This window comes from Dendropsophus ebraccatus, chromosome 11 (assembly GCF_027789765.1).
Source record: "Dendropsophus ebraccatus isolate aDenEbr1 chromosome 11, aDenEbr1.pat, whole genome shotgun sequence".
Taxonomy (NCBI): domain Eukaryota; kingdom Metazoa; phylum Chordata; class Amphibia; order Anura; family Hylidae; genus Dendropsophus; species Dendropsophus ebraccatus.
Genome location: NC_091464.1, coordinates 42,514,788 through 43,091,503, shown reverse-complemented (window position 1 = coordinate 43,091,503; position 576,716 = coordinate 42,514,788). Strand labels below are relative to the sequence as shown.

The window sequence follows — 576,716 nt, the reverse complement described above, 5'->3', positions numbered from 1 at the left end:
GGTTAATGATTTCAGTAATGGCATATGGACCAATATATTTAGGTGCTAGCTTTCCGGACGGAACCCTAAGCTTCAAGTTTTTGGTGGAAAGCCACACTTTGTCACCCACACAATACTCTGGGCCAGATATGCGTCTTTTGTTGGCTTGTCTTTTAGAAGATTCTTGGGCTTTAACCAAGCTCTCAAGAGCTCGAGCCCAGACTGTGCACAGTCTACTATAGGTCTTTTCAGCGGACGGGTTAACAGATTCAGAAGCATGCGCAGATGAATACCTTGGATGAAAACCATAATTACAGAAAAACGGCGACATTTTGATAGATTGATTTTCCCTATTATTGAGGGCAAATTCTGCCAAGGACAAATACTCCTTCCATTTGTCCTGGGCACCAGAAACAAAGCATCTGAGAAATTGTTCCAATGACTGGTTCACTCTTTCAGTTTGCCCATTACTCTGAGGGTGAAAGGCAGATAAAAATGATAATAAAGTGCCCAATCGACCACAGAACTCCCTCCAGAACTTAGACACAAACTGCACCCCTCTATCAGATACAATGTTCTCTGGCACCCCATGTAGCCGTAGAATATGATTGATAAACAAAGATGCTAAAGCACGTGAATTAGGGAGTTTCTTAAGGGGAATGAGATGGCACATTTTGGAGAATCTATCAACAACAACCCAGATGACAGTCTTTCCTTTTGATGGCGGCAAGTCAGTGATGAAGTCCATTGAAAGGTGAGTCCAAGGTCTCTCAGGTAAAGGTAGAGGATGTAAAAGACCTTCGGGTAATCTGCGAGGGACCTTGGACCTGGCACAGACCTCACAGGCCTCAACAAACAGTTTAACATCTCTGGCCCAAGTAGGCCACCAATAACAACGTGAGAGCAAATACTTTGTGCCAGCAATGCCCGGGTGACCTACTAATACAGAACAATGGGTCTCTTCAAGAACCCTGAGTCTAAGATTAGGAGGTACAAAGAGTTTCCCATCTGGAGTATTCCTGGGTGCTAGGGACTGTGAGTTTACCACCTGAGCTGCAAGTTCAGGTTGGAGAGTGGCAATGACCACTCCTGGTGTTAAAATAGTCTCAGGTTCTTCCCTGGGGGCACTGCTGACATCAAAGCTGCGAGACAGGGCATCAGCTCGGACATTTTTAGAACCAGGACGAAAGGTAATCTCAAAATTAAACCGGGTAAAAAATAATGCCCACCTGGCTTGCCGGGGGGTAAGGCGTTTAGCCTTGTCCAGGTATAATAGGTTCTTATGGTCAGTTAAAACCTTAATCTTATGCTTAGCCCCTTCAAGAAAATGTCTCCATTCATCAAAGGCCCACTTAATGGCCAGTAGTTCTCTGTTGCCGATATCATAATTACACTCTGTTTTAGAGAATTTTCTTGAAAAGTAGGCTACAGGGCTTAAGTTAGTCAGTGTCACAGGACCCTGTGAGAGAACTGCTCCAACCCCTACCTCCGAAGCATCCACCTCAATGATAAATGGTTGCTCAGGATCAGGCTGAATAAGGATTGGAGCTTCAGAGAAACACCTCTTCAACTGTCCAAATGCCTGTACGGCTTCGGGGCTCCAGTTCACCAGATCTGCCCCTTTTCTGGTCAAATCAGTTAATGGTTTAGCAATGACAGAGAACCCCTTAATAAATTTTCTATAGTAATTGGCAAACCCCAAAAACCGTTGCAGGGCCTTGAGGTTAGTTGGGCGTTCCCATTTCTCAATAGCGGTCACTTTAAGGGGGTCCATACAAAAAGAGTTAGGGGTGATAATATAACCAAGAAAAGAGACTTTCTGGATCCCGAACTGGCACTTGGACAATTTAGCGTAGAGGTGATTCTGTCGGAGTAACTCCAATACCTTACGGACGTGACAAACATGAGAGGACCAATCTGGTGAAAAAATTAAGATGTCGTCCAGGTATACTACCAGAAACTGACCAAGATATTTACGAAAGACATCATTTACAAAGTGCTGAAAAACTGCCGGCGCGTTACTTAACCCAAAGGGCATGACTAGGTATTCAAAATGCCCTTCAGGGGTATTGAAGGCAGTTTTCCATTCATCCCCTTCTCTTATTCGAATCAGATTGTAGGCCCCACGAAGATCAATCTTGGAGAACCACTGAGCACCCACAATCTGATTAAACAGATCCGGAATAAGAGGAAGGGGGTGCTGATTCTTAATGGTGATCTTATTAAGTTCACGGTAATCTATGCAGGGTCTAAGTCCACCATCTTTCTTCCCCACAAAAAAGAAACCAGCACCTAATGGAGAGCAAGAGGGACGAATATGACCTTTGCGAAGACTATCCTGGATGTATTCTCGCATGGCCTCCCTCTCGGGTCTGCACAAATTAAAAATTCTCCCCTTAGGATATTTGGACCCTGGAATCAAATCAATAGCACAATCGTACGGACGGTGCGGTGGCAGAACTTCCACAGATTTTTCATCAAACACATCGGCAAAGTCAGCTACAAACTCAGGAATCTCTCCCTCCATAGTAGAGCAGTCTGTGACATTTAATGCAATACAGTGAGAAGAACACTTAGAACCCCATTTAATCAACTCCTTAGTGGACCAATCAAATACAGGATTATGTTGTTCCAACCAGGGCAAACCCAAAATTATGTCAGAAGACAAGTTATCTATGACCAGAAAATCAAGAATCTCCTTGTGTACTGACCCAACCTGCACCTCCATAGAAGGAGTAATGTACCTGACTTTACCCTGAGCCAGGGGTGTAAAATCAGCACCAGTAATAGTCAACGGACATCTAAGCTGAAGCGGGCATATTCCCAGAGCTGACCAGAATGCAGAGTTAATGAAGTTGGCCGAGGCCCCCGAATCCACATGAGCATAACCAGAAACAGATTTGTCTCCCAAAAACAAAGAAATAGGCAACATTAATTTGTTTTTCTTTTCAAGAGGTACCTGGGCACCTGAGTGACCCCCTCGATCGTCACTCAGGCGCTGGAGTTTTTCCGGAGGTGGTTCTGGTCTGGAGGTACATTCCCTCACCCGGTGTCCGGCCTTTCCACAGTACAAGCAGAGATTATGTTGTAGGCGGTAAGCCCGTCTAATCTTGGCATCCGCAACCCCGAGTTGCATGGGTTCATCTTGCAATCGGGGAACAGAAGGACTTAACTTAGGAGTAGAAACAGCAGAGGACAGGGTTTTAGAAGATTCAGGGGTGTCTTTCTCTCTGCGTCTGTCTCTGAGTCGTCTGTCCACCCGTATGGCTAATGTCATGGTCCCCTCTAAAGTATCAGGGGAAGGGTACACTACCAATAGATCTTTAAGCTGATCCGACAACCCCATCCGGAACTGGCAACGCAGAGCTGGATCGTTCCAGCCGGATGGTACACACCACTGCCGGAACTCAGCACAATATTCTTCTACAGGTCTCTTACCCTGTCTCAGAGAAGTAAGCTGATGCTCTGCTACTGCCGCCTGGTCTGGGTCATCATATAATAGCCCTAGGGCAGCAAAAAATTGATTCACCGAGGTCAACTCCATGGATCCAGGGGACAATGAAAAAGCCCACTCCTGAGGAGGACCCTGCAAGAGGGACATAATAATGCCCACCCTTTGGTCCTCGCCCCCAGAGGAGCAGGGGCGCAAACGAAAAAACAACTTGCATCCCTCTCTAAATGTTCGGAAACTCCTCCTGTCTCCCTTAAACTTTTCAGGGAGCTGCACAGGAGGTTCCAGAGGTAGAGGGGTGGTCATGGTCACCTGTAGTGGTGCAGTCTCTTGCTCCTGGACGCGCTCAGCAAGGTTCTGAACCAGCGTGTTCAGACCTTGCATCTGGTTAACCAGAGCCTCCATGGCGTCCATGATGCAAGGTGACTGCAAAAAAAAAAAAAAAAATTTTTTTTTTTTTTTTTTTTAAGGCTGGCTATTCTGTCAGGACTGGCAGGCGTAGACAAGACAAGAGACAGTGACCCTAGATCTGAACCCACCCACTGTCACCTGCCTACTTGCCTCGGTCGACCCTAAACGGTCGCGGACAACCACGGAGTCGGTCCCTACACTGCGTAGGTGAATACACAAAACGTAGACAGACAAACAAAACACAATGGAGGATAGTCAACTAGCAGGGTCAAAACCAAACAGACAACGCAGTACAAAATCAGAAGGAGAGCGGATAGTCAAATGTCAAGCAAGAGGTCAGAACACGGGCAGAGCAATAGCAAGGGGATTAGGACAGGGAACGCTGGGAAAGGAGTAGGGGAGCTGGGACTAGTGACAACTAATAGCCAGCGGGGAACTGAGGATCTGACTGCTTTTTATCCAGGGTAAGAGCTTAGGTCCAGCAGCTGATTGGAGCAGCCCTGATTCCAGCACCAAGCTCAGCTGAACAGACCTAGCAGTGCAGTAACCCCTGCACTGCCAGAAGTCTCACAGGCAAGGCAGGTGTGGCTGAAGTAAAACACAGTTCAGACACAATTCATATGCAAACACAGACAAAAATTCAGCGCTTCCTCGGCCGCCTGGCACAGACCGAGGAGCGCAAAGTCACATTCCTAACATCACCTTACTGAAGTGGGTAAGCCATGGGGATCCCAAAAATGCTGATCAGCTGGTGGAGATGGTCGAAAGGTACACTGCAGCTGAGGAACTGATGAGTCTGCCACAGTGCCCCCTAGCCCTGCAGCGGAGAAATCCAGGCCTGTCTGGTAAGACTGTTCTAAGGGTAAAGGGAACTGGCAGAGCTGATAGAATTGTGCCTACACATGGAGAGACTGAAAGTCAGGGACTTGAAGCCTGGCAAGCTGTGTCAGGAAGGGCGGTGACATCTAAGAGACTTAATAAAGACTTTATAAGATGCTTTAGATAGGATATGCCAGGACATGTTGCTGCTAATTGCCCTATGACTTATGAACCTATGACATGTGATACTGCATCAATAAACCGCAGTTTATCACTTTATGCTAGGCTAGCATGTGTTGCATCGCCTGGTGGGGATAGTGATAAACAAATGTGCATGATTACAGTAGAAGGTAAAAGTGTAAATGCATTACTAGATTCAGGTAGTCTGGTCACTCTCATCAAATCTGATTTGGTAAACCCAAGGAAAAGTCAGGTTGGAACCATTGATGTCATTTGCATACATGGGGATACCCGTAGTTACCCGACTGCGATGGTTAATATACATACCCAGTGTGGTCCCGTTAAGTTTAAGGTTGGGTTAGTGCGAATGCTGATGCATGATGTCATTGTGGGGCAGGATTTCCCACAGTTCTGGGAGCTGTGGGAAAATAGAGTTCCATCTAATATGCCTGTATGTCATGAACCTGAGTCTGTGAGCATAACTTTAGGTAACCCCAAAACGTTTCCTTTTTCTGTCATGGTTGAGGAAGCAGAGGAAACTAGTTCTAATGATGGGACTTCTACAGATAGGGGAGACCTGTCGACAAATGAGATGCCTGACTTGGATGTGAGGAGGGACCAGTTTGGGGCAGAGCAATTAAAAGATCTGACCTTAACTAGAGCCAGGGAAAATGTGAAGGTTATTGATGGGTCACTGGTTGAGCCAGGAACTAGTTTATCTTTTCCCCATATGGCTTTAAAAAATGATTTGTTGTATCAAGTAGTGAAAAAGGGAGAAGATCTGGTGGAACAGTCAGAGGTCCCTAAAGCTTATAGAAGAATGGTACTAGATCTTGCCCATTGTCACATTATGGGGGGACATTTGGGAATTGAAAAGACTACTGATAGAATCCTACAAAGATTCTTTTGGCCCGGGATACACAGAGATGTGAAAAATTATTGTGATTCTTGTCCAGAATGCCAGTTTTCAGCTCCTATGGCACATTATGGCCACTACCTATTATTGAAGTGCCATTTGAGCGAATAGCAATGGACCTGGTGGGGCCTATTGTGAAATCTTCTAGGGGTCATCAGCACATATTGGTCATATTGGATTACGCTACTCGCTATCCTGAAGCTATACCCTTACGTAATACCTCATCCAAGAATATAGCTAAAGAATTGGTACATGTATTTAGTCGAGTAGGAATACCAAAAGAGATCCTTACATACCAAGGTACTCCCTTTATGTCAAGAGTCATGAAGGAATTGTGTAAGATGTTTAAGGTTAAACAGCTGCGTACATCTGTCTAACACCCACAGACTGATGGGTTGGTAGAAAGATTTAATAAAACATTAAAAGCCATGCTAAAAAAAGTGGTGGATAAAGATGGGAAAAACTGGGACTTTCTTCTCCCCTACCTTATGTTTGCAGTCCGTGAGGTCCCTCAGTCATCCACAGGGTATTCTCCTTTTGAATTGCTGTATGGTCGCCACCCCAGAGGGCTTCTTGATATAGCAAAAGAAACTTGGGAAGGAGAAGCTACCCCCCCTAAGCTACCCCCTATAGAAGTGTTTATAGAAGATCGTATCGCAGCAGTAATGCCTATTGTAAAAGAGCATATGACCCAGGCCCAGGAGGAGAAATAAAGGGTATATAACCGCAATGCCCAGGTACGCACTTTTACACCAGGTGACAGGGTTCTTGTTCTTATACCAACTGTTGAGAGCAAGTTCCTGGCAAAGGGGCAAGGTGGTAGAAAAAGTAAGTGACGTAAATTACAAGATTCACCAGCCAGGGAAAAGGAAGCCTGAACAAGTGTATCATATTAATCTCCTAAAACCCTGGAAAGACAGACATAGTCTTGTTGTAGAGACCTCCTCTCCAACAAAACAGGTTTGCTTCAATACAGTATGTCTTTGTTACCAGAAGTAACAGTACCGGAATATCTGGCCAATACCCAAAAGTTAGAAGTGCAGGGATTCCTAATAAAAAATAAGGACTTTTTCTCTGAACTTCCTGGGCGTACCACCCTTATTAAACACGACATAATTACTGAACCCGGTAAAGTAGTTAAGCTACGACGACCATACAGAATACCAGAGGCCAGGAGAGGGTTAGTCTCTGAGGAAGTTAAAAAATTGTTAGACCTTGGTGTTATAGAGGAATCCCATAGTCAATCGTCCAGTCCAATAGTGCTGAATTCAAAGCCAGATAGTAGCTGGAGGTTCTGTAACGATTTCCGTAAGCTCAACACCATTTCTTAATTCGATGCTTACCCCATGCCAAGGGTTGATGAGCTTATTGACAGATTAGTAGGTGCCCGATATATTACAACCCTAGATTTAACTAAAGGGTACTGGCAGATACCGCTTACTAAGGAAGCTAAGGAAAAAACTGCATTTGCCACTCCTGATGGGTTGTTCCACTATGTTGCTTTACCGTTTGAAAGGTTGCTGGGGCACCATGTAAACCAAAGAGTGATGAATCAAGTGTTAAGACCCCACTGGCGGTATGCAGCAGCATACCTTGATGACATAATCATCCAAAGTTCAGACTGGGAAAGCCATTTGCCCAGAGTACAGGCTGTAATTGACTCTCTGACCAAGGCAGGATTTACTGCAAATCCAAAAAAATGTGCAATTGGGTTGGAAGCTGCCAAGTACCTGGGGTACACAGTCGGTCGGGGTCTGGTAAAACCCCAAATTAATAAAATTGAAGCCATCCACAGCTGGCCTCGTCCAGCAAACAAGAAGCAAGTTTGTGCTTTTTTAGGGATCACCGGCTACTAAAGGCGGTTTATTCCTGATTTTGCCTCCCTTGCAGCCCCTTTGACAGACCAAAGGGAAAGACTCAGTCGTGATTAAGTGGACACTAGAGGCTGAACAGTCATTTCTAACTCTTGAAAATATTTTGTGCGCTCAGCCTGTGCTGATCGCTCCAGACTTTAAAAAAGAATATGCAATTGTTGAGAAAGAGTGCCTTGCTATTAAATGGGCACTAGAGGTGCTCCGATATTATCCTATTGGTCTGCACTTTGAGTTGTTTACAGATCATGCTCCGCTTAAGTGGATGTGTGAAAATAAAGAGAAAAATAGGAGGGTAACAAGATGGTTCTTAGCCCTACGGGAAAACAGATTTACTGTAAAACACAGACCTGGAGCTAAAATGGGAAATGCAGACGCTCTTTCTCGTGTTCACTGTTTTATGACCAGTTGTGTTCCAGCCACCAGACTGAAACAGGAGGAGGGGAAATGTAACAGACAATGTGGAGAAGTTGTGGATGGAGTCTATATTTCCCCAAGTTTTATCAGAATTTATGCAATAGGTCTGGTGTAAAGCCTGGTAATGGGTGCTGATGTCAAGGCCACAGTCCGCGTTTTAGAGTTCTGAGGCAGAGTAACTCAGGACTCAGGTGTGGTGGCCATATAAAAGTCTGCTAGGTGTTCAGATGTCTCTCTCTCTCCCTGGGGAAAAGAGCTAAGGCCAAGTGTCTGTGAGAGTCCTGCTCTAAAACTGCATCAGGTTGTATGGACTGTGCTATATTGTGTTTTGTTGGTGCCAGGTACTAGGCCTGCACTGAGTTAGCCAGGAGCATTTAGGTTTAGTTAGAGCCGGACAGGCATAGGCTTTTATTTTGCTGGTTGATTTTGTTTTGCTAAAACCTGAGAAATAAAACTGGCTGCGATCAGTTAAACCAAACCTTGGTGTGGACTGACTCCTGCATGTGTCCCTGCCAGAGTGCCTGTCTACCCCAGGAGACCCTTTCCTGCTAGCTAATCCCTTACAATATATATACTGTATATATATATATATATATATATATATATATATATATATATATGGGTAAATTGGTTTAAGAGTAACTTGGAGCGTTTTACAAGAAGAGCCCACAGTGTTTCAAAATTGTAACTCGGCTTAAGAGCATTGCTTTGGTTTAAGAGCTCCCTGTACTGGGTGAGAGGGCAATTGGGGGAGGGGCATGGTCTGCATGGCGGGGTCTACAGCCCTGTACTCTGACTCCTGAAGTCTCCCTCACCTTACAAATCATAGCAGATCCACTTCAGGCTGGGGCTTACATCAGGGGACTGTGGAGGTAAAATCTTCATAGCTGTAACCCCTCTCTCCCGGACAGAGAGTACTGCTATACTGTGCCCACATATACCCTGCTCATTCCTTTATGCTCCCTGCAGTCTCTGTCAGCCCTTGTTGTTCCCATCCTCTTCATTCTTGCTATATTGTACCTGCACTTACACTCATTTATACACAATGCAGTTATAATGTGCCTGCACTCACACTCAGCTATACACACTGCTGCTATAATGTGCCTGCACTCACACTGCACTTACTATACATTATACTTCACATGCTGATTGCTAAACTGTACAGTAACATAGAATATGACATATTCAGCTGTTTCTGAATGATTGTTTCATTTGTTTTACATGTTATTCATTTCAATGATTTCTTATGAGAAATTTTGCTTTGGTTTAAGAATGATTTGAATTACTTGAATGCTCGTATGTATGTGTGTGTGTGTGTGTGTGTGTGTGTGTGTTTATATATATATATATATATATATATATATATATATATATATATAAATTTTTGTTTAATTTATTCACTTTTTCCTCATCATCCTCTGTAATTCCTTCCTTATTACTTTATTACTTTTTAAAGGGCAGAGAATTTCAGTTTTAGCTTTTTTTATTATTCATATAATTAAAGAACATTTTAGGGTTTGTTTTACTGTCTTTGGCAATGTGTCTCAAGCTTTGCTGCTTTTATCTGTTTTTTAAATATTTTATTTTTTCACAGCTTTTTAATGTCTTTGTTTAAAGTTTTAAGAAAGCTTTTTCTTAATTCTGTTATATTGTTATTAAATGCCACCTTTACATTTTTATTTAATGACATTGCCTTTCTCCTGTTCCTTACCCTTTTGATGTCAAAGTGAATTTTGTGTTTGTACTCTTATTTTTGAGGACATATACTGTAGAGATGCATACTGTAGAGATGCATAATGGAGATGCATACTCTATTAATAAATGTACTGCAGTGCGCAAAAAGCTATCCCAGAAAACTATTATAGCAAACAACAAAGAAAAAGCCTATCTCTATTAACAAATCTAGCCCCTCAGTCTGCTCTTCCACCAGATGCATTAAAAGGTCCCAGTCTATGTATGGTATCATCACCTTTTTTACTGTAGTTGCCCTCTCCCAAGGCCCTAATTTAAAGTCCCCCAACCTTTTGGCCATCTTCTCCCCCAGCACAACTGCACCCTCCAACTTAGACGCAGCCCCTACCTACTATAGAACCTGTAGTTGGCAGGTAAGTCAGCCAAGTTCTTTAAAAACCCCAACCCTTTTATTTTTACAGAACTTGTCTTCTACCATAATCTCTCTCTGCTTCCCAGGTTTGGCTCATTATACAAGTAATATTTTGGAAATATTACCTTGAAAGTCTTTATGTTAAGCTTGCTGCCTATGTTTCTAAAATCATTTTAAGACCCTTCACCTACCTCTAACTTTTTCATTGGTGCCAATATACATGATGACAACTGGGTTTTTACAGTAATGTGTCAACCTAATCCATAATGTATCTGTGCGGTTCTGCAACACTGGTAGCTGATAGAAATCCAAGAAGTGATGAAAAATGGCCTCTGTGCCAATTCACATTGTCTCCTGCTCCCACTGCTCTCCCATGCCTCTGTCTCACATTGTGTGTGTTTGCTAGCCACAGGCTGATGATGCAGACAGGGGGCAGGGTGTGATGTCACAGGAGGCGTGGCTGGATCCCCCAATCTCCTGAGTCATTCACCATCTCTGACCAGCCAGAAGCAGGTGCAGCAAGGACTGTAGACTGTGATGAACAGCTGAGGGAAAGCATTGCATTCTGGAACCAGTACTGCATTCTGGGAACTGGAAGTACAGGACGTACAACCAGGAAGTACAGAAACACATTACAAAACAAAACCCCCAAAACTGGGATGAATAGGTACGTAATGTGTTATGCTTCTGCAGAAGTTTCATTAGTAATGCGTTATGCTTCTGCAGAAGTTTCATTTTTTTGTAACCTCTACCTGGAGTTCCCCTTAAAAAAAAAAAAAAAAAAAGCTTCTGACATGTCTCACAGGCTGGTCAAAGATTTCGAACGGTCAGAGCATCAGTACTGATATTCCCCCACCAATCTCTAGATATAGCTCTCTTGTAAATCTATGAAGTCAGATCAAAAAGAAAGCTGGGGATTGAAGCACACAGTTGTGCACTTCTCCCAGCTATACTGTATATAATGATCAAGGGAGATCCCAACAACTCACCAATCAAAACATGTCTGTGCGGCATGCCAAAAGATCTTTTTTAAAGAGAACCAATCAGAACAATTATGCTAATATAACTTCCAGCTGCACCCAATAGATCTCCTATGCAGCTTCCCTACCATACCAGTGGTGTCTGTAGCATTATCTATATATCAAAGAAAAAATGTTTTTAAGTGGTTATGCGGTATGCGGTATGTGGTTAGCATCTGCAGAGAGTTTGTATGTTCTTTCCGTGTTTGCTTGGGTTTCCTCCGGGTACTCCGGTTTCCTCCCACACCCAAAAACATACAGACAGGTAAAGTGCTGTGGAATCTGTTTGTACTATACAAATAAACAATTATTATTATTATTATTATTATTATTATTATTATTATTGTTGTTGTAACTTGTCGTCTGGGTGGAGGGCCATCTGTGACTAGTCACGGCTCTCTGCCTCTTAGCATGATCTGTGGGGATGATTGACAGGCAGAGAGACTCATTAGTGGCCTCTCTACCTGTCAATTATCCACACAGAGCACACTGACAGGCAGAGAGCCATGACTAGTCACGGGTTTCCACCCAGATGACTAGTTAACACCCCAATTTTCCCCAATATAAAGATAACGATACAGATACCGCTGGTATGGTAGGGGAGCTGCATAGGAGATCTATTGAGTGCAGCTGGGAGTTATATCAGCATAATCATCCTGAGTGGTTCCCTTTAAGTGACAGGAACACTGTAAGGTTATAATAATATGGGAAAAATGGTCAATAAAAAATATTGTGAAATTAAGCAGGACCAAAGAAATAAAATGTATTCCACATATTTCATTGTGCTGCAGATTTAATAGTTTATTGATAATGGCTTTCATATCTTTTAAAGAGTATTTGTTTTTTCCTCTGGGTTTCAATGCGTGTATATCTTATATTGAATATATATTCTCACAGGGACAAATCCATCCACTACCACTGAATGCAGACATCTGATTCAATCTTTTTAGGCCTGAGGGTCTTCCATCACAGGAAGTCATTACTCAAGAATGCACCAGATGCCCTTCAGTGGCGAAAAAAATTAACAACTATTTCTCTATCATGTTCCTTCATCTAATTACAGTCAAAGTACCAAAAAGATTCACTTTAGGGAAAAGATTAATCTTTGAGGAAAGAAAATTGGTAAAATCATTTCGAGAGGCAGATTCACCAGCCTAGGGAATTGTTTCTTTCTTCTCCTCTGAGCGGTCAAAATGGAAAGACAACAATTTTAAAATTAACAAGAGAGACTTTAGAAATTGAACATTGGATGTGTGGAAGACACCATGAATAAGGCACTATGGGTAAAATATGTTACAACTACAAATAATTATTACAAACAGTTATAATAATTAGAGATGAGCAAACTTACAGTAAGTTCAAGTTCACCCAAACTCTCAGTATTCGATTCCCGGTTGTTGGAGAAGAGGATGAAGCAGTCATAGGCTGCATCCATGTTTTTCAGGAAGCCCTAGGGCTGTAACCATCTTCTTCGGCCACCTGGAGGGAAATGCCAAGAATCTGGAACCTAAGAGAACCCAAACTTTTCAGCTTTTTTTTTTTTAACTTTATAATACCTTATACTGTATATATTTTAAGATCTTTTTTGAATGTCTGTGTCATTAAATTTCTAGCTCTTGGTGTATATAGGATGGCATGTGGGTATTTTTATGCAAGTGCTTTTTACTAGGGAACTTATCCAAGCAGACTGTCAGTAGCTGGCGTCTGACAGCGTGCTTGGCTCCCACAGGCAGCAGTGGCGGAGTGCGCCACTGGCTGCTAGGATGCGTCAACCTCATCCCTAGTGACCAGCCATCTGGGTTCTGGGTGCGCGCTGACGGCATCCTTAGCTACTGACACCGTGGCCAGTACTGCACTGCTCCCCTGCAGGGGTGTCCCAGCTGTGCCGGATAATTGTCATACTGACTGGCAGGTTCATCTGCCAGTAATTTTTAGGTGTGTTGGGAAGGCTGGAGTCCCTGCCCCAATCTTAGCCTGCTCTCTGTTTTTATTGTCTAGTCCCTGTCTTTTGTGTAACACTATTTCCAGTGTAACAATTGGGTGGATAGAGCCTGAGGGTGGATACAGGGTGGATACAGCCTGAGGACCGCCTAGAAAACTGGGATACAGCCAATGGCTATGGCTGTATCCCAGTTTTCCAGGCAGTCCTCAAGGTTGTATCCACCCTCTCTACGGAGTTGGCAGATAGCGGGAATCAGAAGCCGATAGTTTAGGTTCATACAAACCCGAACTTCGGCCGGTTCGCTCATCCCTAATGACACCCGTTTACTACCTACTGTCTAAATCTATGTCAGAAGGCCACCTTTTTGACATTTCAGGTCTATTGACAGATCCTATTACTGGCAGATACATCAATGCCACACAATATAAAGAAAACCTAAATATTATTAGCACTTTAAAACAATCTTTTCAATAAAAACATTTACTTTTTATGAACTACTTTTTCCTCTTTATTAACTTCTGTCGGCCAACTCAAATACACAGGTGCTTCAATAATTCTCTAAGCACTAATATACCCACAGTCAGTAGAATTGAAGTCCATTACCATCAGCAAAATACTGCTATAACCCTTTTCTACACTGGATAGAATAAAAGGGATGACTTTAGCAGAGCACTTAACAGCCCTTTGTCATTGTGCCTAAAAGGACAATTTTCATGTCATTTAAATGGCTGTAGATGTTCAGAAAGTGTTTTTGGAAAGTGTTATTGTTGACACATAACTATTCCAAAAAACATATCTTAATACATCACTATCCAGCAGTGTTATAAAAGATCATGTTTTCCTGCAAAGCGACAGTGCTGCATCATTTCATGCAGTGGGATAAAAGTGACTCACGTAATTCTCTATTAAACTACATCTCCAGCAGTGTTGTAACAGTTCCACAACAAAATATTCCAGCAAATAACTATAAGTGATGAGCGAACATCCCGATGTTCGGTTCGAATCCCGAACACAAACATTAAAAAAAAAAAGTTATTGTGATCAGTTCCTGTTCGCCGAATATTCACAAACAAGGCGTAAATTAATGGCATACGTTTGCAAATTCGAATATGTTCGGAAATGATCAATGTAACTATTCCAATCATCTAACAAATAGAGATGAGCGAATATGATTCGATCAAGATGGTATTCGATCGAATATTGCTGTTTTCGAAAGATTTGAATTCAATCGAGTAGTGTGGCGAATACTCGGGAAACATTTGAAACCCCTCTCATTGCAGTTGGTGCTTTTTTTTAATCAAATGACCATGCAGGGAGGCCGTGAGGGACCCTGGGAGTACGCACGCAGCACAAAAACGGCGTCTACCCTCATTGGATGGCTGAACCACATGACTTCGAATCTTAAATACTTGGCTCCCACCTCTCGACTGCAGATGCGCTTTCAACCTAGTCAGGGAGAGTTCTTGGAGCAGGGAGAGATAGGTTTTAGTAGGGTTTTGGTTAGGCAGGCTTACTACAGCACCCAAAAGTCCTTTTCAGGGCAAAGATCCAGAAAAAAAGTCATCTCTGAATCCAAAGCACTTCTCAGTGCTAAGAAATAGATGATAACAACAGCAGCAGCATCAGCAGCCTCAGCAGCATCAGCAAGTGTATTCATTCCAGTACCCTGTGTGTACAAGTGACTTATAGTGTCCCTTTTTAACACCACTTAGGGCACGTTATACATATTGTTACAGTATCCCACTAAGGGCACCTGATATATACTGTTCCAGTAGCCCAGTAAAAGGCATGTGATACATATTGTTCCAGTAGCCCAGTAAAAGGCACGTGATACATATTGTTCCAGTAGCCCACTAAGGGCACCTGATACATACTGTTCCAGTAGCCCAGAAAAAGGCCAGTCATACATACTGTTCCAGTAACGTTCGTACAGCATTAAAAGTGATACGCGCGAATAACATGACGCTCTGCGGACACACATTGGAATTATGTATGTAACACTGCACAAGAAATACAAACAAAATGTGTGAACATTGGGTGCAACCTGGCATGTTCCCCCTAATGTCCCAGTGTAATTCCGGAGGTGTTGGCATCATTTAGGGAGGTTTCATGGGGGACTTGGTGACCTCCAAGTGGTCGAATTTGGATTTCCAAGTGACGAGAATTTTTTCCCCTTAGACTATAATGGGATCGAATATTCGTTCGAATAGTCGAATCTGGGTGCCTATTTGATTCGAATTCTCGAAAGTCGAATATTTCACTACTCGATCATCTCTACTAACAAATTGTTTGGGATCGGAAAATACAAACAATTAGTGTCATGTTCATACGAACATGGTCGCTTATCACTAATAACTAATTTCCCTCATTGTTCCGCTCTGTCCTCAAAATAGGGCACACTTTAAAGAGATTCTGTCACCTCCAACCCACCCTCCTCAAAACCTAAACTAAAGTAATCTGTAAGTAGTATAAAGCATGATGATTCCAAATCTGTCATTTGTAGCTTTCTACTCCTTTGTTTTCCCTGGTGTAAGCCTCCATACTGCGCATGTTGATGCATAGAGAGGACTACTTAGCTCAAGAATATAGAATAAGTATTGCCGCCTTTTAGCTTACCATGGCTCCACTGTGGGTGTTGGGAAAAGCTGAATCCAGTGCAGGAAAGCTTCTCTCATTTTCTCTGGACTGGATCCAGCTTTTCTCGACACCCAGTGAGAAGCGGGATGGAGCGGAACTGAGTTAAGTAAAAGGCAGCAGGCTGATAAGCCGACTGCCGAGCTGACAAACGATTTGCTTCGTTATTACTGTATATTCTCTCATCTCCAATAGGAGTCTTACATCAATATAGAGAATCTGCATATATTTAGAGGCCTGGTTTGGGGTCTTAATTTAGTACAGGCTGTATGAAGCTATTTAGCCACATTATATATATATATATATATATATATATATATATATATATATATATATATATATATTAGGGATGAGCGAACCTTAACGAACCAGATTCGTTACGAACTTTGCAAAAAGTTCGGTTCGTCACCGAACCGAACTTTGAGAAAGTTCGTAACAAATCTAGTTAAAATAACAATAACAAATAAAATCAAAGACATCTTTAAAAAGTGATGCAAACACCTCTGGAATGCATCTGGGAAAGGAGGGAAACAGTATTAGAGTAATCGGCATTACGGGGTTAGCGATCCTATGCAGTAATGCGGATGCCTCTAATGGTTAATATATTTAATTAGTAGAACATATTTTCGTTGTAATAAAGTCACTTTCGTTGTTCAATAATTTAATTAAAACGATTCCATCCTTGTGCAATTAAATATACTGTTAAAATAAATATATATATATAAATAAATGTGTATATATATATATATATATAAATTTTTTTTACAGTATATTTAATTGCACAATGATGGATTCGTTTAAATTAAATTATTGAACAACGAAATAAATTTTATTACAACGAAAATGTGTTTTATTAATTAAATATAAATTATTACAGAAGGCTCTATTAGGCCGTTAATTCATATACCCGGTAATAGAGCAAACTGAAATAATCAATACTTTACTTTAATTAAAACATCAAATGTTTCTTCTAATTATGTTATCACGATAGCATTATTAGAAGAAACATTTTGAATCATATGTGCGCTCAGCTGATCAGCTGATCGGCTGAGCGCACATATAATTAGCGGGTCCGCAGCACAGTGACTTCATTGTGCTGCGGACCAGCGAAGAGGACACATGGGGACATCAGATGGTGAGTACTGTATAAAGCTCTCCCCACCCCCCTCCCCAGCACTGCACCCATGCCAGCAAGGAAGGGGGGTCACTTAACCCCTTCCTTGCTGGTATGGGTGTATTCTGACATCGGTCTGGCCCCCAAGGGGTTAAGGGGGATGCAATGCATCCTCCCTTAACCCCTTGGGGGCCAGACTGTAAGCAGCGATCTGTAAAGATGCACAATGATGGGTGTTGTGCTCCTGTTTGTGTGTTTTTTGTGTGTTTCTCTCTTTTTGTTTTTCAGATATCGGTATCCATTACTAAGTCGTGGCCTAGTGTTAGCCGGTATAAAATGGCTAACACTAACCCCCCCATTATTACCCCAGTACCCAATGCCACCAGGGGTACTGGGAAGAGCCGGGTGCCAGTGGTCCCGGAGCGTCAAAATTGGCGCTCCTGGTCTGGGGCGGCAGCAGGCTGGTAATATTTAGGCTGGGGAGGGCCTAAACCAATGGCTCTTCCCACCCTGGTGTTACCAGGCTGCTGTCACTTGGTTTTTAACCCGGCTGGTTATGAAAATAGGGGGAACCCTACTTGTTTTGTTTTTTAAAATAAATAAATAATTAAAAAGCGTAGGGATCCCCCTATTTTCATAACCAGCCGGGTTAAAAACCAAGCAACAGCAGCCTGGTAAATTCAGGGTGGGAAGAGCCATTGGTTTAGGCCCTCCCCAGCCGAAATCTTACCAGCCTGCTGCCACCCCAGTCCAGGAGCGCCAATTTTGATGCTCCGGGACCACTGGCACCCGGCTCTTCCCAGTACCCCTGGTGGCATTGGGTACTGGGGTAATAATGGGGGGTTAGTGTTAGCCATTTTATACCGGCTAACACTAGGCCCCGACTTAGTAATGGATTCTGTCTATTAGACGGCTTCCACTACTAAGTCTATAAAGTAAAGAAATACAGACAAGACACAAGTGAATTTTTTTTAATTCAAATAAAGACACCCCCACACCCCTCATTGACCATTTTATTAAAAAAAAAAAATCCAAACAACCGCTGGTCATCGACGTAGTCCACCGAATCCGACGTAATCCACAGGATACCGATATCTGAAAAACAAAAAGGGAGAAACACACAAAAAACACACAAACAGGAGCACAACACCCATCATTGTGAGCGGTGTTGTGCACCTTACAGTATGCAGCATCTTTACAAATCGCTGCTTACAGTCTGGCCCCCAAGAGGTTAAGGGAGGATGCATTGCATCCCCCTTAACCCCTTGGGGGCCAGACTGATGTCAGACTGCACCCATCCCAGCAAGGAAGGGGTTAAGTGACCCCCCCTTCCTTGCTGGGATGGGTGCAGTGCTGGGGAGGGGGTGGGGAGAGCTTTTTACTCACCATCCGATGTCCCCATGTGTCCTCTTCGCTGGTCCGCAGCACAATGAAGTCACTGTGCTGCGGACCCGCTAATTACATGTGCGTTCAGCCGATCAGCCAATCAGCTGAGCACACATATGATTCAAAATGTTTCTTTTAATTATGCTATTGTGATAACATAATTAGAAGAAACATTTTGATGTTTTAATTAAAGTAAAGTATTGATTATTACAGTTTGCTCTATTACCGGGTATATGAATAACGGCTTAATAGAGCTTCCTGTAATAATTAATATTTAATTAATAAAACACATTTTCGTTGTAATAAAATTAATTTTGTTGTTCAATAATTTAATTTAAATGAATCCATACTTGTGCAATTAAATATACTGTAAAAAAAAAAAAAAAAAATAAAAAAATATATATATATATATATATAAATATACATTTATTTATATATATATTTATTTTAACAGTAAATTTAATTGCACAATGATGGAATCGTTTTAATTAAATTATTGAACAACGAAAGTGACTTTATTACAACGAAAATATGTTCTATTAATTAAAGATATTAACCATTAGGGGAGTCGGCTCGGCATTATTGCCGATTTCCCGGCTATTTTTTTTTTTCACTATTTTTGCACTTTGATTTTTTCCACTTTTTTCATTGTAATAGCAACTGCAACTACACGAAACTATACCCTATCACACTCCCACTATTGTAGCTGCAATTATTCAGCCGTTATTGCAAGGTTCGTTTTCGGTTCGGTTTGTCAGAACCTGAACTTCAGGAAAGTTCGGGGGATCGAACCGAACTTTTCAAAAGTTCGCTCATCCCTAATAATATATATATATATATATATATATATATATATATATATATATATATATATATATATATATATATTTATATGTGAAACAGATTGCTGAACTCAGGGAGACCAGCCACAAGACAACACTGACGGCCGCTAGTGAAAGCGCTCAATGCAGTGAATTCCTAGGTGCATTGCCCCCTGGGAAACATGAATATGCAAAATTCAGAAACAGTATTTACCAAGTGACTACAATATATTTTTTTTCACTCTCGACAGGTCTACAAAGTGACTCACAATTTCTGTTATGTGCGAATCATTAAAAAACTGGTTGACAGTTAGGTGTTAATTTTCACATTGTTTTTAAGATGTATAAAATTGCTTTGGATAATAAGCAGTTTGTATAATTAACTCAAATGATTAAAAAAAATCTGTCATTGTCATCCAAAAGAGAATTATAAAACATAAGATGTTTGAAATATTATTTGTACCAAGCTTGGTGGAAAAGGTATACATAAAAATAGAAAGTAACAAATATTTATATCTGTATCTTATCTAATTAAAAAATTTTCTGTAACCTTTTTATAGTCTTTCCCAGTTGTAGGTTTTTATAATTGCCATTGACTACAGTGGAAGAGGTGATTGCTCGTTTGCAGGCTTCTCACAATTAAAACTGAAGTTGGACTTTTTTAAGTAATCATTTACATTTACTATCTGTCATTTCCAAAAATATCTTAAAGGGGTACTCTGGCCCAGGGGTATTTTTAAGCTATGGCTGGAGAGGGGGTGGTTATAGATGGCAATGGTCACTTACCTTCCCGGTTCCAGCGCCGGGTCCCGAATTGTGCCACCCTGTACACCAGTCCCCCAGCCGCTTCCTGGTGTGAGCTGTGGCATGAGACGTGACGTCTCAAGGCAGCTCAGCCATTCAGTGGCTGTAGTAGAGTCCCACCTCGACCGCTGAATGGCTGAGCAGGATGGGTGTACGGGGCGGCGTGATCCGGGACCAGGCGCTGGAATCGGGGAGGTAAGTGACCACCGCCGTTTATAACCACCCCCTCCTCGGCCATAGCTTAAAAATACCCCGGGGCCGGAGTACCCCTTTAACGTCACTGGGTGGGACATGTCAAAAATTTTGATCATTGGTCGTCTTTCTTAATTTTGATGAAGGCAAACATCAGGGACCATAGAACTGCAGGGTATATATAGGGATTAAGAAGTTTCACAATTAGCCTGTTGATGGTAATGACTGCATTAATAACACATATCTTCACTTCTTTCAGACTTCGTAGAATGATTGAACAACAGGAGTGAGAATTATGTTACATTTTGTCTGTATGTATACGTTTATTTAACTTGCTACTAACCACCTTAAGGGTTAATACTGGGATAAAGTGTTCTTGATCATGTGAAGCAATCCAAATTGAACCATGTGACTTGATGATGTCATCTTCCTCTACTGTTTCTATGTTGATTTAAAGAGCATTTTCAGATGTATTTATGCTGTTGATAAAGATCCTTCTGGATCAGAATACCTGAAGTTTTTTTGGATTTTTTTTTAATGAGTATTTAAAACTAACAAGAAGTGCTGGTTTAGATACACTGTTAGACTTTTTATAGAGCTGCCTAGACCGAGATTGAAATACAGTTAAGACTATGAACAATCAGAACTTCTGACCCTTTGACATGTCGAAAGTTTTATTTTTTTATGGCAGTGCCCATTTAAAGGCATTTTTCTGTTTCTAATCTTCCAACTCTTCTAATAGGTGGGCACTGTAAGGTTATGTTTCTATTTAAAAAGAATTCCGTCATCGCCACAGTGTATAAAATGACGTACGTTATCTGTGCGGACGTCAAAATAATGATCATGTCAATTTTTTCTATTGCAAACAGCGGATGTTATGCTCAGGTGTTTAGATTAGACTGGATTTAAAAAGAGGAGAAGTCTCTATCATTATTTTATCTGTGTCCTCCAGTTAGGATTTGTTCTAGATGTATAAAACAATTTAGAAATCAGGAAGTGACAATAAATATATAATGTACCAAAGAAAAAAGATGCAGCGCTCAGAGTAGATACTAAGGCCCGATAAAATATCAATAAATCACCAAATTGGTGTAGATAAACTCACTTCACCATGGGGGAGAGGCCAATCGTCCGAGCCAAACCCCCTCCAGGACGCTTATCAGTAGTATGGATCAGAAGAATTTCATGAGCTCCCGATTCCAAAGGTATTATTTATTCAACAAAGATATAGGCAACACGTTTCGGTGGATGGATTACCACCTTTATCAAGCCAAAAGAACATAGCAAAACATACATTTATACAGTACATGCACTTACATTCCTGGTTAGTGTTCATGTGGATCTCGCGCTAGACCGGAAGTGACAAATTGCAAGCATCTCCGGCCGATGGGACCGGAAGTTGCTTGCATTCCACTGTTGCGTTCCACCGCCGCCGGAAACATCTCCAGACGCGGCCAAAAATGTGAGGTAGTATGCGTTCCATTCATGCGTTTCACCGTCTCTGGAAGTAACTCCGGCCACGGCGAACACATATATTGTAGGGTAAAACAGTATTATACATATGGTCTGTATTCTAATATAATGAATTCTATCTGTATAAGTTCACCCTACACTATTATGTGCACAGCCATAGATCTTATGAGAAGATACCCTTCTTGCTATGGCGGTACACGGTATACAGTGAAGATACACACATATATAAATACAATTAGGTAATATGCTATTGAATTTGTGAATATGCAAATGAAACATAACTAGTATATACACATATGTACATCACAGATCCCCCATAGAATTCATAAGCCGGCAGATGCCTTTATGGAGATTCCCTAAATCATCGTTGTATGTATACTACCATAATAATAAAAAACACTGTAGAACACAATAAAAAACTCTATCGAGTCTATAGTTATAAAGTGCGGATGTGACAGTTTATAATACAAATAGTTATCAACTAAAATACTTCATATTCAAATAAATTATATCTTAAAAAATATGAAATTTTATAATAAATACAGTGCTCTAAAATGTTTTACAATGGCTATTTTGTGGATATTTGTATTATTTTCTTTCTAGAATACCTCAATGCTCAAGAGATTCATTTAGTCCATGGGGGTTCAGCGTGTTGAGTCGGAAGATCCAGAACATCTCTTTATGGCACAGATTCCTATAGTTCTCTTGCGATATCCTCTCTATAGGGGTAATTCGTAGTAATTTAGGGTCGTTATTATGACATTCGGAAAAATGTCTGGATACACTATGCAATTGATAACCATGACATATATTGAACCTGTGCTTGTTAAGGCGTTCTCTTAAAGTGTTTTTCGTTCTTCCTATATATTTAAGTGTACATGGACACTCCAACATATAGATAACAAACTTAGTGTTACATGTTAAGCGTTGTTTGATTATATATGAATCATTCTCATCTGGTATTTCTATTTCCTTTCTCTTATGTATGATGTGGGTACAACATTTACATCTGAAGCTGCCACATCTAAAACTCCCTGGTTCTGTTTCCAGTTTCCCTAAGTTTACGTTTTTCGATCCTCGGGACAGAAGGGGCTAAAAGGTTTTTAAGAGTTTTACTTTTACGAAAAATGCATTGTGGGTTGTCTGGGACACAGTCCTTTAAAACAGGATCATCTCTGAGGGTTTCCCAACTGGCCCTCAGGATTTTCTTAATATCCTTATGATGAGCATTATATTTAGTAATAAATAGTGTTTCCCCATTTTTTGTATTACTTTGACAATAAAGGAAGATGGTGTTGTCTATGACAACTAATTAAATTAAAGCTTACTTTTAGGAGTTTTTTTGTGTGGTACCCAAGGGGGGCAAGTGATTTTATGTTGCAGTCCAGCTGGATGTTGTAGTTCTATGGTTGCTATTTCAATCTCTCTTATGTACAGATGAGCAAAGTAACATAAAGTTCAGGTTTGATATTTGATTCTCGCAGCCTGGAGAAGATGGATGCAGCTCTAGGGCTGCCTGGAAAATATGGATACAGCCATCGGCCTGACTGGGATCATGGACACAGCATCCAGGCCTGACTGGGATTCTGAACAGATTACCCATAAGAGAAAAAGGACATGTCCCTTCATCACAGGTAGTGTTTTCATTTGTAAGATTTTTTTTGTTTTCCCTTTGTGAGATTCAGTTCCCACCCAAGCATAACAGAAAAAACACGCAGTTGAATATTGGAATAATATTTACCTGGTTCTATGATGTTTGGTATGGTGAATAAATGCCAATCATATCCATAGGGTATAAGGGTATAAGAAGCTTATTTATTTATTTCTAGCTGGCATGCACCACCAAACAATTCAATTTTTTAAATTGTATAATCAAACTTTTCCGATGCAATGGAAAAGTACAAGAGTCTACTGGTGACATATGCGACTGTATGCCATATACAAGTGCTCACGTCTGCATCTTATGTCTTACACATTGTATTTAGATACTCTTTGAGATATTTGTGTTAATATTGTATGTGTGTGGGGGGAGAGGGATGTTATGGTTTCTTAAGAATGTCCCTATTGAAACAACAAATAAGGTTTATACTGTATGGCATCTCTAATACTGCAGTTAAAAGGGATATCAATCTCCACTCCAGTTCCACATTCTGCAAAACATCAGCACAGTATCCTACAGTAACTAGGGTATGAATACTGTGGATAGATCTTAAAGAGGTCTTTTGATTAAGCCTATTTTTAAATGTCTAATAAAATATGTATTGGTAAATAAATATATTTTACAACCTTTCAGTGGTCTTTCATGGTTTTATTCTGATTCTGATGCAAACTGTCTGCTCTGGTGTCTTTATTACCCCTGTCTAGCGCACATCCTACATTGGACTTACTGTTTTGCTGTACACTAAACCGGGGCATTCAGCCAACTGTCTCCCTCCCACTACACCTTGTTGACTATAACCCCACCCACAAAGCCTCCCACATAGTGGGTGGAGGGAGATAGTGTTGACTAAATATCCAGCTAGAGTGTACAGCAGGAACATGGCAGGATATACATTTGCCAGGAAGTGGGGAAATGAGGACAACAAAGCAGAAAATGTGCATCAAAAGAAAAAGGAAAGCATAAAAGATAAATGTATGTATATTGGTAAATAAAGTTATTAGATATTCGTAAAAAGGTTTCATCATCAGAAAACCCCTTTGAGGCAGTTACTATCTATGAACATGATTACTTACAAATGTGTTATTTGCCCGTCACGGTACTAGGTAACATTGCTGAGTTTGAGAAGTTCCATCTCCAACCTGAAGAACTACCAATAAACACAATACAATTATCTCGTATTATGAAATGCAATAGAGCAGGGATTATTATCATTGTGTACTGCACAATTTTTATGAGCACTGTAAAGAAATCACAATGCAAAAGTAACTGAAAGCCATTACATGGTGTTATAAACACTAGTGCCGTGGGAGTGGGCATCAAGTAATTAGATATAAAGTCTATTGAAGCATGCAGTTACAATGTTCATTAGGATGAGAGATCACAAAGCTCATGGTAATAAAAACAAACTGGATATTAAACTTACCACCACTTTTATTTATGTCGACTAACTCTCAAGAAGTTAGTGTTAAATCTGATGACACAATTCACCCTTGGTTTACTTCTGCTGTTTAATAGCTTAATTAAAATTTGTCAAACACATTACTTTGCTAAGGGTTCTACATGGAGATGTCAGCAGGGGCCAACTGGAGGAGAAAGAGATTGTGTTGGAAAATATTACACATTATCTAATATTTTACTGCTCACAATTTATATGTCATAAAATCAGTATGGCATCCCTCCCTTAAAAATGTACCATTGCCATAACCTCAGTCCCAGTGCTAATGGCGTAGTCATTAAAGAGATCTACGATATGGCAGTGGTAGATTTATTATAAACGATTGTTCGCGGCAATAAAGAGTGTCCTCCATTAATGACAACAGCTGTTGGTTTAATAACCCTAGAAAGGATCATTAAAGCACCGTGCATTTCCCAGAACCAGATGGAAAAGATGCAGAAAAAGCCTTAAAACATATGGAACAGCATATTGCATCCTAACAACCTATCCGCATTTGCTTCTAAAACCGGTTTAGTTTGGTGTCCATTAATATCAGTTCGAGCTTTAGCATAAGATCCAGTTCTGAAAGGGTTGAAATAAGCTTCAGGGGAATGTTTAGTAACAAGCTTCAGAATGCTATAGCAGAGGCAATATGGAATTATGCATATCCAGAGCTTCCCCTAGTGCTTTGTATAGATCAGATCAGTCATTTCCTCTGCCTCTTAATCTAAGATTAGATGTACATTATTATTACAGCTGACATGTTGGCTCTTTGGAGTCCTCCCCACTATGCAGTATTTGGCCCTGCTTATAACCTGCAGGTGTAGTGTGGCTGTCATACTGAAAAAGTCCACCAAAAATACATTATGACATCATGGACAAGAGCATACCATTGCGGCATAGCCATAATAAGGTTGTGTGCATGAGCCCCTGTTGTTTTCCTAGACCTATTTAAGGTCTGAGGACAAAATTTCTTGAGAATGCAGGGTATACTATTCCTTATTCTATCTTGATTTTTGTTTTTTAAGTCACACATTTAACCCATTGTTAATTAAAGTTTGTGTAAATTTCACTGCTGATGTTTTTCACAATGTAAGGGGTATTCTGAGTTGTAAGTGAATTTTTTAACTCAGGAATACCCATTTTTAACAGAGCAGATAGCTGGCTATAGGTGTGATAATTTAACATGTACAAATAAAGCAGTGCTCTTTTAAAGGACCCTTTACATGGCCAAAGAATCATAGTGGTATAGCGTGAGTGTTGGGGGATTGGGTGCCCCATTTGCCCAAAATGTTGCACCCTGATATGTACACATCACCACTCAGTATTGTACATGAGCAGAGAATCTGGCAGTTAACTAGAGACCCTGTTCCTATATAGCACATTCTGTGGCAACTTACAACAGTTGCATTGTACACCATAGAGTGTACAAAGAGGAGCATGGACTCAAGTGCTGGCCAGACTGCCTGCACCTGTCCTGTACAGCTGTGCAGGACTTCTAGTGTAGCCAAGCACAATGAAATGCAACGTGTGAAGGAGGTGACAAAGCACATATCATTTTCCCAATAGGGGAACATGTACATACTGGGTGAATCTACCTCATATGAGATTACTTACCTAAGGTAGATTGAAGGTAGATTTAACCTACCTACAGGGGAAATAAACCTGATGGAGAGGGGTTGTACCTACTGGGAGCATCTACCTAATAGAGGGAGGTATCTACTTATTGGCGGCTTCTACCTAATTGGGGATTATTTACCCACTGGAAACCTACAAACCCAATCCCTCTACCCCCCCCCCCCCTTAACTACTCATTTATACAATGCAGGGAGAGAAAAGCTTTAATTGGGGTACTAAGCATAGGGAAAAGAATGAGAATGGGCTTGAAAAGTGTTGAGCCTATGATGTTTTCGGGCAGATCCTGTGGAGTCTTCCTGGTGGTCTAAGCCAGCGTTTCCCAACCGGGGTGCCGCGGCACACTGGTGTGCCGTGAGAACCCGCCACCTGTGCCGCGGGATCCCGGTCGGAAATTAGAAACTGTCCCTTTAATATCCCTAGAAGCTGCGGCCGCGCAGCTTCTAGGGATATGCCGATGGATTGATGTTCCGCCCGCTCACACAGTGAGCGGGCGAAACATTCAATCGCGCACAATGTCAGAGCAGGACCTGTCAGCGTCCTGCTCTGACATTGACTCCCATAGGCCGCGGCACTTCATGCCAGCAGCCTATGGGAGGCCGGGACGTGACCTCTCCGGCAGGCGTGATGATGTGACGTCATCACGCCTGCCGGAGGTTCAGTCGCCGCGGCTCACAGGACGGAGCCTGAAGAGGAGGGAGAACACACAGCGCCGATTAGGTGAGTATGATGGTTTGTTGTTTTGTTTTTTTTAAAACTATTGGTGCATATTGGCATACTGCAGGGGGCATTATATGGGGGCATACTGCAGGGGGCATTATATGGGGGCATACTGCAAGGGGCATTATATGGGGGCATACTGCAGGGGGCATTAATATATGGGGGCATACTGCAGGGGGCATTAATATATGGGGGCATACTGCAGGGGGCATTATATGGGGGCATACTGCAGGGGGCATTATATGGGGGCATACTGCAGGGGGCATTATATGGGGCATACTGCAGGGGGCATTATATGGGGGCATACTGCAGGAGGCATTAATATATGGGGCATACTGCAGGGGGCATTAATATATGGGGGCATACTGCAGGGGGCATTATATGGGGGCATACTGCAGGGGGCATTAATATATGGGGGCATACTGCAGGGGGCATTAATATATGGGGGCATACTGCAGAGGGCATTAATATATGGGGGCATACTGCAGGGGGCATTATATGGGGGCATACTGCAGGGGGCATTATATGGGGCATACTGCAGGGGGCATTAATATATGGGGGCATACTGCAGGGGGCATTTTATGGGGGCATACTGCAGGGGGCATTATATGGGGCATACTGCAAGGGGCAGTAATATATGGGGGCATACTGCAGGGGGCATTATATGGGGCATACTGCAAGGGGCATTAATATATGGGGGCATACTGCAGAGGGCATTATTAATATATGGGGGCATACTGCAGAGGGCATTATTAATATATGGGGGCATACTGCAGGGGGCATTATTATTATTATATGGGGGCATACTGCAGGGGGCATTATTATTTTAGGGGGCATACTGCAGGGGGCATTATTACTGTATGAGGGCAAAGCAGGGGGCACTTGTACTCTGGCCTCATGGCCATAGTACGTCTCATTGTACCCCTTTATACTGCAGTTATATGAGCCACATAATTATCAGCACCATATACTGTGGCTATACAGTGCACATCACCACAGTATATGGTGCTGATAATTATGTGCTCATATACGTGGGACTGTATGTATGAGTTTTCATGGGACTGTTTATATATATATATATATATATATATATATATATATATATATATATATATATACATATATATGGGAATACATGGGACTGTATGTATGAGGTTACATGGGATTGTATATATGAGGGGGTTATCCTTTTTTATTTCACTTTTTTAAAATGAATAATTTATTGAAAGGATCTCTGCCCGGCATATGTCACTCTTGAGGGCTTAAAAAGCAGCTCTTGTGGTGATAAGAAGCTGATTTAAAACCCCCAAGAGTGAACTCCGTGAACTATATGTATAATATGTACTGTTTTAGTGTCATTTTGTGCCATTTTGGTTGGTGGTGTGCCCCGGGATTTTTTAAGTATAAAAAGTGTGCCGCGGCTCAAAAAAGGTTGAAAATCACTGGTCTAAGCCAAATAGGGAAGAAAGGGCAACTAAACCACTCCTCTTGTAATTGACTAGATTTAACTGCAGAATTACCTTTCATAATGTTTGTAGAGCAGGGATCACTACTTCCTGGGCACTGTATGGGAGGGATATTGGTCTGTGTACAGTGGTGTTTATTCCGTATCAGTAGTATTGTCCTTTCGCTATGTGTGGGTTATGGTAGTAGGTATTGTGAGGTAAAATGATCTGTACCTTGTATGGCAGTCTAATTAGAGATATTGGTCTGTGTAATGTACAGTGATTTTTATTTAATAACAGTATGATGATATTATTAAGTAACATCTGTAGTAATTCAGTATGTCATCTTGGTGTTACAGTATTTTTTTAAATCCCAAACTTTTAGATAATCCTGTGTGTATCTAAGGTGAGTGGTGGTGATGCATACTCTGTAGTGCACTCAGGTGCTGCCAACCCATGCTACAATGCTAAGTAAACAGCCACCTAGGATTATTCATGCAGCCTGTCACTTTTAAAGTCCTGTACAATGCCAGCAATGACATGAAAAACAAGCTCATTCTAAAGGCCGTATGCCAAGGAACGATTATCAGCCATATTCGACCGATAATTGTCCTGTGGAATAGAACAATCATTGTTCATGTCGGCTGATCGTTGCAGTCATTTGTTGAAAGACAAATGACTGTGATAGCGGCGATCTGCTGCCGTTGCTCCATGCAATAGGAGCGGCAGCAGTAGACCGCTCACCCGCTCGCTGCTGCCGCCGTGTGTAGTGATGCGGACAGCGCTTGTTTGCCCACTCCTGAAGCCAGACCCAGGAGTGGATTTGAAAAGAGGAGAAATCCAGTCTTTCCTTTATGACCTGTTCTCTGTTTATAGTCTGTTCCTGGGTTTGGCTTCAAATCTTTGGCAGATAATCTGTCGTCAGATCTGTTGGTGGAATACGGCCTTTAAAGGGTTTTCAAGGCTTAGAAAAACATGTCCGCTTTGTTCCAAAAACAGTGCCACATTTGTCTCCAGTTTGGGTGTTGAGAGGTTAATTGCAAAACCACACCCATACTGGAGACAAAAGTGGTGCTGTTTCTGGAACACAGCAGCCATGTTTTTCTAATGCCTGGATAACCCATTTAAGGCCTCTTTCAAAAAAGCTTATTTTACATCAGATTTATATCCAATGTACTAGTTGGTAAAACAAAGCTAATGTTACTGCTAAACACATAGATGTATAAAATATGCACATATTTTTTTTTATTTTTTTTAAATCAGCATACACTTATCCTTTGTTACAAATTGATAATGGCCCTTGAGGTCTATAAAGACACAGATGCACTAGTCTGTGTGATCCGTATGTCATCTGACTTGCATCAGTATGGCAATCAGATTTTTCTCTAGTAGAAAGTCTATCAGTGCTATGGATCTATAATACTGATGACAAACGGATACAGTATGATTTGTAATATGTCTGTATCCTAGCTCTTCCAGATCTTTATTGTGCACATTTATAAATATTCTTGTATATAACTAGCTTTATAATAAATTTATATCTCATTATTCTGTCATTAATTCATCACACTGGTATTGTTCTGTTCTTGGGTGTTTCATTTAGTATTAGTATACAGTTAAAACAAGCTGATCTATTAATGTTCCTATCATTCCATATTGTTACTATTAAAAACATTTATCTATACAAGATATATATATATAAGATATATATATATATATATATATATATATAAGATAGATAGATACCAGATAGATAGATAGATAGATATCAAATATAAATCCTTACACTTACACACACAGAGGGCAACTGCCTACAGGGTCTACCTACCTACAGGGGAGCCTATGTATAAGAGTATCTTCCTACAGGGAGACCTACCTACAGGAGAAAACTGTTTTGGGGGAACTACCTACAGAGGGGGATTACCTACTGAACAGAAACTACTTACCAGGGCCTCCAACAACAGAAACTACATACTGTGGATACCTGTCTAATGGGGGGACCACCAACTAGGGGAACATACCGACTAGGAAACCTACCTATTGTCAAAACGACTAACGACTGGGTGACCTACCTACCTAATGAGAGGACATACCTATTCTTCATCAGACCACTTCCCCTTTTCCCAAACCCACTAATCTACCTAATTTACTGTGTGGAACATTAAGGGTGGCACTATTACTCTTTGGTGCTGGTAAAGTGCAGAGCCTGAGATCTGTCTGGCTGGATTAGTAGAAACAAGCTGTGGCTGAAAGAAGTTGTCATGGCTGTCTGGGCCATGACAAAAAAAAGATAGTGAATGATTTCAGTACCATATCTCAGAGGATTTGATGGTGCCGATCAGCAGCAGATCTGCAGCAGATTTGATGTAAATAACTGAAAACCACATCAAACGTGCACCATCAAATCTGCTGCAGATCCTGTACGTGTGAACGCACCCTAAGAGAAAATGTCACCTGTGAGTCACCAGATATATCTGTGTTGTAGTGACATATATTGAGTTCAGTAGCCATATAAAAGTAATGTTTTATCACTGTATGGTGGTAATATTAGCTCTTGATGTATGAGCACCAATTTTATCTTATGACTCCCATCCCGGCCCTATTTAAGAGCTAATATGGTAGTATTTGAATATCCAGCCACTTTGAAATCGGTCCAAGAATCAATTTTACTAGTGGCCCCTAGACCACACAGTCCAACATTATGTTCTAACTGTATATGATATAATTGATATAACTTTAAATGTAACTAATCTATATTAGAAATGAAATTGTAGCATCTTGACTTTCTGTCTCTTTCTGTACTTTTGGGAGTACATTTATAAAATATAATTTTTATTTCACAGGGTGTACAAAAATAATCTGGCTTCTGACTTTTGGAAAAATAATTGATTTCAATAGTTTTCACAATTTTCAGCATCTTAGCGGTTAAAACTCAGACCAGTAACCAAACCAATGATATATGCGTTGATGTTGCTATAAGACCCATGTGGTCTTATAGCTGACCTCTCAAAATCTATACTTGTCAGCTTAGATAGAGCTTATAACTGAAGGTCAAGGTTGAAAATGTTCAATATTATAGTGTTGTAGTAAAGAAACAAATTCTCATTGTGACCTCTACTGCTAAAGTACAGCAGTAATATAAGGGGGAGGGGTGTTGTTATATTATTTGATACACTGCTGATTTTTCAACTTTTCCCAGAATGGAGAGGTCTGTAATTTTTAAAGGTAAGACTACAGTCAAAGGTAGACTACAGTATACCGCGTTAGTATGAAAGGGTATGTGTCACCTCAATTTTCTTTTACTAAGTCAGATACTATGGGGGGCATTTATTAAGTCCGGCGTTTTTTATGCTCCGGCGCTACAGAGATTTATGTAGAGGTGCACTGCCTCTATATAAATCCCGTGTGCGCCGGTGTGCGCCGGTGTGCACAGCCGAAAACCTACGCCAGCTGAGGACTGGAGTAGGTTTTCGGCGTATATTTGAGCGGAACAGAGTCCACGCCCTCCGTTCAGCAACTACACGCCCCCTCTCCGCCCCCCTGGCGTACTCGGCGGAAAGTGCCGATTTGCGAATATTTTATTCGCAAATCGGCCATTTGCGTATAAAAAAATACGCAAATCGTCACTTTCCGCCGAAAATCATCCGTTCGCAGGATGATACATGTGGCCCTAAGAGTCTAATGGTGTCACATGTGGCTGCAGTGATGTACAGATCACTTTACAGCAGCCTCCTCTTATCACCACAGACAGAACTGAAAGTCTCGGCTTAGTTTTAGCCCACAGTGGTGAAAATGAAAATTGCAAGATTTCAGGATTATTTTATAATATAAAAAGTAACATGGAAAATTTTAAAAAGTTATCAAAAATCTTAAAAATATGTTATAAAAATATTAAAAAAGGGGATTTTTGGGCGCACAAGGGGGACGTGACAAAGAGCGGAGAGAATGTGGCCTCCTCCTACACCTGATTTACGTCTGATTTACAAAATCTTTCTAGGTCTATGGGAGATTTATCAAACTGGTGTAAAGTAGAATTGTCTTAGTTGCCCCTAGCAACCAATCAGATTCCACCTTTCATTCCTTACCGATTCTTTGAAAAAATGAAAGGTGAAATCTGATTGATTTCTAGGGGCAACTAAGACAATTCTACTTTACACCAGTTTTAAAAATCTCCCCCTATGTCTTTCTATATCCTTCTTGTGTGTGCAAAACCTTTGGAGCTCTTTGTGAGAAACTCAGAGACCCAGCTTCTATAAAGATATATTTATCAACATATTGTACTTATGTAGATATAAAAAAAAAAGTAGTGTTCAGCGGTAAACATACATAGACTTTTCTTTTTCTTCAATTACCTCATTGATATCAAGACTAAACTTATTGGACTTCCAGTTCCAGTAACAGGGACATAGAGACATAGATAGGAGAGTTCCCTCTTGGTGCCTTGTTTGCGGACTCCTCTCCTTCCAACCCCACCCCCCACAACCTCTACCTGCATTAAGACTCGGGGGCTACCTCACTCCCAGGGACCTTCTGCATATCTATCTCTTTGTGATCTGAAGATCTGGAAGGGCCACAATAGAAGGTGAGCAGTAGGTCCAGAATAGTAATGGCACTGACCGCCGCTCAGCAGCCCTCATTACCTTCTACTGTACTGGCTCAGACAACACAGGCAGTGCAGAAGGGTACCTTGTCAGCCACCACGGATGACTTTGTCTTGCTAACACAAGCATCATCAGGGTCACATGGAGCTTCAGGACTTGATTGGGCAACTTAATATACAATCAAACAATTTCTGTAATACCTGTAAACTATAAGCTGCTGGAGATAAAACTGGTTGAAAAACTGCTCTTGACCTGAGAGATACCCTGATCAATATGCTTGCTGCTTCTTTGAGGGAAATACAAATTGAAGTTTAGTTTAAATCTCGTATAAATGAGTTAGAACACAGAATGCAAAATACAGAGGATGTCTCCAGTAGAATGCATACCCAATTACAGTCCCTCATAAGGGACAATGTTATGATAAAAGATTTCATAGATGACCTAAAGAATAGGTCACATAGAAATAATCTACGCATGGTGGGCCTTCCTACCAAGAGGAAGATGTTATGGACTTATCAGATAGCTTATTAACACACATTATAAAGCTATATAACTTTGTAATGTGTGTTGATTAAGCTTAAAAAACATATGGCCGGAGTACTCCTTTAAGGGTTGGTACTAGAGATTTTCTATTCAGTTTTAGCGGGGACTGAGCGGGGACTGAGATTTTAGGATTATAGTGTGCGGCACACTATAATTTTATAATCTTAGACCACTGAGCACGTATAGATGTGCAACCGGTAGCGAGGAGGGTGAAAGGATGGTTGATGTGAACCCAAGGCGCTGCATTACAGATATCAATGACATTTCCTGTATCTTCGCTGGATGATAGCACTAGTGTTATTTTGTTTTTCATTAGTTGTATTGTGTTATTATGCCCTAGGTAAAGATGCTTCTTTAAGTACCCCACATAATTCAAGTCTTAGAGCCTACTCCTCGAAAACTCAGACAGAGATAGCCTATAAAGATGGATTACTAGTACTCCCCCTTTCAAATAAAATCTGCACGTTCATCGGGATATGGATATAATTCCTTGGAATATTAAGGGGCTACGATCACCAACAAACAGATGATGGTTCTCCACTATTTATGCAAACTCAGCTACAGGTACAGCTGTGCTTCAGGAGACTCACTTGGAGGAGCCTGACTTTTTAGAATGTGTAAATTGCAGCTAGGAACGGTTTTAGGTTCAGCCTCTGTTCATCAGAAGTGTATGTACTTATTTTGATAAGTAGGCAATTGTCACGCAAGATACTCAAATGTCCTTGGGATGATGCAGGTAGGATGCATAATCTGGTGATCAATACACCTAGTGTTACTATTAGTATATAACATAACATTTATATTCATAACATTTATAGTCCAAATACTAGTAATTCTTTCATTTCTTCTGCTCTTGAAACCACCTTCTTGTCAGATTACATTGTCTTGACACAATGGAAGGTACTAGTAGAGAACTGTAATTAGGTTTTCGACCTGAAGGAAGACAGATCTTCATATGCTAAGGCTATGTTCACACAAGGTAAGTTCCGTGGGAATCACGGCTGTTGTTACAATGGCCGTGATTCCCACGGAACACTCCAGCCGGGATCCCTAGTGGCACCGTATAAAATTGATAGTTGAAAACCCTGTCAGTGCACACTATTGAGCGAGCGGCTGCGGCCGCACGCTCCATAGTGTGCTGTGGGAAGTTCTGATGCGGGCGGGCACGGTACTGCAACCATATTTTATTGTTAGAATTATGTTGAGATTTGTTTACTTAGATGCATGATTATCATCACTGGGTGCACCACAAAATATGTATAGTATATTGTTATAAAAACCTAATGTTATGAAAAACCTAAAATAAAATGTTTTGGGAAAAAAAAGACTGAACATATTGAATTTAATTTACTTTATCAACTGTTTTTTTTATTTATATATTTTATTCCATTTAAGGGTGAATTATTTTCAAGCCATATTGATATAGCTTTCAAGTCAAAGCAAAGAAGATCAGATTTTCTGTATTAAATTACATATTTATCCCCTGCTGTTTATAAAAGTAGACATCATTTTCGTCAGAAAGGCATCAAAATAAACCTCTTATTGACCCATTTCTAGCTTCTATGTAAGAAATTCTTTATAAAGTACTGATGTTAGAATATTTATGGACACTTTCTATAGAATAAGAAATTAAGCAAACAGCAATTACTTTTCAAAATGCAATAAGGTTCTATACAGAGGTGAAACACTAGTAAATTGTTCCAGTATTTGCCTTTCATTAATTTTACACTAAAAAGAAAACAGTGGGTGAATTTATTAAAGGCATGCCTTTCTTGCAAGCAAACATTTGTGACTTTTTAAAATTTTGCACTGCTTACACCAATATCCCAAAAAGCATGCAGGATGAAGTGGGAGGAGTCAATGGCACAAATTGGCACAAGTCATTGGCACAAATCTAACTCTCCAGTTAACTACTGCATTTTAACTTAAAAAAAAAATACTACAACCTCATTTTTTCCTTACAGGTAAGCAAAGAGCATTACTTACCAGTCTGTTCTAACTACTGCATTTTAACTTAAAAAAAAAAAAAATACTACAACCTCAATTTTTCCTTACAGGTAAGCAAAGAGCATTACTTACCAGTCTGTTCCAGTTCTGAAACTACCAAAAATCCATTTGCTTTCGAGGGCTTGGTTCTGTATCTCGAGATACTCGGGTACTTCCTGGTTGTTACAACGGCCGTGATTTCTGCGGTACTTACGTAGTGCTGCAGGCTGAGGGAATCCCGGCCAGAATGTATACACATAGTATACTCTCCGGCCGGGATCCCTAGCGGCGCCGTAGAAAACTATTCTGTGAATTGCGGCCGCAGAAAACCTTGTCAGTTCACACTATGGAGCGAGCGGCTCCGGCCGCACACTCCATTGTGTGCTGTGGGGAGTTCTGATGCACGGATGCGCCTGCATCAGAACTCAGCGGTGCTAAAGATCATCTGGACGGTACCGGCTGGGATGATATTTTCTGAGGCCCGGTTGGGTCACGGAACAGCTGGTCTCTTACTATGTGTGACCATAGCTTTATTTTGTTTCAGTTTCCCTCACCACTCAATTAAAGGGGTGCTCCAGCGTGGGGGCACTTTTTTTGGGGGACCGAGAGGAGGTGGCTGAAATAAAAGACGTCCACTTACCTCCTCGGTTCCAGCGGCGGGTCCCGCATCTCGGCGCTCCGGTCCCCGGTTCCCAGCCGCTTCCAGGTGTCTGACGCCGCCTGAGACCCTACGTCTCAGGGCCGCTCAGCCACTCAGTAAAGGAGGCGGGATCCGAGCGGACTTCAAACAGATCCCGCCTCCTTCACTGAGTGGCTGAGCGGACCTGAGACGTCACGTCTCAGGCCCGCGTCAGACACCCGAAAGTGGCCAGGAACCGGGCACCGGAGCGCAGTGATGCAGGACCCGCCGCTGGAACCGGGGAGGTAAGTGGACGTCTTTTATTTCAGCCACCTCCTCCCCGGTCCCCCCAAAAAAGTGCCCCAACGCTGGAGCACCCCTTTAACTTTCACTTGTTGTGAGTCCTTTTCAGTATCACAGCTTACCTATGGAAGACCTGACATCTGAAAGTGGAGAGGTATACAGTTTGAAAAAAGTCCCTGGTTCTGTACGTTGTTTCTGTGGCACCTTACACTGGGAACATATGCTAGTGCCGATCACCAAGCCCAGGGATTGCTTTGTGTGTATGCAGTGATATATTAAAAGTGAACTCCGAGTAGACTCCGAAAAAAAAACTTCCAAACAATGCAAGGTTTTCAGCTATGTTTTCTTTATGACTCTTCATGTGGTTTAACCGTAGTGCTGCTCCTCAATGTCTCTTGATGTTCCTCTTCCCATACACTGTCATCAGATTACATTTTCCAGTAGTTTTCAGAAGTCTTGTCATGCAAGCTCAGAGTACTTCAGCTGTAATTGCTCTTTGCTTCACTGAAGAGAAACCAATAGCTAAAGAAATGTCCTGACTTTGTAGAAGTCCCCCCCAGATGTAGGTGAAGGTGGACCCTTAATGGTAGTCACCTTAGGCTTTAGCACTGCATACTGAAACAGAAACACAAACTAGCTAGAACTCCATACTAAACCACCAATATACTAGTTCACGCTTTCCCAGGAAACTTCAGGGAGCTTTACAAGAGAGGACAGGACTTGTCTTCTATTGGTGGGGAACTTTCTGGAAAGGACTAAACCAAAGTGTGAGATAGGTGCAAGTGTGTGAGGTACCCAGCTCAAGGATTAAACATAGTGGCAAAAATTGTGAGACTACTGGTGAAAAATTGTAAGACTACTGGTGAAACAGCAAAGTGCACACCTTCATCCTAGAGCACACAAACACATAGGGGGAGATTTATCAAGATGTGCCCCTGGCATATGCAATCAAAAAGGTGCATATTCGCCCCTTTACCATGGTGTACACCAGCCATATCCCCTGCTTGTCTGATGGACGGGCGCAGGTGTGTGGAAAGGTAAGACAGAGTTGTGGCCTCCTGCAGTGCCAGATTTATCATGATTTATGCCTGCTCTCAGGTGTTAATCAGGTGTACTGTATATTTGTGTCACAATCCGCTCTGGGATACTACATACATTTCTATCTGCCAAAAAGTCCAAAAATAGCTAATTTGGACAAAGCATAAAGTTTGGTAAAATTTGGTGTGAAATAAGTGGTAAAAAAAAATCCATTGGCCTTTATCTATTCTGTAAGTGTACTTATGATTAAAACAAACTTCTGACATGTCATGGTGTCATGTCAGAGGTTTGTAATGGTGGGAATTTGGGTGCTGAGACCCCCACCAATAGCTAGAAAGAAGGAAAAGACGCGCTCAGTAGCAGTAGATAGAATTATAATGGAGCCTATGGAACTTCCAGTAGACGCATCTACTGGAAATTCCATAGACTTCATTATAATTCCGTCCACCACTACTTTAGCAGTAAGAGAAGAGATAAAGGGGAAGAGCTCGTGCTTCTGAGCGCATCTGCCTCTTCATTCTAGCGATCAGCAGGGGTCTCAGCACCTGGACCCTCATTGATACAAACCTCTGACATGTTGATATGACATGTCAGAAGTTTGTTGAAATGATCGGTACTCTTTTATTGACCTTTTAAGTGATGTGAGTAATGAAAAACCATGCATTTTTCCTCCATAGAGAACAATTAAACTTTTTTTTCATTTTTGTTTAACCAAAACACATATGGAAAAACTGCACGCAACAGAGACATAACTAAAGGTGAAAAAAAAAATAGCTTCATATGAAAAGCTGTTAGATCTCCACTTGCATGAGCCTTATATATATATGAGCTGTCTGTACATTATTCTGACTTCTATGCATTCACCGTTTATTGCACAGCAAGGTTCTGCAAAAACAGCTGCAATGCCGTCATATAAAAGAGTCAGAATGTGTTTTTATAACAAGGGCAATAATCATTTGAAGCAGAGCAGCATAATGCTCCCCCCACTGGCCCAGTGGGAGGCTATATTACCAGTAGGTATATGTTAACTCAGCATGACTGGCATAGCAAAAAGTGGTACAAGAGCCAGCATTTAGTATACACTGTCTAAGTCAGGCAAGCTATTATCCTAGCAGGGAAGCTTACACACTGATGCAAACCATCCCAGCCCATCCCTGCAGAACATTTTAGCAAAGCAACAATTTTATCTTAAATTGGGAGATAGGAATAATTTTATGAGAAAAATGCAGACGCTGGTGGGTGATGTATCCTCAAGCACAAGCAATAGACCATAAACTACTAACAAAAAGAATTCCATGTTCTCTACTGTCTTCATTATTTACTAAAACAAAAAAAAAAAAATATACATATGTTTTTTTTCTATTTGGGGTTGAATAAGAGAACTTACAAATCTAGAACAGAATTAGAGCAGTTCAGTAAAATTGCTCTGGGTCCTGGTCTTTTAGTCGTAATATGGGCCTTTAACATAAGAAATTGGTAGTACATACCTTTCAGACAGTGGAATATACAGGCATTAAATTAATTGTAAAACCTGATATGAGAACTCACGGGATAGAGGCGTTGAAGATGAAAATCCAGCCCAGTGGATGGCACTCTGGAAGGCTTCGGAGAGGTGAGGGGTGGATTGGTTGGATACAGATTTGCTTTAAGGGTGCATCCACACGTAACAGATCCGCAGCAGATTTCTCACTGCTGGCGGGGCAGCGTACTGATTGGCCGAGCTGGATGTGCCGGGAACCCCCAAAGCAAGCCAGAGCGTGGAGAAGGTGAAGTATGCACTCCGGCTGCGGGGGACTTAAAGGGGCAGGCTGCTGACATAATCCTAGCAGGATGTGCATCTCGCTGCTAGTTTGTCTGCCTAGAGTGTACAGGGCAGGGATCCGCTGCGAATCCGTTACGTGAAAAAGGTGTTTTTCCAGGCAAAAAAAGATTCATGGCTTATCTATAGGATAAATCATCAATTTCTGACCAAGCCAATCAGCTGATCAACCCCCACACTACATAGTAAACAGGACAGGGAACAGCTCACTGTGTAGTGGACTGGACTGGTTTCTTCAACTCTGCTGCTGTTCACTTGACTAGGAGCTGAGCTGCAGTTACATATCACCACTCTCAAAAAGCGTGCAGAGACATACTGCTTCTGGTCCTGTGCGCTGTTCCCCAATCAGTGTATACCTGTAGTGCATAGTTGGAGGGGTTCTGTATACCCACAATGTATAGTTTTTAGGGGTCTCGCATATCTGTAGTGCATAGTTGGGGGGGGCTGTATACCTATAGTGTATAGTTGGGGGGGTCCTGTATACCTGTAGTGTGTATTTGGGGGGGGCTGTATACCTGTAGTGTATAGTTGAGGGAGGTCCTGTATACCTGCAGTGTACAGTTGGTGAAGGTCCTGTATACCTGTACTGTATAGTTTGGGGGTCCTGTATACCTGTAGTATATAGTTGGTGCTGTATACCTGTAATGTATAGTTGGTGGAGGTCTTGTATACCTGTAGTTTATAGTTTGAGGGTCCTGGATACCTGTAGTGTATAATTGGATGAGGTCTTGTATACCTGTAGTATATAGTTCGGGGGTCCTGTATACCTGTAGTAAATAGTTTGAGGGTCCTGTATAACTATAGTATAGAGTTGGTGGAGGTCCTGTATACCTGTAGTGTATAGTTTGGGGTCCTATATACCTGTAGTATATAGCTGGTGGAGTTCCTGTATACCTGTAGTATATTTGGGGTCCTGTATACTTGTAGTATAGAGTTGGTGAAGGTGCTGTATACCTGTATTATAGAGTTGATGAAGGTCCTGTTTACCTGTAGTGTATAGTTTTGAGGTCCTGTATACCTGTAGTGTATAGTTTGGGGTCCTATATACCTGTAGTATATAGTTGGTGGAGTTCCTGTATACCTGTAGTGCATAGTTGGAGGGGTTCTGTATACCCACAATGTATAGTTTTTAGGGGTCTCGCATATCTGTAGTGCATAGTTGGGGGGGGCTGTATACCTATAGTGTATAGTTGGGGGGGTCCTGTATACCTGTAGTGTGTATTTGGGGGGGGCTGTATACCTGTAGTGTATAGTTGAGGGAGGTCCTGTATACCTGCAGTGTACAGTTGGTGAAGGTCCTGTATACCTGTACTGTATAGTTCGGGGGTCCTGTATACCTGTAGTATATAGTTGGTGCTGTATACCTGTAATGTATAGTTGGTGGAGGTCTTGTATACCTGTAGTTTATAGTTTGAGGGTCCTGGATACCTGTAGTGTATAATTGGATGAGGTCTTGTATACCTGTAGTATATAGTTCGGGGGTCCTGTATACCTGTAGTAAATAGTTTGAGGGTCCTGTATAACTATAGTATAGAGTTGGTGGAGGTCCTGTATACCTGTAGTGTATAGTTTGGGGTCCTATATACCTGTAGTATATAGCTGGTGGAGTTCCTGTATACCTGTAGTATATTTGGGGTCCTGTATACTTGAAGTATAGAGTTGGTGAAGGTGCTGTATACCTGTATTATAGAGTTGATGTAGGTCCTGTATACCTGTAGTGTATAGTTTTGAGGTCCTGTATACCTGTAGTGTATAGTTTGGGGTCCTATATACCTGTAGTATATAGTTGGTGGAGTTCCTGTATACCTGTAGTGTATAGTTTTGGGGTCCTGTATACCTGTAGTGTATAGTTTGGGGTCCTGTATACCTGTAGTATATAGTTGGTGGAGGTCCTGTATACCTGAAGTATATAGTTGGTGGAGGTGCTGTATACCTGTAGTATATAGTTTTGGGGTCCTGTATACCTGTAGTGTAAAGATTGGGGTCCTGTATACCTGTAGTATATAGTTTTGTGGAGGTCCCGTGCACCTGTAGTGTATAGTTTTGGGGTCCTGTATACCTGTAGTGTCCTGTATACCTGCAGGGTTGTATTTACCTGTATGGCAGTGTTATTCAGTCACAGTGTGTCGGTATTGGTCATGTCTGGTATGGCGGTGTTATCCAGTCACAGTATGGCGGTATTGGTCAGGTCTGGTGTGGCGGTGTTATCCAGTCACGGTATGGTGGTATTGGTCAGGTCTGGTATAGCGGTGTTATCCAGTCACAGTATGGCGGTATTGGTCAGGTCTGGTATAGCGGTGTTATCCAGTCACAGTATGGCAGTATTGGTCAGGTCTGATATGATGGTGTTATCCAGTCACATTATGGCTGTATTGGTCAGGTCTGGTGTGGCGGTGTTACCCAGTCACAGTTTGCTGGTATTGGTCATGTCTGGTATGGCAGTGTTATCCAGTCACAGTATGGCGGTATTGGTTAGGTCTGGTATGACAGTGTTATCCAGCACAGTATGGCAGTATTGGTCAGGTCTGGTATGGCAGTGTTATCCAGTCACAGTATGGCGGTATTGGTCAGGTCTGGTATGACAGTGTTATCCAGCACAGTATGGCGGTATTGGTCAGGTCTGGTATGGCAGTGTTATCCAGTCACAGTATGAAGGTATTGGTCAGGTCTGGTATGACAGTGTTATCCAGCACAGTATAGCGGTATTGGTCAGGTCTGGTGTGGTAGTGTTACCCAGTCACAGTATGGCGGTATTGGTCAGGTTCGGTATGGAGGTGTTACCCAGTCACAGTATGGGGGTATTGGTCAGGTCTGGTATGGAGGTGTTATCCAGTCACAGTATGGCGGTATTGGTCAGGTCTGGTATGACAGTGTTATCCAGCACAGTATGGCGGTATTGGTCAGGTCTGGTGTGGCAGTGTTACCCAGTCACAGTTTGGTATACCTGTTGTGCCCTGTATATACATGTACTGTATAGATGGAGTAGGGGGTCCTGTATATACATGTACTGTATAGATGGAGTAGGGGGTCCTGTATATACATGTACTGTATAGATGGAGTAGGGGGTCCTGTATATACATGTACTGTATAGATGGAGTAGGGGGTCTACCAGTTATTTCTGTGGATGTTGTGAGGCAGCTTCCCAAGGAACCATTGCTCCCTGTGAAAATGAAAGCAGTAATCCTATTGGTTGCTAAGGCTCCAACTGCCCTGTCTGCTGCAGCTAATTATATCACCTGTGTTTGCAGTGAGGAGATTTTCCCATTCATCTCTATGGGGCGCCTCTCTTTCCCCTCCCCCTCCCCTCCTGTACATCTGGCGCGGACGCAATAACCTTCCCGGGCACCCAATGTATCTGTGGGCCAAATTTGGGGTCAAACGGTTCAGGCATTTGGAAGTCTATAGAGGACAGACAGACAGAAGGACAGACAGACAGACAGACTTTGATTTTTACGATATAGATGTGTTGGCACCCCATCCTGTGGATAGGGTAATCAATCTGTTTGGCCGAAACATACTACTCTCCATTAAGGTAGAAAGACAGCAATATAAATCTATGTTTTGTGAATGGTAATACAGCCAAATCTCACAAGTTCGGACATCTCTAAGGGCTTTGCTACAGTTGGTCTACAGCAAAGATTTTCCATTTTGCAGCAATTAGCATTTCTCTTAACTCTACGTACTTTTGATGGCATCCTCTCTTTTTCTTGCTCCCCTCTCTTACATTCTTTCAACTGTTCACAGAGAAAGCTGAGCCAACAATGATAAAACATTGTATTATGGGTTTAGGTTGCTCTTTGCTGAATACATTCAACATTTTACACTGGGTCCTTCAGATATTTACCTTGACAAGTGATAAATCCTGTGAGACATCAATGACATCTACTCTTAAGTAAGGTCATTCTCCAATTGCATTAGCCCTGAAGGATCCATTCATGCAGCCTTGGTGACAGATGTTAATGTCTGTAGCCACATATCCTAGCCATTTATCCATTATGCGTATGATGTATATTACAGGTCAGGATTCTAGACAGTACTTTTTAATAATATTTTTTTTTAATCTGGTATCCAAAATAGTCCTGAAAGTGTGATAGTCTGCCATTTTTTCACAGCAATTTATATCAGCAAATGTCCATAGCTGAATATGAATCCTACATTGAAATATGCATGTAAGTCCTTGTTATTGTACAGGTATAGTATTTGAGCATACATGATCACCAACAGGAAGGTGGCTGTGATTGACAGGCACATTGTCATACTAATGCCTGAGATCAGAAATATTACCAACTTAAAGCACCACGATGGCGACAGCATTACTTTTGTCAACAAATGTTGACTCGTTCACATTTTTTCTGGTTCTTTTTCTAAAAAAAAAGTTGGCTGATTTTTATTGCTACCATCAGTTTTTGTTATTCCCACTAACAGTTACAAGTGATAAACTTGAGAATTTTACTATACAACAGCTTCGTAGATGCACCAATAGACTTTCCTTAGTCACATTTGTAATTAAAAAACAAAAAAAAGACTAGGTAACAGTATTTCTGAGGTCTGTGAATTTTGCATGTCGCTGTGGTGAAAGTTTAGTGGAAGTGAACAAATGGCACCAATGCAATTAAGCAGTGTGGAAGTCAAGAAGAACCACATGATATTCATGTGAGTAATGAACTTTGGCTAAAAAGGTGAGTGACTGAAAACTGACACATTACAGTAGAGCAGCTCACCACCCAAAAAACAAGGGCCACAAGATGTGTGTCTAAAACAACAGTTTAGCTAATCCTACTGGGGCCCCTTATGGTACTCCAAAGTAAATGGATGGGCATGGACCCTCTGCTAATGCAGTTGTATTGGCTAAAAAGGCTTGCATTTTCATTGCAGTACCAGAATTGGAGCCCTGCTGATTGGCAAAGCGTTGCCCTCTCTGATGAGTCACATTCTCTGCTTCATTAAATGGATGGATGTAGGCATATCAGGCTAGAAACATCACAAAACAAACACCCTGCAACAATTGCTGGAAGAACACAAGCTCCGATCGCCCTGCCACTCCCGCTCCGATCGCCCCCACCGCCCCGGCCACGAGCATATGTTACCTGCTGCGTATAGCAGGTCTCCGAAATCCCCGGCTCCCCTCTTCAGTGCATTGATTGGCTGTAGAGGTGAGCCGGGAATTTCAAACGGCTCCTCTTCAGCCAATCAGTGCTCCTCTTCAGCACTGATTGGCTGAGGAGGAGCCGTTTGAAATTCCCGGCTCTCCTCTTCAGCCAATCAATGCACGGCAGCACTGATTGGCTGAAGAGAGGAGCCGGGAATTTCAAACGACACCTCTTCAGCCAATCAGTGCTGCCGTGCATTGATTGGCTGAAGAGGGGAGCCGGGAATTTCAAATGGCTCCTCTTCAGCCAATCAGAGGAGCAATGATTGGCTGGAGAGGAGCCGTTTGAAATTGTAACGTATGCTCGTGGCCGGGGGGGCGATCGGGCCGGTACAGGGAGCTGCGGATGAGCGGGGGGCCGGGCTGCGGGTGGCGGGCGGCCGGACTTTCGCGCGACGACTGTTTACATGGAACGATCTGTGAATTATTTGCGAATGACGAACAACGATTTAAGAACAAGATAAAAGATCAAAATGAACGATTTCTCGCTCGTCATTCGCTCCGTTTACACGTACGATTATCGTTCGAATTCGATCGTTATCGTGCAAATTCAGACTATTATCGTTCCGTGTAAACCCAGCATTAGGGTCCATTTACACACACAGATTATCTGACAGATTTTTGCAGCCAAAACCAGAAATGGATTTGGAAAAAAGAGAAATTTCAGTTTTTCCTTTATGACCTGTTCCCTATTTATAGTCTATTCCTGGCTTTGGCTGCAAAAATCTGTCAGATATCTGTCAGATAATCTCTGTGTGTAAACGGACCCTAACTCCTCCTGTTTTGCTTATTTATTCACCTGCCCCACCTGTGTTTGCTCTGCTGGCTACTTTGGATTTAATTTTAACATATTGATGTATTCTGTGACTGGCAGGTCTCCTGCCAGTCAGTGTATTTAGTTAGCAGGTGTCAGGAAACTGGTACAATTACGTTCTGGACAAGACCCCTGGTCTCCTATTAAGCTTCTCCAGTTTGTTTTTCCCTTGCTGGACATTAAGTCTGGATTCCTCCTTGCTAGCCTAACACCTCTGCATTTTCCTGTGGATTTCCTTTGGCTTTTATGACCCCTTGCATTTGCTCTCTGACTATCTTCTCCATCTGCCTGCCCTGACCATTAACTATGTGATCTGACTATACCTTTGCCTCTTTTGTGCCTCTTCTGTTCTCTGGTTTTGACCCGGCTACCTGACCCTCTGTCTTGTCTGAGTTTTGTGTGCCATGTACAGTAAATCTGGGAATGTCGACCTGTTGTCCACAGTCACCTAGGGCTGATAATGGCAAGTAGGCTGGGACAGTGAATGGGGACTAGTGCCTTCCCTGACCGAGTGGTACCACTATCCAGTCTCAACACATTGGTTGGAAGAGCATTACCAAGACTTCCAGGTACTAGCCTGACCCCCCTAATTCCCAAAACTTGAGGCTCATTCAGCATCTGTAGGACCACCAAAATTATAAGGTTCACTTTTTGGATCCTCTACCACACACCCTCTAGAATTTGTGGGATGCACTGTAGTCAGCATGGCTTCAGATACCTGTGACAACCTACCTGAACCTTATTGAGTCACTCCTAGCCTGTCGATTTATTTTTCGTGCTGCACAAGGCTGCTACTCTGAATATTTGCTGGTGGTCATAATAATTTATAGTGAAACCTGCTTATATGATACATACTTTAGACTTTAATGATGTCATCTGAGATGACCCTTTTTATAATGCAGCTGCAATGAAGATCAACTGAATGTCACAAGATCATTGTCTCCATCTGCTGATCATGCTGGTGAAATCATTTTTGTCTACTTACTTCTCTTGCAATATAAGGCTGGGTTCACACTGCGTTTTTAGCATATGTTTAACGGATCCGTTTTTTTTTAACGGACAAAAAAAATAGTGTCAGCAACGTTAAAAAAAAAAAAACGGATCCGTTTTGATCCGTTTTTTTTTATAATGGAAGTCAATGTAAACAAAACGGATGCACACAAATGCACCCGTTTGCAAAAACGCAGTGTGAACCCAGCCGAAAGGAAATATGTGCACTGGGAAGAAACTGGGAGCCGAGCAAGTAAACCCATTTTTGTGATGTCTGTATGTACTAATACGACATATGGACAGGCAGCTAACTTGATTCGAAAGGTTAAATACACTGCAATAAAGGTTAGTGCCTTGGTTATTATAATATTAGTGAAATTTTGATTTGGTCTAGAATATTTCAAAACTTAAACTCTATGTTTTTGCCTGTATGCAGTCCCAAATGCCATGCGTTTCTTTGTAAGCACTTGGGATACTGACTGCTAAGCAATAAATTAAACAAGTAATTAATTATGCATGGCTAGTAATTATCAAAGGCTGAAGCCATTGTGCTTTCTGCAATATGTTTTATTGTTGCAGTTATATCTCCTGGCCTGAACATTTACGTTAATGCACTTATCTTGAACTGCAAAGCTACAATTATAAATGAAGTGGATGTTCCACATTGCTGAATGTTTAATAACATTTTAAATATACTGCTTCTTGGGAATATTCTACACAATAGTCCTCATGCATCAACACTGTCTGGAGGAAAGAGGTGCCCTTGCTGCCAATAGCAACCAGTTGGAGTACAGCTTTTATCTTCTAAAGTGCACAGGCAAGATGAAACATGAAGTCTTATTGGTGACTAATGGAACAGGGATACTTCTCCAAGACCATTTTGGCTCATGAGGATAATTTTTGTCATTCATTTAATGTACATTTTGGTCATTTATCAATAGTTATTATGTGTTATTTGTAGTGTTACACTCCACAGGATAGATAAGTTTGAACTTAAATTGATGATGGGGTATCTACAAAAGATGAAGTCTTTAGTAGCGTGCATGCACATTACAGTATTACTGAGCAATCATACAGATGTACATTAGTCTATGAGAAACACTGTATCTATATATGTCTTTGATTTCATGACTGTTTTTTAGGTTTATCCCACTGGAAAAAAAAACAAATTGTGTTGTTTTCCATCAGATAATAGAGAAACCATATGGCGCACACAGAGCTGTATGCATGAAGTAGTAGGTTGTCACCAATACTTTCCGAGCTGTTGCCATTTAGACAGAGAGAACAGTACAATACAAAAAAAGCCATGCAGCATGTCTGGTTGAACATTACTTAATACATTCACATTGTCTTTAATTAGAGATAGTGGTGGATTACAACAATAAAGACAGGAACGCAGCCCGTCATGGGGTAATATGCTTGCTCGAGGTTAACGCTTGCTCAAGGAGAGCTGATAGCATAAGACAGTAATTAAACTGCTCACCTTTTGCAGTTGTACAGAAGAAACAACAGCTGTAATAGCATATGTAATAGAAAGCAGCAATTGTCTGCCACATCCTGTCTGGTTGCTTGGCTACCAGTATTTTTTAAGGCAAAGAAAATTAAAATAAAAAAAGTACTTTACTAGCTTGTACTCGCCGAAAATGGGTTATCTCACAAATTAGGTTATTAGGTTTACGTAAAAAATCCTAACATTACCTGCAGAAACAAGTAAAGTATTTGTGAAGTATAAAGTGTTTATATGAGATTTGAAGACCAGTCTCTATTTCACACAATGCAGAGGGTTTTATCAGCCTCTCACTTTAAGTCCTGAGAATTCAATGGGTAAAAGTCCACTAAAAGATGTTTCTTGTTTTGTTTTTCTTTTGCGTAACTACAAAGTAATTGAAAAATGATTACAGTGCAGTCCTGTGCACAATAGTCATTTTTTTTAAATTACATTTATTATCAGTTTGGTGTGTAAATATCTTAACGAAAAGATGCCACCCCACTCCCAGCCCCATATAACTGCACTACAGGAGACGGCGTCAGTAACCATAACTGGTCCTATCCCTTTCTACGATAGCAGGTCTTGAATTGGCTATGGTTTCCTACAAGACTGACTGCACTTACTGTATATGTGGCTCAGAGCAGGGGAAATGGCTGCTCCAATAAGGTATTCAGGCGCCCAACTAATCATATATAATTTTCAAAAATGACTATCTCTTACAGGGCTGCACTATAGTCATTTTCCTGTGAATCATATTGATTCCTGTGTTTGGATCAATGGATAAAGAATTTAGAATCACTCATCTTTAGTAAAAATGTCTAAATTGGCAGATTTCAACTCTTTAAAAGGTTTAATCAGAGCTCCATTGAGCATTACAAGATAATGATGAGATGAGTCACATAAGGATATGAAGGTAAAAAAACCAGTAGCCCTTTTGTTGTAAATGGAAACACCATAATGGCTTGTTGTGTTGTGATTGTCGATTGGAATGAGGGATCCAGAAACATTGACAAGGCTCTCAGTCATTAAAGTCCCTCAAAGCACCTCAACCAGCCACTTCATATGCATAACTTTTGTAGCTCTTATAGTTTGAAACCTTTGGATAGCACAATAGGCAGAAAACAACAAAGGAGATTTCATGAAGCTGTAGTACGATGTGTTTACTGTATGTCGCATTAGGCAGTTCCTACGTGATCCCTGGGGTAAAAGAATATTTCCGCAATACCTTTTCCGGGGTACCTCTAAAAAAGAGATCAAATATGTACACTACTGTGATCACACAAGTGATTGTCTTTTTTTAAAAACAAAAGGAAGAAAAGCGATCCTACAGCTGTATCTTGGGATCCTAGAGAGTATAGAATGGGACCCAATGAAATCAGTGTTTTTGACAATTATGAGGACATAAAATGCAGAAGTAAACAGTATGTATGTGTGGTAAGCCCTGGCACTCTTGTATCTTGCTGTTGCACTTTTCTATTTTTAAGGACATGTAAAAAGATACTGGAAATGACAAGAGTGTTTTAAAGTAGTGTAGGAAACTTACTAATACTACCTTATTATTAAACAGTGCAAACTTAGACAATCAAATGTGCTAGATCTATCACATTGGCCTGGGCTATTTGATAAATCTGGCCCATCTGCAGACAGTTTATTGTAAGTTTGCACTGTCTACTAAGTTTTGATAAAGTATTATTTGGCTTATTTTAGGCAAAGATAATGCACCAAAATGTTGGCACACTTTCGAATCATGTCCCCATTCTGCGCAGTGCCATGCCCCTTCTTTTATTGAGCTGTGATCCTTTGTCAAATGAAGTGCATTTTACTCAAATAGATGAAGTACTAGCACCAGTGGAATTAAAAAAAAAACAACTTTATTTCATCCAATTAATGATTATGTCTGTTTGAATATACCTGGATGTTAAAGTAATATTCTGCTACCAAAGTGTATTATAAATCTACTGGATAGCTGTGGCCAGAGGCAGGTGCAGTGAGTCAGTGGTATAACCCATCACTTATTTCTCCTTCTATGGACAGATTTATCACATAAGGAGTTTTTGCCATTTTTAATAATCAGCTATTTTTTCTTTTTCATGGTAAATACGAAACATGTGATCATACTTTTAAGGGGAACTTCGCATGAGGAAAATTAGTTTTCTATTAAAAGTACATTAAAAACGATATAGATGTGTCTATATAATGTATTAACGTATCTGTGCGGTTCTGCCACACTGGTAGCTGATAGAAATCCAGGAAGTGAAGAAAAATGGCCTCTGTGCCAATTCACATTATCTCCTGCTCCCACTGCTCTCCCACCTTAGGAAACAAATCTTCCATGCCTCTGTTGCACATTGTGTGTGTTTGCTGATGATGCAGACAGGGGGCAGGGCGTGATGTCACAGGAGGTTTGGCTGGATCCTCCAATCCCCTGAGTGATTCACCATATCAGTCCAGACAGAAGCAGGTGCAGCAAATTCGCCGATTGTGCAAAACTCTGCAGTGAAATTGGGGCCATGTTCACACATGTTGGAGTCTCATTGCAGTACTTCAGTGTATTCACAAAAATGATGTAGTAACACAATTGAATGATGCTAAACGGTACAGAGGATCAGAACCGGCACTGCCAATCCCACTTGCACAAAAAACAAGGCATAAACAGTATACCCCATGTAAAATATTATCAGATAAATTCCTTATTGTGGGGCTCAACTATGTGCGTGGAGATGAAAAAAAAAAGGCCATTAAATTAAAAAAGTTATTTACTTTATTCCAATATCGGTGTTACAGGTAGAGAATACAGCGCGCTGTGTGGATGGGACCATAATGAAATGATAAAGTACTGCAAATAATTTAGTGCATTTTAGAACCTGTAGTACTGTGTACAACTGCTCAACCAGTAAGTACAGAAACACAATACAGAACAAAATAAAACCAAAAGAAATGGATTTTTGGTCATTTCAAAACTGGGATTGATAGGTAAGTAATGCTATTTGCTTCTGCAGAAGGTTCATCCCCCCCCCCCCTCTACCTGGCGTTCCCCTTTAAATATTACTTCCTTTAGCTTTTCTTGGTAAAATTTACCTATATGCTACAACTGCTTCAGAGATAAAAATGCTCCAACTCCTTACAAGAGGTTGTCCAAGAAAAATGTACTTTTCCCCTATCCACAGGACAAAACTAAGAGATTGTGGGGGTGGTCCAACCTATGTACCTCCCGTCGATCTCCATATTTGACCCGGCTTCTCTGTTATGCATAGAGTTGTGTGTATGGCACGTGACTCTTGGCTCTATTCATTCCTATGAAGCTGCCAGAAAAAGTCAAGGAAGCACTCTTCCAGCTTACTTGGCTCTCTCTAGCGGCATTATAGAAATAAATAGAGCCACGGGTCACATGCCATACCCGGGGTCTATTCATAATAGGGAAGCCAGGGGCCAGATACAGAGATCAATGGGAGGTACAGAGGTCCCAACCCAATCTTCTTCTTTTCCCTTATCCTGTGGATGGGGAAAAGTAAACTTTTTTTGGACAACCTATTTAAGAAAGTGTAAAAAAAAAAAGAAAAACCCAATGTGATTTATCATTATCTACAGTATGTAATGCAAATAATAATTCCCCTTTATAAATGTTGCAAAAAAAAAAACCTATTACGGTAATGTCCTTTTCCTTCCAGTATAAAATTACTGCATCTTGTATATTCTGGGAAATATTTATCTTGCTCCCACAAAATATAATTAAAAATACACAAAAAAACAACAAAAGAACATTTCTTCCTATATTGGTAGCAATGAAACATCGGGATATATAGCTCTGAGACTGCAGCGTACAATAGATGAATAACATATTAATGATTATTGCTTTGTCTCTGAAAAATGAATGGCTGCATCTTCCGAAATATTAAAATGTCCAGAAAGATTTATTTAGAGGAGCAGTTTTGTAAACTAAGCCTTTTTGTCAGTGTTAGCAGTTTGTTAAAAGTAATAGTTGTTTAAGGCTTGGTGTATAAAAATCATGATAGGATATATTATAGTGTAAATTTAAATTATAGTTCTCTAGAACAGTATATAATGCAATGTAAGCTTACAGTATGTAGTATTAAAGAAATCATATACAGAGAACAAATGGTAAAACAAAATGGAATAAAAAAAAAAGATTTCCCAATGGATACATTTATGGCTTTTCTATAGCTTTCATAGACTTGAATGAAGAATATAGCACATGAGCACTTTGAGCCTAGAACTGGATGTCATGATCGCGCCTGAAAAAGCATCAGTGCCACCCTCTGCTGCGAAGATTCGACCTCTGCGCCAAAGACTGCGCTTTTGGCCATGATCTGTTCCTGGTTTTACTGTGTTCTCTGCTTATGTCATCTGTGTTCGGGTCCATGTTTTCTTAGATCTCCCTGCACCTTCCTTGCTGTGGTCTGTTTACTAATTGTGTCTGCTGTGTTGTGATTGACAGGTCTCCTCACCTCTGGCTCTTGGTGTTTCTCTTGTGTGTTTCTCCTGCTCAGCCTATCTGCTTGGAGTCTGGGACTTCTGCTCCCTTATAAGCTTCTCCCTCCCTTCACTCAGGGCTCTTGATAGCATTGTTCAGCTTGTCTGTCTGCTAGATCCTGCCTTTCCTCAGATTGTCTGTATTCCTGGTTTCCTGATCCCTTGCTTGTTTATTACCTTCTTTGTCTTTTGGTTCAGTGTTCTCCTCTAGTCCTCAGTGTTCCTTGCTTGTCCTCAGTGTTCCTTGTGCTGTTCCCAGTTCGTCTTGCTACATTCCCTGGCTTTGGCTTCACTAATACCTTGTATTTCTGACTTTGGCTCCACCGTTACCTTGTTGTATCTCTGGCTTTGGCTCCACTGTTACCTTGTTGTATCTCTGGCTTTGGCTCCACTGTTACCTTGTTGTATCTCTGGCTTTGGCTCCATCGTTACCTTGTTTCATCCCTGGCTTTTGACCTCTGTTCGTTTGGTCCTCTGTTTCTTGCTGCTTTCTTGGTCCTGTCCTTCTGTGTGTTTTTGTGGCTTTGCCTTGTCTGTTGTCATTGTACCTTGTTCGTCTGTGCTGTGTCTTGTCTGTATTCGCATTTACTGCAGCGAAGGGAACGCCGCCCAGTAGGGCCTGCTCTGCAAGTAGGTAGGGACAGCGTGGGGGGTCTTACCCATAGGGCCCACTTGTCCTGTGTCTCTGTGTTCTCAGGGGCCCTGACACTGGATGTGACTATTTACCTATCATACTATGCTGCATATAGCATAAATGTGTCATATAGGAAACAATAGAGGATAAAAAGCTGATCATTTGGGGTTCACCATGGCCTATGGGTCAACCAAACCCTTCTGAGATCAGTGGGGGTCCTGTTGGTTAAACCACCAACGATCATCTTGTTATCCGCTATTGTGGGTTTTCTGGATAAACCATAACATCTAATTGATGGAGGTCATACACTCGGCACCTGTCTGGAAGCAGACAGCTCCATACATTGTGTAGTGGCCATGTTGAGTTACTGCGACTCAGCTATCTCATCCAAGGGACAAAATTCGGGTGCAAAAATGTGATTATAGGAGTAATATGTACAGACATAAAGGGATAAGAAGAGAAGAAAAGTAGGAAGAGTAGAGACTAATTTGCACATAGTGCATGACAAAAGTAGCAACTTGACTGCTTCATTTTGTAGCAAAAGCTACTGCTCTCACAAAATAATTATGGTGCAAACTATAAATCCTAATAGATTGTAAGCCCTCGCGGGCAGGGTCCTCTTCCCCATGTACCAGTCTGCCATCTGCCTTTATGTAATGTGTTTTGATCTTGTAATGTTCTTGTTCCTAAGGCTAGGTTCACGCTGCGTTTTTGCAATCCATTTTTTTCATTCGTTTTTTGCAAGGAACAGATGAAAAACGGATGAAAAAAACGGATACATTTGTGTGCATCTGTTTTGTTCCTTTTTTCCATTGACTTCCATTGTAAAGAGAGGGATCAAAACTAATCCTTTTTTTTAACACACAAAAGTAGTGTCAGCTACGTTTCTTTGTCCGTCAAAAAAAACTGATCAATTTTGATCCTTTTTTTTACAATGAAAGTCAATGGAAAAACGGATCAAAACGGATTGCAAAAATGCAGTGTGAACCTAGCCTAAGGCATACTATTCATACGTTACACACAATGGTGTATAACTGTATACTCATCTCAACTAACAAATGTAAATTTATAGGGTTCATCAAGTTAAACATTTTGCCAATATAGTGTAATCTTGCACCATATTAGGATAAAAAAATAAAAAATTAACTTAAAGGTATCAAAAAAAAATATATTTTTTATTTATTTATTTATTGGAGATAAAGTGGTGTACAAATTCTTCATGTTAGTTTCATGTTTCACTGGTCATAGATTGTTACTCCTGCAAAGGAAAATTCAGGACACAGGGGAAATTGGTTACTATTAGATTTAGCTTTTACATTTAACCCTTTATGTTTTACACACAGTAACAAATAGCAAAAAGCTGAGGGAAAACACTACTAATTTTACGGCTTGTAATTTATGAGAAAAAAAATCGGTGCCACCACTTTCCTCCCGACACTTTAAGCCATGTGTGTCCTACTTTGCTTATTTACAAGAAAATCAAAGCATTTCTATTACCTTTGTTTTGTCTAAGCTGTGCAGCAGTAGAGCTAAAGCATTCATCATTATAGAGGGATCAATACATAATTATCAGCACAGCATGGCCCATATGAATAGAGACTTGAAGAAACGATTTAGTGATAAAAAGCAGACAAAAGAATGTAACTCCCTCCGGCAGGTTTGGTCACTCTTTGTTTCTTGTTTTATATAAAGTGAAATTGCAATCACTAAAGAATGAATCATCAAGAAAGTGGAAAGAAGTCGCCTGTAACTAAGGAATTTATCATTTCAGACTCTGCTCAAAAAAATCCCAATCTGATTGACTAATCCCAGCATTTACTGGGCATTTATATGTTCAGTTCATAGGGCCAATAAACCTGAAACCTGAGGGAATATTGAATCATGCCACTTGGATCCATCAGTTGCTCCTCCTTATCTCCATAAACCTATAACATGGCTTACAAAAACATACTCAAGATGGGGACAGAATATATAATGAAAGTTGTGAATGCAGAGATCTTTATTTTTTTGCCACTCGCCAGTCTATGGGAGGGAGAGGGGTGAGCGGCACAGGAGGGAGAGGGGTGAGCGGCACAGGAGGGAGAGGGGTGAGCGGCACGGGAGGGAGAGGGGTGAGCGGCACAGGAGGGAGAGGGGTGAGCGGCATGGGAGGGATAATAGTGAGCGACAGGGAAGGAAGACTGGTGAGCGGCACAGGAGGGAGAGGGGTGAGCGGCACGGGAGGGAGATGGGTGAGCGACACAGGAGGAAAAGGGGTGAGCGGCATGGGAGGGAGAGTAGTGAGCGACAGGGAAGGAAGACTGGTGAGCGGCACAGGAGGGAGAGGGGTGAGCAGCACGGGAGGGAGATGGGTGAGCGGCACAGGAGGAAGAGGGGTGAGCAGCACGGAAGGGAGAGGGGTGAGCAGCATGGGAGGGAAATGGGTGAGCGGCACAGGAGGGAGAGGGGTGAGCAGCACGGGAGGGAGAGGGGTGAGCGGCACGGAAAGGAGAGGGTTAGCAGCATGGGAGGGAGGCTGATGAGCGGCACAGGAGGGAGAGGGGTGAGCGGCATGGTAGGGAGAGGGGTAAGCAGCATGGGAGGAAGAGGGGTGAGCGGCACAGGAGGGAGAGGGGTGAGTGGCACAGAAGGGAGAGGGGTGAGCAGCATGAAAGGGAGGCTGATGAGCGTCATGGGAGGGAGATTGGTGAGCAGCATAGGAGGGAGAGGGGTGAGCAGCACGGAAGGGAGAGGGGTGAGTGGAAGGGGAGGGAGACTGGTGAGCAGCACCGGAGGGAGAGGGGTGAGCGGCACAGGAGGAAGAGGGAAGAGCGGCACGGGAGGGAGAGGGGTGAGTGGCACAGGAGAGAGACTGGTGAACAGCATGGGAGGGGGACGCCATACGCGCGGCTGGCACCATACGTGCAGTCTTTACCCTTTCCTTTTCTTTTTTGTTTATTTAGTGGCACCTGAATATCTTTTTGATCCCCTGATGATTCCCCCTACGGGAGATAAAATGCATTGGGACACAGCCACGTGTATTAGTAGGGTTTAACTAGGGACCCTAGGAGTGAGTGTGGCGGAGTCGCCCTTCTTAGGGCGGGAGCTCTGTCTGAAAGGACAGGTTTAATAGGGTGTAATAGGACAGTGTCAGGGACCGGCTGTCCTATCTCCCATTTTTTGTATACACTCTACCGTGTTTTCTCCTTTTTATCCTACTGGGAGATCTCTGCCGCCTGCGTGGAATCCATTCAGAATTAAGGACAGCATTGGCGATGTGAATGGTCCACGGCCACTCCAAGTAATTCCGTTTCAGCAGCCACCGTTGAGCGGTAAGATAAACATATTCCTAGTTTTGGCACCTTTGGTTTATGTCTGGTTTTCAATTCATTTTTGTTTTGGTTATCTATTTTATATGAAGATCATTAAAAGTTACATTTTAGATCTTATTTCTGTATACCCTATCACAGTGAATCCTGTTTGTAATTTGTTAGGCGTTTTTTGTAGCATTTGGATTTGAACAGCATGGGAGGAAGACTGATGAGCAGCAGGTGATGGAGACTGGTAAGCGGCATGGGAGGGAGACTGATGAGTGGCAGGGATGGAGACTGGTGAGCAGCACAGGACAGTCAGACGGGTGAGGGAAGGGATAAGCGGCATGAGACAATCACGGGGTGAGGGAGGGGGTAAATGGCGGTGGGTAGTGGTTAATGGACTAACTTTCGGGGTGGGGGTGCCTTATTTTTGGGGGAGTGCCTTACTTTGACCTGCTTGGTAGATTAGTTGGGGTGTCTTATTTAAGGAGAATGCCTTATTTTTGGGGAAACACGGTGGTCTGCCCTTATATTATTTCCTCTCTATTGTAATAGTAGGATAGATATATGTTTATCCTACACAAGTTTACATTCACTTACTGTAGATTTACCAACTACAGTACATTATCTGTAAGTTTGCTTCAAGCATCTACTACTCTTTCAGTAAAGTAATATTTTCTCATGTTACTTCTGATCTTTTTCCCAACTAAACTCCATTTTTCCCCCTTGTTCTTGCATTTAGTTTCTTATTCCTTTTTTATTTTGATCATTTGCCCCTTTCCCTTCTTTCCTCCAGACTATACATCCTGTAGATCCTAAAAGGGGTGGTGTCACAAAGAAAAGAAGGTAAAATCAGATGTGTACCACATACATATATGTAAAGGAGAACAAATGTGCTGTTTTTAGTAAAGTAACTTACTTTCCTGTGCCATGTTTATTGCCTAAGGATCTATTTACTCCCTTGTTTAGTCTCTGATTTGTGACCCTGCTGTTGCCATGCAGACACTTTCCCACATGTGACATCATCAGGCAACTACGATTGAACTGAGCATGAGTGACCCAACCTAATGAATGGATAGCTGTAACCAAGGCAACAGGTCTATATCTCTCAAACTATACATTTTAAGAAATGCTTGTAAATTTAAAATGTTGTATTTAGCATAAAGCATCAGTATAAACCCTGCTTTCTTTGTGACACAACCCCTTTAAGTCTTTCCTGATAAGTTTTATGCTTCAGACTGTCTATCATTTTTGTAACTTTTCCTTGAACCTTTTCTATGTTATCAATATTCTTTTGTAGGGGAGGTATCCAGAACTGAAGGTGTAACCACATCAGTATTTCAGATGTGGTCTCACTAGAGCTCTATACAGTGGGATCACAATCTTCTTTCTACTGGTTACACCTCTAGCTATACAGCCCCGCATTTTGCAGTTAAAAGCTAGGGATATGCCAAAAGTATTAGTTCAATTGCGTATTTAATGAAAAGACAACTTTCATGTATTGCATACATACCGAATATGGAAAATTGTTAAGTGAGCACTCCTCCCCCACCAAGGTGGTTTTAATTAGTATATTGTCAGGACTGGTAGGTGTAGACAAGACAAGAGACAGTGGGCCCTAGATCTGAACCCACCCACTGTCACCTGTCTACTTGCCTCAGTTCCCTACGCTGCGTAAGTGAACACACTGAACAGTACAGACAGACGAACACAATAAAGAGTAATGGAACAAGCCAGGTCAAACCACACGGGCAACGAAGTACAAAATCAGCAACACAACGGGATATTCAAAAGTCAGGCGGAGTTCAGAACACGGGTACGTCAGGCAGAAAAGGAATAGGACGGGGTTCGCAGGAGTAGGACAAGGGGAGCTGGGACCAGGAGTGAACCTAATTAACCAGCACTGGAACTCTGCCTTAGCTTTGCTTTATACTGAGCAAGAGCCCGGTCCGGATCCTCATTGGACCAGCGCTCTGATCCTCCAGGCTGCAGACAGGCAGAAAAAACAGTCAATCACAGAGACCAGACAGGTGTAAAATCAAACCCAGAAGCTTCTCAGCTTAACTCCTGCATGTCCGGAAGCTGAGAAGCAATCGGGTGTGGCACACAAAAGCAAAACACCAGGCCCAGTTCAGACCAGGCTACTGCAGATTCCTGACACATATATCGGATGTATGCCTGGCTAAATTCAATCCTTGGCTGAAAGCACAGGGTAAAGGTTTTTTTTCACTTTGCTCCTGTCCCGTGTGGTTCCTGTGGCACCCATTTCTGTGACAGTTTGGTGTCTGGGGGTTGTGTGACCCAGAGCCCAGCGGAACTATGTCCGGCAGCATTGGGGCTGCTGGGCAACTGGGTCACCCCCCTTTTGGTTGTGTTGTTGCGATAGTGGTGGCCACAAGAAACTGATCAGTGTTTCCTGACTGTAAAAACAGCATTGGATGTGTGAAGAGGGCCTTATACAGTAGCTCAGACCTCATTTCAGTTAAAAACATTTGGCTAGAAATAGTTAAAAAAAAACCATTAAGAAGGGTAAAAAACTGCAGTAATCACATCTGCAAAGCTTCTATCCAAACAAAGCTGAAGATAACTTTATAATGACATAAAGGGATCCATTCAATTCAATAATCATATAAGGTTCCATGCTTTATACCTTAAAGTTTGGGGAAAAAAAGTCCAAGTGTGGTGCAGTAATAGTCCATGCAAAATAGACTATTACATTGACTCTCATTCTATTTTGCCACTTTTCCCTTATTTCCACTCACAGTTCATGATCCAACACTCAACTCTCTCCAGAAAGCTTCAATAAAACCAAATAGATAAATACACAGTGGATGAAAAAGTGAACAGCTTGTTCCGCATAACCAAATAGTTTGCTTCTAAATTGTCTTGGAAGTGATGAGGAAATTGCTTTTTTAATTAGATTTAGTGAATGTAATGACCATATCCTAATAGAGCCTTTATGAAAGAGGTTCTTTGGTAAACTGTGAAATGTATCCTGTGCAAGGGTTAATGTTTAACAAAGCACAAGGACATTTCTGAAATAAAGTTATGTTCACCTCTGTTATCATTATCAGCTGCCAGATATAGAAGCCATTATCTGCACAAAAGCCTTGTCTTAGTGAAAACACTGCACAAGTCTGCAAGTTCGGCAAGTTTCCATATTAATTTAGACCACATAAATAAGATGAGAGTCGACATAAGCATCAGCGAAAATTGGCTCGAGCTTAATAAAGCAACATTTAACCTATGTAGATTGCAAAGAATTGGTAACGGAAAGCAATCAGACACTGATTTTTAATAACATTTGTAGCAGCTGCAGGCCATATGGTATTTGTCTATAAAATGTTATTCCAAAGACGTGACTATGAGATGTTACAAGAAGACATTAAAGAGGAATTCCAGACAGAAGCAACATCAATATAAACAGAACTGCTAGAATTTATCCCTATTGTGACTTTCAGATTATAAAGCGAATGCACCATCTTGCAATTTAATTTTTTTTTTTACCCTGTCTGCGCTCCTGGTGGAGTGGTCCATTTTTCAAAGAGCAGCCCAGTTCTCGGGCTCTACGCCGCTTTCTTCATGTGCACTGCTCTGCTGTATGCACTAAAGGCGGGCCCAGTGTAATAATATTCCCTCCCCTCGGAGACACGGCCAGGTTTAATTCTAATGGAAATGTGTCACCTAGGGGAGGGGCTATCGTTACATTGGGGGGGGGGGCGCCGCTCCTGCCTCCATAGCACACAATGAGTAGTATTTTGAAAAAGGGACATGGCTACCAGGATAACTGCAGCGGCGGCCACAGGGTAATGTTAAAAAAAAAATTAATTAGAACATGGTATATTCACTTGAAATCTTTCTTCTATTGTGTCTATCATGTTGTATATATGATCTGGTAAGAAAAAAACTGGTGGGTATTTTCAGAGGACATACAGAATGAATGGAGTGGCAGTCATGTATGTACACCACTGCTGTTTATCATGGAGACTTCAGGGTTCCCATTCTAGAGATCAGTCTAATGCCCTCTTCACCAACTCACCACCACCACCACGATCAGTTTAAGGCACCATCTTGAGAGAGGCAGAAGATCAGGGCAGGGGAGTACAAGTTATTTTTTTATTTTATTCTAGTCTGAGCCCGGACACAAACACCTTGTGGGGCTGGAAAATGTTTTTAATGCACTAGGAAAATTATACTTAAAGTTAGTGCTGGAATTTTACTGTTAGGGAAAGTTGCAATATAAGCAATTCCAAACTTTGCTCTCAGTCTAGTCATAAACGATTGTCAATCTGCAGATTTATCTTTTTCTTCTCCTGGGGAAAACTTTACCTTCAGCTTAGTTTACCTTTTGTCCTACACCTCCAAGAGTTTTCTTTTGTCAAATAAGGAGGCTAAATGTATGAAACATTTATGTAAAAGTTTATTTTAATGACTTAATTTACATTTGCAAAGCGCTGCAAAAGAACAGAGCCAGCCAGAGCCCACCAGAAGACCATTTCATCATGCCTGCCCTAGATCATTATCCAACTCACTAGTCAATACCCACACTTTGTTCTGTGAACATTAGCACTGGCAAACACCGAATCAATGCAATACAGTGAGACAATTATTTGTTGTTGTAAGCTTGTGTTGATGAAGTTTAATTGTATTGACATCTCTGTCACATCACATCAAAGTCCTGCTAGATCATATTGTAAATTACACCCCCTGAGACCAACAGCAGGAAATGATGTGGGAAATACAAAGATTAAAATAGAATATTCATCCCTTGCCTGTCAGTTAATTTAGCTTTAGTCTCTCTTGCTCCATTGACCATATAGTTATTGATGCACATTAGAGGTTATTTTTCCCCCCAGATGAGCTGTATGGAGTAATAATGGAGTGGAATAAACATCACAATAATGTATGTCAAATACCATTTGCAAAACAAACACATTTTATTATTATAAATGAGGAGTAGCTGTGTTATTAAAAGGAATTTTGTGTTAAAATAATCCTACCAACAATTTCTACAGTTTCACAATCACCAGGTAGCTCACCATGAATGAGGTCATAACATTGCATCTACTTCATCTTCTTTAGGATAAAGGAGCTCCAACATATTTTTAAAATATGGTTTCGGATTGAATTGGCTTGAACTGAGCTGTTCTTTGTCTTTGCTCTTAATTCCCTCTTCCCCTCTTTCCTCAGAGACGCTCATGTATACAGAATCCCTGACCAGCTGTCTCTGCACTCTGTGATGCCAGCCAGCGCCCTCTGAGGTCAAGTTGCTGGCGACCTCACTATAATGCACCCTCAAAGCATCTCAGAGCGCAGAGGCAGCTGGCTAGGGACGCTGTTTACATGAGCATCTTCGAAGGCTAGGAGCAGTTCAGGGCAGGGGCAGAGAGAAAACTCAGACACAGTTTTCTGTGTCTTGAGCAGAAAGAAGGAGACTCAGACTGTTAGTCTCCAGGGGGGGGGGGATAACCCCTTTAATATTTTTTCCAGTATACTTTCTGTATCAATTCCATCTAGTTTCCAAGATCTCTAGTTCTATAAGAATTTTCATTGTTGATTAAAAATTTGCCACGGCAATGTCATAGAGCTTTTGTGCATTGGTACAGTATAATTATCACATGAGCAGAACAGCTACAAGCAATATAAATTGCTACTGAATGAAAGGAAGCAGAGGCTGATATGTTAAAACATTGTATAAATTTTACATTTCCAATAAATAATCTCTGAGAAAATTAATTGGACCACAAACTCCATCTTGACTCTCTTTAATAAAGGTTGCTTTTACATCTCAGTTTGACTCATTGTGGTATATTGATACAGTGTATTGTATTTCACACAGGAGTGTAGGCAAATCCACTTCACTATTTTTGTTCAGAAACTTAGCATGGTTTAATAAAATGTTATAAAGTTAAATGGCACCTGCTATATTTACAATTACATTTTGGGGGAGTTTTACTAAGAGCAGTGTTTTTATATACTAGTCTTAGTAAATCCAGTGTACCTAAGGCTGGCCATGTGCCAGTCACAGACATTTAAGGCAATTCTGAGCTTGCATACATTTTCCCAGGGAAAAATTGTGTGCAGAGACCATTTTCCCCAAAGTATGCAGGACGCAGCCTTGATAAATTCACCCTAGTTTGTGACTTTGGCCAGTCTGTGTCTGGTACACACATTGATAAACTCTCTCCATGTTCAGATCATCAGATCTTAGATGGGTAAAATCAGTTAATATTTAGATATCAGTTAATTTCAGTTGAAATGTAAACTGCTGTAAAATACAAAATTATACTGGTTGGGCTTTGGAGAATATACTATATAATGGGTTTCCATTGGCTGTGTTGGCAATATATTGCTGATTTTAACAGGGTATGAATTGAAATTGGTTGCAGGGTTTGTTGTTAGATGTGTGCACTGTTTCATTATGGATTCACTCCCGTACTCTACACTATACTTCCCTCTTTGAATATACAATAGGGGACAATGAGGCCATGGAGAAAATGGTTATTGATCTCTATCATGAAGATTATGAAGCCCCAAGGACATCCACATTATAGAATACTAGCCACAAACATTCAGTGTGGTATAATTTACTGACGTTTTATGGTCAGCTCTTAATGATCTCCAATTTCCTCATCTTAATTTAGTTCCTAGTCAATTATAAATTTTTTGCTTACCAAAAGGAAAACTAAAAACATTCAATTTACACAATCACAATCCATTCATTGATTACTTTGACCACCTAGAACCAACTGCTTACTTTTAGGTGTGTACCTATTATGTGTTTAAACAAATGGTCCAAGATATAGAAAGAGAAATGGTATTTACAGTGCTTTTGGACCTCTTTGTTATGCCTTTATTCCATACCATTACTACTATGCTACCATGGCCGTTTCATGTTGCTGCTACTAGGTGGTAGGGGGCCATCTCATATTGCTATAGGGCCCCCTACCACAATATGAAGTCTGCTGCAGCTGCAGTAATCGAATTCTCATCTAACTCCTTCTCCTACTGAAATATATTTGAATAGGATTTATAAACAGCATAGGGCAGACTTAAGACTAAAGTAAAAACTGAAACAAAGTCCTACAATATAATTAAAAATGTTTTCACTTGTAAAATGTAATTTTGCTGACAAACTTGACTTGTTCACAAAAAGGGGCATGACTTTGTGTAAAAAAAAAAAAAACATTTTCCTGGTTATAATAAGAGTTCAAAGTTTTGGCGCAGATTACATGAAGAGATTCCTCATTTTCAAAGCAGAAACAAGTTTTGTTTATAAGTGAATTGAGAAAAGGTGGAATCATTTAGTTAGAAGTTGAGAACAGTTTTTTCATGTTTTAAATTAGTGGTATCATGGGGTTAGGCCTCGCCCATACATAGGTGTCTCTTTTCAGACCTTACAAACCAGGATCAGTGATGATTTGGGGAACCATCCATATAACATCCATGGTGAATCAGTTTTTGCGTATCCACTAAAATGGATAGGAAGGTAATACATAGTCACCGGTATTAGCTTGTCTAGGGAATGCCAGGCAATGCATCAGTAAATCATCTGCATGTCTTCCACTTTACAACTGACCCATTGACTTCTATAGGCGGCTTCATAATTCAAAAGTAAAGAGTGTAAGTACAGGTGCTATTTTTTACATCACAGATAAGTGGCCAAACCATTTTGCAAACAGATGTGTGGACAACCCCATACAAATGCATGGGTCCTTTTTCTGTCTGTAAACCAGGGCCCTGATTTATGGACAGAAAATACTAATGTGTAGACGAGGACTTAGACAGTGACCACCCTGTAAGGAAGGTATACAGCAAGAACGAGAGACAGTTCATTAAACGGTCTGCTACACTCCAATGGGGGCAGAAAGCTTGGTGGTCTATACACAGGCCCTTCCACCTACTCTAGCAACAAGGTTAGGGAGGAAGGATTTTCCTGGAGCCATGCCATCTGCACTCTGAGGCTGGGTTCACACTACGTATATTTCAGTCAGTATTGTGGTCCTCATATTGCAACCAAAACCAGGAGTGGATTAAAAACACAGAAAGGATCTGTTCACACAATGTTGAAATTGAGTGGATGGCCGCCATTTAATGGCAAATATTTGCTGTTATTTTAAAACAACGGCTGTTATATTGAAATAATGGCCGTTATTTACTGTTATATGGTGGCCATCCACTCAATTTCACTATTGTGTGAACAGATCCTTTCTGTGTTTTTAATCCACTCCTGGTTTTGGTTGCAATATGATGACCACAATACTGACTGAAATATACGTAGTGTGAACCCAGCCTTATAGTATATAGAATAATGTACAGCCATGATAACCTAGGGCACACAATAGGTACAATAAAAAAACAGCACACAAATAACAGCAGTGATTTCCTGCAAGTACCCAGCAATCTTGTCATGGGGATACAGATTACAGAGAGAGTTCTTATACTCTGTCTAACCACCAACAAGATACCCCTCTCAGTTATGTGTGTGTGATTAGCTGACCTTGATATTCATGGGGACACGCTCCCTTTGCCCACCAGCCACAGATTGACAGTTGTCTGTCTATACCATGTACGGGCAGGCAGTCATCAATCACTGCTCGGTGGGCAGAAGTAGTGGTGCAGAAAAGCAGCCTTTGTGTTTAGTTCACCTAGAGGGACATGTAAAGGTGCCAAAATGCACCCCTATGTTTCCACATTACAGAGCACCTGGCACTCCGTAAACATTAAAGGGATATCCAATGAACTGCCATAATCTTGTTTGTAAGAATCCTGTATTAATCTGAAGAAATCTCCATGTGCCTTTTGTATAAAAATGAAGGCATTTAGAGAAACTTTATAGCACCATAGACATAGTCATAATGACTCTATACAACTTTTGTTTACACCTATGTCTGTGTGCATGAGGTCTTTAGTTAAAAATAGGCTACACATATAATGTAATCATGAGGAGACATTAAAAGACTGGCTAATACTAAGAATAGTAATATAGGTATAACAGCCAGCTTATAGCACGTCATTGTCAGGACTGAATAGGAAAGAAACATTACAGGCAATTAAGCATGAGAAGAGCGGCGTTACTCAGACATCCTCCTGTCTGCTGCAGACGTTGTTAAGACGTTACTCTTCCAATCAATACGGCTGGCAAGAACTATCTAACATTTCAGTGTGCAGAAAACTCGCTCATCTGAAATGTCAGCTCGCACCACTTGCATTTTTTAATTTGTTTAGATTTCGGAGCTCATTTGGAAGTTGTATACAATGCTAATTGCAATCAGCCCCACGTTCCCATAGAGATGGCAACACAATTAAAATGGCAGGCGATGCAAGATGCGCCGTTCACAAATGAACCTGTTTGTTGGTGTTTGCAATTACCTGCTGAAGCAAGTTGTCCTGCGATTCTGAGATGAGACCGATTTAAAATGAAATAGTCAATTGCTTTAAAGAACAGCTCAGATCCATTCAGTGCAATCTCAGGGATTACGCATTAAAGTCTGATTTTGTACAATCAACCCAGTCTGCCAAATCGGGAGGCATATTTATCACTTATCTCTTCATAATTTGTTTCCATACTTATTAAAAGTTCCATTACCGTCCAATAATTATTAAGGACTGCGCACAGAATGGTGATTTTTCTCCTATTAATGTATGGTTTATGTATGCTATCTGCCTAATATATTTACTAATAGACTACTAACAACTTGATGATTATTCTTTCTTTTTTCCAAAGTTATCGCTACATTAGCTTTTAGCTAATCCTAAAAGAAATAATCAAGAATTACTTTTAGACATATTTGAAATGCTCCATTTTAAATAGCAGGGAAATAAAGGCTTAAATTGCTGCAAAAGTCGAACACAGCCACAGGAATTTCTGACCAGATTTATATGCATCAGAGATTCATTAGATGTGGTGCTCATAGCAACCAGATTTAAAATCTCCTGCTATCAGATAACTCTTGTGGGTCAAAAGTTATCAACACAGATAGTTGCAACAACAACAGTTAACTTTCCATGTGATGCACAGCTATTTGACGTGTTGTCCATGGTGCTGAAAGCATTGGATGAACTTATAATAGCTTTTGAACCAGAAGAGATATTGCAAATTTGTTGCGGAGGTCAATTTAGAAGACAGTTTTGGTCTTTCTTATGCTACATAACCACCTTCTAATTGGAAAAACCTGCCCTTTATCCAATATGGCAGCTTTCAAGATGGCAGCCATGCTCGAGACATAGCCTAAAGGGTAGGACCCCCTCACCCATTACTTGCTGGGGTGTTCAGATATCTTATTTTCTAATTTTCTCATTTTTCTGAAATAAAAGGGTGTCCTTACACTTTTGACTCACTCTCTCTATATATATATATGCACAGTATGTAGATCCAACAGGGAGGAGATTTAAAATAGGTTTGGTAATTCATGTTTGCTGAGGAATCAAAGGGCTTAGATTGTTTAAAATATTGAATAGTATTTCTAATTTTCATTTATCGCTTAACCCCTCAGTGACCCATTACGTACCTGATACGTCAAGGTGCCGTGGGGGGAGTTCAGAGAGGGGTCCCGCAGGGACCAAGCTCTGAACGGCGCCGCTCCCGGCTGATATCTGCAGCCGGGAAGCGTCTCTATTAGCCGGCGCCGCTCCCGTTGCCGCGCCGGCTAATTAAGCACTTCAATGCAGCTGTCAAATCTGACAGCTGCATTGAAGTGCTTCAGACCTCACGTCCCTGGTGTCTAGTGGGACGGATCCAGTGGCGTAGCTATAGGGGTCGCAGGGGTCGCCATGGCGGCCTACGCTAGGGGGGCCCACACGGCCCCCCTTGCTACTTCCTCCTGTGCTCCCCCAATCCGGGTTGCCGGCCCTGGCCGGAAGCTCACTGATGCAGGACCGCGGCGCCGGGACTTCTCCTCCTCCTCGGCAGCTGACATGTGACGTCATCACGTCACATGTCAGCCGCCGTGCAGTATAGAGGAGAAATCCGGGCGCCGCGATCCTGCATCAGTGAGCTTCCGGCCAGGGCCAGCAACCCGGAAGCTCACTGAACTGAAGAGAAGCTGGCAGGGAGATCAAGGATCCAGGTGAGGTGAGTTTATTTATTTATTTTTTCATTTTTTACATAAATGTTGCGATGTGGGGGGCTGCACAAGGGGTCTATACTGGGGGGGCTGCACAAGGGGTCTATACTGGGGGGGCTGCACAAGGGGTCTATACTGGGGGGGGGCTGCACAAGGGGTCTATACTGGGGGGGCTGCACAAGGGGTCTATACTGGGGGGGGCTGCACAAGGGGTCTATACTGGGGGGGGCTTCACAAGGGGTCTATACGGGGGGGGGCTGCACAAGGGGTCTATACTGGGGGGGGCTGCACAAGGGGTCTATACTGGGGGGGGCTGCACAAGGGGTCTATACTGGGGGGGCTGCACAAGGGGTCTATACTGGGGGGGCGGCTGCACAAGGGGTCTATACTGGGGGGGCTTCACAAGAGGTCTATACTGGGGGGGCTGCCCAAGGGGTCTATACGGGGGGGGCTGCACAAGGGATCTATACTGGGGGGGCTGCACAAGGGGTCTATAATGGGGGGGCTGCACAAGGGGTCTATATTATGGGAGGGGGGCTACACAGGGGGTCTATACTATGAGAGGGTTACACAGGGGGTCTGTACTGTGGGGGATCTACACAGGGGGTCTATACTGTGGGGGGCTACACAGGGGGTCTATACTGTGGGGGGCTACACAGGGGGTCTATACTGTGGGGGGCTACACAGGGGGTCTATACTGTGGGGGGCTACACAGGGGGTCTATACTGTGGGGGGCTACACAGGGGGTCTATACTATGGGGGGGCTACACAGGGGGTCTATATCTACATTATCTGTACTCAGAGATATCTTTGTGTTGTCTGTGGCGTTACATAGGACTGCAGGTGACCACTACATTATCTGTACTCAGAGATATCACTGTGTTATCTGTGCTGTTACATAGGACTGCAGGTGACTACTACATTATCTGTTTATCTGTACTCAGAGATATCACTGTTATCTGTGGTGTTACATAGGACTGCAGGTGACTACTACATTATCTGTACTCAGAGATATCACTGTGTTATCTGTGGTGTTACATAGGACTGCAGGTGACATCTACTACATTATCTGTACTCAGAGATATCACTGTGTTATCCGTGCTGTTACATAGGACTGCAGGTGACTACTACATTATCTGTACTCAGAGATATCACTGTTATCTGTGGTGTTACATAGGACTGCAGGTGACAGCTACTACATTATCTGTACTCAGAGATATCACTGTGTTATCTGTGCTGTTACATAGGACTGCAGGTGACAGCTACTACATTGTCTGTGCTCAGAGGGATATCACTGTGTTATCTGTGGTGTTACATAGGACTGCAGGTGACATCTACTACATTATCTGTACTCAGAGATATCACTGTGTTATCTGTGGTGTTACATAGGACTGCAGGTGACAGCTACTACATTGTCTGTGCTCAGAGGGATATCACTGTGTTATCTGTGGTGTTACATAGGACTGCAGGTGACATCTACTACATTATCTGTACTCAGAGATATCACTGTGTTATCTGTGGTGTTACATAGGACTGCAGGTGACATCTACTGCATTATCTGTACTCAGAGATATCACTGTGTTATCTGTGCTGTTACATAGGACTGCAGGTGACAGCTACTACATTGTCTGTGCTCAGAGGGATATCACTGTGTTATTTGTGGTGTTACATAGGACTGCAGGTGACATCTACTACATTATCTGTACTCAGAGATATCACTGTGTTATCTGTGGTGTTACATAGGACTGCAGGTGACATCTACTACATTATCTGTACTCAGAGATATCACTGTGTTATCTGTGGTGTTACATAGGACTGCAGGTGACAGCTACTACATTGTCTGTGCTCAGAGGGATATCACTGTGTTATCTGTGGTGTTACATAGGACTGCAGGTGACAGCTACTTCATTATCTGTACTCAGAGGGATATCACTGTGTTATCTGTGGTGTTACATAGGACTGCAAGTGACAGCTACTACATTATCTGTACTCAGAGATATCACTGTGTTATCTGTGGTGTTACATAGGACTGCAGGTGACATCTACTACATTATCTGTACTCAGAGATATCACTGTGTTATCTGTGGTGTTACATAGGACTGCAGGTGACCACTACATTATCTGTACTCAGAGGGATATCACTGTTATCTGTGGTGTTACATAGGACTGCAAGTGATATCAGGTGACTTCTCCAGGTTGCAGAAGTTCAAACTTCATCGTGCCCTGCTGACAGTTTATTATGGGAGTTTTGCAGCATTTGGCTCTTCAGGTTGCAGCACTACAACCCCCATCGTTTCCAACTGGCAGTTGATGATGAGAGTTGTAGTTTTTCAGCTGGAGAGTCAAAGATTGGAATACAATGGTTAGACAATGACACAGTACAGTCCATTCATTATAGGGGGCAGTAGTGCAGTACATGGGGTGGAGGCAGTGACAGGGCATTAGAACATGGTGGCACATTAGAATCATTGGATATAACGTTAGATATGACTTGCCTGATCGGGTGAGATGGGGGGCCCCAAGCTAACATTTTGCACCAGGGCCCATCAGACTTTAGCTACGCCCCTGGACGGATCGCATCGCGGAGGGGGGGGGATCTGTTTTTCTGCCCGTGTCAGGCCTCAGCGTCGCAATGACGCTGATCCTGGCTCGGCAATACATTGCACTGGGCTGCAGCAGGCCAGTGCAATGGATCACCGATCTAATGGATCTTTGCTGTGTATATGCACAGCATTGATCTCTATGCAAGATCAGTGCTGTGTATATACAAGTCCCCTAGGGGGGCTTCTAGTTACAGTAAAAAAAAAGTATTAATAAAAAATCCCCTCCCCTAATAAAAGTCCAAATCACCCCCCTTTTCCCATTTTATAAAAATAAATAAATAAACAAATAAATAAACATATTTAGTATCGCCGCGCACGTAATCGCCTGAACTATTAAATTATCACATTCCTGATCCCGCACGGTAAACGGCGTCAGCGCAAAAAAATTCCAAAGTGCAAAATTGCACATTTTTGGTCGCATAAAATCCAGAAAAGATTTAATAAAAAGTCATCAAAAAGTCACATATGTGCAAACAAAGTACCAATTGAAAGAAAAGATCATGGCGCAAAAAATGACACCTCACACAGCCCAATAGACCAAAGCATAAAAGCGCTATTAGCATGGGAATAGAGCGATTTTAAGGAACATATATTTGTTAACAATGGTTCGAATTTTTTAAAAGCCATCAGATACAATAAAAGTTATACATGTTATATATGTTTGTAATCATAACGACTTGAGGAACATGCATAACAAGTCAGTTTTACAGCGCATTTGACAGGGCAAATTATATTTTTCCGGTTTCACAGCATATTTTATAAGAAAAAAAAAAGTCTGTCATTGCAAAGTACAATTGGTTTCGCAAAAAATAAGGGCTCATGTGGGTCTTTCCGTGAAAAAATGCAAGTGCTATGGCCTTTTAAACATAAAGTGGAAAAAGCAAAAGTGCAAAAACGAAAATTGGCTTTGACCTTAAGGGGTTAAACCATAGTAAAGAAATAAAATTAGCACAGTGAAAAGTGTTGCTAAACCCAAGGTTTGTGTTGACAGAAATATACCTGTGCAGCATTTGTTGAATCTTAAGTCCTAGTTGCACCTATTCAACAAGAGCAATGCTCCCCGCTAGGTTTACATCACATGCAGTGATGCACCTCCATCTTAGCTGGACAGGCTCTGGTTTAAGGCTCTCGCTGGTGGTGGGTTTGCCCTTTAGTATAAGTTGTATAAGGGTCCTATTCCACCGGACAAGCAGGACCCGATCAACGACGTAAACGAGCGTTGATCTGCTACATCAGATTTACAGATTTACTGGGCCTATTTCACGGCCCTGATGATCGTGAAACAAGGGCTGCAGGGACATCGTTACCGATGTCCTTGCAGCCCTTGCTTCATACATTACCTGTCCGGGCGCAGGTCTTCTTCTCCCGGTCCTGCGAGCTGCAGCAGCTTTGGAGCGGGGCTGTCTGAACTGACAGACCACTCAGCCAATCACTGGCCGTGGCGGTCCTGGCCAGTGATTGGCATAGCAGTCTGTCAGTTCAGTCAGGCCACTCCGAAGCCGATGCTGCTGCGCGGTACTGGGAGAAGGAGACCTGCGGCCCGGACAGGTAATATATGGTTCTGCTGAAATCGTCGCCGCCAAGCACCGCTATTCAATCGTAGCCATGCGCTGGTGGCGAACGATGATTTTAGGTCTGAACCTAAATGAATGATCAGCCAATGACACGATCATCGGCTGATCGTTCTCTCTATTCCACGGGGCGATAATCGACCGAATCAGTCCGAATGGGACCAATTTGACCGACTATCGCTCCTGTGGAATAGGCCCCTTAGTCTCCTCTGACAGATTGGAGCTAGGGGTCGGGGGTCATGCATTTTTACTGCCCAAGCTCTTTGTTCTCAGAGAGAACCTACCTGTCCTCCCGCAAAAAGAATGCAGGAACATCTGGTCGTGCCAAACATTCATGTGTATGGGGAGGACACGAAAGATAACCATTGGCCAAAAAGATTTTTCAACCAACAGTTATTGGAGGTATATAGGCAACATTATAGCCACTTTGTTTATTTCAGTCGAGGGAAAATGATGATGGTTCTCTTTAAATACTCTACCCTCACAGCATGACCATAAGGGTTGACACTTAGCTTCACAAACTATAAAAAGCTTAGCAATATGCATTAATATTCAGTGTTAATAGGTTGATATCACATGCAGTGATTACATATGTCCCAGACATATGTAACTGTATGCTTTTATATCCCATAAAAAATAGGATACTGTATTGAAGAGGGTAGTAGACTAGTTGGGTTGCAGGATCGTAAATTACAAGCCAAACGTACGCCAAATGGGCACCCTGGGCTGAGCATAGTGTCCTATATCTTGGAATATTTTCTGTGCATATACACCAAAGTGCAGAACAGACCTAACCTTACCAAAACTCACCTCTACTATCTTTTATGTTGTTCTTTATCTATGCATCAACTATCATCATGGGAATAAAATACTATTCATGCCAGGAAGATTAGGATGAACAAGAATATAGGCTCCAACTGGGTAGATTAGACCTGACAAATTGCAGAGTTATTTGAGGACAAAGAAACAAAAAAACAGACTTTAAATGTTCAGATGAATACAATTTCCAACACAAAACCTGACGTTCCTCGGTTTAGTCATCGATGGCGGCAATCCATGAGTCCTCCTGGAATAGCGCTTTAATCAGAAAAAGGCTTTGTCTTTCTTTTTTGCAAGAAAACATCTTGCAGAACTTTTCTATCCATAGTTATATTGATGCTACATAAATATTCAAGGAATTCTGAGCAGCTATTTCCTGCGGTGTTCGCTGGATATTTGCTTTGCATTGGAATACAGGGGGATGGAGAAACGTCACCCACAAGATTTTCTGTAACCAGCTTCATTTTTATGTATAACTTTGTCAGCTGAAATTCTAAAAAAAATCTTTCTGATGGAATAAAGTACAGCTCTTTCTGAATAATTTACCTTATATCCAAAGCAGTTATTCAACTTAGAAATTCTAGCAGAGATAGACTAAAGAGCAATGGCTGATGTACAGACGACAGAGACAATTTATGGGATTACATGCAATATCCCAAGAGGTCAAAATTAATGGTATTTTTCTCTAAAAGCCTCAGCTTCAGTCTTTCATCGGTCAATCACAGGGTTTCAGCGGGTCTTATTGAACATGCTGAGGCTGATGGTTTAACAATAGACTGTGCTGAACAAATCCGTGCTCTCATCTCCAGCCACTAGTTGTAATGAGAGATCCTTCTCATTAGTGCATGCACCAACTTAGTGGGCATTCTGCTGATGTATTTTACAAGTGTGTCAGCAAGAAACTGACTTTACAGGAGCTCAGAATAAAAAAAAGTGAATATTTTACAATGGTAACGCCATTTCAATGTAATTATACGTCCGTTAACATAGCGACAGGAATTTAATTAATGTCCTTTCCGAGAAGACCTTCACAATATTCTGATTTTAATGACTATAATGACTATTCTGAGTCTATAATGACTTTTAGGGGTGAGCTTTCTCTTAATAATGGGGCTACCAGAGCAGGGTTAGTACATGGCTTGTCTAAATCTCTTTTGGTCCTGTCACATTTCAATGACAGCATTTATAAAGTGGGTTGGGATGTGTCAGAGATCGACATGATAACCGTTCACCTAAAAGTCACTATACTATAGATAGTATTTTATTATAAACACGACCATATAGATATGGATGAAGCAAAGCTTGTCAGATGGCACAACTTGTCCAGATATATGTTATTTACATAGGACTGCAGGAGAACCTGCTTTGTTAAAGGGAACCTATCACAGCAAAAATGCAGTATGATTTGCAGGCAGCATGAGCAGTAGGAACTGAGCAAACTGATATATAGCATTGCATGAAAAGTTATCAATCTCTGAAACCTGACAGCTATCTCTACGCTCGCTTATACACACAAATAGGGAAGGCCGTCAATAAGGGTCCATTTACACAGAAAGATTGTCTGACAGATTATCTGCCAAAGATTTGAAGCCAACACCAGGAATGGATTTAAAAAGAGGAGAAATCTTAGGCTTTCCTTTATGACCTGATCTCTGTTTATTGTCTGTTCCTGCCTTTGGCTTCAAATCTTTGGCAGATAATCTGTCACATAATTTCTTTGCCTTGAATCTTTACATCTTTACTAACATGTATGTGTGTGTGTATATATATATATATATATATATATATATATATATATATATAATGCAATTTGTCACATGTTGGATACAGATAGATTATAATTATAATTGTCAATTGACAACCAGCCAAATAAATATTTTTGGTTATCTTCCCTTAAGATATATTTGTCTATTCTGTTATATGTTTTACGCTAAACTGAGCAAAATTAAAGGGGTATTCCAAATTATTTATTTATTTATAAATATCTAGATAATGATAGGACTAGAGATGAGCGAACCTGGAGCATGCTCGAGTCCATCCGAACCTGAACTTTCGGCATTTGATTAGCGGTGGCTGCTGAAGTTGGATAAAGCCCTAAGGCTATGTGGAAAACATGGATATAGTCATTGGCTGTGTCCATGTTTTCCAGACAACCTTAGAGCTTTATCCAAGTTCAGCAGCCCCCGCTAATCAAATACCGAACGTTCAGGTTCGGATCGACTCGAACCCGAACCCGGTTCGCTCATCTATAGATTGGACATCATGTAGTCCTTGACGATTCAACATGGTGCTCCCTGCTGCCACCTCTGTCCACGTCATGAACTGTACAAAGCAGGAGCAAATCCCCATAACAAACTTCTCCTGAACTGGATAGAGATTGTAGCATAGAGCACAGTGTCAAATTGGAAAGAATACACAAGGTACTCCAAGGTATAAAACAGCTGATAAGTAATAGAAAGGATCAAGTTTTTAAATGGAGGTAATTTACAAAATTGTATAACTTTCTGGCACCAGTTGATTTGAATACTTTTTCTCTGGAGCACCCCTTTAACTCCTGGAAATTCCCACTGAAGTAATGATATATAACTTGCATACGTTCAGTGCTATGGCTACAGTTTGGAGTGTCAGAGTTTCTGTGTGTTTCTATTTAAACGTTATATTTATTTTATGCTGTGCAGTTCTTCACTGTGATCACATTGTGGCTTCCTCTATTCAGTAATATCAGTATAAATAGAGATGACAGAAGCTGTAATAAATTGCTTCTATCTTCTCTCCGGGACACCAGACCTGTTTTTGCTCAACTGCAGGAGCTGAGGCTTTAAATCTGTGACCATTTATTTAGGCTGTGTTCCCATCTGCATCTTGGCAATGTCTATAGCAGACAACAAATCACATCGAAAGATCCAACAAATACAAATGTTGTCCCATGGACCCTAAAGACTAACAATCAGGGCTGTCGGGTTCCATCATTGTCTTTGTTGTTTTGATGCAAATTAGCGCTCCGTGCAGCTTTCTTCTTGTCATCAAATCTGAAGGAGACGCCAATGTAGGCTCCAAATGGAGGTTCTGACAGCTGGGTGAAGAAAGCTTTTGAAAGGCATGGTTGTTAATAGCTTCAATAACTGTAAATCTATACATCTGCTGAAATCACACAATCCCGTTGTTTTGTAGCTTTTGGCTGGGTTCACACACAGTATATTTCAGGCAGTACTTGGTCCTCATGTCAGGTCCTCATGGCAACCAAAACCAGGAGTGGATTGATAACACAGAAAGGCTATGTCCACAAAATAATGTAATTGAGTGGATGGTCGTCATTTAATGGCAAATATTTGCTGTTATTTTATAACAACGCCTGTTATATTGAAATAATGGCAGTTATTTACTGTTATATGACGGCCATCCACTCAATTTCAACAGTGTGTGATCATAGCCTTTCTGTGTTTTCAATCCACTCCTGGTTTTGGTTGCCATGAGGACCTGACATGAGGACCAAATACTGCCTGAAATATACTGTGTGTGAACCCAGCCTTTGACTGTATGCAGTAACTACTTCTGAAAAGCCGCTAACCTGTGTATTTTATTTAATATTAGTCAGTTTTAGGAAATTTTAGTGTTTTGGGGGAACTTTAGCTTATTCTCCTGGGATTATGGCACAGCTTTTCTCCGTGCATCAGAGCAAGAATTTTAGTCCAAGATACAAGTGGTAAGCTGAACTTTACCCTTCATGGGGATTTTTTCTATTAATAGGCCAGGCTAACACGGAACATATCTGCAGCCAATTTCTAGGGACGCCGGGAGTCCCCGAAACAAGCCAGAGGGGGACCCGATAAAGTATGTACCTGGGCTATAGAAGTTAATGGTGCTGATTTTGACATACTCGCAGCGGGATGACAATACTGTTGCGAGTATGTCAGCCCATTAAAGTGAATGGGCAAGTATCCGCAGCGGATTTCACTGCAAATTCGTAGCGAGAGATCCGTTGCTGGTACGTTATATGTGAACCCAGCCTTAAAGCCAACCTATAGCCACCTGTTAATCTTTGTCAATCGATGTCCCTGTTCCCAAGACATAGGCTATAATACTTGTTCTGACGATCCTCCATCAAAGGAGCACAAATTTGATGTTAATATTAGGCTTTGCTGTTAGGAATTGGGCAGGACCTATGAAAAAAGGAAAGGGGCAGCATGATTAAAACTTTTAAATATGTTAAAGGACTGAATAAGGTTCAGGAAATAAGTATTAAAAAAAACAACAACTTAAGAACAAGGGGACACAGTCAGAAGTTAGTTGGTGGAAAGGTCAGAACCAACGCGAGAAAATATTACTGAAAGAGTAGTACATGCTTGGAACAAACTTCCAGCAGATGTAGTTACTTTCTACAGCTCTTATAGCAGCCCAACCATCTAAAAACGGCATGGTGAGCTCCTCTTTATTGAATTTAGGTTTCCAGTATTTGGATATTCCTAGGGCTGATGAACATGAGGTTGCCTACATAAGACCCAGAAGACATAAGAGAGAGTGTATAGGAGTGGATGCCTGGACTAAGTCCTGCACATAATTAGACTGGTAAAAGGTGGAAATATCACGCAAACGTAGATTCAGGGATAACATGACCTGGTTATACAACAGAAACTGCCCAGTCCCTAAAACACACTGTCATGTCAGAAAAGGTTAGATATGTGTGTTTAAAGTAATGAAGAACATGTGATACTTGCATCTATGTTTCTATGTAATGTAGCTGTGGAGTTATAATGAGTTGTAGGAGTGTACAAGGACCGCTCATTCAGCATTAAACTTTCTAATGTTGCAAGTATCAATGATTTATGTAGGTGGCTACAGGTCCTCTTTAAAATTGGCATATGAGACGTCAGTGTTAATCCCCCCATGTTTGAATCAAGTCTTATGGGAATAGTAAAGAAAGATCAGCATATTAAGACAAGCAAAAGCACCAGTAAACTTATGGACAAATGCATTATTTATAAAACTGAAATATATCCTTCAAAATACAGGACGCAATTAAAAGAAACTTCATGATTATTTCTATTATATGCTGGTTTTACGTACCAGGATCATTATCTCCACCCATATAGATAAAGAGAGACATAAATTAGCACGTGAGAACCATTAGCTCTTAGAGACTAGCATAGTCTGCATGCCTGATAATGACATGAAACCAAGGCATATTGACGAATGTGTAAAATAATAAAGACATGGATTATAGAATAAATGTTCCCATTACTGAAAATGTATAATTGTCATGAAAAGTTGCGTTTCCAGTAAGAAAGTAATAGCTTCCAATCATTCTGCACATTTCATTATATCTGAAATATTTACAGCTTTTTTATTTATTTTTATTGTGTTCCCATTTACTTTAATTCTTATGCTCTCATAGTTTTACTGGAAAATACAGATGAGTTACAGTCAGGAAAAGAATAACTGTGACAGTGCCAGGGACAGTGTCCTACCGCATTTTAGCCCCAGATCTGTTCTAGAGACAACAGAACCACAATGCATACAGGCAAAGCAAAACTACACAATAAACTTTACATTTTGGATGACCTCCTCATTCTGTGACAATTGTTATTTTCCCAAGAACTACAGTGTGGACCTTGGGAGGGGAAACAATTTTATGGGATCCACTTCACAATCCACTCATATTTCATGTAATAGTTACCTGCAAAAGACCAATTATATAAGATTAAAGTGATAGACGAGTATGTAAATCCACCCTGTGTGATATAAAATAAAAAAGAAACAACCTGCACTGACCCCCTCCCCCCAGCTGCTTTTTTGCAGTCTCCCAGTTCTTGCGTTTCTGACAGTTTAAATGTATGCCACACTTCAAATTTCACATTTCCTAGGCACTCAATGCAATGCCAGAAGCCAAACTGGTGATTGGTGACTGGTAATCTAACTTTGAACCCTACATGGAGCATTCGCTTTGATAAGAGCAACGTTAATGTCGGAGATATTTCCTCCTTTAACTGGCATTAGGTGAAAACAGAATTTGGCAGAAGGAACATAGACAAACAGGCTGGGTCAGTACCTAGAAGTTGTAAGGTATTGGAAATAACAGGCAGTCAAAATTAGGTTCATGGATCAGTAGTCAAAAGGCCAAATGTCAGCAGACACAAGGGGCAAGTTCCAGTGTCCAATAGGCAGGAAGTGTGATTCGTCTTTCATTTGCAGACACATTCTTTTCAACTCAGACCTTTTCAAATATTTTTTTTCCATACTCCTCCTAAATAGTAGTCAAAGCCTTTTTTTAACTCTCTTTTCATACTTTGCCTTAATAGTATTTATCATTCTGTATAATGCATATGTATTTTATACAATGGCCAGGGAAAATAGCATTTTCAAACAAAACCAGACATTTCATACTGTATGTAAAACCTCAGGCATTAAATGGATTTCCTAGGAATTCTACACAATACCCACATATCATACTCAAGCTAGGTTCACACTGTAAAAATTATGGCCACCTTTCATAACAACGGCCATTACTGCGCAAAAAACGTTAGTTATTTTTAAACTAACAGATAATATTTGCGCATTAACAGTGGTTGTTATCAAAGATGTCCGTCATTTTTACATAGCGTGAACCTCACCTCAGGCAGTAACATATCTATTTTTATCTGTGATTCCATTGTGTGGAATGAGTATACACTTATTATGCAGGTTTGTAAGCACTTGGCATACACCTGGGGAGGAAACAATTCTCAGTTATTTCTCTGTGTCTAATAACTTTAGCCTTTTTTTTAATTAATGAGCTCTTAACATAGAGATTTTACAAAGTGTGAAATCCTTATAATGCTTAGTTCTAGCTTTAGTTCCAGTCTTCTGTCCATGTAACTGTAACTGTATTTGTGCTTGACTGTAAAGTCAATGGCAATCCGATCTTTAATAGTATTTATCATGTCTGCTGTGTAACAGACAAAAGCCTACGACATCAGGAGATATAGTCAGAGAGAGACGGCAGCAACTGTGCCATTTACTCCCTAGCCGGATCTCTACTACGGCTGAGTCCGTCAATGAAAGTCTAGGAAACTACCTAGATGGACAGAGCATGTGACCTGGAAGTGAATGGCATGGCTGCCATGGTGTCTCCTATGGCATCTTCTGATCCCAGCAAGAGACCAGGTGGGATCAATAACGTCAAAAGTTATTTTTTGTGACAGGTACTATTTAATAAAATACACTGTCTTGTATAATAACTCCCAAAAAAATAGACGGAAGAAGAATTCCTAGCGCAAACACTGTACAAAGCAAGAGCCAGAAAGGAATGCTAAAAAATAGCTCCTTTGAATCCTGTAGAACTGTAAATGTAGCTTTCAGCTATAATACTTCTTGTAACAGGTCATGACTCTAGCACTCCTATGGTAAAAAAATAAGTAAAAACAAAAGAGTAAAAACAAGACAAAAGATTAGTGATCTGAAATACATTATTATTTTTTTGTTTAAATATGTAGCATACTGCTGTTTTTGATCTTTTGGGATAAAACTGGTTTTATATGCTTTATATTTGGCCATCAGATTGGTGGAGTTTTGTCTTTTTTGGGCCACCGGTTCATGTCTTAAAGTAGAAGTCCAGCAGATTATAAAATGCGGCAGCCGGCAGAGGAGAAATTAATTACATGTACTAACTTACCTCTCGGTCTAGTTGTGATGATGTCACGACTCGGTGGGAAAAGGCCTGTCCCAGTTGATGGACTGGCCACTCAGTGAATCAGTGACTGGGGCGGTGTCCCACCCAAATCACTAACTTGCTGAGCTGCCAATCTATCAGATGGGTTGAGATGTGTCAGCTCCGACAAGGGTCCCGTGGCCGGTCCCTCCGCTCACCGAGGGCACAAGGAGAGGTAAGTTAGTACTTGTTATCAATTTCCCCCCTGATCCTTCCGGGTTTTCCTGGATTTTATTGCTGGATTTCTCCTTTAACAAAACATGGTCGTAAAATTGAAAAATTATGATCAAATATGGATAAAAAGTGGAGAAAGTTATATGACAGCTAATTAAACCTGTTATTTTTTACCCCTTTACAAGATGCAGCTATAATTTTAAATCAGCAGTCAATAAGTTATTTGGCCCTTTCAGTGCATTGGTCACTTTTAATCTGGTGTTTTCCACACAATTTTGCCGGAACATTTTCGTGTAAGAAAGTATTATCCGCTCAGATGTTTTCTCACCCTGAAAACTTGGAGAACAAATACTTTTTTCACAATATGTTCAGTAATTTGGCCATGCTGAGCAAGAATATTTACTGCATCGTATCAGTCACATAAATGAGCTTTTAGGGATAATTCTCCATCTTTGGGTGCTGTTATCTCTGTATGTGTAAAGGTAGAACATGAAGACATGCTGTACATTGCAACTTAACACTCCATTCCTTGCTGCTGTATTTCATATTGCTTTTTGATGGCACTGTTTGAAATAAAAAGAGTAAAGTAATAATAAAAAAAAAAAGTAACAAAGAATCAGACTTTGACAAATGGCAAAACATATAATTATTAATATTGTGATAAAATACAAACAGCCTGCCTGCTGTTACAGAATGTCGTCCCTGTGCTTATAATGAGTACATTTAATTGACAGATGCAAAACAATACATTAGCTATAACTCCACATAGGATGTGATATCTCATTGAAAAGTCACAGCATGTATCTAGTGTGATTCAACCCCTGCCAGTTTTATAGTCTCTTGCAGAAAGGTGTAGCTGAGTGTATCATCCTGAGGAAATGTCAGAATGAAAAACCAGTGTGCAATATGGAATGGCTTCTTTTAATGACAGGATTTTCAATTAATAAATGTAAGATATGTAATTGTAGGTGTAAAGAACAGGGGCTATACATTCAAACCACCTTTAAATTACCCAGCTGTCCTTTCTCCCTTCCCATAATGAGTAAGATTCAAAAGATTCAAAAGCTGGGAGAAAATTAAAGGTGTTGTCCTACATATCTACACATTTTTCTACCACCTGGAATTGTGATCAAATAATAAAACAAGCTACACTGTCACTACATCCAACACCATCATTCTGGTTTTCCTTGACGGTTTAAGTTCACATGGCTGGAACAATGACATGTATAGTCACGCACAATACTGCCGCAGCCAATCATTGGCATCAGTGGTCTCATACTAGCAGCACTGGTGATATGGGTATAAGGGCATATGTAAACCCAGTGTTAGGAATGTGACTTTGCGCTCCTCAGTCCGTGCCGGGCGGCCGAGGAAGCGCTGAATTTCTGTCTGTGTTTGCACTGAATGAACTGTGTTTTACTTTCCAGCCACACCTGCCTTGCCTGTCAGACTTCTGGCAGTGCAGGGGTTACTGCACTGCTAGATCTGTTCAGCTGAGCTTGGTGCTGGGATCAGAGCTGGTCCAATCAGCTGCTGGACCTAGTCTCTGATCCAGGATAAAAAGCAGTCAGATCCTCAGTTCCCTGCTGGCTATTAGTTGTTTCTAGTCCCAGCTCCCCTGCTCCTTTCCCAGCGTTCTCTGTCCTAATCCCCTTGCTATTGCTCTACCCGTATTCTGACCTCTTGCCTGACATTTGACTATCCGCTCTCCTTCTGATTTTGTACTGCGTTGTCTGTTTGGTTTTGACCCTGCTAGTTGACTATCCTCTATTGTGTTTTGTTTGTCTTGTCTACGCCTGCCAGTCATGACAGAATAGCCAGCCCTTAAAAAAAAAATAATATATATATATATTTTTTTTCCTTTGCGGGTCATCTCGCATCATGGATCCTGTGAAAGCTCTGGTTGAGCAAATGCAAGGTCTGAACAGGCTAGTTCAGAATCTTGCACAACAGGTGCAGGCGCAGGAGTCCATACCACGGCAAGTGACCATGACCGCGGCAATGCCTCTGGAACCTCCGATTCTGCTCCCCGAAAAATTTAAAGGGGACAGGAAGACAAACTTAAGGACCTATTAGTGGTGTACCCTACCCCTGACACGTTAGAAGGGACTATGACATTGGCGATAAGGGTTGACAGGAGACTCAGAGACAGACGTGGGGAAAAGAGCGTCTCTGATGCTTCTAAATCTCTTTCTTTCCCTAACTATACTCCTAAGTCTAATCCTTCTGTTCCTCTGTTGTCACAAGAAGACCCCATGCAACTAGGTGCTGCTGACACCCAGACCCGACAAGCTCTTCGGCTACAGCACAATCTCTGCCTGTACTGTGGCAAGTCTGGTCACTGGGTGAAGAATGCCCATCCAAGCCTGGTCAACCGGCGAAAAGACTCCAGCGTCTGAGTGACTGTCGAGGGAGTCACTCAGGCGCACAGGTACCTCTAGAAAATAAGAACAAATTGATGTTGCCCATCTCGTTGTTTTTAGGTAATAAGTGTATTTCTGGGTATGCTCATGTGGATTCTGGAGCTTCTGCCAATTTTATTAGCTCTGCATTTTGGTCATGCTTGGGAATTTGCCCTCTTCTGCTTAAATGTCCATTAACTATTACTGGTGCTGATTTTACCCCTTTGGCCCGGGGTAAAATCCAGTACATCACTCCGCATCTTGAGGTGCAAATTGGATCAGTTCACAAAGAAAATCTTGATTTTCTGGTTATGGATAACTTATCCTCTGACATTATTTTGGGTTTGCCCTGGTTGGACCAGCATAATCCTGTGTTGACTGGTCTAACAGGGAATTGATTAAATGGGGGCCAAATTGTGCTTCTCATTATATTGCGCTGGATGTCACAGATTGTTCTCCTGTGGAGGGAGCAATTCCTGAGCAATTTTTATCTGACTTTGCTGATGTCTTTGATGAGAAGGCTGTGGAGGTGCTACCGCCACACCGACCTTATGATTGTGCGATTGACTTGATGCCAGGGTCCAAGTATCCTAAGGGAAGAATCTTCAATCTGTCTAGACCTGAGAGGGAGGCCATGCGAGAATATATCTAGGACAGCCTTCGCAAAGGTCACATTCGTCCCTCTTGCTCTCCCTTAGGGGCTGGGTTCTTTTTTGTGGGGAAAAAAGATGGTGGTCTTAGACCTTGTATTGATTATCGTGAACTAAACAAGATTACCATTAAGAACCAACATCCCCTTCCACTAATTCCGGATCTATTCAATCAGATTGTGGGCGCCCAGTGGTTCTCCAAGATTGACCTACGTGGGGCCTACAATCTGATAAGAATTAGGGAGGGGGACGAGTGGAAAACTGCCTTTAATACGCCTGAAGGGCATTTTGAATATCTGGTTATGCCATTTGGGTTAAGCAACGCGCCGGCAGTTTTTCAACATTTTGTTAATGATGTTTTCCGTAAATATCTTGGGCAATTTTTAGTAGTTTATCTGGATGACATTTTAATCTTCTCTCCTGATTGGGCCTCACACATAGCTCATGTTCGTAAGGTTATGGAATTGCTCAGATTGAACCATCTGTACGCTAAACTGTCCAAATGCCAGTTCGGGATCCAAAAGGTCTCTTTTCTGGGTTATATTATCACCCCTAACTCCTTCTGTATGGACCCACTGAAGGTGGCTGCCATTGAGAAATGGGAACAACCTACTAGTCTAAAGGCCCTGCAACGATTTTTAGGATTTGCCAATTATTATAGAAAATTTATTAAAGGCTTCTCAGTCATTGCCAAACCACTGACTGACTTAACCAGAAAAGGAGCTGATCTTGTGAACTGGAGTCCTGAAGCTGTACAGGCATTTGGACAGTTGAAAAAATGTTTTTCTGAGGCCCCAGTGCTTATTCAGCCGGATTTAGATCAGCCATTCATCATCGAGGTAGATGCTTCAGAAGTGGGGGTTGGAGCGGTCCTCTCACAAGGTTCCGAGACCCCCACTAATCTTAGACCTGTAGCCTATTTTTCAAGGAAGTTCTCTAAAACTGAATGTAATTATGACATTGGTAACAGGGAGTTGTTGGCCATTAAATGGGCATTTGATGAGTGGAGACACTTCCTTGAAGGGGCTAAACATAAGATCAGGGTTTTGACTGATCATAAAAATCTCTTATACCTTGATAAAGCTAAGCGCCTTACTCCTCGACAGGCAAGGTGGGCGTTATTTTTTACCAGGTTCCATTTTGAAATTACCTTCCATCCAGGTTCTAAGAATGTCCGAGCGGATGCTCTGTCTCGCAGCTTTGAGGCCAGCAATGCCCCAGGGAAGAACCTGAGACTATTTTAGCACCAGGTGTGGTCGTTGCCACCCTCCAACCTAACCTTGCCACCCAGGTGGTAGATTCACAATCCCTAGCCCCTAGGAACATCCCGGAGGGAAAACTCTTTGTACCCCCCAACCTTCGACTCAGAGTTCTTGAAGAGACCCACTGTTCAGTTTTAGCAGGTCACCCGGGCATTGCTGGCACAAAGTATCTGCTCTCACGGTATTATTGGTGGCCGTCTTGGGCCAGAGATACTAAACTGTTTGTTGAGGCCTGTGAGGTCTGTGCCAGGTCCAAGGTTCCTCGTAGATTACCTGAAGGTCTTCTACATTCTCTCCCTTTGCCTGAGAGACCCTGGACCCACATTTCAATGGATTTTATCACTGACTTGCCACCTTCAAAAGGGAAGACTGTTATCTGGGTCGTAACTGATAGATTTTCTAAAATGTGCCATCTGATTCCCCTTAAGAAACTCCCTAATGCACGTACGTTAGCATCTCTGTTCATCAATCACATTTTACGACTTCATGGGGTTCCAGAGAACATTGTGTCTGATAGAGGGGTGCAATTTGTCTCTAAGTTCTGGAGGGAGTTCTGTGGTCGATTGGGGACTTAGTTGGCATTTTCATCTGCCTTCCATCCTCAGACCAATGGGCAGACTGAAAGAGTCAACCAATCATTAGAACAATTTCTAAGATGCTTTGTTTCTAGTGCCCAGGACAAATGGAAGGAGTATTTGTCCTTGGCAGAATTCGCCCTCAATAATAGAGAAAATCATTCTACCAAAATGTCGCCGTTTTTCTGCAATTATGGTTTTAATCCGAGGTTTTCATCTGTGCATGCTGCTGAATCTGTTAACCCGTCTGCTGAAAAAACCTATAGAAGACTGTGCACAGTCTGGGCCCAAGCTCTTGAGAACTTGGTTAAAGCCCAGGAATTATTGAAAAAACAAGCCAACAAAAGACGCATATCTGGCCCAGAATATCTAGTGGGTGACAAGGTGTGGCTTTCCACCAAAAACTTGAAACTTAGGGTTCCGTCTGGAAAACTGGCACCCAAATACATTGGGCCATATGTCATCACTGAGATAATTAACCCTGTTTCTTTCAGGTTGCAATTGCCAAGAGTCATGAAAATTCATAATGTGTTCCATAAGGCTCTATTGAAAAGGTATATCACTCCTGTGTTGCCGTCTATTCCTCCAGATCCCCTGGTCATTCAAGGGGAGCTTGAGTTTGAAATTGAGAAAATTCTGGACTCTCGCCGGGTGCAGAACTCCGTTCAATACCTCATTCATTGGAAGGGGTTCGGCCTGGAAGAACGGACTTGGGTGGCAAGCCGAGATGTCCACGCTCCCCGTCTAATTAGACAATTTCATAATTGTAACCCCTCTAAGCCTCGTCCTTTGAGTGAGGGTCCTGAGGCCCCTCATAAGAGGGGGGGTACTGTTAGGAATGTGACTTTGCGCTCCTCAGTCCGTGCCGGGCGGCCGAGGAAGCGCTGAATTTCTGTCTGTGTTTGCACTGAATGAACTGTGTTTTACTTTCCAGCCACACCTGCCTTGCCTGTCAGACTTCTGGCAGTGCAGGGGTTACTGCACTGCTAGATCTGTTCAGCTGAGCTTGGTGCTGGGATCAGGGCTGGTCCAATCAGCTGCTGGACCTAGTCTCTGATCCAGGATAAAAAGCAGTCAGATCCTCAGTTCCCTGCTGGCTATTAGTTGTTTCTAGTCCCAGCTTCCCTGCTCCTTTCCCAGCGTTCCCTGTCCTAATCCCCTTGCTATTGCTCTACCCGTATTCTGACCTCTTGCCTGACATTTGACTATCCGCTCTCCTTCTGATTTTGTACTGCGTTGTCTGTTTGGTTTTGACCCTGCTAGTTGACTATCCTTTATTGTGTTTTGTTTGTCTTGTCTACGCCTGCCAGTCATGACACCCAGTTTGGAAGACTAAAGCATGGCTCTGGATAAGGTAAGAAATAAACCTATGAGTAGAGACACTTCTGTTAAATTTGTCATCATACTTCCCTTCCCTTATTCTGAATCATACAGAAGATTAAAAACGTGGAAGATTGTAGGCAGAAATAGACCACCTGGTCCGTCTTGTCTGTCCTTATATTATTTCCTTTCTTATTATCTTAGGATAGATATATGTATATCCCAGACAGGTTTAAAGAGACTCTATCAGTAGGTTTCTGCTGTCCTATCTAAGAGTAGCATAAACTAGTGACAGAGAAGCTGAACAGTATGATGCATCACTTACATTGTTCTGTGCTACTGATCCAGAGATATCCTCCTGAATAACTTGCACAATAAGTAGTCCTCTACATTATGTGCATGAGTTCAGTAGCCCTGGATATTCATGAGAAGCAGAAAACTCCACCCACCAGCTGCTGATTGGCAGTTATCTATCCATGCTGTGTATAGGCAGTGTCAATCAGCAGCTTCAGGACAGGGGAGGAGTGTGGCAAGAATCCTATTCTCCTGCATATTAGGAGAATGGCTGAACAGAACTATGTAATACATTGCTCTGTTCAGCATTTCTGTCACTAGTTTATGCTGTCTTCATTTAAGACAGCATAAACCTAGTGACAGATTCCCTTTAAATTCAGTTATTGTAGATTTACCTATTACATCTGCTGGAAGTTTGTTCCAAGCTACTACTACTTTCTACTACTACTACAAACTTTTTGCTACTCTTTCAGTAAAGTAATATTTTTTGTGTTGTTTCTGATCTTTCCCCTAACTGGTCCCTTGTTCTTGTGTTCAGTTTTAGGTTTTGATAAACATCCTAAACATCCTAAAGTGACATACACACATTTTGTAAAAGGGGGGAATATGAGGTTACATTATTTACATTCCCTTGGTCTTGCCTTAATAATGCAAATACAAAGTTGACGCTCACACATTAAATAACCGTGTACACAAGCAATCTTTGAACTCACAACCTGAAAAGAGCCATTTCAATACTAAAGAAGGAAATAATAGCCTTTGCTGACTAAAAGAGCAGCTGCAATACATTGTATTTCTTGAAAGATACCTACTCTGTTAGCAGATTACTCTTTATTTTTTTTAAAAAAAAGCATCTTCAATAACACCTCATTCATGTGTTGGTTCTTTTAAAGTGAGCCCACGTCAGTAGCACTGTATTACTTTAGGAGAATCAGTAGCGATAGGATAGAGGAACAATATTAACAGGCTAAATTAACAATATAATGGAATAAAACTTAATGAACACAATATATAACCTTACATGTCTGGAAGGTAATAAGGAATCGACGTCAATGGCTGCACTTCCTGTTCACTTACCACTCTAGACACTGGAAAAACTAATTTGTGATGACAATCACAGAAAATCAATGCATCCAAGGAAAAGTAATATAAAGGCCTGTGGGGTGTCTTTATGAGGTTGAAAATATTGAAAGGATAGAGATACAAATTTAAAAAGAAATTTAGAGTTATCTATACCCTTTAAGATGTGTTTTCACACCATTTCATTTCTTTCAAGCTTTATTCCTGCAATTACTGCTATGCCATCCAAGTAGTGCAATAGCAAACTGTCTCTTGAAGTATATATTGAACAGCTTTGACTAATATGTTTTCTGTAAAAGTAGCAATAAAATTGGGGGAGTAATTTCTGTTTGATTTTCTCAAATAGTAACCAGCTCAACCGAGATGTATTTGAATAAACAGACTATTTTATTCGAAATCTTTTACATTTACCATATTTAAATGTCTAATCCTCAAGGTCAGTAAGCATAAACTATGGGAAATCCAAAGTGACATTACCGAAAATGTGAGTTCATTGTGTTCCGATTCCTAACAGTAGAAAGAATTAGCTAAAAATATATGTTCCTCAAGCAGGAAACTCTACGAATAAAAAATGTAAGGATGGACACATTACCGATGCAATGTGACCGATGCGATGCAATTTCTAGAATATTTGAATGCCGTTTCTTCTGTTACCTACAAAAGATCATTTTAGTTTAAGTTTTGTACATGTTCTTCTAGTGATAATAAAAGAAGCTTAAAGATATAAAATAAATACGCAGTGCTTCTACAGGAAAATTATTACATGCCGTGGATTTAAAATCTAATCAGCAGGTCAATTTCCATATGGACGCTAAGCAAATCTTTCTGAAGAATTTGAATTGTTTCTTAAAATGCTGCAGATTTTTCACATGCTAATCCGCTATTAAAATAAAAAAAGAGACCGAACACAGGAAGTCCTAGTCCTTTGCGCACTCACATGGTTTGGTATTGATTGACAACCGTCTCTGAGCATGCACAGAGCAGCACAGGTCATCAGCATGCATGTGTACATCTGCTGCATATCCACATTCCTGGGGGTGTTCGCATTGTATGGTCAGCTCTCCTGTCACACAGCACCAAAAACTCTGTAACCACACAGTGAAATAATTTGACTGAATTGTTGCAAAACAAACAGCATTGTCTCCTGGTAAGCATGCAGAGTTGATAACATGGTTAGCAAAAGGTAATCATTAGAGATGAGTGAACCTGGAGCATGCTCGAGTCCATCTGAACCCGAACTTTCGGCATTTGATTAGTGGTGGCGGCTCAAGTTGGATAAAGCTCTAAGGCTATGTGGAAATCATGGATATAGTCATTGGCTGTATCCATGTTTTCCAGACAACATTAGAGGTTTATCCAAGTTCAGCAGCCCCCGCTAATCAAATGCCGAAAGTTCAGGTTCGGATCAACTCGAACCCGACCCCGGTTCGCTCATCTTTAGTAATAATATAATTAGCCTGAGTAAAGATCATACGGCCGGTACTGCAGTACCAGTCGGGATGATCTTTTCTGAGACTGGACGGTCTCATACTGTGTATGAACATGGCCTTATACTATGACTAAAAGTATTGAGTTATAAATGACAAGTATAGTAAAAAGGAGAGTAGTTTAATAATAAATAAGAGATTAGAATTGTTATAAAAGAGTAGTTTCAGTTAATGTTACTCTTTATATAATAAAATATATTTCACAATTTCCCAGTATATTTTGTGCATCTACATCTCATGATTTTTAAGAACTATGTTTGCTGCCAATGATTATTACTTCTATGGGATAAGAATCTGACCTGCTCATGTGATCTGCAAGTAGAGATCTTGAAAATCATGAGAAATTCACATAGAATGTTTACTGCAAAGTTGCACTACTTTTTATTATACAAAGATTTTTTTGCTGATTGCAGCAAATGTTCTTTTAAATGATTCATCTGTAGAAAAAAATGAACTGTTGTCAACTGATGTCAGAGAGCTATACAGATATGTAAATTACTTCTATTTAAAAATCTCAAGTCTTCCAGTACTTACCAGCTCCTATATGCCCTGCAGGAAGTGGTGTATTCCTTCTAGTATGACACAGTGCTCTCTGCTGCCACCTCAGTCAATGACAGAAACGGTCCAGAGCAGGAGAGATGTTCCACCAGGATTGGCTACTGCTCTGGACAGTTCCAGTTATGGACAGAGGGGGCAGCAGAGAGCACTGTATCAGACTGGAAAGAAAACATAATTTCCTGCTGGACATACAGCAGCTGATAAGTACTGGAAGGCTTAAGATTTTTAAATAGAACATTTTTAGAAATCTATGTAACTCTTTGACACTGGTTCATTTGAAAACATTTAAATTTTTATCGAAAGCACCTCTGTAGTGGTTTTATTAAAAATATATTTTCTAAACATTATTTTCCTAAAGAGAGAATTTTCAGTTTTGTCCTGCTTACTTTGTGTAGATAATGATATGGCTGACATTGCCCTTTCTTCCTATGCAACTATATATCTCAGGGATGTACATATATTGTGCCATATATTCGGATGAACCGCTACTTGTTCTACTCATATATATTTCCCCTTGAATTGACATGGTTGATTATTACACGGTACAATTTGTTCCCTGGTAGACTAAGTGAAATGTAATTGCCGGTTTCATCTATTTTCAGGTGACAATTGTTGATGTCCCTCATCTTTCAGCGCTATACCAAGCAACACTTAATGTTGATACATATCTCTCACCTCAGCCTAATGACAAGAAGATAATCTTCCAGGCGACCGACCATCTACGTCAACTAAATTTCCAAACACAATCATGATGAAAAGCCTCCGTTTAATGACCCGAACGCAGATCAGTCACATTGTTTTTCCACACCTACAGAATCATTGAAAAGCTGTAAAAAATATGTACACCAGTCAAACAATATTTTACAGCGGGTGAGAACGCTTCCCTTGGGTGGTTGTTATCTGTCTGATAGTCACTATTCATCCTACAAGACAGCTAACCTTTCAGATGGAATCTATCACGTACAAATAATTTATTGCGTGTGACTTTCCACTGTATCTCTCACCTTATGAAACAATGACCTGGATACTTATAAATCTGTACAGCATGAGCAGGCAGAGATAACTTACAGGTTATGGGAATCCTATAGTAAATTCATACAATATCTCCATTCTATAGATAGTAATGACAATGAAGATTGGGACAATTAATGTCATCTCTCCTTCTCAATGTGTAGCTGTAAAGGACATCTGTAATAGGTGGCAGACTCAATCAAGGTTAAAGGGTATATGGACGGGCTCTCCTGAAAGGGGTTTTTGCCACAATGACAAATAATTATCTATCCACAGATGATCAATGGGGGTTCAAATGCTGGGACTCCCTACCATCATAAAATGGGGGTCCTAATAGGACCTGTTTAAATGGCGGGGCAGGTGACTATGCACATTGCAACTCCATAGGACTTCCGAAAGTATCCAAGTATGCATGACTATTTTCGTCTGTCCCATTACATTTACAATACCATATATTGCATTAGGTAATGTTCACACAGGTTTTTTCAGTCAATGTTCACACAAGTTTTTTTTAGCCCTCATTCTGGTACACATCACATGCCAAAATATTAAACAACTCATCATGTGCACCCCTTTCATTTTAGATTTCCCTTTAAGAGATATACACTGTATGAACATGCTTCTACTATGAAAAGGAAAATGCCCACAACAAAGTTATTATTAGGGTATGCCACCCTACCAAAACATTTTGCTCCATAGTTTAGTAGGTTCACATTGTCATACATAATAAAGTTGAATAATTACGTGTATGTATATTATTGATGGAATATACCAGTCAGAACGACTTCACTGTTTTATGTGTGTGTGTGTGTGTGTGTGTGTTATGTATAATACAAGGCATAAGGTGCTAGATCATAACTGAGGTATTAAAGGAACTCAATATTGTTATGATTCAATTTGAATTTAAAGGGGTTTTCTGGCTTAAAGTGGTATTCAACTGAAACATAACTTTTCATATGTTGCTGCCCATGGTGGGATTACCAGTTCTTTCCATATGTGTTATTATCTATTCACTCTCCTTCCCACAGTTTTGAGCTTCTGCTTTCTGCTGAAAAAAAATGCAGTTTTTTGCAAAAGCAATAATGTAAATAATGAACATTTTATGCCCATACTCAATTACTTTGCCACACCATATAAGGTGTGCAAAATTTTCCCCTAACTTCAATATTACTTCAACTTCATATTATTACATTAAAATACAGCCACATAAATACAGATGCATTTTGGTATTAACTGACTGTGTGTGAACAAAAGCATAAAAGCATGCCACATTTTAAATGGTGTCTTTGATTGTTTGAAAGTCTGGTGCATGTTGTATGTGTTTAAATAGGATTACTCTTAGGCTAGGTTCACACTATGTAACTGTGCAGCTGTATTTGCGGCTGTAATTGTGCGGCGGTATTTTTGGTGGTTCATGCGTACGCTGGAAAGTATAGGATATACGGCTGCACAGTGCACACTATGTATGAATCTACGGCCCTATCGTAAACGGACCCGTAAAAAATGAACAAGACCATTGTTTGCGGCTGGAAATGCGGCCGTGGATTGACAGGCGGTCCGTATGGAGTACTTCAAAAATAGCCGGCAATGATGCCGAATGCCGATGCCTCTAATAGTTAATATATTAAATTAATAAAACACATTTTCTTTGTAATAAAGTCCCTTTCGTTGTTCAATAATTTAATTCTAACGAATCCATCATTGTGCAATTAAATATACTGTTAAAATAAATATATATATAAATAAATGTATATTTATATATATATATTTATTTTTTGACAGTATATTTAATTGCACAATAATGGATTCGTTAGAATTAAATTATTGAACAACGAAACTGATTTTATTTCAACGAAAATGTGTTTTATTAATTAAATATTAATTAGTTGTCAGGAACCGGTGACACCAGACACACAGAGACAGTGAGCCCTAAGCTCAGCCCCGCCCACTGACTCTACCTATTTGCCCCCCTAGGCTAAACCCTAGGGCAGCAACTGGGTGGCGGTCCCTGCACTGGCTTGGTGGGACAAAAAGACAAGACAGACAGACAAAACACAATAAAGAATGGTCGACAGTCCGGGTCACAACAATCTGGCAGCAAAAGTACAAAATCGGATCCAAAAGCGTAGTCAGAAAACAGGCAATGAGGTCAGGGGCAGGCGGCAAACAAGGGAGGACAAAAGATACTAAGCAGGAGTCAGGAGAAACCAGAAAACAGAACACACAAGCAGGCAGAGACTAAGTCAATAACCGGCAAGGCACAGGCAGAGGCTGCAATCTTAAATAGGAGACCAGGAACCATGTCCAGAAAGTGATAGGAGGGACCAGCTGTCAATCACTGAGGCAAAGGCAGGTTAACTGTTACAAGACCAGAAGAAACTAGCAGCACAGACACGGGTGGGGCAGGGAAAACAATTAGCAGACCAGAAGGAATAAGACACAGTTCAGACAGGGCAAAAACAAGGCAAACTAAACACAGAATAAATGGAAGATTATGGCCAAAATCGCAGTCTTTGGCGCAGAGGTCTAATCTTCACAGCAGAGGGTGGCACTGATGCCTTTTCAGGCGCGATCATGACATTAGTACAGGAAGCTCCATAAGCCGTTAATTCATATTGCCGGCAATAGAGCATTCTGTACTAATCATCACTTTACTTTAATTAAAACATCAAATGTTTCTTCTAATTATGTTATGACAATAGCATTATTAGAAGAAACAATTAGAATTATATGTGCGCTCAGCTGATTGGCTGATCGGCTCAGCGCACATATAATTAGCGGGTCCGCAGCACAGTGACTTCATTGTGCTGCGGACCAGCGAAGAGGACACATCGGGGTGAGTATAGAGCTCTCCCCACCCCCTCCCCAGCACTGCACCCCTCCCAGCAAGGAAGGGGGGGTCACTTAACCCCTTCCTTGCTGGGATGGGTGCAGTCTGACATCAGTCTGGCCCCCAAGGGGTTAAGGGGGATACAATACATCCTCCCTTAACCCCTTGGGGACCAGACTGTAAGCAGCGATCTGTAAAGATGCTGCATACTGTAAGGAGCACAACACCGCTCACAATGATGGGTGTTGTGCTCCTGTTTGTGTGTTTTTTGTGTGTTTCTCCCTTTTTATTTTTCAGATATCGGTATCCTGTGGATTACGTGGACTACATCGATGACCAGCGGTTGTTTGTTGTTGTTTTTTTAATAAAATGGTCAATGAGGGTTGTGGGGGTGTTTTTATTTGAATAAAAAAAAATTTTAACTTTTGTCTTGTCTTTATTTCTTTACTTTATAGACTTAGTAGTGGAAGCCGTCTAATAGACGGAATCCATTACTAAGTTGGGGCCTAGTGTTAGCCGGTATAAAATGGCTAACACTAACCCCCTATTATTACCCCAGTACCCAATGCCACCAGGGGTACTGGGAAGAGCCGGGTGCCAGTGGTCCAGGAGCGTCAAAATTGGCGCTCCTGGACCGGGCGGCAGCAGGCTGGTAAGATTTAGGCTGGGGAGGGCCTAAAACAATGGCTCTTCCCACCCTGGTGTTACCAGGCTGCTGTCGTTTGGTTTTTAACCCGGCTGGTTATAAAAATAGGGGGGACCCTATGCGTTTTTTTTTTAAATTATTTATTTATTTAAAAAAAAAAAACGAATCCATCATTGTGCAATTAAATATTCTGTCAAAAAATAAATATATATATAAATATACATTTATTTATATATATCTTTATTTTAACAGTATATTTAATTGCAAAATGATGGAATTATTTAAATTTCATTATTGAACAATGAAAGGGACTTTATTACAACGAAAATGTGTTTTATTAATTCAATATATTAAACATGAGAGGCATCGGCATCGGCATACGGCAGAGGATCGCAAACCCCGGTAATAGCAATTCATGTAAACTGTTTCCCTGCTTTCCCAGATGCATCCAGAGGTGTTTGCATCACTTTCTTAAAGGACAACTCCCGCGGGACCCCCCAAAAAAAAAAAACAGACACACACAGACACCATACTCACCATCTCTCCGGTGACGATCGCCACTCGATTCGCCCGCCGTCCGCCTCTCCGTCGCCGCCTTCCGCCATCCAGCGATGTCTCCAACTTCCGGGTCCAGGGGATGGAAAAGGCTGCCAGTGCGCTTGCGCACCGGCAGCCTTTTCATTGGCTGGAGCGCATCACATGGCTTCCAGCAAGCTCAGCCAATCAGGGCTGAGCAAGCTGGAAGCCATGTGATGCGCTCCAGCCAATGAAAAGGCTGCTGGTGCGCATGTGCACCAGCAGCCTTTTCATCCCCATTCACTTTGCATGAAGACGCCGAGGAGGAAGAAGACCCGGACCGCCCCCCGGCTCTGACGTCGTCGTCACCAGATGCCGCCCCGGAGAAGAGGACCGTGACGATCGTAATAGGTAATGTATACATTCCTTAACTTCCGGGGTGGGGGGTCGGGGGTCCGAAAGTGGGGGAAGGGGGCCAGACCGGGTATTTAACCACATTACAAAGTTATATAACTTTGTAATGTGTGTTAAATGAGCAAAAAAAAATTTTTGTGGGAGTTGTCCTTTAAGATTTTATTTGTTATTTTTAGTTGAACCAGATTTCCAAGTAAAAGACCGTATGTTTTCAGCCGCATGTCTATTTTTTCCCACGGCCGTAGTTTCATCCGCACATTTACAGCCGCATAAAAAATATAGCCGCACACATGCATAGTGTGAACCCAGCCTTAGGCTGTGTCCACAAACCATAAAATAAAGGTAAAATGCAGGCATAATTTTGAGGCTTCTGTATTTTCAATAATAGTGTGCTCTTCAATAGAATGTTGTTCAATAGTTAATGTGAAATCGGTCAGCAGTGTACAAACTGTATAGAATAATTGGTTATGGAAGTCCAAATAATGAACCTCTTCATTATTTACATTCATTGATCATTTTGAAAAATATGGCCAGTTTCTTTTATCTATTTACACATCTGTTGCAGATAACCGTGCCAAAATTCTGGTGCACACTCTTTTATCTTCCCCATAGTTTTATTTATTTTCCCAATTTAATTTATTTTATTATCTTAACATACTCTAAGCTTTACCAGGAAGCATAAACAGGATGAGCCTGAGCATAAGAATTCTGAGAAGGTTTGTTAAAGGAACAGATACAAACATTTACAATGTTCCGGAACCTTACAAGGCTGAACGGTTTTATAAAAAGACATGAGGACACAGAGTAAACAACCAACAAAATGAAAAAAAACACCAGCCGTAGACACTTAATTAATTGTCACCCATATGTGCGTGGGAGCTCAGCTATTTTATAAATGGAGCTTATAACACTGTCTTCCAAGCAATGAGAATGGGACAGAAAACAAAACAAACAAAACGTTAAACATAATGTTGCCTCAAACAAATCAATATTTGCATCCATTCCAATTCTTACAATTTCATTTTGCTCCTAGAGGCTATGTTCCCACTTTGAGAACATATTGGGAAAGGGGGACATCTCGTAACATAGCTGGTAATAATGATCAATGACTAGAGAAGAGAGAGTAATAATCTATTGAATAGCTTTTCGATCAAATACTACACTATTCAAAATTTTTCAAACTGAGCATCCGACCGAAAACGCAGTAAAAATTAATTTCTCCACAGACCACACAGAGGTACAGTAAATATTATACCGCATGCAGTCAAGGAAAATGTTTGGGACCCAGGGTCCCGATCATTCAGTGACAAGAGCCGATTGCTGACATTTAAATGCATTAAAGGCATTTAAAGGGTTAATGGTGGGTGACAGCGTGATCACTCCTGTACTTCATTTGGGTAGTGGCTGGCCCAGCAGACCAGACATAGTCAGGAATCCAGGCCAAGCACTGGAAAGGTGGTATGATACAGAGGGGCCAGAGAGTTAAGAATAGGCAACATGGTTGAAGCAGGTGGCAAAGATGGTCACATGCAGCAGACCTTCACTATGGATGGAATGAAACCAACATGGCAACAGGGTGCAGGCAAAGCTGCCTTGTCTCATGCAGCTGAGCTGGAATAAGTAGGTAAAGAATACCTACCTTTGAATCCACAAGAGTGGGCATGCATACCTTATGGGCAAGAACAAAAAGTGCAGAATCAGCAAGGCAGTGGTTCAAGACCAGTGGCAATAAGCGGGGTAAAGAGCAGGACATGGTGCTTACAAGATATAAGACAATGGTGTTACAGATATATAGGGAAAAAATGAATTTGGGTTATTGGAAAACTTCCCAGAAATCTTTATATTTTCAAGAAAATAAATAAAGTCCCAGTGTCTCTTTAATCCTCACAAGGCACAGACAGACACATGACAGAAAAATGTTTTAAGGGAACCTGTCATCACTTTCATGCTACCTGAACCATGAGTCACTAGGATAATTCCTGGCAGCTTCTCCCCACCCCTTCACCCTTGAAACAATCGGGAGTCTCATTTTACCCAAGAGGGAGAGATGTATCAGACAGCTTGAAAGTGATGATAGGTTCTCCTTAATCCCTCCACAGCGTTTGACATGTTTATGTGTGTTTGGCAGCTGACACCCATTGGCAGTGGCTTTGAAGCACAATGCCACACAAAGGTCTTGGCAGCAGGTCTCAGCAGTGAGACCCAATGTAATCAGTAACTTTTGAAATGTCTGAGTACATGTTACTAGAAATGGCAGTGATGCTATAAGACTGGTGTATAGAATGCCTGTATGCCCAAAGTTTTTAGTTAAGAAAAACACCTGAAAAACAGTTTCTCAATCTCCTTAAAGAATGGACCTAAAAACAGCCTTGATGAATTCTTCAAATGCAGTGAGTAATTTGTATTAACATATAAAGAAGGAATTCTGTACAAAATTACTAGAACAAGGTCTATGAAGACAATGGACAAGAGCAGGGTATGCTTAGATATTAAAGTTCTAAAAATTAAAAGTTATTGAGGAATTGAACAAGATTCAACATGAAGTGTCCCCTACTAGAATAGTTTTAACCCCTAGACGACCTATGACGTATTGGTACTGCATTGGGGCCTGTGACCAGATGACCCATGCTGTATCTGTATGCCTTTATTTCCTATAGAGCTATGAAGCAAGCTCGGGAGCTGAGCTCGCTTCATAGCGGGTGAGGAACGGCTTTTATCAACAGTCGGGTCCTTACCGCTAATGGCAGGCAGCAGCGATCATGGCATTTAAGTGTGATAGGAGCAGCTCCTGTCAATTACTGATTGCGACCCCCACAGTGTGATTGCGGGGATCCCAATAGATTTCTCGGACTGCCGATGTTCAACTTAGCTCTGTGTGGTTCGATCAACGATCTGTGTGGTTCGATCGACGTTCAGTAGAATCGGTGATCACTGATTATACTGATCAGTGCTATGCAATGGAATAGCACTGATCAGTATATGCAATCTAATAAAAATGTTTAAAAAAAATATGCCAAAGCCCATCCCCCAATAAAAGTTAAAATGACCCCCATTTCCCATTATACGAAAAAAAACATGTAAAAATAGTTAAATAAATAAACATGTTATACACCATAGCGTGCATAATTGTCCAATCTATTAAAATATAACAATAGTGATCCTGTTCAGTGAACAGTGTAAACAAAAAGAGGGGGGGGGGACACCAGGATTGCATAATTTTTGTTATAGTATACATATAAAAAATAATAATAAAAAGTAATCAAATTGTGCAAGCTACACAAATATGATACTAATAAAAACTGGAGATCATGGCGCAAAAAATAACATCCCATGCAGTCTCATAGGTGAAAAAATAAAATTATTATGAGTCACAATAGGGCTATTTTAATCAAAATTATTTGCAACAAAAAAGTTTTACTTAAAAAAAAAGTAAAACATTACAAAAGCAATGTAAACAAGCATATTGTTGCATTCAGACTGACAATTAGAATAAAGATACATCAGTTTTACCATAAAGTGCATTAAGTAGACAAGGGAACTCCCCAAAAGATACAAAATTGCATTGCAAAAAATTTTTATTGCAAAAATGAAAATTGGTGCAGTCATTTAGGGCTGGATCACTAAGGGGTTAATACTGTTTGAAAATCAATATTTAAAAAAAAAAATATCATAAAAGCATACTACAAAAACCTGCAAAAATAAGAAAAAATAATGTCTGGTCTTTTTATACAACTTTGGTTTTACTGCCCTCTGCTGGTAAGTTGTGTTGCTTTAGATGCATTTATGTGAATGATGAGAGTAAACATTATGAAGATTGTAAAATATATTTTACAATTACTTTATGGAGCAATATCTAATATGGTTGTCAAGTACAAATGCAAGATATTTCCTCTGCAATAAGTAAAAGACAACAGAGACAAAATTAGGATCTACATCAAAGCAATTCAGCCCCCATTACTTTATGTGGGGAAGCAATGGCTCCTCAATAGATATGGCCATGGGCAAGGTAAAGTGATTTCACAGATTCTTTCATCTCTATTCAACCATGGACTTGAATCTGACCAGGGCAAGATTATCATTAATGTTGAACACATGGGTAGGAAACATTCACGGTTGAAAAAGAACTTGTCCACATAAATTCATGCTAGAATCATCAAAGTTTACATAAGGTTACAAAATGACAACACTGTATGACCTATAAATGCCTTAGTATTACTTCCAATGACAATGCTTAGTATTCATTTATAAGACAAGTAAAATACCATGAAATAAATCACCATGGAATTCACTGCTGAGGGATGTGTTGATGGCTGAAAGTTTGGAAAATGTAAGTTAACTTTTATTACATGAAAGTACATGGTTAAAATAGATGATAACTTCACTTAACCCCTTAACGACCACAATACACCTTTTCTCATCGGGCAAAAGTAGCCTGACACTGGTCTCTTGTGCAGAATATCACAAAAACTTGGATGTTGCATGACAGCAGTCACAGGGTCCCTGCTCTAACTACAAAGAGCTAAAAAACTTTGATCCTTGTAGTTAACCCCTTAGGTGGTGTGGTCAAATTGTGGATGTGGCATTTAAGTGGTTTCTGGACTTTTGTTAGACCAGGGTGAGGCAATCGTTGGGATGCAGATTATTTTCTATAGCAGCAGGGGGGGTCTAATGAAGCCCCCCCAGGTATATTGTATATCTGTGCCTAATCGGATAATACACCGCAGTATATTAGTAGCACAGTGTATTATATCAGCGATGGGAAGATTTCATTTTAAAGTCCCTTTGTGGGACTAATAAAAAGTAAAAAAGTTTTGAGAAATATAATTTTATATTACAAAATATTTTTATATAAAAAATAAGAAATAAAAAACACACACGTTTGGTGGCAACACATCTGTAACGACCTGAACTATAATATTATCGCATTATTTATCCCACCTGGTGAAAGCTATTAAAGAAAAAAGAAAAAGCTACACCAGAATATCCCTGGCTCTACCCCAGGAGCAGGGTAAAATGTTTCCTTTAAAAGAAATCAATTAAAAAGTGGCATGCACCTTAAGATGGTCTCAATAGAATGTACAACTTGTCCCACAAAAAAGCCCTCATATAGGTATGTGAACTAAAATATGAAAAAGTTATAGCACTTAGAAGGTAATGATGAAAAAACTGTGAAGAAAATCTGTCACTTTTTTATCATGTGGAATCTGTCACCTCTATATCATGTGGAATCCGTCACCTCTATACCATGCTCAGAGCTCATGTGTTAAAGGTTAATGTGCCAAACCTCACCCACCTCTCTGTCCTGCACAATTAATCTACTAATACACCGGTCTTAAATAAAGCCCAACCCCCAATTACCCACTGGATTTACATAGTACACACGCCTCCTAATAAATATGGCGGGTTTATGCAGAAATCTAAAATATTTGACGAGTTGTACAAGTTTAACTATGTTAGTTCAGACGGGAATACACCTTGAGGCTATGTTCCCACACAGTATTTTTGCTCAGTATCCAATCCACTTCCTGTTTTGTTTGCAAAATACTGAGCATAAATACTGTGTGGGAAGATAGCATTAAAGTAAACTAATCACCACAAAATCATCTCTAAAACTAAGTGTAATATAGCCTGTAGTTGACATATAAGTAATCAGTATCTGCGTTACTCATATCCCCTGAAAATGAACTCTGTAACTCTCCCACCGTTTGTAAACTTTACTTATCTAGGCATAGGGGTGGTCCTCAGCACCAAAGTGGTCAAAAAAAACACCTCTGTAATCACACATTTCTGGACATGATGCTCAGTGTAGAGCCTTCAACATCCATGATGCTCCCAGAGAGATGTGAGGATTTTTTTTTTACCACTTTGGTGCTGGGGACCACCCGGATGTCTAGATAAGTATAATCTGCATATGGTGGGAGACTTACAGAGTCCATTTTCGAGGATATGAGGAACACTCACACTGATTACTTATATGGTTGGGCTATGGGCTATATTACACTGCATTTATAGCCACAGAGATTTTGTGGTCATTGATTCCCTTTAAAGTGTCTGAATGTTGCCAATATATATTTTGATAACAGCTGAACTAGCTGGTAACAAGCTATGGGAAGGTCTAGTTTGGCAGATAAATGAATGGGTCTTTGCTTTGTCTTCTTCTGAGTCAACACCTATTCACAAGTATTGACTGTTTGAACATAATAGAATTTCTTATAGTAATCATTAAGGGTGCCTTCACACCTACCGGATCCACAGCGGATCTCACTTCTGCGGATTCGTAGCGAGAACCGCTGCGGATCCGGTATCAATTCACCCCTATGATAGCACATATTCGCAGCGGGATTAACATCCCGCTGTAAATATGCGCTTTGACTCCCTAGTGCCCGCAGCCCCGCCATCGCAGCCCTGCAGCCGCGCCGCCGAGCAAGTAAAGTATGCTCGCAGCGGCGGGACGGAGATGGGCTGATGGGGGGATGTGGCCGGGATGGGGGGGATGTGCCGCCGCCGGGGATGGGGGATGCGACGGCGGGGCTGCGGGCACCAGGGAGTTAAAGCACATATTCACAGCGGGATGTCAATCCCGCTGCGAATATGTGCTATCATAGGGGTGAATTGATACCGGATCGGCAGCGGTTCTCGCTTCGAATCCGCAGAAGTGAGATCCGCTGTGGATCCGGTAGGTGTGAAGGCACCCTAAAGAAGAACTGTAAATAGCCAAAATACTAGCACAGCTACTGTATCTTATCAATGGCTGAAGCTTCTGTTGAAAGTGTAGATGATCAAGTGAAAGGATTCACCATAGAAAACCCATGTTTGATCAATTTTCCAAGCAGCACTGCGGCTTTAAAGAGAATCTGTCACCAGGTTTATGCTGCCTTAAATGAGGGCAGCATAAACTAGTGACAGAAATGCTGAACAGATCAGTGTATTACTTACATCATTTATTTGTTTATCTGCTTTCCTGATATTTAGGAGAATAGGATTCGCGCAGAACCTCCGTCCTCCGCCTGCTGATCGATGGTTTCTGCCTATACACAGCATGGATAGATAACTGCCAATCAGCAGCGGGTGTGCGGGTTTTCTGGAGCTCATGAATATCCAGGACTACTGAGCTCACACACACACACACATAATGGAGAGGACTGCTTATTGTCCATGTTATTCAGGAGGATATCTCTGAATCAGCTGCACAGTACAATGTACATTCTGTTCAGCTTCTCTATCACTAGTTTATGCTCCCCTTACATATGACAGTATAAACCTGCTGACAGAGTCTCTTTAAATTCTGTTAAATGAACTGTTAGGGCAGAAAACACTACATAAACTGAAAACGTCTTCAGTTAGGTCTGATACTACTGCAGTACTCACCTCTCTTCCACCCCAAACCAGCATTACATGTGTTGCAAAACTCCAACCCAACATGATATATGATATTCTGTTTTGGGAGAGGGATGATGTCATTGGCCGCCAGCCTTCAGTGTAAATAATCAGGCTTTTCCGCCGTTTCATGAATACATCAAGGTGCATTTCATAGCATTTGTGTTTGTAAATACATTTTACAATGCGGTTGTTTCACCATAGATTTTCCTTATTAATATTTACAAAGTGACAAGTTCAAATTGATATGCAAGTCAATGAGAACAAAGGTAAAGTTCATATGGATTTTAAAGTCAACACGAAGATTTGTTGGCTGCGAACTGAGCACTTAAATTTTTAATACAGAAAAAAAAAAAACAATAATGTAATAACATTAACTTGTATCTGTACTTTGTGACTTTATAAATAATGCGGCCTAAAATCACATTAACCTGTCTGATTTAAAGGATCACTGCATCCTGGGGAAAATCAATAGAGTATGTTGCGTAATATAATTATCTTTTTCACAACTGAGATAACATCCTGTGGCCTCATGTACTCTATATCCTTCATCCAGAAAATAGAAGAATACATAGCTATTAGAATTTGTCAGTCTGCCTTAGAAGACACATTAGGTCATGATTATCCTTTATTGTGTGAGTGTGTGTTTATGTATGTGTATTTTTCAGTTTGATTACAAATTTTGGTAACTAATGCTTCCTACTAGGGATGAGCGAATGTAAACTGCAAGGTTCAAGTTCATGCCCAAATCCACATTTTTGAATAACGAATGGACACCCGAACAGTTACGCGTCTATTTGTGCGTCTTCTCGTTGCTCTTCAATAAAGTTTTTTGAAAGGCTGCTGAGTTGACGGCTCAGCAGCCAATAAGCGAGCTTCTACGTGTGACCGTCTGTGCTGAGGAGCTGGTAGCTGTCAGATCATCAATGAAACAGGAGAAATGGGACAAAATCTTCTGCAAGTGCTAATTGAAAAGGGTCAAAGACTGGAGACAAAGTTTAGTCCACTGAATCTTAAAAAAACTAATTGAACAGGGTTCTTCTTTAAACTGAACCACAAGTGCGATCTTTGTTAAAAGTGGGAGGCCTGTGACATAATTTGGTCCCCTGTATAGAAAGGATTGTCCTTTAAACTGAAACACAAGTGCGGTCTTTGGTAGGCCCTTTGTGCTGCACCTAGTTTGGGTCTTACCCCCTTCCCTCCCGGCCTAATTTTCATTTTTGCATTTTCGTTTTTTTCCTTCCTTCCTTAAAAGGCCATAGCGCTTGCATTTTTTTTTACCTACAGACCCATGTGAGCCCTTATTTTTTGCGCTACTAATTGTACTTTACAATGGCAATTTAATTTTTCCATAAAGTATGCAGTAAAACCAGAAAAAAATAATTTGTGCAGTGAAATTGAAAACAAAAAACAAAAATTGGTTTTCATTTTGGGTGATTTCATGTTTACGCCACTTGTTCTATAGTTAAATTGAAATGTTATATATCTTCCTCAGGTCAGTACAATTAAAATTATATGTAATTTATATAACTTTTATTTTATCTGACTGCTTTTAAAAAACTTAAAACATTTTTTTTAAAAAACGAAATGTGTTTAAAATAGCTCTATTCCCAGCCTTATAACGCTTCTATCCTATGGTCTATGGGGCTGTGTGAGGTGTCATTTTTTGCATCATGACCTTTTCTTTCTATAGGTACCTTGACTGTGTGTATGTGACTTTTTGATCACTTTGTATTATGATTTTATGGATTTGACAATTTTGCACTTTGCCGGGGTTTTGCGCTTATGCCGTTTACCATGCAAGATCAGGAATGTGATAATTTAATAGCTCAGGTGATTACACACGCGGCGATACCAAATATGTTTGTTTATTGATTTCTATTTATAAAATGGGAAGAGGGGGTGATTCAAACTTGTATTAAAGCCTTTTTTTACCTTTTTTTTACTGTATACTTTAACTTTTAGTCCCCCTGAGGGACTTTTAGGATTACTGCAGTGATCTCCCATAGAGATCATTGCAGTATACTTAATATAGCAATGACCCTTAGATCTTTGCCATATTACTCTGGGCTGCTGCAGACCAGATTAATTGATTGCCGAGCTGGGATCAGCATCAGTGCAACACTGACCCCCGACCCAGTAAGCAGAAGGGATCTCCTCTCCGATCCAGTAAGCAGAAGGGATCACATCGCGGGGGGCAGATCCCCACAGTAGACACCAGGGAAAGGGGGAAATAATACATTTAAATGCAGCTGTCAGCTACACATAGCACCTGGGACCGCGGTGGTTCAGAGCAGGGCGCGACCCCTCTCTGAACCCCCCCTCCCACATCAGGACGTAAATGTATTGACTGATGCGGGAGGGGGTTAATAACGAAAATAATTTTTCAAAATCTGACCTGTCTAACTTTATGCGGTTACAGCTCCGTCATGCTTTAACGTATGCTAGCAATGCTGAGATTGTGGGTTATTTTTTTTGTGACATATTGTAATGTATGTAAGTAGGAAAGTTTAGTCACTATTGTGTGTGAGGTCATCACTAGACCTTGGGGATGTCGCGAAATGCCGCAACTCCATCAGCAGATACGGCATGTATGGGCAGGAGGCAGAATTATAAGTACATGGTGGCTTAGCACATGCCAACACATGGTGCTAAACGATGGCTCCTCCCTACTCAATTTCTGGGTTTTCAAAATGGACACTTGGCCAGAGCTCACCCCCTATGCCTCGGAGATGCTGGCCTGCCCTGCAGCAAGTGTACTCTCCAAAAGAGTATTTTGCACAGCGGGGGCGGCGGGGGGGGGGGGATCATTACTGACAAGTGGGTCTGCCTATCCACAGCTATCGTAGACAAACAGATATTCCTAAAAATAAACAAGGCATGGATCCTAGAACACTTGTCAGACATGGTGCCTGATTAAGAACCTATGTGCAAATCAGCAGTGTTGGCTATTACCCCCTCCTTGGCCTCTACCTTCCACTGCCACCTCCACCTATTACTCCTCCTCCTTTTTCTTCACCTGGACGTCGTGTATATTATTATTTTAAAAACTTTTCCTAGCCCAGTTATTTACAGGGCAATTGCCTTGTTTTTATTCACATTTTGGTTGCATTTCTACCTTATTTTTACAGCCATTTTTGTGGCCCAAAATTTGGGTCACCCTTGACTTTAATGGGGTTGTGGACCATGCAAAAGTTTGGGTAAAAGCCTGCGTCAGCGAACTTTTTTTATTTGTGTTTAATCGAACCAAGCAAACTCATCACAACCAGCTACTACATTATTTTCTAAATGAGGACATGTAAGGGCACCTGGTACCAGAGAAATCTTCCATTAATGGTGCGTTCACACCTACAGGATCTGCAGCTGATTTTCTGCAGCAGATTTCATTTAAATAACTGAACACAGCATCAAATCTGCTGCAGATCAGCTGCAGATCCTGTAGGTGTGAACGCACCCTAAAGAAGAATTCCACCCACCCCCCTGAAAAATAAAAACTATTCACATATTGAGGAATCAGTAGTGTCTTTCATTCTGTACAGTTTATTCCTGCTATGACTGCTGTCAGTCCCCCCTGCACCCTGATATCTTCTAGCTGATTGCTGCTTCTACATCCTGTCTGAATTCCTATCAGTGCCTACAACTCCCAGCATGCCTCACTGCACTGCATGTCTCCCTCCCACCTCAGTCACCGCCCACTTTCCGCATTTATGCATATTTTTACTACTACCTTCTACTACTACTACTACTACTACTACTAATACTACTGCATACTACTACTAGTACAATAGTACACCCTGTTATATACAGAATGCTATGTACTGTATACAAGCTGTAGTGTGTGTACATAAGGCCTTGTAGCTAACTATTCTGCTATATAATAGAGTAGTAATAGCAGCATCCTCATCCTCCCCCCTGGGGAAGCTGCACATTGTCCAGCCTCTGCTACTATACATATATAAAGAGAGACCAAGAGATGCAGCAGAGCTGTAGCAGCTATCCACTATGATAGCATGAATCCAGGGGAGGACAAACTCATCTCTACTACATTTGTTTAGGTTGCAGTAGAGCAGTGGGGGTATGTGGGGCAGCCCTGGTCCCTCCTCCAACCAGTATAGTGTAGCTTACCAGAGTGCTCTCCCTCATGTGCTGGAGATGCAGGGGCTGTGCAGTATAGTGACAGTCACATTTCACCTCACCCGTGCTTTCTCTCCTGTCCCCGCCATGCTGTACATCCCGTACACTGGGTGATGTGATGTAAATAATCATCATCCCGGCAACTTGTCCTCCTCTTAATTTGGAACTGTTATCATACAGCACAGAGCACAGCAGCCACTACACCGGGACAGCCATACTCCAGCTGACCAGAAAGTAGAGGAAGCTGGCAGCAGGTTATGGGCAGGGGCGGTCTTGGCATTTCTGGGGCCCCAAGCGAAGTTATGTCTGGGCCCCCCCCCCCCTCGACACGCGTTCCAAAACAATAGACCGCTGTGTGTGCGCTACCGCCAGTAATATATACTCCTTGTGTGCTGCCCCCAATAGTATATACCCCTTGTGTCCTGTCCCCAGTAGTATATACCCCTTGTTTGCTTCCCCCAGTAGTATATAGACCCCTGTGTGTTCCCCCAGTTATATATAGCCCCCCGTGTGTTCCCCCAGTTGTATATAGACCCCCTGTGTGCTGCCCCCAGTTGTATATACCCCCTGTGTGCTCCCCCACTAGTATATAGGCCCCCTGTGTGCTCCCTCAGGGGTATTTAGCCCCCCTGTGTGCTCCCCTACTTGGATATAGACCTCCTGTGTGCTCCCCCACTTGGATATAGACCCCTGTGTGCTCCTCCAGTAGTATATAACCCCCTGTGTGGTTCCCCCAGTAGTATATAGACCCCCTGTGTGCCCCACCAGTATTATATAGACCCCTTGTGTGCTGCCCCAGTAGTATACAGACCCCTGTGTGCTCCCCCAGTTATATATAGACCACCTGTGTGCCTCACAAGTAGTATATAGACCCCCTGTATGTTCCCCCAGTAGTATATAGACCCCTGTGTGTCCCCCCAGTAGTATTTAGCCCCCCTGTGTGCTCCCCCACTTGGATATAGACCTCCTGTGTGCTCTCCAAGTTGTATATAGACCCCATTCTGCTGCCCCAAGTAGTATATAGACCCCCTGTGTGCTGCACCAGTAGTATAGAGACGCCTCTGTGAAGCCCCAGTAGTCTATAGCCCCCCTGTGTGATCCCCCCATTTATATAGACCCTCGTTGTGCGCTCCCCCAGCTAAACAGACCCCTGTGTGCTCCCCCTCCCATATAGTATATAACACAATAAAACAAACACTTATACTCACCTGGGTCCGGGCGTCTCCTCTTCTCTTCACTCTTGTGGCCGCAGGAAGGGTTTTCCCTGCGATCACAAGAGGCTGCACTCCCCTTGTCCTGGCGCCGATGCTCCAGTGATGTCACTCGAGCACCGGCACCACAAGGACAAAGCTGCCACTTGTGACCGCAGGGAAAACCCTTCCTGCGGCCACAAGAGTGACTGACAGGAAGGGGGACAATGTCTCCCGCCCTGTCAGTGCTGCTGCATGTAACTATGAGCGCTCATTACGAGTGCTCATAGTTACAGTTCAGATGGCAGCAGCGAGCGGGACAGCGGCCCTGTCCAGCGGTCTTGAGCACAAGAGCGGGGCGTGGGGGCCCCCCTGGATGTTGGGGGCCCCAAGCGATCGCTTGGGATGCTTGGTGCCAAAGACCGCCACGGGTTATGGGAAGGGGGAGGTGTTAGAGAGCGGGGCCGTGCTGTCACGGCCCCTGCCTCTGGATTCTTATGTGAGACTACAAGACTTCCTGCGCTGGTTAGTGCAGGAAAAAAACACTCTACATGCAAAACCCCTGATTAGTGTTTATTGAGCATTTGTATAACTTTTGTGGGGCAATACAATGCTTCATACATACTCACAGCGGGATGACAATTTCATTGAAAATTACAGGGAAGGTATCCGCTGCGGATACAGTACGTGTTAACCCTTACTTAAGTTGTTAAATTAACAGTTTTATATAATTTATAATAAACATCTATTTAAAGTGACTCTGTACCCACAATCTAACCCCCTCAAACCAATTGTACCTTCGGATAGCTGCTTTTATTTAAGATCTGTCCTGGGGTCCGTTCGGCAGGTGATGCAGTTTTGTCATAAAAAAATACCTTTTGAACTTGAAGTCCAGTGCCAAACGGGAGTATCTGTGCTCTAATTTTGCATAACCTCTCACTCCCCCCCCCCCCCCTCCTCAACATTAGGAATGCTTCAGGCAGATTGCCTCCTGTGGCAGCCAGGCACATGGGCTGGATTGTTAAGGACCTGTGCAATGTTCAGCATGGAGAAAATGTTTCAGTGGCATTCCTAATGATGAAGAGGGTGGGGAGGAGGGACGGAGGGGTGGTGCAAAGTTAGGGCACAGATACTCCCAGGCCACGGTCGTTGGGCACAGGGCTTTAAGTTTTAAAGTATTTTTTTAGGACAATAACTGCATCACCTGCCGAACGGACCCCAGGACAGATCTTGAATTAAAAGCAGCTATCCAAAGGTACAAGTGGTTTGGGGGGTCAGATTGTGGGTACAGAGTAGCTTTAAGGCTATGTTCACACAATGTCAAAAATAGAGAAAAGGTGGCTGATTTTGCTATTTAAAAATAATATCTGTTTTAGCTGCAATTTAACTGACTGCAATGGTAATACATTGAAGTCAATGGACATCCAATGCACACAATGTATTAAATAACGGACCGCGGACCGCGGACGTCAAAATAATGAACATGATCATTATTTTCGGACATTAGTTTTTTTACTGTTCTTTTTCTGTTTTTACAAATTATCAAATTCAATGGCCTTTTCAAATAAGCCACACCCAAAGGCCAATTAGTAACCCTGAACTAAAATAATGTACCAGCAGCCATCATTGCACTAAGGCGAGGCCAGGCTGCTAAATGACATCCGTTATTTTAGACTCAAAAAGACGCACGTCATTTTAAACGGAGCTGAAAAAACGTTGTGTGAACATAGCCAAAGGGTGTATTTTACTTATATTTTTATTTGTTTGTATCATATATAATATAGAAATTTCTGCACATTTGTATCCAGCTAGTGCTTTGCAGAAAGTACTCTGGCAGGCTGTTCAGTTCAGGAGGTGTTGTGTCATGATGAAAATCAATTTACCTTTAAAAAATATTGATTGACATTGTGTTGTTTACATGACTCACTGGTCTTCTGAAATCATTCAAGCCATCTGTTCAACATACTGCATAGATAGCGACAAAATCACCAGAATGCTTCAGAATTCGATGTAGGCAATGTGTTTTCAGGAAAATCAATGTCGTCTTAAAATAGTGATCTGACTGGAGTTATTTTGCGAGACCTTGTTATATAATAAATATTATTTCTATTGAAAATTAGCATCCTTCCTTATAAGAAAAAAATATATATGTCAAATATAAATGAAATACCAATAGCTCCCCACTTCACATTTGTGACCCGCATAGCATCACACAGGAGGGTCAAAGCTGTAAACTGAAGACTATTGGTATTACAAGAATGACTGCTTGTTTCTCTGTCCAACAAAGAGTAAACAGTTTTAGAAGCAAATGCTAAGTCTATTAGTAAAAAATGTTAACACTACTGTATCGCCATACGTCTCAATATGGCAGCATAGCAACTCTGCACATAAATAAGGTTCTGTATACAATTCCCCGGTCATTCCTTGGTCTCATGTGGAGGAGCACTCCATTATTTCCTGGAGCCTATCTTTGTGTATTGACATTTTTCTGACTATTAACTCATTACAATGTCCATAAATTACACACACTGGGGCAGATTTACTAACACTGTCTAATCCCTAGTGCAAACTTAGATGGGCTGGGAGAGATTTATCAAACATGGTGTTAAGTCAAACTGGCTCAGTTGCCCCTAGCAACCAATCAGATTCCACCTTTCATTTTCCAAATAATCTGTGAGGAATGAAAGGTGGAATCTGATTGGTTGCTAGGGGCAACTGAGCCAGTTTAACCTTACCATGTTTGATAAATCTCCCCCATTGTCCCCCCAAATGCACCAGATTTATCACAGTGACTTGCGTGCTAAATCTAACAAATGTCTAGTCTAAGTTAGGACCACCTATTAGATGGCTTACTTTAGATTAAAATATTATTCTATAATTTTGGTGTTGTTTTGGTGAACATGCACACTTTTTCTAAAAAGACACAACTTGCTGCTGCTGCTGCTAAGTCACTTTTCACAAGAAGCTCATATACTTAGATGGGCATGAACTTACTTTTAATAATGAAAGTGAATATCAGGTGATGGGCGTCATTATAAAGTCAAGGGGTGCAAATGTTTTACATATAGGGTCATGTATATCAAATACACACCCCTTGACTAAATCAGGCCCATAATTATAATCAGGCCCATCACCTAATATTCACCCTATTTATGAAAATAAAGTTCACACCCATGTATTAATTGAATGTTTATATATAACTATAAACCTTCATATCTTGGGAATGGAAGGGTGTATGGAAAAAAGTAAAAAGTATGTAATAAGGGCACCCTCAGCTGCTGCCGCGCCAGTCACTGATTGCCTGAGTGGCCAGACCAACAGCATCACAACTGCCTTCCGGCGGGCGTCCCAAGGCCGGTTCCACCACTCATAGCGGGCGCAGACATGTAAGTTTGTACTTGTTATTAAATTTCCCCTGCCGAATTTTCAAAATGTCCGGACTTCTCCTTTAATCTTAGCAACATCTCATTTTGGGGGATTGAACACAGGTTCTTTTTAAATTTTTAAACACATAATACAAGAGGCGTAAGAGTTCTGGCATGATTGTAGTAGTGAATCTGCCCCATTGATCATTTTTAAGGAAAAAGAAAGATGCGTCTCCAATATGGATCTCTAGGCCAGTTTTTAGTGCTAGCCCCCTTGGATGTTTTTTGTAGATTCCATAGAAGAGAGCTACACACTTCAGCGGCCACCACCTCCTTTAGTTCTCCTCCTGTAGAGATGACTTGCTGCCAGGTTCCTTTTAAGAGCAGCATTATTGGGAAATTTATCTCAAGACAAATCAATAGGAGAATGCTTAAATTGCTGATTTTAATGCCTTGCAAAAGCACAATAAAACTAAAGCCAACGTTGCTGCAGGTGACCTCCACAATAAAAAAGGACATGACATACAGTAGCAGGTGTCTTATGCTGTTACCTTTCTGCAGACATTGATTGTAGCATCTTGCCAGTAATGCCTTCCCCTTCACAGCAAATGTTAAAATAACATGACCTCCCTGATGTATGTCTGCCAATGTACAAGAACCATTAGCATATATATATGTGGGTTTTATTAGTAGATTTTTTAAAGTAGGATAACTTAAGTTGGATCTTTAAAATACAATATTTTAATACTAAAGTAAGAATTCTGCATGATCTTTATATTCACGTGGACTGTGATCCAGGCTAATTTATTTCTGTACCTCTTCATCTTGTGTCTAAAAACTTTCTTCATTATAGACAATCATCATCTGCTCATTTGCACTTTGCAGTGAGGAGGGTTTAATTTGCAGCTTGACCAGTTTGCCCTCACCTATGATTATTACACCACTTATACACTTGTCCTGCGCTATAATCACTTATGTCTCAGTTATTTAGTTTTCAAATCTAACCAAATTTGTCTCTCATCAAATAGTTTTAATAGAACAGTTATTACTTTCATTTGTTCCAGAAGTGGAAGTGTGAACTTTAATCTCGTTTGAATGAATCATCTTTAATAATTAGGAAGATCATCCAATTATTCACAAGGCCGAATCTTATAACAAAAAATAAAGTGTGTGGTATGCACGAATCATCTACTATTAGACAAAAGTAAAGTTCTGAAATGTATTAAAGAAGTTGCCTCCTGAAGACAACCCCCAGTATGGTGGGCAACTGATTCCCTCTACATGGCTTCTTTTACGTCTGGCGCTCACCTGTTATCACTGGGCAAAGCCATGGGTAGACACACTGAGGGTGCTGTTGGTTAATTGTAGCATTACATGCCAGCCATTTAAATAAATGTCCATCTATGTAATCCATAGATTCAAAATTTCAGCAAATGGGGGGGTCCCTCTTTGACGTCCACATGCCCTAATATGGTCATATATCAAGTGTCTTTTTCAAAAATGTTTCCTTTCAAGGGGCTGTCCTAACTGTTATCCTCTGATATGGACTGGAGAGTAAATCCAGTGGATCTTGCTCTGGTGGATTATTATATGGATGACCTTTCATCTACAAGTGAAATGCCTCACTTTCCATGGATTCCCCTTGCTATATCTACTGCTTACCAGGGGATTCAGGAGCTAAATCTACTGTCATCAGCTGACATTGTGGCAGTTCTGAGACAAAATTGGTAGTCTATGATGAGAAACCTAGAAATAAATTATATCTATTCGTTCAATCCAATACAATCTTAATACAAGGAATACAGCCTTTCCATAACCCGTTTTCATTATTGCAAGAATATATATTATTTATTTTAATTTTCATTAGTTCCTTTCATTCTAGGATGGGACTAAGTTAGGATTTTGTTCAATATTATAATAGTATTTGTGACCAGTAATTTTTTTTCTATTTTCTGTAGAAGGCAATGAGAATATTAAGGGGGGGGGGGGATTTACTAAGACAAGCGTCTCACACACTAGTCTTTAGTAATCTCCCACCAGCACGCAAGCATGAGTATACGAAGAGGCACACGCCCCTAGGCTAGCCATGCCCCTATTACTAAAATCTTTTTCAATTTTTTGCAACTTTTGTTAATCTGTATCTGGTGTGTACAAAGAAATATCCAAGCCTGTGTATATGTCTGGAGTTTTCCCAATGTGCATGCTAAAGTTAAAGTGTCCCTGTCGTTATAACTTTCAAAATCTAAATCAGCAGTAGATGTGATTTAAAGCAAGTTTGCAATTTAAATTCATTGTTTATTTTTTAGTTATCATGGAAAACATGGCACTTCCTGTTTTCTGACAGTTTTTTCTCAAAAAACAGGAAACTTTTAAAAAAACAGGAAGTCCTATGTATCTCAGGCCATCTGAGCGCTCACAAGAAGGCAGTCATGTGATTGATGGACACATTAAGCTGTGACTCTTTGTACTGGCTGGAATTCTTGTGTTTAGTCCGTTTTTTTTAACGAGCACAAGTCAGAAAATCTGCCTTAGGCTATGTTCACACAACCTTTTTTCAGATCTGTTTAAAATTACATCCGTTGTTTTAGGTCTAAAATAACAGACGTCATTTAGCTGTCTAGTCTTCCCTTATTGCAATGACAGCTGTTGGTGCATCATTTTAATTTGGGATTACTAATTGGACTTTGGGTGCGGCTTAATTGAAAAGTCCATTGAGTTTAATAGTGAAAACGGAGAAAGAACGGTGACAAAACAAAAACTGTGTGAACAACTAATAAAAAATGAAAAACGTGGAGAAGACTACAATGGTTGTAGATACTATGTGGACAGTTTATACACAATTAAAAACATAAGATAAAAACATCAAAAGGTATTTCAAGCATACAAAAATACAAAAATACAAAAAACAGCAGCATAAATGTCCCAAGATGGATAACTGTGATTGCGAGCTGATGTTTGCAAATGCCAATATTACTCACGCTATCCGGCCGGATAAGCAGCTATAGTTCAAAGAGCCTAGTCCATACGAATGGAACAACCAGATGGTATAATCCTCGGCAGCTGATCTCCCAGGCGTCGTGCCGTGGCCACAGCACGTGATGTCCGCTCGTGGTATAATTGTTGTGCACAGACGCCATTTTGTCCAAGGTTACAGCATGTGTTCCTGAGGCAAGATTATTGATGCAACCAGAAATAACAGTTTGTGTACTGTACATCGTGAGCTTAACCTCTCTGGTTTCATCGTTTTGCTGAGGAGCTAAAGTGCATCCAGAACAGAAAAGTTATGGAGAAATGTGAAGTTTGAGAAAGGTTTGTCTGCAGCAGTTACAAATCGGCATTGTGGACAGAAGAAAAAAAACGGATGTGTAAAAGGGGTCTAAGGCACTATTCTGATATTAATGTCCTATGCCAAGGCGGCAAAGAAAATTTTACAGAATGCGAATCCTAACCGAACAGACAGGAACCAGGTTTTAGAATTCACCAAAGACCCAGGTCATACTCGTCCATTCATCTTTTTGCTTTTTACTCTTTTATACATTTTTTCTATTTTCCCGTTACTATAAATTGTCTCCTTTAATAATGAATTAACCATTTCGCTACTGAGGATGGAAAGAGAGTTTCCGAAACGCGTCTAGCACAGTACAGTTGGGTGGACAACTACCCCCATCATACACCTATTCAATCTACTTTAACTGTGATTCCAATACGACTCTGTTGGGAGTACTTCTACGTCTTGAACAACCAATTATACCACGAGCGGACATCACGTGCTGTGGCCACGGCACGACGCCTGGGAGATCAGCTGCCGAGGATTATACCATCTGGTTGTTCCATTCGTATGGACTAGGCTCTTTGAACTATAGCTGCTTATCTGGCCGGATAGCGTGAGTAATATTGGCATTTGCAAACATCAGCTCGCAATCACAGTTATCCATCTTGGGACATTTATGCTGCTGTTTTTTGTATTTTTGTATTTTTGTATGCTTGAAATACCTTTTGATGTTTTTATCTTATGTTTTTAATTGTGTATAAACTGTCCACATAGTATCTACAACCATTGTAGTCTTCTCCACGTTTTTCTTTTTCTTATTGTGGTTGTTAAGGTGCATTTGGTGTACACTTTGGAGTGTGGACTCTGGTTGTAGGCGGTTTTAAGTGAGTGGGACGCTGTTTCCTTTTTTATTTTTCTAACTAATAAAAAATGTCCGCTGTTTGCAAAAGACATCCGAAAATAATGATCACGTTCATTATTTCAACGCCCGTGGCAAAAGCGTCCATTATTCAATACATTTTGTGCATTGGACGTCCGTCTTACCATTGACTTCAATGCATTGCCACTGTAGTCAGTTAAATCTCGGCAAATACAGACGTTTTTTAAAATATGAAAATTGTCCGCCTTTTCAATATTTTTAACGTTGTGTGAACATAGCCTTTAGGAGACTGGACCTGGATTTCTGGTAAGTTCAGCTTTTTTTTACAGCATGATAACAACAACAAAAAAAATAATGAATGTATATTGCAAACTTTATTTCATACTGATATGGGTTGTCCTTGAGGGACAATTCTTTCCCTTTTAACAAAGTGATGTATTAGAGGACAGATTGTGATATTACAGTGAGTTGTGATGAACTTGGCAACTCAACTTCTGTATATCTGCCTGATGAATGCTGGGGAAAAAAAGAAAGTCCAGACCTTGAGAGAGAAATATAGGTACATAAACACTTAAGTACAGACATTTATGTATTCATTGTGTAAAAGCCAAATACAATTATGTTAAATACCAGCAAATAATATTTTATTGCAAAAAGTGACCTACTGTAAGTTAAATAGCCTAGAACTCACTTACAAACCACATCGATATTAGTCATAGATAATGGATGAGGTTAGATTCTTTATTTAAGTGTTTACATTTTTTAGGAGATAAGAATTTTACGTTACGCAGTTTTTTAAAGGGAATGTGTAGATTTTTTTTAATACTGAAAAAAAAATATCAAAACATTTGTTTTTTCCACTCTGTTCCTATTTTCTAATTATAAGCTTTTTTTAATTTTATTTAATATATTTTATATTATCGTGAGGTTTTTTTTTACAACATTAAGGCTATGTTCACACAACGTATTTTTTCGCATTTCTACGGCAGTTGTTGCCGATTGCAACAGCAAGAAAATACATACAGTACCGTCCGGGATGATCTTTTTAGAGACCGGCCACTCTGTGACCTGGCCGGGTCACGGAACGGCCGGTCTCTTATGCCATGTAAATATGGCCTAAATATGCATTACAGCAAGCCCTCCCAGGAAACATTGGAAGCAGTAGACTGGAAGTGACACATTGTCTTCTACAGAAGGTGTTTCTAGGCATGCTTTGTGATGTTTACATTGTTGTCACCTTTTACTGTAATCATGCCTGGGATGATAGCAAGAGACTGTCAAAAAAGTCTATAAAGGCTAGGAAGTGTAAGCTTATTATTTGGCCTAGTGGCCAGAAAGAAAACTGCAACTATGTAATATCAATAATAAAATTGAAAATAAGAAAAATAAGTTTAATTTAAAAAATTTTAAGAGTTAGTAATTTTAACATGTTCCCTTTACAAATTCGTTTTTACAGACATTTACAGGAATCAAATGTAATTTTTTCCAGTTTTCATTTTCTTGAACCAATGCATTGATGCTGAAGCTGACATGTCATCTGAAAAGTATACCTGTTATTTGGGTACTGACAATAGATTAGACTGAGCATCATATCTTTAATTCTCCCAGACAGAAAATCTTTGAACATAGCTTTTCATCTTCTTTCTCCTGCCACTATGCAATCCTCAGAGTGTGCGATCCCAAAACCATTATGGAAGAAGCAAGAACACATGATACTGAGAAAGACACCGTCATCTTAGGTCATTGTAAGGCTATGTTCACACCACATTTAATAAAGAGAAAATGTGTCCGCCTTTTAAAAAGACGTCCATTTTTTCCACGATTTTATTGACTTCAATGCAATGACGGACGTCAAATGTGCACAGTGTATAAATAAGGAACGTTGTCTGCGTGGACACCAAAATATTGATCATGACAATTATTTGCGGATGTCTTTTGCAAACACTTGACATTATTTTCACTTACATACAGTTTTTCTTTGTTCACTAAATTCTATGGACTTTTCAATAATAAAAAAAAACATCCAAAGGCCAATTAGTCCACCCAAACTAGAATAATGTACCGGCAGCCATCATTGCACTGACAAACGGCCAAACAGCAAAATGACGGACATCATTTTGAACTCAAAATGATGGATGCAATTTTTTCTTTTCAAAAACAGAGAGGAGAAAAACGTAGTGGGTTCATAGCCCATAGGTTGTAGATTTTATATCTAAAGTAACAAAGTTTTATGCCAGTGTTCTAACCAAATAGCATAGTAATGCAGCACCTGTGTCCTGTGGATAAATCTAGTGCATGCTATACTGGGGACAGACTGGCAATATGCAAATTATTAATAACTCCTTTATAGTCTATCCTTAATGTTTAATGTTTTCAGATCTAAAATATAGCAGTTAAGGATGTCAGTATAACATAGGAGTACATACATCTCCTATTGAAATAAGTTTCTATACTTCAGTTTTTCTTCTTCTTCCTTCTCTTGCATTCTTGTCTCCAGCATTCTTATTTCTTTCTTCACTTGACGGTTCATTGTTGGATCCAGGTCTATAACTTTCTCAAAATCCTTCTTTGCTTCTGCTTCATTCCACACTTCGGCATTAGCTTTAGCGCGAAGGAAATATGCTTTCGTCAAACCTGGGAGGAATAAAGCAACTCGGATCAGTAGATGATACAGTACCTGAATTTCTTAACAGGTCTTAGTTTACGGAGGATGATATTAGTAAGTGTGAGATTATGTGCCCAGATGAGCACAGAGGAAAATCTTATCAAAGTACTTTTTACTAAAACAAGAAAAAAAATATTATTACATTGCAGGGGCATAATAAGGTACAGTGTATATATAATACAATCAAGGTGGCATAAAAATATATATAACATAATCAAGGTGCAGTCATATGTCCAAAGTGTGACACCATGGTTGCTTAAGGTGACTTTATCATGCATGTCATATGCATGACAGCAACTAGAGAGGGTTGGAAGCAAGCTACAGTAAAAGGGGTTGTTGGGAGATACAAATGTTTAAATATTATTGCCCCCCCCCCCGGGTATGCGTTGGAACATATACTCACCACAGTTGATCGGTGTCCGGTAGTGCGGCTTCCTTCCGGTCCCGCAGCACCATTCAAATCCGATGCGTGCTCATTTCAGCTTCTGCAGTGACTCCTCTTCTCTGCCTTGTAATTGAACGCTGGAAGTCACACGCTTCCATAGAGAATGCATAGAAGCGTGTGAGTTCCGGCGTATAATCACAGGACAGAGAAGAGGAGTCACAGCAGAGCCGGATGTTAGCGTGCACTGGATTTGAACAGCGCCGCGGAACCGGAACGAAGCTGCGCAGCAGGACACCAATCAGCAGCGGTGAGTATACGTTCCAGCGCCTACCCAGGGGGCCAATAATATTTTTTTTGTGAACTGCTTCTTTTAGGGTAAGGGTATGATTTCACTAAGCAAATGTGGTGGAGGGTGGCAGGAGCGCAAGCCCTTCCATAAAGAAACAGTGTCACACTGAGACAGGTGGAATTCCGGCACATTTGCTCAGTGTGAACATACCCTTACTCTGAACAATCCCCCACTGGTGCCATTTTGACATTACCTGGGTTCAGTTGGTCTCTACTCTCTGGTCCCTTCCAGGTACACAAGAAATGAGAGTTCAGCCAACTAGTGACTAGGGCAGTGACCCAACTCAGCCTGCGAAAGACTGAGAGGGCAATCAAAAGTTACTACAAATGACGGTATTGCTGATCACTTTTGAAAATGGATCACAATACTACCCCTTGATCAATTTAGGGCTATGTTCACACTACGTAAGTTCCGCAGAAGTCACGACCGTTGTTACAACGTCCGTGATTTCTGTGGTGCTTACATAGTGCTGCAGGCTGAGGGAATCCCTGCCGGAGTGTATACACAGGGATCCCGGGAAGGAACTGAATAGCGAATAGCGGCCGCAGAAAACCCTGTCAGTGCACACTATGGAGCGAGCGACTCCGTCCGCATGCTCCATATTGTGCAGTAGGGAGTTCTGATGCAGGCGCACATGGATGCAGTACCAGCCGTGTAATGGAATGGCCGGTCTCATACTGTGTGTGACCATAGCCTAAGCATGTTTCAAAGGTGTTTATTTTTTATGGTGGATACTAATAGGGTGTTTTAAGGGGTTATCCAGTGCTACAAAAACATCGCCACTTTCTTTCAGAGACAACATGACTCTTGTCTCCAGTTCAGGTGCGGTTTGTAATTAAGCTCGATTCACTTCAATGGAACTGAGCAGCAAAACCCCACCCAAGCTGGAGACAAGAGAGGGGCTGTCTCTGGACGAAAATGGTCCTGTTTTTGTAACGTTGGATAACCCCTTTAATATAACCAATCCAAAACAATTGCTCATATAGTTACCTTCTTGTAGAGAAATCCTTTTTTAAAGCTGAAAAAACCCTTTGGTTATTCCATCCTGGTTGAAGAGTGAATGAATAAGTGTCTATAGTGACAATTACATAAATGTTACACACTATCAGTAAAGACTTGTGATTTTGACCATAAACCAGATCAAACTACCTGATCAGATCATTGGCTCTCTTTTATTTTGTTTATACAGTTCAAAAATTGTTACATGCTTAGGCTATGTTCACACAACGTATCTTTTCGTAAAAGTACGGCCGTTGTTGCAATACAGCCGTACTTTTTACGAAAAGATACATTGCCTTGTCTTCTATGGAATCCTGGCCGGAGCGTATACGCACACAGTATACGCTCTGGCCGGGATCCCTCACGGCGCCGTAGAAAACTGACATGTCAGTTTTATGTGGCCGCTATTCAGTGAATAGCGGCAGCAGAAAACCCTGTCAGTGCACACTGTGGAGCAAGTGGCTCCGGCCGCATGCTCCATAACGTGCAGTGGGGAGTTCAGATGTGGGCGCGCACGGATGCACTCGCATCAGAACTGTGATCATCTGACTGCTACTGCAGTACCGGCTGGAATGATCTTTTTAGAGACTGTCCGTTCCGTCTCTGACGTAGTCTGAACATAGCCTTAGTCTGTTATGGGTTTTCTAACTTGCCCAGATCTTTAGAATATTACGATTTAGTAACGAGAGCTATTTCATTTAGCCTGTACTTGTAGCAGAGATATGTGCTATATAAAGATAACAGTTTTGAGCAAAGTTACTCAGGAAATTTCTACTGTAGCAATCATTTTTATTTCTGAGGCCCTAATGCTTAGCTGGCTTATATTACTTACCAGCAATGGCTTCCAAGAGATTACATCTAACAGGTTCTGTTCTATTATAGCAGCCAATGGTTCTCAAAGGACGCCTAGCACATTAGGAAGACCACATTTCTACAAGATTACTTCCCCCTTACCCAACACACATCACCAATATGTTCTGATTAAAGTCTTTGTGCATATGACTAGTTATTACTCTTGAGAATAAGGGCTACAATTGTATGAAAGCAATTTAAAATATTTACAAATAACAAGAATACCCATTTTATAGAAATTAGGCATTCCCCATTATTCCTCTTGTTTGTTGTCAGCCACTATAAATAACAAATAATATTGAGGAAATATCATATATTCTTATAATATATAACCACATGGCTAATAACATGAACGCTATATATCTGCTTCATTTAAAATTATATTTACTTTTATATATACTATATCCTATTAAATGTATTTTTGGAGCAGATTTAACGTTAATCCTTTCTGAGTGTCAATTATTTTTCTACCTGAAGAAAGGGAGAATAAACCTTTGAGTAATTGAGAGAACCATTTGTTTCAATACAAAGAGCTCCAGTACATCAAATTAATTACACTGTGAGATTTACAGAGAGCATCTCATAGGCTGTTATGTACACGGCATGATTTTATGATGTGATATATGAAATATTGGATCTGTAAATTGGGCAATTTTCTTTGAATTCGTGTCCTTCAAATCCTCCGGCTTTGAAGTAGTGTTAATCTCCCCGCTCAGAAGATAATCTTTGGTTGTAAGACGTTTACAGTTTTACAATTGCCAATGGAACAAGAAGGCGCAGAGAAGCTTTGTGAGAATCTTGCTTTATTTTGTATATAAAAAATAACACTTGCTGCCACAGCAGAAGAAAATATATGACGGTTATTAATGTGCATTACGCAATGGTGTCCTTGTAAGGAGGACTTGAGAAAGCTATTAAGGAAAGACACTTGAAATAAAGGCTGTGGCTTATACCGTCAGGAATTGTAATATATAGGGTCTATCCATGTTCATGCACCATCACAAGCTTACAGTAGTTCTTGGGACGTAATATATACATCTATTTTTGCCTGAAAATGAAAAATCTGCAGACACATTCCAAGCATTTATTCTAAGAACTGGAAACTGTGTAGGTATCTCCTGAAGCCAAAATTACATACTTGGGTGCACTAGAGATATTTCTGATCAATAGTCTTAAATGCAATCCAATACATACATTTCACTAGGGTATAAAGCTGGCCATCTGGAAGGACATTCATAAAAAGATATTTCTCACAGAAAGAACAGGTTTCAAGTGGGGAACATAGTAAATTTAAAGAAGCACACATTTCTTTATTTGCCCATATAATACACACTCATCACCACTATTTCTGCTGTGTCATCCGTTTCATCACAGCTCTGCTGTATCCACACATTCCATTTTTTAACCTAGGTCATGTGACCTCTGATCAGCCACCATCTTGACTTTCAAATCTGCTATCATTCCCATGATGCATCAACACAGAATCACACGGGCAGCTAGGGCCAGTATCATCTCTGCAGAGAGCACAGTGTAATAATCCTCATTTTTATATATCTCCCAATAGCTTAGAGATTGTAAGTATACAGCCAGGGAGGGTAAACTGTCATCAAACCCATTATAACTATGTGCCTGGAGCTATATAAACAGCATTATTAACTCTAAACTCTGTCTGTCTTCCCCCTGTAGACAGTGTGTATGAGCAGTCCCTGCAGCTTGACCATACAGGGAATTTTAGCAGAGATGGTAAGCCTATTGTTTCTACAGTAATACGTATTTTCCAGGGGGTTACCAAGAGATTACATGACCCAACTAAAGTAAAGGATTAAAGGAACAACTATATGTGGTAATACTAGCTGAATTATATATATTTGCTGTTTCTTCAAGTTGCCCTACACCTATTTTTCTTGAAATATAGTAAGGTACACACTAAAATGTGTTTAATGACTGAAAATTGTTCTCATAAATAGTGCTTTCCTCCCCTGGTGAATAGTGTGTGATAATAACAGGGAAACATGTTGGAAAGTCTTTTGTTGTTGATTGGACAAGTTTCAAATTATGTGCCTAATGAAATGTACATAACGTTAGTATATTAACATATACCCTTGGATTAAACAAGGTGGATTTGAGTTGTGTGTTTATTTGGTGTAGCTTTTTGTCTTTTAGCCTATATACAAAAGTAATTTCCTGCAGGAACAAACTATCAGAGGAATGGGAACAGCAGTGAGCAGAACCAGTTGTGGGGGGTCAGGGCAGGTAAGTATGCATGTTTGTTTATTTTTTTAATTTTGAACTACTCTTAAAAGAGTTTGTATGCCTGGAATATCTCTTTAATAATTTTCTATTTGCCCTTTTAGGGCATAATAATGCCGTAGGTAGAGAGCGCTTCCTCCTCACTGTAAGGCATATAGACATTTCAATGAAAAAACCCCACTCATTGATCTGGCAAACTCAAACTGTCCATGTAATATATGGATGACATTCACGTGCTGGTTGCTGAACAAGCAGCAATCCAATTAGGATAGCCATTTTCTCCAGAACAGCTTTTACTGTGCAGTTGATTACAATTCATTCTTCCATTCTAATAACCATGTGAAGTTAGGGTGGGTTCTTTACTGAGATTGGTCACAGAATAGTCCAGGGAAATCTCTATTTTTTATAACTTCCAGAAGCATATATACAGATGTAAAGACTGACAAAGACGATATGGTGGTATGTCATTGAGGCGCTGTGTGGGTGTATGTCTATGTGATGCATGACAATGCATAGCTGGTACATTCTGTATCACCACTCACTGCATTCAATGAATTGTATGCTCTCCTGCCAGCCCAGCAGATGTATAGTGCAGTGATGCATTTACTGGGCCACTCTCCTGCCCAGGAACGTACAGAACAGTGAGTGGTGATGCAAATGTGCATAGTTGCTCAGTACATCCCCCGGCTGGGATGGCCAGAAAATGCATATTCATTACAGTCAGTGGCAGGCTCTCCTGCCCAGCCCAATAACTGTGCAGCCCATATAGTACAGTGATTTGTAGTAAAGGAAATACCTCTGTCTGCTGTTCTGCTTTTATGAAGCTATATATAGGAAATGTTTCTAAACAACCACTACTTTTTTAAAATTTCTAATTATGTTTATCTAACACTTAACAATCCTTTTAGGAAACAAACATTTTACAGGGACCATATTGCATTACAACTAGAGATGAGCGAACCTGGAGCATGGTCGAGTCCATCCAAACCCAATCGTTCGGCATTTGATTAGCGGGGGCTGCTGAAGTTGGATAAAGCCCTAAGACTATGTGGAAAACATGGATATAGTCAACGATCGGGTTCGGATGGACTTGAGCATCCTCGAGGTTCGCTCATCTCTAATCACAAGCCCTAGATCTATCAGGTACATTATTTGGTGATCTCTGTTTCATTCTGTAGAGCCATGTAAATAATGCATGTGTGTTATGTCTGTGTTAGACTGTTGTTGTTCTTAATTTGTCAGAAGCAGTCATAGATCACCTAACTCATGTAGCAAGTCGAAAAACAATGGCACTCACTCGTGTATGCTTTTCATGGACTTTATTTTAGGTAAACTTTATCACATAAAATGTGCTGACAGCAACAGTCAGACGCCAGTTGGGTGCAGGGTGACAGCCGTTTTGTGTTCACATTTTGTGTGTATGCAGCTGGAGTACCTCCCAGCTTTCCTACTGGGACTTCTAATTGATTGCAGCCCTTATACACAGTGTAGTACCAGCACACTACAAGTGTGAATAGATCATATAACTATTGAATCCAGTGACTCACAGATAACATCTTCTCTAACTGGAGTCATTTTTTTTCCTTTCACTTAGACTGATATGACAATGCTCCCTGATGACTGCAAATTCCCCTAAATATTTCCCCCAAATACTATGCTTCACTTAGAATAATGCCTGAGGATAAAATTTCAGAACCTTGATCAGACCTCAAAATTAATTCAACCCCACATTGGACTCAAAGACTAACTTTGACCCTACAGCAGACCCCTAAATTATTTAGATTTAGAAACCAGACCAAAGACCCAAGAACAGATTGGTAAATAATTTAGACCCTAAACTAAACTTCTTAATAAATCCCTACCCGGTATGAGAAGATATAATTAGACTCCAATATTTAATAATATTTATCCAACATCAGATATACAGATGCCACATACACATGCCTCTTATGTCCCCTGAACACAGACTGTCCTCAATAGTCCCCCCTCTTTTACAAAGACTTCTTTCCATGGTCCACCCCTCTTTCACACAGAATGGTCCTCAAGGGTGTCCTTTTTCTAACACAGAATGGTCTACTTCCTCCTAGCCGCATTCACACACACACACACACACACACACACACTGGCCTCTATGCACCTACTTTTTCAAACAGACTGCACCCCATTCTCACACACTGCTCCCTCTTCCCTGATACTGGTCCACATGTCCCTTCTGAAATACTGCTGCCCATGGATCCACTTTTCTTACACACACACTGCTTAGGCTAGGTTCACACTGCGTTTTCAGCATCCGTTTAACGGATCCGTTTTTTTTAACGTCCAGGAAAATAGGGTCAGCAACGTTTTTTTGTCCGTTTTGGTCCGTCAAAAAAAACGGATCCGTTTTTTTTTATAATGGAAGTCAATGGAAAAACGGATGCACACAAATGAATCCGTTTTTTGCAATCCGTTTTTCATGCGTTTTTTGCAAAAAACGGATGCGTTAAACGGATGCTGAAAACGCAGTGTGAACCTAGCCTTACCATAGTTCCCCTATCCCTCCCCTCAGTCCCCTTATTACTTTTCATTACAGTGTTAGCTCACAGCCAGGAAATGAGGCCTTGTGTTCCAATAAAAACTTGCCTTGCCACTTGGAGTTAAAAGATACTGATATTACCAACAAACCAACTTTGACCTACGGTGACAGAACACACAGTTTGCATGAAAGGTCAAGGAACCCTTCAGATTAGCTCCAGTGTCACTGACTAGACTGTTCTGCTACATCAGATTTTATTAGAGTAGGTGATCAAACCATCCAGGGGGAAGGAAGAAAATTAATCTTTATGTAAAGAAAACTGTATTAAGTCAAAGTAACCTGGAAATGCAGGTAGGCACAGGAGGAGGGGGATACACGTGACACAAATTCTCTTACAAAGACTCAGAAAGGATAAATTAAAGCAATAAATGGGTCCTGGATTATGGTCTGAAGCAATGCCAAGCTGAAATACACACCGTACCACCCTGTGACCTTTACAGGAAATTAAAGAGAAAATGCTGAGAGATCTTCTCCCATCTGGAGTCATTTTGCAGCCCCCTTTTCTTTATAATCTATCTTTAGACTAGCTGTGATCCAAGAACACACTGTTTTCTAGCACGTTATTTTTTTAATGTTGCATATGCCATAAAGTAATAATAATGTGTAGTAATGTGCGAACTTTATCCATGTTTTCTAAGACTCCCTAGAGCTGCATCCAACTTCTTCATGTAGGAGTCAAATGAGCCTGAATGTTCCAGTCCAACAACACTGTAACTCCCGTAGGTGCGGGCTGTGCGGTGAGTGGCTGCTGTGTGGGTGCAAGCAGGATGACGGCTCCAGTGTTAGGAGATGGAGGTAGACAGAGCCATCAGGAGCAGTCCCACACCACCAAGCAGCCTGATTACCGCAGCTGGAGGGCACCGTGGCTACACTCTAGACTCTAGTCCCAGAGAGCAGGCAGGAGGAGGAGAGAAGGCAGAGCAACACACACTCGGGGGTCCCACCGACACCAGAGGGTGATCCAGTTGACTGCACAGCGCAGGTGGGACAGGTCCCAAAAAATCAGGATGTTGGGATGGCTGCTGTAATTGCATACACCGCAGCAGCTGCCGCTGCACAACACGGCCTGCATTTCAGGGACTTACAGTGTGTTGTGATGTTATCATTTTATCAAGGAATTGAAGACTTGATGCAGTAGTAAGTGGAGGGAAAATTCCCATAATTCCCATTGAGAATTTGTAGAACTTTTAGGTTGCAATAACATACCTTAATTTAGCTTTGGGATGACTTCTCCTTTAAGAACTGCACATTTGTACTCTTTTATATATATGCATGCGGTACCAATTTGATTTGTCTAGCCTGCATTGTGAAATTTAGTAAGAGCACAATGCTAATTATTTAAAGGGGTTATCCCAAAATTAAATAGTGGATATCAAACTAATCGGTGGTGGGCCAGCCAATGGGATAACCATAAACCAATGAGAATGGTGGTCCCTTGTTCCCTGGATGAATGGAGCATCAGAGTACATTTTCAACTGCTACTCCATTTATTCATATAGGACTTATGAAAATAGCCAAGAATTTTACTCTGTTATTGTTGGAGATTCCATAGAGAATGAACAAAGTGTCACTCAAACATTGGCTCCTCCTTTGTCAGATTTGGTGGAGGTCAGAGGAGTCAGGCACCTTTAAAGGGAATCTGTCAGCCCTCAGACCTGACCTGAGGGCAGGCTCCTAGTGAGCTTGTTATCTTTTGTTACTGTGTCTGTGTAAAGTGAATCATCCGCAATCTGGGGTCTCGTACTCTAAAGAAGAGTCAAAGAGGAGTTGTAGTATGGCATTTATGCTACGCTCTAGCATGTCTCACCACTCCTTCCTCCTCCCTCTTTTTAATGAAAAACCCTTGCTGCCCAGCCTCCTTCTCACTCGCACCATCTTCCACTCATGCACTGCTGCCAGTTTTCACGTGTGCCACTGATATTACGCAATTGAAGATGCCAGATTGTGGATAATCCACTCCACAGACGTAGTAACAAATGGTCACATGCTCACTTGGAGCCTGACAACTACAGCACTGTGTCAGCACCTCGGGTCAGGTCCAAGGGCAGATTCCCATTAACACACACAAGCAAAAATGATGACAAAAAATGCACCTATTTAATATCAGTTGTAGACTAAGATCTATATATTCTCATTACCTGGGTGGTGTTGGATGAGGTCAGTCGTGTGTTCCAAAACTTCATAATATTCCTCCATGCGAAGCAGGCACTGGCAGTAATTCAGAATCAAGGTGTTGATCATCTTTTCCAGCTTCATCCAAGGCACCTCCCAGGGCTTTTCCTGAAAGCAGAAATCAGTATGTCAGGGGTACTGTAATGATTATAAATCACAACTTGTCAGAGCTATGTCTGCTCAACTATAAATTTGATCTTCATGGCATCTAGTGATAACTTGTGAAGTGTTTTATAAGATTCTGTGACCTACTGAAGCCTTTTAAGATCAGAAGAGGTAAATCAATATCAATGCGACTACTTGGCAGCCTACCGGCTTCTGTCTATCCTAATAAGAAAAACTATGTATGCCGTATATAACAATCTGAAACTCTGCAGACTTGAATCTTAATTTTCTCTGTGATAGTACGCATTATCTTTTGTAATAAATGTCTGGGTCAGTAGTAAGGGTTAGCAGGGCACACATACTAGAGAGAGGTTTTAACATCAACAACAAAATAAAACATCCAGGTCATCCTGTCCTCCTACAACCTTCTTTTTTATCCACTAAAAGGAATTAATCGTCAGGAGCCTTTGGCAAGCTTACTTCCTTTTTGATTAGGCTATGTTCACACAACATTTTTTCAACTCAGTTTAAAATGACGTTTGTCGTTTTGAGTCTAAAACAACGGACGTCATTTAGCTGTTTAGCCTTTCTTAAGAGCAATGACGGCTGCTGGTACTTGGGGTTACTAATTGGCCTTTGGGTGCGGCTTAATTGAAAAGTCCATTGAATTTAATAGTAAAAACTGAGAAAGAACAGTGAGAAAAGAAAAACTGTGTGTGCACAACTAATAAAAAACGTCCGCTGTTTGCAAAAGATGTCCGAAAATAACGATCATGATCATTATTTTGACGTCCACGATGAAAACGTCCGTTATTCAATGCATTGGACATCCGTCTTCCCATTGACTTCAATGCATTGCCATTGCAGTCCATTAAATCGGGGCAAAAACTGCCATTTTTTAAAATATAAAAATTGGGCACCTTTTCTTTTATTTTGACGTTGTGTGAACATAGCCTTTCTGAAGTTTGATACTGACGCAGCTGCAGGTGAGACTTATATAGCATGCATGTGCATCCGACAATGTATACACAAGAATGCATATCACAAGTCCACCAAGCACAGAGAAAGACAAACCATATAAATTATTTTATATCTGAGTACACTACCTTGGTCTGTACATTTTTTAAGCAGATGAGAGCTTCTCTGTACTTGTTTGTTGCATCTTCATAACGTCCCAACTTGAACAACCTGTTCCCCTCTCCATGCAGTACTGGTACAGCTTTTAGTTTCTCATCATTGTTCAGAGCCCATGTCTCTCGTCTATACATACTGGGGGATTCTACCTGTGATTTAAAACAAGAGGAGATTACTTAATGAGACAACTATGTAAATCCAACAATAACACAGTGTAACAATAAGTAACTTCTATGCAAGAGAAAGACCCTGATACAACCACACCATACACACCATACAGCGGTTGCTAACTGCACCTACTAAATGCAGCTGCAGAGTGCAAACTAGTAATTCTTTCTCTGGGCACTAGGAGTATGAATGAGCTATAAAAGTATAATAATTTCAGTTATTCACCATCTTCTTTCAGGCTAGATTCACAGTGGATGTATCCGCAGCGGATTTTTCACTGCGAGTTTGCAGCGAAATTTGCTGTGGATACTCCTCCTGTCACTTCCAATGTGATTACATACTCGCAGCGGGATTGGCATCCCACTACGAGTATGTAAGTCCAGGCACCATTAACCCCCTGCCGCCGCGATCTCGGCTCATGGAGGTCCTGTGCAGCCAATCAGTGACTGCAGCAAGGCTATGCTCTGATTGGCTGCGCGGGACCTCCGGGAGTCGGGAGCCTCAGATGTAGCCGGATCGTGAAACAGGTAATGTATCATCCTGGTGGCAGGAGGTTAATGGGGGGACTTACATACCGGGATGAAAATCCTGCTGCGAGTATGTAATCACATTGGAAGTGACAGGAGAGGTATCCGCAGCGGATACGTCCAGTGTGAATCTAGCCTCATAAAGATTATGTCTGACTAATTGTTATAACAGGATATAGTTTTTATTATTTATGTTTCCTGAATACAATATTATTGCAACTTTCTATATAACCTACAAAAAAAATTCTACTATTTTTCTGCAGCTGAAAAGGATACAAATAAAATCCATGAGAAGGTCTTTCTATTCTCTCAGGTTGGTAGTTCATCTAGTGACCAGGTTAATCTCATGTCTATGGGCAGCTTCACACATATCTTATATTGAGCCTCATCTGTCAAGTCAATGCTGTACAACCTTACACTAGTGTCCTCATACCTACTAAATTACTAAAGCAGTGTGAGTCTAGAGTTTCTGCTATAAAGAAAACACAATCCAATAAAGAATACAGTTGAGCAAATAGAAAATCAGCAATGCCACTGATACTTTGGAGGTGCTATTGCTATAAACATTTCCCAAAGAGATGCAATTAGCACATATCTATAGTAACAATTTTAGTAGTTGAAACCACAAGTTATTACTAGTGATGAGCGAACCGGGTTCGGGTTCGAGTCCATCCGAACCTGAACGTTCGGCATTTGATTAGCTGGGGCTGCTGAACTTGGATAAAGCTTTATGGTTGTCTGGAAAACATGGATACAGCCAATGAGTATATCCATTTTTCCACATAGCCTTAGGGCTTTATCCAACTTCAGCAGCCACCGCTTATCAAATGCCGAAAGTTCGGGTTCGGATGGACTCGTGCATGCTCGAGGTTCACTCATCTCTAATTATAACAACTTTCCAATGCCTAATGATCCAGACCTACATTAATGACCCTTGAATAGGATGTGGGTGGGGGGACTAGGTAATTCCCAGGACAATACTCCCACAGGTCCTATTAACTTAAATAGAGAAAACTGCTTCCAGCTCCATTCTCAGTGTAGTGTGGGCACTAAACAGCTAATCGGTGGGAGTGCTGGGTGTAGGCACCCTGCCGAACAGCTATTGGTTTAAATTATTTTTTTCTGGAAAACCCCTAAAGAACCATGACTTTCCAGAAAATGCCCTATCCCTATTTTCCAGTTGCTAAGGAGGTATCGCAGTTCAGATCCCCATCGATAACAACCAATCCTACAAGAGGTAGCACATAAGAAAAGGGGTCTTATTTTTCGCAGAATAAGCACCACACTGTACATGGCCTGCATTTCTATCACAGCTCAGCCCCATTCCTAGACAAAAGCAGTAATATTTCTGTAATAAAAAAAAATTCCAGAAAAGCTTGTTTAATACATAGCTTCAGTAACTAAATATATTATTTAATCTACCTTTAAGAGTTCAATAACAAAAATGAGAGGTTGTGGTTCTTTCTGGAGCTCATCCAGGTCTTCATAGCCCAGTGTATGGTAAGCAAACATATTTGCCAGCCCACAAGTATGCATATGCCAGTCTGTTGGGTCTTTTCCCTCTGCAATGCGCCGCAAACTCTTTGCTACAAGTGGGTACAAACCAGTGTGCTGTCAGAGAAAGAAGAACAGAGGCATTTTAATCACATTAATATAGAAAAAGTCATTTATTCTTTATGTGACCCATAGAGTCACTATACACTGTTTTCTGGAAAAGAAATCCAGCATCCATACATAGCTGAGGGGGATTAGTTTAAATAAGTAAAAACATATACACTTCTTATTTCACACCTAGTGAACAGTAAAGTATTAGGTCGATACCAATCATGGTAAGCATGATTGAAAATGATTTGCGTTATCGTCTGTGCTAACAGTTTCCAAATTCAAGTAGCTATTATACACTCACCGGCCACTTTATTAGGTACACCATGCTAGTAACGGGTGGTCTTCTGCTACTGTAGCCCATCTGCCTCAAAGTTGGACGTACTGTGCGTTCAGAGATGCTCTTCTGCCTACCTTGGTTGTAACGGTTGGCTATTTGAGTCACTGTTGCTTTTCTGTCAGCTCAAACCAGTCTGCCCATTCTCCTCTGACCTCTGGCATCAGCAAGGCATTTCCGCCCAAAGAACTGCCGCTCACTGGATGTTTTTTCTTTTTCGGACCATTCTCTGTAAACCCTAGAGATGGTTGTGCGTGAAAATCCCAGTAGATCAGCAGTTTCTGAAATACTCAGACCAGCCCTTCTGGCACCAACAACCATGCCACGTTCAAAGGCCCTCAAATCACCTTTCTTCCCCATACTGATGCTCGGTTTGAACTGCAGGAGATTGTCTTGACCATGTCTAAATGCACTGAGTTGCCGCCATGTGATTGGCTGATTAGAAATTAAGTTGTAACGTGCAGTTGGACAGGTGTACCTAATAAAGTGGCCGGTGAGTGTATATTTCAATAATTGCAAAGAACACATTGATCTGGCTATAACAAAAAAAAAAAAAAGATGTTTATTTCTTATTGTATTTGACTGATTTGATTTTAAGAAGACTGGTATTGATGATGTTCCTATTAAGGAAATCTTGCTGCCGTCACATATTTCATACGGGTTCATGCTCTCAGAATAATACATTGAATTAAGGGAGATGCAGATATCCACATCATTAAATGTCAGCGTGTCTCAGAAGGGAGAGATACTACTGCAATCTCTCGGTGTTAGACGGCATAATTAAACCTCCATCAAAGTGGCAGGCAGATAATTTTGCTGATTTTCTCATAAACACAGAGGAAATGATCAGAAGACGTTGACCATATATAAACTTCAGTCACTGAGAAATAACAAAAGAGAAGAGATAGGAAAGCCTGTGCCCATAAGTACTGTAATAAGAGAAGCATCCACATTACATACACCCAGTCACAAGCAAGAGTTTCATTACTGGTAAAGTTTTGTATATAAAAAAATGAATGCTACATATCTGTAATCAAATAAGATACACACCCATATTTATTAACCTTTCTTTTTCTTTACCGCCTTTACTTGTCTGTCCTCTTATTTCTCCTTCATTTTCTGCCTCAACACCAGTATCTTCTTCCTCTTCTATTTTAAAGGGGTTATCCTGCGCTACAAATACTTGGCCACTTTCCCCCTACTGTTGTCTCCAGTTTGGGTGGGGTTTTGAAACTCAGTTCCATTGAAGTAAATGGAGCTTAATTGCAAACCACACCTGAACTGGAGACAACAGTAGGGGGAAAAGTGGCCATGTTTTTGTAGCGCTGGATAACCCCTTTAAAGTACTTCTATCCACACTTGTACTTTGTAGTTTGACATATTTCTAGGCATTATTGGCATTCACTTCTGATGTTGCTATTATAAAAATTCACTCATGGTCATTGATTTTTTTTCTCGCTTTTGTATGCTATAATGACAATAAAACCAGAGATGAGTGAAGTTACAGTTCAGGTAGGCAAAACCCTGAATGCTCTGCATTTGATTCCTGGTGGCTGAAGAAGACGGATGCAGCCCTATGGTTGTATTCATGTTTTCAAGGCAGCCCCAGGTCTGCATCCATCTTTTTCAGCCACTAGGAGTCAAATGAAGAGCATTCAGGGTTTAGCGAACCCAAACTTCCTGTAAACTCACTCATTTCTAAATAAGACTGGGGAACTCACTGGTACTACATTACAGACAATGGGGGAGATTCGTCAAACCTGGTGTAAAGTGAAACTGGCTCAGTTGCCCCTAGCAACCAATCAGATTCCACCTTTCATTCCTCACAGACTCTCTGGAAAATGAAAGGTGGAATCTGATTGGTTGCTAGGGGCAACTGAGCCAGTTTCACTTTACACCATGTTTGATAAATCTCCCCCAATATCTTCCATTTACTCATAAATTACTAAATTTGACCAAAATCTGGATGGGAAACATTTCTTCACAAACCCACTTGTGACAGACTATACGGTACAATATCCATTTCAAAATGATGTCACTGGGATAGAAACCTGTACTATTCTTAAAGGCTTAAAAATGAATATTGTGCTAAGTTAGTATATTTATTTTCTATTTGGGCCTAGCACAAAATTAATTTGAAATAGGCACCATCATTACCATTACATAATGTTAATTCAGCAGGAGAGTTAATATACTATATCTTTGCAATTGACTACATATATTTTTTGCTTATTCACTTAGGCCATTTTATCTTTAGATCAAGCAAAAAAAAAAAGAACAAAAAAAAACCCAAAACAAATGCAGGAAGTGATGTCAGCTATCCGTTTGCTCTGTACAGATTGCCCAAGTAAAGATGAATGCTGATTGGTCAGCAGCCATACACGTCCCCTGTGCACTGCTGTAGCTGAGTAAACTAACTGATCTCGGCCAAATGTAATTTATAAAAAAATAAACTCCCCCCATCGGATCAGAGTAAAACACAGAAGCATGAGTAGCACAATGGGGCACTAAATGGAGCGCCAGAGCTGCAATATCAAAACTGACAGCATACATTAGGCATAGGCTGTATCCAAATTTCCTGGACTCCCTAGGGCTGCATCCAACTTCATCAGCCATCCCTAATTAAATGACGCACACTGGGGTTCGGATGTTTGAGTTGCATTTATTCTACTTGTTTGTTTTGCCTCCTTTTGTACAGTGTGAATGAAAATCTGAATGTATAACATAAATAATTTCATAAATACATACAGTTAGGGCTTTAATACGTGGCCCAATCAATATAGTAAACAAGCGCCAATCTGCTAGAGCAGCGCTAGTTTACTGATCCTATTATGGCTCAATTATCGTGCAGCAACTGCTGCAGGGAGATTGTTAGCGATGTCCTTGGAGCCCTTGCTTTAAAAGTTCAATGTACACTACCATTCAAAAGTTTGGGGTCACACAAACAATTTTGTGTTTTCCATGAAAAGTCACACTTATTCACCACCATATGTTGTGAAATGAATAGAAAATAGAGTCAAGACATTGACAAGGTTAGAAATAATGATTTGTATTTGAAATAACATTGTTTTTACATCAAACTTTGCTTTCGTCATAGAATCCACCTTTTGCAGCAATTACAGCATTGCACACCTTTGGCATTCTAGCTATTAATCTGTTGAGGTAAGCTGGAGAAATTGCACCCCACGCTTCTAGAAGCAGCTCCCACAAGTTGGATTGGTTGGATGGGCACTTCTGGCGTACCATACGGTCAAGCTGCTCCCACAACAGCTCAATGGGGTTCAGATCTGGTGACTGCGCTGGCCACTCCATTACCGATAGAATACCAGCTGCCTGCTTCTGCTGTAAATAGTTCTTGCACAATTTGGAGGTGTGTTTAGGGTCATTGTCCTGTTGTAGGATGAAATTGGCTCCAATCAAGCGCTGTCCACTGGGTATGGCATGGCGTTGCAAAATTGAGTGATAGCCTTCCTTATTCAGAATCCCTTTTAGCCTGTACAAATCTCCCACCTTAAAAGCCCCAAAGCAACCCCAAACCATCACATTACCTCCACCATGTTTAACAGATGGTGTCAGGCATTCTTCTAGCATCTTTTCATTTGTTCTGCGTCTCACAAACGTTCTTCTTTGTGATCCAAACACCTCAAAACTTGGATTCAAATGTCCACAACACTTTTTTCCAGTCTTCCTCTGTCCAATGTCTGTGTTCTTTTTCCCATCTTAATCTTTTTCTTTTATTGGCCAGTCTCAGATATGGCTTTTTCTTTGCCACTCTGCCCTGAAGCCCAAAATCCCGCAGCTGCCACTTCACTGTAGATGTTGACACTGGTGTTTTGCGGGTACTATTTAATGAAGATGCCAGTTGGGGACCTGTGAGGCGTCTGTTTCTCAAACTAGAGACTCTAATGTGCTTATCTTCTTGCTTAGTTGTGCAATGCGGCCTTTCACTTCTTTTTCTACTGTGGTTAGAGCCTGTTTGTGCTGTCCTCTGAAGGGAGTAGTACACATCGTTGTAGGAAATCTTCAATTTCTTAGCAATTTCTCACATGGAATAGCCTTCATTTCTAAGAACAAGAATAGACTGTCGAGTTTCAGATGAAAGTTTTCTTTTTCTGGCCATTTTGAGCGTTAAATTGACCCCACAAATTTGGTGTTCCAGAAACACAATCTGCTCAAAGGAAGGTCAGTTTTGTAGCTTCTGTAACGAGCTAGACTGTTTTCAGATGTGTGAACATGATTGCACAAGGGTTTTCTAATCATCAATTAGCCTTCTGAGCCAATGAGCAAACACATTGTACCATTAGAACACTGGAGTGATAGTTGCTGGAAATGGGCCTCTATACACCTATGTAGATATTGCACCAAAAACAAGACATTTGCAGCTAGAATAGTCATTTACCACATTAGCAATGTATAGAGTGTATTTGTTTAAAGTTAGGACTAGTTTAAAGTTATCTTCATTAAAAAGTACAGTGCTTTTCCTTCAAAAATAAGGACATTTCAATGTGACCCCAAACTTTTGAACGGTAGTGTACGTTACCTCTTTGCGCTCCCTTCTGTCTTCTCCACACTCCTTGCAGCTGCCAGTGCAACTTCAGAGTGGTCTCTGAAGTGACAAGTTGCTCAGTCAATCACTGGCCGCACTGGTCCTATGCTGACCAGTGATTGGCTGAGTGGCTTGTCACTTCAGAGAGCGCTTTGAAGTTGCACTAGTGGCTGTGGGGAGCGTGAACACAGGAAGTCACCGGGAAGTGCAGAGAGGTAACAGATGAACTTTCTTTACACTGTCATCGGCTGTCGGCCGTGCATCACTATTACATGTAGCAATGCACATGTTTATCGTTAGTTGTTAAAAATCGCTCCGTGTAATAGGACCCTTAAATATACGATCAGCTGTTGATCACTGTCTTCGGCTGCCCGTTGACATGGAGTGATGATCTGTCGAATTGGCCTGATACCGTTCTGTGTAATAGGACCCTTACATGTAAGTGACAGACTGTCCAATAAAAAAGAGATGTAATAAGCCTAGCCAGACAATGCCCCAGGAGAAGTGAACACTGACTTGACGAGAAAGTAACATAAAAAAAATGGCATCCGAAAACTGCTGTCTTTGTCATTGCCAGAATTCCAGGTAGAGCATGAGTGGCCTGTGAATCTCCACACATCTTTAGGACACTCACTTCCAGAAGAAACATTACCCCCCCCTACCCAATTAAAAAATATATACACCTTTATTTCTGTGTAGAAGAATAAATAGAATACAAACAATATTTTAATACAATAAGTGACATGTAATGTCTTATATTTATCAGTCTCTGGAAAAGGCAAAACAATAGAGGGGTCTCACCGCTGAGATCCCAAGCGGTACAGATAATAAGCTTGCAGAGGTTCCAGGTCCAATTAGTCAACAAATATGAAATTTACAAATATGTAACACGTACCTCACGTGTAAATGTAAAAAGCAGACCAACGCTATGTTCACACAACGTACAGATGAGCGCCAACAACGTTCGCTGTTGTATAACCACGTCCGTAATTAATGTTTAGGATAATTAATTCGGCCATGGTTTAGCGTTAAACAGCGGCCGTTGTTAGAATGTAGTTGGAACATAGCTAATCAAAGTGGAGTCCTCTCTACCTGGCAATTCTGGAAGTATGGCTTGCATCAGAAGAAAGGGTATGACATACAGTATAAGGAACTGGTCATATAATTGATCATTTTAGTCACTTTAACTTTCTGACAGTGTTGTGTACTTGAAATGTCACAGAAGAGTAATAGTTTATCTCGCAATAGCTGCATGACCTATTAGAAATGTCAGACCAACATAAAAGACTGAGTGGGGCCTATGACGCATGTACAGTACTGTAAGCAGCTTCCTGCGTTAAGACAGAATCTTCTTTCCTGACATATAATTTTATACCTATTTCCTAAAGTTTGTCACTAAAGAATGCTAAAAACACCTCCTTAAAACAATTCTTTAAAACCTTAGACCATCTATGGAAACAAGAACGTTGTCAACCACTTATTTCCCTGCCAAGAAGATGTCAGCTATGTACAAAGCTCAGCTTATCCCAAGAATCATTTGGGAGGAAACACAATTTTCACTACATTACTGTTACTCAGCTAACATTAAGAACACAAATGCCTTTATTCTCCACAGAACAAAAGCTGTCAAGCGCTGGGTACATAAGGCGGAACTGAAAATTTATTGTGTTTTACTGGAAATTATAAAAATAAAATTACAGAGCAAACAGATTATATGCATTCTGATCACCACCACCAAGATCTATAACATAGAAATAAAAAGGGCATACTATTTTATACATTCAAACAGTGAGAAATTGTACCAGACATTGCCTGTGTATTTTTCTGATCTTATCTGTAAAAGGTTATTCCAGACAAATAGGAGAAATGAAATTCTGTCCAAAATGTATGCGCTACCAATGACCCTCTCCCCCCACACATCTATTATCTTTAGTTGACAAGTAAGGCAGCACGACATGTCAATGTCTGCTCCTTTAGCTCCTGTGTTGTGTAAGACAGATATAGAGTACATGCTTATATTATACCTAGAGTAGAGGCTGTGCGGGCAAAAAAATGACAGAGAAAAGAATTTAGCTGTTCATATGTCATGCACATTCAGACTGTGTCACGAAAAAGTGCCTGATAGATAGGCTTAGATAGCGAATGCGCACACACACGCACACACACACACACACACACAAGTGGTCCCTCATCATACGATATTAATTGGTTCCAGGATGACCATTGTATGTTGAAAACCAATGTATGTTGAGTCCATTACTCAATGCAAAGCTAGTAATTGGTTCTGAAGCCCCTATAATGCCATCCCAAAATGAGAAGAAAAATAACATTTAAAGAAAAATAAACTGATAACTCATATACATAAAGCAAGTCCTTACATACATACAACAAAGAGCTACTGGACACTGTAAATTACTTTCTATGTAGAACAGTGGTATGTTTTCAGGGTACAGATCACAGAGGGTCCCAGAAAAATAACACAAAGCCGCCCTCACCTGGTGCCCAAAGGAGAAACTCATCCTGGCACAGGTAAAGAGCAGTACAAAACATATAGTATCCCATTGTACTGTAGAGAGGAGACACTATTATTATTATTATTTTTATTATTATTATTTATTTATAAAGCGCCCTTAGTTCCAGAGCGCTATACAATAGATAGGCAACAGGCAGGAACAATACAAGATCAGAAAACATTACATGAAGGCAAAAGACAGACTGGTACATGGGGGTAGAGGACACTAGACAGCCAATCACTACAGGCACACAGGGAATACTGGGGTTTTACCAGTAAAATGGCCACTTTTATTGGTCAATCATATACCGATACACATGTGCCACAGATTCTGTCTGAAGCATTGTATGTTGAGTCTGGTCTCAAGTTACAATGATCCAGAAAGGAACATTGTATGTTGAAAATATTGTATCCTGAGGCCATAGTAAGTTGAGGGGTCACAACACATAGATAGATAGATAGATAGATAGATAGATAGATAGATAGATAGATAGATAGATATAGTGTGTGTGTGTGTGTGTGTGTATAGGCAAATTTATTCGATAGATATTCGATAAGCGTTCAAATCCCCCAGCTTCCGGTTTTTACCTCCAAGTGGTCGAATAGATGTTTTTCAATAATCGAATACTTGTTCCCATTGACTGTAATTGGATCAAATATTTGGGAGATATTCGTACGAATATCGAATATTCCACTATTCGCTCATCACTAGTGAACATGTCTACTATAGGCTATTGACTGTAATTTTTATATTCTCTACATTGGCTGAAAAACTGCCACAACATCTACCAAGAAGCATCAAAGACATTACAGACAAACATACATACAGATTCATTCCTGCCTAACGGGTCATCTTCTAGTACACTGGCCCCAACCAGTGGCTCAGAAGCCACATATGGCTCACAATGCTTGGCTGCTTGCCAAAGAAGCCCTGAGTTATGGCCACATACTAGCAAATGACATCACCCTATGTTCACTGTGGCTTACAAGTAGAGACAAGCGAATTTTAAAATTTAGAGTGAATCTTTTAAAAAAAATGTTTGTTTTTGCAAATTTTGTTAACTGTTTTAGCAGAAATTCACTTTGCCAATTAAAGGAGACCTGGCACCCCCCGTGCCGGGGTGACAGGCTCCCGACCCCCCATTAGATCCCCCTATACTCACCTGATCCCGCCAAATCATTGATCACAGTACTGAGGCTGGGGAAGCATGGGGACCCACCCTGGACATGCAGTAAATCAGAATGGATAGTTCATTAGTTCATTTTAAGTTGGCAAAGAACTGTGGCCTAGGGAGGAAGAGGGTTTGGCTGACAATTGGAGATAGGACCTGCAACCGGGAAAAAAGATGAAAACTACATCATACTGTTGCCTTCAGGTTAGACATCCTGGTATTACTTACAGAGACAGAAAGCTCCTTTCGATAATTTACCTGGAATGATAGGTGTGCTTTAACTTTATACTTACCAATCATTGAAGTCTCCCTCTGTGCTGTAATTACTATACTATCAGCCTCAGCCTAAGTATATGAGGTGATAAAATTAATATTCTGGTAAATTAAAGGCAAGTTGTTTTCTTTTTGCTGTATAAATTTATACCCCTTTATGAAGAAATGTATTAGATTGTTACATTCTTATTAGTTATTTTCATTTGCTACTTAAAATGTATCATATTAATATTCTCCTGTAAATAATACTTGTGAGTTTCAAGCAATTTTATTTTTGCAGGAGGTTTCCTACTGTACAAAGCCAATGCTAGGTTTTACTTTTAGTCTGATTTTTAACAATTACTGATTTTGTGTAGAGATTACATTGCAGCAAATTATGCGAATTTTGAAGTGTTAAAGCATTTACTAAACAAGGAGCTTTAAGGGGCAATTCCATAAATTTTAACAGCCAATATGTTGTTTGAAGGGAATCTGCCAGCTGCAATTCACGTTCCAAACTGTTGACACTGTTAGATAGATGTTAGATCAAGGAGCTAAAAGATACCTTTCTATCTGTAACACCTCCCTCTCCCATACCTGAGCCTGCTTGAGACTCATCTTCCAGGTGTCAGGCAGGCATTGAGCAGATATTCCAGCTTTCAGCTATTAAGGAGCTCAGGGACTCTTTCTACCAGGTGGTCAGTGCCTCCCGTCTTGAATATAACCATAATCGAGACCCTCATACAAGTCATGAGGAAAGATAAAGTAATAGGAGGATTATATGTGCCTCGGAGTAAAGGAAAGACTCTAAAAGTCATTGGATATATGGAGAATATAGTAATAGTATGTGAGAACAAAAGTTCCTTAGATAGAGCAATACTTCTGGGGAGTTTCTGGTTTCCAAGGTAATTGAAAAAAATGCAATATGAGATGCTTTGACACAGAGGTAAATTAAATTGTCTGTGTGAATGGAGGCCTAAAATATTGGGAGTTGTGTTTCATAATGATCTGAAGAGGATTGAAAGCTAGAATGACTTAGGAGAGAGAGTGACCAGGAAACAAAATTTTTGTAAGCTGAGTATGAGTGGAAAATGCATTGATTTTATCACTGATACTTGACATCACTAAAGTCTTCTCACCCTCAGCACAAGTAACAAACAAGCAAAACAGAGCCATGTTTCTGCTCCTCTAGGGCGGCTGAGAGGCTGAGAAGAGGGAAATTGGTGAAAGAATGGTATAAAGGCGACATCATCATCCCAAACTAAAAAAATTTAAAAAGTCTAAATGCAGATGGATGTTATCTAGAGATGAGCGAACCTGGAGCATGCTCGAGTCCATCTGAACCCGAACTTTCGGCATTTGATTAGCGGTGGCTGCTGAAGTTGGATAAAGCCCTAAGGCTATGTGGAAATCATGGATATAGTCAATGGTTGTATCCATGTTTTCCAGACAACCTTAGAGCTTTATCCAAGTTCAGCAGCTCCAGCTAATCAAATGCCGAAAGTTCGGGTTCGGATTGACTCGAACCTGGTTCGCTCATCTCTAATGTTATCCTTTAGGCCACGTTCACGCAACATATTTTCTTTAATTAATCACGGCCGTTGTAACTTTCAACAATGGCCATGATTAATTCAAAAGATACTTTGCATTGACACTGAATGGAATCTCGGCCAGAGTGTATACACATAGTATTCAAGACCGATACCGGCAGTTTGAGGTGTGTGGAGTCCGTTACAGATTCACTTTGAAGCAATTCTTTTCTGTTCCAGTAGAATATAGCGTAATGGCTTTTTATCTTGCTTGGAATCCTCCCGTCTTATTAAAAGCCTTTTAATAGGAAAAGAACTAAAGAATCAGCTGAGATGTACAGCAACAATGTCTTCCACAAAAAGAATGTGAGCCATGCGAGGCCACTGAAGCTTTCCTTCCCAACACATTTATAAATATCACAGGATCTGGAGCAGATAATTGTTTAATTGCTCTGAGATGAGATGCGTTTACTGCTCATCTTATGAGGACTCTTATCCCCTACATGCCAATGTACTTTAATTACAACTTAAATTACACCAATCATTCATTATAAGCTTACATAAACAATCATTGAATTGCCATGCATGGTTATCTGCTTTCAGTAGAATATCAGACTAAGCATAACTATAACGTACAGTATATATAGTATGTGTATGATACATGTAAAAGAAATCTGTCACTATGACTTCCATGTTAAGAGTCCTACATTACTTATTCCTACTAGATGATATGAAACTATAGTTATGTTTTAAAATGTATATAGTATTTGCTTTTCTGTTGCTTTTTTATTCAACCGCTGGGAGCCCGATTCTAGAAACTGAAGGGCCTGATCTCCATTCCTGGCAGAGGGCATCTTTCTATAATGCTGTTGTAGTGGAGGTATTTTTAAGATATGGCCAGGGTGGGGGTAGTTATGGACGGCGGAGGTCACTTACCTACACCGTTCCAGCGCCGCCCGGTACACTCATTCCGTGACCGCTTCCTGGTGTGAGCTGCCGCATGAGACGTGATGTCTCAAGGCAGCTCAGCCATTCAGCAACTGTAGCAAAGTCCCGCCTCGGCCGCTGAATGGCTGAGCTGCCTTGAGACATCACGCCTCATGCGGCAGCTCACACCAGGAAGCGGCTGCGGGACAAGTGTACCAGGCAGCGCGATCGGGGACCCGACACTGGAAAGGGATAGGTAAGGTCTACCATTGATTTTGCTGTAAAATTGAAAAATGTTCAATAAAAATTATCTGATTTAAAAAAAAAAAAAGAAGGGGGTGACGAGATCACTTTAAGATAATTTTTTTTATCCCCTGGAAAATTCCTCTACAAACATTGTTGCAATTTGCACACAAGTTAAATATTTTCTGATCTAAGCAGTAGGTGGATAACAATCTAGCGATTCACATCTTTGTGCACTTTTGGACGTTGTGTCATCTGTATCAGAATGAGTATTGTAATGCTAAACAATGAAGACAAAGAGTGAATACAGCCATAGCTTTTCAACAAGTGATACATACACATCAACCATTTGTAGTTTTAAATAGGTTGTACATTTGTACAATTATCCTGGGCATAGCTTTTTTTTTCCACCATGAATCGTGTCTATGAGGACCAGTTTGCTCATCTGTAATGGAGCTGATCCATTAGAAGAGGTAAAATAAGGTTATAATGCGTGATGTGAACATGTCAGGGATAAAATACCATCAAAGACATAACTCTTGAAAAGCTCTGGGGAAACATAAACTCATTATATGTGAATACCAATGCATTATTCATGGAAGCTTGTAAGACTGGAGGTATTGCAGCTCTTGGTAGCTCTGTATGCTCTCAGGCTCCAGTGAGCTTACTGCACCTGTACACAGTGCTGCCTGCAGCCTGCCAGCAGAGGGGAGAGGAGGCATCACCATATGTTACGCATCTAAACTCCACAATCACTCAAGGACTGTGCTAATCTTCTTAAGAAATGATGAGCCTGCAGTTAAAAGGATTTCAGAAAGGGCCCCAAAATAAACCTTTGTCAAAACCTCCTTATAAACAATATGCACTCAAATTCTAAAAGTCTTAAGAAGCTATTATTGTGTTGTCAGTTGTTGAGTTTATAGAGCACTGAGAAGGAAATGATAACATACAGTATACTCTACAGTGGTACCTTGGTTTAAGAGTAACTTGGTTTAAGAGCGTTTTGGTTTAAGAGCTCACAGTTTTTCAAAATTGTGACTTGATTTAAGAGCATCGCTTTGGTTTAAGAGCTCCCTGTACTGGGTGGGAGGGGGAGTGGGGGAGGGGAAGGGTCTGCATAGCGGGGTCTACAGCACTGTACTCTGACCCAGCAAGTCTCCTTCACCTTCCAAATTTTGCTTTGGTTTAAGAGTGGATTTGGATTACAAGCACGGCCCTGGAACGAATTATACTCGTAATTCAAGGCACCACTGTATATATAACCCTTACAAAAATATTAAAGTTATAAGGCTACTTTCCAGAGTTACCATCTACCAATACACTTTGTTACAGTAAAGTAGCAGAGACGTGGATTCTCTACCCCACAATCTATTTGGTGCTATCTTAACTGGGATAAGGCATCTAAGGAATCTGCCGATTTCACCTTTAGGAGGTATTGACTTTGCTGCCATAAAATTTCCATGGACTGGCCACGGAATGGTTAAAGATTGGCAGCAATAGAGCTGATGGAGTAATGGCATAATCAAGATTGAGGTCATGGGTCATCCCCAGTATATTGATCATGAAACGGATAGGCCAGGGTATGAGAATTGTAATTAGGGCATAGCTATTAGTTGTACCAAGAGAACCATCCAAAGAGCAAGGAGCTTATAAAGAAACAATTGCAAGGAAGCAGCAGGCAAGGAAAGAGCCTTAGGGTATGTGGACACTACGGAAAAGAGGCGGAAACTTCAAGTGGATTCTGCTATGCGTCCCGACTTGAAGTTCCGCCAGTCCCATAGGCTCCATTCTATGCTCAGGCAAATTCCGCCACCCAAAAAATTTACATGTCGATTCTTTGGAAACTGCCTGCGAATATAATGGAGCCTATGGGACTGGCAGAGGAATGCACTTGAAGTTTCCGCCTCTTTTCCGTAGAGTGTACATTCCCTTAATCAACAGGCAACCTGTAGTGGCAGTGTTCCACCAATATAGGCTACCAGGGCCTGATGTCCTCTTTGGGCATTGGTTGCTACATAGACAAAGAAGACAGGAGGCATCAGCCACCAGTGTGGACTTGCCACAGAAACCAGGAGCAGTGAGCAGTATTATTTCACTTATTCAGGCCTTCCCTGAAAGGGCACTAAAAGGTTAAAAGGAGGATTCTTCAAGTATAACTTGATAAACTTTCTATTCCTCTTTTGGAATAGAAAGTGCATTCTTCAGGACCATGTCAAACAAGGTCAGCAGCACAGGACCAAATTGGAAAAAATACATCTTACCAGACTGGACCCTGGGTCTGCACAGAATCAATCCAAAGGAAATAGGACAGTATCTGAACATAAAAAGTGACGTCTATTCACCCCGTTGATGGAATGTTTACTAATTACATAAATAGATTTGTTCATATAAATAGTAAAAAAAATTTATAATAATAAAAATAAAAAACTTTTCCAGTGGTGCTTCCTTTCTTGGAGACTTTTTCTATTTCTGAGCATTTTTTTTATTTCCAGTGATAACATTTTATTATATCTCATGTGGGAAAGCTTTTTGTGTACATTTACCGTCTATTTTTATATTATGTTTGTATTTTACTTAAAGAGGATAAGCGTTAGCTCCAGTAAAAAGCTTTCCAACTCTGTGATACCACTTTCTGTGCACTTCTGGCACTTTGTCTGAAAGGAAGCAATCTTCTTTATATTTACGTATGACAGACAATAAATGCCTAGCAATATTATTTGACTGGTGACCTTTAAAAACTGTCCGTTTCACATAATGGGATCTGCACTTTACATGTACTGCTGGCTGGTGCTGAACTTTCCTTCACTTAGAAATCGCATCAGGGGGAAAAGTAATGGTAAAAATAACTATCGAAAAGTATTTGTTACAATTTAAATGACAGGAAAAGAGCAAATAAGTGCAGGCACCCTCGCCCGGTATTCAGACAGGTGACATCGTAATTAATATAATGACAGCTGTTTATGGTTGTGAAAGAGGAGCCTATGAATTGTATCCACAGCAATGCTTACTGATAATAATCATATTTTATTTTATATATGTATATGTTACCATTAGGCTAACTAACTACAATATTGTGTTGGTCCCCCCTGGTGCTGCCAGAACTGCTCAACCTCATTCACACATGGACTCCACAAGACCTCTAAAAGGGTCCTGTGGTATCTGTATTAGTAGCAGATCATCAAGCCTGACCATTGCGAGCCTCTATGCACTGAACATGTTTTTCCAGCACATCTCATAACTATAAGGTAAATAACCCCTTCAAAACCGAGCCCATTGATGCACAGATGTCCGGGTCAAATTAATGCAATGTTCCTCCCCAATTTCTAAGAGCCATAGCGCTTTTATTTTTCCACCTACAGCGCTGGTTGGGGAGTGATTTTTTGCGCCATGATCTCTAGTTTTTATTTATATCATATTGGTGTAAAGGAAAAGTTTTTATAGCTTTTTATCTTTTTTTCTGATATATAATTTAAAAAAAAAATCAGCAATCCTGGTGTGTGTGTGTGTTTTTTTTCCATTTACGCCGTTCACCGTGCGGGAACAATAATGATATATTTTAATAGATCGGACCATTCCAAACTACCATTTATACTAAGTTAGTTTATGTATTTTTTAAAAAATATTTTGGGCAAGGGGTTATATTAAACTTTTATGGGGGGGGGGGGTTATATGTTTTTTCTTATACTTTTATGGTGTGTTCACACCTACAGGATCTGCAGCTGATTTTCTGCAGCAGATTTCATTTAAATAACTGAACACAGTATCAAATCTGCTGCAGATCTGCTGCAGATCCTTTAGGTGTGAACGCACCCTTAAAAACTCTTTTTATTACACTTTTTTTACACTCTTATTTTACAGTTTAACATGCAATTAATAGATTGCATATACTGATCTATGCTATGCCATAGCATAGTATAGATCAGTGTTATCAGTGATCTATGCATAGAGCCTACCTGAGAGCAGACTCTGATTTTTGCAATAGTGGTACCCCAAATCCAACTAGGAGAGCATTAGTAAATTTACATGGACTCTAGAAGACCTCTAAAGGTATACTGTAATATCTAGCACCAAAACATTATCCCACAGATCCTTTACAGGGAATGTGTCATCAGATAATGACCTATAGTATAAATAGTATAAAGTTTTTAATTTCAAACATATTTTTGTATTTTTCTATACCCTTTACATATTTTAAAATAATACTGACACCTTGCAGTTTTCATTCTCACCACTATGATCCATGAGTGCTATGAGATGATCAGTGGTATTTCTTCCTTCCTAAACGGTGTAAACTTCTACATGTCACAATAAAAGAGACACAGAAACAATAACATTTACCAAAGAACCATAATGTTTTCTAGAGGAAGGTTTTCTATGGGGATTTGCTATTGCTCTGGGCAGTTCCTGACACAGACAGAGGTGTCAGCAGAGAGCACTGTGTCAGACTGGAAAAAATATACCACTTCCTGCAGGACATTCAGCAGCTGAGAAGTACTGGAAGACTTGAGATTTTTAAACAGAAGCAAATTACAAATCTATATAACTTTCTGACACCAGTTAATCTAAAAGAAAATTGCCGGTGTACCCCTTTAACGTTTACATAAATATTTGAGCTAAAGGATGCGCCAAAAAATTAGGACTTCCAATATTTTATTAAATTCACAACATTTGAATTCTAATTAATAAATAATTATAAAACGTAATATACTTACTGTGACATCACACCAAAATTCTGCCACCTCGCCAATTCTCATTGAAGTGAGCAGAATCTCCCATACCTCCAGCTTGAACATGTTACCAATAACAATTTCCATTGGAACTCCCACTTTCTTGCTGTCATCGATCACTGTTCTATCACTATCACATTTTAGAGTTCGAAAATGGAATGTCACCTTAAGAAAGAAGAGAACAACTTTGTTACTACAGAGTATTTCTATGTGCAGTACAGTAGTAGTAAAAGGCACAGCTTAAATTTAACTGATAAAATACATTCTGTGTCACTCTTGTTTAATGCAGGTGGTTACACTTATAATTGGGTACATTATATTCACCCTTTCAGTAAAAGGAGACTGTATTTTACTTTAAAGTGTCACTTTTATTAAAAAAAAAACCTAAAATCTTTTGACATGTTAAGTCCCTATTACACAAAGTGACAAGAGTCAGGTCAGCGCTCACTTGCTCCTCGCTTCCTGCCCACTGACGGTGCTATGACGCGTGTTGGCAGCGAGCGGGTAAGAGCTAGGGGGGCCGCGGGGAGGTGCAGGGTGGGGCTGATTGCTAGATCATCCGGGCAGCCCATAGAAGGTAGTGGGGGTCTGCTGCCGCAGCCCCTATTCCATTCAGCAACAGCAGCAGATTGCTGCTATCCTGATTGTTGATTTTTCTATTTCTTGAAAGACAACGATCAGCCAACATTGTGCATGTCACTTGAACAGGAGCTGAGCTGCAGTTACACATTGCAACCACTACACAATGAATGGATACAAACTCTGTTCACTATGTATTGGGATGCCAAACAGCTGATCGATATGAGTGTCGGGAATTAGTGATGAGTGAACTGCGAGTATGTTTGGATTTGTCCGAACCTGAACTCTCTGCATTTTATAACTGGTGGCTCAAGAAGTTGGGTGCCTGGAAAACATGGCTACAGCCATAGGCCTATGCTGAGCTGCAGTTACACATTGCAACCATTCAGGGGCGTAGCTAGGATTCATGGGGCCCCATAGCAAAAAACTGTAAGGGGCCCCCCTCCCCTTTACACAACACAAAGCACTGCATATATATATATATATATATATATATATATATATATATATATATATATACATACTCGGTAATGTGGCCAAAAAATTTAATCTCTTGTGCCTGCAGCTACAATAGTTACTGGCAGAGCAGAAAACCAATGGCTGCTTGTTTTGTCAGTCCACTGTATTTAAACTATAAGGGCCCATTAGGAGCCCTTATGATTAAATGCATTCTGTAGGAGCAGGAGCAGACTACCTTCAGCTTAACCCCTAATGTACTGCAGTGTGTGAGTGACCCAATATTCTCTTACGTGCTGCCATACACAAAAAAAAAAGTTAAAAAAGGAAGACAAGGAGATCTATGTTTCACTGCTCCTGCATTGATAACCCCTGACCTTTGGATAGAGCTCTGCACATTTTCCTACTTGATTGCAGCAGCTGGAGAATGGAGGTCAGGGGTTATCAGAGCAGTGAATCAGAGATCTCCTTGTCCTATGCCTATTAAGCCTTTTTTTTTGTGTTGCAGCGTGTAAGTGAACACTGGGTCACCTATACACTGCAGTACATAAGGGGTTAAGCAGAAAGACACAGGACAGCTCTTATTTTCCCTGTGCATCCCTGAGCCCCCCTCCCCCACAGGCCCTATAGCAGCTGCCTACCTTGCCTCTATAGTAGCTACGCCACTGCAACCATTACACAATGAATGGAAACAAACTCTGTTCAATATGTATTGCAGTGTCAAACAGTTGATCGATATGGATGTCAGGAATTAGAGAAGACGACTTTGAGTATGTTTGGATTTGTCGAAACCTGAACTCTCTGCTTTTGATAATCAGTGGCTCAAGAAGTTGGATGCAGCCCTAAGGCTTTCTGGAAAACATGGATACAGCCATAAGCCATAGGCCTATGCTGAGCTGCAGTTACACAGTGCAACCACTGCACCATGAATGGGGACAAACTCTGTTCACTATGTATTGCAATGCCAAATATTTGATCGATATGGGTGTCGTGTCAGGAATTAGAGATGAGTGAACTTTGAGTATGTTTGGATTCATACGAACCTGAACTCTCTGCTTTTGATAATCGGTGGCTCAAGAAGTTGGATGCAGCCATCTGGAAAACATGGATACAGCCATAGGCTATAGGCTCTATCCATGTTTTCCAGGACTTCCTTGGGCTTTATCCAACGTTTTCAGCCACTGGCAATCAAATGCCAAGGGTTCGGGTTTGAATCAATCCAAACATAATCAAAGTTCACTCATCTCTAATGCCAACCAGTTTTAGGGTATGTTCACATTAAGCAAATATGGAAGAATTCCTGCCGTGCTCAGTGTCCTGCAGTGAGTAAATGGGAGGGCATGCGCATGTCACTTCTCTGAGTGGAGAGCCGCGGTAGCAGTGGAGCGCACGCACTCTCATAGAGGGTCAATACCACACTGAGACAGGCGGGATTCCGTGGCATAAAGTTCCGCTGCGGAATTGTCCTGATTTGCTCAGTGTGAACATACCCTTAGTGCCAACAGTGGTAATGCTTTATCATAATACAAGCAGCTGCTATAAAGTAAAATGTAATGATTAGAGATGAGAGAACCTGGAGCATGCTGGAGTCCATCCGAACCCGATCATTCGGCATTTGATTAGCGGTGGCTGCTGAAGTTGCATAAAGCCCTAAGGCTATGTAGAAAACATGGATATAATCATTGGCTGTATCCATGTTTTCAAATACTGAACGATCGGGTTCGGATGGACTCGAGCATGCTTGAGGTTTGCTCATGTCTAGTAATGATACAATAAATCTATGTTACAAACAGAAGCAATGTAGCTCAGTGAACTTCTTACCATGCAAACAACATAGTATGTTGAGTATTGTGATAGGATGGTGGGTACCTGATATTCGCTGCATAACACCATCTCAGTCTCTGCAATGATTTACCGAGCTCATAAGTGTATGTGGCATCTGTGCCATTACACAATTTCAGAGCTGTAATCTCAGTATCTTGTATACACTGCACTGAGCTATTACTCTTAAACTACTGGAAAATCATTTTATATTTCTTATCTCTGTTTTGTAAGGAACATTCTCCCTGATTATTTCTGATGTTCTTTTGTGATAATGTTCATCCATTATTTAGAAGTGCTTGAAGATTATTAATGAACTCATCAAGGTTTCTCTTTGATGCCATTTAAATTTATGACCAATGCTCATGCATGGATGATCTGTAATTCTCAAAAACTTTGCCCTTTCATTTAAAAAAACAAACAAAAAACTCTTTTATTTACATGAGACAAAGAAAAAGTAATTATAGTTAAGATGAAGTTTACAAAGAGTCACATTTACTGCTATCAGAGGAATCAAAGTCTATGTATAAGGTTAATAACACACATCGCTGTGACTGACTTCTGCCGTGATTCGTGTCCTATCAATTCTGAACTCCACTATGTGCTTCAAGTTACTCAGGTCCTGCTGAATTTTTCCTTTACGCTTGGTTGGGCCAATTTGTCCAGTTCTTCTTATTGGTTTGACGGATTATCAGAAAGACCTAATTACACCAGTGATTATTTAATCATAGCGTGTATATATGTGCTCTGGCGAGACTATCTGTCCAGGGTGTTGCATATAAGTAGATGCTACATTTGTGCACTGTACATACTGTATCTCTACATGCTGTTTTGCATTTTATGGTTACATGTGAATTGTATCTAAGGTTATACTTTTGTGTTTTTGTACACTTTTTGTGTGTGTTATATTTTGATAAAACCACTTTAAGTTTTCTAAAGCAAGGGGTATGCAGTGATTTGTGAGTACACAGTCACTTAGGCTGGGTTTATGTTTATCAGTTGCATCCGTTTTAGTGTCAACACAACAAATGCCAAAAAGGTATCAGTTGTCATCCGGCTTTCTATCCTTTTATTTCCATCAATAGGCAGAAAGTACAACAGAACACTGCAAGAAATGGCGTGTCGGGCGATTCGACAGCACTATAAGCACGCCAGATGCTTTAAACTTTCCTATTGAAAATAATGTGATGAGTTCAAAGATGCATTTCCCTCTGATGCTTTTCTACTGCGTCAGAGGGAAACCCCGCTGGATTGCCGGATTAATGTAGACTTGGCCTAACTCGACACTGTGCAACACTATTCACTTTAGATGCAACACAGCATACTCAAGTGTAGTATGACACCAATTTTTAGTCATATCACTGCCATGTAGTCCTAACCGAAACAAAAAAAAAATTGTTAACCCTATACAATCCTAGTGACTTTTATGTCATTATAAGAAATATAAGGATGAAGAGGCGTGAATAATTTTACTAGGTGTGAATGACGAGTGGCATAGCGATAAGAGTTACAAGGGCTGTCATTATGAGGGGGCCCATATGCTTGGGGGGTCTGCTGGCCCCCCTCGCCACAAGCTTTCACTCTGCAGTTCTCCTGAATCAACTGTGAAAATTACTGCCAGTTTGGGAGAACTGAGGTGAGCAGCTCTTCCCCTATTCACTCATATTAGTGCAGATACAAGTGATTAGCTGAGTGGCAAGAGAGAGGAGCCCTGTGTTCCCTGTCCTGCCACGTGTAGGTGGAGCAGTGATTAGCTCCACCTACATTATGCAGCATCTAGACCTGACCAGAAGAGGACAGAGCATTGGAGCACAGCAGGAGTAAGGAGAAAGAGGTATTACTGGGGAAAGGGAGTAATATGGACTGTGTTCCCTAACCTGTAACGCTCCAGACTGTGGAACTGCAACCCCTATCATGTCAAGTTGATAGTTCATGATGGGAGTTGTTGTTGTTTTGCAACCTGTAGCTCTCCTGTGTATTCTGCCCTTTACTGTGTCTGAATTTAATCCCCCCTATTACACAGAGTGGCAGCAGCATATCGCTGCTACAGCGATCGTTGATCTTTCAACATGTTGAAAGACAACGATCAGCCGACATTGTGCATATCAGCTGATCGTTGTCTTCTATTACACAAGATGATTATCGGCCATAACAGCTGATATGGACTGATAATCGCTTTGTGTAATAGGACCTTTATTCCTGTCTAAAATCAGATCAGCATCATTTCCATGGAACCTTGGACCAGGCCATGCATAACTGTAAAGGTCATTTTTCCTTTTTAACTTATGGGGTTTTTATTAAAAAATGAACCATGAACACCAGGTCATTAGAATTTCCGTCTGAAATCTCTAATGTATTGCCAGCTTCAGGAAAAGGGTTAAATAAGACCTGTATTAGGACCATTTTATACATTGCAGAGATGCTATTTTTAGAAAGAACTATAGGAACATTGGATAGTGATTGAAATGTGGAAGGAGTAAAAATCCAGTTTTGGCTAAATTCTCCTTTATAATTTTTAGTACAAGTGATATATTTTCATAAACACAGCAAGATTAATTACACCATGTAGCAATGTGCTGCCACCCAGGGCCTATATAACACTGGCAATGAAATACAATTAAAAATGGAAGGGATCAGGGGACTTATTTCATTTCTGTTGTAGCCTAATTAACTGAGGAAATACGCTGACTTAGTTCTTCTAGAAGTTACTTAGATCAAGAAAAACATATTTGATGATAAATCCTCAGAGGGTGTTTGTATAAAACAATTCTGTCGCAACCTGAATGACAATGATATTTATTTCTCATTAACCGCAACTTTTGGCATTCTATCCAAGACCCAGTGCCTGCAGCCTTTCTGTTATTTAGACTTCCCAAACACACATATTGGTAGCCATGCCCAAATCCACAATTCCTCATTCCTCTAAATGTCCACAAAATGCCTTTACAGCACACCCAAAGCACTACAATCTGTTTCTTAAGGTCAGTTCCACAATATATAATACTATGGTTATCACCGCCTAAGCAGAGGTCTATTCATTCATGCTAGCAGCTTTATGGTTGCCTACGAGCGAGTACCCACAGTTAGTTCAGGACATGTATCATGATACAAGAAAAGTACCTGTATCATGCTTGTGTCAAATTTGCATAGGAATATTACAGTTTTAGCAAACAAAGTTTATTCTTTCTCTAAATGGGTATTCCCACCTAGGGTAGATATGCCCTATGCAAAGTATGTACAGAATAGGGCATAACTAATTGATTGTGGGGATCAGACCACTGGGGGTCCCCGCTATCTTAGAGAACGGAGACCTTGAAATCTCCACAGATTGTGAGGGTCCTCAGTGGTCAAACCCACTGCAATCTCTAATTTATGCCCTATTCTGCGCATACTCTGGATAGGGCATAACTACCCCAGGTGGGAATACGCCTTAAAGTTTTTTTATTTTCTGAGTAAATTTCTCATGGTTTTCAGGATCTTTGCTTGTAGTCGTCTAGTAGGAACCTTTACTGTTTACTTCCAGTTGATAGAAATCTGTCCTGGTCATGTGACGGACACAGAGTTGTGCAGCGCTCTTATAGCCTATAACTGTAGCTAGTCCTGGGCGTGGGTGTGTATCCTTTGTATGGCCGAGATTATTATGCCCTGTTCTTATCTTACCACTGGTTCATCGCTTTTTTGTTTTTTACATGAATAGACGGTTGCTGGGATGCTGGTGCTGCGGTATTTTTTTTTTGAACCGCCACTCGGTTCCCACTCACAACGCTGGTCTATTACCTAGCACTGGCCAGGCATGAAGCACTGGGGGCTGGCCGACAATGCAAATACTGCCACAAAAATCAGCTACGTTGTATTTCTGGAATCAGAGGTCATGTTTCTCATAGACATAAAGAGAGTTCAGTGATAAGTGCTCTGCTTTTTTTCTGTCTTATACTTTACCTTCCTTACTTTATAGGATGTCATATGTGATCAAGCTGGAGAATTTAGCAAGACAGCAGATAGGCCTTCAATCTTAGATTGGTGGGGTCTGGCTTTCAGTAACCCTACTGATCAGATGACGAAATATACTGCAGCAATCTTCTGAGCTCTGTGTTCCCTTCATTTCTTGTCACACATGGCTCTGTACATTTTGCTGTTGCTTTACCTGCATCTTAGTCCCAGCCACTTTTTGCAGCTTAGTCCCAGCCTCTTGAGAAGCAGAGAGCCTCAGTACCAAGTACAGCCACTATGAAATGTACAAAACCAAGTGTCCCTGTCATTACAAAACTTTTTTGACATGTCGCAGGAACATGTTGAAAGCTTTGATTGGTTAGTGTCTGAATATTCAGTCCGACCCCTACTGATATCTAAATATATCCAGGTGAAGTGGGTGGTAGCATACTTTACTCTCTAGCTGGCTGTGATCTCCATCCAACTTCAGGAGATGGTCACATAGACTTATAATGAAGCTGTCTACTACAACTGGATAGCCAGGAGTGGAGTATACTACCATTCACTTCATCCACCTATATCTAGAGAACTCTCAGACCCTGACTGATAACAGCTTGTGACATAACCCAGAGATGATTTTTTTTATTTATTTATTTTTTTGCCAGGGCCACTTTAATTATTATCCCCCAACAATCTAATATTAATGGTCTTTTTTAGGATAGAAAACCCCCTTAAAATACATTCTTGATATAGATCTTTGCTGTATTACATTCTTCCCAATATGTTTTTATCGGTTTTGGATTTCAGGAATTTGTTCCTAATGCAAAAAAGAAAAGCTGTCATTTACTCGTAATAACTAATCTAAGTGAAAGTCAATGTGAGCACTTAGTAAATTGTGAAGCCTTTACTCCCAACCCCAATCTGTTCAGCCTGGTTCATCCATCCATGCGCCTAACTGTACAGAACAAAGGCCAGGCATGCTTTTATTACCATGAAAAACATTGAACTGCTTGGCAAAAGGAATGATGTTGAAAGAAATATGTATTTAAAAGCATTCAGATGCCATGGGTACATTGACTAATAACACTATGTACCTTCTGACCTTTCTCCCTTTCAGTCTGCAGGATTACAGACTCACAAGCCGCCTGGATCTGCATAAACATATTTATTGATGGTGTCAGCACAGCCTTTCCTGGGCTAAGATGCTTTCCCTCCGCGTTGTTTTGTGGTTCTCTGCTGAAACTTTTACATTATTAGAAATCTCCTAGAATGCACATTTCATCAATAAAGGTATTCATTAAACTTGTCATTAAATGTGTCACCATCTGCTGCGGTGTAATCTTATAGTCCTAAGTGATAATGCCATGGAAATCCCAGGCTACACATACTGAGCAGCAAAAGAGCAACTGGGGCAAAGCAGTTCTTACTTTGTTAATGATGTGTTGCTATGACTATACAATTATATTACATTCTGATATACTGTAATAGAAGCTCTACTTCATTAGCATGGTGGCCAATAGCAAGGTAAAGAATAGAAATAAAGGTGCAGAAGAATAAAATACTAAATTACTGAACTCTGTCTCATCTATTTATCTACCTATCTATCTTCTATCTATCTATCTATCTATCTATCTATCCATCTCTTTTCTATCTATCTATCTATCTATCTATCTATCTATCTCTTTTCTATTCTATCTATCTATCTATCTCTTTTCCATCTATCTATCTATCTATCTATCTATCTCTTTTCTATTCTATCTATCTATCTATCTATCTCTTTTCCATCTATCTATCTATCTATCTATCTATCTATCTATCTATCTATCTATCTAATCTCCTATCTATCTATGTATTTCTTTTCTGTCTCACTATCTATCTAAAGTGAAACAACATGAGTTAGGCCTTAGGCATACGTTCAGTAATATTTTCTGGTCCTGAAACAACCCGCTAAAAATTACAGATTGGACTTCCATATTGCATCCATATTTCTGTAAATCAGTTTTAAAAAAACTCACTGCTTTTCAAGTTGCATTTTTTTACGTAAATACGGATGCCAAACATGTTACAATCCGTAAACAATTCGTAAACAATTGATTTCAATGACAGGATCTGTAAAAAATCTGTCCTTTTTTTCAGGATTGATTTTCATCCATTTCTGCTACTGATAGTGTGAATAGCCCAATAGACATCAATGTGCACTAACTCTGATCTGTAAATACGGATCCGTAAATTACGGGGCGTGTGAATAAGGCCTAAGTGCAGCACAGCAATCATAAGGTATATGTAACATTTCTGTGGTCTCTTGCTGCCATCTGCAAGCGGTGAGAGGCCGCAGAAACATTTCATGTACCTTATGATCGCTGTGCTGCACTTCCTTGTTATGAAACGAAGCACAACTCACGTTGTTTCGCTTTAAACTTTTAGAGATTTTGTTTCTACATAAGTAAAGCCCAAGGTTAAGGCTAGAGTGACTGGCACCCACACACTGGTCATGCTGCTGTGTTTACACTGACTATCTATATCAGTTTAAAGAAAGCAGCACGTTTAAATTAGATGATAGGGTGCAGGCAACTTTGGTCCATCATCAAAAGTGGAGATGGCCGCAGCACACCAGAAGTTAATTGTGGTGAAAAAGAAACAGTGTTTATTCCATCCACATAGTGTTACAGCAACATTTAAACTCTATTAAGGGTGCCTTCACACGTACCGTATCGCTGCATTTTTAACGCTGTGTTTTTGGTGCGATTTTTACATGCGAGTTTTGATTTTCACATGAAAATCAAAACTGGCATGTAAAAATCGCACCAAACACGCAGCGATAAAAACGCAGCGTTAAAAACGCAGTGATACGGTATGTGTGAAGGCACCCTAAGGTGACCATACACCTTCAATAACTAATGGTTCGATGCGGCCAAACATATGGGGAGCAGAGTGTTAAACTGCAACCATAGTCTATGTTCACACAACGTATATTTTCGTAAAAACCATGGCCGTTTTACGAAAATATACATGCCTTTGCTGCCTATGGGATCCTGGACAGAGCGTATACACATAGTATATGCTCCGGCCGGGATTCCTAGCGGCGCCGCAAACAACTGAATAGCAGCCATAGAAAACCCTGTCAGTGCACACTGTGGAGCGAGCGGCTCTGGCTGCTCGCTCCATAGTGTGCAGTGAGGAGTTCTGATGCGGGCGCGCACAGATGAGCCTGCATCAGAACTCTGCGGGGCTAAAGATCATCCGTCCGGTACTGCAGTAGCGGCTGGGATGATCTTTTCAGAGACCGGCTGTTCCATGACCCGGCCAGGTCACGGAACGGCCGGTCTCTTACGCTGTATGAACATGGCCATAGGCTGTATCCATGTTTTCCTGGACTCCCTAGTGCTCCATCCAACTTCTTCAGCCACCCATATTTAACTGGCAAACGACAGGATTCGAGCATGCTCAAATGTTCAATAGGAAATGAACATTCCACATTGCACTCTGGAAATTATAGAGTTAAAACTTCAATCAGCTCTTTCCAGTTCTCAGAGTGAACACAATATATATAAATTTTACTTTATAATACACAATCATGTATCTCATGTCTACAATCATACACCTGCACAGATACAGACACGGAAGGGTTATATTGTGTAGCATTATCTGGTAATCTATACAGTGCTCACTTACAGAACATACAAAGCAACACTCCTGTACACAAACCTTCGATCCAGTGATAAATTTAGGCAGGTCTCCTGTGCCACCATGATAAATTTTCTTCTTCACACCTTCCATGTTCAGACCTATTGCTTCCTCCATCGCACCTGCTATCTGTGGATGACAATGGATTCAGGCTCTGAGATTAACCTTTATATAGAGATAAGGAAGGATCTGCGAAACTGCCTTCAGGGCATAAGACCTGGGGATTGAACAGTCTTAGCACGGATTGCCTGACTTGTAAGGAAGGCTGGTGCTCTTATATAACCAATATTTCAAAATGTCTTTGTGTTGCACAGGGAAATATTTCCCAGGCAGGCAGGTTTTCTTACCTTGTCCATGCAAAATCCTCAATAAATAACATTGAAAAGGACTAAGATACATTTGTCATGTAATGTAAGCAGCAAAATAATATATACCTACTCTTACTATTATGTTTTTGAAGGATTTCAGGAGTAAGAAAAATCTTTTTAAGTAAAGCAGATATCAGTAACAAGGTTACTAAAGGTATAGAAATGCATACTAACATCTTTCCAAAGCAACTAGTATGGCACAATCCACACACGGACTGTGCCATAGATTTTCTATAGGCCTTAAATGATCACTATTGTTTCACATTCCCTCCATTTGATGTGATTCCTAATATATTTGTCAATAACCTAATTTACCAAAAATGAGTTTTTACTTAAAAAATAGCTGTAAAGTCTTAGCGACTAGGGGAAGATTTATCAAACATGGTGTAAAGTGAAACAGGCCCAGTTACCCCTAGCAACCAATCATATTTCACTTTTCATTCATCACAGGCTCTTTGGAAAATGTAATGTGGAATCTGATTGGTTGCTAGGGGCAACTGAGCCAGTGTCACTTTACACCATGTTTGATAAATCTCCCCCCTAGGTGTCTTAATTTGCGGCCATAGCACTTGCATTTTTTCACCTACAGACCCACATGAGCCCTTATTTTTTGTGACACCTCTTTAGCAGGGCCATTTTGCTCAGGGCCTGTTGGACACTCTGCAACTAAAACTCAGAGATACTGTACCCAGAAACAGACTGCTATACCAGTGTACAGTCTGTTGCGTGGGAATTATACCAATGAAGCAATCCGTGATGCCTGGCGCCTTATAAACTGTTTTAAAGGGGTAGTGCAGCGCTAAACAATTATTCACTAAATACCACACATTACAAAGTTATACAACCTACCACTCACACTAGACCCGGAAGTGTAGTGCTCTATACTCACCTGATCCGTGTCGACCCTCGACCGCCATCTTGTGACAATGATGTAATCTTCGGGCGGCCGGCCAAACGGCTCCGACCGTCCCTCGTGCCGGCCGCCGTCTGCCGCGTCATCAGCTGCTCAGCCGCGATTGGCTGAGCATAACTGTGCTCGGCTAATCACGGCTGAGCAGCTGATGACGTGGCATGCTTACCGCCGCACTACCCCTTAAAGGACACTATATGGCTGGAGAGGGACCACCTCATCTTGAAAAAGGAGAGGATGTTCGTTCTGGACTGCCATGGACTGATCCTGGCTCAGAGGACAGATCAGAAAAGGATTGATACCCCTCTTCTTCCACCTCTCTCTTCATCTGGTGTTGTCTTTCAATAAAGCTTTTGGCCTGTGTTAGTCCCCCTCCCTATCCTCTATTTCCCACCCCTACCCCATCAGTGTCTGAAATGCTCTATTTTTGGGGGGATAAGATGTGCAGGAATGTTAGTGTAGCGTGTTGTATGATGCCCCCCCCCAACTCCCACCAAGGGGTAGTGCAGCGGTAAACAATTATTCACAGAATAACACACATTACAAAGTTATACAACTTTGTAATGTATGTTATGTCTGTGAATGGCCCCCTTCCCCGTGTCCCACCACCCCCACCCGTGTACCCGGAAGTGTGGTGCGCTATACATACCTGTCACGTGCCGACTCGTCTCCGATCTTCAGTCTGCGATGTCGTCTTCGGACGGCCCGGCCGAATCCCTCCGAGCGTCCTGAGTGCCGGCCGCCCTCTTCAGCGTCATCAGATGCTCAGCCGCGATTGGCTGAGCACAGTTTGGCTCAGCCAACCGCGGCTGAGCAGCTGATGACGCGGCCGCGTCAACGGCTGCTCAGCTGCGATTGGCTGAGCACAGTTATGCTCAGCCAATCACGGCTGAGCAGCTGATGACGTGGCCGCGTCATCGGCTGCTCACCCGCGATTGGCTGAGCACAGTTATGCTCAGTCAATAGCGGCTGAGCAGCCGATGACGCGGCAGACTGACTGAAGATCGCGACATCGCTGACTGAAGATCGGAGACGAGTCGGCACGTCACAGGTATGTATAGCGCAGCACACTTCCGGGTACACGGGTGGGGGTGGTGGGACACGGGAAGGGGGCCATTCACAGACAAGTTGTATAACTTTGTAATGTGTGTTATTCTGTGAATAATTGTTTACCGCCGCACTACCCCTTTAAGGATAACTGTGAAAAATCTACTACAGTATAGCTGTTAAAATCACAACTTCATGTTCTGCCTTGGTATAAAATATTATTGAATTATTGACCTTCATGCTGCTTATTCCATTGTGAATTCAGCAAGATTTTTTTCTTTTAAGAGGCTGGCTTTCTGCAAGGAAGCCAAGTCCCTTTTCTCACTCTGAACAACAGTATATGACGCTATAACTTCAATAGCTAGAGAATAGAGAACCTATAATTTTGTTAGCAACTCATTTTCTTTAATCAATATAATTAACTGTGCTGCACATAATTATTTAACCTATTAATGATCACACAATACATTGTACGCATTGCTGTACTACCAAAGCAAATGGAACACACAAAAAAAAAAAAAAAAAACAATCACTGCAAGAATATGTGCAAGACTAATGACAGGAAGACGCGTAAAGCTGATGGAGAGGGGTGACCAACTCCTCCAGATGGTATTTAATATAACAAAACATTGCCTAAGACAATAGGATACAGCTCAGACAGAAAGGGATTGTATAAATGGTTGCAGCTTTGTTTTACTTGACAAGAACAATGTGATTGCATAGTAGAAGTCTGCTTCTCCTTTGGCATAGATTTAGTACAGTGGTTTACTGATAAATGGCTGAGGTGAAGTGGCTGTATAATTAACTACTGTAAATGTTTATTTAGAGATTATGATATGGTTCAGTAATGTTTTCATATTGCAGGGTTTTTTTATCTTCACATTTGCAACCATTATTATTCCAATGCATCTAAACAACTAAGGGAATCAACTAAGCAGAAATTCCTGATTAAAGGGGTTATCTAGCGCTACAAAAACATGGCCACTTTTCCCCCTCTCTTGTCTCCAGTTTGGGTGGGGTTTGGAACTCAGTTCCATTGAGGTAAATGGAGCTTAATTGCAAACCACACCTGAACTGGAGACGAGAGAGGGGGGAAAGTGGCCATGTTTTTGTAGCGCTGGATAACCCCTTTAACAAACTCCTACCGTTTTTTCTACCATATAATGCATCCTTGTCATCTCTATTTTTGTAGTGTCATTTGTTTCATCCAAGCTCTGCTGCATCCATACAGCCTCCCCGTCCGCACTGCATGCTGTGCGGACCGGGAGGCTGTATGTGGGAGCAGAGAGCAGCGGCCAGCGGCCAGCGGCGGCGGTGAGCGGCAGCCCTCCTGTCACACACATCCCTATCTCCTGTTACTATCTATCCTCCTGTCACACACACCTATGTCCCTCCTGTCACACACATCCCTATCTCCTGTTACTATCTATCCTCCTGTCAAACACACCTATGTCCCTCCTGTCACACACATCCCTATCTCCTGTTACTATCTATCCTCCTGTCACACACACCTATGTCCCTCCTGTCACACACATCCCTATCTCCTGTTACTATCTATCCTCCTGTAACACACATCCCTATCTCCTGTTCCTATCTATTCTCCTGTCACACACACCCATGTCCCTCCTGTCACACACATCCCTATATCATGTCACTATCTATCCTCCTGTCACACACACCCATGTCCCTCCTGTCACACACATCCCTATCTCCTGTTACTATCTATCCTCCTGTCACACACACCTATGTCCCTCCTGTCACACACATCCCTATCTCCTGTTACTATCTATCCTCCTGTAACACACATCCCTATCTCCTGTTCCTATCTATTCTCCTGTCACACACACCTATGTCCCTCCTGTCACACACATCCCTATCTCCTGTCACTATCTATCCTCCTGTCACACACACCCATGTCCCTCCTGTCACACACATCCCTATCTCCTGTTACTATCTATCCTCCTGTCACACACACCTATGTCCCTCCTGTCACACACATCCCTATCTCCTGTTACTATCTATCCTCCTGTCACACACACCTATGTCCTGTCATGGCCGCGGCGGCGTCCCGTGCTCCGGGCCGCCGCCGCGACCTCCCTCTGTCCCACGCAGCTGCCAGGGTCCTTGTGCGGGGACCCGGCGCTGCTGTCTGTTCGGTCCCGGGGGGCGCCTCACCTCGTCCCGCTCCGGTCTCCGTCTGTGCCGGCCGGCGCGCGCCTCCCCGCCTCCTAGGGCGCGCACGCGCCGGCTGTCTCAGATTTAAAGGGCCAGTCCGTCCCTAATTGGTAGTTGCACCCAATCACTCCCTATAAATCCCAGCGTGCCCTGTCCATCGTGTTGGAGCCTCTACATGCTTCCCATAGCGTTTGGCCCAGCTCCCTGTTGTTCCTGATTCCTATCCGCTACCTGGTCCCTAGTCCCTGTTCCTGATTCCTATCCGCTACCTGGTCCCTAGTCCTTGTTCCTGGTTCCTGCTCCCCTGTTACACCATTGCTCCTGTGTTCAGCCTGTCACCTGCGGTTACGCCTACAGACCTCTGCCAGCACCATCTCCTGCCTACTGCTCCTGCCACGCCTCGCCTGCCGTCACTAGCAACCAAGCCAGGGGTAGCGACCTGGGGGTCGCCTGCCGCATCAAGTCCATCCCGCCTTGCGGCGGGCTCTGGTGAAAACCAGCGGCCCCTTAGACTCCGCTCCCTGGTGAGGTTAGTGCCATCGCTGGTGACGGTCCAGTGGATCCACTACTCCAGGCGTTACAGTAGGCTCCAACCATGGATCCCGGCGAGGTGCCTGATATCCGTGAAGTAGCCCGAGTGGTCGCCCTACAAACTCCGCCTACCCCCTACTATGCGGATTCCGAACGCCTTCCATGTCTCCCTCTTGAAGCCTGTGGTCCTCAATCGGTTCTCTGATAAGTCTCCGTTCTCTGTTCCACAAGCCGTCTCTGACGACGTCTACGTTGTTAAAGACATTCTGGCCATGAAAACTGTCAGAGGGAGACGATTGTTCCTGGTGGACTGGAAAGGATTTGGTCCTGAGGAGAGGTCCTGGGAACCCGAGGCTAACATCCTGGACAAAGATCTCATCAAGAGGTTCCTGCAGGCTAGAAAGAGGGGGAGGCCAAAGGGGGGGGGGGTACTGTCATGGCCGCGGCGGCGTCCCGTGCTCCGGGCCGCCGCTGCGACCCCCCTCTGTCCCACGCAGCTGCCGGGGTCCTTGTGCAGGGACCCGGCGCTGCTGTCTGTTCGGCCCCGGGGGGCGCCTCACCTCGTCCCGCTCCCGCTCCTGTGTTCAGCCTGTCACCTGCGGTTACGCCTACAGACCTCTGCCAGCACCATCTCCTGCCTACTGCTCCTGCCACGCCTCGCCTGCCGTCACTAGCAACCAAGCCAGGGGTAGCAACCTGGGGGTCGCCTGCCGCAGCAAGTCCATCCCGCCTTGCGGCGGGCTCTGGTGAAAACCAGCGGCCCCTTAGACTCCGCTCCCTGGTGAGGTTAGTGCCATCGCTGGTGACGGTTCAGTAGATCTACTACTCCAGGCGTTACATGTCCCTCCTGTCACACACATCCCTATCTCCTGTCACTATCTATCCTCCTGTCACACACAACCCCCATGTCCCTCCTGTCACTATGCGGTGCCCTCCAAATGTACTGGGACACTTGCTCCCCAAAGTATTCCATAAATGTATTCAATCAAAAACATACTATTACATTTACATACACATCCATTGTAGTTCCAATGGAGTGTCCAGCAGGGGCGCACTATAAATAGAAGTCAATAGTACTCATTGACTTCTATATATAGTGCGCCCCCTGCTGGATACTCCATTGTAATTACACCCCCGCTTTGTGACGTCACAGTATTTCAGAGACTCTGAAGTCTCCCTGATCTACTAAATTAAGGGAAATAGCCCTATATGTGCATTTCCCATAATTAATGTACATTAGAAATTTGTCTAACTTTCCATAAGTAATAACATATTAAAAAATAGTTTTGGCCGGAGTTGTTCTTTAAAGTACACCTGTCGTTTGTAAAAACGTTTGACATGTCATAGAGACATGTCAAAAGTTTTGATCGGTCTAGGGCCGAGTGTTCAGACCCATACCTATCGGGAGATAGAGCCAGGAGAAGACTGCGCTGCACTGCATCCTCTCTCCACTCTGTGTAAGAGTCAGGCCCAATCGGACAGTTCAAAACTTTTGCCATGTCTGGATGACATGTCAAACGTTTTTACAAACGACAGGTACACTTTAATCAAGTTGACCTAATCTGCTGGGAATGCTCAATGATCTATTCACTATTGTCCCCAATAACATATATAGCTGGTAAGAGAGAATGGGCATGTTGAATGTTCAACTCTGTTCCTGCGGGGTATAAGTAGAGAGATCTCACAGCATCCTTTTTTACTATTCCACAGAGCAATAGACAATAAACATGCAGGGGTGGGGGGTGGGGATATGGCTGAGAGTTTACAGCTCACAGCCATCTCAATGTTATGGGCAGTGGAGGCATTACATACAATTGAAGACGCTGATATTCTTTATCGCACCAGTAAGCAGGGCCGGGACAAAGAGTAGGCAGGGGTAGGCGATGGCCTAGGGCGCCAAACAGCAGGGGGCGCCAGAAGCAGCACACAGGAGGTGATTACATCAGCCCCCGGCCGGGAGAGACAGGTGTGTGGAGTCCTCAGCTGCTGCTGCTGCTACCGTACATAGGAGGGGGGAGGGGCGGCTCCCTGCCGGGACACTGCTCTGCTGAGCTCCCACAGCCAGGAGGCTCTGACCCGCTCCAGGACACCAGCATGGGGGACTGTGCAGCATTACTGACATTCCCTGCTGCACATCCTCCAGGCTCTGGGAGCTGCTCAGCTGTCGGGCCAGAGAGGAGGAGATGAGGAACAGCAGCCTGCAGACACAGCACATGGGGACCAGGAAGTGTCTGCCCCTGCCTCTCCTGTCAGCTGTTCATCTCTGCATCATCAGCAGCAGACTCCTCCATGACAGTCCCAGGATGGTGAGGACAGAAAGTGCAAGCAACCTAGCTGAGAGGTAGCTGTTTTGTGTCTGTATGTGTACATGAGAGAGAGAGAGTGGTGTATACATAAGAGTATGAGTGTGGTGTGTATACATAAGTGTGTGTGTGTGTGTGTGTGGGGTGTATACATAAGTGTGTGTGTGTGTGGGGTGTATACATAAGAGTGTGGTGTGTATACATAAGAGTGTGGTGTGTATACATAAGAGTGTGGTGTGTATACATAAGAGTGTGGTGTGTATACATAAGAGTGTGGTGTGTACACATAAGAGTATGAGTGTGGTGTGTACACATAAGAGTATGAGTGTGGTGTGTACACATAAGAGTATGAGTGTGGTGTGTACACATAAGAGTATGAGTGTGGTGTGTACACATAAGAGTATGAGTGTGGTGTGTACACATAAGAGTATGAGTGTGGGGTGTACACATAAGAGTATGAGTGTGGGGTGTACACATAAGAGTATGAGTGTGGGGTGTACACATAAGAGTATGAGTGTGGGGTGTACACATAAGAGTATGAGTGTGGGGTGTACACATAAGAGTATGAGTGTGGGGTGTACACATAAGAGTATGAGTGTGGGGTGTACACATAAGAGTATGAGTGTGGGGTGTACACATAAGAGTATGAGTGTGGGGTGTACACATAAGAGTATGAGTGTGGGGTGTACACATAAGAGTATGAGTGTGGGGTGTACACATAAGAGTATGAGTGTGGGGTGTACACATAAGAGTATGAGTGTGGGGTGTACACATAAGAGTATGAGTGTGGGGTGTACACATAAGAGTATGAGTGTGGGGTGTACACATAAGAGTATGAGTGTGGGGTGTACACATAAGAGTATGAGTGTGGGGTGTACACATAAGAGTATGAGTGTGGGGTGTACACATAAGAGTATGAGTGTGGGGTGTACACATAAGAGTATGAGTGTGGGGTGTACACATAAGAGTATGAGTGTGGGGTGTACACATAAGAGTATGAGTGTGGGGTGTACACATAAGAGTATGAGTGTGGTGTGTACACATAAGAGTATGAGTGTGGGGTGTACACATAAGAGTATGAGTGTGGGGTGTACACATAAGAGTATGAGTGTGGGGTGTACACATAAGAGTATGAGTGTGGGGTGTACACATAAGAGTATGAGTGTGGGGTGTACACATAAGAGTATGAGTGTGGGGTGTACACATAAGAGTATGAGTGTGGGGTGTACACATAAGAGTATGAGTGTGGGGTGTACACATAAGAGTATGAGTGTGGGGTGTACACATAAGAGTATGAGTGTGGGGTGTACACATAAGAGTATGAGTGTGGGGTGTACACATAAGAGTATGAGTGTGGGGTGTACACATAAGAGTATGAGTGTGGGGTGTACACATAAGAGTATGAGTGTGGGGTGTACACATAAGAGTATGAGTGTGGTGTGTACACATAAGAGTATGAGTGTGGTGTGTACACATAAGAGTATGAGTGTGGTGTGTACACATAAGAGTATGAGTGTGGTGTGTACACATAAGAGTATGAGTGTGGTGTGTACACATAAGAGTATGAGTGTGGTGTGTACACATAAGAGTATGAGTGTGGTGTGTACACATAAGAGTATGAGTGTGGTGTGTACACATAAGAGTATGAGTGTGGTGTGTACACATAAGAGTATGAGTGTGGTGTGTACACATAAGAGTATGAGTGTGGTGTGTACACATAAGAGTATGAGTGTGGTGTGTACACATAAGAGTATGAGTGTGGTGTGTACACATAAGAGTATGAGTGTGGTGTGTACACATAAGAGTATGAGTGTGGTGTGTACACATAAGAGTATGAGTGTGGTGTGTACACATAAGAGTATGAGTGTGGTGTGTACACATAAGAGTATGAGTGTGGTGTGTACACATAAGAGTATGAGTGTGGTGTGTACACATAAGAGTATGAGTGTGGTGTGTACACATAAGAGTATGAGTGTGGTGTGTACACATAAGAGTATGAGTGTGGTGTGTATACATAAGAGTATGAGTGTGGTGTGTATACATAAGAGTATGAGTGTGGTGTGTATACATAAGAGTATGAGTGTGGTGTGTATACATAAGAGTATGAGTGTGGTGTGTATACATAAGAGTATGAGTGTGGTGTGTATACATAAGAGTATGAGTGTGGTGTGTATACATAAGAGTATGAGTGTGGTGTGTATACATAAGAGTATGAGTGTGGTGTGTATACATAAGAGTATGAGTGTGGTGTGTATACATAAGAGTATGAGTGTGGTGTGTATACATAAGAGTATGAGTGTGGTGTGTATACATAAGAGTATGAGTGTGGTGTGTATACATAAGAGTATGAGTGTGGTGTGTATACATAAGAGTATGAGTGTGGTGTGTATACATAAGAGTATGAGTGTGGTGTGTATACATAAGAGTATGAGTGTGGTGTGTATACATAAGAGTATGAGTGTGGTGTGTATACATAAGAGTATGAGTGTGGTGTGTATACATAAGAGTATGAGTGTGGTGTGTATACATAAGAGTATGAGTGTGGTGTGTATACATAAGAGTGTGAGTGTGGTGTGTATACATAAGAGTATGAGTGTGGTGTGTATACATAAGAGTATGAGTGTGGTGTGTATACATAAGAGTATGAGTGTGGTGTGTATACATAAGAGTATGAGTGTGGTGTGTATACATAAGAGTATGAGTGTGGTGTGTATACATAAGAGTATGAGTGTGGTGTGTATACATAAGAGTATGAGTGTGGTGTGTATACATAAGAGTATGAGTGTGGTGTGTATACATAAGAGTATGAGTGTGGTGTGTATACATAAGAGTATGAGTGTGGTGTGTATACATAAGAGTATGAGTGTGGTGTGTATACATAAGAGTATGAGTGTGGTGTGTATACATAAGAGTATGAGTGTGGTGTGTATACATAAGAGTATGAGTGTGGTGTGTATACATAAGAGTATGAGTGTGGTGTGTATACATAAGAGTATGAGTGTGGTGTGTATACATAAGAGTATGTGTGTGGTGTGTATACATAAGAGTATGAGTGTGGTGTGTATACATAAGAGTATGAGTGTGGTGTGTATACATAAGAGTATGAGTGTGGTGTGTATACATAAGAGTATGAGTGTGGTGTGTATACATAAGAGTATGAGTGTGGTGTGTATACATAAGAGTGTGTGTGTGGTGTGTATACATAAGAGTATGAGTGTGGTGTGTATACATAAGAGTGTGTGTGTGTGTGTGGTGTATACATAAGAGTATGAGTGTGGTGTGTATACATAAGAGTGTGTGTGGTGTATACATAAGAGTGTGTGTGGTGTATACATAAGAGTGTGTGTGGTGTATACATAAGAGTGTGTGTGGTGTATACATAAGAGTGTGTGTGGTGTATACATAAGAGTGTGAGTGTGTGTGTGTGTGTGAATATATATACATAAGTGTGTGCCTGTGTGTGTACTGTACATAAATGTGTGTGCCTCTGTGTGTATGTATAAACTGTACATAAATGTGTGTGTATACATAAGTATGTACCTGTGTGTGTGAGTATGTGTGTGTGTGTGTATATATATATATATATATATATATATATATATATATATATATATATATATATATATATATATATATGCAGAAAAGTGTGTGTCTGTGTGTATATCCATAAATATATATATATACACAAAACTATATACAACTGGGGGCAGCACACAGGGGATATATATACAACTGGGGGCAGCACACAGGGGGTCTATATACTACTGGAGGCAGCACACAGGGGTCTATATGCTACAGGGGGCAGCACACAGGGGCTCTATATACTACTGGGGACAGCACACAGGGGTCTATAAAACATTAGGACTGCACAGAGGGACCTGACTAATATACTGGGGCACAGAGCATACCTAATTATTAAGTGGGGGCACAGGGACGCCTTAAAACTATGGGGCTATATAGGGGTACAGGGGACCTAACTACTGTATGTGCCTGAGCCTAAAATATTTCTCTGGCAGATTCTAGAGAGAGGATTCACAGCCAGGAGAAGACTTCAAGGTGGCCCAGGCTGGATGGAGAGAAAAAGATAATGTGAAAGACTCTTATCAGAGAAGACGTCACTTGTGAGGAACTGGATGTAACTGCACTCTGTTATCTGGGTTGTAGTGATAGTGGTCATGGTGTGGCGGTATTACTCAATGGTATCATTAGTGATATCTTTTGGGTTTTCTCCAGAGGCAATATGTAATCACTGTATGGTGGTAAGAATGTTATAAGATAACTACCGAATGTACTGGGGCTCGTAATACAGTGTGGGGGCACTTTCTGGGCTTTACACGGTCTGTGCCGCGCCAATTCTGATAACAGTGGCTTGGGGGGGGGGGGCGCCATTTGCCTTCTCTGCCTAGGGCACCAAAACTCCTTGTCCCGGCCCTGCCAGTAAGCGCACCTTACCCTGGTCATTTTATGACTTTCATACAAAACTACAAAAGAAAAAAAAGTTGGTTTTGAAAACGTCCCATTATATTCATCGTCTCCTGTTGTTTCTCATGAAAGCATTGTTATATTTTTTTAATACAAGCAAGGAATTGATATTTTGTTTTTCCAGTTATCTTCCTTACATTTAAAAGCCACAATAAAAGGAGACTATGTGCTCGCATCACAGCTACAAAATCTGGCACAATAACGTGGGAAGCTACATTATCTTACAAATGATTGTGACAGCATTCAGCAATATTGTAAATATTTACTGGTAATGAACGGGAGGAACGGAGTTGGAAGGTATTCTCATCTCAGAAGCAATTTACTGCTGAGTACAGGATTGAAGATATAGACGGGATACTGGCTCCCTCCTGTGTTCAAAGGAAAGTTGTGTCTGAACATCACAATATTACCTTCCATTTACTAAATGGCCATAGACAATAACAAAGCTTCAACTAACTTACATTGTAAATAGAATGATGGTTCTTTTTGTCAAAATATATCCCATTAGTTTGTGATCCCAAACTCTTTCAGTCTAGCAATTCTCATGTGAATTCACGTGTATAATCAAATAAAAGGCTATAGACTCACCAATACTGGATATGAACATTAGAAAAATGTCATCAAAATTTTTACTGCACTATAATCAATATAGTATCACATAGATCCCCCCCCCTTTAACACATCCGTTCATTCTGTCCGCATGATCATTACTATGTGCCCCATACACACAACCATACATGCTACGGGTCCATGTTGGGGTGGGGAGTCATGCCTCAGAAAATACGGCACAGATGCCCTATTCTGAATGAAGGAGTCCGTGTCACTGCAGACAGGATTGGGGACGGATGTGGGTGTACATCCATAGTCTTGTCCATAGATGTGAATGTGGCCTAAGAGTCCTTTAAAATGTGATGATTTGTCAGCCTTGGGGGCTGCAAACGAGAGCCGATCACCGCCTTTACACAGCATGGCAAACCAAGGGGCCTGGCCAGCGCGAACTATGTCTGAATTGTTTGTGCAGCCCAAGAAACTGAAAGCTTTCAGTTTAACCCTTTCCTGGGACCTGGGATCATTGATGCCTCAATGCCCAGGTCGTGATTTTACATCAGCTTATGGGATCATAAAGACCGCAGTATCTATAGGATTAACTCTCAGCATCGGAGCGCGGAGGAGCGCAGAGTTGCGGCGGGTCCCCGGCTATCACTGATAGCCGAGACCCGCCGCGGATAACACAGGCGTAGCTCCTACGCCTGTGTCATCCTCTGCAGTAAATCCACGTCGCTGCAGCACCACGCATAAGCTGCAGCGACGTAAATTTACAGTGCAGTGGCGGGAGGGGGTTAAAGATCACAAGCAGAAGTGTATACTTACATCCATGTTGCTTGTGATCCGGCACATCTCCTCCAGTCTGGCCGCCAGCTGTATCTGCAGGCCCAGCCTCCTCCTTCTGTAAATTATTCTGAAGGAGGCCGTGCCTGATAATACAGCCGGCAGCCGGATTGGATGAGATATGACGGATCATAAGCTGTGCGGATATAAATATACACTGCTGCTTGATATATGCGTATCGTTGCTGTCAGTTTTCTTTTATCACTATCGGGCTCACACACCCTGTCTAAATTCTAGACGATAATGGGCCTGTGTAATAGGCCCTTTACTGTATATGTGTCATGATCGCGCCTGAAAAGGCATCAGTGCCACCCTCTGCGGCGAAGATTCGACCTCTGCGCCAAAGACTGTGCTTTTGGCCATTATCCGTTCCTGGTTTTATTATGTTCTTTGCCTATGTCTTCTGTGATCCGGTCCATGTTTTCTCAGTTCTCCCTGCACTTTCCTTGCTGTGGTCTATTCACTAATTGTCTCTGCTGTGTTTTGATTGACAGATCTCTTCACCTCTGGCTTTCTGTGATTCTCTTGTGTGTTTCTCCTGCTCTGCCTATCAGCTTGGAGTCTGGGACTTCTGTTCCCTTATAGCTTGGTCTCTCCCTTCATTCCGGGCTCTTGATAGCTTTGTACAGCTTGTCTGTCAGCTAGATCCAGCCTTTTCCTTTCAGTCTGTATTCCTGGTTTCCTGACTGTTTTGCCTGTTTCTTGCCATTATTTGTCTTTTGGTTCTGTGTCTTACTTTGTCCTCAGTGTATCTTACGTAGTCTTCATTTTACCTCGCTTAGTTCTCAGTGTTTCTTGCCTTGTCCTAAAGGGGTTATCCAGCGCTACAAAAACATGGCCACTTTCCCCCTACTGTGTCTCCAGTTTGGGTGGGGTTTTGAAACTCAGTTCCATTGAAGTAAATGGAGCTTAATTGCAAACCACACCTGAACTGGAGACAACAGTAGGGGAAAAAGTGGCCCTTAAGTTCATCTTGCTACTACCTCCGGCTTTTGGTACTCTGTTTACCTTGTTGCATCTCTGGCTTTTGTCCTCCATTCGTTTGGTTCTCCATTCCTTGCTGCCTTCTTGGTTCGGTCCTTCTGTGTATGTTTGTGACTTGTTTGCCTGTTCTGTCTTGTCTGTGTTTTGCACTTACTGCAGCGTAGGGAACACCGCCCAGTTGCGGATGGTCATTTAGGACCTGCACAGCAAGTAAGTAGGGACAGTGTGGGGGGTGTTAGCCATAGGGCCCACTCGTCCTGTGTCTTTGTTCCCTGGGGCCCTAACAATATGTCCTGGTTACTTCCTACGTGTTTATCTGTAAACTGTTGTCTTTAATAGATTCTACTAAAGGTCTTTTTGGTATTAAACTATTATTGGATATGTGCTACTCCAGGCTGTGTTCTGCTATTAGTATTGATAAAATGCTGAGGTTTGCTATGTAATCCACTGCTGCCTACAAATCTGTCAGACGTGTATCAGAAGGGCCTATGGATGGGCCTACAGATTTATAGTTCAAGCAGCAATATGCTGTATCTATGTTTTCCAGGGCTCCCTAGGGCTGTATCCAACTTCAGCCACTGGTATTCAAATGCTGAAGGATCGGATTTGAGCATGCTTGACTTTCGCTCATCTCTAGTGATGACACTACTATTAGAACACTCCAGAGCTGCAGTTCTCATTTAAGCCATTGGAGGCCACTGTTTCCAAGTGTATCCTGATCCAGTATGTTTCTCTTCTCAATAATGTATTTCTGGGGTTAATCTCGCTGTTCCCTTCTATCTCTTAGATAACATTATATCTTGCCTCTCTCATATATTTAGCCACTATATTCTTTCTGTATTTTGTTTCTTTTTTTAAATTCCTTTTCCTATTTTTCTTTACTTCGGTTTATTATATGTTCTTATTGCTGATCTAAGCTTATTAATTCCATTTTTAGCTCCCCAAGAGGTTACCTATAGATAGTAGGTCTTCCCACAGGATCACATGGTAACATGTACTCCACATTTGTGGTGTTTCATGTAAATGGCCTGTAACAGCAATCCTGCTTCCTTTCATTGGATGACACCCTCAATCACCCTTTTAGTATGGTTGAATATGTATAGGGTATGTATAAAGGTCCCTATAAACGTTATACTAACCTTGCTTGTCAGTAAAGTTTATGGGGGCCTCTCAAATCTCGAATGATACACAAAAAATGCAGCAGCTCACTGCTACTGACAAGACATAAACCCAAAATAGATATGAAAATCGCTACAAGCAGTGTAGGGTGCATCCCAAGCCAGGCCTGTATTTAGAGTTCATGCTGCCCTAGGCACCTTGCTTGCTGAGGCAAACCCCCCCCCCCCCCCCCCCCGGTTACATGCATGGTATATACCCTGGCACTTGGGTGCCGCTCTGCTTGATGCCCGCTATTCTCATCAAACAGACGTGATGGAGGAAGGAAGGAGGCCGGGGACGTCTTAGTTTGGGGACTGCTTCTGTCCAGTGTTGGACTGGGGTACCTGGAGCCCACCAATATAGAACCAGTGAGACACGACATGCTGACCCCATCCTTTCCTGAATTCATCTGTATCTGTGACAAATCCCTACATTTATACAGCTCTCAGGCTATGCTGGGAGTTGTAGTTTCTCAGTGGACCACCCTTTAATAAATCACTGTGTGCAGAGGCTCCTGGTGGCTGCAATCTGTGGGTGACAACCATCAGCCCTAAAGGTCCAGCAACACATCTGTCTACGCTGTACTACAACTCCCAGCATATCCTGAGGGCAGCAGACTGTCAGTACATGCTGGGAGTTGTAGTTCCTGCAGCTGTTGTAGTTGGGTCCTAGGTGCATTATACACTGGATTCTTTGTGGGAGATCAGAATACATAGAACTGTGGGGGCTCAGTGCAGGGAAGTGACCCCAGAACAGCACTAATAGGGGACAGAACAAAAACATCTCCCCCTATCCCCTATTAGTGATGTTCTGGGGTCACTTCCCTACACTGAGCCCCCACAGATCTCTGTATTCTGATATGCCACAAAGCATCCAGTGTATAGGACCCAACTACAACTCCCAGCATATGCTGAGGGCTGCAGACTGTCAGTACATGCTGGGAGTTGTAGTGCCTGCAGCTGTTGTAGTTGGGCCCTAGGTGGCATATAAGTATACATAGATCGGTGGGGGCTCAGTGCAGGGAAGTGACCCTAGAACAGCACTAATAGGGATAGGGGGAGATGCTTTGTTCTATCCCCTATTAGTGATGTTCTGGGGTCACTTCCCTGCACTGAGCCCCCACAGATCTATGTATTCTTATATGCCACCTAGGGCCCAACTACAACAGCTGCAGGCACTACAACTCCCAGCATGTACTGACAGTCTGCAGCCCTCAGCATATGCTGGGAGTTGTAGTGCCTGTAGCTCTTGTAGTTGAGTCCTAGTTTAAAAGTTTGCGCTAGTGTACTGTAGTGTCCGCGGGGCTGTGTCAGTATACTACAGCAAACCATACACTGACCCATTTAGACCCCAATGGTACACAGGCTCTGCACACTATAGAGGTGATTACAGTGCAGTTACTAATGACTCACAGGTGACGTCTTCTCCTATTGCCGTCGCTAACTTTTTGCTTTCTTCTCCATCTGGCAGCCATCATGAAGACTTCTCCGACCACAACTCGTCTGCAGGCGGGCAGCTGGGGGTGACGGGGAAGGGAGGCAGCTGGGGGTGACTGGGGAAGGGAGGCAGCTGGGGGGGGGGACTGAGGAAGGGAGGCAGCTGGGGGTGACTGGGGAAGGGAGGCAGCTGGGGGGGGACTTAGGAAGGGAGGCAGCTGGGGGGGCCTGGGGAAGGGAGGCAGCTGGGGGGGGGGCTGAGGAAGGGAGGCAGCTGGGGGGGTGACTGGGGAAGGGAGGCAGCTGGGGGGGACTGAGGAAGGGAGGCAGCTGGGGGGGACTGGGAAAGGGAGGCAGCTGGGGAAGAGAGGCAGCTGGGGGGGGACTGGGGAAGGGAGGCAGCTGGGGGGGACTGAGGAAGAGGCATCTGGGGGGGGCTGGGAGGCAGCTGGGGGGGACTGAGGAAGGGAGGCAGCAGGGGGGGACTGGGGAAGGGAGGCAGCTGGGGGAGACAGGGGGGAAAAGCTGGGGTGACAGAGGGGGAGCAGCTGTGGTGACGGAAAGGGGGAGCAGCTGGGGGTGGCAGAGGCAGGGTGAGAATCTGGGGAGGAAGGGGGAGCATCTGGGGGGGCAGGGGGAGCCGCTGGGGTGGCAGGGAGAGGATGGGGCAGCTGGGGTGGCAGGGGAGAAGCTGGGGTGGAAGGGGGAGAAGATGGGGGGCAGAGGGAGAAGCTGGGGGGCCAAGGGGAGAAGAGGGAGCAGCTGGGGGGCAGAGGGAGAAGCTGGGGGGCCAAGGGGAGAAGAGGGAGCAGCTGGGGGGCAGAGGGAGAAGCTGGGGGGCCAAGGGGAGAAGAGGGAGCAGCTGGGGGGCAGCCGAGCAGCTGGGGGCACAGGCAGGGGGAGCAGATGGGGCAGATGGGTGGCACAGGCAGGGGGAGCAGATGGGTGGCACAGGCAGGGGGAGCAGATGGGGGGCACAGGCAGGGGGAGCAGATGGGGGGCACAGGCAGGGGGAGCAGATGGGGGGCACAGGCAGGGGGAGCAGATGGGGCAGATGGGGGGCACAGGCAGGGAGAGCATATGGGGCAGATGGGGGGCACAGGCAGGGGGAGCAGATGGGGGGCACAGGCAGGGGGAGCAGATGGGGCAGATGGGGGGCACAGGCAGGGGGAGCAGATGGGGCAGATGGGGGCACAGGCAGGGGGAGCAGATGGGGCAGATGGGGGGCACAGGCAGGGGGAGCAGATAGGGGCACAGGCAGGGGGAGAAGCTGTGGGGGGAAGATAGAACAGCCGGGGGCAGAGACAGACTAGTCAGGTCCCCCCAAAGCAGCTTCGGGGCGTCCGGGGTGAGCTCCTTCCGGCACACGCTGCTTCTATCTCAGGCCGGCAGCTCACCCGTGCAGCCCCGCGGTGCCCGAACTTCTTCTTGCTGCAGCGCTCGTGACGTCATCGCGCCGAGCAGGAAGAAGTTCGGGCACCGCGGGGCTGCAGGGGTGAGCTGCCGGCCTGAGATAGAAGCAGCGTGTGCCGGAAGGAGCTTACCCCAGGTGCCCCGGGGCTGCACAACGGTGGCGCCGCACCCCCCCCCCCCCCCCCCGGCCGCGGACTAGGCCTAGGATGGCGGGGGTTAAAAAAAAATAATTATTTAAAAAAATATATTTTGATCCCTGCAGGTGCCGCCCCCCGCAGGCCGCCGCCCTCGGCACCGGACCACGGGTGCCTAGTGGCACATACTGCCCTGTCCCAAGCATGAGGCCACCTTACAGTGGTGTGATGGTACACACTATTTGCAAATGGCTGCTTTTAGTAATTTTCATATCTGTTTCGGATTGGGGGAGATTTAATAAACATAGTGTAAAGTTAAACTGGCTCAGTTGTCCCTAGCAACCAATCAGATTCCACCTTTCATTTTCCAAAGAGTCTGTGAAGAATGAAAGGTGGAATCTGATTGGTTGCTAGGGGCAACTGAGCCAATTTCACTTTACACCATGTTTGATAAATCTCCCCCATTTTGTGTATGCACTTTATATTTGATACATAATTTTCAGTACACCGCCCTATATTGTCATGAATATATATATATATATATATATATATATATATATATATATATATATATATATATATATATATATATATAATATATATTCATATATACCTTGTATAGGTTTTTTATTATAGGGATTTGTCAGAGGTGAACTCCACCTTTTCTTCTTTGTTCTGCTGTGACTCCACTTGTGGATCATATTCATTATATATTTATTTTTCTCTTTTGTTTTTGTTTATTTTGTTGGTCTTTTGTTTTGTGCTAAATAAAACTTGTGATTTTATTCCCTATGCATTTTCGTTGTTTTTGTTTTGTTTTGTTTAGTGTGAATGGTGTTGTAGGAGAGGTGACCAAATTTGTCTTTTTCACTTACAGATGATATCAGTGGAAACAGGTTGGGCACCAAGAGATAAGCCTCTGCCCATAGAGGACACCTTGCCATGCCACACGTTCGTGTATATGGGGAGGACGGGAATAATAAGTGCCAGCCGACAGTATATGATTGGTATTGAAAGTGTCAAATGATACACCAGACAACACAGTATACTGATACTTAAAGGGGTTGGCCACTTTATAGTAAAATTGCTGTGTACAGTATTAGTAAGTGTACTCACTGTATATACTGACAGCAGCTTCCTGTGTACCTCATAGAGCTAAAATCAGAGCCCCCTGCTCTGCGGTGTTTTGGTCCATAAGATGGCTGACATGGAGGAGCATGTGACCATGTCCCGCCCCCCAGTGTCCACACTGAGCCTGTATATGTCTATGGAGGACACAGAGGGCAGGGCATGGTCACATGTTCCTCCATGTCAGCCATTTTATTGACTGAAACAAAAGAGCAGGGCAGCACAGCCTGGAGGAGGAGAGTCTGATGTTAGCTCTATGAGGTACACAGGGAGCTGCTGTCAGTATATACATTGAGTACACCTACTAATACTTTGTACTGACCTATTTTACTATAAAGTGGCCAACCCCTTTAATAAGTAAGATACTAAATCAAAGGAGAAGTCCGGTGAAAATGTTTGTTAAAATATTGTTTTACGCCCCAAAATTTATACAAATCACCAATATACACTTATTACGGGAAATGCAGAAGTGATTTTTTTTTTCCCCTGCATTTACTACAGCATCAAGGCTTCACTTCCTGGATAACATGGTGATGTCACTTCCTGGATAAAATGGTGATGTCACTTCCTGGATAACATGGTGATGTCACTTCCTGGATAAAATGGTGATGTCACGACCCGACTCCCAGAGCTGTGCGGGCTGTGGCTGCTGCAGAGGATGATGGCAGAGGGATGCTCAGTGTCCCTCCAGTGCCCTGTGTCCCTCAGTGTCCCCCGGCCAAAGAAAGTACTTTATGTGCTTTTTTACATAATAAGTTTATATTGGTGATTTGTATATCTTTTGGGGGGCAATACAATACTTTAACAAAAAAAAATTTGCCAGACTTCTCCTTTAACCAAAGGGGAGAGAAAAAAAATCCTTTCTCTGCTACCACCAGGTAAGCAGAGACTTCTCTTCTTTTTCCTCTGTTCCGGTGCAGGTGCATGCAATCAGTGATTTCATTGTATGTGACTATGCCAGGACCTGGACATACATTGAACCTCCTGGACTCTTATAAGATTCTTATGGAATAAGTGATGCGGCAAGTATTATGTACCATCACAGTTTCAGCAATATACAAGTCTTAATGAAAGTGAGACTTTAAAGTGTGAGGACATCCCACCACCACCAGTCCCAGCCCTAGGCTCACTGCTGGTTTCATGACCTGAACCTAAAAGAATGACAGATCCCTACAATATTATCATTTTAAGTTATTACTCTTCAAGACACATAAATGGGTTTGTGTTACACTTGTGTGAAACTGACCTTATGTAGTATATTGCAGAAAGGCTTTTTTGTGTCACTGCATATAAAAAGTTAAGTATCTGAATAAAATACTTTAGTTTTAAAGAGACCCCTTGATCATCAGTATTTAGATGTTTTGGACACAACTCCCCTTGGACTATTTAATATTCTGTTGGACATTTAGTTAAAGGACAAGTGCCATGAAAAACTTTTTCCCAGTAATTGAAGCACATTACAAAGTTATATAACTCTGTAATATGCTTCAATCACCTATCTGCCCCCCTTCCCTGTCTTTTCCCCCCTCCACCCCCCAGCAGGAAGTGTAAGAAACTCCTTCATACCCAATTACTGTCCTCACCAAGCTCTTCTCTTGGCTTCTTCTTGTGACGATGATTCATCAACAGAAGGGCTGCTCTAGCTCCTGTTACACCAGCATCCCCCTCCCCTGCCTTGTCAGGTGACTCAGCTTGCTCAGCTCCGATTGGCTGAACTGCAAGCCATCTGAGTCATGTCACTTGCTTATCTTCTCTCCGACTGACTCCCAGCACATAGGCAGCCTCCCCCCTCCCCTCATACTCTCTCCTGCTGCCGAGTGGACTCAGTGAGTGAAGGAGTCATGTCACTAGGGAAGATAAGCAAGTGACATGGACTCAGATGGCTTGCAGTTGTTCAGCCAATGGGAGCTGAGCAAGATAAGTCACCTGACAAGGCAGGGGAGGGGGAGGCTGGTGTAACAGGAGCTAGAGCAGCCCTCCTGCTGAAGACTCATCGTCACAAGAAGGAGCTGAGAGAAGAGCCTGGTGACGACAGTAATTAGGTATGTGTGAGTTTCTTACACTTCCTGCTGGGGGGTTGAGGGGGGAAAAGACAGGGAAGGGAGGCAGATAGGTGATTGAAGCATATTACACAGTTATATAACTTTGTAATGTGCTTCAATTACTGGGAAAAAGTTTTTCATGGCACTTGTCCTTTAAGTAAAATGCAAAGCACAAAACCCGTCTATAACATGGACTGATCATCTGATAAATTATAAATGTACAACAACTAGTTCAATTATAACGGAGGAGAGAATTCCCCCTTGGGTATAAGGAGGCAGACTGAGAGAATGCACATATGTCACAGATAATGACTACGGCTCTGCAGCCCGCCACATGGACTTGTCACACCTCTCAGATCCAATCTGCCTAATGTCACAGAGCCAGCTCCTCTTTGTCAGCAAAACCTGGTTTCAGTGATGACGCTGTAATAAATGTTTCAGTGGTTAAGGAAAGTTATATCATATATATATATATATATATATATATATATATATATAGTGCTACCTTAGTTTAAGAGTAATTTGGTTTAAGAGCGTTTTGGTTTAAGAGCTCACAGTTTTTCAAAATTGTGACTTGGTTTAAGAGCATTGCTTTGGTTAAAGAGCTCCCTGTACTGGGTGGGAGCACGAGTGGGGGAGGGGCATGGTCTGCATATCGGGGTCTACAGCCCTGTACACTGAGCCAGGAAGTCTCTCTCACCTTCCAAACCATAGCAGATTGACTTCAGGCTGGGGCTTACATCAGGAGACAGGACTGTGGGGGTAATCTCTCCATAGCTGTAACCCCTCTCTCCCTGGACAGAGAGTCCTGCATTATGTGCCCACATCTGCCCTGCTCAATCCTCCATGCCCCCTGCAGTCTCTGTCCACCCTTGTGTTTCCCATCCTCTCCATTACTGTACAGTAACTTATAATATCACATTCTGCTGTTTCTGAATGTTTGTTTCATCTGTTTTACATGTTATTCAGAATAATAAATCACTATTTTGGGGTGAGGAACCAATTGCCTGCATTTCTATGATTTCTTATGGGAAAATTTGCTTTGGTTTGAGAGTGAATTTGGATCCGGAACAAATTATGCTCGTAATCCAAGGCACCACTGTGTGTGTGTGTACATATATATATATATATATATATATATATATATATATATATATATATATATTTATATATATATATATATGTATATTTGTAGTATGTTGCTGTGAAATATTGCTGCTTTACATGTGCTGACATCTAGTGCCAAAAGCAGCTACATTGGCTTAATTCAGGCATGTCCAAAGTCCGTCCGGAGGGCCATTTGCGGCCCGCGTTCCTAACTTTTACGGCCCCCCAGGTATCCAGCTTGCTATTATCTGCCTGTGTTATAAAGCATATAGCATGTAGCATGTAAAATGGTCGGCCCTCGCACATGTTCACTTCATCAAATTTGGCACTCTTCGAAAAAAGTTTGGACATGCCTGGCTTAATTGAAGAAATTGTTCATTTTGATCTATCAACATGTTCTCAAATCGTTGTTTGCTAAAATTTCGCAGATCGCTTTGTGTAAACAGTCTTTCAAAGATTCACCCTATGTGAAAGATCGGCTTAAGCGATCTTAAAAACGATCGCAATAACGATTTTTCTTACGCATTTTCTAAAGATTTGTCTAAACACTGATCGTTATAAAAAACAAACTGTTGCTTCAAAGTCGTTAAACAATCGATTGGGCGAATTATCGATTTGTGTAAACGCAGCATCTGAATGTACTATGGGGAAATAGCAGCCAAGAATAAACTCCCAGGTCTGAGGTAAATGTAGGACTATGAAATGTTATTCTGGAGCTAACAAATCCTAAGTAAGTGTGGCTGACTTGCAGAACTGTTCATACAGCCCATATCCATGTTTATCTAACAGCCATAAACATGTTTTTTTCTCATACGGTGAACGGGGCAAAAAAACCACAACAATATCAATGAAAACTAATCAATAGCTTATAATTTTATTGTAAAAATATAAAACTTGTCCAAAACAAGTCTCACATGGTAACGTGGAGGGGAAAAAATATAATATATATATATATATATATATATATATATATATATATATATATATATATATATATATATTTTATTTTTTTTTTTAAGCGTTTTTGTCATTAGATAAATCCTACAACTAATGCTTTATCCCTGGCTGCTCACTAAGGGATTAAATATTATTCACCCCAATTATATAACGCAGTAATAGCTGCACTGCACTGCATCCTCGCATCCTCCTCCCCCTCCCCCCCTCCCTCACACTCCATATGAAGGTTCTCTCTCTGTTCAGACCCGGACAACACCCGCTCCCAGCGCGAGGCGCCGTCTCCCGCCCAGCCGCATCCGGTGTAACCCTCTCACTCCCGGCCCGTACGCCGCTCCCGCCGCAGTATTCCCTGATGCCTGTGTGTACGGCGCCGCATTGGTTAACTCCATAGGCGTCTGCGCTGGGCGCCAACCAATAGGAGCAGAGCAGACGGGAGCGGGCGGGAGCGGCGCTGGATTCGAACACACAGAGAGGAGCGGAGAGAAGAGTGAGCGGGTGAGTGATGCCGCCGGGTATAGCTGTATACTGTATGCTGTGCGGTACCGGGCGGCGGTATTCCCGCGTGCTGGGGGTGTAGTGACTGCGGGGTATCACTGCTGAGCCCATTGTCCTGCCATTGGGACTCTACAGGCAGTGCTGTGTCCTGTGATTGTGTGCTGTGTGGATGATTCCTACAGGCAGTGCTGTGTCCTGTATGGATGATCCCTACAGGCAGTGCTGTGTGCTTTATGAATGATCCCTACAGGCAGTGCTGTGTGCTGTATGGATGATCCCTACAGGCAGTGATGTGTGCTGTGATTGTGTGCTTTATGAATGATCCCTACAGGCAGTGCTGTGCGCTGTGTGGATGATCCCTACAGGCAGTGCTGTGCGCTGTGTGGATGATCCCTACAGGCAGTGATGTGCGCTGTATGGATGATCCCTACAGGCAGTGCTGTGTGGATGATCCCTACAGGCAGTGATGTGCGCTGTATGGATGATCCCTACAGGCAGTGCTGTGTGGATGATCCCTACAGGCAGTGCTGTGCGCTGTGTGGATGATCCCTACAGGCAGTGCTGTGCGCTGTGTGGATGATCCCTACAGGCAGTGCTGTGCGCTGTGTGGATGATCCCTACAGGCAGTGCTGTGCGCTGTGTGGATGATCCCTACAGGCAGTGCTGTGCGCTGTGTGGATGATCCCTACAGGCAGTGCTGTGCGCTGTGTGGATGATCCCTACAGGCAGTGCTGTGCGCTGTGTGGATGATCCCTACAGGCAGTGCTGTGCGCTGTGTGGATGATCCCTACAGGCAGTGCTGTGCGCTGTGTGGATGATCCCTACAGGCAGTGCTGTGCGCTGTGTGGATGATCCCTACAGGCAGTGCTGTGCGCTGTGTGGATGATCCCTACAGGCAGTGCTGTGCGCTGTGTGGATGATCCCTACAGGCAGTGCTGTGCGCTGTGTGGATGATCCCTACAGGCAGTGCTGTGCGCTGTGTGGATGATCCCTACAGGCAGTGCTGTGCGCTGTGTGGATGATCCCTACAGGCAGTGCTGTGCGCTGTGTGGATGATCCCTACAGGCAGTGCTGTGCGCTGTGTGGATGATCCCTACAGGCAGTGCTGTGCGCTGTGTGGATGATCCCTACAGGCAGTGCTGTGCGCTGTGTGGATGATCCCTACAGGCAGTGCTGTGCGCTGTGTGGATGATCCCTACAGGCAGTGCTGTGCGCTGTGTGGATGATCCCTACAGGCAGTGCTGTGCGCTGTGTGGATGATCCCTACAGGCAGTGCTGTGCGCTGTGTGGATAATCCCTGCAGTCAGTGCATTGTCCTATGGCTGTGATGCAGTATATATGATCCCTACAGGCAATGCAATGCAATATAGGCAATTGTCCCATGGATGATCCCTACAGTCAGTGGATTGTCCTATGGCTGATCCCTACAGTCAGTGGATTGTCCTATGGCTGATCCCTACAGTCAGTGCATTGTCCTATGGCTGATCCCTACAGTCAGTGCATTGTCTTGGTGTATATGTCTCATCCGTTACTGAAGCCGTTAGTTGTGTCTTATGATCGGCCATTGTCCGTCCACCAAGAAAACTGTCCTGGCTGAGATAAGTCTCCCCCTGTCTGTGGATGTCAGCTAGCGGATCCCACATCCAGGATTTACATGATAATTCTTCTTGTAGAATTCAGATCCATGTTGGAAATTTCTGACTAAGATCTTTGTATTGTTACTGATGTGATTATATAATATAATATAATATTATGGAGCTGCAGGTGGGGTTTGCAAAGAGCCCAGATCCCCCAGCACCATTGAAGAGCCGGCTGATTGGTTCCCTTTAAATGACCGCTGACAGTAAAAGTGGGCGATATTTTGACAGTGTGTGAACATAGCCATAACATGTCCTGGATATGGGCTCTCGTCAAGGTCACAAAGGGCATCTGCTGTGAGAAAGAGTTGTATCCAAGGGAAAGCAGTCAGAGGAATGTGAGTCTTGTTTTATTTCTATTTTAAAACCAGGTATTTTCACGGATGTCAAACTTGTGGCCCTCCACCTATTACATGACAACACTTCCCATCATGCCTTAATAGCTTTAGCTTTGGCTCTCCAGGGATGATGGGAATTGTAGTTTTGCAACAGCTGGAGAGCCACTGTCTTATTCATATTCGGTCCCTCCACTACCAAGCTGGACTCGTCTGGCAATGACAGCCTGCTCAGCCAATGACTAAGGGTCCTATTACACCGAGAGATTTTTAACGGTTAATGACTAACGATAAATGATCGCAAACAAGATTGTTTATCGTTAACCTGAAATCGTTCACCATATTACACAGGACGATGGTCGTTATTGTGATCGTTACTATGATCGTTTACTCCATCTGATCCCAGCAAAGCAATGAACAATGTGCAATTACACTGAAGGATTAGTGAACAAAGGCGGAACTTGAGCAAATGAATAACAGCGAACGATTAACGATAATTTTAGGTTCGGATCTAAATCAAATTTCATACGAACGATTTTTTTGATCGTTGCCTGCAATTACACAGAACGATTATCTTTTGAATTCAAACGATATACTGATTTTTCGCACGATAATCATCCCGTGTAATAGGACCCTAACTGATTGAGATGGGCCAGTGGTGGGCTGAGCGGGCTGTCACTGCCCATAGAGGTGGTATTGTTCAGCAGGGGACAACAGATGTCGTAGGAGGACGCCGGGGGAGAACGGAGAGGTAAGAATAGGCTGTTCTTCATTCTGCGTCAGGGCAGCAACATACAGTATTTAAAAATAATTCTAAGCAGAATACCCTTTTAAGATTATTGTCCATGGGAGAAACACTCAGCCGGGGCGGATAGGGCAAGTAAAGGCCCAAGGTGCAGACTGTTTTATCTTTTTTGCCCTGTTGAATCTTTTGTGTGTTTCCCACCTATTTAGTTGTCGCCCTTTAACAATATAGTATATTTCCAGTGTGGTAATACAGATACTCGTACAGTAACCTAACCTGGACAGCCAGGAGACTGCTCACTTACTGTTCATACACATATTAGGTGCTAATACTTTGGTTGTGGTTTTCATCACAATGTGAATACTGTGTCCCAAGTTGATTATTTGATGTCCACATGTAGCATTCATGCTGTGGTCTTCACACAGAAATTCCCTCGGCCTGCAGCAACTTTCTATGTATAAAATCTGCGGCCAATGCTGTGGATTTGATACTGAGGATTTCATTGTGGATCTTATGCTGCGTCCAATGATTAAAAGAAGAGTAAAGTGATGAATATTTGTTGGTTACACGCTGCCTTGTGTCTTCCAGTGTCTATCAAGGGTAAAGGAAGATGACTTCAATCTTTCAAAGTGTTGGTTGGAGGAACCACAATGTATTGGAAAATATCGATGAACAAGACAGTCCTCAGCCTGACAAGTTCAGAAAGAGACCCTCATCCAGCTCGCTCAACACCGTGCGTATGTCCCTGCGGAAGAGGATGCCGCTAAAGCAGGTGGAAATCAACATAAACGCTGTGCCTGACTGGAGCAAAGTGGGTGTAAAGGAGAAGCAGCGCCCCCTGCAGTCCATGGCCCTTACAGCAATGAACGTGTTTGGAGCCATGTCACAGGTAAATGTTAAGGCTTAAAGAGGTACTCTGGCTATAAAAAATAATTATTTCAAATCAACTGGCATCACACAGTTATACAGATTTGTAATTTACCTCTATTTAACAATCTAAAGTCATCCAGTACTTATCAGCTGCTGTATGTCCTGCAGTTTTCTTTACAGTCTGACACAGTGCTCACTGCTGCTACATCTTTCCATGACAGGAGAGGTTTATGGGAATTTGCTACTGCTTTTGGAGAGCACTGTTTCAGACTAGAAAGAATACACCACTTCCTGTAGGGCATGCAGCAGCTGATAAGTACTGGAATGCCTCAGATTGTTTAATAGAAGTAAATTACAAAGATATAAGTTTCTGACACCGGTTGATTTGAAAGATTATTTTTTTTCCCTTTAAATACACTTTTCTGGTTTTCAGTACTGATGGCATTATTGCAATCTAGCCACTATGATGATGATGATGATTTCCTCTATGGTGCAGAGTCAAAAAGCATGTTGTCATAGCTTCCAATTAAAGGAGAAGTCTGGCGAAAAAAATTATTATAGTATTGTATTGCCCCCCAAAAGTTATACAAATCACCAATGTACACTTATTATGGAAATGTTATATAAAGTGCTTTTTTCCTGCACTTACTACTGCATCAAGGCTTCACTTCCTGGATAACATGGTAATGTCACGACCCGACTCCCAGAGCTGTGCGGACTGTGGCTGCTGGAGAGGATGATGGCAGGGGGATACTGAGGGACACAGGGCGCTGGAGGGACACTGAGCATCCCTCTGCCATCATCCTCTCCAGCAGCCACAGCCCGCACAGCTCTGGGAGTCGGGTCGTGACCTCACCATTTTATCCAGGAAGTGAAGCCTTGGTGCAGTAGTAAGTGCAGGGAAAAAAGCACTTTGTGCATTTCCCATAATAAGTGTATATTGGTGATTTGTATAACTTTTGGGGGACAATACAATAGTTTAATAAAAATGTTCGCTGGGCTATAATATAATAGTTTGGAAGCTATGACACCATGCTTTTGTCTCTGCACCATATTCTCACTTTGATTGCCATCTCCTAGTACAGTATCTGTAGCTTTTTTTTTTTTTTTTTAGTGCTAGTTTCACTGCTACAGTAATGACAGAAGCCACTAACACCTTGCACCACAGCAAGTTTTATAGATGTAAGGCCCAACCAGTGTCTCTCTTTACAAGCCTTACTTTGGCAAGTTTAACACATTACTGTAGGGTAATACACCTATGAAAAACATTGATGTCAGACACCTGCTTTAAATCCTGCATGTAATCCATAATAATGTAAGCGGCCATCAATCTAAGGCTGGGTTCACACTGCGTTTTTGCAATCCGTTTTTTGCTAAAAAACAGATGAAAAAAACATGCATTTGTGTGCATTCGTTTTTCCATTAACTTCCATTGTAAAAAAAAAACCGGATCAAAACGGACCCAAAAACGTAGTTGACACTACTTTTGTGTCCGTTAAAAAAACGGATCTGTTTTTATCCATTTTTTTTTTACAAAGGAAGTCAATGGAAAAACGGATCAAAACGAACGCACACAAATGCATTTTTTTCATCCGTTTTTCATCCCTTTTTTTTTTTTTTTTTTTTTTTTTGCAAAAAAGGGATGAAAAAAACGGATTGCAAAAACGCAGTGTGAACCCAGCCTACGCTGTATAGGGCTCCTCTCCTAACCATCCACCAACAAATGTTTGTTTGTTTTCCTGGACAGTCCCTTTAAATCTTTGCTAAATTGTTTGTGTTAATAGAAAGTGAAGTGTTTCTCCTGAAAGGCTATTTTTTTTTTTTCCATACAAAAAACAGATTAGTGATTTATTTTTATTTTTTTTTAGCTGCAAAAAGTTTCTATCCTGAATTGTTCCCCCTTGAGACCTTGGGCGGGAAAATGTGAAGCATGTGTGGAATGTATCCGTTATTTTGATAAGACTTTTGTAGAAATATTTCCCTCCTCTAGATATAGTGTATGGGCCAGAGGAATGATAAGAGTGTCTGTTATCTTAAGTAGGGAGAGCTGTGCGTGTCTGGGATGTAATGTCAGCCTGAAATATTCTGCAAGGGTGTGTCTAAAGATCACGCAGCTCCGCTGTCCATTAGGGTTAACACTGCGCTTGTGGTGTATGCCATATGCTGACGGTGTATACTGCAGTGGGTGTCAACCATTTAAGTGACCTGGACAGAGTTATTTAGTGATGGCCATATAACTTGGTAATGCAGCAGACCACACTATTGAGTCCAGTTAAATTATACAGTATAACATTACACATATGAAATATTAAAGCCACTCTGTACCCACAATCGGACCCCCCAAACCGCTTGTACCTTCAGATAGCTGCTTTTAATCCAAGATCTGTCCTGGGGTCAGTTCTTCAGGTGATGCAGTTTTAAACTTGCAGCCCTGTGCCAAACTGCCGTGGCCTAAAGTATCTGTGCCCTAACTTTGCACCACCCCTCTGTCCCTCCTCCCCACCCTCTTCATCATTAGGAATGCCACTGGCAGTATTTTTCCTATTCCTTTTCAGTGAATACTGCACAGGTGCCTTAAAGGGGTAGTGCGGCGGTAAAAAATTATTCACAGAATAACACACATTACAAAGTTATCCAACTTTGTAATGTATGTTATGTCTGTGAATGACCCCCACCCGTGTACCCGGAAGTGTAGTGCATTATACATACCTGATCTGTGCCGACATGCGTCCGCCATCTTGTGCCAAACGTCATCTTCGGCCGGCCCGAACACCTCCGATCTTCCCGAGTGCCGGCTGCGTCATCAGCTGCTCAGCCGCGGCCGAAGATGACATTTAGCACAAGATGGCGGACGCGTGTCGGCACGGATCAGGTATGTATAATGCACTACACTTCCGGGTACACGGGTGGGGGTGGTGGGACACGGGAAAGGGGGCCATTCACATACATAACATACATTACAAAGTTGTATAACTTTGTAATGTGTGTTATTCTGTGAATAATTTTTTACCGCCGCACTACCCCTTTAAAGATCCAACCCATGTGCTGTGTTCTTACAGCTGATGAATAGGAGACAATCTGCCTGGAGCATTTCTTTTGATGAGGAGGGTGGGGAGGAGGGACAGAGAGGTTGTCAGCCTAATGCACACACACTTTAGGCCACGGCAGTTTGGCACGGGGCTGTAAGTTTAAAAGTTGTTTTTTAGGACAATAACTGCATCATAGGCCAAACGGACCCCAGGACAGATCTTTGATTAAAAGCATTAAAAATCTGAAGGTACAAGCGGTTTGGGGTGGGCAGATTGTGGGTACAGAGTCACTTTAAGGAAACCATAAAGCCGTCCTGTTTTTCCAGCAACTAAGCAGTCTATGATATAATCAAACAGGCTTTTAAAGGGAAGTATGTCGTCTTATACCTGAAGGGGAAAATAGAATGCTTCTTATACCTTGCCTTCCTTTTAACCTTCAGGTATTTGATATGATCCTTCATATTCTCATTCATTCAATTGTTATATATTGAAGTCTCAGCTACAAAGGGCCGTATGAAGAAGTAATCCCTTAAGATGTTCAGACTAGCAGCGCTTTAACAGACACATAAAAGAGAGGGAAAAAAAAGCTGCACAAATTGCTCTCCAAACCCAATGCAGCCAAGCAAAGCCCAGCTGTGGGATTATGGGATGTGCCATGGAAACTTTATCGTACAAAATGAGTCAAAGTAAGATCTCTTCTCTCATATAGAGAAAGTGGAACTCTGTAAAGCTGTATATAGACTTTAAAGTCCTATATAGACAGTGTTGAAATTTTCTGAATATTCTGAACTTTTGCTAGATGGATGAAACAATGATTAACCCCTTCACGTCAGCCATACGGCTATATACGTTCCCGCTATCAATGCCTTGTGCAGCAGGAACATATATAAATGACAGGCAGTGGCGGTCATTATCCTCTTTAAACACTGCGATGCATAACGATTACGGCGTTTAAGGAAGTCAGTGACAGGTTAAGAACAGCAATGCTGTGGGGGATCACTTACACTCACAGACAGGGGTAAAACGCTTACCTTTGTCCCGTTGGATTGGGCGATCTGTGCATAGAGTCTGCTATCAGGCAGACTCTATGCACAGATCGCCGATGGTACTGATCAAACCATTGATCAGTATGTGTAGTCTGAGAATTGCATATATAAGTCCCCTGAGGGTACTTATAAAATGTGTATAAAAAAAAAAAAAAAAAGGTTTAGCACATTAAAACAAAAAAACCTTATAAAATAAAGCCCCCATAATTTTTTTTAAATTAACTTCTTTCCCATTATACAAATTAAAGAAATATAAAAAATAAACGGATGTATGGTAGTTGTCTAATCTTTTTAAAATATAACAATATTGTTCCTGCACAGTGAACACCATAAATGAAAAGGAATAAAAAAAAAAAACACACCAGGATTGCTGATTTGTTATCAGAAAAAAAATAAGTAATCAAAAAAATTATCTAACACCAATAAAAGCTAGACATCATGGCGCAAAAAAAGAAGGCAAGGAGGAACCTTACTTCAATTTGACCCTGACATCGATGGCCTTTGGTCACGAAGGGGTCGAGGTTCAGTATTGCCATTGTTCTCTGGGTAAAACATATGTACTAAACTGATATTTTATTTTAATTATATTTTGCAGAAAGTAAAGAAAAATCGCAAAAACACAGGTCATTTTTTATTGGATTCCCCTGACCAGTTTAGAGGGACCACAAAACAAAGCCGTACTCCCAAAAGTAGTAAGAGATCATCTACACCTAGAACTCCAAGGTGTCGACGGCTGATAGAAGAAGCAAGTCCAAGTACTAAGGTCACACCAAAGTTCAGCAAGAGGGCTTCCCCTTATACTAGAAGAGCTGGCGGCTCCAATTGGAGAAGCTTCTCAAATAAAGTGGGGAACGAAGGGCTTAACCTGCGGAGATCAGTGAGGGCAGCATCCCTGAACAGCCCATACGCCTCACCTGTGACTGGGAACAGAAGAAGGTACGGGGGAAGGCTGATGGTTTTATAAAGTTGAACCATACTCTGGGACTGTTCACATCAGCATCATGGCTTCAAGTGATTTTGGCTGTGTATATATGAATAAAAATCACTCTCTCACTGTGTGGATTGCATAAAGATCTTGCAGCGTCACTGAATGGAATCGCATTGAGACCCAAAAATGGCTGCCTTACAGATGCAGTGCGATCCTTACAGTGTGACAGTCAGAATTGCTGTGTAACCTGTTAAATGGCAGAAAATTCTTTTTGATCCCATGAACTTAGCCTGGGGTTTGCTTAGTCTCTGACAGGCTTCCCGTATTTTTCATAGTAAGAATGCCGCTGTCGCTATTTATGCTGTCACTTATGCTACTGTGCCCTGCTGAGAGAACAACAGAGACTTATATATATATAATTTTCTTCCCCTTTAAGCTCCCCCCCCCTTTGGAATTGCCCTTTTAGATGAGCTTTAGCTAAAAAATGTGCCATATATCAGGGAATAAGGGTGGGTTCACACTACGGAATCCACACGGAAAAATTCAATCGCTAGTACCTGCTCACAGCCGCGTGCATTTCCGCCCGTGCCATAGACACCATTCTATGCATGGGCAGATTCTGCATTCCGTCGAAAGAATTCATATGTCAATTTCTTTCGGCGGATAGCGAAATCGGCCTGCCTATAGAATGATGTCCCTGGCGGAAAGGCGGGCGCCTGTGAGTGGGTACTAGCGCCGGTATTTATCTGCAATGATTCTGTAGTGTGAACACACCCTAAAGCTATGTTCACACTCCGTAAAAGTACGGCCTTTGTTGCCATCGGCTGTGTGAGGTTTTGATGCAGGCACGCGCTGATGGGCCCGCATCAGAACTAGGGATGCACGATGCACCGAAATATCGATACTACTATCGATATTTCGGGCAAAAAAACGGTTCGATACCAGGATTTCCTGGTATCGAAACTTTATGTTAATTAGCATTATAGCGCAGTTTAACAAAGTATAGAGCAGAGAACACGGCCGGCGGCTATCTGAGCGCCGGCCGTGTTCTCTGTGTGCCGCCCCCTGCTCCCACCTGTCACTTCCTCCGCGCTCTCTCCCTCCGTTCCCGGCGGCGCCAATTTCAAATAGCCGGCACATAGCAATTGCTAGTGCCGGCTGTGTAACTCTGTAGATGCCGCTGTCACACTGACAGCGGCATTAACCCCTCCTGAGCCGCTCCGTATGCTGCAGGGGTCGGCTACTGTGTGTAGCAGACCCCCGCTGCCGGTGTCTCTCTGATAATAGGGTCCGGCTGAGGACCCTATTATCAGGGAGATGATTTATGTGGCATGTGGAGCTGCACGGAGGAGAGCGGGACGTCCGGGAGAGGAGGACAGAGAAGGCTGGAGGTGAGGAAGACTGAGAGCGGGGGTCGGGGAGAGGAGGACGGAGGAGAAGGCTGGAGGTGAGGAGGCTGAAGAGGGAGAGCGGGCGGTCCGGGAGAGAGGAGGACGGAGGAGAAGGGAGAGGAGGTGAAGAGGGAGAGGAGGTGAGGAGGCTGAAGAGGGAGAGCGGGTGTCTGGGAGAGGAGGACGGAGGAGAAGGCTGGAGGTGAGGAGGAGATGCGGCCACTCCATCTGGCTGCACTGTGAGGTGGGGGCCGCAGGACTGTGAGGAGGAGCGGCCAGGGCCCTCAGATAACTCCCGGGCAGACATCAGTGGGGGATGACCAGGAGGTCGGCCGTGCTCTGATGGGGGAGGGGGGCTGTAACCTGCAGATTACCCTGCCGCCCAGATCCTGGTCACCAAGCCCTGGAAGCACGAAATGTGCAACTACAACCCTCATCATCCCAATAGCTGAACTGTGTGTGTTACATGACTACAGCCCTCATCATCCCAATAGCTGAAGTTTGTGTTACATGACTACAGCCCTCATCATCCCAATAGCTGAAGTTTGTGTTACATGACTACAGCCCCCACCATCCCCTTGATAGCTGGTGTGTGTTACATGACTACAGCCCCCACCATCCCCCTGGTAGCTGAAGTGTGTTACATGACTACAGCCCCCACCATCCCCAAATAGCTGAAGTGTGTTACATGACTACAGCCCCCACCATCCTCCTGGTAGCTGAAGTGTGTGTTACATGACTACAGCCCCCACCATCCCCCTGGTAGCTGAAGTGTGTGTTACATGACTACAGCCCCCACCATCCCCCTGGTAGCTGAAGTGTGTTACATGACTACAGCCCCCACCATCCCCAAATAGCTGAAGTGTGTTACATGACTACAGCCCCCAGCATCCCCCTGGTAGCTGAAGTGTGTGTTACATGACTACAGCCCCCACCATCCCCCTGGTAGCTGAAGTGTGTTACATGACTACAGCCCCCACCATCCCCTTGATAGCTGAAGTGTGTGTTACATGACTACAGCCCCCACCATCCTCCTGGTAGCTGAAGTGTGTGTTACATGACTACAGCCCCCAGCATCCCCCTGGTAGCTGAAGTGTGTGTTACATGACTACAGCCCCCAGCATCCCCCTGGTAGCTGAAGTGTGTGTTACATGACTACAGCCCTCATCATCCCAATAGCTGAAGTTTGTGTTACATGACTACAGCCCCCACCATCCCCTTGATAGCTGGTGTGTGTTACATGACTACAGCCCCCACCATCCTCCTGGTAGCTGAAGTGTGTTACATGACTACAGCCCCCAGCATCCCCCTGGTAGCTGAAGTGTGTGTTACATGACTACAGCCCCCACCATCCCCTTGATAGCTGAAGTGTGTGTTACATGACTACAGCCCCCACCATCCTCCTGGTAGCTGAACTGTGTGTGTTACATGACTACAGCCCCAACCATCCCCTTGATAGCTGGTGTGTGTTACATGACTACAACTCCCATCATCCCCAGCTAGCTAGTGTTTCAATTTCTATTCTTGTGAGGGTTTTTTATGTAATTTATTCAGTATCGAATTGGTTTCGAGCATTGAAAAAAAAAAGTTGGTATTGGTATCTAACTCAAAATTCTGGTATCGTGACAACACTAATCAGAACCCTGCAGCCAAAAGTACCGGCCGGGATGATCCGGGTCGGAACGGCCGGTCTCTTTTGTTGTATAGCAGAAGATAACATGTTGCAGTGTGATTTCCATTCATATTCTGTTTGTACCATTTTTTTTCTCACTTTTATATGCAGGCAATTTGAAAAGGACTTGGAATCTGTTTCTGCAGGAATCCGGCAGCTAAAACGCCTCTCTAGGGTATTTGATGATGCCATCTTGAAGGAAGAAAGGTAATGTGGATTTATTTGTATGAGGCATCCCTGGTGTATGTCACTGCCTAAAGCATAGATCTGATATCGAAACCGCATTATCCAGATCTGCGAGGGGACATTTATTAAAGCCAGCGCCAATGTTGACCCTACCAACCCCGGAAGAAAATACATTATAGCTTACACTATCATCAGTTGAAAGGGAAAGCTGTATTAACATAAGGACATATATTAACATGAAATATTAGACATGTAGAGATCTTTCGGGTGCTTATCATGCATAAAGGTAGCACAAGTGTTTGTAAGCCTGCCAGCCGACACGCCATAATACCTTGTATTTACACTAATACTCTGTGGAAGGTGTAAATACTAAGGAGTTTTTTTTTCCATGTATTTACAAGGTGTAAATGCTAAGAGAAAACAAAGTTCAGTAGTTAAAGGTATTCTTAGTTAAAAAGACTTCTTCCCTATCCATAGGATAGGGAATAACTCAAGACTGTGTGAAGTCTAATGGTCCTTTTACATGGTGCGATAATTTGTTCAATCGATCGTTTAACGATTTTAAAGTAAATATGTGTGTTATGCCGATCAACGTTTATTATGCCGATCAACGTTTAGTCAGAGATAAATCGTTATTATTGTCGCTTTAAGATAGATTAAGGCTATCTCACAAACTAGGATGAATCTTTGAAAGACTGTTTAGACTAAGCGATCTGCAAATTATCAGCAAACTAACAGCAATTTAAGAACATGATGAAAGACCACGATGAATGATTTCTCTCTCATCTCTTGAACGTTAGCTTTGCTTAAACAAGATTTGAACGATAATCACTCTGTGTACAAGGACCATGACTGCTAGGATCTCCCATAATCTCCAGAACAAGCGTCCTGGGTCTTTGTTATGAAGGAGTGGCAAGTCGACATGTGCAGCACCACTTTATTCATTGTCTGTGGGGCTGCTGAAGATGGGCTAGAATAGAGCTCTGCTATCTTCGCCAGTTCCACCGACAGTAAATGGAGTGGTGGCGTGCGTGCTCCACAAGTCTCCTATCAGTTCTACTGTGTGCAGGAGACTGGCTCCATAGACTTTTATAATGCAGCAGTCTCCTGCAATCTGTTAAATTTATCGCCTGGTCGGGGAGTGAAACACACTGCCACGTACTTCTCCCAGCTATATCTGATGATCGAGTGATCTAAATTTATCACATGTCTGTGTAACATTTTATAACTGAGTGAAGTGGATATTATTCTATATTAAAATATATATATATAAATATAATGTGCGGGAAATATACCCTGTATTTGTGCCATAAAAGAAATGAGTACTACTGCAATAACTGAAGCCCAATAACTTGGCCTTATGTACACCCAACAATCTGCTGACCTTTATTGTTCTTCCATCTATTATCAGCGACATGACAGTTTCTCTCATTGATAACTGAAGAATGTATTTGGCAGGTAAAGTTCCTGTATTTTATTTGGTGTGTTCTATAAAGCTTTGCATGGTGTTGATGTATTTACTAATCCACCGGGTATTTTCTTCCTTTCTTAAAGTGTATCTGTCTATAAAAGAAAAAAATAACTTTTGACATGTCTCAGAGACACATCAAAACTTGTGATCGGTCATGGTCTGAAAGTTCACACTGCGACCAATCAGGACAAGAAGAGATGTCTGTGCTGCTGTGCGTTCCTCTCCCTGCTCTGCTGGACGATCCCAGAAACTTACATTATGCAGCCGTACAGGTCATGTGACGCAAAGCTTGGTGATCACGCGCTGACCACAGACTTCTCCCAGCTTGTTATCCTGATCGGTCACGGTCTAAATACTCAGACCCCAACTGATCAACACTGTTTTTAATGACGGTTACTCTTTAAAGCCACTTGCATTTAACTCCTAAAAGCACCTGTATTCCTTTCCCCTTTTATTCACAGAGTTTGGGATCCTATTAACATGTGTTCAGTAATGAAACCGTATAGATTTGGTATATGTTTCTAGTGTATAGGCCTCATCTTTTCTTTTATATAACAGGTAATGTCCCTTCTGGTTCAAGTGCAACTTTACTTAATCGTAACAGCATAGAAGAATAGAAAATAATTTTTCTTTTTTCTCTTCTTTGACTTTCTACTTGGTTCTATTGAAAGTATTGTGCAACTTGTCCAGGCCTTTTGAAAACGTGAAGAAAAAACGTCTTTACTGTAAAGGCTTTTATTCCCCTTGGAGAAGCCTGAGAATAATGGCTTATTGCTGATCTGTAGTAGGTTCTGTGTCCCTGACCTCCTTGCTGTATCAGACTTTCTTCTTTTCTAGCAGGCAATAAATGCGCTCTTCCGTTACCCGTCACACTAAGTAATTGCGCTAAATGCTCTTTTATATATTAAAGTGGACTTTGACGTGTTCTAGTTCTTACCACGATGCTTTCTCTTGAGAAGTTGATTTATGCAGTATGCAAATCCTGGCCACTAGACTGATAAGAAAACCATGTGCGGAAGAAAGGACCTTCTATAAAATAGGAGAAAGAATTAATGCTATACACTAATCAGCCATAACATAACAATGAGCTGCTTAACATTGTCCACGTCCGCCGGCCGCCTAGGTTTGAAGGTCCGGTCAACACCTCACACTCCTTGTCATGTTTAGGGTGCTGGAACATTATACTGCTGAAATGGAGTACTGTCACCATAAGGGATTTACTTGGTTTTTACAATGTATGTGTCAAAAGGGCCAGGACCCAGGGTTCTTCCTATAGAGCATCCAGGTTCCATCTCTTCCTATGTAAGCAGTATATTACACATGGCCGTCCAAATGATGAAAAGGGAAGCGTGATCTATTAGACCCGGTCACTTTCTTTCACTCCTCTTTTTCATATCATGTGTTCATGTCCCCATTATAGACACTTTCAGCATAGGCAGCGTGACTGGTGTGTGGTTACACCGCAAGCTGTAATACACATTCTGACACCTTTCCATCATAGCCCAGCGCTATCTTGCCCAAGATATCAGTGGGATCTGTAAAGTGTCATTTCCATTTAGAATATTAGGTGGCTTCTTTTGCTATCTTGCTCCTATCATGGAGCAGATCGAGAGAAATTACAACACAGGTGTGAATGGGACCTTAGCTATCATGTAAGGCCTAATATTCTTGCGGTACATCATACTAAAATGATTTCTTTAAAGACCTAGAAAAAGGGCATTGTGGCTACACTCATTTAGGATAAAACAAATTTATATCTCACCTTTACATAAAATTAGATCTACAGTAGTTATAGCTGTAAAACCTTATATTCCCCAATGTTCTGTATCCAAAGGCTGCTAGTGGAATTCAGTCATCCGAATTTAGTTTAAAACAACTGAAGTCACATGGTAAGGAGAGGGGAAAGGAGGAGGCTGCGGTGGACAGGGACAGTTACAGAAATGTCTGCAACTAATCCGCCACGTATAGACTTTCCCACTATAGAACACGACCCCCATAGAGTGGAGAAGCAATTTCTATTTTTTTTGTCTTTAAGAAAATGGTGGCAGTAAGAAGAGAAAAAAAGTGCATGCATTTAAAAAAAAAATATATATATATATTTTTATATAATATATACACTCACCGGCCACTTTATTAGGTACACCTGTCCAACTGCAAGTTACCAATTAATTTATAATCAGCCAATCACATGGCGGCAACTCAGTGCATTTAGGCATGTAGACATGGTCAAGACAATCTCCTGCAGTTCAAACCGAGCATCAGTATGGGGAAGAAAGGTGATTTGAGTGCCTTTGAACGTGGCATGGTTGTTGGTGCCAGAAGGGCTGGTCTGAGTATTTCAGAAACTGCTGATCTACTGGGATTTTCACGCGCAACCATCTCTAGGGTTTACAGAGAATGGTCCGAAAAAGAAAAAATATCCAGTGAGCGGCAGTTCTGTGGGCGGAAATGCCTTGTTGATGCCAGAGGTCAGAGGAGAATGGGCAGACTGGTTCAAGCTGATAGAAAGGCAACAGTGACTCAAATAGCCAACCGTTACAACCAAGGTAGGCAGAAGAGCATCTCTGAATGCACAGTACGTCGAACTTTGAGGCAGATGGGCTACAGCAGCAGAAGACCACACCGGGTGCCACTCCTTTCAGCTAAGAACAGGAAACTGAGGCTACAATTTGCACAAGCTCATCGAAATTGGACAGTAGAAGATTGGAAAAATGTTGCCTGGTCTGATGAGTCTCGAATTCTGCTGCGACATTCGGATGGTAGGGTCAGAATTTGGCGTCAACAACATGAAAGCATGGATCCATCCTGCCTTGTATCAACGGTTCAGGCTGGTGGTGGTGGTGTCATGGTGTGGGGAATATTTTCGTGGCATTCTTTGGGCCCCTTGGTACCAATTTAGCATCGTTGCAACGCCACAACCTACCTGAGTATTGTTGCTGACCATGTCCATCCCTTTATGACCACAATGTACCCAACATCTGATGGCTACTTTCAGCAGGATAATGCGCCATGTCATAAAGCTAGAATCATCTCAGACTGGTTTCTTGGACTTGACAATGAGTTCACTGTACTCCAATGGCCTCCACAGTCACCAGATCTCAATCCAATAGAGCATCTTTGGGATGTGGTAGAACGGGAGATTCGCATCATGGATGTGCAGCCGACAAATCTGCGGCAACTGTGTGATGCCATCATGTCAATATGGACCAAAATCTCTGAGGAAGCTTCCAGCACCTTGTTGTATCTATGCCACCAAGAATTGAGGCAGTTCTGAAGGCAAAAGGGGGCCCAACCCGTTACTAGCATGGTGTACCTAATAAAGTGGCCGGTGTGTGTGTGTGTGTATATAGTGTATATATATATGTATATATATATATATGAATAATTTGTGAATATTATTCACAATTCTGCCTGTATTTAATCCTCAGGAAAGAAGCTATTTTGAATTACCACAGTGTAATGACCAAGAACCTGCGTTGTGCTCGCCATTCTCGGCTGGCTTGGAGAAGTACAAGGAGACTTCAGCGTACACTTGAAGGCTGGTCTGAGGTGGCTTTAACCAGTATCAGCAACATTGGAGCACGTTAACAATATACTATGTGTAACCAGCTTTCTCTTATATAACTGTATGTCCATATAGCTGTTACTAACTAAGCATTGATCCAGTGCATTGGGAGTATTGTTCTGGAAGACATGTATTCACTACGCTATAATAGTCCCCTTGTAAACTGTTTATTTAAAGATAAAGCAGTAGAATGTATTGGACAATATGTAGTAACATATTGTAGTTTGAATAATTGAATATTTTGAAAAGATATTTAGCAACTCTTTCATTTTTAAGAGTATTATCCACATCTCAATTAATTTTGAGAAGGGCAAAAATTAAGACAGGACATGTTCAAATATGTCCGCCAGCTTATCAATATTAATTTCAAATTTTCCTCTGGTGTAGTTATGACCTAGGACATAACTACCCCAGATGGAAATATCCCTCTAAAAGGTACTTTGAGCTTTAAGGTTTTCTCACTATATTGCTAGGGCTATGCAGAAAATACCAGCCAACCCATACTTGCCTAACACATTCTCTTTGGGGACTGTGTGCGGGGAGCTGTGGGAACGGATGCCCGGATGATCCTTGGATTGGCCCATTGAAGAGAGCCGAGGTCTGCTGCCTGTGCTCCTATTACATGGAGCAACAGGAAGCTGATTGTTGCCTTTTAACATGACCTACTACACCAAACTATTATCGTCCGAAGTGGCTGATAGTTGGCCAAGTACAGCTGATAATCATTTGGTGTAATAGGGCCCTAACTCTTAAGGCTTCTGTTTGCACACACAATCCTGTGTTGCACGGTATGCGGTTAAATGAGGTGATCTATTCACTATATATTGATTTCACTAATGATCACGATAAGCTAATGTCTCGCTATAAAGATTTTGAATGGAAGCAGTACGCTTTTATAAAGAAATATCCTTTATATTATGATGCTACAGCCATCTCTACCTATTTTTATAATGCTTGAAATGAAGGAAACACTTTTTTGTACTTTGTAATATCAGAAGTGTGTATATCTTTTGTATTATAATAAACTTTTTGGAAATATGGCCTTGTGTGTTTTTTTTTATCATAAATAGGTGTATTTTTTTTTATGCATAGATATATTATCACAGAAATCAAGGCAGTAGCAAAAGACAATGGAGCGGTCCCCTCCTGGAGGGTCACCTGTATGATCAATTCTTGCCACCAGTCATCTGCAAAGTTTTGGGGTTGCGCTAGGCAACTGTTGCCTCAGCTCAGCCTAGCTTTTTAAAATCTATGTACAAGTTTACATTTTATGTAAATGCAGTTTACAGCCTTAGGCCATGTTCATACACTGCATGAACAATGACTGTTGTTCGGTACTCAAACAACGGCCGTTGTTGCAGTGAAACTTGCATTAATTTCAATGCACAACGGTTGGAAATAATTGACATGTCAATTATTTCCACAGCCACTGTTCAATACGCTGTGTGGACAACGTCCTTTAACAATGCAATGCTTTTTTATGACGAGAACTATTATTCTTGTCATAAAGAAAAATAAATTGTGTGAACATAGCCTTAGGCTGCACACACTTTCAGTGAATATGGTCCATGCATGGAAGATGTTCTAAGGACCTCCTGGCATCATCATAATACATGATGCCAGGAAGTCCTTAGCACTGCAGTTGTTTAAATTTTTGCAGCACTATACTAAAACAGCAGCAGAAATGTGTGGTATAATCTATTCTGGAAGATTTAATGTATTGGCTGAGAATAGCCAACCACTGGGGTGCATTACTTCTAGAAAGACATTTAAGATAAAAGATCCAACACAGTTTGCGGGATAGTTTTTATTTTTATTTGTTTAAAAACAGACAGACATCAAAAAGTATACTGGCTGTAAAAATTGTACATCTTTTATTTTAGAAATACATACTAAATTTTACATTTGTTTCTCCTGTATTATACAAGGCATCCATAAGAAATATAAACCATTTGTCACCAGGTATAACTTTAGTTTATGAACAGACATCTATTTTATCATATATATATTTTTTTTTTTTTAAACTAGACATATGGGTAAAACTCTAGACCCAGAAATCAGTCTCTATTTTTCCACTGGAATTCACAGACCAAGTAAACATCTTATCACAAATATAGAAAAATAAAATACTTGTTTCGGTGGTGGGAAGTCATGAGTCTGCTTAGGAACTGCTCAGGCGTGATAGTATTTTCATTGAGGTCTACTATTCTCTTTTATGGGACAAATCGGCATTCAGATGGTGTGGTCACCTAAAAGTCTGGGTGATCAGGAGAACCAGCAGGGAGAGTACTACCACGCTGCCCTACGCTAATATACCCGATCTGTGTCTGTAAGCAGGATGGCTCCGTAGACTTAGGGCCCTATTCCACAGTAACGATAATCGGCCCCATTTGGCTGATTATCATTTGGTGAAATAGAGAGAACGATCAGCCGACGATCGTGTCATCGGCTGATCGTTCATTTAGGGCCAGACCTAAAATCACAGTTTCCCCACCGCGCATCGCTACGGTTGAATAGCGGTGCGCGGCGGGTGACCAACGATTTGAGAAGCAGCATCATACATTACCTGTCCAGGCTTCTTCTCCGCTCTGTCTTCATCCCCGGGTCCCACGCGCTCTATCTTCAGAATGGCCGGTCAGCTGACGGTGTGCTCAGCCAATCACAGGCCGGGACTGCCGTGGCCTGTGATTGGCTGAGTGTGGCCTGTCAGCTGACTGGCCATTCTGAAGATAGAGCGCGCGGGACTCGGGGATAAAGACAGCGCGGAGAAGAAGCCTGGACAGGTAATGTATGAATGTCCTTGCAGCCCTCGCTCAACAATCATCGGGCCGTGGAATAGGCCCAGTAAACGAGCGGCCCTCCTCGGCCCGTGGAATAGGACCCTTACATTATGCAGCTGTTCAAGTCGTATGACACAGAGTTGGGAAACAACATGCGGCTTGTTCTCCTGATCCTTCGGGACTGAACACTCAGACCCCAAGCTGATGATTTTTTTTTTCTTATGACTGGTAGACTTTAAGCACCACAGTTGTATTATTTTTATAGTGAGAGTATTCAGAGTTATCCAGCGCCAAGCAAAAGGTTGATTTTCTTTTTCTTATTCTATGTGTATAAAGAGTCAACAGGCAGCAAACATGCCACAGGCAGCCAAGTGACGGACCTTGCTTCAGCAGAGAGTTTTTTTTTTTTTAAATGTTTTAATGAGTCAAGCAGCCAAGTGACAACCCACCAATACATAGATTACAAAAAGATCCAAGCTTCAGTATATCAAAGATGATGGGGATGTTTTTTGCAGCAGACATGTTGGCTTTGGGTCTAGTACAGCATAAATCTCCTGAGAGGTTAAGCCTAGGAAAGCGTGCGACTATGGATGAAGTTGGTACATTCATTAGTATACCCGGCTATGTAGAAAACAGGTGAAGGTTATATAATCGTGTCCTGACTACAGCATTTAGGATTGAAAAAACAAGCACTATTCATGGAAGATACAGACATCTTTACTAAATTTTGGAGGAAAATATTTTCAGTATTCAGCCAAGGTTCACTCTAGTATCGTATTAAGTGATAGCAATATTACTATGTAAAGTCATGCTCTGTAGCTGCATACTGTTCTGATGTTATCGTCCTCAGGGCCCAATGCTGTATAAATCTCAACATAATTCATGTTAATTACACTAGTGCCATGCATAGTACATGTAGGTGCCGACATTCCCACCAGGCCTAGGTGCCCTTGGGAATCCGGGCTTCATCAATGCATCATGCTAATGCAGGAACACGGATGCCAGCAGCCTACGAATTATGCAACATCTGTCTTTACCATCATAACCGCCTGCAGAATCTAAAGGTCCTGCCACTACAGCGGACAACTGCAGTCACGAAGCTTCATATTTATGTTACTCCTTGTGTTTGGTACTCCAGAGACTGCTTGTTTATTGGAATAACAATAAAGGAGAGAGTATTTAAAAAAAAATTTTGACCTGTCAAAAGTGAGCGATCAGCCAACAGGCAAATATTTGCTTGTTTGATGGTGGATCACCAGCTCTATTACACAAGGCAATACCTACATGACTGGGCAAAATAATCAGCTTGCGTAATAGGACCTAGAGTCCAAATTTGCAAAGATCATCAGTGCTGTAGATGGTTTTTAATCAGGAGGCGGGATATGCTAACATCTCTCTCAATCAACATTTCCGATTTAACTTTCCGTAGCAGATGAGAGAGGAGAAACCTGTTAATAACATCATTGTCACCATATAACATTGACCCTTTGCTTGCGGCTTTTGACTCATATGGTTTCTTGGCATTTAGACTGAGCAGCACATACTCCTTTTCAGTAGTTCAGACTCATGACTCCCCTTGTAAGAACATAGAGTAGTGGGTATATAAATTGTGACGCCAATCACCTGAAAATATAGAGATATTACATGCCACACACTAAAACAAGATTACTTTGGTCAAGCAATAAGATATCTTTTCCAGTACCAAACACGTAGGCGGACATATCATCAACACTGTAGAATGAAGTAGCTGTTTTATTTAGATCACTTTACTTAGAACATGCCATGTGGGTAATAAAGTGGCAGAGAGGTCCCTTACATACAGAATACAAAACTGATTCTCAAAGATCCTGTGTAACAGCAAAGTCGCATCAAAGGTGCTGGGTTACCATCAGGTGAGCCTCAAGGCTTGTTACATGGAATGTGCTTTCTATGTGTGATCTGACTAATAATTACTAGTTACAGAGGATTTGCTCTTCTGGATGATTTTTTTTTTAACCCAAAAACCTGTATTTCCTGACAGAGCTGTGTTCTGTTTGTTCTGTAGTGCTATGTGAGAGAGGATACAGATCAGACTTTAGAAAGTTGAAATATAGAATGTAGTTGAAATTGCTTTTGTAACAAAAAGTCAAATTTATTTAAAGGCAGATATATTCTCTATATGTTGTAGAGCAAGATTTATATTGACTAGAGGGTACAGTACTTTGATGTATAAGAACACACTGTTGCTAGTAGTAATATCCTGTAGATGGCAGTATTGGTGTGCGGGAAGATAAATTTGCTTCCTTTGACCATAGCTATAGAGAATGCAAGCATACAGGCTCCGCATGTATAGAAACAGGTTTTAGGCAAGTATATCTCCTTAGGGAAATTAGTGGTTTAAATAGTGTAGAAGACATGCCAGATGCATAGCAGACACATCAAAGATACAGAAGTGCCAAACAGATACTCTGTTTTAGACAAGCATTCAGGAAAGCATAATACGGCCGCAAGCAAGCTTGAGTCTGACTGCATCTCAAATCACCCAATCTAAAGAGGTCTCTTATAGATTCCTGCACATCTAGCATTTGCCTTTGTTTTAGTGGTAAAAGGTGCAAGTTTGAGTCAAATTAAAGTTGACTTAGGCTGCAAACACACACAGCAGTTTTTTGAGAAAACTGCCACTACAGTTTTTGTGCCAAAACTGAAAGAGGATCCAACAGGAAAGAGAAGTACTCTCTCTATATTTTCCATCCCATTTGAATCTACATTGGTGCAAAAACTGCAGTGTGTGTTTCCAGCCTTGGGTTTATATGACAATTGAGCCATTGGTTTTCCGTATACTTGGCAGACTGTGAAAGTGAGATGCTGATGTAGAGATGTAACAAAGTTACACACAGTCATGGCACAATATCAATGTGCAATTGGAGCAGCCCAGAAACTATGCTCATTAAAGGTCTTTTTCCTATTAAGCAAAGTAAAGGAGTACAAATGGGCAGTTTTTAATAAAGTAACTTATATCCTTGTACTGTCTTTTCCCCCCGTGGACATAATCACTCCCTGGTTTCCTCTTTAACCCCTTAGCGACCCATGACGTATCTGATACGTCATGGCGCCGCGGGGGGTGGTCAGAGCGGGGTCCCGCCGGGACCCCGCTCTGAACGGCGCTGATCCCGGCTGACACGTGCAGCCGGGCAGTGCCTCTGTTAGCCGGCGCGGGTCCCGTTGCCGCGCCGGCTAATTAAGCACTTCAATGCAGCTGTCAAACCTGACAGCTGCATTGAAGTGCTTTATGCACACTATCCCTGGTGTCTAGTGGGTCGGATCTCCCCCCCGCGATGCGATCGCAGGGTGGAGATCCGTTCTTCTGCCCGTGCCGGGCCTCAGCGTCGGAATGACGCTGATCCCGGCTCAGCAATAGATTGCTATGGCCTGCAGCAGGCCATAGTAATCTATGACCGATCTGATGGATCTTTGCTGTGTATATACACAGCATTGATCTCTATGAGAGATCAGTGCTGTCTATATACAAGTCCCCCAGGGGGGCTTCTAGTCCATGTAAAAAAGTGTTTTTATTAATAAAAAATCCCCTCCCCTAATAAAAGTCCAAATCACCCCCCTTTTCCCATTTTATAAATATAAATTAATAAATAAATAAACATATTTAGTATCGCCGCGCGCGTAATCGCCCGAACTATTAATTAATCACATTCCTGATCTCGCACGGTAAACGGCGTCAGCGCAAAAAAATGCCAAAGTGCAAAAATTGCGCATTTTTGGTCGCATCAAATCCAGAAAAAATGTAATAAAAAACGATCAAAAAGTCGTATATGCGCAATCAAGGTACCGATAGAAAGAACACATCATGGCGCAAAAACTGACACCTCACACAGCCCCATAGACCAAAGGATAAAAGCGTTATAAGCCTGGGAATGGAGCGATTTTAAGGAACGTATATTTGTTAACAATGGTTTGAATTTTTTCCAGGCCATCAGATACAATATAAGTTATACATGTTATATATCATAGTAATCGTAACGACTTGAGGAACATGCATAACAAGTCAGTTTTACCATAGGACGGACGGCGTAAATGCAAAACTCCCCGAAATCAAAACAAATTCGTTTTTTTTTCAATTTGACAGCGCAAATGATTTTTTTCCGGTTTCGCAGCATATGTTATGGAAAAATAATGCCGGTCTTTGCAAAGTACAATTGGTTTCGCAAAAAATAAGCGCTCATATACGTCTCTAGGTGAAAAAATGCAAGCGCTATGGACTTTTAAACTTAAAATGGAATAAGCAAAAGCGCAAAAACGAAAATAGGCTTTGACCTTAAGGGGTTAAAATATGACCTTGCTGTTGGCATATACAGTAACAGGGCACATGCTTTCCCACAATCCCCTTTGCTTGCAGACTAAGAGGGGATCAACTGCCAGCACTTCCTTTTACATCTGTATATGTATATGAACACTATTTGGCCCAATTGACTTTTAGCCCAAAAGTAGTCAACTAGCAACTGCATTTGGATCACCTCCTACACACACAGGAGGAGATTTATCAAACAAGGAGGAGATTTATCAAACATGGTGTAAAGTGAAACTGGCTCAGTCGCCCCTAGCAACCAATCAGATTCCACCTTTCATTTTGCAAAGAGTATGTGAGGAATGAATGGTGGAATCTGATTGGTTGCTAGGGGCGACTGAGCCAGTTTCACTTTACATCATGTTTGATAAATATTCCCCATAGTGTTCACTTAAAAGCATGGTGTCAGTGCTTTTGGGTCCTAGTCAATACGTGTAGTATACAATTGACAATGACCTGAAGAAAGTGACTATTTGGCTATGTTTGGGCCATTAAACGGCACCCGTGCCTAGCTGTGCATGTAAACCTCAGCATCTTATTTTAACAGTTTGCCAGCATACATTTGCCATGGATGGCACAATGAAATGGTTAGACTTGGATCACAATGCCAAAGATATTTGCTTGCTTACAGGCCTTTGACTCCTGCACTATATCACTTGTGTGTCTTCATCTAAATGTTTAGCAGTCTCCTGTTGGGAACCCAGCAAAAAAATTGCATTATTGCAGATTTAAAAAAAATAAGAGGTACATAATTCAAGTTGTGGCATCAGCCATGCTCTATATTAATAAACGTTTAACAACTATACCTTTTATATAGATAACATATCTAACAGGACATAGCCAACCAAACAACTATTAAAGAGAAAGCATATACAGACTACCAACTGCTGTAATAGCTTTGACTAAAAATATCACGGAAGTGTTTACGAAACTTGTAATTATATACACACGATTATATACTGCCTCTGTCGGGAAGGATCATTGTAGAATTCAATGCAAAAAGAGGTTTCCTGGTCCCTTTCAGAATAATGACCTATCTGGGACAGGTCGGTTTGGTCTACCAAGCCAACAGTAGGTATTAACCTTGTCGGAATAATTGCTACCCTGCACTTTCTCATTCTATACAAGAGGCACTAGGAGGTTTAGTGGTTAATGAATGAACAACACTAATTCTTACAAGAGGTAACACTGAGTATTTAGAGTGATATCTACAGCTAACCTACCATTAGTACCACACTACTGATGTGAATCATGACATTAAATACTGTTTTCATAGTGTACAAAGTTAGAATCTGCCAGATTCCAGTGCATTTTAATAAAAATGACTCCGTATTGGTTATATTTAACTAAGGCAAAGCAGGACACTACACTGTTTCTTCAAGAAGACCCTAATAGAAGTCATAGAAGCTCAAATGGGATAAGCTCACCTAATGAAACATTGTTAATAATATTCACACCCCTATATCCAGAGACTAAGGCAACAATATTGCCATTTTTTCCAACAATTTTCTAAATGCATAACTGGTTTTCGCAATATGCAGAGTTTCTCTTTGTTAGAATTGCTAATTCACAAGCTAGATTCGATCGAACTCGGACCTAGCCGGACTATCCGCAGTTGATTCCTGATGCCTTCCCGGTCCGTAGGAAAGGAGGAGACATCCTGGGGACCTCTTGGAATTCCGGGATACACCCTATTACCTAGGCTGAATCCTGGAATTTCAGGTGGTCTCTGGGATGTCTCCTCCTTCCGCACGGACCGGGAAGGCATCAGGAATAAAATGCAGAAGGTCCGGTTAGGTTCGAGTTCAATCGAACCTAGCTTTTTCCACTGTTCGATTAAGCCTCTCTAGGGCAGGTAGTGCTCTTCCGCAGTTGTTAATTCTATTATTAACAAAAAATTTCAAGTGCTCTGTGATTCACAGGAAGAAATTGCATTTCCTGTTTGATCTGTGGTTCCAGTTGCTGTGAAGACTTTCTGTGAAATACTTCGGTATTAAACCCCAACGAGTGGCTGGCTACAATGCTGTAAAATACTGTGTTGGGGTATGTGCACACTGAGTAATTTTGACGGAAACTCAGTCGCGGAATTCTGAGCTCGCAGACTGCGGCGGGCGCAAGTGTCTCCACCTGTGTCATAGACTCCATTCTATGCACGGGCAGATTCTTTCATCCGTCCAAAAAATTATCAAGTTTATTCTTTGAACGGAGGGCAGAATCCACCCGTGCATAGAATGGAGAATTCGTCTAAATTACTCAGTGTGCACATACCCTCAAATAGGGGCTAGGGCTATTCGGTGACTTTGGTCACATAATGAAGATCACAATGTTGCAATGCATGTAAGTTGGGTGCAAACGCAACCTGCTTGTGACTTGGCTATTTTTTTTTTTTCTTTTAATCGTAACTGTAACAAAGACACGTGCTAAAGGTCACTGAGAAATTGAACAAATATTTTGGTCCTGTGACTTGCATCTGATTTGATGTTGCTGTGTGGTCTGCCTTTTTCTTGAAGGCCTTACCTATGACCATCAAGTTATCACTATATTCTGGTGATTATAAATACAAATTTCACTAAGGCTAAAGAGGGCTGATTTGGGATTGCACTGAAAAATTGTGACAAACCTGTTATGTATCCTGCAGTATGGAATAATATTTCATAGAGTACACATATTGTGCAAAACCTTTACAGATGAGCAATGCATGAGGCTTTATTCATCAAATTGAAAGTTTCCCTGTCCACAACAGTGTTTCCAGAATCCGTCCTCAAGGACCCGAACAGGCCATGTCTTGATGATTTCATTAACTCACTGATTAGCACATATGTCTTCTCTGTGGGGGATCCTCTAGGCATTGCCTGTTAAAGTTTCCTAAGCATATGATCCATTTACTACAAAGTGTTTTTTCAAATTTTTGTTTTCTTTTTAAAGTAATGTTCCAAGATTAGAGCCAAGCCTTGGGGGAAGTATAAACCCTTCCACAGCCTCTTCCCTCTGCTCTTGAATGATGATTCTAGTGTTCCTGTTTATCGTAGGATGTGCTAGAACTACACTCAAGAGAAGAGTACAGTAGGTTGAGGGAAATTTACTGCCCAAAGTTTAGGACCTTTACATATGAAAGAGATTAAAACTTTCTCAGTTACTATTCATGTTACTACTACAGAGTATAGTTATCTGTAAACCTTTTTTTCACATCACTGATCTAAGTGATTAAAAATGCAAACCATACTGTATGCACCACATTATAGAGCAGGAGAAGCTGAGCAGGCTCATTCCAGGTTGCTTATAATTAGTAACTTATTCGTCTAAAGCAGGGGTAGGGAACCTTTGGCCCTCCAGCTGTATAAAACCTACAATTCCCACTGTTCCTGGACAGCCAAAGCTAAAGTTCCCTGATCTAAACCTCTGCTCATTCTGGGCTTTGGGTAGAGATGATCGAACAGGGCTGAGGTTCAGGTTCGTACAAAGCCGAACCATCGGCATTTGACTCCCGCTTCCAAAGATATGGCTTTGGCTGCTCAGGCATGATGAGAGTTGTAGTTTTGCAACAGCTGAAGTGTCAAGGTTAGCCATCACTGACCTAGGTAATAGGCTGTATCCATATTTTCCGGGAGGTACTAGGGCAGTCTCCATCTTCTACACGGAATGGGAAGGCAGTGGGAGTCAAATGCCGATGGTTCGGCTTCGTACGAACCTGAACTTCAGCCCTGTTCGATCATCTCTAGCTTAGGGGTCCAGTGGGTGGTCTAACTGACTGATTGACAGCCTTTCTTGTTTGAGTATGCCTAAAAAGGTAAGTCTTTCACTGATTAGAACCGCCCACTGGACTTTTAGGCCTAGAATAAGAAGTTTAAATACATTATAATGAAGACATTGGGGGAGATTTATCAAACATGGTCTAAAGTAAAACTGTCTCAGTTGCCCCTAGCAACCAATCAGATTCCACTTTTCATTCTTTGGAAAATGAAAGGTGGAATCTGATTGGTTGCTAAGGGCAACTGAGACAGTTTCACTTTACACCATGTAATCTCCCTCATTATGATTAAATACATAATGATGAATACATTATTCCTCCTGCTCTATATCATGATGTGGATAGATGAAACAGCAATTTTAATGTCTTTTATGAGGTTAATTTATGCATTTTTAAGCTTGGAGATAACATAGTCATGTACAGCCATGAAATAGACACATTATTAGTGCAATCTTCTATATATTATGGGTTGTCTTTTAGAGGACATTACAAAAAAAAATATATATATATATAATTCTCTGGTAACATACAAAGTTAGCACAAAATATAAACACAGCACTTCCCTTATTATTTAGTCACCCATATCTGTTGATAGTTACAATCCTTGAATAACATTATGGTCCACAGGTATAAATAACATACAAGAAACCATGTTAACACTTAACGATAACTAAAGTATAAGAAAGCTGTACCATATACTGTAGACTGACCTACTGTATATGATGGCTTTACCATATATATTAACCTACTGGTGAGTGACAACTTCTTCCCTTTTCATGTGTATTACTATGCAGATAATGGATATACTACTGTCTACATAGGCAGTGCTGGAGCTTTTCTCCGTAATCTTTTCCTTGCGTCAGGAGCATTACTCTGCAGTGGAGATTCTTGTGCAGAAATCATGCATAATGCAGGTCTCAATATAAGATGTTATATCTGTTTAGGAATATACGTACTTTATCTGCTGTTTATTTGTATGTGTTGACCTATCATGTTTTGTTTCCTGAGCTCTGGACAAGTGCTGACACACTAATATACTTAAATCTGTTTGCAGGTAAATGCAAACTTTGCGGTCTGAAACGTGATACTTTTCATCTTTGTTGTTGAAAAATCATTTGGTGATACAGTTAGTGCTACAGGGTAAAGAGAAACTGTGTGCCACATCTTCCGTATACTATCTCTGTACCAGAAAATACATTGTAATGTCCCAAAATATCTTGGCCTACACTCAAGTGGTTAGGTTAAGGGAAGGATCCTATTAGAAGCCACCACAGATCCACCATATTGCTGTTTCACGCTGCACAGCCTCTCTGCAGTTCTCCAAGGCCTGTTTGCAATGTGCACTATAACCCATGGATACCTCTAGGTCTTTGTTATGGTGAGGGCTCGAATTTGTGGCTGGCATTCCTCACCCAGGAAAGTGGGTTTAAATGTCGATCGTGATCTTTGTCAGACTCTGGCTGGCTCTGTGCTCTCTCAGGTTTTGGGTTTGTAGAGGGCGGTTCAGGCTGTTGAACAGACATAGTCCTTCGAAGGTGGTTCCTTTTTCTTAGAAACTCAGGTTGTGTATGCAAACCAAAGCTACCCTTCCTCAGGATCATCCTGGAGTTGTTCTTTTTAGGACGAGAATGGTGACTAAATTCCAGGGTAGCCAAATGAGCAGCATAGCCTTCACTAATAAACTAAAAAAGAACATAAATGTATGGTGTTTATCATATAAGGAAAAAATGTATACAGTTATCAATGAGATAGCCAGTACAATTACATTATTTAATTTTAAAATTATGATTACTGTTATTTATTAATTCCAGGGAACTGCGTGCATGGAAAAGGGAGTGTAAAGACTATAAAACATTTGCACTAATGTTTTTTTTTTATTATTGAATTGTTTTCTAAATGCAAAATGAAGAAACTTTCTAAACAGTCTTCATTAAACATTTTCTACCATAGGAAAAATCTATACAACAGTTTTTGTGCTCTCTCAATGTTACAAATAACAGCAGAGTGGGGAAAGGGGTTGTACTCGGTATAGATTCCAGGGAGCATACTTAGAGGGGAGCTAGGACAGGCTGTTGATAGGGGGGGGGAGCCACAAAACTGGTAGTTTTGTGCAGAGGAGAATCACATGGGCTGGGTACAATAGAGATGATCGAACATCGGAAAATCTTAGGTTCTATAGAACTTGAACCTGGGTTATAGGCTGAATCCTGGAATTTGAGGTGGTACCCAGGCTGTCTCCTCCTTCCCAACGGACCGGGTAGGCATCGGGAATCAAATGCGGAAGGTTCGAGTTCTATAGAACCTAAGATTTTTCTATGTTCGATCATCTCTAGTGTACAAGTGTAGAAAGAAAGCAAAGCACACACAGTAAACGCTAGCCTCATGAACACAAACCTTACAGCCAGTATGTATTACCCTGGAAATAATGGGAAGTATTACCTTGAAATAATGTGAACTAAGAAGCAGTGCAAACAGGAGGTCTAAAAATTAATAAAGATTGCAGAAATGTGGTACAACATTTTTAATGCAAAGTAACTTCTAACATAAGTAAAATAAAAAATAGTTTCAGTTTCAAATAAGTCCATAGTCTTTATATACATAACAAAACATAAGTACAATCATTTTTAATTAGATAAATGACAAACTAATATAAAAGTAGAGAGAGAGTCCCTGAACAGAAGGGCTTACAATCTACAAGGGAAAGAAGGAAAGGTACAGTAGGTGATGGTAGAAGCTGTCCAGTATCGCAGTATAGGAAGTTTGTCCAGTATCGCAGCTGGGTTATTTTAAGTTGTAGTTCTTTTCTGAAATGGGGGGTTTTTAGGTGGCTTTTTATGGTTACAAAGGTAGGTGAGAGTCAGTTGTGAGAGGAGAAGATATGAGGAGAGCAAAGAAGGAGTTGTTTTAAGTATCCGTGAGTGGTGGTATCAGAAGATTTGATCAGATTTGTATAGAGGGCAGCATTGTACTGTAGGGTATATTAGTGTAGTAATACAACATTTTGTCCTTCACATGCTATTATTATTATTATTATTATTATTATTATTAGAAGGTATTTTTTTTCCTTTGGATATAATGTTTTACTATGTACAAAGGGGTAAAAATAATGCAAATAAAGGCCAGATGTTAGACCTTATGCATGTAACTGATCTCTGCACCAGTCTTCTTCTTCAGCCCTTTGGTGCCCTGGGCGTTGGTTTCTACTACATCCCATATATATATATATATATATATATATATATATATATATATATTTATATATATATATATATATATATAAATATATATATATAAATATATATATATATATATATATATATATATATGAAGCCCGACGCTGTACATGGGGCTGTTACTGTGCATGTGCAAGATCTGGTAAGAGCAGATCTACTTGACTACTTATGCATATTATCATTAATATGCATAAGTAGTATATATATATTATATTAGTATATTATTAGTATATTATATTATAAGTAGTATATAATATATATATTAAGTAGTATATATATATTATAATATGCATAAGTAGTCAAGTAGATCTGCTCTTACCAGATCTTGCACATGCACAGTAACAGCCCCATGTACAGCGTCGGGCTTCTGTGAGATCTTGTGAGAGCAGAGTCATGTGACTACTTATGCATATATTAATATGCATAAGTAGGAGTATGCAGTATGAGCCAATAGGCTGGAGCGATTGTGCACTGAAAGGTTGGTGGGAGGGGCCAAGGGATGCCCTCAGTGCACCAAAGGGCTAATTTGCATATTTGCTTTTCACCAAAATACAGAAAAACGGCACAGAGAAGAAAAAGAAGACGACCACTTCCTGTATCAGGAAGCTCAACATATATACAGTAGTTTTCTTTGTTTTTATATGGCCCATGCTGAGGACATTGAACAAAGATCTGTTAACCAATTATTTACAACAGGAAAACACTTATGGGATTGGTATCAGAAATATTTTACCAGCAATGATTGGGGTGTCAAAAAATAAATATGAAAAATTAATAGTACAGTTACCTGGCATTGATTCTGATACTTCTTAGCTGCACGTCCAACTATATAGATTTGAGATGACGATAAGCCAAGAACATTGTACACGGAAATATCTTTCATTGAACCATAGGCTGCACTAATTTTAATGTGACACTACATAAAACAGAAGATAAATTATAAAAAAAATGCATTGAGTATATTGGCTATATTACATTAGGTGCCAAAATTATATTTGACACTTGAAGCTGTCAAACATTCTCACTCCAATATGTTATTATTAAAGATACTTTGATTTCCAGATAATCTCAGAAGACTCTGAGAAAATACTACCTATAATATCTATCAGTGGAAATCTTTGTAAATTCTGTAAATCTGAAGGACAAATTTTAGGGTACGTTCACACTTACCGGATCCGCAGCTGATTTTCTGCTACGGATCTGCAGCGGATCCGCAGCAGATTTCATTTAAATAACTGAACACAGCATCAAATCTGCTGCGGATCCTGTAGGTGTGAACGCACCCTTAAAGAAGATTACCAGCCTGTCTAATGCCCTTATACTTAAGACCCCAAGTGTAGTGCAAACCCAATGAAGCAGTATATCTATTAAGAAAGCAACAAAATTTTCTCATTTAAAAAAGCCTGTATTTGCTCCTGTGTCTTTATTGGAGTTCACATATTTTTTCCCTTTCCCTAAAATGTTTACATTAAAGGTCAATTTATTACATAAAACCCGATCTAGAGGAGCAAACCAGCGCCGACCTGTCAGATTAGCGTTTGCTTGCTCCTTGTTCCCCGCTGGCTGCCCCTGCTATTACATGCACCGACAGCAAGTGGGTAAGGGCCGTATTCCATGGGACCATAATCGTTAATGATAAACGATCCAAACAACCGCTATTGCGAAAGACCTGAAATCGTTCACCCATTTACATGGAATGATAATCGTTACTTATGATCGTTCTTGCGGTCGTCTTGTTGTCGCTATTACGTTCATCACTACTGCAAACGATCGAACGTCATCTTATTCAATGCGAACGATTTGTGAATGAGCAACGATAAAAATAGGTCCAGGTCTTATTAAGCAATCAACGATTTCTCGTTCGGTCGTTAATCGTTAACTTCTTTTCAAACGAACGATTATCCTTTAGATTCAAATGATTTAACGATAATCTGAACAATAATCGTCCCGTGGAATAGGGCCCTAAGAAGGGGGGGGGCGCACAGAGAACTGTGAGAGGGGCTGCCCAGATGATCTTTAGATCTGGGGAGCCCATTGGAGATAGCGGTGGTCTGTTGCCGCCACTCCTGTTGCATGGGGCGACTGCCAGCAGGCCGTCGTTATCGTTGTACAGCCGATAATCGATTGGTGTAGCAGGGCCTTAAGAGATTTTTTTTTTCTTATATTCTTTATCTTATCTGTAAAGGTCTGTCTGCTTTGTTAACAGGTGCATAGGCTTGCATTATAAATGAATGGTATTTCACTGTCTCTACTGAGACTTACGTTTTTATCTTAGGTTAACAAGGTTCCAGTACTTTTGATAGCAGGGACTTCTAGGGGAGAATAGCTTAGTACTATGGCGTGCAACGTAGCAAGATACAAAGGGAATTTGACAGCACCTCTGAATGCATTCATGTGAGACATACAGAGGTACAGTAGGATCTCATGCACCTATGAAGGCCTTATTATGGCCCTAAGCAATAAATATCTAATGTATCCTAGACCTAATAATTTGTTTTAGTTGATGCTTATATGTACACATACATACACACACTTGTCCATATTACTAGAAAATCAATGTTAACAAGTCACTGTTTCAGATCTACTAGTAAATCTTTTATATAGGCCAATACATGATTTACTGTATTCTGAACACTGAAATAACCTCTACAGTCAGAAAGTCTCACCTCTTGCATGAGGTTCCGAAGGAATATAGTCTTCTGACGCAAGGGATCATGTACAAGTCCATCAGAAAAAAAGATCATCCCCTGTGGAAAATTGTGCTGGGATAACCAGGAGACCACTCTTTGCTTTTGCATGTCTGGACGGCCAGTGATGTAGATTATCAAATAACCAAGGTCCTGCCAGTGCCTGAAATGTAATAAACACAAAGCCAACAAACAATAAAAATGCCAGCTGTCGGTAATAGAATTGTATATTCAAATCTGCCTCTATAATGACTTGATAGATCTGTGAGGTCCTTAAATTGATTTTTTTTAATCGTCATTTATGTACTGTAACAAGTCCAAGACATAGCAGTGTAACTGAACAATGCCTTACCTGACAACATCCACTGCTCCAGCCCTGACTTTAGGATCACTGCCCATAATGGATACACTTGCTGCAAAAGAGCCGTCTATGCTGAAAACCACACACTCCATCCCTCGGGGAAGCACAGTCAAGTAACTTTGTGCACTGCTCTGATCCCCCCTGAAGGTCAATGACAAAAAAGAAAAGAAAAAGAGCCATGAAACAGATGGGTAATGAAAACGTGTTGGGATATCCTAATGCAGCAGAGATCAAGACCAGTTATTGAGGAATAAAACTTACTGTCCTACTGTACCGTACAATGGATCAAGATAAGATTTGCTACTTCTGTAGGGTGCCTTTACACATGGATTTTTGTAACATATTTTTTAAGACAAAGCCAGGAATAGTCTATAAACCAAGAACAGGTCATAAAGAAAAGACTGAGATTTCTCCTCTTTTCAAATCCATTCCTGGTTTTGTCTTTAAAAATCTGTCAGATAAGTCTCTCTGTGTAAAGGTACCCTAAGGGCCCCTTTACGCAAGACAATTATCAGCAAGGAGTGTTGCTAGAAACACTTATCTATTTGTATAAACAGGGAATGTGAGGCCCATAGCAATATATTTAAATGGCTGCACAAACAATTTAGGAATTGTTCATGTGGCCCAACCAATCAATTGTGCGGTGTAAAGGCAAGCATGCGTTATGTTGCTCGGTGCCACCTCACTGGCACTTCAGCTGCTAAGGAAAAAGTCACTTTTACAGCGCCACAAGTGGCTATCATCATAGATAAAAGTATGAGTTGTCTCCTTATCACCCGTCTGCAGCTCTGTGCCTGGTACAGGGCTAACAGATTCCCAGCATAAAAATGATGAGTAATGTAAGTCTACAGGGACACATGTAAGGAATGAAGTAGCTCCTTGGATTTTGATCGAGAACAGAGTGATAAAAAAAAGGAAATTAGTCGGATTTTTGTGGTACAAATTACATAGTCTGAGGGTGGTTGATTGTACCAGTAACACGAGTTCTACAACCATGAATGTTCCATATAACGAGTTTATTGATTATCCAAATGCCTTCATTGTCAAAGTTATAGCACTATATATATATATATATATATATATATATATATATATATATATATATATATATATATTAGTTGGATAAAAGCTCTTACCTTACAACCATCTTGATAGGGTAAACGCCAACGCCCAACCTTTTATCCTCTGGTATGGTATAAGAGACTCGTCCACTGCTATTGGATATTTCTGTGTCGAAGTAAACCCATCTTCCACTGGAGGGCTCCATCATAATGAGAACGTCTACCTAAATGTTTACAATGTATATGTTTAGTCTAAAGAAGTAAATTATCAAGCCACAATATGGATACAAATATACCGATTAGAATTTAATTCTCATAATTTCTATATGTTTATTGTTCTATATTTCTGTATACTAGACAAAACACATATTGGGGAGAAGAATCCTAAAAAATTAAACTTGGCCATATTTTATTACCTACTAGGATTTTACTACATTAAAATCTATGGACAAACAGATGTCTGTCCACACATTGTGGGAAAATACTACTACTACGCTATTTTTTCTACAATGTGTGTACAGACTGATATTTTATTATAAACTTTAATGAAGCACATTATTAGATTCCTTATACGACCATGTTTTATATGTATTTTACAGTCATATTTTGCTTTTATTTTCTCTGTGTTAACATAGTCTTAGAGTCTTTGTGGTAAAAAAAAATTAGCAGATTGCATAACAACATTTACTTTAGGAAATAAGAATGCAGAACAAATGTTATACCAAATAAAAAATTGTATTAAAACATTTCAATTATTTTGAAGCTGAAAATTGACCAAAGAATGGAAAACTGAGTGCGCACATGACCTTTCTTGAAATGGATTAACATGTCCTAAAATGAATGGTCTAAAATACCTTTTCACCTGTCAGAGCTACCATGTCTAGAGGACCATACATAAATCGACCAACTACGACTTGAGATCCTCCTTCAACTGCGATCACATCATTGACTCTGTGATTGGCCGTAACATTCTGCAAAAAAATAATATTTAAATACAATATTGATATTAACACAGGTGTTTGATGATCCAAATACTAGTTTTCATATCTTTACTGCCTAGTGGAACTAATGGGACCCCGGAGTTGCACCTACACCTGGGGAAAAGTTTTCTTAATGTGAATCTGTCAGCTGCAGTTCAGGCTCCAAACTGTTGACACCATAAGATAGCTGTTAGGTCAAGGAGACACATGCTACCTTTCATTTATCTGTCTGTGCTTCCAGAACAGGGGTGGGCAATTCATTTTCCAATGGGGCCTTATGAGAAATGGAAAGACCTCATAGGGGACGGTGCACTATAGAAAAATGCCCTAATTCTGCAGTGCAAAGTGTGAAGGAGGCTTTCCCGAACTCCTGAAATGCAGCAGACTGGAATGCCTCCTCACTCCTTCTACCATCCCTATGCCAGCCTAATTTACAGTCACCTGGAGGCTGAATCCCAAGTTTGGTCAGGTTTGGGAAGGGGAGTGAAGAGGCGTTACAGCTCGGGAAAGCCACTTTGACTTAGAGAGGAGAACAACTGGTTTACATTCTGGAAGCACAGATGGGTATATGAAAGGTACCAAGTGTCTTCTTGACCCAACAGCTATACAATAGTGCCAGCAGCTTATAACATGAATTGCAGATGGCAGGTTCATTTTATGTACCCTGTCCAATGCAAAGTGGCTCATAAGCACCCATCGCTCAAATGCACCCAACATGCCCTTCTCCCTAACTACACCGCTGTAAAAACCCATAACAGAAAACATAACAGCTAAACTCACTCTCACCTTACAGTATTCTTATAGCACTTCACAGGAGAAATTCTTTGTATTAAAAAATTACAAGTTGACATTTGCCATTGCTGTAAAATAACTGAACAAATCTATTGCATCAATGTTGTGGCAAGTTCCATAACAAATATTTATCTTTTCGCAAACATTCACAAGGACCCTTTTTAATATAAGTCTCTGAACAGAATGTGAAAAATCTAATACTAACAAAATAATACGTGCAATGGAATGCGATCATCTGAGGGTGCACATAATGGAGATGACACTACTGTATACAGATACGGTGGGAAAAATAAAGGATTTTATAGCCTTTAGCTTTCGTTACTTTTCGTTACTTTACTTTTTTCTAATAATTTTTTCCTTCGCTATTTGTAATCCAAAACCAGCAGTAGAAATGACACAGAGAAAAGCTAAAACAAAAAGATTTCCAACTTTTTGGACTCATTCCGCTTTTGGCTGACAATTATTGATATTAAATAATGGCCAGAATATTGGCATGTGAAAGGGGCCTAAGAGGAGATAGGTTTCTTTACTGTATGACATATGATTCCCTTTTATTAACCAGTTTGCTCAAGGTGCTCTAGGCGAGAGATCTTCATCCTTAGCAGGGAAGGTTTGGGAAAATAAAACTCTCCGCCGACATGTCTCTAGTCAGGATACAGACTGTTTTATAGAATACATTGGCATTCTTTACAAAGCAGCAGCTCTGATATTTAGAGGCCACTGCTTAGCCATAGATGTCACTGCCAGAGGTGATACGACTAGATTTCCTGAGGAGATACAGTGCTGTCACTCAACGCACCGGAGAAGGACCAGTGGCTTAAATTGATATGCAACACCAGAGATACGTCACACCATCTGAGCTGGGGAGATGGCTATCAGTCCCAGGAGTTTGAGTGTAATGTTCTAGGTGTGTAGCTTATCTTAAATTATGCAGGATTTCAGAGTGCATGACTTTATGACATACACGCAATTTGACGTGATTCCTCTTTCGCAGCCACTTCTCCTGGCGGCTTGAGGGACTCATGTTCATAGTGTCGATTCCTTCCTTCTGCTGTATCTGCACACTCTCGTATCTCATAAGCTGAAAGACAGTGATCAACGATTAAAGGGGTACCGACATCCTAGTACAGTATGTCTGAGCTGTTCCTTACAAAGTACCAGACTAAAGGCAACGGTTAAAGCGACTCTGTACCCACAATTTGTCCCCCCCAAACCACTTGTACCTTCGGATAGCTGCTTTTAATCCAAGATCTGTCCTGCGGTCCTTTCGGCAGGTGATGCAATTATTGTCATAAAAAACGTAATCTTAAAATTGCAGCCCCGTGCCCAACGGGCGTATCTGTGCCCTAACTTTGCACCACCCCTCCGTCCCTCCTCCCCACCCTCTTCATCATTAGCAATGCCACTGGAACATTTACTTCTGTTTGAACATTGCACAGGTGTCTTAATAATCCAGCCCATGTGCTGTGGTAACATAGGTGGTGAATAGGAGGCAATCTGCCTGGAGCATTCCTAATGATGAAGAGGGCGGGAAGGTGGGACGGAGGGGTGGTGCAAAATTAGGGCACAGATATGCCCGTAGGGCATGGAGCTGCAATTTTAAAATTAGTTTTTTTATGACAATAACTGCATCACCTGCCAAATGGACCGAAGGACAGATCTTGGATTAAAAGTATATTATATATACACATATAATCAAGAATTGCCTCCCTAAAAGGTAGGAATCCTATAGGGGGTCTCCGCTTTATGCATCAGAGTAAAAAGTCACTTACAAAAGGTGATGTCACAGAAAAAACTCCTAGGTAGTTCTAGGGCTGTTTTTCTACTACTTTTTTCATGCATCTGTAAATACTGTATGTTTGAGGACAATGCGAATCTGTAAGTGACATTCTTGCAACCTACTTCTACCATACTTACCTTGATCCTATACTTTATCCAGATGCTCATTTAAGGGCATTGCCAAAAAGGGCTACTTTTTACCATAATATTAGTGGTGAGTGAAATTGCTGAACTGTTTGGGTTCGGCAACGTTCTCTGGTTCGGCATTTGACTCCCAGCAGCTGGGGAAATTGAATGCCAACCTAGGAAGTTCTGGAAAACATGGATGCAACCATAAGTTGTAGTAATTTTTTCATGGCAGCTGAGTGTTCGGAGAGCATTGCCAAACCCAAATAGTTTGGCAATTCCTCTCAACACTACATATAATCTGAACCATTGACATAGAATATATGGTAGCAGAAGTGCTTCTTGGCAGCATCCTAAAAAGGAAAATCATAAAGATGATTTCAAGGAAAACCCAATACATTAAACTTGTCACTGCAGATACTTCCACAGATCAGGAGATTTCCCAGCTGTCAGTAATCTCTGCTCAGGCAGACCCTAAGGGCCCTATTCCACTGGACGATTATCGTTTGCATAATCGTTAAAGATTAACAATCTCAAACGACCGCTATTGTGAAAGACCTGAATCGTCCGGTGGAATAGGGCCCTTAGATATATAACAGAGCTGCCTAGATGGAGATTGCGGAAATATGCTACCCCATGCTTCTCCCTGCTTATGTTCATGACAGTGGGGGTCTCACCACTGATTAAAATGAGACAGTTTTTTTTTTTTTTAAATAACAGGTACCCTATGTCACCCCATGCATTAAAATTACAAATTGCCACATGCCTACCTCACTCACCCAGCACTGCAGCTACTGTATCTTCCAGTCTAATGGTACTTTTACACGGTGCGATAATTCTCCCGATCGCACGATTAACGATTTTGAATGAACGATGTTTTTTTTATAACGATCAGCGTTTAGATGGAACGACACATTGTACGGAAAATTCGCTATGCGATCGTTTTGCGATCGTTTAAGCCTATCTCACACATAGGGGAAATCGTTGAAAGACTGAAAGATCTGCAAATTTTTTGCGAACGATCAACGATGATTTGTGAACATGTTGAAAGATCAAAATGAACGATTTTTTGCTCGTCGTTTGATCGTTCGCTGCGTTTACACGTACGATTATCGTTGTAATTTGACAGTTATCGTGCAAAAATGAACGATCATTCGTCCCGTGTAAAAGTACCATAAGGGACCAACAAAACACAGTAATCACTGAACTCAAGGAGATCAGTGAAAAAATTCCAATGAAGTACTCAATCAAGAGTCTCCACAGATGCCCCCAAAAATTTTTATATGCAAAACAAGAGTCTGTGGAGCCTTGGTTGTGAGTCTCAAAACAAGGATAGCCAGATATCTCTAGCCTGTTGCCAACGGGGTGCCTCCATGATGGGGAGAGCACCACACCCCCCAGGGGCCACCCTGTTGTTTCCCTATTTATGTTCCAATACTCGCAACCCAGTGAGACTTAAGGGGCTACCTATCAGGGTGGTGTGGTGCTCCCGTGTTTTGAGACTTGCAACCGAGGCTCCATGGACTCTTGTTTTCCTGTCTAAGGGGCTTATTCCATGGAGCGATTTTCGCTCCATGTAATAAAGACAACGATCAGCCGATGATCGTGTCATAGGCTGATCTTTTATTTAGGTTCAAACCTAAAATCATCGGGCACCGACCGCGCATCGCTGCATGGGATAGTAATGCGCGATCGGTGCCCGATGATTTCAAAAGCACCATACTTTACCTAGCGTGTTGTAGGGCTTCTCCTACGCTTCTTCTTCCTCCCAGTCCCGTGCGCAGCAGTAGCTTCAGATCGTTCTGTCTTAACTGACAGACCGCTCAGCCAATCACTGCCCAGGACCGCCACGGCCAGTGTCAGCCAAGACCGGCCGCTCCAAAGCTGCTGCTGCTGCGTGCAGAAACGGGAGGAAGAAGGAGCGCAGGAGAAGACCTGCAACATGTGTAGGTAATGTATGATGTTTAAAACAAGGGCTGCAAAGGACATCGGTAACAATGTCCCTGCAGACCTCGCTAAACGACTATCGGGTTGTGGAATAGGCCCAGTAAACAAGAATCTAGCAGATCCTGTGTTGTTCTTCTTTCTTCTGGTTATATCTCCCTCTCACGCTCTGCTCTGTGATTAACCGTGCGGGATGTCATAAGAAGGAGCACAGAAGCCACAACTGTAAGATATGACAGCTGCAGGGAGCAGGTAACGTATATATGCAGGTGTTTGTTGTTTTAATGCAAAGGAAGGCATAAGATTAAGTATTGGTTTTCCTATAGAGTGTGTCTCATAGGCGTAACTTTTACTCTCTAAAATGGTCATTTTGCACTTTATTTTAAAGGACTGTGTACAAGCCTGATCATCTGTCCACTGGATTCAGAATCAGTGAACAGGGATCTCAGGGATTGGTAAAAGTTCCAGAGGTTAGACCTTCCCTTATAAACCATGTATGGCATATCCTGCAGATGTGTAGTAAATGACAGGTAACCTGTCATCACTTTCTCGTGGCCATGAGTCATTGGTACGGTCCCTGAAAACTTCTCATTACCCTACTTGCATTAACTCTTACCTGTCTTAGAATGAAGGCCACCACATCAGTTGATTCCCAGTAACTGGCATGGAAAAGGTGTGGCAGTGCTACAGTTGGAAAGGCGGTGAGTACATCCGGACAGTATAAGGCGTAATCAATGCGCTTTGTTCCCCACCAGTTAGCTGTAACTGCACAAGCAAAATACAGATTTAAGTGTGTATTGCAAGAAGTTAGTGAGAAGAACAGAAAAGAACATTTTCAAAGTAGTTCCAGGCACAGTGTATGGACAAAACTGGTACGTTATTTGAGAATAATAAACATCCCTACAACATGCATAGTTTTGATGCAATGCAATGCTATGTAATGCCTCTCAGTAGTGTTAGTGGTAACAAATCACTAGTGTAAGATTCTATAAGTCATTGTTACCCCTCCAGTCTTTTAAGTGCCTTCAAAACATTTAATATTCTGATTTTTTTTTTAAGTCTCTTTATAATTCATCTAAACTTCCAATGGATTTGGGAAAACTACAGAACAGTTCCCAAGACATGTTGAATACAATAAAGTTATTTGTATGGCTGGAGGTCAAACTAGTATAAAACTAGTATAAAACAAACTAGTATAGGAGTTTTATAGTGAAGAATTACCATGGATGCTGTATCTCCAGATAAAACTGCATTTTACAAAAGCAACATAGAATGAAAACAATTTCTTTAGATATCCAATTCCAGACATTTAGGGTTACTACTTGAGAGTTTAAAGGGGTTGTCCGATAAAAACAACTATTTAGACTAATAAATTAACATTAATTGGTAAATAAAGTGATTTTACTACCTTTCTGTGGTCTTTCAATCTTTCCTTTTTTTTAAATCTCAAACTATCCTGTTGTCTTTCTTAGCCAAACTTCCTGTCTGGTGTACATACTGTAATAGACTTCACATTGCTTTATACACTGTAGCTGGGAATTTAGCCAACTCTATCTCCCCCAACTCCACCTTCTTGACATAATGGGAGGGAGTTGACTGAATTCCTGGCTAAAGTGTACATAAGAACAGGGAGTCCAGGAGGTACAGCAAGCAGGAAGGTATGCTAAAGAGGACAACAGAGAAGACGGTTAGCATTTAAAGCAAAAGAAAAGCAAGACCAAAGAAAGATAGCCAACTAATTTTATTTACCAAGGTATTTTACACTATTAGTTGAAAATAGATTTTATCATTAGAAAATCCCTTTAGCTCTCTGTACCACCTTGACAAACTGATCATACATGGACTGTTGTTGGTTCATAGGTCAAAGCTAATGGTTCATAACTAGAGATGAGTGAACCTCGAGCATGCTCGAGTCCATCCGAACGCGGACTTTCGGCATTTGATTAGCGGTGGCTGCTGAAGTTGGATAAAGCTCTAAGGCTACGTGGAAATCATGGATATAGTCATTGGCTATTTCCATGTTTTCCAGACAACCTTAGAGCTTTATCCAACTTCAGCAGCCGCCACTAATCAAATGCCGATCGTTCAGGTTCGGATGGACTCGAACCCAAACCCGGTTCGCTCATCTCTATTCATAACTCTACTGTTTAAATATATATGTGCCAAAGATTTCTTTTTTTAACCAGGAGAAAAGCCAGAGGAACCCCTACTGTCATAGATCAGTCTCTGCTATCATACAGGGAACCCCATACCATGGGGAAGTATTAAATAACATTGGGTCATATTTACCACATGATCAAATACAGTCACTGTGAGGGCAACAGAGAATTAAAGGGAACATTCACATAACATTCTCTTTATCAAGCCTAGGAGGAAGGACACTGCCAGTGTGAGTAGAAGAATTGGCATCTACACCTCTGTAACTGGAAAAACCCATATAAGATTACTGCACAAATGTCTATAAGGTACTGAGTGCAGTTTGGGAAGTCAGATTAACCTGAAAGGTTTCCTTTAAACAACATTCACACAAGGAAGCAAAAATGAAGACCAGACTTACTGTTAGCAAGTTTTGCAGATGGCAGGCTTTCTGAAGAACTTGACATTTCACTGCTCATGCTCACTAGGCTGGACCGCCTGGCCTTAGGGGTTGATAGTTTGGATTGAGTCTCTGTGGAGTTGTTGCTTGTATTAGTCTCTACAAATGCTGCACTACAAGCTTGGATGGCGTCCACTGAAGAAAAATATACAGCACGGAAATCATTTGTTGTAGGAAAAGCAACTGTGCTTCAAAAAATAGGTCAAAGTTGTCCTCTCCGGTCATCAAATTGCATATGCTAGACATATAATTTACAGTGCGCCATCCCTTAAGAAAAAAGGTAAATGGCTGATCTTACCATTGTTATATATGGTGCTGCAAGTACTGGGCAACGATTAAAATACATCAAAAGTTTTGAGAGTTCAGACCGATCAGGAGAACCGATCAGGAGAACGAGTCGGGAGAAATGTGTGTTTAGCGTGTTCACCTACGGCTCTGTTTCCCGTGACCTGGTTGGCTCCCCATAGACACAGAGCAAAGATGAATGTGCGGCAGCCATATCCCCGCTTGTTCTACTGATTGGTCAGAATCTGAACACTCAGACCCTAAATGATAAAAACCTTTAACATGTCCTAAGGACATGTCAAATGTTTTATGAGTGACAGGTACGTTTTAATCTATCAACTAAAAGCAGGGTTGTCATATTCTGCATTTCAGGCAAATAATGATCACCCTTACCCCCCAAAAAACTGAAAAACGATAAACTTCTCTGAAAATGTCATTGACCATTGGATTTTCCCGGGCTAATTACCAATATCATAGCTGTGCGTTTTACAGGAATGTCACTAAGATTTATTTTTCCATTATTGAGAAATATGGGACACAACTGCAGAACACAATATCAAAGCATCAGACAAATGTGCAATAATGAAAACCAAAGTACAATGTGCTGACACTGTCACTTACAAGAGTCAAGTATAGTAAATTCATTATTATCCATTAGCCAGAGTCAGGCATAGGAGGACACTTTACGTAATATTTCCCTATGCACACAAAGGAATTCCAATTTAAATTCAATTATTTATGGCCCCTTCAGAATGCTTAGACTGGAAAAAATGAAAGCTCTTTTAATGGCATAGCGCTGCTTCTTCTGTATCTGTGCAGCACCTTCCTTTGCCTTCAGCTATTTTGTGCTCTAGTTCAGATCGGTAGGAGGGCAGATGTACAATTGGAACAGCTGTTTGCAAACTGGATTTTGCTGTTACCTCTCTTGGGAGTCGTGATTCATGAGCACAGCATTAATACTATCAATTATTTACATTACAACATGGAAACATCTGTCCTGAGCGCAGCCAATTTACGCTTCCTATGGATTCAGAGTATATATGAACACACTGAATAAATGCAAAACCGGAAATCTGCACAAATTTTCATATCATTTTTTAAAATTAGGCATGGATTTTGGTAAACTTTATCTCTAAGTTCCTCTGACCAGATTAGACTGCAATCCTTTTGACACCAGAGGTTATCCATGAAGACAACCACGCCCAGTTGGTAATGGACGCAGTCCCAATTGGATTAGAACATGGGTCACACACGATCCCCAACCTGACGTGGTTGTCTCCATTGATACCCGGACTTTTAGGACCAAATGGATTGCATGCCCATTCGCCCAGAAGTATCATGTTGTTCTTTATTTCAGCATCAGAAAAAATTAAGTGTTTAAAAACAGTACATGGAAAAATCAGCTTCATGTTCACTGTCAAGATGTTACCCATTAAATGGAAACTACAAGTATCAACAGGTTAGAAGCCTATACCCTGCTGTTATGCCCTATAGTGCACAGAGAGCTGAGGATGAAGGTAATTTTCTTACCTAGATACTCAGCACCATTTTAAGGAAATTTGTGGTATGTTCCCTATGCAAGAAAGAGGGTGTGGTGCACTGAGAGCAGTACTACTGATCAACCCCGGCCAGCCCTCCCCTCCTAATGAGTATTCATCAAGCACTCTGCACCAGTGAGCACCAGAGGGATGTCACTGCAAAGTTCCACCACAATATTCATTAGAAGGGACAGGGCGGCAACAGTGAAGAGAGAGGTAGCCCCACCCCCAGCGCACCAAACCACCACATTTATAATAACAATTCTTTATAATATCAAAGCAGTTAAAGGGGTATTATACTCAAAAAAAACTTTTGATGTGGTTCTACCCATTGCTACTTATTATTTTTTTTGTCTTTTTCTCCCAATCCTGAGCAGACAGAGAGAAAGGCTCACACACAGATTTTTGTGTTTTGGGCAAGGACACTAAATAGATAATTGATAAAACTATGGAATATATTGTTAGTCTCACCATAGGCAGCAACATATGAATACCCCTACACAATACATGTTCAAGTGAAATACTCCTTTAGGCTGCGTTCACACTATGTATATTTCAGTCTGTATATGTATATTTCAGTCAGTATATTTTAGTCAGTATTGCAACCAAAACCAGGAGTGGATTAAAAACACAGAAAGGATCTGTTCACACAATGGTGAAATTGAGTGGATGGCCGCCATTTAATGGCAAATATTTGCTGTTATTTTAAAACAACGGCTGTTATATTGAAATAATGGCCGTTATTTACTGTTATATGGCGGCCATCCACTCAATTTCAACATTGTGTGAACAGATCCTTTCTGTGTTTTTAATCCACTCCTGGTTTTAGTTGCAATACTGACTGAAATATACTGACTGAAATATACGTAGTGTGAACGCAGCCTGAAAGGAGAAGTCTGGCGAAAATTTTTACTAAAGTATTGTATCGCCCCCCAAAAATTATACAAATCCCCAATATACACTTATTTCAGGAAATGCTTATAAAGTCCTTTTTTTTTCCCTGCACTTACTACTGCATCAAGGCTTCACTTCCTGGATAAAATGGTGATGTCACGACCCGACTCCCAGAGCTGTGCGGGCTGTGGCTGCTGGAGAGGATGATGACAGAGGGATGCTCAGTGTCCCTCCAGTGCCCTGTGTTCCTCAGTGTCCCCTACCATCATCCTCTTCAGCGGCAACAGCCCACACAGCTCTGGGAGTCTGGGCGTGATATCACCATTTTATCTAGGAAGTGACATCACCATTTTATCCAGGAAGTGACATCACCATTTTATCCAGGAACTGAAGCATTGATGCAGTAGTAAGTGCAGGTAAAAAAGAAGCACTTTATAAGCATTTCCCATAATAAGTGTATATTGGTGATTTGTATAACTTTTGGGGGCCAGTTCAATACTTTAATAAAAATTTTCACCGGACTTCTCCTTTAACCCCTTAAGGTCAAAGACAATTTTCGTTTTTGCGCTTTTGCTTTTTCCACTTTATGTTTAAAAGGCCATAGCACTTGCATTTTTTCACCTAGAGACCCATATGAGCCCTTATTTTTTGGGACACCAATTGTACTTTGCAATGATAGACTTTATTTTACCATAAAATATGCTGCGAAACCGGAAAAAAAATCATTTGCGCTTTTAAATTGAAAAAAAAATAGGAATTTGTTTTCATTTCAGGGTGTTTCGTGTTTACGCCGTTCAACCTGGGGTAAAACTGACTTGTTATATATGTTCCTCAAGTTGTTACAACGATATGTAACATGTATAACCTTTCTTTTATGTGATGGCTTTTAAAAAATTCTAAACATTGTTAACAAATATATGTTCCTTAAAATCGCTCTATTACCATGCCTATAGCGCTTTTATCCTTTGGTCTATGGGGCTGATTGAGGTGTAATTTTTTTGTGCCATGATGTGTTCTTTCTATCCGTACCTTCATTGCGCACATGCAACTTTTTGATCGCTTTTGATTACATTTTTTCTGGATTTGACGCGACCAAAAATGCGCAATTTTGCACTTTGGAATTTTTTTGCGCTTGTGGCGTTTACCGTGCGTGATCAGGAATGTGATTAATTAATAGTTTGGGCAATTACACGCGCGGCGATACCAAATATGTTTGTTTCTTTATTTATATTTATAAAATGGGAAAAGGGGGGTGATTTGGACTTTTATTAGGGGTGGGGATTTTTTATTAATAAAAAAAAAATTTTACTTTTTTTTTACATTAACAAGAAGTCCCCCTGGGAGATTTGTATATACACAGCACTGATCTCTTATAGAGATAAATGCTGTGTATATACACAGCAAAGATCGATTAGATCGGTGATAGATTGCTTTGGCCTGCTGCAGGCCAGTGCAATGTATTGCCAAGCTGGGATCAACGTCATTGCGACGCTGAGGCCCGGCATGGGCAGAAGGACAGGCGGGGAGATCTGACCCACTAGACACCAGGGATGCACGGAGCAAAGCCTCTAAATGCAGCTGTCAGGTTTGACAGCTGCATTTAGAGGCTTAATTAGCCGGCGTGGCGCTCCCCGGCTGTACATAACAGTCGGGAGCAGCACCGTTCAGAGTGGGGTCCCGTCGGGACTCCTCTCTGAACTCCCCCCGCGGCACCATGACATATCAGATATGTCATGGGTCGCTAAGGGGTTAATCATGAATTAAACACTAAAAAATAAACCAAATAGCTCTACTTGTCATATGCTGGACCTCTGACCCTTATTTTCATGTTTTTTTTGTTGTTGAAATCAGGCAAACATATACTATAGGATTATCTCTAAATTAAATAAGTTATTCATGCTTATAAAAACATGGCTGCATTCATCCAGAAACACCACCTCTCATTCCTGTTTGGGGGTGGTTTTACAGCTCAGTTCTATTTCTTTCCTCAGTTTAATATTACATAGTGTATATATAGATGTATTCTTTATAAGCAATGTATATTGTTTAGGCCTCCAACATACTTTGATATTTTACAAACACGTTTATAAGATTTCAGAGCACTCTAGTGTTTATTTGTCCTCATTTGCATGCACGCTGGGTACAAAACAAACAGTAGAAAGGCTGTATGCTTTGTTAAACCAAAAACAATAGAAAATGATTACACAACATTTAAACGCACTTTAATCCATTGTCTTACTTTATACTGTGTACTGTAGAAAAACTTTTATTTTATTCAGCAACACAACAGAAATTATCTGGTATTGTCACCCGGCATATAATTGCAAACGAGAACTCCAGTGAGATTTCTGCATTTTCCGCTTTTATTACAACAATAACCTAAGGGGGCAGTCACACGTTCTATGATTGCAATCCCTGCATAAATGATGTTCTATGGACTGGAATCACAGAACTCCCGACATGATTCATTATGATGCTGGAAGCTCAGAATCAGTTCAAGTTCTAGGCAGCTATGTCAGTACAGTAGCGTAAAGAAATGTTTCAGAGCTCCCGGCAATATAATTAATCATGATGCTGGGAGCTCCGCCTTCTGTTCTGCACCACAACGTCGGTATATACGGACCGTGCGCGAAACGTGTAAATGCCTCCTAACACTGGAAAAATGTTATCTAAGTAACTTTAAGGTAGATGGCCTCTTTGCTTTGAGTGTTTCATCCTGTATGTCCCAGTAATGCCCGTTCTAAATAATTAAGACTTTAAACATAGTAAGTCTGAAAAATGGGAACTCCTGATGCCAATTCACAGAACTTTTTTTTATATTTTTTTTTAAAGTTTACAGTTGTCAATGGGTATAAAATCACAGATACAAATACACTGTGATATTAAAGAAGTCTTATTAAACTTACATTGAAAACTTCATTGATCTGATGGAGCTAGTGCTACTTCATCCACTTAAAGGAGAAGTCCAGGCAAAGCTATTTTTTTTACCAAGTGCTGGGGAGGGGGAGGACAAAAAAAATAATGGTGCTTGTTCTAGTAAAAAGTGATCTTTTATCATCTGTGGATTGTGCTACCTGGATGGGGCTTCACGTCTGCAGCGCCACTTAGCCCCTCCCACAATGGTACTGTAGTTCCTCCCCTCCTTGACGTCAATGCGCATAGGCCCTGCCCCATCGGCGGCCATTGGTATGGGCTGACCTAGAGGGAGTGGGGCCTAGACCTTTAGACCAGCCTGCTCCAATGGTCATCGAGGGGGTGGGGCCTATACGTTGTGATGTCACTGATGGGTGGGGCTAATTGGCACTTTGAACGAGAAGCCCCCTCCAGGGGGCACAATCTGCAGATGATACAAGATCACTTTTTACTGAAACAAGCACCATGATGCATGATATAAAATAAGGGATGAAAACTGCAAAATATACCCTTTACACCTGTGTAGAGAAGTCGTAATGCAAAAAGGGGGTGACAGTGTCACTTTAATGTGTGCAGACCAAATCAGTGAGTCCATTAACCAAGGAACCTAGCACTGAAATGCACTAATACATTTATATAACTATTATTATGCCTGTTCATTGACTTGTGCTCACCTTGGAGCTGTTATTTGTGTTACATCACATACTATACAGTTTGATGGAAACTGATGATGTGCTGCCGAAATGTTTCCTGGGTTCTACAGTGCAATGTTGGCATCAAATCATAATACCATATCAACAAAGGTTACCTAATAGGTAAGACTTTCCATCTCCAAGTGGATCTTTCTGGTATCTGGGAACATTGAATGGTGGAAGCAAGTGGAATGACTTCTCCAGCAAAGGTTCCAGTCTTGAGGCAGATGGATCAGCAGAGTGAAAAAAGCTGTAAACCTGACTACATGCAGGACGGGCCCGGCACACTGCAAAAAAAATAAATAAATAGCATTAAAATAGGCAAATAAATTAGGCTACTAAAAATGGAAAATTCCAAAAAATTAACACTAACAAGAATAAAAATGTAAAAAGATAGTACTGGTATGCTTGGTATACAACATACTGACCAGAGAGATCATTTATGGTGTTTACCGTGTTTGACAGTCTCCCTGTTAGTGACTGGCAGATAACTTTAAGAGGGACCGCCCACTGGACTCATAAGCCCAGAATGAGCATAAATTGCAGGGATGAAAAAGCTATACTAATCTTTTTTCTTCTCTTGCAATACAGTATATTACTAAATGAATACTTAAGGTAGGTACAAAGAATTTATTAAAGGGATATTTCCAGGTGTTGACCTAGCAACATCAATTCACAGGATTGGGGATACATGTATGATTGCCTAGTTTTAATCACTCATCTCAAGAACAGGGGTTTTGAATTTCCTGTCTAAATGGCGCGGCAGTCACACTCCATTTATTGCCAAAGATAGATGAGTGTTGTCCACAGCTATCACAATACATTCAATTATTTGATGTGATATATCTATATGTATTCAAAAGATGTAAATAATTGTTATACACCTGTACAATTGCATATGGCTGCCTTTGACTCTCATTGTGTACTTAATTGACCCTTTTTATTGAAAATTGTAATGACTTCTTGACAATGCACTTGAGGCAGAGATTTGTCAGCCCAATGTATCCACAACAAATACTATTTTGGCCTATTTTATCTAAGGATACTGTCTGGGAATATGCATATGTTTGGTATACACGTAGACGTAGAGGTCAAACATGATGTCAACCAAGACTCATAGCACGGACACTTATGTACTGAAAATACGACAGGATGCTATTATGAAAATACTAAGCAGGAACCCAATATAAGCTTGCTGACAGCCTTCACGTGTCAACAGAGTAAAAGCAAATGAGGTGAAAATATATGCAGAAAATATTGATCTAAAATCTTCCCAGTAGATTTAGCATCTAATGTATCTACAACTGCATTGAGCCATAATCATTTCTCCCATTAGTTAGGACACTTGCAACTGGTTTGCTATCAAATTCAACAGCTCAGTTCTTTCCTTTAAATGACTTGGATCAGGGCGGCATTGATTTAACAAAATAGAAGCAGGTTCAGCTATGAATTCTATTTCAGTTTCTTATTACAAAGACTGATGTATGAACGTACGGTACAGTAGGCAGAGTCGGCTTTAGGGAGCAAGCAGATAGACTGTGCAGGTAGCATCTACTAAACAACCAAAAATCGACAAGGACAACATTAGGGCTTGTGCCGATGGCTATGGATTCGCATAGCGTTATATGCACTTGGAGGTGAACTCAATCATAGGAGATAGCCATGGCAATGGATGGATTCACACTATATATGTAAGATACAAAGAAATTGCATCAACTATTGTGTAAAGTAAGATAAGATCTGTTGAGAATTTTTTTCCTATTCATTGAAGCAGGAAAATATTTTCAAGATTCATTTAGTTTTAGGGTCCTATTACACAAAGCGTTTTTTTAACGACTAACAATTAACGATTGCAAACGAGATTGTTTATCCTTAACCTGAAATCGTTCACCATATTACACAGAACGATGGTTGTTAGATACGATCTTTACTACGATTGTTATTGTAATCGTTTCTATGATCATTTATTCCTTCTGATCCCAGCAAAACAATGTGCAATGACACTGAACGATTAGTGAAAAAATGCGGAACTTGAGCGAATGAATGTGGAATTACAGTGAACGATTAACGATAATTTTAGGTTCAGATCTAAATCAATGGTCAACGACATACTAACGATTTTTCGTTGCCTGCAATTACACAGAACAATTATTGTTTAAATTGGAATGATTAAACGATTTTTTTGCACAATAATTGTCCCGTATAATAGGGCCCTTAGTTATTAACCTGTGCTGCAGTGATAGTTGTACTGAGTATAGTCATTGTGTAACATACTGTAACAATCTAACAATTCTAAATATACACATAGGATTAAAGATCCCTGGTATATTTAGTGTATGCTTAGTCACGTACCGCCCTACAGTCTATTTATATGGATACGTCATGTACTGTATCTGAAGCTTTTGATCTTGCAGCAGCATGGTGGGTCTATCACAGTGTGTGCCTCAGTAGGGGAACCACAAAGACATTCTGCCTTGGTGAATATACACATGGGGACCACATAACAAGAAGCATAAATAAGAACAGTCATGTCACTGTTATCAATCATATTCCCACCAGTAAACAATGCAATCTAATACCTAATGTAGAACATTTAGAGAACTTCTAGATGTATATCCCCTTGATTTTGAGCACTGACGAGTCTTACCCTGGGTCTCCTGACAATGACAAGACTGTTTATTTATACCATGCAGCTCCGGCGTGTTGTTTTCTCGATTACAGAAATGGTGACAATTACACAGACATTTTACAGTAGAGGAACAAATATTTTTAGTGTCTCTCAGGATAATTTGTTTTGTTTTTCTTACTGTCATTTCATTCTTATTGCAAGTATATTATGTCAATGACAACAACACCACAAATATATTTATTGAAATGTCAACTGCATAACAGAGAAAGTTTTTACCTTTATAAGAAACAGATTCCCATGACGGGAGGAGTGTTTATGGCAAGTCCTGGCACTTGAAGGTTACTGGTGCATATATATATATATATACACACAGTATGTATATATATATATATATATATATATATATATATATATATATATATATATATAAAATCACACACACATACACAAGAGCAGTTCAGGGTAACTACAACAAAAACATCAAAATCCTAAAAGTTGTCAAAACCCCAACTATGTTAACAGTCCCAATCAGTTCTGTCCCCACATTTTTTGGCCGTTTTACAGCAGTTTTTTCAACAGACATCCTTTTGGTGGCAGTTCAATGCAAATTATAGCCATACATTTACATAAACTGGACGCATTTTGGTGCTAAAATTACGTTAGTCGAAAAAAATGGCTGAAAAACAGACCCCCCCCCCCCCCCCCAAAAAAAAAGACGTTGTGGGAACATAGCCATAAAATTGAATCGTATTTATTCTTTAGTACAGGGCTTATAAAATATGGCTTCTCAGTAAACAGGTAAATGGATTTGTTTCGGTGGTTCCAGACTCACAAAATGTGTTCAGAAACATAGATCAGAGAAGCTACTCCTGTAATTGATTCCATACATACAAGCCTTAGTGCAGCAGCATCACATGCTCCTAATGTTTCATTCTCTATGGTATCAACCTTTTTAGTTCTGACTTCCCATTGCTAAGATGCATTATGCTATCCAAGTTTCTGAGATCTAAATGCCTTTCAGTAAAGTACAGCACTCTGCAATCATAGATATACAATGCCTCTGGAGTTGTGTATTTTTATAGGGTCTATGGGTAGTTTCTAACACATACTTAGGACCCGTCCCCAATTCTGACATGTCACTTTTTGTAAATACTTGAACTCATGAAAGACTTTTGAGAAAGGATACCCTGAAATTACATGTGATGTTCATATTATTTATCCTTAAAATATATGAATAAATTGAAAACTGGGTGTTAGCAGCTGAAAGTGTTTCCAAGGAACCACCCAATCAGATCTGACCGTGTCCCATAAGGTAGGAACACACCTTAATTGACAAAGGGAATAGTAACATCCAATTATCAGTTTGTTTGTTTGTTTATTTATACATAGGTATAGATATAGGTATGGGTAAAGATGAGGGAATTTATTTTTAAGTTCGTTTAGCAGGTTTGCCGAATGCATCAAAACAGGTGCCAGAAAAGCCTGCTAGACACCAATGGAAAGCTGCATCTACACTACTGTGTTTCCACCCCCGTGAAGCTGCGTGTCTACCCGTTTCTGGCCCTGCATGAAAGTGAAACTAAAGAGGAGAAAAGCAGCAGGTTGGCAGTGTGATGCAGGTGGTCATGAGCAATGTACTTACCCGGAGTCTGGCCATCAGTGAGAGCTTATGGGAGGGCCTGAGGAGGATGAGAAGCCCAGGCATCCATGTGTGCCTATGGTGTGGCTTGAGGAGGAGGAAGATATGGTGTCATGGCAAGCGACTCCTGCCCAAGTACAAGGAGGCAGGGCTGAGGAGCCAGTTCAATGCAATCCACCACCATCATACTGGAAAGCAGTTTTGGACCTGGATGCTCAAGTAAGTGACTGGAGTGTAGAAGTCCAAGAGAGGCCATCAAGCATGTACAGCAGTCCCACTGAAACCAGCAAGCCGTGCTGAGAATGCAGCAGTCTCAAAGAGGCCATCAGGCATGCCTGAGCCTGCAGAAGTTCCACTAAGGTTGTTCCAGAGGCCATCAAGCTATACTGAGCATGCAGCAGTCTCACTAAGGCCGTTAGTGGCAGAAGTTCATTTCCAGGCCCAGTTGCTGACCCAGACAGGGAGTTTGGAAGAGAGCCATACTTAGGTCCAGAACACTGTCAGAGAGAATGGACACCCCTCCTGTGGCAGAACCTACTTCCTCCGGTCCACATAAGAAATATAAGAGCTGGTTTAGGAAAAAGAAAGAGAAAGAGTGGGCAGTGCAAAGACATCTGGAACAGCCAAACCTTGGAGAACAGTGTCCTGAATGGAGAGAAGTTGTAGTCTTTAAATTTGATATAGTGAGAGGATGTGGTTTTGTCAGGGATCTCAAAAAAGGGCTTTCTATTTTTTGTGAATCGTCACTCTTTCAGAAGTAAAGAGGTGGAGTACACCCCCATGTAGGGCCTACACAACTAAGTGTGTTACTTTGGGAATCTCCATCATAAGAACCTGAGATGTGGGAGGAATAAGAATCACACCAGACTGTGCAGGCCTAGGTGGAGACACTTGAGGGTCTGGGTTTGACACCTCCTAAAGTAGAAGCCATCCATCGAGCACCCAAATCCACCTTGCCAGTCCCTTCTACTTCTAAGGCAGTCCCCAAGTCGGCAGATACCATCTCAGCTTATCCTGTAGTGGCAGTCCCCAAGTTGGCAGGTACCATCTCAACTTCTCCTATAATGGTAGTGCCCATAGCTTAAAAATGTACATTAATTCACTTCCAAAAAGTGTGTTTCTGTTATGTGTTTTTGGATACAATAAAGATGAAGCTTTTAAGGGTAAGTGCTGTGGTATGTAATCTTTTTGTATATACTTATATGGACCTATGTGTTAAGCTGAGCACCACCTACAGCACTGATGAGATGTGATTGCACACCTGACTGAGCACAAACGCCTGGGACCTGTAGTGCCGGTGAGATTAACAACTGTGGACTGTCACTTCCAAGAACGTTAAGGTATAATTTACACCTTTTTGCTTGCACATTTTTTTTTTTTTTTTGGGGGGGGGGGGGGGAATTAGTTGAGGAAAAGAAAAATAATAAATCCATTATCTATCTGTTTTCTTTTAAAGTTAACAAAAAGTCCACTTCCACTGGGATTTACAGTGTTTCAACAACTGGAAAGTCACAGATTAGAGCCCAATGTTCTTGGTATAAAAGGGTTTCTGTGTCACTTTACTGTCAGATGCAGACTGCATGTAATCTCAATAATACCATGATCTCTGGAAACCAATATGTATGTGTCTGTAACCCGGAAAGCTTCCAGGCCTAGTTATGGCTGGAATAAGATATAGAAAGATTAGAGGAGGGTGACGATAATTCAGATAGTAATAGTGAAAAGCAGGCAGAGATAAATAGGAATATGTTGAAGCCGAGATGCTTCAGAGGACTGTTGGGAAGTATTAGAGAAGTTAATCAATGAACCAGTTTAAAGCTGCTCAGATTTGCTAGACTGCACAATTGAATCATAAATGTTGTGCACTGAAGAAAACCCATCAGCCTGGGGACACATAAATGCACATTACTTATGCCGGCAAGGACTTCTGGTATTCATGTGTACAATAAATGGGGAAATCTGATTTTTACACATAAGGATTGGAGCACAGAAGCTAGTCAAACCATTAGAGTAAGTTCACACAGCAGAGAATGCAGGCAGAAAAATCGGACATGGATTATAAGCTTAAACCATAGTGGAATCCTTGAAGAATTTGAATGAGAAACAGTTGTGCGAAAAATGCAGTCCGATATCCAGGCATCTTGTTACAGAGCAAGAGGAGCTGAGCACACAGATATAGAGTGGAAGAAGTTCTAGGATAACTTGTAATTTATATATGGAAACCTATGTTATCCTGGGCTATGTTATTAATTAAGTAGTCCTGCTCAATCATTTGCAGTACTCTCTAAATGCTTTCACGACCTGGGGTCATTGATTTTTGGACATCAGCTTATGGGATCATAATGATCCCATAAGCTGATGTCCCTATGTCTGCCACCTCTCCTCTGTCCCCTGCCACTGTCACAAACTTGTGAAAGCGGCAGGGGAGAGAGGAGAGGGGGCAGAGCGCACGGCGGAGCGCCCAGCGTGTGCCATGCCTTACCTCCCTCCTACACGCCAGCCTCCGTAGCAAGGAAGCCTGAGGCTTCCGGTTTCCATGGCTACCATCGGGGCTCTGCGATCACTTCGCAGAGCCCTGATGGACAGCGGACAGAAAATTCTCCCTCTGTAGAGGGAGAATTCTATGTCAAGAGCCCTATAGATGCTGTGGTCGTGCTGACCGACAGCAGTATCTATAGGGTTATCTCTCAGCACCAGAGCATGGCTCCGGTGCTGAGAGTTGTGGCGGGTCCCCAGCTAACAGTGCGTCTGTGTTATCCTCGATCGTAAATTAACGTCGCTGTAGCCGCTCACTTGACTACTTGTCCCAGTAAGGCATTTAAAAAAAATATGCAAATGGTGGAATACCGCAGGGCTCAGTATTGGGTCCACTTCTTTTTAACATGTTAATGGCTACAGAGTAGAATCTCCATATTTGCAGATGACACTTAACTGGGTAAAAGTAATCAGCACAGAAGGGGGATAATATCATATTACAGAGAGATTTGGAGAAGCTGGAGGATTGGGAAGAAAAATGGCAAAAGAAAGTGGAAACAATGTGGAACAATGAAAAGTTATGCATTTGGGCCATACAAATACCAAGTACAATTTTGTGCTATATAATAAAACACTCTGTAAAACTGTTTACGAAAAGGACAGGCTTTAAATTACAGCTCTGCGATAGAACACCAGTTCTATCTCCATCGATAGATCTCCAGTTGACTAAAAATTCTCAGACCTGATCCAATGCTTGTATAAAGCCTGCAGTATGATTTAGTGTTTATAGAGCTTTCCTGTCACTTTTCGTCTTTTCCTGTCAGTTCCGTTTCTGCTGAATGAGTCTGAAAAGTGACAAACAACATTCTAAGATAAAGATGTGCCCAAAGCAACTCATTTTTTTCATACAAAAAAGTTCTACACATTGTTAATGGAATTAAGGTTTATTTCACAACATTTCTTTCATTACCCAATCCGGCTATGTTCACACAACGTCCAAAATAAGGGGCCCGATTTTAATATTTAATAAAAGTCAGTTTTTGCCGCGATTTAACTGACTGCAATGGCAATGCATTGAAGTCAATGAGAAGACTGACGTCCAATGCACACAATGTATTGAATAAGGGACGATTTTGCCACGGGCGTCAAAATAATGAACATGATCATTATTTTCGGACGTCTTGTGCAAACAGCGGATGTTTTTTATTAGTAGTTCACACACAGTTTCTTTTCTCATCGTTCTTTCTCAGTTTTTACAATTAAATTCAATGGTCTTTTCAATTAAGACACACCCAAAGGTCAATTAGTAACCCCAAACTAGAATAATATGCAAACACCAGTCATTGCACTAAGGGGAGGCAAGGGTGCTAAATGACGTCAGTTATTTTAGACTCAAAATAACAGACGTCATTTTAAACGGAGCTCAAAAGACATTGTGTGAACATAGCCTTCATCTTAAGGCTATGTTCACACACAGTATTTCCGTCAGTCTTTTTTTTAACCAAAACCATTAGTTGGAACTGACAGGGCAAAATGATAATGGAAAAATTTGCACAGATTCTGAGTTTTCAACCCACTCCTAGTTTTGGCTAAATATAGATTGACCAAAAGACTGAGGGAAATACTATGTTTGAACATAGCCTAAAGGGGTTATGCCGGGTTTACAAAAACACGGCCACTTTCTTCCATAGACAGTTCAGGTCTCTAGTTTCTTCCAGAGGCAGTTTTTGTCTCCAGTTCAGGTGTGGTTTTTAATTTAGCTCCATTCACTACAATGGAACTGAGTTACAAAATCCCACCCAAACCGGAGACAAGAGTGGTGCTGGAAGAAAGTGACCATATTCTTCTAATACTGGATAACCACTTTAGGCCAGTATGTGTATGTAGGCCAGTATCATCAAGCATGTATGCTCTGGGCTGAAGGTCGCATTCTGCTCTCCCACTACTAGATGTCACTTTCTATTCTATGCACTACATGGCACAAATTAAGGAAGGCATAACAAGGGTTACCTCACAGCTGTCCTATAGATGGGGAATCAAGACCTATCTATGCTGGGGGACTTTCTTCTTCATGGCTCCTGAAAACTAGGACAGGGGTTAACCGACAGCAGTTAGAGTTAAGAACTAGGTGCTAGGTTTCCTTAGGAGGTTGCCCCAATAGCTAGTTTTACTCACTAGGTGGAGCTGTCTTCCTAGTTCTGTTTCACTCTGTGACCACAGACAGCATTAGGCAGATCTTCATAGCCGTGGATGTAGGTACTTCTTTTTCTAAGTCCCCACAGTTGAGTACCTGAGTGTCTAGAAAGGACCCCCTCAAGGTAGCCCACTGTCGTCTAAGTCATGTGAAGTTTCATCTCCCAGTATTTAAGGATTGTGTCAAGTTATTCTAAAGTATTCCCTCTAGTATACCTGTGATAAGCAGTGATTTATCCAAAAGTATTCCAAGCACACCCAGTTCACTACAAGGGATCTCAGTTAGTCACTTTCAACTACTGTATTTCTGCACCTTATCAAAAGAACTGTGATTTATTGTGTCTTGTGTCTTTAAGATGTCTACAGTAAAAAGTTGTGTTTAAGTCTATCCTGGGCTCTGTAGTTCCTCAAGCTACACCTGCACCTCACAACTGTAACGGGTGTGTGTCTGGGACCCAGGGAGGGCATATACCACACAGGCCCCATTGACAAGAGCTGGGAAGGTACGCTACCACCTGCACCATTATCAATAAATGGTAATCTTATATTACTAAGATGACAACCATCCAGAAAGATGGCCATCATTTTCCTGTTGTGGGAACATAGCATTAATCAGCATTTAATATATATTGTAGGGGAAATTATACAGTTGCATAAATGTTCATGGGTTAAGGGGGCTCAGCCATGTCTCTAGGACATGCCAAAAGTTTTTTTTTTTATGACAATTAGGCTCCTATTAGACTGCCCGATCAATACTGTAAACGAGTGCTGAGCTGCTAGATTACTGGGCCTATTACATATAATTTATAATTTAGCAAGGGCTTCATGGACATTGTTAGCGATGTACGTGCAGCCTTTTCCCAAACAGTTTACATTACCTGTCCATGCTCCCGGTCTTCTCCTCCGCTCTGCTTCCTCCCTGGCACTAAAAATGACAGGCCGCTCAGCCAATCACTGGCGATTGGCTGAGCGGCCTGTCAGCTCAGACAGGCCACTGTGAAGCTGCAGCGTGCAGGATCGGGGAGGAAACAGAGCACAGGAGAATTTTGAGAGCGTGGACAGCTAATGTAAACTGTTTGTTGCACCATCAGCCACACATTGGTATTGGATAGCGATGCACAGTCGGTAGCCAATGATTTTAGGCCTGTGCCTAATGAAATGATCTACTGATGATCGTTTCATCGGCTGAATCGCCTCAATAACCACTGTTTGAATTTAAAAATATAGACTAGAAACCTGTGTGCGCTCATCGCCTTAGGCTTAGAATTCCTTAGCATTATTTAGATAAAGATTGAGTATTTGATATCTCACTGTAACAAAATTCACAATAAGAACATAAGTAAAAATTAACTACATAGCAGTTAAGTTTAACACGTAGAAAATGAATGTATTGCATATTAGTTAACCTTATTAGTAAGTGTCAGGATGAAACTTATTTTACTGAATGATCTAATTTTAATTGGTGGAAAATTAACACTTATATCAATAATATAGAACATTCTGGTTCTCTGCATTTTAATGCAATTTCATTAACCTATTATAGCTGCCATTAAACACTTGTTAGGAAGGTGAGAATCGGATAAAAAGCAGTTCAGTCAGAATAGAATGAGGGTCGTAAATAAATAATGTTTATTTCAACTATTCATTTGGACGGCTTAATAAAATTACTGCCAATTTAACTAAGCAGAAAAATCTATTGTAACGTGTTACTTTTCTCTTAATTAAATCCTCTTAATTAAAATTGTGTGAAAAAAAATGCATTTGCAACGGATAAACAAGTGAATGCACAAGGTTTATTAAGTTTTGCGACCCGATAAATCTCTTTATATTAGTGCCTATTAGGAGGGAGGGTACTTATACTTACCTCCTGGGCTGACACTGGTGCAATTGCTGATTGGCTGAGCAAAGACTGCATGAGCCAGTCCCAAACACATTGATCAATGTGTCCTGGGGCTGGTGCCGGTGAACGGAGGCAGTACAAGTACTCCCTCCCAATAAGCACCAATACAAAGAGATTTGTTAGGTTTGAAATACCCTTTAACTTCAATCCAATATATGGAATTGTTAACAAGCCCTTAAAAAATTCATTAGACTTTACTATGATTGTCTGAATAACTGCTATAGATTTAGAGAACAGTTGCTGTTACAGACAGATTTCAGCCTTTGTGTGTTATCATAATTTCTTTCTACCCTTAATTCCACTAAAATTTCCGTACAGCCAGATTATTAATTGTAACATTGCTCTTACGAAAAGGATCATTTGTTTCATCCCCTGAGGATCTGAGCATTGATTAAATAGAGCTGTTCAGTCATTTAATAATGGAGTGTGCAATCCGCTGATACGTACATGGGAGCTACAGCTTAAGTCTATTGCTGGTGAAAAGACAACAGAACAGCGACATAGGATACATGTTTTTCCTAATCTGCAGTAGAAAAGAAAAAGATGGTTTGAAACATTTCTTGCTGAACTTAAGGTCAACGAACCTGTAAAAGAATCCACCCAATACTGGACAACCAGGGTCAAACAAAGGAAAAGGTAGACAGTAAAGTACCTCTGGATAAATATTTATATGACATATGTTAAAGTGTAACTATGATTTGTAAAAACGTGAAAAATATTATAGCGACATGTCAGAAGTGCATAACAGTCGTGGTGCCGTGCTGAGACCCCCGCTGATCGATAGAATGAAGGGTACAGAAGTGCTTAGCAGCTCCTGCTCTTCTCCTTAATTTCTGCTATATGGAGTGGAATTCTGTAGACTGCTAATACAAGCAGTCTACCGAATTATAATGGGAGCCTATGGAACTTTCGGACGGAGGTTTTATAGGCTCCATTATAATTCAGTTATAGCGGAGATGAAGGGGCAGAGTGTGTGCTGTTAAGCACTGCTGCCCCTTCATTCTAGCGATAAGCGGGGGTCTCATCACCCGGACCCCCACTGATACGCACTTCTGACATGTCACTTTAATGTGTCAGAAGTTTTTACAAATCATAGTTACCCGTAAGGTATGCCTAAGTACAGCTGCAGTCATTCTCCCAATTAGTATGTAAAACTTCTTTTTTTTCAACTTTTTTGTGTACATCTATTTAGATCCGCTATTCTATTGACTTCCATCTTAAAAAAAAAAAAAAACACATCCATTTTTTAACGTCCACAATAACGTTGACCAAATTTTTATTCTTTTTTCTTTTTTTAAAGGAAATCAATAGAAAAACTGTTTTTTTGTAAAAATGAATGGAAAAAAATGGATGGAAAAAACTGTGTGAACCCAGCCTAACATTGAAAAAAAATGTTGCCAATTCTTACAGCAGTTACTACATACTGGATGTAAAGCGATTTGCGCCTGTTGCATTTTCACTTTTCAATTATGTTAAGGAATATGGCTCCTATTTATCCATGTGTGTATAACAGAGACTGCTATAAACTGCCCATAACAACCAATCACAGGTCAGCTCTCTACCATTGTAAAAAAAAAAAAAAAAAATGCTATGGGCAGTTTATACTGGTTTCTATTTTACACATTTTAATAAATCTAGGCCATATCACTTGATCCCCAAGTCATATGCCTTCTCTAATGAAGAAACACTCATCCACTAGAGACATCCATAAATCATAATGGATCTCTGTATAAATTCCAAGAACACTTTATATGGTTTAGCCATCGATCTACCATTAGAAGCTTTCAAACTGCTTGTGTTGTAGTATACACTACAAGGATATAGATATATATGACCAGTTTATGTGTACATCAATATAAGTTGTCTTTAATACTCAAACCATAATAATTTTAGGTGTGCTACATTTTACTCCTGAAGTCCTTAAAATGACATTTAAACTATACTTTAAAAGAGTCCATGCTTTTTATACGTAAACTAGAAATTTGAGACATTTTATTTTTTCATTTTATATCGTTGTTTCGTTCCTCTGAGCATAGTTTTACTAGTACAATGTTTTATTTGTCAATGTTACAGTTGTCTCAGTATTTGCTTAGCCAAAGAAAGGGTGAAATGAGAGGATGGGAAGTTAGAGGGTGGGGTTATTCTCCCTGGAGCCCCTTATAAGTATCACTAATGGTGCACACAGATTTATCTGACAGATTATTAAAGCCAACGCCAGGAATGGATATGAAAAGACGAGAAATCTCCTTCTTTACTTTATGACCCTCCCAAATGTCTCATTGCAAAAGTGTCCTCTGAATTCCCTTGGGGTGTAGAGAGAGTAAGAACCATGGAGAGACAGGATACTGTACAGCGAGAGATTTTGCCCCTGGATGTGGGTAGCTCCTTATTGTACACGGAGTGCTGAGGATGAAGAGAAGTCTCTAACCTTCATCCTCTGTGCTGTTTCCATGCACTTTGTAGTTCAATGCTGCATCTAGTAAGACTGTTTGGAGCACTGGGGGCAGGGCTAACAGCCCCCAAGCACCGAGCCAACCCACCCCCGACTGCCCTGCTCCACTAATAATCAATCTAGGGGCAGGGTGGATCAGTGCTCTTAAGGCAGTAGCCCCATCCCCAGTGCTCCAAAGAAGCCTTAGTACACTCAGTATTATACTACAAATACTACTCAGTATTATACTAGATTTGTCTAACCAGCTGATAGTTTCCCTTTAAATTATAAAAAATTTCAACACATTTTCTCATTTTGATTATACCAGTCTTCATGTATCCATTTTAAGAAATAAAAAATGCAACATATCCACATGTTTTCCCGAACATCCTTTTTACGAAATAAAATATTTTACTTTAGATGTTCAGAACTGTCTGGCACTCTCACAAGAGGGGCTCAGCTCACAGTAACATAACGCACACTGTCATAGTGAGATCTCAGTATGGCTAGAGATGAAAGGTTTAGTCACATGCAAGCAAAGTGACAGGTGATCAAACAAACAGTCTAACTAAATGTGGGACCTCCATCTGTATTCTGTCTGTGTCTGTTGCCACTGTAAAAAAAAGAAAAAAAGGAAAAACATGTTCTCTACAAATATGCCAGGAAGATGCTAAGTGATAGCCCTGAGAGATTTATGCACATCATCAGGGATAGATTTACATATAGGCGATATGTGCCTACATGCACGATTAGGGTAAGGAGGCCTATGCCATATGGATTACAAGGGATACTTTTAGATGCAACTTAATATGTTATTAAGGTAGCCACAATCATGGGGGAGACAGGAGATGATACCCCGGAAAGGACAATGTGTTCACCAGAAAGTTATGCTTCATTATGGTGCCCATACACATTTGATGAAAGATTCTAAAAGTAATCATTCATTGGGTAATATTTAACTTCAAGCTGTCATTTTAGCTGTATTAGAATTTTTCATCCAATAAACAGACAAAAAATTTTTTTGGAGATCAGAATCTTCTCAGAAGGTTTGCCCTTTATCTGTTTTTGTATTGACTATGTGTGACCATTCCCCCCCCCCCCCCCCCCCCCGATCCAAATTATAATTTTGGGGGTGAATACAGAGTAACCCGTTTTCCTTAATGTGTTTGCAAATACTGTAAATAATGCACTGCATGTATATAACTGCATAGTTCTCTAGTACCAAAGGGACTGTTTACTTACATCCTTAACCTCTCTCACCCCTCGTTTCTGTGATTCTTAGCGATAGAGCACTGAGACAGCATCTAAATCACTATACTAATCCTCCTCATTTGAGCGATTTTACATTGACCCAGGAACGCTGTTACAGTGTTTACAGCGTAACCAGGGCAATGCCGCTGCGCTCAGCTGACCGACGCGGCATGTCACATGACCGGAAGTGACGTCGCGGGTAGGCAGAAGCGCGCGGCAACGGCGTATATCAGCCCCCGGACCAGGACTGCATATGTCAGCAGCCACTGCTCCTAGACACACACTCAGCGTGCGCACCTGCACGGAGTGTATCACGGTCTCGTCTGCCACTGCAGCAGCCGGTGAGTGTACCCCTCTCTGAACATGTCATTGCCAGTTTGTTTATGACGAATGGAATGCACTTATACTGTGCTTTGTATTTCTTGTTTTGACAGTTAAGCCCCAGCCATAACTATTCCCTGTATTGTACCTTGCCTCCTTGAGAAATCCAGTCACCTGGAGGAAACGCGTCGGAGGGTAAGGGACCAGCATTATTGCGTTTAGGGCATACTAGGGTGTTGATTCACCAAGGGGTAGACCAGGGTAGGGGTCGCCCTTCTTAGGGCGAGTGCCCCGCTCCCCCCTGTGCGAGTAGGGGTAGTATATACATATCACTCGGTAGGGCAGACTAGGGTTACAAGGTCCCTACCCTATATGTATCCTTCTACCCTGGTGTTAGTAGGAAACCCATAACCATAGCTGATACAGAATATTTAGACAATTGTCTATGGCTCTGGGTGTATACCACTAATAACAGTGACTGCAGATTAATCTTTGTTTCATGTTGTGTATTGGTCTGTTTAAGTGGGGTATATTTTTATTGGTATTTAAATAAACGTTAGGTTTTATATATTGTTTGTGCACCCCCTGCTGTGAATTCTATGATATAATTTTGGGGTGCAGTTGAACACACTCCCCGAGTGGATATGTGTACTGTGCTTGCACTTTAGTATATATCTTGAGGATATGGCTGGTTTTCTGTCTTCAGGCATTAATACAGAGACTTGGGCTACAGAGGTGGAGAATGTTTTTTCCGATAAAACATTAGTACAGAAAAAATACACACCCACTTTCAAATCAGCCTTTAGGGAACTGACACGAGTGTACAAGGAACATATAACATCGTGGTGGGAAGTGCAATGTATTGAGAACTACCTAAAAAATCAGATAGTGCCACGTGGACTACGGATTGGTCTGGCACCGGCGAATCGCAGTCGAACTCCAGAACTCATGCAAAAATGGGAGAAGGAGGCGACTGAGAGCTCACTGCGATTCATGCGGCTACTACTGGAGGGGGAAAAAAAGACCCTAACCATTAGTGAAGGCAAACTAAAAGAGCAGATAGAGATTGCCCGAGGTTTCACTAGTGAATCCGAATATAACACACAAGAGTCGCAATTACAGAACACAATAGAGAAATTCCAATATCACATCAAAGAACGTAAACACAAACAATTTAACCGTGATCGACAAGACTTCAAGGAAAATAAAGCTTACAGTTTCCTTTCAAAGCCGCACCAAAGGGAAGCCGAGAGCGAATACTCATCCACGGAGACAGAGAATTCTGATACGGAGGCAGGAGATAGGGGAAGGGGACGAGAGAGGAACAGGGGTAGAGGTCGGAAAGGAAGGGGCAGAGGAAGAGGCACAGGCAATAGGGACCCACATTTTTTACCGCCATACCCCCTGAGGAACAGAATCCCATAGCATCACGCAGTCAGGAGCTCCAGGTCGTTAATTTATCATCTAAAACACTTACCACTGAGGAGATGTGCATATTGAGTAAGGGCCTGGGCTTTGTACCCACGAATTCATATCATGAGTTTACGTGGGCAAAGGACTTGCACCTCTTTGCCAGAAAGCTCCGTTGGCACAAATATCATGCCATCCAGGAGAGGAAAAAGGCAATGGAAATGGGGATCCCGGGAGAAATCCTTGAGGGGGTTAATATACTCATGGGTCTAATGCAGGAAGACCACATTGACACAGGGAAGGGGCCATTCACAGACTTAAAGAATAAGAGCCAACGTATGCCACCCCTAGGGGACGTTTCAAGTGTTGACATCTTCCTGGACCTGGTACTCAAGGATTTAGCAAAACTGCAGCCCCACACCTCACAAAATTATACACCAGGTGAGATGCAAGCTATCCTTAGACTTGAGAAGGATTCCACCATAATCATCAAACCATCAGACAAGGGGGGGAATGTGGTCGTGATGGGAGTGGAACAATACAGAGAGATGTGTATGAATCTGCTTAATGATACAGTGAGTTATAAACGACTCATGCAGAACCCTATAAAAATGTACAAGGGGGAACTCCAGAGCCTGATAAAAAAAGCTGTGGATGAACAACTAATCAGTAAAGATGAAGCAGAATTCCTTGTTCCAAGACATCCCATCACGGCCACATTCTACGCCCTCCCTAAGCTGCACAAAGGCACAACCCCGCTAAAAGGGAGGCCTATAGTGTCTGGGGTGGATAGCCTCACCCAAAATATAGGCATCTATGTAGACCGGATTCTACAACCTTTTGTTACCTCCCTGCCCTCTTATGTGAGGGATACAACAGATCTCTTGCGTAAATTGGATGGGGTCACCCTGGATAGTGAATCCACGTTGGCCTCAATTGATGTGGAGGCACTATACACCTCAATAGATCACGACCTGGGCATCAGAGGAGTAGAGTACTTCCTAATGAGTAGGGGTTGCCAGTATGGACCCCATAACAATTTTATTTCCGAGTTGTTGAGATTCATACTGACCAAGAATGTCTTCATGTTTGGTCACCATCTCTTCCACCAGCTCAGGGGAGTTGCCATGGGGTGCCCTTGTGCCCCCACGGTGGCAAATCTCTTTCTGGGCTGGTGGGAGGAAAAGATGGTTTTTAATAAGGAAAACGTCCAGTTCACGGATCACATTGGCCTCTGGGCCCGTTTCATCGATGATGTTTTCATCATATGGAACGGACCAGAGGAAAGTTTCGTGCACTGAGACAGCATCTAAATCACTATACTAATCCTCCTCATTTGAGCGATTTTACATTGACCCAGGAACGCTGTTACAGTGTTTACAGCGTAACCAGGGCAATGCCGCTGCGCTCAGCTGACCGACGCGGCATGTCACATGACCGGAAGTGACGTCGCGGGTAGGCAGAAGCGCGCGGCAACGGCGTATATCAGCCCCCGGACCAGGACTGCATATGTCAGCAGCCACTGCTCCTAGACACACACTCAGCGTGCGCACCTGCACGGAGTGTATCACGGTCTCGTCTGCCACTGCAGCAGCCGGTGAGTGTACCCCTCTCTGAACATGTCATTGCCAGTTTGTTTATGACGAATGGAGTGTACTTATACTGTGTTTGTATCTCTTGTTTTGACAGTTAAGCCCCAGCCATAACTATTCCCTGTATTGTACCTTGCCTCCTTGAGAAATCCAGTCACCTGGAGGAAACGCGTCGGAGGGTAAGGGACCAGCATTATTGCGTTTAGGGCATACTAGGGTGTTGATTCACCAAGGGGTAGACCAGGGTAGGGGTCGCCCTTCTTAGGGCGAGTGCCCCGCTCCCCCCTGTGCGAGTAGGGGTAGTATATACATATCACTCGGTAGGGCAGACTAGGGTTACAAGGTCCCTACCCTATATGTATCCTTCTACCCTGGTGTTAGTAGGAAACCCATAACCATAGCTGATACAGAATATTTAGACAATTGTCTATGGCTCTGGGTGTATACCACTAATAACAGTGACTGCAGATTAATCTTTGTTTCATGTTGTGTATTGGTCTGTTTAAGTGGGGTATATTTTTATTGGTATTTAAATAAACGTTAGGTTTTATATATTGTTTGTGCACCCCCTGCTGTGAATTCTATGTGTGACCAGTTTGAACAACTGTAAAGGCCAATATTAGCCACAACGGATATGACCATCATCCACCATCAGCTTACTTCTATCCAAAGTGTATGGCTACCTTTAGGATGAGGCCTATTTAAAGGGGTATAAGTTATATGCCAATGTCTTATATCAGCATGGCATGGCTGCAGTTCCCTTAGGAAATATTGGCTTTTATTCTTCAACCAGTGGCTAGCGAACCACAGGTGTTTCTTAGGGCCCCTTACATGTAGTTCTTCAAGTAGGTAGCAGCTCATGTCATTACGATCAGGGATAAACCATTCATTAACTTGTGCAACATGGTCAGAACTGTATGATCTATTGTTTTGTTTTTTTTAGGGAAAAAGCCATTGTAATGGCTGCAGGAAGGAGAAGTGTACATCCTTCCTTTATATCTTTAGCTCCATTTAAATCTGATCTTTGTTTTGGCTCAAAAACTGAAGCTTTAGTACCATATGACATTGGCTTCTGGGTCAGGATAATAGACAATACACAGTATTGGGGATGGCCTGCACTTTTCTGCACTTGGCATATTTAAAGCGACTCTGTACCCACAATCTGACCCCCCCCCCCCCCCCCCCAAACCACTTGTACCTTCGGATAGCTGCTTTTAATCCAAGATCTGTCCTGGGGTCTGTTCTGCAGGTGATGCATTTATTGTCCTAAAAAACAACTTTTAAGCTTGCAGCTCTGTGTCAAACAGCTGTGGCCTAGAGTATCTGTGCCCCAACCTTGCACCACCCCTCCGTCCCTCCTCTCCACCTTCTTCATCATTAGGAAAGCCACTGGCATGTTTTTTTCTGTTCCTTTGCAGTGAAGAGTGAACAGGTCCAGCCCATGTGCCGTGTTCTCACAGCTGATGAATAGGAGAATACCTGCCAGTGGCATTCCTAATGATGAGGAGAGCAGGGAGGAGGGATAGAGAGGGTGTGCCAGTTTAATGCACACACACTCTGTTTGGCACAGGGCTGCAAGTTTAAAAGTTGTTTTTTAGGACAATAACTGCATCACCTGCTGAACGGACTGCAGGACATATCTTGGATTAAAAACAGCTATCTGATGGTACAAGCGGTTTGGGGGGGGGGTCAGATTGTGGGTCACTTTAACACATACATTTTGCTTTGCTTTACTTATTGGTTATAAGTTATTATGATTAAGTTAGTATGAATGAAGCATTGTGGCTCAGTTCTACCTGGTATATTTAATGTCCTCAAGTTAAAAAAAAATTATGCAATGCTATAAACATGTATGGATGTACCAGAGTGAAATCCTTGGTTATTTTGCTCATTGCTGGTTATTTCTATTACTTTAGTTAATTCTTGTTAATTTCTAGTTACTGTTATTACAATTAAACTTTGCTGTCTATTAGACAATAAGCGGCAGCAAAGTTATAAATCCATGACCGAATTACAATGTATGAAAATGCACTAATATATTTGTCTAGTCTTACCATCCAGTCCCGGCAACACCGTCCTTCTCATCGCTAATACCAGGCCCAGTGGAGAACCGAAGAGAAAAAAGTCTGACACCTCGAAATCAAAACGGCCCAAGTGCTCTTCACAAAGATTAGAGCTCCCTGTTCTGGGAAAGTCCATGTCATCCTTCAGGACGCTTGAATGGATGCTGGAAGAGGAAGAAAAAAAACATTCAACCCATAATTCAGAGACAATTCAGACTGGGGACTTGATGTGTGGCCTCAGTTTGAAGACAATTTAAATATTCTATCAGAATAAAAGGAATTGTGTTCACCAGCAGTCCTATGTAAAATGACTGATAACACTGTTATAGTGACAAATGACAAACTTCACCCTGCTGCGCTGAAAACCTTATCTCTGCTCAATCTGTCCTTTTTATTATTGTAATCGTTCTTTTAGCAAAAGGTTTCAATAGCTATAGGGAGTCAGCAGTGCTGCAGGGAAATCTAGTTCCACATTACTGCTTTATAGACACCATCAGCAGAATACAGATGCCACTCGGATGTGTCAGGATATATGACCCACAGCAGCTGATAGACATAGTAAGAACCTGGTACCTCCACTTGCAGAATACAGGTATCACAGGTGTAACTTAAATCTCCTAGGCCTCAATGCAAAATCTCTAACACTTAGCGAATTTGACATCTGGCTGCATGTATGTAAGTTAACCCCCTGCCGGCCGGAGCATACATCACCTGCTCCGTGCTCCGGCTTGCTTCAAAGGCTCCCTGCGTCTGCTCGTCCTGCTCCGCCAATCAGTGCGCTGCCCCTCTGCAGCCACTGATTGGCTGAGCGGGACATCCAGCCGAGAACCCCCGAAGCAAGCCGGAGCGGGGAGGAGGTGATGTATGCTCCGGTCGGCAGGGGGTTAACTTGTCAATCCTGCTGCATGTATTCTCATTGGGATGAACGTGCACTGGATCTGCAGCGTGAAATCCGCTAATCCGCTACGGATCCGGTGTGTGTGAAGGCACCCTTAGGGTAGCTTCACTTACACCGTATCACAGCCGATTTTATGCTGCGGATCTGCAGCAGATTTGATTTGAATAACTGAACACAGCATAAAATCTGCCGCAGATCTGCTGCGGATCCTGTATGTGTGAATGCACCCTTACAAAATACTTGAAATACAATAATCTGGTATGAACATAACGCCATTTAAACAAACAAAAAATGTGTACAGTAATAGCCAGCATTCTCAGACAATAATGTAATAACATGTATTTACCTGGACAGGAAAGCATGGTGTTGTGTTATGGTATCACAGTCATAAGTAGAAGAATCGCTTTGTTTCCTTAGTAATGGTGGCCTGGCTTCTGCATTCTCCAAAACTCCTGAGATGTCAATATTGCTTTTGCTGAGCCTCTTGGTGCCTTTCAGGTTGGCGCTGCCTTCATTTGATAGAATAGGATTATCCTTATGGATTGATGGGGAAAAAAAGCCTTTGAGTACAAGATGACTGCAGAGTCCTTGTTAGTTAAAACAGCTATACCTTCAAATGATATAAACATAGGGGCAGATTTATCAATATGCATCCCTGGCATACGCCATGGAAAAGGGCTTTCTCTGTGGGTTACGTGAGGTGTAAGCCCCTCTTGCCTGCTGGGCAGGCAGCGAGGCAAGGTGAGAAGGAGATGTGGCCTCTACCCGTGTCTAAATTATTAGGGTTTATGCCTGAAAACATACAACATTATCTTTAGTGTCTCCATATCTTCACCATAAGGATCTGGTCAATTTATCAGACTTTTACACAATCAAGACGTCTTATACAAGAAGTGGCTTTTAGTTTTTACATATTTTCAAGGGGAACTATCAGCAGGTTAGACTAATCTCCCAGGACGCAGAGGAGGTAGGTATGTGTGTTACCTTCCTCCTCGGCGCAGGCAGACCAGCTTAGATATAAATACTAATTTAAAAATATAAAAATAATTTTCCCAGGCTGATTGTCTCCTTAAGTTCTATAAGTATCTGTTTCAAGCTATAAACTGTATGTAATGAGGCATGACTGATAGACATCTTGTCCTTCCTCATTCAGTAATATCAGGTAGTACAAGGTTATGTCATGTATTAAAATAGAATTGTACCATATGAGACTAGTAGACAAAAGAAAATCCTAATTCGGCTCACCGTACCCGCATCCTGTTCCCTCCCCTTTCTGATTACCTGATTAAACTAAACTATGTAAACCCACCAAACAATGCAAACCCTGAGAAGTTTGGCACCTTGGCAATGTCCAATTCCAAATAATCATATTAAAATTTTTAAATGATCCAATTCATAATGGATCACCAAAATGACTGATGTGTTTAAAGAGGAACTATCAGCAAGTTAGACAAATCTAACCTGCTGATAGCCCCTATAGCACTGGGGACACTGAGGAGGAAGGTATTTCTCTTCTTCCTGTTAGTCGGGTAAACTTTGCTCAGGAGCACAGTTAGGAACACTGCCGCGTCACCCAGCCCATCCACTCCAATGATTATCATTAAAAGGGGCAGGCCAGATGACGCGGCAGCGCTCCTAATAGTGCTCCTGAGTGGAGTTTACCCTGACTAACAGCACGGGAATTGAGCTGAGGCAGAAAGTAACACACATACCTTCCTCCTCAGCGTCCCCGGCACTATAGGGGGCTAGTAGCAGGTTAGATTTGTTTATAGGGGGCTATCAGCAGGTTAGATTTGTCTAACCTGCTCATAGTACCCCTCTAAAACTTTAATTCTTAGAAGGGGTTATCCAGTCATTTCAGTACTCTGTAATGGATTTTATCATAAGTATACTTCAATGAAATGCCGGTAATCAGGATTTGCTGTGGTGCTTCTCTACGTAAAAAATAGGAAGTATATAGGTTTGTATCTATATCCCCAATATTTATGGGTAAGGTATAGTCCTAGTTTGAGTTTATTATCTATATAAATTATCTACAGGTATACAGTGGCACTTCGTATTAATATTATTTGCTTATATACTGTAGACTTTTGTAGAAAAAAAATAATGACAATATGCTGAAGGACAGAATTAATGACAATGCAATTCTCTAAAGTGTGGATCTGACAGGGATATTCGATTGTGACCCCTTTTGGAGGAAAAGACTGAATGGTGACAATCTATGTACAGCCCTGCTGGATGCTTTGGATCTATAGGCAAGAGGAAAAAAATAAGACTAAAGCTATATGCCTTTATTGTGATTCATGCAAAGACAGCTCCCTAATGCAAAAATAAATTTAAAATGCATGTGAACTTCCAACCACAGCAATCTGACGTGTGTGTGTGTGTGTTTGTGTGTGTGTGTGTGTGTGTGTGTGTGTGTGAGTGATGACTGCAAGGTGACTTGTGACAATGTAGTCCCACAAAAAAAAATTGGGATTTGTAGCACAAGTCACAGTAAAGCTGTGATTTTATTACAATTAATAAACTGTCACTATAAAGCCCTAGTTTAAATTTCTTGTGGAGCTTTAGTTCACATGTTACTAAAAAACAGATACTATGCATATGATACAATAAACATGTAATTAGTGTCTATTATTATTATTATTATTATTATTATTTTCAAATCTAGATGCAGCAAAATAAAAAGCTATTTCCTTCTAGCAGTTTCCAGTTTTACCACTAGATGGCATACACACTACTCTCCAATGTAGTACACTTTGCAAGAGCTTTTATCAGTATACTGTATGAGAAAAGTTGAAACAAACTTCTTGTTTTGTAATTCTTTACTATCTCCACAGGATAAAATGACAAACCTTACTTGCAGATTATCTTGTCACTGACCCTGGACCATTTGTCTACACAAGCCTGGTTTTATTAGTAACAGTAATAGGTATTTATGTCTAATAAGAAAGTTTCCAAATTCACTCCCCTTAAGGAGGAGGAGGATCATACTTGCTAAGCCAGGGGCTTTCTGCTTTATACTGAGGGTCAAGAACCCTGAAGCAGCTTTCTACAGGTGGGTAACTCTTATTTTTGGAGGAGATACAAATTTTGCTAGTAAGAAAGAAAGGTGACTTGGACAGGAAATATACACAAGGTGCGATTGGGTGTGATAAAAAACAAAATACAGAATGCCTATGAAAATATCCTGGAGGACAGAATTACATTATCCCATGGAGCATTGCCTGAGAATAAGTCTCTATACCCTGATCGTGAGAGTCAGTACCACCTGAGCGTACAACTAAGTTGTAGGTTATATTTTAAGTAGTATAACCAATGGATCCACAGGTATATACTGGAGAATTTACAGACCTTCCTAGCATACCTCTATTATTAAATCTGTTCCCTTCATGGACAAGGCTTTCTAATATACTGTAGAAGCAAGAAACTGTATGAACAGCACATTCCCTGCATCATTGCTTTGTAATGATGAAGAACTTCATTTTCGTGTGAAATTATCACCCAGATTCCATTGTCTGGACTGTTGGGCGGTGGAGATGTGTTTTCTGCAGTCAAGATTTACACTTCATTGCCTTAAAGTCCAAGGGACAGTCCTGACCTTGGCACAGACCAGAATAGTACCGTCTGCATGAATATTGCAAGTGTCAACGGTAAAATCTTGTGAAGAAAGAATCATGGGACTTTATGTCTTATTTCTTCTGTAAGCTAATGCCTAGATTTCCACACAGTGGTGTTATGTACTTGTTACTGCAGTGCTGCTTTAAAGTTTGTGAACCCATCAGAATTTTCTGTATTTCTGCGGTGATGTCACTCCAGTGCTCATGACTGAGTGATGGATAAATATTCATTAGAAGGGCGGCCAGGTTGAGCAAATCGGTTCACTGAGGGTGGTAGTGCATCAAGCTGCTCCATTTACATATCTAATGAACTTAGTTCCCAAAAGTGGTGCCAAGGATCAACCTGAGACAATTACCTTCATCCACAGCACCCCGTGCCCTATAGAGGCGTAGCAGCAGGTTACAGGCTTCTAACCTGCCGATTGTTTCCTCTTAACTCCTGAATGGAGAAGTCCGTCAATAATTTTTAATAACGTATTGTATTGCCCCCCAAAAGTTATACAAATCACCAATATACACTTATTACAAGAAATGGACATAAAGTGTTTTCCCTGCACTTACTACTGCATCAAGGCTTCACTTCTTGGATAAAATGGTGATGTCACGACCCGACTCCCAGAGCTGTGCGGGCTGTGGCTGCTGGAGAGGATGATGGCAGAATGATGCTCAGTGTCCCTCCAGTGCCCTGTGTCCCTCAGTGTCCCCCTGCCATCATCCTCTCCAGCAGCCACAGCCTGCACAGCTCTGGGAGTTGGGGCGTGACATCACCATTTTATCCAGGAAGTGACATCACCATGTTATCCAGGAAGTGAAGCCTTGATGCAGTAATAAGTGCAGGGGAAAACACTGTATGTGCATTTCTCGTAATAAGAGTATGTTGGTGATTTGTATAACTTTTGGGGGGCAATACAATACAATACTTTATTAAAAAATTTAGCTGGACTTCTCCTTTAAGAACCCATAATGTGCCAATGCACCATTAAACCCTGCAGCTCTATGACGTGAGCTCAAGAACGGAGCTTGCTTCATAGAGGGTGAGGACCGTCTGTTATCATCACCAGAGTCTTCACCATCAATGACGGGCAGCAGCGATCACAATGTCATTAACCCCGTTCAATCGCAGGGTTTAAGTGTTAGTAACAGGAACGGCTCCTTTCACTGTCTGATGGGGACGGCTGCAGTGCGACTGACTGTAGGAGGTATGATACGCCCATGCAGTCTGATTGGCGATCCTCTCATAGTCTGTTATAGGCAGACTCTATGGGAAGAGCACAGATACGGCTGATAAATTCTATGCAATGACATAGTAATGTGTAGTGCAAGAAATCCCTAGCAATCCGCTCCCCCCATAAACATTTAAATTACCCTCTTTATTTTACAAACAAAGCAAGTAAAAATAAACAAGCTAATAAGCTAATAAGCACGCACACTGTGAAGAGCGGGAAAAAAACGAAGGTCATACAGTCTAAAAAATAGAAAAACATTAGACTATATTCCCACTGACCTATAGAATAAAGTTAACCTTTCAGTTTAATAGTATAATTGTAACCCCACAAAATTCCTAAACTGCAATTTTTTTCCAGGTTCACCTCATAAATAATATTTTGTGGGTTTTATCATTCATTATATGGTAGATTGGAAGGAGTCATTACAAATACACTGGTTCCCGAAAAAGAAAAAAGATAATAAAGCCTTTTTATGGCCATGTAGATGGACAAATAAAAGAGCTATGGCTCTCAGAAGGAGAGGAGGAAAAAATAAAAATGAAAAAATGAAAATTGGCCTGGTCCTTAAGGCCAAGATGCATTGGGCCCTTAAGAGGTTAATAAAAACTTACAGTAAGCTTACATTTACTTTTACTTACATTTTATCTTGGTCCCCCTGCTAGGCCTTCTGATGTGTCTGTCATGTTTACAGCTTATTCTCTAGATTCCTGACCACCTCTCTGTATTAGGAGCAGTGGCCAGGCTGGTGAACTCACTCCCTCACTGCTCTGGAGGGGTGTCTGGGAACACATATCAGTAAGGAGATGTGTGCTGGCTCCTCTGTCCGGCAACCTTATCTGCAGTAATCCATGTTTACTCTGACAGTGACTAACAGATGGGACCTGAAATAGCAGAGCCCAACACAGCACAACGGAGTGCAGAGCAGAGGAACGAAATCTACAAAGATGGGGATAACTGCTTTGGTAAAAGCATTTGTGGATCTGGGGAAATGCTAGAGTACCATTCTGAACTATGACAAAAGCTGTGAACTGGTACGCCTAGCTACCCTGCACTACATCACCTTCTGCACACCCTCCAGCAGTGGCATAGCTACCATAAAGACAAACTACACCACTGCTATGGGGCCATGCACTAAGGGGGCCCTCGGGCCCCTGACCCTACAACTGTGAGCGTTTGTGATGAAGGCTCACAGTTAAATGCTGTGGCACTCTGAATGACAGAGAAAGCTGCTATTGACTTCCCACCCTGCCAGTGTTTCATGTGGTTGGAGGCAGCGTTTGACCTTTAGCCACAAGAGCCCCCCCCCCCCCCCATACACACTCACCTGGCCCCCCACAGTCCCCCAGTGTTCATTCTCCCAGCTCTCTAATGAACGAGTGATACCACTTGTGCGCCAGGGAGCTGGGGGAGTGAAGAAACACAAGAAGACTGCGCCAGGCCAGGTATTTGTATTGTGTGTTTGGGGGGCATACAGGATTCATGGGGTTCCGTACAATTTTTTTGCTATGAGGTCTCAGGAATCCTAGCTACGCCCCTGCCCTCCAGCTTACCACAGATCCAGCAGGAAGCTGAAGTATAAGTCATTGCTTTATATCTCCTGTTCTTTTTGAATCTGCTCTTAGTTTTGACATAAAAACTTTAAACGCAGACACACAACAATAACAAAATGCAACATTTTACATTCATGTATCACAATTTATTAAAGGGGTACTCTGGCGGGGGGGGGGTTCGATCTGGCTGGGGAGGAGGTGGCTGAGGGCAACAACGTCCACTCACCTCTCCGGTTCCAGTGGTGGGTCCCGTATTGCGGCGCTCTGGTCCCCGCTGCCCGGCCGTTTCAAGTCCACTCAGCCAGTCAGTGACGGAGGCGGGATCCCACCTCCGTCGCGGGCTGGCTGAGCGGACTTGAAACTTCACATCTCAAGCCCCCCTGCCGGAGTACCCCTTTAAGATATAAAACATTTCAAAAATTTTTTTAACTAAGTTGAGGGGCCTTACATTCCTATAAAACACCATAAAGTACAATATAGCTTATTAATAAGCCAATATTGACTCACAATGGGGGACCCTCTGAATTTCTTGCCCTCTTGGCAAGAGATAGATTATGGCTTACAGCAGTCAGACAAAAAAAAAAGTTTTCATTAAAAGCTGTGTGTCAAGGTTGTAAGTGAGCTAATTAACTAACAGCTTCACAATATACCATATGTACCACAATATCAAAAGCATGTGTCATGGGAAATGCATCATATGAGGAACCTGTGACCTTGTCAACTAATGTATCATTCCAGACTCAATTATGGAATATGTAGAATTGAAGAAAATCATCTTGTTTTCTCTGAGATGCTGTAAAAGCTGCCACTGACACAAGGTGAAGGTCAGGGTGTTCTAGTGTGGCTGAAGCATGGCTCTTGAGTTACAAAAGCAGCTTTAAAAGAGGGAAAAAAAGCATAAAATAAATATATGTCCCTGAGCGTATACTTTCATATTGATAAATATTCTGTTCAGCCGATTCCAAGTTAGATGCTTGATTGGCAATTAAAATGCCTACAAATAGCCAAAAGGTGAAAGTACCAAAAAAAGATCGGTTCCAGATCTCTCGAGGTGTTCATACACATTGAGGCTATGTTCACACAACGTATATTTGAGGCTGTATATTTCAGGCCTCATAGCAACCAAAACCAGGAGTGGATTGAAAACACAGAAAGGCTATGTTCACACAATGTTGAAACTGAGTGGATGGCCGTCATATAACGATAAATAACTGCCATTATTTCAATATAACAGCCGTTGTTTTAAAATAACAGCAAATATTTGCCATTAAATGGCGGCCATCCACTCAATTTCAACATTGTATGAACAGATCCTTTCTGTGTTTTCAATCCACTCCTGGTTTTGGTTGCTATGAGGATCTGACTTGAGGACCAAATACAGCCTCAAATATACGTAGTGTGAACATAGCCTAAAATTGATGAAAATAGATGACCTCAACTAACACAATTGTTCATCATCAGGGAAAATTTAACAAACAAATGATCCTTTTAGCCAACCAATGCAATCTGAAGGTGGCTGTGTGTGAAATTTATGGAAAAACTGAAATAACCCCAGAAATTAAGTAAAATAACTCTGCAGGTCTATTGTAACTGTTATACGGCTAATAATAACATCCTTTTAGTGAATTAGGACAAAACTTTGAAGAAAAATGGTTCAAAAAATATTGCACATGAGGATCTAAAAGCAATGTGTTTGCCTCCTACCCCCCGAGACCTAGTTTACCTTTTATGATTCATCAAAAGAAAAAATAGATCTAAAGAGAGTATGTGAAACCTTTCAATATATTGCTTTTGCTGTAATTCATCCTCTTCCTTAATTCATTTATTATAATGATTGGAGAATGGCTCTTCTGAGCGTTAGCGTTCATTCAGTCTTATGATGGAGAGCGAAGTTTTATAAGTCTGAACTTCTATGTGCTCAGTGAAACCACAGAACCTAGATATCGATTTCACTGAAAAGGTCCTTTGACTATGGAGAGAAGAATTATGTAGGACATCTTCACAGGTCTTTGTTTGATTCACGGGGGCCCCTTAACAGCCATAGCTGACACAGAAACAGGAGGATTAGAGCTATTGATTTTGCACATGTAATCAAAAGTATTTATAATACTGTCCATGCGTACACATGGGTTCCACAGAGAGGGAAGAGTGCAAAACTGCTTTGCAGCATTCCATTTTTTCATTTAAATACAAATGGTGCGTTTACACGGAGAGATTTATCTGAAAGATTTTTGAAGCCAAAGCCAGGAACAGACTATAAGCAGGGTGCAGGTCATAAAGGAAAGACTGAGATTCCCTGTCTTTTCAAGTCCATTCCTGACTTTGGCTTCCAAAATTGATCAGATAAATCTGCCTGTGTAAACGCACAATAATGCTGGGTTTACACGGGACGATGATTGGCCCGATCGCACGATTATTGATGTCGGAGTAACGATTTTTTTTTCATAACGATCAGCGTTTAGACGGTACGATATATCTTATGGAAAAAATTGTTTTGCGATCGTTTTAAGATCGCGCGCCCGCAGCCCGGCCCGCCCGCAGCCTGGCCCCCCGCCCACAGCCCGGCCCCCCGCTCATCCGCAGCCCGGCCCCACGGTCAACCGCAGCCCCCTGCGCCGCCCCGATCACCACCCCTGCCGCTCCGATCACCACCCCCGCCGCTCCCCTCTTCAGTGCATTGAAGGCTGAAGAGGGGAGCCGGGAATTTCAAACGGCTCCTCTTCAGCCAATCAGTGCTCCTCTTCAGCCGTTTGAAATTCCCGACTCCCCTCTTCAGCCAATCAATGCACGGCAGCACTGATTGGCTGAAGAGGGGAGCCAGGAATTTCAAACGGCTCCTCTTCAGCCAATCAGTGCTGCCGTGCATTGATTGTCTGAAGAAGGGAGCCGGGAATTTCAAACGGCTCCTCTTCAGCCAATCAGTGCTGCCGTGCCTTTAAAGGGATGAATCAGGTCAACTGAACAATGTAGCTGTCAGGTGACCGATAATAAGTATACAAGAATGACCTCGGAGATGCAGCATAAAGACTCGAATATGCAAAGTCTATAGTCTACAGGAAAGTATAGTTTATCACCCAAAATTGCATACAACATATATTGAGATAAACAGTGTACATGTAATGGAGTATAAGACATAATATGACTAGTGCCAATCAAAGCATGCTATAAGTACAGTACATAGTTATAGCCAAGACCGAACCCAAATATAATCCTCTACACCCTGAGCTAATATGTGCATGTCAGCTCAGGGTGGACAGGACCACATTCTAGACCCAGGAATTGGGAACTTTGTGACTGATCTGGAGCAGAGACTATTGCTTGTCAGCAAGTTCACATGCAGGTAAAACTGCATTGGATCGGTCATCAGAGTGCAAAGTAGTGGTTAGCCACCATAGAGACTTCACCGCAGGCATGCTGAGGAGCAAATTCATAACAACCTGTGCAAACAGAGTTATTCTAGTGGTATTCTGTCTGGTAGGGGGTGGCCCCTCAGAGACCCATAGAGGCACATAGGTTAAAGGTTGTTTTTTTGAGTTTGGGTGACCTTAGTTGTGCTTAGTTACATAGAGACTAAGGAAGACTAAGAGAAAGTAAAATCCTTGTTTTCCCAAGTTCAGAGAAAAGTGTTGTTTGTTTCAAATAAACTGCGTCATTTGAAATGCTTAAAATCTTAAAATTTATAGGGGAAACATGATCAGCTTATTTCAGTATATAAAAGGATCAAAGTAAAATATGATGAATTTTTAAAAAAAGCATTTCGGTTAAAACCCCCTTAAAAAAGGGACACCCCCTCCACCTGTGGAAATAAAAGATTTCATCTCCAGAGGAGACGAGTATTCTTTACCAGGAGTACTGTGAATCTGTGGAACAGTCTATTATGTAACTATGTGAACAGCAACAGTCTCAGAAATATAACTCTCAATTTATGATGAAAAGTTCTAATATATGTAATAATTCTGAGGATATCATTAGATTAAGTCTTTAATTATCGCTTGTAAATTTGACAACTGACATTGCACTTGTGTGAAGAATCTTCTACCGAATTTATCTCTGTAGTAGACTAAAACATTTACAGTAAAATTAATAATGCAACATACTATGAAATCTTTATTCAGCAGTTGGCTAGTTTATCACTGGCTTTAGGACTTGAATGAACTCAAATGATTTTCTTGCCTAATTTATTTCTAAATCTTCACATTTAGCTTCCATTCCCTTTTTCTTACTAAAGGTTACACTCTAGACAGGAGCAAGACAGTCTTTTTAATGTATTTCATCCAATTACTTACTTTGTCAATATAGGGTTTTGCATTACCTAACACTCTCTTTTGACAGTATAGATTTATTTCATCCTGACGTCAGTACCTGACATTACCAAATGTAAAATAAAGAATTTGCTGGAAAAGATGAAAGGTTGTAAGTCACGCTACTGTAATTATAAGCAAAGTTCAGCGGCAAACCTGATTAATCCTGAGTCTAATCAGGCTTAGCTAACTGGTTTGGGAAGGTTAGTATCGTTCTCCTTAAGGTTACAAACACACTTGCCGGATCTGCAGCGAGTCTCCTTGCTGCGTTTTTGCAGGGAGACTAGCTGCAGATCCTGGCCCTATACTTTCAATAGCAGAGAAACTCGCAGCAGGGATGTACATCCCTGCTGCGATTTTGTCTGCAGCCCGCCCCATTAACCCCCTGGCCGCCAGACATTATACATTACCCGGTCCCCGGTCCTGCTTGCTTCGGGGATCCCGGTGCCTTCACGGCCCGCCCGACCAATCAGTGCACTGCGGCGGGGCAGCGCACTGATTGGCCGGGCGGAACGTGTCGGGAGCCGCCGAAGCAAGCAGGAGCCGGGATCAGGTAATGTATATCCTGCCTGCCCCCCTGCAGCCCCGATCGCCCCCAGCCGCACGATCGCCCCCAGCCCCGCAGCCCCCGGCCGCACAATCGCCTGCAGCCCCGCAGCCCCCGGCCGCATGATTGCCCGCAGCCCCCAGCCCCGCAGCCCCCGGCTGCACAATCGCCCGCTGGGGGCGATCGTGCGGCCGGGGGCTGCGATGCTGGGGGCGATGGGGCGATCGTGCGGTCGGGGGCTGCAGGGCTGGGGGCGATCGTGCGGCCGGGGGCTGCGGGCGATCATGCGGTCGGGGGCTGCAGGGCTGGGGGCGATCGTGCGGCCGGGGGCTGGGGGCGATATACATTACCAGGTCCCCACTGCTGCTTGCTTCAGCGGCTCCCGGCACGTTCCGCCTGGCCAATCAGTGCGCTGCCCCGCCGCAGCGCACTGATTGGCCGGGCGGGCCGTGAAGACACCGGGAGCCCCGAAGCAAGCAGGAACGGGGACCCGGTAATGTATAATGTCCGGCAGCCGGGGGGTTAATGGGGCGGGCTGCAGACAAAATCGCAGCAGGGATGTACATCCCTGCTGCGATTTTCTCTGCTATTGAAAGTATAGGGCTGGGATCTGCAGCGAGTCTCGCTGCAAAAACGCAGCAAGGAGACTCGCTGCAGATCCGGCAAGTGTGTTTGTAACCTAAAAGGAACTCTAGGTAAAAAAGATTTTGTCCTGTTTAATCCCCACCTATAATTTAAGCTTGTTTGTGATTTGTGTTTCCATTACATGAATTGGACTGTTTGTCTGCAACACATCCTGACTCCCTCCCTGAAGCTGCTGAAAATCCTCACTTCCTGGTCCACTCTATCTCAGCTCCTCTGTCCTCCCACTCCCTTGTGAGATAGAGTTCACATGATCTCTGTCTCTTCTCTTGTTAGGCCAGCTGTAATCCTGCCCACCTCTGACAGTGATCACCTGTCTATAGACAGAGAAACAACAGCATCTCCTGAGTAGTATAGGGGAAAGGAGACACTGTTGTTTCATTTCTCTCTCTCATTCTCTAATCTATGTAAGTATATACAGTAGATAGACAAAAACATACATTGGTTGCAACACAGGTGCCTAATTCATGCTAAGCATTTGGTTTTCCCTGTCCTCATAAAATCCATATATTCTTTCTACACCATTTCCCCCCTTGCGCTAGGCGGTCAGTACTGTTATCTATAAAGCTTTTATCTTCTTTTAAAGTAAATTATTTTTTTTTGTTAACCATGTTGAACCTTATATAATCTAAAATTGGTGTAAATATCAAAATAATGATTACATTAAATTGTAACTACAATAGCCAGCAGTTTCCATTTGATGGTAACACTGATTCAATAAAGGGCCATGATGACTTATATAGGAGCCTTAAACAGGAAAGTATATTAAATTACCCCATACCAGTAATTCCCTAGAGCACTAGATTTATCAGTAGTCTTACAAGCGGAGATACTCCATATCAGCTTTGGATGAATTCCAGCACAAGGGATATCTCTCAACATCAGTCGTACATTGTCCATATTGAATTGAGATGTGTTCAGTGCATGTTCCCCATCAATCTTTGCTATGTGTTTGTATAACATGGTAATACGCTCATATAGAAGGGCACAATACCATCATTTCACTTATCAGATACATTGAAATACACATAGCTGTCCCAAAGAAAGAATCTTTTGTCTCTATACAGTAAATAATCTTTCTGCCAAACTGCAAACGGAACATCAACTCAATCCCAGTATGTTAATATAGGAGTGATTTTTTATCAAAATGTATGAAAATAAACAAATTACCATTTTCATAAATTTCTTGCCTGCCTTTTGGTTTTAAAAAGGTGATACAGTTTTAGAAAAACATGGCCACTATCTTCCAGAAACAGCTCCACTCGTCCTCAGTTTGGGTGTGGGTTTTGCAGCTAATTTCCATTAAAGTGAATGGGGCTGAATTGTAATACCACACACAACCTGAGGACAGAGATGGTGCAGTTTTTGCAATAAAGCAGCTGTGATAAAAAAAAAAAAAAAAATCAGGAAAAGCCTAGTAAATCTAACTACAACAAAATGGATATACCATGGCAAATCTAGTGCAGGGCCTGAGGCAGATTGCAAGAAATTAGCAGTTTTTTTAATTTCCTAATCCTGGATAACCCCTTTAAGAGTCTAAACATCAGATATAGTAAAGCTAACTATGGCAAAATAGATACATCACGTCATATCTATGGCCATGGATAGATTCTCTCTTTGGTGTCAGTCACTTCTTTATTGTTCTCAGCGCAATACCAGTCAATGTAGCTTGGACTGGATCAGTGGTGTTAATAAAGGCCCTGTTCACATCTGTGTTAGTTAATTACTTTTTTATGTTCCTTTATTAAAAAATAACAATGAAAATAAATGTCAGTTTTATATGCAAATATTGTCACATACAGGACAACAACGACTCCTTTAACTATAATGGGGTCCAACAGCACAGTATTCAACATACTAGATCAGTTTTGTTGGGCACTTTTTGCCAGATCCAAGACATATGTGAACACAGCCTTATGACAGATTGATTACTATGGTTACACTGCCTCAATGCTTCTAAATGAGATTATCTGAAAGCGTGTTCCTAGAAAGCAGTCTACTTAGGTTTTCATCTCAAGGACATAAGAGTACTCAAACCACATTATACTCTAGTGTATAGTTCCATTGTTTTTATGATAGTTTTGTAAACTAAGGAAGCGATCAGTATCAAAGAAAAATCTACCTTAACATAGATTATCTAAATTCATCTATATCTATACTATGTACGTCAACCTACACATATGTATTCATAGAAGGACAATATTTTATTCTGAAAATACAATATAGAAGCAAATAGGAAGAATAACAGATCCATCATAAGCAACATCTTCATGTTTTTCAGGTTGCTACAGATTTGAAAAATATGTGAAATCTTTAAAAACCCAAAGAAGATATTGTAAAGATAAATTAGTAATTGGGTGGTCACAGGGCTGATTCTAGGTTTTCTGCTCCCTGAGGTGAAACCTGCATTTGTGTCCATCGCCCCCCCCCCCCCCTTCTGTGGCCACACTGCCCCATTACCCTCCCCCCCCCCCCCACTGTGCGCCTATTGAAAAACATAAGTAAGGTGTGTGTGCAGAAAGCCTGCAGCTTATAATAATAAGTGCATACACAATCCAGCTCTACTTTAAATTACCCTGTTCAAGAACTATCTTCCATCCTTGGTGAGGACAAGACATAAAAAGTTTTAAAGTTTCCAATTCTACCATGTGTAACCAATTCTTTAATCTTTATTGCTTCTTTAAAAGTTAAAGCCCCTGACGTATACAAGAGTCAATGCATTGTGACTGCTCAGGGTGATCTTATTCATGGTCATACTACCAATACACCCTGTGCTCCATATAAAGGGGTAGTGATCACTTGTAGTGTAGTGATGTGTGAAGCATATAACAATACCATATATAACAAGTATTTCCAGTCCTGACTTCCTTGCATTCTATGTCTGTGTCCAGGTATCACTTGCAGGTCATGGGGTCAATGAAATCAGTGGTGTGTAGCAGACAGTATCATTTATGGCCACAGCCTTGGGTGGTCAAGTGTTTTCATAAAAAATTTTTTGTCATAGATTGAAAATTTGTACCTTTTTAAATAACAATGGCATAACATGCTTTATAGGACTATATGAGGCACAGAAGCTTAAGGGTCCAAAGAAAATAATAATTTGCAAGCAGGCAAGGGTGGGGGGGACATAATAAACAAGCACTACTTAATTCTGCCTGTGCTCAAGAAGTGATGTGTCAGAGGCTTCAGGATCTTTACCAAAACTCATTTTTTTGTTTGATATCCTTTTGTCTCAGGGGAGAAATACCTGAACCAGCTGATGGATTGCCTGTTCAGCCAATCAGTGACTGCAGCGGGGTCCTGCCCCAGTCACTGATTGGCTGAGCGGGCATATATATATATTACACACACACACACACATTATATATATATATATAACACACACAAAGTATAATCTCAATTCAATATCCATCATAATATCAATTCTGATGAGCTTGTATTCCTTGATTGCTGCAAAGGATACTGACACTATAAAAACGAGGATGTAATAATAGAATAATCTAGAATAGAACAATTTTACTACATGTTGGAAATAAATTATATTAACTTATATTCCCACATTCCCACTCCACAGCATTGCATTATTCTTCATGGGGAGGAGAGTATTAAGCGACAACCAGAGCGCTCTGGATGTGGCTTATCTTTCCCAGAACAAAGTGATCGGGACACAGTCGACCCCTATCTTCACTGATATCTGTCTATGGATTATCGGGAGAGTCCCATACACATTACATCGATGGCCCAACCTGCAGGCATGGCTACCTAAAGCATAAGATGTATGGGGATACTAAAACTGTTACAAATTTCCTGGGTTGCCGATATAGAAGGCATCAATATTCGGAAGGTTTCCACGGTCGTTATTCCTACAACTTCATGATCAACCACATATCAGTAGAATGGTACCTGTATGCTGCTAACACTTCCCCTCCGGCTGCTGTTTTGACTCTCTCCAGGTGTCTTGGCGCTATAACACAAAGCATCAAAACCTAGGATACCGCCTACACAGTCTCCAATCAGACAGACCTGAAAAAAAAGAAAAGAAAACATTATTGAGAGTAAGGAATTTAGGATGTGGAATTAAAATATTAAGATGAAATAGACAAAGATAGGTTAGAGGCTAGTTGCAGTAGGTTGTATGCTATTGCAATGCAACTTAATTGTAAGTAACAAATGAATGAATTAACTGTAAGTGTAGATACTACAGCTTTTTTGTCTATAGTATACATTCTTCTTAGGGACTTTTTCATGACCCTTAGTATATTTAGGAAAATACACTGCCATCTAGTAAAAATAAAAGACTCAGCAGACCACTTACGCACCCTACACATAGACATGGACCCACATGGACCCTCATGTACTATGCCATCATCTCCCCCTCATATCCTGTGTCACTATCTCCCTCTCATGTACCGTGCCACGGTCTCCCCCATGTATCCTGTGTCACTGCGCCTCCACCCCCTTGTGTACCTGGCTACAGCCCCTTCATACTTTGCCATCCTCTAATCTGCTGTAGAACTACAACTCCCATTATCAACTACCAATAGGGCTTGATGAGGGTTGTAGTTCTGAAACTTGGATGGCCACAGGCTGCAAAACTACAACTCTCACCATGAACTGTTATAGCAGGACAAGGTGGGGTTGTAGTTCTATGGTGGTAGTCTCACCTGTCCTGGTTTCGCTTTGGCCTCCTATGCTCCTCAGCTGTGATGCCTGCATTGCTATTGATCACTGCTTGGGGGCATGGGGGAGCAGGTATCACTGATGCTGTATTCTGGGGGGGAGGGGGCATTTAGGTCCAGTGGGTGCTAGAAGCGGGTGGCACTGACAAGATTGGGGGGATGGGTGATGTGGCGGAAGGGGCTGCACTTTCAACCAATCCGGAAGTCCAGATGCTTTCCTTATATGCATAAGATGAGCATCCGGAATTTTGGCACTCCCACAGAATTCTATGGGAATGTCCTGCCGGAATTCTGGACGAAAATAGGACAGGATCTACAAAATCCTGATCTATTTTCCGGGACAGACACCCTTCAGGAAAAGGGTGTCCTTCACTTATATAATTCTATGGGTTTGGAAATCCATCTGGATTTCCTAATAGGACAAGTCCCACCAAATTTAAAAAAGGGAGGAAGGCAGGGGGTGCAGGAAAATAGTAAACAACGTAAAGTTACCTATCCTGTGCCTTCGTAGCGCCGCTCTCAGGTCCCACTGATGGCCATTGGATGTCATTTTCGGCTGGAAACAGGGTATGTTTCCAGAGGACGTCAGTGAAACCCACTTATTTAAATAAAAATTTTATACTGAAATACCCCTTTAACCATAGGGGCACACAGGTTTCTTTCTTTTTTTTTAAATGAGATTTTGGGAATGCTCCATTAGATGCTGAATGTATGTCAGTGACCAACCATACAGCAGTTAGTAAACCATGACTTGATAGCACACAAGCTTTATTTCATGTACAATGGGACCTTTCATGCAAGGGCCCCTTTATCTTTAATGACCAGAAAGTAGAGTAATTTCTGAAACATATATGTATTGAATCGGATAACATATATTTATTGACTCTGATTCAAAAGCAAAGCGGACTGTGCTTCTGAAGCCAAAGTAAAAATATGTATAAATTCAGGAAGTGATCGGAACACAGTAACTAGTTGACTATATTCAGGCCATTAAAGTCAAATGTGCCATGAACAGTACAATCGTGATGTAATCATTATTAGAAAATGAGAAAATGACATGCGGCACAAAACTTATTTCAAGTAAATGTTTTTACCTAAAAGGAGATGCTTAGTGTAGTGAATTCACAGAGATCTCAACATAATTCTACTAAAGTTTTACATAACTGCAATAGATTGAGGAATAACATTGGCTGTCCCCTAAAGCCTTGGAAGGTTTGAGAAAATGTATGATGTATTTTCCAAGAAGAGAATGCTATTTTTCCATGTGTGTATAATACCCTCTTCTAATTGGTGTAATATTTCTTTTCCTAATCTTGCTATTCAGCAGTCTCGGCAGGCGTACTATGCTAGTGCTTATTAAAGTGGCTTTAAGCCAAAGCTGGTTAAGAAATTCGGATAGCCTCCAAAATAAATCACATTATTGTTATTAAACAAACAGATTATAGTGTAGGCGATGTGGGTGTTTTCCAATAGAAATGTACGGTTACTGAGGGTTTGGTGTTTTTTTTCCAGCTTTTTTTGTATTTTGCAGGTAGGTCAAATTGGCCATATTTTCTATTTTAGCTCTGTACACTACATATTATCCCATCAAATGCATACACTAAACATTGTTAAGGGTATATTCACACGGGCGGGCTCGCAGCGAGATTCTCGCTGCGAGCCCGGCAGGTCCTGTCAGTTCCCATAAACTACATACTTGCTGCGGTCTAAACGACCGCAGCGAGTATGTAATTATACCGCGCTTAACCCCTTCTACTCCCGCCGGCTCCCCCGCTGTAAGCAGCATACATTACCTGTCCTTGCTGCACGGGTCCGGCGTCCTGCTCTCCCGCCCGGCCAATCGGTGGCTGCGGCTGGGCAACACACTAATTGTGTGACGGGAGAGCAGGACGCCGGACCCGTGCAGCAAGGACAGGTAATGTATGCTGCTTACAGCGGGGGAGCCGGGCGGGAGTAGAAGGGGTTAAGCGCAGTATAATTACATACTCGCTGCGGTCGTTTAGACCGCAGCAAGTATGTAGTTTATGGGAACTGACAGGACCTGCCGGGCTCGCAGCGAGAATCTCGCTGCGAGCCCGCCCGTGTGAATATACCCTAAGACTAAGTTGCTACTCATTGACAGCATAGCTTCAATGGAAGATGCAGAGCCATTATTACACGAACTGCCTCAATTTAGTGCAGTCCTCTCCCCACTCCTTCTCCCGATGGGCACGGATCTAAATACTCCCAGACCTGGCTCGTTCAAAACTTTTGACATGCCTCTATGACATGTCAAAAGTTTTCCCAAACGACAGTGACACTTTAAAGAAAATGAATGGAATGAACTGATCATTGTTATAGTAAATACAATGGTATTCTACTTTTGTCTGCCATAGTTTAGCTTCTTTTGCGCACGGCACTGAGGACGAAGGTACTTTTCTATGATGAAGGTAATTAATCTTTTTAGACTTTGTTCTGCACACAAACTAAAAGTGTCACTGTCATTTTAACTTTCAAAACCTAAAACAGTAGATGTGATATAAAGCCAGTTTGCAAGTTACATTAATTATAATTTTTTTTTTTTCAGTTATCATGGACAACCCAGAACTTTCTGTGTTCTGACTCTTTTTTTCATAGATGATCTGGGACACAGGACTTCCTGTGTTTAGACTCTAAGGGGGAGATTTATCAAACATGGTGTAAAGTGAAACTGTCTCAGTTGCCCCTAGCAACCAATCAGATTTAACTTTATTCCTCACAGATTCTTTTGAAAATTAAAAGTGGAATCTGATTGGTTGCTAGGGGCAACTGAGCCAGTTTCACTTTACACAATGTTTGATAAATCTCCCCCTAAGTGCTCACAGAGCAGGCAGTCATGTGATTGATGGACACACTCAGCCATGACACTCTGTACTGCCTCATGTACAGACTTCATGGGGGACATTTATTAAGTCCAGCGTTATTTATGCCGGGCTTACAAATGTCCCAGTAGTGTCGGAGCTCTGAGGATTTATGTAGAGGTGTGAACAAAGTGAAACCTATGCCAGCTCAGGGCCAGCTTTTTCCTCAGGAAAAATGATAAATGCGGAAGCACGCAGAGGCTGCATCCCCTCTGCACGCTGCAACCCCCCCTGGAACACCCCCTCCGGCGCAAAAGGCCCAGATGGGCCCAATGCAAATAATATATTCGCAACAAGACCATTTGCGAATATTTTTAAGCCGATTAAGACCATCTACGCCTAAAAAAGGCATTTTAGCATTTAAATAAATGCCCCCCCCCCCCCATGTGTTCAGTCTGTTTTTTTTTTTTTCAACCAGCACAAGACAAAAAAGCTGCAGACTGGACCTGGATTTCTGAGAAGTATAACTTTGTTTTACATTATAACTAAAGAATAAATAATGAATGAGTGTAAGTTGCAAACTTGCTTTATATCACGCCTACTGTTGATTTAGACTTTGAAAGTTATAACAACAGTGACACTTTACCATTGCCTAATACATTATTCTTATGTGAGTTTTACGTAACAATAATTATATTATGGGTAAGCAGACTACAAACATAACTTTTTTTTTTGTTTTAAAGCATAAAGCAATTGACATTTTTACATTATGCATTGCTTAAAGCGGTTGGCTGGCATCAGGTAACTTAATATATTGCTGCTGGTATATAGAAAACAACAAAGTGTTTATACTTACATGACTGCGCTCCCCCAATGTCCTGTTGTGGTGTCGCCGGTGTCGTCCACTGACTGCAAAGCCTTCACTTTCGAGATAAACTCGTCTCAGGACTGACAGCTCACTTAGTCAAGCAATGGCTGCCGTACTGTCCTATCTCAGTCAATAATTGGCTAAGTGGCCAGTAATTTTGTTTTCTATTGATCAGCAGCAATATATTAAAAGTTACCCAACGCTGGACAACCCCTTTAAATAAAGCTTATATAAGCCATAAAAAATGTAAACCTTTAAACAGGTTAAATTAAATTTAACTGATGCTGAAAGGGATATTCCAATGTTTTATAAATTATTAATATATTGCTGGCACCATTTGTCTCCTACCACTTATCTCTTCAGTCTGCTTCGGAGACGAGTGCATGGAGCAGGACTAGATATATCTATATTCCTATTTGTTCCACAAAACAAACTTTGATAACATCTCATTCAAATCCTACTAAGGGGATCTGCAAAGAGTTTGTATGTTCTCTCCGTGTTTGCGTGGGTTTCCTCCAGGTACTCCGGTTTCCTCCCACACACAAATACAGATAGGTGAAGCACTGCGGAATCTGTGTGCGCTATACAAATAAATAAAAAATATAAACCACATTCAAAAAAAAAAAAAAAAAAAGAAAGTGCAATCATTTAGTTTAGTATTCTTCTGCGCCATTGAACTGATTATGTCTGGGCTTTCCCTCAAAACTGTGACCCTGCTGACGCCATGCAACAGTTTCCCACGATCCGTCTTGCATAACCAAGGGCAACAGGGAATCAAAACAAAGCTGGTTCATGAGGCATTAGTGAATACACATCTATCAAATAGTATATATCCAGAAATACTTGTATATTTGACATGTTTCATTCAACATAAACCATTGGTATAGACCTACTTACAATCCTTTAAATTATGTAAAGTATAAACAACAAATATTTATGTTAAAAAATAAATATTTATTCTTTAACTTTGGAATAAGTGTGTTTATTTTCTTTTTTGTTTAATATACTAAATATTTACCATTTAAAATTTCTAGATTTACCCCACCTAGGGTAAGGGGCATTTGTTTGCCTGCCATATTTGTTTAGGTGACAACCAATTTCTGTTCTAATATTTGATGATTAAAACACCCATTTGTGATTATAGAGAATTTTTCAAAGTTTCTAGCCACAGCTTTCATTCTGGAAATAGCTAGATTTTGGAGCTTGTGTCGGAAGTTAGCAATAATAACGTGTTACCAGTGTCTAGCTGTAAATGGAACGGAACAGCTGGATGTCTGCAGAGTACCGCTCACCACTGGCCTTCTCAACCCTTTCACAGTATCTTCAATGGAAATAGGATGAGTTGTAATGTTTATATAGAGCTTTTGCTTCTTCAGTGCAAAATTAGATAGCATGGAGTCGGTACAAAGTAACAAATGCTTTGTAAAAGCAATCCGAGAGGAACATATTTGGCTGACTAGGTGATACAATAGCTTCTACCTGAAATGTTCTTGTTTAGTATATCAAGTAACACTCAGATAAAAGTAGCTATTTTAATGCAATGAGGTATTTTACAGAGTGCTAATGGAAGTCATATAAAACCATGGCATCAGTCTTTCTTATGTAAGTGTAGGATATATATCTATAAGATATATCTTAACAAGTATATTTATCGTTGCTGTTTATCCATCAAGGACAAAGTACCTGACAGAAGCACTTATTGTGTTCCTATATCAATCAGCCTAACCACCCAGACACTGAAAGACAAAGCCTTAATCATATGAAATATATGACATATTATATGAGTCCTGCTCTCAAACCTGTTGTTATAGTAGCATCTAGTTTGGAAAACAGGAGGAAGGGTTATTTACCATTCCTCTGTGATGCAAATACTGTGGTGCCTTGGATTACGAGTAGGGATGGTCCGAACCGAGATCGGTAATGATTCCTGCTGTCTGCCCTCTCCGAGGAGCGGGCGGATCCAGCGGGAGGACCGCCTGGAAAACTGGGATACAGCCATAGCCATAGGCTGTATCCCAGTTTTCCAGGCATTACTCCCGCTGTGTCCGCCCGCTCCACAGAGCGGGCAGACAGCAGGAATCTGCTGCCAAGCGTTCGGGTTCATACCATACCATCGGACCATCCCTAATTACGAGTATAATTCGTTTCGGGACTGTGCTTGTAATCCAAATCCACTCTTAAACCAAAGCAAGTTTTCCCATAAGAAATCATTGAAATGCAGACAATTGGTTCCAATGACATCTCAGCATTATACTCTGCATACTTGAGATATAGCTGGAAGGTTTCATGGTGTACTTAGATACAGGGAGAAGAAAATGGAAGAGAATGACCCCAATCAGTGAAAAGATACCAACTGTGTATCATTGGATGTAAGTCTTTATTCTACCCCTGACCTTGTCTGTAAATCACTGGTATGTTCTGCAGCAAGATGTCTGACTGTTTTCTTGCTTGTAGAATAACTTACAGCATATTCTAGCCATTGTTTAGGTCTTACTGGAGCTGACGTTTAATATATTACTAAGTTTGGTAGCACAATTTAACCCAAATTGATATTTGATTACTAGGATACTAAAAAATTTTTGCAGTGTGTATTACTCTGGAAATCCAGCACACCAATTAAAGAACTGGTAATAAAAAATATAAAAAAAATCCCTGCTTATTCTAATAAAAAGGAACCTGTGCCTATGTGATCACAGAGGAGATCCAGTAATGACCAACACTCAAGGCTCTTCTGTACTGGTTGGGATTTGCAGATAACTGTGATCCTGGACTTTTAACCTCTCCGATGCCCCAATAATGATGGCCATGGCATATAAGTGGTTTGACAGAAGGCCGGAACCTTTCTTATAAAAGTGTTTTCATTATCACAAAGTTACACACATAGGCCATGTTTCTGCAACGTCTTTTTTATTTGAAAATGTCTGGCTTTTGATAGATCATTAATGACGTCCGTCTTTATGAAAAGATGAAATGTTTCACCTTAAAAAGTATGTTATGGGAACATAGCCGATAGATAGATAGATAGATAGAAGATAGATAGATGCATGCCATGGTAATAAGAAAAAAAAGAGATTTTTTTTTTCCCCAACACAACCCTCAAAACATATGTGGCCCAAAATGCCACGGGTAAAGACTACACAAAAACAAGCACATTTATTGCTACATTTATAAAAAATTTGGTAACATGGCAACATAAAAGACTTTATTTTTTTGTGCTACTGTTTTATTGTGCAAAAAGGAAGAAAAAGTACCAGTGAGTAATATATACATAAAATTTACAAAAAAAAAAGAGAAAGGGAATAGGCAAGAGAATAGCCAAATACAGGCTAAAAAGTATTTGCTAGTAAAGGATATGTCATACGTATTCTACAAGGCACCATTATATTAATTGCTTTATTTAATTAAAATTTTGTACATTAAAGCCAAGAATGTATTAAAAAAAAAGAAAACGAAAAAGAGGAAAAGTGTCAGTCTTTCCTTTATATGTATCATCCATTCATGATCTCTTCCGGGCTTTGTATTCCATAATTGCAATTAAAGACCTGAGCCTGAACATGTACACACATCCTCATTCATACAGAAGCAGCCTGTTTACTATTGGGAATATCACTGATCCCAAGACTAGAGGAACAGAGCTGGAACAGTGCATTAAGATCTCATTTTGGAATTGCATTCATGTCCTTGGGGAAACAATGTGCAGTTTCAGTGATGTCAAAATAATCACGCAAAGTAGTAGAGTGGCACAATGTACTGAATGAATACTAATTGTCATGATGACATGAATAGGATTTATATGAATCGGGATAATGGATTATTCCTTACACACTGCAGTTTTAAGTATATTTATCTAGATAACTTATTAAAGTGATCTTGTCAGAGGTATGTTATTAAAATATTTGGAGGTACCCGATCCTATCAGCCTCTAGTGCCTGGTGTTATGAACTAAGCTGTCTCTCACCTCTCCTCCACTAATAACATGTCATTCTACCCTGGTGGACTACTCTGTTTTATCTTATTTCTGTCACACTCTGTTACACCAAGGCAACCATGAAAGGGGTTTTATGGGTTAATATTGTCTATTAATGGTTTATCCTCAGGATATGTCATCAGTCACTGATCGGTGAGATCCAACACCTGGCACCCTTACTGATCAGCTGTTCAGCAGAGTTATGCTTTCACTACAAAGTTTATAGACTATATAAGCAGTTGCGGACACTCAGCAACCCCGCTCGTCATACTACCATGTCCACCTTTTAGTCCTATTTTCATGTCCATTTTCTCATCCTGCTGCTGTGTCTAGCTGCCAATTGGTGGCCATTGGTGGAGTGAATGTGACCTGGAGATACTCTCCCTTAGATTCTGCTGCCCACTCCAGCCAGTTCCAAACCAATTGCATTGTAAAGGGTCCACATTCCTGCCTAGAGACTCTTCTTTATGTTGACTTTATATTAACTTCTGTTTTGTGTTTCCATTTTTAAAAAAAAACTGTGTAGAGTTACACCTCGAACAGGTTGGCACCCTTAGGGTGTTATTACACGGCCCAATGGCAGCCGCTCTGAAGCTGGAGCGTGCGGGACATGGGGTAAAGAAGACCGCAAGAGGAGCCCTGCAGCCTGGATAGGTAATGTAAATGGTCAGTTGCCGGCTGCACACTGCTATTACACGTAGCGGTCAGTGCCCGACAATTATAGGTTCAAACCTATATTATTCCACGGAGAGATAATCGTCCTAATAGGGCCGATTATGTCTCTTTATGTCTCTACGTGGAGCTGTCTTCTCTCCTTTTGAGTTGTATGATGGTAGAAGAAATGAATAGCAGGTCTAGGGCCCCTTTAAGGGGAATGTGTAATTAGAAAATGATTTTTTTATGTTAAACATGTTTTTATGAATTTTTGGTGACATTTTTTCTAATTTTCCATTCAATTTCCTTCTTACCACAGGGGCAAAAACTAAGCTGAGACTTCCTGTTGTGTGTGTGGTGATGAGAGGAAGGGGCTGTAACATGATCTGTACAGCAATGCAGTGACATGCGACACCAAAAGATAGAGCAGACAATAGCAGCTCCCTGTGGAATAACCTCTTCAAAGGTCACAGAGTATACTCAGTGATGTTTCACATTCATCTTCAATCTTCAAGAGGGCAGACTTTGTTTATTGTTGTCTATGTCTATGAGTCTTGCTGTAAAGCATATCACTAAACAGCGGTTAAAAACAGCCCAGGTAATATGGCAGCCCCCATAACAATGTACAAAAAGTAAAAAAAAAATTATAGTCAGAGAAATAGAAACAGATTGGAATAAAAGTTTTAGTATCTGCGTCTAATTAGTAAAAGAAACTCTAGGGGACATGTTCCCTTTAAGGAGCAGCAACTTTGGAGCAGTATTGAGTATTGCAATGGCACTGGTGTTCCCAACCACCATGCATCAGGACAGGGATACTCAAATACAGCACAGTGTAGCTAATCTCCATGGAGCATTGTTTAATCTTGGAATAGTGAGAAAAAGATTTATCTGCAGTCGCTAATACCACCATTTCTCTGTTGCACATTAAGTACTCTGTACAGATTCAGGAAATTGTGTAAGCATGTATGCCATATCGTTTTGCGGCATTGTGTTCTAACTAACGGGATGTCTAGTGTTTAAAAAAAAATGTACGCAACAAAGCTGACCTGCATGGTCTTACAGGCATGGCACAATCTTTAGGTGGTGGCCCTGTGACATTTAGGCTATGTTCACACACACAGTAAAATGGTAAAATGTGTCCGTAATTTTGAGTTTAATATACAGACATATTTTAAAAATAATAATGCGCTTCATTGAAGTCAGTGGGAATTTGGACACTGTATAGAATAACGGCCATAATTAAGTATGACCGTCCAAATAATGAACATGCTCATTTGCCACCGGATTTTGCAAAACACAACCTTTTTAAATATCTGTTCACACATTGTGTTACCCAAAATTATGACCATATTTAGCCTTTATTTTACTGTGTATGAATCTAGCCTCAACCATAAGGAAAGTTACTTGTCTGAGAGACTGATGGATAATTAGATAATAGATAACTGATAATTGATAATGTATAATAAGATGGATAATTTGTACAATAATATGGAGTCAGCAGCATTTTCATAACATAATGTGGGAAATTTGTCAATTTATGTCTATTTTTAAACACAGAGAAAAAGACTATGGAGTAATGGATCCAGTTTGTCAGTAAAAATCAATCAATCAATCAATCAATCAAGCTTTATTCCATCTTCCAATACACGTCTGACATCACATCTGTGTACATTCACCCCACAGCATCAATGACTTGAGTTTTGAGCTTGTGTGTGCCCTTGATCACAGCTCGATACATATCATTGATGAGATGGGGTGAATGTGATGTCAGAATTGTATTGGAATATGGAATAAAGCTTATGGATTTTACTGACATTCTGAATTCAATACTTTTTCTTCACTGGATGTCTACAGTGCATTTGGCCAAGTGTAACAACCATGCACTAGGATTACATTATGCGACAAATTTACTACAGATCTGTGACCCAAGATAAAGAAGCTGCAGTAAGTTACATCTCAAGTGTCTCAAAAGGCAGATTTTGGAACCACAGGTGGCCACTTAAATACTTTTCATATTTTTCCACATTTTTCTTTTTTTAACAGATGCTATACTTTTGAAACAAGCAATATGAAGAATAACTATAAATGAGGAAAAACATTGTCAGACTTCATCATTATCCGGCATATTTTGCTTTTCACATTCCTTTGAATATCGGCCGTGAAAGTCGTCGCCAGTGATGTTTATTTTATCTCCATTATAGACAGATGGTTGAAACCTAATTAGAGATGAGCAGCTTGGATCTGTGTTCTCAGAACTGGGATTTATTCAATTAGATCAGTGGACTGGGTTTATGAAAGAATGGACTGACCTCACAAAACATTTACCCAAAATATGGTTTTCCGCTGCATACACTTAACTACACTGTAGTGACATATGCACGTCGGTTATATGCCTGTCTATTGCCTGCTTTTCTAAGAAATATTTCTATTTGTGGTAGGCAATAAAATTTTGCAGAAAAGTCATTTAGATCTTGATCTTGAAATTGGTGTTACCTGCATTGTTGGCCTACGTGTATAGACTGTGCTTGTAATATGTCACAAGAGTTAACTTGTCAAGTTAGTTAAAAAAAGAAATACAGCCCATACAACAGGATCCAGGATACAGAAATACAGCCCATACAGGATCTGCAGCCGATTTCATGCTGACAGTTCTGCAGTAAAATCTGCTGCAATCCTCTGTCCTGTCATTTCTATGGCTTTACAGTCTTGCAGCAAATTTTTAATTTTGCTGTGTGAATGTAAAGCCCCTTCCCGATTAATCCGGCTTCTGCCGGGCTAATATGTTAACTGCCCCGCTCCCGCTTGCTTCTCAGGCTCCAGGCTCCCTGGTGTCCTGCTCAGCCAGTGTGCACTAGGTGTATACGCTTCTGCCGGGATTCCTAGGCAGCAATGGAACGTATATTTCCGTATAAATCACGGCCGCTGTACAATTTTACGAAAATATACGGTGTGTGAACATAGCCTAACTGTGTAGTACGGGCACTAAACAGCCAACCAGTTGGTGTAAAGGTGGTCGGCACCTTGCCGAGCAATAAATTGTGACCTATCTTGAGGATATGCCATCTATATCTTTGCTCAGAAAACCCCTTTAGGATATGTTCATGCAACAAGTTTTGAGGCCGTACTTTTGGAAAGTCATCATTTTGAGGTGAAAATATGGGAGTATTTTTCCAAATTAATGGCCATAAATAAATGGCATATTAATTATTTTTCAGCTGTGGTTCCATATGGTGTGTGCACAGATGCCCAAATTCCCATTGGCGTCATAGGGGTACATTATATTTTTGAAATTACAGCTATAATTTTTCAGCAAAATTTCTTCATTTTGTCCTTATTTTTACATTGTGTGGACATACCCATGAGGCCACATGTTCAGGTTTCTATTGGAATTTTCCCATCTAAATTCTGACAGAATCTGCTTGCACTCCACTGCCAATGCAGGTGAACAGAGTATTTTTTAAGCTCATTTACTGTACATGCAGCAAAAAAAAATCTAGGATAGTCAACAATTGGACTAATCCAAGTGCAGGTCTGCTGGCCAATTTCTAACATAATTCCAAGAGTCAGCCTTGGCATTCTATAGCGCTTTCTTTAAGAATACACAGCAGATTTGCCACTGGCCACTGGTGAACATGGCCAGTTTCCTTTGCACAGTGTGATAGATCACTGAATTAAGATGATAAATGGTTTACCTGCAGTCGTATGAAAGCCCTAGAAAACACAGCACTTCATGACAAAATCACACACTCATCCCTGCTACATCTGCATATTGTAAATTTGTAATGATCGCAATTACCAAAAGTCACAAAATTTCCTACTTATTGAATCCCCCCCCCCAAAAAAAAACCCACAATTTTTAAAATTTCAGGTGGGTTTCCTGTTTTAAATGTAAGGAAGAGAGGGCAAACATATTCCATCTAATCTGGTTCGGTCCTGGAATCCAAGCATTTTGGTCCAATGTGATTGGATGTATCTAACAGGGTATGGAAATGGCTCTCTGGATTTCTCCCCAGTGGAAATGGTCTTGGGAGGACTAGCTAATGCATTAAGGTACCCATAGGAAGAGATTAAAAGGATTCTCATGCTCCACTTTTATAGGAATGGTTGAGGTTAGTAAATAAAGTTTAGAGTTATGAATGCTCATGCCCAAGGTCCTCAAAGATATATAATAAATATTCAGCAATCCTGATGGGTTTTTTCCCACTTTCCGTTTACACTGTTGACCATATGGGAACAGTAGTGTCAAATTTTAATAGATCAGACAATTCTACATGCTATGATATAAAATATGCATTTTTTAAATAATTTTTATTTGCAAAATAGGAAAGGGGGTGATTTAATTTTTTATTTTATTTTTTTACAAGGGGGGGGATTTTGCCATGTTTTAATTTTTTTTCTCTTTACATTATACACACAATACACACAAAACACATACAAAAATCATTAGATTGCATGTACTGTACCTATAAATGCTCTGCCATTAGATAGCATTGATGACTATTATCAGCGATCTGCACTTAGGATATGACTCTATGAGAAGATCGCTGATCTGACAGGATGGAGGTAAGTATTATACCTCCCCCTTTTAAGAATCTACCCCCTTGCTTAAGTGATCATGATCAGTCAGTGATAGGTACTTTTCATGTAACCGACTCCCTTAGATGCTGAGAACACTATAGATCACAATGTTTAAGGGGTTAATGACCGTCAGCTGCTTGATCGTGGCTTGTCATTATGCCTGGCTCCTGGGACACTAATGTGTGCATGGCTGATCACATTGAAGCCGCCCCGCACACATTTAAACCCCTTTACAATCAGAACCATATTTACATGTTACTACTGCACGAGGCATCAGAATACGTATTGTAGACGTGAAGGGGTTAAGTAACACAGTTGTAAAATAAATAAGGCAAAAATACTATATAGACAACGATAAATGTACAGCACCTGTGCATTATTTTACAAATCATTTTTATAAAGCCTTTATATGTATGTACATGGCTAAAGTATACAATATACAGTATATATTATCTACCCATGTGTGTTTTCAACAAATGGAATATTTTTTTAATAAGATATGATATGCAAATAAATCCAACATGCTGAAATACCTGTCCATTAAAGCCAGCTCCATCTGGAGACTTGAGAAATTCATTGTAAACTTGGTTTGCTCTGCTGATCACCATAGCAACTGCATCTTGGTATTGAGGAGAAGAGATGGCCAGCAGTGGCAAGGCAGCTAGTGGGATGTGATCTTCACTAATGTTTAGGCAGTTCTCATCATAGCTGTAAGGGTTAAGACTGGAAAAACAAAACATAATAATGTCACTGGCCATGCTAGTCAGTAAATACAAAAAAAGTTATACAAAAACCAGTGTTATACAAAAAACGTTTTCAGCATGACGTATAGTAAAGAGTAACTGTAATTTTACATAAAATGATTATAGTGCAGCACTGTGCACAATAACCATTTTTTAAATGAAAGAAAAAGAAGCAGTGTATGTCATATAATACTAGGCACACCACCATAGATAAGAAAAACACATGTATCCTTTATTCAATATAGAAATTCACAAAGCAAGACCTTAGCCCAGTTAACAACATTTAAAATAAGCATATCTTATAAAGACCCATAAAATACAGATAGTCCCTACAGCCAACACGCAGTATAGGGTGTCATTTTTTTTTATATGACTCACTTCTGGTTTGTCTTTTATGGGCATTGTCTGCACTCCCGACTGCTTATAACTATGTGTTAGGAGGTTGAGTACCCTGCGCTGTCTCCATAGTAACAAGCCCCAATACTATAAAAAGTAATTTATGTGGGTATAGGGCTGGCTATGGGTGCTATGGAGCAGGACATATTATCTCCTAGTTCAAAGTTATCAGCAGGGAGTGCAGACAACAAATTATTTAGAAAGTGAAAGTAATTCAGAGAAGTGATTATTGTGCACAGTGCTGCACTATAATAATTTTTCATCTGCAAATTCAGTTCCACTTCTATTATCTTCGATAAACCTTTGCCTATATTTTAGTAGAGGACTGCAATTGGATCCATTTACATATTACTATCCATTTTTTCTCTCAGTTGTTCCTTGCAGGGTGTGTTCCTACCTTCCACTTCTTTTATGCATTTTTTGAAGCCAAAGTCAAGAACGGATCATAAATAGAGGACATTCAACTCTATGGCTCACACAATGATAGCTTGTTTTAACTATTTCTAGAACTATTCCTGTACTTTATCGACCTAACGTCTTATGTTCAGCATCTCTTATGCTTCTGATCATTCTTATCTATTGTTACTTTACTTTATTTCCCATTCTTTGATGAAACGCTTATACTGTCCAATGCTTTACACTTTTTCTTTAATGTGTCTGTTCTTGTTCAATACATCATCATAACTGCAGAGAAGGAGGATTTATATTGTCCTAGTGCTTTGTTGCATTATATTTCCAGCTGAAGACAAGCCAGACGTATTTTCACATGGACCATCCATCATACAAAAACGATTTAAGCATCAGGAGGGTAAAATTCTGATTCTTTATTTCATCATTTTAAAATAACCATTTATTGGTCATTGTTCAACTTGCTGAGCATTTTAAGTCTGTATCCATTTTTTGTTTTTGTATATTATATGCCTTGGGCTTTATAAACAGTGTGAATTAGATGAGAGAAAACCAAGGTTACTGGTTAGACTTTAGAGGATCTCTGCTTTTTATCCTATTTTTTTAAATTAAGTGGTTCATTTCTTGATATATCTTTATAGTGCTTAAAGCTTTATTTTTCTGAAACAAAACTCTAAATCTTTTTAGACATGGAATTAAAAGAAAACAAATTGGCTGTCCACTGGGGGACACTTAGGGTCCTATTACACGGCTCAATCATAAAGTTGAAGTGGAATTGCTTGTTTACTGAGAAATTACACAGGCCAATAATCGGGCAGCAATGGCTGCACAGACATCGTTAGCAATGTCCATGCAGCTCTTTCCTTTAGTCTAAAATATAAAAAATTTTACTCACCTTACCATGTTCCTCTGTGTCTGCAGCTGCAGCTCTGTCTTCTTTTCCAGTCTCTGCACTGACAGGCCACTCAGCCAATCACTGGCCGCAGTCCTGTCTCAGCCAGTGATTGGTTGAGCGGCCCTTCAGTGAAGAGACCAGAACAGAAGGCAGAGCTGCAGCTGCAGAGACTGGAGAAGGCCTGAGGACATTGGGGAATGTGGTAAGATAAGTAAATACTTTATTATTTTATACTACAATGGTAAGCCATCAACCACACGCCATCGATACACCCAATGCTTTTAGTGGACCTAAGTAAACGACCAGTCGATCAGTTCTCTTTATTACATGGAGCGATAATAACCCAAATGATCAATCTGTGTAATAGGGTCCTTACTGCATAGTGACTTATCATTGAGTTCAAAATAGAACAGCATGCAGTAAGCTGGTATGATTGTATTAGTGATTTCAAAATAGCGCACGTTATTTAGCCTCAAAATGATGGATGTCCAAAAAGTACAGCGTGTGAACCTAGCCCATGACAACTGCACCTCAGGAAGCCATAACATTTCAGTAGAAAAATATCATAATACTAGAGATGAGCGAAGCAGCTGGAAATTTGTTCCGCAAGCTTCGCGTAATTTGGGTCAACCTGGCGTATCGAATTGCAATGAATTTCAATAAAACAGTCAAACTATAGTAACTACAGTACTGGGACTATTACAGAAAGACAAATTTGTTAAAGCATGTTCTTCTAAAAGTTTTAAAAATTGGAAAATCACAGTTAAAAAAAAAAATTGGCAATCAACCAATTTCTGCCATGGACAGCAGTGGACATTGGTGGATCAGCAGCTTAACATCTTAAGAGTGGACATTAGATTGATGGGAACACTGATTAAGTAAAGCACACACTCAGTTCAGTAATGAAACCCAACTTGTATAACACACTAGGAGTGGAGTGTGAGCACTGAATATGTAACGCGCATGCTCAATTCACTGATCCCAATTAATTGGTATAACTAAATTGGAGTTTATGGCTATGTTCACACAGCTCCGTTTAAAGTGTTGCCCGTTATTTTAAGTCTAAAGTAACGGACGTCCTTTAGCTGTCTGGCCTCCCCTTAGTGCAATGATTGGTGTTTGCACATTATTTTAGTTTGCAATTACTAATTGCTCTTTGGGTGTGGCTTAATTGAAAAGTGATTTTAATAGTAAAAACGGAGAAAGCACTAGCTAAAATGAACAATTGCAATAAATACATAAAACAAATGCGCATTTGCACGAGAACAGCTTTTCCCAACATCAAAACAAATTGATCTGTGTTATGTCTACCACAACTAAAATAATTGCATATATAATACCGTGCACAATAAAAAAAAAATACCAGAAAAGTGTCAAACCAGCAAACATCAGACAAGCTGTAATAAAGCTGTGTTGTTTCTATTCTTTGTGCCGACCCTTTGATGATATAAAGGCATACATGAAAAGAGAGCTGTATTCAAAAGCAGCCTCTTAAGCTTCATACTGTACAAAGTCAGTTGGCTTGTGATCTATTGCACTAGTGAAGACAACCAAACAATTAAACTTTCTCACATGCCCTAATAGATATAGTGTGTGAAGGGAGCATGAATGTTTTTTTAGGTCATAATAATAATTGCCACTCTTCGCTACATCTAGACGGATTCTTTCCTCAAAGAGCAGTAAGATTATCGATATTGTAATGGCGAATTCAATAACGGACTTCTTTCTTGAAGCACATATTCCATTTTATCTGTAGTATTAGTTGAAATTGGTCGCTGATCCACAGTGTTATACTAGGCATCGTAGATGATATTTACCCAGTTACTGAAAAAAGTTAACAGATACCTCTATACTAGTTGTACAGATAAACAATGAATGAAAGTGGTGTAGATTAACTGAACTATGTTACTAGAGTATAAGTAAACCAATGAGATAACTTCTTCATCAACACAATTACATTAAAAACAGCAATGTTTCAGCCACAATTTGCAAGGATTTTCGGGTAATTGTCAATAAAGGAATGGTCCTGTTGGAAATCTTGTGGCTTTGATTCTTTGTACTCCACTTGAAGGGGTTCCAGGGTTATTTTGTTTTCAAGTTTCTGGGGGGCTGGTAAAGAGGTAAAACAACTTATACTCACCTACAGTGTTCCTTGCAGCTCCCAGTTCAACATCTTCCAGTAATTTGAATGTCTCTGCTCATGCAGCAGTATCCTGCTTTAGCTAGATCCTGCTGAGACAGGTCATCTTGGAAGTAGGATGAAGTGTGATAACATTTTTTTAATCGAAAAATATCCCTTTAAATTGGTGGCATTTCAGAGAACAGCACAGAGACTGGCAAGTGGAGCAGAGGGACCCTGCTATGTTAACTATAAGGTGACTATACTAAATAAATGCAGCATGCCCTAGATAAGTAGGGGACAATCACTTTTCATTTATTATAATGTTACTAAAATACAAACTTGGTGGAGAAGTTCATATATATATATATATATATATATATATATATATATATATATATATATAAATATATATAAATATATGACAGGCTCATAATAATACTTGGCAAGTAAAGATATTGTATTGTACTCCTGAGGTTGAGATAAGCTATCCTATCTGTTTAAACAAAGCTAAGTTTAATGTTATTTCTCGGTCATTGGCTTTAACATAATTCCTGGTGCATTACGATATCCCAACCAAAATGTATTGCTGTGTTGTGTTCAAGATAACCACTGCTGCATCTGATTAGCACCCACATCTTCCACTTTGATGTATAGAACTTGCAGTGTTCAACTGAAATCCCTAAGGGGCCTTTTGGTTAGATTTTGTACTATTGGTTTCCTGTATAGTATGCATTTTCTAATGTGTACTGTTTTTGAACAGTTTTTATGATATTTCTTGGCTGTGAGGCATTAACTAATACAACACAAATAGCCTAATTACTTGTACTGAGCATATGCTAAGCCAAGTTGAGTTAGCTCTAGGTCATGCCCTACACCTACATAAGCGAGAAGTTGAAGGAGTTGAGGTTTGTTCTTCCAATAGAGAATGTAATACAAGGCCAAAAGCTGGAATCACTTGGGGCAAAGTTGATCCCAGTCCTATTTTATGGAGAACAAGTAGAGAGGGGAAAGAAAATTTATCGAAAGAGAGATATACTATGTGGAGAAGTTAAACAAGATCACCATTGCTAATACATTACTAGGACATATTAAGGCTTTGGGTTAAGCCTAAACATGATGGCGGACTTTTATGCCAATCTTAGATAAAGCCTTGTCCCCTTGCCCCCAGCTGGATCTACTAAGAGGCATGCCTCTTAGTGCAGCCAGCCGGCTCTGCACCTGGTGCAGGCATTACGTGAAAGTCCACACCTTTTCTGGAGCTTGTGTAGATTTTTGCCTGGTTCATACCTGTTTCCAGACGTAAACCTTAATAAATGGGGAGCGGGAGGAGGCCACGTACAGCAGGGGCGCCTCTTAATAAATGTCCCTCATGGTAGCTACCCAAGCTGTTCTTCAAGACTTCTACTTACAGTGGGCATTGCAACTTTAGCACAAGTGTAGGTAAGAGACTTTTCTTGGAAATTCACTGGTAGAGCCAACCAGTTGTAGTAGTGCTGTAATGTGGGCTAAAGTACCTAGATACCAAGAGACTGTGTTAAAGAACAGCCTGTGGAGGCTCATTTATGAGTCTTGAAACACAGGACTAGCCAGATATCCCTCCGAAAAGGACCCTGCCGAGGAGTGGCTCCTGTAGGGAAACCACCAAAACCACCATATTAAGTGGCCCTATAAGTCATTGTAATGACAAGGAAAAAAACAAGGCCAGGAATCCATCCATATACAGCTGTTTCAGGGTGTTGCCCCTCATCAGTCTGGAGCAGGATTTTGGCTAGGTGGAAGGAATGCCTAGGAGAGCCATAAGAGAAACAGATCACTGATCTCAGGGAGACCAGCCAAGGATAACACTGCCAACTGCTAGTTAACGTTGTGCAACTAAATAAACAAGTTTTTCTTCATCCGCCTGGTAAATTGGATTTTCTGGCAGTGACAGCGCTGGTAATGGTACCATTTTTTTGGATTTTTCCTTTTACTCTCGACTGCTAGTTAAAGCGCTCAATGCAGTGAAATCCTAGGTGCATTGCCTCCTGGTAAACATGAATATGCAAAAGAAGAGCCCGTGGAGCCTCATTTAAGAGTCTCGAAACACAGGACTAGCCAGATATCCCTCCGGGTAGGGAAGTACCTAGGATTTCTCTGAGCGATTTAACTAGCAGCCGGCAGTGTTATCTTTGGCTGGTTTTCCTGAAATCAGCAATCTGTTTCTCTTATGGCTCTACTAGACATTGCTCCCACCTAGCCAGAATCCTGCTCCACACTGATTAAAGGCAATACCCTGAAACAGCTGTATGTGGATGGTTACCTGGCCTTGGTTTTTCCCTTGTCATTACATTGACTTATAGGGCCACTTAATATGCTGGTTTCCCTACAGGAGCCACCCCTTGGCTGGGCCCTTCCCGGAGGGATATCTGGCTAGTCCTGTGTTTCGAGACTCTTAAATGAGGCTCCACAGGCTCTTCTTTTGCATATTCATGTGTCCCAGGGGGCAATGCACCTATAATTTTACTGCATTGAGCGCTTTAACTAGCAGCTGGCAGAGTTATCTTTGGCTGGTCTCCCTGGGATCAGTGATCTGTTTCTCTTAAGAGACTGTGTTACCATTTAATGAAAAAACTGTTTCTTTTTTACAAGTTAAGACTGGTACCTTGTTCTCAGATCTCCTGTGTTTGGCATATTTCTGCAGCTCACCATCATAGATACCTAACACATATCATCAAGCTAGATACTTAACAGGGTGTTGCCCCCTTCACTATTTTAACCCTTGTGCCAGCATTAAAAAAACACACATTAAAACTAGGGATGGTCCGAACCGAGTTCGGTTCAGGTTAGTACGAACCCGAACTCTCGGTAATGATTCCCGCTGTCTGCCCGCTCCGAGCAGCGGGCGGATCCAGCCGGAGGACCACCTGGAAAACTGGCATACAGTCATAGCCATAGGCTGTATTCCAGTTTTCCAGGTGGTCCTCCCGCCGTATCTCCCCGCTCCACGGACTGGGCAGACAGCAGGAATTTGATGCCGAGCGTTCGGGTTCATACAAACCTGAACCTCGGAGGGTTCGGACCATCCCTAATTAAAACTGTGGAACTAATCCAAGTCCAAACCATCCCACTAGTTTTATCCTTCTGCATGCCTTCTAGGTTGTTACAAACTTGTCTTTTTTATTTATTTAGATTTTTTTTTTGCTGTTTTAATAAAAGAAGTTTTTAAAGAACTGAACTTCTAAACATTAAAATCTTATCTTCAAGTACTGCATGGTTTTTAACCAGATGCTATATTCTTTATAGCTTATACATCAAACAACTTCCACTGCTACAAATAATGGTGTTATTCCTGTGACAGCCAGGCATGTGCCATCAGATGTTTACTACCCTTTTCTGACCATGTGTCCTCAAAAACAGTTAAAAATAGATTTAAAAATATACAGAGAAAAAAGAATCAATTAATTCCATAATCAACCTAATTTACTATAAAATTACCTCACATGTGTCAATTGATTTACCAAATAATTCCTTACGGAGGATAGATAACAGATTGATTTGCAAATCAGCAAAACCTCAAGAGCTAAACAAATTCACTTATCTCATTCATACCCATTATGATGTCTAATATTCACTGCTTTCTGTATTGTTAGGGTCAGTTAACACTACGGAATTCTCGCAGATAACTTTTCGCAGATACTGCCACTTGCCCCCGTGCGCTCCTGCTTGACTCTCCCCTATCCCATTGACTTCATTCTATGCTCAGGCAGATTCCATTGTCTGCCCAAACAATGGACATGTCCATTCTTTTGGCCGACGGCAGAATCCACCTGACCAAAGACTGAAGTCTATGGGACAGGCGGAGAGTAAAGACATGTCAATTGTTTGAGTGGATGGCGAAATCTCCCCAAGCATAGAATGGAGTCTATAGGATGGGGGAGAGTCAAGCGGGAGCACCTGGGGGCAAGCGTCGGAATCCGCAGAATGTTATCCATGAGAATTCCCTAGTGTGAAAGCACCCTTAGGCTTTGTTCACGCAACCTATTTTTGCTCACTATTTTGGTGCTCATATTGCAACCAAAACCAGAAGTAAATTAAAAACACAGAAAGGCTATGTTCACACACTGTTGAAATTTAGTGGATGGCCGTCATTTGATGACAAATAATTGGCGTTATTTTAAAACATCGGCTGTTATGAAATAATGCAGTTATTAGCCATTAAATGGCGGCCGTCCACTAAATTTCAACAGTGTGTGAACATAGCCTTTCTGTTTTTTTAATCCACTCCTGGTTTTGGTTGCAATATGAGGACAAAAATACTGTGTGTGAACCCAGCCTATTGTAAGCAAAGCACATATACTATTTTGGCATTCTTAACAGCCTCAAAGGTGTTGTGTCATTTACAGACACTGTGACACAACACCTTTGAGGCTGTTAAGAATGCCAAAATAGTATATGTTCTTTGCTTACAATAGGCTGGGTTCACACACAGTGGTAGAGGGTAGCCTACCATAGATCCATAGCAGGAATCAAGGTTTGGCAAGAACTGCCAGCCACCTTGTACATGATCCCTTTTGTGGCTAAGTGCACAGTGCTCCAGGACCCAGCAAGATACCACCTATGTTTTCTGCAACAGTTTTATTGATCAGCTGCTCAAGAGAATTTACTCTCTATGCATGAGAGAGGCACTGCCAAGCCTACAGTGTCGGTAAAGCGTTATAGAAATAAATCCTGTTATTCTGGCGGCACCAAATATCTGCAAAATTATTGCTGGAGTTGCCCCCCAACATACAGTTTTACACTATTTCTATCAGTAGAATAAAAGAACTGTGCAAAATATTGAAAAGACATGAAGTATCCCCAGCTCCTCATAGGAGTAAGGGGGGAAAACTGATTCTGTATTCTGTGTTCTGTATAAAATTACAAACAAATGAAGTGTTGACAAGTCTCCAACATGCCTTTAATCATCCCTGATTGGTAATATACAGTTAATATATTTTGCCATCATTATGGGCTTGGAGGAGCTTGAAATGTGCTGGTACTTAATTTCTTCAAAAATATTAAAGAGGTAAATTTATATAAAATTATGAATACATTTTGGGGATTTTAACTAATCTGTAAAGCTGGAGATACTTACTTACTATATGGTTTGCATTGGGAGTTGGCTTGGCATCTCATGTGTTCCTCTCAGTAATAGGATCACTGTGCCTTTATGTCTGCTTCAAGGAGTTTTTCTTTTCTATACAAAAATATTAAGGTTCGGCTAAAATAAATATCATTTTTTGTACTCAAAAACCTTCTCCCTTGTGTAAGATTTAAGCTCATCAAATCAATCTCATATCATACTTCACACCTCCAATACAGAATGGATCAGTGAATGCATTTATTAGTTTATTGAAGCATGATATTAAAACAAACCAGTACACTAGGGGGGAAAAGGCAGTTAATTTCCTGATGTTGGTTTCATCTCTGTACCATAGTCAACGCTTGCTGGTCCAAAAAACCCACAATTTAAAATGGACTCAAGTTATGGTTCAACAATCTATTCAACAAAACAAATTTAAAAAAAAATGTTTTAAATATTCAAAAACTTAGCCAAAGTTTGATTTATGAACTATAGCTTAATATCATCAGTATAGTCAGCCACAAGCTATATACCGACTGGAGCTGAATGGAAACAGCACAGGATGCTGAATACTTTTTGTTTTCCTCAAATTATCTCCTGAGGGCTCGGTGTTGTCTAAAGGAAACATGTCAGCATGAGCATATTGCCTTTTAACCCCTTAAAGACTGGGCTAATTTTCATTTTTGCATTTTTGTTTTTTTCTCCTTGTGTATACAAGGCCATAGCAGTGGCATTTTAACACCTACTTACCCACATGAGCTCTTATTTTTTGCGTCACTAATTGTACTTTGCAATGACAGGCTGAATTTTTACATAAAATATCCTGCGAAACCAGAAAAAAATTATATGCACGGTGAAATTGGCAAAAAAACCCGCAATTCTTTTTCTTTGGGAGGGTTTCGTTTTTACGCCGTGTCTCCTATGGAAAAACGGACAAGTTATATATGTTCCTTAAAATCGCTCTATTCCCATGCTTATAGCGCTTTTATTATTTGGTCTATGGAGCTGTGTGATGTGATGCACCATTATCTGTACTTTCTATCGATACCTTGATTGCGCATATGCAAATTTTTGATCGCTTTTTATTACAATTTTTCAGAATTTGATGCGACCAAAAATGCGCAATTTTGCACTTTGGATTTGTTTTAGCGCTTACGCCGTTTACCGAGAAGGATCATGAATTAAATTAATATTTTGGGCGATTACGCACGCAGCGATACCAAACATGTTTGTTTATTTATTTATTTTTATTTATGAAATGGGAAAAGGGGGGTTATTTAGACTTTTATTAGGGATCGGTGCTCTATTATAATGGTCTGCTGCAGACCACATACATGGATTGCCAAGCCGGGATCAGCGCCATTCCGACGCTGAGCCCCGGCCAGCTCATTTGAACGGATCTCCCCTCCGCGATTGCATTGCGGGGGGGGAGATCCCCCACTAGACACCAGGAAGAGGGGCCACATACAGTATTCAAATGCAGCTGTCAGCTTTGACAGCTGCATTTGAATAGTTAATTAGCCGACCACGGCGGCTAATACCCGCAGTCCCTGGCTGCACATAGCAACCTGGGACCACGGGCTGCAGAGAGGGCTCACGTCGGGAGCCCTCTCTGATCCCCCTTAACGGTATACCCATCATGCGTCGTTAAGGAGTTAAGGGCTGCAATAAGCAGTTACATATATACGCTACTGTTACAGGTGTGGGCTTTATTTGAGAGCATGGTGTCATTTGGGGGAAACTTAAAATTAACAGCGCTGTGGGTAAGAGCTGTGAGTTTCCTATTAAGCACATACTAATATACACATATTTTGACCTCTGAAGTAAATCCTAGGCCATAACCTTGCATCAGTGATTAGTGTTTTCACAGCCACAAATATAAGGATTTTGAGTTTGAATAGTTGGTAAAAATAAAAACATTCTCTACTGTACTGCCAGTTCCTGGGCATTAAGCTGTTTGCAGCCTCTAAACATCTCTTGTCATGCCAACTGCTGGCAAGTATTCTATCCCTATTCCTGCTGCCCTTATCTAGATCACAATCTAAAGTTCTGACGGTTGTTATCGGAAACAGTCAACGGGACTTGTTGACAGGCACATTCCTAACAAATTAGCAGAGCTGTTATAATAAACTGGGAAATCTTGTGCTTTTTTTTTTTTATTATATTACAGTGCAGTGCCTAATGTAGAGGTGCCAATTCCCAGAATTCAAATCACTTGAGCAAAGTCCATGCATTGAGTCAGGAAGGGTTAGATATAGGAGAATTAAGTATGGACTGTAAATTAAGACAATAGCAGATACATAATTTGTAAAAATTGCAATATCAAAGAATGTCATTTGAGCTATAGAGATTTTACTATTCGGTTGACTTTCTTCACATTTCCCTCAATATTCAAATAGGCAGAAACTTTATTTAAAAAATTGTTGTGAATGATAGGCTCAGGGGGTGTGAGTCTAAGGGCCCTATTCCACGGGACGATTTACGTTCGCATAATCGTTAACGATAAATGATCTCAAACGACCGCTATTGTGAAAGACCTGAAATTGTTCACCCATTTACATGGAGCGCTAATCGTTACTTATGATCGTTTTCTGCCGTCTTGCGTTCACTACTGCGAATGACCGAACAACGTCTTATTCAATGCAAATGATTTGCGAATGAGCCTCGATAAAAATAGGTCCAGGTCTTATTAAGTAATCAGCAATTTCTCGTTCGGTCGTAAATCGTTAACTGCTATTCAACCGAACGATTATCGCTTAGATTCGAACGACTTAATGATAATCTGAATGATAATCGTCCCGTGGAATAGGGCCCTAATTCATGTTTCCCACCTCACCTTATATTTGCACCCTGAGCATAAATAAGACCATCTTAGTCTCATATTCATACCCTCTTTGGCTAAGGTGCCCTATCATCCTAATATTGGCACAACCCTGAGTCTGAATAACACTTGCTTATATTAACATCCACAAAGTTTCATTCATGCTCCCTGACCTTTATATTTACACCCCCTGTGCCTAATTTACACTCTCTCAGCCTAATTATTCCACCTAAGCCTCATATCCACACCCCTGTGAGCGTAAATAACACACTCGTGTTCATCTGACAATTCATGGAAATGTGTAGGTGGCCAAGTATTTCAGAAAAAAAAAATGTTACCAAATCAACTGGGTGTCAGAAAGTTATAGAGATCTGTAAATGACTTAAATTAAAAATGTTTAAGTCTTCTAGTACTTATCAGGTGCTGTATGTCTTGGAGGAAGTGGTGTTTTCTTTCCAGTCAGACATGATGCTCTCTGTTACCACTTGTGTTCATGTCAGGAACTGTCCACAGCAAATTCCCATAGAAAACCTGGACAGTTCCTATCACAGGCAGAGGTGGCAGCAGAGAGTTCCTTATAACACTGGAAAGAATGCATCACTTCCTACAGGACATACAGCAGCCGATAAGCACTGAAAGACTTGAGATTTTTCTCAATAGAAGTCATTTACAAATCTGTAGCTAAATAGACACAATTCCCTGACTGCATCTTAACTAAACCAGAAACAATACAGTAGTCTAAAAGAATGTTGAGTCTTCAAAATCCTCAGAGAATTTCTGTGAGATAACTGTATCGTAGTAGCACTGCAATATACTATGTAAGATTAAAGAAAGACATACATCCATCTATTTCAACCTATGACCCTTCAGTGTTGATCCAGAAGATGGCAAAACCCCATGTGTCAGAGGTCAATTTTCCTCATTTAGGGATGAGATTACTTCCTGACTCTAAATCTGGCAACAGAGTAAATCATATTGATTATATACTGTCATATTACACTGCAGAAGTACATGCAGGAAAGTATCCCAAATTCTCTCAGTGTAGAGGATGCCCCCTTGATATTGGTATAGTCTTGGGTATAAATAGATTATTGCTTTTTCCTCTTATCTTCAATTCTTTCCAACAATTCTTTTCGAAGAACTGGAAGTTGAAACAATAACTGTAAGTAAGAATTTCATATTCCAGTCCGGCCATGTATCCTCCGATACAGGAATAAGCTTGCATTGGACAAGAATCTAGTTACTTGTGTTGTAAAAGTTGCCAAGACATTCAATCAGTGATCTCAATCAATTGTTCTGCATGTATACGTTCTGGTGCATTGAGCCATAAGCATATCTTAACTAGTAATTTAAAAGTTCTTCTTGGCAGGCCAGCTTCGAAGAAAATCGTACATCATGTGGCTTTTTTTTTTTTTTTACAAAGACCAAGTGCTGCGTTAAAGTACAACTTCCTAATGGTAGGTGCTGGAAAATTCCTGGTGGTTAAAGAACCCACTTATCTTAATAATAGAGTGTGAGGAAACTGAGGGTGTACGTGTTATATGATGTAGTGATTACTTCCAATTCACTGGAGACCATACAGCAAAACAGCATGTCACTTGTGCGTTCACAATATAGAATATAAGGCTCCCTAGATTGATTCACACCGTTGATATGTACTCATGCATTGAGCTTATTTCTAAGAAATTCAGTCCAAAACTATATTTACCAGTATTACAGCTTAGGTTTGTGCAGAAGGTATAGAAATGTTATTGTGTGTGGGATGTATGATGACAGGACAGCAGATATACAGTACCTATAAAGGCAGAATAGCCTTTATTTCTGTTGTTCTCTGCCAAGGAAGTAATAGTGCCAGCGGTAGTCTAGCTTTTCCTACAGGGTCTACATGGAGAATACTACTTTAAACCTTTATAAGTATCCCCTTTTTGAGTAAAAAAAAAAGTCTTTATTAGCTGGTCAAAGAGGACATTGGACCTACAGATGTTGTCTCATGAATACAACCCCTATCCATATGCTCTATTAGGGTATACTGACATCACAGAGGTGAGCCACACAGCCATCCTTGTATTACATAGAGGTCCATTTATTTGAATTAACTAAATGCAATGTAGTAGCTGCTGCGGGTGAAGAGTCTGGTCGGTTACGGCTACACTGGCAAACCAACAGTTTGCCGGACATACCAGGAGTAGGACCCATGGTGATCAGCTGATCACTTCAGGGCCTGCATTTAAAAAGGGGTTGTCTCTGATGAAACAACATCTTTAGGACAAGTACAGTGTAATCCTTCTTTAATCAGTTTCATCACCATTACTAGGATTTAAAGGAGTTGTCCAGCCAGATAAAAAGTTGTATTAATGAGTATAAATTGTATATAGATTACACTTACTAATATACCAGCATCAGTCCCGCTCCACTTACCAGTTCATTCTAATACAGGAAGGAAGCTGTCCTCCTGTCTATGTCAGAAGGTGACTAGTGACATGCTTGAAGGGGGTGGACGGTGTGGCTCAGTTCAATAGCTAAGCCAGTCCCTTCTTCATTATAGCTGATGCAGAGATACAAAAGGGGGTAGGCTTAGATAGTGAAATGACCCATTCAGCCCATCACTATCACCTGCTTACCCAGGGGGATTTGGGAACCTGCCTTCCTGTGTTGCAGTAAAACCAGAGTAAAGTAGGACTGATGCGGATAGTGGGACATTGGTGCAAATATCTCACTGAAATAAGAAAGTTTAATCAATTTTAATTTAAACACATTTAGTCAACTTTTTATGTGGCTGGACAACCCCTTTCATATATATTTTATCTATGCTACTATTTGCTAAAGACTATGGGTTAAACATGTATTTATTATTCCAGTATGTTTTATAAAGATATTTTATCTCTTTCTTTCTCCTTTACTACAGTCCAGGGGAATCTGCCATTTTCTATTGCTAGGTGATAAGTGTTTTTCCTTCATCATTCTTCATGGCATAACATTGATATTATGTGCCAGCTGTTTACTCCCATACATTAACTTTTATTATATTTCCACTGATCCTGTGCATAGAAAAGGTTAAAGTTCAAATACAAGTAATAAAAGTAAAAAGCCGTCGAGGCTGCCTAAGATTTTAATACGTGAAGGCTAAAATCATATCTTTCTTTTTCCTACTAATCATGGGTTATGCATGGACTATGTGGTTCTATTGTGGTCCACATGCATGGCAAAGTGATAAGTTAAAACCTATTTAAGGAAATCACAAAAAGGCCCATTGATCAGAATTTTGCATTCATATTCTGAGATGTTGAAAACGCTAAGGATTTTTCACTTTGAAGCACAGCATGTGAGTAGGAAGCAAAATGGAAAGCAAGGCGGCTTTGTAATATTCAAAAGGGAACTGGGCTTTTTTTTTTTGCTTATTGGAACTGCTCTTACCGCTGTGTGAAGTATGAAAAGCTTTCGGACACTAGATGTACAATAGAAAGAGAACTGAATACTGATTTATGGTCCATTTCTGTACACTGTAACTTGTGCCTCATATGAGGCTCTATTATTTCCATATGTATAGCATACTGAAACTTGCTTTGGGTAACTCTTTGTATAAACTATGTACATTCAAGGTTATTCTAACATTGAGCTCTATCAAAGGGAACTAGAGTTCCAAACTAGAACCCCAGAGCAGAATGTTTCTGAGCAACAGTATTGTTCGTCCCTTGGTTACAGGGCTTGCTAAAGGTAGCCATACACTTTCAATAACTGTTGGATGAAAATTGTTTGATGGACAGCCATCTCTCCTGATCTTCCAATATACATGGCAGTTCAAAACCACACAAAAACAAATAACCATGACCCTATTGGCTATCAATACAGATCAGCCCATATTTTAAGCTCTGTGATTTACTAATAGTCAATGACTTATCTGTGTATGCATAAAAGGAGGTGTAAGAAGGGAGGACCCTTCTTCTCCAACTTTCAGTGTTCAGATTAGTCCCCTTCATACTTAGCGGAGCTGCTGCACAGGCAAGAGGTTAACCCCTAAAGTAAGGGCCCTATTACACTGAAAGATTATTGTGCGAAAGATTGTTATCGTTCGAATTCAAACAGTAACCTTTCCGTGTTTATACAGGCAACGATCAAATGACTAATAAAAATATGTTTGTTGTTAATCTCATGTTTTGTGTAGGGATGAGCGAACTTTTGAAAAGTTCGGTTCGATCCCCCGAACTTTCCTGAAGTTCGGATTCTTACGAACCAAACCGAAAACGAACCTTGCAATGACGGCTGAATAATTGCAGCTACAATAGTGGGAGTGTGATAGGGTATAGTTTCATGTAGTTGCAGTTGCTATTACAATGAAAAAAGTGGAAAAAATCAAAGTGCAAAAATAGTGAAAAAAAAATAGCCGGCAAATCGGCAATAATGCCGACTCCTCTAATGGTTAATATATTTAATTAATAAAACACATTTTCATTGTAAAAAAGTCACTTTCGTTGTTCAATAATTTAATTAAAATGAATCCGTCATTGTGCAATTAAATATACTGTTAAAATAAATATATATATAAATAAATGTATATTTATATATATATATTTATTTTTTTACAGTATATTTAATTGCACAAGTATGGATTCGTTTAACCCTTTAAGGACATGGCCCATTTTCGTTTTTACGTTTTCGGTTTTTCCTCCTTGTGTTTAAAAGGTCATAGCACTTGCATTTTTCCACCTAGAAACCCACATGACCCCTTATTTTTTGCTTCACTAATTGTACTTTGCAATTACAGGCTGAATTTTTGCATAAAGTACACTGCGAAACCAGAAAAAAAATTCAAAGTGTGGTGAAATTGAAAAAAAAACCGCATTTCTTTTATTTGGGGGAAATGTGTTTTTACGCCATTCGCCCTGTGGTAAAACTGACTTGTTATGCATGTTCCTCAAGTCGTTACGATTAAAACGATATATAACATGTATAACTTATATTGTATCTGATGGCCTGTAAAAAATTCAAACCGTTGTTAACCAATATACGTGCCTTAAAATCGCTCCATTCCCAGGCTTATAGCACTTTTATCCTTTGGTCTATGGGGCTGTGCGAGGTGTCATTTTTTGCGCCATGATGTGATCTTTCTATCGGTACCTTGATTGCGCATATACGACTTTTTGATCGCTTTATATTACATTTTTTCTGGATTTGAAGCGACCAAAAATGCGCAATTTTGCACTTTGGGATTTTTTTGCGCTGACGCCGTTTACTGTACGAGATCAGGAATGTGATTAATTAATAGTTCGGGCGATTACGCACGCGGCGATAGCAAACATGTTTATTTATTTATTTATTTGTTTACTTTTATTTAAAACCTGGGAAAAGGGGGGTGATTCAGACTTTTATTAGGGGAGGGGGCTTTTTACTATTAACAACACTTTTTTTTTTTTTTTACACATATACTAGAAGCCCCCCTAGGGGACTTCTAGTATATATACTTTGATCTCTCATTGAGATCTCTGCAGCATAGATATGCTGCAGAGATCCATGAGATCGGCACTCGTTTGCTTTTGGCTGCTGCAGCCGAAAACGAACGAGTGCCGAGCCGAGGACGGCGCCATCTTGGACGCGTCCCCGGCCGGCATCAGTAACGGAGATCGCTCCTCCGGGACAAGGTCCCGGAGGAGCGATCTCCCCCACTAGACACCAGGGAAACGTTGCCTCCGGTAATCGGAGGCAGCTGTCAACTTTGACAGCTGCCTCCGATTAGCTAATTAGCGGGCACGGCGATCAGACCGTGCCCGCTAATAGCGGCGGTCCCGGGCTACACGCGGCACCCGGGATCGCGGCACTTCAAAGCGGGGCCGCCGCGCGGCCCCGCTTTGAAGTGCAAGTGAGGACATAGGACGTACCGGTACGTCCTATGTCCTTAAGAGGTTAAATTAAATTATTGAACAACGAAACTAATTTTATTACAAGGAAAATGTGTTTTATTAATTAAATATTAATTATTACAGGAAACTATTAAAGCCGTTAATTCATATTTCCGGCAATAGATTTCTGTCATAATTAATACTTTACTTTAATTAAAACATCAAATGTTTCTTCTAATTATGCTATCACAATAGCATTATTAGAAGAAACATTTTGAATCATATGTGTGCTCAGCTGATCAGCTGATCGGCTGAGCGCACATATAAAGAGCCGGTCCGCAGCACAGTGACTTCATTGTGCTGCGGACCATCGAAGAGGACTCATCGGGACATCAGAGGGTGAGTATACAGCTCTCCCCAGCCCCTCCCTAGCACTGCACCCACCCCAGCAAGGAAGGGGGGTCACTTAACCTCTTCCTTGCTGGTATGGGTGCAGTCTGACATCAGTCTGGCCCCCAAGGGGTTAAGGGGGATGCAATGTATCCTCCCTTAACCCCTTGGGGGCCAGACTGTAAGCAGCGATCTGTAAAGATGCTGCATACTGTAAGGTGCACAACACCGCTCACAATGATGGGTGTTGTGCTCCTGTTTGCGTGTTTTTTGTATGTTTCTCCCTTTTTGTTTTTCAGATATCGGTATCCTGTGGATTACGTCGGATTCGATGGACTACGTCGATGACCAGCGGTCGTTTGCATTTTTTATTTGAATAAAAAAAAAATTTCACTTGTGTCTTGTCTTTATTTCTTTACTTTATAGACTTAGTAGTGGAAGCCGTCTAATAGACAGAATCCATTACTAAGTCGGGGCCTAGTGTTAGCCGGTAAAAAATGGCTAACACTAACCCCCCCATTATTACCCCAGTACCCAATGCCACCAGGGGTACTGGGAAGAGCCAGGTGCCAGTGTTCCCGGAGCGTCAAAATTGGCGCTCCTGGACTGGGGCGGCAGCAGGCTGGTAATATTCAGGCTGGGGAGGGCCTAAACCAATGGCTCTTCCCACCCTGGTGTTACCAGGCTGCTGTTGCTTGGTTTTTAACCCGTCTGGTTATGAAAATAGGGGGAACCCTACTCGTTTTTTTTTTTTAAATAAATAGATGCATTGCATCCCCCTTAACCCCTTGGGGGCCAGACTGATGTCAGACTGCACCCATACCAGCAAAGAAGGGGTTAAGTGACCCCCCTTCCTTGCTGGGATGGGTGCAGTGCTGGGGAGGGGCTGGGGAGAGCTGTATACTCACCCTCTGATGTCCCGATGCGTCCTCTTCGCTGGTCCGCAGCACAATGAAGTCACTGTGCTGCGGACTGGCTCTTTATATGTGCGCTCAGCCGATCAGCTGAGCACACATATCATTCAAAATGTTTCTTCTAATAATGCTATTGTGATAGCATAATTAGAAGAAACATTTGATGTTTAAATTAAAGTTAAGTATTAATTATGACAGAAAACTATTGCCGGCAATATGAATTTTTATATTAAATTGCACAATGATGGTTTCGTTTTAATTAAATTATTGAACAACGAAAGTGACTATTACTACGAAAATTTGTTTTATTAATTAATTATATCAACCATTAGAGGAGTCGGCATTATTGCAGAGGATCGCTAACCCCCTAATGCCGTAATATATATATATAAAATTTTACATGGACATGCAGTTTTCAAGCCCTTTCCTATGATTCTTGAAATTAAGCTGGAAACTTCTAGTTCTCTTGATAATCTGTAATACGTTTCTACACTATCTTGTGGTAAGTACAGTTTATTGGACATGGTTTAGAATGACACAGCCCTGTGTCATTCCATGTTCCATGAGGAAGAAAAATGTCTGCTGCACTGTAAGTTCTCAAGAGCACAGTAGCCCCTATAATCCATAAATGGAAAAAAAAAATGTGGGAATAGGGCCTCCGTAAAAAAAAGTAACCAAGAATGATTATTTTGACAGAAATCCAAGGATCTTTTGTGCAGAAGGGATAAACTTTCAGAAGATCAATTATCACTTCAGAACTTTATCAATCTGGGCTTTATGGCAGAGTGGCCAGAAAAAAAGTTTTGTGAAAAATAATGGGGTGGTGGCATCGTGCTGTAGAGATTTTTCAGTGACTGGAGCAGGGAGACTGGTCAGAATTTAAGGGAAAGCTGGACTGTGAAAAGTACAAAGATATTCTTGATGAAGACCTGATCCAGAGTGCTTTGGACCTCAGACTGGGCTGAAGATTCGCCATCCAACAAGACAATGACCACAAGAACTCAGCCAAGACACACAGGAATGGCCTACAGCTCTGTCAATGTCCTTGAGTAGCCCAGAAGAGCCCTTGATTTGGACCCCATTGAACATCTCAGGAGAGACCTGAAAACTGCTGCCTGCCAATGATCTCTATCCAACCTTAGGGTACATGCACACTGAGGATTTCTCATGGAATTTTGAACAGATTCAGCACAAATTCCATCTTTTAAATATGAACATTTCTATTTTCTATTGTGGATAATGGGCTTTTCGCTCATTTGTGCAGATGGCAGAATTTCCGTTAGGAAAATTCTGTCGCTGATCCGCTTTCTGCCCAAAGAATTTACATGTCAATTGTTTGGGCAGATTCCGGTAGAGGAATCCTATAGAAGTCAATGGGGCTTGAATTCTGCTTGAAATTCTGCTTGAATTCCGCTTGCATTATGCTCGAACTCTGCCAGAGCTTAATAGGTGAGGAATTTAAAGCAAAAAACGTTCCTCTTCCATACCTCGCCTGTTCCTCATTGTGCACATACCCTTAAACAGCCTAAGAGGATCTGCAAAGAAGAAGAATGTCATACAATCCCCAAATCTTGGTGTGCAAGCCTTGTGGCATCATAACCATGAAGACTGGAGGCTGGAATCATTATTAAGGGTATGAATACTTACAGTATTTCCATGCTAATTGTTATTTTTCAATAAATATATATATATTTTTATTTTTCAATAAATATATATATATATTTTTTTTATTTACTTTTTAGCACAAAGCTGCAAAATAACAAAATGTAAAAAAAGTTGAAGGTTCTAAAGACTACTCAATGTAAACATAAACATTTCTATAATATGCCATAGTTTATACATATTCATAACCATATGTACGTTCATTAGCATTTTGTTTACCTGATAAAAGAATCATTGAGTCTGGAAATTATAGACATCATTTAATGTCATTGCAATTATTTATTAAAATGTAACCCAATATCATAGTAGCAAAATTTGGGAAGGTTTTGCACCTCTATAAAAGCCACAAGTGCCAGTCCACCTTCAGATCTACAAACCCATACAAAACAGCATGGCGAGCATCTAGTTCAGCCAGTTAAGGTCATTAGAATGGTGGTTGGCCTTTGACTCCTGAATGATGCTCATGAGAAACTGGCTTTACACAGATCACAAATTTCAGTAAAGGATGCTAAAACAATATTGTGACAGTGTTATTGGTAGCAAGAAAATGTTAAAATTGAAATAGGGAGAATAATTCTAATTTCTAATAATACATTGATTGTTCTAATTCTGCTTTAAATCCCAAAAATGTAAAACATTGCTATGGGATGGCAAGTCAAGAGTTGCTACTAGAGATGTGCGAACAGTAAGTCCGGTTGTACACAAACCTGAATGCTCAACATTTGAATCAAGGTGACTGGGCTGTTTCCATGTTCTTCAGCCACTGGGATTCAAATACTGAGCCTGTGGGTTTGGGGAGAGGATGACATTATGAGAAAAATAAAAACACAACATAGAGAAGATGGATCACCCCCAAAAAAGAACAGAAAATAGTCAGCAAACATAATGGCAAACAATAATTTTAAAAAAATATATGTATTTCATTCTCTTCATTTTTTCTAATATGCTGAACTATATGATTATAACATCTTGATTGCAAATTATTAGAAGTGAATTTAAATTCTTACTTGTAAACCAGTGAGAAGGCTTCAGAACATATTGCAGGACAAGGGACCAGTTTAACTAAGATGTGTCCAAGAGCTGCTGGAAAATGAGCTCTGGTCACCTTCTCAAACACGGAGCTGAAGGTGTTGACATCAGCCATCTTGCTGTTGATATCCCCTCCTCCTGTATCGAGTATACTGCCACCATGAAGGACAAGAGCAAGGACTTGTGTTTTACAGCTATTTTGTGGACCCACATCCTAATGGAAAAAGAAAGGAAAATTTAAATTCTAATTCTATAAACTGTTCAGTGTTTAAAGTTAGGATAATTTACCCAAGAATCTGACATACTCAATTGTAAGACAGTAAGGTCTGTCGGGTGCCAATTGTGTGCACCAAGCAACGGATCTGGTAATGATTTTTGTTTGTAGCATCCAACACTGATATTTTAGTGAAGGTAAGCCATTAAAAACGTTTTTATATTTTTCAAGTATAACATTCCATGGCGATTTTGCGGTTCCTCTTCATAGTTTAAAGCCATTTTGCACCTCAATATTGGGACAGTTAACTACAAGGAACTGCTTATATCGGCATGATTTTGTGGAAAACATACGCCACAGATAGCAAGTACTGTTTTCTTTATACAAAGGAATAAAAGGATAAGAAAACACTTTACCTCATTGTCTTCATGAATCTCAAAACTGCTCTGTCTGGGGCATCTGTGTTTCCTTCCATGTACCCGGTAAAGATCTCCTATTAAAAAAACAAAACAAAAAAAACAACATGAAAAAATTTTATATATTCTGTTATAAAACAATAAGACAAAAGAGAATTGTTTAATGATCAGTTATTATAAACATGTCCTGACCACGAATTCCAATATAACTTTTTTCCATCATAAACGAATAGCCCAAGGTTGAGCACCATTTAGATTTGTCAGTGGAACCTTAAAAAGATTCATTTCATTTATTTAAAAAAAATTGCATGACACACAAGTTTTGCTTGCATACTTTTTTCTGATTATTTGTTAAACAATCTAAGTGTTAGGTGGACAGATTTATATGAAGTCTCAGACTTTTAATGAACGTGTACTCCCCACAGGCTCTGCTTTCTATGGAGAGCCATTTCATAGGAGCACCTCTGCTTTTTCATTTCAGCAATCTGGAAAGGTCTTGGGACCTAGATCTCACATCAAAACTTACATGTTAAACTTTTTTTTATTTTATTTTTAATTTTAATGATAAATATCCTAACCGCATACCACTAGAGATGAGCGAACCCCAAGCATGCTCTAGTCGATCCGAACCCGAACTTTTAGCATTTGATTAGCGGTGGCTGCTGAAATTGGATAAAGCCCTAAGGCTATGTGGAAATCATGGATATAGTAACTGGCTGTATCCATGTCTTCCAGACAACCTTAGAGCTTTATCCAAGTTCAGCAGCCACCGCTAATCAAATACCGAACGTTCGGGTTTGGATCGACTCGAATCCGAACCCGGATCGCTCATCTCTACTAACCACTCATCTTGGTCTTTTCTCCTAAGACTAACATCATTAAGACAGTATTGTGAACATATTAAAATGTATTTCAGGCCGTCAGAAGTCTTCTTCCCAACCATGGCCTTTCCAAAGCATTTTAAAGGGGTACTCTGACCAAAGCAAATTTTCTGTGCATCTCTAAAGTGCTCTTCTTGTAAAAAGGCTTGCACCATGGAACGGCTGTATTCTAGCGCCACTATTTTGTGCTGTGACATCAGCTTGCATCAGTGTTCACAGTAAGGTCACTTGATAGTTCTGGATATACTTAGACAGCATGCATCCAGGAATATCATGTGATCTAACTGTGGATGTCACAGGGGGAGGCGGGGCAAATGGCTACACTTTATTGGCTGTACTCTTGCTAATCACGAGAATACGGAACACAATCGCTGTTTCAGAAGAGGACGGTGGCACATCTAGTAAGAGGAGACGCCCACTGGAAGCTGATGTCACTGCACAAAATGGCAGCACTGAAACCTAGCCAGGCCGTGATTTTAACAGTACAACACTTCCAGTTGTCAGAGCTATACAGAAAGTGAGCTTTGGCTGAAGTACACCTTTAAGTAAAAAAAATCTTACTTTCATTGTGCAAAAGATTTGACTCCACTCAACATACTACACTATCACCAAAAGACAATGCAAGGCATTGGTTATTTTTTTAAATTATTTCTAAATCTGGCGCTTTGTCATACAAACTTTAATATATCCTTTAAAAATGAAGGGTGGTGAGTTTTAAGAGCATATCAACCCTGAAGTGAGCTACAAGTACAGATAAGCTGAATTTGGCCTTCCCACACAATGCTAGCATTACTAACAATCAGCGGCTCACAACATTTCACTGAAAGAAGGTTAATTAGAGCCTGCCCCATGGTGAATCAATACCTTAATCCATTAAATCATAATTAATGCGCTTTTCTTAACAGTGAGTTGTCGGATTCTGTATTGGCCGGAAAATTACTGACTGGAGTGGCTATGTTGTTTTAGCTCCCCTGACCTATATCTCTCTCAATTCTTACATCTACTGGACAAAGGGAGAGCTTATGATGCCAAACTTTTTTTCAGCCACATTTTTCTAACATGCTGATTAAGCAAAAATAGAGGGATTTTTAAATTGTATGTCACATCATGCACAACATAATTTTTCAACTGAAACCATTTAAAATGCACCTTGATTTTAAATTGCTTTTGATATGTCATCACTGTTGAGACCCATTCTGATCATAAGATATAGCCGCAGAGAGATCAAGATCCACTAACAGGTCAGCCTTGCATTGCATCAATATTTTACAATGTAAGTCTATGAGAAATTATTGATGGAATGTATGGTCGGCCAGGAAGTGGATAGTGCTCTTGCGATCTCTCCATAGCTATATGTCCTGGACAGAGCAGGTCAGAAAGCACAGCAATGTTTCAACTGTCGGTTTTGCTTCATAACAACTATCAGGTGGAAATATTGCTTTTTTAAAGAAAGGAAGCCCAGTTCCCGTTATCGGCGCTGGTCTTTTCCAGAGCACTGGGGGCACGTCCGCTACCCACCAGTGTGGCAACGTCCCCTTTGTGACATGGCTCCATTGATACTAAAGGAAGCCACTGGCATCCCTGTGCCAGCGCCAATCTATTAAGGTAAAAAAAGAAATCACTAAGATTTTTCTTGAATCTGATGCTGCTAGACTTCCATTTTGATGTCTGATGACTTGTCATAAGTTACTTGTAGTAAAAGTGCCCATTTCATTTTTTTTTTTAAATGTCTGTTAAGTACCTTTTTATTACTGTTACATACTAGTTGTGGCATTCCCTGCCCATCTCCTGTTCAGTCCCAGAAAAGAGGAGCCACTTCTAATTCAGTCAGTCTTAGGGCCCTATTCCAGCGGACGATTATCGTTCGCATAATTGTTAACGATTAACGACCTCACATGACCGCTATTGCGAAAGACTTGAAAATGTTCACTAATTTCCACGGAACGATAATCATTACTTATGATCTTATTTGCAATCGTTTTTTCGATCGTTGTGTTCGTATCTACTGCTAACGACCGAACGACGTCTTCTTCAATGCAGACGATTTGGGAACGTTATGCGAACGAGCAACGCTAAAAATAGGTCCAGAATCAAACGTTTGTTTTCAGTATGTCCTATATGTTCCGTAAGCTGTCTGTGTCAGTACAGTACTGAAGAGCTTTAACTGTTTTAGAGCTTAGAGCATTATAATGAATTATGATGCAGGGCATAGCCTGCACAATAGCAGGAATTGCTCTGCTGCCTTTGTGCCCAAAAATGCAGCTGGTGGGAATGACCACCTGCAATTTTTCAATATACATGACTTTTTAATTTCTCTTTCTTGAAAGGTGGATTGGCAAAATAGCATCATTTTTTTACAGCATTCACCATGCGGGATATATAATGGTTTATAGTTCAAGTCATTATGGACATGGTTACAATTTGCTCAGTGCAGTGCATCATTAGAGGAAGCCGGAAGAACTCTCTCTGCAAATGCCCTCTCCTTCCTGTGTTTAACATTCTGCACAATGTTTGCACTGGGGTGGGCCAGGCTGAAACTATAGGTTTCTGCCTGTTAGTCTAAGGGTCCTATTCCACGGGCCGAGCAGGGCCCGATCAACGATGTAAACGAGCGCCGATCTGCTAGATCAGCACTCGTTTACTGGGGATATTCCACGGCCCGACAATCGTTAGCGAGGGCTGCAGGGACATCGTTACCGATGTCCTTGCAGCATTTGTTACCTCTAGCAGGGCTTCTCCTCCGCTCAGATTTCTTCCCTGGGTCCCGCGGCACCTTGCAGCCCTTGCAGCATACATTACTTCTAGCAGGGCTTCTTCTTCACTCTGTCTTCCTCCCCGAGTCCTGCGGAGTTGCTGAGTGGCCTGACTAAGCTGTCAGACCGCTCTGCCAATCACTGGCCGTGGCAATCCTGGCCAGTGATTGGCTGAGCGGTCTGACAGCTCAGTCAGGCTGCACTGAAGCTGATGCTGTGCCGCGGGACCCGGGGAGTAAGACGGAGCGAAGAAGAAGCCCTGCTAGGTGATTTATGCTGCTTCTCAAATCGTCGGTGGCCCACCGTGCATCGCTATTCCACGCAGCGATGCACGGTGGGTGACCGATGATTTTAGGTTTGGGCCTAAATAAACGATCAGCTGATGACACAAACGATCAGCTGATGACACTTTAGGCCCCTAAAGTCTGTGGATGTATGCTAATGCATCTTGGAGCATTAGCTTAGTGTGAAGAAGCTGAATGGTGCTGTGCTTTTGCAGCCCAATGAAACACCCCGTGGGCTTTATCTCCTATTTTGCATTTTATTCATTATGCTTAGATCTTGACACTGAAGAACCTAAAAAAAAAAGTGTCATTTGTTGATTCCAGGTAAGAAGTCCGACTGTATATTTCCTTTAGTTTAGGCATTAAAAAGCTGCTGACAGAGCCACTTTAAACCTGCACAACCATTATAACTACTATAGCAGATCAGCTGTATTGAATGGAACTGACCTGCAATGTCAGACACAACCTGTTTTTCAGATAATGGAGAACCCCCATAACTGCTTAGCTAACAAGTTTTCACAACATTTTAAAAAGTGAAAGGTCAGATAATAAAATGCTGCCCCACATTGCAATTTTGACATCATATAGGATCTTGACTGTCTGTTGAACAATTCACACTGTACATGATGTTCTGACATTTTAGTGCCCAGCTTGATTGTGGAACAATTTACTTGCTCTAAAGCCGAAAAAGAGATGGTGCTCTTTTCTAAAATGTCTTCTTCTCTTGTCAAAAGTCCAGATAAAAAGACAGGACAGTGATCTTCACCTTCTATAAATACATTTAATTCACATCCTGCCAAGAACAGGTCTATTTCCAAAAGAACATGGATAATTTATTTTATAAAGGGCACCACTTAAAAAAAAAAGTAAAAAAAAAAGGCTAAATGACAGATGAAATTACTTATTTCGAAAGCCATTTTTTTTTAAAGATGTCATGACCTACAAAAAAAAAAATTACTTTCAGAACATTCTCTGGTCCTGGTATTTCTTTTTAAAACATATTTAGAAACTTCAAAACAGTTGAAAATCAAAATCAAGAAAGCATAAAGAATTTTGGGGAGCAGCTACTGCAGCCTGGAATACATCTACCTCAGTCAGCGAAGAAACAGAGCATTCAAGACATCATTTCAATATAGGTCCCCGTTTTATAAAAAAAAAAAAAAACCTACCCACAGAAAATAGGGATCAAAAGAGATGTAAAGCATTGCAGAGTGCATTTAGAGCCACTAAAAGAGGGTAAATAGGTAAAAAAAAAAAAAAGGCATTAATTGTCAAAGTCGAGTTTGAACCCCTGCAATCTTGAGAATGGGGCTCACTCACTGCCACTTTATTCATTGTCTATGGGAACTGCAAGAAATAACTGAGCCATGATGTGCCTCTTACCTCAAAACTATCTTAAAAAATCCCCACTGTCAAAAATGATAGGCTTGTTACAGGTAGTTTTTTTTGTTTTTTTTTAAATTAATACATAGAATTCTGCTGTTAGAGATGAGTACACAAGAATTTCCTTTCAGTTATCCTTTCTTCTATGATCCAGATATGAAATTTGTTTTATTAAGTATGTTAAGGGATATATAGGTTTACTTCTATTACAGCTTTTTATGATGATATTGAACCTGTCAAAAACAATTTCTTCAATTAGAAATATGCAATTAAATAAGGAAAGCCATGTTTTAAAAAAAAATTACAATGAAGTATCAGTTTCTTAAATAGTAAGAGAAACTGTTATTTTCCAAAAGTTTTGAGCTTTGTAATAAAATCTCTTCTTGAGGACCTGATAGAACAGAAGCTCACCTGCTCTGGCACTAATGCCCTTTTCTAAAGCTTGATAATGCATTACTATTCTCCAGGACTCTGCCTTCATGCAGAGAGAAGATATTATTCTTAAGCCTAGACACTATTTTAACATAGTCCAATTAAAATGAAATGGCACTTATAATTTCAGCAGGGAAATTTCTTTGTGCAGTTTCATGGGTTGTAAGCACACACACGGGAATTAGCATTCTAAATGCGAACCAAATGCCATAAAACCTAACAGAGCCATCTCTCCACCGACCCCTTCTTCAGCTTATCAAGAGCTGCACACTCTGGTTCAGCTTGTGTCACTGCTGCCAAGTAAACCGGTATTAGTTACGCACATCTCTCATCACTCACATTTGACAGACTCCTTTGTTAGATAATATAAGGGTTTTTTGGAGGTTGAGGATAATATATCTGTTGCGTTAACTATGGGCAGGTTAATGTGCGGCTTTCTTCCGATGTGATGAATAATGCAGATTTTATGCACTGTGCTCTTTCAGAGTTTTGCATGATAGCATATGTGCATTACCCAGCCAATGATCAAATATACAGTACAGTGCTAACAATGCAAAACTAAGGGGCTTTGTATGTTTATTGAAAAGGACGTTTATTTATTGTCCATATAAAAATGATATAGATATAAAAAAAAAAGTAGTACAATATCTCAATTTTTTTTTAACTCAATTCCTTTTGGTTTTTGTGATCTGTTTTTAGTTACTTAACTGGATCGTTCTTTACTTTTACAACTTGAAGATCTATCCTGGTCATGTGCTACCTTCAGGTATTAAAATTGGCCAGTCTTAGATAAAAATTGATGTACTCTCCACCCTCCATTACCCTACTGCTGGTCTGCTCCTCACTAAATCTAGGTCTCCATCTTAAAACAAGGAGGTGTCTGCTCAAAACTAGGACACTCCTTCTTTGTGTTAAGACCCAGACCAAGAAGTAGGTAGCAGTGGGAAACATTTTTATATAAAAGTAATTTACAAATCTTTTTCTGACGCCAGCTGATTTAAAAAATTTTTTTTTGCCAGAGTACCACTTTAAGGCTGGCTTCACACTGCCAATAAAAATGCAATGGCCATCACATACTCAAGCAACTTACACTTCTCCATCTATACCTCAACATGGTTTCATCAGCCTTCAACATGACCCCCTTGTCCAGTGTTCAGAGACCGTAATAAGGCTACAAAGCAACTGTAGTCTTGCTCATCACACATCATTTTCACACACACACACACACACGCTTATTACTGCTGTTCCATCCTCTCAAGTAACATATGGATAAAGTGTAGAACTATCTGAGCCTCCCCCCCCCTCCCAGGCAGTTGATCACTTACAATATTCAGGCAGTCACAGGACATTGCTGTGAAACCTAAAGACCACAGATACAACCCCGGACAGTAAGGGTCCTAATAGACGAATTAATAGTAAATTATTGCAAACACGCATTTTTGTGAGCGGCCTGGAATCGTTCTCCATAATACATGGAATTATAGCTGTTAGTTATGGTCATAATTAAACAATCAAGATAATAATCGTGATAATGAACAATGTGTACAAACACTGAAAGATTTGTGAAGCAAAAAAAAAAAAAAAGCTAGGATACTGAGAAAGAGTACATGAGTTCATTGTAGCAAACAAGGTAACCCCATACCCTAACATTAGAACACTGCATATGTATAGGGCACTATCCAGATTACCCAGAAAGAATTACAAAGAGATCTGTTTACGTCAGCAGAGATCTAGATTTCTAGTAAAATAAAATGCACTACAAACTTGTGCAAGCTATGTACAAAGTTACAAGTTATAGCAGTATGAAATATAAATACCCTAAAACACAACACAATTTAGCCATTAAAATGAATGGTAACATTTAGTACATAAATAATAAAGCTAGCTGCTGCTTCCACAGTATCAATGCTAGATTCGAGCAGTAAGCATATGTATTTGCTTTATAATCTGCTACCATCTGGACCCGTTTTGACAGGACCATAATCATTAGACCATATTTAAAAGCATTACTATCAGAGGGGATTACATCTGAGTTATAAGAGAACCCACCTGTAGCTCGTGCCCATTCAGTACAATGACGTTCTCCACCAGTCAATCTCCCATTAATAAATTAGATGATTTTTTTTTTCTCTGTCCAAATCGATTCATCTTCTAAGCTGCTGGAGCATTTTTTCTTTGGTTTGGGTTGTTTCCCAGTTTGCAGTTTCCCTGACTGAACATATTCCCCCAATCTGATATATTACACAATACACCGGAGAGATGTGTCATGATTTACTGCTGTGCACTTTTCTTAATCATTTTATAATAGTATAATCAGCAATAAAAGTTCTTGCTGTATATATATATATATATATATATATATATATATATATATATATATACACTTAGAAATGAGGTGAGAAGTATTATATTCAATTTATTAAGATATAGCAGATCTGAGCTTGACATTTCATGTTTTTGTGTTGTATTGTTTGTGCATCTTGTTAACTCCTAAAATAATAGGTTGATGTAAGGTTCCGGTACCTCTTCCAAGCAGGTGATCAGCACTGGCCCAACAAAAAACAATGTAAAGAAGCCAGAAGTACAGATGAGCACATTTACAGTAATAATGAAGTAAAGCGCTTCGTTAGCTCTGCAGTTGGCTTATCAGCCTGCTGCATTCATACGTAACAGACCCGCAGCGGATTTCTCACTGCGAATTCACAACGAAATCCGCTGCCGATCCCTGCCCTAAACACTTATGGGCAGACAAACTAGCAGCAAGATACCCATCCTGCTGTTAGTACGTCTGCAGCCTGCCCCGTTAACCCCCCGGCCCGCGGAGCGTATATATCACCTGGTCCCCACTCCGGCTTGCATCCGTCTTCACGTCCCGCTTAGCCAATCACTGTGCTACCGTGGGGCAGCCCGCTGATTGGCTGAGCGGGACGTGCCGGGAGCCCCGAAGCAAGGTGAAGTATACGCTCTGGCGGCCGAGGCATTAACGGACGGGCTGAGGACATACTAACAGCGGCGAGTTTGTCTGCCCATAAATATACAGGGCAGGGATCCGCAGCGGATCTCGCTGCAAATTTGCAGTGAGAAATCCGCTGTGGATCCGTTACGTGTGAACACAGCCTAAAGGAGAAGTCCAGCAATTTCTAAAATGTGGCAGCCTGAAATTGATTACAAGTAGGAATTTACCTCTCCCCGTGGCCATGGTAAGTGGCAGGACTGACCTCAAGATGCCTACCGGAAGGCATTCCCCCCCTCCCCACCAAGTCATGGGGAAAAGGCCTGTATAGGCTGATGGACTGGCCGCTCAGCCAATCAGTGACTAGAGCGGCATCCCATCCCAGTCACTAATTGGCTGAGCAGCCAGTCCATTAACCGGGTCATGATGTGTCAGCACCAGAGATCCTGTAGCCCAGCAGAGGTCCCGAGGCCAGGGGAGGGCGGATTAAGAGGGTGGGAAGGAGGGACAGAGAGGTTGTGCCAGCCTAATGCATAGTCATTGTAGGCCACGGCCATTTGGCCCAGGGCTGCAAGTTTAAAAGTTGTTTTTTAGGACAATAACTACATCACCTGCCGAACGGACCCCAGGACAGATGTTGGATTAAAAGCAGCTATCTGAAGGTACAAGCGATTTTGGGGGAGGGGGGGGGGGGTGGGAGTCATATTGTGGGTACAGAGTCACTTTAAATACAGTATATGGTCTTGTTCACCCTATTTTTGAATGCTGGACGTTATTTGACACGACTGGTGTTTACCATGTCAAACAAATGTAGTATCGGCCACATGATCAACACTTTTTTGAATTGGAACATGCCAATTAGCCATAGACTACAATGTAAAGTACAGCCGTGAGCTGTAATTTACATTGTGTGTACAGTCTATCATGTGCGGATACTGTTACAGTGTTTACAAACAACGACCGTGATTACATACAAACTGATGTAATGCTGCAGTGACATTAAACAACAACTGTTATTTAATAAAAAAAAAAAAACCCTTTGTGAATGTGGCCTTAATGACATATCAGTACACTTAGGACAAATTTAGATACAGTGGTTTGCAATAAATTAGAATATCAACCAAAAATTTTTTTTCAGTAATTCAATTCAAAAAGTCATTACATACAGAGTGAACTTTTTCAAGCGTTTATTTCTGTTAAAGTTAGTGATTATGGATTACAGCCAGGAAAAACCCAAAAGTCAGTATTTCAGAAAATTAGAATATTATATAAAACCAAATGAAAAAAAAAATGTTTTTAACACAGAAATGTCGACCAAATGAAAAGTCTGTACAGTGAATGCCCTCAATACTTGGTCGGGGCACCTTTTGCATGAATGACGGCATCAATGGGGCGTGGCATGGAGGCGATCAGCTGATGGCACTGCAGAGGTGTTATTGAAGCCCAGGTTGCTTTGATAGCAGCCTTCAGCTCATCTGCATTGTTGGGTCTGGTGTCTTTCATCTTCCTCTTGACAATACCCAATAAATTCTCTATGGGGTTAAGGTCTGGCAAGTTTACTGGCCAATCAAGCACAGTGATGCTGTGGTTAGTAAACCAGGTACTGGTACTTTTGCCAGTGTGGACAGGTGTCAAATCCTGCTGGAAGATTAAAATTCCATCTCCAAAAATCTTTTCAGCACAGGGAAGCATGAAGTGCTCTAAAATTTCCTGGTTGACTTTGGTGTTGATGCAACCCAGTGAACCTACACCAGCAGATGACATGGCTCCCCAAACCATGACTGATTGAGGAAACTTCACACTAGACCTTAAGCAGCTTGGATTGTGGGCATCTCCACTCTTCCTCTAGATTCTAGGACCTTGATTTCCAAATGAAATGCAAAATTTACTTTCATCTGAAAACAGCACCTTGGACCACTGATCAACAGTCCCTTTTCTGAGCAGCTGGTACTCCCCCTCATAAGACCCACATGACCCAAATTGGCAGGATATACCTGTTCTCACATGTCAGTACCTTATGTCTTTCCCATTCTGTCTGCAGCAGTGGTGGTGAGTGCAATACCATATTCATACTTGTGTTGTTTGGGGGCAGCCTTCCCCGCCGGTGGTGCCGGCTGGGTTTTGGTGGGGCATTTTGGGTTTGGTCCTGTGACATTGGGGTTGCAGGGCCATTCCATGGCCTCCCTTCCCTGCATGTGCACACTTTGGGGGGTTGGCGGTCCCTGACCGACACAGTGTGAAGTTAGCGTAGGGACCCGTGTGAACCAGGAGACCGGCACGTGGTTCACAGGGCAATATGGCTTGATCAAATTATATACCAACATCCTGGTGTTGGTTTTTTAAAATATCCTAGAGGCATTAGTATCAGCCATAGGTGGGATGTGCAGCCGCTCCTTTCTTTCCATGTCGCCAATCAAGCACAGTGATGTTGTGGTAAGTAAACCAGGTATTGGTACTTTTGGCAGTGTGGACAGGTGTCAATTCCTGCTGGAAGATTAAAATTCCATCTCCAAAAATCTTTTCAGCACAGGGAAGCATGAAGTGCTCTAAAATTTCCTGGTTGACTTTGGTGTTAATGAAACCCAGTCATGGCTCCCCAAAACATGACTGATTTAGGAAACTTCACACTAGACCTCAAGAAGCTTGGATTGTGGGCCTCTCCACTCTTCCTCTAGACTCTAGGACCTTGATTTCCAATTAATATGCAAAATTTGCTTTTATCTGAAAACAGCACCTTGTACCACTGATCAACAGTCCAGTTCTTCTTTTCCTTGGCCCAAATAAGATGCTTCTGGCATTGTTTTTTGGTCAGGAGTGGCTTGACACATAGCATGCAACACTTGTAGCCCATGTTCTGCAGATGTCTGTATGTGGTGGCTTTTGAAGCACTGACTCCAGCAGCCGTCTACTCTTTGTAAATCTCTCCCAAATTTTTGCATGGCATTGTCGTTACAATCCTGTAAAGACTGCGGTTCATCCAGTTGCTTGTGCACCTTTTTCTACCACACTTTTACCTTCCACTCAACTTTTCATTAATATGCTTAGATACAGCACTCTGAGAACAGACAGCTTCTTTAGCAATGAACTTTTGTGGCTTACTCTCCTTGTGGAGTGTGTGCATGACTGCCTTCTGGACATCTGTCAAGTCAGCAGTCTTCCCCATGATTGTGTTGCATACTTAACCAACCAGACTAAGGGACCTTTTATAATACTTAGGAAGCCATTGCAGGTGTTTTTGGCGTATTATTCTAATTTTCTGAAACACTGACTTTTGTTTTTTTTCTTGGCTGTAATCCAAAATCATCAACTTTAACAGAAATAAATGCTAGAAAAAGTTTACTCTAGAGGACTCTCGAGAATATATTAAGTCACTTTTTGATTAGAATTACTGAAATTTTTTTTGTTGATTTCTAAATTTACTGCAAACCACTGTAGTTATTTATTTATATATAGATATATATACTGTATATATATATATATCCCTATATATGTTTTTTTTTCTCTAATTACTTTGCATCACTATATATGTAGGGACCAATAACTCTTTTCTTTTTCTGCCTCCGGGCTGTGTAATGGCTTGTTTTTTTCTAGGGCAAGAATAAGATAGATCTTATTGGTACTATTTTGGGGTACATGTTTCGATTACCTTTTATTTAATTTTTATTGGGAGGTGAAGTGTTTAAAGATAGCATTTTTCTAAATAAATGTAATTTTAATGTATTAGACTTACAGATGTAGAAATGTAAATAATATTTTTATATGACCAAGTAAAGTTTTTTTTGTTGTTTTTTTTTTTTAACATTGACTTTTTTGTTCTAGCAAAGCTAAAACAAACGTGTTAAGTCTCCAACTTTTCAGTTTTTTAACACTGCAATACTGCTGAATTGCAGTAAACTGTGCTGGGACTTTGGTTCGGGGACTTTGGCAGGGGAGTTGATCATGTGACAGGGAGTCCCCCATCTAACAGTTTACATGCTACAGCCACTACTGACTACAGCATCTAAGTAGTTAAGTTTGCATTATTTTATACCGTCCTTTTTTTTTTTTTTTTTCAATTTTATTATGGTAAAATAAATTTGGAGCTTTTAATCCTGTACAGAGCTAAGGATATGTTAGCTTTAAATGTACTATATGTCCCTATGACTCACATGACCTAATTTATTTTTTGAATCTTTTGAATTAAAATTAATTTGGATACTTGTCAATAAAACATTAGGAAAAGTAGCTATTTATGTTTGTTTTATTATGATGGTTTTCTCTGCATGACAAATTCGGTGCAGTTTGGTATATACGCATGTAATTTTTTGATAAAACATTGACTGGGAATTTATTGCTCAGGGCAAATTACATGTCAATTTTCTTTGCACATTTTCCAGTATAATTTCCGTCCCCTGAGGTGTTGAGCAGAAGATCGAGAGTTTTAATCGCCAATGTCTTAATTTAGTTTCTTGTTCAGCTGCGCTGTGCTATTTTTTGCTGGTCGTAAATGCAAAAAAAAAAAATGACTTCATGCAGGAGCGACAGGCTACCTGGCAATCAGAATTGCCACTACTTGATCCCGCATAGAATCCTGCATTCTCAAGCCATCTGGTGCACAGTTTAGATCTGTTTTCTAGAAGTTAATTTGTCAACATTTATATTCCCCCATAGGGTTAGTAACTTATGCTCCCGGTTTCGTAATTTGAGAACAAAATTAGCTTTTTTCAGCACTTCTTAAGTGAATTTTCCATCAAACACTTATACCTACATTCATAACTACTATAAGAGTTTTTTTTCTTTTTTTTCTGAGACCATTAAGGAAGTAGTATTTAACAAAAACTATACCTAGTTTATCAATGGCACCAAAATGTATCTCTTTCCTTTCATACAGTATATCATTAGAGGGGCACTGGTGAAAAACAATTTCTTTTAAATCAACTGGTGTCATAAAGTTATATAGATTTGTATTGTACTTGTAATTCAAAATCTCAAGTAATCTTTCAGTACTTATCAGCTGCTGTATGTCCTGCAGGAAGTGGTGTATTCTCTCTAGTCTAACACACTGCTCTCTGCTGCCACTTCTGTCCATGTCAGGAACTGTCCAGAGCAGGGGAGACTTTCTATGGGGATTCTCTACTACTCTAGACAGTTGCTATCAGGGCAGAGGTGCGAAGATATTTTATTAAAGACTTCAATGTAGCACATTATTAGATATGAAAATGCCTGTATTTTTCTTCAACAGCTATATTTTACTTTACTGTTTGTGAACCTAGCCTAAAAGTTATTGAGCTCCTCAATATGATAATCAAAGAAAAGTTCATATTGTTCAAAGCGTTTTCCAGCTTCTGTATAAAGCCATGCCCTGTGGAGTAGTTGGGAGTTGTACCCCAAGTGATCGGACATTGATGACCTATCCTAAAAGTACATCACCAACATTAAACTCCCAGAAAACCCTTTTAAGGCCGTGCTCATTTGTTTGTACCATGTTTCTAAATATCTTTTAACTTGTTGAACATTAATCAATTCTTAGGCTCTTGTCATTTCGTTTTGCTTTTAGAAAGGGGTTTATGTTATATCTTTTACATACTTGTGATGATCACAAAATCTCTTCCGTTTCCACAGTCACATTAAGCCGTGTTGAAGTGTTTGGGCTCATGTTTTAAAATGAATTAATGAGGAACTTGATTATTTTAAGATAAAGATTGGAGTATGATAATCTGGATAATCAGACATCTTCTACATACTCAGAGGAAACATTTGGATAATAGATGCAATTAGGATCAACTGATGCTTTAATGTCAGAGTGGTCCACCATCAGTGACGCAAATTGTGGAGAACATCAAAGCCTAACTTATAAAACAAAAAGGATGATTGAGGTTTTTATAATGTACTTGTACATAGACCATGGTTTTCCAGTGAATTAGCTTTGGGAGTAAACTTCAACGAAAACCTCAATGTAACATTTAAAGGAAGAGTTACAGAGGAAATCACTCTAAGCAAGTACCATAGTGGCAAGAGGTTCATCATTACCATGATAGCCTTACTGCCACATATATTAATAAAACCAGCCAGCACAAAGAATGTGCAATATCCTGCTTAATAAAACACACTTGTCTCAAGATGTGGCTCAAGTACAAAATGTCTAGACGAAAATTACGTTTTCATTAAAGGACAATCTTATCTTCAGTTTTTTGGTGCTTTGTTATATTTAATTTAATGATTTATATAATTAAAGAATAAAAATAAGATAAGTAAGATATACAGTTGTGGTCATTTCAGTCACCATTGAATATTATGTACACTATAGAAAATGTCTCCTAAAAAAAAAGTGTTTTGTTAAAAAAAAAGGTTTTTTGATACATAAACTCAAATGTTTCATTAAAAAAGTGAATGCACAAAAACAACATTAACTCTCGACCAGGCCAATTTTAATTTTTGTACTTTAGTTTTTTCCTCCTCGTGTTTAAAAAGGCCATAGCTAATGACCCGCCGACCAACCCATCCCTATCATATCTGTACCACAAGTTAGGGACTAGATATAGCGATACACGCGCAAATACAGTATGTTCAACAAATGGGCCATTATATTTGATGATGCAGACTTGCCTAAAAAAATTCTGGAGGGCTGGACCGCGGTTCGCCGTGCAGTACCAAATGAGAGATGGCGAGAATTACAGTTTCGACTTATTCACAGAGCCATTTATGGTTTTAATATTCCCCCCCAACCCATGGCCCCGGACAGACTTCTAGCCTGCCCTAAGTGTCATCTGCAAGCAACGGATTTAACACACGGTATTTGGTCCTGCCCACAAACGCATATTTTCTGGTCCCAACTGGTGGCTCTAATACACACTAAATGGAAGTTAAAATTACCATTATCGCCTCAGCTTCTTCTCTTCCACTCTGTCCCGGAATTCTTGCAAGTTCCATTGGCCCTACACGCATTATTACTAGTGGCCAAGAGAAGCATTCTAAGAGCTTGGCTGCAGCCGGCTATGCCTTCTATGACAGAGGTTTTATTACAAATGAAACATTTCCTTTTTCTGGACAGGGTGGAATGGGAAAAGCTCAAAGAGAAGAGCACTGTAACATTCTTCAAGAAATGGAGGCATTTTGTGGAATTATTTTACTCAGATCAGGAAATTAATGATTTGATGAAAGTGTTCACGGGGACAAAATGGTACCTGACATCCAACATTGCTGGGACGTTAGGCCGCCTAAAAGTGTCAGGTAATGGACAGTGAGCTACAGCCCTTCCTGTCCCTATCCTTCTGGTCTTAGGTTCCTGCATCTGTGGAGTCTGTCTGTGTGTGTGTGTGTGTGGGGGGGGGAGTTTTGGGGGGAATGGGTAGGGTAGTTTTTTCCTGTTTTTCTTTCTTTTCTCGGGAAGACTGTCATGATGCACATTGTTTTGTATCTATGCCGTATGTACTACTTTTATATACTGATATGTCGGCTTGTGTAATGTCTTCCCATGTGTTTCTTTTAAGGACACAAGTTGCAAGTGTGTCCCTCCTTCTTGTTTGTTTTGCGATTTTTACATGTGAAAAATCACTAAAAACAGTTTGAAAAAAAAAAAGGCCATAGCGCTTGATCTACAGATTTTTCATCTACAGATCCATATGAGCCCCTATTTTTGCAACACCAATTGCAAAACCGATTAAAAAATTATTTCCACTGTGAATTTGAAAAAAATTAATTTTTTTGATTTCGGTTTTTTTCGTGCTTACAACATTCACGCTATGGTAAAACTAACATGTTATCTATGTTCTTAACCCCTTAAGGTCAAAGCCTATTTTCGTTTTTGCGCTCTTGCTTATTCCATTTTAAGTTTAAAAGTCCATAGTGCTTGCATTTTTTCACCTAGAGACGTATATGAGCGCTTATTTTTTGCGAAACCAATTGTACTTTGCAATGACAGGCATTATTTTTCCATAACATATGCTGCGAAACCGGAAAAAAATCATTTGCGCTGTCAAATTGAAAAAAAAAACGAATTTGTTTTGATTTCGGGGAGTTTTGCATTTACGCCGTCCGTCCTATGGTAAAACTGACTTGTTATGCATGTTCCTCAAGTCGTTACGATTACTATGATATATAACATGTATAACTTATATTGTATCTGATGGCCTGTAAAAAATTCAAACCATTGTTAACAAATATACGTTCCTTAAAATCGCTCCATTCCCAGGCTTATAGCACTTTTATCCTTTGGTCTATGGGGCTGTGTGAGGTGTCAGTTTTTGCGCCATGATGCGTTCTTTCTATCGGTACCTTGATTGCGCATATACGACTTTTTGATCGTTTTTTATTACATTTTTTCTGGATTTGATGCGACCAAAAATGCGCAATTTTGCACTTTGGAATTTTTTTGGCGCTGACGCCGTTTACCGTGCGAGATCAGGAATGTGATTAATTAATAGTTCGGGCGATTACGCGCGGCGATACTAAATATGTTTATTTATTTATTTATTAATTTATATTTATAAAATGGGAAAAGGGGGGTGATTTGGACTTTTATTAGGGGAGGGGATTTTTTATTAATAAAAACACTTTTTTCCTTTTTTTTTTTTACTGTAACTAGAAGCCCCCCTGGGGGGCTTGTATATACATAGCACTGATCTCTCATAGAGATCAATGCTGTGTATATACACAGCAAAGATCCATGAGATCGGTCATAGCTTGCTATGGCCTGCTGCAGGCCATAGCAATCTATTGCCGAGCCGGGATCAGCGTCATTCCGACGCTGAGGCCCGGCACGGGCAGAAGAACGGATCTATGCGATGCGATCGCGGGGGGGGGAGATCCGACCCACTAGACACCAGGGATGTGATGTCTGAAGCCCTTCAATGCAGCTGTCAGGTTTGTGCTTAATTAGCCGGCGCGGCAACGGGACCCGCGCCGGCTAACAGAGGCACTGCCCGGCTGCACGTGTCAGCCGGGATCAGCGCCGTTCAGAGCGGGACGGGGACCCCGCTCTGAACACCCCCCGCGGCACCATGACGAATCAGATACGTCATGGGTCGCTAAGGGGTTAAAGTTAGTACGATTACAACAAGAGGCAACTTAAATAACTTATTTTATTTGACTGCTTTTATAAAAATAAAACTTTTTTTTTTAAAGAAAAACTAAATTTATGAAAAACATAAATGTAAAACAATGCAAGGACACAATTAATGACACTTGTTTTACGTTTGAAATAAAGGACAAAATAAGATAAACTTGTGATTAGAAATTAGGCTCACCTATCCCATCCATGTCTGTGCACATATGACTTCAATCAAAGTGCTCAATGTGTTCTCAAGTATAAGGATCCGTTTACACAGAAAGATTATCTGACAGATTATCTGCCCAAGATTTGAAGCCAAAGGCAGGAATGGACTTGTACAGAGGAGAAATCTCAGGCTTTCCTTGATCTTCCATGATCTGATCTCTGTTTATAGTCTGTTTCAGGCTTTGGCTTTAAATCTTTGGCAGATAATCTGTCAGATAATCTTTCGGTGTAAATGGACCCCAAGGAAACTAAGTTTAAGTTAAAAAAATAAATAAAAGAGCCCTATATCAGGTTTAAGACCCAAAGTACACTTCCAAAAAGTATGCAGTCATTTTTAAATTACTTTTTAGAAATGTCTAAATGCGTGCATTGATAGTTCAACCTTTTTGTTGAATGTTGGACTAAAATATTCTAAGGATACAAAGTTTGGACATATCTATGATCAGAGTGTGATGTCTGAAGACATTGGCTTCTTCATACTCAGGGCCGATTCTGGGGTTTCTGCCGCCTGAGGCAAACTTCAGGTGACCGCCCCCTGAGTGATGTCCGGCATCGCGCACCCCCCCCCCAACCAGCCACTCACCTGTCCCACGCCGCAGCCGGCCTGCGCTCTCCGCTGTCTCCACATTCCGTCAGGTCCCGCAGCTCACCCTGCAGCTGCCACGGACCTCCAGGCTGTTGTGAATGAGTGGGGTGATCGGGTCGCGCGGGTCGTGGAGACAGCGGAGAGCGCGGGCGACGGGACAGGTGAGCGGCCGCTGTCATTTTTGTTAAGTGAAACTTAACAAAAATGACAGCAGGGGGGACATAATGCCGCCCCCTGCCGGACCGCAAAATCTGTCGCCTGAGGCGAAAGGGTCATTCCGCCTCATGGCAGAAGCGGGCCTGTTCATACTAAAGAGTAATGGTGCGTTTACACAGAGAGATTTATCTGACAGATTTTTTAAGCCAAAGCAAGGAATGGATTCCAAAAGAGGAGAAATGTCAGTCATTCCTTGATGAGCTGTTCAGTGGTTATAGTCTGTTCCTGGCTTTGGCTTCACAAATCTGTCAGATAAATCTGTCTGTGTAAATGCACCATAAGGGGTGCCAATAATATAAACCACCACTAAACCTTGTCATAGGATCAGTTCTATATTGTTATATGGGGAAAGAGGGTCCCTTGCACCTAAAATGCAATCCCCTTAAAGGAATTTTCCACTAGAGATAAGTGAAGCAGATTCACTTTGCTTTGCCTGGAAAATGCCTATAAAACATGGCTGTCCATGTTTTCTAGGAGGTCACGGGCAATATCGTTCCTCTGCATGGAGCGGGCACCATGAGGGATTTGAGTGCAGATCAGTTTTGCTTCATACAAAGCAAAATGAATCTGCTTCATTGATCTCTATTTTCCACCCAAGAGCTAAAAAATGAAATGCTTTTAAACCTAGCTGGTTTTACTCCCCTTAGTATTTTGAGCTAGCTGCGGCTGTTCCTGAGTTGCAAGTTTTTTTTTAAAAGCCGCTCTATATCTAAGATGGTGTTGGCTGGGAAACTACATTTTTCACAATGCAGGGCACCTCAGAGCTAACTGCCAAATATCTGCCTCATCCACCTTTTATAACCATTATTATATACATAGAACGGGGTTGCCAATGGAGTTTGTGTCAAGCGCACTGACTATGGAGTGTAATTTAGCACCAAGTCAGGTGTCATGCGCATTGGATATAGTCTAAGTGCAGTGACATGCACGATGACACAGCGTAATCACATGACACTGGGAACCCGGAAGTGATTCCGCGATAGTAGCGGTCATGTGAGTGTGTTAGATCATGTGACGCTGAGACTCAGATGACACAGCGTAATCACATGACACTGGGAACCCGGAAGTGATTCCGTGATAGTAGCAGTCATGTGAGTGTATTAGATCATGTGACGCTGAGACTCAGATGACACAGCGTAATCACATGACACTGGGAACCCGGAAGTGATTCCGTGATAGTAGCAGTCATGTGAGTGTATTAGATCATGTGACGCTGAGACTCAGATGACACAGCGTAATCACATGACACTGGGAACCCGGAAGTGATTCCGCGATAGTAGCAGTCATGTGACCGCAATGGATCACGTGACGCTGATACTCAGATGATGCAGGGTTGTGTCATATGGAGATGATTGGAGGGTGAGTAGGTGGGCGTGTGTGTCCATTTTAGCCCACCAATCTGATAGAGGGGGCGAGTCTCTTTATAATAAAATAAGATCTTATTGGTGTACCATGGTGAGTGTTTGGGGCGGTACTATGATACTAGCTAATTGGATGTGGATATAAATATCGGCCAGTACCAGCAGCAAGTGTTGCCTAATTTTTCTCCTGATGACGTTGCTGTGGCAACGAAACATGTAGAGAGGGGGCACTATTTGTGGTTTTAAATAGCAGACATCCAGTATCTCCTAGTTACCTTCTATACAGGACTGCAGACTGTGATAGTGATTGATATAGTTAGTTAGAGAGGATAGTTATATCCCTATATATCATCTAGTATTAGCTAGTGATAGGAGTACTGGGTGTGTTGTGGTTTTAAAGAAGTTCACATATTTATTTTAAAGATACGTAATAAAAGTTAACTTTTACTAGGGGGGTGATAATAATTAAAGGGGTTTTTTACCCCGGGCTACGGCCTGTGGGTTTGGAGTTTATTCTGCATGGAGCGGGCACCATGAGGGATTTGAGTGCAGATCAGTTTTGCTTCATACAAAGCAAAATGAATCTGCTTCATTGATCTCTATTTTCCACCCAAGAGCTAAAAAATGAAATGCTTTTAAACCTAGCTGGTTTTACTCCCCTTAGTATTTTGAGCTAGCTGCGGCTGTTCCTGAGTTGCAAGTTTTTTTTTAAAAGCCGCTCTATATCTAAGATGGTGTTGGCTGGGAAACTACATTTTTCACAATGCAGGGCACCTCAGAGCTAACTGCCAAATATCTGCCTCATCTTGTAGTTTCTGCCCATTGCTGGCACGAGAGAGAGAGAGAGAGAGAGAGAGAGAGAGATGAAACAACTATGTTTCCTTGCCCCTATAGTGCTCAGAAGGCTGTCACTTTTCTGTTGTTTTCGCATCCCTTGGCTAAATGCTCACTGATTGGTGGGATGTCAGTGGTGGGCAGGGTTAAGATAAGGTGTTACAGCTTGTCTGGCGACAGAAGAGACAGAGATCATGTGACTTTGGTCTCAGAAGGGAGGGAGAGGACAGAGGAGTGGCTACAGAGTGGACCAGAAAGCGAGGATTTTCTGCAGCTTTGGAATGTAAGTATGTGCTGCAGACAAATGGCCTAATTAATGTAATAGAAACCTATTACATACAAGCAGTGTCAGACTGGAGTATCTGGGACCCACCAGAGGAAATGACCTCGGGGCCCACCAATGAATAACCAGTGAGAAACAACAGATTCTAAAGCGACACTGCATACAAGCTTAGATTATGGGTAGGGATTGAACACAGTACCCTTTTAAGCACAATATTTGCAGCTATAGGCTAGCATCAAAGTTACAGTTACATGTCATTTTAACCATCAGCATCTGTTTTTTTCATTGGCTTTGAGATGACAGAACTCTAAGTCTGAATGGCAGGCTGTAGGTATACTCATTTTATTTGGCAGGGTCCATCTTTCAGATCTCAAAGGACTTTGAAAAAAACGGGATTTATGTACATTAGCCATATTCTAGCCAAAATATCAATACAATATCAAGACTATTCAGGAGAAAAATGTTAGAAAGGTGATCACAGTGTGATCTGTAACTAGCATTATATCGCTGATTCTACTTTTGTATTATTTGCAAATTTTCTTGGGTTTCATTTTTCTTCTCTCCATTATCTCTAATGCGTGTATTGTGTCTGACAGCTATTCCAGTCTGTGTAAAAGACATTGCTGGAGGGCAGCATAAATCTCTAGAGATGCTGTAGAGTGTAAGTACTGATTTGCTATACTGTAGGTTGGAAGACATATTGCGGCTTCTTGCTAGTTTTCTATAGTCATCGAGAAGCTCGAAATGTCACCTATAAATTAAGATAATTCCTTTCTGAGAAACACATTAAATGTTTAGTAATGTGAATTTTTAGTGAACCTTCTAGACCTGCAGATGAGGAAACAGAAATGGAGAGTAAACTCTAATGCAGTAAATGCAATATATACACTTTTCTATCGATTGTGAGAATCTAATGTACTTATTAGTATAGTGTGTTCCTACTGAACCTTTCAGCAGTCACTTATATCTGAGATATATTAAAGGGGTTATCCAGCACTACAAAAACATGGCCACTTTCTTTCAGAGACAACACCCCTCTTGTCTCCAGTTCAGGTGTGGTTTGCAATTAAGCTCTATTTATTTCAAAGGAAGTTGCAAAACCTGCACCCAAAGTGGAGACAAGAGTTGTGCTGTCTCCTAAAGAAAGTGGCCATGTTTTTGTAGTGCTGGATAATCCCTTTAAATTCCTGCTCAATGCACTACTTGTTATAGGGTTCACCCTCTCAGGCAACAAGAGACATTTAAAGATTTAACAATATTGCATCAAAATTATAAACTACATGCAGATGGGTTGTGAAAGTCTTATTATTGGGGGTCCACCTGCTAACATCCTCAACCACTACAACAGTGGGATCTCCTACTTGGTTGAATGAAGTGGCGGTTACATATATACGCTGCCTCTCTATTCACTATATGGGCCTAAGATAGTTGTACACTGTAGAACTTGGTGGCCGTAATATAAGGTGCACCATCACTGCAGTTTGATCACATCACATTGCAGATAAAATGCAATAAAAAGTGATAGATAAAATATTGGGCACCATTGCAATCATACTGACCCACAGAATACAGTCATTTTTACTATGAAGTGTCCTGTGTTAAAGAGGACCTGTCACCCCCCGTGCCGGGGTGACAGGCTCCTGACCCCCTGTTAGATCCCCCTATACTCACGTTATCACGGAGATTTCCTGAGCCGGTCAGGTCACGGAGATTTCACAGAGATGAGTCCGATGCCCATAGAGAATGATGGAAGCATCGGACTCCCCATTCATTCTCTATGGGCGTCTGACTCTGCTGTCAGCGCGCGTGCCGGGCTTCGGGCGCCGATACGGGTGACAGGTGTCCTTTAAAGCAAAAGTCCCCTAAATTAACAAAAGCCCCACCCCCATTTAACTTCACAGATATGTCCCACCATTTCCCTGTACATTTTGTAATCAAATGAAAAGTGTCACTACAAAGTACAATTGTTCCTTATATAAAAAGCCCTCTAAAGGGTCAGGAAGATAGAAAATTAAAGGATTTCTGGCTTCTAGAAGGTGAGGAGGAAAAAATATTTATACAAAAACTAAAAATTGGCTGTGCTTCTATGGGGTTAAAATCTCAGGACCCCCATATCCCCATTAAAGGAGCTGTACTGGAGATCTCAGGACTTTGGGTGCACTAGCCTAGATACGGGCTATGTGCACACTGTGTAAGAGACCGGCCATTTCGTGACCCGGCTGGGTCACGAAACGTTCGGTCTCTGCAAAGATCATTCCGTCCGGTACTTAAGTACCGGCCGGATGATCTTTCCGGCCGCAGTGTTTTGATGCGGGCGCATCAGTGCACAACTGCATCAAAACTTCCCATAGCGCACAATGAAGCTGCTCGCTTCATTGTGTGAACTGACATGGGTTTCTACGGCCGCAATTCACTGAATTGCGTCTGCAGAAAACTGACATGTCAGTTCTTTGCGGCGCTGCATGGGATCCCGGCTGGAGCGTTTACGATGTGTATACGCTCTGGCCGGGATCCCATACAAGAATAGGCAGTGTTCCACCCCGTACAACGTACGGCCGTTGTTTCCGACGGCAACAATGGCCGTACTTTTACGTAGTGTGAACATACCCACATATTGTAATTTGAAGGTTCAGTAGAGATCAGCAAATTCAGAGTACAAATGAAGCAAAGCTCGTTGTTAGCTCGGCAGTCGACTTATCAGCTGGCTGCCTATATAGTCCTTACCACTCCGGGTGCCTGGAAACATTGGATCCAGTCTTTGGAAACCTCTCCCAGTTTCCCATGACTGGGTGCCTGAAAAAGCTAGAACCAAAGTGGTGTGGCATGGAGTTCAAAGGCGAGCTAACAAAGAGCTTCATTTTGTTTGTACTGTGAATTTGCTCATCTCTAGAGACCTTGTGAAATTATGTAATAGTGCCACGAAGCCTTCTCAGACAAGAAGGCTCATGTAGGTTGGTTACCTCTGCACTTTTTAAAGATAAGCCCCTAAAAACACTTTGAATATATGGTATTTCCTCGCAATATGCTATAATATTATAAATATGAATACTTCTTTTTAAGACTGTAATTTATGGTAGTCAAGTCTGTGAAGAAGAGACTACAAACTGGCATAAAACGGTCTGTGGTGGTCTGATAGCAGCAAGGCAGGAGTTTCCTCCTCCTCCTCTTCCTCCACTGCTAAAATTGTCATAATAATATTGTATATGGAAATGCTGTTTGAACAATCATCTGCAGAAATGGCAATACCAGACTAGCTGAGGTAAATCTTTCAGAAGCTAAAGCGTGTACAAACACAAAATACATTGACAAGACACAAAGAGGATATTTTGAAAACTGCAGCTTCTCTGTGCAGAATACAAATGTTCAGAAGCAACAGCTGGGTAGAGCTATATCATCTTTCCAATGCATTAATAAGATGTTTTAAACATTACCCATCCCTTCATATTTAATCATTTAAAACCCTGGAGATATTACTTTTGCTTTCCAAACTACAAAAAAAAACGGATTTCTGTTACAGAAAATATACATGAATTCTGATGATCAACGTTACTATGTAAATTTAGTCCAGTTTATTTAGACCTTCTCAGTAGAAGGAAAGAGAAGCAATGCTGGAGGTCACAATAAAAATAAAAAATAAATAAAAATTAAAACTATTGTATATGGGTAAAGCAAAACTTGAAGTTGCTTTAGAATGCCATGGGTGGGTTTGTAATACTATAAAAACCATGGCCATGAGGGCCAATGGACACACAATGTTGCCACAATATCTGCTACATAGAAACTGTTCCCTGTACGGTCCCTATACACCATATAGCAGCACTTACACACAGACTCAATACGACTACCTCCAAAAGTAGTCTGAGTAATATATTGTCTTGGCTTGCTGTGATCTGAAGTGCAGCTATCTCAGTCTTGACTGTGCAGTGTCCATAAAATGTTGAAGCCCAGGGGTAAGGGTGGAGGGTGTGGGCGTAGGGTTCCAAGCGATGCAGTGGGCAGAGGCCGTGATTCTGGTCAGGGTGACACAGCAGCACCCGTTGAGGAGGGAGCTGTGGCACACCGCAGACATTCAATCCCTAGCTTCTTCTCGCAACTTACAGGGTCTTAGGGAAGACCACTATTGAAACTGCAGCAGCGTAAACAGGTGCTGGTGGGGATAGCGGATAATGTGTCCAATAACTTATCCACCTCCGAGTCTTCCACGCAGTCCTCCCGCGCTAGCCAAGGGAGTGGAGCCCTTGCTCTAGAAGCTCAGCCTCCTTCCCCACAGCCTGGCCCCTCCATGAAAAGGAGTGATTCAGAATTGGAGGAAGGGCTGGTGGTGGACGAGGATGAGTTGACTGACCCTAGCTGGGTAGATAAGCCTAGTGACAGTGCTTCAGAGGGGGAGTCAAGTTCAGCCACAGAACAGGTTGGCAGAGGAAGAGGGGTGGGCAGATGTAGAAGCAGGGCCAGAACAAGTAGATCAGCAACTGTTTCACGGAGTCAAACTCCCGTTGGCAGGCCTAGATGTTCGCAAGTCTTAAGGTTCTTCAAAGAAACTGCGGATGACCGACGGACTGTAGTGTGCAACCTGTGCCACGCCAGGATCAGCAGGGGAGCCATCACTACCAGCATGCGTAGGCATATGAGTGGTAAACACCCCACTCAGTGGAACCAAGGCCTTTCACTTAGTTAGTGCTCCTTCCCCTGTGTCACATGCTTGCTCTGTCAGTCCCCCCACCCAGGCCCCAGGCATGAGCACCTCCCACCCTACACCCACCCCTTCACCTCCACTATGCTCAAAGTCAGACTCCAGACTGCTGGCTGGGACATGCAGTGCAGCTACCAAGATTTTAGCAGCACGCTGTAGTGATCGGTTGCTGGCAGAAAGGGGACAGCAGGTGTTGCATACAGACCCCTAAGAAGTCCTCAGTACTATTATATAGTATATACCACCATCTGTCACAGGACAATTAGCATTGAGCTTTGATGTGACTGCAGTCATAAATGAAGAAATAAGAAAATATACAGGTCACACTAGTTTCTGGAGGGTATACAATCTGTGGGTAACTGCAGCTATATAGTATATGCCACCACCATCTTTCACAGGGCAATTAGCAGTGAGCTTGGATGTGACTTACCACTTCTCCCCAATGCTGATTGGATTTTGAGTTTGACTTGGAGGTGCTGGGCTGCCCTGCCCCTAGCGTGTTGTCAGAGCGGGTCTTCAGTGCAGCTGGTAGCATCATCAGTCACTAATAAGTGCACCCGCCTGTCAACTGACAGGCTGACGTTTATTAATTTTTTAATTTATTTATGTCTTATTGAAGCCATATCCAAACTCCCTGCTAATTACCCTGTGTAATTAGCAGTGAGCTTGGTTGCGTGTGACAAGGGGCGGAACCTGGTGGCGGCTCTGCAACTCGGCAGCCTCACACATGTACCATGCCTGGACCACGTCTTCAACCTAGTGTTGCTGCCGTTCCTTAAAACCTACCCCAATTAGGCTGACTTGCTCACCAAAGTGCACTGCATCTGTGCGCATTTCCGCAAGTCAACCAGGGAAAGTTACCCAAACTTGTACAGCCAACTGCTACAGTCAAATTCATAGTCAAATTCAATTTAGCATCCTTGTCTTGTACATTTCGAACCATATTATCTGTAGATGTCATTCTGAAGGCAGGATTGACCAGGCCTTTCACCAGTAGCTTCTATCCTTCCTTGGATGCTTTAGTCGTTTTGAAGGAAGGATTGACCAGGCGTTTCATTAGTAGCTTCTATCCTTCCTTGGATGTTGTTGTAGCCTGTTTGAAGGTAGGATTGACCAGGCCTTTCACCTGTAGCTTCTATCCTTCCTTGGATGTTGTATTAGCCTTTGTGAAGGCAGGATTGACCAGGCCTTTTAACAGTAGCTTCTATCCTTCCTTGGATGTTGTTTTGTCCGTTTTGAAGGCAGGATTGACCAGGCTTTTCACCAGTAGTTTCTTTTCTTTCTTGGATGCTGTTGTAGCCTTTTTGAAGGCAGAATTGACCAGGCCTTTCACCACTAGCTTCTATCCTTCCTTGGATGTTGTAGTAGCCTTTTTAAAGGCAGGATTGACCAGGCCTTTCACTGGTACCGTCTACCTTCCTTGGATGTTGTAGCCTTTTTTGAAGGCAGGATTGACCAGGTCTTTTTAATAGACAGGCTACCACACTTGCCCTCTCTTAGAGACTCTTTAAAGGATTGGAAGTGTATTCATTAGATCAAATCAAATTCCGGGGCCTCTTAAGAAGACTGTATTGGTATTCTTCGTCCCTACCTCCTACCTTTTTATTGGATGATTGTATTGTCGATCTTGGTCTGGGTCTGTGGTGTCAGGCTAAGTTTTTGGTTCATATGCTACCTGTTTTTGAATGGTTCCCTGTGTCCTCACTGCCATGCTGTGTCAGGCTAAATTTTCGGGTGGTTTATATGCTACCTCTGTTTTTATTGGTTCTCTGTGTCCTCACCGCCATGCTGTGTCAGGCAAAGTTTTCGGGTGGTTCATCATATGCTACCTCTGTTTTAATGGTCCCCCTATGTTTTTACTGCTATGCTGTGTCAGGCTGAGTTTTTGGGTGGTTCATATGCCTACCTCTATTTAAATCAGGCTATTGCCCAGAATTTGGCATAATGGTGCGATTAGGCAGCCTCAAAGGCATCCATACATGCTGCCCCTGCTGTTTCCTTTCAATTTCCATTTCCATCATTTTCTGAGGTTGACAGGTTTTCACACGACCTTCCTTCTACCAAACTTGGGTCCCCTGCAAAAATGCTCAAATTTCCCATTGACTTAAATGGGGTTTGTTACTGGAAACGAGCACTCGAGTATCGGGAGATATTCATCTCGAGTAACGAGCGCCTGAGCATTTTAGTAAACGCTCATCACTAGCAATAATCCATCTAGAAAGGACATCCTTAAAAAGGTGTTTACATAATGAAAGGTTTATTTCTCACAGTATATTATAAGTGATCCAAAGACAGCTAGAGGAGAATATTAGCCAAATGACAGTGAGTGAGACACAGAAAATATCAAACCAATAATCTTTTCTTTTTCACAGCAGGATATCATACTTCTACAGACATATAAGACCTATATGCTACAAATCTATCTCTTCCACAGCATGAGTGTTACTATTATTACACAAAATAATACAAAATCATATTATGAGCAGTATCTCAATGTCTTTGATAGATTCTTCCCCCTGAGGCATTATTTGTCATGTCAAAATAGAAAAGCAAGATAATGGATCGTTTTTGATTTAACCTAGCCAATTATCCAACTGAGCACTCGCCTATGCCGCTACATGCTGGCGCACTACGCTGTGTTGTGTGCACCAACAGGGTCAGTGTCAATGCATCTACGGATGAAAAACTTCTATTTGTATTCTCCTGGAGTCATTTAGTAATTGCATTTTATTAAGTATGGTATGAAGGCTAAAGCAGCGATGGATTTACCAATGTAATTACCATTTAATTTTCTATGTTCGTGTTTGCATATTTATCTACATCAGCATATGTACTGTATCAATACATGTCACGTTATTGTATTCTCAGACAGCTACATAAACAGCCACATACAATGAAAATCCAGCAAAGATCTTTTCCTCCATCAAATAAATTATCGCACCTGCTGCCAGAAACCACTTAATTAAAAGGAAAAAAATCTGAAGAAATAATAATGATACCTAGTTATCCACATATCTATAATATCCATAAAATTGTCCTGTTTGTTTCTTTTGTGTGTGTACATGAGGTGCATCTATTAACTGTATATATGTAATGTACAGCATTAATACAACATTTAATGATTGTCTATGACTATATAGAAATGTTATACAGTGATTAGGCTTTGGTCTCCATTCTGTTACTAACACTGCTATCAGACTATGGTCAAGTGCTACCTATTGTTTAGCCCTAGAAGACTAATTGAGAGAGGAAACACATGTCCTAATGTTAACACTGTAGGAAACGAAGAAAGTATACAGTAATGCCATGACTTGCAGAATATCTAGTTTATGCTACGGTAGTGATTTTCATGCTGGAAGGTGGACCTTAGTAGGGATGTGCTCCCCAGCCGTTGATGTGGTCAAATGATTTCCTGGCCTTTCTATGCTTGTATAAATCTCTAGCATCATACCTGACTCCATTTCTGCTTATTCTAATCTTCTGTTGGTCTAAAGAAGATTTTAAATATGGTGGTATGGACAATGACCAGTGGCAAGGCCCAGACTTACAATGTTGTGGCTGGTTTTAGTCCACTAAAGAAAGAAAGCTCTCCGCTTGGTTTGTGCTATTACATGCACAGTCAGAGATCCGGGAGCAGCAGGAGGGGCCGTCCAACCAATCCTTAGATTGTTCTGGTGGCCCATTGAAGTTAGCAGCAGTCTGCTGCTGCCGCACCTGTTGCATGGAGTGACAATGTGTGGCGAACAGTTGCTGCACACATCGTAATTTTTCAACATGTCTCTTTACACTAAATCGTTATCGTCCTGAACAGTCAGTAATCGGTCAAGTAAGGCTGTTCATCGTTTAGTGTAATAGGGCCTTTATGCAATTTGGGTAATTTCTATTGGCATTGATGGGAGCTGTGTAAACATTGTAGCCCTGCAAGCTATACTGTTTATGTATATTCCATTAAAATAATTAAGAGTTATGCAAATTGTATATGACAGCTGGCTTAGCTGTTTTCAGCTTCCTAGTCACCTCTTGGAATTCGCAGGACACCGGTTTTGACTCAAAATCGAGTTACTAGTGTAGTTCCACTCTTTTAAAAGCCAGTTCTGTCTTGAAATTTAGAGCAGATTTTGATGGGGACAGAGTTCAACAGGTTGCTAATCCCATTGGGCAACAAGTTGCTAAGGACATGGAAACCTCATCTACAGCTCCAATGAGGCTTCAGTAGGTTGGCAGCAAAAAGCTATAAAATATTATTTCAGATTATGTAAAATCTGTGGAGTAGAATAAAAAAAGCCTCAGATGTAAGAGGCATTGTTGATTCAAGGAAGCCAGTTACTTATCGGTCACATCCATATTTCCTTTCCAGAACGTTGATTTCCTGCCGTTGTTAGATGTTATCACCGCCATGCCTTTAGAATTGAGGGAAATATGTTACATTAATAATTGTGAAATGTCTGTGTTTGAAAATAGTTCTTTGCTATAGACAAGATGATTATCTGAACTATCCACAGAGGCCAAAAAATAAAGATTAGAATGTGAAAAATATTGTACACCAATGTGTTCTCAGTGCTTAAGCCTATAAAAGTCACTTCAAGACATGCCTTTTTATGTTAGGCTAATTGTATAGCCCCTTGGTGCTAGTGGATGAAGTCTTTCCTCTGCAAGAACTACAGAGCTCTAATGATATACAGTATATAGTCTGCAATACCTTTCTTCAAAGAAAACAGAATGATTATGTCTTAGGGTACATTTACACAGAAAGATTATCTGACAGATTATCTGCCAAGGATTTGAAGCCAAAGCCAGGAATGGATTTGAAAAGAGGAGAAATCTCAGGCTTTCCTTTATTACCTGATCTCTGTTTATAGTCCATTCCTGGCTTTGGCTTCAAATCTTTGGCAGATAATCTGTCAGATAATCTTTCCATGTAAATGGACCCTTAGGGTATGTAATAATTGGTGAAGACTAGCAGGAAAGACATTTATTTCATATGGTTCTAATCTGGTACGGCCACATAAGTCATGATTTCTTGCTATTCCATGTTATATGTGCAACTATAGAGTGTTCCATATCTCCAGCTTCATTACGAAGGGCTGCTCCATGTGTTCAGCATTTGGCCATAACAATTATTGGTAAGGTATTATTTCTGAGTATTGTTCTGAGTACAGGTTTCTGTGGTATACACAGAACAGTAGGCGCTCCTTAGGATAGATCAAACTAGGCCCCATCATGGTTTTGTTCCTCAAAGAACAACCTGGTGTCTGTTTCCCTCTTCATAGACTAGCAGAACCCTTTGGCCATTTCCTTCCCTCTTTTCTTATAAAAATGGAATTTCTTCTGGAGTCCTGCCTAGGTTTTTTTGCTAAGGAAAGGGGACTAACCAGGCTTAAAGCGACTCTGTAGCCACAATCTGACCCCCCCCCCAAACCGCTTGTACCTTCGGATAGCTGCTTTTAATCCAAGATCTGTCCTGGGGTCCGTTCGGCAGGTGATGCAGTTGTTGTTCTAAAAAACAACTTTTAAACTGGCAGCCCCGCGCCCAACGGCCGTGGCTTAGAATGTTTATGCATTAGGCTGGCACAACCTCTCTGTCCCTCATCATTAGGAATGCTCCAGGCAGATGGTCTCCTATTCTTCAGCTGTGTCAGCCCGGCACATGGGCTGGATCATTAAGGCACCTGTGCAATGTGCAGACAGGGGAAAATGTTCCAGTGGCATTCCTAATGATGAAGAGGGTGGGGAGGAGGGACGGAGGGGTGGTGCAAAGTTAGGGCACAGATATTCTAAGCCCTGGCCGTTGGGCATGCGGCTGTTGTTTTTTAGGACAATAACCGCATCACCTGCCGAACGGACCCCAGGAACGATCTTGGATTAAAAGCAGCTTGGGGGGGGGGGGGGGGGGTCAGATTGTAGGTACAGATTCGCTTTAAAGCAAAACTGTGAGCAGCTTTTTACTGTATAAACTAAAGCCATGGTACAATAAGGATTGTTACCCAGGTTCCATAAATGCCTTCTTTTATGGAAGCCTCTCCACAAGCCAAGGTAACCTTTTTTATTCCATATGCTAAATAGCCCACAGGGTGTTAAACTGGGCTGCAAAAGCCCAGCAAGATTCAGCCCCTTTACTGAATAATAAAACCTTTATCCTGCTTGTAAACGCCTCTACTTGTTTGATTGACAGCCAGTAAGCTGTAGTTTCAGCTTCTCTGCTCACCTGAAATCTCATGCAAGCACCCTGTAAATGCTACCAAGCATATGCGGTGTAATGGAAGAGAAAGGCAAAAAAACATGGAGGACAGTGCCTCTTGTGATAAATCCTCAGATGGAAACAGGTTATAGAGCGGACTCTCACCTTGGAGCTCCAATGGCTTTGCATGGGGGTATAGTCAATCCAGAGGAAAAGGCTGCTAGCCGTGTAGGTCAGGTGTCAGGTCACATAAAGTACAGGATGGTGCATTAATCAGATCTAAAGGGTACATGTTATCACAAAGTGGACAATGTATACCATCTTGGATCTGAAGAAGATGTTTCCCAGAAACACGTCATCCTGTATTTTATGTGTTGTTCACAATACATCTGTTTGTATGGCTCATTTTAGCCCATTTGTGGAACTAATTTCTTAAGACGGAACCGCTTTGGTCAGTATTTTTATTTTATTTTGCACCTTCACAGTAATGACAGCTTCTCCAGATGACCCCAATGACTGATCTTCACTATCAAAATCGAGCAGACGCAGACCTATGGAACGAAATAATGCATACTGATCCACTATTGTGCAAATAACTTTCTCCATGGATGATCAGCTGATCTTGCCCATGTATGGGATCTTACTTTAGCAATCGCTAGTACTAAAACCATGTGCATAAGCCCTAAACCTGAAAAAAAACAAAACATTTTAAGTCGCTGCCTAAACAAGGGATTGTATAAAAATATTGGAGCATTTGCATTGACTAATAATACAACTATGTTCTGCAGGATATGTTTATACCCAACATGTGTGAGTTCTACCTGGGTCTATTCATATTCTTTGTACTAACTTTACCTAATGGTTGGCAAAAGGAAAATAGTATTCTGTGTTCCCCCCTGAGACTTTATAGCCATTTTTTATTCTTACAATAGCTCTTTGTTGTCATGTGCCTTTAATGACACTGCTGTCACATATCCAATAGTTTAAACAATTAAAATATCAGGCCTGCTGGCCCATGGCAAAACCTTATTTTACCCAACAATTGTATTAAGCAACGTTTCAGCTCACCAGAACTGAGCGATTGACAAAGTACAGGCTATAGCAGATTTTCATTAAAAGTATAATGGAAAATTGATTGAATGTTTGGAAAGAAATCACAGCCCAGTTATATTATGTAACTATAAATGTTTTATGGAATCTGCTGTTAATCATTTGCTCACGCTGAAATGTCACCATTTATTACAGTCCAGTCCTTTTTAATATGTCTAGATACAGTTTGGTGCATCGAGGGAGACAACTGCAATACTATTGATTAATAATTGGTAGTAATTAAAGGCCCTTTGACATGGGACGATTATTGGGTGATAATAAGGGGCCCAGCCCTCAGTCTGCAAACATGAAAACAGTCATAAGTCTAAAGGCCTTTTTACACAGAGCGATTAGTGTTTAAAAATTCGCTATAACGATCGAAAATGATCTTATAACGAATGAAAATTATCTGTCTGTGTTATAACACCCAACAAACAAACAAAAAATTGTTTATTTTTGTCTTTGAACATGTTGAAAACTTATCGTTGGTAGTTCGCCAATCGTTCGCATTTCTTTTCCTGTAATAAGACATTTGTCAATAAAACCGGCTGTGTGGGTTGTCCTGAGGAACAATTAGCGACTATATAATGATGTTAAACACTATAGTTCATAACAGTAATTGATTAATATAATAACCGCAGAATTGTTCGCTACAAAATTGCTAGTTTTTACTAGCGATCGATCGTTTTAGCAAATCTTTAAAGGGGTTATTCAGCGCTACAAAAACATGGCCACTTTCCCCCTACTGTTGTCTCCAGTTTAGGTGGGGTTTCTAACTCAGTTCCATTGAAGTAAATGGAGCTTAATTGCAAACCACACCTGAACTGGAGACAAGAGAGGGAGAAAAGTGGCCATGTTTTTGTAGCGCTGGATAACCTCTTTAAATGATAATAGCTACATGTAATAGGGACTTCAGATGTATCTTTTGTGCATTGGCCGTATCCCAGTTTTTCAGTCGGTCCTCCGGCTGTATCCACCATCTCCACAGAGTGGGCAGGCAGCGGCAGTCAGAAGCTGAGAGTTCAGGTTCATACAAATCTGAACCTCGGCCAATTCGCTCATCTCCTCTCACAACCTCTCAGAAGTATAACTTCCAAGATTGGAGGGGGGATAAATACTGTGTCATGATCATTGTGTATCATCCACATGTAATGACCTATGGTAACATGATATTACTGTAATATTGGAAACATCATGTAGCCATTGGTTTTGCCCATACGCAATCTAATCATAATCACCTGCTCATCTCAGAAATTATAATTCCAAAACAGGACTGGTCAACAAGTAGAGCACTGGGAGTTAACTAAACGACTACTTTTCCTCCTCCCAGTAACCCCTTTAAAGGACCACACAATCAATCACATAATCGTTCATGTAGGCCGCCCTGGTATTAATTGAGTCGCATGAAGGCTCATCACACAAGCACAGATCGGTGACATTGGTGCCTATTATCACGCCCCCATTTTCCTGTGTAAAAGGGACAATGGGTGGGACAATGGGTGGGATTTATCAAGCCAAAATTTTTTTTATTTTTTGGCGTAGAGGTGAATAAATTTATTGGCAAATGCCCATTTTGCATCTTGACCCACTACGTACGTTGTGCAAGAGGGGTGGGGAGGGGGTTGGCGGAACAGGGGGCGCAGGCTCTGGGTCTGCAAAATTTATAATTTTTAACCCCTTAAGGAAAGAGCCAATTTTGATTTTTGCGTTTTCGTTTTTTCCTCCTTGTGCTTAAAAGGCCATAGCACTTGCATTTTTCCACCTAGAAACCCGCATGAGCCCTTATTTTTTGCGTCACTAATTGTACTTTGCAATGACAGGCTGAATTTTTGCATAAAGTACACAGCGAAACCAGAAAAAAATTAAAAGTGTGGTGAAATTGAAAAAAAAACGCATTTTGTTTATTTGGGGGAAATGTGTTTTTACGCCATTCGTCCTGGGGTAAAACTGATTTGTTATGCATGTTCCTCAAGTCGTTACGATTACAACGATATATAACATGTATAACTTTTATTGTATCTGATGGCCTGTAAAAAATTCAAACCATTGTCAACAAATATACGTCACTTAAAACCGCTCCATTCCCAGGCTTATAACGCTTTTATCCTTTGGTCTATGGGGCTGTGTCAGGTGTCATTTTTTGCGCCATGATGTCTTCTTTCTATCGGTACCTTGATTGCACATATACGACTTTTTGATCGCTTTTTATTACAATTTTTCTGGATTTGATGCGTCCAAAAATGCGCAATTTTGCACTTGGGGATTTTTTTGCGCTGACGCCATTTACCGTACGAGATCAGGAATGTGATTAAGTAATAGTTCAGGCGATTACGCACGCGGCGATAGCAAACATGTTTGTTTATTTATTTATTTATTTACTTTTATTAATAACCTGGGAAAAGGGAGATGATTCAGACTTTTATTAGGGGAGGGGGCTTTTTACTATTACCAACACTTTTTTTTTTACTTTTACACTTATACTAGAAGCCCCCCTGGGGGACTTCTAGTATAAGTGCTTTGATCTCAGAGATCTCTGCAGCATAGATATGCTGCAGAGATCCATGAGATAGGCACTCGTTTACTTCCGGCTGCTGTAGCCGGAAGTAAACGAGTGCCGAGCCGGGGATGGCGCCATCTTGGAGCGGTCCCCGGCCGGCTTCAGTTACGGTGATCGCTCCTTCGGGATAACATCCCGGAGTAGCGATCTCCCCACTAGACACCAGGGATGACGCTGCGTCCAGTAATCGGATGCAGCTGTCAACTTTGACAGCTGCATCTGATTACTGTATTAGCGGGCACGGCCATCGGACCGTGCCCGCTAATACCTGCGGTCCCAGGCTACAAGCGGCACCCGGCATCAGGGCGTAAATATACGCCCTGTGTCATTAAGGGGTTAAGGCTGCGTTCACACTACGTATATTTCAGTCAGTATATTTCAGTCAGTATTGCTACCAAAACCAGGAGTGGATTAGAAACACAGAAAGGATCTGTTCACACAATGTTGAAATTGAGTGGATGGCCGCCATATAACAGTAAATAACGACCATTCAATATAACAGCCGTTGTTCTAAAATAACAGCAAATATTTGTCATTAAATGGCAGCCATCCACTCAATTTCAACATTGTGTGAACAGATCCTTTGTGTTTTTAATCCACTCCTGGTTTTGGTTGCAATACTGACTGAAATATACTGACTGAAATATATGTAGTGTGAACGCAGCCTTGCACTGAAAAAAAAATATCTTTTTGCATTTTCTAAAATGAGAAAAAGTTTTAGGCTATAATAAGTAATATTCCATATATCCTTTTTTAGATTCTAGATTAACAAAAGAAAATATAGGAACATTGCACTGCGTGTCCTGTTGAGAATGTATGTGCATTTATACCCTATAGTACACTGTAAATTTTATAATTGTATAATTGCTGCACTAAATATAACAGCTCTGTGGTGTACGCTTCATAGCAAGGAACCATTAGAAGCTGCCTACAGCTTAGCACCTGGGAAAACAATTACAAACATCTAGACCTCAGTAGAACATCAGCACCATGCTGAGAGATAAGTAGTTCACTCTGCTGAACTGTTTATATTGGATGACCCTTCACATTTTTTCAGCAAACCACATACTCTATAACTAGGGATGAACCATTTCCCAGATTTATTTTGCCAGTCTGTTTTGTCACATCTAGATAAATATGCATACATGTATTGCTCATTTTATACAATATATACTCAAAGCTTATGACTAGAGATGAGCGAACCGGTTAGGCCGGTATGGGATCCGGTTCGTATTTTTCCAAAAATCCGAGTCCGATCGGATTTTTGGAAATCCGCTACGATTTTTTTTTTCTTGCTTTCTAAAATGGCAGACGCCATTCTAGAAAGCAGGAAGTGTTCCGGGCGGAAAAAGCACTTTCCCATGATGCCCGGAACACATCCAATCAGCAGGGATCTTGCACTTGCCTACCCTCTGTGTGACGTTGGTATTGCTTTAAGGGGGAAGGAGGTTGTTACTGGCTGCAGTGCACACAGCTCGTGATTATCAAAACGCTGCTGGTGCTGCTGCTGCTGTTGTATACTACAGACTACTGAGAAGATATTGTAGGAAAGGAAAGATTATGAAAGCGGAGAGGACAAACATCTAGTAATTGAGAGGGAAATATAGAGAGGGCGAAAGATAGATAAATTAAGCATTGGACAGAAAAGGGGGGCACGGAACCAAAACGTGCAGTACAGATATACAAGTCCTATACTTCTCATAGTGTGTATATCACATCCGTCTTATCCTGAGAGACAAAAATACCTGGTGCAGGTGTATAGCATAAAAGTCTTTAAAAAAGTGCTATACATATACACACTATCAGAAGGGTCCAAGTATAGAAATTGTCCATATGTATAGCACTTTTTTAAAGACTTTTATGCTATACACCTGCACCAGGTATTTTTGTCTGTCAGGATAAGACTGATATGATATACACACTCAGAAGGGTCCAAGTATAAAAATTGTCTATATAATTTCAGTCTTATCCTGACAGACAAAAATGCCTGGTGCAGGTGTATAGCATAAAAGTCTTTAAAAAAGTGCTATATATGTATTATATATAGACAATTTCTTTACTTGGACCCTTCTGTGTGTATATCACATCCGTCTTATCCTGAGAGACAAAAACACCTGGTGCAGGTGTATAGCATAAAAGTCTAACTGGCATCCAGGTTGACTACTGGTGTGCCTGCCCTTGCTTCCATCTTGGCTACTGCTGGGCCTTAACTGGCATCCAGGTTGACTACTGGTGTGCCTGCCCTTGCCTCCAAGTTGACTACTGCTTCTTATGTACTGGCCTCCGTGTTGGCTCCTGCTGCTCCTGCCTGGCCTCCATGTTGACTACTGTTGCTCCTGCCCTTGGCTCCATGTTGGCTACTGCTGGGCCTTAACTGGCATCCATGTTGACTACTGCTGTGCCTGCCCTTTCCTCCTTGTTGACTACTGCTGCTTCTGTACTGGCCTCCGTGTTGGCTACTGCTGCTAATGCCTGGCCTCCATGTTGGCTACTGCTGCTCCTGCCTGGCCTCCATGTTGACTATTGCTGCTCCTGCCTGGCCTCCGTGTTGGCTACTGCTGCTCCTGCCTGGCCTCCATGTTGACTATTGCTGCTCCTGCCTGGCCTCCGTGTTGGCTACTGCTGCTCCTGCCTGGCCTCCATGTTGGCTACTGCTGCTCCTGCCTGGCCTCCATGTTGGCCACTGCTGCTCCTGCCTGGCCTCCATGTTGACTATTGCTGCTTCTGCCTGGCCTCCGTGTTGGCTACTGCTGCTCCTGCCTGACCTCCATGTTGACTACTGTTGTTCCTGCCTGGCCTCCATGTTGGCTACTGCTGCTCCTGCCTGGCCTCTATGTTGACTATTGTTGCTGATGCCTGGCCTCCATGTTGACTACTGCTGCTCCAGTACTGGCCTCAAATGACTATTGCTGGACCTCCACTGGCCTCCTGCTCCTTCACTGCATTTGTGACCTTTTTCCTGCATAGACCCAGTAATGGTGAATTTCCTGCATAGACCCTGTAATGGTGAATATTGAAGTCTAAAAAAAAAAATTTACTTTGAGATATTGAAATGATAATGATTAGAGATGAGTAAACCGGGTTCGGGTTCGAGTCGATCCTAACCAGAACGTTCGGTATTTGATTAGCAGTGGCTGCAAAACTTGGATAAAGCTCTAAGGTTGTCTGTAAAACATGGATACAGCCAATGACTATATCCATGTTTTCCACATAGCCTTAGGGCTTTATTCAAGTTCAGCAGCCACTGCTAATCAAATACCGAAAGTTTGGGTTCGGATCAACTCGAGCATGCTTGAGGTTCGCTCATCTCTAATAATGATGTTACTGACATGTAGAGCTCTAAATTCAACCAAATACACTACCCCCGTATCATATAGATGCTTTAAACTATGAAATCCAAAGAAATCTAAAATTCGGTCAAACCGAACTTTCTGAAAAATCCGGAAGTCCGGTCGGAACGAACTTTTGAAAAGTTCGCTCATCTCTACTTATGACTAAGGACCTAAATAAAGTCTGTGTATTGTGTTGTATCAATTGTATAAAGAACTACCTGCTGCCTAATATATTACCACCCCCCCCCCCCGGTGCCATTGTCAAAAGATAACCAATAGAGTATATATTTATTAGAGGCACATTTACCACAGTATACTTGCAACAATTCCCTCTCACAAGTCTTGTGATTTTTTTTTTTACACAATTACTATCTCATACAAGATCAATGCTTCTCACACATGAAGCTAATTTAGCTTTTGCTTTCAAGTGAGTATATTGTTATATAATATTACATAGGTAAAACCTATATGTGATACTTTTCCAATGATAACATCTATTTGGTAAATTGTGTTCAATTGATTTAATGTGTACAAACTGCCTTAGAAACCTTCCAAAGTTCTATTTTTAATGCATCTAAAATGCCATGTACAGTAGCCCTGCCATTTCACGAAACTACACAACAGATCTCATAGCAGCTGAACACTTTAATGAAAGATGATCACAGGAATGAAAAAGATGAATATATTTTCAGGCACAGCACACTGCAAACTGGGACAACTTCAGACGAATATATTATTATGATCTATGGCTGCATCCATCAATAAAGCCTCCATTTCCTGATTCAGCTCTGAATCGACCCAGTTGTGAGAAATTATTTTGATATTATGGTTCGTCGGCTTCCAGATATCTATTGTGCCAGACAGCAAGTCACAGGAGAGCACTAGAATTTAGAATAAGCTCAAGTCTTAAGGTAAAAACCAGTCTTGTCTCAGAGGAAATATCTCACGATTCTAGAAGGCACACCTGATCATCAATGATTGGAATACAAGAACGGCATCCATGATAAAAGATTGTCTCTTGTAATTCTAGGTACTGAGCTGTTTACAGTAAGATCAGTAAGAATTTTACTGGTCTACCATCAGCTAAGCTATGACAAAACAATGAAAGAATCTTTAAAAATTTTTTTACATGTGACTACTAGTGATGAGCGAACGTGCTCGTCCGAGCTTGGTACTCAATCGAGTATTAGGGTACACGATGGTACTCGTTACTCGGACGAGCATCTCGCGATACTCGAGGAAATCTCATCATCCGTTTCCTGTAAGTTTGCACGTTTTTTCTCAGCCAATAAACATGTGGGAGACTCTTGGTACATCCTGCGATCACGTGGGACCCATACATGTCGATAGCAGCGATTGGCTGGCCAGATCAGATGACCCTGCCATAGAAAAATCTCAAAAATCTCACATGCATGCTGGAATAGATTAGGGACAGAGCTGCTGCTCAGTACTATTTTACTGGGACCTCTACTATATTTCCTGATTTCTGTATTTCTTACACAAGGCATATCTAAGTTCACTAATGCTTCCACTGTGTAGAGGGGGTGTCACAGAGTGTGTATAGGTGCAGCCACCAACAGATTGTATCCCACAGGCCCCATAAAAACTAGTGGGCCCTCTACTATATTTCCTGATTTCTATATTTCTTACGCAAGTCATATCTAAGTTCACTACTGCTTGCTCAGTGTAAAGGGGGTGTCACAGAGTGTGTATAGGTGCAGCCACCAACAGATTGAATCCCACAGCTGTTGCACAGAATTTGGCATAATGGTGCCATTAGGCAGCCTCAGAGCCATGCATACATGCTGCCCCTGCTGTTTCCTGTCCATTTCCATGGTGTTTCAATCATTTTCTGAGGTTGACAGGTTTTTACACGACTTTCCCTCTACCGAACTTGGGTCCTCTGCAAAAATGCTCGAGTTTCCCATTGACTTCAATAGGGTTCATTACGCAAAACAAGCACTTGAGTATCGGGAAATACTCGTCTCAAGTAACGAGCACCCGAGCATTTTAGTACTCACTCATTACTAGTGATTACGCATAAAAATACTAACATTTGGCCCTCAAATTTTACCATAACATGCATGATGGAATCCCAAGATATGAAGATATAAATTGGTGAAATCGTAAAAAAGAATGCAATATGGTAAAGTTTGGGGGTTCCTGTGTCTACGTAATGCACTATATGGTAAAAGCGACATGATACCATTATTCTATAGGTCAGTCCGAACACAACCATATTCAGGTTACACAGATTCTCTTATGTTATATATATTTTTTCAATGAAATCCTTTTTTTTTTTTTGGCAAATAAATATTAATAAAATGGGCCTATTGTGACGCTTATAACAGTTTTATTTTTTTACCTATGGGGCTGTATGGGAAGTAATTTTTTCCGCCATGATCTCTAGTTTTTATTAATACCATATTTGTGAAGATTGGACGTTTTGATAATTTTTTATTAATTTTTTATTTATATATAATGTAACATAAAATCGGTAATCCGCGCACTTTTTTCCCTCTTTTCGTCTACGGCTACGGTATATTATTTGCTTATTTATTTATTTTTATGTGTTTTATTTATATAATGGGAAAGGGGGGTGATTTAAACTTTTATTGGGGGAGGGGTTTTGGGGTAGTGTATTTGTGATTTTTAACTTTTTTTTTTTTTTTTACACATTTTAAGTCCCTTTGGGAAACTTGTACATACATCATTTTGATTTTTACACTGATCACTGCTATGCCATAGGCAATGCATTAATGAGTGTTATCGGCGCCCTGCTCATTGAGCCTGCCTGTGCAGGCTCAGTGACCAGAGCGCCGATCGGACCGCACAGAGGAAGGTGAGAGACCTCCAGCGGTCCGTTTTAATGATCGGTAAGTGACAGGGGACTCCCCCTGTCACTTACACTTAAACGCCGCAGCTGGCCCGCGATCACGGCGTTTAAGGAGTTAATGTCACGCTGGAGCTTGTCATTAATGGTGAGGTGCCGGCTGCTGATTGCAGCCGGCCCCCACCTGCTATGAAGCGCGCTCCGCTCCGGAGCGCGCTTCACAGCTCAGGACGTACCGGTACGTCCAGGGTCGTCTGGGGACAGACTTCCAGGACGAACCGGTACGTCCTAGGTTGCCTAGGGGTTAAATAAAGTCTTTGCCTGTCTGATATGTGCACTATGTAACAATTATGGGGAGAAAAGAACAAATCCTTACTCTATAAAGTGAGCCATAACATTATAACCATTTGTCAATATATCAAAATTGTTGATTTGTTGGAGAAGTAGCGTAGGTCTGGTAGATTTTTTTTGTCGTCATTTAAAGGTCATAAGTTAATATCTAAACAAGGCCATCTCAACCTTTTATACTCCAAGAAAGAAAACATAAAAGTAGGTTCCCAGTGTTTAATAATAACTGTACTTATGTGTAAATTGGATCTATGAAATGGTTTGAGAGATGGGGATGAAAAGGGCAACCTGTGTGCAAGTTATTAATTTATCCCATGACCTTACCAATTCACTCTTGACTTCTGATATTTAAGTGACAAGAATTGGTTTCCTAGAAAAGGTTTGCACCTAAATTATTTGTCAGATTTTTTAAAAGGTTACCTATATGGTGAGTCGAAGATATACATTAAAATTTATCGAGTTGGCAATGAAATTATGAGTGCTATAGGAAGCAGTTATGAAAGGGATTTTCAGTTTCAGGGAACTTTCATTTTTCCAATTTAATTTACTTATCACTTCTTCGTGGATTTCAAAATCTCTGTTTGCTGTCGTTATATGAAAAACGTAATTCTTTATTTTTAGAAGCTGACAATGATTCTTGGTCACATGATACATGTGTGGATAAACAGCTCAGAACAGATGGAGTTATCAGAGTTCAGTCTTGCAGGTACAGATAAATGTAAGCAAACTTATATGCCTAAAATGGAATGTTCTGTTTGCAATGAAATGTCCATAGACACAGGACAGCATCTGATCTGACTACTAATCAATAATGAGAAACAGGTGATCTTAATGGAAGACAACCATCAGAGTTTTAGGCTGCATTCACATGTTCTGTGTTCTGTCCATGAAACACGGACAGTGAATGCTTGAACTGGACTATTTAACCACCCGGCATGATGTATCAATATCACGCCGGCAGTGGAGAAACTCTTTGAATTGCCGCAGCACTTTAATGATATTGATACATCATGCCAGGTGGGGAAGCAATCCAGGTCGGACATTCAATGTCTGTGTTTCACGGACAGAAGACTGAACGTGTAAATGCAGCCTTAATCTAATAAACTCTCAGAAGGGTTGTGCATTTATCCACATGATAGATTAGTGTGTGTTTTCTCTGGTTCTCATTGTTGGGATCTCAAGAAGGGTGTTTCCTTGGCACCACTAGTGAATGAAGCAATAGGGTGCTTGCTTGTTAGTGAGCCACTCTACAGAGTCCTGGAAATAATGGATACAGCCGTAAGCTATGTTTATACAACGTTTTTCAACTCCATTTAAAATGACGTCCGTTATTTTGAGTCTAAAATAACAGACGTCATTTAGCTGTCTGGCCTCCCCTTAGTGCAATGACGGGTGTTTGCACATTATTTTAATTTGGGCCTAATTGGCCTTTGGGTGTGGCTTAATTAAAAAGTGCATTGAATTTAAAAGAAAAACAGAGAATGAATAGCGACAAAAGAAAAGCTGTGTGAACAACTATTAAAAACGTCCGCTGTTTGCAAGAGACGTCCGAAAATAATGATCATGTTCATTATTTTGCCGCCCTCGGTAAAAACAACTGTTACTCAATGCATTGTGCGCATTGGACGTCCGTCTTCCCATTGACTTTAATGCATTGCCATTGCAGTCATCCATTCATGTTTGCCTGGAAGCCCTGGGGCAGCATCCAACTTCTACAGCCACGGGGTATTAAATGCTGAGTGTTCGAGTAATATTGCCAAACCCAAACATTTTGATAGATCTGCTCAACACTAGAGATAAGTGCTGTTAGTGGGCCAAGAGCTGAATCTTGCAAAACAATAACATTGGCTGATTTAACAGAAATTAACAGCAGGTTAGAAGGCTAACATGCTGTCATGTTCCCATAGCTCACAGGACAGCGAGAAGGAACCTAAAATCTTTTACGAATTAGTAAATTAGACAGTTTGATTGGTCTGCCCACCCCTCCCTATGAATATTTATCTGACCCTCTGCAGTGACGAGTGGCCAATGTTTCATCACCGTAGACAACAGTCCCAAACATCAGGGCGGATCAGGTGCAGGGCGGATCAGTGCACTGAAGGAGGTAGGGGAACATAACATCAGTCTTCTAACCTGACAACAATATAACCAGACAACAAGCTTTCCATAAAGTCGATAAGTAGGCTGTAGTCCAGTATATACTGCAAATAAATGTGACTTAACATGCAAGAAAATGAGTACATTATGCAGTGCTTAGGCTGCCAGAAGATAATCATAATTTTATGCTGATGTACAATACTGAAACGATTGTGTTGTAACTAGAGATGAGCGATCCGGGTTCGGGTTCGAGTCCATCCGAACCTGAACGACCGGCATTTGATTAGTGGCGGCTGCTGAAGTTGGGTAAAGCTTTAAGGTTGTCTGAAAAACATGGATACAGCCAATGACTATATCCATGTTTTCTACATAGCCTTAGGGCTTTATCCAACTTCAGCAGCCACCGCTAATCAAATGGCGAAAGTTTGGATAGACTCGAGCATGCTCGAGGTTCGCTCATCTCTAGTTGTAACCCATTATTAAAAAAATATATCCTTTGCTGAATCAGTAACATTCCATTATAATTTCTTTTGAGATTTTTTAACGCAGTTGGGCTTTACCGTGTGGCATCCTTTGCAGAGATTAGGATAGAATACAATTATTACCCGTGCCAAGCATGAAAATACACAAATGTCCACACATTCTCTCTCAAGCACATCTAAGCTACTTTAATGACCAATAATTGTATTTGCGACGATTGCCTATCCGAGAACACGCCTCGTAATTTCATTAACTGGCATATCTGGAGTGAAAATGTTAAGGAAATTCAGGCGAAATTGGCTAATAGCTCTTAAAATGTCATTAAGGGAGAAAGATTAAATAAACAGCTGCGTACCAGAAGGAAAAGAGACTCAAATCACACGTTATCATTCAGTTAGGTTCTTCAAGTGATTTCAGTATGACTTGCCATTAGAGAATCCTCATTTAGATGAGAAATGTGGCAACACAAGTGTGAAAAAAAAACATGGAACCTGAGGATGGGGATGCTCTTAGTAAAACATGTTATTAGATTATTAAAAAAAAATGTGTTATAATTATGATTAATGGTATGTTCTGGAAAAATGTTACAAGTCAAAAATGTTTAAAAAACCTAGGCATTTAGGGGGAAAAAAAAAACCAAAAAACTTACTTTAGCTTTTCTAGCAACAACACCTTAAGGCTATAGCTACCTTAAGGAGCACAATACTTTGGGCCATTGTTTAAAAATTGACTCAATAGCTATCAGTTTGACTTTTTGTCAATTATTTGGCCCATTTTTTCTGTGTTTTTATTGGTATTTGATCATAAGAAATATTTAACAACAAGAAAAAACAAACATTGTTTGCAATTGGTATACACAGACATTATATGACAAGAGATATGGTTATAGCGCTCAAACAAAAGGCTGTTCACACGTTGCAGGAATGCCATCCACGTGAGAGGTGACGCTGATGCACAGATGTCCAGGACACAATGAAGCTGTGCTCTCCTCTTTGCCTTCTAAGGGCCAGTTTACACAGAGTAAAACTGGTTGATTTCCCCGGCTAACAGATTTGGCAATGAATCCCGCCAGCCTCCATGTCATACAGGCAGTCTATGGAGGGGCTCACGCGCCTCCGCTATCAGGTCCTCTCCACTCAAAGAATGAACATGTCAATTCTTTAAGCTGAGAGGCACGGAGAGAGGAGGTGCACAAGCCCTGCCAAAGCCTGCCTGTATGACATGGAGACTGCCTGTATGACACGGAGGCTGACGGGATTCCGTGTGAACTGGCCCTAAGAGCCATAACATAAAATTTTTGTGTAGAAGAAATATTTTGATAATTTTTTGTAATATATATATAATTTTTTTTTAAATCAGCAATTCAGTTTTTTCCCCCTCTTTTCATTTACGCCGTTCACTGTGCAGGAACAATATTGTTATATTTTAATAATCAGACAATTGCATAGCATTGATCAGTGCTATCAGCGATGTTCTCATAGAGCCTGTCTGAGGGCAAACTCATTCAGTAGATGGCCGATCCAACAGGACGGAGGTAAGGAGATCGCCTCCACCTTTCAGTGTAAGCCATGCTGCGGGGGTCCCGATCAGTCAGTGATAGATGCTTATCCGGTCACTGACTCCTTTAAATTTTGCGATTGCTTTAGATTGTGGCATTTAAAAAGGGGCTGATGACAGGCAGCTGGGTCATTACCTCCAGTGCCCGTGAAACTGATGTGTGCAGGAACGCTCACATTGGAACTTCAGTAAAGGAACCTTTAGGGTACAAACCCACACACCGTATACGCAGCAAATACGCAACAAATACGCAACAAATACGCAGCAGTTTGATGGTGAAGATTTAATGCTGAGTTCAGTTATTTAGATCTAATCTGCTGCGTTTTTGTTGCGTATTTGTTGCGTTTTTGCTGCGTATTCGCTGCGTATCGCAGCAGTAAATACGCTGTGTATACGGTGTGTGGGTTTATACCCTTATATTAATTTCTACTGCAAAGGGGTATGTGCAATAGGAACATATATATGTATGGCTGACGTGAAAGGGTTAAGTAACTCCCCTGTAGTAAGACCCATTGATTCTTCTAACCTGCTGTTAGTTTTTCTTTAAGGAGGTGGTAGAAATGTAAATAAAGAACAGATTATGGGTATTTGTATGGGTATTTGTAAAAGAGTTGCATTTAGGTTGTTAATAGAGCAAAAAGAAACTGTTAAGGCCCATTACATTAAACTAAGCATTTTAGACAGTAGTTATGGGTATGTTCACACAGTAATATGCTAGGTATTGTCTGTAATGGAATAATGGTTGATTGACCAAAAATAAATAAACATAGCCAATAAAGTGTGCTGATATGGAAGATTTTTGTTCCTTTTCCAAAGTTTCAAAGTTTAGAGGGTTTTTTTTGTTTTTTTTTTCAATGTACAAAACTTTTTACCTATCAGGGAAACAAGAAAAATGATCATATATTGAAAGTGATTTATAATAGAGAAAAAAGAGTGGAATATTTTATTCTTTCAACATGACACCTTTTTATTGATTCATAAATGAAGAATATGTCCCTGGATAAGTTTGAACGAAAAAAATGAAGGATTAAGCTGCCTTGCAGCAGAGGTTACTGAAGTGTAGACAACGGTGGGATTGAAAGTATCAAAACTGTATCATATACTAGGGAATAAAGAAACAAGATACACCTTGATTATAGTGATTTGTAGGAGATTTATGCCTCCATATTCTGGTTGCCTGTTGCCATTGGTGGCAGTCCTAATAAAGAAACCATCAATAATATTGCTGTTCAATTGCTAAAAACTAGTACCAGCACATCCATAACTCAAGTTAAGCCTGATAGCAGACGGAAAAGATCTTCATACCTCATGTCCCAGTCAAACTTGCACCAACTGTCAATCCAAGGGTAATTATAGTAAACTTCAAAGTAGTTAGCAAAAGCAATGTCGCCAAAGCAATAGTAGGTGATAATAGATAGGGGCCACCCCTGTTTGAGCCATAATCGAAAGTTGCAGTGCAACAGTCTGGCAGATCCCACTACTTCCTTTCCTGTTACTTCATTTATGGCCAATTATTTGAAGACCTGTCATATACTACTACAGTTCCCATCTAACAGATTTTTCTTGAAAGTATGTTGACCCTTCAGAACTATTTGTATTTCTGCTTCAATTTGACCTAAAACCATAGTAGATTTTAAAACAATATGACCCCCCCCCCCTCCTCCCCATTTAAACATTTCAAATTTCCTCCAATTTGGATTTTAGTTCATTCCTCCATTCAAAAAAGCTTCAATTTTGTTATGTTGGTGGATTAACTTCCATTAACCCCTTGAGGACCAAGCCCAAAATGACCCAGTGGATTGTTATTTCCTCCTCCCCTTCAAAGAGCTCTAGCACTTTCATTTTTCTATTTACAGGGCCATGTAAGGGCTTGTTTTTTTCAAGAATAGTTGTACTTTGTAATGATGTCTTTCATTCTACCATAACATGTATGATGGAACCCCAAAATATCATTTATGAAAATATAAATTGGTGTAACTGTAAAAATAGAATGCAATATAGTAACTTTTGGGGCATTCCTGTGTCTACATAATGCAATATATCGTGAAAGTGACATGAGGCTATTATTCTATAGTACAGTCTGAACACAACCACATGCATGTTTACAGATTCTCTATTATATATACATTTTTTTATGAAATCCTTTTTTTTTCCAATTAATTATTAATAAAATGGGCCTATTGTGATGCTCATAACTGTTTTAGTTTTTCCCCTACAGGGCTGTATTTTTTGAGCCATGATCTCTAGTTTTTATTAATACCATATTTGTGTAGCTCAGACGTTTTAATCACTTCTTAGTAAAAATTTTTATGTATAATGTAACAAAAAAAAATAAAAAATCTTTTCCCCCTCTTTTCATTTAAGCCGTTTGTGATTGTTATATTTTAATAGATCGGACAACTATGCACGCTATGGTATATAATATGTTTATTTATTTTTATATGTTTTATTTATATAATGGGAAAGGGGGCGATTTTAACTTTTATTGGGGGAGGGGCTTTGGGGTATTTATAAAAACATTTTTACCTTTTTTTTTTCTTTTTTTACACATTTTAAAGTTCCCCCGGAGGACATTTACCTGCAATCATTAGATTGCATACACTGTACAATGCTATGCCATAGGCACAGCATTGATCAGTGTAATAGGTGCTCTGCTGATTGAGCCTGCCTGTGGCAGACTCAATCAGCAGAGCGCCGAAGGTAAAATACCTCCGGCGGTCCAGTAATACGATCGGGATCCCCCACAGTCACACTGAGGGGGTCACAATCTGTAAGTGACAGGGGCTGCCCCTGCTGCAGAGGAGTAAAAACCCCTAAGCCTCTATTACGCAGAGGAGTAAACAAGTGCTGTCAGTGCTTGCTTGCTTCTCATTCCCCGCTCACTGCTGGTGCAAGCCGGTGGATGAATGGGGGGGGTGCGGGAAGCTGCCTGGGTGATCGCAAGATCATCCGGGCAGCTCATAGAAGATAGCGGCAGTCTGCTGGGGCATATTGCTGCTATCTTAGTCTTTTGTCTTTCAACATGTTGACGTCTTCTATTACATGAGACGTAAAGGCCGATAATCGTTTTGTGTAATAGGGCCTTAACTTATAGAAAGGCCCGTTTACCGGCTCATAAATGCAGAAGCATGAGCAGCATAATGGGGCACTAAATGGCCCACTGGGACAACGAAATTTAAATAAAAATGGACAGATACATCATGCAAGTATTAACTATATAATTGCTGTTTTTTTTATTTTTTATTTCATGACAGATACACTACAGGTCCATGATAAGGTTGTGACATACCAGTAACATAGCAAAGTCTTTATTAGGGACGAGCGAATTTACAGTAGGAACAAAGCAAAATGCTTTATTACGATTGGCAAGCAGCTTGCTAGGCTGCTGGTTTTAAAGTCCGTGCCGCTCTTCTCCTGGTGTCTGGAAAAGCTGAATCCAGTTCTAGGAAACTGGGAGATGTTTCCCAGGACTGGATCCAGCTTTTCCTGCCACACAGGGCGGAACGGCGGATCCTAACTAAGCACTCAGCTTCATTACTACTGTAAAATCGCTAATCTTTACAATAACCACAAAATTAGAAAGTTAAGTTTTGTTTCTTCACCATATTGTACTCAGGGAATAAATAATCCATTGTTCAAAGTCCCTTTCAATTGTAAAATCAGTTTTATCCACTGGCAGGCATCTACAGTTCCCAATTGTTAATACTAAGCATTTTATTTGCTCAATACTCATCTGCTATTTCAAGGACTGCCTTATTGATAAAACAGCTTGTACTGATGTAAAAACCCAGCAAATGTTATTTCTAGTTTTTTTTCAATGCTTTACTCTGCATTCACAAGAAACCATGGAAGAAAAAAAAAAACTAATAAAGTAAGTTCTATTTTAAGGGTTTGTACACAGTGAGGTCACATCATTCCCTTGGTATCCAGAGGCCTTTACAATTTATTACTTCTGCAGTATACACAGCACATAATGCACAGGAAAGGTTGCAGTCTTCTGCACGCAATCACTTATGTCAGCTTCATCAGCCTCTCCGCTCTTGTTTATGTCTGCATATAGTAAAGACAATTACTCATATGAGTGTTTACATTCATAGTAAACATTTTTTTTTCTAATTTTACTTTTGTTAAGAAGGTACTTTTAACTATAATTAAATGCTGGTTCAATCTCAGCTCTTACTGTATATACACTGCAAGGCCAAATTCAGAATATACTAATATTTATGTATATGGTCTTATAATGCGTTTGTCATCCATAAAGTTATTTCTAGCCCTAATAGTGGTCTATAAAAAGATACGGTTTACAAAACGATCAGCTGTTTCCCATCTCTTTTTTTATTAATTCATAATGCTTTATAAAGAATTCAGGACGTGTGGAAATAGGAAAGTATATACAGCCAGCGAACCAATCTAGGACATATAGTAATACATATCCAGGAAATACTAGAACCACTGGTACCACAGAGGTCAGGGTTACATTGGCATTAAATAAACATTCTGATACACAAACCTCAGCTACCCTCAAAATGTTTAATTGTAAGGGGCCTTTTTTGACAGGACGACATGCCCAAAATGAGCATTGATCTAGAAGATAGGTTAAAGGAGAAGTCCGGCCCTGTCAAAAATGTGACACTTTACATGTGCATTTATGTTGCTTTAGTCTAAGAACTTGTCTAAGCCTATAGTAAAGCCCTTCACTGCTGTGACCAATACTGGGGTAAACAGATTTACTGTTTTCATGGTAAAGACGGCTTGTTGCCTCCGGAGATTGAACCTTTTTTCTCCATGCGGAGACAGTGCCCCTTGTCTTTTGAGGTGGTTTTACTTGGAAGATCTTTCCCCCCATATTTCTTGTAAGGGCCATGTGTGACAAGCTGTTCTGTTGCAAAAAAACAAAAAAAAACAACTAAGGTCCCCCTGTTTGAGATCAAAATGATTGGATCCCTGTGATCTGACCTTTATCGCCATTCTTATGGATAGTGGATGAGTGTTCTGACTTGGATTACCCCTTTAAATTTTCTTTTAACAGGGGTGCTTTAATTTTTTTCTCTGCCTGGAAAGTTAAAAAGTAACACTGGACACTCTTCACCCCAAACCAGCACCATAAAAAGTGCCCAGATGGAATTTATATCCTTCACCGCCAAAAAAAGTGCTGTCAGACATAAAGATCTCACATGGTCAAGAATAGGATGTGGTTTTGATGTGTATACAACCATGTTTTAGTAAGATTTTAATCAATACTCATCTATTAAATATAGTTGTAAAGAAAAGATCACACTAATCAATTTCTATTTCACTTCAAAGGTAAGACTTTTCAGACATTTCAGGCTACATACTTATATAAGCCATTCCACATGTAACATGAAAGAGCTGCCTTCCATGGACACAATCAGGTTGGGTTCTTACTATAAAATCTCCTAATAGCTGATGGGAAATTAATCAATTGTATTGATGATTCATCACACATCTACGAATTAGCTAATTTCTAACAGATTTCAAAGAACCCATAATTGCACAATGCTGCAGCTACTGGAGAAATGATTCATGCGGTAAACCACTCACTGGTTCATTTATTTACTATTACAGTCTATTGATGAAACTATGACCTATACATTTCAGAATTGTGCATATACCAGTCATGTATTATTATTTTCTTCTATATATCTGTTTCTATACTATTTCTAGCCAACCAAATCATTCTTCCAGCAGCTTCAATACGACCATAGAAATGTAATTACATTATATTTTTATGTTGCTGATGTGTTATTAATGAATAATGTAGAGACTCTTGTGCATGCTTTATTAGTCTGTGTGCCTTTTACGGGTTGTCTGCCTGCCATCCCGATTCCTTCTTTCCTCCCGAGATGGCTCTCCTAATACAGGCTATATTTCCCATGATGCCTTTGTAGATGCCAAGAGGGCGGAGTCCCAGCTCTGTGCTTGCTTTGAGCCTTAAAGCAAATGTACCATCAGGTACATTGCTTTAAGTTTTTTACATGAGTGGACCGGCGCAGAGATGGCGGTGCCACGGTCCTTTTTTTTGAACCGGCATCCAGTTCCCGCTCACTCTGAGATGTGGCTCCATTAGAATCAACTAAATCAAGGCAATGACGTACCTGATGGTAAATTCGCTTTAAGTACAGTAAGTAATTAATCATGGACATAGAACATCTGTCTCCTAATTCAACCTTTCAGTATAATCCTATAAGAAGTAAGTGCGGCCTAAATGTTCTATGTGTATCCGCATATAACATGGATTTATTCAGAGGTTGCTACTGTATATTGATGCCCCTCATTAACCAAAAAGGAATTACTTAACACTCTGTCTTGAGCAGACTTTCCTGTAGTTGTCGGTTTCTGTTTTTGGATAAAGAATTTATTATATGTGTTCCTGTAAATTTCCATGGAACATAGTTTGCTAAAGTAATGTTTTTGCAAAAATATTCAACTTGGCGAGCCCTACAAGTATAATTAAATTAGTTAAGGGTGCTTTCACACGTACAGGATCCGCAGCAGATCCGCAGCAGATTTGATGGTGCAGATTTGATGCTGTGTTCAGTTATTTAGATGAAATCTGCTGCGGATCCGCTGCGGAAACGGTACGTGTGAATGTACCCTAAGATAGGAATACCCCTTCAAGTAAACCCAATATTTTTAGCATATATGTTGTTCAGAGTATATATATATATATATATATATATATATATATATATATATATATATATATATATATATATATATATATATTTATTTATTTTTAATCTTACCTGGGCTTTCTTCCAACTTCCCAATAGTTTCAATCTGTTCAACTAAGTCATTGGAGTTCCATTGACTCATTCCAATAAGGATGGCACTTTTCCCTTCAACAATCTCCTCTGAAACAATGAAACACATGTTGCTGTTATTAGGCATTGAAAACTTGGCATGCAGAGAACACAATATCAGGCTAAAGTTTGCTTCAATCTATGTTTTATTACAGAGCTATAAAACTTTTAAGTCTCTTTACACAGCCATAAAGTTAAATGATAAAATTAAAGCTACCTGCAGCTGTCACTAGAGGGAACTTGGGAGCTTGTTGCATACAGATTTATTATTCAATCAATATGGACCTGTATAATCTGTCCTTAGCAAGATCCCCTATTGGTAAATGCAGGTAGCTCTGGCTATGTAAAGCGAGCAGAAAATTTTATGTTGTGAAACACGGCTCTTTGCTCTCTCCTAGAAAGATATAATAGTAACCATGCCATTTCAATATATTTTAATGTTCATAAGCCATAAAAGCTATTAAGCAACCAACAGCAACAGCCAACCTGTTTGTTGTTATTTCCATCTAGCAGGGCCACACAGTCTTTTCATCATATTTCTGTTCCTTTTTGATGGTTAGTGAGAGGTAAACTGTTGCACCATTCTTTCTTGTTTAGAACAAATGTGAACCAATGGGACACCATGATCATTCTACAACAGATTCATCATAACTGTCATGGTTTTAGTAATGGAAGCCATGATGCTAGTAATAACAGATTGTAGGAGGTCCTCCTCTTATAAAGCATTGTTAGGTCAACCTTTAGCTGTAAAATTGTAGAAATCTAAAATTAACAATCTGAACTTCATTACAACATACACCTCAGACCACAAGGATTTGAAGGATAGTCTGGACAAACATTGGTATATCTTCCGTCTACACCCATTTTGGGTCCCTTTTTACCTGCCAAATCTAAGCTAACATATAGAAAAGCTCCAAATCTTAAAGGCCTGCTAGCCCCAAGTAGAATAAGGAACTATAATGAGAAACAACCGACAAACGATTCTAAAGGTAAACAGAGTGTTCTGATGCAATAAAACATGTTGCCTTTTCGGCAAATCCATTGAAGAAGGAATAACAACCATCAAATGTAGGAAGTACCAGAGCTTCAAAATTAAGCACCATCTGACTTGTGCCTCCAGCTATGTTATCTATGTGATAGAGTGCTCCTGTGGTTTGAAATATGTTGGGCGCACCCTACACCCATTACATCTCAGCCTCAATGGGCATAGACTAAACATCAAGAGGGGATTTTCAAAAGATGGCCTCTCATGGCACTTCTTTAAAAAACATGAATGCAACTTTAGTGAACTTAGAATATACCCCATAGATCATATACCATCAACTGCAAATAACTGCCTTGGGAACCTCATACGACAAGAAATGTATTGGATATGTAATCTAGACACCTTGCAACCTAATGGCCTCAAAAGAGGTGACTGAAATAAGGTACATTGGAGCCTCTGTACCTTATATCCTAGTACATACTATTCTTTCCCCATCTAGCTAGATCATGTAAATAGTAACACAGAACATCAGCATGGCTTCTACAAATTCATCCTTTTAACCCAACTTCAATCCCTACTTTCACCTTAGTCTTTAATTCATGCTAAATACCTTACAGATGTCCATCCCCATGCACCTCTCTAATACAAAAGCCCAGTGTAAAGGGTAATTATTTGAGAATAGTCTACCCTATCCACATAATTCTGACCTGTCCTCCTCTTCTTTTAAAATAACTTTTAAAGTAATTTATAAGAAATAAAAAAAATAAGTAAACTAAAAAGTTTTCAGTGGAATCAAACATGCAACCTACTGCTCTGTACCTGGAACACTTACCTTTGCACCATCTATGTCTATTGCCTACAAGAGGATCTCCTAGCACAATGTTATAATTCTTTTTTAAAATCGGGTCAGCCCCGTTCCAAGTCACTATACGTATTTATTTAGGTTGCCAAATCTTGCATAACTGTCTATACATATGTTCTTATAAGTTTCTTTCGCATACTCTTTACAATTATATAATTTGAACTGCACAAATAGGTCATTTCTAACTAAACAAATGAGGAACCTCTGTGATTCCCGGGGATTTTTGAAATCCCCCTGACTGTATTGTACCTAGAATTGCAACCTTGACAGAGGAATCCTTAGGGGAAAAAAATCTGTTACTCTCACAATTTGTCACTTCCGGTGGTAGTGCACTCATGAGGTTTTAGCGTGAATTGACTGATATTTTAGCCAGAGGCAATTCCCCAAAGCAGCCCAACCAACCAACACCAGGAAGCCATAAGTACCATATCGATTTGTCATTGTTACTCTACTTTAGTTAGTGGGGCATCACCCCTGCTGAAACTTCCCCACTTAGCCAATCACTGAGGTAGCACACTTCTACTCCTAGTGGTTGGCTAAGGGGTCATTTTTCTTGCCGAGGTGAAGCGCCACTGTAAACCATGTAGGGGTAAAGCTCCAGGCCTGTACCATAAGCTGTGAAGGATCAGATTAGGAGAGTATTACTTGTTTTTTTTTTCTTTTCCCCTGACAACAAAAAAACTAATAAAAAAAATAAATCAGTCAAACTTAAATGTTACCTTGATTCCTAATATGTTTTTTTTTTTATAATGTACTAGTTTTATTAAAAAATTAATTTTACGTTTTAAGTATATAATTAAAACTACCCCGTATCCTAAAACCCTTATTTTTCCCTACCTAGGTAGGTTAAAGGGGTGCTCCAGCGTGGGGGTACTTTTTGGGGGGGACCGGGGAGGAAGTGGCTGAAATAAAAGACGTCCACTTACCTCCCCGGTTCCAGCGGCGGGTCCCGCATCACGGCGCTCCGGTCCCCGGTTCCCGGACGCTTCCGGGTTTCTGACGCCGCCCGAGACGCTACGTCTCAGGGCCGCTCAGCCACTCAGTGAAGGAGGCGGGATCTGAGCGGACTTCAAACGGATCCCGCCTCCTTCACTGAGTGGCTGAGCGGACCTGAGACGCCACGTCTCGGGCCCGCGTCAGACACCCGGAAGCGGCCGGGAAACGGGCACCGGAGCGCAGTAAGGGATTAAAAATATAGTGATTTATTTATTTGTCATTTATTTCCCATCGCAAGAATTGCTAACTCCCAAGTACATTTACCCCTATGAGAAAATTTCCAGCAAACAAACTTTAAGGGGAGGTAAGATCCAAGCTTTCCCTGATCTGAAAAAAAGATCCAAATATAATAATCAAAGCTGCAGATAAGGGGCTAGTAGTTGCAATGAATAAAACAGATTATACTGTACATAGGAGATATTGAGACAGCTGGGTGATGAATGATTATATGAAAAGAAACTTATTATAATCCCACACAAGACTTATTGAAGAAACTAGAGGAAATTGTGATAACAAAAAAAAAAAAAAAAGAAAAAAAAAGATTGAGTAAGTATTTTATAAACACATCTATGTATCCCTTCTTATTACTCTCTGCTGAAGATAAACAAGAACAATTGGGAGACCAATAGCTTTCAGTTGTTACTCTTTATTTCAACCAGCTGCCAGCTGCTGAGTCTTCCACTATGCTTAATGCCCAAAAAGTCAACTCATTTCTTTTGGACAGTAATTTTCTAAGCTACGCAAATGACTAAGATGCCGAATGAGTCATTGCCACAGCAGGAACTGGGTACTGATCCAACCCAAGGCCTCTAGTTTTAAATAGGGTCAAGGTATTTTTAAAGGAGAGGGGGTGTTGGCAGTAACCTTAGCAGTCATAAATAAGTGACAGTATCTTTAACAGACTTTACATACAGATCTTTGCCTTGGAGTTTATATATATATATATATATATATATATATATATATATATATATATATATATATATATATGGATAGCGTGTAGAGATTAGCGAACCGGGTTCGGGTTTGAGTCGATCCGAACCCGAACGTTCGGCATTTAAATAGCTGGGGCTGCTGAACTTGGTTAAAGCTCTAAGGTTGTCTGGAAAACCTGGATACAGCCAATGACTATCCATATTTTCTACATAGCCTTAGGGCTTTATCCAACTTCAGTAGCCACCGCTAATCAAATGCCGAAAGTTCGGGTTCGCTCATCTCTAATAGTGTGCAATGGGACAGAGTTCCGACTTCCTGGCATTATGTATCATTATGATGCCTAGAGCACCACAACCAGACGGGTGTGTCAGCCCAGTACCGCAAATATTTAAACTATTTTGGAGCTGCCAGGAACTCCAAGCTATGTTCAATTGCACACTGTCCGTATATACAGTAAATAAGGCCTTACTCTTAAACCTTAGGAACTGAGAATAAGGCAGGTAGCCACAAATATCTCCCACTCTAAAGTGAAAGGTTCCAATTAGAGATGAGCGAAACTACAATAGGAACAAATCAAATTACATTCCGCTAATCTGGCTGCGGGCTTTGAAGTCTGCTCTGCTCAGTGAAGTTTCTACCCAGGTAATGGGAAAAGATGTATCCTGTCCTTGGAAACATCCCCCAGTTTCCCAGGACTGGATCCATCTTTTTCCTGCACCTGGGGAGGAGTGGCAGGGAGCGGAGCAGCCCGTAGCCTGTTATGGAGAGAAATATTCCTCCATTGAGCACCATCGGCCAACAATGCAGCCTCTAAAGACAGCAGCCAAAGCTAACAGAAGAACAGAAACCAAAATGAAGTAATGATGCCATAGCGGTCATTTATTCTAGCAATATGCCCTTCATGTTATACTTCGACAATCTCTTTAAAGTATATTTTCAAGTAATCTATGAAAGCAATTTATAGCCTAAAAATAGACGATGCAGAGCGGCACAGTGTTTTCCCACAGATGATGGTAGTTTATATAAGCTTTATGTTGCCAATGTACTTTCCTGTAAATCTTGTATTTTGCTTCTAGAAATAAGTATTTCTGCTGAGTGCCATAAACAGCTCGCTGAAACCCATCCTCTTTGTCAGATCTATTTTAATCCACAGCTTGTTAGTAAACATTGTCTTTTCCATTAACCTCTTCTGTGCAGGGCTTTGATTCCCTACAGGATGGCAGGATACACAAGTGACATCAGACATGAGATTCGCCGCTTACAGTAGCAGCAGATGGTGTAAATGAGATACATTAAACCTGCTAATTGCTGCTATATTTTTGCAGATAGTCAGTAAGACATTGTGGCGTCTTACCGGAGCCAGACTGCAAGTGCAGTACCATGAATGGATGGACACGCTACTATTGTCAAAGTCTTCTGGTTGCCATAGTTACATTTCAAAGCCTTGCAGCAAATACCCATGCGGTGAGAGGCTGCTTTGGCTCTAAAGAATACGGTCAAGAATAAATCCAATAATAGCTGCTCATTATGAAGACAATAATGAAGAGATTTCACAGCGGTTCTTCATAAACCCTTCCCCTTTACAGACAAGGGGCTAATGATATTAATTTATAAATGACACACTCCAGTATATGTTCGCTATTGTATAAGACATAATGCCACGTGTGACTCTCCAGCTGTTATTGACCTCCAGAAGCTTAGGAATTGCATGCTGGGAGATTTAGTTATGTAAGAGGTCAAGAATAGGAATAAACATGACTTAGTAAGCAAACGTGAATAGATGCATGTACCACATTATGTGTTATTACTTTATTACTGTATGTAAGGAGAGTATCAATTGTGGGGAGATGTGTGTATATATATATATATATATATATATATATATATATATATATATATATATATATATATATCCCCCCATCGGACCGGTGATTCTATTCTATTCTATTCCATATCTCCCTTTCATCCACAGTCATTGTAGGGACCTTCACCCATTTGGGCACTGCTACCTAAGGCAGCCATTTAAATAGGCAGAGGGACTGGGCTGGGATTACTACTTTCCTACCCCAGACTTAAGTAAACAGTGATCACATGTGCGGAAAGTAGATGGGCATTGCGAAGGCTCCATGCAGTTTCTTAGTAACAACATGTAGGTTGTAGTGATGAGCGAATAGTGAAATATTCGAATATTCGATATTCATACAGATATTTCCCGAATATTCAATCGAATATTTGATCCCATTAAAGTCTATGGGAACAAGTATTTGATTATTGAAAAACATCTATTCGACCACTTGGAGGTAAAAACCGGAAGCTGGGGGATTTAAAGGCTTATATTTTCCGAATATTCTGTGAACTATTCGATAATATTCGATAGATCGAATACCTTAATATTCGATTGAATATCTATGCGATCAAACAGTATTCGCTCATCACTAGTAGGTTGTTTGAAATGTGCTAGGCTGTCCATCCAAATGTTACCACTCTTAGGCTATGTTCACACGCTGTGAACACCGGGCCGTTCCGTGACCCCGGCCGGGTCATGGAACGGCCGGTCCTAGCCCGGATCATCCCGGGTGATCTTTCCATCTGCGGAGCTCTGATGCAGGCACATCAGCTTGCGCCCGCATCAGAGCTTCCCTTAGCCCACAGTGAAGCAAGCGGCCGGAGCCGCTTACTTCACTGTGTTAGCTGCCAGGTCTTTCTGCGGTCGGAATTCACTGAATTCCGTCCGCAGAAAACTGACATGTCAGTTTTTTCCAGCGCCGCATGGGATCCTGTCTGGAGCGCATACGATGTGCGTACACTCCGGCCGGGATCCCGTTGAAAATAAGGCTATGTTACACACCGCAAAACTACGGCCGTAGTTCTGCGGCGAGAACTATGGCCGTAGTTTTACGTAGTGTGAAAATAGCCTTATAGTGTAAAGCTTTAGGGTGGGTTCACTGTACAAGATCCACAGCAGATTTGATGCTGTGTCCAGTTATTTAGTTACATTGATATCAAATCTGCTGTGGATCTGCTGCGGCTCCGCACCATGAAAACTCTGGCTATCCAGGCATTATGGGAATTGTAGTTTTCCAATAGCTGGAGGGCCTGTGTTTGACACCCCTTTTTTAGACCCTTAATATTACTCTCTATCCTATTCTTTCCTTTGGGAGAGATGTTTGGCTTTGTATATATCCCCAGTCAACGTTTTAAGACTCCTAGTTGGAGTGAAACATTGTCTTGAAAGGAATACAATATTCTCAAGGTGCTGTGAACTATTTTGCATATATTTTCTTTTGCCTAAGGGTATGAGAACACTACAGAAGAGAGGTGGAAATTTGAGCGGATTTCGTGTCAAATTGTGAATTGTCAAATAAAAGTATGATCATTATACGGGCTTCCCGCTGATTTTTGCACACAGCCAAATTTTTGGACGGAAGATTGTCGCCGATCCGCGTTCTGTCAGAAGAATTGACTTGTCAATTCTCTGGGTGGATTCAACTAGAGGAATCCTAGAGAAGTCAATGGGGCTTGAATTCTGCTCCTAATAATAAAATAATAATAATAATAATAAATATTTATTTGTATAGCCCCAACAGATTCCGCAGCACTTTTTAAAAAATATTTAAGTACAATATACAGAGCTGAATTGGCGAGGAATTTCAAGCAGTAAATTTCTCTCAGAATTTGCGCAAAGTTCTAAGAAAGAACTTTTGAAAAGTTGGTGTGTTGAGATAAAGAGGCAATTACTGTATCCCTATCTGGCAAAAAAGTTATTTAACATCAAAACATGGAGCAGTAGAACAAATCTACATGTATTTGCCCCATTCCCCCCCCCCCTCTTCTTGTATCTCTTAAAAAACTCAGTACTTCCTAAAGAAATAGTGGAGGACAGTCATGGAATCTTATGAAGTGACGGTTTATTTCACAAATAAGATTCGGTGAGTGCCCTGCACTATTTTTTAGAAGTATTTTGTTGTTCATTTTCTCTACTTGGAGACAGCTGCACCATCTTTGTGACAGTGAACTTGCTCTGCTGTCTATACGGCATTTTTCCAGGCTGCTTGGAGTGAGGGGAATGGTGCAGATTGCTGTATCTTGTACACTCATCTTAAACACTCAGGGGGACACTTATTAAGTCCGGCATTTTTTGCTCTGGGCTTAAAAAAATGGCACTGCAATGCTGAGGTTTGCCAGATTTTTTATATAGCGGTGCACAGCCTCTATATATATATATACAGCCCATCTGCACTGGAGCACTCCGTGTGCCCACCTAGTGAAACCTACACCAGTTCAGAGCTGGAGTAGGTTCCTTTAACAATTTTCTGCCAAAAAAATTTTAAATGTCATGCATTCAGAGACCAGTGCCGCATATCTATTCTAAATTTGGCACTAGAATAGAGTTCCGAATGCTGTTCTTCCAGCTTCCCGTCGCATTCAGTGGAACCTTAGGAGACGGAGAGATCTGCTTAGAGATGAGCAAATTTACAAGACTGCATCCAATTTTTCCAGGCACCGCTGACACTCACTTCGCTAACACTTCAAACTCGCTCATCTCTAGTCCTGCTCCATTTTCATATCTCCTGTCTTCGGTGAGAGACCCTGTGCCATGTAGGTCTATAGCACTGGGTCTCTCACCAGAAACCAGAGCTATGGAAATGGAGCAGGACTCCACAGTACAGTTCTACAGTATACAATGGGAAGAACAGTGGTCGGAGTTCTCTGCTGCTGTCAATGTTTTCACAGCTTTCGCTGACGTGCCGCTCCCAAAGGAAATAGCAGCTCAGCATAGACAGTATTAAGTATACACTGAGCAGCCATTTCCCAGTGGGAGCTGCACTTGAGAGGACATTGTTTAAACACTGACAGTAGCTGGGAGCAGGAAGTCCGAGAACCAGCATGACTGCTGGCGAGGAACTAAAAAAAGTCATTACGGGCAGTAGTGGGGGAGAATAAAAAATACACTATGCTTACCGTTCATGGAGCCAACGCTGCACCACATGACAGAACTCCCAAACACACCTGCTGTCCTTTTCTCCCTGGTACCAGGTACATAATGACCCAGGATCCACATCACAGACTGGTGGGATTTAGCTTACTCAGCCAATCAGTGACTGCAGCAGTATCCTGTCCCAGTCACTGACTGGCTGAGCGTGGCATCAGTTAGGCGGGTCATGACGTAGCCGCCTGGGAGCTCAGAAGACAGACAGCGGGGTCCAGGAGTGGGACGTAGCTCTGTGTGGGCGCCTTGACAGGTAACTATAACTTATTTTTTATTTTCCCTGCCCTTAATGATCTTTCAGTTCATCAACAGACTTCTACTTTAACCCTTTCCCTCCGCAGGACATACTGGCACGTCCTGCAGGGGGATGGAAGGTTCAGATAGGGGCCGCGCCGTCGCCGATCGGCCGCACCCGCTTATTAGGACAGTTAGATGCAGCTGTCAAACATGACAGCTGCCTCTAACTGTCTTGTGTCCCCCTCTCCCTGGTGTCTAGTGGGGGGGGAGATTCGGAGTACTGAGCGGGCCGGGACTCAGCATTGGAATGAAGCTGATCCCGGCTTGGCAATATATTTAGATGGTCTGCAGCAGACCATTATAATAGGGCACCGATCTGATGGATCAGTGCTCTATTATATACACAGCATTGATCTCAATGGGAGGCTTCCCAGGGGGCTTCTAATTGCTGTTAGTGAAAAAAAGTGTTTTAAATAATAAAAAAATCCCCTCCCCTAATAAAAGTTTAAATTACCCCCCTTTTCCCATTTTATAAATATAAATAAACAAACAAACAAACAAACATGTTGACATCGCCGTGGGTGTAATCGCCCGAACTATTAAATTATCACATTCCTGATCTTGTACGGTAAACAGCATAAGCGCAAAAAAATCCCAAAGTGCAAAATTGCACATTTTTGGCTGCATCAAATTCAGAAAAATTGTGATAAAAAGCGATCAAAAAGTTGCATATACGCAGGTAAGGTACCGATCGAAAGAACACATCATGGCGCAAAAAATGACACCTCACACAGCCCCATAGACCAAAGGATAAAAGCGTTATAAGCATGGGAAGAGAGTGATTTTAAAGAACATTTAGTTTTTTTGAAAGGTTTTGACTTTTTACAAGCCATTCAATAATATAAAAGTTATACATGTTACAGATCGCTTTAATCGTAACAACTTGAGGAATACGCATAACAAGTCAGTTTTACCATATGACGCATGGCGTAACCACAAAACCACCCCAAATAAAAAATATTGTTTTTTATTTTCAATTTCACTGTGCATATAATTTTTTTCTGGTTTCACAATATATTTTATGCAAAAATTAAGTCTGCCATTGCAAAGTACAATTAGTTGCACAAAAAAATAAGGGCTCATGTGGGTCTGTAGGTGAAAAAATGCAAGTACTATTTCCTTTTAAACCTGAGGAGGAAAAAACGAAAACACAAAAATGAATATCTGAGGGGGGGGGTTAAGTCTGGTAGAAATCTTGTTGTTCTTACCACAGATATATCCTAAAAACTATGCGGACTGTAATTTTTATTTCATGTCTGATGCATGACTTTATACTCTGTATTCTTCTACATTTAGCTGGGTTCACACTATGTATATTTGAGGCTGTATTTGGTCCTCATGTCAGGTCCTCATAGCAACCAAAACCAGGAGTGGATTGAAAACACAGAAAGGATCTGTTCACACAATGTTGAAATTGAGTGGATGGCATATAACAGTAAATAACGGCCATTATTTCAATACAACAGCCGTTGTTTTAAAATAACAGCAAATATTTGCCATTAAATGACGGCCATCCACTCAATTACAACATTATGTGAACAGAGCCTTTCTGTGCTTTCAATCCACTCCTGGTTTTGGTTGCTATACAGCCTCACAAATACAGCCTCAAATATACATAGTGTGAACCCAGCCTAATATTGATACATTGTACAGAATGTACCTTTTTTCTTTTATTGCACATTTATTTATTGAAATATTTGTTCTGTGGAAACCAATAAAACTTATTTGCTAATAAATTAAATTTGTTTCAGCTTAAACAATGCTGTGCAACATGTTCAGGAGAATTCTTACAAGTTTTACATCTTTTACATTTTTCTTATTTGATGAGCCGTTTTTTAGTGAACGGACATTGTTTAATTCTAAACCACAGCATTTGTTGTAAAACTATGGCTGGAATTAATGATCATGAACATTAATTCCGGTAGTGGTTTTACAACAACGGTCGTCGCTTGCACTCATCTGAATGTAGTGGGGACATAGCCTCAAACAGTAAGGATGGACTGGTATGTTTGTTAAATTATTAGGAATGTTTCTTAACAATGTTCCGTGCTTCTTTCACTTGCATTTCCCATAGCTAGACCTCTTTAGACAATTCTAAAAATATCCTTGTATCAGTGTGTAGTTTCTATACGAAACATAGTTGTAATCGCACTACAGTCCAAAGTTACTCCCCCACAAAGTGTGCAAGCTGAGTGCCCTCTGTAAAGATTGCTAACAGTGTCAAGCCATTAAAGGGGTAGTGCGGCGTTCAACATTTGTTCACTAAATAACACACATTACAAAGTTATCCAACTTTGTAATGTGAATTTAAGTGAATGGCCCCCTTCCCAGTGTTCCTCCCACCCTGTAAGTGTGGTGCATTATACTTATGTGTTCGCTGTCGAACCCAGCCGGCCTCCTGAAGATAACGTGTTCAACCCAAAATGGAGGCCAGGGTTGACAGTGATTCAGTGAGTATAATGCACCACACTTCCGGGGTGGGGGAAACACGGAGAAGGGGGTCATTCACTTAAATAACACACAATACAAAGTTGTATAACTCTGTAATGTGTGTTATTTAGTGAATAAATGTTGAACTCTGCACTACCCCTTTAACAACGCAGCAGAGTTGCTCAAAAAACACCAGCCGCACTGGAGATGCAATGACTCTTTTAGCCTACTGCGTAAGGACAAAAAGGACATTTAAGTGCCCCTGTACATTTTAATCCCTTTTCAAAATGTACCATATATAGTGCCTCTAATCCTGGTAACTTAACCCCTTAGATGCTGCGTCAATAAAAACTGTTGCCCTCTCCACTAGCTAAACACCACTCATTGATGCAATTGTGGGGTGCCATTGAGTTGTGATGGAACTTGGGGCATAGTGAAAGCCTCTAGGCCAGCTATACTAGTGAAGAGATCAATAAAATCACTGTATACAGCAATATATCAGAATTGCAGTGTACTATCAAAGTAAGTAATGAAATATTCTAAAGGTGTAAATAAGACAGGGAAACCAAAACCATTTAAATCTTTGTACTACTGTTCTAACACAGCCTGCCAGTATGGTAGTGTAAATATTAAAACAGTTTCAGTTTTTTGTACAATGTTCTCAAGTTTTTTGTGCAAAACACAAGAAAGGTAGCAAATTGTATTAACAAATAAACAATTGCTTAATTGCTTAAAATTTGTGACAATTATACACCCAAACTATTGATAATTTCCCCCTATGGTGCCTTTAACATGGCACTCCAGTGCATAGTAAGTGAGTAAGTTAAGTAAGTGATTTAAAGTGATGCAAATAAAGCTATTTCTTACAGTAGGGTCAGTTCTTTGCCCCTTGATACTGTGCACTGATACTGCTGTCCGACGCACTTACCACACCCCTAATGAAGAGGCTGCCCCTCTTCAGCAGCTGTCAGTACCGATGGGAAGTATCTATATTCATTAAGGGGCATCAAGGGATTAAATGCCACCCCTGTTCCACTGAATGGACTGATATGCATATTAGTAAAATGCTTACTTAAAACAGCACTATATTAAAGTACCTCTGTGTAATAGGTTATGTACAAAATTCAAAAACAAAACACTTTTTTTCTCAAATAAAAAAGAAATACTTTACAAACAACTCAGTTTATGGCTAATTAATCACACAAATTGCAACACCGTCCGTAATTAATTGAAAATACACATTGCGTTGAAGTCTATGGGATCCCGGCCAGAGTGTATACATTCTGTATCCACTTCAGTCGGGATTCTTTGCAAACGCACAAAAAACTGACATGACAGTTTTGTGCGGCCGCTATTTATTGAATAGTAGCAACACAAGACTGACAGAGTAGACAGTGTAAAGTATGGCCGGGGTGTAACGTACAGGCCGGGATGATCTTCACTGACACCGGGCATTCTGTGTCACAGATGGCTTACACACAGCTGCAAACCTCTGAAGGACCCTTCATCTTGTTGTTCGGGGGACATTGGAGGCACCAGCAGCTTCAAAAACTGGTCTGCTGCTATGACAAGGCATTTTTGCAGCTGTTTTTTTAACCTGACGTAGTTGCCTGTTGGAGTCCACAATTATCCCTCATCAGTGTGCACACGTGTGTGCTGGGAATCAGCTACATACTTCTTGATTGTGCGAGGATCACCATGAAGTGTCTTGGCAATGTTGATTGTAGTCATGCCTTGACCTAAACACTCCACAATTTGTTGCTTCTCAGCGGCCGAATGATCATTTTTCTTTCCCATTTTGGCTCAAAATGTAGGCTGCCTAATAATATGGGAGCCTTGCATTTAACTGGACACACCTGCCAAATTAGCACAGGTGTCTGCAATTGCTTTCAGTGATATTAAGAGCCCTGACACACATCACCATCAATGAGTTTAACTGACAAAAATAAAAAAAATATTTGCATAATAATGGAACACAGTATTTGGAACAGAGTATAAAAATAAATAAATAAACATGTTGTATCGACACGTGCGTAATTGCCCAAAATATTAATTTATTTCATTCCTGATCTCGCACGGTAAACAGCGTAAGAGCAAAACAATTCCAAAGTGCAAAATTGCACATTTTTGTTCGAATGAAATCCCGAAAAATTGTAATAAAAAGCAATCAAAAAGTCACATATGTGTAATCAAGGTACCAATAGAAAGAACACATCATGGTGCAAAAAATGACACCTCACACAGCCCCATAGACCAAAAAATAAAAGCGCTATAAGCCTGGGAATGGAGCGATTTCAAGGAACATATATTTGTTAAAAATGGTTAAAAAATTTTAAAAGCCAACAAATAAAATAAAAGTTATACATGTTACATATCATTGTAATGGTACAACTTGAGAAACATATATAAGTAGTTTTACCCCAGTGCGAATGATCTAAAAAAAAAAAAAAAAGTTTTTTTTTTTATTATTTCACCACACATTGAATTCTGTCATTGCAAAGTACAATTAGTGGCGCAAAAAATAAGCACTCCTGTGGGTTTCTAGGTGTCTGTAATATGTCAAAAGTTTTTTTTTTATTTTTTTTTTTATAAATCACAGAGCCACTTTAATTTCTCTTGTGGAGGAACTACGTGGGAAATGGATAATGTTTCCAAAGATTACAGCTGATAGCTGGTCACTGGTAATCCTTCAGGGGGACAACAAGTTGGGTCTTTTAATACTCTCCATAATACCCCACATCAGTATTTAGACTAATTGGAGAGTATAGCATTGGCAATATATTTGTGGTATATTTTTTTTCTTTAATTTTACATTAATGTTTAGGGGGGGAGCACATGTTCTCTGCTGCTTCATCAAGATCCCTGATCAGCATACGGGTATACATCTCACGTCCGTTACTAAATTGCAGAATGTTCTTGCATATTGTAATGACATCAAAATACTATCACTCAGTGCAGTCTGCAGCAATAATCACCATCCTGATATTTAATCTTGATAATGCTACCCAGCAATGCCTTGTGTCTAGTAAAATGTCAACAGAGCTCTTCATTATCTCCTGTCAGCCAGTGATACGTCTAATACATCTCGGATTATATGTCATTTATTCAAATGCATTATATGAAGGAGTGTCAGCGGATCCTGAACAAAAATAAATCCTTTTTAAAATTGAACAATGTCATTTGATCAGTTCCCCATAAAATTTACTTAAAGGGGTAATTATCAGAATAAATGTAAGCGAGTGGATACACTTTTATAAGAGTCACAATTATTTCTTTGTGCTGAGATTCTGTGTTGTAAGGAGTAGGAGCTGCTAAGTAACAAGCTCTCAGGACGTGGCCATTAGGATGAAGACCAAAATAACTTTGGAGATGAAATATATACACTAATACCTAAAACCTAATACAAAAAGGAGGAAAAGATCACAAGAACATGTTTGCCATGTCCACGAAAGGAGCGCTGGTCAAGCATGCTCACTGCCACTCCATTCAACTCTATGAGATTAACAGAGATAGCAGAGTGTTGTATGCGTCTTCTGTCTGCAGTGTCCCACTCTGTGAATTTCTAGCACTACATGGTTGTAAGACAAATACCTCCCAAACTACATTTTGTTTTTGTTGTCTTCCTGTTTTGAAGTCTTCTATGAATGCTTGACCTAATATCTATAAACAGCTTCATCTGATCACTATTCCAAAATTATAATGACAGAATTGTGGGCCACCGAGAGTAATTGGCTGTAATCACACCCATTCCTTTGAAAATGTTTTGGCTGATAATATACATGTGGCAATGAGATGGCAATGAAGGATATGCAGAAACACCAATGCCTTTTGCTACTTAAAGTTTATGGTGTTGTATACTGTTAATGTAGTATGCTATTCATACACCTTGTACTAGAACAGCCGTGCTACCTTAAAAGCATAGTGTGACAAACAAGTATTTGGCAGCTGCTACATCTGTAACTAGTCAACGAGATTTTTACAGTTTTTTGAGAAACTCTTGTGCGTTTCATTCAGGCTGCACAGGCAAAACAAATGGCAAACGATCTGCAAGCATAAGTACAATATTATACATATACATATATGAAATATGTGTATTCAACTACATAAATTAAAGCAACTCTGTACCCACAATCTGACCCCCCAAACCACTTGTACCTTCAGATAGCTGCTTTTAATCCAAGATCTGTCCTGCGGTCCGTTCGGCAGGTGATGCAGTTATTGTCCTAAAAAACAACTTTTAAACTGGCAGCCCCGTGCCCAACGTCCGAGGCTTAGATTGTGTATGCATTAGGTTGGCACAACCTCTCTGTCCCTCCTCACTGCCCTCCTCATTATTCGGAATGCTCCAGGCTGATTGTCTCCTATTCCTCAGCTGTGTGAATACTGAACATGGGCTGGATCGTTAAGGCACCTGTGCAATGTTCAGACAAGAGAAAATGTTCCAGTGGCATTCCTAATGATGAAGCGGGTGGGGAGGAGGGACGGAGGGGTGGTGCAAAGTTAGGGCACAGTTACAGATACTTGGGCACAGGCCTGCAAGTTTAAAAGTTGTTTTTTAGGACAATAACTGCATCACCTGCCGAACGGACCGCAGGACAGATCTTGGATTAAAAGGAGCTATCAGAAGTAGGGATGGTCCGAACCCGCCAAGGTTTGGGTTCGGATAAACCAGAACGCTCGGCATCGGATCCCGCTGTCTGCCCGCTCCGTGCAGCGGGCGGTTCCAGCGGGAAGACCGCCTGGAAAAATGGGATACAGCCTATGGCTATGGCTGTATCCCATTTTTCCAGGCATTCCTCCCACTGGATCCGCCCGCTGCACGGAGCGGGCGGACAGCGGGAATCATTACCGAGGGTTCGGGTTAGTACGAACCCGATCCGAACTCGGTTTGGACCATCCCTAATCAGAAGGTACAAGTGGTTTGGGGGGGGGGGGGGGCAGATTGTGGGTACAGAGTCACTTAAAAAAAAAAAAAAAAAGTTAAACGATAACCAGTCATGGTAAAATGCAGGCAGGGTTATTGCTTTATGCCTGCTGTAATGTTTTAATACAAAACAGAAAACCCACACAGAAGCATAACACACTTGGTGGTCCGTGTCATTTCAAAAAGGACCCATACTCTTTATGCTAACATATCAATTCTTTGAGCAAATGGCGGAATTCACCAATTCATGGCTTGAAGTCTCTGCACGCATTCTGTAGTGTGCACATACCCTAACACAGTTGCGCCACACAACAGGTGGGGCATTACAAGTACAGAGGGTTGTCCTCTTTAACACAATCCGAATCATCAGTTTCCAAATAGGATGCAATGTCTTAAAGGTACAACTTTAATGACTTGCAGTTTAACTTTAGAGTAACTTTGTATTTACACCCACTGACTCTGGGGCCACTCTGGTGTCACTTGCCCCCCTTCTCATAAGAGGATCTTCATCAGTCTCTCACTGATTTAGTTACCTATGACACAAATCTGTCCTCCTTCATTCACAGCACAGCCTAAAAAATGCTTTGGACAATACACCACCACTGTACTATGGTGAACAATTTCAGGTTATTCCCCCAAAAAACGCCGGCCCCAATGTGCACAACCTCCTCCCCTTTGTGACACAGCTCCATTAAAATTGTTGGAGCCACGTCACAGAGGGGAGATTGTCACAATCGGGAATAGACCTGGACTGTGCACGACAACCGGGCACCAGCTCAAAAAAATGACTGCCATCTCTTTTATATTACACATTAAGGCTGGGTTCACGCTACGTATATTTCAGTCAGTATTGTGGTCCTCATATTTCAACCAAAACCAGGAGTGGATTGAAAACACAGAAAGGCTCTGTTCACACAATGTTGAAATTGAGTGGATGGCCGTCATTTAATGGCAAATATTTGCTGTTATTTTAAAACAACGGCTGTTATATTGAAATAATGGCCGTTATTTACTGTTAATGGCGGCCATCCACTCAATTTCAACATTGTGTGAACAGATCCTTTTTGTGTTTTTAATCCACTCCTGGTTTTGGTTGCAATACTGACTGAAATATACATATACTGACTGAAATATACGTAGTGTGAACGCAGCCTAAATGGACATGTTTTGCAGTATATAATCACTCAGACTATACATCTTGCAGATTTTGCCTGGGGTATGTAAACTTATGAGTGCAACTGCATTTCACACAATTTAGATACAAGACCAAAGTATATGACATACAGTAGGTACTGTCATTTGTCTGTTCTTAGATAAACTCTGCGGCTACCAGGATTGCAGTATTAAAAGCAGATTTATGGTTTCCCTGTGTTGATGAAATTCAGGAGTTTGCAGGTCACAGATAACACTGCTATTCATATAGAAATGTGTTGAATTAAATGTATTTGTAGGTTTATATTTTCCACCTCTCTGGAAGCTAAAAATAGGTCTGATTCACTTCAATGTGAAAGCACTGAACCATTGTAATGCATTCTCCTTGTTAAATGAGCTTGTGAGTTATTACAATACTTGTTTACAACCTGGATGTGCCTAAAAATAGAAAGCGCTATCATATACTTGGTCTGATGGAAACTAGACTGCAAACTAAACTATAAGGAGGTCATCAGACCATAACTAGAGGTTATTATGTGGGTTTGGGTTTCACACAGTTTGTTATTATGTATTATTAATAGGGCTCTTGCAGTACTGAATATGGTTAAAAAAACAACAAAACAACATTTTAAGGCAAAATTTGACAGTAAAAAATGGTTATAAAACGCTGCCATAGTTTACATTTTGTAATTTGCTACATTAAAGTCTATAGAAAAATGTCAGCCTGTGCACACATTGTAAATCAATTTTCTTTTTTTACAGTGTGCATAGTCTGACCTTTTTCCATAGATGTTAATTTAGAACAATATTAGATTCAAAATAAGGCTGTATTTTATACCTATTTTATGGTCGTATTTTGCCTTTCTTTTTACTGCCTGAGAAAAGGGATGGTCCGAACCTGACAAGGTTCGGGTTCGTACGAACCCGCACTCTCGACAATGATTCCCGCTGTCTGCCCGCTCCGTGGAAAGGGTGGATACAGCAGGAGGACCGCCTGGAAAACTGGGATACAGCCATACCCATAGGCTGTATCCCAGTTTTCCAGGCGGTCCTCCTGCTGTATCCACCCGAACCCCAACCTCGGCAGTTTCGGGCTATCCTTACTTGTGAACATAGCCTAAATATAAGAAACAATGCTTAATTTATGTTTATGGTGTTACTATATTTAATAAAAAGACATTATACACATATGCACCAACCCTTGTTGTTTGTGTATATAGTTCCCATTCAGACAGAAAATTTTCATATGCCCTTAAACGTACCTCTGGCATCAAAGAACTCATCATCTGAGCTGTCCACCGAGTCGTTGACAATTTTCTGCAGATGCCACTGGGCACCACTAAAGCGCCGTGTTCCACCTGCAAGAATTAAGTAAAAGTGGTTACTGTATGTTCAGTCCTGGAGAGGTACAACAGTATTGTCTACAGCAGTGCTTCTCAAACTGTGAGGCGGGCCTTAACCGTGAGGCGCACCCCGAGTTGTTGGTAAGGCACAGCTGGACAGGCATTTCTCATAAAAGTGACCATAGGCTGCAGAGACCTTTCCCTGGCTGCAACAATCTCAAGTTTAGGAACATTATTGACTCATTTTGTCCTTTGAAGGGTATGAAGGCATGAGGATATGTGAATAAAGGCGACTACAGCAGCATCTCCACCCCATTAATTCTATTATTCCAGATGCTTTTTTGTTTTAGTTTTTTTAATTAATTAGGTCTCAAATGATTTGCATTTACAGCATGCTGGAAAGTGAGGGAAATCGCAAATTCCCTTAGCTATTTTTTTAACGTTTCATATAGTAAGTATTTCCTGCCATGCTGGGCCGGTTCCAGATCAACAGCGAGATCCAATGGTAATATTGAAGTTTGGGTCTCTGTGGATACAGAGAGGCAATGAGCCTTTAATGCGTGCAACCCCTATTGGATCCAATGGAGGTTGCATGCATTACTGTCTCACTGCATCTCCGTATCCATAGAGAATTGAACTTTCAGATTACCATTGGATCTTTCTGCTGATCCTGAAACAGCCAATCATGACAGGTACACTTGTAGAAAAAACTATGCGGGTCACAACCGTTGAGTGTAAATATTGTGCTTTGATAAAACCTTGATATCTGTTATATATTTAACATTGTGACAATGCTTTGTGTTAGATCAAAGCTATATTAAAAATGTTATTGCGCAACATCATTTTTAGAAGGGAAAAAAACAGCAATATAAATCCCTTTTTGATGTGATAGTATACCATATGTTTTGTCATATATGAAGACAACACAAGCTGCTATGGTAAACAATATGCCAGCTGTCAGTACCAACAACAGATATTGTCATCAGACACAGACCGGAATTCATATGTTTCATTATCTATCACAGGTTAAATAAATGCAGCACTCAACAGATTTTGTTCACTGTTTTTGTCTTCTCTAATTACCTTTTCATTTTCTAAGTTTTTCTCTCCCATAAATAACAGGTTACCAGTAGTATACATAAAAAGAGGTGGAAACACAGAGAAGTAGATTCTCCATCATGTTCCAGTTTGGACAAAAAGGCTCCATCTTGCCCTCTCCATGACCCTTATATTAAATCCTTACACCCTTATTTGCTATAAATTCAGTTCCTCGGGGGTGGAGTTTCTTCACATATTTCTGAAACCATCTATCAAACAGGATGAAACCAAACAAGTATACACAGCAAGGAGAATTGGAGGCACTCACCGATTATAGCAAAGTATAAATTTCTTTTTATTCCATCAAGAAACACATGCGATCAGTGATTGAGAACTAGGCAACAGCTGCTTCGCATGTCACAGCGTGTGAAACACGAAAGCCCTCCGGGCTGTGACGAAGCACGCTGTGACGTGCGAAACAGCTGTTGCCTAGTGCTCATCCACTGATCTCATGTGTTGCTTGATGGAATAAAAAGAAATTTATACTTTGCTACAATCGGTGAGCGCCTCCACTTCTCCTTGCTGAGTATATCTGTTGACGAGACTGTTTCTTTGTGTGGGAGAGCACCTCCGGTAGCTACGGTCCCAAGCGGTGTAGGATACACCAGTTTAAGGACGTGTTCAGACTTATGGGAGTACTGAGGTTTTGTAGGCCCCTCTTCAAGGGCCCTATAGCAGCCACACCGTCTTTATAGTGTGTAACCCTTGGCCATTATCAGCTTAGTGCAACATTCTTCACAAATGACATCCAAATCTTCCTACTTTCTTCCTTTTACCTCTCCATCTATGCATATTTCGGTCCTTAATATACAGTTATTCTACCATGTTATTCATGAAACAAGAAGATTGTTTTTTTATTCCCAGACAGGAAAATGTCCTAAAAAGGAGGTCTAAGTTGTGATCACCCCCCTACTCTCTGTGTTATGTAACTATATATGATCAATATGATGCCATTTTTAAGGGGTCACCTAGAATCTCCAATTAAAACAAATAGATGAGTTTCCTTATTTTCTTTAGTAAATTCCGGAAAACTGACATGCTAAAAAAATTACATTTACAAGAACCAAGGAGCTTTAGTATTTTCATAGGAAAAACAACTTGGTATTTTAACCTGGAGACATTATCATCTTGCTTAAGCTTTTTTTTCTTCAATTATCCCTCCTGTCTAGTGTAAGGTTCATAGCTTAGTGGCCCCTCTCATTTCATGTGTAACAACATATAAATAAGTGTTCACATCTCTAATGATTGCTATTCTCTGTACTCTGAAGTCACACTGACCTATGGGGACAATTGACACACAAGATCTCATTCATTAATAAAAAATAAATAAAAATAAGCAATTTACTTGCGTCGACTCCATTAAGTTCAATTACAATAGAACAAGTAGTGTGCTAACGCAATATAGGACACATTTTCTCACCAGATATCTTTATAATGGTGCATGAAAACTGCCATAAGATGCTTCTAAAGCAAAACATGCAACATAGTTAATTTGTAGCGGCATTATGTTTCACGGTGCTCAGCTTTCTTTGCCCTAAAGGCACACGGAACAGTTTATTTAATTCCTCCTGCAGTTAAGTAATACATGTTCTATAGGCAGAAGATTAGCCTATGAACACCTCAACAATTACAAGGTTTGTATGTCGCTTATGCATATATCTTCTCCAGCCACTGGGATTTGAATACAAAACATTTTTGTTCTAGATACATTGACGAACACATCAGGGGTAACATCAAGTCTTCTGCTAATGCGAGATCGTCACCAATTTGTGACGCTACATCAGGTGAAAGGACCCTTAGACTACTGGATTACTTTAGTAGTTATTAGAGATGAGCGAACCGGGTTCGGGTTCGAGTCTATCCGAACCCGATCGTTCGGTATTTGATTAGCTGGGGAACATGGATACAGCCAATGGCTATATCCATGTTTTCCACATAGCCTTAGGGCTTTATCCAACTTCAGCAGCCACCGCTAATCAAATGCCGAAAGTTCGGATGGACTCGAGCATGATCGAGGTTCGCTCATCTCTAGTAGTTATTCATAACGAACACATTAATACAATATATATATATAAACACTTAAACATGATCTGTGGTTTTGATCACAATTAGTACATGGCTTACACTTAACTACATTGTATGTTCAATAACTTAGCTGAATCCATTTGAGGGTGAGTGTTTTTAATCAACTAAAATAAGTGTACAAAAGAGCCTCTGGTAAGGAGAGAAGAGACCAATCCCCCCTCCGTTTGTCCTAGCAATCATACGGGGTCTGGACATCAAACCCCAATCATTCAAAACTTTTGACATGTGTCTATGACAGGTACACTTTAAATATAACTTTTGATACTGCAAGCTTTTTATTGTACTTTTTCCCCATTTGTTAATATGTTGTTATATATTGTTTCCCGCAAACACATTTATTATTATTATTATAAATTCATGTGTATTATGAAATCCAAAGTACCATGAAAAAACACTAGCACATACTTTTAGAAGACTTTTTTTATTTTTATTATGGTATAGACTAAGCTATACCTCTACACTACACCTACTGTTTCCCTCCTGTCACCTTGTAGATCCTAAGTAGAAATACAGCCATAAGGCATGTTCACACACTTTATGTGTTAGTATACGGCCATTGTTAACTAACAATCGATTTCTACTCGATGTGTATAGAACAACAGCTGTTGTTTTCTGTGGACGCACAAAATAATTGACAGGTCTGCTTTGTATGGCCGCAGTTCAGTGAAAAATAGGCTGTGCTCACAGTGGCTCCCGGCCATACTTTACACTGTGACCTACGGCAAATTGGAGCATGGGCACACCGGCATTCCAATTAGAATCAAGTGACATTCACCCAGCCAATACTGCAGTTTCGGCTGGGTAAACATGTCAGACAATAGCCGTTTTTTGACATGGTCGTGTCAAACAACAGTCACTGTTCTTAAAGCATCTGAATATGGCCATAGATTGCATCCATGTTTTCCCAGACTTCCTATGGCTGTATCCAACTTTTTCAGCGACTGGTATTTAAATGCCAAAGGACCGGACCTGCTCGAGTTGCGCTCATCTCTATAAGCCCTCATTAACAGTGTCTTCTCTACCTATATACCAGTCTGTCATTTACTTTATTCATGTAGGTTTTTTTTTTCTTTTTTTTTATGTCACCTTATGTATGTCAATCATTATTTGTACAGTACTCGGAAATCAATAGCGCTTTAAAAAATAAATAATAATAATGCAGCAAAGGTTATAAATAATGGAGTCCCTTGTGGTGTTAAAGGGGTTATCTGGCATTAGAAAACATGGCCACTTTCTTTCAGATACAAATCTTGTCTCCAGTTTGGGCGCAGGTTTCGCAAATGCATTCTATTGAAGTGCATGGAGCTTAATTGCGAACCACACCTGAACTGGAGACAAGTTGTGTTGTCTCTGGAAGAACGGGGGCCATGATTTTCTAATGCTGAATAACAAATGTACGGTCACACAGGCTCTCTTATAAGCATCTTTTTTTAAACAAAGTGTCACTAAATAATCTTGGATTGTATTTAGAGATCAGCAAATCGACCAAGGTTTGGGTTCGTACAAACCCGAACGATCGGCTTTTGACTCCCGCCATCTGCCTACTCCATGGAGAACATGGATACAGCCTGAGGACTGTTTTCCAGACGGTCTTTGGGCTGCATTCAACTTCTCCATTGGTTGGGAAGATGGGACTCAAAAGTTGATCATTTGGATTGGTGCAAACCCCAACCTCATCCAGTTTACTCATCTATAATTGTGTGCTAAAGTTTTAATTGTTTGAGCATTCTTTTCTCAATTTTATATTCTAATATATTCTAATTACACCAATTCTAATTTCTGTAAGTGTTTTGCTAGATCAACTAATATTTGTAGGGAAAGATGCTCAAAAATTTTTTGGGAAATAACTTAAAGTTTGGTGCCCTATTTGCTCTCCAATGTTTTAAGCAGCAAAGTGATGATAGGTTCCCTTTTAAATTAGCATAAATTTGGTGCAACTTGCTGCATAGTTTTCCTAAAAGATGATTGAGAAGGTTGACCTAGTATTTAGAAATGTATGACATAATTAAAAAAAAAAAAAGTTATTATATTCTGACTTAACATATGGGCTTCTTAATAACATTGGATATTGGCAGAAGAAGAAATAAAATCTGGCTGATATAAGGAGATAATTCCAAGAAACCCACATTGTGTTTACTCACAAATTCCTATTTTCTCTTAATTACTACTTCCACTGGCACTAGGGTGTCTGCTGGGGATGGTTTAGTGATTGATCAATAGTTCATAGATAACTGCAGGATAGAGATGTATCATCCATCACTGATTTTCCTCTATCAATATTATTAGTGAATAACATAAATTACAAATCTACTTTTCATACTTGAAGGTTAGCGTGTATCTTGCTCCTTGTATCTCTGAGGCTGTTAGCTAAAAAAAAATACAGATCTAGCCACAATTCTGTGCCATGAAATACAGAGAATCGACTTCTGCTGCCAGCGATACAAAGCCCATCTGTGATATAAGGAAAAAAAAAACTTAATGAATCCTTGTAGCAGAAAACATATTTGGCACCTACTGTACTGTTCTTTTATTTCAGGAATCATTCTTGTGAGATGTCTAAGTGATATGCATTGTGAATTAGATTATAAAAATATGGGGCACTTCACAATGTAATTAAACATTCGGAAATGATCAGACTGAACTGAATGCACAATAATTTCACTGTACTATTACACACACAGACAGTGAGCATGGAGCAACAATTTTGACCTTTTAGCACGTTAAAGGACCACGATCAGCTGGCATTGTGTATGTTGGCTTATCGCTGCCTTTCAACATGCACTATTACACTGAATGATTATCGGGTAATTGGACAAGTAATAGGGCCTTAATGCAAATGTACCATGAGGGTAAAGCGACTCTCTACCCACAATCTGACCCCCCAAACCGCTTGTACCTTAGATAGCTGCTTTTAATCCAAGATCTGTCCTGTGGTCCCTTTGGCAGGTGATGCAGATATTGTGCTAAAAATCAACATTTAAACTGGCAGCCCCCTGCCCTACGGGAGTATCTGTGCCCTAACTTTGCACCACCCCTCCGTCCCTCCTCCCCACCCTCTTCATCATTAGGAAGGCCACTGGAACATTTTCTCCATGCTGAACATTTTCACAACGATCCAGCCCATGTGCCATGCTGACACAGCAGGGGAATAGGAAATTATCTGCCTGGAGCATTCCTAATGATGAGGAAGGCAGGGAGGAGGGACAGAGAGGTTGTGCCAGCCTAATGCATACACAATCTAGGTCACTCCCGTAGGGCATGGGCTGCCAGTTTAAAAGTTGTTTTTTAGCACAATAACTGCATCACCTACCAAATGGACCACAGGACAGATCTTGGATTAAAAACAGCTATCTGAAGGTACAAGTGGTTTGGGGGGGGGGGGGGTCAGATTGTGGGTACAGAGTCGCTTTAATATTAACCATGTATAGAATGGCACCGATGCAGGAAAGCCGTTGCCGCAGTCTGTTCCCTGCACCAACGCCGTTCTATACATGGGTAATATTAAAGTGAATGTATCTGATGGTACATTCGCTTAAAGACTGGAAATTATAGATAACAAAAAATGTGTAAAATCACAAGTTCAGATTTCGGCTCCGGCAAACTTGATAGAAAGCCGTATACACTATCAGTATGTAGTACCTACAGTAAACTTACGCAGACTCTTGTAAAATGACTATGTAACTCAATACCTCTTATCAAAATCTAATGTTTTTCATAGCAGTGAACTATGCAAGAATATTAGGTGCCACCCTTGTGAGAAGTTATGTCTTTTTACTGTGATTGCTTAGTTCTTGTTAATCACTTGTGCCTTCTATCACAGGAAACGTTGCGGACCTGAGCGTGTTGTAGATTACCCTACTGGTGCTATGTACATATAAATATGTATTTGCTGTGGCATCTGTGTGGTTTAACATCACAGCAGAGGGGTTTACTCTGATTACCATGTGATTATAGGTCATAGTCACCAGGGACTAGCATAGGGAGCCCTCCTTGGGACTAGGATTGGTAAAAGTAGCAATGGATTTTTCAGTAATTGATTTTTCAGCATTACAGATATAGGACAGCAGTGGTACTTGGTCAGGGATCCAACCAACTAAAAAAAGAGATGGGGAAAACAGACAGTGTGACCAAGGTTTATAGCAAGGCAAAACATAGTTTTTCTGTATGCAGGAATAAAACATAATTAATACATCCTTCTCTGGATACTGGTACTGCTCTCTTTTATCCTATAGGACTGGTAAAAGTATGACAGGAGTCACCATACCTGGCAAAAGTGGTTGTTGGCGAATTCTGAGTCGGAGTACAGTACAGTACAGTGTGTGTAAACAGACAAGTAAACACTCCCAGCCCGTGACACATACTGCCACCTATATAGGGATATTCACTGCAGACAGCCGAAACTATGGCTGACAGAGACTAAAAGCTGTATAAAAGCCTAAACTGTAAGACTGCTGCCATGTCAGTAGAGAGACCGGACCTTGACTCCTAACAGTAACAGTAATTAGGGATGAGCGAACTTTTGAAAAGTTCGGTTCGATTCGATGCGGCAAACTTTCGTGAATTTCGGATCGGTCCGGACCGAACCGAAAACGAACCTTGCTCTAACGGCTTAATAATTGCAACTACAATGGTGGGAGTGTGATAGGGTATAGTTTCATTTAGTTGCAGTTGATATTACAATGAAAAAAAGTGGGGAAAAAAATTTCCAAAAATGAGAAAAAAAATAAAAATAAATAATAATAATAGGAATAAAATTAATAAAATATAGTGAATCAAAGTGCCAAAATAGTGAAAAAAATATATTGGAAAAAAAAGTTTACAAGGAGGATGCGGCAGCACTTGATTGCACCCAGGCCAGTATTGTTGAGAAGAGACAAGTCGAGAACCAGGAGGAGGCAGCAGTAGATTGCTCGCCACTCAGTCCAGTATTGTTGAGAAGAGACAAGTTGAGCAGCAGGAGGAGGCAGCAGTTGATTGAGTCCAGGCCAGTATTATTGAGGAGAGGCTACTTGAGGAAGATGAGGCAGCATTTGATTGATTCCAGGCCAGTATTATGGAGGAGAGGCTAATTAAGGAGGAGGAGGCAGCAGTTGATTGATTCCAGGCCAGTATTATCGAGGAGAGGCTATATGAGGAGGAGGCAGCAGTTGATCGATTCCAGGCCAGTATTATTAAAACCAGACTACTTCAGGAGCAGGAGGCAGCAGTTGATTGATTCCAGGCCAGGATTATCAAGGAGAGGCTACTTGATGAGGAGCAGGCAGCAGTTGATCGATTCCAGGCCAGTTTTATCGAGGAGAGGCTATATGAGGAGGAGGCAGCAGTTGATTGATTCCAGGCCAGTATTATTGATGAGAGGCTACTTGAGGAGGATGAGGCAGCAGTTGATCGATTACAGGCCAGTATTATTGAGGAGAGGCTACTTGAGGAGGATGAGGCAGCAGTTGATCGATTACAGGCCAGTATAATTAAAATTAAAAAGAGACTACTAGAAGAGCAGGAGGAGGTAGCAGTTGATTGATTCCAGGCCAGTATAATCGAGGAGAGGCTACTTGAGGAGGATGAGGCAGCAGTTGATCGATTACAGGCCAGTATAATTAAAAACAGACTACTTGAGCAGCAGGAGAAGGCAGCGGTTGATTGATTCCAGGCCAGTATTATCGAGGAGAGGCTACTTGAGGAGGAGGCAGCAGCAGTTTATCTATTCCAGGCCAGGATTATGGAGGAGAGGCTAATTGAGGACGAGGAGGCAGCAGTTGATCTATTCCAACCCAGTATAATTAAAAAAAGACTACTTGAGCAGCTGGAGGAGGCAGCAGTTGATCAATTCCTCTCTCAGGATCAAGGCTTGGAGGTAAGTGACTCTGCCTGGTAGGTTGTCTTCTACCCCTCCCTCTTGTGCCTCGCTTCCTTGCAGCAGTGGGATGTTGCTGCTTCGGTAGCACCTCACTTTCCTCCCCTGATGACACTGAGGATAATGGTGCTTGGGGGCGCCACGTCCGATCGGCGACATCATCATCACCACCATTGCTACTGTCCTCCAGTGGCTGGGACAGGATCTCAGGTGTGGCACTGGATGCCCCTCCCTGGCTTACAGCCACCACCTCCTCTGCAGTCTCTGCACGTTCCACCTGCTGCCTTTAGTGGACTACCTCATCCTCCTCCTCATCAACACTAAAAAGTGGTAGAGAATCCAAAGGCAGATCAAGATTTGCCAACAGTTCCCTGGCAGAAGGTGCCCCAGAGGTGGGTGGCATAGTAATAACAGGGGACGGGGCAGAGGACTGTCGCTGACCCTCCCATGACCCTCCCAGCCGACCTCGTTTGGGAGCTTTGGGCGGTGGAAGTGGAGGATTGGGTAAGCCAATCTAGAACCGCTGGCTGTGTGGTTCTTACAGAACCACTGGGTGTCTAGGGTAGCTGCGCCCTGCTGCCACGCCTGTTGCCCCGGCTGCCGTCGGGCCTGGTGCTGCCACTTCTCCTACCCTCACCGCCTGCCGTTGCAGTCCTTGCCTTGGAAGTGCTGGAAGTAGGACGCTTGGACATAGTTCTTTGGTTGGTGTAAATTTTGAAAAAGAAATAATCTATTGGGCAGAAGGCACAAATTTTCAGTGACTATTGCTTTGTGGGTTGGAGGCACCCAGCAAAGCTGAAATTTACAGGTTATCCCAAAAAAACTATTTTTTATTTTTATTTTTAACTTTTTTGGTTGCGGGTGGCTAGAGGGGTTTGACGGTTTGACCAGCAGAGCACAAACGAACAGCTTTTGTGGGGCGCTGACTTCGCCTCAAATAGAACAGCTGATCACAAACAAACAAACTTTTTTTATATTTTTTGAAGGTTTTTTTTTTTACTTTTTTGGTTGCGAGTGGCTAGAGGGTTTTGCGGGAACCAGCATAGCACAAACAGACAGCTTTTGTGGGGCGCTGACTTTGCCTCAAATAGAACAGCTGATCACAAACAAACCAACTTTTTTGTATTTTTTAAGTTTGTTTTTTTTTTACTTTTTTGGTTGCGGGTGGCAAGAGGGGTTTGACGGCAACCAGCAGAGCACAAACGGACAGCTTTTGTGGGGCGCTGACTTCGCCTCAAATAGAACAGCTGATCACAAACAAACAAACTTTTTTTAATTTTTTTTTAAGGTTTTTTTTTAAACTTTTTTGGTTGCGGGTGGCTAGAGGGGTTTGACGGCAACCAGCAGAGCACAAACGGACAGCTTTTGTGGGACGCTGACTTCGCCTCAAATAGAACAGCAGATCACAAACAAACAAACAAACCATCTTTTTTTTATTTTTTTTAAGGTTTTTTTTTTTTTTACTTTTTTGGTTGCGGGTGGCTAGAGGGGTTTGACGGCAACCAGCAGAGCACAAACGGACAGCTTTTGTGAGGCGCTGACTTAGCGTCACCTAGAACAGCTGATAACAAACAAACCAATTATTTTTTTTTTTTTAACTTTTTGGGTTGCTGGCAGCTAGCCGGGGTTAACGGCAACCAGCAGAGCACAAACGGACAGCTTTTGTTAGGCGCTGACTTAGCATCACCTACAACAGCTGATCACAAACAAACGTCTAGCGTCTCCTCTCTGTCACGGAACAGTAGCTGGTTCAATGCTACATGTCCTGACTCCTGAGTGACTCTTCTCACTTTTCTCTCCCTATTTCTTTTTTTTATCTCCCTATCTCTCCCTAGATATGAAGATTTTTTAGTTAGATGGCTATCTCTCCCTCTCTCTACCTAACTCTTGATTTCTCAGCCTCTTTCACTATGTATGAGCTTATCAAGCTTTCCCTGTATCTTGCGATTTTATTTTTTTTTTTTATCTTCCTCTTTCCGGCTTCTCTCACAAACAATATATACTCCTTCTCTATCTCTCCCTGTACTTATCCAGTTGTTTTGATATGTGATCTATGTGTTTTCCCTCTCTGCCTCACATACACCTCCTCTCTCTCTGCAGTCTAGACACACAATGAGAAAGAGCATGGACGCTCAGGCACTTCCTGTTCCTGGAGTGACGTCACACACCTTGATATTCACATAATAACAGGATACAAAGGATTATAGGAGTAATAATCCCTTGTAGCCTGTTCTATTCTCTGATTAAAGTACAGTTTTGCGACGCCGTTGCGATTTTAACAAGCTTCGTCACAAACTTTCTGAAAGTTCGGTTCGGTACCGAACCGAACTTTTTGCAAAGTTCATAACGAATCTGGTTCATAACGGTTCGGTTCGCTCACCCCTAACAGTAATGGGAGTGGTATTGACAGACATGTAAATATAGGACAAGGGAAGCAAACTGAATGAAAGACAAGCTATGGCTCTGGCTGGACCAGCTGTGGTTAGCTTATCAGCAGGCTGACTTGCCCGCCATACACATGCATGTTCAGTTTGGCTAGGTGGGTATGTAATCTGAATGGGAAGAAAATTGAACCTGGGCTCCTCTGGCGGCCACCTATCTCCTGTCACACAAAAGCATCAGTTATGTTGCTTATTTTTTTCTCTCCATTGGGGGGCGGCCAGTTGGGAGGCAGTCATATACAACAGTTTGGCCAATCCCAACCAAATCAGATTCTTCCAACTTAAGGATATATGCACTCATTAAATAGTATTTAATTATACAAAATTATAATACAATTATAATACAAATACCTGTGCAGTTTCTGTGTTTTTAACGTACTCCTGGTTTTGGTTAAAAAAAAATACTCGTCCCCGGGTGATCTTTAGCCCCCCCCCCTGCAGCTCCCTTCCCTCCCCGCTCTTACCCGCTCGATGTCAGAGCATATAATAGCGCAGGCAGCAATTGGGGAACAAGAAGCATGCGAGCACCAGTCTGACAGGTCGGCGCTCGCTTGCTCCTGCTGATCAGCCTGTTTACAAGGGTCTTTAATGTGCAGCTTTAGTTTATGTGGTTAACCAAACTAGCTTACACTAGCTGTTAGGAACACTATAGGAATACTATAATAATAATCTGATTATAAACTATGTAGCGTCTGGTAATGACCCACCCTAAATAGTAAAGCCGGAGCCAGGTAATCTGATTATACACAAGCCTGTAAAATAACCTCACATTTATTCCCTTCAATATAATAACAAAGGTGTAACATTGACCAAGGCTACATCACACTTGGCAAGAGATGAGAGATTATGGACAAGTTCAATAAAAAGAGCAGCAATATCTTATCCCCATGCCTGGAGACACATGCTGATTGCTTTCAATATCCCACATATCTAGGTGTGCAATTTATGCAATGCTTCACTTTGCCTTGGTTTTTGGACAGTGTTGCTAGTCCCGATTCTTCTTCTATTATTGACAGCAGCATTGAGAGGATTGCACTAAGGCTGTTATTAATTCATTGTTCCGAGCGCAATGCAAACTCTTTTTACAAGGCCTACAAAATGATGAATTTTCAGATATGTTTGGAGTCTAGGGACAATGCTCTAGGTCCAGAATATCTATGTGTCCATCATTATGGAAATAGTTTGCGGCAATCATATTGTCAAGAAAATCATAATTACTTATTGATGTTTTGAAAATCTATATAGTCTACTGTCAATTGTTTTTAGTTCAGCCAAGGTAAGAATCAGGGCTGCAATATAAGAACAGCCACTGTTTTTTTCCCCGCTGCTCGTTTTGATTATCCTAGGTGGTGACGGATATACAAACATGATGACAGGAGACATGCAATGGGTTTTCTTCTCGCTGTTCTACTTCTGCTTAGTGATTACATGAAGCTCCAAACTAACTAAACAAAGATGACAAGTGAGGGTAGCCAGATAGTGAACCTTGGCAGCAGACCACTGGACAACAGTGAGACCAATAGATACAATTTAAAATTTGTACGAATCAGCTCCATTTGATTTCTAGTACCCAAAGAAAAAGATTATGGGATTGGGAGGGGGGGGGGGGGGAGAGCTTCAAGGGTGCCTACAGGCTTTCATTCCATGGACTATTAGGGCGGGTTCACACTACGGAATTCTCGCGGACAATGTCCGCGGAATTCCGTCAGCTGTCCACCCGCACATCTGGGTGCATTTCCGCCGGCCTCATAGACACCATTCTATGGGTCGGCGTATTCCGCTTTACGCTGAAAGAAGTGTCATGTCACTTCTTTTAGCAGATCGCGGAATACGCCGGCCCATAGAATGGTGTCTATGGAGCCGGCGGAAAAGCACGTGCCCGTGCGGGCGGGCAGCTGACGGAATTCCGCGGACATTGTCCGCGAGAATTCCGTAGTGTGAACCCGCCCTTAGACAGCCTTGCTGTAGGACTGCACCAGCCTAGGGCACCAGATTTGGGGTTGAAAGGTTTAAGGATATCTGAATGCCCAACCTGACAGGGGTACTCCGGCCCGCCGGTATTTTCAGGTATGGCGGGGAGGGGGTGGTTATGGATGGCGGAGGTCACTTACCTCCCCGATTCCAGTGCCGGGTCCTAATCTCAGCTGCCGCACGAGACGTGGGCGCCGCGGGACCTGGTGCTGGAACCGGGGAGGTAAGTGATCTCTGCCATCCATAACCACCCTATCCCCAACCCTATCTGAAAAATAGGGTTGGGCCGGAGTAGCCCTTGAAAGTTAATAGAAATACATGTGTATTCTCTCATGAGCAGCCAAAAAAACATCCATATTGTATCTGTATGGCATTTCTATTTACGGATCCGCAAAAAAAGGAAGGGTGCTTAAATTAAAATGGAATGCTTGGAATGATGTCACAGCCCAGGGGTTGTCATGGAAATGATCTTCAATAACAGAGAGCATACAGATGGAATCTGTATGTCATCAGCATCTTTCATGGGCCTATTTATTTCTATGGGTAATCTGTTCTGCAAACACAGACTGTATAAATGCATGTCCTATTTTAATTCAGACTGGACCGGTAGAACGTTCTCTCAGGTCACTCTTTGTTTCACGGACCTTAGGCCAAGGATAATTTCACACAGATCTCCAGGCAGTGACAGCTCCACACTGTTACCTACAGCTAATCTACCGATGTAAAAGTGACCAAGGAGTGAAAAAGCACCTACCCATCAGCAGTTTTTGCGCAGCCCTAAAAATCATTGTTTATCGAACGCACATCTGCCTGTATGAACATTGATTGTGCTCAGTAAAGGCATTGCTTGCTAATCGGCGCATGTTTGCGGCCATGGACAGCTGAAGATTGCGCTGTCTAAACTTTACTGTAGCAGGCAGAACTAACCTTTTGTGAGTAGTCTATGTTTAAAGGGAATGTACTATCAGGCCCGGGCTGAAGCACTGGAGGCGGGATGACCCACCCCCAGTGGGAGGAAACCCCCGCCCCTCTATGATACGGCTTCATTGATTCTAATGGACCCCTGCAGGGGTTTCCTCCACAAGCCTTAGGACATTCCCAGAGCAAACCATACTTGCGTCAGCAGCTCCGTCTGCACTAGTTCAGAAGCCTAAAGGATGGTAGGTACACTTTATTACTCCTGCTATAACTGGAAACAGCTGTGCAAATAACTAAGCTGGGTACATATGCATCCCAAACCCAAAGGAAATGACACCATTAGTTCATCCCCAATGGCCACACAATGTTGCAAATAATCCTGGCGACATTGTGCGGCTATTGGGGGAATGGTTTCCACTGTGTTTGCAATGTATTCTGAATGCATACGTGGAAACATGTTTTAATTCTTTTGTTTTGTGTTTTGATTTGTGAATTTACATTAGGTCAATCAAAAAAAAAAAATTAAAACAAATCAAAACACACAATGTGAACACTGCCTAAGACTATGTTCCCTCTTGAAAAAAGAAACAACAGATGAAACAATGGACTGCAGAAACATAGTGTGAACAGAGCCTAAGGCTATGTTCTCACACAGTATTTTTGCTCAGTATTTTGCAACCAAAACCAGGAGGCTGTTGAAGACACAGAAAGGCTATGTTCACACACTGTTGAAATTAAGTGGATGACTGCCATTTAATAGTAAATAATTGCCCTCATTTTAAAACATTAGGCGTTGTTTTAAAAAGAAGGCTCTTATTTTCAATTAAATAGTGGCCATCCACTTACTTTCAACAGTGTGTGAACATAGCCTGTGTTTTCAATCCACTCCTGGTTTTGGTTGAAAAATACTGACCAAAATACTGAGCAAAAATACAGCATGGAAACATAGCCTTACACAGTATTTTGTTCATTTGATCTGTATTTTAATCAGTATTTTAAACCAAGTCCAGGAGTGAAACAAACTACTCACTGGTTTTGGTAGAAAAGAACTGAACAAAATGAGGATTAAAAAAAAAGGCTCAAGTTGAACCATAGGCTAATTCAGCATTATATTAAGGTGAAAGGACCCCACCCTGCTCCATAGTCAGGATTATCCACACTGAGAAAACTTAAAAAAAAAAAATCATTACAGTCACTAGAGTGCACCACAGCAGAGTGTACCGCTTACCATCACTTCTATCTGTGTGTAACCTACAGCAATAGAAAAACTTAAAGACAGACTTACCTAGCTGCAGCCCCAGCATCGAAGGGGACCCCTATCCCACTGTTGCGCATGATCTGGCTCTCCAGCTGTTGCAAAGCATGTTGGGAGCTGTAAATATGCCACAGATCACCACATGCTGTGGAACAGAGCCCTCCCCCTCTCAGGACTGAAAAGCATTGCTTCCCACAACTTACTCATATCACAATGAAATGCACTTTTGGAAAGTTCTAGCTCTGGGTCACAGATGCTGCTGTGTGCAGGGATCTATTTCATTCTGCTCTAGGAAGCCCCATTAGAAGCCATGATCTTTGAGCCTCCTCTGGAAATGAATTGCTTTTCTCCCAGCAAGAATCACCTGCAAACCTGCAACACTTCCCAGAGCTCACAGTTTAGCAGTAGGTGGAGCCTACATTTCCCCAGTGTGCTGGAGTTTAAAGGGATATTCCTGGGGTACATCAGTAAAAAAATAAACATGCAGCAGAAACATATGCCATTGCTTATATGGCTGTTGGTTCTCAAACCACAAGAAAATCCATTTGTTGTAAGGGTCTTAGGTGCGCATTTCATGGTTGGCCTTCCTTGTTGAACAGTTACTCAGTACTACCACAGCCCTCCCACCCTGCCTACTCCCCTCCCACAGCACTCCTGTCAGTTTCCTGCCTAAAGGTGTGCGCACACTATGGAATCCGTGCATATGACCCGCGGCGGATTCCGTCGCTCGTACCCGCACATGGCGGCGCGCATCTCCTTTGCCATAGACACTATTCTATGCACAGGAGGATTCCGCCGAAAGAACTGTCATGTCAATTCATTCAGCAGAATGTGGAATCCGCCCATGCATAGAATAGTGTCTATGGCACGGGCGGAGATGCGCGTCGCCGCATTTTCCGTGCGGATTCCATAGTGTGCACTCACCCTTAGGGTATGTCCAGACTAAGGAAATCATGCAGATAACTTACCGTGGACTCTGCCACTCGTCCCCGTGCGCTCACTCCGTTCTGTGGTCAATCTTCTGTTCAATCTTCGGGTGGATGGCAGAATCCGCCTGACCATAGAATGGAGTCTATGGGATGGGTGGAGGGTGAAGCGTGATCGCACAGAGACGAGCAGCGGAATGCACGGCAAGTTATCTGCGTGATTTCCTTAGTGTGGACATACCCTAAAGCTATTGCAGAACATGTTATGTGTCTTAGGGTGACGATTTTATTCAAATACAATTTTCTGATACTGGATACACTGATAGGACATAACTTTAAAACCACTGAATGGTGAAATGAATATAGCATCTATAAAGTTCTGCTGGAAACCGTGGGTCCTGGTTGCGTGTGGATGTTACTTTGACACACAACATCCACCTAAGCATTGTATAAACCAAGTACACCCCTTCATGGCAATGGTATTCCCTAAAGGCGGTGACCTCTTTCAGCAAGATAATGCACCCTGTCACACTTCAAAAATTGTTCAGGAATAGTTTTCAGAACATGTCAAAGAGTTCAAGGTGCTGAAGTGGCCTCAAAATTTCCCAGATGTCATCCTGCTCTAGCATCTGTGGGATGCGCAAGAAAAACTGATTTATAGAGGTTCCACATCACAACTCAGGCTGGGTTTACATCACGAATGTTGCTTTTGTGACATATTTACAGCAGCAAACTGTCACAATGATGTATAGGTGCACAGCAAGGGCCCCACTGACTTTATTTCTCACATGCATATGTTTAAACTCATGGTTTGCTGCACATTCATTTCCTAGAAAATAAACATATACTTGCAGAAAAATATCCAAATGTAATCACTACTTAACTATGTGCGGACCAATCAGGTCAATGCCTGTCTGTTCACATATGTCTACATCCTATTTTGACACTTTTCCAACATAAATGCGTATTCTGCATATATCATTATTTATGATTCGAAGCAGCATCCTCAGGGGCAGGTAAAGTGGTGCACTGGTTGAGATAAAACAGCCCCCAGTGCACCAAGCAAGTTACTTTGCATATACTGTTTTTGGCCAATATCTCTGGAATGGCGACACTGATTGAGGACATTGTTGAGTTCACTGTCACCACACCAATCAGCCCATGCAAAGAGGTTGGTGTAGTCTAAGGTAGTACTAGATTCCCTTTAATTTGTTGCTAGGTAACCAAGATGCACAGCTTCAGCATTATTAAGGGTCCCAATACACCTTATAATTTTGTCTGCCATACCCGACAGTTTAAGGTGTATGGGGATTTTCCAACCAACCAGCAACAGATGATGTTGGTGGAGATAAGGGTCAGGCATGATGGGAAAACACTGTTAAGCCATTTTTTTCCCCCTGGAGAACACAGGATCGATCGGCCATGCTGAAGGTTCCTCTGCATGGGGAGTACAGGGGCTGAACGGGAAACATAACTGATGGCTGAATGATCATACAGCCATTAAAGGAAAAGTCTGGGGATTTTGAAAATCCATCAGGGGCAGGGGGGAATTTGATAATGAGTAGGCACTTACCTCTGCCCGTGTCCACAGTGAGCGACAGGACCAGCCTTGGGACCCCTGTCAGAAGTCATTTTCCCCCGAGTCGTGATGGGAAAATGCCTGTCCCGGCTGATGGAGTGGCCAGTCCATCATCTAGGTCGTGACATTTACACCCCGGAGATCCCAGAGCCTGGCAGGAATCCCGAGGCCAGTCCCATAGCTCACCACAGGCACTGGGAGTGGTAAGTTGGTACTTGTTATTAAATTCCATCTTGCCAGGTTGCCGGATTTTCAAAATCCTAGGACTTTTCCTTTAATTATTGAAGATGTATGGCCACTTTAAAGGAAATTTTTTTATTAAAGTTTAGTACTGCCCCCTAAAAGTTATACAAATCATCTATACGCTTATTACGGCAAATGCTTATAAAGTGCTTTTTCCCTGCACTTACTACTGCATCAAGGCTTCACTTCCTGGATAAAATGGTGATGTCACGACCCGACTCCCAGAGCTGTGCTGCTGTGGCTGCTGGAGAGGATGATGGCAGAGGGATGCTCAGTGTCCCTCCAGTGCCCTGTGTCCCTCAGTGTCCCCCTGCCATCATCCTCTCCAGCAGCCACAGCCCACACAGCTCTGGGAGTCGGGTCGTGACATCACCATGTTATCCAGGAAGTGACATCACCATTTTATCCAGGAAGTGAAGCTGAGATGCACTAGTAAGTGCAGGAAAAAAGCCCTTTATGAGCATTTCCTGTAATAAGTGCAATTGGTGAGTTGTATAACTTTAGAAGGGCAATACAATACTTTAATAAAAACTTTTTGCCAGAGTTCTCCTTTAAGCTTCATATTCTGTCTGCACTTCAGAAATACTGTATGTGAATGGATTTATTCATTCAATATTATGAATATAAATTGTCTAGAGCACACAAATAAAGCTATGTCTAGACATGTTGTGTGCCTTGGTGCAGCCTAATTACACTATCGGGTCTGCCATATCATCCCTCAATCTGCTGATTGGAGATCAAATGTTTATACTGTGTAATCCCCTTTTAATGACCGCCATGTGGATGGAGCTAGATTAATTCTGGTATGTTTAGTCGAGCCCTGCCATCGAGTACTCTAAGCTATGCAAACACACAGCTGTTATAAAGTCATGAGTAAAAATAAAAACTAGGAATTAAAAGGATATTTAACTGCTGGCATTCAACACTACATGAAATTCAATCAGAGCAATTAGTCGTTTCTTTAGTGGAAAACAAGGACCAAACTGCTATTAATGGCCAATATCCATTTAATGTTTCTTAGGCGGAAGAATTAAGAAATCCATAACCCACAAGAGACATGTTATCAGCCATAACTATAAAACCACCAACAGCTGAAGTTAATGCTGCCTGTGATCGGTATAAGAATATACAGTGCATTATAGCTTGGTACTTATGGGCATCAGAACTGCACTGTGGGGTAATGAAAGAAGACAGCCTGGTCTTATGGCTCATATTGTCTTCATTATCATGTGAGTATATGTTGCTTAGCTTGGGAAAAAAAGTGTAATGAGGTTGCTCATCTCTCAGAAATGGTGCGTGACTTTTTTTTTCAACAAATAATCATATTCTCTTCACAACAGTGGCACAATGCACAAGATGGTTGCAGAAGATAGTTGATAGTACAATATTGAAGGAGGTTGCAGAACACACTCGGTGGTATAATACTCATAGCGGTTGTAGTTCAAATAGTGTCACAGACAATTTCTAAATGATTCTAAACTGGGGCCAGATACCATGCAATACTCAACAGGTCCATCATAATAGGGTTGTTCCCAAAATGCTCCCAAAGCCTAGACATTCTCCAACATGTTGTGCAACAGGAATGTAGTTCTAGATCATAGAGTGGTCATTTCAGTTCCACAGTACATTTTCCTGGTTCATCCAAACAGTCTTACTGTAGTTACTTTACAACTCTTCTATGGAGAAAAACAAACTATAGCATACATCAAGTGATGTAGCTACAGAAGTCTCAGTGGTTGCATTTTCAAAAGGGCATCTATGCTGGTACGGGACAACAGGAAACCCTCTCCACACTAAGGCCAGATTCACACTATGTAAGAACGTCGTTATTTGAGAAATATTGTTTTTACATAGTGAACCTAGCCTAAAGGTGCTCATACACCTTTTACTAAAGTTGGTTAAACCCGCCAGTGTATGGGGCATGCCTGACTCTCCACCAATGGGTGGGAAGAGAAAGGCAACAAAATACAAAGGACAGTGTCTCATGTTATAATGTACAGATAGTGTGGGCGAGTTAGGATGTCACCACGATTATGGATATAGATGTCCAGAGATGGGCTGCTGGCCAGAAGGGCAGGGATCCCGAATACTCCCAAAGTAGATGGGGCCCATCCAAAAGCAATAGACAAAATAAAGTACTGACCAAGGAGGCACTGCCATGCACAATTCTCCAAAGATACAGGCATAGTTCTCTATAAAAGGCCGGTTTATTTTAAATTAAATTGCAAAAAATGCAGGTTGACACTTTTCAAGAATAACCCCTTCATTAGATTCAAGTGTATAAGTACAGACATGGTTTACCTGCTGTTAGAACCAAAGAAGGTACCTGCCACACCCCGTTGGGGACAAGAAGACTAGCAGCCACTACTGTTGAGTGAGCACTAAAATGCTCCAGTGCTTGTTACTCAAGTCGAGTATTTTCCAATGCTTGCCAGCTCGACCCAAGTAACGGACCCCATTGGGAGATGGGAGATTGGGAGATAGCATAACGCTGGAGATCTAATGTGTCTTGCAGAAATCTAGTCTTGGTATATTTTGTTTAAGCAACCCTTTAAGAAACTAAATATACAAAAATTAGAACAAAAAAATTGCATAGATCGAGCACCCTGATGCTAGATTGAGCACTATGCTGACCTGGTTGATTGATGACCTATGATCAGCATAAAGCCAGCTACACATATTTACCATGTTCTGTCTGCCCTCTGATACCTTTCCTTTTGAATAACCATTGTATATATATTTTTTTATTTTATGAATTGAAAGTTTTAACTTTTTTGTATATTTTACTATTCATACTTTTCAAATTAATGCAAAAATGAAAATTATAAGCTAGAGCTGAAAAATGTGTAATGTAAGTGAGTAATGTAATTTACATGGAGGAAAAGCAACAGGAATCATCTCTCCTTCTGTTTGTTTATATACAGACGGTGGGAAAACATATTCCTGTAGATCTGTTAGTCTGATATAGCTCCTTAGAGCGAAACAAACACTAAGATAATTTGCAATGATAAGTACATGTTTTAATGCTGAATAATAACGCTGTACGCAGTTCGGACTTGGAAGGAATTTTGGATGACAGCCTGCTGTGAGATAGTCAAAGATCGCTACCATTTGATAACTATAGCTGTAAAATAGCTTTTTATTAACTTTTTAATTCAAAATTTGTAGAAATCTATGGTCTTTTTCAGTGACCCTTATTAAAGTGTCACTGTTGTTATAACTTTCAAAATCTAAATCAACAGTAGATGTGATATAAAGCAAGTTTGCAATTTACATTCAATATTTATTTTTTAGTTATCATGGCAAACACGGCACTTCCTGTTTTCTGTCTCTTTTTTTCTCAAAAAAAAAAAAAAGGAAACAGTCAGAAAACAGGAAGTCGTATGTATTCCAGGCCATCTGAGCTCTCAAAGAGAGAAGGCAGTCATGTGATTGACAGCAAAAAAAAAATAAAAAAAAAATAAAAAAATAAATATATCTCTGCTCACAGATTGATGAAAGTGCCCAGAGGATGCACATGCACTTAGCATAGAAACCTATGATTAATCTTTAGCAAACTCTGAAACTAGTCTGTTACTATATGCCCTTTATATAGTGGTATAGCAGCACATAGAAGAGGTGTGTTGAATAGAGGCAGAATAGAGGGTGTTGAATAGAGGCAGAATTTTCTTCAAAAGCTTTAAAATCTATGACAGCTTAAATATTTAGAGGTTCAAAAACTACATTTCTATTTTTTTTTTTAATGGGAAAAAACATTCTTTAATGGGATGGCACTCCAGCAATCCTCTGTAAGTTGTATATTGAGATTATGGAGTTTTCACTTGGTTCTTCTAACTGGAAAGGCTGTCTTGTCTTACTATATACAAGTATCAGTTTCATTACCAATGTTTAAACTACAAACTTGTAAAATAAATCCTTGTAGTTCTTTCCTGAATTCTGTGACCTTGAATATGTAACAAAAACCTTTCACACTGCACATTTGTGACTTTTTTTTCCATTGCACATTTCTGAGTAGATGAAGCCATGAGTCACTTGATGAAAATAAGCTTGGAGGAAATACAAGGTTTATTGCTTTACATTTATAAATTTATGAAAGCCTAAATAAATAAATGGGCATTGCTTAAGAAAAAAAAATGGAGGGTCAATAGTGGAATAAATATATTGTTTGACCTTCACCTTCATATTAGCTTTGCCCAATCATTACACAGGAATTTGTCTAATTCGTACAAAGAAACCATGTTGCTATAAGGTGATTGTCTATTTAAAAAATCTAGTCTCAGTTACATTTTTAAGGAATTCCGGGGGAAATTTATCAAACATGGTGTAAAGTGAAACTGGCTCAGTTGCCCCAAGCAACCAATCAGATTCCACCTTTCATTCCTCACAGACTCTTTGGAAAATGAAAGGTTGAATCTGATTGGTTGCTAGGGGCATCTGAGGCAGTTTCACTTTACACCATGTTTGATAAATCTCCCCCTCTGAGTTTATAGAGGGCTCCCAATTCACGATAACATCTACTGGCCATAGTAAAGACTAATTACAAAGACCATCACTCACTCACTTTCCGGCCATTTTTAAAAATGAGCAGCCGGCGGGGGCAGGGGGGAATGTAATAACCAGTCCTAACTTACCTTTCCCTTGAAGAGTGACAGGGCTGGCCTAAGGACCTCCGCCAGAAAACATTTTTCTCCGAGTTGTGATGATGCCACAACTCAAGAGACAATACCTGTCTCAGCTGATGGACTGGCAGCTCAGTCAATCAGCGACTGGAGCAGTGCCCCACCCGAGTCACTGACTGGCTGAGAAGCCAGTCCATTAGCCAGGTCCCGATATGTGCAGCGCCAGAGATCACGAAGCTGTGATCCTGGGCTGAAGAGCCATGGGGAGAGGTGAGTTTATACTCTTTGATTCTTTCCCCTGTCCCCCTGCCTTAACAAACCTGGAGGCCACATTTCTCCTTTAATTTCTCCACTGGTGGCAGTACAGGGAATTGACTGAACACTTACTGCCATGCTTTCCTAGAGATTACAGAGTAAATGCTGGGGGTGGGGGGTTTACTTTACATTAGGGTGATATTTTATGATCAATTCATTAATCAAACAGAGATTTGCAAGGTAGGTACCAATTTTGAAAATCATTTCCCATAAATACAATTTAAATAAATTTGAATCTACTATTTAAATTTTTTTTTTTTACCTTCCGTAATGTTCTGTATTTAGATAACTAACTTGAAGTCGACTAAAGCTATTACAGTGCACAAGGAAGATGTCATTTTGCTTTGCATATACTCCAAATGGTTAAAAAAATGCATTATCGAAAAATTTTGATTGCAATTTAGGAGACCTATTGAAATAGCATTTTGTTTTTCTGAGGCATAGTATGATTTGCCAGGATACAACAACACTTCTGGGAATATGAGTTTAAGGATAATTTAAAACTAATAGTGTTGCAGCGAGATGCAGACTGGAAAAAAAAAGTCATTGGTTTTAAACTATCATGGGGATACATAAAAAATAAACCATGTTTACTAGAAAAACTCTACATAACTGGTTTCAGAAATAAGTAGGAATAATTTACCAACCTCAGCCCTTTGTCATTGTAAATATTTTACTATTCCAATATAAATCTTTATTCTGTAAAATAAATTTAACAAAATGTTCCACTCCCAGTTTTGGCTTAAAAATATTAATCAAATACTGCTGCGGAATCTGTTGGTGTCATATTACTCAAATACCGCTGCGGAATATGATGGTGTCATACAAAAAAATATTATAGACACAGAAGATATAGTGAACTAGCGACTAACTTTTCCAATTATAGAGCCAACATAAACTGATATAATTTCCATATGCATAAGCCATCAGCGATAAGACCACGGGGTGCTCATCCAAACAAGTGCCGTAAGCAACAGCGATAATCCACCACAAAAGAAATTGGAAGGAGGCACTCACCTTTAAAGCGACTCTGTACCCACAATCTGACCCCCCCAAACCGCTTGTACTTTTAGATAGCTGCTTTTAATCTAAGATCAGGGACTCCAATCAAACACTGTTACACTATTCAGTGATTGATTGGTGTCCCCGCCGACTGCTACACACTCAAGTTTTTATGCTTTTGTAAGAATAAAGAAGATTTTTAACGGTGAGTGCCTTCCATTTTTTTTCTATGGCAAATAAATAATTATTATTATTATTATTATTGACAAATACTGTCTAATAAAACTGGCTTTAGTTACCATTGTCCTTAGTAAGGACATCCTTTTGTTAAAGAAGCATTCCACAATTTTTTTTTACCCCCCCCCCCCACTGAAAGCTGGCACATATACTCACCAATGATGATCAGTGTACAGCGACACGGCTTCAGTCTGGTCCTGCAGCACTGTTCAAATCCCATGTACAGTGACTTGACAGCTGTTTTGAACTCTCTTTTGTCTCCAGGGCTATTGAAGTTTGGAAGTCAGGGTCGCCAATGCCTCTCAGTCAGAGCGCTCTCATAGAGATGCTTTGGAGATCCTGACCTCTGATCTCCGTAGCTGCAGAGCTGAAGCTGTCACTTGGGCTACTGTGGAATTTAAACAGTACCGCGGGACCGGACTGAAGCCGTGTCCTGGGACACTGATCATCATTGGTGAGTATATGTGCCAGCATTATTTTATTAGATTTATTTTACACAGTACTCTTTTTTTTATATTGCAGTACATTTTTTCTGTCCAAATATTTTGTAGGAATTTTTCCTGTAAGAATCTGGATGCTTTATGCTTTAAAAAGTTTAAATATACTTTCATCCATTGTCAGTACATTGTATCCTTATAATTTATTAATATTAAATAAAAAAAAGATACTTTCATTCATACAACAAAAATGTTTTCTTCTTCTTCTTCACAGTAGGTAGTGTAGGGTTTTATGCCATGCTATATACCATATAGGGTAAATGTGATCTATATGACTTTAAGATAGAAGTAGATTATCCTGTAGCATGTTTGTACTGTAGATGTAACCAGTTCTATCAGATGAATTCTTTTGCAGCTGCTAAAGTTACAAAATTGCTCCCTGATTACCTGAAAATGTTATATCCTAATGCAGATATAATATTCAGCAATAAACTGCTTGATTAATTCTCATGCTGAGAAAATGATGACATCTATATTTACAGGACTAATGTAGAATAACCTCAAGCAATCACCAAAAATCTAATCCCTTCAGGGCAGAAAAAAGTTAACTGGAAATCTGTCAGAGATATTGTAGATCAACCAAAATTATTAATGTCTAAAAAATGTTTTTAACCATTTGTACCCACTTTGTCCATTTGCGATATAAAATGTTCTCCTAATATGTTTGCTGTTTGCGTCCCTATTCCTCGTATGCTTAAACAGTGGTCCCTCAAGTTACAATATCAATTGGTTTTAGGACACCCATTGCATGTTGAAAATATTGTATTTTGAGACCAAAACTCTGGAAAACTAGTAATTGGTTCTGAAGCTGAAGTTGTTACATTCCCCACAGCCTCAGTAGCATGTTAAAGGGGTACTCCGGGCAAAATCAATTTTAAGATATGTGACTGCCCAACAAAAGTTTTGAAAATAATTAATGGACACTTAATATGGGAAATGCACCTATAGTGCATTTTCCCTGCACTTACTACAGCATTTCCTGTTCATATCTCTGTAAAATTGTTGACGTCACGTCTCATCTGCTCCAGCGCTGGCGGCTCCTCATTCTCCAGTCCGTCCTGCAGGAACACCCCCTCCATCCTCCCCTAGCTCCCTGTACCTATCTCTAATTGTCCCTATGCCAACTCCCTCTGCTCCCAGCTAACTTTTACAGTTCTCCCCTGAGCAGGGATCACCCCCAGGGGCGTAACTACCACTATAGCAGCCATAGCGGCTGCTATGGGGCCCGCCGCATCAGGGGGCCCCATGGCCTGCTCCTGCAATACACTGGGCCCCCTGAGCCGTCATTATTTGCAGCATCGGGTGGCCCTGCTGGTCTCCTGGGTTTTGCAAATGTCCCTTTAACTGCAAGCACTCCTGACCAGAGCTAGCAGTTATGTAGTTCTGACTTCACTTGACCGTTTAGTGGTCAGTCGGGGGGGGGGGCAATCAAAAGTTTGCTATGGGGCCCAGCCATTTCTAGTTACGCCCCTGATCACCCCTCCATCTTTCCCCAGCTCCCTGCACCGTTCTCTGCGCTGATGGCCCCCAGCACCGCTAGCCTGGCAGCCGGCGGCTCCCACTTCTCCCCACAACCCCTCACAGTTCTCTCCTCACCAGGGATCACCCCCACCGGCCTCCCCCAGCTCCCTGCCCCCTCCCCAGGCTACAAGCACCTCCCGGTGCCAGCATCCGCACTCACACCTAGTCTGGCAGCTGCCGCTGCTCCCCGCTACCTCTGCTTTCTGTAGGGATCACCCCTGCCGGCCTGGAGCACATGCAGGCACCCTTCTTCAGCAGTCAGAGGTGGCGGGTAGCAGTGGGAGCCAGCGGCTGCCGGACTAAGGATGAGTGCGGTTGCTAGTGCCGGGAAGGTGCTTGCAGCCTGGGGAGGGGGCAGGGAGCTGCGGCAGGCTGGTGGAGGTGATCCCCAGTGAGGGGAGAACTGTATAAGGTAACAGGGAGCAGTGGGAGCCGGTGGCTGCTGAACTAGGTGTGAGTGTGGCCGCTGACACTGGGTGGGTGCTTGTAGCCTGGAGAGGAAGGGAGCTGCGGGAGGCTGACGGGGGTGATCCCTACAGCAGGCAGAGGTAGCAGGTAGCAGTGGGAGCTGGCGACTGCTGGACACGAGGTGAGCGCGGATGCTGGCACCGGGAGGTGCTTGTAGCCTGGGTAGGGGGCAGGGAGCTGGGGGAGGCCGGTGGGGGTGATCCACGGTGAGGAGAGAGCTGTAAGGGGTTGTGAAGAGAAGTGGGAGCTGGCGGCTGCCAGACTAGCGGTGCTGGGGGCCGCCAGCACAGAGAACGGTGCAGGGAGCTGGGGGAAGATGGAGGGGTGATCCCTGCAAAAGTTAGCTGGGAGCAGAGGGAGATGGCAAAGGGACAAGTAGAGATAGGTACAGGGAGCTTGGGGAGGATGGAGGGGGTGTTCCTGCAGGACGGACTGGAGAAGGAGGAGCCGCCGGCGCTGGAGCAGATGAGACATGACGTCACCAATTTTACAGAGATATGAACAGGAAATGCTGTAGTAAGTGCAGGGAAAATGCACTATAGGTGCATTTCCCATAATAAGTGTCTATTAGTCATTTTCAAAACTTTTGTTGGGCAGTAACATATCTTAAAATTGATTTTGACCAGAGTACCCCTTTAAATTAATAATAATGACCGGACAACAGCTTTAAAGTGTCACTGTCTTAATAACTTTCAACTACTAAATCAACAGTAGATGTTTGCAATTTATATTCTTTTTTTTTTCCTATTTCTTTTTTTATCGTGGAAAACACGGCACTTCCTGTTTTCTGAATTTTTTTCTTAAAAAAAAGGAAACAGTCATGAAACAGGAAGTCCAGTGTTTCCCAGGCCATCTAAGCGCTCACATAGAGAAGACAGTCATGTGACTGATGGACATATTGAGCTTTGACTCTCTGTTCTGGCCGGAATTCCTGTGTTTAGTCTCTTTTTTTTCAGCCAGCACAAGTCAGACTGACTTCAGGAGACTGGACTTGGATTTCTTGTAAGTACAGTTTCGTTTTACAGCATGATAACAACAACAACAAAAAAATAATGAATGTATAATGCAAACTTGCTTTATTTCACATCTACTGTTGATTTCGATTTTGAAAGTTAAAACGATAGTGACACTTTAAGGCCAAAATTGACCAGGACCTGGTGGGCTTAACAAAAATAATACTGGAAAGAAAGGCAGTTCAAAATAACAAAATCAAAGAATTAATGTTATACTAAGACTAAATACAATTTCAGGCTAAGTAAAATGACTATTATCTCCTGTTAAGATTAAAAAATCCACAAGCTTACAGGAACTCTCTTCGTCCACCTAGATAACACACGTAGACACCTGACCAGCTGTCACCATTGAGACATTGGATGACGCCAGAAGGTCTCAGCTGCAAGTGCCACACAATGAGAATTAAAGTGTCAGCTGAGAAATCTTCACAGCCCATTCCAGATGCAGAATTACACGGTTCAGTGTGAGTGACAGAACTGAACAAGACAGTGAGAGCGGAGCTGAATGATGAATAAATAAGGAAAGGAATGAGGAATACAATGGGAGACATTTCTTTATAAACCGATTGTCTTACCACCTGATGCATGAACTCCAATATGGCAAATACAGTGTAATCTCATGAATATAACAGTAAAGCCCTGGATGTAGAACAAATTGAGATGCTCGACAATGTGTGGCAGGAAAAGCTTTAGAATTACTTTCATAAAAATGCATTTAGATAAGTACCCTAATGGAGCCAAAATGTCAGCGCCATTTATAGTTGCAATCGACGGCAACCTGCCTGACATCACATTTCACAGTGCTGAAGAAGTCAATGTACAAGGGCTGACCCATTCTCTTAAATGTACACCGAACACATAGATCAGAATTTGTTGAGCCTTTATATGGCTCAATTCACTTGTAGACAGGGATACATGAATGATTTTTGTAGTTCTAAAATTACATAATTCATCAGTCTCACATCCCTTATTGAAAAAGGAAAAACATTGCAAAACCTTTGAATCTGAAATATTCCCCCGTCATTACAGAGCAGTTTGCTGGCTGGCTGGCCTTTCATATAGGGCTTGTGAAATAGTATGTTGCCTTTGAGAAGACCACCATATCTAGCTGTACAAGTCGTGTAACACTCGTGGTAATAAGCAGTTAGCAAAGTATTGCTACTCAAGAAGGAAAACAGCTTGCTCCTCACTGCCACCTATTGGAGGATAATGAATATGCAAAAGAAGAGACCGTGGAGCCTCATCAAGAGTCTCGAAACACAGGACTAGTCAGTTATCCCTCCAGGAAGGACCCAGCCAAGGGTCAGACAGCTGTCTGTGGATGGATACTTGGCCTTGGTTTTTTCTTTGTCATTACATTGACTTATAGGGCCACTTAATATGGTGGTTTTGGTGGTTTCCTTCCCGGAGGGATATTTGGCTGGTCCTCTGTTTCAAGACTTTTGATGAGGCTCCACAGGCTCTTATTTTGCATATTCATGTTTCCCCGGGGGCAATGCACGTAGAATTTCTTTCAGGACTGGCAAGAACAGACAGGACAGAGACAGTGGGCCCTGAATCTGAACCCACCACTGACCCTGCCTAATTGCCTCGGTCGACCATAAACGGTCTCGGACAACCACGAAGGCGTTCCCTACGCTGCGTAAGTGAAACACAGAGCAGCACGGACAGACAAAACACAATAAAGAATCGTAGAACAAGCCGGGTCAAACCACACAGGCAACGCAGTACAAAATCGGTAACACAAGGGATAATCGGAAGTCAGGCAGAGGTCAGAACACGAGTAGTCAGGTAGAAGGGATTAGGACGGGATACGCAGGAAAAGGACAGGGGGAGCTGGGATCAGAATAACTAATAGCCAGCGATTACTAGCTGGCTTTCACTTCACTTTATACTGGACCAGGAGCCTAGACCAGACACTGATTGGTCCGGTCTCCTGATCCAGCAACAATGCAGCTGCGGCGCTGCAGACCAAGTGGCAGAGCGATCTGCCACTCAGCCTGCATGAAAGCCGCATCAGCTGTGCCGGCCGGCCGGCCGGCTGACTATCACGTGAGACCGCGGCATCCCCGGTTACTAGGGACGCCGTCGGGTCTCCGTGACGTCACTCAGTTCCGGCGGGCGGAGCTCCGGCGCGCTCTCGAGCGGCCTCCGGAGCAGAGCCCGAGGAAGATGCCGCAGGAGCCAGGTCAGGTGAGTTCCTGACAATTTCACTGCATTGAACGCTTTCACTAGCAGCCGGCAGTGTTGTCATTTAGCTGGTCTCCCTGAGATCAGTGATCTGTTTCACCTATTGGAGGAAACATTCTTTCCAATCATTGCTCAACTCTCAAAGAACCTTGAAACATCACTTAGGATTATATACCTGAGTCTGAAAAAGGTGGAAGGGGGATGAAATAATTAGAAATTACTGGTAAATTCAAGATATAATATTATTTATGGGTGTCAAAATGAAAGTAATTAACTAGAAAAAAAACACAGCCACTTTCCTCCAGAAACCACTATTGTCTTCAGTTTGTGTGCAGGTAATGCAGATCAGTCCAGTTGAAGATGGAATACCGCAACAACACAGGGGTGGCACTATTGTGGAAGAAAGCAGCTATATTTTTTCTAAACCCAGAGGGTCTAAGTAAAAAAAAGTTTTTGTTTTTTAAAGGCAGTAATATTACTAATGATAAATGAGGGGACAATTTTACACCAAAGACTCTAAAAAACTATTGATACATTTGTCCCTAAGTGTGTAAAAACATTTTCTCATTTAAAAATACAGCAATATTGCAAATATTAGGCTATAAATACCCCCAACCCTATTACAAACTATAGCAGATATAACACATACACTGGGTTATACTCAAATGTCTTATATTTTTACTTGACATAGCTATTAAACATAATACTGAATCTGAATGTTGACTATACACCTTCCAAAACTGTTGTAGTGAATGTTCCTGTTTTCTTTATGAGGAGGGGAGTGGTAAGATGCAGACAGATTGCTTATCTCTCCAATAACACAGGGGTCAGTCAGTGAAATTCCATCACTCTGAACCCCTATCTTTACCAACATCATACACTTTATACTTTATACTGACAGCTGAATTCAGCGACTGGTTCAACTGACATAAGTACAAAGTGTATGGGAACCTTAAAGGCAATCTGTCAGCACCCGGGCCCTACCTGAGGTGCTGACAGTGTGCTGTAGCTAGTGGTCCCCTAGTGAGCATGGTACCTTTTGGTAATTTTCTGTGCAGTGGATTATGTACAATCTCACATCTCTTATTGTAATGAAGTGTCAAAGAGGATTTGTGTCTAAGCATTCATGCCACGCTGTAGCACACTTAACCACTACTTCTTCCTTCTTTTTCTTCATGAATACTCCTGCTCACTAATGCTGTCAGCTTGTCTGGCTGATTGCAGATCAGTCCTGTGTAGGCAGTATACACAGTGTGTACACTGGGAGAAATATATACGGTAAGCCCTTGCACCTGTGGGGTGCTGCTGCACCTTCTGTTTTTTTGTCTATACTTTAGCCACAAGCAGCGTGCAACCTGCAGTGTGAACAGTCATAAATGTGTAGAAAATTTTTCCTTTTTTTCTGTTGAATGTGGGGGGTGTGGCTACCTCCTGTTGGCTTGCACTCCACCCATGTCCCAAGGGTGCTATATAAAGATATCATTTGGCTCCTATCTGCCCAGTTGTAGGCTTATTCAGCCCAAGAGAGGCCATTGCTAGTGTGAAAATGCTAGAGTAGGGACCATGTCTCGAGGACGCCTTAACGTGGCAACATGGTACACTCTGTTTGATCAAATAGTTTGCTAAGATCCTCACTTTTTAATATCCACAGAGCAGGTGTTTACCGTGTGTACGCTGGGAGGAGTATATACGAGCAGCCAGTCCATCATCTCTGGACTTCAAGTTGTTGTAGAAAAAAAAGTTTTTTAATAAATTAAAAAAAAACATCCCATATCAAAAGTTTAAATCACCCCCGGCATAAGTGCAAAAACTTGTCAAAGTGCAAAATCATTGATTTTTAGATAATATCAAATCCGGAAAGTCTGGTAATAACAAATAAAAAGTCATCAAGAAGTCACATACATGCAAGCAAAGTACCAATAGAAAGAACAGATAAGGACACCTCACGCAGCCCCATCGACCAAAAAATAAATGCGTTATAAGAATGGTATTAGAGCAATTTTAACCACACTGTTTTTTAAAGGTTTTAATTTTAAAAAGCAGGCAAATAAAATAAAAGTTATATAGGTTGCCTATCTTTGTAATCATACTGACTTGAGGAGCAAAGATAACATGTCAGTGTTTTACCTCAAGGTGAATGATGTAAACACGACCCCCACCCACCCCCCAACTCCCCCCGGAAATAAAAAGAAAATGCTTTGTTTTTTTTTCAATTTCAATAATTTTCCCCCGGTTTAACCGCATATTTTATAGAAAAAGTAAGTCTGTCATTGCAAAGTATGATTGGTGTAAAAAAAAATAAGAACTCATATAGATCTGTATGTTAAAAAAATGCAAGTGCTATGGCCTTTTAAACACGATTAGAAGAAGGTTTTCAGCACATAAACGAGTATTTTAGGCAAAAGGGAAATCAGATGAATGGCCTGTCACTTATAAAGAGATCATACAGACAAACTCCAAGAGAAAATGGCAAAGGAACCCGCAGAATCCGTTTAACAGAATAACAACTAAAATATAGCTCTGTATAAACTATATAAAAAATTCAGAGAAGCACCAGCTGAGATGGTAGGCAAACCCTGTAATGCAAGTAAAGTACTTGTCAGCAGTGTCAGATACTATAGCTGCTAAAGAGAACCTAGGAAAATGTAGAATGCTATAAACGTGGCAACAATGCAAGAGAATACAAGCCTTCTGACAGGGAGTTTTTACCTTAAAGCATGCTCGCTCTGATCAAGATATAGCTGGGGAAAGATCGCAATGTGATCTCCAGACAGCGGCGCAGTCTGTCAATATTCATAATGGAAGTCTATGGGAAAATATTGATGGACCGAGCGTGAGAGTGAGAGTACCCATTTAAGTTGGGTAAAAAACACTACAGCCCGGATAGGAATAGTAACAGTATTAGCGTAAACATGTAAAAAGTCAGTTTCTCACTGTTACTTTGAGACATTGTGCATCTCCTAGCGATAGTGACTCCTGCTCCACACAGGAACTGCTTTACAAGTCTGTTGGTCACTCTGGAGAACAGTGGGACAGGAACCAGCATCTGAATGGAGAAACAAAGATGCCTCCTGAAGGGGCGATTTCCTGGGGAAAGCGAGTGCTAACCTGTCAGGTGAGTACTCACTTCCTACTTGTTTTTGGCCAAGTAGGGCCGATAATCATTTAGCGTAATAGAGCCTTAAAGAGGAATCAGAGTGTTTATTTACCCATACTATGCTAATGCCCCAAAACAGCTTGTGGCGAGGGTGCAAGACGTTGGTCCCTCGGTATGTAGAATCTGAAAATTCCTATAATTCTTTAATTTGCAGCAGTAAATAAAAATGTTAAAAGTTTTTCCATGAGTTATTTTAAATGGAGTTTTCATTAAAGTGTTTTTTTTTTTTTTTAACATGAGACAATCAGCGGTGGCGCAGTCCCTTTTTTAAACATCGCCCAATGCCTGCGGATGGCACCGTTCTTTAGCCATACACCGGCCCGGCTCTATGCACTGGGGGGAGGCTCGCTGCCACCCAAGTGTGACCATATTCCCTCCACTTTTTCACATGGGGAGGGGATATGGTCACACTGGGTGGCAGTGGGCCTGTCCCCAGTCCATAGAGCAGGGCCGGTGCATGTATAAAGAACGGTTCTGACGGCGGGAAATGGTAAATTTGCTTTAACCCAGTTAGTAATTGTTAACAAGCGCATTTAAAAATGGCAACTCCCCATCCATTAGTGCTTATACACTTTAAGGCTATGTTCACACTATGTATATTTCCGCTCATAGTGCGAACCGCTCATAGTGCGAACCGCGGATATACGGCCGCACAATGCACACTACGTATGAACTTACGACCGGATCGTATACGCCGCCGTGAAAAATGAACAAGACCATTGTTTGAGGACGGAAATGTTCGTACTCACGGCCGTGGATTTCCATGCGGTCCCATACGAAGTACTTATTTCAGTCAAATTGAACTTGATTTTTAGATCCAAAAGGTTCTGTGTGTTTTATTGGGCTGGGCGAAGATTTCCAAGTAAATGACCTGTTTCAAATCGCTTCGAAACAAGCTAGGGAAGCATAACTGTACTACGGGCGTATGTTCGCGGTGCGTGCGCATCTGGCCGCATGTCAATTTTTCGCACGCCCATAGTTTCAGCCACACATGTACGGCGGCGTAAGAACTGCGGACGGAATCGTACGCAGTGTGAACATAGCCTAAACTCTGAGTGGCAAAATCTATAAAAGATCTTGGTCTTTCTCCAAGACAGGTTCTCCAAGATGTTTGAGACAACCTCCCTGCTGAACTTCTACATATACGTTTGCATGTATTCTGTCTGTGTTCAGTTTTTTGAACGGAAAATTAAAATCCTCTATTCAAAAAAATCCTCCATAAGCGGAAAGTGCACTTCTGTTTTTTTTTTTGTTTTTTTTTTTTACTTTCAATGAAGGTATTTCGGTTCACATCTGTTTGCATGTTATAAACTGATATGCAAACGGATGCTGACTGATGCAAAATGATGGACAAAAGTCAGTTCGCCAAAATGCAAATGGACCATTTAAAAAATATATATATATTTTTTTGCAATCAGTTTGCATCAGTGTGCTCATCGGTTTATGATTATCTGTTCTATTAATATGGATATTGGCAAATAAGAAAAATGCTAGTGTACACCCAGTCTAAAATTGCTATTGTTAAAAGAATTCTTACTTTGCTGCATTTTTTCTCACCTGCCTAAAACTTTTGCACAGTACTGGTATAGTACATGGCATGCTGGCCTGATTCAAAGCAAACAGTAGGCTGCAATGTTTTCTCCTCAACCACGGTATCTAGGTTGAGTAAATATGAATGTGTGAAAGAATGTACAATGAAACATGATGGAATGAATCCAGCACATTCTCAATTATTCATACACAAAACCAAGGATAAAAAAACCCTGTGTTTCCCTGAGGAAGAATTTATCTCATGTATAAAAAGCCAAGTGGTTGACCATTTAATTCTATGTATAACTGATATTTAGGCTGTATAGACCCTATGGTATATGATATTTGGCTACAATTTTCTAAATACAATATAGCCAAAATGAGTGAATACACAAGAATGTCTGAAGAAAATACAGCTCATTCTAAACTATGAAATAAAGACAATAAATGATCTTTTGACTCTTTGCATATAGTTCTAGTGAATATAGAAAATATATATCTTATGAGAGAAAAATGCCTCTCTTTTTCTTTAACCCCCCCCCCTTGCATTTTAACCTAAAGTTATCATAATGTATAGCAGAGTAAAATTGTATGCTTTTATTACATTAAATTATCTGATACAGTTACCTTGGATAGAATGTATATAAAAGTGGTGTTAACACTATGCTTGCTTTCTTAGGCCTTATTCACATGTTCTGTGAAATTGTCCATTGTCATGGATCCACAATTTTAAGACCTATTAAATATTACGAACTTATTAATACCATTGTGCCGCAATCCGTACCACGAAAAAATAGGACATGTCACAGTGCAGAGCAGGATCGCCGCATCGGATGAAACCATAGAATTATATGGGATCTGTGGAAGGGGAGTGGGGGGTGTGATGAGGGGATGCCCTGGGGGGAGTGATGATGCGCTGCCAGAGGGATGCCCTGACTGGTCTTCCTATGTGCTGGGGGGTATACCTCATGAGTGCTCAGGGGATACTACAGGGGATCTCCTTATGCGCTGCCAGGTTGTCAACATCCAGATTGCACATTACTACAACTTTCACCATATTCTGCTCTGCTACATCCAAGATACCTATACTGGAGTGATGTAATGCATCAGTGAAAAAAACGGACACAGATGGAAAAATGGATGCAGTCGTAGATGGTTTTCCACGGATCAGGAATTTAATCAGCTAGTGGAAAATCAGGGTCCTTAAAAATCACTGGACATGTTAATAAGGCCTTAGATAGTGGTGGAACCACTGCTGTAGCAGCCATAGCGGCTGCTTCGGGGCCCTGGTGCATCAGGGGGCCCAGTGCTCTGATGTTTTAATAGACCCCTGAGGGCCCCTGAGCAGACACTTACAGCACCAGGTGCGCGCTCGCAGTTCAATGCAGGGAGGCCTAACCACTATACAAATGCACAGAGAGGGGCCTGACTACTATAGAGAGGCACAGAGGAGCCTAATGGGGGCACAGAAGGGTCTAACTAGTATATTAATACAGAGAGGACTAACCACTATATGAGGGCACAGACAGGGCTGTATAAATGTGGACGATGATGATGGTTCATGAGTGAGGAGCCTAAAATGTTTGTCTGGAAGATCCTAGTGGGACGACTCGTGACGGAGAGGAGTCCTCATGATGGTCCGGGCCAGATGGAGAAGAAGAGGAAAAGTGAGCAACTCCGACTGGAGAAGAAGCCTCCCATGATTAACTCAAGAAGACGTCTCCTGTGAGTCTCCTGCTAACTGCTACTATATGATCACTGTATAAGGGGATATTCAGTGGATCTTATTCAGTAGCAGAGTGGTGGGATTAGTTAGTATGTGGTGGTACCTTACTACATTCAATCCATTAAAGTGACTGGGGACTAAAGTGCCTGTCCATGTACATATTTGTCGGCATCTAAGTTTTCATAGTTTGCCAATGCATACAAGCCATGGACTGCACGATCATGGAATAAACACCACCTTAGGCTGGGTTCACACTACGTATATTTCAATCAGTATTGTGGTCCTCATATTGCAACCAAAACCAGGAGTGGATTAAAAACACAGAAAGGATCTGTTCACACTATGTTGAAATTGAGTGGATGGCCGCCATATAATAGTAAATAACTGCCATTATTTCAATATAACAGCCGTTGTTTTAAAATAACAGCAAATATTTGGCATTAAATGGCGGCCATCCACTCAATTTCAACATTGTGTGAACAGATCCTTTCTGTGTTTTTAATCCACTCCTGGTTTTGGTTGCAATATGAGGACCACAATACTGACTGAAATATACATAGTGTGAACCCAGCCTTAGGCTATGTTTACACTGCGTACGAATCCGTACGCAGGTCTTACGCTGCCGTACATGTGCGGCTGAAACTACGGGCGTGCGAAAAATCGACATGTGGCCGGATGCGTACGCACCGCGAACATACGCCCGTAGTACAGTTATGCTTCCCTAGCTTGTTTCGAAGCGATCTGAAACAGGTCATTTACTTGGAAATCTTCGCCCAGCCCCGTAAACCACACAAAACCTTTTGGATCGAAAAATCAAGTTCAATTTGGCTGAAGTAAGTACTCCGTACGGGACCGCATGGAAATCCACGGCCGTGAGTTGGAACATTTCCGTCCTCAAACAATGGTCTTGTTCATTTTTCACGGCGCCGTATACAATCCGGCCGTAAGCTCATATGTAGTGTGCACTGTGCGGGCGTATATCGTATACTTTCAAGTGAATGCATCAACCTCAAAACTACGTGCGTATATTCGCGGTTCGCACTACGTCCGAATCCATACGCAGTGTGAACATAGCCTTAAACTGTGCAGTATAGACTGCTTAGCTTCCCATGCAAGGATGTCAACATGATTTTGCATGGAAAACGGATTTATTTACAGACAAGGTATATAGAATTATTACACATGACAATCAACTAAACGACTAGTAAGATAGCGGTACCAGCAGATTTTGACAAAATAATGCCAGAGGCCAGTGACATATGTTGGTACAATTCCCATTTAGGTGTAGCGGCTCTTTACAATGTTGCAGAACATGGTTGACATTTAGAGGGGCTGTTCTTGTCTTTAGCTTGCGAGGGGTTAATACTTTCAATCACCAGCAGTAACAAGATCTTATACAGAGAACAATCAAAACATACGATTTGTGCTATATAAAACCTTTTTTTCCCTCTCAAACTATAATAGAAATCCAGCCCCGACCCTTTAAGCAGTCATCATTTCTCAGCCATAACGCAGCCAAGCAAAGAAAAATGGTCTGGACAGGCGACGCAAACAAAATGAAGTCAATTAAAACAAAACAAAGCACAAATGTGACAGGTTCAGCTTTGCCTCCCATCAAAACACCCTCATCACTTCTTGTTTCCTTGACAACAGGTGTAATATCCAGTAATATTTCCATTCTCTCACACAGGAAAGTGATTTCATATATAAGACAAGAGCGGAATATTAACAAAAATTAGATAATATCGCCTCATCTATCCAAACAAGGCAGATATTTCCCCCTATAAAATAAAAAACACTCCCATGTTACTACCATCTGACTTAATGGAGAAAGAAGATTCTATGGTACAGCTTTGTAGGTTAAAGGTTCATTAAAATACCTTGCTATTGCCTAATACAAGAAAATAACATGTTCAAGCTTCAGTAAACAATGTACTAGAGGTATGAAAGTGTTTCCAACACCACAGAGAGAAGCCAGCTGGGAGCAGCTCCAGAAGAAGCAACAGCTATGGGCAGCCAATCAATTGTTTATATTACAACTAGAGATGAGCGAACCGGGTTTGGGTTCGAGTCGATCCAAACCCGAACATTCGGTATTTGATTAGCTGGGGCTGCTGAACTTGGATAAAGCTCTAAGGTTGTCTGGCAAACATGGATACAGCCAATGACTATATCCATGATTTCCACATAGCCTTAGTGCTTTATCCAACTTCAGCAGCCACCGCTAATCAAATGCCGAACGTTCGGGTTTGGATCGAATCGAGCATGCTCCAGGTTCGCTCATCTCTAATTACAACACCATACAAGTATAAGAAATGTTAAAGGGGAACTCCAGCGATCCCATTAAAAAAATTTTATGCAAAAAAGCATATAGGCGCACTCACCGTTCCCCTTGGATTGTTTGACACCTTTCCCAACTGTTTACACTGCTCCTAGCCTCAGAATCAAATGTTTACAAATGATCTCAGTTTTATATCATGACATCTGCCGGGAAACTACATCTCCCAGCATGCATTGCACATCAGAGCCAACTGCTGGGTACCCACCACTTTCTTGTAGTATCTACCCACTACTGGTTCCATATGCTTTTGCTTTGCACAGTAAACATAGGATCTATGTCTATCTATTCATCTACATAGATAGATTGAAGAAAGATGAAACACCAGTGTCTCCTTTCCCCTATACTACTCTGGAGAGGAGTTACAGACGAGGTGTTACAGCTTTCCTGGCAACAGAAGAGACAGAGATCATGTGACCTCTGTCTCAGAGGGGAGGACAGAGGAGTGGAGACCAAGTGGACCAGGAAATGTGGATTTTTATCAGCTTCAGGGTGTCAATCGGGATATGCTGCAGACATATTACTCATGTAATAGAAATCTAGTAAAAACAAATCTTTCACAACCGGAGATCCCCTTTAAGACTTTATATGGCTCATAACTATGCATCTTTAGAAGCTTTTTATGTACTGATTATAGGACCCATGGGGGTAAGGGAGGAAAGGCAGGTAAGACAGATCAGTCAAAAAAGCTTAGGAAATGACAATACAGTTTCTGATGTGCACAGTTCAGGCTACAGTTTAGGTACAGTTTAAATGCTGCAAGGTCCATTGTAAATGTCTGTGCCCTTGATTCTGTGATTCTCTCTGAACCATGGTGAACACAGTGGGATACTATCAATTATTTTAATGGGAGGTTCAGAGCAGGACCATGCCCCACTTCTCCTGTTAAAAACAATGGGAGATGTACTTTTCATTTATTTATTTATTTAGTGTGTGTGTGTGTGGGGGGGGGGAGATCTGCAAAACTTTTGCATCTGTTTTTAGCTATATGAATATGCTAAGTTTTGCTAAATATTTTTTTATATAAAAAATACACATAATTGTATTACACATACAGCCAACTCTGTAATGACTTAAACCATAAAATAATTACGTTATTTATCTCTTATGGTAAATGTCATAAAACATATCATTATAGCTTTCTGCTAATCTTGCTCCAACGCTATCTAGCCTGCTGATATGTCCCTCTTTAACACAAGGCGCAGAAAATGAGGTTACTTTTCTTACCTTCATCCTCTGCACTGTTTTCTTGATATTAGCAGTTTATCTCTTATGCTGCTGAGGCAATTTGGTGCAAGGGACAGATTAGTGCACTGGGGGTGGTGGTCCCGCCTTCAGTGCACCAAAAGTCCTCACGTAGGAGGTAGACTGCTAATGTCACAGAAATGGAGAAACCTTCATCCTCAGCGCCCCATGTGCAATAGGGAGATATCATCAGGTTGAATGCTTCCCTTTACGGCATATGATCCCTGTTTTTACAGAGCTGCTCTCCTTCTTGATAACCATCCTCCCCTATTTGTTTTTATAGGCTGATTTGTAATGCTTCATTTCTACTACAGTCAAAAGAGTATTAGCTAATATTATCTGTGGTGGGTCCCGGAGGTATAGTAGTTGGATAACCTTTTATATGAAGAGGAGAGGTCAGTATTGAACAACCCATTTGAAGGAACTAGTGGTCCACATTTCTATTGAATGTTGACTATAACCTACACGTATATAAACCTATAAAAATTTAAATACTTTATATACACCTTAGGATATGTTTCATTTATTTTTAGAGGCATGGCACCTTTTTGTTTTTAACCTCCAGTAATGGATTCTGTGAAAAAGTTTTCAGATGCAAAACTTGTCAGAAATGCGTTTTCACAATCTTAATGGAAAAGTATGGTAGCTGCAGATCCACATTTCAAAAGATTTCACACATTAAGAAAAGCAAGTATGAAGACATGAAAAAAAATCTTTGTCTCAGTATGTGTAGAACAGTAACAAAATAACAAAAAGAAACAGTGGGAGTATAATTACCTTGTATAGAGAAACTATTGAAATTGTGAGAAAAGCAGAAAGATGTATAATATTACACAATATGGCACGTCACATGCCTACTAAGGTGGTTCTCTATCCAAATTATATTCTCAGAAGCTATCTTCCTCCTGCCTAGGACTCCACTTAGGGTGCCTTCACACCTACCTGATCCGCAGCGGGTCTCACTTCTGCGGATTCGTAGCGAGAACCGATGCGGATCCGGTACCATTCACCCCTATGATAGCACATACTCGCAGCGGGATTGACATCCCGCTGTGAATATGTGCTTTAACCCCCCACTGTCCGCAGCCCCGCCGCCGCATCCCCCATCAGCCCATCCCCCCATTCCCGGCCGCATCCTACAGCCCGCCGCCGCCCGCATCCCCCCATCCCAGGCCGCATCCCCCCATCTCCGGCCGCATCCCACATCCCCAGCCGCATCCTGCAGCCCGCCGCCGAGAGCATACATTACCTGCTCTGCGGCGCGGCTGCAGTGAGGCTCCCGGCTCTGGTCCCACTCAGCTGATCTGAGCGGGACCAGAGCCGGCAGCCTCACTGCAGCCTCGCTGCCGAGCAGGTACTGTATGCTCTCGGCGGCGGGCTGCAGGATGCGGCCGGGGATGGGAGGATGGGGGGATGCGGTCGGGGATGGGGGGATGCGGCCAGGGATGGGGGTTGCGGCGGGGCTGCAGACAACGGGGGGTTAAAGCACATATTCCCAGCGGGATGTCAATCCCGCTGCCAGTATGTGCTCTTATAGGGGTGAATTGATACTGGATCCGCAGCTGATCTCGCTGCGAATCCGCAGAAGTGAGATCCACTGCGGATCCGGTAGGTGTGAAGACACCCTTAGGGTGCCTTTACACAGACAGATTTATCTGACAGATTTTTGAAGCCAAAGCCTGGAATGGACGTGAGAAGAGGAGAAATCTCAGTTTTTCCTTTATGACCTGTTCTCTGTTTATAGTCTGTTCCTGGCTTTGGCTTCAAAAATCTGTCAGATAAATCTCTCTGTGTAAAGGCACCTTTAGGCTGGGTTCACACTATGTATATTTGAGGCTGTATTTGTGAGGCTGTATAGCAACCAAAACCAGGAGTGGATTGAAAACACAGAAAGGCTCTGTTCACATAATGTTGTAATTGAGTGGATGGCCATCATTTAATGGCAAATATTTGCTGTTATTTTAAAACAACGGCTGTGGTATTGAAATAATGGCCGTTATTTACTGTTATATGGCGGCCATCCACTCAATTTCAACATTGTGTGAACAGATCCTTTCTGTGTTTTCAATCCACTCCTGGTTTTGGTTGCTATGAGGACCTGACATGAGGACCAAATACTGCCTGAAATATACATAGTGTGAACCCAGCCTTACAGTGTACATGCACATCTTGCACTGTGGTATGCGCCATCAAAGAGCTGGGCAATGACAATACTGCATGAGATGTCCATTGGTTAGCACTGGTAATAGTGTACAGTATCAGCTCATAACTAATTATAATCTCATAGCACAGATACTTTAATAGAAATTTGCTGAATCTAATGTTAGGGACTCTGAAGATGAGTGCATACTCATTGCGTACACTGATTCACTACTTATACACGTAAATATACACACTTGCTGCAATGTTACACAGTACTTAAATGGTTACTGTTGTTTGACATGACTTCTAGTGATGATCGGACTTTTGGTCCGACGGTATTATCATGCCTGTGATCCCGGCTGCATAGTTGCGATCCTGCGAATATGCGGCCAGGATATTCCACGGAATTCCAGATCGATTTCTTGGAATATCCTGGCCGAATATTCACGGGAGCGCAACTCCCGGGAATATTCCGGGGATGCGGCCGGGATCACAGGCATGACGTTCGAGCGAACTGCTTTCGGACCAAAAGTCCGAAAGATTCGCTCATCTCTAATGACTTCCCTCCTTAATAGCCTATGTGATCATAAACATACAGTATTTGTAAATGGCTTCATTTACAAAACATTACTCCACACCCCTCAAAAACATCTCTAAATGTAAATTCCACTGATGATAGAGGAGTTCTGTCTCTAGTAAAAGCTAGATCAGGACAAAACACAGTGAGAGAGAGGAAGAAAAACTAAGAAAGCCAGGGCTGTGTACCTGAAAGCTGATACAGTTTGTCTGCTAAAAGGTTACTAAAAAGTAAATCCAGTTATTCACGTAAAAGCCAATGTACCTAAATACATACTAATTTATGTCCATAGTGCTGCAGTGTAATCCCCCATCTCCCTACAATGCTTAGATTAACCTTTTCCTTGCTCACATAGCAATTTGCATACCCAGTGCATGAGTAACCCCTTCTTCCCCAATACCATATATTGTAGTGTACTGTGTAAATCAACTTGTTCAGTGGCCTTTTATTAGTACCATTTCATAGCATAGCAGAGATGGCTATGTGCTTCTGCTGTTTAATTTCTGCTAACATGGCACCTTTTAAAGCCCGTGCATAACCCACCATCATTTCCCCATATGCCATCTTTAGTACGGAACTGTGTAACTCAACCCACAGACAGTATATAGTAGAAAGTTCAGTATGCTTTCACCATGTTATGGCATAGCAGAGAAAAGTATAATCTGTGATTGGCCAGAGAAGTAAATACAAATAGTATCCTTTGTAGTGCTCAAATAAAACCGCCCGTCTTTCATAAATATGGCGGTCATTAAGCAAATAATGTCTGTTATTTTTTAAATATCAGATGTTATTTGCACACTGACGGATGTTGTTAAGAAAGACGGCCGTCATTTTTACATGGTGTGAACTTAGCCTATCATATTGCTGGCCAAAAGTGCTCAGATTATACTTTCATGACACGCTAAATAAACAGTCACTATAGAAGATCCATGCAGTGAGCAGCCAAAGATTTTCATAAGCTTATTATAGCCTTGACCTTCAAATTATATTGCTTATAACCTCTTTGTTTAGCTTTATTTAATGGGAGTCTTTTGTTGAAAGTTTATACAGATTTATTGCAGTGCCTCATAAATCACTGATAAATAGGCAATTTTTTAAGGATATAAAAACAGTTGCAAATTTATTAACTTGACACAACCAAAAAGATAAGGGAATTTAAAAAAAAAAGTTACCTTTACTTTAAAAAAAAGGCATATAGGATTAAGTATGTGATTATACAGCTATTGCTGTCTGCTTCCAACGTGTTTCGGAAATCAGGGCTTGATTGATCAGGGTATTCAGCAATGGCCTCTGCAAGTTCATTGTTGGCCAGAGCATATGGCAGGACTGTGAAGGAGCACTCAGATTCTACAAATAACTCCTGTTCCAAATAAGGAAAATGAATAAAGGATATTTACTTATTATGACAACATGGATAGGGAATGTACATCTGTATTTTCTACTATATTTTATTTACTTAGTAACTTTAAGTTATTAGCCATTTGGGTGACTATTATCAATTGGTATTGACTATATGTTTTTAGCGGGAATGCGTTTTTGTGCTTTTCTTTTGTAAACATGGAGGACTGGTAAATAATATTAAAAGTGTTATTGCAGCTTATTCTTATTAACTCCAAAAGGGATAAGCTGCAGGGACAGAAAGGCTATGCAACATTGGTGCTTTTCCTATGAAAAGAAATCAGTGAAATGAAGCCTTGTATTCTATACAAGGGAGAGTGTTGTGAGCATGCTCTGTGATATGTATGGTGGTCACTAAGTGCAGGAAGGGGGAGTAAGTTATGTTCATCATTGATTGTCAGTGGCGTAAACCTGTTTTTTTCCCGCTTCCAGAAATAAAGCATTGTCTTCTATTAGAGAGTGTGGTGAGCATACTCTTTGACATGTAAGTAGGTTACTATGTGCAGATGTTTGTAGGAGAGTAGATTTACATTAAATATTCTTTGTCAGTCTTGTTAGCCTATGTTTTTGTTTGTTTTTTTGCCTCCAAAATTAAAGTGAAACATTATCTTTTAGTGGAGAGTGTGGAGAGCATGCTCTGTGACACATAAAGAGGTCACTGCATTCAGAGGGTGGAAGGGTGATGTATGTTTGTCGAAAGTGTGAGCCTGTGTTATCTGCCACCAGCTTTATAAGAGAGGTGTTGACTGTCATTGTAATCCTACCTGTGTTGATAAGATGACTGCTGAACCTGCCGCCAGTGTGTACATCACATTCTGAAAAGTGTCAAGATGTATCTGTCTATTTGAAGGGCTTAATGGCCAGTGGGGAAACTGTGAGGTGATGATTTTGCATTGCACACACATAAAGTTAGTTTAAAGTCATTTCAGGGTGCATTGATCAGACTGAGAATAAACAGGTTTCTCATTTTCTCATAATATTGGCCTTCAAACAAATGGGCTTAGTCATTGGGCCCCTCAAACTATGTTCTTCATTATAATTTATTGTAGGTGAGAATGAGTCTAAGGTATACAGAACTTGCAAGATTTCCCACAAAATATGTTTTCTTAGAACGTCTTAGATCACGTTAGAGAAAGAACAAAGAGGGAAATACGATTTCTGTTGAAACATGTACCTGACAATCTTGTATTGAAGTGGCGAATCCTATTCTTTCCTTTGTTCAACAAGAATGTTCATCTCTTTGACCGTTAATTGTCTTCTTGACAATTTAGAAATAGAATGGTGAGTAATGGAAGCAATTTCCAAATTCTCTGAGCAGAGATGCTGAATGCAGACTTGTTAAAGAATTTTACAATACTGGAATTAGTTATAGAAACAGGCATAAAAGAGGTATTTTGTTGAAGAGGGGAAAAAATTATAATTGGATCAAAAGAGGAAAAACTGCAGCACAGTATATTTGATAAAGTAGGTCATTTGCCAGTAGACAGAAACAATGGGAATGCAGAAAAAGTCATTTCTGTTATTGCTTTGCTGGGAAACAACATGCCGAAATGCACATTACAGTAAACATTGCACTTTGTAATAAAGCCAATAAAGTAAACCAATGAGCCTATCAAAAACTAAAAGGTTACAATTAAACAACAGTGATTCTTGTTTGAAACCTTGAGATGTCTTTGGGAAACACAGCGAGCGACTGATGAGAGCCTGAGAAGTTGCTGGCTTAGCTAGTGCCTGGTTTATTGGGAAATCTATAGCATTTGTATCAGCTATTCCAGGAGTTTAGAGCTATGTAGACAGCTGATACCTAATGCGTATAGTGCATAAACCAGAAGAAGCCACAATGCTGGATTTATAGTTAACAACCCATACTATCATTAAAGTGAATTTATAATTTGATGCCATTCTAATTGGCTCACTAGAGGATTACATAAAAAAACATCAATATTAATGTAAAAAAAAAAAAAAAAAACATGCTTACCTAAGCCCAGTCCCTTGCAGCTTGGTTTTTCTCTTTTGAGTTCCCTATTCTTTTACCTTCTTCATGCTTCCTAGATGAGCGTTCAGGGGAACAATGTGGTCAGTGATTGGTTGAGGTGGCAGGTCCTGCATGAAGTGCTCATCCCAGAAGCAGGGAAAAGAAGATCAGGCCACCCAAAGGAGAAGAATGGAATCTGCAGGGGACCAGCAGAGGGCATGATTTTTTTTCCCCGCTCAGCCCAAGCAGCATTTCTTATTTTTTTGTAAAACACTGGAATGCATCTTTAATACAGAGTGATGACAAAATAGGGTGCCATCGAGGGAGATTTTAATAGATACATGAAAGTTTCTAATTGTGTTTCTGTTAAGTTCACAAGGGCAAATGGGAGACTGCACTCTAAATGCACATTGAAAAGGTCTATTTTTGAAATATAGCGAAGAGGACTAATGACCCCATATAGAAGGAGACAAAAAAAAGCTCAAGAGAGAAGATAAGATAAGCAGGTGGAAAGGAAAATAATCTAATTTATTATGAAATTACTAATGGCCTTGTTTGCAGTTTTTATAGCATTGTGACTTTTTATGTACTTTTATTGCGTGGATCTTTTACATCTCCTCTAGTGTCTATCTTACACAGCTATAACCCTCTTCATAGTGTGAACTTGATCTGTGTAGTATATATACGTTTTTAAAAATTTTTCTATGTTATTATTAATTTATGACAGCATCACCCTACTACTATAAAAATAAAACTTCATACTTTTCATCCCTTTTTGACTTAGCTGATGCTGTACTATTTAGAAAATTGTTCACAAAATAAGTAGGTGTACTTGGCTGTTTTTTGATCATTTGTTCAAAATTAGGGATGGTCTGAACCTGCCGAGGTTCGGGTTCGTATGAACCCGAACGCTCGGCATCAGATTCCCGCTGTCTGCCCGCTCTGTGGAGCGGGCAGATACAGCGGGAGGAACGCCTGGAAAACTGGGATACAGCCTATGGCTATGGCTGTATCTCAGTTTTCCAGGCGGCCCTCCCGCTGAATCTGCCCGCTGCACGAAGCGGGCAGACAGCGGTAATCATTATCGAGGGTTTAGGTTCGTACGAACCCGAACCGAACTCGGTTCGGACCATCCCTATTCAAAATGTATATGCGATTTAAGCAAAAAAAACTGCAACTGAAGAGGACATTAGCAGGTGCAATAGATACAGAACTTAAATGCCCTGTGCCTTGTGCTACAGGATTCAACAAGTTTTAAAGCCCAAACCTAATTTGTTTGCTGGCACTGTCACTCAAGTTTGGCAATAAGCCCAGTAGAACCCTAGCAAAAGCCTTCCGTAAACAAAGGACCTGCTCATTTATCCCCCACATCACCTTCCACCAGGAGCCAAACTTACACTCTCTTAGAAAATTGCGGACGCATTTTATATAGCCTGGCACCCACTTTAAACCCACCCACCCTTAGAGGCTGTATATCCTGCTTCTTCCACCTTGCTATTTGCTAAACTATTTTGGAAATTTTTACAAAGGTATACAGCAGACTTAGCTGGTACCCTGAGAGGGTAAGATACGAACAGTTCCTTTGTGGTTCCCTCTGAAACCAGCAACACAGTCCATTAGTCCAATAGAGTATACTACCATGCCTCCACCCTGTGCTTACAGACAAAACTCACCATTACACGCACGTCACAGATCATATAAATTATAGATTATAATGTATAGCCATGAGCAAAGGGTGACCCTACAAAATATTAGCTAGGAGCTCAGAATATCCTGGCCAATGAGCATAGGTGGGACCCTGTTATCCCTGTATTAGAACAGTTTGCCTTCTATAAGGCAGGTGGTTGTGAAAAGCAATATGCATTTGTAATCCTTCAGTAAGACACCTAGGCTGATAATCTAACGTTTGTAGCAGGTGCTTAAAATGGATTAATGTTTCTCTTATGTAATTAAAGATGATGCTTGGAATAAATTCTCTGCTATCAGCCATAGTTTCTTCTGTATTATATCTTTAGGATGGAATGTTAACTTTTCAATCTCCCCCCCCCCCCCCCCCCCTCCAAGACTACTAGGGGTATGTTTTTTATGTAAGTACCTTTCTCTATGGGGGAAATGTATTAAATGGCCTCTGCATGTGCAGCATTTAACATTTTTTTACAGAAAAAATGTCAATAAAACCCACGCCAGCTCTGAGCTGGCAAAACTTTCACTTTCTGCACACGGAGGGGTCCTGGATTCATGGGCTTCAATATTAACAAAAAGTATTTCAAGAAAGCATTTTCTCATCAATCACTTCTATGAAAGCAAACATCCCCGTTACAGTATCTGAATGCATTTTATTTTTGTTCTTTATGTTCATTTAGGGCTAGGAAATTATTGCGGCCTTATATTGAAAGCTTAGCCAAGCAGGTAATACAGTTGCATTCGTTCTCGGGGAGATGCTTATACTCTTCAGCAGGAAGGAGCTGCCTGATCACGATGGTGCAAACTGTTAAAAAACTGGTCTCCCCTATAATCCTCCCCTACCTACCCCATTCAATACATAAAGCAAAAAAAGAAGAAAAAAAAATACAGTTAGGAAACTAATGAAAAGCAAGAGGTAACTTCTACGTAAAAGCTGTATGGGTTGCACATATTTATTAGAATTATATGCAACATGATATTTATCACTAGGGCATCTAATAGGCCATAAGGCAGTTTCAATAAAAATAAAAATATGTTAAAACAGTTAAAGGCCGTGGATATGGAAAAATTTTTGTTACACATGTAAGCAGTTAAATGGGGTTTTCCGCCTCCCCCAGCTTCATTTCGGCCATGCTGCCTCCCCTTTCACTTCCTGTTATATTCCCTATATACAGCCTGTGTGAGCTTCCTTCCATGTATGTTCTCCCTACTCTGCACACTCCAAGCTGCTCTGTACAACCTCATCCTCCTTCTTGCAAATATCCCTAACACTAAGGGAAAAAAAAAAGCGGAAAAAGACAGAACAATGTCAGAAACAGACAAGGTGATCTGATAGACTTTCCCAGAGTCAGTAAGCTGATAGCCAGGTGGCTTACGTTACCTCTACAGAAGAAAAATGGTAGAACATTTCTGAAGAAGACCATTAAGAACGTTGCTTAATTTTACATTCAGGAAACAGACAATAAAAAAGTTAGTGCAAAGGTGTCCATAGCCTCAAAGAAATGAGAAAAATAAACTATCCGCTGACAATATACTTGAGATTTACAAGAGGATTGAAAATAATTGCTTCTCACTGGCAGTAATGAGAATTTTTTCAGCTGGATCACTTTTTCTATGACGTGCCTTATAGAGATTAGACAAACCTTTGGGCATCATGTTCTGTTATTCAGACTATTCATAAGCTAATTAATAATATCACATATCATCTTTATGGTAGATGTGCAGTTATAAATATTATTATTTTTCCTATGACATGTTCTGGTTAATAGGGGTTTCACATATTCAACTAGACAGCGACTTACATGCTGAAAATTAAGCTTTACTCATTGTACAACACATAATCAGATTTCATCACGTAGCTCAGCAAGATTAACGCATTTCAGTGATAAGATTTGTGGCGGACATCTAGAGGAAAGTATACTGCGTAAGGCTTTAAACATTTATTGATATAAATTTCAGCAGACAACTGAAAAGAAGGCATGTGTCTAGCAAGTTATTAAAAATGGCTTTGGAGGATCTGTTCAGTGTATTCTGGAAATGTCATTCAAAATTTGTATATACAGTGCTATTCAAATATATCCAATATGAATGTAGTTGAATGAATTTCACTTTGAACTGTAATATTATAGGGTGGGATTGTACTGATCCTCACTTTCCCACTTGAGTTACTGTAGACAGAATTCCCTTAACATTTGGAAGTGAACAGTGGATTGCAGAAAAGTGAGACACCTACTGGCCAAGATTAGATATTGCTATATAATACATCAGTCTGGTTAATCATTGGCAGTCATAATGGTATATAATCTACCAGCATAAACAGTATAGTATATGAGAAGTCTATCAGAATGTTCTAAATCAACCACTCAGTGTGTCTTTCAGATAAATTTAGTTATGCTGTCTATTTTGAGGACAGTATTTATAAATCTACTCCTGTCATTAATGGGGGAGAACTCATAACCAACCTCATATACCCTACTAGACCCATATCCTGTTGTTATTTTTTTTTTCTTGCCTTCTTTCCACCAAGTCTGACAGAATATACTCGATGGCCATTTATTTAGCTTATGTTACGAGGCAATAAAGTAATTTCTAGGATGGTTCTTTTCCAATGTATTAAACAAATTAAAAAATGTAAAATGTAATTTCATCTAGGAGAAGCACTTCCGAGGTTGTCCAAAACCGATCTTTACTTCTATATAGCCTGTACAAGAGAAGAGCTATCATAGCCATTGGGGACTTGATCTTCCGGGAGTCAGAAGGACCAGTGAAATAAAAAAGTGCCCTCTTACAATATGCCTTCCTTGTGTCATGAATGGGAAAGGACAGAAAGTACAGATTACATTGTTCACATACTCGGGGGAATGTTTTCAAATTCACAACACAGAAATAAATGCTGAAATCAGGATGTTGGGATGGGATTGAGAGTTAATATAGCACATAAGGCTATTTTTGTGGTTTCTTTTATTGCCGCCTGCAGACAGCATTATAATATTTTATCATTTCTTTCCTTCCAGCTGGTATTACTTTTGGCACCTTCTCTATTAATCTTTTATTTTAATTAGTCTTTCCTATGCTTGAGGGATATGTAAGACAGTCAGTAGCCGCATTCCCAAGGTGCCCGGGGATTTAGAGCTTCCGGGTGATTTAAAGTGATGAATGAATCTCTATTAAAGGACTGTTAGGGTAGCTTCACACGGGCGGGCTCGCAGCGAGATTCTCGCTGCGAGCCCGGCAGGTCCTGTCAGTTCCCATAAACTACATACTTGCTGCGGACCGCAGCGAGTATGTAATTGTACCGCGCTTAACCCCTTCTACTCCCGCCGACTCCCCCGCTGTAAGCAGCATACATTACCTGTCCTTGCTGCACGGGTCCGGCGTCCTGCTCTCCCACCCGGCCAATTAGTGTGTTGCCCAGCCGCAGCCACTAATTGGCCGGACGGGAGAGCAGGACGCCGGACCCGTGCAGCAAGGACAGGTAATGTATGCTGCTTACAGCGGGGGAGTCGGCGGGAGTAGAAGGGGTTAAGCGCGGTACAATTACATACTCGCTGCGGTCCGCAGCAAGTATGTAGTTTATGGGAACTGACAGGACCTGCCGGGCTCGCAGCGAGAATCTCGCTGCGAGCCCGCCCGTGTGAAGCTACCCTTAAACATAAAACATAAATTGATCCAAAGTTAAAAGGGATTTTTAAATACGTCACTAAATACATTCACAGAAGTTACACACTGTGGTTTAAATACTTCAAGGGACACTTGTGGAAACTTGTGCAAAAGTAAAAGGTTGCACAGATTCAACAGGACATTGAAGCATGATATCACTTGCTGATGGACAACATGGTCAACCTCGACTGATTGTTACATTGATTTAAAGGGAATCTGTCAGCTCCCGGGCCCTACCTGAGGTGCTGACAGTGTGCTGTAGCTGATAGTCCCCTAGTAAGCATGGTGACTTTTGGTAATTTGTCCGTGCAGTGTATTATCTACAATCTTAGGTCTTCTACTGTAATGAAGACTCAAAGAGGAGTTGTACCTTAGCATCTTTGCCACACTCTTGCACTCCTCACCTCTGCTTTCTCTTCCCTCTTCTTCATGAATAATCAATGGTGCCCGGCCTCTTGTTCATTCAGTATCTGCCAACAAAGGACTGATCTGCAATCAGATATTGTTGAAACTCCTGGCCTGTGTTGGAGCTATGGTCTAGGGGCAAATCACCTGCCTAGAAACCAGCATCAGTTTTTTTTCTTTGGTTTGATTTCCCTGATGGAAATTAACTTTAGTTTTTTTATTTTTTCATCATTGGGAATTCTTAGAATTCCCAATCAGGTACAAATTATTTTTTAATTCCTTTTTTTTTTTTGTTTAATACAATGATAAGAATAAAAAGTAAATATACTGTAGTTTGTTTGTTTTTTTTGTTTTTTTTCCCTTCTCATCATATTAAAAAAACTAAACTAATCTGGACCTGATTGGAAATTGTTTGCACTTTTAAAAATGATACAATGATAAAAAAAAAAAAAAAAAATTATAAATAACCATTTCATTTCCAACAGGGGAATCGAACCAAAGAAAACAAACTGGTGCTGGTCTCTAGACAGGTGATTTACTCCTAGACCACTACTCCTACACAGGCTAGGAGGTTCAACTATATTTGATTGCAGATCACTCCTCTATTGGAAGCTACTGACTGACAACTGAACTGAGTGAGAGGGAGGAGGAAGTTGTGGTGAGGCATGTCAGAGTGAGGAACAAACGATGGGATACAACTCCTTATTGACTCTTCATTACAGTAGGGGATGCAAGATTGTGCCTAATCCATTCTACGTACACGTATGAGGGGCATATGAGGAGTAATCTGCTGAAGATACACACGGAGACACAGCTGCATCTTGTAGTAGGTGTTATATCTGACTCTAGATATTTCCACATCATTTTGATATCACTGTAGCTTACCCAGTGGTAGACACTAGAGATGAGCGAACCTCAACCTGATTTGCTTACTATTTACTCATCTCTAGTAGGACCAAAACAAAGGACCTATGTGTAATATGTAATACTGCTATATATAGCATTAATTCTAGTATCTAGAGAAGAATAACAGTGAGGTCCAGAAATCATAAGCCAGGAGATTGTCTGCTGTTCTGTATGTAGCTGTAGATATTTGGAACAAACTTCCAGCAGATGTGGTTGGTAAATCCAGGGCTGTTTCTTGGACCAGGCGGGACGGGCCACCGCACAGGATGCTGACTGCTAGGGGGCGCCTGGTGGCACTCTACAGCATCCAGTCCCACGCACTAAGTGCATCCTCCACGTGATCAGAGACCCCTCCTCTTCCCCCGGATCACACTGAGCTCTGAGCTGAGTGTACCAGCTCAGCCCAGCCAGCCCCCACCAAACCCTCTCTCCAGACCTCACTGAACTCGGCACCGCCCGAGCACTGGTCCCCTCTTCCCTGCCTCACCTTCACTAAATATGGTCCCTTATGATCTTTCCAGCAGACGGATCCTCCAGCAGGTGCACTGATGATGCAGGGGGCACTATTACTTTGGAGGGAAAAGCACAGTGTGACCCTATTTTTTGTGTAGTGCAGAGCACAGTGGGACCCTATTATTACAATGGAGGGCAGAGCACAGGGGACCCTATTACTAGGAAGACACAGGGGGCATTATTACTATGGAGTGCAGAGAACAGGGGGACCCTATTACTATGGAGGGCAGAGCACAAGGGGAGACTATTACTATGGAGGGCAGAGCACAGTGGGACCCTATTGCTATGGAGGGAAGAGAACAGGGGAATACTAGTGCTATGGAGGACAGAGAACAGGGGGACCCTAATACTATGGAGGGCAGAGCACAGGAAAACACTATTACTATGTAGGGCAAAGCACAGTGGGACCCTATTGCTATGGAGGGCAGAGCACAGGGGGACACTCTTACTATGGGGACACATGGGGCATTATTACTATTGAGAGCAGAGCACAGGGGGGACACTATTACTATCGAGGGCAGAGCACAGGGGAACACTATTAATATGGAGGGCAGAGCACAGGGGGACACGATTACTATGGGGACACAGGGGGCATTATTACTATTAAGAGCAGAGCACAGGGGGACACTATTACTATGGACGCATCCTCCAGATGGATCCTCCAGCAGGCGCACTGATGACGTCATCTTACCTGCTGGACCAGCAGCTGACAGGATGGGGAGCACAACAGGAGAGAGGAAGACCAGCTCCATGCCTGCCAGGATTAGGGGAGTATATTAGTTTGTTTTTTTTATGTGTTGAGGGAAATGCTGGGGGCACTATTACTTTGGAGGGCAATGCACAGTGGGACCCTATTTCTGTGTAGTGCAGAGCACAGTGGGACCCTATTATTACAATGGAGGGAAGAGCACATGGGACCCTATTACTAGGGGGACACAGGGGGCATTATTACTATGGAGTGTAGAGAACAGGGGGACCCTATTACTATGGAGGGCAGAGCACAGTGGGACCCTATTACTATGGAGGGAAGAGAACAGGGGAATACTATTACTATGGAGGGCAGATCACAGGGGAACACTATTACTATGGAGGGCAGAGCACAGGGGGACTCTATTGCTATGGAGGGCAGAGCACAGGGGGACACTATTACTATGGGGACACAGGGGGCATTATTACTATTGAGAGCAGAGCACAGGGGGACACTATTACTATGGAGGGCAGAGCACAGGGGAACACTATTACTATGGAGGGCAGAGCACAGGGGGACTCTATTGCTATGGAGAGCAGAGCACAGGGAGATTCCCCCTGTTGCCAAAGTTACCAAGAAGCTACCTTGGGTAAATCTACATTAACTGAATTTAAACATGACTGGAACAAACCTAAACCTATCCTAAGATAATAAGAAGCGGAATACTAAAAGGGCAGACTAGATGGACCAAGTAGTCTTTTTCTGGCTACAATATTCTATGTTTTTAGGTTTCTATGTATTTTTATATTTATATGCAGCTAATATGTCTCTATGTGCACCTAGCAAATGTTAGCATGAATAACATTTGTAGTATACAGGTTGCTTGTGATATGTATCACAGTAACTACTGTATATAGGTATGATCATATGTCATTCGTGTGCATATACATGTACACAGTAAACATATATGTAAATATACATGTACACTTTGTATGTACTTAGTACAAGTATAGACTTCTATTAGTTGACAGAAAGGGCTATTTTTTATTCCCAGTCCAGCATGCTGTGATATCTCCAGCAGTTTCTGTGCAGGGAGGAGGGCTCTGTGTCATCTGCCTCCAGCTTTATAATAGTTACCTTTAATTGTACTCCTGCCTGTGATGATAATGAAGAGACTGCTGAGCAGTGATCTCTGCGGTGGACAATGCATCAGTCTATTGTGAGTCACAAAGATTTGTCTAAAAACTCAAAGATTCAGGTTTTTGGTATAGATGTTAACATGGAAAATTTAACAAATAAAACATAGATTTACAGAGCACATGGTAATGTATCAATAATAACGTACTGATAGCTTGTGCTTAATTTTTTTTTTTCTTTCATCTATCTATCTATCTATCTCATATCTATCATCTATTTCGTATCTATTTTCTCTTTATTTATACTGAATAGAACTAAGGCTATCAGACTATCACCATCTTAATTCACATATAAACTAGGATGTTATTCACTGTAATTACCTTCAATTGAATCCATACATGTTAGAATCCTAATATTCAGATCAACTCATTATAACATCTCTGTTATGGCAGAAATCATGAGGTTATGGGAAAGTTCAAACTCTAATAAAATGAATAAAAATTTATTTGACTTCAATTTTTTTGTCTGTAATTAGAATGACTACATTACTGCTCATAATGAGCTCTTATATAACCGTACAGAAGTTCACGACACAACTGTCACCACGAATTACATAAAACACACACAGTCTACGCACCATTTGTTCCGATGTTCATTGATGTTTGGCGTCTTTCAAAGCTTCTCTTTCTCTGACACATTTCTCTCCTCTCCATTCCTCTGAACACAACTTTTATTTAGTTGCTCATACATTTCCCATTTTGAAAACACTTTCTTTTTTCCTTTTTTTTTTTTTTTTTTTACTAATATTGGACACATTAGGTTTCTTTTCTATATATAATCTAATGATTGGTTGAAAAAAAATCAGTAAAACAAAAAGGTCCGTTCCTGCTATATTTAATATCAATTCTAGGGGCAGCTTTTTGTTATGTATGTACATTGCATGTTGTACTCTCAGTAGTCTTCCTCTTTGTGTTTACTTGTGCAATGAAGAAAATAAAGTTCTTTTTCTACCTGAACACCGTTAACAAACTGATGTACTACTGTTATATGTATCTTGTTTTCTTTTCTTAGAACCAGTTCACATGGAGTAAAACTGGCAGAGTCCCGCGGTGGAGAATCTCGCCAGCCTCCGTGTCATACAGGCAGTCTATGGGAGGGCTTGTGCGCCTCTTCGCGTGGAAAATTTGACATGTCAATTCTTCCGAGAAATTGTCCGCCACGGAATTCCACCGGTTTTACTCTGTGTGAACTGGCCCTTAAGTATTTTACAGTCATAGATCAGCTCTCATTTTGCTCCAAACTCAAACTATTCAGTTCTCAACCAATATTTTCAAAACAATTTTGCTTTAAAACTCCACTTCACCACTTGTTCAGCCCCCAGTCTTGTGTAGAGCCGCGCTTCAAAACAAAACATCACACACACTGACAATATGTTCCTCTTGTTTGCCACCTAACTCAACCTTCCCGCACAGTCCTCCCCCTCTTCTGTATTGTCAGTACTGTCCAGCTACTCCTGCTGATACCATGCACTATACAGAATGGTGTGTCATTACATACTGTACTGTAGTGACTGAATTGTACTGATTTCTATGAAACATATGGGTACAGTAGTTAGCTATTGGAACCAATGAAACACATTTATATTGCTTCTTATGGGGAAATGCCAAAAGTTAATAATCTGTAAAAAATAGAGGATCCCATTATCTTCTATTAGTGAATCCATAAAAAAAAAAAAAAAAAAACAGATCTGCACTACAACTTGTCCTTTTGCGGATGCGGATGCAGAATGCAGACTGATAATCTACTGATGGTGTGAATAGCCGTATTGAAATCAATGGGTGAAAAAATTAAAGTACGTAATTGCGGAAACTATTATGGAAAGTGTGAATAAGGCCTAAATCATATAAGCGAGGTAATAAAAAAATATGGAAATTTTTACATGTCACTTTCATAGTCTGTAATTCAGTTAGGGACATTTGCTAAGACTAATGGTGAAGAATTATGGCTTAAATTGTGCCAAAAAACTGCCGAGCATCAAACTTAAAATACACTATAAGTAGTTTTTACATCTTAGAAGATGCTTTTGAAAAGAGTAAAACATTTGGCATAGTTAAAAGAAGTAATGAAATGATAGAGGTGTATTAATGGGGTACATCAGTTTGGATATGTTCCCGTTTACCATATTGCAGCAGATTTTGTGCTTCAAATTTTTCAGTCAAATCCGCTGCCATACTGATAACCATTAAAGTCTATGGCACTCCAGCAGATTTTCTAACATATCTAGCAAGCTGCATTAAATGTATTATACAGTTTGGGCCTGTGTGATTTACTTTAAATTTACTCTGATTTGTAGTATTTGCTAAAGGCACAATTGTCGAATATTATATTTTGATTCTGAGCAACCCTATTATTTGGCTCAGTGGGGGTCCTATAGGTTGTACTTGCATGCTTCAGACAATATATTAATAATACCTTAATGTCTATATGATATGGTAAATTTTGTACATATACAGGATTGTGTAGGATTGTGATCACTACAAACATGTCCCCCACATGCTGGGATATATTGGAACATTCATTCATACTATATACTGCAACACACATGATTACTCATCCGTATTTTTATGGATTTGCACCCATTATGGACATTTCTTCTGTAAAAATTACACATCCACAAAAATTATGGACACTCCCATTGACTTCTATGGAAGAATAGAATTACGGTCCACACTTGGCAAATTTTTGCAGATTAAAAACCTGTAAAACTACTGATATTGTGGAGAACCCAATTAAAGTCAATAGGCCCTAAATTTCCCCATAATTGCGGATCCACAGTTACGGACAAACTGGTAGAATGTGTGAATGTATCTCTAGACAGCCTGTTAGCCCAATGCACATGGGGGTCTTTGTAAGGTTTCCAGTTGCCATGTAGGGGTGCAAAGGGAGCAGCACTACTGATTGCAGCACATAAGAGGTTAAATAATCAGGATCGGCATTAGTTCAGATCCCAGCTGTTGCAGCAGGATATCAGCTGTATGTTATATCTAATACACACATGGTATGGGTACAACTCCTGAGCCAATGCCATCCCCATTACATGACTATATGTTAAACTGCAGGAAGGCTGATTTTAACCTCGAAGTACAGTTAAGGTGTAGGGAGAGCTTAAAATAATCCTGTCTCATATAAATCACTTGCTTATAGGCACATTACAGTCTCCAAACAAATATAAATTAATAGCGGTCTGGCAGCTCACTGTTATGTGAATTAATTGTGTGTGTTAATAGCCAATGTATTATTCACAACGAGAGGAAGACTGAAGGTCACTTTCAGGCAGAACAGAATGTACAGATTTAGTATCTAGGCTGAGGCTACAATAACTACATACCATGGGCAGCTTTCCTTAAAGGGGAATTCCATATTATATTATTAAATATAAAGATCATTAATGATGAGCGAAAAGTGAGATATTCGAATATTCGATATTCGTACGAATATCCCGTGAATATTTGAATATCCGATCGAATATTCGATCCCATTAGAGTCTATGGGAAGAAGTATTCGATTAGTGAAAAACATCTATTTGACCATTTGGTGGGTGAAACCGGAAGCTGGGGTATTTGAACGCTTATCAAATATTTGTCGAATATTCGCGGGATATTCGTACGAATATCGAATATTCGAATATCTCACTATTCGATCGAATATCTATTCGATCGAACAGTATTCGCTCATCACTAAAGATCATCTAAAAATCTTTCCAAGTAAATTTGATGTGCATATATAACTGTTTGCAAGGAACCGAGCGATACAATAGCTATCTCCGGGCATATATATATGGTACCGACATCCCGGGTGGGTCAACTACTACTCGAGCTTGCTGTGAAAAGTGCCCAAGGGACCTGCAACAAGCCCAGAGGTTACCAACCATTTGGGGACAAAACCAGCCACAAAATAGGTACCAACATCACCCCTGTGCACTACTACAGTTCTGGCGTCACAACAAAGCATCAACATCACTGGCAGAGTACCACAATGGCACCTTCCTGCAGTGGAAACATAGTCTTAGTGTGTAAAATACAGGACATGTCTGAGCTGAACTTTGCAAAATTAGGAAAATGGATTCCCATTTGTTAATAGCAGATCAATTCACTTATTGACTAACTGCTGTTTACTGCAACAACGAAGAAACTTAATAACAAATCTAAACAGACTTTTTATAGACAAATGACAATAAATTGACCAGGGATGACCTTGGTAAGCAATTCAGTGGGATTCATAAATATATGACTTGATGATTTTTTGTGTCACGCAGCTCTGTAGACTATATAGAGGGCTCTGCTCACAAGAGGGCATTGCCCATTGACCTACAATTGGTCATAACATGATAAAAGTATTTAAGTATTAATCTGCAAATGACCCAATGACACAAATGATATGCTATCCTTTAGAAGCTTTTTTGTTTGTATGAGACCAGAAACATTAATATTTATTCAAATATTACCATCATTATAGATTCCCTTCCTTTGTTTTCTTTTGGTCATATATTTGTCCTAGCTTATCTAATTTTATGTTAGTTTGTCGGAATGGTTACAGGTAGAGATGAGCAAAGTAGACGAGGTTCACAAATTTTGAGTCAAACTCAAATGAATCGGTAAAATTCACGAATCAAATTCTAACGAATATCAATAAAACAGCCAAAGTATAGTAGCTACAGTTCGGTTCAGGAAAGAAAAAGTCAAAGTATAGTAGCTACAGTACTGGGACAATTACAGAACGACAAATTTGTTAACACATGTTCTTGTACTGTCAAAAATTGGAAAATCACAATTTAAAAAATATGTCAATAAGCCAGTCAATCATTCATTTTCAGCCATGGAGAGCAGTGCACCTTGGCTAAACGTATATAAACTTTATAATAAACCATTTAACACGTTCCAATACCCCTTCAAGTACCCTTTCACCTCCCCTTGTGTGGTACCCTTTGTATCCCCATTTAGTTTAAGTGACACCAATATAATTGCCAATTTCATTTCTATTCCAATTTATTTTTCATTTCATTTTAATGTAGACGTAGAGTGACCCATTACTGATGAAAATTAATTTTTAGAACACAGTAGGACTGGAGTGCGAGCAGTGATTATGTAAGGTGCCAGCTCAGTTCACTAATGAAAACAAACATGTATAACACAGTAGGAGTTGAGTGCGAGCACTGATTATGTAAGGCGCACGCTCTATTGACTGATCCCAGTAGATTGGTATAACTCAATAGGAGTTTACAGTGCCCAGTAAGTAAATTATATGGACTGTGTCTTCACTGGTCCCTGTGAATTACTATAGGCACCCAGTTACTTGGTAAACCAGACATTTGGTTGGCAGCTACAATAAACAATCACCCACAATCAGTCCTCCTATCCTATCCTTTCCTCTCTGTCCCTATATCAGTCTGTTAGTCTCTCCCTGCTCTACTGTAACTGCCTGCTGCCATCCTGCTCTCTCCTGTCACCTCCTTTAAGGAACACCTTATATAGAGGGAGAGGAGCTGACATCACAGAGGGACAAGCAGCTGATAGGACGGGTGCTAGGGATGATGGTTAACCCCTTTCTCCCACCCCGTGATGCTCCAGACATGTGCACCTTTTTTTGTGAATTTCCTTAACGAATGGGCAGAACAAGGCAAATTGATGGCCCAATTTGCAGCAAATCTTGCTTCGCTCATCTCTAGTTACAGGTCTTTAATAACAAACTAGAAACAATTATAGAAATATTTTTTTCTTTTTTCATTATGGTTATTTTAGATTATAGGGAACATTGGCCCCTGAACTGGAAAATGGAGAAAAGCCTGGTGTGATAAAGTGCATTTTTTTTTTACAGAATGTCTGTATAAGGAAAGCTAAGGGTCGTCTACTGAGCAGCTTGGATAGGATAAACTGTAGCATGACATGTAACGATATATGGAAATAGGGGGATATATGGAAATATATTCTCAAGCCTCTGCCTAACATTCTCACCACGTGGGCGCTGGCACATTGACAGCTGGGAGAGAGGACACTTCCTGTATTCAGTGTGGCACATCTGAAATATGGTGCATGCACACTAGGGAACATGACAACTGTGTAGCTCTAGCCTGAGACTAACCTTGTGTTCTTGAATGTTTCCTATCTCTGTTGCAAGTGGACACAGATACTGTATATGGTATCTTTAAGTGTAACGCTGGGAGTTGTGGTTCCCCTGTGCCACCACTAGCAATGACGTAAGCCGCGCCAGGGAGCGGAGTCTAAGGGGCCGCTGGTCTTCACCAGAGCCCACTGCAAAGCAGGATGGATTTGTTGCGGCAGGCCACCCCCAGGTCGCTACCCCTGGCTTGGCTTGCTAGTGGTGGTGGCGAGGTGCAGCTGGAGACTAGTAGGCAGATAGACAGGTACTCAGCAGGTGGCTTGGCTGTAACTGAGACCGCAGTCAGATGGCAGGAACCAGGAATCGCTTGAACCGCTAGGCAGGATACACGGGCAGGAATATACGGACAGAAATATATAGACAGCATACACAGACAGGATACACAGGCTGGATACAGGAGAGCTGGGCCACACACTAATGGAAAGCATGCAGAGGCTCCAACACCTGTGGTGGGGCAGGGCTGCCATTTATAAGAGAGCTGCAGAGCAGCAGCCAATTAAAGGCACACTGACCCTTTAAATTATAGTAGAGCCGTCGTGTGCGCTCCCTAGGAGACAGGGACGCGCCCGTCGAACTGACAAGGAGGCGCAGGAGGAGCCCCCGCACAGAGAAGAAGATGGGGCAGCAGCGGCAGAACCTGCACGGCGACGAGACTATGGCCATGACCAGGAGTGACAGCGCGACCACAGCGAAATATATGTGCCGCAGACGCGGATGTGACATTAAGGTTAGGCTCAAGACTACTTGCAGCTCCATTTGCTCTGCAGCATGATTCAGCCTATGCAACATGGTGATCTTTGGCCATACTACCCTTGTCTCAGCTCACTGTGTAATCTTTGCCTTAGATATCCATGTATTCTTGAATATTTCCTTTCTCATAACCTGTGACGCAATTTGGTCTGTCTGGTAATGCAGATAAGGGATTATCACAAGAGTTCTCCATTTGAAGATGTAGAGTCCATTGGTCATCCAATCTACACTGCCAACACAAACTCTTTCCTGTTCCTCCTGTTTCCGTATTTTTCCATGTTCATCAATGTTGGACATGCTATTCCTGTAGTCACTCTCCCACTCCGCTCTGCTCCACACGAATTGGCACTATACAGGGGCTTCTTCAAACATGTGACAGGTTTGTAACTTTAGCTGTTAAGCAGAAAGGTGTTTCTTCATACACTCCATATGAGCTTAGGTGGAGAGATCTGTAGTTATCATCTGCACTGTAATACACATGTAGCTTCAGACTGAATTTATTCTCTGGTCACAATGCAGTAATGGTAGACATCTAAAAATATATGAATTATTACGCCGGGAACACAGGCACTGCAGGAGACAAGGTAATTGGCAGTGAGGCAGAGGCCAGCTGTTTGCACCAGGGGAGCTGAAAAACTTCATCTTGCTCGCCAATTGTTTTTTGTGACAGAGATGAATCGGTTTTTCATTTTTTGGCACTTGCTTTTTTAACCATTTTCTCTCAAAGTCCTATTAGTGAGTACTATTTTAATCAGGATTTCATTGTTTTCCAGTTGTCTTGTACAGAGAGAAGCATATGAACATGTGTTACATTTTATACTATGCTTTGAATTAGGGTAGCCCTATAAGTATATAGAATAAAACAAACTGAAGACCCACAATATATTTTACAATAATACATTGGTGATATATGGTGATTTACATTAAAGGGGAACTCTGGGCAAAATGTATTTTTTAACATGTTATTACATAAGGAAAGTTAGACAAATCCCTAATATACACTAATTATAAGAAAGGCACATATAGTGCTATTTCCCTCAATTTAGTAGATCAGGGAAGCGGGGAGGGAGACAGGCACGGAGGGAGGGGGGACATTGGGACTGAGAGACATTGCAAGCACTGGCCAACATGGGAAGGGAGGGAGGGAGAAGGCACTGATTCATCCACACAGACTTCTACATAGACGTCTATTCTAATTCTATACTTCTACATCCGTCCCCTACTAGACCCTGCAGGTACATATATTTGAGACGTGACATCAATTTTTTTTTTTTGAGAAATTGAGCCTGTCTGATTTAGTAAATTGAGGGAAATAGCACTATATGTGCATTTCCCATAATTAGTGTATATTAGGGATTTGTCTAACTTTTCCTATGTAATAACATATTAAAAAATAAATTTTGCCCAGAGTTCCCCTTTGACCCCCATGTGTTCAGAGCTGGGCAGCGCGGCGGCCACGCTCTGAACCACCGTGGTCCCGGGTGCCACTCATAGCCCGGGACGACAGCTATCAGCAGAAACGGTCCGATCGCCGTGTCTGCTAATACAGTAATCAGATGCAGCTGTCAAAGTTGACTTTTGCATCCGATTACTTGATGCAGCCCTTTCCCTGGTGTCTAGAGGGGAGGATTGCTCCTCTGGGACGTTGTCAGTTACAAACTCCTGTGCTTTGTCTGTCTTCATCTTCCTGTCCACCTCCAGTGGCTGCAAACAGGTCAGAGGGAGTCAGGAAGCCATCTTAAGGAGATTGGAATACAACCTTTAAAGTTTTGGTAATTACTCAAATTGTAATGAGCAGAAAAAGTTGTAAATATTTGTGTTTTTTTCCCCTGGAAGAGTTTGATCGGTATTGATTTACAGTCCTAAACTAAATTACAGTCAAACAGTTAATCCTAATATGCACTTTCTGTTTGTTCTCATCTACAGTTATAAACCTTCTTTCTTTCAAATGCACAAAATTGGTCCATTATTTTTTATTATGCGAATGTTTTATCTTTTGTCATTCACACACTACAAATGCTCAGCTCAGCCTCTTTGTACTTTGGAATACAGCGCAGAAAATAAAGAACAAAATAATGATCTGCGTTGATTGCTGTCATTTCCACTTTAAAGGGAAAAAGAAGGAATCTGTATTTTTTTTCTCATTAATTTTCTGTGACTCATGCGGAAAAGAAGACAGCCAAATGAAGTTTCTTTTCTAATTTCATTACTTCATAAAAAGAGTGAACGTAAAATAATATTCTCTGTGTTTTCACATGTGCCGATGTTAACACCGCCGCTGCTCTTTCTGCGATTATTATCTCTCATGTATAAATTGAGATTAAAGGGAATGGCTCATGTTTTAGTTCATTTTAGTTTATCATGCTTTAGTTTTATTAATTAGATGTAGAAAATGAGAAATTTCAGGAAGATTTTACATTCTGAACATGATAGAATTGTGTCATAAATCACACAAAAAAAGTGAAGATAATTAATTAATGGTTTGTTGCAGAAACTTTTTAACTTTCCCTGACTCTAAATGCTTTGTTTACATTATCCATTCTTCCCATTAATAATCCTAAAGGGCCAATTTACTATATATTGATATTTGACCATGGATTTGCACTGGTTACTGGTCCTTGATTTACCTACACCAATCAATTGGCAGTGTGGTCATTTTAGCTTTTCTTGATGCAGCTTAAGTGACATATTAAAGTGTTCCTAATACAATGGCCCGCTTCTGGATCAGCAGTGAGATCCCCTGTTAGCCCATGTTCACATGGCGTAACAGACCGGCCGTTCTGCGGATGATATTTTGGCCCGCAGAGTTCTTATGTGGGTGCATAAGCGCGCGCCCGCATCAGAACTCACCACAACACTCTATGAAGCTTGCGGCTGCAGCTGCTCACTTCATAGTGTGCACTGACAGAGCTTTCTGCGGCCGCTATTCAATGTACAGTACATACCACAATACTGAATTAGTAGAGAGAGTAATAAGACTATTAATATGGCAAATTAGAGGGCCTTCATTACACTATGGTGGCCATGTGAACAGAGGAATCTTGTAAAAATAGAGTGATCCCCAACTCTGTATCTTGACAGAAATTGTCCTGGTTGGAAGGTCAGCCTTTGACCGTTCGCATAGGGAAACTATTTGTAAATACCAGTATCCAGTATATAAAAATGTATCAGCATAGGGGTTGTCCTAATAAATTGGGTGCTTGGAACACCTCACCCTCTACTCCTGTAGATGGTGCATGCTGTGTCTGTATTGCTATGTTTGACCTACTGTTGGTTCATCCAATGGAGATTACAGTTATAAGTTTGATGTTTTGTAGTTTAATGTTTATATACGCCATGCTGTATGCTGTTGGATTCATATGCTACTTTACCTCTTTTTAATATCATTCTTGATTTTGATATACTTCTTTTTGCATTGACATCTAATAGCCTATGTATGTTCCTCTGCTACATCAGCAATAACAATCCCCAACAGCCATCCCTTTCCCTGTTTCACATTGTATATAACTGCGTAAGTGGTGAACAATGGAATAATTATGTTGCTTTTATTTCTCTGCTATATCACAAGTATAAAATAATTGTTTAGACCTCTGAGGTCCCTACAACCCTCTTCTTGTTATTTGTCGATATGAGCCCCATCATAGACAAACTTTCTCTGAATAAGTTTAACAAGTGCACCTCTTACTTATACAAGAAGAGTATAGATCCAAACAAACAATCTTCTATTGTGGTCATTGTTAATCAGACCAATAGGAGGTCGACATGACCTACCCACAATACAACACAAGGTCGAATCTCTGTGTGTTTCTTAGCTACGAAGCAGGTGCTGAAATATGAAGCACCTCATCTACTAGCAGCAAGAGATAAGTGTCCAACCTTATCTATTGAAGATAAGCTCTACAGCCATGGGCACACAGTGCAAATCTCCCGGTTTCTAGAACACTGTCCTCTTAGCAACAATTATTGCCAACATTAATTTGACATACAATGTTTGTCCATGGAAAATGTACTGTGCAACGGAAAGAAGATTAGATACAGTATAGCTACTGTTATGTCGTTGTCATACAAATTTATGTAGGTAGAGCAGATTTCCTGTCAGCAAATATATTGTCACTGACAGGACTTTCTATGGCTGTCAAATATTAATTTTACGAGAACCTTTTCCATTGAGTGTTACAGATGCAAGAGTAATTGTCAGTAGCTTTCCTGACAACATGCTATAATATCTGATCCTATTTACACTGCTATGAGTTGCCTCTTTGAACACCAACCTAGAGTGTCCATTGCCAGTGGTCGGTCACACATGCTCAGTAGCTTAGTTTTATTGTCCATATCCATTTGTACATGACCAGCTAAGAGATTGCTGCTAATACGCAGACCAGATAATAAGAATCTGTGCACAAGAAGAGGCTTCTTCTGATCAGCATTAAACACATTAGGTAAATATTCTGAGAGCAAACAAAAACACCAGGGATGTATTTGTGTGACCTAGCAGAGTAGTTATATTGGTAACAGACCCCACCACGTATTCCCCGCCCCACGTAATGCCCGGATGCTGCTACTGTGACGTTACTCGGCACATGTCCATTGGATGCGGGTGGAACGGCTGGCCTCAGCGGTGATACTCTCAAGCCCTGCCTTGCTCCTGCCTCAGGACACGCGCTCCAGTGTTGTCTCCTGGCACCATAGCCTGCTGAGCTCCTTCACCTCACAAAGTCATCCTGATGGCATGGACCACTGCACAAGTATTGTAAACCTCAATGTGTGGGGGGTGGTAAAGGTGGGGGGGATGGGGGTCGAGGGGTAGTGTGTGTGGTGATGGGGGAGGCCTCAGTGATGGGTCAGGTGGGCTAGTGTGTGTGTGGGGGAGGGAAGGGGGGGTCAGGTGGGGTAGTGTGATTAGGGGATGGGGGTCAGGTGGGTTAAATAATATTTTTTTGTTTATTAAATATAGTAATATATTACAATTATATATTTTTGTTATTTCAACTATAAATGTTAAAAATGTTAAAAAAATTTATGTTAAAAAATGTACCTGATAGTACAATCACTTTAAAGTCGTTCTTTAGGGAAAAAAAAAAAAAAAGATCCCGTCTTCTGCTTGCCTAGCTATATAAATATCGAAGATAGCAATTTTCATCTATTTTATTTAAATACATAGATGTTCCTAGCACACCTTCATATTATTTGTTAACAGAGCAAGTTCAGAAAACTTTGAATAATCCTTAAAATTCACTGCATGTCACATCAGGGTCTGCATTAAAATCTGTAATTTTAAAAAACCTTTCTATTACATTACTCACCGTTATAAAGTGCAGCTGAACCCATAGCCGGTCTATAAAGTGGTAACAATGGTGTCTATTTATAGTGACGCTGAGGAAATGTGACCCTGAGTCGCTTAAAAGTGTGTATGCTTTTTTCTGTGGCTGAACAATAATGAGCTATGAACCTGATGCAGAGCTGAATACAATGTAATGTGTCACCAAGCAATAGGAGCCGAAAAGTCAGCTGTAATGATACCGGAGACGGTAGAACAAACTGTGTCTGTCTGTGTCATTGAATGGGTAAAATGATTGGTATTGAGGCATGAATTAAACACTGGCAGCCAATATGAGCCCAAGGCTCAATTTATATGTAGCAGTTTTAATTACCACATGGCCAGAAATGTCAAAACGTAGAGATAAATTGCTATGTGTAAAAGGTCAGAATAATCAGAAATGTCCCATTATAATCTGACCTGTGTGATTTTTCTTTCTTTTTTTTTTTTCCAATCTGATTACCCACAATGCCATCTAACCGTAGGCTGTGATGTAAACAGAAAAATGCATAATTAGGGAGTAGTACAATTTGTTCCATTCCTATTCCAAAAAATATTCTTGTATGTAAAAGGACAGCTCCCAGTTTTGTCCAGATACTGTACTCAGATTGCTACCAAAACAACTCTCTACAAATTTAGCTCATTCTTAGCACCAGATTTCAGGGGTTACTATGACAAGAAAATTTTTTTGGGTGATATTTTATTATTTTTATTATTGAAATACTGTATGTCCAGCACGTATGATGGCACAGTATCAATGATTTGGTTCACTTTATATATAGGGCCATGCACATGGCTATTTAAGTGGATCATTTAGTGTGGAACTGTAATATGGCATGGACACTTTATACTGAGACGCCAAAATTTTTTTTTATGGGTTTTAGTGGCATTTGCCATTGTTTGGGGTGTTTTACAAGTAATCACCATAATATGGCCTTGTAGGGATCCTAAATGGTGTCCCAATGTGGTGGATCTTCGCACGTAAATGGAATATGTCAGGCCCTACCCAAGGTGTGACAGTGTGCAGTAGTTTGTAGTCCTCTAGTAAGCATGGTGCCTTTTGGTAATTTGTCTCTGGACTGGATTATGCCCAATTTCATGTCTCCCACTGTAATAAAGAGTCAAACAGGAGTTGTAGCTAAGCATTTATGCTACACTCTGGCACACCAAACCACTCCCTCCTCCCTCTTCTTCATGAATAATCTCTGATGCCTGGCCTCCTGCTCTTTTACACTGTCAGCCAGTGTCACTATGGGGGAGATTTATCAAACATTGTGTAAAGTAGAATTGTCTTAGTTGCCCCTAGCAACCAATCAGATTCCACCGTTCATTCCTCACAGATTCTTTTGAAAACAAAAGGTGTAATCTGATTGGTTGGTAATTTTTTTTTTCTCAAATTGTGCAAATTCGTTTTAAAATTCAGTTTTTCTTTTTCCCTACTAAATTTTCATTAAATGTTTTCAAATAACTAAAATAAACAAGGCATTCTATACATTTTGGTTGTGCAGGTGTAAGGCACATATAAACATATTTAGTAAGAATACATGAATTCAGTTTTATGCAATGATGAGAGAAAAGAAATAAATAACTATATTTCATTTTCAACAGGGGAAATGAACCCAAGAAAAAAACAGTTGTAGGTCTCTAGACAAGTAATTTACCTCTAGACCATAGCTCTAAAACAGTTAGTTTTGGAGATTCAAATTTATCTGATTGCAGATTGGTCCTTTGTAGGTAATTTATGTCTGAAATAAACACTTAGACACTGTCTGACAGCTGAACAAGTAGGAGACCGGGCAGAAGAAGAAGACGATGGAGGAAAAAGCAATGCTGAGGCGTACCATGTGGCACGAAAGCTGAGCCACAACTCTTCTTTGACTCTTCATTACAGTAGGAGATCCAAGATTGCACATAATGTACTCCACAGACAAATTACCAAAAGGTAACATGCTTACAAGGGGACTGCCGACTACAGCACACTGTCAACACCTCATCAACACATATTTCATTTAACAGTGTCATGTGCATAGACACAATATCCATAGAGTGTCAACATATTCCATAGCACTATACAGACATTGTCATCATCCAGACTGCTCCTTGTCTCCATTAGGGATCACAATTTAAATTTCAAAGTAACCTATCTGTATGTGTTGGAGTCTGGGAAGAGACAAGTACCCAGAGAACATACAGAAGGAAATTACAAACTCCTTGAAGATGTGTTTAACCCTCAGCACTGTAAGACAACTGTACTAACTACTAGCCCCTGCTGCCTATGGTTAGGTTTAAAAAGATGTATTAACTAGTAGCTAGTTTAGGATAGTGGTAACTAACTGTAATGAATTTATCTGCTCTAGTCCTTCCCCCACTAGCCTTCAATGTGCAGACAGTATTGCAACCTTTCTTTGCAATGCAGAGTCAAAAGGGCCTTTTATGGGCCAGGAGCGTTGCTAGAAAAGCTCCTCCGCCCTATAATCGGCCTATGTGAAAGAGACAGCATTAGCCAAGAAGCGGGAGAGCACCCAATCCTCGGCTGATCGCATCATTCTTCACCAGAGCTTCACTTTAGCAAGATTGGATGGTCTTGGCTGCCAGGGGCCCAGTTTGCAGCTGCACAGTCCTAGAAATAAGCACAGACACTGATCAGGAGCCCCCCTAGGAAACTGAGGGATAAGCAGGGTCACTTACTAAGAGGGCACATCAGGGTCTGTGGCCAAAGGACACCTGTTTGAAGCTTAGGAGGTATTGGATGCTGACGCCCAACGTGATCAGACCAGCATTGCAGCTCCCTGATAGGCTAACCAGCCATTGCTACCTAGCTACACGATCGATGTGGCTAAAGCTGACATTACTGGAGTATGACTGGGTAAGTATGTTATATAAGATATATAATAAGTTCAACTCCATTCTATGTACATGTATAAAGATCTGGGGATTTGCCAATAGATCTATATAGTAATGGCCAGTTACCAACATAGGCAGCTTAATACAGCTACATACTATGTAGTGGTAAGAAAGAAATATCATATCTACTGTATAACATATAACAAATGCTTTCTGTACTACAAGACCGTTATATAACCTGACATTTGTTTTGCATTTAAGGCTATCATATTTTTTATTTAGTGCAATAAATGGGAAAAACGATGCTGAATGCGTTGAAGCCTCTAGCTCCTGTAAGCTGCTGCTCTTACTTATAATTAACAGTGTAAATAGATCTCCAGTTGCTGGACAAACAAAGGGATATGGAGAAATTAGTCCGGCGCATAAACTCATTATTCTGCCGATTTAAAAATAGCCACAAAGTGCAAAGGAAGAAGGGAAAACAGAAATTACTTCTCGGTTGCATTTGTAATGGTCTCCTGTTCTAGTTCTACAATGGCCCCCTTGGTCGTTTGGCTTTAATGACCACTTCAACAGGCCATGCACGTGTACAGTGCAATGCTATTAGCACAAAATGATGTACTAGCAACAACAAGCAGCCGGCAAGGTAATGCTGTTCCCATAAATCTATTTATATAAGAGTGCATTTTAATAATTAATACCTACGTCTTTTTTCCATAATACTTAAATAAAGAATACACAAGCCCAGTGACATGATGTGACATGTACAATACAGCACATCAAGATACTGTACCTGTCTTGATATGGAAGCTTTTATGGTTACAAAATTTCTGATTTACTGTACATGGCGGCAAAGAAAAATAGTCCCCTAAAGGACTGGGGTAATTTTTTTACTGGTATTTTATTTTTTTCCTTCTCTCTTTTTGTCATGGGACTAATAATAGGAGTGAACTAAAGATCTATTTACATGAAGAAATAATCATTTAGATGAGAATGATGTGTATGTAAGTGTAAGTGTATGTGTATGTAACAATAATTGGTCAGTGCATATAAGCAGAACAACGAGCGGTGAAAATATTGTTTACTGCTGACAAAACTGCTCATTCATACATAAAAGGATTGAATGATTTCTCTTGCATGGAGGTTTATCATTCTGCTCATTAGGTTTGAACAGAAGTCTTACCCAATGGAACAATATTGCTATTGCCTAGGTAAATTGTCTTCATGAAACAGGGCTGAGAGCGAAATCCACCTCTGCATAGAATGGAGTCTATGGCATGAGTGGAGATGCGTGGAGCGCAAGCGGTGGAATCAGTGGCGGGTTATCCGTGTGGATTCCATAGTGTGCACGCACCCTCAAAGAGAAACTGTCACCCCTAAATCAAATTACTAATAAAATTCTTTTGCCTGTTTGTTTACAATGTTATGGAGGCATGTCAGAGTGTAGACAATCCCTGCACTGTTGCACCGCCTCCCGTTCCTTTACACCACCCCCTTCACCTCCTCCCGATTTGATTAATTAGGTGGGCTCTCTCAGTCATGCTGACATCCTGTGAAGGTGCTTTGCAATCCTCACTCAACAGAACTGCGGTAATCTAGAACGTTCTTACAGTGGCCAGAGAGATTAACCCACGCTCGCATGTGCTGACAGATCTAGAGCAGGAGAAGACCTTTTATGTTCGGTAGGTCTCTAAGGCTGTCAAAGTGAAGTCAGCTCTATATGTTAAACCTGTAGGGGACAAGCAGTGGTGTGCTCAACCCCAGAGGATGCTGTAGCAGATCCAAATTGCTGGCTGTGGATAAACCCTTCTCTTGGTGGGCTGGTAGATAGCTGCAGCAGATTTTAGATGCCATGCAGACCTTCCGAGTCGATCCGAACCTGAACGATCGGCATTTGATTAGCGGTGGCTGTTGAACTTGGATAAAGCTCTAAGGTTGTCTGGAAAACATGGATACAGCCAATGACTATATCCATGATTTCCACATAGCCTTAGGGCTTTATCCAACTTCAGCAGCCACCGCTAATCAATTCCGAAAGTTCGGGTTCGGATCGACTCGAGCATGCTCCAGGTTCGCTCATCTCTAGTTATAACTAGAAAAATGAAGGAGGTTGTGAATGTTTGAAGGTTGCTTATTGTAAATTATGAAAATGCCTACACAGAATTTGCAACAGAATTTCAAAAACAGCTATACAAATGGAGACCAGTTAAAAAGACACCACTAAAACGCAGTGAAAAACACCATAATGCTGGAATGCTCAAACACAACAGCTTTTGAAGACTGTATGTACAATCCATAACAAACCCATAATCTACCCCCCTTTAATTTGTAACTCTCCACAAGTAATAAGACTCTCATGACACAAACACAAAATTAACTGGCTGCTTATCTGGGTTCTTATCAGTCACAGCATTTAATATAACTTTAGATACACAAAACCAACCCAGTGCCTAACATTTTGAGTTTGTACCACTACCTCAAAATATTAGGCACTGCATTAGTTTTGTGTATAGTTGTATGGTATTTATTTTTTCCACCAGTTGTGACTTCTTATGAACCAAACAACTGCTTAACCAAAGGGGCAGGAGGGTGGGCTACCGGCTAAGCTCAGATCATGGGAAGCATCTGACAATTATAGCAGGAGGGAAGAAGGATTTTAGGTAGCCCAGGATAGTCCAGGAACAGCCAGTATTGGGCTGAAACAAGAAAAGGGGGAGGGATAACACCAACAAAGAGAATATTAACCCTTTCCTGACATAACCAAGCAAGGGGGGGGGGGGGGGGTAATACAGATTAAACACATGTCTTGAGATGCAACATACAGTACACCCTCATCAACTGTTATGTGCCCTCCAAGAAAGCCAGAAGTGGATTCAAAAGAAATGATGGGAAATATAAGAAAAGGACATATACTTCTCATTCTTGATGGAATCACTTCTGGCTTTTAGGGAAAATTACCACTGAAATGTTTAATGCATTTTTTTAGCTGAAGCCAGACAAGGAAGGAGAAGTATACCTCCTTCCTCTATATTTAAAATTCTCTTTGAATCCATTCCTGGGACTGGCTAAAAAAAATCAAATAAAAAATGCAGTTATAAAAATGCATTAAAAAAAACAAAGCAAAAAAAAAAAATACTACATGTGACATCAGCCTTACTTTTAACACAGATACTACACAAAAACACCTGCCTAAACCTGGTCAAATAAAAGCGGGACTATCTACTCTATCTATCTATCTATCTATCTATCTATCACAGAAGTGACCTTTAAAGATAAACTATTCCCTTGTGTGGATATCTGTTAATGTACAACAGTCTAATGAATTTGTTTTTCAATTAGCTTTTTTCTTTGCATTTGTAAAACATCAAGCAATTAATTGTGTAGTCCTTAGAGAGAAAGTGATTGCAACCACAGGGGACCGCCACATCATCAGGTTCTCTTAACGTTCACATAACTTTATTAATTTGTTTAAAAAAAATGGAATTTAAGAGTTTATGATGAGTCTTTCTAGCGTTGCATAACTAGCAAGTTTGTGGCAGAAATTTCTATGCCTTATTAACCTGGCTGAGGCTTTCAGAAATCTGTGTGCTTATTACTGAATGTTTGATTTTTAGTTGCAAAAATTGTGATGTCAAACACATTTTATTGTTAAAAAATATAATTACAGTTCTGTTGAACTTTATTTTGCATTAGACAGATGAAAGTGCCTGTATCAGACAGCTAGTGTGGACCAGCTGTACTTCTAAACTGGTTTGGCTTGGGCCACCCCAGGGAGCAAAGTCTAAGTGCCCTCTAGATCTGGACTTCTGTGGCTAGAGGAGGCAGACCAGGTTGTGGTGGTCCCGGTTTGAGCAGCAGTTGGTTGCCAAAAGACAGACAGAGTCAATGCAAGACACCGGGGAACAGGCTGAGTATATGTGGTCAGCAAGACGGGTGCTATTACACAGGTCGATTAATAATGTAAATGAGCACCGATCTGTTAGATCTTCAATCTTTTACTGAGCCTATTACATGGCTCGATTATCATTAAGCGAGGACTGCACAGACATCGTTAGCGATGTCTGTGCAACCCTTGCCCCAAACTGTTCATACATTACCTGCCCACGCTCCCAGTCTCCTCCTGCCTTCTGCTCTCTTACCAGCACCACATGTTGAGGCCAATTGGCTGAGCTGCCTGTCAGCTCAGAGAAGCTGTAGTGCACGTTGCCGGAAAGATAGCAGAAGACAGGAGGAGACTGGGACAGTTTATTTAATCAATAGCCATCAGCCTTGCATCGCTAGAAACGATCAGCTGATGGGCGTTTCATCAGCTGATCGTTTTTTCTATTAGGCTGGGTTTACAATACGTATATTTCAGTCAGTATTGTGGTCCTCATATTGCAACCAAAACCAGGAGTGGATTAAAAACACAGAAAGGATCTGTCCACACAATGTTGAAATTGAGTGGATGGCCGCCATATAACAGTAAATAGCTGCCATTATTTCAATATAACAGCCGTTGTTTTAAAATAACAGCAAATATTTGCCATTAAATGGCGGCCAACCACTCAATTTCAACATTGTGTGAACAGATCCTTTCTGTGTTTTTAATCCACTCCTGGTTTTGGTTGCAATATGAGGACCACAATACTGACTGAAATATACGTAGTGTGAACCAAGCCTTACATGGAGCGATAATCGGCCAAATCATAATATGATCCTTTGACTAGACAGTTTAAGATTTATTAAAGTCACTTTGCATATTTTGACCCACCTCAAATGGAAATAGTTGTCGATATGGCAATTTATTAAAGGGGACAGCTATAAGATTTGGCATTTTATTATTACTATTTGTTGGTTGATTGCTTTGCTTTCACTAGGCAATTATCAATATGAACGCTCACAATTGCTGATAGTTCTTATGTTTAAACAGGCTTGAAGTCACTTAAGAGCCAACAAGACCGGTAAAGAATGTCAAAATACTCTATAACTGAGTAGCATCCAATTATCACTAACTTGTCACCCTCCAGAAAGAAGTGATAAGTTCCTGATGGAGGTCATTTTCAATCATCTCATTTTTCTAATGAATGTTTTACAGTTCACATCCTGTAAAAGTCCCGATTTTACACAGTGTCGCTAGAATCAGTCATCATACATAGTCAATATTTTCAAAGTGGAAGATGGGTGAGATTAGGTAGCAAACATACTGACATGTTTCTTCTGTAACCCCATCGAAGGACACTACAGTCAACCTCGCCAAGAGACAGGTGAAGAATGTCAATATACTATGTAATTAAATAGCATCCAGTTATTATGAAATTGTCTATCTACAGAAAGAATTGATAAACTCTTCTCTAGAAAGGGAGTGAAGATTTGTTTCCTGTTTAAGCCATGAAATGAATTTCTCTCCTATGTATACCATGTTGAGAAAATCATCTCCCCCCCCCCCCCCCATCCAACAGAAAGGCCAGATTCAATAAGATGACGGGCTTATTATAAAAAATTATTTGTCCATTCTAATAAAATAATAACCTTTGAAGTAAATTTTATACCAACATAGAACCATAGAACGAGTGAACTATAGAACTTACAATTGGTATTTTTGGTGTTCTTTTATTTCTGGGATTGGCCCTCCTTCTCCTCACAATTCAGTGATTCTAGGTCCATGTTTACATCATGATTGTGCCCCTCATATACACCAGCAACCTGTCAAAATAGGATGCTGATCCCCCCCCCCCTCTCACTCGCTCTGTTGGTTGGCTCGCATACTCCCCCCTCCTTTACCTTCCCCACCTTTCTCTCCCCCCCCCCAACCAATGGCCAAAACACAGTTGTCTAGTGACTATAGGTGTTATCACTCATACTCAAAGCTACAGTGTTCTGCACTTTGAGCTCAAGTACATTAAAGTCAACAAAGCTCATGCCTGTCCATGCTTGTATACATCAGCATTCCTTTGTTCGGTTGCCACTGTAAACAAGGTTGGCACAATTGTGATGTGAACATGGCCTAGGACTGTAACCTTAGGCACCCTGTCACCCTTCAGGCGAATATAAAAAATCAATCGTTCCATTTATTTCCTGTTGCTTAAATTATGCCAACAGATTATACTTGTTAAATGGAGAAGGGGAATATCTCATTTGAGAATTATGTTAATCTGCATTCTTGCTACTTTTTAGAATTACAATTTTACTAAAGTGATCTTTATTAGAAAGACTCGCGACGGTGCCAAATGAAGAAGAACTCAAAATGGCAGCTTTCCCCAACAATTAGGCCTTAGCTTTGAGGCACATTTCATAAGTGCTGTACTCTGTTAAAATCAAAACCTTTGCCTTCAGTCATTTCAGGAAAGCGGCTTTCTCCTTGAAAACGATGCAAATACTATTGATAAGACATCACTCTGGGGGCCGCTTACATGACAAAAGCTCCTTAATTGCTTTGTTGCCGGGTCCGTTTTAATCCTCTCTTTGCTTAGCACCAAATCTATAGTGTTCACTAATTACAGAGATGGAAATGAAATATTGTAATTGGAGAACAATTTAAGGAAATGCTGGGAACTAAGTGCCATTCCATAGTAAGGAGTTTTATTACTAATCTAAAAGATTATATCTAATATTAGGGGACAAATACAAAAACTTACTTGGTCCATTTATTTCCTGTTGCTTACAGTAGACACTATAAAGGATGGACAAGGCACAGGAGGTGGATCCCCTGGATCACCAAGAAGTGATGACGTACATTCCCCAAGGTTCGAAGTCTAAGGACCCCCTGGTTTTCACCAGCGCCAAGGTGGGATGGGCTTCGCTTTGGAAAACTTCAAGATCGCTACCCTGAATGAAATGAAGGAGTACTGGAGCCCTGGACTAGATGCTTTTCTTCTACAGTCAAAATTCAAAATACGATAGGAAGATGTTAGATTTAGACCGGAGCTAGACTGGAACTAGCTATTAAACAAGATCCAAACAGCTAGAAGGTTTTTTAATAATTTTTATAATGGGCAATGGGGTATTTTAAACTTTTATTGGGAGGGGGTTTATAAGGGGTTTTTAATACTTTTAAAAACTTTTTTTATTACACTTTTTTTTACAATTTTTTTCACTGTACAACATGCAATCAATTGATTGCATGTACTGATCTATGCTGTGCTATAGCATAGCATAGATCAGTGTTATCGGCGATCTATGCATAGAGCCTGCCTGAGAACAGACTCTACATATGGATCGCCGATCAAAGGGACGGAGGTAAGCCTGTCGGTACATGCACCCCACCCATCGGTACATGCGATCGGGACCCCCGCAGCATGGCTGAAGGGGTCCCGATCACTCAGTGACAGATGCTTGATCTGTCACTGAGTACCTTAAACGCCGTGATCGCTATAGATCGCGGCGTTTAAGGGGTTAATAAGACGCAGCTGCGGGATCACAGCTGCCTCTCATTACCTCCAGCCCCGGACACTGATGTGTGCGGGACCGCTCTCACTGCAGCGCTCCAGCACACAACAGGAAGTGCCTCACAGTCAGGAACGTATATATACATTCTTACTGCACGGGGTATGTGCAGTAGGAACGTTTATATATACAGATTACTGACGGGAAGGGGTTAAAGTCAATGGGAAATTGGCACACACACTACAGAATAACGGCCGTAATCAATTACAGCCATTCTAATAATGAACATGATCATTATTTACCACCTGCTTTTGCAAAATACATCCCTTTTTATGTGTTCACACATTTTTTTATTTTATATTTTTTACGGTCATATTTAGCTTTTATTTTACTGTGTATGAACCTAGCCTTAAAACACGGTATGGAAAAAGCTATTGATATAGCGGGATAAGTGGCACATTCTGCTGTGCTATAACATTAATGCCTTATTGCAGTAAATGGCCAAGGGTTCCTATTACTAGCCGTGTCACTTCTGCTGTCATTATATTTCCTTCCACGGTTTTCAGCAGACAACGTAATCCTAAGGAGCTGATCTCAGATAATGGCTCTTAATTTACTTCCTTAGAACTTACTTTTTTTCCATGAGAGAGAGAAATAACATACACTGAAAGTTTTCTGTCTACTATCCCCAGACAAATGGGGGGCAAAAATAAAATTTTTGACTAAAATTTTATATTAAAGTCATCAGACAGTGAATCTGGAAGGCAAGGCATAGAGAACATCCAGGAATATGTAAGGGACTACATCCAGGAATATGTAGTGGCTAATAGTATTATAATAACCAGCATGGTTTTACTAAGGACAGAAGCTGTCAAACCAACCTAATATGTTTCTATGAAGAGGTGAGTAGAAGCCTGGATGGGGGCGCAGCTGTGGATATCGTGTACCTGGATTTTGCAAAAGCGTTTGACACAGTTCCTCATGGACGTCTGATGGGTAAGTTAAAGTCTATCGGTTTGGAAAGTTTAATGTGTAACTGGATTGAAAACTGGCTTAATAATCGTACCCAGAGAGTGGTGGTCAATGATTCCTACTCCGAATGGTCCCCGGTAATAAGTGGTGTACCCCAAGGGTCAGTACTGGGCCCTCTTCTGTTTAACTTGTTTAATAATGATATTGAGAATGGAATTAACAGCAATGTTTCTATCTTTGCAGATGACACCAAGCTTTGTAGTACAGTACAGTCTATGGAGGATGTGCAGATGTTACAGGATGACTTAGACACACTGAGTGTTTGGGCGTCCACTTGGCAAATGAGGTTCAATGTGGATAAATGTAAAGTTATGCACCTGGGTACTAATAACCCGCATGCATCATATGTCCTGGGGGGAGTTACTCTGGGAGAGTCACTGATAGAGAAGGATCTGGGTGTACTTGTAGATAATAGACTACAGAACAGTACACAATGTCAGTCAGCTGCTTCTAAGGCCAGCAGGATATTGTCATGCATTAAAACAGGCATGGACTCACGGGACAGGGATATAATATTACCGCTCTATAAAGCTTTGGTGCGGCCTCATCTGGAGTATGCTGTCCAGTTTTGGAATCCGATTCATAAAAAGGATGTTCTAGAGCTGGAGAGGGTACAAAGAAGGGCAACTAAACTAATAAGGGGAATGGAACATCTTAGTTATGAGGAGAGATTAAAAGAATTACATTTGTTTAGTCTGGAGAAGAGACGTTTAAGGGGAGATATGATTAACTTATTTAAATATATAAATGGCCCCTACAAGAAATATGGGGAAAAGATGTTCCAGGTAAAACCCCCTCAAAGGACAAGAGGGCACTGCCTCCGCCTGGAGAAAAAAAGGTTCAATCTCCGGAGGCGACAAGCCTTCTTTACCATGAGAACTGTGAATCTGTGGAACAGTCTACCACAGGATCTGGTCACAGCAAAAACAGTAGAGGGCTTCAAAACCGGCCTAGACAAGTTCTTAGACCAAAATAATATAAATGCATATGTATAGAACCTATCACCCCTCCCCCTTCCCTGTATCCATCCCCTCCTTGGTTGAACTTGATGGACATGTGTCTTTTTTCAACCGTATTAACTATGTAACTATGTAACTATGTAACATTCACTTTCTGCAGATTTTCTCATGCTGGGTTGCTGCATGGGGCAGTAATACATACAAATCTGCAAGTCATTGGTTAGAGGACATTTGATACTGAGATTATGTCTAGAAGGGTGAGGAATGAGGCTGATTTTCCATCTGAAACTGCAGAAGGAAAATGTGGATTGGAACCAGAAGCATGCACAGGAGCAGATTATTTTCTGTACAGAAGCAGAGCATATTGTGGACCCTCAGATCCCCCAGGCTGCTTAATCTGTTGCAGTTGTTGACTACAAATACTGCACTTTTCCATGTAGAAGAGGTGAAATTAGTTAGTTTGCAGCAAAATCCACGTGTAACACATACTGATGTTACTGTGGATTTGCTGCTTGTTTGCTTTTGTTCAATGCTTTACATATATTTTATATATTAATGCCCTCCCACAACTTTACAAAACTAAATATGTCATCCTTAGGGGCCTTGGTGCAAAAAGCTTCACAGATACAATACATCCAGTGAATGGCACACGTGCAGGAGCTGTGCCCAAGCCATCAACAGTGGATGCTCACTGTTATATATCAATATTGGAGATGAACAACCCTCAAGCACACTCAGGTTTGTCTAAACCCAAGTGTGTGGCTTTTGATGACTGATGGCTGAAGACGTTGGATGCAGCCCTGGGGCTGCCTGGAAAATATGGATACAGCCATAGGGTTCTCTAGGGCTGTATCCAACTTCTCCAGCCACTGGTAGTCAAATGCCGTTTGCTTGGGTTTGGAGCATTTCACGCTAATTTCCTGCTGCAAAGGCAATGATTAAAGTTGGGTGTTTAACCTCATGGATGCCACTGTTATTAGCCACTGAAAATATAGGTGGTTATGAAGGGGGCATCTCTTTCACCAAATTGAGCCAACTGAGCCAATTCTACTTTACTTCAGTTTGATAAATCTCCCCCTATATGTTTCCTCCGTGAGTGATCCACTCCTCACTACAGCACAAAAGCTACATGTGATTTTAGCCAAAAATATATTTTTTCACGGATATTTTGGAAACTGAGAAATTGTATGCTGAACACTAGGTGCTACATACAGTATGTAGTGTTGGCCAATGGATGCAAATCCCTGCCTTCTTGCACTATACACACCTTAGTCATTTCTGTTGTGGTATATTATCTGTGATCTAATGATTTTCTAACAGTGGAATAAAAAAAATAAATGGGCCCTTGTGCAGAATCCACGGGGAGAGATGACCATCTGACATAGTCGTGACAAGGCTTGCAGCCAGCTGTCATCAGCTTTATGTCACTTTATATGTTCTACAGGATACTTATCAGCTGTTCTCTTATAATGCAGTGGTAATAGTCTCATACAATATTGTGCCTGTGACAGTAATATAATATGAAATGCTGAGAGGAAAACCAAGAATAAAAACTAGATTTAGTTTTGTAGACTATTTGTTATAGAAGAAGAATTTTCTGTTATTCTATATTACTGTGTATGAAACTTAGCACAATTATGCAGTTATGTTATAGATTCTAATTAGAGATGATCAAAGCTAATCCGATGAATTCGATTTGCTTTGTAGCGATTAGTAAATTCGACAGATTTGCTCCGCAAACTCACTAAACATGGCGGCCACACGTTAGCTTACAGAACTGTCTTTTCATGGGAACAAGGGATTAACCATAATCCCTAGCTCCCATTTAATCATCTTCAAGCCCCACTGTGATGTAAGCACCTCCCCCTTACTCTCTATATAAGGTGATTGGCTTCCTGGAGGCGGCCAGTCGGCTGTGTGTAGTGGAGAGTAGGTTGCAGCAGGCAGTTAGAGCAGGGAGAGAAATACAGAAAGATAGGGACAGAGAGGAGAGAAGAGGAGGGTGGTGGATTGTGGGTGGTTTTCTGTGGGAGCAGTGAAGCCATTGTCCAGTATACATAGTAACTGGGTGACTGTTCATTATACCAAGTCACTGGGTGCTGGGTATGCACTATAGGAAGACACTTCTGATCCACCAACGTCCACTACTGTCACTGGCAGAAAATGAATGATTGAAAGGCTGATTGACATTTTCCAATTTTGACACTGTCAAAGCAACAGCTATTGAAAAAGTTGCTACCCTGTAATAGTCCCACTATTGTAGCTACTCTACTTTGCCTGTTTCAATAAAAATTCGTTTGTATGTGATTCGCAAATATTCACTAATTTGCAAGAAAATTTGCGAACTTCGTGAAACGAATTTCCGAGTAATTTTCTTATCTCTAATTCTATTTAACATGTGTGAGATGTGCAGCCATTTTCTTGTTTTATAGGCTTGTGCATTTATGTATTCTCTCCCTTTTTCTTGTGGTTTTGCACTCCACTCAGAAAGACCCTTATGTTACCCATTAGCAGTAAGTTGTATGCAGGGTAAGTACCTCCCCTTCTCTCAGTCTAGCTGAGAGCACATGGAGTGAGCTTCTAGACCTGTTCACACTAGGAGTTGGTTAGCAATCTGCTTCTGCTTGCTTTGTCTTGGTGGGGGGTGCGGCCCTGACCCTGGGGTCTTGGTCTTGCGACATTGGGGTTGCTGGACAGTTGGGTTGGTTATTGTGCCCCAGATCGGTTGCCCGCAGTGCACCTAAATGCCTAATTAGCATAGGGAGTAAACTTCTAATAGCACAGAAATGGCTCCAAGGATGAAGGTAAATCTATTTTGGTGTCAACCCTTTAGTTAACTCCTGATTATACTGCTGTCTGTGTACGGCTTCCTGTGTTGCAGAATGATGCATGGGTTGTAGTCCCCAGAATAGTCAGAATAGTCAAAGTCCTTGTGGTGGTTAAGGTTAAAGACTAGTCTAGTAGTAAACTAAACTTTCCCTTAATAATGTATAAGAAGTTTCATAAATTCACATATTTACCCAGAAACAAAATGAGCAGAGCCCAAGATAACATGAAACAGTATATATCAAATGCTTCTCTTATCCATACAAAAAAATATCCTGACCCACAGTGTAGGCATGATTGCTGCTGCTCTGATTGACAGGTTAATAACTAGGTTCTTATAACTAAACCTTTGTTACTTACTGATCAGATAAGTCTACTCGAGTGTCCAAGATAATAGTGCTGAATCATACAGATGCTGGTAATGGATCCATGCCATTGCAATTCACTTCTATAATAGCAGAGGTGAATGAGACATAATTGCTGCGTACTAGAATGTCTATTTAGCTGAATCAGAGAGAAATGGAATGTGCCGCATAGTCATACAGTTTTCAAAAGGAATGACAAAACTTTTTAGGCTTCTTATTACTAAAAATTTCTTTAGATTATCTCCATTTCCAGACGTTATCAGTCTAAAAGCTTGTATTAACGGGGATTCAAGCCTACTGTAAAAAAAAAAAAAAAAGATGGTGCTGGGGCAAGGGAAAAGTACTTACCTAGCCCAGATCCTGCACCGTGTGTTCATCATAGAAGCAGGAAAAGGAAAGAGAATCAGGGACTGGGGGAGAAGAACTATGGGGAGCAGTGGGGGACTGTCACCTGTAGCTCCAAAGCTAGTAACAAATATCGTTACATGATGACATAATCATGCAAACAATGAATAATTCTAAATGAAAGCCTATCCCCTATAACAAATGAGAAAAAGACAAACTATGATGAGAAACAAGTGATTGTTAAGTATTTGTTATATTAAAGTTCTATAAAGCACTGACAGATTCTTAGTAATGGTTAAAAAAAACAACCTGGAATGAACACTAAGGGGGAAAATTCTTCAAGGGCTTTGCACCTATTTTTAGGTGAACAATTGGATTTTTGCGGCCATTGTTTAGTTCTACTTTTCGGAGAGCGAATATTTTTTAGATGCTTCTTTTTTTTAATTTGCTTGTTTGGCGTACTCATCCAAAAATTTGCATAATATGGGATTTTCACCCAATTTATCATTTGTGCATAAAAAATAATAAAAAAAGAGATCAGACTGGTGTAGGCTTACGTCTGGTCTGTGTCAACTTTTTGCTCTATTCTAATGCAGGAGGCTAAATACGACTTCTCTCCTTTGACCCTCTCCTACCATCCTCTCTTCCCCTTTGACCGGCATTCCATTTTCAACACTCCTGTCTAGCATCTGACCAGCACAGTTTCTTCTCTCCAGCCAATCTCAAATCATTGCAGGATTCATAAGGGTCGCCTTCCATTTAGTGCCTTTAGCATTAAGGTTGTATATGGGTCCATTTACACAGAAAGATTATCTGGCAGATTATCTGTCAAAGATTAGAAGCCAAAGCCAGGAATAGATATAAAAAGATGAGAAATCTCAGGCTTTCCTGTATGACCTGATCTCTGTTTATAGTCTGTTTATGGCTTTGGCTTCAAATCTTTGGCAGATAAATGGACCCTAAGTTCCTGATCTGTGTTCAGTTGTTTTCTGCTACTGACCCCGCTAGTTTTCGGAACACTCCCCATTATCTCCTGCCTATTCTGACTTGAAAACGGTACTCAAAGAACTCTGCCCACCCTGACCTATGCCAGTCTCACTACAATTTCCACTTTCTACCTCGGTAAAAAGTGCCTTCTGTCAATCCTTGAATCAGCTGTTGCTAAGAGAGATTTACCTTTAGACCAAGTATAATGTTAAATCCAGTGGCTCCATATATCCGGTAAGCTTTGTGACATTTCATATCTACTTGGAAGCTGTAATTGTCTATTAACACTTTTCTGTCTATTATCTGCCACTTATCGCAGCTGCCATAAAGCACACACACTGTTAGACTGTCTAGATCACTGTCTAGATATTGAATACAAGAAGGGAATTTGTGCCTCGAATATAGTTTCCCCACAATAGTGTCAAAAAATAGCTACAAAATAAAAATAAGCACATTAATTTTATTTTACATACTAAGGCTATGTTCACACGCTGTATAAACAATGGCTGTTCTGCTCGAACGGCCATTGTTTAACACTACCCAGGTCCGGGTATAACCATTAACATCATTAACTCTCCATAGGTAGTGGAATGGCCATTGCTTATACAGCATGTGAACATAGCCTAAATCTAATTATTTAGCCTGAAATTAAATACACAAGACGTTCCCTTTAAAGTATGTTTAACCCCTTAAGGTCAAAGCCAATTTTCGTTTTTGCGCTTTTGCTTTTTCCATTTTATGTTTAGAAGTCCATAGCGCTTGCATTTTTTCACCTAGAGACTTATATGAGCACTTATTTTTTGCAAAACAAATTGTAATTTGCAATGACAGGCATTATTTTTCCATAAAATATGCTGCGAAACCAGAAAAAAATCATTTGCGCTGTCAAATTGAAAAAAAAAACCGAATTTGTTTTGATTTCGGGGAGTTTTGCATTTATGCCGTTCGCCCTATGGTAAAACTGACTTGTTATGCATGCTTCTCAAGTTGTTACGATTACAACGATATGTAACATGTATAACTTTTATATTATGTGATGGCTTTTAAAAAATTCAAACCATTGTTAACAAATATATGTTCCTTAAAATTGCTCCATTCTCAGGCTTATAACGCTTTTATCCTTTAGTCTATGCAGCTGTGTGAGGTGTTATTTTTTGCGCCATGATGTGTTCTTTCTATGGGTACCTTCATTGCGCATATGCGACTTTTTGATCACTTTTTATTACATTTTTTCTGGTTTTGATGCGACCAAAAATGCGCAATTTTGCACTTTGGAGTTTTTTTGCACTGACGCCGTTTACCGTGCGAGATCAGGAATGTGATTAATTAATAGTTTGGGTGATTACGTGCACGGCGATACAAAATATGTTTATTTATTTGTTTATTTAATAATTTATATTTATAAAATGGGAAAAGGGGGGTAATTTGGACTTTTATTAGGGGAGGGGATTTTTTATTAATAAAAACAGTTTTTTACTTTTTTTTTTCACATAAACTAGAAGCCCCTCTGGGGGACTTGTATATAGACAGCACTTATCTCTCATAGAGATCAATGCTGTGTATATACACAGCAAAGATCCATCAGATCGGTGATAGAGTGCTATGGCCTGCTGCAGGCCACAGCAATCTATTGCCGAGCCAGGATCAGCATCAGTGCGACGCTGAGGCCCGGCACGGGCAGAAGAACGGATCTCCCCCCCGCGCTCGCATCGCGGGGGGGAGATCCGTCCCACTAGACACCAGGGATGTTGTGCATAAAGCACTTCAATGCAGCCGTCAGGTTTCACAGCTGCATTGAAGTGCTTAATTAGCCGGCGCGGCAATGGGACCCCGCTGTGAACACCCCCCGCGGCACCATGACGTACCAGGTACGTCATGGGTCGCTAAGGGGTTAACATCCTTCAATGCAAAAACCAAAATAGCTAATAAATTTGTCAATCAGGAGCTTAACTGTAAAAACATTTATAATCTCCAATATGCAAATGTCACGGATAAAAGAACTAATCTATTACTATTCTAGGCATAAAATGTATAACGCTGAAGCAATAACGTACATAAGAAGACCTTGTTATGTGAAATATGGAAACACTGACATTTTCTAGGATTAACGCCTAAAGTCATCCACTGGGCATCTCCATCATCCCTAGGGTGCAATGTGTTCACAGATCTCTGGACACTGCTAGCATAATCCGCTTATGATTGTAGGTTATGACACAGCCTTAAGATTTATGTTAACTTAAACTGAAATGTTTTCCAGATGGTACTTGAGTGCCAGCCAAAGTAACACAGGTATTACTGCATCTCAGAACAGAACCAGCCTTCAATAATACCTAGTGTATGGTAATGTTTCTGTCATCAGAATTAATGCAGTGGCACAAATTATGATCCTCAATTAATTCTTTAGTGTCAATGTTTCATTGGGAGCATAAAAATAATTCTCGACATTGGGAAAATAAAAATAATTGTCCTTCAAGTAGTTTGGCCAGATGGTGTATTAGCTACAGCTATACATTTGCACACTTACAGTATGGACAGGGGAAAGGTATGAGATCACAGGGGGTCCAACCTCTGCCCCCCCCCTCCCCCCCAGATTATCTCTGCATCTGAGCCTGAAAGTTGGACCAATTCTCAATCTTATACATGTCTCCTATCCTGTGAATAGGGGACAAGTATTCTTAAGGATAACCCCTTTAAAGAGAATATATTAATTAGATTTTCTTTTACTGACTAGAACCAGGTACTATACGATGTTTTTTTTTCTGATCTGTTTCTATTTTCTGACTGTCATTTTTGTTTGTACATTATTATGGGGACTACCATCTTGCCTGAGCTTTTTCTACTAGGATTAAGTGATGTGTTTTACAGCAAGCACGATGGACATAAGAGGAAACATTTATCAAGATGCGCCCCTGATGTACACCATGGAAAAGGGGCAGATTTGCCCTTTTTCCTTAGCGTATGCCAGCTGTAACAAGGGCGTTGCAAGGCAGGGAGGAGGTGTGGCCTCCTCCCGTGACTGATTTATCATGGTTTACTGTACATCTGCTCAGGGGTGATTCTAGCCTCTCTGCTGCCCGAGGCGAACTATAGAATGACGCCCCCCCCCGTCAATCCGCCCACATTATAATCCACTACTGCCCCCCCCCCCCACTGCTGTCCCCAATAAACATAATGTTTGGTCCCTTTCTGCACAGAGGATGTCAGGAGAGGAGGGGGCTGACTTTATAGGAGAGGTCCCAGCAGCACAGAGGATGTCAGGAGAGGAGGGGGCTAATCCTATAGGAGAGGTCCCAGCAGCACAGAGGATGTCAGGAGAGGAGGGGGCTAATCCTATAGGAGAGGTCCCAGCAGCACAGAGGATGTCAGGAGAGGAGGGTGCTAATCCTATAGGAGAGGTCCCAGCAGCACAGAGGATGTCAGGAGAGGAGGGTGCTAATCCTATAGGAGAAGTCCCAGCAGCACAGAGGATGTCAGGAGAGGAGGGTGCTGATCTTTTAGGAGAGGTCACAGCAGCACAGAGGATGTCAGGAGAGGAGGGTGCTGATCTTTTAGGAGATGGTCCCCCTCTTCCCCCCTTATAGATGGTCCCCCTCTTCCCCCCCTTATAGATGGTCCCCCTCTTCCCCCCCTTATAGATGGTCCCCCCCCCCTTATAGATGGTCCCCCTCTCCCCCCCCCCCTTATAGATGGTCCCCCTCTCCCCCCTCCCTTATAGATGGTCCCCCTCTTTCCCCTCCCTTATAGATGGTCCCCCTCTTCCCCCCCCCTTATAGATGGTCCCCCTCTTCCCCCTCTCCCCCCCCCCTTATAGATGGTCCCCCTCTCCCCCCCCTTATAGATGGTCCCCCTCTTCCCCCCCCTTATAGATGGTCCCCTCTCCCTTATAGATGGTCACCCTCTCCCCCTCCCTTATAGATGGTCCCCTCTCCCTTATAGATGGTCCCCCTCTCCCCCCTCCCTTATAGATGGTCCCCCTCTCCCCCCTCCCTTATAGATGGTCCCCCTCTTTCCCCTCCCTTATAGATGGTCCCCCTCTTCCCCCCCCTTATAGATGGTCCCCCTCTTCCCTCTCTCCCCCCCCCCTTATAGATGGTCCCCCTCTTCCCTCTCTCCCCCCCCCTTATAGATGGTCCCCCTCTCCCCCCCTTATAGATGGTCCCCCTCTTCCCTCTCTCCCCCCCTTATAGATGGTCCCCCCTCTCCCCCCCCCTTATAGATGGTCCCCCTCTTCCCCCCCCTTATAGATGGTCCCCTCTCCCTTATAGATGGTCCCCCTCTCCCCCCTCCCTTATAGATGCCCCCTTATAGATGGTCCCCCTCTTTCCCCCTCCCTTATAGATGCCCCCTTATAGATGGTCCCCCTCTTTCCCCCTCCCTTATAGATGGTCCCCCTCTTCCCCCCCCTTATAGATGGTCCCCCTCTTCCCCCCCCCTTATAGACAGTCCCCCTCCCGCCCCTCCCTTATAGATGGTCCCCCCCTTATAGATGGTCGCCCTCTTTCCCCCCTCCCTTATAGATGGCCCCCCCTTATAGATGGTCCCCCTCTTTCCCCCCTCCCTTATAGATGGTCCCCTTCCCCCCCCCTATAGATGGTCCCCCTCTTCCCTCTCCCCCTCCCTTATAGATGGTCCCCCCTTATAGATCGTCCCCCTCTTCCCCCCTACCTTATAGATGATCCCCCTCTCCCCCCTCCCTTATAGATGGTCCCCCTCTTTCCCCTCCCTTATAGATGGCCCCCCTCTTCCCCCCCGCCCGAACCGCTCATATTATAATCTGCCACTGAATGCCGCCCCCATGAAGACAGCTGGTGGCGCCGCCTGAGGCAGACGACTCAGGTCGCCTCATGATTGCGGCGCCCCTGCATCTGCTCCCAGGCGTAAATCATGGCACAAATCCACACCTGCTCCCGAGCTGGTGTAGATCTGTCACTCAGTGTCTGTGCCAGGCACAAAGACGGATAGATTTACGCAGAGGCATGTGCCTCTTATCCAATCTGTCTGGGGAAACTTGGGGCGGGTCTTTATTGAAGACTTGATAAATGTCCCCCAAGAACCCCATACACTTTATGCTTTTTTCGTTCTCACTTAACTTTTTCAAGTTAAGAATTTTCTTGGCTTTTTTTTTATACATGCTATTGAAATCTGTAAGGAAGTATAAAACCCACAAAATCTAAATTTGGGGGCATTATTTGATTATTTTAAGTGTTTTTTTTCTGGTATTTTCCCATAGGATTATTATTATTATTATTATTTTTTTTTTTTTTTTTTTTTTTTTTTTTTGGGGGGGGGGGGGGGGGGTAGTTGATTCTATAAGCTCTGAAAAATATCTTTATGACACAACAAATAACCTAGCAACAAGATCCCTAATTATATCATTACCAATGTCCTTGTGCTTCTCCAGTCCCATCTACTATTCCATTTTTGTTCTCCCAGCGGTAGAGTCTAAAAACATAAATGGCACTTTTCCAAAATTACCAGTATTATCTATTTGACTTTCTATCTGACTTGTATGAAAGAAAAGGCAAAAAAGGTCAGCTGAACAGACAGACATTGGATACAATTCTATCTTTTATAAAATGTAAGGGTGATGGTAACAATAAAGGCCCTATTCCACCAACAGATCTGACGACAGATTATCTGCCAAAGATTTGAAGCCAAACCCAGGAGTGGATTATAAACAGAGAACAGGTCATAAAGGAAAGACTGAATTTCTCCTCTTTTCAAATCCACTCCTGGGTTTGGCTTCAAATCTTTGGCAGATAATCTGTCGTCAGATCTGTTGGTGGAATAGGGCCTTATGGCTGGAATTACACATGCATTAGCTGAATTGGTTTTTTACCCGTAGCCAGAAGTGTATTCTAAAAGGAGGAGAAATAAAAAAGGAGGTTCTACTTCCACATGTCAAAACCCCTACTAACTTTGGCACCAAAAAACTACACCTCAAAAGCTCATATTTATTTTCATCCTAAGGCCCCATTCACATCACGTTTCCAGGGTTTATCATTAGTATACATCAGGACACCTGCAAAATATATTCCTCAGCGTAACCAAAGTGTGCCCATTGACATGAATGTGACGAATATTAAGATGTAGCCATGATTATGTTAATCCAAATGTGTGTTAACCCGGTGTGTTGAGATTTTCTAAAGCACCAGAGATCAAGATAAGGTTAATTATTAAGAAGTAAAGTTAACCCCTTCAGGACCAGACCAATTTTTATCTTTGCATTTTGTTTTTTTCCACCTCACTTTTTTTATACACATTTGTAGTCCCCTAGGGTACTTGTATGAGCATCAATTAAATAGTTTATACAGGTCAATGTTGTACATATGTACTACATTGATCCTTTAGATCTGCACTCTATAGCTTCAACTTGCCGTAGGCTAAATATAGAATCAATGGCCAGTCATGGCAGCCGAGTAGGCCTAGCAGAGGCCTTGGGCTGCCATGACAACAGTTGCGGGGAGCCGATTTGAGCTACTGCATTACCAATGACATGCCATTTAATTGTAGCTGTCAGTTTTGACAGTTGCATTTAGGTGGGTAAATAGCCATCATGGAGTTCACTTTAATCATGGTCATTCAGACTTTGTATTGCTGCTATACATTGTGTTAGGCTTTTAGGGAAGATTAAAATAAAGCCTTGATGATTTTTTTTTTTACATTGGTGTTCTGGTTGTGGACATACCTGTCAGGGAATCATTTATCTCTTCCCCATAAACATAACCTATTATTTCCAGTTGGTCTCAGGCAGTGAAAAACAACATTTTCAAAACTGTGGACTATGCGGTTGTTTTAATCATGTTAATTACTCTTCTCGCTTACACGTCCCTTAACTACTGGCATGTACAGTAACAAATAACTTGGCAGAGCTAGCAAAGTCATTACATGAGACAAAGGCCATCTGCTATTCTGCCAGTCAGGACCCTCTGCACATGCCTCACACTGACAACAGGGAGATCACAATTGTCTTTCATTAACAGGCCTTGACTGTCGAAGAGAAAGATGTTGGGTTGTCAGAAAAGCTGATATAACCTAACTTTTTGCAATACATTAAATGGTTGAGGTCTTAAAGGAAACCTAACCAAACATATTTTTAGACAATTTACTGTGTTGCCAGATCACTATCCTCCCCTGCCTATTAAAGAAGTTGTGTAGTCACTAGAGATGAGCGAGTAGTGAAATATTCGACTTTCGAGAATTCTAATCGAATAGGCACTGATATTCGACTATTCGAACAAATATTCAATCCCATTATAGTCTATGGGAAAAAATTTGAGGCGCTTGGAGGTCACCAAGTCCCCCATGAAACCTCCCTAAACGATGCCAATACCTCCGGAGTGACACTGTGACATCAGGGGGAGCATACCTGGGTGCACCCAACACCCCAAAATCGCTGTATAATGCCACTCTCCGCAATTGCGAATGAAAAATATTTGCGAACGCTTTACAAATGTTTACGGCAATGTTCACACATTTCCTTTGTATTTTGTGCGCAGCGTTACATACATGATTCCAATGTGCGTCCATAGAGCGCCACATTATTCGCGCATATCACGCATTACGCTGTCCGAATGCTAGGTCGCAGCAGAGCAGAGGCAACTGGCACTATAGGTATCACGTGCCTTTTACTGGGCAACTGGCACAATAGGTATCACTTGCCTTTTACTGGGCAACTGGCACAGTAGTATCACTTGCCTTATACTGAGCAACTGGCACAATAGGTATCACTTGCCTTTTACTGGGCAACTGGCACAATAGGTATCACTTGCCTTTTACTGAGCAACTGGCACAATAGGTATCACTTGCCTTTAACTAGGCAACTGGCACAATAGGTATCATGTGCCTTTTACTGGGTAACTGGCACAATATGTATAACGTTTACGTGCCCTTAGTGGGCTAAACCAGGGTCACTATAAGTCACTTGTACACACAGGGTACTGGAATGAATACAGCTGCTGATGCTGATGCTGCTGATACTGCCATGAAAAGGATTTTTGGGTTCAGTAGTAATCCTGCCTAACCAAAATCTCTCCCTGCTCGAAGATCTCTCCCTGGCTAGGTTGAAAGCACATCTGCGGTAGAGAAGCGGAAATCAATTATTAAATATTCGAGGTCATGTGGTTCAGCCTTCCAATGAGGGTAGACGCCGTTTTCTCGCTGCATGTGTACTTCCAGGGTCCCTCACGGCCTCCCTGCATGGTGATTGGATTAAAAAAGCACCAAGTGCGATGGGAGGGCTTTCGAATGTTTCCCGAGTATTCGTCACACTACTCGATTGAATTTTAATCTTTCGAATACCGCAATATTCGATTGAATACAATCTCGATCAGATTGTATTCGCTTATCTCTAGTAGTCACTCTAAAGCATAGGTTTTGGTGTAATTTCTCAGGTGCCGATTCCACTGGTGTTTCTATTGACTTGCTACCACCTCCTGCTTTTTTAAAGATAAAAGGTTTCTACCCTTTTGTTACCTAGAGATCAGTGAACCAAACTTCTCGAACAGAGATTCCAAACTTTGCAAAAAAGTTCCGTTTGGTACCCTACTGGTAATGGATGTGACCAGGAATACAAACACTTATTTAGGCTTTTCCAATAAGTCTTTAGCTGGTCATATGAAACCTTCTTTTAACATACATTCCTTTATCTGTTCAGCCTCCAGGCTCTTCTCTCTGCTGTAACTGGACTTAAACAAGAATGACAAAAATTAAATCATATTTCAACTCTCATGGACTGAAGAGGTGCTTTCTTTTGATCTTAAAGAGATTGTCAAGTCTAGAAAACCCAGCTGTGGCTGCTGGAGAGGATGATGGCAGGGGGACACAGAGGGACACAGGGCACTGAAGGGACACTGAGCATCCCCCTGCCATCATCCTCTCCAGCAGCCACAGCTCGCACAGCTCTGGGAGTCGGGTCTTGACATCACCATTTTATCCAGGAAGTGACATCACCATTTTATCCAGGAAGTGAAGCCTTGATGCAGTAGTAAGTGCAGGGAAAAAAGCACTTTAAAAGCATTTCCCATAATAAGTGTATATTGGTGAGTTGTATAACTTTTGGGGGACAATACAATACTTTAATAAAAGTTTTTGCCAGACTTCTCCTGTAAAGTTCAGTTTTTGGTAAAGTTTGAAGAACCTACGAAACCGAACTTTTTATCTCTACTGTATAGTCAAATGGGCGGGACCTTTCTTGCAAAATAGGATCTGAATGCTAGGCTATGGTGGTGTGATTAGGAGATTCAAAATCACCCGCCAAACATTTACACCCCCTTTTTGTAACAAAGTTCCTCAACTAAAGTTTCAGTTGAGAGTAAGGATAGTTAGCCAAACAGCAAGAACAGCAGAGCACAGCATGAAGACTGTTGGGTCACGTTGTCTTAAAAAGTGTTTCAAAGTAAAAAAAAACTTTATCTAGGATGAATCTCATATCGAGGACCACATCTAGTTTATAGTGCTGCGCTGAATGTATAATTAAGGCTATCATACACCTCTTCTACACACCAGACAGAAAACAATGAGTCTTGAACAGATTTCCATTAAGATTACAGCATGAACATTGCTTGTGCCAAAATTAAGAACACAGAGCTGTCAGCAGACTAAAGCTATATGGTTTATATCATGTTATCTTCCTTTTAATACAGAAGCACTATTACTCCGGGGTGGACATACTGTACCACCTATGCAGCCAGTTTAACTGCACAGGAGCATAGAGGAATAGACATAAAGGGTTTGTCCAGATGTAAAAACTGGGATGTGTGCGGAATGGATCCTATGTATAACTGGTTTGTGTGCTATATTTTATGTGTATATGTGGCATGTGTTCTCTGGGTGAGTGGCATGTGTGCTGCATATCTCTTATGTGTAGATGGGGTGTATATTAATAATCTTATGCAAAATTGATGCATGTGCAGTATATATAACATTTAGCATTAATGTATATGCACCATGTGTCCTGCATTGAAAGAATGTGCGTGCAACATCTTTGGTTCCATTGGGGGCCTGACAAACTTCTTGCTCCAGGGCACTTTGCTGTCCTCGTCTGCCCCTACTGTTAATGGATGTGACCAGGAATACAAACACTTATTTAGGCTTTTCAGTCTTTAGCTGATCATATGAAACCTGCTTTTAACATATATTCCAGGCTCTTCTCACTGCTGTACCTTGACTTATAACAAGAATGACAAAAATTAAATCATATTTCAACCCTTGTGGACTGAAGATGTGCTTTCTTTTGATCTTAAAGAGGTTGTCAATTCTAGAAAACCCATTTTCATGCATTATATTAGGAGAATTCTGAGTTAATAAAGTCATCTCTTGGCCAGAGTAGAGAGCAGTCATAAAAAGAGTGATCCCTTGCTATGAACTTTACACTCCCAATCGCACAGACAATTTGTTGATTTGAATGGACATTGCTCAATGCTAATGCTAATTTCTCCTTTAGCGGCGCTGCATGGAAACTGAATACTTACTGCTGAGTTTCCCTAGAGATCACAGCTGACTATTATGGGATCCAGCAGAGAGGAACTTTGTGATCAGTTTTTGTTGAGGTTCCTCTTCTAATAGCTTAATAAACAACCCATTACATCAAATCCTTGTCGGTCAGCTCACCAACTCTTGCTATCCAAATGGTGCACATAAAAACGAGGAAAAAATCTACATAAAAGAAAACAAAGTCCAGCAACTTGAATGGAGTAAAAACTTCACAACTTTCTGTATTTTACACGGGGTAATACAGAGGAACAGACTGAAGCACTGGTTTTTACTCCATTCAACATGCTGGACTTCGTTTTCTTTTACATCTATTTGTAGAACTCTACATGGTCTGGCTGTAAGGAATAATTTGGAGGACATCTGGCTATAACACATACTAGGCATTCTGCTGATCATCCCCTTGCCATGAACATTGTAGACTAATGTTCAGTTTAGTTTTAAGGTTAAATCTGATGACAGCCCTACATCTGGGTCAAGGAGGGAATACATGCTGTTTCAGTCATGCAACTTGCATAGCCATGGGAAACATTGTTTGATGGGCTCTTCTCTTCCTAAAATAAGAGTCTAAATATGTATTTTCATTTCAGCAATTTATCCCCTGTGCCCTGGAAATGGCATAACTTTAAGACCAGTAAGGGTTCAACCACTAGGTCTCCCACTGGCCCTAAAAATACTGTGAAATTGTACCCTTAAATGAAGTGAGCTCAGGGCAGTAGGATTAGTGTTGTGCCGCCAGTGCTTGTCCAGCACACAGGTGTGATGTTGGCACCTGTTTTGTTGATGGCCCCAAATGGTCGGTAACCTGACCGGTTGTAGTGGGTAACTTGGGTTCTTGTCAAGGTGGTCCTGAGTGGAAGTTGACTCACCCAGACTATCGGTACCGCAACCCACAGAAAGGGGAAAAATAACCTAAGGTGTGCGGTTGGTGTGTATAGGTGCTGGTGCGTATAGAATCTGAGTCCCAATGATGTAAGTTACTGTCAAGTTCTTCAGGATAACAATACACTTTTACAAAATAGATACATTTTCACATAGAGTCTAGACATGAACTTGTGCTTGAGGAGGTGCCTTGGGAGTAGAAGAGAGGTAGTTGTAGCGGTTCTTGAAGAGGAGAGGAGTGAGTCAGAGGAGTCCCAACCCAATGTAGCTGTTTACTCTGCTGGAACCTGAAAATATACTTTGTAGTGAAGTGTTTACTCGCCCTGTCAGGGTACTAAAAGCCTCAGTCAGGGTTATCAGGGTTTAGCTAAGTGTACGGGGTGTCCCAGTTACCTGCACTGCACGATAGAATACGTAAACCTTTTTTGCGGTAACTGTACTATCGAGGCTAGATCCTCTTGCTTCAGGATACTGCCCTGCCCCTTTTAGACGTGTTCTCGGCGTGGCTTCAGATGTTCTTCATGACCTCTCCCTTTAGAGTGCTTAGTACTGCACAGTAGATATAGTAAAAGTTGCTGCATCTATACACTACTGTGTCTAGACTCAACTGACTTCCTCCTACATGGAGCTAACTAACTCCTCCTACAGCAGGAGAGTGTGTAGAGAGCAGGGATACGTTGAGAAAGAGAAAGCATCTCCTATAGGTTAGCACAAAACACATGGTACAACAGAAACATTAACCCAATACTGACTTTAGCTGTGCAACACATACAAATATAAAACACTGACACTTGGTGGCGAAATTGTAGAATACCTCATCACCACCTATCCTGAAAGAGAACTTCGTAACAGGTGCATAAGGCACTAATAGTGGGAAACCACATTTGTCTATAATTGCCTTTTGAATCTCTAGAGACAACTTTCTCCTAAGCTTTCTTTGGTCCACACAATGATAACAAAAAGCACAGACTGGCTGATTATCCTGTAATATCCAGGAATATCCTATTTTTTTTCACAGTGTACACCAAGTTACATTAGATTTCTGATTCAAGGCCATATTCTATACTTCTTTGTATAACTTTTGGTGCATGCCCTGTAAATACCTGCCTGGATTATTTAAGAAGGTTTGGGGAGTAATTAAAAGGGAGATATAGCATCATTGTGGGGGCTCTGGAATAATATGATGGACCTATGCATATATAGAAACTAATCTCACCTCCAGCAGCTCCAGATAAGTGTTTTTTGCACTTTAATACACTGGTGGGCCCAGTGCAAAGACCTCAAGAGTGCCCCCCGCGTGCGCTGACGTCACACGCAGGAAGGAAGCCACCTTCTCTTACTTCCTTGACCTGACCTGTGCTGTGCTTAGACGTGCTGTATCAGGCCACACGCATAGCGCTCATCTCCCCATTCTGAGTGATGTTCTGCAGAAGTGCTGTCATGGGAATCCAGGACCCTTCGGTCCCGGGCCTGTGGGTGCACTTTTAAATTGCTGTTTACCCTCCTTTCCTTTAAGGCGTTCTCGCCCTACTCTTCCTGCCCAAGCAGTGCATTCTTAAAATGCTTCCTCGGCCGGAACACTGCAGGTGTGCAGGAGTTCCAGAGCAGGCAGCTTCTTGAAGCATGCACTGCTTGAGCTGGAAAAAGACAACCGAGCTGAGTGCTGGGACATAGAAGAGGATTAAGAGCAGCAGCCTTTAGCCCACCAGGGTACCGTGTGGCAGTTGAGTTATTTTATTTTATTTTTATTTATTTAAGAAACATCATGGGGCTGGGAAAAGTTTATTGGCAGAGAAGAGGACCAGACAATGGTTATTGGGGGCAGCAAGGGACCAGGCAATGTTTATTGGGGTCAGCAGGGGACCTGGCAATGTTTATTGGGGGCAGCAAGAGACCAGGAAATGTTTATTGGGAGCAGCAGGAGGCCATCTACTATAGTGGGGGCAGTAGGCAGCCAAGGGGCAATCTATTATAGGGGACAGCAGCACAGGGGGTAACCTATTATCGCATTAAAACGTATTAAACAGTTTATTCACACATATTACTAACCACCATAAAACAATGAATACATTATATTTTGGGAGGTAAATCTATTTTATTGAAACATTAGCTTCTAGAGCTGAGAATGCAAATTACAGTTTGAAATTAAGGGATAATCTGGATATTTTATGTTTGCTATACATGTTTTGTACAATGAGTCAGTAATATAGATGGTGATTAATGTGTTATAAATATCTGTGCCAAAATTGTGACACCTGAGTATTTTTAAAATTGTAAAAATCAAAGAACAGGTTAAGATATAAATGTCGGGAAGGCTACACAAGCACAAACCTCGGGCCACATCTCCAAGGTTTAACTCTAAGGAGAGATAAAGAAGGTTCTTTGATCGCAGGAACAGTGTAAGTCTGTGTTCTCTTCAATACACTTCTACTTACTTCTTTGATCCAATCTGTTCTGCATCTGTGTTGTAGATCCGACAGGAGTCAGACACCCTGCCAGCATCTTGTCGCTCTAATGAGGCTTCTCAGAAAAATATATGGAGCCTTTTACACTATACTACAGGAAAAAAGATCTTGAAATTGCAATCCCAAGTAAGAATAGCCAAATAACGGGTGACATTTTACTAAGCCTGCTTTGTCACTGTTCATTCAAAAATACTACTAAAATGTAGTGTCCCACTACGTGTTTTTCTTTCTTTTCTTACACCTCGGTAAAAGCATCTCACTGTAGTGTCACAGGTTAAGACAGGAGGCCACAGTAACTTACTCCAACCACTAGATGTCACAGTCTCACAACAAAGCTGCAGCAAACACTAGGTCTAGCTGCACACACACTTGGTAGTTTGCACTTCCGGGAGGTACTCAGTCTAGTTACAGACAGAGAGGGGATCAGGCTACCCAACCACTAGGGGTTGCTAGACTAGACCCCTAGTGAAGCTGGAGACAAGGGAGACTCAACCCTTGCCTGTGTTCCAAAGGAACACAGGACAGTCCACCACCTTAGGGAAAAGGGACAGATTATTCTACACTGTACCTGCAGTACAGCACAGTGCCAGAAAGCCGCTCTCTACTGACAGACGCTCAGCTTAGTAGGTAGGATTCTACAAGCCAGCTACACCCAGAGTAGGGACTTGGAACTTGTAGTGCTCCATTAGGACAGAAACCCAACACTGTGGGGAAGAAGGCAGTTAGGTGAGATAACTGGGACTCATCTATACTTGAGTACGAAACATCTCACCACATCCCGGCAGAGTACTTAGTACACTAGGCAAGATGTATTCCTATCCGGTCCCTGTCACTTACTTCTGTTTCTGTTCTATCATCTCATCTATCTATCTGTTGGATCAGTATTATTAATTTTTTGCACTAAGTACCTGAGCACTGTTTATCACTGTTTTGCACTAAGATACTTTTGATAAGAAAAGTTTGAAAGTTGCTTAAAGTGGGACTCTTCAACTATTCAACTTTGCCACTACACTTGCCACTACACCTCACCTTAGTCCTAACCAATGTCTGGTTGCTGTGTGTCCAGGGGTCCGAAACACCAGGAGCCACCAGCAGGGCCAATATCTGTTCCAGCAACCAGGGCCACGGCAAACATTTGTCTGATGACTTTATCCATGTTTTCTAGGACTCCTTTCTCCAGATACCGGGAGTCATTTGCAGATCGTTTGGGTTTCAACAAACATTGCCGAACCCAAACTTTTGGCACGTTAACTCATCACTAACCACACACCTTTAAAATGACTCTTAAAATAGCCACAATCTGCACCCCCGCCCCCCTCAAAACTGCTTACCATAGGATAGCTGCTTTTAACCCTTTTATGACCAGGCTAATTTTCGTTTTTGCTATTTCCTTTCTGCGCTTGGCTGCTAGAACTAAGAGCAATGAATTGTCAAGCTGAGATCAGCGCCATTACAGTACAGATCCCCAGCCCAGTAACAAGAAGGAATCATCCCTCTGCGATCACAGATTGTGTGTGTTTGTGGGGGGGGGGGGGGGAGGGAGGTGTGCTGAAAGTGTGCTTTGAAAAAACACTACTTAAAGGGAGTACCTGCTCCTGTACATATTTTCCAAGGCACCTTACATTATCTGAGCAACATAAACTATATGCAGGAGACAAGAGTCCTTGTTTCTGTGGGTTGTGAGTGATGCATTTGGCCAGGTATAGAACACCTGGCCCATAGACTGAAGTGAGTGTAAGCAGTGATGTATGCAATATTACTGCTTACCTCCAGGCAGCTGCGCACATTCCTTAGGCAAAGTTTTGAGCACTCATCCCAGCAAATGTACAGAGTAAGCAGCGATGCATACAGCTGTAGAAGAGCATGGACTCCTTTCATCAACAAGAGTCCCTGGTCCTGCACATACTTTCTGTGGCATTCAACACTGATAGCATAAGGCACCACGGAATGAAAGGTAGTGAGAAAGCTGCAAAGTGTTGGCATGGCCATTAAAAGCTTAGAAGACACTAAGAGAATCATATGTTATATGAATATGGGGGATAAATCTTGGAAATGATGCAATGTTTTTTTTATTTTTTTAGGATGTTTTGTTAGATGAGACATGATATCCCACTTGGTAACATAGGCTGAAGCCTCCATAGCTTCCAGACATATCTTATGGTAATTATACAAAGTAACATGGACAAATTAGCATTATCATTCAAGTCCAATAAGCAATGTCTAAAAATCTCCAGGAAAGAGCTGTGATCTCAGAGAACAGATTGTAGATTCCAGGTTTGTGTGCAGCTTTATCTTCAGTAAAAATAATTAGGTGCCTCTGCTCTGAGTAAATACTGCACAACTAAATTACATTTTCATTACCCGGTCACTGTACTCTTCTTAAGTAGTTTTTTCCTGTTTAATTCACTTTGTGTTTTTATAAATGCATTTTTACTAGTTTTTCGTCCCAGTTTTGCATTTAGACTTTCTTTAATTCAACCATTTAGTATTTTGTGTTCTGATTGTGAACTCCCAGCTTAGCAGCCGGCCCGACAAAACACATTTCTGAAGCAGAATATTAATGGTGCTTGCAATCAAAATGTGACTGTGATTTTAGAACTGGTAGGAGCAGGCTTCATCCCATGCCTTGCACCAATATCCTGCAATATCCTGTCTTATCATATTTTAAAGGTTAAAATAAATCATATATATATATATATATATATATATATATATATATATATATATATATATAATTATTATTATTATTATTATTCATTTTTTTAACGGTAAAATCAAATCCCATATACAGGCTACAGATAGAGTGGGCATACTGGCTGTACTAACACATCTGTTTGAGTAAATACATATATTTGTACATTAAATACTAATATTGTACCATCTTTTCTTACAGCTTTCTGTATTAAGTCACTCTTATGTTATTCCTCCTTGAAACTTATGAATAAATTGACAATAATTGTAACCATTTACCATGTAAGTTCAAGCAGTTATTTGAAGAGCAAAAAAGGTCCTACCTCTTCTGCACTTCAGCGCTCCACTTCCTTTCTCTGATCGTCTTGGGTTATAACGTCCACAGATGAGAGTAGGCGGGACCATGTTGTAGGCAATAGCTGCCTAATGTTACCAATATAGCAGTGACATCGGGCAGCTATCGGACATTATGTGCAGGTGTGGTTTCACAACATGCTCTTGCCCCCCCCCCTCCATCTTAGAAGATATCAGCAGAGACGTTCAAAGGAAGGAAGTGGAGAACCAGGGAGCAGAAGAGGTGGGACCTTTTCTGCTCTCCAGATAACCCCCTTAACCCCCTCTTGTCTTGTCAATATTGGGCTATGCAGGGACGTTGCCTTTTTTCAGGGTATAAAGTCAATTTATTAATACACTTTCCTGGGGGGGTAAACTGATACACTCCATACTGGAGTATCTGGCTCATTGGAAGTGTGGTCTGTATACCGCTGTACACATGCAGCGGTTCCCATGTGATATATTGGATCTATCACGCCTAAACTTAGTACAATAGAGGGTCTACCTCCTACTGGGTCCAAGTGGGTTCGGCACCTGTACTGTATGTCTACATCTACACTTACTGTTGATGTTCCTCTCTGAGCTGTGGTGTCCTATTTGTCTTAGAGTTGTGCCTGGTATTAGCACATTTCGCAAAGGTGAGTGTGTTGAAGTAATGACTTACACTTTGTACCCCCTCCAAGGGCTGTTTGTTTTACTGCACCTAGAAGCAGTAAATTTCAGGAGGATAAACTGCTCCACCACACTGCAAAAATATTTTGGAGTTAAAAAAAAAAAAAGAGTTAAAAAAAAAAATAAGTCTACTAATCTGCATGTGCCATATATCCTAGGGAATCAGAGCTGAAAAAGGATCTGAATGTAATTGTAGATCATAGACTAAATAACAGCATGCAATATCAGTCTGCAGCTTCTAAAGTCAGCAGGATACTTAAGGAGATTGAAAGAATCATAGACTCTTAAGACAAAGTATCATTTTGCCTTGCACAAACCATTTATATGGCTTAAACTTAAATTTACAATTCAATTTTGGGCTCTTAATGACACAGAATACCCTGAAGTAAGAAAAGGTGCATAAAAAAGGCGACAAAACTGATGAAAGACGTCAAACATAAGGATGGGCTTCATTCATTTATTCTTCACAAATAGATATCCCTTTCTACAAAAATATAATTAACCATAGAAAAAATTATGTGCTTCCCAAAAAGACACGAGGGCATCCACTGTGACGATAGAAGGAAAACTTAACGGGGTATTCTCATCTCAACTATCATATTTAATCTTGAAGGATTTGTCAAGTTACTGTAGATATTTTTGCAAATACATTCATTTAGCAATCTTGCCTCCTTCCCCTGATATGCTGCTCTTTACCTCCCATTGTTGACAGCTTGTTGTCCAGGTTACAGACCACCACTCTACTCTAAACGCAATGGTCTAGTTGGTATATATAGCTATAGTATACATATTTTTATAAATTATACTGTATATATACACTATCTTGCTTTATGTATACATTATAGTTAAATACACCAGCCAGACTTCTGCTTTTAGAGCAGAGAGGTTCTCTCTAACCTTGACAGCAAGCTGTCAACAATGGCAGGAAAATAGCAATGAGCTCCTGATGAGCTTGAGGAGCATTATCGGGGGGATTTATGAAGACTTGTATGCCGTTCTTATGTTAGGCCCCGCCCCCTTTTCCGTGGCAGGATTCACTAAGAAGCCCGGCATGCCAAATCTACACCTTCTTCCAGCAGGTGAAGATTTATGTCATGATTTGCGCCTGCGAGCAGGCGATCATCATGATAAATGAGGAGCGGGAGGAGGCCACGCCTCATCCCCGCCTTATCACGCCCCTGCAAGCTCTGCCAGCCCTCCCATTGGACGAGCGGGGCGTACAGGAGGCGTGTGCCAGGGAGAAGGGGCGAATCTGCACCTTCTTCCTGGCGTACGCCTGTGGCGTTCCCTTTGTAAGTCTCCCCCTATGAGTATAACTTTGTTAGTTAAGATGAGAAAACCGCTTTAAATCTCCAGCTTCTTTATTCTAAGATTTATTATAAATTCATGTTTCTCAGAATGTAGTCTTAGAAGAAATGACAGATCACTTTAAGAAAGATATGGAAATCTTTCTTGAAATTTCTATATAAGGTTAAAAAACGTAAAATATTGTTTTGTTTTTTTAATGTTGAACCTAATCGCTGGCAAATTGTTTAAAATGAGTCTTCTACAAGCCTTGAATTAGAGAGCAATATTTATTCTCTTGGGCGGACATCAGCCACACAAAGTAGAGTGCCATGGGGTCATTGTGGAACTGTGGTTAGTGCTTGCAGCACTGGGGTCTTGGTTGCAAATTCCACCAAGGGAAACATGTTCAAGAAGTTTGTATGCCCTTGCTGAATTTCCTTTAGGGTACTCTAGCTCCAATATCATACTAATATGTTTATTTGGTGGCAGGGACCAAAGTGAGTGTAAAGATGGCCATACACCTTCAATAACTGACGGCCTCCCCATACACAGGAACATTCAGCATGGCGTTCCCGTGTGGGCAGCAGCTGGCCCCCAAGGACAAAACAGTTGGTGCAAGGCACAGGAAGAAAGGTTGAGTAATTATAGCAGGCCAGGTCATCAGCAAGAAAGTCAGTGCAATACCAGGGATGAGACGGGAATCATAGTCAGACAGGCAAAGGATCAGGGCAGGCAGCTTGAGAAACAGGTCAGACAGTCTGTATTGGTAATAGAGGAGGCAATTGGTACAGACAGGAGTAAGGCAGTAAGCGTAAAATGAGAACCATGCATGAGTCAGGATACATAGAGAAACAGCAGAATTGCAGAAAGGCACCTTTAAATGGAATTGAGGAATGCAACAACACTCAGTCAAGGAGGAACAAGGCAGGGCAACTTTACATAGGTACAGGTAGCACCGGATTGGCAGAAGGCATTAGCCTTTCAAGGGTAGAAGTAGCAGTCATTTGTAATGTAAAACATTTGTTCCATTGTCTATATATCTATGACTTTATGTTATGATAATAAACTTTTTTTGTCGTGCCTGAGCCATCTGAAACCTTGTAGCACATGACAGGCTTTGACATTTGTTCCTGTATATTATTATTAGTCCCTCTTGACTAAAATTTTGGAATGTTAAGTTAAAATACCTTCTAGCATAAAATACGTGCACCTCAGTCTGCTCTATTTCATACTAGCACCTTGTCACCGCTTATATTTCAATGTGTATTTAAGCGGCAGAGATAAATATATTTAAAGTGGAGTATGTATTTAGCTTTCACGGATCCGGCTTATTAACCATAGAAGAAATAATGGAGTTGGGTGCCAAGAAAAATGGTTTGTTTTAAGCAACAAAGTAATATAAACTAAACTTTGGACCCTGAGCCAAAAATCATGACATTTCAGCTATTTTTGCCCTGGTAATTTTCCATTATCTATAATACAATTACAGTTATTGCAAACTGACTTAAAGTCAATGTCAGGAACCTTTTGTTCCGCTTAACTCTGCTATATTTCCTGTGCTGATCTGTTTCAAGACATTTATCACTGAAGGAATGAAGGATAACGTGCATCTACCAAGCTGTTCTCAAACACCAGAGACACTTATGCCGCATGCAGTCATATTCCGGGGGGACACAGTGAAGTGTGTAGCCTTATAATATATATCTCTTCTTAATGTCCCTATTAGTCACTTTAATTAGATTTGACTATATACAGTATATATATGTGACTATATATATATATATATAATTTTCCACCTTAGTTCCCTAGAGTTTATAACATTTTTTATGGCTGTATAGAGCTCTGTATATTTCTAATTGGTCTAGTCTTAATTGCTACATACATAGCAGTTTAGAGCATTTTTTAATGTGTTAAAAAGTGTGTGGGGGTTGTTTGTTTTGTTTTTTAAAGAGTACCTGTCATAAAAAATAACTTTTGACATGTCATCAGTAGAGATGATCGAACATTGGAAAATCGTAGGCTCAATCAAACTCGAACATTCTCGAACCTGCCGCATTTGATTGCCGATGCCTTCCCGGTCCGTGCGGAAAGAGGAGCATGTCTGGGAACCGCCTGGAATTCTGGGATTCAGCCTAGGTAATAGGCTGAATCCCAGAATTCCAGGTGGTACCCAGGCACTCTCCTACTTCCCCATGGACCGGGAAGGCATCAGCAATCAAATGCGGCAGGTTTGAGAATGTTCGAGTTCAATCGAACCTACGATTTTCTGATGTTCAATCATCTCTAGTCATCATGCATCTTACTACTGACACCTGCTGTGATCAGGGGATATAGCCAAGGAATACAGTGTGGCAGCAGTCCGATCCACTCCATGACCAGCCACTTGTTCCGACAATGTAGTCTAATAGATTTTAGCTGTTACGGAAATACATGCCATGTGGATGCCATGGCCACCACCCTCTCTCCCTGGCTTTATGTCCTGATCACAGCGAGTGTCAGCAATGAGATGCCTAATGACATCTCAAAAGTTATTTTTCATGACAATGAAAACCGCTCCATCCGTCCCTCGTGCCGCCCCCCCCCCTGCCGCTTCATAACTGTGCTCAGCCACGATTGGCTGAGCACAGTTATGCTCAGCCAATCACAGCTGAGCAGCTGATGACGCGGCAGAGGGGGGTCGGCACGAGGGACGGATGGAGTGGTTCGGCCGGCCGCCCGAAGATGACATCATTTTCCCAAGATGGCAGACGGGGGTCGACACGAATCAGGTGAGTTTAGTGCATGACACTTTCGGGTCTGGCGTGGGGGGGGGGACACGGGGAAGGGGGCCATTCACATACATAACATACATTACAAAGTTGTATAACTTTGTAATGTGTGTTATTTTGTGAATAATTGTTTAGCGCTGCACTACCCCTTTAAGCTCCATTTTTTTCATAAGTTCAGGCAAGGTTGGTATCGGGGATGCAGGCAGCACTATAAGGGTTTGTAATAATAACTGCACAGTCTGACATGGATATTAGTATATATATATATATATATATATATATATATATATATATATATAACCACAGCAAATATAGTTAATAACATTTTTTTTCTTCCTGGATCTTGTTAAGCGATTGTGTTGGTCATTATCAATCTATTGAGCGTTGTATATTCTGCAGTGCTGTCAAAAGTTGAAATCAAGACCTGAGAATGGGAGGCAATCAGTCACAGTAACTGCTGTGCAGTATGCTAAATCCAGTCTGAGCAGATGTGACATGTTAAAGCCCAGAAAAGCCCAGAGGACAAAATGCCTCTGTCAATGGAAGTGGTTTCAGATAAAATACCAAGGAATGAATCTAAGATTAACAAATAAACAAGCTCATTCTCAAAAAGCATACGAATCTTTGAAATGGCAGAGGCTAAGGTCAAACCTGTGTGCATGGTGTACAGAGTCATGTTCCATACATAAAAGGAGTATGATCAGGCACAATGTGGAGAAAGTGAGCATGTACCTTATTGTATTTCTGGCACCTGCACAGGCTTCTGTGTGGGTCTAGAGCATCATACTATGTCCCATTTTTTATAAAAATCCACAGGGAATACTGCAGTTCCAATATTGTAAGTACCCTATTTGTACACATATTATCCACTGGAAGACTACCAGTGAAGATCTACTTAGTGCTGAGTATTCCGGGATCCTTCCTTACATCAGTACAAGACTAGAGGAGAAATAATCTTCCTAAAATGCCCCAATACATGTCTCACCACCTCACTACTAAAAATGAACACCTTCTCAGATATGCTGTTGCATTACTCTGTACAAGACACTGTACTTTGGAAAGCTTGCGAAGAATTTTCCTGTGCCAAGTTTCTTTATATCTGTATGTTTTGGAGTGTGGAAGAAAAGGGAAAGGGATACTTACCTTTTTACGTAACCCTGCAGCTGCAGCACCACTGCTCCCTGTGTCATCATGACCGGGCTGGAACTACCCACTTAGTCAGTCAGTGATTGCAGAGGTGCCCCCCCCCCCCTCCCCCCAGTCACTGACTGGCTGGGCAGGCATGTCTAAGCTGGATTGTAATGTCACAGGACCGGAAGGTCCAGGAGACTGATGGTGGTGGTGGGGCTAGTGAGCTGCAGAGGCACCAAGATGGGTAAGTATACCTCTATTGTTATGTTTCCACCACCCCCTGCCCTCCATGATTTTTTAATTTGCCCAGGGTTCTTTAACTTCACAAGAACTCCACTTTCACCTGCCAGAAATTACAAAGGGTGCCTGTTACCACCATTAGTGCACCCCCTCTCACTGCTCCTGAGATTGTGACATTGCAACTAGTGACTACAAGCACTACAAATCCCAGCTGCGCACTGACCCATAGATTCACCTCAAAATTCTAGGATGGATACCACACCGCAGAATCAGGAGTAAATTCATTTACAATACCATAGACAGGACTGATAGAGGATAACAATTCTAGAAATGTAAGTATGCGCTTGTAATAATTTCTTTATTTATTTTAGCACCAAACTATTCCACAGCACTTTTTTTGTTTTAGTGACATGCGCCATTGCATAGGGTGTTTTGCAAGTTGTAATATGGCCCTGCAGGGATCCTATATGCAACATCCATGCAACAATGTCATATGCTTAGACATGATATCCACAGAGCTCCAACATATTCCGTCATTACTCAGAGACTGTCCTAACACAAAAATGGGGAGAACGCACAAACTCCTTGCATATGTGTCACTACTGGGATTTGAACCCAGGTTATTTTTTGCAAATTTTTCCATATAATAATTGTGTGGTCTTGATAATCCTTATTATCTTGTTTCTACTTAGCTACCTATGGCCGACAGGCTTAACAAATTGGGAGCTGCTTTTCAGCTATCTCCATGGCAACCATGGTCTTTCTTATAGTTTCCAAAGCTGATGTGTTTTGGAAGCCGGTTAATCTGCGGGAATGTCGATATTATTCTGCACTTTCATCAGGAAGATGGACTAAGTTTATGTCTATGTTTTCTCTGGATATTCACAAGCTTAAAGATTGTCACTGACTTCTCTTGCAAGAACTAATCTCCAAATTGGCCAAGCAATTGTTTTTAATCTAAATGTTCATTCTGTACAATGAGAAAACCCAGTTTTATTAGATAGAAACTTGTTATTTCTTGCTGTTTTACTCATTATAAGATAGAAGGGAAGGCTGGTACCTCAGGAATTGGTGCAAACATTAAAATGCAAACCAGACTTAAAGTCAATCTCTATTCGTGAATAACTTTTTGTTTCTTGTCTATACAGGCGATTTGAATCTTTTTATTAGAATTTAAAAAAAGGCATTATTAACCCTTTAAAAGGGTATTCTATGAATACATTACACCAATTTAATAAAACTGTATAACTTTGTAATATACCTTTATTTTAAAAAATGTAAAAAAAAACAAAAAACAAAACATTTTTACATTGAATGGCAACAGTATGGAGCGACATAGCCCCTCTGTGGCCACTAATGGCTATAAAGGGAAGCCCTGGTTACGGCACAGTTACATGTCGCTAACGCTTCTACATGCAGCATTAGCAATAAAAAGCCACCCCTAATGTCTATTCTAATGCATGTTAGCATAGGTACAGACATTACACCCGGGGAAGCAGCCTATCTCAGGAGCAATGCAGCCACAGCACAGTGAAATGGCTGCAGCGCTGCTGACACAGACAGCTTCCCTATGTGTAATGTCTATTCTAATGCTTATATGCATTAGAATAGATTACATTGGAGGCTCAGTATTGCTAGCACTGCATACAGTTACACTGGAAATATGTAACTGTGTCAGGACCAATGAAGCTACAGGAATGAAAAATGCAGCTACTTTCTATATAATCTTCATTAGAAATGTCCAACCACAAGGGTTCCCTCACATACACTTTTTGTCTAGCGTTTTTTCAGGCCCCCCCAATGAGGCGCTTAGCGTTTTTTCCATAAATTTTTTTCTGCCATTTTTCTAGCGTTTTTGACTTTCTGTGTGAATGATATTGTTTGTGGCTTAGGTGTTTGAAGTCAATGGGAGAAAAAAACACCACTGTATGCAAAAAAAAAAAAAAAAAAAAAACACCCTCAGAATGCTGCTTTTTGACAAAACTGCCACAGAGCCTCAAAAACTCCAGAGAGGAGAAAAAAAACGCCACATCAAAATAACACTGTGTGTCTAAGGCATATCATAAACTTCCATTGGCTTCCAGCTTCTTCTAGTGTTTTTGCAAAAAAAAAAAAAACATAGCGTTTTTCCGAAATTTGAAGCCAGCCTTTAGCTGCTAATAAAAGTTAAGTCCATCAGAGTCTGAAATTTTCAGTGCTCAGTATTAGAAGTAACAGCAGGGGACAGGTTGCACAGCAGCTCAGATAGTTGACAGAGGGGAGAGAAACCATGAAGGACAGCAGACACAGAAATTCATTGCTTTTTAAAGGTATCCCATAATCTTTAACATAAACTGTGGCGGGAACACACATTTGCAGGTAGTGATCACTACCAGTCCTGCAGCATTATTTAGTCCTTTTTAATTCTCATGACATTGTTGTACTATAAACAATAGTGGCATTCCTTGACATAGCAAGCATGCTGTGATGTATAGTTAGGTAGTAACTAACCGTATCTAGTGATCCACAGTAAGTTTTTATTACATAATTAAATGTTTGGTGTCATAAGAAAATCTACATGACAAACCCTGTAACAAAGAAAATACAGTTAATAATGATGAACTGTTACTTCGAGTACATGGCAATCTGAGTGGAATGAATATTAATGGTCTCTATCAGAAGGTAATTAGCAGTTAATAGTCTTGGCACTTTTTCATTTATACAATTAATTAGGGGATTTGTTTCTGCCCACAAAATACAATTTCATTATTTAATGTTGGACCCATTGATTGGACATATGGCTGGGATGGGAGCCATGTAGCAACAACTTCTCTAAGAGGGAAAATATAAGCTGTGCCAGAATAACATTGCTGGCATAACAACCAATGGACACTGGTTCAGCTGGCATATATATCCCAGAATACTTATCAAGATGATGGTACTAAGAACAATAAACATGTGATAATAATTCCATTGATAAGAGCAAAATAACCCTACAATCTATTAGTTACAACGTCTTAAGGCTATGTGCACACGCTGTATGAGACCGGCCATTCTCTGGCCGGATCATCTCGGCCGGTACTTAAGTATGATCTTTCCGGCCGCGGAGCTCTGATGCGGGCGCATCAGCGCGCGCCCGCATCTGAGCTTCCCATAGCCCGCAGTGAAGTGAGCCGCTTGCTTCACTGTGTGAACTGACAGGTCTTTCTGCGGACGGAATTCACTGAATTTTACCATTGAGAGTGTCTTTTTTTTTCTCAACACCTTTTTTGTCATCCAATGCCCACCCACCCCCACCTTCCCTTGATGACCAAAGGTCATTAGGTCATTGATGCACAGATGTCCAGGTCAAATTGAAGCAATGTTCTTCCTCTTCTTTTAAGAGCCATAGCACTTTTATTCTTTCACCTACAGGGCTGGTTGTGGTGTCATTTTTTGCGCCATGATTTCTAGTTTTTATTGGGATAATATTGGTGTATGAGTTTTTTATAAATTTTATTCTAATCAGCAATCTTATTTTTTTTTTTTTTTTTTTTTTTTGCTTTTCATTTACACTGTTTACCATGTGGGATATTGTTAGATTTTAATAGAACAGACATCCCCCAAACTGCAATGTATGATATATTTAGTTTTTATATTTTTTTTTCATATTTTTATTTGTATATATGTTTTAAATAAATTTTGTATTGCATATATACGTCCTTTAGGGGACTTATATATGCTATGCTCTGAATGCATATACTGATGAATGCTGTGCCATATCATAGCATTCATCAGTATTATCGGCGATCTGTACATACAGTCTGCCTAAGAGAGCGATTGAGGTCGGCCTATCTACAGATCGCCCATCTGACAGGATGGAGGTAAGTGACTAAGTGACTGCTGTTCAAGTGGTTGGGACCCCCACAACCATGAAGCGAGGATCCCGATCAGTCAGTGACTAGTCCTTGTCCTGTCACTGACTACCGTGCATCACAGCGTTTAAGGGGCTTAATGACAGGCAGCTGCGGGACTGCAGGACTGCATTCCCGTGTCTGAGGGCTGTAATGTGAGCAGGGTCTACCGCATTGAAACGGCCCTCCACACGTTAACACCCCTTTAGTCAGGAACATTTATTTATGTTCCTGCTGCACGGGCTGTGTGCAGCCAGAACGTATATAGCCGTATGGTGTATGATGTTAAGTACTAATAGTTTGGGGCATTCTGCATGTGACAATAACAAATATGTTTGTTTTTTTTGCTTTTGTTTTCAAAATAGGAAAAGGGGGGATTAAAATTTTTATTATGGGATGGATTTATATATTAAAAACTCTTCTTTTTTCCACACTGGACCACCAATGAAGGTATGCAGCTGTTAGTGTAAAGGATTGCTCATGCCAGCTACTAGCAGCTCCGCCCAGCTGCTCATAGCAGCCAGGAGGCACCATGTATAGAGCAGGCTTGCGTCCTTAGGAATGAGTAATGCGCGTGACCCATTGGATCCATAGAGACTCGAAGTTCCGGATTTACAGTGGATGTCGTTGTTAATCTGGAAGCAGCCCGTTGTGGCCGATACACTTTATTTCTGACTTATACTATACAATACCATCAAGGGCACCCCACTCACCATTATTTGAGAGATATTCACCAATAGGGAGTGCCCCAAAGGGTACTACTACCATCACATAGTGAAACCCTGTGAAAACTCTGCCAGCCTAAGGAATGTGGAAGGTCAGAGGAAAACCCTTCAGCCTCTGTGACCACGCTGAATCTTACTGTGACTAGGCCATGTCAACTACTGAGGCCTACTGTCCTTATCTTCCATCTATACTAACTACCCCCTTCTGAATCTTCATTGCACACCCTGTGGACCTGAGCATATTACAATAGGTTTTGCCATGTAGACAGTGTAATAAAAAGGTTCATGCGGTTTTAGTTTATCAGTTATACTGTTACTAATAAATGTAAATAAATTGCATTCTGTCACTTCCAAACGCTAATAAAGGCAAATTTCAAATCTAATTTTCCCTTTAGCTGGATGTGGTAATGTGCCAGATAGAATTCAGCGGGGAAACATCTTCTGCCAAGAAAAAAGATGTGTTCACTTTGCTGGAGCATGTCACATCCAAGATCTGCCACTATGCGGCTTATTCCGTAAGCTGTTTCTAATGGGCTTGTACTACTCAAGCTGCTGAATTATGTGGTCACACATAATGAGATGAAGCCCTTTGGTGCTCCACATACTGTATGCAGGTGACTTACCATTCATTGCATGCTGGAAACAGAGGCTAAGACACAACTTTTCTCCCCATAATAATATTTGTAAATGATCAGAATGATTGCTATCATATTCGTAAATCATCTGTATATACTATTAGCATATAACTACCAGTTATATGCTACAAAGTACATTTCTAGTACAATTATCCCCTCACTCTGGCATTTATTGCACATTGCTATCAAGGGCACCATCAAAGAAATGTCAAATGCATACAGAAGTATATTAACCAATGGATCAGCTTTTCCTTGGTTGGAGGCCATCATTGTAAAGCATGCAGAGATTTGTATCAGTAATACAAATATAGAAAGTTTCAAGACACTTCGAGGCATTTGAATTACCTGCATTCATGCCCTTTCAAAGGTCAGACTCCTTTACTCTGTCCAGTTACATTATAAATTGCAGTAATGTGATAAAACAAGTGGTTATCAAATTTCAGTAGATTAAAGTGTCCCAGAGACACGTCTGAAGTTTTAACCAGTAAGGGACTGGGTTTTTAGACCCCTATCGATCTCTAGAACATGCTGGGAGAAGTTGTGCTCATCACTTTCTCGCTTGCTGGACACTCAGACCCCAACTGATCAAAACTTTTGATTTTCTCATGGCAGAGACACAAACAAATGATATAGAGTATGGCAGATTAGTAATCCTCTACAATTCTCAGGCTATTCTCCCCAGTTTTTGTCAATTTACTCTGATTTCTGCCTTTTTTTTTGCCTTTTTTAGTTTAGAGCAGCTAGCATACAGCTCAAAAATATGTATAATACAGCTCAAATATCTGTATAAATATGTATGTATATTTATATGTACAGTATGTATACAGCTCAAATATATGGCTGAAAAAAATAGTCTAGGAACACAAAAACTGCTGAAAAAAGGCTGTAACAAATTTTGATACATTTTACATCAAGGTCTAGTAGAAAACACATTAGCAAATCTTCCCCACTGTTTCTTTACTATGGCCAGGCACTTTTAGGTCCCTAGTAGTAATGAGCGAATTTGCCAACATTTGCACAGACCCGAATGCTCTGCATTTGACTCCAGGCGGCTGGAGAAGTTTGATGGAATCCTAGGGTTGCCAGGAAAACATGGATACAGCTTTGACTTCTTGATTTATATTTTGTCAGGTAATACTCACAGCTGAAACAGTTTTTTTAAGCTATCCTATTTGAATTGTTTTCACAGTAACTTTTTATTGATGATATTTTAAATACATATGCAAGAAAGAAACATAAGGAGGGCACTAACCGTCTGGTGCGACTTCTTTATTAATGATGCAAACTTGGAATCTAATTAAGCATGCAGGAACAGGCGGGGGAAGCCATGCACTTCAGTAAACACGTAGCAGCTGTTTCATGGGAATGCACGCTTTATCAGGTCTGATGAAGTGTGCATGCACGTAAAACAGCTGCTACATGTTTACTTAAGTGCATGGTGTTCCCCTTCTGCTCCTGCATGCTTTGTTAGATTCCATGTTTGATCACTAATAAATAAGTTACACTGGATGGTGAGTTCCCTCCTTGTGTTTCTTTCTTGGATACATAATGCTATTGACTTTACCTAAGGGAGAGAGCACCTGTTAGTGACTGTGTACCTCACCACCACCGCACCCTATCACCCTTCACCCAGACCGCTCTCTGAGAAAGGTCTGGCGAAACGTGTTGAAGGGCGAGATGGAGGGGAGGGGAGCTTTTCTCACACATTCTGTGCCCAGTGCACACTGAGGATTCCAGAATTGATGTTTACTCATTGCATGTGCACTTTATAATTATAATTAATTTTAGTAGTCACATAGTAGACATAAATTATATTTCACTTTAAATTTTTGGTATTTTTGTCTTTGAGGGTTGTTTTTTTGGCAACTGGAAATTTTTGGCGCTCGACAGTTGTTAATATTTTGTAAGGGATCCTAACTGTAGGTTGCATGTTATGGTAGTGCCCGTTTCTGTGCCCGTTACACAAGATATTTTAACTTACCAGTGGCTCCTCTGCCACTCCTGGACAGGTAAGTATACTTTACTAACATGTTCACGACAGCATGGCTAAGTATGAAATTTTCCCGAACAACCCCTTAAAGAAAATTCTTTAAACCGCCAAAGAGCAATTGCTGAATTAAAAAAATCATATGTGAGGATGTGAAGGACATGTTTATCAGGTCAGTCCTTGCTGCTGAGGATTCTTTCTTCCTTACAAGGATCGTCATTGTCGTATAATGAGACCTCTTGTGAGATCCATGGTCTTGACAGCAGCACTTATTGAGAATGTAAATGTCAGTACAAGTGGCATTTACAGTTAGTGATCGTGAGCTAATAATCATAATTTTTACAGTGCTACACTCTATGAAGATCCTTAATATGCATTTGTTTAATCATTCATTTCCTTCACATTCACACTGGCCAGTTATGGTTGGGCGAATTGTGACAATAATTAGGCAATGTAAATCACCTACATTGGCATTTAGCACTGTGTTAGATGATCTCTTTTAAACTCTGCATTGAGATTATTTTGACATATTCCAGGCCATACATTACTGACATCTCCCTCCACAGCCTCAGCAGCATGACTAAGAATATTTTTTTTTCCAGACAACCCCTTTAAGGCATATTCTTTATTTTAACTGCAATAGGAGTTAATAAAGTTACTGTTTTCCCTTCCGTATACACAAAAATATAGCAGTATACATTTAAAGTGGTATTACCATCTCAGAAAGTGATGGCATATCACTAGGATACACAATCACTTTATGATTGGTAGGGATCAAACCTCTAGGACTCCTACTGATCCAGAGATTTGTTGAAGCAAAATGGTTTGTTTGGGTTGCCATGATTCACCTTATCCTAAATGTTTGCACACTTCCTCGTGCTGGTATAAAAATTCAATTCAGATTGCAATTTGCCCATTCTGTTATGTACACACTCTTTGGTACAGTATATCAGCTCTCATTGTGCTGGTACTGACCACATTTCTACTAGCTATCTTAGACTGCAGCGAAAATAGCGTTAAATGAGTCAAAGCACTATTTCTTATGACTATTTCCAACTCCATTTCTCAGAATAAAAGGAAAAGAGTCAATTGGGGAAAGGTAGTTACTGTGACTTTTACGTGATTTTGTAAATGTGGACCACATCACAGAGGTAAGCAGAAGTACAATTCTGGATGTTTGCCATTCACCAACTCTGCAGCACAAGAACAATAATAAATCCAGCAGGGAAACCGTCTCATAAGTTGTGCAGCAAAGTAATATCCTAGTTTTTTTTATTGCTATTTTCCAGGGTAAAATTTCCTTTTTAATTGTTTGCAGGTAATTAAAAAACTTGTAACGTCTGAGAAATAGCATGTGAAAACAGTAAGAAAATACTGTGCCTCTGATACATTGCAGTGTAGTTACAGTGCAATAGCAAATCTAATTGACAAAAAACATAAATAGACACCATCATCCTAATGCTTTATATAGTTCAATTCTTTTTTATTGACATCATTCAATTTTCTTTTTAAGCGATATGATTTTGTTGTGTCTACTGCTGCAGTACATATATTATCCATTAGGTGTCAGCATAACAGGTTACTCCACCAAGTGATACAGGCTGTGCAACTCCTTGCACCTTTATTGATCTGTCTCAAATTTGTTGAGATTTTAGCATCAATACTATGGGCCTCTTACACAGTTATAGGCCAGGAGCAGTGCAAGAAATGTGTAAAAGTGACAGGGATCAGCTGCGGACTGAGAAAATGTCCAATCCTTGGCTGATTGTTTGATTTATCATCAATGGTCGCATATCTTCCTGTGTAAACGGGATGCGAGGCCAATAACAATAACAACAAGTATGCATATATGTGTGCTATCAGAATGCAGATTAAACAACCGTGCATACTTACCTTGTGCGGTGGTACTGAAATCCAGCATCCTTTACTCCTACTTCTGTCCAGCTACTGCATCTTCAAGACAAGAGAGCCTTAAAACAAGATGCCAGATCACAGCAGCAACACACTAGGTAAGTATGCACTGCTGTGTGATGTGGTAACTGACAGCACAGATATATGAGTATGGAATGGCTTTCATGCAGTCCAGCCCTCAATTTCATGTGCCATGCAAAGGCACTGCAAACAGGCGCCAATCATGCTGATTGGTGCTAGTTTCTGTCCGCCCATGGCCAAGAAATAACTTAATGTAAAAGGACTTTAAGAGAGTATGGGGAAATGTGCATAGAACACTTCCTATGTACAAAACAATTGAGCAGAAGCGAATCATTTGTACCAATAATTTGAGTGTTTATAATGACTATAGTAACCTTTTGGGGTAAAATGGTATGTTGGACCATCGTGGCTAACTCTCAGCTGCCTTCCTTCTGATACATGTGGACATACCCTAAAGCTCCATATGGGGGTGCCAAACTGTACTTGTCTATAGATAAAACCTGGCTTCACCTCTAGTGAGCTGCAAAGAGCAAAATCTGGTTTGTCCCTTATTTCTGGCCCATGAAAGTGCTGAAGAATACCTTCGCTCCTGCATACACATAACGCATTAATAACTAATACAGTCTGTCTACATCCTTAGGCTATAAAAGTTCCATTGTGGTCTGTCCACAGAAATGCAATACACTACACAGCAAAAAAATGAGTCCATAAAATAATATATAAAAGATTAGCAGCTCTTATCGCTTTAAGATGAAGCTAAAAAACGTAATGATAGAGTCCTTTTAAAGCCTGTCTCTAAGACCCGAAATAGCCCAGAAGAGAAGAAAGCCAGACTGAGTCATGAGCAAATCATAGGAACATCAAAACAGACACAACAGCACTTATACTAGGAGCTAAATTACTGAGGGATACAGGATGTCCTCTGCAAATGTTTCTCTGTAAACTATTAGAGCACGGCTTAGAAACCTCCATAATACATACCTCCCAATGGTAAAGTATCAACACACCAGGCCCTAGATGTGTATTGCATCAGAGGTATATATTTGGATAAAAGAAATAAGCGTGAAAATGTTATGTGTGACACCAATGCGTATAGTAATATGTACAGTGTAATCAGGGCCGGCCATAAGGGAGTGCGACCTTAAATAGGGCAGCGCTTCTCAAACTCTGAGGTGCGGGGTCACTGCCTGTGCCAACATCAGCCCACAGCAAGGGTCCCAGGCAGAGGATTTTCTGCAATGTAGTGTTGGTTTAATATAGGTGGAGCAGTGGTGTATTCTGCAGTGTAGTGTTGGTTTACTATAGGTGGAGCCGTAGTATTTTCTGCAGTGTAGTGTTGGTTTACTATAGGTGGAGCAGTGGTATTTTCTGCAGTGTAGTGTTGGTTTACTATAGGTGGAGCAGTGGTATTTTCTGCAGTGTAGTGTTGGTTTACTATAGGTGGAGCAGTGGTATTTTCTGCAGTGTAGTGTTGGTTTACTATAGGTGGGGCAGTGGTATTTTCTGCAGTGTAGTGTTGGTTTACTATAGGTGGAGCCGTAGTATTTTCTGCAGTGTAGTGTTGGTTTACTATAGGTGGAGCAGTGGTATTTTCTGCAGTGTAGTGTTGTTTTATTATAGGTGGAGCAGTGGTATTTTCTGCAGTGTAGTGTTGGTTTACTATAGGTGGGGCAGTGGTATTTTCTGCAGTGTAGTGTTGGTTTACTATAGGTGGAGCCGTAGTATTTTCTGCAGTGCAGTGTTGGTTTACTACAGGTGGAGCAGGATTTAATGCTGCATTGCAGTGGTGGTTTAATACAGGAAGAGCAGGATTTATTTCTTTACTGCAGTGTTGATTCACTACAGGTGGTATTTATTTCAGGTGCTGCTTTTAAGGTGTAAGGCCGGTTGTACCCTTTTTCCCTGTGGTCGGTGTCCTGTTGGGTTGCTGATGGGTCCCTTGGGGTAGTGTAGTCACGTATAATATAGTCACAGGTGGCCAGAGTGGTGTAATTACCCTCCCGAATAGCAGTAGGACCCGCCACCCACAGAAAGGGGTGATGTCCCAAGGTTGTGGTGTAAGTGCTGTGCAGGTGGTAGTGAATAATCACAGACTCCGTTGATAATGTTGACTTGGTTTACTATTGGCAAATTTGCAACAGGTAGTACAGAGGTGCTTAGATATACACTTGACAAAGTTCCAATAAATACTGAGACGTAAAACCACCAAATCTGCTTGATAAGTGCTGAGTAGGATGTAGGAGAGTTGATAAAGTTGTACTTAGGTAGCATAGTAGAGAAAGGAGGGTGCCGTGAGAGTCTCAACCCAAGTAGAAATGTGCTCTGCCAGGATGTTGGAGTGTATAGAAGAATACTTGTAGAAGAAGAAGAAGACAACCTGTGCCTGTGTATTGACATATCTATAGTCTTCACACTGCCTTATGCCCACTAGCTTTGGCTGAACTGTACTAATAGATGACACAGGCCCCATACCTTGTTCCCTGGGATGAGAAAAGTGCTGAGGGTTTCCTGCTGACACTCGCGCTGTGAGATGGAGTTCATAGACTTCCCAGTAACTTTTCATCAGTTCCTAGCAATTTGGCTTTGCAACTCCTAGTCCTCGGCGTGGGTTGAGGTGATCTGTTGGCTAGTCCTCTCCTGAAGGGTTTAGCATTCCATTATGCAGGGTATAGGCACTTTAAAAAAGAGGTTTGTAAGAGGGCACTGTCCTGCGTCCTACCCCCGCGGGGTACTGACTAAGACTGGGACTTTTCTGTAGAAGGGACCTGGAAGAGGGCCAGGGCCAAGGTAGAACCACTGTGGAGAGCTATCTGAGCTGCGTCCTTTCTCCACCGAAGCTCAACTAAGACTTCTCCTTCACCCAAGGGACTAACTTCCTATTCAGCGTGTAAGGTGCGCTGTATTTGGATGGAAAGAGTGCAACAGAAGAGTAGAGAAGGAGGAGGTGATAGGACAGAAGAAAGTAAAGATCCTACTGGTTCACAGAATCTGGTACACAGAAACACAATACCCCTTTGAGACACTTCAGCTGTGCAGCTTCCATACTTCAATATACAATACAGCGACATCTAGTGGTCATATTTAAGTACTATAAATCACAGATACACCGCCCAATATGGGCGTTCAATAATCAGGGTCTAAATACATGCAAATTATAAACAATTTCCCAGAGTCACGTATAAAATCTGACTTTTATTCGATATGCATTAAAAGTAAAAAATATTAAAAATTGTGTTCTACACACATGAAATAGGCACTTAACAACAAATCTAGGGTGTTGACCCTCTGATATACTGGTTTACTATGGATAGAATTACCCAGATATATATAAGTGAAAACAGACTACAAAAAAGATAGTGACAAACAAATATCTCTGTCTCAATCCAAGTCTCTACGCGTTTCACCCAGGTATGTCCCTGGGATCATCAGGAGCCCTTAACAAAACACAATTGTTGTTATTTAGAGATTGTATAGAATAATTGTCGTCTTATAGGGTGGTTGCTGAAAAACTTGAGGCTGGAGAATCTGCGCTTGCCGCATATGGTGTGTGTGTGTGGGGGGGGCTGGAAAAAAGATACAGTAGAGTGGTCACTGTGCCCAGAAAAACACACCTCTTCTATCCATCTGGCCGCCCTTGTATCCTACCGGTATTACTGTACCTCCTTCTCTGCCTCTCAGATCTCTCTGCTGTCTGATGTTTTGTTTTTTATTATATTTGGTGCGCGTTGGAAGAGGGATAGTCTTATACAGTGAGTATATCCCAAACTCTACATTTTAACTGGAAAAGTTGGGGGTCGTCTTATACACCCAATCTTCTTAAACGCCGGAAAATACGGTAATATATATAATACACATCCCCACTTGTCTCCTGTCCTATTTTATACTTTTCTTTGTATCTAAATACAATTATTCTATACAATCTCTAAATAACAACCACTTTGTTTTGTTAAGGTCTCCTGATGATCCCAGGGACATACCTGGGTGTAATGCGTAGAGACTTGGATTGAGACAGAGATATTTGTTTGTCACTATCTTTTCTGTAGTCTGTTTTCACTTATATATATCCAGGTAATTCTATCCATAGTAAACCAGTCTATCAGAGGGTCAAGTGATTAAGTGTTAAGTGCCTATTTCATGTGTATAGAACACAATTTTTTTTATATTTTTTTACTTTTAATACGTATCAAGTTAGATTTTATACGTGATTCTGGGAAATCATCTTTAAGTACTACTTTGGCTGCAACAAGGCCACAAAAAGTACAGACTTTTATGAAGGGTGTGAATAGCAGTAACACCCCTAGTGGGACATCACAAGTATATGAGCAAACTCCTTGTATATATAATTGCCTCATGTGCTGCCAATTCTGATAGCACTGCTCTTGGGGGGGGGGGCAAAAGCAATAACCACACAGGGTGCCATCTACCCTTAGGCCAGCCCTGAGTGTAATAATAGCAAAGCATCTGCTGTCAATTTTGTTTAACCTAAAAGATTTACCTCTGACCCTCTGTCTATATGTAACCTAATAATCTTCCTGCTGTGTGCTCAGTGTTTTGTCTGTATTCCTTACTATTGGGTGGTCAGCCTGGGATTCTGGGATTTCTCGTACCAAATTGTCCATTATGTTCATCCTTTTGGTAAATAACGGCAGTCATTTACTTGTCTGTATACTGCCATCATCTCTGCAGATAGGAAGCCTCAGGCTGATCTCATGAGGATTTCTTCCCATATACCTTTTTATTAATTAGAGATTAAAGCAAAAGAGTGGAACAGAGAAGTTGTCATCTAAAATCCAACTTGTCTCGTAATAGAAAGGAGCAGCTGTCACCTGACAGCCACTCTGTGAAATGCAAATACACCAACTGAAAGAAGTTCTCATCTGGCTGCCATATCATTGACTCATCCAGAAGGCACAATGGGTAAGTTAAGGCTTTGTATTGTGTAATTCCAAGGTATAGTCAAGTCTTGGCACTACGGAAATCTACAAATGGTGGTGACAGAAGAGTGCAGTTATTCTGAAACACACACTCCTTGGCTGTTCCTGAACCATGATATCAAGAGAGTGTACTAGGACTGGATAAACCATGAACAGACATCCGACAGATGATCACACAGCAGCAGGTAACATCCAAGAGACATGTGTCGAGTGTCATATTTGGTATCTCAGCAATGACCAAAACAGTGGAGCAACTGACCATCAGTACAACACTGGGCAAGTAAGAAGTAACCATGTAACACACTTTAAGTCAACTGCGGTTCACTAACCACAGACTGACAAGAATGCCCCTAACACCCCTGCCTTACTGCAAACAGCACCATTGCAAACTGCACAATGTGGTGACTTATTAATTTAATTTGGATATAAAGCATTAATAGGCAGTTTTTAATATGGCAACTTTCCTGTACATTACACCGCTCAGTACTCAACACCGTCCTTTATTGTCCTCTATGCTGTTGCTACTTTTGAGGGTAACATTTCCTTCTGTGTATGTGTGCAGTCAAGGGGTCCATGTCCCAGGCCGCTGCCGCTCTCCCCACCAACCCTGTCTGGTGGACCCCAGAGCGCATGTGCAGGGTCCCGGCACCCTTCAGCCTCTACAGGTGCCTTACCTGCCCCATGCTTCAGCTCTCTCCTCCGGCACTGGCCCCCGTGCCAGTTCAGTTACATTTAAATTAGTGCATCCGTAATTAGTTCGTTGCACCAATCACCTGCACTATAAAGTAAACACCTGTGCTTACATTCTTTGTTGGAGCCTCTGCATTCTTTCATAGTGTGTGGTCCCAGCTCTACGGGATTCCTGCCTGTGATTCCTGCCTTTCTTGGTCCCAGCTATCTGTGGTTTCTGCTTGTGACTATTATCCTGGTTCCAGCAGTGAGTCTTCCTTCCTTGTGTTCCTGCCTGCTTACCAGTCTCCAGCTGCACTTCGCCCCCGCCACTAGCAAGCCAAGCCAGGGGTAGCGACCTGGGGGTTGCCTGCCGCAGCAAATCCCTCCCGCTGCATGTAATAACATGTTATCCTGAAACTTTTTCCATAATTATGTATATATTAATGTGCTTTATCTTGTGTACCTGTTACTTAAAAAAAAGGTATTAATTGTGGGGGTCTGGGTGTCTAGATCCCTACCAATCACTAGAATAAGGAGAAGATGCACACGGCCGAGCGCTGCTTCTCACTTTTTGTGCACATGACTGGAGACAATCCTATAGACTTTCTGTAGAAGTCTGTCTTGTGTACACAGGAAGAAAACACTTTAGCAAGTGCTGGGGAAGGGAAGGATAAAAAAATATCATGCTCTTACCTCCCTGCGCTGGTGGCTGCATACCAACACTCCAGTCCCTCACTGCTTCCTGGTCTGAGCGGAAACCTGGACCGTGACGTGTGAGGCCCGCTCAGCCAGTCACGACCCAGGTCCCCGCTAAGATTTGAGGGTGGCCAGGGACTGGAACGGCGGTATGTGACCACCAGTGCTGGAGTGGGGGAGGTAGGACCATGTTATTTCTCTTATCCTTAACAGCAGTTGCTATAAAAATGGGTCAGCACGGACTTCTCCTTTAAGTATTTACCTGTATATGTCATATTCTGTGGTGAGGTACGAGTATTGGTACAGGTACAGGTGTTGTTGTGACAGCTCAGCTAGAGATGGTATTGTGGTGACACCAATGCTTGTCCAGCACACCAGTGTGGTGTTGGTACCTGCTTTGTGTTGTGGTTGGCTGTAATCCCCAAATAGTCGGTGACCTGCCGGGTTGTAGTGAGTCCCTTGGGCTCTTGTCATGGCATTCCTGAGTGGCAACTGACCCACTTGGACTATCAGTATCGCCAGCCACAGAAATCGGAAAAATGACCCAAGGTGAGTGGTGAGGTTTGTGTGTGAATGGGTGCTGGAGCATACGAAGTATGACAGAGTCCCAGTGTTGTAAAAAATAGAACAGCTTTACTGTAAAGTCTTTCAGAAGAGCAATACACTTTCACCAATAGATAAATCTTTGCCACAGGCTTTAATACTGGAACTTGCTTGTGCTTCAGGAGGTGCTTAGAGAAGTAGAGTAGAAGAGAGGTAGTTGTACCGGTGCTTGGAAAGTTAAGTAGCATAGAGGAGAAGAGTTTGTCAAAGGAGCCCCAACCCAGTATAGCAATGTACTCTGCCGAAACTTTGGAGAAATACTTTTGAGTGAGAAGTTTACTTGTACCTGTGTTTAGAATATGTCTGACTACCTTCTGCCCTTCAGTGTCGAGTGACCTGTACTAATAAGGGTGATACAAGCCTCAATCGTGGTTATCTGGGTGTAGCTAAGCTTCCAAGCCTTCCCGATTACCTGCACTGCGAGATAGGATACGTAAACCTCTTTCGGTAGCTTTGTCCAATCTAGTTCCTCTTGTGTTTCAGGATACTGCCCTGCACCTTTTAGACATGTTCTTGGCATGGGTTAGGGTGTTCCTGAACTCTTCTCCCTTTTAGTGTTTAGCACTGCATAGCAGGTAGAGAAGAAGTAGTAGTAAAAGAGCTGGTTGTCTCTGTCTCTGCATCTTTACACAACTGTGTCTCAGACTAGACTAAACTTTGTCCTGGACAAGGGTCCTGGCATAAGCCAGGCTCTGGCTTTGCTACAGCAGGGACGTTTGCTCTGTGTGTCCTTCTCTTACGAGAATCTGGGTAAGACTGACTAAATTTCCTCCACCAAGTAACTAACTTCCTACAGTAACCTACAGTAAAGTAATCTACCCTGTGAGTGGTGGGAATGAGTTTGTACATAAAAAAAGAAGAAAAGAGATAGGTTAGAAGTAGAAAGCACCTCCCATAGGTCAATAAGAGCACATGGTAAACAGATAACATTAACTCATTAGAACCTTTAGCTGTGCAATATATAGAAATACATATAAAAGATACTGGCATCTAATGGTGAAACTGCAGAACACCTTCTGGAGAAAGAAGCTTTTACGTCAGGTGCATAAGAGAAAAGAACACCAGTGGTGGGACACCACAATACCTCTAATAAAAGGGCATCTCCTTTGGTGTAACCTTCCTTTGAAGTCGTATTTCACTCTTCAATTTTGTGAGGAAATTAAATTTTCAATGCAGTATGTGACATCTTGTAGCTTGCAGAATATAAACAATATGATTTTTTTTTCTCATGCACTATCTTTTTCCCTTTCTGTGCTGCAGCTGGGGTCTCAATCCTGCCAAAAAAAAACTAATAAGAAAGCTTGGGGAATTACAAAAGCTGAAGTTGAAATTTGAGATTTGGACATAAGTGTTATTGATGTCATGTAGCATCAGTTCAAGTCCTGGGCAGAGAGAATCTCAGCAGTATACTGTGATCAGAGGACAAATTGGTGCCTGGAAGGCTGAGATCATAGCCAAGACTTGCTGTTAGGTAAGGAGGTGAGAGATGACTCTGCAGCATGTTCTGGTGGAAACTTGTCATGCTGACATTGCTGTGCCCTCCAAACCTAGCACAATTCACAGAATATTTCCTTTTTAAGTTGACAACAGCTGTTAACTTAAGAAAAGAAAGGCTAGCCATACATTTCAGATGGCTGTTGGCTAAGTGCTCCTACTTCTGCCACCAACCCCTCCTCCTTATACACATGTACACTCAGTTTGGCTGAGCGTGCAGTGGTGGGAAAAGGGGAGTGGCTTATCTGACCTGAGAACATCTTTGTGTTAAAATCCAACATGTCCATACCTTCTCATCACAAGTGTTTGCAATCAGGAAACAATTGGGTGCCCCCTCCCCTCCACATACATTAGATGGTTAGTTGATTCCACTGTAATATGCAGGCTTGGTCAACACTTAGCAAATGTGTATGGCCATCTCTAGAAAAATCTTGTTTTACAGACAATTCTTAAAAAGTTATTTCAGGCTTAGCTTATTTAGAACATAATTAAAACATAGCCATAGTGGAGTTTTATTATTATTATTATTATTATTATTATTATTATTTTATGTTTAGACTAAAAAAATGTAAGGTTGTGAAGACTTAAATAATCCATAGCATACATATTGTATACAACTTTTTTTTTCTCATTTGTGTTTCCATCATTACGCATCTGCAGTGTCCCAGTACCCAGTACTGCTGAAGTATAATGTTGTCTTGTGGTTGAGGAATCTTTCTCCAAGTGTCTAAATCTATAGCCGGGTCACTTTCCCTGTTACACTGTGGTATTAAGGATGTGCAAGGGTTACAATATTGCTCTTTACAATCATTACTTGTAAGCTACACTTCCTGCTGCAGGCAAGTAACCAAGTTCTGGCTTTGCCAATAAATCTACATCCACCAGTTGTTAAAATGTAACCGAAGCCAGCTTTGACTCAGCACACTGTTTCCAGCATTGTGTAACATTTCAGGAGGTTTTACACAAGACTGTCTCCAGTCCATGCCATCAGGCCAAAAGCTGAATAGGGAATATGCAGGACAGGCTAACCACTAGGTCATCCAGGGGCGTAACTACTACTGTAGTAGCCATAGCAGCTTCTATGAGGCCCACAGCATCAGGGGTCCCAGTGGCTTGCTCCGACAATTCCCTGTGCCTCCTGAGCTGTCAACATTTGCAGCACCAAGTGTTCGAGCGGGCCTCCCTGGTTCTGCAAATGTCTCTTTAACTGCTAGCATTCTTAATGCGTACTTGCAGTTATGACTACACCTGATGGCTTAGTTGTCAGGGAGGGGGGCCCTATTAAAAGTTTGCTATGGGGCCCAACCATTTCTAGGTACACCCCTCAAGCCATCAGTGACTACATTATAGAGTTTGCCAGAGGGACTACTACCCTTGGTTGCCCTTGACTACCCCACCCATCCATCTAGGTACCACAATAAGTTGTACACGACACGACAAGTGCATAACTATAAATGATGCAGAGGTTGCAGTCCCTTTTAAGCCTTTGGAGACTGAGGGGACCCATAGGAGCCTATAATCAGTACTACAAATGGCCGGTTAATAATGTGGGGTCTTGTAACAGATTTAGCATTAGGGTCAAGGAGTTTAAAGTTACACCATTGCACATTATTTTAATAATGTATACACATACTAGTGAAAAAGGAATTTTGCAATGGTCCATGCACACACATGCTAAGCGGAAAAGAAAAAAGTCATCGATAGAAGGGGAAGGAATGCAATGCTGTTATATTATGGTTCATTTTATTAAACCATATGTATATGAGGCACTTTGTCGTGCAGCTGGTCTTCATCACTGTGATATTCTGACATGAACTGTAATATCCATCTCGCCGGTAAGACCGGTAAATTTGCTGTCTACTTTCCTGAACCAATTAACTTCCCACTCACCAAATTTCCAAATAAATCTTTCACTGAGAAGAACAAGGCTGCGGCATCCTTTGTGTGGACATGCTGTAGCTGCCAGCTGCACGGTTTTTCCCATTGAGTATCTTTCTAACTAGCTCAGGTAAATTACCAGTTGATTTGTATCTCAAGGGCACATGAAATTGAAAAAAGTGAACAGATTGTATCTAAAATGTTCAAAAATGCAACAACACTTTTAATATTTTAGCAAACAGAGTGGAAAGGGTCACATCGAGCCTTCAGCGTAATCTGAATATTGTGTTGTATTTTCTGGCTCACGGTATTCATTCTTGGGCATTTTGTTTTTTATAGTGTGAATGTTTTATGCTATTGTTGTCTCTGAAAGTTGCATCTCCAAGATCTATGTACAGGGTTTAAATTACAAGGGCTACGGGCTCCAGAATGACAATAACAAATAGTGGCTGGCTGCCATTGAAAAGTAGGAGAGTCTGTTCAGTGTGTGCCAGCTCCATTTCTTTACAGATGAACTGTAAAAAAAATATGTATGGAAATAGTATATTCGACTTTATAGAGGATATATGCAACAATTTTCTTAGCTGCCCTTCAAGGAGACATCCAGAGGATGTTTCAAGTTTCAATTAGGCAGGTCGGTACATAATAAACAAGCCCTTACCTCTCCTTGTGCCTCCATACTGCTGTCTCACTGCTCCAGGATCCCTGCCAGCAACGTCACAACTCAGTGACTGGGGTGGGATGCTGCTCCAGTACTGATTGGCTGAGTATGTGACCTATCAGCTGGGTTGGGTATTTCCCCCCAAGTCATGATGACATCAGAACGGGAAGAGGTAAGTAGTGTTAATTCATTTATGCCCCCCCGCCTGCTTAAAAAGTCCAATTTTTTCCAGACTTTTGGAGACTCAATATTTTTTTTTCTTATTCATTGCTTTAATAGGGTTATATTACTTTGTAATACAACTTAAAAAAAATATTATAGTTTTTAACGTCCATATATACTTCCATTTAGTGGCAGCAGTAAGGGGCAACACAGCCTCTCTGCTGACACCAACGCTTGTGTCTAGATCTGCAGAGCTCTAAGTCCTGCAGTTACCAATCCCCTGATCTAGCGCTGCCACACATCCCTATACAGGGCATGGTTCTGTTCACCCCTATACTGTATAGTCTTATATACAGTATCCAGGGGGAGGCTTCCTCTCTCCCTCTCTTGTCTCTAATTTGGGTGGGGTTATGTAACTCATTTCTATTGAAGTGAATGGAGCTTAATTGCAAACCGCACCTGAACTGGAGACAAGAGTCATGCTGTCTCTGGCAGAATGCGACCAAGTTTTTGTAGCACTGGATAACCAATTTAATGTGTTTTCTTTGTAATGCACTATAAATAAAGTTTTGTTATATTTATAACTAATGAGTCACATATATTTATTGTAAGGGGCCCATATAACTATATAGGTGTATCATTGTCAGTATTAAGCAGCAGGGATCCATCGAAATAGATTTTTTTTTTTTTATAAAGTAGAACTTAAAACACTAGACAATGAATAGGTAGAATGTAGCAATGGACGTGCTAAATCCAGGATCATCTGGAGACTAGAGATGAGTGAATCTTTCGGACTTTTCGGACTTCTATGCCTATGATCCCGAATCGATCTGGAAATCCCTGGAATATCCTGTCCGCATATTCGTGAGATCGCAACTATGCGGCAAGGATCACAGGCATGGTAATAGAGGGCAGATGCCGTCGGACCAAACGTCTGATGGTCCGCTCATCACTACTGGAGACTACTGATAGGCTTGGATGGAACGTAATTAGCAATGAGTTCATTTTCTTTTGTTTATTTCTAATTATCTAAATTACTGTTTATTTTTACAGAAAATGTATACCATGTATAAGATACATCTATGAACTGGGGGACAAAGGCTTCCTGGTTTACTCACCATCCTATGCTTTATTATACTGCCTTGTGTTGTATTTATATACTCTGTACTGTATCTCTTTAATGTCTTCTGACAGTACACAGAACGGCTGCTTTGAATTTGATGGCAATTTGTTTCTGTTGTGTTATATAAAATTTGTGAAAATTCCTAGCCAAGCATAACATGTCACTTCTGACATTTACGTTGTGGCTAAAAATAAATGTGAAGTAAAAAATGCTTTTAGGACAGTAACATATCTTTACAAGAGTCTAAGTAGTCGGTATTAATACATCTGGGAGATGACAGCATCAACCGGCTCCAACCAATTTTATTAACATGGAAAAAAAAGTTGGAAAACAGTTTGTTCTGTGACACGAATGTAAAATATGAAAAATAAGCTGAAGCTGTCACCGCCATAATACTGCCACACAGAAGTACTGATACAGTATAAGGCTATGTTCACACTACGTATATGTCCAGCCGCATATTTTTCGCGGCCGGACATATACGTGTAAAACTGCGGCCGGGATTTACGCAAGTTGCGGCCGGCTACGTATGGTCCGCGAACTTACGCCTGTAATGTACGTACGCTTCCCGAGCAGCGTACGTAGCGATCTGACAGCGGTCTTTTACTTGGATATCTTCGGCTAGCCCCGGACACCCCACAGAACCTTTTGATCGGCAAATCAAAGTGTAAAAAAGAAGAAATCACCACTCTGTACGGGACCGCATGTTACGCTACGGGCGTAAGTTACAGCATTTCCGTCCCGAAACAATGGTCTGGTTCATTTTTTACGGCGCCGCGTACGATCCGGGCGTAAGTTCTTACGTAGTGTGAACTGTGCAGCTGTAGATCCTATACTTTCCATTGTACGCAAACTACGTAAATCTCCGGCCGCTTATTCACGGAGCGCGATACGGCCGGAAACTTACGTAGTGTGAACATACCCTTAGAAATACTACAGCAAGAAGTAGTGCTTTATCATGACATATACCAGGTAAGTAGAGGAAATGATGGACTTTAGGGAAAGGTATTTTGTGCTGAACCATTTATGGTATCTAAAGTTAGTAGTCAGTTTTATAAATATAGATAGGGATATAGAATGTAAAGTTTTCTTAAAATATTTAAAGTTAACTTAAATTTTAAGAGATAACTTAAAGTATTAAGATGATTCATTTATTGCTGTACAGTTTATTCCAATATACAGGTACATGTCCTCTATAGCAAATGCTGAAGACATTATAGGCGATGGGGTCACCTATATGGGTCATTATAAAGAAGGTCAGTACAGAGTTAGCTAGAATATTAACAATTTAAAGGGATTATTCACCAAGTAGGAGATTGGAGGAGTTCTCGCCATTGAGAAAGGCTCTTGTTTGACTCCAATAACTTCTATAGACCGCCAGTCATTGTGCTGTCTACTTCCTCAACCTCTGCTCCTTCCCTCTCTTCTCTACACCTTCATTTTATTATAGTAAGCAGGCAGGGGAATAGGGTTCCTATTTTTGTTATTGGTGGGGTCTCAGCATTCAGACTGGTATTGATCCCCTGTGAATAAAGGATAAATGTTTCTTTTCAGAATATCCCTCGAGGTATACGGAGACAGAACTGGATGGATCACAGAAAAATGAACCGCAGCGAAGAGTGCCTAAGTGAAAGCCAGTTATGAAAGAGGCATAGGACCCAATGTAGCTGCATACTGTGTTCTGGCAATCCTTCAATTATTGCTTGGATTAGGACTGTGTGACATCTGACTGCAGCTACTTTTCTCTGGCTATAGAGACTTTGTTCAGCCACCAGGGCACACAACATTAGCAATTACAGACACATACCAAGCCAATTACCCCTGCCACTAGGCATCCCACGTCCTCCAGTTCCCAATTTTTAGAGTTTAGAAAAAAACTAAATCCTGCCCCTGCATGGAAAAACACAGGCAATAAAGATCTTCGGGGGGGTGAACTGTTCAGTGTGCAGCGTAATTATGTCTGTGAATTAGCAACGCACAGAGGTAGCGCACTGTTTTCCTTCCTAATAGCTGCTAAGTGGTCTTAATTAAATACTTAAGACCACAGGCTGAGGATTGCACAGAGCTGTATGGAGCAGCACAGGCATACAGCAGAACAGCATGTTCCAATACATGTTATCACCCAATCGTCTATTTGCAGGGTATAAGGCATAAACAAAGCAATCTGAAAATATAGGACACAAATAAGTGAACTATTGTAGATTTCTAGGTGATACACCAGATATGCATCTCTAAAAAATTTAATACTAAGATTACAAGCAAAGGCAGTGTACTAAGCTAGAGAAAACACAAATTTGTTTTTCTAAAGAAAAAGGTTAGATGCATCTTTTATTACAATGGGGTTCTTAAGCTTTTTTTTTTTTTTTTTATAAATATGACTTAATTTTTATGTCCTTTTTACAGTTTATCGGTCATTATTATTATTAGACTTTGAAGATCTATGGGGGGCATTTTAGGCGGGCTGTAACTGAAAATTGAATCCAAGTCAGGAGCTGTGGGTTCAGCTGATGTAAGTGTATGGGGGACCTTAAAGCAAATGGACCATAAGTACATTTGCTTTAAGTTTTTCATTTGAATAGAATGGCGCTGGTGCGGGGAAGCCAGCACAGTGGTCCCGCTTCCTGCACCGTCTGGGGCTAAAACATTGGAGGAGGGCCGGCCTGCCTCCAGTGGGAAGAAAACCCCGCCCCTGTATGATTTGGCTCCATTGATTCTAATGGAGACGCATTACAGAGGGGAGGGGTTTCTGCCCACTTAGGGTAGGCCGGCCTGCCTCCAGTGCTTTAGCTGAAGCCGGTGCTGGGTCATAGACCGGCACCGTGCGTGGGAACTGGGACACAGTTAATGTGCAAAACTTAAAGCAAATGTACTGACTTTAAAGGGGTATTCCACTCAAACATAACGTTTCACATGTTGCTGTCCATGGTGTGACTGTCTCTGCTTTTTCTTGAGAGCCCTGATGGTTTATTGCAACATCACGGTAGGAAATACTATTGCAGATGCCAACTACCAATTTAAAGTCAAAAGACGACTGGCAGGAGGTTTAAGGGGGTCCCTAGAAATTGGCACAGCTATAATATGTGAGCATTTTTTACAGACAGCTTTGTGGTCAAAGTGGAAACGTTATCTAAAAAGTATGAATTCAATGGAGTATTCCCTATAAATAGACCGCAAGCAAATATATAAACAAGATCCCCTAGATTTCCCCAGTGTATATATTAAGTAAGATTACCTAATTTACTCAATGACATCAACCATAATTACACTCAACACTTGAATTTAGTATAAAGAAACCTTTCTAATCTCTCCCTGTACTCCCTAGGGCAGATTTACTAGACCTGTCTAATATTTACACAGATGAAGTTCATACAGTCGGCACTGCCTATGGGCATATCCCAGACCACATTAGAGTCAAAGAGACCTTGTGTATATGTAGCGGTGCTCAGTGAACCATAGAACAGCCAAAGTAATCCAACCAAATGTAGAAGATCCAGCGCAGCACTTACTTCTGCTTACATTATAACATTATAAAACCTTTATTATGGACGCTTCATGCAGGCATTTAAACAATAGAACAACACAAAGTAAAATATCCATATACTGTAGATACAAAAGGCAAACTGTCGGAACACTCCCATATGTAATAACACTCGACAACTCGAACACTCGACCATAGTGAAGACGGCACTCACCAGTATCGGTTAAAAGATGCTTTATTGGGATAGAAAAGGCATTTGCAAAAGTTGCTTTCCACAAAAATTAAAGAGTGACGTCCGTTTCACGTGTAAAACGCTTCCTCTCAGCTCACTCAAGCGTTTTACACGTGAAACGTCCGTCGCGCTTTAATTTTTGTGGAAAGCAACTTTTGCTAATGCCTTTTCTGTCCCAATAAAGCATCTTTTAACCGATACTGGTGAGTGCCGTCTTCACTATATTTTCTATTGCCAAGAAAGTAAAATATCTACCATTGGGGGCATTAGTGGGAGTTCATTGTAAGTTGTATTTTTTTCATTCACAATATGTAAAATCAGGCTTCTTTCAAAACTAAGTCAAAAGGCATAATATAATCCTTAGAGCCCCACACATACATTCAACGTTTATATAATATATACTGCAAATGCACAATTTTTACTGCAGATGGAGATGAAGTCTGCAGACAAGAACCTAATAAAGTATTCTCAACCATGCAGACACCCATTGATGCTCAGCACACATAACCCACTATATATGCTGTGTGTCTTGGTGGAGTATTTTCCAACAATGTTGGCTACAAGAGATATTTTCATTTCAATTAAATAGGTGCGTATTACAAATTTACAGATTATATAGAGAAGTTATCAACCATGAACATTAATTTCTACGTAATTTGTGAAATTTCCAGAACAAAGACAATTAGACTGACTAGTATGCAAATCTGTTATAGTGACATTGTAGCCTCATAAATCAATGCTGTATAATCTTATTCAGACATATTCTGCATCACCATCTGAATCCTTACGGTTCACACTGTTTTGAAGTCACTCTAAAAGATATATTTCAATAAACTAACAGTTATGGGTCTAATTCCTCTAATATACAATAGAAGTAAAATGAGCCATTCTTACTTTGTCTGATTTGTGGAGGTTCTCAATGATGAAATTACACTGCAATAATTAATAGCAATATTGCCCATTTAATTACACCTTACAAAGCCAACTCCCATCGTGTCCATAGTCAGGAGTGGTGATTATGAGGCCGCCGTGCATATCAGGTGCAGGAGGAGGCCACGCCCCCTGTATGCCATGCCACTCCCAACTGCCCACCTACCAGGAAAGCAAACTTAGTTGTGCAAAAATGTGTTTTTTTCCGAACAACGCTAGGTGCTTTAGTGAATTCCCCCATAACAGTCAGTTTATCGTGAGCACTGGTTAAAAGGGTTTGTGTCAGCATTCTTGATTTAAAAAAAAAATGCACTTCTCTTTCCTTTAAGTGAAAATGTTGCACTTTGTACCTCAATGAAAGTGCAATAAATGATATCCTGGAGTGGACTAAAGTCTGCTGGGGCATCCTCTGTGGGTAATACCAAACAGAGCTGTCACCCAAGAACCAAGATGAAGAGTTGTTGAGGCTCTGCTGATGAAATCTTTGGACCACTCACTGGTAACAGAACACCCACTAGATATCTTGCCTCTAATACATAGTTATGTTACTACATATGCATCAACACCAGAATACTAGGTTTAATTTTCTTTCATGTAAATAGCCAAGCAATGTTCATGTAAAAAAGTATAAAAAATTACTGACAGACTAACTTGAATAAGTTCTTTTCCCCATGTTGTAATCTCCCCTTACACATGAACATTCAGCATGGCCAAATGGTGACGTGTTCTCAAGGACAGGTCTCATCTCTCTAAGAACAAAATGATCAAGCAGTTAAAATCCAATATGCCTGATCCTTCTCTGCCCCAACACCAGCTTTCAGGTGAGAGTGAGGACCCCCATACACCATAGTTACTAGGTGGGTTCAGCTGACTTTTGATGAAAGTGTATAAAACCATTTATATGACACATCTCTTTGGCTGTAGAAACCCTCAGTTCTATCATTTGATATTCATTTATCTCTGCAGGTAATGGGATAATTCACTCTGAAGAGTTAAAGGGGTACTCTAGCAAAGATTTTTCTTTCAAATCAACTGGTTTTAGAAACTTATATAGATTTGTAATTTGCTTCTATTTAAAAATCTCAAGTCTTCCCATACTTATCAGCTGCAGTATGTCCTGCAGGAAATGTTTTATTTTCAGTCTGACACGGTGCTCTCTGCTGACATCTCTGGCTGAGACAGAAACTGTCCAGAGCAGTAGCAAATCCCCATAGGAAACTAAATTACATAGTAACTAAATAGTATTTGCTCAGATTTTCATTAGAATGCTCAAATACTTTGGTTTTCTAACATAATCCTGCCTCATGGAATGGCTTATCTTTATTTTCTTAGTCCAGAAGTAGTAGAAATCATACTGTAGTCGGACCAAATATCAATAGGCATTAGAAAGTCCAGTGTTTTCCTGACAACACCGACGTACAATTTAGCCTCAATAATTCACCGTGATCTCTTCTGTTTCTAGAAATGTAGAGAATGTTCATAGACTTCTGAAAAGAATTTAATAAAAGGAGTTTATCAATCAATTAAATTGATGCCTATTGATTGATATTATATGACTGGTAGCATACTCTGGTGATTAGGGTATGTACGTACCATAGGTATGTATGTACCATAGTGACATTGACCACTGCGCCACCAATGTCATTGGCAAAAAAAAAAAAAAAAAGAACAAACAAATCTAAGTCTCCTATCAACTTTATTCAGCTGTTCTTATAGGTGAGCCAGGAGAAGATGAAGTGACATGGCACTTTCATGATGATACCCTTCCTTACTCCTGCTATACATATAGTTATAAAGGTCATGCAGTTGACGTCTGTAATCTGAAATCACCAATGATTTCCTAAATAAAAGTACCCTACAAAGTGCTTAAATCTCTTTGGCTGAGTTCAAAGATTTCTATTATTGAATATCTGACACATTATTCTAAGCCAAGGACTATTCACATCAAAGTCAATGTGCTTAGACTGTTGTGTCAGTAATGAAAATCCCTAAGCAGTCCCAAAGGAGCTTAAGAACTCTGTATAGCCCCTTTATTCTGAAAATCTTAAGTGGTTTGAGATCTCAGACTTTTTCTCTCTAATATATCTCAGGATCACTTTCACTAGATGTCTTCTTCGAGTTGAAATCATACTGGTTGACCTTTAAGCACTAATGTGTGATCACCAGAGCCTTGGAGGCCTTGATAAGCCCAGTAACACTGTGTTGCTAATATCTTTGCTCACAAGGTGCCCTCAAACAAAGTACATGTTGGTCAGTTCTTTATTTCCACATTGTAAGGCTATGTTCACACAATGTTTTTTCAGCTCCGTTTAAAATGACGTCCATTATTTTGAGTCTAAAACAACGGATGTTATTAAGCTGCCAGGCCTCCCCTTAGTGCAATGACTGGTGTTTGTACATTATTCTAGTTTGGATTACTAATTGGCCTTTGGTTGTTGCTTAATTGAAAAGTCTATTAGATTTAATTGTAAAAACAGACAAAGAACGATGGAAAAAGAAAAACTGCGTGTGAACAACTAATAAAAAACGTCCGCTGTTTACAAAAGATGTCCGACAATAATGATCATGTTCATTATTTTGATGTCCGAGGCAAAAACGTCCGTTATTCAATACATTGTGTGCATTGGACGTCCCTCTTTCCTTTGACCTCAATGCATTGCCATTGCTGTCAGTTAAATTGCATCAAGAACGGACATTATTTTAAATATCAAAATCAGCCATCTTTTTTCTATTTTTGACGTTGTGTGAATGTAGCCTATGGTCTGTTGCTTGTGGTTGGGTTACAGGGCTGTTTGCCTTCCCTTTTGCGCTAAAAAAACAGTGTTTAGCAGTCAAACTTGGTTAGTGATGCCATGTATGAAGTTAGGAAGGGTGGGTGAATGAAACTTTACTCACCTGCTGCCAATCCCCTGCCAGTCCGGTCCCCACTGCTGAGACCTTACTGCTTGCATCCTGACAAGGAATGGCCTATTCAGCCAATCAATGACTGAAGAAGGTCACTGCTTCAGGCGGAGCTGACATTTATTATGCATTAAAGTACAAGCAGGATGCACTCAGCGGTGATCCGCGCATGCAGAATGGCACTGACTGGGGACTTGCAGACAGTGAGTAATAATAAAAAATAATTCTCCAGGTATCAGAGCATTGCCCCCTACCAGCCCTGAGCAACTGTATGACTTCACTGTAGTGACTGTTTGAGAAATCTGTGCCTCTCTTTGGATTAACATTTTAATAACAGATGAGTAAAGACATTCACTATTTCCTACAAACACTGGTTTAGGCCAGGTTCACACTACGTAAAATCAATGGCCATATTTCATAACAACGACCATTAATTCACAAATTACAAATAACAACCATTAATTCCCAAATAACGGCTGTTGTTTGCATAACTACGGCTGTTGTTATAAAATACAGCAATTTTTTTTTTACACGACGGGGAGTCCTAGTGCTAGGCCTTCAAGCTGTGCCTTCCTACTTGCTTTACGGACCATAAGTGGTCAGTGACAACTGGACACCATTCCCTTCCTACGCCAAAGTGCACACAGACACAAAACAAGACAGACACGGAAGAATGGTCATGCATAATTGGGCTAGACAACTAAGCGAGCATATACAGTACCAAATCAGCAGGGAAATGGGAAGTCAGAGAAAGCAAGTAAGAGGTAAAAAAAAAACAAAATAGCAATCTAGGTAAATGCCATCTAAAACAGACTTATAGCAAACACTGAGCCAGTGTGTTCTTATGGGATATCAGAGTCCCAGTCCAGGGCGTGATTGTACCAGCCCTCTGACATCCAGGCCACACAGATCACAGACTAGTAGGGAAGCAATATGAGTGGTGAAGGAACTGTCAGTCACAACTAACTTAACCGTCTGCAGCCCAGAACATAGTAAGTAGGAGATGGGTGTGGTAAAATCCAGTTAAAACAGCAAAGACTGATATAAATCAGTGCTCAGACCAGTGCAAGACAAAATATAATAAATGTTCGAAACCATGTTCAATAGCGCATTATCTGCTGTACTTTACATACATAGGATGGAGCTGAAGCCCGAATGGGCATAGATGTTACATCTACACACTGAGGCCAGTAATACCACCTAAGGTGGCAAGTGTGCCCCTGTATAGATAGGTACACGAATAACTGAAAATAAGATGATAAAACTCCAAAGTGCACTCCCTTTCTTTGAAACTGGGTAAAACATGCAATCAGACCGAACAAGATTGCAGATATAAATGATCTGACACTGTCAGACAACAGACGGCTTCTTATCCTGTCAAAATAGAGAGTTCTGCCAGATTTCAATTAGAACCATCATTGCAAGGGAGGAATGTGCGCAGACGATGTTGTAGAGAGCAGACAATGGGCTCACTTATATTATGACAATTCTGGAAGTTTTCTTACCCTCAGGCTCTATGCAGTGCTGCAAAAGTGTTAACATTGTCAATGCTATTTAGCTGGAAAAAAAATCTATTCATTGACTATATGTAAAAATAGAAAGGAAAACCATCTTGCAAGTGTCTCAGGTGATGGAAGATATATAAATGCAATATCATTCTCTTCACTCCATCAGAGACAAAGGCACAGACAACGTCAGCAAGCTGTCTGGTCAAATCCATCTCAATGGCAAATTCTGCAAAAGTGATTTCTTCAACAGCAAATTTCTCTGTGACACTTGTGTAAACTAGATTATTTGCAGCTGCAAAGGGGTTCTAGCTAATATATATATATATATATATATATATATATATATATATACAGTATTTTATATATATATATATATATATATATATATATATATATATATATATATAAAGAGTGTTCCAGATTTAAAGGGCCTCATACTAATATTTTAAAATTAACAAGACAATGAGTGCTCCGAATATACACACACATGCATTTTATTAATTAGAGATTTGATTTGAGTTCAGTTTGCCTGATTTTTTTCCAATAACAGATTTTGGAAATGCCTTGATCACCCTGCAACAGGAGTGGCAGTCCACATTCGCTTGAAGGGGTAGAGTACCTTAAGAAGGAAGTCAGTGGAAGCTGGGATGCATAGATTATTATTATCTACTTCTAGACTACTTAATGGTGCAGGAACAAAATAAGTTCCAATAGGGTTCACGCTGAATTAATATGCTTACTACTATTTATAGTTTTACATGGGGTAATATAAAACTTTACTCTCACAGTTTATGGCTGGGTTCACACACAGTATATTTCAGTCAGTATTGTGGTCCTCATATTGCAACCAAAACCAGGAGTGGATTGAAAACACAGAAAGGATCTGTTCACACAATGTTGTAATTAAGTGGATGGCCGCCATTTAACGGCAAATCTTTACTGTTATTTAAAAACAACGGCTGTTGTATTGAAATAATGGCAGTTATTTACCGTTATATGACGGCCATCCACTCAATTTCATCATTGTGTGAGCAGATCCCTTCTGTGTTTTTAATCCACTTCTGGATGAGGTTGCAAAATATTGACCAAATACTGACTTAAATATACTGAGTGTGAACCCAGCCTGAAGGTGAAATACATAAAATCCCATAAAAGGATTAAAAACTAAATGTTCAAAAAAATTAAAAATTTTTATTAAATATACAATCAAAGAATCCAACAAATATAGAAATAATCAGTATTGCTATAACAAAACCCATATATATATATATATATATATATATATATATATATATAATTAAAGGAGAACTCTGGCGCTATATAAAAAATCCACCAAAGTGCTAGGATGGTGTTACCTGGTTATATATGTGCTTTTCCTGGCGAAATTAAGCCACTCATGTACCCCCTGGACCCTGGTACCACCATCTACGTTCTCTCCATTTCCTGATTATTGGGCAGCATGCGCTTCCTTTCCTCCTGGTTGGTCACATCATCACAACATCTCTGATACCTGCCAATGGTTTTTTTCAGCCAATCATAGCGGGCTGGCAGACGTAGGCCATAATGCAATGAACGGGGGCGTTGCGTTAATAGGCGTTGCAAAGGAGGAAGGGGCACCCGTCCAGCCTGAATATATAAGATGCGATGAAGACCAGTGGGCAAGACTGTCAATCAAAAGGTAGTATAATCCGAACTTCTTTAATATAACTTTGTAATAGCTTTGCATTGCTGATGTATTTATTGCTTACAGAGTTCCCCTTCAATTTAAATTCCCCATAATATTCAAATGCACAGAAAATGTCATATTATTTATTAAACTATGAACAATAAAAATAGTATTTCAAAATAAGTGAAAAATAAGTGAAAAATGAAAAAGTCAAAATTGGTTAGGGGTTCTTAAGGAGTCCATAGACTTTATCTAGTTTTGCAGCTCAGCCTCCTTCTACTGCAATACAGTAGCCCGTAGGTAAGTGTGGCACTTAGAGATGAGTGAACCTTGAGCATGCTCGAGTCGATCCGAACCCAAACTTTCGGTATTTGATTAGCGGTGGCTGCTGAAGTTGGATAAAGCCCTAAGGCTATGTGGAAATCATGGATATAGTCATTGGCTGTATCCATGTTTTCCAGACAACCTTAGAGCTTTATCCAAGTTCAGCAGCCCCCGCTAATCAAATACCGAACGTTCGGGTTCGGATGGACTCGAACCCGAACCCGGTTCGCTCATCTCTAGTGGCACTGTTTCGGGGGGGGGGGAAGAAAAAACAAAAACAAAACAGACCTTTGCTTCTAATGTTATATAATCCCTTTTAATGTTCCAACAACTACCGTATAGTATGTATTCCTGCAAAGTAGAGGAAAAGCGACAAGTCACTGAAGCTGAAGGCACTAAGAAACAGCACGACTCCATAAATAATAAATTCCATTATTGTTCAGGTCTCGAAGCTCAAATGTGAACAACAATCATTAGTGGTGCTATTTTTATATGTTATTTTTAGGGACAGGCAACTGTGTCCGTCCACCAGCTGTAACCATTGCCTAATGTATTCCACAGAATATTGCCTCCTGAATACAAAGAGACACTTAGGGCCACATGTATCATCCGGCGAACGGATGATTTTCGGCGGAAAGTGCCGATTGCGTATTTTTTTATACGCAAATTGCCGATCTGCGAATAAAATATTTGCAAATCGGCACTTTCCGCCGAGTACGCCAGGGGGGTGGAAAGGGGGCGTGTAGTGGGCGGAAAGGAGGGCGCGGACTCAGAGTCCGCGCGATTTACCATCCGTTCCGCCCAAATGTACGCCGAAAACCTACTCCAGTCCTCAGCTGGCGTAGGTTTTCGGCGGTGCGCACCGGCGCGCACGGGATTTGTGTAGAGGCAATCCGCCTCTACATAAATCCCCGTAGCGCCGGAGCTGCGGGGGCATTTATAAGTCCGGCGTAAAAAACGCCGGACTTAATAAATGCCCCCCTTAGACTTCTTATCAACTATCAATTCCACATATTTTAACCCTTAGGATTGTTGCAATTGAAGGGTGAAATACAGCGACGTTGGTTCCTCGTATGAATCATCTCAATACATTTAGTTAACAACTATTGATTTTAATATGTCTAGCACCCTGTAGTATTCAGCAAATCTCAGAGTGGACAGTGCTCTGGGTAACAATAAGGGATGACAGGCATTGAGATTCAACGATAAAGTGCTTATTAGCTGTAAAGAGACAAGAAGCATGAAGTGACAAATCACAGGATGGATGACAAGGACTTTTCAGATTTTATTTTAGTATTTTGATGAAATCCTGTTTTATGTGTTCTCCACAATTCCCATAATTAAGAAGGCTAAGAGGGTCACCCATGAAGACCATCATGTACATTTTGAATCAGTGTGTCAGTCATCTTATAATATGAACTGCTTGAAGCTCGTGCTTGATATAGATATGGAGTCTTAATAACAGAGTATGCTTCTGGCCCACTCTAGTGCTGTCTATACAATTATATTTCTTGGCGCAGGTTATGTAGTGTCTACAGTGACCAAAACTACCAAACTACTATTGGCACAACCAGAATGCACATTTTAAATAAAAGCCCTAAAAAGTAACTATCATTTAGACAAACTTCTGACCTGTCATGGTATCAATGGGGGGTCCAGGTGCTAAGCCCCCAATGATTGCTAGAATAAAGGGACAGAAGAGTGTGGTTGCATGCACTGTGCCCCTTTACCTCTGCTCTAAATGGCTATATCGAGTGGTATATACAACTATAATAGAAGTCTCTGGGACTTATGGCAATTCCATATACTTAAAGTCCCATAGCCTTTCACTGTAACTGTAAGCTGTTTAAAGCTGAGATGAAGTGGCAAAGTGCATGCTGCCATGCACTTCTTCATTCTAGTGATTGTTGGACATCCAGGTGCTGACTATGACATTCCAGAAATTTGTCTAAATGATCTTTACACTTTAAGGCTATGTTCACACTACATATCTTTCCGGTCGTAGTGCGAACCACGAATATACGCACATAGTTTTGAGGTTGATGCGTTCGCTTGAAAGTATACGATATATACGGCCGCACAGTGCACACTACGAATGAGCTTACAGCCGGATCGTATACGACGCCGTGAAAAATTAACAAGACCATTGTTTGAGGACGGAAATGTTTCAACTCACGGCCGTGGATTTCCATGCGGTCCCGTACGGAGTACTTATTTCAGCCAAATTGAACTTGAATTTTAGATCCAAAAGGTTCTGTGTGTTTTATTGGGCTGGGCGAAGATTTCCAAGTAAATGACCTGCCTCAGATCGATTCGAAACAAGCTAGGGAAGCATAACTGTACTACGGGCGTATGTTCGCGGTTCGCCCGCATGTTCGCAATCCGGCCGCATGTCGATTTTTCCCACGCCCGTACTTTCAGCCGCACATGTACAGCTGCGTACGAACTACAGCCGGACTCATACGTAGTGTGAACATAGCCTAAGGGTATGTTCATACTGAGCAAAACAGATGGATTTCAGCCACAGAATCCCACCTGCCTTAGTGTCACACAGTGTCTCTATAAGATGACTCGCGTCTCCGCTCCCGCCGCCCTACGCTCAACCAATTGACATGTCAATTCTTTGAGCGAAGAGCGATAGAAGCGGAGGCACGCAAGCCATCCCATAGAGACAGTGTGTGACACTGAGGTAGACGGGATTCCGCAGCCAAATTCCGCCTGTTTTGCTGAGTGTACAGAGGCCCTAACACTAATAGTACTATGAGACTACATGATTGGAATTAGTGGCCAGCCAGAGGATAGATCACACTGCTGCCACGTCCTCTTCCAAGCTATATCTGCCAAACACAACTTTTGACATGTCTTATGACAGGTACTCTTTAAGGTTTTGCAATGTGCCTAAATGACCCTTACCTTCAGTTTTTCCACTTTAAAAATTAACAATGCCAGGTTAGATGTTCCATTGTATAATAAGGTTGGATGTATTCCCAAAGAACATGTGCTGTGTTGTATAAAGCAATGCACACTATATCCCTTGCAGTCCTCTTACATGACATTTTATGTGTTAAACTATCCTAAAAATAAAATAGCCATTACACAATATTTCCGAGACGTGCCATAATCTAAAGAGGTTCTATAGATGATAAGATCAAAGCTGTTAAAATGTATCAGTGTGGACTGTGTTAGAAAGCCAACTGAAAGGTCACTATACCCTTGGAATCTAGAACAACCAAAGAATTGTAAGAGACAGGGCAAAATAGGATTCATTGGGCTAGCCAAGAACATTATGAATATCTTTCTTTCAAAAAGAAAAAAAAACAACCACACTGTAACAATCTTTGTCAACTCATGTGTTTACAAGCCCAGAATAAATCTTTAATAATCTAAAGTGTGATGTGTCTAAAGTAGATAAGCTCATCTTGTTCTTCCACAAGGCTTCAATGCACCCTGTCATTTTAAACATCTTCCCACCATCATGGTCTATATGATTCCTAATATTTTTGTGATTCATTTAATTTACAGAAAAGTAATCCTTTCCTTTGAAAAACGGTTTTAATGTGTTGGCCACTAGGTGTCTCACTTCTATACAACTTTCTACCCACTGCTTGTTGTTAGGGAAAATCATTTTCTAGTAACTAACACATTAAGACAAAACACAGGAAGTGATGGTGAGGCTTAGCATGTGCTATGTGTGGGGAGAGAGCATTTGAGGAAATCTGAGCTGTGCACCTGCAAGATGAACCAGTCTGCCTTCTGATGAGTATTGGCACTGTTCTTGCAAGGTAAATCAAGGCTTCCCTCCTATCTTTCACTACCTATACTGTTCAGAGCAGCCTTTGTCCTTTGTCTCCCCCCCCCCCCCCCATTCCCTTTAGCTTCTCATCATAAGCAGCAGTGAAGTGCTTAGTTTAAACATTTCCTTACAAGCAGTGTTAAACATTTCCTTACAAGCAGTGTTGAACATTGCCTACATTTCTATGGGATCCCGGCCGGAGCGTATACACATCATATACGCTCCATCCGGGATCCCGTGCAGAGCCGCAAATAACTGACATAGGAAACCCTGTCAGTTAACAAAATGAAGCGAGCGGCTCCGACCGCTTACTTCAGTGTGTGCTGTTGGAGGTTCTGATGCGGGCGCGAGCTGATGCGCCCGCATCAGAACCCTGCGGCCGTAAATATCCTTCGTCCGGTACTTAAGTACCGTCCGGGATGATCCGGGCAGAGACCAACCGTTCCGTGACCCAGCGGGGTCATGGAACGGCCGGTCTCATACGTAGTGTGAACATAGCCTTATACAGAAAGACAGCAATCATACAGATATTCATTCACAGCCCTCTAGCTATACTGTGAACACTGGCAATTCAAACGTTAAATTATATTAAACGTGCCATTGCTGAAATAACTCCCATTAAACCAAACCACAAGAAAGTAAAGTAAAAATATATATTTTATATTAATTCTCTGGTTATTTTCCTACATTTGAAGAAAACACAGTTGTTGCAATTTTTAACCAATGAAAAACCCATCCAGACAATAATAATAATCATAATGATGAAACAGAATGACTTCTTCTTGCCGATAGCTAGAGTCTCCTGTTCTCACTCTGTCTCACGTACCCTGGTGAAATTCATTGTCAAATAATTTCCTCCACTGACCTGAGGTCAGGAGGCTGTTGAATAGATAAGGTAATGTGTCAGACAAATATGAAACAATTTCCCTAGGGAAAACAGTATGACACGGATCTGGACAACTGTCATCTACAAGATGGCCTTCATATAAACAGAGGTTAGATTAAGAAAATCAATGTGTCTTCATATTACCAGTCACTGGGTTTTAGCTGCTTTTATAGTAAATGAAACAAAAGGCTTAAAGGAAGGGTGCAACAACGTTGCAAGAGGCGTGCACGAGGGGTGCTCTGGTGTTTGTGTGCAATTTAACCCAACTAATAGTTGGTCTAAACTTAGACTAGACAGTCTTAGAAAATGTCAAATTTATTGAGCAGCATTAAGCACAGGGACTTGTTAAATGTTTTGATCGGAGCTCAGTACCTGGTAGCTCCCTGCAGTCAGTCATCTCCGTTCAGACAGCCCCATAGAGTTACAAGGGTTGGCTTCCAGCCGGGGAGTAAAATGTGTTACTGCTTGGTTCTCCCAACTCATTCTCCTGATTGGTTTGGGTCTCAGAAGTCTGTATGACTTGTCCTATTTAAGGCTAAATGAGCGTTTGCAGGAATGATCTTGAGAATTGGCTTATGAATGGCTGTGTTTTCTGTGATATCGACAACAACACACACTATTGGTTAAGAAATGTGGGCGTTGTTTTGACGGCAAACAGAACATTTTCTAAACGTGAATGTGGAAACACAGATTAAAAGGGCCAGCGATAGGCTAATAAATGAGTAAGCACTCGTTCTTTGGCTGATCTTTGTGCAGGCCTAAAAATCATTGTTATTGGATGCAAATCGCCCTGTGTAAATGGGGAATGTCCTGGCCTGCAAGGGTCATTAAAAATCAGACTGCTTCCAACTCACATCAAGGATCATATCAGAAGATACTTCAATACAACCAAATTGTTCTTACAACAGAATCTCATGGAGAATGACTTTCCAATCTAAAAATACTTCAAGCCCAATGGCCCACTCTTTCTACTCTTCTACTGTCAATAGGATCCATGCTTCTCACTCTCCCGAACCCCACCCCGCCCTACACCTTCCTTCTCTCCCTTTCTCTATCCAAGTTCTTGCAACAGTCAACTAATGTTCTGGAAAGGCTTTCTTATTTTCTTCTTATAACACTTTAATAAGCCCACCATTAACAGGCTACATCTTAAGGCCCTAGTACACTAAGCGATTTTCGGCTGTATTTTGCCGATTATCGGCCAAATAAAGCCTAAAATCGTTTTTTTTATAATAAGGTAACGATCAGCCAACATGCATGATGTCCGCTGATCGTTGTGTTTCATTGTCTTTCAACATGTTGAAAGTCAAACAACCTTGATAGCATTGATATGCTGCCATCCAGGGGCGAATTAACTTTACCATAGGCCCCGGGCTGTTCACCAAGCCTGGGCCCCCCCCACCCCACCGTAACTATGGCAGCACTAGCCTGGGGTTCATAGTACAGTATAGATAATGTCATGATGTCCTGATTTGTGCAAAATTTCCATTAAAAAAACAGATTTTTTTTGCAAATCATGGCGGAAGTGTAGCCAGGAGACAGTACACCACTGAAAGTATAAGTCTTTTTGGGTGGTCATGGGTCCCCCAAGAGCTCAGGGCCCCGGGCTGCCACCCAGAACGCCCCTATTATAGTCCACTACTGCTGCCATCGCTTCATGTAACAGGAGCGGTGGCAGCAAACCACTGCTATCTCCTATGGACTCCTCAGACATTCTAAAGATCATCTGGGCAGCCCCCACGCATTTTCCCGCTTGCTGTCGGAGCATCTACTCCTCTCTACTATGCCATAACATTGTACTAGAGAACGTGCACTGGACTGAAGAGGCTTGGACAGCATTGGGGAATGATGTATATGATACACTACTATAGAAAGCATGTGGGGGAGTTATTAATGTACTAACTTGTACAATGTGTTATGTGAGAAGAAATGAAAAGAGCATCAGGCTAGTAAACCACAAAAGACACCCTGGTCTAAGCAGGAAACTGCTGCTGATGATTATGGTAACCACACGGGACAGTTACAGAGCTTTGTATGGGAAGCCCTAATTTTCTTTTTAGGCACAGTGTGGACACTCTGTAGGAGGCTAAAAAGCTAAGGATGCATGCACACAACCCATGCAGATAGCATGAGGTAATCCCTTCCCTCCACTGCTACCATTTTGGGCTCTCTGCTGCAAGAAACAGAAATAGCTTAAATTGTTTGTCCTATTAAGGCAAATAGCTAAACTGATTCTTTATATGAAATAAAACATATTCTAAGAATGTAGATCTTGGTATAGAGTTGTTAATCCCATGTCACCAGTATTTTTTTTATAGCCTACTGCCCTTATGACCCACTAAGGTGGACCAGGCATATTCTTTTCAGCTACAATCCCCAGGAAGTACTGGCAGTTGCCTGCAAGTAACGGGGATAGTGGAAAATTGTGTGCACCATTGTATGGTAACAGTAGTTTAGAGAGGTAACCAGGAAGGATCAAACCCATGGGGGAGAAAAACAGTACAGTAACGTAATTTATTTGACTAAAATCAGCATGTTAGTACTCTTACATACATGTATGTGGTACCAACTTTGTTTCATTGGACATACCCTTTGACAAAAGGCAGTGGAAAGTACTTTGTAAGAAAATTGGGACACCTAGTGGCCAAGACTTTTTGCTTTTTTCTGGTGTTAGGAGTCATTGCTGGTAGATTAGGTGATTAATAAATATATTAAATCCCTTAGTGGAGGGATGCAGTGGGGCTAAAAAAATTTAGCAGTATGAGAATCTTGGAGAGTTTGGACATGCTATATAGTGATGTGAATTTCCTAAGCCATGTCATGTTGAGGGTGTCTGCATGGCTGCACCCAGAGTCCCTAAAATTCCATATTACAGATAAATAGGCACTCTTCCACTGTAAAAATACTTTTGGAAAAAGGATCTCTATAATATGTTGAGGAAAGAACTAATATTTTGTCAGGAATGTGCACTGAAACCTGGTGTGAACTGGGCCTGTTTTGCCTTTTGTCTGACACACCCGCTTTCCTTTCAGCCTCCTGGCAGTGCAAGGGTTACACTGCTCACTACTGTCCTTGATTGTTGCAGCTGAGCAGTGTTCTTTGACTGACTTGTTCCTCTGCCTGTCTGGAGCTTGGGAGATCAGAGCACCGGTCCAATGAGAATCTGGACCGGGCTCTTGGTCAGCATAAAACTAAGCTGAGGCAGTATCTCAGAGCTGGCTATTAATACTCTGGTCCCAGCTCCCCCTTGTCTATTCCTGCGATCCCCATCCTTACTCCCTCTGCTTGCTTGACTGTGTTACCTGACCTCTGGCTTTAACTTTTGACTATCCGATTGTTACTTCTTTTGTGCTGCGCTGTCCGTTTGGTTTTGACCCTGCATGTTTGACTATCCCATTCTGTGTTTGTGTTGTTCTGTGTGCACATATTAAGCACAGGGAATGTCACCGTGGTTGTCCAAGGCAAGCAGGTAGGGACAGTTGGTAGGTTCAGCGTCAGGGCTCACTGTCGTGTCTTGCCCCTACCTGCCCCATCCTGACATATTTTGTGAAAAATTACCACCCACAATGTCACTTGCTGGTATGATCATTTTTTACATTTTTTTTCTGTAGGGTGAAGATATCCTTAACTGAGGCTGCCCTTTGGTGTCTTGAGAATTATTTCCTGTACAGAGACCTAAACAGGAATCCGTAGTGAAGGCGCCACCGGGATCTGCAGAATAACAGGGAGCAGCTTTGTGTAAGGGTCCATTTACACAGAAAGATTATCTGACAGATTATTTGCCAAAGATTTGAAGCCAAAGCCAAGAACAGGCTATAAACAGAGATCAGGTCATAAAGGAAAGCCTGAGATTTCTCTTCTTTACAGATCCATTCCTGGCTTTGGATTCAAATCTTTGGCAGAAAATCTGTCAGATAATCTTTCTGTGTAAATGGACCCTAACTGGTAGTGGGGTGGGCATCTTTTTGGTTTTCTCTTGCAGAGTCACTTTCAAAATATATAGATGAGGATTTTACTATTATATGTCATTGATTTTAATTTTTTAAATGTCACCTTATTTAGTCAAATGTAAATGCTTAGAATACAGAGAAAGCGATGCAGAACATGTAACATGTATTTTTACCAGAACAGATATGCACACACACGCTCATACTGACAGAGAAGTAAGATTGGGTATTCGGTAAAGATTGACATTTTAGAAGAAATTGGCTATTAAAGAGCAATTTTAGCAGTGACATTTGACTGTTCTATTGAACTTGACATGTTAGCGCTGGGTAGAGTTTATAGACTAAAAAAACCTTTCTTATGAAATTGCCTTTTTTCATTTCCTATATTTAAATAGGTTGTTGTCCAAAGGAACATGCACACTGTTCCACAATACACAAAGAATGAATGAAAACATTTAGTATGCCCACCTGTAAATTGTAAAGCAATTCTATTGTTTTTATGCTACTCAGACTTTATATGAAGCCTCTAGAGACTTTGCCTACCGTATTTTCCTGCATATAAGACAACCCCTGACGTTTAAGAAGATTGTCAGGGGTTCGCCTTATATGCCGGAAAATATTAACCCCTGTCTGACCGCAGCCCTGCTACGGTCAGGCAGGGGTTGACTGCAGCTAAATTAAAAGAAAAAAAAAACATTTAACTCACCTGGGGCCCGTCACGGCATTGGCGCGCCTTCCGTACCATTCCTGGCGCAGGCAGTGTAATGTACACTACCTCCGCCAGAGACAAATCACCGAACCTCTCCAGGGTAGCTGGCAGCCGAGCATCTCTGAGCCTCTCCGATGAGACGCTCAGCTGCCCGGGAGAGGTTTGGCAATCTCCATCTCCGGCGCAGGTAGTGTACGTCACACTGCCTGCATCGGGAACAGTGGTTGCCCCATACGGTGGGGATGGGGCTATTTTTGAGCCCCCACCCACCATATGGGGCGATCATACACGGCGTTTAAGACGACCCCCGACTTCTAAGAAGATTTTTCCAGGTTAAAAAAGTCATCTTATACGCTGGAGAATATGGTACTCCTTTTCTGACTTATGGCCATCAGACAGCCTCTTCGTATGAACTGTTAGCGCACCCTTAGCCAACATCAGGAGCCACTAATAAACACAGCTCCCCTCTACAGACTCCAGTACGCCTATTTATTAACACATGCTGGGTTTATCTCATGGCAATTGCAACAGGTATATGGGCCACTGGGCAAGCACTGGGTTATTGAGACTTTCTATAGGAACCACTGTAGCTGCCCCATGTGTATTCACTCAAGCAACAGTAAAGAAAATGTCATGACTGTAGCATTTACTACTAGTAACTAAGAAGCATGATAAATTATACGAGTTTTCTGCCCAATGGAGCACACGTTTGTTAGTTGTTGACATCATTTTAACGATGCACATAATTATTTCTACGAGAAATGTTTTTAGTTAGGGTCATTAACTATTTGTTTTTACTTATATATTACTTAATTTGTTTTTACTTATATGGCCTTAAAGCAAATGTAGCATTTCTTTTTACATTAGCAGTTAGGAGCTGTCACAGGGATCCCAGTAGCACAGTCCTTTTTTTTAAACGCCGCACAGTTCCCGCGCTGGGCGCCGATCTCTCCTGTGCACCGGTTGGGTGCACTGGGGGCAGTCCCACCAACCCAGTGTGACAATATCCCCTCCTCTCTTTGATTAGATATCCTCTCTATGTCATTAGGGTCAATGGAGCCATGTCACAGAGAAGAAAGGATATCATTACATTTGCTTGCTGTGTTGGATCCGATTGGCCACTGTTAAAAAAAAAAGCAATGTACCTGATAAACTGATGGTACTTGAAGGATTAAGCCAGTTATGGCTTAAGGCTATGTTCCCACTATGGGGGAAATCAGGTGAAGGTGGCTGTCTATTCATAATGCCGGCCACTAATAATGACCATGATCATTATGTTGTGGCTGTCAATATTAACAGAAAGCAGCCTTTTCCAGCTATGATTGCTATGGGCCTTAAAGGGGTAGTCCACCCCAAAAAAATTTCTTTCAAATCAACTGGTGCCATAAAGTGCCAGAGATTTGTAATTCACTTCTATTAAAAAATCTCAAGTCTTCCAGTACTTATCAGCTGCTGTGTGTCCAGCAGGAAGTGGTGTTTTCTTTCCTGTTTGACACAGTGCTCTCTGTTGCCTCCTCTGTCCATGTCAGGAACTGTCCAAAACAGGAGCAAATCCCCATAGAAAACCTCTCCTGCTGTCCAGACTGGAAATAATACAACTTCCTGTTGGGCATACAGCAGCTGATAAGTACTGGAAGGCTTGAGATTTTTTAATAGAAGTAAATTACAAATCTCTGACACTTCATGGCAGCAATTGATTTGAAAGAAAAATTTTTGGGGTGAACTACCCCTTTAAAGTGTAATTGTCATTTAAAAAAATAATAGAGACATCAGTCAGGGTTTCAAATTTTGAAAAATTTGCTGCTGCTTTAGGCTACAGTATGTTCACACATAGGGGACATTTATGAATTCCAGCGTTTTTTTACACCGGGCTTACAAATGTCCCTGCAGCTCCGGAGCTAAGGGGATTTATGTAGAGGCGCAAAAATATTTGCAAAAAGACCTGCGAATATATTGCCGCCGATTGGGCTGATCTTTGCCGAAAAAAAGGCATTTTTGCCTTTTAATACATGTCCCCCATAGTCTTTTTTGTTATAATAACGTCCTCCATTTTTATTAAAAATAACGGCCATCCAATTAATGTTCAGGACATTTACCGGTGGCCATTATTTAGTGAACAATTGTCGTTATTTTAAGTTGTTTACACAGATTTAGTTTTTGCCCGCCAATTTCAACAAAGTTTATTTATTTACTCATTTGTAAAGCGCACACAGATTCCGCAGCGCTTCACCTATCTATATTTTTAAATGTACCAACGGTCACCAAAGTATATTAGATAACAGCCGTTATTTGATACTCAAGACAAAGACAGTAATTATTATTTTCAAACAATGGTTGCTAAAAATCACTGTGTGAACATTACCTTAAAGTTATTAGGACACATAGACATTTTTGTTTTGTTTTTTTAAATTAAGGAAATTCAAACTTTTGTGACCATTAGTAAGAATCTGTGCACTGATTCTTATTGACGGCCTGTATAGTAGAATAATCCCACTGCCCATGTGCAAGAGGATCCAGGTGGTCTGACTAAGCTACTGGTCATGTATGTTTATTAGCTTTGGACATGGACATTCTGGGAGGGCAACAACAGAATATCTGGAGGCGCCATTAGAAGTCTCTAACAGCATATCTAAGAAAAGCGTCTTTTTGTCTTTTTTAATTAACTCAACTGATGTTTTGTGTAGGGATGGTTCGAACCGAGTTCGGTTCGGGTTCGTACGAACCCGAACTCTCAGCAATGATTTTCGCTGTCTACCCGCTCCGTGGAGATGGTGGATAAAGCGGGAGGACCGCCCGGAAAACTGGGATACAGCCATAGCCATAGGCTGTATCCCAGTTTTCCAGGCGTTCCTCCCGATGTATCCACCCGCTGCACGGAGCGGCCAGACAGTGGGAATCTGATGCCGAGCGTTCAGGTTCATACGAACCCGAACCTCGGCAGTTTCAGACCATCCCTAGTTTTGTGTGATCTTACAGGGTAATGAAAAGGCAAACTAAGTCTCTGCCGTCCTATCTGAGGCCTGCATAAATAAACATGAGGCAGAGGCCCTAATTCTAACAATGAATTACTTACATATATTTATGATGTCAATCCTATCAATAATAAGGTTATATTCTTTCACTGGAATACACTGAAACTGTCCACGCATTTTTATCATATAGGGTAATAGCTGATATGGTACCCCCACTAAGAGCACAAAAATACATGTAATTTAAGGGGGGTCACTATTAGATATCTTCATATGAATGAAACCCTGAAGAAAAGCATTCCAAAATTTTTTACATAGAAAGCAATAAATGAATACAGTAATACTAACTGAATTATTTGTATTAGGTGGCTAGTAGAGATGAGCAAATATACAGTAATAACGAAACAAAGCACTTTGTTAGCTCGACACTCAGCTTATCAGCCGTCTACTGTACCTTTAAAGTATGAGCCACTCTGCTCTGGTTGCCTGGAAAAGCTGGATCAAGCCCTAGGAGACTGTGGGTAGTTTGCCACAGCTAGATCCAGCTTTCCCAGGCACTCGGAGAGAAGCGTCATGGACTTCAAAAGCAGCCGGCTGATAAGCTGAGTGCCGAGCTAACAGAGCGCTTCTTTGTGTTATTACTGTATTTTCGCCATGATCTTGATAGAATTGCGACAAAAAAAGCAACTTGCAGCAAAATATCCTTAATTAACGCTAATTTAACACTATGTACGAAGATAGCCTCACAGTGTTAATCGCAGGCATGATCCCACTGTTGAAGGGCACAGATGATTCTTGCAGGATCACCCTGACACACATGTAGAGCGTTGTGAAGCAATTACATCTTCTTCATAGTCGGAGACAGGGTTAAAGGAGCAATTGCTTTTTCACTTGGGTGACGTGCTGGGTAAATAGAGTCCTAATTAGAAAGTGTTCTATGTTTACTCATGTTCCCTTTGATCAGAAACTGTTAGAAGTACTAAAGGCGCAATAACAGGGGATTCAATGACATGCAATATATTCATCTGTTATTGAGGTGGTAAATGCAAAGAGGCAAGTGAAAATGTGGTACGGCATATCTTACAATCCCAACGCCTGACAAAATAAGAACATGCCATATAAATCAAACACACACCCAGTTCTCCTGCTCGACTCGTTGTACTGCATGCCTGCACATCTAAGGAAACAAGCCACTTCATGATTCAACTAGGTTTTAGAGTAAGCTAGCTCTGCAATCATTTTGAACGCACTTTTTACAGCCCTGGCGGTGGACTTTCACAAGGATATACTGTAGATATTTCAGTGCACAGTGGTGCCTTGGATTACGAGCATAATTCGTTCTGGGACCATGCTTGTAATCCAAATCCACTCTTAAACCAAAGCAAATTTTCCCATAAGAAATCACTGATATGCAGACAATTGGTTCCACACTAAAAATAATGATTTTTTATTCTGAATAACATGTAGAATAGAAGAAACAAACAATGAGAAGCAGCTGAATATGTGATATTATCAGTTACTGTACAGCATAGCAATCAGCATGTGGAGTATAATGTATAGTAAGAGCATAACCCTGAAAATACAGCAGCAGTTTGTAGATACAGAATTGAACTGCAGATCCCCATAATGCAGCAGCATAGAACAACAGGCTAGAATAGAGAAGCAGGGCTGCTGTCAGAGGTCTGTGTGGTCACATGACAGCAATAGGGAAGGTTTGGGTATTCAGCATGGAACAGGAAGTGAGAATCACAGAGCTGTGCAGGAGCACAGTGGCAGAAGCTTTATATACAGCAGTTTGAATGGTTGAGTGTAAGTTCAGGCACTTTGTAGCAGCAGTGTGTATAGCTGAGTGTAAGTGCAATCAGATTATAGGGAAATGAGGAATGACAGAGACTGCAGGGAGTATGAAGGAATGAGCAGGGCAGATGTAGACACAGTATAGCAGCACTCTCTGTCCGGGGAGAGAGAGTTACAGCTATAGAGAGATTACTTCCACTGTCCTGTCCCCAGCCCCAGCCTGAAGTGGATCTGCTATGATTTGCAAGGTGAGGGAAACTTCCTGGGTCAGAGTACAGTGCTGTAGACCAGGCTATGCAGACCATACCCCTCCCCCACTCCCCCTCCCACCCTGTCCAGAGAGCTCTTAATGGAGATGTCCAGCGAATTTTTTTTTTAAGTATTGTATTGGCCCCCAAAAGTCACACAAATCACCAACATGCACTTATTACGGGAAATAATAATAATTCACTTATAAAGGGCTTTTTTCCCTGCACTTACTACTGCATCAAGGCTTCACTTCCTGGATAAAATGGTGGTGTCACGACCCGATTCCCAAGAAGTAAAGCCTTGATGCAGTAGTAAGTGCAGGAAAAAAGGCACTTTATAAGCATTTCCCGTAATAAGTGTATATTGGGGATTTGTATAACTTTTGGAGGGCAATACAATACTTAAAAAAAAAATAAAATTCACTGGACTTCTCATTTAAACTTAAGCAATGCTCTTAAACCAAGTAACAGTTTTGAAAAACTGTGAGCTCTTCTGACAAAACGCTCTTAATCCAAATTACTCTTAAACCAAGGTACCATTGTATTATGAAAAATGTTAAAAACCTCTTTATTTTGGTGTCTGGTTATTGTTGGATGATAGGGGTTAATAATATGACATATGATAGGATGATCATGTGACTATAAGGAGTGACTCAATGGAGAGGAAATGAATGAGAATTCCAACAAGAGCACTTGTCATTTCTGTACCCGCCTGAAAATTACACTTAAATTTTATTTATTTATTTTTTTTTTTTGCACATTCACACATACAGCTGTAATAGAGTTTTTTATTTTTATGTTTTGCAAGATTTGTAATAAAAAAAAATCAGGAAATAAAATGCAAAATTAAAAAACAACTATAATAATACCCACTAAATAAAGAAAAAATACCAGAAAATATTCAAAACATAGTAAAAACTGCTGTCAGTTGTGTGGCTTTTTTTACAGAAAAAAATGCTTAACAAAAGTTGTGTGTATTGAAAACCTTATAAGATCAAGCCCCATCCATTTTCCTCTTGACATCTGCTGCCGAGACCACATACATTAAGCATTTTCAGCAGATACGCTTGAAATTAGCAGGTTTTGGTGACTAAGACCTATAATACAGCTGGGAATTTATGTTTTTTTTCTACAGGGTTTATCCACATTCAGCCACATGGGGTTTTACAACTCTGTAACAATACTTGGCTATGAATTTCACATTGTTCTACTAGCTTGAAAAGGTATGAAAGTGTTCTGTAATCCTGTCACTATGAACAAGACATTCCTGAAAACCTGGCAAAGAGCAACTGCAAGGTCACATAAATAAATAAGTATCCAACCCTCCTCCAGTGTGTACAATCCTCAATGCAGATCAGACATTATATACTATGGCACATAAAACCCCAGCCATTACATGTATCTTCTCTTTATAAGAAAGAAGGATATATCTGAAGCAAGAAAACTTCTAAATTTGTCTTTTTTACTTAACCCATTAAGGACCAAGGAAGTATCTGTACATCCATTTTTGCTCATAGATGTACAACTACTGTACGTCCATGGATGAAACAAGCACAGAAGCTGCGCCCGTTCTATCCGCAGCAGGTCTTGGCTGTCAAATATAGCCGGGCAGCTGCCACAACTGTTGGGATCAGAGCCGCACTCAGATCCTGACAGTTAAACCTATAGTTGTTGCTGTCAGTGCAGTCGCAGCAACTAAGAGGACTAACAGGGAGAAATCTCCCTCTGTTCATGTCATGGGTACAAAAGTCAATCAGACAATCACTCAGTCAAGTTTAAAAAAAATTTGGAATCACTGCATATGTAATAACACTGGCGATAAAATGTTTAATATGAAAGAATAGAAAAAATAGAAGGGCACTCACCATAAAAACTTGGTGAGTGCCCTTCTATTTTTTCATATTGAATATTATATTGGAACTCGAATTTCAAAGGAGGAGCACTCCATACCCCCCTTTTTCGGACTAAAAGCAAAATCTAATGGGATATCCTAGTGGGACACTGTTCACATTACGATAGTGGCGATCGCTGTTTTTTCAATGTGGAACTGGCGATAAAATGATCACATGATTTAACCTGTATGGCAAACGCATAGAATTTCAAAGAATTTTACATTTTTTCATAAAATGGGGGCATTTTTCACAACAAAATTTTAAGGATATCGGCCACAATATTAAAGTACAATATGTCATGAAAAAACTACCTCAGAATCACTTGGATAAGTTAAAGCATCACTGAGCTATAACCACTAGAGATTAGTGAACCTTGAGCATGCTCGGGTTTGTCCAAACCCCAGTGTGCGGAATTTGATTACCAGTGACTAAGGCTGCCTGGAAAACATTGATACAGCCATAGGCGTTTTCCAGGACTCCCTAAGGCTGTATCCAACTTCTCGAGCCATCGGTTATCAAATGCCGCACATTCGGGTTCTGATGTACCCGAGCGTGCTCAAGGTTCGCTCTAACCGACTTTAGTCTACTCTAGAACACAGTATGCTCCAGAAAGACCTCTATTAGGGCCGTTCACACTACAGAATCAGTGCTGAAATTCCGTGTGGAAACCCCCACACACGCAGACTTGGCGCCAAACCCTGCCTTCTATCTGCATGGGAGGTCTCACTCGACGAGTCAATTTTTTAAGCGAAGGTGCGGAGAGCGGAGGGGCGCGAGCCCTCCCATTTAAACTGATACAAGGCAGGATTCTGCGTCAATTCTGCGTGGGGGGAACAACTGCACTGCACCCCGCTGTCTTGCCCATGTGGAGTTATGAACTTTTACAGACAAGTCCCAAGTCCCAGAGAACACAGACTGACATTATGCCGCCACTTTGCAGCTGTCTTAATGCAAAGTAATAAGGAACAGTCCTGCTCTGGTGATTCACTACAATGTATCACCTTGTAGCAGCAGCCGCACAGTTCACCCTATTCCTGGTGTCACTACCAGCTGATCATCACCCCAATAACAAATAGTGGATGTGCATGTGCATGCACACAAGTGTATAGTGTTAACCCTTGCAATTCTGCTGGTGATATTTACAGCATATGAATAATTATTTATGGGTTGTGGAACGATCTTCTGCATTTCAATGATTTCATATGGAAATATGGTAAATTGCTACATGAGTGATTTGGATGTTCTCAGAAATAATGATGATCGTAATCTGAAGTACCAATGTATTTGCAAGATCTCTCTTTGCTGTCAGCATATGTGAACATTGTATTTTACATCCAGAGGCTGAGAACATGTCCTTATAATGTCAGTCAGACCGAGCAGCACAGGGCATTACAGTGATCTCTCTTTTGTATGACACATCTCATTAAAGGTAATCTGTCAACAGTTTTATTCCGCTTCAAATGAGGGCAGCACAAACTAGTGACAGGAATGCTGAACAGATCCATTTATTTCTTACACCATTCTATTCATCCATTCTCCTAATATGCAGGAGAAAAGGATTCTTGCCTCACCCCCTCCCCGCCCTCCAGCTGCTGATTGACAGGTGACCGCCTATACACAGCATAGATAGATAACTGCCAATCAGCAGCTGGTGGGTGGAGTTTTCTGCTTCTCATGAATATCTAGGACTACTGGGCTTATGCACATATAGGAGAGGACTACTTATTGTGCATGTTATTCAGGAGGATATCTCTGGATCAGCTGCACAGAACAATGTAAGTGATACATCATTCTGTTCAGCTTCTCTGTCACTAGTTTATGCTACTCTTAGATAGGACAGCATGACAGAGACAACCTACTGACAGAGTCTCTTTAAGGTTGTTTTTTTTTTGGATGTAAAGAAGAGCTTCCATTTACTGACAACAAGTAAAAGTCTATAAAATCCTGAAGGGCTAGCACACAATGTATATTATAAAGTTGCACAGCAGCTTGTACATTTTACAAGAGTTAAACACCTTTTAAATGGAAACTCCGGTTAAAAAGGATTTAACAGGGCACTGCTGCAGCCGTTGATTGGTTGGATAGGACTGTAACATCATGGCCCCAGGACCCCAAAGCAGCCGAACAGCAGGGCGGAGTGTCAGGATAGCGGTGGGGGCACTAAAGCCAGGGAGGTAAGTATGCTTTAATATTTTAAAACAACCCATTCCCGTGCACATGTTAAAAGAAATGCTTGTCCGGAGTAACCCTTTTCCAATGCCGGCTTTACATCAGTAGTAAGTTTCAAATTAAGACTTTTTTGCTTTCAGAGTGACTGAGCTATTTGTGTATACTTCTGGAATACCTACCTGTGGCTGTCACATTGTTTGAACGCATTATTATCCTTGTTCATGTTACCATTGTACTGTTGTTTGTTGTGAGCTTCCCATAGCTTATGTTTTGTTCTGTATAATGACTCTGATTTTTAAGATTCCATTATATCCCCAGTCTCCCTGAAGAAAAGCAGTTCTCTTTCTCCATCCCTATAACCAAATTGTCACTCTGTTGGAGATGAGTGCACCAGAGCCATAGGCACATAATAAGATGTGTGAGACAATAATTGTTCCCATTCTCTTATTGTTTAACTTGAAAGGGAGAAAGTGTCTAAAAGTAAAACATGGTAACAGTAATGTCACTTGTTAAATGAGCACAATAAAAAATGATAATTCATGTTTCTCTAGGCAAGAACTCATTTTCACAGTAGTATCATGACTATCTGTAAAAAAAAAAAAAAAATTCTATGCAAATTATGTAGCTTTAAAGCGAATGTAACACTTCACGAAACATATATACAGTAGCTAAAGTGGTGGAGAAAAATTAGTTGGCACTGTGTTGGTCTTGTCATATACGGTGTCAGAACTTGTTTATTCACATAAGTCAAAGGGTCTGGTTGTAGCCATAAAGGGGCATAGGCAGTTTGTTATATAAGCTAGGCAATTCACTTTAATGAACTTGCAATGGAATTATCTCTGTTTCTTTATTAAATGATTGCTCAAAAATATTCCTTACTTGCGCGACCCCTGGGATTTAGTATTTGCTTCTCATACGTGCTGACAGCTGAAGCGCCTGTCAGGTGATTTTCTCCTATAGGCAAACCATACAGGTTAGCTATCACTAGAACATAGCAGTACACACCATACACAGGAATATTTGGCAAAGCCGGGCATACCCGTGGTGTTCTCTAATGGTAAGGAAGGGGGGGGGGGGTTAAGAGGCAGCAAGAGAGCTCTAGCTGTGACTTATCTCCCCCAGAGCAAAAGGTTCATGATTTTCCATCATGTCCAACCCCTATCTCCACCAACATCATCTGTCTGTGGTGGGTTGGAAGAGCCCCATACACTTTATACTGACGGACGAACCTGTATGTGTATGGGGACTTTAAGGCATTTAACCATCATTATAAGATAATATTGATTATAAATGAAAAATCAGTGATAGATCATCAGTTAAGGGATCCAAAAATGGGTACATGTTGGTTAGGTTGGCATAAGAAATGTGTAAGGACAATTAGCTCTGTGTATATTCATATACAGTTCCAAGATCATATGCATTGATAGGAATTGACCCACATACAAAAAAGAGATTTCTACCTCTCTTAGTAACCTGTCATCTTACAACTGTTCTATTAGAGCTTAAAATATATGCCATCTCATTGGTGTGCATAAGTTAAGAATTCAGCGAATATATACCGTGGTTCCATAACCCCAAAACGTGCAGAGCAAAACCAAAATAAAAAGGAATAAATTTAGATAAAAACAGTTTAAATGTACCAAAAAGAAATTAAGAAGTGAGATCATGTTGTTCATAACTAGAAGCCAAATTCTATTCCAAAGTTTCACACAACCAGGGCTACACCAGGGCTGAGAACATTTATTTCTCACATATCTTTTTTAAATGATTTAATAGACAACAGTAGAGGGCAGAACCCAAAGACTTACAAGCAGAAAATGCTGTCTCCTAAAACTCCATCCCCCATGTTATACAGAGAACACTTATGGAGGACAAGAATGATTATACTATTGGAACGAGCCAGACTTCCCTTCCACCCCGTACACTTTCTGGTTTACGTGACATAACTTGTTCCACTAGGCATTGCTCCCACCTAGCCAGAATCCTGCTCCACACTGATGAGGGGCAACACCCGAAACAGCTGTCTGTGGATGGTTACCTGGCCTTGGTTTTTCCCTTGTCATTACATTGACTTATAGGGCCACTTAATATGGTGATTTTTGTGGGTTCCCTACAGGAGCCACCACTTGGCTGGGCCCTTCTCGGAGGGATATCTGGCTAGTCCTGTGTTTTGAGACTCGTAAATGAGAATCCATGGGCTCTCTTTTGCATATTTGTATTTCCCAGGGAGCAATGCACCTAGGATATCACTGCATTGAGCCCTTTAACCAGCAACCGACAGTGTTATCATTGGCTGGTCTGCCTAAGATAGTGATCTGTTTCCTGTATGACGTGTTCCAGCCAGTTGAAGGAGTGAGTTCTCAGATATCCAGATTTGTGAAAGCCGACTACTGTTGTTTTTGACTATAGCAGCCAATCGGAGCAGTACTTTTGATCAATGCCCTAAAATATCCTGGACCTCATTACTTGCTATGGGTAACACTGCCAGGTATGAAAGCCATTGTGTATAAAACCGAAGACAAAGGCCTTCTTCAACCACCTTGGTTTCTCAATATGTTGAAAAAGTTGAAAGTCTCCTATTCCACATAGGAAAACACCAATATATAAATGGCAGGCAGGAAACAGATATAACAGAGCTCTATGATTGCTTTTCCCCATGCCAAAACCATAGATATGAATGTGTAGATGAAGAGAGAGCACATAGTTCTCTTAGATGATTGCTCCGAAGTAGAAAATCGTCTTGATGTGCTAAGAATCTCAAACTTGGTAAATCAATTCTTACATCTCTTCATGTGAACAAACAGGCGTGTGTATATGAGTTTTTCATGCAGTCAGTGATACAAGGATTTTAAAAAAATTTTTTGGCAGATTCCTTTAAGTTTAACATTTTCTCAAAAGTGTAGATTGTAATTGTGTGTCTTGTTTTATGATCATTATGGTTACACGTCTACATTATTATTATATGAGCCTAACTCAACTGTGAATTTGTTGTTTCCATCTTACTGGCTGTGGAAGTTGTTTAATTTAGTAAGTCATCAGCAAGGAAAAAGCTGAGAGTTCTTCCAACCATCCTGCTGCATAGATTTGCATTGGATAGACTGCTGACTCTAATCGAGGGCAAATTGCTTGGCTCCCAGTAATGCTCTGTTGCTGATTGATTAGACCATTGTTCTTATCCCTTTTGATGTGTACATAATTACTGAGTGGCACAGTATTGATAGACCATACTCACAATGTATAGTAGAGGGTTTTATTTTTTAAGATTATGCTTTGTATTCAGGAGGTAATTAAAACAATCAGCCAAGACCTGGACATGGAAACCTGCTATAAACAACAGCTAGATTTACCACCAAACTTATCATCAAGGTATTGTTCACAGTGCAGAAGGCTGTATGGAACAGTACTATGGAACCATGGGAACTCAACATGCTCAGCAATGCTTAATCTATTCCCCTGTTCCCCTTTCTTTCTTGTTTCTGTTATCGGTTCAATACCATAGGGTACACAGTAGCACCCTCATCAATCATTTTGGGTATATGTGGTGCCCGCTCTGTTTCTCTTTTTTCCGATTTATATGAAATGGACTTTTAATGGATTTTGAGGCCTGCCATATGTCCAGAGTCCCATCGTCCTTTAAATATAGTGCCCTGCCAGTCAGATGACAGGGACTTCACTGCCTTACTCTGGCACCGCTTTCTTCTATACTGCCAAGGTGCTGTGCCGGTGTTGAAGGAGACTTAGGGCCCTATTACACGGAGCAAAAATCTGCCAAACCAGGCCGATAAAGGCAACGATCAGCCGAAGAGCTGATCATTGGCTGATCGCTGTCGTTTAAATTTGCTTAAAAACTATCGGCCTCCGGCCATGCATCGTTGTGTGTAGTTGTGTGTGGCTGACAGCTGATGACACCGTAAAAATAATAAAGTTTATAAATACCTATTCTTCCTTTGTCCTGCAGCCTTTTGTCCCTGTTCATTGCTCGTCGATGACACTTCTGGCCTTCAGAGACAAGCTACTCAGCCACTCACTGGCCGAGGCGGGACAGCGTCTGTCACTGAAAAGACTGGGCCAGAAGCATCAGCAGTGAGCGAGGAACAAGAGCAAAAGGCTGCAGGACAAGGGGAAAGAGAACAGGTATAGGTATTATAAACTATATTATTTTTCATGTAAAAAGTAAGAGCTGCACGGACATTGCTAACGATATATATATGTACCCTTGCTGCACGATAATTGAGCCATGTGTAGGCTTGGTAAGCGAGCACTGATCTAGCAGATCGGCGCTCACTTGCACTGCAAGGTCAGGCCATGTAAGTCTAGCTTAACAAAAAAAAAAAGGCTATGGTTCTCATTTTAATGGTTAAATGTTGGGAGGTATGTATGAAGGTACAGTATGGTCCCTTGCATCTCTATGGATCTATATTATGGCTCTGCACAAAGTTGTAATCCAACCCTAACATGGTTGTCATCACTCATGTGGACCACTCAAGTAGTATGACATTTTTTTTCTCATGGAAGGAACTAATATGTGACAGTTCCTATTTATTTAATGTACAGCTGACATACATTTGCAAGACCAGGGGCAAATTGTTTAAATGTAGGACTTTTATATTTACAATTCTTACACCACATTTGATATGTTCCGAATGCACACCCCAGGATAAAAGATGTCCCGAAATAAATGACTGCAAAGGAGTGGAAGCTAAATCTTGTTATTCTGCCTAGAGGTGATGCCTGCAGCAAAGCTATTAAGGCAGTTTTACCGGTAGGGTGTGAAGAGTGAACTTAGACTGACGGGATGGACATTCAGAGTCACAGTGAGTGACAGACTGATAGATACGGTCACAATGACTGACATGGAGGGAAAAAAAAACCCCAACAATTGCAAGCAGACAGTGCCCTATATAAGAAAAGCTAATTTTCCCAGCTGGTTGTCACTGAAGTCCTGCTGTGCCAATACATTACAGGCCATTATATATTATACTGTAAATGCGATCATAAATGGTAGACACTAAATGGGTTTAGCTTTGAGCCCTTGAGTGCCGGTTGTCTGAAAAATAAAGCAAAATCAATGCTTCAAGAAAAAAAGAAAAATAGAATAAAATGTCTCATCACCCAGCAGTGAACTGATATGAAACTAAATTTATATTTCCTATATCAGTCTGAGATTTGTTATTGTGTTTTGCATAACTATTGCCTAAATGATAAAACTGGAATCTTAGGGTTAAACACCCATAATGCACCTTTTATTAAAACATGAGAACGGACAGTACGTACGGTAAATAATGTACTGTAACTGGGCTGAATTGAGGGTTTCGGAAGCACAAGACAACAGCAAAGGGATAAGCTGTGATGATGTATTACTGATGGTTACAGCCTAATCTGTGCATGTAGTTATTTAATTGAAATGCTTTGGAAAACAATATGCTTAATACTGAAATTCTAGATTTCAAATAACAACTAAGTTGATAAGTTATCATTTTGGTTGCATATAAAAAAAAAAGTTTTACACTATAAAGAGAAGCACCCTACATGTCCATAGACAATCAAATAGGTTCCTGGTGTGTCACATTTCATGCCCTGAGGAAGGACTTCATGTAAATGCAAAACACGTTGGTGTTTCTGTGTATGGAGTTTTTAAGCAAACCAATAAAGCCTGAAGATTTTATTTAGCTCACAAGGTAGGACTACATTTGATTCTTTCTATATTCTTTGTATATGTCTATTCCCTAAAGATAACACCAGATAACTCATCTAATCGTCTGCCAATTTTATTAAATGAGATTAGCTACAAAGCTATTGTAGTGTACCATAGCACTCTACATGGATAAGATGAGCCAGAATAAAGATAAAATCATACGTTTAGTAGATTGTTCTCAGTTTTAAAGGAAACCTGTGGCATTAAAAATTCAGACCTTACTGCAGAACTCATGTTATAGAGCTGGAGGAGCTGAGCAGATTGATACATAGTTTGTGGGAAAAGATTTAGTGTAACTTGTTGATTTATTTATCTGAATTCTTAGGATTCCAGTGGGAGGTCCTAATTGGTGTTTGCATGTAAACCTATACAGGGGATGCTGTCAATTACCTCTTAGGACCACCCACTGGGCACCTAATGTTAAAAAGTAAAGGGATTTAGATGAATAAATTACAAGTTGTTCTGAATCTTTTCCCACAAAACTGTATATCAATCTGCTCAGCTTCTTCTGCTCTATAACACAGCACATGCAGAAAGGACTGCATTTACAATGTTGCAGGTTCCATGATACTTTAATATTCATGTACATGAGTCAGGAATTCACCTAACATTTTTTTCTGTAATATCCGACAGCAGGTGATGACTTGTATCCTCATATAATCTCTGTCTGGATAGTATTACCAAATAACTAGGTATAGTTACTTCTTGCAGTTTAGGAGAAATTAAAAAAAAAAAGTTTTGTTTAATCACTAATAAGTCATACAAATTCATCTCCCCTTAAACAAGGACTTATCTAATGTAGCCCGCTAAGAAGATATAGTTAGGTTTTATAAACAATTCAGATAACATAAAGTTGGCAGGACTATGGCACCAATAACTCATCAGAGAAATAGTCCCCAAAATATTAACAAACATGTAAAGTGATCACTCAATCCAAACACCACTGCAAGCATGGAAACAATAACTAAGAAGATTTTGTGTGATCCGGATAAGGTGGAGCTGGGTGACCTAATCTTTCTCAGGATACAGTTTATGTCTATCCCTCAGTGAGCGCCTGGAGCCTGGTCTGCTCTATGGACCATGGTAATACTGATATCAGGTGGGACAAGAGAGATCATCTGCCAATCACCAGCAACAGGCTCATGTTCCGCATTCCAACACATTAGTTAAATTCCTTCCCGGCTGCCAATGACTTTGTCGTTCACGGTGACAATGTCCTCGAAGCCGAGATGGTCTCGGTAAACTCACAAAGGTGACAGCCAGGTGACTGCTGCAAGGCTGCGCTGGCGGAATAGAAACCAAATGACAGTCTCGTACATACGACACCTTTGACCAGGTAACTCAAACAATTTAATAACAAAAGGCAAGCTTTCGAGACCACTTAGATCTCTCCGTCAAGCTGAGGAGACTTCAGAAGAACATGCTACCCAGAGGTTAAACTGCAGTTACTGTTCCTACCATGCCAGTTATCAACCCATGTCACATCTGATTGACTCAAACTGCAACCCAGCAGCAGACCCTGCGCCTGCTTTGCTCTTTCTTACCTGCTTGTGGAGCCCGAGCCATCTGTGCGTACATATAATCACAAGTCCAGGCTGTTGGTGTCTGCAGGCTTCCCGCAAGATCCCAGTATTTCTTTCCTGCAGCTGATCTCTGGTTGAGATTTCATAGCAGTGAAAGCTGCTATGTGCTTTATTCTAATCCTCCCCCCCCCCCCCCCCCCCTTCCTTATTCGTGCGCGGACATTTATTTAGCTTGGCTGCCTCTAGTGGCTCTGAGGAGGCTGAAATCCCTCGCAGGCTTTTATTACTGTAGAATAGACATGTACATAAACATAGGTGTCTACCACTGTCTTTTCTTACCTATGTCACCTAACAATAGACAGGCTTAATGACATTAGAGCAATGACAACTGGAAGCCATTAGGAGATCCCTGCACATTCCTCTGCTCCACACGCTTTATCTCTTGGCAACATTTATTAGCTAATGCTACATAATTTAATAGATAGAAAGGGCAGATTTATGGAATGAATTGCAAACTTGACGTCATAAGGAAAAGAACTGAGCAAATTACTAGGACCTGTACACTGGTGACCTGATTAAAATAAATAGGAATAATTAGAGTATACTAGTCAGGAAATGCACACCCTAAGGGTAGGTTCACACACAGTAATATAAAGGCTAAATACAACCGTAATTTTTTGTAAAGATGAAACAATTTGTAAGCAGATGGTGGCATGTTGTAAAAGTGGGCAATAAATAATTAGCATGTCTATTATTGGGATGGTCTCAATCAATTATGGCTATTATTCTATACTATATTATTCTATTATTATAATATATTCTACTATACTATATTGTGTGCACACTGACGGACAATTTCCCATCGCATTGTTATATTAAAAATATGGATGTATTTTAACCTCAAAATTACAGCTGATTTTTTCCTTTATTTTACAGTGTGTGAAAATAGTACTAGGTAACAGAGTGACTTTGGTCACTTCAACATACACTATAATCAGTGTGGTTAGATAGTATCCTGCGACTTACTGAAAAAATCTAAACTTGAACATGATGTTTTGTCTGCAAAAGCTTTGCCACCATTGACCTCAATGTAGCTATATGCCTTAAGATATTTTGGCTACACAACTTGGCTGAGGCTGTATGCACACTTTTTTGGAATGTATTTTTGGCCTTAAAGGGCAAGGTTATCCAGTCTTTATAAAACATGACCACTTTCTTCCACTTGTCTCCAGATTGGGTGGGATTTGCAACACAGTTTTATTGAAGTGAATGGAGCTTAATTGCAAATCACACCTGAACAGGAGACAGTCATGTTGTCTCTGGAAGAAAGTGGTCATGTCTTTCTAACGCTGGATAACCCCTTTAAGAGAATGTGATTTTTTTTATGCTGAAATTTTCCGCTGTTTTCTCTGACATTTGGTTTCTTTTTATTATTTTTTTTTTGTGTCAGCAAATGATATGCAGTTTTCAAAGCAGAAGGTTCTGAATGTTTCAACCATAAACAAGCGAAAAAAGGACCATAATTAGTTTTTTTTTTACAGCCATAAAATTTTGGTTAATGGGAATAACCAGCTGTTTTTCTATCGACTTTAACTTGTAACTGCAGCGCAGGTCCTGTTCAAGTGAACAGCTGAGTTGCAGTAATTAGGTCTGCACACTAGGAAGCCAACGGTTTCTAACGGTTTACTGTATACTGCAGGCACTGAACAGCTTATGGGCACGCACACCCCAATGATCAGTGACTGATGACCTATCCTGTGAATCACTCATAAGTCTATTTTTCCCTGAAAACCCCTTTAGGGTGCCGGATACCGGACTTCACGCTGCGAATTTTCATTCCGCTGCGGATATGTGACCCAGCGCCTTTAACCCCCACTACCCACATCCTGCCGTCCGCAGCCCTGTCCTGGAGCATACATTACCTACTCAGCGCCGCAGCTGTGTGAGGCTCCCAGATCCCCCATCAGCCAATCAGTGCACGGCAGCATATGGTATGTGACCCCATAGAACTTCACTATACCAGTATCCGCAGCGGACCCGGTATGTGTGAGGCTACCCTTAGGCTTGATTCATAATGCTAGATTCACACATATCGTATCACACGTACCGCTTCAATGAGATCACATACTCACAGCGGGATTGTCATCCCGCTGCGAGTATGTAAATGCCAGCCTCCTTAACCCGCAGCCGCCCAGAGCATACTTTACCTGGTCCACGCTCCGGCTACATCTTTGACTCCCTGTCCCCGTAGGTCTCAACCATCCTGTTCAGCCAAAAAGTCATAACCCTTTTATGTTATCATGTACAGAGCCAAAGCTTCTTTTATGTAGGGGTAATTGTACTTTGTAATGACACCCACTATTTTACCATAATGTATACTTCAAAACAAAAAACATTGCGGGGGATCCAATTGTGAAGGACAGCTGTTAAAATGGGAAGACTTTAAAGTGAATCTGTCAGCACCTGGGCCCTACCTAAGGTTCTGACAGTGTGCTGTAGTTGACAGTCCCCTAGTGAGCATAGTGCCTTTTGGTAATTTGTGCATGGAGTGGATTATGCACAATCCTAAAGTAATGAAGTGTCAAAGAGGAGTTGTTTGTGCCAAACTCTGGCACACCTCCCCACTCCTCCTCCCTCTTCTTCATGAATTATCAATGCTTCCCAGCCCCCTGCTCACTCAGCTGTCAGCCAGTGTCTCTAATTGCAGATCAGTCCTCTGTAGGCAGGTTATGTCAGAAAGAAATACTCAGATATTAAAAAGGAAGATGGCTATCCAGTTTAATGCCTGCCCTTCAGGCATGAGGCAGGAGGAAGGAGAAAGGGCAGTAAGGACAGATCAGAAGGGACACTTCCATGAAGAAGCAGTGTGTCGGAAGAAGCAGATTGCTGACTTGACTTGATAAGCAGCCGTAGAGCAGAGCATTGAGGTGGTAAGGGGCAGAGTCCTGGTGGGAACTGACCATCAGCATTATCAGTGCTTGCTGTTACCAATAAAGAGACTGCCTTCTGACAATGTTACATGGTAAATAAAAAAAAAATGAAAATTAAAATACTGATATAGAATTAACATAAAAAAAAAGTATCACAGAAAAAAGACACAATAATCGTTGCAATAACTGAAACACTTTATAGCTATTAAAAGTGGCTGCACTAAAAAAACACTAAAAAGGAAACAATGTCTAGTTATGATGATTGGGGGAAGCCTGTTAGGTTTTGAACTAATTATTATACGGAACCTTTTGTTTCCCATCAGCCACTCAGGATAGTATGATTTGTGGTGTGACTACACAGTGACCACCACTGCTGCCCTGGTTACCAAAAGAATAGAAAGGGAAACTGCGGCTTATTCATCCAAGCTCACAGTTAATTTAATATTTTTGAGCCTCAAATAAACCTTTAGTGAGTTCATATTCCTTTAGTCGTGGAGGAAAAAAGCTTAACTTATTCAGTGTGAAAGGAGAGGGCACATCTCAGCCTCTGCCACCCTTGGGCACAGACTTTACTTTGCCTTCTGTTAAATCTAGCCCTGGGCTCTGTACATTCAGCAGTGGAGTAAGTAGTGGCACATCTGTTGGGCGCAGCGTGACATCAGCCCTTACAGTCTCTCTTTGCTCAGTGTAAAACTGCAAAATTTAGGCAGATTAGGAGTGTTAGTAAAATGCCATTTATACCATGACACCGTAAATTTTAATCTGTGGGTAGAGAGCACGATGATGTTCTTTACCTTATAAGCAACCATAGAGGACCTACTGTATAATAAGCTGTCAGTGTTAGGGCACAGGCAGCGTTGGTGATGTTCTCCAGAATATCAGCATGATAGTGTAATGTAACATATCTACAACTACAAAGGCATCTGTAAAACTTTATAGATCAAAATGTAAGAAGCTGAATTAAGACATTGCTATTAAAGGGGAACTATCAGCAGGTGAGATGAATCTAAGCTGCTCAAATGTCCCTATTTCACAGGAGACGCTGAGGAGGAAGGTATGACGGTATGACAATATGCAGACCGCTCTAATCATAGAATCAATGTGGAAATTTGTTTATGTTTTAAGCAGTTGAAAACCATGAAAAACGCGATTCAGACAATGTTTCTCCATGAAGAGAAATGCATTCTCCCCAAGATGGGGCGTCTTCAGGTTTAGTGCCTAGGACAGCAGCAGCTATTAATACGGCCTTGCAGGTGAGACCACTAGGAGTACTGGGGGGGGGGGGGGGGAGGGTTTGAGCATTAGGAGAACTTGTGGTATCCTACCACGGGTGTTACGTTTATATACACCCTTCGCAAAAGTCTGTACTTATTGTGTTTTTATGCTGATGAAAGCAGTACTCAGTTTCGCCACTAGATGTCGCTTTATTATGTCTATGTATTTAGAAGCCGCACAGCTGAAGGATGTAAAGGGTTACTATTTACTTGTTTTGTCACCAGAATCTGTAGACAAGTAAGATTCTTGTTTTATTCTCACCTATCACCTCTACTCTTGTTTCTTCTATTGCACTCTTCACCCACTCACAGAGCATCTTACATGCTGGGAGGAAGTAAGTTACATGGGTGTGGGAGGAGCAAACGTTTTTCGCCCTGGCCATTGTGGAGAAAGGACACAGGCCAGATGGCTCTCCATGGTGGTCCTATCTGGGCCCTGGCCTTATGCCAGGTCCCCGTACCTTAGGTCAGGGCCAGATTAAAGGGAGCACTTTGGGGCCCCCACCAGCCCGAATCCGGAAGCAGGGTTCCGGGTTCAGGCTGGTGCATCTATGGCAGGGTGACAGTCCATCCCGTGCCACTCTGCCTCACTGGAGCTGTCAGGCGCCGCGCCCTCCTGTGTCTAGCGGCCACTGGAGAGGAGAGTGCTGTGCGTACGGGCCGCATCAGGGGATGTCGGAGGCCTGATGCGGCCCATGTGCACAACGCTCTCCTGTGTTCAGTGGCCGCTAGACACCAGAGAGTGTGGTGCCTGACAGCTCCTGTGAGGCACAGCGGAGCATGTCCTTTCTCACGGACGGGCCCCGCGCGATGACGTTATTTCATTGCGCGCCGCGCGCCGGAGAAGACGTGCGCTGCAGGAGATGGCAGAGGACCTGGCTAGTGCTGGAGCGAGGAAAGGTAAGTGGAGTGGTTTTTTTTGTTTGTTTTTACCACCATTACTGGGTCACCACTGGGGAGAAAGGGGCAAAGGGGGAAAGTGAACTATAGCTACTAGGACACCACTGGGAGGTGGGGGACTACAGCTACCAGGACACCACTGGGAAAGGGGAGTGAACTACAGCTACCAGGACACCACTGGGGGGACTACAGCTATCAGGACACCACTGGGGGGGGACTACAGCTACCAGGACACCCCTGGGAGGGGGGGGGTGAACTACAGCTACCAGGACATCACTTGGGTGGGAAGGGCTACAGCTACCAGTACACCACTGGGAGGGGGGTGAACAAAAGCAACCAGGACACCACTGCGGGGGACAACAGCTACCAGGACACCACTGGGATGGGGGGGAGAACTATAGCTACCAGTACACCACTTCTACAGCTACCAGGACACCACTGGGGGGGTGAACTACAGCTACCAGGACACCACTGGGAGGGGGGAACTACAGCTACCAGGACAACACTGGGAGGGGTAGTAAACTACAGCTACCAAGACACCACTGGGGGGGGGGGCTACAGCTTCTAGGACACCACTGGGGGGGGGGACTACAGCTACCAGGGCACCACTGGGGGGGGACTACAGCTACCAGGGCACCACTGGGTGTGGGGGGGTCTAAAGCTACCAGGACACCACGGGGTGGGGGAGACTACAGCTACCAGGACACCACGGGGTGTGTGTGCGTGGGGGGGGGGTTCTAGGATACGGATATGGTTAAATAGACAGACAACCTCACAGCAGTTTGATGTCCTAAAGTGTAGCACCCAACCCAATGGATGTATGCTTTTGTGTTTTTTTTATTGCTGTCACCAGCTGGCTTAAAGGATAAGTCCAGACAATTTATAAGTTTCTGGGTCAAGTAAGGGCACAGAAAGTTTTTGATTGCCTGGACTTATCTTTTAAAGTGGGTAGGGGAAAATCCCCTGATGGGGTATGGGAGTCACCTCCCACCCTCGCTTTTATCACTCCCAAAAACCTCACCCTATGGGTACCTTCACATGTGGCTGCGGGTCTGCTGAGTAAAATCCACAGGGCCTTTTTATACCGTTCACCAAATGGCATTCAGTACTAGGGTGCCGGCCGGACATACGCAGTTCTGCGCTGAACTGGGTATTTGCCCCCAGCCCCATAGTACTGAAGGTGGCATAAAATCAGCCAACGAAGCGCTGTGGATTTTAGCCAGCAGGGAACCACAAAAAAGCCTCCCATTGTAAAGGCACCCGTAAAGAAGGCAAGATAACCTGCCTTTCAGCAACAGTTTGTTGCTGTAACTAACTGTGGAGGTTTTTTATATTACAGTTGAAGGACAGCAGCCTCCGTGATATATACCCCATAGAAAACCTTATACCTGGATACAGAAGAACCCCATCAGGATATGCGGTGTCAGATTTTACTACTCTTATGATATCAATAAAATACCTCAAGAACAGTTAGTACCCTCTCACAAAACGGTGAGTTGTGTTCCTTGGCACGGGTGCCAGGGATAGAACCTCTCGGCTATAGTTCACAAAAGGTGAAATACCCACTTTGCGAAGCATAGTCGTGGGGATTGTTTTAGGGATGGTACTGTTCTTGGGGTATGGGTTGGACAGTGCACCGGTGTGAGGCATTAAGCTGGTGTGGAGATGTTAAATGGCCAAACACACCATGGGCATCAAATTTGGAAATGGGGATCTGTTTGTCAAATGTATCCGAATTAAGTAGGGAATTTTTAAGGTGATTTTTTAATTTTTTTATTTGGGGTCTAACTGGGGAACATTACTTAATAAGTTAAATTACGAATTTTTACGTTGGGCAAATATTTAGGATATTAAGGACAGTTTCTTGGACACACGGATTGCCATGCAAGACGGATGACTGATGACTTCAGGCATCAGGCAGGGGGGTGGTATAATCCAATGTAATCCAGGCACGATTCATCTTCACAAAAGTCAGCATCTCAACACTGGCAAGAGAGCCTCGTTCTTTGCGGTGTTACGATGTTACCTGCCGCACTGAATACCCTCTCTGACGCCACACTACTGGCTGGGCAGGACAGCAGAGCCAAAGAAAACTCTGCCAGTTGAGGCCAAATGTCCAGTTTCTCTGCCCAGTACTGCACGGGGTCGGTGACACTTTGGGGCAGGGTACAATCCAGGTAGGCAGTGACCTGGTGGCTAAGCTCATGCTGGTCCACGCTATGAGTCCAGTGTTGTGTCCCCTCTTCAGCAGCTTGCTGCATGAAATCGCTCATCAGGGATTGTAGGCTGTAGCGACTTCTCACGCCTCCACTAGTGGTGGTGGGAATGGAGCGCGCTGGTGTCGGGGAACCTGGCTGGTCTCGCTGGTAACTTGAGACCAACTGATTGGTGAGTAGGTCCCGGTAGTACACCAGTTTTGCCTCCCTCAGTGATGGCGGAAAAAATTCAGCCATTTTACGGGGGAAGTGAGGGTTTACCAGGGTGGCCAGCCTGTAATGGTCCCTCTGGTGGATGTCCACAATCTGGTAGTCATTCCAGAGACACTCCCGCAGACACCTTGCCATCTGCACCAAGGACAATGAGCGCCTCTCCTCTCCACTGTCCTCGGTATAGTTCCTGGGTCTGCTGGGGTCTTCCTCCTCTTCCTCTACCACCTCATCTTCCATTTCCTCCTGTGATCTAGAGGCAGAGAAGCCAGGTGGCGGTGTGCGGAATGGCTGGGTGTACACATCCTCCTCCTCACCCTCAATCTGCACTTCATCCAGCTCTGGGCTCAAGGCGATGTTCAGCCTTGGAGTGGTGACCTGGGAATCCTCGCTGATGATTTTGTTTAGCGCACTTTCAAGAACATGGAGGAGTGGGATGATGTCGTTGATCCCATAGTCCTGGCTGCTCACAAAGAGAGTCGCGTCCTCAAAAGGGATCAGCAATTGGCAGACTTCCCGCATTAACTGCCAGTGTGTGACTTGGAAGTCGCAGTGTGGCGTGAAGCCGCCTGATTGCCCCATGAGCTAGTCTGTTACGGCTGACCTTTGTTCGTACAGGCGGTCAAGCATATGGAGGGCAGAATTCCAGTGGGTTGGCACGTCGCAGATTAGCCGGTGTTGGAGCATACCGCTCTGTCTCTGGATTCTAAGCAGGGTGTTCCTTGTAGTGTAGGAGTGGCTAAAATGTTTGCACACTCTGCGTGACATCCTCATAAGGTCTTGTAGTGCAGGAAATGATCGAAGAAACCTGTGCACTATGAGGTTAATCACATGTGCCAAGGTGGCTCAGTTTACCCAGGCTCACCAAATGGAGGACAGCCTTAGAGCACCGGGCCTGACATTGGTGGTAAGACACCGGGGCAGGTTGGACTGCAGTGGTGGTGGAGGCAGAACTTGTGCTTCCCGCTGCTGGCCCCCTAAAGCATCGTAGAGGTGACAGTGGCAAGAATGGGCCAACTTCCCGATGCACCCAGGTGTACGGTCTTGGACACTGAGAGTCCCATGAGTCGCCAACCTTTTTCTTCACGTAACTGTGCAGTGATGGGATAGCTTTGCCAGAGATGTAGTGGCTGCTGGGGACTCGCCATCTGGGGTGCGCACACGCCATGAAATCCCTGAAAGGCTGGGAGTCCACAAGGTTGAACGTCAGGGACTGAAGCACCAGCAGCTGAACCAGGTGTCCGGTCAATGGAGCGGGTTGACCAAGGACGGGCTGCATCGGTGCTATAGGGCGGGCAGTGCTCCTAATGCCCCCCCCCCCCAGTACTCCTAACAGTCTCACCAGACAGAGGAGCAAGAAACTAACTGCACTGGTAAGGCACCAAGGAGGAAGGTAAGAGACATACCTTCCTCCTCTGCGTTTCCTGTGCAATAAGGATATATCAGCAGGTTAGATTTGTCTAACCTGCTGATAGTTCCCCTTTAATATCTATTATATCAGTAAACGTTTGAATGTATTCTGCCCCTGCAGTAGCCCTGTGACCTCACTTACTCTGCATTGGAATTCCCAACCAAGCGAATGAGTAAGCCTTACAGGCTGGGGCGTGCTTCTCGCTAAGGAAAGTACTGCACCAGACACCAAATCAAGTGGACTTCGACAGAACGATAATCGCAACTGCGGTCAGTGTTGCTTTATCCCAAAGAGATATTCCACCAGTAATTTAGTATATAGCAGTTCATTATTGGAAGCATAATTACTACATCTAGTTAAGCTGGATATCTCCTGCTACAACAATGAAGAGCACGATTTATGATATACTCTCATACTATAGGCATTATTATAACATCACCTGCTTAACACCTGAAAAGATGTGTATGACCTATAGGTTGATAGGTTGTTATGGTGAGTTTACACATACACATTTATCGGACGAGAAGAAATCTCAATCTTCTATTTATGATCTGCTCTCTGTTTATAGTCTATTCCTGGCTTTGGCTTCAATCATGTGTCACATAAATCTGTCTTTGTAAACACACCATTAGATAGTATTTAATTTGGCTCAGCAAGTACATAACAGTTATGAAACCACATCTGTAGGCACTGACTGTGTATAAATGATTGATAGAATATCTATGTGTAGTTTTAATAATATATATTAGTACTTTTTTATTGTAATATTTAGGCGCTAATTATTTTCCTCAGACCTTATATACTGTAGTGTATACTGATAAAAATTATATAACTACAGAATCCAATCAACTATCTAGTGTGTTTCAGATATTCAACCAACATATTTTAAGGAAAATAAATGGGCATATAATGGATTTCAACATGCGCAATCCAAAATGTGTGGCAGTAGCTTATTCCAGTCTCCTCAGTGAGAACACCTGCTCAGCCAAACCAGTCTGCATATGTAAAGGGGATGTGGCTGAGAGGGAATAGCTGTTGGAAGTGTATGGCCACCATCAGGGCCGTCTTAACAGCATTATGGGCCCCTGGGCAGAGGTGCGAATTGGGCCCCCCCAACCGCCGCCATCAAATCCCCCACATCTTTGCATATAGTGCCCCCCATAGTAGCCAATTCCCCCATATAGTGCCTCCCATAGTAGCCAGTACCCCCCATAGTAGCCAGTACCCCCATAGTAGCCAGTACCCCCCATAGTAGCCAGTGCCCCCCATAGTAGCCAGTACCCCTATAGTAGCCAGTGCCCCCCATAGTAGCCAGTACCCCTATAGTACCCAGTGCCCCCCATAGTAGCCAGTGCCCCCCATAGTAGCCAGTACCCCTATAGTAGCCAGTGCCCCCCATAGTAGCCAGTACCCCTATAGTAGCCAGTGCCCTTCATAGTAGCCAGTGCCCCCCATAGTAGCCAGCACCCCTATAGTAGCCAGTGCCCCCCATAGTAGCTAGTGCCCCCCATAGTAGAAAGTGCCCCCATAGTAGCCAGTGCCCCCCATAGTAGCCAGTGCCCCCCATAGTAGCCAGTGCCCCCATAGTAGCCAGTGCCCCCCATAGTAGCCAGTGCCCCCATAGTAGCCAGTGCCCCCCATAGTAGCCAGTGCCCCCATAGTAGCCAGTGCCCCCATAGTAGCCAGTGCCCCCCATAGTAGCCAGTACCCCCATAGTAGCCAGTGCCCCCCATAGTAGCCAGCACCCCTATAGTAGCCAGTGCCCCCATAGTAGCCAGTGCCCCCATAGTAGCCAGTGCCCCCCATAGTAGCCAGTGACCCCCAAAACAACAAACCAGTTACTCACCCTTCCGCCGGCCCCAGCAGCTGATGTCTCCCGTCAGCGCGCCACTCCCGTCATCCTCCGGGCACAGGCAGCGGGGTACAGAGAGACTGCCTGTGCCAGAAGTGTCCGGCTGCACGACACATCCAGGACACAGGCAGCGTCTCTGTACCCCGCTGCCTGTGCCCGGAGGATGACGGGAGTGACGCGCTGACGGAAGACATCAGCTGCTGGAGCCGGCGGACGGGTGAGTTCCTGGACTGCCGGCCCCTTCTATCGCCACTTAGCTGAGCCGATCAGAAGCCCAGGAAAGTGCTGCTCATTGCACTTTCCTGGGCTTCTGATCGGCTCAGCTGAGAAGCGATAGAAGGGGCGGGCGGAGGGGGTCGCTCAGGGCCGCTCACTATGCATATGCTTAGTGAGCGGCAATACAGGGGGCAGGCAGAACGGCTTCCTTGCGGTGCTCAGCACTGCTTGGAAGCCGTCTTCGCTTTATAGGACGCACTTAGTTTTATAAGTGTGTCTTATAAAGCAAAAAATACAGGTGTCTCCCAGAGGGCAGGGGCCCCCTAGGACGCAAGGGCCCCCGGGCAGCCGCCTACCCTGCCCAATGGGTAAGACGGCCCTGGCCACCATTACAGTACTTGGGGACTGCTTCCATAGACATATAAAGAACCTGTCACGACTACTGATGTCTGTTTTAGTAAATACTTGCATTCTAATGAATTTGGAGGCATCTTTTATCATAACACTGTGTTGTGACTTGCCTTCTGAATATTCATGAATAAATTCACAACTAGGCATTACCGTTCAATTTGTCAAAGAGTTATGTGTCAACATAGTCTGGGGCTGTCAGTACCGAGAACACAAACATTAGCATATAGTGTAAAACCAATATCATACAGCATGGAAAGTCATTTCAATAATTCATTAAACAAGAAGATATAGGAGAAATAACAAGCAAAAGAATATTGATCAGACATATTTCAAGCCAATAGAAGCTATTGAATCCAGTGATGCATAGGTGATGTCTTCTCTGTCTGGAGTCCATTGTATTCCCCATCTTCTCTCTCTAGGGTAGACCATTATAATGGCTCATTTCACCTCTGCAGAGTTTGCCTGACAGACATCTTCGGCCCCATCCTCCCTAGCCTATCCCTATCCTCTTCAAAAACTCTGAAACTTGTTGTCTCATTTGACTGGGCTTTATTAAAAAAGGAAGGGGGGGGGGGGGTATATGACAAAAAAATCCTCGATTCTGGCACTTGTTTTTATTTTTTTATTAACTGTGGGAGATCAATAACACAGTACTTTGTATTATTTTGCACAATTCACAGCACAGCAAATACCAAATATATTTCAGCTTTTTTGTCTACATTTTTATTTGAAAAATGTTAAAAAGGATAATTTAAATAAATTTTATAATGGGGGGAACTTTTTATATTAAATAAAGAAACCTTGTTATATTTGTTTAAACAGTCATTTGATACATAAAGATACTCATACAGATCAGTGTAATACTATAGTATTAAACTGATCAGTGCATTGATCTGTTTGTACAGTCTGCCTATGACAGGAGATGACTGATTTTAACCACAGATGACTGATACAGGCCTCGTTCTGCCATGACAATAGATTGGCTCCCTGCGATTCTGTTACAGGGAAATGATCCAACCACCTACATGACCAACGATGCAACATGTCATGCCAATGCCTGTTCAGACCTCAGCGTGATACTTGGTTTATGGTATACGGCCGAGACTGCAATGCTAGCCATGATTTTGTACTTGGATTCTGTGTTTTATTTGCACCAGTCTGAACACTGTCTAAACACAGCTCAATTCCTTTTGCTCTGGTAATTGATTCTCTACCACACCCATCTCCTCACTACTCAGTTCCCTCTGGTCATTTAACAGTAACTTTTGTTTTGATAGGTGATTGACATCCTGCCTTTCTACTCACCCTTTGCTTTATCAATCTGTGTTCTGTGTGCCTGGTCCAACCCCATGCTGGGGATCTGTCTTGTCTTTGTTTTGTGTTCTACACTCAGACTCGGGTAAGGGATCTTCACCCAGTTGCCCACAGTTGCCTAGGGTTGTCTTAAAGTAAGTAGGCAGGGACAGCTGGGTGGGGCAAGTCCAGGGCTCACTGTCCATGTCCTCCCTTTACCCTTCCTGCTCATCCTGTGGCAGTCTAGCTGACAGTGTCACTTATCTGTTTAGGTGCCCCATAGAGAATTAATTGATTGCAGGCCATGGTGACTTAACAAGTGCATTGAAACTTTTCATTCATTAGGGGACGATTGCCGGCTCCGGCCGCCATCTCTTAGGGTCCATTTACACAGAAAGATTATCTGACAGATTATCTGCCAAAGATTTGAAGCCAAAGCCAGGAACAGACTATAAACGGAGATCAGGTCATCAAGGAAAGCCTGAGATTCCTCCTCTTTTCATGTCCATTCCTGGCTTTGGCTTCAAATCTTTGGCAGATAATCTGTCAGATAATCTTTCTGTGTAAATGGACCCTAATGCTACATTTACAAGGAACGATTATCGGGCGAATTTTCGCGATAACGATCGAATTCGAACGATAATCGTACGTGTAAACACGGCGAACGATCGATAAATCGTTCATTTTGATCTTTTAACATGTTCTTAAATTGTTGTTCGCAAAAAATTTGCTGATCGTTCCGTGTAAACAGTCGTTCACTGATTTTACCTATGTGTGAGATAGGCTTAAGCGATCGCAAAACGAATTTTCTGTACCATATATCGTTCCATCTAAACGCTGATCGTTATAAAAAAAATCGTTACTTCGAAATCGTTAATCGTACGATCGGGCCAATAATCGCCTCGTGTAAACTTAGCATTAGGGTCCATTTACACAGAAAGATTATCTGACAGATAATCTGCCAAAGATTTGAAGTCAAAGCCAGAAATGGATTTAAAAAGAGGAGAAATCTCAGGCTTTCCTTTATGACCTGATCCCTGTTTATAGTCTGTTCCTGGTTTTGGCTTCAAATGTTTGACAGATAATCTGTCAGATAATCTTTCTGTATGAATCGGACCCTAATGGTGCGTTTACACAGGCAGATTTATCTGACAGATATTGGGAGCCAAACCCCAGAATGGATTTGACAAAGGAAGAAATCTCAGTCTTTCCTTTATGACCCGTTCCCTGCTTATGGTCTGTTCCTGGCTTTGGCTTCAAAAATCTGACATAAATCTGCCTGTGTAAACGCACCATAAGGTTACAAACACACTTGGCGGGTCTGCAGCGAGTCTCCATGCTGCGTTTTTGCAGCGAGACTCGCTGCAGATCCCGGCCCTATACTTTTAATGGCAGACAAACATGCAGCAGGGATGTACATCCCTGCTGCGAGTTTGTCTGCAGCCCACCCCATTAACCCCCCGGCCGCCGGAGCTGATACTTCACCTGATCCCGGCTCCGGCGGTTCCCGATGTCTTCAGCAAGCCGGAGCGGGGACCAGGTGAAGTATATGCTCCAGCCAGCCGCCCGCAGCCCCGGCTGCCCGATCGCACGCCCCCCCGCAGCCCCGGCCGCCCGATCGCACGCCCCCCCCGCAGCACCGATCGCACGCCCCCCCCAATGGCCCCCCCCCCCCGCAGCACCGATCGCTCGCCCCCCCCCCACAGCACCGATCGCTCGCACGCCCCCCTGCAGCCCCAGCCGCCCGATCGCCCCCCCCCCCCCGATGGGGGCTACAGGTGGGCGATCAGTGCTGCCGGGGGGCGATCGAGCGTCCGGGGCTGCGGGGGGGGGGGGCGTGCGATCGGTGCTGCGGGGGGGGCGTGCGATCGGAGCTGCGGGGGGGGGGGGGCGATCGGGCGGCCGGGGCTGCGGGGGGGGGCGATCGGGCGGCCGGGGCTGCGGGGGGGCGATCGGGCGGCCGGGGGTGCGGGCGGCGGGCTGAAGCGTATACTTCACCTGGTCCCCGCTCCGGCTTGCTGAAGACATCGGGAACCGCCGGAGCCGGGATCAGGTGAAGTATCAGCTCCGGCGGCCGGGGGGTTAATGGGGAGGGCTGCAGACAAACTCGCAGCAGGGATGTACATCCCTGCTGCGTGTTTGTCTGCCATTAAAAGCATAGGGCCGGGATCTGCAGCGAGTCTCGCTGCAAAAACGCAGCATGGAGACTCGCTGCAGACCCGCCAAGTGTGTTTGTAACCTAATGCTAAGTTTACACGGAGCGTAATTCGCCCGATCGTACGATTAACGATTTCGAAGCAACTATTTATTTTTTTTTTTAACGATCAGCGTTTAGACAGTATATATCGTACAGAAAATTTGTTTTGTGAACGCTTAAAGAGAACCAATCACCTAAAATTTACTATCCCTATTATCAAAGATTCTCTCTCCCTAAGTCTATCTATGAATATACAGACTGCCTTTGCAGTCTGTATCTTATTCTTTACCTAATTCCTCTTCCTCTGTGCAGTAATGCTGGGCGCCGCCATCTTGATGACGTCACGCTGGAACGCACCGCTGGAACGCACGTGACGTCATCAAGATGGCGGCGGCCGGCATTAATGCACCGGAACAAAGGAGCAGGTAAAGTATAAGATACAGACTGCAAAGGCAGTCTGTATCTTTATTAAGTCTATTTATGAAGATACAGACTACATTTGCAGTCTGTATCTTATACTTTACCTGCTCCTTTGTTCCGGTGCAGTAATGCCGGCCGCCGCCATCTTGATGACGTCATGTGCGTTCCAGCGGTGCGTTCCAGCGTGACGTCATCAAGATGGCGGCGCCCGACATTACTGCACCGGAACAAAGGAGCAGGTAAAGTATAAGATACAGACTGCAAATGCAGTCTGTATCTTCATAAATAGACTTCAGAAAGATACAGACTGCCTTTACAGTCTGTATCTTATACTTTACCTGATCCTCTGGTCCGCTACAGCAAGGCCGGCGCCGCCATCTTGATTTTGCTACTTGCGTTCCACCGCTGGAACGCAAAGTGACGTATTCAAGATGGCGGCGCGCGGCCTTCCTGCACCGAACAAGAGGATTGGGTAAAGTATAAGATACAGACTGCAAAGGCAGTCTGTATCTTAATAAATAGACAGAATGAAGATACAGACTGCCTTTGCAGTCTGTATCTTATACTTTACCTGATCCTCTGGTCCGCTACAGCAAGACCGGCGCCGCCATCTTGATTTAGTCTTTTGCGTTCCAGCGGTGGAACGCAAGTGACGTCATCAAGATGGCGGCGCCCGGCCTTGCCGCTTTGCATGACGGGAGCTTCCTGTCTCGCGCCGGCTCTTTTGAAAAGAGCCGGCGCGAGATAGGAAAGTAAAAAGTAAATATTTTAAAAACAAAGCCAAAAAAGTAATAAATTATATTTACAAATATTAATAAAATAAGTAAATACATCTAATTAGGGAAAAAAAAATTTTTTATTTTCATTGATGATTGGTTCTCTTTAAGCCTATCTCACACATAGGTAAAATCAGTGAACGACTGTTTACACGGAACGATCGGCGATTTTTTTGCGAATGATGAACGACGATTTATGAACATGTAAAAAGATCAAAATGAACGATTTTTCGATCGTTCGCCGCGTTTACACGTACGATTATTGTTCGAATTCGATCGTTATTGCGGAAATTCGTCCGATAATCGCTCCGTGTAAACGTAGAATAACTCCTATGCAGTTCCCCCACACGGTGTCTCCTATAACTCTTGAGCATAGTATACCATGTTGACAAAGGTCATAAATGACCGAAACGTCCAGTGAAATGGTACACCACAACTTATGTTAAATCCTCGCTACCTGTGTTGGAAACTGTACAAAATTCAAAATAAATCTTTTAAGTGCATAAAATAAAAATATAAAAATTGATGGTAATTGGTGTGCAGTTGATATTCCTGTATTTGCGATAATCGCTTCAACTGGCACCCCCTACTCTGAGTGCGCCAACATAGCATCAACTATATGTGTCTCCATTTCCGGCATCAGTCCCAGCAGTCAGACCCCAGCAAACACATTGTTATACTATGGATAAGAGATAACAAGATAACATAGGAATACCTCTTTAGTAGCGAAAACGCTGCCAGGTATGGAGGGGGGTTCCGCTTTCATGCCCACTCCATTTACTCTTAATGGCACTATAACATACAGGTACGTCAAGGTGTGTAAAGAGATTAAAGCGATATTCAGATCTGGAACATTTATGTTATGCTACACAGTTTGCATGGATTCCATGAATGAGGGGGGCTGGGACCCCCTTGATTTCAAGATAATGAGGTTTCCAGAAGAGGGGCCCACATCAAACAGGCAGTACCTAGGTTTTTCTTTCAACTGATTGGAGCCATATACTGAAACAAGTTCTTTTTTTCTAATCAGGTCTTTTTCTCATTGCAGCTTTTTTGTGCATTACTATGCAGGTAGCCATCTTTCTTGAGTTTTTTTTTTTTTAGCATTCAGAGATATGCTTTACAGCATGATGATGACAGATGGAATGGCACAGCTGAGACATTGCTATGATGAACACCTGCAGAACTATGGTATTATGAACATATAGAGGCTAGTTGTATAATACCATGGGTATCATAAACCCTGGGTTGTAAAAGACAATTTACATATTCCCTGGCCTCCTCTGACAGCAGAGAAAGGAGGGTGGGGAGAGGGTCTCTCACAGCCCTTTTAAGACAGATATGGCTGATAGGAAATGGTCATTCTTTGGGGATTCATTGTTGGCTGGACTGGCCTATATTCTGCTTCACCTGGACCAAAACGTTACGTAACGTATTAAAGGGGTTATCCAGCGCTACAAAAACATGGCCACTTTTCCCCTACTGTTGTTTCCAGTTTGGGTGGGGTTTTGAAACTCAGTTCCATTGAAGTTCCATTGCAAACTGCACCTGAACTGGAGAAAACAGTAGGGGGAAAAGCTGCCATGTTTTTGTAGCGCTGGATAACCCCTTTAATACGTTACGTAACGTTTTGGTCCAGGTGAAGCAGAATATAGGCCAGTCCAGCCAACAATGAATATATAACCCTTTTTTGTACACGTCTTTTTATTAAATTAAACTTCAGTTTATTAAGAGCCTTTTGTGTTCTAAAGATCCTATGGCCCTAGGAAGAGTGTTACCAATGGTGAGTTATCAATTTGTGAATGCTATAGTGTATAGTCTGTGGTAATTGTGTTAGGTGGGCTTAAGGTGAGCTGTCACGCAGTGGCCGCCGCGACCGGGCCCGCCACTTTTGTGACCTCAATCACTCTTGTGACCTCAAGCATTGTTTTGCTTGCAGTCACAAGTGTCCGGCTCCGTCTTCGCATCTTATCCCTGGCAGCCGCACATCCCAGAGGTCCCTGAGCGCCTTGGGCCCTGACTTCCGGTTCCGGCGCCCAGGGAGCTCTGTGATGCGAGCGCTGCCGGTGATAAGACACGACACCCCCGGCAGCAGCGGACAGACCAGGAGGAGAGAGGATCAACGTGGGAGCAGGTTGTCAGGTGAGTTAAGTTTTGTTTTTTTGTTTTTTATCAGCCTGCACAGGGGGGGGGGGGTAGAGGGGGGCATCTATGGGGGTGGGGGGAAAGAGGGGGGCATCTATGGGGCTGGGGGGAAAGAGGGGGGCATCTATGAGGGTGAAGGGAAAGAGGGGGGCATCTATGAGAGTGGGGGGAAATAGGGGGGCATCTATGAGGGTGGGGGGGAAAGAGGGGGGCATCTATGAGGGTGGGGGGAAAGAGGGGGCATCTATGAGGGTGGGGGGAAAGATGGGGTCATCTATGAGGGTGGGGGGAAAGGGGACCATCTATAAGGGAGGGATATACGCACACACCAATAGCATCACTTGGTCGTGAAAGGAGGGGGGGGGCCAAGTTGGCCTCTCGCACCAAGGCTCAGGAGACATTAGCTACGCCCCTGCTGTCACGTCAGCCTTATATGATGTGTGGTGGCAGCAGCAAGATTTGATTAGATTCTGGTTGGCAGCTGACAGAGGGAGGTCCAGTGTGACCCTGCAGACTCTCATTCAGAACGGGGATTGTGACAAAAACTATAAAAGTTCTACATGACTTAAGATGTGGAGCTGTTGCAGCCATGTTTTTCTATTTTTTTTTCAATGCCTATTAGAGGTGTATTGAACATTGGCTATCCATCAGTTGCAAAACTACAACTCTCATCATGCCGGGACAGCCAAAACTAAAGCTTTGGCTGTCCAGGCATGATGTGAGTTGTATTTTTGCAATAGCTGGAGAGCCAAGGTTGTCTACCCCTGGCCTAATATATACAGATACCAAATGCTTCCACAGTTCTATAACACTTTCCTGTATACATTTTCTCAGGTCGTAGTATAATTGTTCTTCATCAGAGAAATAAAAAAAAAAAATCACATTTGTGCTAACTTTCTGCAGACAGATAATAAGATGACCTGTTTCAAACAACTCCAAATGCCACAGGGAGCTTATAATAGAAAAGGCTAAACTTTACTATCCATTTAACTTCCTTGAAGGTCATACATGAGTAAAGCTAGGCTGTGCAAGCTGAATATGAGATTACATTATCAAGCTCCTGCAACACATACTGTACTTCAGGTAATAACTAGCAAAGTGTTGATAGCTGCAATGCCAGGGCCTGTAAGACCACATCGGATAACTACAGACCTGATAAAACCGGCTCGCCTCAATTACACTGTGTTAATAGGGACACCAAATTTGAGGAATAAAATATCCTCATCCTCCTTGACAGTACTGTGTCCAAATTGTAACAATCCAAATAAACGAAGAAAAAAAAAAAGAGACTTCTATTTGTGACTCATAAGATATCAGTTTCACCCTTTCTCCCTTCAGTCCTGGCAAATGGAAGATTTAGCAAAAGGTGCTATACAGAGCTTAGACCCGGTAACACTTTCCATGAATATGGTCCCTACAGGGAACATGTGCTGTGGACTGCGGACTGCGGACTGCGGACTCTTGTTTTCTGGTCATCAGTATTCATATAAGATAGGAAAAAAGAGAGATGGCACTCACCAGCGCATGGAATCCAACTTCCTACATATTATAGTGAGCAGATTGAGAGAACAAAAGCTGAGAAGAGCCACAGGAAGAGACAGCTATTGTGCGTCTAAGGGCCCTATTCCACGGGACGATTATCGTTTGTATAATCGTTAACGATAAACGATCCAAATGACCGCTATTGCGAAAGACCTGAAATCGTTCCCCCATTTACATGGGACGATAATCGTTACTTATGATCGTTCTTGCGGTCGTCTTGTTGTTGATATTGCGTTTGTCACTACTGCGAACGACCGAACGAAATCTTATTCAATCCGAACGATTTGCTAACAAGCAACAATAAAAATAGGTCCAGGTCTTATTAAACGATCAACGATTTCTCGTTCTGTCGTTAATCGTTAACTGCTATTCAAACGAGCGATTATCGTTTAGATTTGAATGATTTAACAATAATCTGAAAGTTGATCGCCCGTGGAATAGGGCCCTAAGTCCGCTAAGTCCATCATCTTGCAAGATGTTCAAGGATAATATTATATGAAACCACAAACCTATCATAAGACATACATAGTTAATTTTTTCTGGTAGAATATAAACTCAGTGCTATAGTAACCTAAGAACTAGATTTGCATTGCCAGGAAAATACATAGTGCTTGAAAAGAGCACCCCTTTACCAGTGATTTCCCTTTAAGAGAAACTTGGATCCCATTTCTTTAAGAGCGACATGGGTCCCGTCCCTATAAGAGTGACTTGGGTCCCATACCTTTAAGAGCGACTTGGGTCCCTTTAAGAGTGACTTGGGTCCCGCCCCTTTAAGAGCTACATGGATCCCTATAAAAGCTACATGGATCCCTTTAAGAGCGACTTGAATCCCTTTAAGAGCGACCTGGGTCCCTTAAAGGGACCCAGGTCGCTCTTAAAGGGACCCAGGTCGCTCTTTAAAGGGAATCATTTCGCTCATAAAGGGACCCAGGTCGCTCTTAAAGGGACCCAGGTCGCTCTTAAAGGGACCCATTTAACTCTTAAAAGGACCAAGGTCGCTCTTAAAAGGGGCCCAGGTAACTCTTATAGGGGCCCAGGTCGCTCTTAAAGGCACCCATTTTGCTCTTAAAGGCACCCATTTTGCTCTTAAAGAGACCCATTTCGCTCTTAAAGGCACCCATTTTGCTCTTAAAGGGACATATTTCGCTCTTAAAGGGACATATTTCGCTGTTAAAGGGACCAAAGTCGCTCTTAAAGGGACCGATTTATCTCTTAATGGGACATATTTCGCTCTTAAAGGGACCCATTTTGCTCTTAAAGGGACATATTTCACTCTTAAAGGGACCAAGGCCGCTCTTAAAGGGACCGATTTTGCTCTTAAAGGGACATATTTCGCTCTTAAAGGGACCCAGGTCGCTCTTAAAGGGACATATTTTGCTCTTAAAGGGACCAAGGTCGCTCTAAAGGGACCGATTTTGCTCTTAAAGGGACATATTTCGCTCTTAAAGGGACCCAGGTCGCTCTTAAAGGGACATATTTTGCTCTTAAAGGGACCAAGGTCGCTCTTAAAGGGACCGATTTTGCTCTTAAAGAGACATATTTCGCTCTTAAAGGGACCCAGGTCGCTCTTAAAAGGACCCAGGTCGCTCTTAAAGGGACATATTTTGCTCTTAAAGGGACCAAGGTCGCTCTTAAAGGAACCGATTTTGCTCTTAAAGGGACATATTTCGCTCTAAAAGGGACATATTTCGCTCTTATAGGGACCCATTTTGCTCTTAAAGGGGCCCAGGTAACTCTTATAGGGGCCCAGGTCGCTCTTAAACGGACCCATTTCGCTCTTAAAGGGGCCCAGGTCGCTCTTAAAGGGACCCATTTTGCTCTTAAAGGGACATATTTCGCTCTTAAAGGGACATATTTCGCTCTTAAAGGGACCGATTTATCTCTTAAAGGGACATATTTCGCTCTTAAAGGGACCCATTTTGCTCTTAAAGGGACACATTTAGCTCTTAAAGGGACATATTTCGCTCTTAAAGGGACCGATTTATCTCTTAAAGAGACATATTTAGCTCTTAAAGGGACCCATTTTGCTCTTAAAGGGACACATTTAGCTCTTAAAGGGACATATTTCGCTCTTAAAGGGACCAAGGTCGCTCCTAAAGGGACCGATTTTGCTCTTAAAGGGACATATTTCGCTCTTAAAGGGACCCAGGTAGCTCTTAAAGGGACATATTTTGCTCTTAAAGGGACCAAGGTCGCTCTTAAAGGGACCAATTTTGCTCTTAAAGGGACATATTTCGCTCTTAAAGGGACCCAGGTCACTCTTAAAGGGACCCATTTTGCTCTTAAAGGGACCCAGGTTGCTCTTAAAGGGACATATTTCGCTCTTAAAGGGACCCATTTTGCTCTTAAAGGGACCCAGGTCGCTCTTAAAGGGACCCATTTTGCTCTTAAAGGGACCGAGTTTGCTCTTAAAGGGACATATTTCGCTCTTAAAGGGACCCATTTTGCTCTTAAAGGGACCCAGGTCGCTCTTAAAGGGACATATTTTGCTCTTAGAGGGACCCAGGTTGCTCTTAAAGGGACCCATTTTGCTCTTAAAGGGACATATTTAGCTCTTAAAGGGACCCATTTTGCCCTTAAAGGGACATATTTCGCTCTTAAAGGGACCAAAGTTGCTCTTAAAGGGACCGATTTTGCTCTTAAAGGGACCCAGGTCGCTCTTAAAGGGACCCAGGTCGCTCTTAAAGGGACATATTTTGCTATCAAAGGGACCCAGGTTGCTCTTAAAGGGACCCATTTTGCTCTTAAAGGGACATATTTCGCTCTTAAAGGGACCCAGGTCGCTCTTAAAGGGACCCAGGTTGCTCTTAAAGGGACCCATTTTGCCCTTAAAGGGACATATTTCGCTCTTAAAGGGACCAAGGTCGCTCTTAAAGGGACCGATTTTGCTCTTAAAGGGACATATTTAGCTCTTAAAGGGACATATTTCGCTCTTAAAGGGACCCATTTTGCTCGTAAAGGGACCCAGGTCGCTCTTAAAGGGACCCAGGTCGCTCTTAAAGGGACATATTTTGCTCTTAAAGGGACCCAGGTTGCTCTTAAAGGGACCCATTTTTCTCTTAAAGGGACATATTTCATTTTTAAAGGGACCCAGGTCGCTCTTAAAGGGACCAAGGTCGCTCTTAAAGGGACCCATTTTGCTCTTAAAGGGACATATTTCGCTCTTAAAGTTACATATTTCGCTCTTAAAGGGACCAAGGTCGCTCTTAAAGGGACCGATTTTTGCTCTTAAAGGGACATATTTCTCTCTTAAAGGGACCCAGGTTGCTCTTAAAGGGAACCAGTTCGCTCTTAAAGGGACATATTTCGCTCTTAAAGGGACCCATTTTGCCCTTAAAGGGACATATTTCTCTCTTAAAGGGACCCAGGTTGCTCTTAAAGGGAACCAGTTCGCTCTTAAAGGGACATATTTCGCTCTTAAAGGGACCCATTTTGCCCTTAAAGGGACATATTTCGCTCTTAAAGGGACCAAGGTCGCTCTTAAAGGGACATATTTCGCTCTTATAGGAACCCAGGTCGCTCTTAAAGGGACCCAGGTCGCTCTTAAAGGGACATATTTCACTTTTAAAGGGACCCAGGTCGCTCTTTAAGAGCGAAATGGGTCTCTTTAAGAGTGAAATATTTCCTTTAAAGGGACCCAGATCACTCTTAAAGGGACCCATTTCGCTCTTAAAGGGACCCAGGTCGCTCTTAAAGGGACATATTTCGCTCTTAAAGGGACCCATTTCCCCCCTCAAGGGACCCAGGTCGCTCTTAAAGGGACCAAGGTCGCTCTTAAAGGGACCAATTTATCTCTTAAAAAGACATATTTTGCTCTTAAAGGGACATATTTCGCTCTTATAGGGACCCAGGTCGCTCTTAAAGGGACCCAGGTTGCTCTTAAAGGGACCCATTTTGCCCTTAAAGGGACATATTTCGCTCCTAAAGGGACCCAGGTCGCTCTTAAAGGGACATATTTCACTCTTAAAGGGACCCAGTTCGAGCGAAACGGGTCTCTTTAAGAGCAAAATATTTCCTTTAAAGGGACGCAGATCACTCTTAAAGGGACCCATTTCGCTCTTAAAGGGACCCAGGTCGCTTTTAAAGGGACATATTTCGCTCTTAAAGGGACCCATTTACCCCCTCAAGGGACCCAGGTCGCTCTTAAAGGGACCTGGGTCGCTCTTACAGGTACTTAGTTCGCTCTTAAAGGGACCCATTTAGAGCGGCTTGGGTCCCTTTAAGAGCGACTTGGGTACCGTTCCTTTAAGAGCGGCTTGGGTACCGTCCCTTTAAGAGCAGCTTGGATCCCGTACCTGCTACATGGCTGCCTCAGCTCTGCTATTTTACTGACTGACCTCTGCTACTTATAATGGTAAAGACCATTGCTCGGTTACCATGACAATCTTACTCATGTCAGGGAGACAAAATGGTTAAGGACCTTCCATCTTCTACATCTTCTATTGGCCAATAGTGGACATGTGACTGTGGATGGTGTGATACATTGCATGACGAGACCTTAGAGTTCCTATTGGCTGCTATATTTCAGCTATTTGCATATGTGCTGTGATTGGCTGTCAGCAGTTAGAGTTTGGCCATTATTTGCAATGGGACATTATTTTCTATGGGAAATTTGGGGTCTTTAAACGTAAATTTCTTAAAAACGACAAATCCGATCGAAACAAAAAATAGATAGTTCCAATGAGACGTACCTCCGCACCTGCCCGAGCTCGGCTGAATCACCTAGGGGTTGGTTGGTTGGTTAGGTCCAGTCACCTGGGCACACGTGGACGGTGCTCAGCAAACTTTGAAGAAAGTCTCTGAATGTGATGCCAAAAGAACAAAAGTGATGCGGCACACGTCCAATCTTTGCTAGTGATAGTTTATTGTTCACATGCTCGTGGATACAAACAAGAACACAGGCTACGATCGCTCGCGCTCTCACCGCGCTTCCTCTTGGCCCATATCTCATTACTACACCCCACCCCCTATATATACGTGAGTGCAGTTAAAGAGACAGTACAGCTATACGTAACAAACCCATAAACTTCATGTGTGATACATCACCCTGATGTTTTTCTCTAAAATGTTGGATCAATTTTGGACATCCCTTCCCTGTTAATCTTAGGGACGAATTGGTTCATGGTCGTGTAACAGCAGAGAGTAAGTCTGGCAATTGGCTGAATCGTGACCTCCCAAAGGGTAACCACAAATGTGGTAGCTGCAGTTATTGCAGCTACATGAACAATACCCAATGGATCTGTTTGGGCGGCCACGATATTTTTATTAATGATTTTATCACCTGCAGAACATCCTATGTTGTGTATACGATTACCTGTAATTGTAAATTCTTTTATATAGGCAAAACAATAAGACCTCTGTTCAAACGTTTTTCAGAACATCTGCGTTCAATCAGAACAGGGAAGGGATGTCCAAAATTGATCCAACATTTTAGAGAAAAACATCAGGGTGATGTATCACACATGAAGTTTATGGGTTTGTTACGCATTAATAATTCAAAGGCAGGTGGTGACAAACATGCTTTATTACTGAAAAAAGAAATGGAATTTATCCTACGTACAGGAGCTCTGGGTCCGTTAGGTCTCAATGACCGCACAGATTTACAAGCAATATTATAAATGGACTCTATGATGGCACTTTATGATATAATATTGAAAGTTATTGCTGTTTCCTACTATATCCTAATGTTTGCATTATCAGTGTTTTTATTTTCACTATTTATGGTGTCTTTTGTATAGTTGTTATTTATAGCTGTACTGTCTCTTTAACTGCACTCACGTATATATAGGGGGTGGGGTGTAGTAATGAGATATGGGCCAAGAGGAAGTGCGGTGAGAGCGCGAGCGATCGTAGCCTGTGTTCTTGTTTGTATCCACGAGCATGTGAACAATAAACTATCACTAGCAAAGATTGGACGTGTGCCGCATCACTTTTGTTCTTTTGGCATCACAAAAAAAAATAGATAGCACACCACACACTGCCGAGGGCTTCGAAACGCAGTTTGAACGGAGTCTGTGCGCAAAGCGGTTCGGGCTGTATTACGCGCAGAAAAATGGCTGGAAGAAGAAACGGAAGAAGAAGAAGAAGAAGAAGAAGAAGAAGAAGAAGAAGAAGAAGAATACGGATTACAATATAGTGCTTTTCAAGCACTATAATTATGTTAGGACTTTACAATAGGTAGATTTTCATTGTTTTTTGTTGACATGTCTTATGTCAAAAAACTCATTGACTGTTGACTGACGGCTGATTGTAGCAAAAGGTCACAGGCACGATCCAGCCATTATTCACATGGCCCTCCCCAATGGAATATAAGGCTATGTAATAGAATCAGGAAAGAGCGCTGATCTACAAGATCAGTCCTAAGGCTAGATGCAGTAAACGGCAGCCTGGGGACCGGATAGATTTTTCTATTCTCTCATTCTGCAATCAAGTTATAATTTTAATACTAATTAGCAGATCCAGACAATTCCTGGATGAAAACTATAATTGAGCAGGTGACCAGGTGAGGAAGAGAAGGAAAGTAGCAACCCCTGAGGAAAGCCAGGGGAGTTGACATGTCTGAGAGTGTGTCCTTCATGTTAATATCATGAATTACAAGACCTGTGTTGTTGCTCAGCCCTTCTGCGTTCATCCAGGTACACCTAACAATAGCATTTATAGCTGCAGTTAACGTAAGAGATCTGAAAGTCTTTTTATGGGGAAAAAACATTTTTTTGTAGGCAAAGTATGTCATTTGTCTGACTATTGGGGTTTTGGAGGTTGTCCCTGGCCTGCAGTCATAAAACTATTCTATCATTACAGAAACAGATGGTAAAATACTGCAGGGGGATGAATCAGAGCGTTCACTACAAAAATGAGGGCAGACAGTATTAAAAAAAACTTTAAGTCTCTTTACTGTCTACATCTAAGAGAGTAAGCAGACACAAGATAGCTTGTTTTATCACCTAGCAGGCCAACAAAAAAATATAAATGGATTTACAAAAAAGTCTATCTATATCTATATAAATATATATATATATATATATATATATATATATATATATATATATATATATATATACACATATACACAGTGGTACCTCGGTTTTCGAACTAAATTGGTTCCGGAAGGCAGTTTGAGAACCGAGCAGTTGGAAATAATGTAAATGTGTGTAATTGGTTCCAGCACTCACCAATAATTACCTACAGTACCCATAGATTACATTGAAAAGTGCCCAGTTGAATCTATACAGTACATTACAGAACAGCACTATACTGTACAGTATATTATACAAAACGTTCAACAAAACCAGCAATTATAGTACAGTAGTCACTAACTCCTCATTCATCCTTTAATGTAGAGTCCCCCCCATCCCAGCACTGTACATGATGGGAGATGGTGATGAACTGACTGTACTACTACTGTACTGTATATGTACTCCAGACAGTACTGTACTGTATGTGAAGCCTCACCAGTGCTAAATTCACCAGGTACAACCCACCATCCACGCTCGCAAAAACGTTCAGATACCGAGTACTTCAAGACTGGGTGCCCGAAAAGTGTTTTAGAACCCAGCATGAGTTTGAGAACCAATGCAAACTTTTCTTGAAAATACAGTTTGAGTTCCAAGCAGTTTGAGAACCGAGGTGCCACTGTATATATATATATATATATATATATATATATACATATATAAATATACTAGAAAATGTACCCGGCACTGCCCGGGTATAAAGTTTCAGTGTGTTAATTAGATTTATTCTAAGGTGCCCAAGGGGCCAATCTATGTCCTTGTTTTTTTTGTTTAAGGGAAAATCGCCAGTAGCCCTATATGCCCCTATATACCCGACAATTCTGCACTGTTTATGTAAATTGTAGCTTATGCACATTAGAAATAAACTAAAAACTTCAAACATCCATCCTATATACCTGTAGTGTATAGTGTGTGTGGGGGGGTCCTGTATACCTGTAGTGTGTAATTGGGGGTGTGTGTATACATTTAGTGTATAGTTGAGGGAGGACCTGTTTACTAGTAGTGTACAATTGGGGGTGGGGTTGTGTACCTGTACTGTATAGTTTGGGAAGTACTGTCTACCTGCAGTGTATAGCTGGTAGAGGTCCTGTATACCTGTACTGTATAGTTGGGGGTCCTGTATACCTGTAATATATAGGTGGTGAAGGTGCTGTATACCTGTAATGTATAGTTGGTGGAGGTCTTCTATACCTGTAGTTTATAGTTTGAGGGTCCTGGATACCTGTAGTGTATAGTTGGTGGAGGTCTTGTATACCTGTAGTATATAGTTTGGGGTCCTGTGTACCTGTAGTTTATGGTTGGTAGAGGTCTTGTATACCTGTAGTATAAAGTTTGGGGGTCCTGTATACCTGTAGTGTATAGTTTTGGGTCCTGTATACCTGTAGTATATAGTTGATGGAGGTCCTGTATACCTGTAGTGTATAGTTTGGGATCCTTTAAACCTGTAGTATAGAGTTGGTGGGGGTCCTGTATACCTGTAGTATAGAGTTGGTGGAGGTGCTGTATACATGTAGTATAGACTGGGTGGAGATCTTCTATACCTGAAGTATATAGTTTGGGGGTCCTGTATACCTGTTGTGTATAGTTTGAGGGTCCTGTATACCTGTAGTGTATAGTTGGTGGAGGTCCTGTATACCTGCAGTGTAAAGTTTTGGGGTCCTGTATGCCTATAGTGTTCTTTAGTATATAGATTGGGGGTCCTGTATACCTGTAGTGTATAGTTTGAGGGTCCTGTATACCTGTAGTATAGAGTTGGTGGAGGTGCTGTATACCTGTAGTGTATAGTTTTGGGTCCTGTATACATGTAGTATAGAGTTGGTTGGGGTGCTGTATACCTGTAGTATATAGTTGGTGGAGGTTCTGTATACCTGTAGTGTATAGTTTGGGGTCCTGTATACCTATCGTATATAGTTGGTGGAGGTCCCGTGCACCTGTAGTGTATAGTTTTGGGGTCCTGTATATCTGCAGGGTCGTATTTACCATTAGGCACTCGTGGTCTGCCTAGGGCAGCACCTTGCATGGGCGCAGCACCAGGGAGCAGGGGGAAGGAAACAACTTTACATTTTTTTTTATTTTTCTAGTCTTCCACCTCCTGTTCAGACTTGGCAGAAAATCTAGTCTTTTCGAAGGGGGGTATGGTAGTATTGGTCAGGTCTGGTATAGCAGTGTTATCCAGTCACAGTATGGCAGTATTGGTCAGGTCTGGTATGGCGGTGTTATCCAGTCACAGTATGGCGGTATTGGTCAGGTCTGGTATAGCAGTGTTATCCAGTCACAGTGTGGCGGTATTGGTCAGGTCTGGTATGGCGGTGTTATCCAGTCACAGTGTGTCGGTATTGGTCAGGTCTGGTATGGCGGTGTTATCCAGTCACAGTATGGCAGTATTGGTCAGGTCTGTTATAGCAGTGTTATCCAGTCACAGTGTGGCGGTATTGGTCAGGTCTTGTATGGCGGTGTTATCCAGTCACAGTGTGGCGGTATTGGTCAGGTCTTGTATGGCAGTGTTATCCAGTCACAGTGTGGCGGTATTGGTCAGGTCTGGTATGGCAGTGTTATCCAGTCACAGTGTGGCGGTATTGGTCAGGTCTGGCAGTGTCACATTGTGGTGGTATTGGTCAGGTCTGGTAAGGCAGTGTTATCCAGTCACAGTGTGGCGGTATTGGTCAGGTCTGGTATGGCAGTGTCACAGTGTGGTGGTATTGGTCAGGTCTGGTATGGCAGTGTTATCCAGTAACAGTGTGGCGGTATTGGTCAGGTCTTGTATGGGGGTGTTATCCAGTCACAGTGTGGCGGTATTGGTCAGGTCTGGTATGGCAGTGTTATCCAGTCACAGTGTGGCAGTATTGGTCAGGTCTGATATGTTGGTGTTAAATGTGACCTCTTTAGCTATTATCTACCAATCTATCATGATGCTAATTGGTGAGTGAGGATGGGGCATCCTCAGGTTTAGTGCTTAGGGCAGCAGCAGCTGGTAATACTGCCCTGTATACATGTACTGTATAGATGGAGTAGGGGGTCCTGTATACATTTACTGTATAGATGGAGTAGGGGGTCCTGTATACATGTACTGTATAGATGGAGTAGGGGGCCCTGTATACATGTACTATATAGATGGAGTAGGGGTCCTGTATACATGTACTGTATTGATGGAGTAGGGGGTCCTGTATACATGTACTGTATAGATGGAGTAGAGGGTCTTTCAGTTATTACTGTGGATGTTGTGAGGCAGCTGCCCTAGCAACTATTGCTCCCTGTGAAAATGAAAGCAGTAATCCTATTGGTTGCTAAGGCTCCCAACTGCCGTTTACTGCTGGGCAAAGCTGCAGCTAAGTATATCACCTGTGTGTGCAGTGTGGAGATTTTCCCATTCATCTCTATGGGGCTCTTCTGCATCCCCCTTCCCTCCTGTACATCTGGCAAGGACGGGACCTTCGCTATAACCTTCCCGGGCACCCAATGTATCTGTGTGGCAAATATGGGGTCAAACGGTTCAGGCGTTTGGAAGTCTATACGGGACAGACAGACAGACAGACGGACAGACAGACAGACTTTCATTTTTTATGATATAGATATATATATACACACACACACACACACATTATGTGGACAGTATTGGGTTCCATATCTTAATCACATAAGGCCCTACACCCAATGATTATCAGCTGTAAATGTGCAATTATTGTTTAGTGTAAAAACACATGTTTAAACACCATGATCAGCCGACATGCACAATGTTGGCTAATAGTGGTCTCTCAACATGTTGAAAAATCCCTGCTGCTGCTCTATCGGCGGCAACAGAGTGCTTCTGACTTCAGTGGGCAACCCGATCTAAGGATCGTCTGGGTCAGCCCCTTCCTCTGTTCCCTGTCCGTGCGTGTAATAGCACAGGCCGTGAGAGGGAACAAGGGGGAAGAGAGTGTTGACCTAAAAAGTTGGCACTCGCTTCCCCCTCATAATCGTACTGTGTAATACGGCCTTTAAATCAGATATTTTGTCGTCCGTTTCCCAAGCATCACAGGTGACAAGAAATCCAGCTCCTACTAATGCAGTCTGACCTTACAAACATTAGTGAAAGAACTGGTAGAATGTTGTTTCTCATCTTAACTATTGTAGTTAAATTTTTAGGACTTTTTAAAGCTAATGAACCATCAGGTCTCTTCCATTAGCCGTTTGGCACCGGAGCGGGGATCCCAGTTGCCCAGACCTTTTTTTAAAAAAAAAATGCCGCCAGGCTGCTTCATTCGGTGATTTTCTTTTGCCATGCACCAGCCCGGCTCTATGCACTGGAGGCGGGCCCACTGCCCCCCAGTGTGACCATATGCCCTCCCCTCTGTGATGTGGCTTTATTGATTCTAATTGATATTAAAGGGGTAGTGCTGTGCTAAACAATTATTCACTAAATGACACACATTACAAAGTTATACAACTTTGTAATGTATGTTATGTTAGTGAATGGCCCCCTTCCCCTTGTTTTCCCCCACCCACGCTAAACCCGGAAGTGTAGTGCTCTATACTCACCTGATCTGTGTCGACCCCCGTCCGCCATCTTCCGACAATGATGGCATCTTCGGGCGCCCGCCGAACCGCTCTGACCGTCCCTAGTGCTGACCGACCTCTGCCGCGTCATGAGCTGCTCAGCCACGATTGGCTGAGCATAACTGTGCTCAGCCAATCACGGCTGAGCAGCTGATGACGCGGCAGAAGGTGGCCAGCACTAGGGATGGTCGGAGAGGTTCGGTCGGCCGGCCGACCTCTGCCGCGTCATCAGCTGCTCAGCCGTGATTGGCTGAGCACAGTTATGCTCAGCCAATCGCGGCTGAGCAGCTGATGACGCAGCAGACGGCGGCCGGCACTAGGGACGGTCGGAGCGGTTTGGCCGCCCGAAGATTACATCATTGTCACAAGATGGCGGACAGGGGGTCGACACGGATCAGGTGAGTATAGAGAGCTACACTTCCGGGTCTACCGTGGGTGGGTGGGGGGGAAACACGGGGAAGGGGGCCTTTCACATACATAACATACATTACTATGTTGTATAACTTTGTATTGTGTGTTATTTAGTGAATAATTGTTTAGCGCCGCACTACCCCTTTAATACCAGGAGTCCCAAAGGTCTGTCCATAATCTATAGTTGTCTTTACTATTGTTCATCATTAGTACAGCACCTTTGCTCACACCATTATATAGTGTTCATAATGTGGACTTGCGTTTGGCAGAATATCTGTATTCTATACAATAAGCCCACTGAGACTAAGAAAATAGGTTCCTTACAGTGTGATAAGTGTGGTTTAACACCAGTGCTTCCGAGATGGAAGATCAGCCTTGTTCTCCCTTTCTCTTAGCAGTCAGTTGGGATGAATGATCACACAGCACTTAATTTCCCTTCTAATGGAGTTTGTGGCTTTTTATATAAGCAGAAAATAGAGTTAAATTAGTATTTTCTTTCCCTGAAGGTAATGGGTCAAAGAACATGTCAGCAGCTCCGCTAATTACATGATGAATATCCTGGTATGATAACATGCTGATTCCTGGTGCTCGAGAGAATAGTACTCATACTCAAAAAATATTGCAGTGGTATAACCAGATAGCTGTGTGCTGGTTCACATTTCAATGCAATGTGTGACAAGTAGTTCAGAGAACCCAAACAGTTTGACGGGTCCATTCAACACTAGTGACAAGTACTATCGAACAAAATGTACACTGCAAGCCCCCCCCACCCACCTCCTCCCTTCCTCTCCAGTGAAACAATATATTATAACATTATTGGAGCAGATTTACTGATCCTGAGTAACACTTAGGCTATGTTGACACTATGTTAGTTTCGTAACAATCACAGCCGTTATTGCCGATTTGCAACAATGGCCGTGATTACTACGGAACTTACGTAGTGCTGGCGTCTATGGAATCCCGTCCGGAGTCTATACACATAGTATACACTCCGGCCGGGATCCCTAGCGGCACCGCAGAAAACTGACATGCCAGAACCTGTCAGTGCACACAATGGAAAAAGCGGCTCTGGCCGCACGCTCCATTGTATGCAGCGGCAAATTGGGATGCAGGCATGCACGGATGCACCCGCATCCCAATTTATCAGAAATAAAGATAAATTTAGCACATCTTTAGACCAACTATCGGTTGGTTTACATTGCAGCAAAATTCTACACCAAACTTTTGACACACATTGTTACATGGGAACCACACTCCTTCCTGATAAACCACACACTCTTGACTCTAAGGGCCCTTCAAAAAATCGTTAGATCGTTCGGATTTAAATCATAATCCTTTGGTGTAATAGCAGGCAATGATTAAACAACCAACGAGAAATCGTTGATCGTTTGATATAATCTAGATATATTTTCATCGTGGATCGTTCGAACATCATTTGGTGTAATAACGTTCAGTCGTTACCTGGTCTACCAGCCAGGAAAAGACAAGCGCAAGAACAGTCGTAAGTAATGATGAGTTTCCTGTGTAATAGGCGGTCGTTTGAGATTTGAGTTTATTGTTAAAGCGACTTTGTACCCACAATCTGCCCACCTCAAACCACTTGTACCTTCAGATAGCTGCTTTTAATCTAAGATCTGTCCTGGGGTCCGTTTGGCAGGTGATGCATTTATTGTCCTAAAAAACTACTTTTAAACTTGCAGCTGTGTACCAAACGGCTGTGGCCTAGAGTGTGTGTGCATTAGGCTTGCACAACCTCTCTGTCCCTCCTCACCACCCTCTTCATCATAAGAAATGCTCCAGGCAGATTGTCTCTTATTCATAAACTGTGAGAACACAGCACATGGGCTGGATCGTTAAGGCACCTGTGCAATAGGAAAAATTCTACCTGTGGCATTCCTATCTGCAAGGTTAGGGCACAGATACTCTAAGCCCCGGCCATTTGACACAGGGCTACAAGTTTAAAAGTTGTTTTTTAGGACAATAACTGCATCACCTGCCGAAAGGACCCCAGGACAAATGGTTTGGGGGGACAGATTGTGGGTACAAAGTCACTTTAATTGCTGAAAAATCGTCCTATGTATTACCACACTAAGGGGAGTGTGGGACGACTCTAAGAAGACTCCTTCTGTGGGTAACTGGATATACCTGCACTTTAATCACTTCTACTGTCTGTAGAGGTGTAGAAGTGGTATCTACCACTATATGGTCACTACATAAAGGGAATTTTGTTGCATATATGGTGTATATACAGTATGTATGGTGTATTCAGTAAGGTAGTATTAAGTAGTCACAATGTGATAACTTGCAGTCAAGGTGTGGAGGAATTATTTGGTCCTTTTATAATGGTATGATGGTGATGTTGGTTTGTGTATAGTAGTAGTTAACATGTGGTATTATGTGGTCCTGGTGTGGAGGTGTTATTTTAGTTTTTTAACTCTGCATATGCTCCTGTGAGCAGTGATGCATACACATTACATTCAAGGACAGGGTTAGGGGTGGGGGTGCAATACTGTGTCTCACACCAGGTGCTGGCAACACTGCTATATTAAGGACCACCCCAATACTGTTGTTCCCTTACATGGCTATGGGACTATGGAGCTCCATGTTCACTAGAACCTAAGGGCAATTGCAGACTCAGTCCAATCTACATACACCTCTGCTTTCATAACCTATGCTTGAGAAATTACTGTACCAATATGAAAATGTCATCCAGATATCATCACGCTGTTCTGTAGCTGCTAGAAGAAAATTCTAATAACAAGGAGCATGTATTGGAGATTGCTATGAGCGTTACTCCCCTTACTAAT

The 576,716-nt window shown here is 41.4% G+C and overlaps 3 protein-coding genes across 9 annotated transcripts; 1 reads left to right on the top strand and 2 right to left on the bottom strand.

Annotated features, from left to right (window-relative positions):
• Positions 1-117,410: 117,410 nt before the first annotated feature.
• AIPL1 (aryl hydrocarbon receptor interacting protein like 1) lies at positions 117,411-159,198 on the bottom strand. 6 transcript variants are annotated; one of them, XM_069945033.1, is made up of 8 exons: positions 158,417-158,455; positions 157,896-158,003; positions 155,285-155,423; positions 147,390-147,569; positions 130,980-131,168; positions 128,835-129,011; positions 127,590-127,731; positions 117,411-118,010 (listed from the first exon to the last, which is right to left on the bottom strand). In XM_069945033.1, the coding sequence occupies exons 2-8, from the start codon at positions 157,937-157,939 to the stop codon at positions 117,808-117,810; spliced, it is 1,074 nt and encodes a 357-aa protein (XP_069801134.1). In that variant the 5' UTR covers positions 157,940-158,003; positions 158,417-158,455; the 3' UTR covers positions 117,411-117,807. The 6 variants fall into 6 exon arrangements, with proteins under 6 accessions (XP_069801134.1, XP_069801133.1, XP_069801137.1 ...); XM_069945032.1 differs by lacking the exon at positions 158,417-158,455 and adding an exon at positions 158,222-158,309; XM_069945036.1 differs by lacking the exons at positions 155,285-155,423; positions 158,417-158,455 and adding an exon at positions 159,132-159,198.
• A 22,502-nt stretch (positions 159,199-181,700) lies between these two features.
• On the top strand, positions 181,701-199,844 carry PIMREG (PICALM interacting mitotic regulator). Of its 2 annotated transcripts, XM_069945286.1 has the most exons (6): positions 181,701-181,933; positions 185,239-185,539; positions 190,191-190,531; positions 193,698-193,793; positions 195,184-195,230; positions 198,672-198,758. In XM_069945286.1, the coding sequence occupies exons 2-5, from the start codon at positions 185,261-185,263 to the stop codon at positions 195,212-195,214; spliced, it is 747 nt and encodes a 248-aa protein (XP_069801387.1). In that variant the 5' UTR covers positions 181,701-181,933; positions 185,239-185,260; the 3' UTR covers positions 195,215-195,230; positions 198,672-198,758. The 2 variants fall into 2 exon arrangements, with proteins under 2 accessions (XP_069801387.1, XP_069801386.1); XM_069945285.1 differs by lacking the exon at positions 195,184-195,230 and having other exon boundaries at positions 198,672-199,844.
• Positions 199,845-209,927: 10,083 nt separating this feature from the next.
• PITPNM3 (PITPNM family member 3) lies at positions 209,928-542,290 on the bottom strand. Its single transcript, XM_069945444.1, has 19 exons — positions 542,178-542,290; positions 376,796-376,891; positions 357,905-358,012; positions 304,755-304,831; positions 304,103-304,338; positions 282,343-282,532; positions 268,148-268,267; positions 252,705-252,892; positions 251,452-251,624; positions 231,673-231,843; positions 225,196-225,369; positions 223,255-223,403; positions 219,754-219,870; positions 217,872-217,988; positions 217,093-217,241; positions 215,948-216,097; positions 215,575-215,758; positions 213,696-213,824; positions 209,928-211,357 (listed from the first exon to the last, which is right to left on the bottom strand). The coding sequence occupies exons 1-19, from the start codon at positions 542,209-542,211 to the stop codon at positions 211,049-211,051; spliced, it is 2,871 nt and encodes a 956-aa protein (XP_069801545.1). The 5' UTR covers positions 542,212-542,290; the 3' UTR covers positions 209,928-211,048.
• Positions 542,291-576,716: the final 34,426 nt, after the last annotated feature.

Bases quoted from the DNA above. Each gene is read 5' to 3' on its own strand.
- AIPL1 (XM_069945033.1), bottom strand. From the start codon at position 157,939: ATGGTGGCACAGGAGACCTGCCTAAATTTATCACTGGATCGAAG. The intron at 131,169-147,389 runs GTAAGTATATTA...TTTCTCTGACAG, and splicing joins AATTTTGGTGTGATGTCACA to CACACTGGTTTGTACCCACT. The intron at 118,011-127,589 runs GTAATGAGAATA...TATTCCTCCCAG, and splicing joins CCTCATCCAACACCACCCAG to GTTTGACGAAAGCATATTTC.
- PIMREG (XM_069945285.1), top strand. From the start codon at position 185,261: ATGACTTCAATCTTTCAAAGTGTTGGTTGGAGGAACCACAATGTATTG. The intron at 185,540-190,190 runs GTAAATGTTAAG...TATATTTTGCAG, and splicing joins TGTTTGGAGCCATGTCACAG to AAAGTAAAGAAAAATCGCAA. The intron at 193,794-198,671 runs GTAATGTGGATT...TTTAATCCTCAG, and splicing joins GCCATCTTGAAGGAAGAAAG to GAAAGAAGCTATTTTGAATT.
- PITPNM3 (XM_069945444.1), bottom strand. From the start codon at position 542,211: ATGTACGCACAGATGGCTCGGGCTCCACAAGCAG. The intron at 376,892-542,177 runs GTAAGAAAGAGC...TAATTCTTGCAG, and splicing joins GGCTCGGGCTCCACAAGCAG to GTGGAACACGGCGCTTTAGT. The intron at 251,625-252,704 runs GTAAATACATGT...TTCCTCTTCCAG, and splicing joins CACCATGCTTTCCTGTCCAG to CATCCATTCAAGCGTCCTGA.